Raw genomic sequence first — 490,049 nt, 5'->3', positions numbered from 1 at the left:
TTGTTCTATGTCAGATTTGAGTTTTTCTTTTTTTTTAATTCATGTAATCAAATGTTACAATATTTTATTTAATAATAATAATGATGAAAACTATTTAAATGATCTACGATATAGATATTTCATATCTCATATATATTTCGTATATAAATGACTTATTATATCGAACGTTGTTATCATAAAATCTAGACAGATCAAGCTGTCTTTTAGACAGGCGTAATGTTCTTAAAATTGGTGTAAAAAAGAGGGTTTTTCTAGACATCGTATACATTTTCATTCAAATGTAAAAAAAGAAAAAGTTTTCAAGTGTGTAGCGGTCTTGTTTTATCATTATAAATCGTCTGCCATCTATCAACGTCAAATTACAGAAGCAACGCTTTACTACACAAGGATTGTAACATTTTCGGAAGAAACTTCAATCGTTTATGATCTACGAAAATATAAAATAACGTTATACCGAGAAGAAATCGAACTATTCACGTGTATAGAAAATTCTTCTAATAATTTATATATAACGTTTATATGTAAATAAAATATAAATGATGGTAATTAATAAGGACAAATTATATACATAAAACTGTATACTAAAAGGACTGTATAATTTTCGAAAGAAAATCATACATCGACCATTTACATCGTAGAAAAAATAAAGTAAGACTACACGGGATATATTGAACTATTCACATGCACATATAATTTCAATAATTTATGCAACATCTATGTATTATACTACAAATAATGTATGTAGAGCAATCATTAATGACAAGTTAAGTATCGAACTAACGCAGTAACGAATTGCATATATAATTCAAATATCACCATTAATTTTCAATCTATAGGCAATATATCCTATTATTTTCTCGGTCATTAGAATAGCTAATTAGAAGATGCTTAAACCAATTATATCCACTTTTATAGATGTAAGAAAACGATACATTCGGAGAACGTTTATTGTTTTCAGTATTGGTTTTGGTGAGATCGGTGAAAAATGGCGCGTTGTTTTGAAATAGTTGCAATGTTAAAAAACAATGATAATTTTTACGAAACTATTTTTTTAGCTCGCTGGAGTATGAGACTATTAGGTCTTTGGCCTGAAAAAGATTTATATGCGTCTATAAAATCATTTCTCATTTTTTTAATGTCCAGTATCGTGTTTATTCCTTCATTTCTTTATATAAAAAAAGGTGACAGCATACCGGTAGACATTATTTTAATGATCGTTTACAGTGTCCCTACTATCACAAGATTCTTATTCGCTAAACTAAATAGTAAAAGCTACGAAATAATTATCAAACGTATGATCGATGATTGGAATGATTTTTCTGATTTATCGGAAATCAATAAGAAGATTCTACTTCATCACGCAAAAATAGCAAGACGTATTAACCTAATTCATACGCTTTGCATAGTGCTAACAAATTTTAGTAAGAAAAAGAATGTATTCTACGATTTTTTTTTAAACTTTACCCCGTATATAATAATAGTTATTTATTATTTAGTTTTTATACTTACGCCGATCTACAACGGGCATATCGTCAATATTAATTCGTATTTAAATATAACGATAAGAAAATTACCCTTCGAAGGATGGTTTCCATTCGATGAAAAACAAACGCCTGTCTTCGAAATAATTTATATGATCCAATTAATGCAAAACTTTTTTATCATGTGCGTGAACTTCTCAACGGATTCTTTTTTATGTACTGCAGTCTTTCATGCGTGCGGACAGCTCGCAATATTGTCCAACGTGATACGTAATTATTCTGGTAATAGTAAACATAAGAATAATAATAATAATAATAATAATAATAGAGAATGCGCTTGTTTAAGTTGTATCGTAAAACGCCATGTATTAATAATCGAGTAAGTGTTTCATTATTTCTTTTATTTATTTTTATCATAACTGTGTTTATTATTTAAAATTAATTTAATGATTTTAGATACGTGAAAATAATGAAAAATTCTTTTCGTGGATTAATATTATTTCAATTGTTGGGAAACACTGTTGCTCTTGGTATAGATGGATATTTATTTGTTGTAGTAAGTTATGGAAAAAATTTAATATAATAATAATTATTTAATTAAGATAAATATCAATAATCATAATTAGTATGTAGAGAATAATGACATTGGTGGAATCTTCACATATACTTCCTATGGAATATTTCTTATACACAGTTTCTTCATTTATTGCTATCTCGGAGAATTTCTTATTGAAAAGGTAATCGTTGTTGTCTTTTGTTATTTTTTTAATTTTTCCAACAAACACAAATATTATATAAAAATATTACATTTTATTGTGTTTTATTCTATTTGATATTTTGTAAATGTTACATTTATTTAAGGCCGAGGATATCGGAAATACTGCATACAATTTAAAGTGGTACAAATTTTCAATCTATTCATCGTCACCTCTTATTTTGTTTATTCGTTCAAGTTTCTCGTGTAAAATCACCGCAGGAGATTTTTCGGTAATGAGATTGTCCTACTATCAAAAAGTAAGTAGATATAATAAATTTAATCCAATATAATTATCCTTTGAAGAATGTTATTTTAACAGTCTCTAAATCATCTTATAGATTATAATGACTTCGATTTCTTACATCTCTCTTCTTAAAGCGATTAAATGAACCAAAAATACAACAAATTTTATTTGCCATAATGTATACTTATATATTTAACGATAAAATTAGTTTAAATTGAAATAATATCTAATATAATTTATTTTTAAACGTTTTTACGTATTACACAAAAATAAAATTCGCAAATAAAAAATTATTTAGCAAACCAAAAAATATTTCCATATATGTATATATGTTACTGTGAAAGATCGAAATTGGAGAATGTCAAAATTCACATGGTTGCTTGGTACATGTCCGAAATATTAATGTATACGAATAAGCCCAAATATTCGATCTTTCACCGATATATTTGATATGTATTGACAAGCGACCACGTGAATCTTGACATTCTCCAATTTCGGTCTTTCACAGTAACATATATATCTATGCATAAACTATAACAGTATAATCTTAGACAATCAAATTTATATAAATAAAATGTTATATAACAAGATAAAAAATACTTCATCTCTGGGTGGAATCGACGTAACCACGTTCGAAAGACAATTTTCTTTTTCTTTTCTTTTTCTTTATCTTGTTTGTCAGTTAATTAATTAAAACTAAAATTAAACATAAACTTAAACTAAAAATAATATTTGTTATCAAATGTATAAAAATATATTGCTATGAACTTATAAAAATAATGTCATGTAAAATAGATTGTAAAAGAATAGTTTTCACATTGTTCGAGAAATTAATAATAATAATTAGTTATCATCGATGTATTCAATATAATATATGAAAAATAATGCATATTAGACGGTGACTATGAGAGTACAATTTTTATCCCTTAAATTCAAGGACTTTGTGGAATTAATATGTATACCTAAGTGTTTTTCAAAAGCACCATACTTTCTATATGTTTTTGAGCAGACATCACATTTATATTCCTTCATTTTATCGTTTTTATAGTCTACTTTATGTACGATTTTAAGGTGATATATTAAAGATGATTTATGCCTAAAAAAAAAAGAACCATATAAATATAAATAGATAGAAAAACTGTTAAACTCCGCTTAGCTACGTACTATTTTTGCTTAATTCTATTTTAATGAAAAAATATAAATTCCTTCTTACTTGTAACTCTTATTACACTTATTACAATTAAAAGGTAATTTAACACAGCCACAATATATATAGTGATTATTAAAGACACACTTTTTATTGAAAAGTCGACCGCAACGTTCGCATAATATCATATACATATCTACAAAAAAGTATGTAATTATAAAACTGAGAATATATAAATAAATACACGTAGAAAAAACATGTTTTGCTACCTCCGTGTGCCCCTGATACATGCAATGCCAGTGAACGTTTGGATGGAAATGTTAATGGACATAATAAACACTGTAAACTATACATACTTTTAGTTACATGTAATATGCAAGAATTCTTAAATGAAATATGCAAAGTGTTCTGCAACTAGTGGAACAAGCGAGTAAAGGATGATTCTACATTAAAAACTAACTTAAAAATATAGAATAAATTTTGTTCATGTAAGAGTTTGTTATGTAGAAAAATAAATATGAAAATTTGTTGAGTACACGTGCACTTGCAACTTTGCACTTAAGCTTACAACATTAGAAACTAAAAGCTTTGTTTGATAAGTATAAGAATAGAATCAATACAAGAAATATCATCATATTGTAATATATGTGTTTGTAAGTATAATAAAATGCACAAAAATGCTAACCAAAATATTCAAAAGTAAGATAGTGAAATCCATTGCGCTGAAACTAAATCAAGAACACAGGTATTCGAAAAATTTTCAAATTTATTTTTCTCTAAAACACAGTTTTCTCTATGAACAAATTTTATTCTATATTTTTGACTTAGTTTTTCATGTAGAATCACTCCCTGCTCACTTGTACCATTGTTATAGGACACTCTGTGTATATATATATATATATATATACATGAATATAACTTACGTTTCCTTAATATCCTCTTTTACTTTCTTTATATGATTTGAATTATCATTTTTTTCTTTATAATCACATTCTAACTCAAGTTCTTCATTGAGTTTGTGGACAAGTATATATTTATTATTTTTCGTTCTTTTTTTTTCTTGTACTACTTCTTCTAAACGCATATCATTCTCTAATGAATCTGTTAATGAGATGTCTTTTGAATCTGATAAAACTTTTGCAGAAAGATCTGTGTCAGGAAGTACATCAAATTGAACACTCTGCTGCGTATTTGATTTCTGCTTTACAATAGTTGAATCTTCTAAATTATTACTTAAATAATCATGTGTTGTACTTTTACTAGCATTGGTAAGTAAAAAATTACTATTTGAAAAAGTTAAATCATTATTTAATTTGCTTTCTAAATATGCTTTATACTTTTCTTCATCCTTAAGTAACAGACTATCCAAATGTTGGGTTTTGTCTTTATTTAAAGAATTTTGTAGAAAATTATGTGTAGAATGTTCTTGGCAGGACGGGCCATCCAGTGAATTATCCAACGAATCATTAAAATAACTTGAAAAATAATTATTAACATGCCTTGTCTCTGAATATTCTCCAAACAGTAAACAATTTTTACTCTTATGATGAAAACAATCCTTGCAATCCGATGAAATATCATTTGTAGAAATAATATTTTTATTTTCAGAACTATTTTCTACCTGATTTACAACATTATGTTTTGGAGACTTTTGACATTCTAATTTTTGGTAGTCTAGAATATTAGAACTATAAATGGTATCAGAATTAATATCATAACAATTGTCGTTCAAAACTTGTTCTTTTATAATATCAGTTAAGATATCAAAGTGATCTGTATAATCTTCGTGAATCTGTTCTTCATGAAATGTAATGAAGTCGAGAGAAATATCTACATCGTTACTTCTTCCTTTATCTTGTTCCAAAATAGATACAGTAGAATCTGAAGTAACATTAGATTCTCGAGAAGTTTCGTTTACAGGTTGTTTGCTGTTAACCTTTTTCATTAAAAATGATTTCCTTTCACGTTTCTTTTTTCCTTTATTACTACAATTAAGTTCCACTGCTTTTCTCGAGTTAAATTTTCTTTTTTTCTTAGAACTATTATCACAATCACTTGTACTATTAATCACCCAATTAATTGATTCCTCTTTTACAATTAACGGATCATGTTTTTGTTTTCTTTTACGATGTGATTTCTCCATAGTTTTTGTATTTTCTTCTACAAAAATATTATGCTCAAGTGTAATTTCATTAGTGTAATAAGAATTATCTTCTGTTTCAAACGGAAAAGAAAATTTATTACGCTTAGAATATGTTTTAGGACCTCTTAATATATTAGGTAAATTACGAGTATTGCACAGATCATTAAGCGCTAACATATTCTCTTCGGATTGTAATTTTAATAATTCTTTATTATTTCTTGAATCGCATTGGAACGACATACAAGATATAGTATCTTCTGCCCCCAATAAGATTAATTTAAGTATATGCGAATCTAAGTTAGTCATTTGTGGATTAACATATTGTTCTTCCTTATTCATCCTTATGCATATTGAATCACTCAATGTTTCAGTAAAACCATTAGAAGTCTCATTGTTAACCTCTGAACTAATTGTTGAAAAATCATAGTCTTTTACAAAATCATCGGTTACATTGACAATATTTTCCATCTCTAAATTGTTTGAAAATAACCAAGCATCCTTTTCCAAAATACTAATTACATTTGCTTCTTTTAGATTCATTATACCTAAAAAATAAATTTCAAACCAAAAAGAATATTTCTAATTTTTATTTCAATATTTTAAACAATAAAATAAACAAATTCGTAACAAAAAATTACATATACATAAAATCGGTTGTCATTGTTTTACGTCTTTACTATCAATGTATAATTTACAACAATTGTTTTAATGAACTATATTACTTAAACAGTTGTTCAAATAGATGAAAAATTGTAAAGCAATTAAATTACACAATTACAGTTTGATCATATAACATATTTAACAAAGCACTTGTGCATTCTAGACAAAGAAATGTACTAGCTAGACTGTCTTTACTTTTTTATTTATACTAACTTTAAAATATTTTCACAACTACAAACATAATTAAATGTTTATCATTGTCATCATATTTTAAAGTCCCTGATATTATTAATAAATAAAAGATTTGTATATATATTATTAATCAAAACGACACATATTCGAAAGAAAATTGTTGATTAAAAACAATTGAACAAAACATTTCTTGAAAAAAAAAATTCACATACTTTTCTCTAATATATAATACACACATACATATAAATATACGTTCTAAAATCACGTACACGTTGCATATAACAATAAAACAAAATTCAATAGAAAAATAATAAGTTAATAAATAAAAGAAACAATAAAATTGATTAATATTTTTTGGGAAATGATGTAATAAGAATAAATAGTTAAAGAAGAAAATATAAATATTCAGAGAAAGAAAACTTACCAGAAAATAATTGTATCAACTGTCTTCTTCGAGAAATGAATAGCGACTAAATTTTTCGTTGGAATATTTCTACTAGATTTAAGGAAGATACTGTTTAGTCGTTAATAAAAATCAGAGACGTAACACATTGCTAGGGTGAAAAAGAAACCTGAGAAGTCCTTGAAAACAAAATGTAAACAATGTGATAAAGACGTTTTCCGACCTCTCTCTCTAATCGTACACATACAATAATCTTTCTAAAGAATGTATATGTGTATATATATACATCGTTGCTATGTTTATATTGGTCTTCACGTTTGAATGGTAAGCTTTACACTTACAAAAGAAAAAGAGAAAGAGATACTAACAATTAGATGGAAGAGATAAAGATAAAGAAAGAGAATCTTATGAATAGTAGAACTCTATTTTGTTTTGTTCTTTTCAACATAATCTAAACTATGGCTTTTCAAAGCGTGGATTGCGAACCCATATAGTGTCGCATAATTGAATTTGAAGTTGCAAGAATTTAAACAAAAATTAAAGAATTCCTGGACGCGAAACTACTGAAATTGAATAAAAACCATGTTAGCGATACTATACGTATAGTGTGTTTGAGTTTACAATAGTGAAAGAGAAGATAGTATAGTCTATATCTAGGGTCGTGAAAATATTTGTTCAGGTAAAGGGACCTGCCAAGTAAAAAAATTTAAGAAACCCTGATCAAGATAAAATAAATTTCGAGGTTATTGAATTTTCAAAATCCTGTGTAAAATTATCTCTGTTAATTTTCAACTTACGTATCATATACATATTTTGAAAAACAATATGAAGGAATAAATCTTAGCGAAGAAACTATCTAAGTTATGAAAATTAATTGCTTTATTCCGTTATACAACATTAGCAAAATTGCTAGTGTTATTAATTAGTGATAAGTGTGTATATGTGTATACACTTTTTTAAACAAATAGATATATCAATTGAAATGCCACTTTTGTCATTGTACAAGATATTCACATTTTTAGCACCTTATATTATATATAGTATTATTTTTAAAAAATAACATTAATTCAAAATAAGTTACCAATCATTTCTATCACTCTCTAATTCAGAAAATAATACATCTTTTACTTGCGGACGATTTGCTCGAGGATTGGCTTTTAACGTCGTTGTTATGGCTTTAGTTTCACCAAGCATCCATTCTAATTCTGGAATATGAATTATATTTATGTTAAAAAGTTACCGTTAATTATAATACTGATTTAACATTTGTTATAGGCTATATGCTGTTAAAATTAATACAAAGTTTAACCTTCTTCCGTAAGTTTCATTCCACCTAATTCTATTGGTCCGATGAATTTTTTTACCATGCTTCCTTGGTAATACACGAAAATAGTTGGAAGATTTCTATCTGGCCAATCAGGTATGCAAGTAGTAGAAATACTTTTGAGAAATTTTGTTGCAGGAAATTTGCTCGCTAACGAAGCTAAATGTTGATTGACAAGCGAACATAAAGGAATTCCTGATTTATATAAATGTAGAACTACATAAACATCTCCTGCATTATTAACTTCTTGGACATAATCCTGGCCTGATATTTCCTTAACTGCTCCATATTTGTTTTTATTTGCTAATGCCATCATCTCCGCTATCCTTTTACGTCTAAATTCTAAAAGAAATTTTTCATCTTCTTCGTCTTCCAATTCATCCAATTCATCTAAGGTTTTACTTTCTAAATCATTAGTAGCTAAAGAAACAAAATTTATTGTAAACCATTTATTTAATTTCAATTTAATGCTAAAGATAAAGAAACTTACTGCGTCCTGTTTTTTCATTTATCGTATTCTCTACAATGTCTAATATTTGATCTTCTGTTACTTCTTTTTCTTTGGCTTTCTCAGGAATAATACCCTTCCTCCTAAGAATATCGTTCCATTCTGTATCTTCATTTGGATCTTGCTATAATATAATGATTTATTAAGAACAATATTCATTATAAAATAGTAATCAAGCATATGACAAAGTAATTTTAACCAAGAGAAGGAAGGAAAAAATCATTTGTTTACATAAATATAATGATAAAAATAAGAATCTTTTAAAATTATGTAAATCTATTTTCAGCTCTAACATTTCCTTATAAAGTTAGAGGCTAAAGTTATTAAAGGCGTATACGTATAAGTAAGGTCACTTTTTCAAGGATAAATAATCCCTTTTTTCCTTACCATTGCACTAATTTTATAATTTTCTTTCCACACTAGTTTTATCTTAATATCAAAGTATCAAAAGCAATGTTATTTGTTATGTTCGACTAGTAAAAATCACATGCCCCTCAAAACGTATCAGACTCCTATGACAAATACGGGTAACACGAGCTACAAGTGTACTAGTGGAACAGTGTCTCCACCATGCGCTTGTCGTATAACTTCGGATACAAGCAGTTTATTGTGAATAAGAGTAGTTTAAAAAAAGGCTTTTCAAAGTTGCGAGTTAGGTAAATTCATGCAATTAGGTGAATCATCTTTTATTTTTATAGGGTTTATTTACTTCTTTTATGTAGAACTATGATCGCATTAAATATTAATATATTTTACTAGAATATAGGTTATATTATATTAAGTTAAGTTATTGTAAATAAATGATTATGTTTTTCAAATTTGAAAAAAATTACATTTCTTATGGGCACCCCTAATACAACATCCACCTACATTTTATATTAACACAAGGAAGATCGCACAAAAAATCTTAAAAGGCCACAACTTCGCCTTGAAATATCTGGTATGATGTCTATAACAAGGGTCAAAAAAGTATTTTTTTGAGTAAAGGAGATCGTCAAATGGAAAATTTTAAGAAGCTTAAATTTATAATCAATATAAATTATAAGTTTTATAAACACTGTAAAATAGTAGATATATTAGATATATGTACGTGCGAAGAAGAAACAAATATCAAGAAATATATGATATTATAATATTTTATTATTGAAGTATATATGATAATTTTTCAATTCGATCGAATTATACATTTCTCTGGAATTTACACTTACATTTTTTATAATCGTCGGATTATTGATTTTCACATTCACAAGGTAAAACGCATATATTATTTTTGTTAAATACATATCCCTCGTCGCACTTGCATCTCTCCACACAGACCTAATATGGAAATAATCAAATCCATAAGTTAGTTATTAGAAATAATTTATTTTGTTTTAAAAACATCGACAGATAAAATAAAACAAATTTACTTACTTGAATACAAAATTCAGGTGGATTTTTGTAATTATCACACGTTAATGGACAACTGCTTGCACAACTGGAATAAACCGCATTTGGTCCGCAATTGGGTGAGCAAACGACACCTTTATCATACAAATTATTATTTATTTATCATTATTTATTATTAAATTGATGTATTTTATAGAACTTACTTGCGACGCAAAGGCTTAGGATAAAGAAGATCGTCGAACTGCGAAACATGATGAAATAGTATTATGCTGAAATAAAATTGGACTAATGGAATATTATTCTTGCGCTTCAATTTATATTCGCGAGCTTCTTTTGTTTTGCCATATGAATTATAACATTTATTTAAGAGATAATTTTTATACCACGCAATATTTATAAATGTGGTTTCGAAATAAAGAAGTTCATAATTCAAACTTATGACACGTAGCATTTATATATATACTGTTTGTCATGTTGCTGCTTTTAATTGTTTTCTTTATATTAATTATATTAACTTAGCGTTGTGTAAAAGCTGTCAAAGTATTTTTCCGTTTTATGTGCCTACATGAAAGTGGTATTTTTTATTTTGTATAAAACTTTTTATTCTTACTTATAAGTAAGTCATAATTGTGTAAAAAGAAAGGAAGAAGATAAGAAATCGATATAATTCGTAACTGTTTGGTATAGAACAAAAAAATATATTTATACGTATATTAATACTATGTCAGGGAATTCTCTTTTTTTATGTTTGTAATGTTTATCTAATGAATTCTAATAGACCTTTTTTATGTTCGATTCTAGAAATCAAAGGATCATTCGAAAGATTAAGATTTTCTACACGAGATAATTCTCTTCGATTTTTAAACAATCCTTTATTAGTGTAAACATTATTCTTGATAATTTTCTTTTTTTTAGAGATGATATTTGCAAAAAAAAATAAAAAATAATTAAGTTCATACATATAAATTTGTATAAATACGATCAAATATAATTCTTTTTACTGTTTATTTGATTAATCTTTAAAATATCGGTGAGTGGCGCCATCGATAGCACAAATAAGAAAGTTTATACAACGGAAACATTTATTAAATTGGTGTAACTTTCGAAATTAATTTTATTAATTATATAAAATTTCTACAAAAAAAATAAACAAATTTTACTGATATCTATGAAATTTAGCGTTATAATCAAATATACAAAATCGCTGATAAATAATTTAGAATGGATGATCATATATATATATATATAATCAGCATCAGAAAAATATTCTTTCGGAGCTTCCTGCACGCGGATGAAAGAACCAGTTTCTCTTTTTTTCTTTTTCATTCATGCGTGTGCCATTCGGCTCGTATTGTCGAAGCATTTATTTTGACAGCATTGTGTCAGCCAAACCATCGTATTTCCTGTTGCGTGCAGGAATAGAAAATGCAACCCTGTATTTAGGCACGTGCGACCCCCTATCAAGAATTTCTCTGCTTTGTGCGTAAACTTAGTGAGCGGAATTTCATGTACTTCAAAATGCGAGAAAAGGTATAATAAACGTCGAATCATTTGTTTTCATATTCAATGTGTTCAAAGAATGCACGTATATAATACAATATGCCACGTAAAAGTAACGTTGCATAGTTTGCAGTGTTATGTATATATTTCAATCGGTTTCACTTTATTTTTATAAATCAATTTTTAAATTTGTTATAATTATTTGATATTCTGAAAATATAGAAAAAATAATGAAATTCTTTTATCAAACATTTTGGCATTGAATTATATTTTGTTACTTGTATACTTTTCACATTTTTTACTCTCATTTTATTTCAAACGTCGAGGTATTAAAAATTTATAATTTATTATAACTTTTCACGATCAAAATTTATATGAATAATATATGTATTACCTTAAAGTATATGTAATTTTAATTCATAATTCATTAATTCAGTTATTTATACTATAATATATTTTTTATTTTACTTTATATTTAATGACAATTAAGTAATATTCGGATTATTGACAACTGATAATTAATTATAATTTCGTATCATCGAAATATGTTTACAAATAATTCCTTTAAATTTAAATCATACTAATAATTATTATACTTCGTTATTTCTTCATAAGATATTTTTTATTCGTACTTAATTTAATCATAAAAGTAATTCGCTTTGATGTAAGGTAAAATGTGAAGATAAAAGCGGGTTGTCGAAAGTAGCCGAACGTCTTTGGTTGTAGCCAATGAGAAACGCGGAAGTGGCGGCCATCTTGCGCGGTAGACCGTTCGAGTTGGTAGTCGCGTGGTGGCGAGCAATCGTTGATTGTTTCTCAGTACGAGCCGTAGTGCCGAACCGAGTTGAAGTGAGTTCTTGCGCTCTTCGGTGTTTATTTTGTTACTGTCTTCTTGCGTTACTTGTTGACAACGTGTATTTTCTCGACAAATATACATTTTTATTGTTCTGCGAAGGGATATTTCTAAAAATGAGAGGTGTATTAGACAAATAAAAAAAGAAAGACGATCGGAGTACATTTGCATTTGTGAATGCACAAGGGTGATTTTTTCAATAAGTGACAATGACAGTAATTTCTTCATTATTTTTATTACATACGTAAACATGCATCGTATATAAATATTCTATATACACAATCGTATATGCGAAACGTGTGTACATGTGTGTTTGAGTTAAACCAAAAACTGTATTACATTTTCACACGTTTAAAAACATTAGACAAAGTTAATGTATTTTTTAATTATCATTTTTTGTGTATCGTTGATAATGAAATTGTATTTTTTACTTTGAAACTGGTCAACGTTCGTTGCGTGCATTTTACACTTTAATTGTGCTCTCTAGCGTAGATGCAATACCAGAATCATTCCTGTGATTACCGGAAACACAAGACATCGTTCGTTCACCGTCTTCTACAAGGCTTACAACGTTTTACTGTTCGACAAAAGGTAATTACTTTTTCTTTTTTCTTTCTAATGTCTATTGTTACGGCATATACGGCGTTATCGTTATCGTATGATATGTGTCACCTTTTTGTTTATCCTTGGCGCAAAATGCAAATGGCGGTTTTGCGTGGGGAGGATGATCGGTGGGGAAAGACTCGTAGAAGGACGATACAAGTTTTTTCGTCTTGTAGGAAATATGGGAAAAAAGATTCATTTGTTTTTATTTATATTATTATATATACCTATTTCTCTTTTCTCATCTATTTCTCATTTCTTGATATATACTTATATTCATTACAATATTATAGATTCATTATTTTATATGGAATATTTATTATACATAAATAATAAATTATATAAATATAAAATTTATAATAATAATAATATTGTATTTTATATTAAGCACACAAGTATAATAATATATATATATATATATTATATTATTTTATAATTATATATTAATATTATATACAAATTATATATATATTGTAACGTATTATATGCATATGTATATAATTTCTAAGTTTGCTAACTATAAGAAATATTCACATGAACTGCTTGTCGGATTCATATATTCGTTCGTTCGTTCGTTCGTGTGTACCTACAGAGGCGCCAAGAATTGTTTACATTACGGTCACGTATCCGTTCGTATCCGCGCGTCGAGAGTTTAATGCTAAAACCTAAGTCGTTTTCGTTTTCGTGTGTTTTTCGTCGAAAAGATCGGTATAAAACGTAACTGTAATAAGATTAGGCTTGTGTCATTATCTACTAGAGTTATCCATGAATATACATTCTCTTACAATTCGACTTTTTATAAATCATGTCTCTTTATATATATTACTGATTTATTTTATTTTAATAGTAATTCAAGTAATAGAACGAATTTGTAGAGTACTCAAAGTAAATCAATTTTTCGATTGGATATCATTAATAAGTAAGGGTAAAAATATCGATCCTATATCTTGTGATAATTAAACGTCCAATTGCCGTATCTATCGTTGTCCTTGAAAGCAAAGATGTACTCTTATTTCGTCACTGAATGTATCAAGTAGAATTGTTCTTATTAATTTGATTGAAAGAATGAATATTCAAGTACTTGTTAATTTAATTATCGATGTTTTCCAATAACATTCGACTTTCAAGCACATATATCTCGAATACACGATCTTAGATCTATTTGTATATTTATGCAGGATAAGTCAGTTACGATCGGTAAACTAAATAATTTCTATAGTTTTAGTGGTTGGAAAAAGTGTTCAAATAATATTTTTTTACTGTCAAGGAATTATTTATTTTATGGAGAACATTTTCTCTTAAGTAGAGGCATGTAAGAGATTTGAAGGTCATCAATTTATATGCACCTTTGAACCCTTACAATTGTATAAGAATTTACAAACATTGGATTACAAGCAGATATTAATTGTTTCAAATTGACAGTAATGGTACAAATGTTTCTGAAATTAACTGTATATGTTGACGAATAAAATTTTATTTAACAATAAGAGGATATTTGCATTAGATTTAAGAAGAAGACCATTTATATTAGCTGATAGGACTTTGTACTTTCACCTAGGCTTACTCGAGATCGTTTATTTGCGAACGAACGTCCTTCGCATTGTTGTACTTGAACTTTCAATCTACATGCATCGTGTTAAGCGTCTCGTAGACGCTGATCGATTTGTATACGTCTTCGTAATAACAAGTCTTATACGATTTCTCTTTTAAAACACGTAGGTTACATTTGCTAATTTAAGAAAATTAATTTAAATATTTTTCTAATCTATTTGAAGGACGTCAACTCACAATCAGAATTAATTTAACATAAAATAGATAAGATAAACGAAAGAGAGAGAGAGAAAGAAAAAAATACAAGTCGGATTAGAGCTTTTTTTATTTTCAATACTCTCCGTATCTATACTATAATTTTTTCAAACGTAATTAAAATTTGTTTTATTAAATTCTCACGCAGTATAAATATCGAGCTCGTGCTGTGTTGCAAATTCGTCGGTTCGTTGGTCTCTTTTAAAGTTTTACGTGAAACTTACAACCGCAGAAGGTCTCAAACTCATTAACTTACGTGCACGTGTACATATAGTCGTGCAGCGCACACGTTGGATAATAATTCGATGTGCCTTGCTAACGGCTGCACTTGATAAAATATTTTCTTGCGAAACAGCTACTACCTTTTGCGCTTCCTTCTATCTTTTTATCTCTATCTATCTATTTCTATCTATTTATTTATCTATTCATCTATTCATCTATCTTCGTCTAGCATCTAACAGAGAAATATAGAAGATACGTTGATTTACGATCAAACGGGAAACACGAGTTTCGCATACATGGCGGAAAATTCAAATTTTTCACTTAGTCTTTCGTGAAATCAAAAAATAACATTACTGAAAATTTATTTGTAAAATTTTATTGAAAGTATTATAACATATATTCTAACGAGATTTTCATTAAATCTTGGAAATTTTTCGTAAGTTTAATAAATTATTCGAGAAAAAATAAGAAGATATATAATTTAACTCAGTTGCAAAATGTTACGGATTTTTCTTTCGTTCGTTTCGTCAGGGCCAAAACTCCAGCCGCTTTTATTATGGTTATACGACACGGAGAGGCAGCTATTACTGTCTCTCCGAGTCTTTTAAATTGATGTGCTTGTGGTGGTAGATATTTATAGAATATGCAACAACGAACATACAAATATATAATCCCTGAGCTATCGAAACACGTGTTAACTCTTTGATCGGCGCGAGTAAATAATTTTGTTATTTAATTTTGGGTAGATAAGTCTTTCGACGAAATTAGAAACTTTTTTTATCACGTCTGTTGTATTTTCAAAGTAATAATAAAACTTTAGAAATTTGCAGTGCTTCTAAAACCCCATTACTAAGTATCATTATTATTTTATTCGTTATATCCAAAGATTTAATACGAATGGAAGGGTGGGTTGAAAAGTTTTAAGTTTATTCTTTTTCAAAAGTTTTCGAGATTTCGTCGACAAATAAAAGTGAATTTTACCAACAATAAAATTGTTTCTATGTTAGGATTAAAACTTTTCAAACCATTTATGTATATATATATATTTTTTTTTTGGAATATAATGAAAGTGATCAAATAAAAAAAGGTAATTTCACTCACCAAAAAAGAAGACACTAGGATCATTTTGGAGAAAGTTAAACACTGACCCATATTATTAGGGTAGAACTTTCTTTGTTGGCATTTGAACGTCCCACGAAAAGAAACAGTTTTCTATATCTTTCTTTAGTATTGTATATACGTACGTACGTACCTAACGTGCAGAACATACTCGAAGGTTTGCGTGGCACAAACGAAAGAAACGTGGGAGTTTAAAAGAATACTTTCTGCTAATATTCATCGAATTAAACGTTACCTTTTGTTGAGAATAAGACAATTCAATGTTGGTTTCATGATTTGGTCGTGTCGCGTGTCTTGAAACACGAAGGTGGTCCTTCTCTTAAAACTTGTATTCATTCATTTATTCATTCATTCATTATTATTATTACTATTACTATGATCATTATTATCGTTTTGTTATTCCTCGCTAGTTCGGATCATTGGTTTATAAGCGTATTCGTTATTCCAACATTCAACTTCGTATTCATAAGCAAATTTAGTACTTCGAGAATATGGCTTCGTGCTCTTTCGAAACACCCGCATAAATTCGTACATTTAAAATAAGCTTACTGAACGGGCTTCGATCGGAGAATTTTTCGTTACTTCTTCTTTTTCTTTTTCTCGTGTTATGCATATAAATTATCTATACGGTGTCATGTAAATCTTATCTTTGAATGGTTTCTTGGTATGTGTGTTGACTTTGCTAATTTATGTTCTTTTTTTTTTACTAATCTTGTAATATACTTCCAAGTTAAGACGTATATTTTTTTCTTTTTCTCAAGAAATTTTATAATACTTCGCATATTTATAAAATTTATTAATTCTTTTTATTATCAATCTTGTGATAAAATATATTTCGAAGGTGTAGAGATACACTTTTTTTTTTTTTAATTTAGTTTTTAAAATAACGAAGATTTATAAAATTTGTTACAGTATATTTTAAAATAAAAAATAATACTTAGAGTTTTTCGTTGAAATTTTGTAATTTTAGTGTTATTTGAACACTTGTAAAATGGTAAATTTTATATCAGTGTTGTTAGTGGCAAGAATTAAAAAAGTGGTGACGTTCAGACCGGAAACGTCGTCTCGAGCGAACGCCTCTAACTTCCAGTGATTTCCTTTTTCTCTGTCTTTTTCTTTTTCTTTCTTTCTCTCACTCTATTTATATATATATTTCTTTCTTTCCTTTCTTCTTTATCCGATATATCGAAGATAGGATGTACGATATATCTTTCTTCGGTAATGTACCATACGAAACAACTCGAGTAGAATGCACTCATATTCCTTCTGCTCCTTTTCAACGAGTAGTAATAATATCTACTTATGTTACTATCTCGTATTTTTATTCTTATGTTAGTGGATGCTGAAAAGAATAGAGAAAGGCTCGTGAGAGGAATTTGTAATCGTTCGAGTCGAGTTTGTAGCGGAAGGACTTGGAAATTTGATTTCATCTTTAATCCGTTTGTTGATGAATTTTTTCCTTACCAAGGACAACTCTGATATTACTTAATAAATTTTATTATTTGCTCTATCGTTGATAATTATTAGAATTATTAGAATTATAATATTAGAAACAATTTTTCATTTTCGTTACAAGTTTTTATTTCATCTCGAACGTATAGTATTCTGTAAGAAAAAAAAATAAACTTTTAGTATTTACTATATTTAAACTTTGATTAGCATATTTAACGAACCTGGAATCCTTTACGAAATTTTTCAGATGCTACGTAACAAACGATCATAGATGTTATTGGAAAGATTTTAATTAGTAGATAAAATATTTCTATTAGTCGCGTCGAACAACACCATTTTGCTTTTGGATTTAACGACGTTATTATTTTAGCAATTCTATATGGCACCATAGTGAAAAAGTATATTACGGCTAAACTAACTGTAACAAAAAAAGAACAAGAAAAAAATAAAATTTTAATTAGAATTGATCTAGAATTGTTTTGATCGTTATTATCACATTATCTTACGCGACAAACAAAAATTATCTAGATCATTTCGTCGCCATTGTCCCTCGATCGATTTGAGTAAAAACATTTCGTAGAAAATTGCAAAATGAATCAGAATAAGAATTAAGAATGCAAAAACCAAGAGCATGATCGTCGAAGCTGCAAATATATCATCCATATCATCTTCCTCGAAATGTTCGTAAAGATGAAGTTCCATAGCTGTGATCATTATGGACACCAACCAGATAAGAAGTAATCTCTTTATTGTGTTAGATGCTTTTGCAAACAATTCATGTATGGAAGCGTGTCTCTCGCAAGTCCCGATATAATTCTCGATACCGAAAATCACGATCGTTAATAGAGACGAATAAAAACTAATGTGAAAAATGTAGTCGAGATTTATAGGAATTTTGAATTTGAAGATGGATCGAACAATTCTTTGAGATGGTTCGATCATGATCACCATGTTTGAAATAACCAAACTGATAACATAATAGCTCGTTGATACTCGCAAAGATGGATTCAAGGCTACAACCAAGATTATCGATAGATTTATAAAAATTCCTAGAATCACCAATGGCATGTCTATAGCATCTTGGATATATTCAGAAAAAGTTATCGTGATTATGTTGAGTTTTGTAGATTCCGTCGTCATTATTGTAATATTCTTATGCTTTTGAAGGATTCCTGGGTATTTGTGAATATCTTCTGGCAACGTCATTTTCATTTTAATATTTAATTTATACGATAAATTTAATTTTTAAATTCATAGACGTTCCTTTTCGTCATGATCACATGAAATCATCTGACTTCGTTCTAATCAAATTATTTGTCTTGTCAAACTTCAGTTACTATTTAGATAATCCAACGTAAAATTTGAAGCTTGCTACTGTTAGTAGTTCGCGCACCTGGTTGATACTGAACCATCAAGCAGACAGCACTTTACGGGTTGCTCGTTCTTCTTTTTTCACCGATTCCTTTGGGAATTTGACACCCTAGAATATACGTCAAATGAACGTAGTATGTTGAATATAGTGCGCACGCTCCAAACACGCGACTTTTTCATTTTATTGAGTGCTCGTTTTCAAAGGTGTGGTATATTTTTTATAGCATCATATTGTTTATTTTAATTTCATATCTGAATTTTTATTTATATGTATAAAACTCTTTTTTTTTTGTATAATTTTGAAAAGAAAAACAAAGAGAAAGAAAAAGAGAGAGAAAAAACAAATTAATTAGACGACCCAAGAAATGAACGTATGCGCGAACAATGGAAAGTTACTTAACCTTGAAAGTACCATTTCAAGGGTCTTCTCAGTTTGAACGAAGCAACCCAACGTGAAGAGAGCAGAAGATAGAAATAGCATGGTCGGAATAAATCACGATTCATTCTGAGAGCGTTAGCCCTCCGAGAGACAGAAAGAAACAGAGTGAGAGAGAGAGAGAGAGAGAGAAGATGGCAAGGGTAAAAGAGAGATAACGAAAACGGACGACGGAATATCTACGGCTCTTTGCATCCGACTGCATAATGCGAGCTGCAGAACGCAACTTCGACTACTCTGCATCTCTGGCAAACAGCCATTGGTGCAATATTGGCCAGTTCGTGTCTTCAATCAATTTATTTTTATATCTTTCGATCGTAAAATCTCATTCATTCTATCTGAAAAGGTAGCCAGTTTTATTTTATTCTAGCCGATCAGTTCTTTTTTGTGTATTTTGTATTTATTCGTTCATTTGTTTTAATAAGAAATTTCTTCCGTTTTAATATTTTTTTACTTGAAAAATATTAGTATACAGGATGAATAAGTTAAGATCGGATACCTGAATAACTTCTATAATTTTAGTTATTGAACAAAATATTTCAAATAAAAGTTGATTTATGGTTGTGCAAACATGTTTTCTTATATAGAGTTGTCGTCATTTTTTATGCTATTTTGAACATCTGAATAGTATTCCTTTTCAAGAAAATTTCAATGGTCAACTATTGATCATGATCATAAAAATAATAAAAAAATTAAAATTTATTGTAGATGATGTTTAAATAACCGTTGTTTACTAATTTTTTGTTTCTTCTTTTCATATCAAACTGCATCACTTAAATATCTTACCTTAGTTTCTGTCTGTCTCTTTTTTTCTCTTTTTCTTAGGTGCCAGGTGCGAGTTGAAGTCACATTCTTTATTTTTTACCGATTTCGTCGAATTTTCGCTTATTCCTTTTTTCTCTCTCTTCTTTTCCATCGGATACTTTGATGAAGGGCACGCATGGGGCCAAATAAGTGCAGTGGCAGGGCCTAAGGGTCCACAACCGGTTCGTGGGTTCTGGCATCGTTACGATGTAACTTAAGCGTCTGTAGTCAGCTCGAGGGCTTGCTGGATAATCAGAAGGCAATATTATCGTTCGAGAAGAAAAAAGGAAGAAAGAAAGAAAAAAAATGAAAGAAAAAGAAAAAAATAAGAAAGAGAAGAAACGAGTCTTTTCGGTTTAGGCGTAACCCTAAGAAATGATTCTTTTTGTAAAGAGTAAAAATTTATTTTGAAGTCCAATCTAATTCCTTTCCTTTCTTTTTTATTTTCTTTTTATTTTTATCTTTTTCCATCAAAATGTAATTTGATAAAATTCGTTTAATTATTAATATAATTAATAGAGAATCTCATAATTACTATCAGTCATATTTGACCATTATTCATCGTTTATTATTGAGCGCATGTAAAAAAGACAAATGAGAGCAAATGAACTACGTGAGTTCATTAAAAGTCGACCGAAATCGAAGCGAGTAGCCGCGAGCTATGATTAAATGCTTAGTGACCGGGTAACCACGCTTCGACATTTTCCCGTTTCTTTCGATTTCGTACTCATAATACCAAAACGAAATTCTCGCTGGCACTGCAAGATTCTTTTTACTTCTTTTGGAAATCATTTATATAATTATTCGAATTTTTTATACTTATTCTTCTAATATAACTTTTGTTTCATCTATAAAAATAATTAGGTAAAAAAACGCATAAAAAAATATCTTTTGCCTCTTTTGTTTTTTTTCCTTTCATTTTAGAGGTGAAATTTTTTGGACGACGGTAACGATAAAATTTTATGAAACGACATGAAAAACGAAGGACTATAAAGATAAAATGAGAGAGAGAGAGAGAGAGAGAGAGAGCGAGATAGAACCCACAGTCGATTTACAGTTGAACGAAATTATAGGAGATTCTAATGCGTACGTGCGTGTGTGTGTGTGTGTGTATATGAGATACGTCAATCGATAGTTATTGCGGATACATTTGTTTATGAAAGGATGAGTTGGGACGTGACATACTTTATGTGTTCGATATGATTGTTAATTAATCGAAAAAAATATATATTGTAGTTTAAAAGTACCAAATATAAGTTCGAGGTACCGGTCTCTCAGAAATGCAACGTTAGACTCGCTCTTTGTCCTTTATGAATGTCGATCAAATTTCTTTTATTGATTGTTGTTTATATGACTTTCTGCAAAAGGAAATTCTATTTATTATGCATATTATTATCGTTATACATATGTAGCCTTCGGAAAATCATATAAACAACATTTAATAAAAGAACTTTCATGTAGGACGACGTGTCAGTCTAACGGTGAATTTCGAGGGAGACTGTACGTCGATCTTATATTCCATGCTTCTAGACTACAATATTCACTTCTTCGATTTATTAACAATCATTTAAGATATGTCTTATACTCTAATATACTTTACTAATATTTTGGATTGTTTAAACTAAAATACATTTGTTTTAATGTTCCTGATTACCAGCGATGATTTTGAGTTGAAAATTTTTATCTAATAAAATATCAAATGGAAACTGTTTAATATTCGAAATATATTAATAGATATGTAATTTTGAAACAAATGTACTTTGTATTATTCTAACTATAATGAGTTGTAAATTGATTATGATACTAAAAAATATTTAAATAACAGTAAAAACAAAGGATGATAGATAGTTAGACATGAAAAAACCGGGTATTCCTTCTGTTATATCAACATGCACGATTTTAAGGTAAGGATATTATTATCGTCTTTGGTAATTTTATTTGTTATAAATAAGTCTTTCGAGTTAAACTCATTAAATATGTAATTAAGATATAGTAATGGATTCATTTTTAAATTTTCTTCATCGTAAACTCAATATATCAATAGTTTTTAAGGAAAAATCTAGTAAGCGTAACGGTGTACAATTTTAAGAAACATTTACTGTATATATGAATCAATATTGATTATATTTCACATGATAATATGAGTTTCACTACTATCGCGTGTGAAGCCTACGCTATTCTTTTTTTTATCCCTTTCAGTAATTATATATCGTAAGAAAGTAATTAACATTTAAAATGACATAGGAAAAAGAATTAACGAGTTTCTTCCAGACACTAGACAGATTGATTTTCGTCTGGGATTTACTTCGTGTTTACGTTTAGACAGGTTTAGCCATTTATTTAACCGTTTAATGCCGGACTCGTAGCCAGTCATTCCACCTGTTCGACGAGTTCCATCCAAGCTTGACCGACGTGATGCTCGGCTATTCCTCGAATCATCTTACGATAAGGCTTCTTTTCGCGTCTATTGCTTGCACGCGTTCGTGGATGTGAATCGTGGACCGGTATGTCGTGATATATATCGGTATATGTAGTACTTTCATCGTGATTCTACTACCTTCATTCAGAAACGAATGTGGAATGAATACTCCCATTAAGTAAATTTTACAAAATTATGTTGTGTTTGCCCAACGTGTTCATGAAGATTGCCAATAAACCTACCGAAAATATTAGTACAATGCAAAGCACTTTTATTTATTCACATTTATAAACTCCTAACTATTACTATGTATATTCATTGATTCTTTTATCCAAATTTAATATATTTTAATAAAATTATTTATTAATTCGTAGAGTCGTTTTGATAAGCTCGTATAAAAAAAGAAAGACGAGAATTTTCGTAATCCTTAATTAATTGTTTATTCTTTCAGTTATAAGCTGAAATATTTTTTTCATTCTAATATTTCTCATTATAATTTTTTTTTAATTTTAATATTATTTATCTGTGTGTATATAAAACGTGATAAAATGAAAATTATTATTTCAATTAAATTTTTTAACATAGTATATTATAAATGACGTGACATTTAATCTCACCTTCATTCGTACAGGAAGATGTTTGAATTTCAAACTCTCTTTCTCTTTCTCTTTCTCTCTTTCTCTCTGAATGTTTATATGAGATGTTTACAGTGATACGATATTGCAAAAGGAGAACTAATATTGGAGACGTTTCCCGCAGTCTCGTGCTCGATCAAAGATCTTTTGCATTTCTTCGGTAGCACTGTCACGAGAAGGTAAGATTCTCCAGCGGTATATTTTACTGGTAACCAGTCGAACGAGTTTTTCCCGAAGACCGCAAGTACGATGTGCAAGTCGGCAACATTCGATATATACGACACGTATATATTTCGCACATTTCATGGAGATAAATAAGAGAAGGATCGAATAATGCAACGATCAAGAAAGTAACATCTTGTCATCATGATTATTATCGTCTAATTCGAGACTATTTGCCAAAGTGGATATAGTAGAGAAAACAAAAAGAAGAAATAGGAATTTTTTGACTAGCTATGTTAACTTATACGAATGAATACACTTCGACGTAAAGATAGGATTCCGTTATTTTCTACAAGTGGGAAACATTTCTTTTTCTTTCTCTCTCTCTTTTACATTAATACACGATTGGCTTCCTTGACTCGTTGTTGACCGGTTATTATATACAATAACCTAATTGGTAATATTAAAATTTAAATTAACATTATCAAATACAATTAATATTACTTATTGTAAAGACGAAATAAAATTTATATTGTATTGGATTGGATTGCTTGAAATATTGGTGTTAATTTATAAATTGGTAAATAATTAATATAAATTTTCTATAAAATAAATATATCATTTTTATTAAAATAAATATATTATTCATCTAAAAATTCTGGCGAATTATCCGGGTAACCTAATAATAATTTCTTAACCGTGAGCTTAAAAAAACTACTACTCTATTACAGTAAATAATATTATAATAATAACTTTGCCAATTTTATACTTAACAAAATCACACATGGGAGCTTAAGTATACACGTGATCGATCAATAATGTGTTAACATTTGAAAGATTCTTTGACAATTCAACAAAACACACGCTACACTGGATATATTTTTTTTACAATTGGCAGACTACCAAGAATGAAAATAAAAAGAAAATAAAAATTGTCAAAAATATAGTAAACATATAAAATTTGAATATTTCTTTTTGAAAATTTCGTTCTTCAGTGTTTCCCTGAGTCATCGTTTGTATACACATGACACATCGAGTATGCATAATAAATTGACGAGACGAGTGTGAGAAATGTTAGATATATAGTTTTAAGCATCAGTTCACAATCGACTTAGGCTCTCACGTTTCTTGCTGACTCTTGCAGCTATGTGGCCTGTTAAAAGCACGGCTCTCTTCCGTTCTACAAGATGAACTGTCACGTTTCCTAGCACTATCGAGAAAGTCTTACTAGAACACAGACTTCACTTTGTCGGCCTGGATAATTTCTTAGACTTTTTATTCTCTTTTTTCTCCCTTCCATTTCTTTTCAATTCATTCAAATTACTGTCCTCTATTTAATAATTATGTATGTTTTTTTTTGGAATTGATAACAAAGTATCATCAAAGTCATAAAATACGTAACACATGATAATGAACTTGAAATTATTCGTACGTTTGATTCAACATTCAAATTATGTTTTTATCGTTGTTGAAAGCAAGAAAAAGATTTAAAGAGATGACAAGAAGATGGTTCAGAAAGAAAATGTATGGTAGACTATCGTTTATAAATACGTTCGCTTATACCACTATTGTCATTCTGAAGAACATAACTCTGTTACGTTACCACTCGTAACACGTACTGTTTGGCCGTGAAGAGAGAGAGAGAAAAATAGAAAAGATATATAATAGTATTTTATAGCGTGACGATGGTATCTCATTTCTAAAAAATAGTTTTTTTTTCAGATTTGTTAAAAATATATAAATAATATATTTTAGAGTTTATATAAAAAAGTTAGTATTCTTTTAAAAATTATGCGTATGTATATATAAATTATAATTTTATTAATAATATATAATAATTAGTAATGTTATGAAACATTACACAGGACTTCATCAGTCCGGTATGGTCTAGTGGCTAGGATACCTGGCTCTCACCCAGGCGGCCCGGGTTCGATTCCCGGTACCGGAACTTCTCTTTTTTTTAGCCCTTTCTTTTTTGCAGTTTTTTAAACATACCATTTCGTCTTTTGCTATCCTATGTATTTTAATATACTTTTATCATATGATTTATTTTCTATTGCTAATAATATTTTCAGCAGCATTAATATATTTTTTACTAGATATTACATGCAAAAAAATAAAATAGAAAATACTATTTATATCAATGATTTATACAATTTCATTCTTTAAAAATTACATAAATTCCATAAAAAAAATAAAATCGTTATTAGTGAATTATGTGTTAATTTCATTAATAATATATTATACAAGAGAATTATTTTCGAAATATTGTATCATAAAATTCATTATTAATTATTACTTTTTATCGGAAAATTCCATTCTTATCGATACGTTTAAATTCCATGGAAATTATCTGAAATTCTATCAGACCGTTAACAATACTTTTATCAAAGATTCCATATCGGTAGAAGAGAACGTTAATTAAATGAAACGTTCGAAATCGATCGAAACACGTGTCGTCGTTGCCTTGTTTGAAAATGCAATAATCATGGGACATGAGACCGTATTTGTTAGATACGAAGTATATAAGTATATATATATATGTACTTAGTATAAACGTAAACGTTCGAGGTAGGAACTCTCAAAAAGGATTCGTTTCCGTGCAGGAAATTGTCAAGGACTGTCCCTCGAAGCGATAACTACTAACTGGAACGAACGGATGGTTACCTTTTAGTTCTCTTTCAAAGTCGCGAAAGAGTTGCTTAATTAACGATACGGGGAGTCAACTAATTTCATTTATTCATTCATTTAATTAATTTTCTATTTTATAGCTATATATCTTATCTTTTATTTATCGAGAATTATTTACCGACAAATATAGGAAAATTTAATGAAGTAATTTAATTAAAAAATGAAATGCGTTTTTTTTCTCTTGTTCATTAGTAATTTTTAATCGATGAAATCATTGCATACGAAACTGATTAACGACAACTCTATTATCCCGTAGTAATTAATAAAATTCTACCCTTTTTTGTATTAAGAATAATTTAGTAACAAATATGGAAATATTTAATGAAGTAATTTGATAAAATAAAACATGCTTTCTCTCTCTTTCTTTCTATCTCTTTCTTATTAGGAGTTTTGTTTTTAATCGATAAAATATCGAATACAAAAACGATTCACGGTCGCCTATTATCTTGTAAAAAGAATCGATCGATCATTCGATAATCTCGATGTATGTATCTATTGGCGTTTACAAAGCTTTCAATGGAACTCGATTGAGACCCCCTTGTTATCGAGGAAAGGCTTGGCCTATGTTTCGAGAAGAAAGAAAACAATTCTGTTATCGAACGATGTAATCTTTCAATCGAGTTTTAAATCGATGCAAACGATTTTGCAAATTCGTTCGATTACGAGCTTTATCTCGATTATTAGATGTTTTTCATTTTTCTTTTTTATTTCCTTTTCTTTATTCTTTTTTCACTTAATTTTCTCCTTTTCTGATTTCAATGTAGATGATGACGACGTAGTTTGATCGAGAATGCCAATCATCATGGGGCTACAGCAGCAAGCTGCATCCCAGGACACCGTTGATTTCGCCGATTATTTGAAACCGTCTACCCAATACCATCAGATTCATGGGAGTTTATCGCAAAATGAATCAAAATCACCACACAGAGACCATAATACCAGTTTTACCAGCACAAAGGGTTTGCTCAATGGACCGGGTCAAAATAATTGTTTTCTCAACAGTGCTGTACAAGTAAGTGATATTTTAACATGTTAAAAAATTGAAGAATGTTTGGTATGATAGATAGTCGTTTATTTTTCTAACAAAGTTGCAAAAAATATATTTTATAAATAAGTTTTATTAAAAACGATTCACAACATAATTGAGAAAACTTTCAGAACGCCTATAGAATATTTCAATCTCAAAGTTTCATCGTAATATAGCCGCACCATTTGCTTTCAGTATTAACTTACATACTCTTACAATTAGTCTCCTAACTTCTGCAGTTTTGTAAAATTAATTTGTTTTAAGAAATAATTAAGACTGAAAATACCTTTGCTGCACAAATGAAGTTTTTTTTTAATATATAACACATTCAATTTGAAAGTTAATATTTACGTTTTGTTAACAAACAATTAATTTTCTATACAGATATTAAAAAAAATTAGATAGAATACTTATTAAAGTCAATTTTTTATCATTATGTAAGGTGTTCAAATAATTTTGACTAATAGTTTTTATATGCATAATTCGTTTTACACGAATTTACCATTCGTTGACCAGAGACACGTGCGCCTGATGATATGAAACCCGTTATTCGTCTACGTAGTCTAGTGACAAAGCGCAAACTCTACGTTTAAAAAGTCGAACAGTTGTTGACTTACTTTCTATCGCAATCGATTTCTTTTTTTTCTAACTAAACGTGTTACTTTTTCTTTTTTTTTATTTTCTTTTTTTATTGCCATTCACCATTATTTCAATCGATTTATAATAATTTTATACTCGCAGATATAATTTTTCTTCTTTTTTTTATTTATACGGAATTATGTTTTAGGTTTCTTTCTTTTTTTCTTTTTTTGGACAAAAGAAAAAAAAACGAAATGATTTTCTTCATTCGAAGTAGCAGTCACGTAAACTTCAAGATTTTCTTCGATTCTGTTCACCGTTAGTTCGTGCTTGGTAAATATTTCTGTCGTCTTAAGGAAATCTTGGGATAGATGGAATACAATGGTCATGCTTAAAGATTTGTTAGGATTAAAAACATTCGTCTTTTTTGTACTAATTTCGAAGCCGAGCGGAAAATCAAGCAGTTTTCTGCTTATGACATTATGACAATCTGACGAAAAAGTAGAGAAGAAAAGTTGTTCAAATAAAATGTCTTTTTTTATACTGAAAGAATATAAGAAAGATTTTATTTCAATATCGCATACATACGAACATCTATGCATACAAATATTCCAATGTCTTTAATTACATATTCTTTTTTTTTCTCTTACTGAACATACAAATTGTTTCTATGTTAAACTTAAAACTTTTCAACCCGTTCACGTATTTTATTTCAAGGTCACGTAGTAGGATATATACACGTATAAGGATTTTTAATTAGATTGATATTTTGTATTTCTTCGAAGTTGAATTTCTAATTGTCTAATATAAAGATTCGATTATTTATCAGGTAGTATTCGTTGCATGGAGCACGCGTTAGCCATACCGCGTCTTACGTGACACGTGATACAAGTGTTTTAAGTATAAACCGCGTACGCAACCAGGGTGTGGTAACTGCTTTGTCTCGTGTTACGAATAGAAAACGAATGCATAGGAGGTGGTAATTCACCACACGGTTATATCGGTATATAAGCATCAATATCCATCGATTGATTAGTTTGTTAATTTTTTATTGACTTTCTTTAATCATCGATAGCTTTCGAAATATCGAAAATATATTTAATTTGATTTAAGTCATGATACTACTTTTTTTCTTTTATATTTACAGAAAGTATTATTTTGTAAGTAAGAAATATCATTATATAATATTATTATAAAAAAATTACATGCTCATAATAGGTTTTATAGTTTTGCACGATAAAAATTTCACAAAAAAATTAGCAAGTATTTTTTTTTTTTAATCAAAATGGTATCATACCTTAAATAAAAAATTACGATAGATAGAAGATTCGTCGGTAAATGTTTGTTTTAATTTTCTTTTGTCACTGATAATTTTTGAATAATTAAAATAGGTTTTATTATTTTTAGAATAAAAGAAAATGATTGATGACGTCATGATAGATTGAAAAATTAATCATTGAATATCCTTTAAGCATTGATAGATCGCCGAAACTAATTGAGCATTATTTAAATCAATAAATATATTGATGGGTATATATAGATTATGATCGACAGATTCACGAGATTAGATCGAACGTCTCTACTTTCGTATTCAATTGTCGTTTTAAATGTTAATGATAATCAAAACCGTATAGTTACTTAATGAACAAGAACAAGGTATCTAACTTAAGAGAGTTTCATCTCGCATCAGACGATGAATTTCATCCTTGAACGATCGTGCTCGACTCGTTCACTGGAACGTGCACAAGACGTCGTCTGTTAAACAAGCTTTCTGTTACAACCAGTAAATGCAACATATCTATACGTATACACATTACATTTTTCTTTACGAAACACTAACACACTTCTAGCGTAAATATGTCTATTCTTGAGTTTGCATTCTGATAACGTATTATCAACGACAAGACAAAAATGTAGGAATAATGTATCAGGTGATGATTGTGTCATGTTGAATAAAATACGACTTTGTCTACCATTCATGTACATACTTTATGTAAACTAAAAGATAATTTTTTAGGAATGTTACAGCAAAAACGAAAGTGTTACAATAAATGTACGCGATTTAATTTACATTTTTTAAGAACGTTAGTAATGAAGTTAGCAAATACCAGAACATTGTATATTGATTACTTCATTTTTATTGATAATTATGTGTACGAGGGTGGGTTGAAAAGATTTGAGCCTCGATGGAAAAAAAAAAGATAATTTTTATTACTTTTAATTTATTTATAAATTTGATTAAAAATCAAGCAATGAAAATAATAGTATTAAGCCGATATCAGTAGCCGTAATTGCATCCCTTACAATGACGTATTGGGTTGGCAACTAAGTGATTGCGGATTTTGTCGATTATTAAAATAACCGCACTCACTTAGTGGCCAACCCAATATTACACGAGCATAATTAGATAAGACGTAAATAGATAATCAACGTGTAACATAAAATTATAAAAAGCAACAATCAAACCACGTTTTTTATAATGCGAATAATATATGTTTTATTTTGACGTTAAATTAGAGATCAATTTGAAATTCATTCAATCACACTTCCTGAAGATTTAATCGACACCCATTTTGACGTAGATAAAAAAAGAAATCGTCCGAATAATGGATTCATTTATGTATGAAAATACTGTACAAAAAAAAAGAGATTTTTTTTCTTGGCAATTTTAAAAAGAGATCAAAAGGGGTCGAATTATCGATGAAATCCAGCTGGCGGCACGAGACCGAATCGCACCTGACCCAATCTTCTTCCTTGGAGGATTTAGCTTTAACAATTGGTGGCACACGCTGTTGTTGGACAGCGGGAAAGCACGTGCCGTCGCTAGGAAACAGCTGCTTCATGGTAGTAGCAAGGTTGATGCAGATGCAACTTCTTGAACGTCTTAAATAATGAGAAACATCCTACGCTTTACTGATGTCATGAATTTCTTCCGAAGGACGACCATCTGTGCTTTTACGATTTTCTTCATACCTGTTGATCGAGTTATCTGTTTTCTCTTAGTACGTAAAAGAGCTATGATGTCTTTGCATAAAATTCAACTTGACTTGTAGAAAACGTAGAGGAATCAACAGGTTACGCCAAAGTATTGAAACTTTCATTACTAAAATTCGAAGATTTGAATTCTATTTAATTTCATTTAATACCTATATTTTAATTCACATATTGAAAAATTCATTCGATTTATTATATACCTAAAACTTGTTAATACATAATCGTTTAAGGAGTAAGTAATCTTGAGCAAAGAACAAATTGTCTGTTAAATTTGTAGTCAAACAAAATGTCGGCAAACTAAAGTCTTCGTATAATGATAAGTTTCCACGGGTAATAGACGTGTCAGGGTTGGAAGAAGGAATCAGGAGTGCCTTGATGACCCTAAAGGGTCTTAGGCTTAATGTCATAAGTCGCTGGCCCATGAATCCGGGACTCGTTTCGGGGACAATGGAAGAAGACAGTAGAATTATTTGTGGTAAGTGAGTGAGAGAGAAAAAGATAATATAATATAAAGAAAAAGAGAGTAATCGTTCTCAACCCTCGAGGAATAAACGTAGACGCGCATGTTTAATGGCGGATGGAACCTGCTACGCAATTCGGGCTTGGGGCAGCAGGTGTATGGGAAGCGAACTAATTTCTCTGACTCATCGTCAGGTGATGAGTTTGCCTTGTTCAGCAAGGAACCGGAAGTTATCGTTCGCGAAAACTAAACCGTTTCTCTTTCTTCCTATTGAAGAAAACTTTTCCTTGATTATTTTGTTTCTTTTCTTTTTCCTTCTTCATCTCCTACTGTTACTTTTTTACGGATAACGAGATTAGAAATTTATGAAAAATATTTTTAGTTATATTTTAGATCCTGTTATACTTGTCCTTTCTATCTTTTTTTCTTTTTTATAAATATAAAATGAAAAAGTTGTTAAGGGTTGACGTAGAAAATAGCTTTGATCAAAATAAATGGAATAAGGATGGAATAACATTTTGAAGTGAAGTAAAAGTAAACTACGATTTTTTTAAATTTGATGGTCCAGTTTCTGAAAGTAGACTAGCTTATCTGTTTGTCTCGGTGTTATCGATCCTTCTGCGCACTCACGTGAATCTATAAAAACGGAATGCAACGACGAAGGGCTACTCGAAAGATATTGTAGTGGTGTTGTGGTAGAGACCGAGTATACGTACGTAGAGGTAAGAAGTGAGCTAAGATGGTGGGGATAAAGCAAGGGGAGTTTTACGACTGACATGAAGTAGACTCGAGTCGAAAGAGAATGAAAGAAAGAAAGAAAGAAAGAGAAATAAAAAGAGAGAGGGGGAGAGAGAGAGAGAGAGAGAGAGAAGGACGAAGAGAAGTCTTATTCTTTCTTTTATCCTTTAGCGTAAAAATTACATGTGGGAAAACTCCACGATGCGAGACTGAGAAACGTGTACGTTCGATCTCGAGTTCGCACGTGCACTAGTGTTCTTGCCTTCGCTTAGGAATAGGAGCTCATGTACGTACGTGATTCACTAACACCCACGTATCCGCCAAATTGTCGCCTGTTAAAACCAATTTAACTTATCAAGCTCCTTACAGGGATTGACGATTTTTGTCATACAAATATGTAGAAGGTTTCGAGAATAAAATCGTACGAATATTATAATACTATAGTATATGATAGTATTTTATTATTTAGTATTAAATGTGTAAAGGATATACTGTCAATAATTTAGATATGTATAGATAAAAAATATATAAGTATCTACTATATATTTAGTAGAGTTCTAGTATATCTAATATGGTAATAGAATATTATAGCAATTAATATTAGAAACATAATAATAGTGTAGGTGTCATATAATACTATAGATATTTCTAATTTATCCAGATATTAAATATATAAAAATATTTACAATATACACATGATATCATAAATAATATAGCATGTAATATTATAATAATAATACATTAGTATAGCTAAAATCATGGAATACTAAACCAAGTGTTAAATGTATGATTAGCAATTGTTTTCTATTCGACGTTATTCATCACCTCAGATACATATATCTGAATTCTTCGACAATTGAAGTTGTTTATTATTGTCAGTCATGTCCGATTAGGATAGCACGACTGATTCTGATATACCATAGGGCAAAAGTATCTCAGGACATTACTGGTTACAAGACTCACGCATGGTCTAGCGTGTTAATTCGAGTGGCTCTAGATCAAGGATCTATCTGAGTTCCTATCTTTGTGCTCGAACGATTCCTCTTGCTGAGGGAGAGGATCAGCCTGTGAAATCTAACGCTCTCGTCGCTTCGACGATTCCACGTACTTTTCCCGTGGATCTTATACGTCAATCTCTTTCTTTCTTTCTTTCTTCCTTTTAGTGGACCAGAACCGTCCCACTCATCTCGTGTTCTGGGAAAAGAAGAAGAACGATGGGCTATCGTCTGTCGTCTTACTATATTTAGTTGACTATATGGAAAAAGATTTATATACGTAGGATTTTATATTTCTGATGGACAGTGAAAGGATTAAATGTTAAAATGATTCGGTTTGCTGAGAATCATTTGTAATATTAAATATTTAAGCTTCCGTCAGTACCGTGGATCTTTTAGGGTTTTGTATCATGTTTAAATAACTATTTTTATTTTAAATTAAATAAAATTAAACTATTATATATATATATATATATAGTATATTCTAGATACTCTAAAGAGTACAAGTAAATTTTATTAAATTTTTTGTATAACAATAACATTGAAAAAAGCCATCCATGACGGTGTTAGTAAAATCTACCTTGCCAACGGAAGGTTAAAATTTGATGTTAGATCAGGTGTTAGATTTTGGATATGAAAGTTGATAACATGTTTGGTCTCACTGATTTTAAAAAATGATATCTTATTGTTAGAAAAAAGCTGTATTTGTTTGTTGGAATTGATATAACTTCTTTATTACAGCAAATTTGTTCAGTGGTTGGTGAACGATCTAGTTTTTTATGATAATATCATTGATGTCATCATCTTCTTCTACACTCACGCAAAAGTGGAAGACATACCATTAGTAGGTCTCATTGCGAAAACGATAATGCTTGGATAGCGTGACTCACACTTCAAGGATCCTATCCTTGAATGAGACTATGATATCTCCGAGTAGGACAGTATCCTCATCAATAGGCTAATTATTTTATCTGATAGTTCACTTTCATACAAGGTTTTCTCATTCTTGAAATTGATTCAACACTACATGATTCACCATAACAAATTTGATTTGTTTAGAAATTCACTAACTTATAACCTAATTAATAATTTTGTTATAATAATGAATAACTTCATATGACAAGTTATTGAATTCATTCAAATTGTTTCATTTAAAAAACAAAATTAACTTATTCTTCACGAATTAACGCGTAGAAAATAAATTTTCATATGATTTTCTTTTCATACCAACAATATTACAAAAAAGAATTTCTTATTAAGTTCAACGAATTGTTCCAATTTTATATATATAGAACACTTTGTAAAAGCAGAGGAAAGAAAAATGAAAAAAATTAATTGTTGAAAATAAATAAATGTAAAGGGTTAAAATACAAAAGATAGATAGTTTGATCTATTCTAAGACTGTTAATGCAAGCACGTGGCTTTTGAACTTCAAACGGGAATATCCAAGGCGTGGTTCCAAGAGCAGGAAAAGGAAAGGGAGAAATAGAAAAATAAAATCAACGAGTCAGTAATAAGAACGTGCTCGTTCCTGGTTCTTGCGGTTTATCTTTCTCGTTATTTTTTTCACAGTTGGTTAGATGCATTCCTATGTTTCAATGTTCAACAAGAGAAGAGTATAGTAATCGAAATATGACTTTAAAATATTCGTAAGTATCCTTTCGCTATCTTCCTTATTTGCTTTTAGCCAGAACTCAACTCTTTTGAATACTCCAAGCATTCAATTATGTACTAAAGTACTTCAAGTTATTATGACTTTTTTCGTTCTTCTTTTATACTTTCTTAATTATCCTAAAGGTTATGGAGAAAAAGTAAAAAAAAAAACAAAAAAAAGAACCTAGACGAATTAATTTTTTTTTTCTAAAAAGTCGAGGTCAAGCTCATCGTTCTCGCTTGGAATACCACAGTTAATGACAATGATTCAAAGGACTCTTTTTATTTCTGGCTCGTGCCAATCTTTTCAATGGGGGATAATTTGAGAAGAGGGAGAATAAAAAAGGAATGATAAAAAGATGGGGGAAAAGAGAGAAAAAGGAAAGAGGAAGAAATCCTCTACTCATTTTCATGGAACTCTCGTGGAAAGTACTTCCTCGTAAAACGTTGACTTTATGTGCCTGATTTTTCGCTCCAGCATACTTTTGCATTCCTAGCTTGCTGAATCTTTACTTCTTATCCCTAAGTTTATACGTATTTACGTTTGCTTTTACCTTGGAGAAAATAGCAAATCGCAGCAATTTCTTCTTTATTTCGCGACACCATCCTTTCAAGCTGGTCTACCTTGAAGAAAGAAAGGTAGCTTGACTAAACGTTTATCTTTATCTCTTTCTCTCTTTCTTTCTTTGTTTTTCTCTTCGTCTCTCGGAATTTCTATAAAAACTTTGTACACTTTTAAGCGGTATCCCTTCAAAGCATCCTTGCATAGTGTCAAAGTTTTTCTTCATAAACTAGTAGCTTTTCCTTCTATTTATATACTACTTGGATTCTTATGAATATTATTTTCTAACTAAGTTTACTGTAGTAGGGTCATAGTATTCAACTCTTAAACCTAATTAACCAATAGTAAATGGTCACGAATATTAAACTTTTGTAATGAAAAAAAAAAAACAAATAAATATGAATGACAACATTTTATTATTAATATATTATTTAATATTTAATAATATACCTTTGCACTTCGTTTGTTCTAGTGCGAGTACAATTGTCAGCATTGCGAATGTTTTTATTAACACGTAACACTTTTATAATTTTCAACGCAAATTAAAAATAATGATAAAAAGAACTTTGCAGAGTGCAAAGGGTTATAATAAATCAATTGTACTATTTTTTTTCATTTCGAATTGTCCGAAGCTTCCTTTTAACTCGTCCATATTATTTATTTTATATTTAATTAAAAATAAAAAATATTTATTTTATTATATATTTGTCGATAAAAATAAATCTGCTTGATTTTATCTAGTAAAAATGGTTAGTAATAAAATAGAAAAGTTCTTCGTACTTACCGGGTATACAAATACATACGTACGTAGAGGTCTCTCGATGTGGATGAGTCTCTTTCCCCTTCGACTTTGGAGTCCCGTGGGAATCCTCTGACTTGGAATTGTTTGTATCAGAACTAACGCCAGACGTTGTAATCGTCCTCGTAATTTTGTGGCTCTCACGAGTTGCCGCGTCAACGCCCCCGCCATTATGCGCGATTTGGTAAGGTAATGCGTTGCGATAAGCTTGATAAGATCCTTCCTAACGAGCATCGTAACTTGATGAGTCATTTCTACGTAATCTCGTTCATGACCTCTTTAGTTTCGTTAGTATTCTCTTATTATTATTAATATTATTATGATTTTTTTTATTATTTAACTTGTTTTAATAATTAATTGCATGCATTTACATCGTCTTTGATTATGTTAATAATCCGAGTTAATCAACATTATTATTTGTTAATGCTAATGATTATTTTTAATTACTTGTGATTATTAAAATAATCAAAATTAAGTCATCAACACGAAATATAATTTTACAATTAATCAATTATCAATCTAGGCAATTGTAAATCACATAATTGAATTATAAGAGTAAAAAGTAATAATGAAAGTAGTCTTTACCCATGATCACGGTAATTATGTTATGTAGGAGTCGAGGGTTTATGACACTATAGGAATAGAAAGTTCAATAGTTTTCCTTGGATCATAGTATCTCAAATGTCCATAATTACCTAGAAATGATTGATAAATCTGCATTCCCAAATTTTCAAAATTTTAATTATTCAGTTTAGAATAAAGAATATGATTTATTGAGGATGAGTATAGAGCCTTTGATGAAAATAAAAGGAGGTTGGTTCTAAGAAAACCGTGCCAGGTTTGCACGATTAGGAGCGCGGGAAGAGTGTAGATAGTAATAATTAAGGGCAAAGCGTTTCTTTAATCTAGTGAGACATACAAACTAACCGACAGAAGTGAAGAGAAAGAAAGAAAGAGAGAAAGGGAGAAATAGAGAGAGAGAGAGGGGGGAGGAGGGTTAAGGGTATTGTTCATCAGATCGCTCTCTATGCTAACTAAAGCAGCAATGTTATTAAAGAAGTGCTCGCGAAGCGCCAGCTCTCACGTGGCTCAAAAACCGTGACCACGTGGTAAAGCGATAGTAAACGTGGAAGAGATAGGAGTCATGACTATGGTGGTGGAATGGAAGACTAAAGTCAGAAGGAAGAATAAGCTAGCAGGTTGGAGGGACTCACGAAGGGGGATTCACTCAGAGAGCTTCACTCTAACCGGAAGTCGCTACCGGAACAACTTCTCCTTTGCTAGGTCGCACATGCCAGTAACTGAGGGAGGGGGGAAAAGAAGGGGAGTGAAAAAAGGTAAAGGGGGGGGGGAAAAAGGAAATTGAGAGAGGAAGAGGAGAGGGGAATGGGAAAATAGAAGGAACAGAGGAGAAAATAGGATGGGAGAGAGAGAAAGTGAAAAACAAAGGACAGAGAGGTGAACACTCTTCGCTGAGGTTCAAAAGCATTTTTGCATTCGGTCAACCACGGTGCCAACCGAACTTTTGCTTTAAGAAAAATAAAAAGAACAGGCGACCTTTAGGTTTCTCTTATCGTAACTCTACCTTGTACATTGAACCTTTCACTTTTCATGGGACTATTTTTGATCAATAAAGTTTTATGATGATTTTTTCTTTTTTTTTTTTTTTTTTTTTTTTTTTTGTTCGTAAATTAGGATACGCATTAATTCGATGGATAGCTTTCGATTATACTCTATTTTGTGGTTACAGCTGAGTGTGCAATAAAATTTTAAGACGGAGCATTAACTCAGCGAGCCCTTGTGCTTTGTAAGGGCGTGTTCGCACGGACGATGCACTTCACCGGAAAAAGATTTGCGCGTTTCTTTGATGGAATGGCGTAACCGAACCGGTCTTGAATAAAACCAAAGAGAGTAACATTAAAAACAACAAATCCGATTGGATTACTTCTTAAGATTAACATGAAGGTTCGCTAGAATGCGTAAGAATGAAATTTCCTAGTTGAAAATGAACGTTTTGATACACGTGATGGTAAAAGAATTAAATAGGTCGGTTTATATGCGTGATATGCGGCTAATGTTGATTTAACATATTTAAATACCCCTTGAGGCACGAACAGGTGTACACATTGAGGCTTTCGCAATATACCTTAAAGCAATATTCCATTTTATTCAAGTCGATTAAAAGGCTCCTATCGTTGATGTAAATACGAATGAGATTCTACTTCGAAGGTTTTTTTTACCGATTGAATGGGAATGCTGATTAGTAAGATAGAATTTTATCCAATAAAAAGTTTTCGCATATTATGCAGTAATGAAAGGAGCAAAATAATAGCAAATGTATTAAGGTTAAAATTAAAAGTGTACATTCGTTTAAACGCGTACGTGTCTATCTCTCATACGTAATAGTTAATATTAAATATTAATAATACATGAATAATAAATGGAAGGGTTGAAAATTTTTGAACCGTAACAAAAAACTTATCTTTTTAATTAAAAGATAATTTGACATTGATAATTTATTCTATTATCTTTTCTTTTATATTAAATTTTATTAAATATATATACCATTACTAAAAATAAGTAAAATTGATTTATAAAATGAAATAAATAATATTGCGAGTGTAAAAAGTTCGTAAGAAAAAGTAGGAAACTTTTAAAACGATCTAATAATTCATATCGATCAGAATTTCTCCTTACGCCTGCACGTATGCAACAGTGTATACAGCACCGCGTTACAAGGATCGTAGTTTCTTTCAGGCGCTTCTTGAACAAAATCTGCAAATAGTAACGTATATAGGTATGCATATATTATACTTTAACTACTTGTTCATTCTTTTCATACAACAACAGATAATCTCTTAGCCATTGTTGATCTACGGAAACGATAGAAACTTTCCATTCGTTTTATATCACCGCCTCCCTTTCTCGTGAACATCAGTCCTACGTTTCGTCGATGTTATTCGATCCATGCGATAGAAACAGTATGCCAACGTTGTTTACGCTGAAGCACGCGCCATCCACACCCTGACATATATAAATGATACTTGATGACTATAAATTATTCCGGTAGATTCAAATCTTTTTATTACATTATTGCTAAATTGAACAATCTGACATCGTGCTGATACGTATGATGATAACATTTGTAATAAAAGCATAATTACATTGACATTTGAAATTGTTTATAAAAATTGTCAACATGCTAAAATAAGTAACAATATTTACAATAAAAATATTGCTATGTCGATTAGAAAATTGTAAGAAAAATTGTCAATCATCATGCCGTGGCTAGCTACGAAGATCGAATCTTTAATTGGTGTCACGTAAATTCGAAAGCTACTCTCGTACGAAGCCGATACGTGTCACTCCTGTCTGATGACGTGATACGCACATACACACGTATAGAATATATATATACGTATGTATACGTATTGAACGTTTACGTTCCTCTATGTGCACGTGAAACGTCGCAATACCAGCTGTGAGTAGTACTACGATCGACGGTATCCCGTCATTCAAAATGGCGCGTGAGGGTCAACATCCTCCCGCCCTGGAGAACGGACTCTCTGAGAGCTGCTGGACTCTTTTACTTGTTCGATCACAAGAAAACGCCGCTTGCTGGCGCTACAATCGTACTTTTTAACGAAAACTGGTTTCTCCAAGCTTGGACCATGGTCCAATCGCTGAGCTCTTGCTTGACCTCGGTTCCTATCTTCAAGAAGAGACAAAGCAACGCAGACTCTCTCGCTGGAACCAGTTGGATAATGGTCCATATATATAATGAGTTTAATTTTTGAAATAATATACTATTCTTCAGATTTCACGATGGTATCTTCTCCTCGTGATTATCTTTTCGGGACACGGTGATTTACTTAGGATTTATTTTACTTATCAAAGAAATAAGTATCATTGGATTTTTCATAGATTCGTTGACAATTTAATGTTAAATAATTGTTAAATTTTTCTCCAGGAAGTTGTTATCCGTGACTGTAGAATAGCAAACATATAGTTGATCAAATCTAACTTTCCCATAGGATTCATTGACAATGCAAATACTAGCCAGTCTTTGATTTGGTTCTTGGAAAAGTTAAGATTGATAATTGTAGGTGGAGTAAACATATAGTAGGTATAACAACGTGAAATTATTAGTTTTTTTTCTATAGCGAGGAAGTGTTAAGGAATACACAAAGAAGCGAGCAGCTTGCTACTGGATAATTACTTAGTAGTTAATTAATTATTCACCCAGTAGCACATCGAGCGATAACGATGTTAATTGCAGTTAAAGAGTACGAAAGAGTCCTAGAGTCTCACGCCAACACATTTGAGAGATGTATCCGCCATTCGTATTGTAAGCAGTATTTTCAACCATCATTTTATTGCTTTCGAAAAATGTCATCTTTCCAGTACAATGGCGGCAATTGGAGGAAAGTAGTTGATTGGTTAAGATTTCTTGCAAATAGTCGAATCGTATTCTTTGGAGACCTCAATGCCAATTCTGTGATAGCTCTCACTCTCAATCCAAGGAATTTAATCGAGAAGACATATTCTTTTCTGATTATTTACAAAAAATGTTTTCTTAAGGTCTCGTTGATTCATGCCGAGTTTAAATACTTTCCTGATGAACTAACTCTGAAAAATACATAATTAAAAATCTTCTAATTTAAGGAATAACAATTTTCATTCCTCGACTATTAACGTTAAAAATATCTTTGTGATAATGTCACTTAAATTATGTACGTTTTTACTTGAAATACTACTTACGTTTATTTAATTGAAAAAAAAAATGTTCTGAAAGTATTTACAAAGAAACAAAAGATACACACACACACATACACACACACATATTTATTTTTGGTTATAAGTAAGATTACAAGTTAGATCGTAAACATGGAAACGCGCGTTTTAGTTTGGTGAATCCCAACGACGATGCAATACACACTTTTACTCCAGTTTGAATCGTAAAACCGGTTCTCTTTCTCGTAACAGACCACGCTAGCCTCCTTTGGTACATCGTAGTGTCCTCCTTCTTCGTCTCTCATTTCTCTCGCTTCTTGTAGAACCAGTTCTCCTTCGAGTATTTTTTCTTCCATTATTTTTATTTTTTCTCTCATTTCTTTTTCTCTTCATTCTCCATTCTCTAACCATTTCAAATTCTCTGTTTTTCAGTTAGTATATCTAAACTTTATTTTTGTTTTTCCAAAAATAAACATTGATTGTTGCTGTTCTTTTTCATGTACCTACATTTCAGTAGTTTGTCAATAAAGTTAAACAAATTGTGTAAATTTGAAAACGTTGATAAAATATATTACATAATTTTCATATAAAAAGTTATCTAATAGTAAAAATATATATAAACGTTATATAAAATCAGAAATATAGAAAAGAAAGAAAAAATTATGTCGGTAAGATTACTACCGGCTTAAGTGATAAGAATTACCGAAGAAGTTGCAAAAACTATAACGAGTCAGCTTCGCCGGACACTATTACATCAATAGAAAAGCAAAAAAGTTACTACTAACTAATCACCACTGTTCTCTCATTTTCAGTTCATTGACTCTTATTTGATCTAACGAAATGTATGGAAAAAAATAAAGAAAAAAAGAAAAAATCAAAAAAAATAAAAAAGAAAAAAGATACAAGAACATTAAGATTTCTTGCGAAATCATTATAGTTCACGTAATTTCCGTTCTCCAATGAGTGTACTTTGTATATAGGTACATAGATTTGAACGCATAAATCCAAATGGTGTGCATTAAATCAGGAGATATGTAAGTATATAATCCTTTCGTCGAGATATCTTGGCACGTGCGCGCGAGCACATTATGTTTAGGTCGTAGATTGTAAACCCCCCCACCTCACTCCCCACCCTCCCACCAACACCATCTTCTGGTAGAGATCGTTTGGTTAAAACCTGTTTTACTACTTCTCTCTCTCTCTCTCTCACTTTCTGTCTTTCATATAAATACCACCACACCACCACCACCACCATTACCACCACCAGTCTTCTCAATCTGTACTCAGCCTCTTTGTGCCAGCTCCTCGGAGTTTGTTTATCCCTTTTTTCATCCTACCCTTTCCTCTCCTACTTTTCTTCTTTACTCTTCTTATCGTGGTGAACGGCGCACGTGCGAGCAGCACCTTGGTAAATGGAGACTAGACTATAAGATCCAGACTTTCCAAAGAGACACCCTCGCACGAAACTATCGAATCCCTTCTTCTAAAGAATCCTTTAACTATCTAAAGATTTTATGGTTAATAATGAAAAAAGTTCATTATATCTAACACTACTTTTTCCGGGTACTCGTTTAATCAGCAAGAATAATATTATCGTTAGGCAAATTAGGTTAATTTAATAAATAAAATTAGTTTTAGTAACAATCAATTTTTTCACATATTTATTTAACCAATTAGTTGTAATCGTGACTATATTTTTTTGTGTTATCGTTTTATTTTTACGATTTAGTTGAGGTTAACACTTTTCAAAGAGATCATCAAAGTTAGCTGGTTAATTAGTAATAACAATGTTATTACTAAACAAATCAATTAAATGGAATTAATTTTAGTTAATGTTTGAAATAATTCCTATTCATATTTTTACAATCAAATAAGTGATATCAATTATGTCAAAATTTCTAAATATTGTACTTTGCTATAAATGTTATAAAATAAACTTGTAATAATATTCGTAATACCTTTTAAGGACTCAATCCCAATTAATCAAATTATTTACCCCGTTGACAAAATTATTATACTTATCATAAAGTCTATATATTTTAATTCGCTGCTGACTTCTCTCTCTCTCTCTCTCTCGTTGATTCAATTATGTAATAGTGTTCGTGGAAGATGAAAGATTGCACAGATAAGTCTTGTAGAAAAGAAACGGATGTTAGCGGTATTAGTTTTCGGCCTGTTAGTTGCAACTGGGAAGTTCATGCGCATACATTTCCCTAGATACTTTTCTAGGAACGTATGCCTGTTATCTTAACTTATTAAATATAACTTTTGTTTTAAAATTCTTCAAGATATTCTCTCCAAATGTCATTGTTAGACTCCTCGGTTGTCGTCATCGATCAAACAGATAAAAAACTTGTAGACTCTATTATATCGGATGAAAGTATCTTATCGACTTAGAGATAAGGACCACACCCATTGTTAATGCATTCTACGTGTTGTGTCAAGGTAATTGATTTATTGAAAAATGATTTGTCTTTCTATACAGTTATTTACATTAGTCTTTTTATATGAAATTAAATAGAATAATCATGTTGGTTAAAAAATGTTTACTAAATTATCTAATTTGTTTTCAATGATTTAATTAATATTTCATGAATTAAGTATTATCAAACTATTTTTTATATATTCTTCGCATATGTACGAGCACGTGCTGAACAGCCGATAAATTTCATGGTGGACGAGGTCGATAAGGCATACTACAGGTGTTTCATAGGTCAACGTGGGTCGAATAAGGAATAAATGTCAATTCAAGAAAGAACAAAAAAGAAAGAGCAGAAAGAAGAGCCAATCGACGCATTCTAACTTCACACAGATCAGATCTCAGTGAAAGGAAAGATTTCGTTTACACGGCAAAGTACTGAACAGAATGCCAACCTAGTTGAACACGACTTAGTTCTGCTCATCCTCCGGGTATTGCATAATCTCATTGAGTACTACTGGAATATTCGTTTTAGTTCAACTCTGAATAGACTGGCTAATTTATTAAGAAATTTGTATTAAAGATGATAATATCAATTAATTCTTTAAACTGCCACTGTAAGTTTGGAAATTTTTGTTTATTTTATTGATAGAAAATTAATTTAATAAACAATTAATATAATAAAACAATAAATAATTTAACAATCTCATTCAGTACTATTGGAATACTAGTTTTACTTGAACTCGGAATAGAATGACTAATTTATTTAGAAATTTGTAAATGACAATATCAATTAATTTTTTCAGTCGACACTGTAAGTTTTGAAATTTTCTTATATTTTTTTTTATCTAGAAAATTAATTTTTTATTCTTATTGAGTATACAGAAGCAATAATAATTTTAGTTTAACATATAATATTATATTCAAAGATTTGAATTTCTTGAGATCGGTTAGAGGCTAGTGTAATGTTACATATCGTTAACTAGGAATCTATAATCGAGTAAAGCAGGAATGTATCTGCCTTCCAACTTAACCCACCAAAGAATTTATCTCTACTGGAACTCGGAACAAAATTGTGCTTTTCTAAAGCAAAGTGGACTTTTCCAACCCCCTATAGTTTACCCGCCATGTATATTATACCTGCTCCCTTCTACCTGCTCTCTTCTACCTGCTCTTTTCTACCTGCTCTTTTCTACCTGGAAGAATAGGTTGAATTTTTCCCTTAAAACCTGCTTCGTGTATCTTTTGTACCAGTGTTGTAGCCATCCATTACTAGGGGTAGATAGATTTAGGACGGATGTGACTTTAAATTTGAAAAATTCGAAACCGTAGGGAACGTGCTGGACCTATGAAAACGAAAGATAACAATTTTTGTAGAAAAAAATGAATTTCATTTAATTTGTTAAATGACTCTACTAAAAAAAAAGAAAAAAAAACAAATAGAAAGAATTTTTCCCTGTTTATTTAGAAAGAATTCCAGTGTCTTTGAAAACGAAATTTCTAGAGTAGAATTTTCGTTTGTTCGAACAATTCAAGCGAACACACACCTATTACTACCTGTATGTAAAAGCATTTGAAAAACGTAAAAAGAAATAAAAAATAAAAAAGTATGTATTCTCAATGGCAGATGCGTTTGCGAAACCCTTCAAGGGGGGAGTATGGGCATTGAGAGGCAGCTGAATTAATGCTTGGAACGTGCTTATATAATGCGTTTAAAGGCCTCACCGAAAATAAGGGTCTGATGTCTTTTACTTGAGACGAGTGTCCAATAGCATCCGACATACGGCCAGCCTTTTCCTTCTTTGATGAAAAAAAGTTTTTGCAAAAAAAAATCTTATTGATGCTGCAAACGACGAGACGTTTATACGAGCAACTAGAATTACGACGATGGTAATCATCATTTGTATTCTATTATATTTTGTATACATACACAGATTCCGTCAAGTTCTAAAATATGAAAGTATGAAAGAAAAAAATAATTTACTTTCTCGATCGTATTAGACTGTCAGGAATTCTAAACGTGGGCTCATAACGGATTGAGTTTAATGAACGCACCAAGTGATGCGAGTGCCGATCACTTTCCCATCCTGACATTATACACTCTGGTTCATCGGCATAAGGAGTAAACGTATATTTAATGGAAAGTATGAACATGTGTTTTTGTGAATGTGTGTGTGTGTGTGTTTGTTTAACATCAGTCTCGTAACAAACGTCCTTTCATCGTTTCTTCCGCCCACCTAGGCAGCTTTTTTTTTCTTTTTCTCTCCTACTGTTTTTTTTTTATTTTTTTTGGCCTTTCCTTTCTTCTTTTTCTCGTCGATGAAATTAACGTCTCTCCTCGTAGCATGCTTCTCTTCGACAAACAATAGCATCTTACGACGTCCTTCCAACGCTCGGAGTGTCGGATAATAATACAAAAGTCTCTTCTTGACATTCCAATTTGAGCTTGCACATTGGCCATGTGATTTTGTTTTACCTTTTGATTTTCTTTTTTAAATTGTGTGTTTTAATACCGATGGTAATAGTTTATTGAAGAACATTACCGGAAATATACAACAATTTGGAAATTCTAGGAACGACGAGGGTGTTTTTCTTGTAGGTCGAGAAAAATGTCTTTTTACGTTAGATTTATTGAATTTACAGTTTATTAGATCCTAGAGGATAGCATTTGAAATGAATAGATGCACATTTATTTCCTTTTCCTTTATATCTTGTATATATCGATAAATTTTCTAAAGTTAGATCGAAAGAAGATTTGTGAAAAGTCAAGATTCACCATCGGAGAAAAAGAGTCTCGAGGGTCGGTAGACTCTTTGTTCTCATATTTCGCTTTGCCTTTGAGAATAGAAGGATCCTCATTGTGTGGTAATAGTTGACAAGAGTGGCGTCTGGTTATCTTTGAGTATTGCCATGCCCGGAAAAACTCAGTGGCGCCCTTATGTTCTCGAAAATAATTTATTATAATGAAAGTGTCTGTAATACTCTGAGAGATGTAACGAAATATAACAATGAAACAACACATAGGCTGATTAGTTTATTCTATTAAAATTTCGTTACGAAAAAAATTGAAAAAAATCTAAAGAATTACAGTTATTCTTATTTTATCGTATTTAAATGAAAATAAACTTGTAAGAAGTATATTACGCTTCGTTTGAGATAAAAAATTATGATCACTGAATAGAAACAAATAAATCAGAAGAATCAACAATACGTCAACGCTTTGATTCATTATCCTCTTGGAGCAACATTGATCGATTTCACAACTCCTTTCATTTCACATCCTACCATTCAAGACAAAAGACGTGTTGTCCTTTATACAAATGACTATCCTATTATCTATAATAGTCTGACACCTATGGCGCCAGGTAGGAATAAGACCGATTAACTTGTGTTCATTAAATCGGCCTACTCGATATTACTCTTTAATAATCGAGACGAAAAATATTTTCTTGTTTATTTATCATATTTTTTGTTTTCTTTTTTCATTTCTTGCATCTTTAGATGCATTCAATATTTTAAGCCAATGTAATTCTAAGTAAAGCTAGGAAAATAAATATTTTTATATATTTTATGATCACGTTGCAACTTCTGGTCTTTGATATTTCTACGAATGCAGAACGTTCTATCTTTGCTGCACGCATATATACATCTTTTGCCTTCGGAATAAATTCAATGTTCTCTCGTCCAATCTCTTTACACTATTGTACTGTTGTACCGGTTCTGTTGTAAGAACGCTATCGTAATAATACCATGTTCTTTACGTACCAGACTCAAACCTATTTACAAGAACGTTAGAGAGAGAAAAATTATAGAAATATTATGAAATGACATTATGTATTACGATAACAATCTTACGCGGTGTTAAGTTGTCTGGAAAATTATGTTCAATTAAATAAAAAATAGAAATGAATCAGGGAGTGAAAAAAGGGTATTTGTTTAAGACTTATAATTATTCCAATGGTTGAATTTTATGCGTACACGAAACTAATACAACTTTTTGATAATATATATACATATGTACACGAAAAAAAAATATATATATATACGACACAAACTTTCCAGTAAAGTAACGATTTAACATACTACAAATTAAATAGGGTAGTGTGACGTAGAAGCTTGTCAGTTCCATACTTTCCTTTGACCGGTTCACCGATACCGAAATCCTTTTCCTTCTTACAACTTTTTCTCTTTGAAACTCTTTCTCTTTCTCTGTTTCCATTATTTACTCCCTCTACATTGATCAAAAACCTTAGTAAGTTCCGAGAGTTGTCTGAACGGACTCAGGTAGGCTATCCCCACCACTTGTACGTCTCAACTGACCCCAGGCCTTTTGCACCCACGACATGGCCTCGTAGTAAAGATGGCTGCCGACGCGTATACTGTAGTAAACAACAGGGACGGAGAGTACACATATGTATATAGATATACATGTAACGTATATCTCGATTTTATCATTCGAGTACGAGCCTAAGCTAAACGGTTATTCTTTTATTCATGAGAATGTACTTCTCTCTCTCTCTCTCTCTCTCTCTCTTTTTCTCAATTTAGACAATGACAGCATTTAACTCTATCATATTACAATGAAACCAACAATTTACTAATTCATCAGAAGCTTTTTTGTAATTTTTAAAACGTTATTCAAATAATAAACAAAAATGTACATTTCGTAAAAATATTATATTTTTTGTTTTCAATTTGATAGAAAAAATAAATTTTGAAGAAATAATATTTATTGAATTAATTTTCATTTATACTTTTTCTTTTTTAATATTCGGACGTCCCGTTGGGAAAAATACATGAAATAATGTAGCGACGGAAACGGTTATCCTGTTGTTTCGTTCGTCCCTGTCAAAAGACTCCGACCGGTAGTCGAACGTTGAATCGTACTATAGAATGTACAACTTTACTACAGCTTTACTATAACGTACTATAGCGTACTACGGGCCGGCAGATCGGAGTAGAAGAGGCCCGCGTTTAGTATTATAGTTTCTTTACCTGACCACGGGAGTCCCTGGTGGCGTTGTAATCGACATAAACCAGTCCCAGCCCTATCCAGGCATTGTTGCATCGTCGCCCGGCCAAGAAAGATACTTGCTTGTGTGTGCCATTAAGTTTGGTGTATTGTTTCGACGTTTTATTACGCGGGCTAATGTTATTTTAGATACAAACTTTATTCAAATAATTTCTACATCGATGATTTTAACCGTGTTATTTATCAGATAACCGTAGTAACGGTTTTGTTCAATCATTTTCACTAAGTTCATCGTATTCAAAGTTTGAAGTCATGAAGCAGGATCAGAGACCAAGAAGACAAGCCCTCTTCCAGATCGCCAAGGTTCCTTTTTATTTGTATTCTTTGGTTTGTTTCTTCTCTTCTTTTCACTTTTCTTTATTTTTATTAAACAGATATTTCGTTAGTGCATTATTTGTATACGCTTCATGTCTTTATGGTATAGCGACTAATCATCACTATTTTGTTTATATTTTTTATTTATTATTTACCGTTTTTATTTTTAGGAATGGTTGTTCTTTTATCTCTTACAATTAAGAGATATTATCATAGTTGCGTAATTTGCACGCAGGTGAGATTATTGAAGTTTAGCAAACAAAAAGATAAACAGCAGGGATTGAGAAAATCTTAGAAATAGTTGAGTCTTATTCGAAAGGCGCGGCCTGTGTTCGTGTTCGTTTATTTACGCAATTTTCAGGTAATAACTCGACAGCATAGGAGATCTAACCGAAGTCTGTTATAAAAACCTACCTCGAAACCCGGATTTCTTATTTTCTCTTATTTTTCACATAACAATTAGAATAATCGATACGATTCGACGAGTTCATTTAAAGTGGAATATGCTATCGACAATGAAATCGTTTAATTAAAATCACATATGCTTCATCAAGTATTCTTACAACGTTCCAATTCTAATAACTGTATTTTATTATATTATTATTATTATATTAAATTAACCGAAAGTTAATAAGTTCCGGTCTCTTTGACGAATCGTATAATTAAAACATCGAGAATTTTTGTCCATTGGATTGTTAATAAAACAAAAAAAATAACATTTCAAGGCTAGGATTGTGATCGTCATGGAGGAGTAATTAGGTATTTAGAGCGCATAGATGCTCTAATTCACGAAATACCGTCTGTACTTTTTGCTTTAACTTCTTTGATTCCTCTTTTAATTATCCTACAAAGTATCATTTACTTTTACAATAGTGGTCATTGTACTTTATCGAGAACAAGTAAAAGTTAGTTATACAAAAGTTGGATTACACTACATTACTTCATTTTAATTAGCTTTTTACAATAGTGATCATTATATTGTTATAAAAATATGTCAAAGTTAATCATATTATGTTATTCTGTTGTATCGAAAATTATAATTGTAAGTTATTGTTGATTTTCTAAGCAACAATAACAATAATAATACTTACAGGTGCCGTTATCATGCATCCTTGAAGCGTTTACAATTCAATTAATTAACACATTGTATAGCTTGCAATTAGCATGAATTTAATCGCTAAGCCAAGCACAAATTATAATAACGTTACCTATTATTAATTTGAAATATTTAAGCTACATAATTAGGGTTACTCATACGAAGACATATGCTTGTATATATTTTACTATTGTATATTCACCGTTTTATGGTGAATTCGCTAAGTGTTCCACGCTTTCGTATTAACGGTAAATTAAAATTGCGTAGACTTCTCGAATGTATATATTTTTTTATAGCATAGATTAAAATCGTGTGGCTTTTTACTGTGGTCCAGCTCAAATCGTTTTCATCTAATCGTTAAAATATTCTATCCTCATTCAGGATACTTGTGAAATATAAAAAGTCAAAAAATATCAGCTTCAGCGTTAGATTGGTATCTAAATTCTAGCGAAAGTATGTGGTTCTTTTAGAGTTAAAATTGATCATTTAAAGTAGTGAAATGGTAAACTATGAATCATCTCAAAAAATAAGTAGGTGTATAAGAATGAATCAGTACTAGAAATTACAATATGTATTAATACCTTAAAATATATTACAAAGTAATGTATGGATCATTTAAAAAAAATGAATAAAATCTTAATTCATAAGATAAATTAGCATTTTATTATAATTCCGTATTAAATTAGGTCAGTATTATAGTTCAAAAAATATTACCGAATTAATTCACTACTCCTACGCGATCGGTATTAAAATATAAATTATTAATGAACACTTCAAAGTATTCAAAAGTAATATACGGTTCATTTAAACAAAAAAAAATATATATATGACTTATTAGGCTAGCAAGAGTATGATATTGATTGAGTACTAAATTAGGTCAGTGTTAATTATGAAATAAGAACTGAATGAATGTAGTCCTCGATCAGTAGGATATTAAGTTACTATTTGGTGAGTATTCAATTAGTTTGCTATCGATTTATCTACAAAATTTTTGGAGTATTCAATTTAGTCGGATTTTGGCGAGACAAATTTGTACGCGATGGGAACTAATAGCAGCGGATATTTCCTCGGTGACAGCGGAAAAGGGGAAATTTATGTTCCGCTATGCTATGCTATACCATGTTATGCGGCACAACGTGCACGCCCGCGGAAATTGTGATTTACTTTCCCTCGGTATAATAATGTACTCACGATACGGTGGGCTACTATCATGTATAGTTATGGGTTAATGGTAACACAGTGTATTGAGACTTTCAGACACATTTGCATATTTCCTTGTAGTAGTAAATCCCCCACCACAATTCTCTTACAAACTATCCCCTCTTTTTGCCACCTTCCCCTTCTCTTTCTCTCTCCCTCTATTTCTATCTCATTCTATATTTCCTTTCTTTTTCACACATTTTCGATCGCACACCATTGAGGGATACCGAACGTGTATACTTGCGCAAATTCATTCATATCTAACTCATTAAAAAACAAAAAGAAAAAATCCCCTCAATGCGTGGCCTTCGTGTTTTTCTACATTCCCAAGAGTTACGTTTTTTTATGGAAATTGCACTTGCTCCGACACGCTACTTGATTTATTGGCTCGCATTGAGTTAATTAAGAGCAATCAGAATCAACCCACTTTCGTCTAGATGTTAAATCTTATGCTTGCGGTATATGTCTACGATTGTTTGTTCTTCCTTGATTATTCTTTTTTTCTTTTTTTTTTAACCCCTTACAATTATCGACCGTAAAGAGGAATAAGTAAATTCTAATTGTTAACGTGATAAAGTTAATTATTATTACACAATCCCTTATTAAAATATTTTGATTTTGCTTTCAGGTTCTATGGCATTTGGATATCTTCAGACGTAGCTTCAGAGAACTCTCCGGACATGCTTGTATGCCTGAATCCTGCATCTTCTGTGCGCTCAAGGTAAGCAACAGAAAGGTCACTAGGATCAACTGCTCGTAAAAAATGGAGAATGATTGGAGGAGCCCTGTAGGAGGAAAGAAGTTGTTCGGTATAATCGCCTTTGAGTAGCTCAGAAAATCAAATGAACTTTTACGTTCGTATGTACAACTTATTACAGACTTTATATTTGTTTTTTTCTTTCTTTCTCTCTCTTTTTCTTCTCTTTTTTTCTATAAAGTTAAGTTAAAAATCTTTTTGATACTTTTTTACGTACAAAATCATAAACACACATTTTTGTTTTATCTTTTTTCATGTACAAGCGAACCGCTTGAGTTCTTATCTAATGCCTACTTACATTAGACACTCAAGATGAAGACACTTAAGGGATAGAAAAAGAAAGCTTAAGTGCTTCTTACGCTATTCGCTGAAGTGTCAAAGATAAATTAATTGAGATAAATGCAGTCTCGTCGTTGTTTTGATCTATTATAAATAACGAGTATAATTATTATTTATCCAATGATTTATGCAGATCAATATATAAGACTAAAAATTTGATAATTTTCATATTATTTAATAGAACTGTTATTTAACATGCCTAGTTAGTTTACGCATTACCTAGTTATTTTTTAAATAATCTGAATTGTACACTTTAACGATAACAAAACTATCGGACACACTTTTTATATTCAAATGTATCAGAACTCTTACGAAATGGCTACTCCTGATTGTCGGAATACATCAGCGTGTTCACTTGGTTTACAACTCGTATAGATATACGAAGAGCCATTGTAACGGATCCGCTGGACCAAGAACCTTTCTCCTGCAAGATTCTTGATCTCTGGTTCTCTGATTGGTCGAGAGTATCGAAGGTTCTCTCCTTCGTTTTCCTCTCCTCTCTTCTCGTTTCTCTCTTAGCGAGCGTAGTAAACGTATTTTCTACTATGGATACTACTCTGGACCGGTCTTTGTTGTAAGAGGTTAGCTGTTTAAAAGAAAGATAAGTCGAAGAAAAAATATATTATTATTTTTTCTTTTGTTTTTTGTTTTCCTAAAAAATCTTAAATACCGAATGTATATAGTTGTCGTTACATGTTTGTTAAGAGAAATTAACTCATTAAACTGAAGAGTTACGAAAGGTTGTAGTATTCGGTGCCGGTTGAGTAGCAGGCAAAGAAATTTTAGTACAGTAGTTCCTATCCGATTTTCTCACGGAGTTAATTAGAAATCTCGAGAGTTAATTGCTCTAGGCGAAAGAGTGCCTTGTCTCGCGTGAAATTCGCAGGAAAGAGTTCGCATCGGAAGGACTATAACGAAATTTAACTACAAAGTTATTTCGCCAATGGTTACGTTAATACTATACTTTCGTTTTATGATATAAATTACGGTAAATTTAAAAAAAGATTTTGTTTACTTTTTTTTAACGCCTGTATGTATATAATACGTGTATATCTAGAGAATTATTTGAAATTGTCGGTAAGATAGCGAACGTTTGTACCGACATTGTCTGGTCATTTTTTTTCAACGATTGTATATTGTTATACTTTATAAACATTTGCGCATTATAGACGGTTTTTTTATTATAATTATCAATACTATAAGTGTATTTTTCCATTATTTGTCGATGCTTGCAAATATCGTTTTTTATTCGATACTTTTCTTAATATTTTTAATTGTAAATTCACATTTTAGAGTCGTTGAAAGTAGAGTATGCATATAATACTTAAACATGAGCTCCATTGTATATGATTTCATCTAAGCTGAAATAAAAGATGCGACGTCTATTATGTCACACAATGATATCAAATGCATAATATCGCGATACTTGATACAGTTACGAGTTACTTGCTTTTCTTTTATCATTGGACAGTTGGATTCAAAAATTTGTCGATTTATTTGCACCTTTTATAGGTTTCCTAGGAAATGGACCAATCACCAAGCGTTCCACCGACGCTTGGAAAAACGTTAGGGTTTCTTGAATGATTTTAATCTTTTATGAGGGATGCTATTTTTATTGACAAAAGCTACATCCGGGAAAATTTTCTATACAATAGGCGGACCCTACAAAATCATTCAGGAGAATCTAGGAAAGGTAGAAACCGTGCCCAAAGGAAATCTACCTGTTTCTTGTGTATCTTCAATACGAAGGGAACAGGTTTCCAGGAACGCTTACGCACACAAAAACACACACATACACAAATTCATACAAATGCAGCTTTGAGAAATTCGTTCTTCTTTGGACGCCATGGAAGTAGTACTTGGATGCACGCTCGATGAATCGTGATCACGTGACGCGAGCTTGAGGGTGTCGGATGCCCATGGTTTCCATTTTATAAAACGATCCGGCGTGTCTTTGAATGGCGATTGAAGAAAAAAAAGAATCAAATAATTAAACTTTCGATATTTAATGCGTAAATTGCTTTGTTGGTAATAAAATGTCCAATAAAAAAAAATGTAAAAGAAGAGTAAGAAAAAAGTTACCTTTTCAAGGGCGCATTGCTGACTTAAGAGTTTCTTCAGAAGAAATTCCATAGATGATTCATACCGGACACGTTCGAAAGTATCGCAACATATTTGAGCTAGGAACAAGTTCAAAAACTTTGTGGGGGTTTTAGACCCTTGGGGTTAATGGGTATCTTGTCCTTTAAGGTCAAACTCGAATTCTTTAGTAACCCATTTTCGTTTTTTTTTTCATTCTTACCCTATCGATCGAAACATTTTAATTAATCGTTCTGACACAATTGTTTTTGATATTTTAAGAAATACAACTATGTGCAATCTTACAATTAGTTATTTAACTTAATTGTTCGTGTAATTAATAACAGTTAGTTATGGTTATTACAGCTAACTGTTTTTAACGTAACAATTACGTTTAGAGGAAACTTAGAATAGTATAAACATTTTCGATTCCGTATATGGTATTTCTACTACCCACGTTGATATCACAAATTCTGCACAAACAGGACTTCATTTACCTACATCCTGTCCCACACGACGAGGAAGAAATATTGATAATTCAATCGGTAGCTACGTAATGTGAATGCTTACCACCACTTTTACGCTACACTACCCACGTTAGGCCTGTTAAATAATAACTATTCCGGTCGTTGAAGTTTACATAAGATCATTTGTAAAGTTATCTTAGGTCAGAATTTATAATTAAACAGAACATTACAATCTAATTATTAACTCCAAGAAATTTCGAATATTCATTCCTTTCGACTTGGTTCATTATAAACTCATTATTAATGGAACCTTTGAAACCCGTTTCAAAACTTTTAGTAAACTCCGTGAATGTTGGGATCCTTTGTAAACGTATGTAAATTTTTATAGAAAAGTACCGTTAATCGAATCCCATTGTCACTGAAATGTAAATTCCAGTTCGAATGCATGCACTCATTTCTATACTATTTGCTCCCGTATCGCACAAACTCGTTTGCTAACTCATGGTATATATATGGGTCGATTTTACAGCCTATGAGCACGGGTCCAGGTATATACACTCGTCGGGTTTGCAGTCACGTCCACTTTTTCCGTTCCCGATACTTTTTCGTCGAACATTAGTAGTATGGGTCCGCTTTTGTGTAATACCAATATAGAAAGAGATATAGAAGCTGACTTTGTTCGACAAATCTTCCTTTAATATCCTCTAGAGTCCTATACTTGTATATATACCTACTCTTACTCTCGTACGATGTTATCGTGGTGAAGCAACTTATGTCTAAGAGTTAGCAACGTTTATGACAACTTATAGGACTCAGGAGCGTAACGATTAAGGAGATGAACGTGGGTACCGTTATTAGACCTATCTCTCTTTCTTTAACATGAAAGTAATCAAATCCATGTAGAATTTTAAATGTGTATTTTTGTTAATGCTTAAATAAAGTTTTAGGATAAATCATCGGCCGGATTGACAACAATTATGATTTTTTATTAAATTTGTCTTCATTTCAATTTGAACAATTGAAATGCATTGGAAGAAATTGATCAATATTGACGATAAAAGTGTATTAGTTTTTGTTGAATGTCTTCTTCCTTTTCACTCACCATGCATACGATCCTGGTCGAGTAGTCGGCCAAGTTGGTGAGTGTAGGACAGCTAACCGGGTGACGTCATTGGCTTCTCTCGGTTCTATCGGAGTAGGGACAAGGGGTACGGGGCACCGTGGTGCGGCCTCTTAGAAAGAAGAGGAGAACGGGAAGAGACGAAGAAGGGAACGGGTGGGGGAGGTTCGGCAGCACTCCGCGAGTCGCTGCCTTCGCTTTGCAGGTAGTCTCGTGCTCGTTGTCCACGTTCTTCGACCACGATCGACTTCAACCGAACGCGTTCTCCTTTCTTCGGTTCTTGTACACACTTTGTCTGGAACTCTTACCTCATCAGTATTTTCTCTGATATAACACGTTAATGATAAGAGAAATAATCAAATAGTTCAGTAAACTGTCGTTGTTCTATCGATCAATCGTCTTCGGTTCAGTGATTTTGTATCATTGTTAGGACGAATCAAATTATTTGAATAATTAGAAAAGTGTAATAAAAAGAGAAAAAATAAGAAACTAGAGTGATTAATAAATAATAATAAAGATCTAACAAGTGTTTTATTTGGATTTGACTAAAGTGAACAACATTGTGATTTTAAGATATCTTCTTAATATGTTCGTTTTATGAAGTGTGTCGTCTGTCTACCAGTCAGCCGCCTTTCACTCTTCAAGGTACCAAGAACATAACAATTTCTTGGTAAAATCGAAGAAGGGCAAAGAGTTTAACGGAAGATAAAATAAAATGATGATGTTTGAAGGGTAGAGTTGGCAAGCACGTGGTAGGTGGAAGTGGTGTAGTTGGGACGCGACGATGCGTTAAGCTCCGGAAGAGTAATTTGAAGCCAACTCTTCCAGGTCTTCCGCAAACGTTTCCTTTCGGCTAGAACGTGAATCGCATTGAAGAGAAAATTGACAGGGGATCTTGGAAAAAAAAGATCGATTTCGTGGTTTACCAGGGGGACAGAGAGAGGACTATCTTATACATTTCGAATAACCAAGATTAGTCGGTAAGAAATTTGTTTAAGATGAGAGGATCCAAGAAGATAGGATTAATTTACATTTAGCAAGGGCCAATAAAGCGAGGATAATTCTACCGTGGAGAGTTCTACCGACCAAACGAGTTTATGTTTTTAATCGAGTCTACGAGTAGAATCTAGCAACGGGTTCTCTCAGTGAGCTTGTTCACCGTGCGATCACCTTGGTTATGATCATCATACTTCTCTAGCAGGAAGCATCATACTTTAATACGATATAGACTGCAAGTTTTTTTTTTCCTCTTAACTTCTTCGCATTTCGTTATTTTTGTTCATATTTATATTCTTCTTCCAAGAAAATAACATTTATATTAATTCATAGATATTTCTTTCCTTGATCCTTGAGTTTATCGACGTGTTATATAAGGATAGAAAGTCTTTGGTATTCCCAACTTGTTGTTGCAACTTTACTCTGCCAAGAAGAAATAATGCAAATGCCGAGAAAACGTATGAAGAATGTATCGATCATTATGATGGTCTTTATTACAACGTGAAAAGAATATTATTCTTTTTCTTTGTTGTCCTCGAAAGAGAAGAATAAACGAAATGTTGAAGTGGATAAAAATACGACAGGACATGTCGTCCACAACTTCTTCAACTTCATCCGTCTCATCAGCTTCGTCTCAACGTTTCAAGGAGGAAGAAAGTAGGATTCAAAATGAAGTCACGAATAAGAAAGAGGAAGAAGAAGAGGATAGTGGAATGGAGAGAGAAGATTCACCATCGAACATGGACCTAAATGATCTGAAAAAAGTAGGCTCAAGTAGTTTTTACTAAACGATTTGTTGTTTTTCTTCAACATCCTGTGTTTAATTTACGTTGAAGAATTTCTATCGCATAAGATTATCGATCAGTTCTATCGTCGGGATGGCTTTTTTTAACAACTTCTATGTTCATCAAATGCGATTGATAAATCTAAAGACATGATTACGGTCGGGTAATAACGTCGTTAAAGTAGGAACTTATAATAAACACTCGAGAGAACACATAGTTCTATTTAAATTCAATGATAGAGTATTAGTTCGAAAAAAATGTTGCATCGATTCGAAATAATTTTTCTTCATTTTTTATTCTTATTTCTTTATTTTATTATTTCCATCTTTTTTCCCTATATCTCTACTAAAAGTTGAGTCATTAAAAAGTGATCAATAAACTAGCTGTTATTCGCCGATTTCACTTCCCCATTCGTTCGAAAGGGGCTTAGCACAATTTCTACAAAACCGGCTGGTTGTCTCTTTTTTTCTTCTTCTTTTTTTTGTCCCCCCTTTACGAACGCACAACTAACCAGCTTCGAACAGGTGCGACATCCTCCACGCTTGCACGTGATCGTTCCGGTAGTATTATCGTATGTACACACATATGTACTGGTCTTCTCTTCGTAACACATCTGTCACTTCCATTACTATATCTTGCCATAAAACCGATCGAACGTCTTTCATTCAAGAGTTTCGATGAAAACGCCCTGTAATTTTGACTTCCAGCAAATTTGTTTCATAATGATTATTCTCTTTAAATGTTTCATTGAATTAAATTAATATTTTAGATAATATATATATATATTCCTAAGTTAAAATTTGAACTACTTTCAATTCCGACGATAATTGTTCAATTACATCCCCACTGATTTTGATTCCCTTCGAATGATTTTTTTTACGATCTTTTTTTTTTTAATAAGAAATGTACTTTCATCGGGAAAGTTATCAAATCCCGTATGTCAGGAAGAGTTTTCACTTATGGTCTTTCTTTAGTCATGCTCATAGATCAGGTTTGGAACACTTTAAATCCGGTCTTTGTGCTATCAATTCTAGCTTTTCAAGTTAGACACAACTAGTACTGAATTGGTTCGTTAGAGATACGAATGACACTACGATGAAATGCTTTCTTATACAGTAAGAGGAACATTTATCTTTTATCTCAGGAATATTATAATCAAACAGAAACGTAACTAATCTTATTTTTCTTTATGCATTAATCCTGTTGAAATATTTATCTATCGGGATTACACGTAACGGATAATGTGATCGCGAATTACAAGGAGTTTCCTTTTTTTAATTTATACTTGCGCAAGTATTATAAATTGTCTAAGACGATCCATGCTTGTTTTATGTTTCTTTTTCTTGTATGCGTCAATTTTTTATCTGTCTTTTTTCTCTAGCATCGTCTCTCGAAATGTTATGAGCAAGATCTGGCCAGCTTGTTGCAAGTCATAGGTGACTTTCTACAGACGAATGTTGTTGCATTCGTGTTTGTTAAAAAAATTAATTACGAAAGAGATCGCTTAGAGTTTCGATCGATCACGGGAGGAAACTATTTGAAATCTGTAAATCTTTTTAAAGTAACAAAATCTAGAATTGTTTAATTGAAGATTACGTATTCGCTACTACGGTTCATTTTATTTTGGTTAAAGAAGTATGAATAAGAGATCTTTCGTATGTTCACACAGAGTTGGTTTTTCGCACTTTCGCTAGCATCCTCTTTTGAAATTGCTCGCAATTCCTTGAATCGATTGTCTGTTAAACGAGATATCGCAAATACTACGAAGAGAGAGCGTTTCCTCTCGGAACGCTGTTGTTGGATGTTTGCAAAATCGACGAAAGTTTGTAAATATTATGTAGAAATGAATCATTGTACCAAAATTTAACACACTTTTAAGCAACTTTGAATATCCCGTATGCTTAAATTTAATATTCACATTTCAACGTTGAGCTCCAATCGATGATTAATTTTAAATATCTTTGTCCGAATTTTTTATTCTATGTTCAACGTTGAATTGGATGAAAAAACAAATTTTGAATATTTTATTATTGAACGTTGAGTACAATCAATGAACAATTTTTAATATTTGTATTTAAAGTTCAATGTTGAGTTCAATGGGAGAATGAGAATTACAAAAAAATGAGCCAATCGCCAAGGAAGATTAATGTCCCGAGACGATTTAATTTGCGTTCAATCGTGAGCAAGAAGTGTAACGAGTTTCGTTTGAAAGCATTCGTTTGCCGATCGAGTCAATCCCTCTCCCTATCTTTCTTTTCTTTAACGAAAGACCGACATTAAATCTTCGTCACGTTGTGTGTCACAGGAGCTGTTCTCGGAATTGCAGTCCTCGCAAAAAAGTGCCTTGCCACCCGACACGTTGCGTCGCGCCCTCGCCGAGAGCTTTCTTGATCAGCAAAGGTTTCAGCTTGGATTTATGGACGATGCTGCAGAATGTTTCGTAAGTACCACACGAATCTATGTACATAAGCATATACACATATACACATACGCGTAACATTTACATACATATATACATCATTTTCATCTTCTTTCCTGAAATTCTCTTATTAACTCATCTTGGTGTCTTTCGTGTACATTTGTTTATGTAATAAGTATCGCGTCAATTATTAGGTACCTACTTAAATAGACAAAAATAATAATAACAACAACAAAAATGAATATAAAAGGATAAAATTTCATCCTTAATGTCATCGAAAATTTTTACCACCAACCGCAGTATAATAGTCTAATGGTTCCTAGCAGCGGTTAACAAGCCAAGCTTTGAACGATCCTTGAGAGATCGGCAAATGCCGACGAGAGTCCACTTTCTCGTTTACAACGTGGTCACGTTTAACACAAATATGTATGCACGTGTGTCGACATCGATCAACAACGGATAACACCAGGAACGTAATTGTAAGCTCGTAAAGTCCATTACAAAGTTTTCCTTGTAATATAATAATTCTGCTGACGAAGTGTTATTAAATGAACGAAGGACGAATTATTATCTCCGTTGAAATAAATATTTTGTTTAATTGAAGTATTTTTAATTTATCGTGCATTCTTTATGAATCTGTGGAATATATTATTTACGTCGTTTTATTAATGATTATTTCATGTGATTTAACGATATTAATTATTTTTCTTTTCCTCTTTTTCAGGAAAATATTCTGCTGCGTATTCATTTGCATATAGCAAGCGGACAAGCGGAGGACATGTGTAGCGCTGGACATTGCGTGCCACATCAAAAGTTTGCTATGACCCTCGTCGAACAAAGCGTTTGCGGTGCGTGCGGAGCCACGTCGGAGCCTTTGCCCTTTACGCAGGTTCGTCGACGTCCCTTTTACACTATCATCTAATTTATTTATAGCTCGAAGTTATGTATCGTTGAATCGATATCTGACATTTTGTGGATACCTCAAACTAAATAACATTAACCGAACCTATCTTTGGTTCTCATTCATTCGGATTAAATTAAATCGAGGAAACTTCGAAGCATCTCCTCCAATAGAAATATTTCTCACGATTAAAGATTCTCAGGTAAAAACGATATGGCGAAATTTCGTTGGAAAGGGTTATATACCAAGAATACATAAATCGAAGACTGCAGGGCCTTTCAGGTTAACCTTCTTTCTGCACGATTGACGAGCACAAGAAAGAAAAAGGGTCCTTGTGGGTGGTGTAAGGGTTCTCTGTGACTGCTAATGAAAAAAGGGATCGAAAATGCCCTTTTCTCGATTCCTACGGGATTTAGGGGACTTAAGCTGGAAGCCATTTGCTCAGGTACTCTGAACCTCCGACCAGGCAATTACGATTTAACGGTTCATTTGTTCGACATTCGAAGGGGTTCAAAGAGAAAGGATTTTAAGACGGTGATATCCATGATATCTTTTTAGAAAAATAGTTAGATTATTCTTACATTATTAATGATTTCTTGCAAAATGTATTTATTCGAGTCAGCAGTTAAGATTGTCGCAATCCAACTACTTTTTCCTCCTTGATTAATTAGAACTCTAGATCGATATATCCAATTCAGTTGGTAGACAACGTATATGTACACGCATGTGCAAGATACAATTTTATTGCTCGTTAAACTCGAGCAGATAGATATTCGTTGGGAAATCTATTTTCTTCTATTGGTGTAATCTACGGGTGACAGTGATTATAAGAAAAATTCAGGAGATCTTACTACCTACTCCAAAAGGACAACCGTTAAACGAAAGTAGCACGTTCGAAACTATCAATCAAGAACTACTCGTGGGGGACATGGTAAAAGTAATCGGCCATGACCGATGCACACGATGCATGGAGCCAGTTTGTTGTATAGACTTTTTTTTATTATTATTATTATTTACTCGTACTCTCGCCAAGAGACAAAAGAACCCTAAGGAAACGGCTCCACCCACGTGTATTCGTGTATATCTACTTTATATCGAATTCTAGATTGCTTTACGCCCCATAAAAGTATTTATCATGCCGCCTTTGAAAGCGCACTACGAAATAATGCTGATATATACATAGTCGTTCTATCGGTTGCGAAATTCAACTCCATGCTAGAGTAAACTTCATAGATGCATTGTATTCATCGATTGAGAACGCGGCTAACTATCTCGTAAAGATAATTGATTGGTTGGTCGTTAATATAATCAAAGACGTGCATTGTCTTCGAAGTCGTCGGATAATTATGATACGAGTATGATTACGAACAGATAATGATAGAAACCTAGCTGATGCTAACGATCATCGTTAATTAGAAGAAAAGAGAAAGAGAACTACGTTGTTATTGCAGATGGTCCATTATGTCTCAGCATCAGCATTAACGTCGCAAGCTCGTCAGACTCAAGCTAACTCACGAACCAGTCCGGATCTCTTTGGTCAACTTTTGAGGAGAGCCGGTGGAATGGGTGACATTCGTGATTGTCCAGTAAGTGGGAGAATAAAATAAATAGAACTTCATTTTTCTAATCGAATCTTAAGATTTGTCAATTAACACGTTATATCGTATTTTAGAGTTCGTGTGGTGCGAAGATTCAAATCTGTAGGACGCTCATTAATCGACCGGAAATAGTTTCCGTTGGGGTTGTTTGGGATAGCGAACGACCGTCCCTAGATCATATAATGGATGTATTCGCTACGGTAGGAACATCCCTTCGACTTACTGATGTTTTCCATAGCGTTGTTGACTCATCTTGGGGTGCCTCAACGATACATAATCTTGTTGGGGTTGTTACTTACTATGGAAAACATTACTCTACTTTCTTTTTTCATACTAAACTAAAGGTAAGCTTTGTTTAATTTTTATAAATAATCCTAATGATTATATACAGTATTGAATGAATTAAAATTAATATCTCTATTTAATTTCTTTAGGTTTGGATTTATTTTGACGATGCCACAGTTAAAGAAATAGGACCACGATGGGAACAAGTCGTTGAGAAATGTAGGAGGGGTAGATATCAACCCTTGCTATTACTTTATGCAACACCAGATGGGACTCCGGTAAATACTGAAAACGCCCCGAAAACGGTTACACGATTTCCAAGTGGAAACATATTGAAAACTCCACCGAAGAATAACGTTCGTAGATCCATTACACCTAGTCCAGAGAAACCTTCGATTAACAATACAGCCAGACGTGCCATTACTCCTAATCCGGATAGTCCTCCTCATATTATCGCTCAACGAATTTATAGTGATTATCAAAATCTTACAGAAATACAGAACAACATTTTTGATAATCAGGTTTGTTATTTTTTCTTAATTAATTGTTCTCTTTGTTATTTATTTTTATGGGGTAAATGATTTTGTATAATAAATAAGGAACATTTGTTTATTATTCAAGGGTGTTGATGTGGTTGATGGAGAGGTCGAATCCAAATACATAAGTCGTAGAGCGGTAGAGAGTGTAATGCAACAACAAAAAAAGCAACAAATGCAATTAACTAGGAGTCTCAGTGCCGGCTCAACGCCTTCAGATGGGATTAGTATACCAGAACATATGAACGTGCCAAGAAGACGAGATTCTGGAAATTGGTCAGGCGACAGGAATAGTGCTTCTTCTAGTTCGTCCACAACCATAGAAAATCCGTACTTGTATTTTGTCAATAAAGCTCAGAGAAACTCTGGAGTTCCTAAAAGTCCAACTAGCAAATCTGGTGAATTATCTAGCAGCAGTAGTGGGCATTATGATGCTGGATATGATTCATACTCATTGTCTTCTACGGACAGTCTTCCACTTCAACAGGGTCTTAAACACAATCTACAGGTTAAGATCTTTCAACAGATCACTCAATAACAATCATTTGATAAGCATTATTCTTCTTATCAATGAATCTTTACTACAGCTTGCTCAAATTCCGGAGGGCTATCAACCTTCATCAAAAGACGATTGCGAACGTCTTTGTAAGGAAACGGATGCCCTTCTGGACAAATCTCGAGCTGCCGAAGAAGCTGGAGATTTCAGCACGGCTGTAGCTTTGTGTAAAGCAGCTAGTAATAAAGCTAGGGCTGCAATGGAAGCACCTTACAACAACGATCATACAATTTCGAACGCAAGAATGAAACACAATACTTGTGTGATGAAAACTAGGAGCTTACAGAGAAGAATGTTACAAGAACAAACGTCAGCTAATGTTGAGAAAGAAGGTATGCACATTCGTTTTCATTTTTGATATTTAAACTTTTGAAAAAGATTTTAATTGGTGTATGTGTGTGTCTTTAGAAGGAGCAGTTGAGGGTAGGCATTCGAGAGAAAACAGTAAGTCTGGTCAACATTCTCGACAAAGTTCACGCGATAAAGGTAATCATTCTCGACAGAATAGTCGTGAACTGTTAGTAAATGCACCAGTAGCAGTTGTGGAGAAACCAACGACAAAAAGTATCGAGATTTATGCGACTCTGCCTAAGAAAAAGACGTTGAGGAGCAAAGCTACTACTGTAAATGTTATCGAAGACGAGGAATATATGCTCCATGATCGTCCAACTCAAAGAACTGGATTGTTTGGTCGAACAAAGCGTTGCGATGACGACAAAAAGGATAAGAAACGAGCTAGGAGCGAAGAAAGAAATAAGAACATATCGAAAGACTTTTCTATAGCACCTTCACGCACTTCACCCTCTCCGAAAAGTACCAAATCGATTGAGAAATCAAAAGAGAATATCGAAGTCGGTACAACGAATTTAAGAGTTTCTCAACAAAATAACGTGAACGTGACCGAGCAGAAACAGGGTAAAAAGCAGCATAAGATTCGTAGGAAGCTATTAATGGGTGGGCTAATAAAAAGAAAGAATCGAAGCATGCCTGATTTGCGAGAGGGACAGGACAATCAAGCAAATATTAACGTGGAAGGTACCTCGAACGCTTTGCCAAAGCAATCCGTGGACGATTCCAGTGTTGGTTTAAAGGGTAATGAAATGGCACAATCTCTGAGCGGTTATCTGTCCGAAGGTCATTTGGAATTTGCTGGAAATGCCAATAATAATATTGGGAATACGAGCAATCCGAACTTGGAAAGAAGTCGATTAATGAGGAAGAGTTTCCACGGTAGTGCTGGTAAAGTATTACATGTAGCGAAGGTACCACCACCACCTCCTGTCAGAACCACTTCTCAGCTTAGCAAGTCTAAGTGTTCGGGTGAAGTGCATAGCGATCAGCAAGCCGATAAGTCCACGTATTCATCTTCAGACGGACAATGTTCATCTAACACAGTAACAGGATCTCAAGATCAAAACAACAGCTATTGGAACCACATGAACAATGGAAATTCGTCAAATTCATCGAATCGTAATTCTAATTATGCTGATTACTCGACAGAGTCGCATTCCTTACCTTTCATTCCGTCTTATGGTATGGAACAAAACGGACATCCTGCTAATGTTCAGACTAATTATAACAACAAGCCTAGAATTCAGGACGATGTCGTTCAATATGCTAATGGTATTCTTTATGAGCCTACCTATGTGATTACTCGTGCAGATGTACACAGCGAACAAAGTCCTATAAAACAGCAAGGTTCTTTAGATTCTCTTCCACCGTATCCGGAAAATGGAAACATCTCTCATTCAAGACAACCGAGTGAAGAATTCCCGCCCCCTCCATACCCATCTATCCATTCAGTGTCACATTCCAGACAAGCTAGCGAAGATTTCCCACCTCCACCGCCACCAATCGACGAGAGTAATATTGGTCACGTTCAAGAGAATCAATCTCAAAGAGAACAATCTCTTCAGCAACTATACGTTTCCAATCAGCAACGCTTACATCGATTAGAAACTCAAACGTTAAATAATATTTTTTCTCAATTGCAAATAAAGAACGAACAAATTTTTTCTTCCGACTCGAAGGATTTAAAAACGAACGAAGAACAAGAAAAAGAAGAGAAATCTGCGAGCGAGACTTGGCTGAAGGAACTTCAAGCTAAACAGGCAGAAAAAAGAATGAAAAATCAGGCTTCGCTCGAGCAAGATATACCAAAAATTAGGTCTCCATCTATCAATACGAATCAAATAACAAGCATAGCTAGAAGAACTAGTGATCTTATGATGAATAGTCTTGGATATGATACGGTAGGTCGCGATGTTGTCGACTGTCCTAGAGTAGTGTCATCTGTCAAAGATATGGCAGCGAGATTTGAACAGAATAAATTACAAATCAGCTCAAAAGTAGACTCCGAACCTAAACCTCCCGCTAAACAATCAAATTCAAATCCCGCTGTCGCTCCAACAATTGATATGCCTCATGAACATCAGCAAGTAGACGAAACGAGATTAAAATATTCTTCAGATAATTCGAATACTTTCCCTAAAATGAATAATTTCACTAATCAACCAATTCAAAATGAATCCACGACTAATCAAGATACTTATATATCAACTATACCTTCTGATAGTTCATGCACTGTTCAACAGAGTGGATTAAACGCAGCTATTCTCTCAATGTCTTTAACATTACCACACGAGAATGGACTACCTGTTGATTATCCTGAAGACGATATTAGTGAGGTAGCTATGCAAAATACCATACAAAACAAAACGATACTTCCGAACGAAGAGGATATAGAAATGAGGAAAGTAAAGAGGAGGATAGGTAAAAAGAAGAGCGTGTCGTTTTGTGATCAAGTAGTTCTTGTAGCTACAGCTGAAGATGACGAAAAAGATTCGTACATACCTAATCCCATCTTGGAGAGAGTTTTACGATCTGCTATGAACAAACCAGAATCTGCTCAAGTACTTCGTGAAATTAGAAATCTTCAGGAAGCTGAGATGAACAGAGAAACTACACCGAGGTTCCAACAACAAACTCTTCCTCTTAAATGTGAAGCTGACAGTGTACCTGCAACACCATTCCAGGATCAGTTAAGAAGCGTCAATCCTATTTCGATTTCTGAAAATATCAAGCCGATATTCGGCAGGCAAAATTCAAATGACTCTATTGGTTCAGCAGTAGACAAAAAAATATGTGGGTCTTATAGTACTGAGGCACAAGATACAAGTAGAGAAACATTTCCTGGTATGATTATATCTGCTTCAAATCCACCACCAACTTCATATTCTCCACAACTTCAACAACAAATACGTTATTCTCAAAATGGGTATCCACAGTATTTATCATCACAATCTTCCTACACGCAAACTCAAACGTCTCATCCTAGAAATCAGAATGTTCCAATATCACAGACGCAGAAGCCGGCTAGTCCTTATCCGACACAGATGCATGGTAATCAATATATACCGTCCGTGTCTCAGCAGCAAAAGAATCTATGTCAGAAGAATACTTATCAGAAGTTTTATCAGTTAGAACAGCAACACAATCAAATGAATAAACAATTATCAGCCAGTGGATTACAGCAACATCAAAATGGTCTTAATCAGAGGATTTCCAATCACAATGCCAGTCCAATAACTGTTCAGTATTCTCAACAACAACTGGGTTATCCATCGAATCAATCGCCAAGCCCTTATCCAAATCAATATTCTCATAATAATTGTCAAAATTATCCTTATCAATCAGTGCCTCAACCAAATAGGATTAATCAACCTTTACCTCAGTATCAACCGCCACCTAATCCACCATCATCGACGACGTTGTCTTATCAACAAAAGCAACAAACCGTTCATAATTATCAACAGAGGTACGACAATTATCAGAGACCACCGCAGAAGGATCAGCAAAATGTTTTGGCACCTAATCAAACTTATCCTAATCCTTTACAGAACGGACAAATCCAATCAAACATGAAATATCCAGCTTATCAACATCCACCTCCTCCTAAACAGAACAAACAAATCCACTTTCTTTCCACCGCGAAGAGTAGCACGCCGATCGGCCAAACATCGTCTTCTATGCTGAAGTCAAGCATAGTTGCTTCATTAGCGGCTAGGAGTGTACTTTGCGATCTTTGTCGACAAAAACAGGTGATGGAACCTGCCAAATTTTGTTCTGATTGTGATTTTTACATGGCCCGTTTTCAGCCAAAAAATTAATTGTCTTTAATTGACATTGACTTAAACTTCTTTGTTAGATATTAAGTTAATAGACTACATTATGGAATAGTGTTCTTCATTATGCCAACAAACCTTTAAACAAAGGTATATTAAGTGCATTATTATTAACCCGTAACCGATATTATTATGTGTATAGTATAGTAAAGTTAGCAGGATCTTCGAAAAGCGTTCAAAAGTTTAGAGGTACTTTAACAAAATAAGATAAAATAGTATTGTGAATAATATCTATTACTTTATATAAAAACTAGTCCATTTAAATTTTCTCACAAACATTTAAAAACAAATTTTAAAGAAAAAGGAAAAGTTTGTTATAACAAGTATTAAGCAACTGCTGGAATTTGATAGATCCCAATTTACAAGTTACGGGTTAAGATAATCGTTTTGTATATAAGCTAATTATCAGATAGTGTAATATCGAATCAAAGGCCTTCGTCGAATAGCTATTAATTCACTGACATTTGTATTATTTTATGCGTATTATGTATAAATTTTTATAGGTTTTTTAGTTTAATATTTTTTTTTCTTATTGTACCTTTTTAAGTCATCGCCATACGGTAACGTAATTTATATACCGTATAGATATAGACAATATTCTCGAACCCTATAGAATTTGTTAAGTTCATAGAAATCCGTCTTATGTTAGTAATTTTAATAACCTATTGTGTAAATAGCTTATGCTATCGTTCTCGAATTTTATGTAGCTCCGCAAATTGTTATTATCGAACAGTTGTTAATTAGAATGTATTTCTGAATCTGTTATAAACAAATAGCGATATTACGAGATTAGTTAGTTGAAAGAAAAATGCAGAATTGTGATACTAGACGTGCTACGTAGGACTTACTCGTAAGTTAGGAAAAATACGTAGGGAAATAATTCGGATAAAGATAATTAGAAGATAAGAGTAATAAAAAGAGAAAGGAAGAGACACAAACAGAGAAAGAGAGTGTGTGTGAGAGAGAGAGAGAGAGAGAGAAAAAGACAAACACAAAGAGAGAATGCGCGTGCGTGCATGAATGAGTGAGATAAAGAAGAATCCTTGATCTCTAAGTAAGCGTGAATTTTATTTTATGTTAACGAATGTTAAATGTTACATATTATTGTACTTATGTATTACGTTACGTCACATTTTCGTTTACATCAATGTACAAACTTTCGTTTTATTTTATTTTATTTTTTCTCTTTTTTTTTATATACTTTTTGTATAAGTATTTTGTTTTAAAAATACTTTATTTTTTCTCTCACAAACAAATGTCTTTTTGTATTATCTTTTTCTATCCTTAATTTTAGTATCTATTATGTATATCACGAAATTACTAAATTTTAGATTCATAAAAGTTGATTTACTTTGAAATTATTTTTGTTATTTATAGTTTAGTCGTTTACAGGCTAACGTAATTACCTTACCTTGTAAAATTGTTTTTATTATCCTAGTGCCAAAAAACACTCGATTGTTACTTAACTTCTTAGATTTGAAATAGTTTTCATTAAAATTAAACTTATTACAATTAAATGATCAAATTTTTATGATAGTTGAGTAATAAATGATATTATAATATAAATCGTCCGAGATTAAAGCCTCCCACTCCCTCATCTCTACAGGTCGGATGGCGGGAAAATGCGTTTGTAAAATAGAGAGCGCAGTTGTAACAGTTGCTTCCTTCTTCTTGAGGCGCTATAAATAAATTTAATTTAATTAATTTTCTATATTTTTTGTTTTGAGGAATTAATCAATTTGAGCGGTTAAATTAATAGACAATTGTTTGCATTAAAATTCTTTATTATTATTTAAAAGTCTTACGGTATTTTTAAGTACTTGATCAATCGAAATTCTTAATCGAACGAGGAAGACATTTTTAAAGAAAAATCGCGCCTTATACGATAAATCGAAAGTTGATTTGTAGTTGAGGTAGTCGAATGTAGAGAGTGCTGTAATCGAAGCTACATGGCAGATGGAAACTAAGCTTAACACTTTGCTGTTCATTGACGTCAATGTCTTCGTATTTGTTTTGTTGTCACAATCCTTCAATTTAGTACCGTTAATGTCTAAAAATAGATTTAAAAGCATTATATCAATGTTATATCTTAATGATTCCTCTCAGTTACACAAACCATGATCCATTGTTCAAGATACAGTTATTTTGTTTATCAAGCATAAGCAATATTACAAAATGTAATGTTAGGTCATATTCATAATGTATATTCTCTTTAAATAGAAGTTAATGGATAGGAATAAAATCTTGTTTTCTATTTAGTTATTTGATTGGTTATAAATTATGTTTTGTATAAAAATATTTGGATGGTCAAAATCTGAATCATCAATTAAAAGATTTTATAGCAGCAATTGCAACGCAGCATGTAGGAGACATTGTATCAAAAATGAATGTCATATCTTCAATGGATTTGAATTTTCTTACCTAAAGACATTGTAGAAGAAAAATGCTGGTTACAGAAATTAATAAAAATCATGTAAGAAGATACAAAATTTGTTCCGACAAAGAGAAGGCAGAAACTGGAATCGTAACAAAACAGGAAATACTATATTATTGTTGACGGTGTATTGTAGGACTATGTCTTGTTGTGAGATATATCATACAAAAAAGAAATGTATATAAATTTTACAAACAAATAGTTTCTCTTCTCTAATTAATCCTATTAATAATATTTATATACAATTGAAAAGTGTATGTCGTTTGATTTTTTCCCAGTTCAAAATAGACGGTTATTTAGATTCTCTCAGAAAGTAATGCAACCGTATCAAAGTTATGTCTTGAGACTTAAAAGAATGAAGTAGTATTTAAATACATTACATATATCTACTCATCCTTGACACAAAAAAAATTAAATAAAAAAGATATTTAAAACATTTTATTTACAAACAATTTAGTTATCGTAGAAACTTTTTAATTATCAAGCAATTAAGTTTCACAATAATGTAGTTTCACTTTTTGATGCACCAATAATCAAACACCTAATTAAAAGAGAAAATATTTTGCTATGTTTGTAACATTATTCAAATAGAGAAAGGATTACTGAATACTTTTTGATAGATTTATTCACAGATTTCTAAATTCACTCAGCACTATTTTCAATAAAAATAATATTTATGCAAATAAAGAAGAAAATTCCATAAATAAATATATATAAATATATAAATATATTTACAAATTTGTCTAACCTAGATTTCAGGTTTGAGCGGTATTTACTTTAAAAGTCTAATAATAGGTACAAATCAGGATTTGTTATAATAGTTCTTAATATTACTATTCAAAACATTACAATCTCCAAAATTCAATATCATTTCAAATTTGAGGAAAAAAATGTTGATTTAAAAAAGGCATGAAATGAATGATATTTCTATTGAATGAATAATATAAAAAAATGTTTGGGTTATTTAGTTACGTATTGATGACATCGAATAAGAGACGTGTGTCGGCTGGTTGTCAGATGGCGCTGGTGTGGCACCATGTCCGTAATGGCGTGCAAGGGCCAAAGTAAAACGTTGCAACGACGCACACGCGAGTGCGCTTCGTTTCGTCGGGTTGTTCGTGATTGAAAGAAAGAAGAAGGGAAGAAAGAAAGAAAGAAAAGGAAAAGAGAAAGAACGAAAAGGAAGAAAGGAAGGAAGGAAGGACTGACGGGAGGAAGGGAAGAGAAAGAAAGAAGTAAAGACAGTATAGAAAGTTGGAAAGAAAGAGAGCGACAGACAGACAGAGTGAAGTGTGCCCTCTCTTCTTTTGGTAATCGTCGAGTTGTCAGAAAGTAGTCAAGGAAGGAGACGTTAAGCCGCTTCTTCTTTAACACGAGTGTTGTCCGTGCGGTTGAAATCTGTCGCGTGAAATACGTTGAAGTATCGTTGCACTCAGTGTTAAATAACGAAGAAAACGAACTAAGAAACACGCGAGTAAAGTATCGTCGAGGAGGGTGTCGTGTTAGTTGTTTAGTGCAATGACGTCGGCGAGTGGTGGTATCCTTCCGTCGTATCAGAGACTGGCGAACGGCGGCGCGCCGGCGTCACTGTTTGCGAGACGTTCCTTCCGGCCGCGCGAAAAGTACCTGATCCTCTTGGTCTTCTTGACATTCGCCGTCGTCTGCTTCGGCGCATTCTTCTTTCTCCCGGACTTTGGCGCCGGTGGCGTCGCCGTGGACAGCGTTTATCGCGTCTACCGGCGTATGCAAAAAGCAGGCCCAGACCTTTTGATGCCAGCACCACCTCGTTTTTCTCTCGGCGATTCATTCAATGATGAATCTTACTCTTCCCATCATCCAAATGCCCTACCAATGCCACTCGGCCACGAGGCAGCTTACAACGTCGACGTACATCTCATCGAGGATCGGATGAAACTTCTGGTGTGCTTACGAGAGATTTTTTTCTCTCATGGAAATTTCATTCGTGTTCTACTTTCTCCTCTTTCTTCTCAATCTCCCCCTGCTTGCTTGCTTGCTCACTCACTCATTCAGTCAGTCACTCATTCACTTACTCACTCACTCATTCACTCACTCACTCACTCACTCACTCACTCTCTCTCTCACTCATTCACTTTCGCGAGAAATACAACACGTCGCGTATATGGTGAAATCACGGTCAAACGTCAAGTCCTATACAGAGACGTATGGATGGATATATATATATATAGAGAGAGAGAGAACGAGAGAGTAGTGTGGTTTAGTCTTGACGTTCGTACGAGAGGGAGAACGCGAATGGCGCTGTGTATACGTTCGTGCGTCTCCGTCCTTTCCCGTTTGTTTACGTTCGACCCACTCGATCTCTCACGATGACGCACGAGTTAAATGCACGTGCAGACACCCGCGCTACGTTTCGCACATGCGTGTTTTCGATACATTGGCGGGAATATCTGAAACTTATTTATTTTATTTTTTAGCCTATTATTCTATCGGCTTATTTATTGATAAATTCCTTTATTATTCACTTTCTCGAACGACACAATATTATAATAAAAAGTATGTAGTAGGGGAGGAGGTACGTTGTATCAAACGAGATCGTTCTCCAAAATGTCTACCATGCTAATCAGCCTTCTATTTGTGTTTTAATTTATTTGTTTTTCTAATTATCCTAATTCTATTTGTGATAACGATCTCAAAGTGCCTATTAAATGGGAGGAGAAATTAGATACACTTTAATACATTAATTTCAGGCTAAAATTAACGAAGAGTATCAACAACAGAAGACGTTAGAGAAACCGGAAATAGTTGGTAGTGATTCGCGAGTGCGCACGAGTAGTTTGTCATCTTCCGTCATTGTGCAACAACGAAATGAGCAAGTTTTTGAAACTGTACCACCGGCTCCAGCGGTAAAACTTCCTTTGATTGTTGGTGGCGAGGACAAAGATGAAATTGCCAGAGAACGCAGGAACAAAGTTAAAGAGGTTAGTTTGTTATGGTTAATTTAGGTTACTAATACGATATCGAGTAAATGTATGTACTTTTGTATATATATTAATTATTTTATACTATCGTATCTACGTCGACATATGGAAATATCCAACGGATTAATCAAAATTGTTTAGATTGCGATAACGTGTGATGCGTTATCTATCTATAGTAACAAAAATTCTATTTATTTGCACTATCTCCGACTTATTTAACTTATCTCGTTATTTGTAATCAATTCCGATGAACGATAAGATTTGCTTGTTTTTCATTTTTTTGTTGTTATGTTTTATCACGAGTCAGTTCTTCTCTTTTGTTTTTATTATTTTTTAATAATCCAAATGGTGGACAACTCGTAATCCTCGTATTCTTGTAGCGTGCTCGATTTGTCAAAAATAACTGCATATATATATATATATATATATACAAAGGAGAGAAAATTAATTAAAAAGATGTTCATTGTTTTTGTCAGTTTATCGTGCTGACAGTGTACACCATTTGTCTCCATTTCCATTGGCTGTTGATCAACTATTTCTCTTTTTTTTTAATTGTTTTTACATTTTTCGAGTTTTCGCAGCAAACTATTCAACGTTCGTTGTAGATTATCTATTTATCGAGCCATTAGGCAGCATCGGAACATCCGGAATAAGCGACATGGCCCTTCATTAATTTTTCATCTTGTCAAATCGTGAATTACGTAGGATAGTATACGCGTGTATGTAACTCAAACTTCTCTCCCTCTCTTTCCTTTTATCTCTCTTTCTTTCTTTAATAATTTATATTATTTCCAATCTATTCCGCATTCGAGGATAAATAACAATTTCATGAAAAAATATTCCCTCTGCTTTTTATTTCTATAAATACGAATTTTGTAAATCGGTAAAGAAATACAATTATTTAATAATTGCTACATTTGTTATAAATATTATGCTAATTACACAATAATAATAATATTATATTATTTATGTTATAATTATTATACTATATTATGCTATATTATTCCTATACTATACTATATTATACGCTAGATTATTACAGTATATCATATTATTATTATAATATTATATAAGTATTATTAATATTAATCATTATTATATAATTAGAGTATATGTTAATCTTTACGTGCGCTTCTGCGGCGTCACACATATTTTCCTCCACATTTTCTCGCTAAAATTATAATCATTTCATTTTATATTCCTTATATATTGGCAGATTTTTCAGTGCGTTGTGTAATTTATTCGTGAGGCTTAATATACTATAGTAAATATAGTATACTTTATTATATTATTATAGTATATATAATATTTATAACAATAATTATTATAATATAACGATTTTATAATATATATGTATAGTTACATTATTACATTATTGTCACATTCGATTGCTCAAAAGTGTATAAGCTGATTAAATCTATGTAAAATGTTAGAAAAATGAGTTACGTCATCAGGCATTTTCATGGTACATTCAAATAAACATTTGATTACATTTAATTAGTTGGGGTTTGGAGGGTAACAGTGAATACTCACGTGTATGTGTACGTGGGCGCGCGAACACACTAGGCCAGTCAACGCGGGCCAAACCCGGAACTTTTCTTGTTTATGCTTCAAAATTTGACCTAAGGGTAAGTTGACGACGCTGAATCGAATGGTGCTAATTATAATAAAATCAGCAACCGGCATCTTGGGGAAAAAGGGTAAAAAAGGGTAAAATATAGCCTTATCTTAGAATCTAGGCATTTAATCGAAAAAAGTTTCAAACAAAAGTTGTAGAGAATTAAAATATACATAAAAAATGTTCTATGAGTTATCTTCGTATTTTCAAAAATAAGCGCATAAAATTGGATTGAAGATGGGAACAAAATTTTAAGAGTGGGAGAAGGCAAGCTTATCCCTCCGTCGCGTTTTACACGCGAGCGAGCTAGTATGCGTGCGAGCGTCCGTGTGCACTAATCACAAACGAAGGATCTTCGGCAATCTTCGGGACTCTCGGTCTTGAATGCAAGTGAGAGTGAGAGAACAAACCAATATTTCTCTCTTTTTATTTATCATGCGATAACGAGTATTATTGTCCTTGGCCATCGATTGTTGAGCCTTCTGATATTTCTCTTTTTATATTTTTTCTTTCGGTAGCGAGAATTTTACGTCTTGGCCATCGAGCGTCGAACGTTTTGTATACGAGTGCGAGTGAGAAAGAAAACCGATGTTTCTCTCTTTCTATTTTTTCATTCGGTAGACAGAATTTTACGTCTTGGCCATCGTGTGTCGAGCGTTTTGTATATCTATATATATCGGCCTATAAGCGCGGCATTTTTAAATCGAATCTTGATGCTTATGGCACGCCGTTTCTTTATTTATTGTCAAAAATAATGAACCTTGAGTAAAAAAAAATAATTCATTTTAACAGAAACTATTATTATTTAGTTGAGAGTAAAAATAATAAATTAATTTTGTGTCTCGCCATAAAATTAATTAGAATAATTAATTGATATAAATTCTTTGCCTCACAAAAATTTATTTGTATATCAAATTGAATACGTATTCTCTTTAAGACGAAATTTAAAATTTAAATATTTTTCCTATTAAATTATGTATTTTATAAAATTTTAAATTACTGACTTTTTGTCTCGTAAAAATTTATTAGTTTATCAAATTAAATACATATTTGAAAAAGAAGAATTTTATAACCACACATAAAATTAATTCAAGATATATATGAAAGGATATTCTAAAAACGTGGAATTTATTTTTTGTTCATACATAATTTTAATTCATTTTTATTATGTTATAAGAAAACAGTAATGCATTCTGATTCATCTTCGAGGTCTTAAGAATTGTACGAAAAAAATTGAGCAATTATCAAGTGGTGCGTTAGCGTAAGTAGTAACGTCTTCGCTTCTCGCGCTGGGTGTTAACGTTCGATTCTTCGCGGGGGAATGATTTTTTTTATAAGTTTTTCTATCCTTAGGTTATATAAATTATTTTTACATTTCCTAATTTCTAATTATATATAGAAAAAAATTAAAATTATTACAAAAAAATTAAAAGCAATGAATTTTTTTACATCCTGCACAAATAAAGGAAGTTTTTTACTTAAATTACAAATTCATCCTGTAAATATCATCCTAAAAAATGTATCGTTTCGGCACGTTAAAAATTAATTTTTGTTATTTATTGGATATTATTTTATTTATAATTGGTAATTTTATTACTCGCGTAATAATGTTGATTTCCTAATAAAATTTATATCGTTAGTGCAAAATTTGAAAAAAATCTGAGGTGAGACTCACTGACCGTCTCCTTGTTAAGGATAGAAAAACTTATAAAAAAAAATAATTCCCCCACAAAGAATCGAACGTTAGATACCCAGCGCGAGAAGCGAAGACATTACTACTTACGCTAACGCACCACTTGATAATAGCTCAATTTATTTCGTACAATTCTTAAGACTTCGAAGATGAATCAGAATGCATTACTATTTTCTTATAACATAATAAAAATGAATTAAAATTATGTATGAACAAAAATAAATTCCACGTTTTTAGAATATCCTTTCATATATATCTTGAATTAATTTTATGTGTGGTTATAAAATTCTTCTTTTTCAAATATGTATTTAATTTGATAAACTAATAAATTTTTACGAGACAAAAAGTCAGTAATTTAAAATTTTATAAAATACATAATTTAATAGGAAAAATATTTAATTTTAAATTTCGTCTTAAAGAGAATACGTATTCAATTTGATATACAAATAAATTTTTGTGAGGTAAAGAATTTATATCAATTAATTATTCTAATTAATTTTATGGCGAGACACAAAATTAATTCATTATTTTTACTCTCAACTAAATAATAATAGTTTCTGTTAAAATGAATTATTTTTTTTTACTCAAGGTTCATTATTTTTGACAATAAATAAAGAAACGGCGTGCATAAGCATCAAGATTCGATTTAAAAGTGCCGCGCTTATACGCCGATATATATAGATATATAGAACGCTCGACGCACGATGGCCAAAACGAAAAATTCTCGCTACCGAAAGAAAAAATAGAAAGAGAGAAATATCGGTTTTCTTTCTCACTCGCACTCGTATACAAAACGTTCGACGCTCGATGGCCAAGACGTAAAATTCTTGCTACCGAAAGAAAAAATATAAAAAGAGAAATATCAGAACGCTCAACAATCGATGGCCAAGGACAATAATACTCGTTATCGCCTAAACAAATAGAAAAGGGAAATATCGGTTTCTTCTCTCACTCTCACTTGCATTCAAGACCGAGAGTCCCGAAGATTGCCGAAGATCCTTCGTTTGTGTATTAGTGCACGCGGACGCTCGAACGTATACTAGCTCGCTCGCGTGTAAAACGCGACGGAGGGATAAGCTTGCTTTCTCCCACTCTTAAAATTTTATTCCCATCTTCAATCCAATTTTATTCGCTTATTTTTGAAAATACGAAGATAACTCATAGAACATTTTTATGTATATTTTAATTCTCTACAACTTTTGTTTGAAACTTTTTTCGATTAAATGCCTAGATTCTAAGATAAGGCTATATTTTACCCTTTTTTACCCTTTTTCCCCAAGATGCCGGTTGCTGATTTTATTATAATTAGCACCATTCGATTCAGCGTCGTCAACTTACCCTTAGGTCAAATTTTGAAGCATAAACAAGAAAAGTTCCGGGTTTGGCCCGCGTTGACTGGCCTAACGTCATTGTCCAATTTCTCTTCTGCACTCTTCCCCCAATTCCATGCATCCCACCCTTTTCCCAGACACTTCGTCACCGTCGTTGATTGCATTCGCTTGTTCTTCCGTTTGACGAGCACGTCGATATGTGTGTTTCAAGCAGTGAATCAGCTTTGCGAATTCGCATTCGCAAATTCGCACTTGTATTTGCATTCGCTGTCCTCTGATCTGGACGTTCGATCTTCCGTGTTAGGGATTGCCTCATTAGGCTCATGAAGGGATAATTCAGTACGCGAGAAAGAGGGATAGAGGAGTTAATAAAATTTTCATGTCGTCAAAGTGATCGAAATTGTGATGGTATTATCGTAATTAAACAATTCTTGCAATACTATATTTGATCGATACGATAACTAAATATATGCTGATATATTTATTAGATAGAATTAATATATCACCAACGAATATAATTACATCTGCTAATATATTTATTAATATATATTTTATTTATATAATGTACCAGAAATATATTATTATTTATAGTACCTAAATATATTAATTAATATATTAGCATATTTATATATATATATAAATAATTATTAGAGAATTATAAATATATTATTAATTGTTATAAATATATATTAAATATACTTATTAAAATATTATTAATAAATATTACAAATTTATTATAATATATATATATTTTTATATTTATACAAATAAATATATTAGCACATTTAGTTGTATTAATTAACGATTATTTTCTGCTCTCCTCGAATTTCTTATATTTTATTTTTTTAATTAATCCACAGAAAAATTACACAGTCTTATATTTATTATACTTACAAACTATATATAATACACAAATATATTATTTACAAATTATTTAGAAATTTCAATAATTTTAATATTCTAACAAAATACAACATGAACATGAGTTTCCAAATAACATAATATTTAGAGACACTAGTTATTCAATGTAAAGATTGATGATGTTCGATGGATTTAAATTCGATAGAAAAGAAAGAAAGAAGAATTGATATAGAAATGTTGTACGAGGGTAGAACGAGTAAACAGTTTCATTTGCTAGCCATTGTTTACGTTCACGTTCGTCCGTCAGCAGTAACTTTTGGAACATCGAAAAAAAAGAAGAACAAAAAAATCACAGGTACTTCGATCAGGACACGAATGAGCTTCGGTTAATCACTCGCGTGTAAACTACGGAAGGAAAGAGATTCGATATATAGTATCTCTCTCTCTCTCTTTCTCTCTCTCTTTCTTTATTACTGATTCACTCACTCACTCACTCACTCACTCACTCACTCACCCACTTTTTCTATCTAACTCATCGCGAAGCGTCACGTTTTGTCCCGTTATCGATCAATTCGAGTCTATTTCTATTCGTGAAGAGCGTCGCACGATCGGAAATTTTTCGAGATAGCTTTTTGTCTAGCTTGATCAAAAGCGTTTCATCAATGGAATCGTTCCATCGTCATCGTCGTCGTCCTCCTCGTCTGCATACTCATTGTCATTATCGTTGTCGTTGGTAAAATTAATAGCGAATTTTATATTGTTACGTGATTTCAATCACGACTTATATCTTCTTTCTTTATTCAAAAGAGGTTAGTTATCAGATTACTGCTTAAATAATTAGGATTTTTAACCATCTAATCGAAAGAATTGTATAATTTCAACGTCAGATAATTGTTGAAGGATCAACATTTTGTTCTTTGCAATATTTCTAGTTATTTTACGTGGGATTGTTTTAATAATGATCCTTAAATCATATTATTGTTAATAATTTCTCATTTTTGTGCTTTAGTTTTCATTTAGAACATTTTTAGAATCAATGTTAATCTATATGATTGCTAATATATTTCTTTTTTCGTCGAAAATTACTACTATTAGTAATAATAATTATATTGCTCCGCAAAACAACAATAACCATTTATTGTTTTGATCCTTCAATCATTTATTGTTAATGAAAATTTTTAATTTTTTACCATTAGTATTTAAAAAGAAATGTAAAATAAAGGATTGGTACTTTCAACCCTCATGATGGCGTTCTGATCTCGCGACATTATTTGAAATCGTTAAGGTAAAGGGTTTCATAGGTTCTTAAACTTTAGAACGAAAGGTTCGAATTGAACGTAGGCGCCACCTCTCGCTGCATCGACATAGCAGGAAGTTGCAAGATTTTGGAAGTCTCTTTCGTAAGTCGATACCTCGACTTGATATAATTTTATGTCATATTTGTGTTTGCATTTAATTTTTTATTTTTTCTAATTTTTTATTTCCTTTTTTAATTTTTCCCCTTTTCTCATTTCAAATTATCCTCCATTGTTCTCTCGTTATTCGTTTATTTATCGTTTTGTTGAGTTAATCCTTCTACCCGATCGAATTTATAATTCGTTTGATATTAAATTCAAGCACGTTTTCGATATATGAGTTTCATCGAGACTGACATTCATTGGTTTATCGAATTTCAAGTTAGAGTATATACGTTATTATAAGCGTAATTATAAAATAGATAGGAAATATGATCAATTTATGAAATAATTTTATAAATATCCAGATCGATTGTTGACACGTAATAAATGTAATATATTTAATACCATTGTAGAACTGAAATTAACGATCCCTTGGTATACAAAAAAAGAACTTTGGGTAAGCTACGGAAAAATGTCGCAAGATGGCACCTCCAATCGAATTCTCCAAATCTTCAAACGAATCGCAATGGTGGACGAACTTACAAAATGAATGATTAAAGATAATTTTTTTTGTATTTTACTCTGTCGAAACGAAATGATGTTATTCTTGTATATTTTCATGCGCGGTTAGAGAAACATGCGAGATTGTAGAGTTCGATGCTCGAGAAGTTGTTTTCAACAGGAGAAGTTGACTCGTGGAACGTGTGGTTAACGGTTTTTACGTGTTCACGGTTAAGTCAGGAACAGGAAAGTAGGCTGGTTTCACGGTGAATGCGATGTTTATATGAGACGCAATATACCCTTATTATTTTTTAACAACAAGTATAGAAAGAGAGAGAAAGAGTAAGAGAAAGATAACCCATTAAAAATACAGAAACCTGAAAGTAATTTTGTTCCAAGGATTATTTTTTCGATATATATTCTTTTCGTTTATCAATTAAAATTATATATATCGAGTTTAATAAGCACATTAAATGTTTCAATTCATTTCAAATAGATTCTTGATAATGTGAATCAATTAAAACGATTGTAATCATTCAAATATATTGCTTGTTAAATTCGATAAATTTAATGCAATGGCCGATGAAGTTACTAAATTAATTCAACGTTATATTATTGTTATTTTGCATGTTCATTTATTTCTATTTCTCTTGTATTTTCTTTTTAGCATGAAAATAAAAATTCACGAACAGGTGATTAATGTCATATCGTTTATTAGCATAATATTTATTTAGCATAGCTATATGTATATATAAATATTTTTTGATTTGAAATCTTTTTACATTTTTGTCGTTCACATCGACATCAATGATATCACACGTATATCGGAATGATTTAAATTCTATCATAAAATCCGATTTCTTGAAAAAGGATTTTGTATGCTTGTCGTATTTTACTTGCGCTAGTGCCGGGAATAAAAGGGAAAGAATTTAGAGCGGTGTGTATTAAGGGCGGTGATTTCATGAAATTCTCACGTTTCGTCGGTGTTTCCGGTGTCATTCGAGATTATCGCCATATCCGATTATTATTGAATCGGAAATTTTCCTTTTTGCGCTTGTTTAGTTTCGATGGGAACGAATTTACTCCATTTTCATGAATTTGAATCGTAATTTCTCTCTCGAGGAATATTACTACGGCGTATATCACAGTAGAATAAACAACTTTACAAATTTATTTTGACTGAATTACATGGAATACAGCAATGAGGTTTGTTGTATAACAATTATTAACACTTTTTCAAGTTTTTATGCTTGTCCAATAAATGTTCGATGTAGTTATCACTAGTTAAAAGATACAAATCTTATCGAAATTCTATATCTCGCCATACATTTCTCAAAAAAAAATGTTACCATTTACATAATCCTCAAATGCAGAAATCCAGTAAAAAATATAGTAAAGTTTAATCAGAATAAATGTTTGAAGTTGTTTTTATTATTGACGATACACCACTGTATATGAAACCTTTCATATTTTTATTTCTTTCTTATCTTTTTTTATATTCATTTCTGAGATCATTTGTTATATTTTGAGATATAGTTTTTATAATAAATTTTTGGCACGTGCAATTAATTGAAATGTTTCCGACATTCGAATGAAAGACTCGCGCGTGATCGTAACAATTTTATCTATTTCTATTGTGGCTCGTGCCAAACACACGTTTATCTTTCGTCGATATCGATTTGACTAGTTTCTTGTTATTTTATTCCCTTTTCTTCTTTACGTATATTTTTCTTTTTTTTATTCTAGTTCTATACTCTGAAAACGATCCCTTTTACCAACAATACGATCACACAATTCGTTCGTTCGAAATCGCTCAATTCACCTAGAGAGTCTCGTGTTTTGTTGAACGTTTTCGAAGCAATATTTTTTGAATCTACACATAAAAAACAAATAAATAAAAAAAAAATAAAAAGAAGAACAAAAAGGAAAAAAGAGGAAGAAAAGGGGTTGGGGGGGAAATAAAAAAAATGTGTGTATATATATATATATATATATATATATATAACAAACAAATGAACACAAAAATAACGAAGAAAAAAGAAAACGTAGTTTGTATATACGTGAATCATGGCTTTTGTTGTTTGGTGGTTTTCCGTGCGTCACTGATACGTTCTACGTGCATGGCAGACAAAATGGAGACGTTTTATTGGACGTTATCCTCGCTCGTTTGTAATCATTTCGTGGGAACGTCGGACTTAAAAAATGGAAAGCCATGAAAAGGAAGGAAGGAAGGAAGGAAGGAAGGACGCGAACTGAACTGTTGGGATAGAAATAGGGTTGGGAAGGGCTCGGTGGGATGGATTTGACGTTTAGCCGGCGCTCTATAAATTACGATATTTCTGAAATCGTAGCTTCAGTAACAGTTACGTGAAAGAAAAATCGTTTCGCGGCTTTTTAACTCTTTCGCCGAGGTTATTCGTCATTTTTATTTATTTATTTATTATTACACCCTGATAAAACTATTTTTGTCTTTATATTTTTTTTTAATTTTTTTTTTTTTTTTTTACTTTATCCTGGTCGTATCAATTGAAGCGCATTTGAAAGGAAAGTTACCTTCGAAATTTTTTTTTTATTATTTAAAAGAAAACCGAATAGAAATATATAAATAAATAAAAAGAAAAAGAAAACAAACAAACAAGTGCAGAAGAAATAGGGAAAAGAAGAAAAGAAAAAAAGAAAGTGAATAAAATCCAGAGGACTTTTCGGTAGACGCACGTTTTTTTGAGCCTCGTTACACTACTGCTCGTTTATTTCGGTGGCCAGTACCGATAAGGGAACGTTGGTGAAGTATTACGGAAGGCCGATAACTCCGCAAACAAAAGTGGATTATGACTTTTTCCATGGCCATCGTTCACGCCTTTTATTACACTCTGTCGCGTGCGTGTACGTTCGTATGTGAATTTTTCATGCGTTTTCTATACGTACGATAGACGAAAAAAAAAGTCTAGGAAAACGGGGAAAAAAGTATGCGTGTATATTTCTACACACACCTAGATATATTTATGTACATATATTTATGTATGCATCTATGCGTGTTTGTTTATTTTGGTGGATGCCCATGTGTGAGTTCAGAGAAGCAAAGAGGGAAAAGATTTGCACTGGCCAAATTTGAATATCGAACTTGGAGCGCGAGTTATTACCCTAGATGCAAACCTCAAACCCTTCCCCTTCTCCCTTTTTCCCTTTTTGTGTATACGGGAAAGAGACGAGTCATTCCCTGCCGTTTCTCGATCGGAAGGGGAGTTTTTTTTTTATTTCTTTTTATTTTTTATTTCACTTCTCCACCTCTCAACCCTCGTATTCAACGCGCTTTTCCATTCTCGATCGGTCATCGCCGATTTATCGGTCCTTTCGTAAGTAAACAAATGGCGAGGAGTCGAAAACTCATGTACTATGGAAATATTATCGCAGTCGTTCTTTTTCTTTTCCTACGTCACTGTGATACTTTTGCGATTAAACAAGAGAGGTTGGTATTTCGTGATAATGAAAAAAAAGAACTTTAACGATCGTTTAAGGAGTTTTTTTAATAATTAGATTTTTTCAAAAATTTAAGCGGATTTGCGATTAATTCGGCCGATAATAGTAATCATTTTTGAACGACATCGTGTATTTAAATAATAGTTCGTTTTATTGGATTTCTCTGGTAGTATTAAATAATCAATTGTTAAAAAAAAAAACATTAAATCTTCAACGATAATATTAAAGTAGAACTAATTTTTATGCTATCCGTCAATAAACTTTGTTAATGTAAATCCTATTTTTATTAATCAATTAAATTTTTCTTTAAATCGGCACAAACTTTTTATATACAACTTAATAATTTATACGTAATATATTATTTTCGAGAATGAATTAGAAAATAAAAATTAAAAAAAAATATAAAAAATCAAGTTGCTCTATAAAAATTTCATAGTTGATGAACTTAAATAGATATACAATAGGTTTGTCTTTCGATATTATAAATCAGTAGAGTGGAAATAATTTTTTGTCGACTATTCGATGAAGTTATTTTGGAAAATCGGCAAACTATAAATTAATGGACGTGTCGTGAACCGATGTTGCAAATGTGCCAGAAGCTTTCATTCCCTCTCTCACTCTCTCTTGTATATCATGGATCAATCTTTCTCTCTCTCCCTTTATCTCCTTCTCCTTCTATCTCAGTACGTCAAACAGACTCTATGGCGCTCGTGTTTGTACGAAATAGCCGTAATGATCAATATTAAATGGTCCAGCTGTAGATTGGGTGGGAATGCATACACGTAACACTCGGTTAAATGCAAATATCCTGTACAGTGAGTTGGCGCTTCGTGCATTACCGTACTTTTTTTTCTCTTTCTCTTTTTCTCTTTATCTTTCTCTTTCTCTATTTATTTCTTTTTTACCCTTCGCTGCCACATTTCCGCACTACAGAGATTTTCATATTTATTTTCTCATATTTATTCGACTACCAAAGCGTCAGCGTCGAAAAAGAGGAACACGGTAATTAAATAATCTGGCTCGTGCCTATGAGAATTTTACATTGCTCAACCATCGTCATGTTATAACGAGTTCGATAGTGCTCTTATTCTTCTTGTTTGCACGAAAGGAAAACAAAAAAAAATTGAAGAAAAAAAAAGAATATACCTACCTACGTTCGCTTGTTTTTTCTATAAAAAATTTAAAACTAACGTTCCTGGTTGCACTGCAAGTAAATCAAATATTAGAATGGGGGGAGGGGGAGGAGGGAGGCATTAAAAAAACGAAAAGAAATGGGAGGGAAAAAATGGTTATTAATTTTTTGTTTTATATTTTTATATAAATATAAATGAATTCTTGTACTTTATGGGATTTTTTTGAATTATTTTGTCGATGTTATAGTTATTGTTACGCGACCCGTAAAGTTTTTATCTAGTTTTTTATTATTACAGAAATTTTATTTCGTGTGTGCGTCTCTGCAACATATGCGATTTCTTTGCTAGCCTCTATAAAGAATTCCAATACTTTATAATTAAATGTTTTTTATATTCAATTCTCTGTATTATTTGGAGAAAAAGAATAAAGTTGATACAAAGGAATTTCGAATTGGATGAAACTTTTGTACATATCGTGTCCTCGAGGACTCCAGTGAATAAATTTTGTATTATCTGCAATTAGTATATTTAGTTAGCTGTTTGAAAAAAATGTATGCACTTTTGGGAATTTTCAGTTAGAATTTATTTAATGAAAATTTCATCATCGAATTAATAATACTTACTATCTGAAATTTTATTTATCAAGCAATAAACACGTCGAGTCGATATTGAATATCATGATCTTTAGAGGAATCAACTCTCGTTTTATCAAGAAGGTCGATGACTCCTAATTAGAATTACTCGTACGTGCCGGTATATGAATCGAAAGGATTGTGTTACGAATTCACAGAATAACACAGTGAATTCTTCGGAGGGCAAGAGTTCGCGATGCGTTGCCGATGCGTCGATTAGCCGGAGTAACTTTTATCGTGTTTCACCTTTCGAAAGGTTGCTCATTCGAAAGGATTTACTTTGCTCGTGCCTAAGAATTTTTGTAACGTTCATTTTACAATCAATTTTTATACGTGCAAATGTATTTAATATATATATATATATATATATAATGAAATGAAATACAAAATTGTTATTGTTTAACGCGTTTAATGATGTTATCGAAATGAAGTATTTCGAACATGTTTAATAATTAATACAATTACGTTTGAAATGTGCGATCAGAAATTTTGAATAATACAAATTTGCCATTCATGTAAATGATGTATAGCAGAAATACATATTGGTACTGTTGAAATATTAAATTTATTTGGTCAAAGGAGAGAGTGTATTAATATGTATGGGATAAGATTGTCTGGAAACTGAATACGACTATTTTGACCGGTGCGAGTGTGTTTAGTCTGTCAGGCGACACCACTTGAGATAATCGCTAGATGTGTGGCCGTACCGAAACCTCTGGAATATTCTCGAACCGGAAGAAAGTAAAAATCTGGAATTTTTATTATTGGGAATGGTCGAGAAACTTCGAGAAATGATGCGAGGAAAGAACAAATGATGGTAGAAGGGATAATGAGTATATATAGGCGACCTAAAGGATCAGCGCACGGTTCGTCCTAAGTTCATTCGTTATGTGCTGATATTGTATTGCGTCTAAGATATGTGTGTGTATGTATCCATGGTTTATATTAAAGATATAATAAATACAATAATATCCTCATTAATATTAATAGTTACGTCCTCGTGTCGGTCAGAGACCAAAAATAATGAGATTAAAGTTTTGTCCAGCACTTGGCCTGAAATAATGTTAATCTCTATCCCTTTACACGACTAGAAACGTTGTTCCCTTTGGTTTTGGTCAACCTTCATTTAAATGCTATATTTAGGATTGAGGGAGGCTTGATATTAGAAAAGAGTGAACTTCCCCTGTCCCTTTCAGCCCCTGTAGCTGAACTTGTAGTTCTCTGTCAGAACTTTAATCAGCAACAATAAACAATTGTTTTACGTTATCAATCAATCTTATTGAATGATTCACTGATTTTACAGAAACAGAATACGGATTTAATTAATAAAACAGAAATTCAGACTTAATCACGAAACAGAAATACGGATTGAGTAAATTATTACTGAATACGGATTTACGGATTATAACGGAAAACAGAAGTATGACTGAATACGGACTTATTACTTACACAGAACGCAGACTTAATATCGAAAATTGAATACAGACTTATAAACTAATACAGACTTACCAACTTAAATAGAAATATCTGATTTACAGAAAAGTTCTGAGTTCTAAATCTTTTTATATATAGTTCTAAGTTCAAAGTTCAAAGTGATGTATATCAGATGTAAAAGAGTAGATGCAAAAGAGGGCGTAATATCGTTGTCCCTGACCTTTATAGACTTCTTCCTGCTCCCACTTCTTATAATTAGATCAGTTACTTCGTTGCATGACGAATCAGATGTAAAACTTACAATTAGTTCCTTATTGGATAATTACATTGACGCCTACAAGTTTGATTTGTATACTCTTCATTGATTTGAAGAGTATACCTTCTGGGGGTAAAGTCCAGACGACTTTAGATGCACAAATTTGCATGCGCCTACGCCCATGGATCGGAGATCTTTTTCTTTGTCAGATGGTTCATATTTCGGAAGCAATAGTGAATACGGAATTTACGGAATGTTTGTCTAGGATTATATTGGTCTTCTATTTGAGGACGATATGGCGACGATTTTCAGAATATTAGTCGTCAGGTTCTTTTTAGTTTCTATCTTGAGTTTTATGACTATTTACGAAAGACGATGGAGGGGGATGATGAGAATATATAGATGACGAAAAGGACCAACGGGCGTGTTCTGATATTGTGTTGTTCTTACGACGAGTGTTGTGTGTGAAAGAAGACGAAAGGGACGAAAGACGACGGCAACGAAGAATTTAGTACGATAATATTTTCGTCAAGTAAGGCGTTTAAAGTAACACATAATACAGTTAGTTAATTAATTATTAGTTTAGATTATAGATACTTACTATTTACGTACTATGAAATATATTAAGTTATATTTCATTATACCTTATTAAATCTTTTAATAAACATTATTAAACGATAATAAATAAATAAAAATTTAATAAATAAGTAATAAATCTTACAATATTAACAATCGTTCAATGATATTACTTTCCTTAGAAATGTAAAAGTTTTGATTTTGTTCATCACCACATGAATGATTTTAGCACGATCAGAAATGTTCAATAATGGCCAAATCGTTATCTAAGATTTACATTGTCGATAGAGAACAGTAACTAAAATGAAACACCGGTTGGATATCATTAAACATATTACCAGGGCGTAATCAGTGGAAACCACGACGTAATATTTGAACACGTTGCAAGCGGTTACCACGAAAATAACTGCGTGAATCCAGAGAGTCCATTCAGTTCTGCTAATTATCCCGCCATCGGCTATGAATACGACCAGGCCGAAATCCCGACCGCACGATTATAGTGCTGTCATTCATTTATTTCCTTTTCCCTTCATTACTCTTTCTCTCTCCCTCTCTCTTCCTCTTTGCCCAGTGGGAGATTTTGATAGCGTTAAAATTCGCATGAAGGGAAGTATCGAAATAGTTATATGAATCATTCAGAAGCCAATGCGGTTAACTTCAGAAGACTAAAATTGACAGAATTAATGTTTCGTAATACATCGGTTATTGAAAATTTTTGATTTCTTAATTTGATTAGAATAGCGTATAAAGTCTTTTATTTTTAATGTTTTAAGCATATAAAGGATAGCTTCTACAATAATGGTAGTATTTTAAAAATTTTTTAGGACGAGGTAAAAACCTTTTGGCAGCTAAAAAAAATAGATTTATTCCATTAAAGTTTACAAAAATCAGAAAATATCCAAAAATAGACTTAACTGGGTTGGCGTTGTCTTCCGATCGACTCATATATTACTTTAAAATTAAACGTGCTATTTAAAAAGAAATTTTCTTGAACGATTACAAATATTTATTGTGAATTTGTTTTCTATGAAATTTTGAAGATGAAAAAATTGTTATGAATTTTTATTGTATACAGTAAAACCTCTAGTATCCTATTTAATTGGGAGACATTAATTGTTTCGATGAAGGAATTTTCGTATAATAGAACATTAACAATTTCTGTCGCATTTGAGTAAGTAAATTCGATTGAGTAAATTTAGTCTCGTTGTATAGTTTATTTTTCGCTTGTGTATCTAATTCACAGAGGATTATCTGAAGTGTTACTTGTTGTATATACCAACGAGTTCTTCCCTACTTAAGAGTCGGAAATTTAGTCGGGCACTTTCCCTCTCGAGTCAAACTCTCGCTGACTATCGACGAGGTCACATTGTTGCTCTGGAACTGGTTCTCTCGTCTTGGAGAGAAATCGATTCTCGTAGATGGCGTTTGTATTTACTTTTCAAAACTCTTGGTCACGAATTTTCTTTCTATGATCGATCAAATTTTCTTAACATATTTCATTGAATTTAGTTTGGTAATATTGTCAAACAAAAATTTGTCAATAAGAATTGACTTATATTATATTTAAATAAATAATTCTATAATTAACATGATTGGCAATTTTTCTTGTACATTTGTTTAATGTAAATTTTAAATAGTTTGTAGCTTCGCAATAATAATAATAATAATAATAATAATAATAATAATAATAATAATAATAATAATAATAATAATGCGATAACGTTTCGAGTTGTTTCGTCGTATTTTAATCTTTTAATTAATTATCTATTTTTCTTTAATTTATTATTATTTTTTTATTATTTAAGATGTGTGTAATGTTTTTAAAATCTATTTAATAGCATAATTATTATTCTTAACAGAACGGAATTACATAAAGTTCTTTTCATAGCAATGTAATGGCTCGTTGAAACATTCATTTTTCCGATTACAATTAGTTTCCAATGAATTCTTAATTATTCTACAAATTTATTATTCACGATCATCTATTTTAATCTGCTTAATATCAAAAGATTATCATTTTAATACAATCGAATGATATAAAAGTTTCTTTCAAAGCAACTTAGTAATTTTCTTCTATTACACTGTCCAATAGGAATTAAGCTAAGAATAAATGAGTTTTAATTAACACTAGATTTACGGATATTTTTTTCATTATTTTTCTAATGACTTACAAACATTGTTTGAATGGAGGATTGAGTAAAGGGGAGGAATTAATATTTACGTATATATCGTTAAGTAACTAAAAACCAACACATGTTTTTAAAAAATAATATTTAAGTTATATATATATGAGTAATGAGTCAAATTGGCTCAGTCCGTAAATCTAGTGTTAATAATTAAATTCTTTTTATTAAAAGCTTATCTTTCCTAATCTGTTAAATATCACAAGATTACAATCCCAATACGATCAAGTTACACAGAGGTTCTTTCAAAGCAATATAATAGCTCGTTCAAACGTTTGCTTTTGTAAGTCAGCACGATCTACAAACGGAATTGCTCAATCGAGTAACAACGTTAGAACGTTAATACATTAGAACGTTAATACGTTAGAACATTTATTTTATTCTTGATCTTGATCTCGATCTTGGATCTAGCTTCTCGAATAGCTTGACAGAGCAAAAGAAAGTACAACTTCGAACTCGTTATAATAAACGAGTATTTACAAAAAAAATATCCTCTCGTTTTAACGACACTTCGCGTAATCTTCTTTTTTTTACCCATAACCACGTGTTTTTCTTTTTCTTCTTTGATTAGAGTTAACGCGAAAACAATAAACCGCAGACGGTTCGCGGGTATATACGATGCGCCGAATAATTTCCTCAATGTTGGAAAGGAAAGTTTGTTCGAGCATGAAATCGAGGTCTCTATTACACTCAACTTCCGCGGCCCGGAGGTCGATGGATTTGCGAAAACGCGTTTAAATTTGCATTTCATTCCGGCGTTGAACCATCGCCAGAGAAATAGAGAGCAAGAGAGAGAAAGAAAAAGGGGGAAGGGGGATAATGGTGGTGGCGGTAGCAGTGGGTGGAAAAGATTGTACCAGATTGTGGAAAGAAATTATACAGATCTCATTTTTTTCTTTGATTTTATAATAGCCTCGAAATCATACAAATTTTTTTATTATTCTATACTGGACAATCAATGTCTGAATTACAACTATATTTTCGTAATCATGTTAAACAAATTTTTGTAAACGTTATTTAAACTAAATTACAATATTTTGTTGAAAACTAGAGTATGTCTAGTTTATAATTATGCACTTATCTCAAATTAAAAAAATTAAATGTTACTTATAACCTATTATTTTTCGATTAATCTGTTAAGACTCATTAATTATTAAGATCATTTATTTGAATTTTGATACATTCTTTTCGTTTATTCTATAAAATATCTTCAATCAGATTAGTCATTTAAATTTCATATGATTTGCTTCTTTATTTGTTTTTTCTTCAATGGAACCACTCGCCCCTATTAATCCTTTTCCGAAAATCTTTCTATTCTTTTTGTTCGTAATTCTTTCTCTCTTTCTCTTTTTTTCTCTTTCTTAGTTGAAAGTATTTTACCTACAGGAAACATCGTGTTGTATCTTAGGAAAAAGTACACGGTGGAAGTATGTCGACGCCGTTCTTCAATGTCGATCGGCTTCGGGAATACAAGAAATTACAAGATGCCTATCCGATGGTATAAGCCTAATGGTACCGATTCGGAGGCTATAAAGAGCGAAGTAAGTGCTCCCTGCCGAATCACTGTTCCGACTGACTGACTGACTGACGGGGACCAAGCCGTTTCCTTCGTGGTAAGGAGAACATTCCATCACGTAACCAGACAGACTGGACTGTTCACCGAAATCGGTGGTCCCTTTGGGATAAGATACTAAATACTTCAAAACGTATTGAACTAACCACTAACTTTCTAACTTTGACATTTTTATCCCCAATCCGAATATTACTATTAATTTTATTTTTCAATTTTGATTTTATTCGTTTTTTTGTTTTTACTTATTCAACTCTAAAACGTAAATTCAAATTTATTGGAATAAAAACTTCGACGCTCTTATTCGGAAATAGGTGATGAAAATCGATGTTTGTTCAATTTTTATTCTTATTTTTATTGTCTTATTACAATTTTTAAATATCCGTTCTTCTAAATTCTTTTCTTTTTTTTTATTTTCATATTTTTTATCCAACTGGAATAGCGAATGTTAGGGAAGGTAGTTTAAAATTTACACTACCAGTAACTTTGAAACTTTTATTATAAAATTGATCGAAATATCGAAAATTTATTTCGTTTCTTTTATTTTTATTCTCTTACGATTTTGAAGTCTTCTATTTTTATTTTATTATACGTGTACAAAATTTTTTTTTCTCTAACTAACTTTAACATTTTTATTTGGAAAATGATTTTTACCATTTTACAATTTCTATTTTTAAATGTTTATTTTTTATTCATGTTTTATCAAATCGTGAAGATGAATCAGTGAACGTTCAAACGTATAAACGAATAAAAGTAAACAATAATAAAAATCTAGTAAATCTACTGAAGGTCATCGTTATTCTTTGAAAAATAGGATGACGAGGAGGAGTCCGCTTAGCAAGAGGCTACAATTCTCAAAGGAATGATTTGCTAAATCCTTTTCGTAATCGGGTTAGACCGTCTGAGAAAGAGAAAAAAGAGAGAGTGAGAGAGAAGGGCAGTTTCTTGATAAGCCTCGGAAGAAGAAGCTTTCCTTAGTCGTTATTTCCTCGACTAGATGCTCGTAGTCACGTAGCGAAAAAATGGCTTAATCTTGAAAATCTCTTCTCGCTTACATTATTTTATTCCAAGCTCTTATCCTTCTTTGCTTCTTTGCATAAGAAAAATTATCATAATACATTATTCTTTAAAAAATAAAAAAAAAGGAACAAAGAAACCTCTTAAGTATAATATCGTATATTCTTATTAATTTTGTAAGTTTCAGTTAATTGATGAATTTAAACAAAAATAAACAAAAGGAAAAAAAAAGGAAAAGATATAGAAAAATTTCTTGCTTCAAGGTCAATCCCCTTTGATCTCTTTGACATTCCAAAGACAGTCGTCAACGAATGTGCTAACTATAGCTATCGAACAGGTTTCTTCTCACATCAAGGCGCGGAGAAAAGGTTCCCTTGAATTGAACAGGTGTCGTCGGATGAGGAGCAGAAGGACCGACGACGCGACTAAAAAAGGGAGACACGCGAAAGGAGCCTCGGGAGGCTAGCGGTCTATTCTTTCCCTTTTCTCTCTCTCTTTCTCTCTCTTTCTCTCTCTTTCTCTCTCTTTCTTTCTTTCTTTCATTGTCCACGTACCGACATTCCAAGATTCTATATGTCCTTAGATACTAATGAACGGTCTTTAGAATCGTCGTTGTTTTCTCTGGAGGGAACATGCTTCAGTAGTGAGTGCTTTCTACCAACGGTACTTCTCTCTTTTATAAGATCCACCATGTGTACCCTCGGTCCAACCAAAAGTCTACTCTCTCTCCCTTTCTTTCCTCTTTCTTTCTTTCTTTCTCTATCCTTCCACTATGTCCTTAGATACTAATGAACGGTCTTTAGAATCGTCGTTGTTTTCTCTGGAGGGAACATGCTTCAGTAGTGAGTGCTTTCTACCAACGGTACTTCTCTCTTTTATAAGATCCACCATGTGTACCCTCGGTCCAACCAAAAGTCAGACTACACACGACCCTTTCTTTCCTGTTTACTTTGGGATAATGATGTTTCTCTATCCTTCCCACATCTCTCTTCTACTGTCTGCCTCTACTACCAGCTCTATTGAAACGATCTTGCTATGTTAGCTTTGATGAATCCTCTCTCTAGTAACATATATTTTAAATCATCGAACGCATTTTTCAATTAGCCTGAACAATCATCCTAATTTTAGATTAAATCTTATAATTGATTATAGTGATTTAATGATAACTATCACTTGATACACGAGAGAACGATTTAATGTTTTAAATTGTTGGCCTAGTGTCAGTTTCATTTATGGGAAAAATGGGTACCCATGAAAGATCCAGTAATTAACGAAGCTGTTGCGATTTCAATCTAGGTGCACGAGCATTGCTTCGGGCTAGTGCGAGGACCAATAGAAAGAGACAGAAAGCGAATAAGTATGTGTGTATGTGTGTATGTATATGTATGAGGTAAAACTAGAGCTTGGCCGGCACATCCCACGAATATTAATGTGGCACCGTTCATTGTCTCCTAGCTCCTGCCTTTATCGATTTTTTTCATCTCTCTTCCCCTTCTCTGATTCTACAATTATTTTGGCACCGATTCATTTCTTTTTATACCTTGGCTTCTATTTTCTATTTATCACGATGATCAATTTACGATCTTTCACACTTCATTTCTATCTCGATATTTGTATAAAAAAATTAGTAAATTTCTTAATTATTGAAATATATTCATTTTTAGTTACAAGTATAATTGTATAATTGCCAATCAATAATGTTATAATAATTAGTTATCATTGATTATTATATACCTATTATTGTACATGTAAATGAGATTATATATATGTAATAATAACGATACTTAACTAATTATCATATATTATACTTAATTAACATTAATTATAATATTATTGTTTAAGGATAATAATTATATTTATTTGAACGTTAATATTTGTATTACTTTTCATATGATATTTAATGATATTAATTATGATAATTATTGTATGATATATTAAATGTTATTTTATATCAAAATGGAGAGGATAAATTCCGTTGATTTATTTATTCATTTGTTTCTACCTAAACGAACAATCTCGTTTATTCCAAACGAAATACTTTCTTTTTTCGTTTCATCAGACATTCTCTAATTCGTTCCACGAGGCCGTAGAATCGGCATACGATTGTGGAATTCGAAGCATCCGTTTTGCATTCCACAAGCATCTTTCTTCGAGGTACATAGTCTGACTCTCGCAAGCAGTTACACGTTGGATCGCTGACTGAGAAATTTATACTTAACCATTCAGCACGCGTTAACGGCAATATCGTTTCGAATGGCCCATTCCTCTTGATTTTCTTACCGTGACGAAGTCGTATCGAGTAGGCATCGATATTCTTCATCATTTGACTTTAACTACCTCTCGTACGTTATTGGAACTTTTCCTTCATCGACTAAATCAACATTTCCTATCCTTTATCTCCTTGATTATTTGCCCCGATCTCGAGTCGATATATTCTTCATAAGAAAAAAATAAACAACTGAAAGATAGAGTAAGAGTAAAAGAGAGAAAGAAAGAGAGAGAGAGACAGAATGAGAGAGAGAGAGAGAGAGAGAGAGAGAGAGAGAGAGAGAGAGAGAGAGAGAGAAATCTACCGGGTGCAGTCAATGCGGTAGGCCGATGTTAATAGCAGATACTTTTTATTAAGGTAGAGACTGAACGATTGGCTTGCAATAAAAATACATACAGGGTCCTTGACCGTGCCCTGTCTTCATCTTTACCTTTATCATCGTCATTCATGTGATTTAGGTGTTTAATACCTTCAAAGGTTCGCGAATCTCGTTCATGCGACACGAAGGACTCTGCCCTACGCGAAGAGAAGTACTATTAAAATTCCAATGACAAGTGTCTCTCTTTCTCTCTTTCTTTCTTTATTTATCTCTTTTTTGCTTTCTCTCTTTCTCTTGGGTTACTTTATCCCTACCTAACCCCGTCAACTCGAAGCAACCAGTCAGCCAGCCGGTCAACCAACCAACTCGACCAACCAGCCAGATAGACTTTTTCTCCTCTAACACAAACAGGAACTTTCGCTCGTACCCTTTGTTCTCCTTTACTTTTTCCCCCGTTTACGTCTTGTCCTAGCTATAGACAGGCACATGCCATCGAACAGGACCAACAACACGACGTACTAAAATACGACCCAATGATTTTTCAGTGGAAGGGATAAAGGTAGCATATTATCGGTTGAGAAGAGTCTCCCTTTTTCAGATTCTTTCGCGTCTCGGAGCTGACAATAATAAATGTCTTTCTCGTCTGAAAGTTGAAACAACAACAATACTGGCTTTGACCATTGTGTATAGTATTTTGCTGTAATTCGGACCACATGGTACTTGAATCCTTGGGTTGATTCGGTTCATTCTATTACCAGACAGGTACAAGATCTCTTTTGATTCTTTTACGAGGATACCGTGTGGTGATGATGCTGGTATGAACTGGTCAGGTGGAACAACGAGTCTTTGAGATCATTCCAACCGGCCAATTTGAGGCTATACTACGTCGGCATGACGATATAAATTCGGTAAACGCCGTCATTAGGGTCCAATCCGAAATACCGAGCGTCTATTAAACCTGAAACTAAGATAATTATCTTGGTCCTGCAAACTGCAACCATGCTCTTTCGATCGGATCAGGAATACTCGAGACACTTCTTTTCGACCACATTGTTACGCTTCTTTCTTACTCGATTACTTTTAGTTCACTAAACTTTCTTCGTATTTCTTTTCTTATCTTACTTTTGTCTTCTGTAATTCCACAAATCACTAGAATTTATTTTCTCAATAAATTAACAACATTTAATTGCCTTTACTATTTTCTTTCCTTTAATTCATTTCTTCTTTATTTCATTTCTGTCTACATCGAAAACATTTTATTTTATTTGCTTTTTAAAATTTTTTTTTAAATCGAAAACACGAAAAACTTGGATATACGTTATTGTCTCTCGTAATAAGACAAGGTCAAAGAGTTAGAAGAAACCGAAGTTGAAAGTAAAGAATTTTGCAAAAGTTTTTATCAACTGAGCTACTACAATGACGATCCCAGACTACTCGGACTCCGCAGGAATTTCGGCACAGCTGTAGGAACGAATCAACGGTGGGAGGGGGTGGGACCACGATAAAAAGTACTAAGCCACGTTTTTACTCGGGAATTACATTTGTCGGATACCAAAGACTACAGATTCGTATCTCCGAGACTCAGTCTCACTGTCGTTCTTCATAACACGTACTTTTAAAAGTACTTTTCAACTATCTTAACATTTTTCCTTATCTGTCAATCCATGAATTTCGCTTACAATCATTAAATTCATTAATGATCACAAATTTAATTTATACGTGAATTTTCTTCTAATATGTCTTATTTTATTCGTTCTATATTTAAATATCATAATCATTATTTTTTTTAATATCTACAAATATTGTTAAGATTAAGGTTTCTTGCTTTAGAATGAAGATCTTTTTAAAGTTGACAACGTTGATACATATCACGGAAGAAAATGACAAAGTGTTCCATCGAGAATGAATTCTTTCCGCACACAATTCCTTTAGGAAAGAAGGTCTGAGATCTTGGCTTTATTGATTCGAGACGGTTGTGTTTCGTTTCGGACTTTGCTTTGAACCTTGCTCCGATCCATCCCATACATAATAACGTTGCATCGTAATAATGGAGCCAGGAATTGCTACGTTCAGGCACCAGTATGTCGTCTTGAGAACGCGATACGCAAATATCTTCATCATTTGTGTTTACATGACGAATTAAAAAGATAAAAACAAAAAAGAAACAATACATTTTTATGTACTTACTATCATTTTTCTTTTATGGTTATCGTAGTAGTTTCTTCGTATTTTAATGCAAAACTGACAATGAAACAAGTTTTTTTTCTTTTATATTTCTTTATAGGTACCAGCTTTCTTCAAATGGTTTAAAACTCTTTTGTTCATTTGCTTTATTTTTTATACGATTTTATTGATTTTTTCAATGATTGGTCGGCCAGAAATAGATGTATTTTTGACATTTAAATCCCCCCCCCTCGCAAAAAAACAGCAATAACTTTTGATCGAACCATCAAATATTACAAATTTTAATTTTAATTATTTTAGGGTATGTCAACTTTCAAATGCACTCAAGTATTGTTATGTCCAATTAATATTATCAAAGTTATGCAAAATTAAAGTCATCTATCGGGAAAATTACGAAGAAACTTGTTGCCCAAACCAATATAATAACTAAAGTCAACTATGATCGTGTTATAAAATTGTAGGATTATTGATTACCTCAGTAAGAAGTAATCATTAATATCATTAAATTCGTTTACTCTTATGAGAAATGATATTTCATAATTTTTTTTATCTGTCAAGATACTTAACATTTATTTCATTGCAAAAGCACTTTCGCAGCATGATTGCATAATTTTTACATACCTGTAACGTGAGACTCAATATTAATCTAAATGTGTGTAAATAGATACGTTTGTGTGTGTATGTGTTGGTATATGATCACACGATGTGGTTCTTCAAGAACGTCAGACCATCACACAGATTTCACTATTTGATGTCTTTGGGCGGGCAAGCAAAATGGATGGTTTTGATTTAACGAGAAAACTAAAATGAGAGAAAGAGAGAGAAAGAAAGAAAGTGGAAGTAAGAGTGAGAGAGAGAGAGGGGGAGAGAAAGACGAAGAGCTTTATTTCATTGCTTCTTGATTTTATTGCTCAGTGGACCGTGCGAGTTATTAAAATCGTAAGACTTCATCATCGTAATAAGCGGTTTATAGTTACGATATTATGTTGCGATAAGGCGTCCACCATATGGATTCTCTTTCGTGATCATCCCATGGCCAGTTTCGTTTATGTACGGTCCCATTCGAAAGTTAAACATCGAAAGATCTTGCAACTTTGTAATATGCTGATAATTATAGTACTTCTCAAAGGTAAAACAGAAAGAGTATGCGTGTGTGTGTGTGAGAGAGAGAGAGAGAGAGAGAGAGAGAGAGAGAGTAAAAGAAATAAAGAAAGAAAGAAAGAAAGAAAGGAAGAAGCAGAGTAGCGTGTAATAAGAGTATATCGTTGTTGGATCATTCCAAAAGGTTTATTGCTAACCAACGCGATCAAAGAGTCCTCTTTTTGCAAATCCAATTTCTCAGAGGAGGAGATACGTATTTCGTTCAGACGGTATCAATAGTGTTCGAATCTCTGGATGGTAAACTCCTTCGTCTCTTTTCGTTTTTTTTCCTCTTCTTCTTCTTCTTATTCGTCTTCTTATTCTTATTTTTATTCTTATACTTATACTTATACTTCTTATTCTTCTTGACGTACTTCTTTAAAGCCTTACAACGTTGAAAATAAAATGGACCCTTCGCGAATGTATTCGCTGAAGAAAACTCGAACCATGGGAACGAAATCGTTTTTCTCGTTTATTGGACGAAGGTAAATAAGAGAAAACTCGTTGCCTGTTTCCTTGGTTAAAGAATAAAAGATAAAAAGAAGAAGTAGGATAAAATCTGTTCTTTCCCTTTTTCGTCTTCTGATACAGTCGATCCTATTCGATTTTTTTTTCAATTCAAACGGTTATCGTATCAGGGAATGTCTATTTTTCTCAAGGATCATTTCAAAGTGCGAATGATATTGACTTAAGGGAATTAATAGAAAAATCATTTGTAGTTCGAATAATTGATTAAAGGGTCTGGTTTCATTGGATCCTGTTAATACTATACTAACAATACAACAACAACAACTACTACTATTATTACAACCACTACTATTTACTATTAGTATCATAACCATTACTATTACGTGACACAAAAGGATAACTAAAATTGCAGACAGAGAAACTGTCTTTGGCAGAACGACCAAGAGAATCGCACTTTCGAAACATGAAGGTTGCAAATTAGCAACGGTACGACATACTTGATGACGTCGTAAAACATAATCCCACGATTAACCGGCAAATGAAGCACGAATATCGCTTCTAGAATTTCATTTTCATGACTCCTACTTTCAACTCTCAACTCAGGTTGTCTGAAAATCATTACTTTAGATATTACGTAGACGTTTTTATATCGACTTAGATCATTTTCTTGGTATATTATAACTCAATGGTATTCTTGATGATGCAAGATTCTTGTATTTCATTAATTTTACTATCCACTAACGAGTATTTTTGTTAAGTATAATTATATTAATAGTTAAATGTTAATGCATGTAAGAAATCTTTACTAACGAGCTAATTTTACCCTAATCAGCTAATCAATTTTTTTTCCTTTTGGATAGATACGTGAAAATTGCATAGACTTGATGAACCGAGATGAAATCCCCCCAATGAACTTTCATCTTGATCGTTGATCTCAAGTATGTGTTAAGTGAGTCATTTACCGCATTATCCGGATGCAAAATCTCGTTAGGTGATTTGAAAGTTCGGCAAAGAAAGGTTTTCCACGTCGATTGGTATCCTCTTTGATCGATTAATCGATCTCTCTTTCTCTTCTTATCCGATGAATGAGTTTTATCGTGTCATCGTCGATCATGCATGAAAATCGTCGATATCGATAGGAGTAGACGGTTGCACCAAAATGACTAGACGACTTTAGATTCTTTTACATTACAAAAAGCGACCTATCGGTTAGAGTTCCTGCTCCATTTCGCAATTGGTGTCCTAATTGATCGATCGATAAGAATTATCGATTTTCTATTAAACACACCTTTCTAACATACATTTAAGTCATTACTAGATAGATTAGTCGAATTATCAACGTATACATGTCCGTGTGTTATAACAAATTTATAAAAAGAATCGTAGAATGGTTCACATAAAGTGTTATAAAATTACTTTGACTTTGAACTCTTCTATTTGGAATATATCTCTATTAGAGAAGTCAGCAGAGGAATTTGCGAACTATCGATCTTTACCGAGTTCAAAGTCCAATAACGAAAGCGTCAGTGTAATTGGCTAATAGACGATCGTTCGATTACGCTCTTACCTTGAGTCCTCGGGTTTTCGGTTTAGAGATTATCGATCGATCGTTCAAAGTCGGAAGATATCGATAAGTACGTTTACATGCCGACACTACTATCTCCCATCGTTAACTCCTCGTTTCTAGCTCGTTAACATGCGTGCACCTACCGCTCGGCGTTTAGTTGCGTAATTAAGCGTCAGTTGGATCATGGATAGGCCAGGTATTTCCGAACTACCTAACTGATACTCTGATCTCCTTTATCGTCTCATACTGTTAAACCACTTGTTTCATCTTTCACACTTTCATTCCGTTTCTAACGCAATCTTCTTTAACTTTAGATTTAATTTATTTTATTTTATCTTTCTTATTATGGATAATACATTGGTTACCCATGACCGATGTTTATCTATTCAATGGGGGGGGGGCATATATGGATCATTTTAGATCTTACTATATAATTTTACTATATTATTTTATGTTTGATCTTAGAATTGTGAAACATGTAGATGTTTTGCGTGCCAATCAACGTATATAATATAATTCGAGTGAAAAAAGATACTAGATAGTTGCAAAATAATTGTTTAATAAATAACTGACATCAAGTACAATCGTACGAAATTCAGTTTAAATTTATTTTATTTGATTTATGTTGAGGCAGATGTTATTATTCGAAGGAAAAGAGGTATAGGATGGTTGTTAAATTATTATTAAATAAATAAGCGAGTAGAAGATATGCAGGTTTCCTTTCATGTAAACGAGAAAACTTGATTGGGTATGGAATAAGAAAGGAGTCACATTAAACGGTACCCAATCTACCGTAATGTCCCACTTGTGGAATCCACAAGATTCCTTTTAGCAATTGGATTCCAACGGTAGTGAACGTAACATCCTATTGCGGAGAATCTTGTTATCATTAAAGATGCCGTCAGCTCGTAGTGTAAACGGCTAGCAAGAGGTGGCAGAAGTGGTAGTAAAAGGAAAGAGAGAGAGAGAGAAAGAAGGAGAAAGAGAAAGAGAAAGAGAAAGAGACGGAAAGAGAACGCCTGGTACTTTCTAAAGTCAAAATCCAGAACTCCTTGATGTTTTCGTGTAAGACTCCAAAAGCTCCATTGAATTTTATAGTCGGTTATGAAAACTTCAATGTACTTTAAAATGAACTTTACGAACGTCGTGATAATGATCGTGAAATCTCTTTCTCTTATTTTTTCTTTTTTATTTTGTTTTTGTTCTTCATTTCAAGGGGTTTGTTCTTTCCCTCTTGCTTCTGTTTTATCCCTTATTTATTTGTTTATTTTTTTCCCTTTTATTTTACGTCGCAATATTTTACCCTCGCAGATTCGCCTGGACAAACTTGTTTCAACGTAAAACTCTTGTTTTTGATAATTCCATAATTCCCATCGCTATATCTTTCGAATTTTGAGCCAGGATTGCTGGCTGAATATTGAAACAATGGATCCTCATTAGCTCCTTCATAAAATTTATAGCTCTGGTATTCGAGCGCAGAACTAACGAACTTTAGTAGAATGAAAATCATATTTTGACATAATACGATTTTCCGTTTCCTTGATTGCACACATTGGAACGTGTTCGCTATTGATCGATTTGTTCTGACGTAACGTGACGTTTTCACATAACACACAAATTTCAAATATTATTTTTAATCATTAAATTTCTCTTCTTTCTTTTATACCATAAAATAAAATTAAATATTATTTATTATTTAATTAAAATTATTTTTTGCAATTATTTTATTTCAGATGAAAATTGCAAACATTCGTCGAATTCGCTGAAATTTCTCTTTTTGTTTTTCCCCTATGATATAATCATGACAAAAATTTTACTTTACTTTAGCAATTAGAAATATTTAAAAAAAAGGTTATTTTCTGAAAGTTAAAAAGTTAAGTTACTATTCTCTGCATAAATTGTACAGAAAAAGTTTTTGTTATCAAGGTATTTGAGAGAAACAGTTTTATGCAAAAACTTGGGTTAAATAAACTATGTTATTTTCAACGACAATAAATAATTTTTAGTTTACCTGTGGTTAACTATGTGAAGAATTTTTTTCATTATAAAAAAAAAGAAAAAAAAGCTTTGCATCGGCCGGGAATCGAACCCGGGCCGCCCGCGTGGCAGGCGAGCATTCTACCACTGAACCACCGATGCTTCGATGATAGTTTGTGCTCAATAGTCAAATATATATTTAATTATTAGAAAAAAGTAATAGGAGGGGAAAAAATGTTGTATCGGCCGGGAATCGAACCTTTTTTTTTTGAGTTTTTACTTGTTTTAAAGATACTATAGATAATTATAATACAATGGTACTAAAATTACTAACGAAAAAACCAGAACATTAGCTGACAATATACAGTAGCATGACCCATTAGTGTGGGTGAACTCGCTATTGAACATAAACATTTGTAAGAAATTATAATAAAGACTTATTGATATTTTGCAGTTGGAGGCAAATTCGCCGAGAAATACTTACAATATGTAAATAGTAGTTTTACAAGTAAAAAGTTTAGAAAAAAAATTCGCATTCAATTTGTATTAAAGCGCTGATTAAAAGACTAAAGAAAAGTGTGTATTTACAAGGGGGACAAAAGTGTGGTATAACAAGTATTAGAACAAAAAATATTCTAGCATTGTGCAATTACAGTATAGGGTAGCAAATAAAAGACATAATCTTAGTTTAAGATAAGTAAATAGAAATGAAAGGTTTGATAAGACTAAACGTCCTAAAGAAGGGATATTAGAGAGGTAGCTATCATGAGCAGCAAAGTCTGAATCTTCTTTTTCTGATTTCATCAATAAATCTGGCATCGCCAGAAAGCCACCAGTGTTTGTTGCATTTAATCTACGAAATTCATTTGTGTCTCTATCTGGGATTGTTATGGAATATTTAAGATTGTGAAGAGGAATATCAGCTGGGTTCAAGGGGATAGATGATAGAGATTCGGGATTGTATAAGTAAATATATTAAACAATTCGTATGAATTAACTATTCCCTGCATTAAGTTTTTAATTATATCAAAAGTTGTAGATGAAAATGCGTTTTCGCTCCACGTCACGAATTTTCTATCTTTAGTCATGTTCCAGACTATTTGTATAAGATCTTTAGGAAATTTAAGTTTATCAAGAATAAAGTGTAGCCCATTTAGCCAGACTGAGTCGAAATCCCGTTCTAGATCTATCAGACATGCTCCCTCGACTTATTCATTATGGAGATGATGGTTTATATCGGTGAGAATCTTGTGTATTGCATGTGATGTTGAATGGAATCTTTCAAAGCCGAACTGATTATCGGATATTTATTTATGAACCGAGGAGTGGTAGGAGTAAATTATTAATAATCAATTAGTTATTTATCATGTCCAAAAATAAACTTATTAATAAATGTGTCGCAGGGAAGTTTATGTTATTATTAGAAAGATTAACATTATGAGTTACGAAAACATTGTAATTATTTTGAAGTTATTTTTAGTGAAAACTAACCACTTTGTTTTTTCAAACATATACCGGTGGTTAGACGAAGGCTCTGCATGACATAAATTATCATAAAAATTTGCAAAATCAAAACTATTGTTATCGTGTTTAATATGAGTATTATTGCTGAAGAGATGTTCATTAGTATTGCTATTGCTGAACCATGCATTTTGTAGAATGTGAGAATTTTGAAAATCATAATTTGAAGTGTGGTTAAAGCTACTTTTTTTCGCATTGAGGTTAGGGTTAATTATTTGTTAATATTAGAAGGGTTTTTGAACTAGATGTATTAAATACAAATGTGTACTTATCTTGTTGATATGAGCAAACTTCTCAGCTTTGCTAGTGATGCGTTTACTTATTTTTATATTTATAGCGAACTTAAAAAGAAGGGCAGCCTTTTTATAGAAGGCTGAATGTTCAGTGTTATTGCAATTAACGCAATATAGAAGACTTTTGTTAGCAGAATCTTTAGGAATTGAGCAGCTCCCTGGATCATAATTTTTACCGCACTTGACGCAACGATAGCCAAGTGAGCAGTTTGCACTGAAGTGGCCAATGCACTGGCATTTATTGCACTGAAATAAGTCTTTTTTTTTTTGTTTTAGAGGTTCCCAACGCACTCTTTGGTATGTTAACGTTTTTACCTCAGTCAGATTGTGTGTTATACTATCACAGCTTAATTGAATTAAACCAAATTCTTTGCTTTTTTGTTTTAGTTAAATTTGATTCTAGTGATTTTATAAATGTTTAACGTTAGGTATATTCAATTCAATCATTTTATTTTTAATTTCACTATCTCGGGAAAATTGCCTGCGATGCTGAACTTAGGCCGCCCATGTGGCAAGCGAGCATTCTACAACCGATGCTTATAGTATATGATATCATTAATTTAAGTTTTGATAGAACATTGCGATCTAAATTCTATTTGTTACTGTAAAATGATTTTAAAAATATACGGAAATCCAGAAATATTTCTAGAACAATTAATCCTCGTATGTGAGGTATCCAAGATAAATACTTTCGTGCTATTCCAATTGAACATACTATGAAGTGAAAAGAAATTAAAAATAAAAAAAAAAAATGAAATAAAATATTATTTTAAACGTGAGGTTAAGTAAGTTATTAAATATTTTTTTTATAAGAATAGATGAAAAGTTAAAAAAAAAAAACAAAAAATGAAAGTTTTGCATCGGCCGGGAATCGAACCCGGGCCGCCCGCGTGGCAGGCGAGCATTCTACCACTGAACCACCGATGCTTATATTACGTGGTTATATTCATTTAATATTTCATGGAACATTGCGATCTAAATTCTATTTGATTTACCACAAACTGTTTAGAAAAATATACGAAATTCCGCAAGTATTTTTAGAACAGTTAATTCTCATATATCTATACATATATACATGTATTTATGTGTACATATATATAAAGTATAGGTACACTAAACTATCTCTCCTATTATCGATTAGCAGCAAACGTTAACCTTCGAGAATACTTTCGTATTTATTGTCTTCTATAAAGTTTACGTTTTGCGCGCGACCAATTTTCTTCTATGTTTTGTCTGTTTCTATCAGTTGAACTGTAACTACGACGCAAAACTAGCATCTGAATATTTTAAGCAACGATTTTCGCCAATTGTCGCCATTCGGACAGAAGGGTATATGCAGTACAGATATTTCTTATTTATTATTACATATTTAATTCCGAAGATAGTCAAGCATATTTCACATAATTTCAAATGCGATTTTCGCGAAAACGAACAATTGTTTTTTATTTTGGATTTCAATTACGACAATTTTACACGTAGAATTTCATTTTTTACATTTACAACCACCCTACTCGATAATATTACCTGTCCGAATATTTCCAATGTATAAATAATTCTTCCTAATCGTTAACGATTATTTATCTAGCAGTAAATATTAACTTCACCAATTTGTAATATCAATTTTTCAAAAATTCCATATTGTTTAAAATCGCACAAGTTTTCTTTTCCATTTCGTTATAAAACCTTCAAACTTTTTTGAAATAGATCACGTGACCGGTTTACATAACATTACCATCTCAAGTTAATTTAAGAAAATGTTTTATGGTTAGTGAAATTCGAATGTAAGTTATACAAAACAAACGATAAAACAAATTTTAAAAAGGGCAGCGCTTCGTTCAAAAAAAGGAAACAAAAAGCAGAAGAAGAAGAAGAAGAAGTAACAACTGAGGGTAATAACTTGAATTTTGGTGAACATAGAGATAACTGCTTGAAAACTTTGAACCATGTAGCAATATCAGGTTTATGGGAGAACGGAAGCTGTAGCCAAATGGTGGGGTATGTATCTCGATCTCATGTGCGAATATCTATATGTATAGGGATTCACAGTTTCAATCGTTCTAAAGCTTCTACCTTCACCTGAGTTATAATAATTGCATAACACGCCGATGGCAGAGTTTGCGGTTACAAGGAGTGTCTCGCATTGTTACTCTAATTACAAGCCGCAAGTTTGTGTTAGGAGAATGTGCAACGAACGGTTTCTACTTCGATGTTGAGGTTGTTCAAGAGATGGGGCGGAGAAGGGGGTAGATGCAGAGGAAAGGGATGAGTCGGACGAGTTCGTGGAATGGAACGAGTGTTCCAAGGGTGGGATTGCTGAGGTACTTCAGGTCAAGGAGTTAAAACGAAAGCCACTTGCTTTGTGCCAAACTTCGGATCCTCTCGAGGCGTAAACGCTTGTTATCTCTGATCTCGTATCAACACCGTTCGTTTTTCGAAGTTTCCAGAAACTAGAGAGAAATCAGGAATATTATAATCAGGAATAGATAATAAGGGAGGAATGGTGAGCTCGTGTGAAGAAAATATTATTTATGTATTATTATTAGTAAGCAGTCGTTATGTTATTGTATATTTTTGTTCATTATTAAGGGTAGTTAAATGAAAGCAGTTAGAATCTAATAAGCGGATTTTGTTTTTATTCTTTAATGTTATTAAAAATGACGAAGAATGATATATCATATAATTGATTGTAAGCTGATCCTAGATTTAAGATCGATAAAGACGAAAGATAAAAACAGATTACTGTTCGAGGAGACCATATGATTTATCTTTCAGATGGACAGGCATGATTAATGATTTGCATCAGTGAAATTTTCTGATAGGAAATGTAAAGAAAAATATAAAAATCTCTAATTCGTTCGATAAACAGCACACCCCATCCCCTGATCGAATAGATCACTTACTTACTTTTTTATTTATTTACTTCGTAACTATAAGTTAAGTATAGGGGATGTAATTAATCATGGGTTTTTTTATAGATTCTCAGCTGTTGTCAAACGATCGAATAGGTTAACAAGTTTAAAAAGATGCCACTACTTAAAAGTCAGTCTCGAGCATTAGACGATCGATAATCCTCGAAGAAAGATCCTTTTGCCATAGGGGGAAGTAATATTGAAGGTTGTTCGACCAGTTGAATACAAAGAGGCTTTACCATTCGTTTCGAAACTGTCTCCAAAACATTTGCCACCCTCTTTCTGATTTTTTTTACTTGTCTTTTGTATTTTTAGTTATTTCCCTTCTTCTTCTTCTTCTTCTTCTGTTTTTTCTTCTTCCATCTTGGAATCGACGATGACGATCTTAAGCCTTCGAAAAGAGGCTTACGATGATTGACAGCAGACTGGAGGTCGAATATTACCAAACGTTGGTTGGATTGACGTTTTACACGACCGTTCTCGGATATTAACTGATTTAAACTTATTCTTTTCCTTCGTTGCAATTTCTCTCTTTCTTTCTTTCGTGCTGTTCCTTAAGCCCTATCATTTTTAACCGATTCACAGAATCCTACAGATTTTTTTTTTTTATTCTATATCAACAAAAATATTCTTATTATTATATTATAAGTTAAATTATTTACTGACTTTTTAGTTATTAACATTATTTTGTCTTTCTATTTGCTGAGAGATTCGATAAAATAATTATTTTTGACTTCCAATCATTTCGTGCTTCGTTCGTTACCTGTATCACTTTTATCCGAATGTCAAGAATATCGTTGACGCGAACAATCAAGACTCACGGATTAGATCTTTCATGATTCCAAATACAGAAATCGATAATCCTTATGGAATTTCTCTCTTTATCTCTTCGAACGTCATCAAACGATATTAACTTTTTGAATTTTTTAAGATTGTCCTTCACGATTAAGCCGATTCGAGGAATTCTAGTAAAAACTGTTTTTTTTTTGTTGATCCTTCGATAAAAATGAAATCAAAGATGGATTATAATAAGTAGAACAAAAAATATTCTATAAACTTTTATAAAATAGACTTGAATGAATATTGGATAATAAAATAAAATAGTAATAATAATAATAATAATAATAATAATAATAATAATAATAATAATAATAATAGATATCCCTTTACAATACTGTTTTAATCTTTTATTCTTATTCTACTTTTTTCTTCGAAAAATAATAGCCAAGAAATTTGCTTTGAGGAAAAGAAATTTTTCGATACTCCGGAGATTCTACGTGAATTTTTAGCCGGAAGACAAGATGCACCCACCATGTTTAAATATACGTTCCGATAGCGATCTTTTCACGGACAATTTGCCACAGGCGGTCAAGTCGGTTCTCCTTTAAACTTTCATTACCGGGGTATATCGGGAAAAACTTTTGTCCGTTTTAGCTGCAGCTTCGGAAAATAGGCTTTCTCTATATCTTTCTTTCTTTTTTTCTTTCTTTCTTTCTTTATACCCATTATCGATCAAGTGCCATATGCTTTTGTCGGTTTTTAAAAAAAGGATTAACAACGGTTTTTTCTGGATTAGCAGTTGTACAATAGTTTCATTCATATACAAGCTGGATCATGTACAATTTTACAAAATGGCTTTATCATTTGAATTTGTTTCAAACTTTTTTCAATTAACTAAGGGTAACCATTCTTTTTTCTGTATACGTAACGTACAAATCCTGGTATTAATATGAGAATTATATTTTTTGTCCGAGTCACGTGATCGTTATTGTACTTAGGAAATAAAAGGAGATTGTAAAAAGTAGATGAAAAAGCGTGCAATATTTAAAATAAAATTTTTATAGGATATAACAAGGGATAACAATCTCTTTTTTATCTTTTTTAATCCTTCAGAAATTTTTTGAGAGTCGCGTGACTATTATTATTCTAGTTAGGAAATAAACGAAATTCATGAAACATAGTCAATAAAAAAAATGTGAAATATTTTTAAAATTGTTCTATCGTTCGAATTTGTATTTGACTTACTATTAACAAAAAATAATAACTTTTTATAACTTTTTATAACATCCAAATCTTATTTCGGATATCAGAATTTTTTGGTCACACGTTCATTATCTCATTTAAAAGGAAAAAAAAAAACGTATTATAATTTAATTGATATGATCGTTCGAAAATTGTATTGAATTTATTCTTAAATACAATAGTTAAATACAATAATGATAGTAATAATAATAATAATATTTCATTTCTCTTTGCAGCACTGAGATCTCACGTTAACGATGTCAAAATCTTTTTCGTAGTCGCGTGATTATTATTGCATTCAGAAAATAAACGAAATATGGGAAAACGTAGATGAGAAGTTTGGGATGGGAGAGAACGAGTTTTCTTCTTCCTTTTGTACAAAAAGAATAGGATGTTGGAACGAGTAGGTTTCGTTTCGATGTCTATACGAAACCATAGAGAGGGAGAGAGAGAGAGAGAAAGAGGAAACGGGGGAGGCCACAAATTTAATCTAGGCACGTTATGCGAACCGGGAGTTGCTGCCGTCTCGGCGTAATAAAAGAATCAGAGACAACGTTCCCTGGAATCAAAGTGAAAACGTCGCATATCCGGGGACGAGGACGAGGACGACGACGACGACGACGACGACGACGACGAGGACGAGATTAATATCTCTGAAGCGTTTTCCCCTACTTTTCTCCCCCTCCGTTCTCAGCAGAGAATAAACCAGATTCTTTTTCTGTCTTTGTCAGGTTAAAACGCTTAGAAATATGTCCAGGTAGATTTTGTCTAGTTAAATGACTTTTCTATCGGTCAATGAAAAACTATGAAGGTTTCATCTACGAACCATCATTTACCAAACTTTTTCTACTGCGGATCAGTTTTTTTTTTTTTTTTTCGGTTAATTTTTTACACGATTCTCTTTGTAAGACTTGTTATTTCACCATCTTGTGCAAGAAAGAAAGAAAGAAAGAAGAAAAAAGAAAGAAACGTATGTCATATTATTTGAATTGTTAATTTTAATTTTTGATAAATGAATTGACGAAAGATCAGGTTATTTGTTTTCAAATAGATTTTATTATAAATTCAATAAATATTGCACACACATTTCGATATAAATTTAAATAATATTTTAATAACGATAATAATTTAAATAGCAAATTTTGTTTCACATGTTCTCTAGTGCGAGTGTGAAAGTTGATGTTGTTTGTTGATGCATAACAATTGCAAATTAGGAAAGAAAAATGTTAATTTTAGTTTTATATTGATTTTTAATCGGGAAATGTTTTGAAATTATATTTTTATTCTTATTTATGTGGTAAAAAATGTAATAACTTTGAGAATCCGTGTATGCATAAATGTTTAAGGATAACAGTATACAAATTGTAGATATACATTTAAATAGCATAGAATTCGTTCAATAAATTTAGTAATAGGATTCGCATTTTTCTGACATTACCGATCTTTATATACATTCTCGAGTATCGTATAAGATTGAAAGCTCTTTTCCCGACGGTATTTTTGCTTCCACGGCAAGTAAAAAGTTCGGTGAAAGTATTTTAAAGTTCGAAGATACTCGAAGATGGAGGACATTGATTTCTCGAAGGTGCAAATATTGCTTGTGACGTTTTATTTCCAATGTGAACGATGTCATGGTGAAAATAAAATTCATTTTCTTCTTTTCCTCTTTTATTTTTTTTCCTCCCTTTAACGCGTAGATATTAAGAGAACAAAAGGACCCAGAATGGAATATTTTATTTTTCGTTTCTTATTATTTCGTAATTATACAATTTTTCGTTCCAGCTATATCGAAGGATAAATTTAAGTAGAGAATAAAAACAACTCGCGAAAGAAATTTTTATTTCTTTTCTTTTTCCTCTCTGCGTTCCCATTCCTCCAGTTGGCGTTAAAATTTCTGGCGTTTAAAGCATGAAGAAAGAAAAAGTATCGAGAAAAAATTGGTAAAAGCTCATTAAATCTTGAAAGCCGTAAAAAAACAAAAGTTCAACTCGAGAAGTAAAATCTTAAGGGCGTTATATATTTTTTAACAAGAATCACTTCGGAGCAACCCTTATACCTTTACTTCTACTCAAGTTCGTTCCCTCTTCTCTTCCCTTTTCTCCTCCACTCCCCTCGATTTCATCGCCATCACCATTTTCTGTCGTATATACATACTATATCTTTCTACTCATACATATAGATTCCATGCAAATTACGCAGAGGCCGGAACAAAAGCGATGAATAAAGATATCGTCCCTTTCTGCTAGCGGCTAGCAGTATGTACAGGATGGCAGCTTCACTTCCGTTAAAGTTCGCGGCTTACCGTTGGACAAGAGGAGCTAAAGTGTCGTTGTCTAGTCGATACGAGTGTCATCCTCTTCTACGTCTCAGTTTCTCTTTAACCTTTTGCAACCTCTGAACGATCAGGATTCAAAATTGATGAAAGATGTTAGCTAACTTTTGAAAGTTTGAATATCAGGAAAAGAGAGAAACTCTTGATAACTTTGACTTCCTACATGTATCACGTCGGGATCAAATTTAACTTTCTTTCCGTTCGGCCTTTAATTTATAAAACCATTACATTTTTGATGGGATTTGTTCAAGAAAAGAAACACCAGATACACCGGTCTAAAGTCGTTATCATTTTGGAGTGTGAAGATTGTGAAAAAAATAAAAAAGTATTAGAGATGGTAATAGAGAATCAGTGAACTGATATATTGGTTGTATGAACAGTACCTTTTTAAAAACTGTATTTCAAGAAACGTCGTTTTGAACCTTTGTCTATTTGATTTTTTTTTATCAGATGTGGTATTATGATAATATCGGCCGAGGGATGCGATATTGTTGGGATGATAAATATCGTAATTTTTGTGATATAAGCAGTGAACCATCGTTTTTAACATTTCTTATTTTCAATTAGCTTGCTTGACTTTTATTATCAGGCATTGTATTATTTTTTATACAAATTTTCAATAAAAATCTTCGAATCATATAAGACTTTTCAAACCCATTAAGCAAGCATCGAAGAGATTTATTAATTCGTCGCGAGACGAAAAATAAAAACAATGAAGATGAGTAAAGAGACGGTCGTACGATTGGCTCGAATTGTGGTATTCAAATTATGAGAAAGTAAACGAGAGATAGTCGAAATTCTAAGACAGAACTCGGTTAACCATGAATATTTGGTCACGTGCTTAGAGAATTCTGTGCTTCCTTAGCATGGTGAATTCCACGTCTTTCGATCGTTGAAGATTCTCATAGCGAGATAGCCGAATGTTTCGCGGTATAGAACGTGTTCATCGGCAACCACAACTGGAAGATCGAGATAAGATGGGAAAGGAGTAGAAGAGAGAGAGAAAGAGAGAGGGGAGAAGGAAAATAAGGAAGAGGAGTAGAAAGAAGAGATAAAGATAGAAAAGGCTGTCCTCTTTGCATAATTTGCAGTCCGAGGAAATGGCGAAACTAATGAACCGTTAAACGAGACTGCCTTTTAAGTTACGCCGCAAGCTCGACTCTAGTCGACTTGATAGAAGAGAGAGAGAGAGAGGGGGAGAGAGAGAGAGACGGGGAGGGGCAGAGGAGGTAGGAGAAATGGAAATAAATTCACAGAGAGGATCTCTACTCCAAGTTGAACGACGGCCACTGCTGGTGGTTCTCAGAAATTGAAATTCAATTTTGAATCGAGCATAAGTTTGTCCATGCTTTTAATAGAGTATCCAGGAGATCAACTAACTACCTCTCTCTCTTTCTCTATCCATCTACCTGTCTAAATCTACCTTATCTACCTTATCTATCTATCTATGTATCTATCTAGCTATCTATATATACATATAGATATATTTCTGTGTTTCTCTCTATCTCTTGATTTTCTTCCTCCTCCAATGGGAATATGAAATTCTGTTTTCTTGACTGATGAGTTCTCGTGTGGTACGGCTCTGGGGCTTCGTTTTCAAGATCGATTGGTCATACGAATGAGCTAGCAGATGTCTACGTGCTCTTCATAAATAATATCTGCGGAAAAGAAATAGGAAAATATTCGACTCAATCGTACGATCAATATTTATATCTGTTTATTTGTCATCCTTATCAAACATGGTATAGTACAACATGTGTTGTTAGATTATAAAAGAAAGAAAAAGTAGAAGCAGCGGTTTGTTTGAATTGTAAAAATGATAGCTAAGGGTTGCAAAGATGATGACAAGAAGGACAACAGAGCAGTCAACGTGATGCATAGCCCTTCGTGATTTAGGATGAGCCTAGGTTGTTCGCGCGTGCACGCTCCGACATTTATTATTGTCTTTCGAGAGTCCGACATGTTTATTATGATTGCCAAGCGAACGTGGAAGTTCTCTGTAGTCAGAGCCATATAGGAATACGTGCTCGTTCAACGACGAACGACGAAGTGCTGGACGACCGGATCGAATCCCATGAGCTTTCAATTTAACCATTGCCGGTGATAACGTCAACTTCTCGCTGTAATGGTCTACAATTCCTACTGCGGGATTTAAGAGCCTCACCGATTTCAAGTACGGCGGGTGGTCGTGTCTGTCTTAAAAGCTTAGAAAATAAATGATTGTATAAATGCCGTACGATTGTTAGAATAAATATATCTAATTAGATATCTAATTGTATTTAATCAAATGATGAATATTTGCTTTTCCGTGCAAAGGAATTATCTATGAATAATTATTTATGCAAAGTCAATTATTTGCTAAGGATATGGAAAGGAAAGAAACAAAATATAAGAGAAGAGATAGGGGGAGAGTAGAGGGAAAGCTTTCAGCCTTGAAAATTCTGCGCACGATTTGTTTGCAAGGGCTAGAGCAATCCCAGCGCCCTTTATGCCATTTCGCAGCTGCAGGTAACGCCAAGTTACGTTGATATGCAGAGTGCGGATGCCAATAAACTTTCGTGGCTAATAGCGCACTAGCAGCACCGCAGCAACGTCCTGGAAAATCGTGTTTCTACGATACGCCAAAGTGTGGGAGCGCTGGGAAAGCTGGGAAAGCTTGAAAATGCAAGAGCTTGATTATTAACCTCATTCGAAGCTCGTAATTTCCAAATTTTCTCTTTGGCCGAATTTTACCAGCGAAGTGCTGTTACTTTTTTTCGTTACTTTTATTTATAATGTATTTTTTTAAAGGTAGAAAAGAGAGAGAGAGAGAGAGAAAGAGAAAGAAAAAAAAACTGTTGTTAGAATTATTATTAGTAGTATTATTATTATGGTTCGTAAACTTATCGCAATTATACTCGATAGTTAAGATAAATGAAATGAGAGTATCGATGCTAAGCAGGATAAAAGTATTGAAGGACTAACCTAAGAGAGAATTCATCGACACTCAACGATACTTGTTCTGATCCGATCATTGGATTCTATCGAGTGTCCTGATCGCATTATCAATTTACCGTAGCCCTCTTTAAAGAGGGCTACGATAGAGGAAGCACTTAAAACATCGAGAGTTAGGTTCATTCATGGTAGTGCGGCTTATGAACTCTCGATTGATTATGGACGAATGGTCAAAGCTAATTACATTGAGGTAGCGTCGTTCTGTTCGAAGTGCATTCATTCAAAATCATCGATTCGTTATGGTTTTCAGATTTTATGATTATCTTGCTCTATTCTCGACAAATTGAATTGATTTAGAATCTTATTTGTTTTTGAGATAATTAAAATTATTTATTTTAATTTTTTTATTTTATTATATATAATAAAATTAGTAGCCACGTTGGATTATTAATTTCCATTAGATCATTAAAGTCAAGCAACGTTAGCGTGGTTAGTAAAATGGATGAGTGACCCGTTCGAAAAAATAATCACGTGCTCTTGACTTTGGAGTAAAACGAGAGTCTAAGAAGACGCAATGAAATTAATTTAAAAAAACAAATTTAAGTAATTTTTGGATTATTAATAGTAATTTGTGTAATATAAATTAATTTATTATAATTTGTATGTAGTTATTATCATACATGTATAAATAAAATTATATTTCATATATTATTTACATATTCACAGATACAGTAACGAGTGGTGAAATATTTTTCCCTAAGGAATGCAAAAATCAATTTTGTTGAAGGTAATTAATATCCACCGTCCGGCTTATTTTATTTGATTGTTTTTCTTCTCTCTTGGAGATGCTTTGAAACAATGTTCAGGGGTGATAATAAATCGAATTATCCGCGAACGTCCGAGACGAATTTTTTGTTATATTTTATTTTATTTTTATTATAATTATTATTATTATTCTTTTTTGCTTCGTCGGGACGATGCGCACAAAGTGATTCACTTTGTTCGAGGAGTGAGTAAAATTGACGATACGCCTTCGATCGTCGAGTAACGTGCGATCATTTCGACGGTGGAACGATAACGATCAGGACAAACCTGATTAATTCTCCGATAAATCATCGCCAGTGCCGTGGCGAGAGCTTCATCGGGCTTTCGCCCGTTTCTTATTTTCACAATGTTGCAGCACGTTAATGAAAAGCTAATCTCTGTTCGGCCATTAATCATCATGGCTGTGTCATGGCGTTGTATAATGATTCGGTTGAGTCAGAACGCGTCCAATGCAACTTTGTTCCTATGTTAGTTGTCGACATTTATCAATTTGCTCTCTTTTTTCTGTGTGTGTATATATATATATGCGTATGTGTGTGTATGTACTTGTTTCTCTCTTCCTTTCACTTATCATGATAAAAATTATAAGCTAAATTAGGATTAATTGAATGAGACTGATTGAGATTGACACTAGATGTATATACTTGATATAATTATTAAATTATAGTTAATATAAAGCTGTGAATAACAACGTTATATAAACTCATTAGCAAGTTATATACATTCTGTTTGGTAACGAAATATTCGAATTTATTAATTATTTATTTAGAGATAAATTTAAGTTGAATATAAATGTATGTATACTACGATTTTGTGTTTATTAATTATGCTGACCAAAATAGAAAAGGAAAGAAAGGAAGAGAGAAAGAGAGAGAGAGATAGAAAGCGAAATGGGCAAGTTATTTTACGCAAAGTTTGTATTTTATTCCAAATATTTTGGTGCTACTGTTTATATTAAAAACATTCTCTACTGTTCTTGTATTTCTGTATTAAGCCACATAATCGTATTCACGCTATCGTTCGTTCGATACACGCACTCACATATATAATATATATAAATACATATATATGGTCACCGTAAATATAGGCAGGTATTGAAACAAAATCGAAATTTGCATTTATTTCATTTTTATTTTCATAGTTTCCGAAGGAAATTTAATTTAAACCGTTAAATCAATAGAGAAACTCTCTCGAGGATAGATAAACTTCGCTTGGGAGACCATAAAACGAAGAACACATATTTATTGTCTTTTAATTTACAAGAGTATAGTGTAGACAAGTATTGAAACGAAATCGAAGAATGTTTCTTTTATACTTGACATTAAATTTTTATTTTATATTTTTATATTTTATTTTATATTGTTTCTTGCGAATGCATAGAATAATTAGTTAATGTATATAATTCTGCCTTATTTCATACTTTAATTGGTCACTTTAATTATTCTATGGAATAACTAGTTATTCTATAGATTAATAGTTTTCACATATATATGTAACATATGTGCATACGTTTTAATATAGTATACGCGTAACACATTTCCATTTGACGTTATCATGTGACCAGGCCAACGTCAATAGTGGTATGCCAGTAGTATGTTTGTATATATCTATGTATAGTACGTGGAAGAACGAGATAGCTACCGAGTAAGCGAGCCACTTTTTTTTCGAAACAAAGTAGCAGGAAGCTTTCAGAATCATCATGCATATTGATTTTGGAAAAACGAACTTTCAAACTTGCATTGGCTTTTTCATTAGCTTGATTCAATCTCTTGTTAATATTCACTTTTCTTCATCTATTTTTGTATTTTCCTTTGTGCGAGTAGATTATTTCAAATTTTCTAAATATATCTAACTTAAATTCTATTTTGATCATCAAACCTTGATGTAGAAAATATATTTAATGTTAATAAAATACTTAGATTAATGTAAACATTACTTAATATTTGACGAATATATATATATATATATCTCATTTTTATAATACTCCAATTTATCGAATTTTGGACGATGGTCAAAAAATACGAATAAAGCGAGGACTCATTTCTATCATACTTAAAACATTATTTATGCGAAACAACAGTTCTACGTGTAACAAATGTAAAAACCTTATGTACGAGGTTGACATGAATTTTTATTCATAATATATTTATATGTTATAATAAAACATTTATTTATTTATTATTATTATTATTATAAAAATACACTAGTACTTATATTTAAAATAAGAAAAAATGTTTACAAAGAAACGAAAAAATATATATGATCAATTTAAAATAATGAAAATTATTATCAAGTTTAATAACATACGTTAGAATTTAACGGAGAGAGAGAAAGACCATTTTTTCCAAGTTAGTTTTTGCCTTTTTAAAATCCACTTTGTTGTGTGTTCTATTCTCTTGTAGAGCTTCGGCTCGTTTTACGCGCCACGATTGCATCCTTTAGTAAAATAGTGAAATGAAAACACGGTAGAGAGGATCGTAGAGAAACGTTAGAGTGTAGGAAAGTACTCAAATGTTGTAGCTATGGAATTCGAATAAGAGCATGAAAGCTTTTTCTCCCTTTCTCTCTCTCTCTCTCTCTCTCTCTCTCTTTCTCTCTCTTTCTCTCTCTTATACGTAGAACCAAGTGGAGGATTTGCCAAACCTCCAAGATCATGGCTATTTGTCAGTGTGGAGTGTATCTGTAATCGAGATACTTGTATCTCTACGTTTCTTTGCCACCTTATCTATTTCTATTTCCTTTCAACGGTTAGGTTAGATTTCAATTTCAAAAGTTTACCTTTTAATAAACTTTACGATCGTCATATTTTAATCGATTTTTCATCAAATTTATTTTCGATAACTAACATATATTCTATGTTCAACCAAAAATCATAATTATCAGAATTATCAGAATTATTGTTCGTCAAATTAATTTTTAATGAGGAAAATCAGGTTTGAGAAATAGTATGCTCGTTTGTTAATACTTTCACATACTATTATTGACGCTTATTACAAAGTAATGATTAATAAATTTAGAAAAGTTATTTTCAAATGTAATTTTATAATTTTCTCATAAAAAAGAAAAAGATAAAAATACAATTAGTGATTTTTTGGTTAACATAGACGATATTAACGATTCGAACGTATGTTTTAGATATTTACGTACGACATATTTATTAATAAAATTACTATCTAATATGTATGTATTTTGGTTAAATATTTGAGATTCGTGTGGAACGGAAATAGAGAGAACGATTCTAGAGAGATTTCAGTAATTAAAGGACGACATGCATGAATGGAACATCAAAGAGTACGCTAGTGAGCGTGTGTGAGAGAGAGAAAGAGAAAGAGATAGGGTGGGAAGATGGGCTAAATGGAGTCGTTACACGGTCTGTCTTAACGTGGCCGCGATAAATCAGTAGCCATGGCTGCAAGCACCGTAAACGAGAACCGATTGGTCATCCTAGCATGATAGACGATGGAGAATAGTCAGTTATCCTCCAGGGACATACATCGTTCGGAGTAATTGAAACGTGTCTCCGCGGTATTATTTATTGCCTCGCGTAAATCGAATTTATCTATGTATTCTGTATGTGTATTGTACTTGTGTATGGGTATTTGTATATAAATGTACATTTGAGTATATAAATGGCGATATCAAAATAATAATCATAGTTTTTATATAAAAATTGTTGAAAAGTTTGGTCCACAAATTCTAAGTTTTTTTTATCTCGAATTTAACAATTTATTATCGTATTTTTATATAGTACTATTGTATAAATTATTATTTGCATTTTCTGTAATCGAAGCAACAGTATTTTTATATACATACACGTATAAGTATTTAAATGGTAATACCAAGAAAATATCGATAAAAATAATCATTAGTAAAAAACCGAATTTCACTCTTGTGTGTTATACGTCTGTCACAATTGTCGATATTCATATTCGCTGATTTATTTATTTTTCTTCTTTATTTTAATTTAAATTTTATTTCGATTATTTGTCGAATAATGTTACGGATTGTTTGATTCATTGTATTCGATAAATTTTACCTTTTTTTCCTATTTCTAACGAAAGAGGAAACTTACTTCAATCGCGAACGAAGAAAGCAAGAGAGGAAGAATGAAAAAGAAAAGAGGTGGGTAGGTGAGGGGTGGGAGGGCAAAAAGAAAAAGAAAAAGAATGCGAAGGAAAAAAGAAATAAAAGTAGAAAAAGCGTCGGAGTGGAAGTATAAATATCGGATTTATCGGTGCGCGTTCGATAAAAACTCAGCATTTGCATTAGGCAAAAGGTTCGAAGGTTCTGGTACAAAGCGAAAAATACGGCTGCAGTTTCTCGTGCTCGACGGAAGCAAGAACACGAATTTCCGGATGGAATGGGAAATTCGTGTGCGGTCGAAGGACCACGAATGGCTACTGGCTGTTGGGTCGGCTCACGAATTCTACGACAAATATACGGTCGTGCGAGCGCGAAATTCTCGCGACCTTCTTTTACTCCGCGATTTCGACGATCGAGAAATTTTACATATTCTCCCCTTCCCCTTCTTCCATTTCTCCTTGCCCGCCAGTGGGTTCTTTTTTTTTTAATATAATAGAACATTCAGCAAATTTTTTTGTTATATTTATTTATTTTGTATTCAAAAATTATGTTAAAATTATGACGTCGCGTTGGGTCATCAAAAGAAAAGAAAAAAGAAGTATAAAATCAAAATGATTCTAGAGAAATTTGTTAAAATGACAATAAATATTTAACATTTTGTTAAGCTCATGCGTAAATAAACTCGTGTTAGATTTTTCTACATGAAAATTAATGACATGAATCTCATCTGATTATTAAATTTTCAAAAAATACGTACATATTATAAGCAAATTATTACAATGTAATAATAGAGTGTTTATAATATTTTTTATCAACATTTCGCTTACATTTTATTTCCCCTAGCCATTAAAATGAGATATCATTTATCATTGAAATATCGAAGTTAAGAAATGTTCTTAGTTTTATCTGAAATAACATTTCTTTCGTATTTTTCTTCTAGTAAACGTTTCAATTTCGTTTTATTCATACGGCCCAATAAATCGAGTTGTACTCTCGCTTTGAGATCCTTAACGATCATTACACTCGAGCTCTTTTCGTTCGAGTCGCGACGTTGGATCGAAGGGAAACGAGAGGAACGTTGGAAAAAGGAAGAAATAAAAAGCGAAAAAAGGAAAGAAAAAAAGTATAGAAAGAAAGAAGGAAAGAAAGAGAGAGAGAGAGAGAGAGAAAGTAAGTACGGATTCGAGAACGGGTGCTCGTTGTGATAAAAGTTCCACGATTTTTCCCACCGCAAGAATATAAACAGGTTCTGCGGAACGAATTTTCTCGCTGGTTTCTGCAGCACCCATAGAAAATCTACGACAATTCAGGCGTGGCTCGACGTATCCAAAAGAGAGAGATAGAGAGAGAGAGAGAGAAAGATATGGCGATTGTAAGGATGGTGAGACACGAACAGAATGAGGTAAAGTGTAAGAGAAAGAGAGACGTACGAAAAAAGAAAAATTCTGGATGGAGGAAAAGAAAATGCTGTGACGGAGAAGAAAAGGATCGGTGCTTGCACTCCTCGTCCGGGGTTCAATTCCCTGTGAAAACGTTTTGGAGAACTAAAAATATACACCATATATATATGTTACCGTAAAAAACCTACATTAGAAAATTTCAAGATTCACATGGTCGCTTGTCAACATATACCAAATACGTCGGTGAAAGACCGAAGATTTAGGTTTATTCTTATACATTAATATTTTGGACATACACCAAGCGACATGTGATCTTGACATTCTCTAATTTTGATTTTTCATGGTAATATATATAAAAGAAGAGCAGTTTTCCTATGTATAGGAGGTCTGAAAAGTTCGGAGTTCAGAATGGAGAGGGGTGTAATAGAATGATCTGTTATTTCATACATTGCCCAGCGTATGGGTTCCCTTTGCGAACTCGAATTAAAAGTTCGTACGATCTATAGTTTCAAATTTAGAAACATCTCACATTGTCAGTTTTGACACTCCCTTTTATTCTCCCATTATGAGTTTTTTTTTTCATTCTTATATTAGTGGATTTTGAAGTGATATAAGAAATATATTTGCTAAATTTTTTTCGATGATAAAAGTTATACATAAGCCAGTTACTTAAATAAATCAACCAAATTAGACATTATTTTACATAATATATAATATTATTTTTAAGAAAAATTGTGGAGAAAGAGCAAGAAGGGTGGGAGGGAGCAAACAGTGGTCCAGATACAATCAGATACTGTGCACTCCTCGTTTAGTTTATACATAGTCTTTACTTGATTCTCTTTAGCTTCTCCAGATTTTGTAAATAACAAAAATATTTGATTTTACAATCCACGTAGACCAATTTTTTGAATATGATCAATGAAATAAATTAATTATAATATCTTACGAGAAGATATTTATTAATTATTTGTCTCTTTGTATTTTCTTGTTGCAGGTAAGCGTTTACGAGTATTCTGACGTGAAACGAGTGGTCATCGAACGTGAAAGAAGCTTTGCGGGTGGTCAAAGGTACAAACGATTTATGGAATTTGACGCGGCAGGTGGTTCAACACCTTTCGATAGATCTCGTTGGCCTTTCCGTTTACGCGTATAAAGCGAAATCCAACGTACGGATTGGTTATCGATGAGCATATGCGTTTCGTTTCACCGGCTGCCTATCCAACCATATCGATAATGAATCACCATTAAGTTCTACTCGCTTGAGTTATCCTGCATTTATCAAAAGACGTATAGCAAAAAAATTTCATTTCAATATTCCGAAGGACATCGAGTTTACCATTTATAAAAAAAATGAATACATCTATAAACAACCAATGTTTCTTTTTTTTCTCTATTTATTTTTGCATACTTATATATATATATAAATCATAAATTTTAACCATGTTCATTTTTGCATATCAAAGTGGTCAATTTGCTATATTATTCCGGTAAGTCATGTCAACGTTAATCTCGATCATAACCTCTTAAAATCAAACTGTCTCATCTGTTTATAACATCAAACTTCTCAAATTTATAAAGCTACGTGTGTAAACAGTTGAGACAGAAGTCGATGCTAATATCAGATGTTTCTTTATTAAACGAATAGATAGAGAAAGAGATAGAGAGAGAGGGAAAGGGGTGGAAGGGAGAAGAGGATATAGATAGATAGGTAGATAGATAGATAGATATAACGGTTACTTTGATATGCCAACGTCTCTATCAACGCCAAAGAACTCTAGTAACGTATCTACATATCTGTGTACACATCTATGTATACATCTATATATGTCATTGTTGACAACGATAACGAAGCTTTGACAAATTTTCACGAGTCAGTGAAAAGATGGCTTTCCTTTGATAAATTTTACATCGAGTGAGAACGACGTTCGTGATGTTTTCTGTGTCTTCGTTTAGTTGCATCTATTAGATATATCTAGATATATGCCTATATATAATATATATATTTATTTAGGTATTCGTTTTTTTTTGTACAAACATTGTGAGCGTATTGTACGCTCGAAAATAATAAAAACGTGTTCTAGTAACATAGGCTATTTAAAGGTTTATTCAAAAGTTGTAACATAAATTGTAACTATTTATTTAACTCAGCCGTTCAAAATGTTTCCCACTAACGCGAATAAAAATTTGATACCGCTATAAATATGCCGTTAATTATACGGCGAATTTCTTGTCTTGCTTATATTCATTTCTGCAACTGCATCCCTAATTTGTTCTACAGTATGTATACCTGTTATATATCTATCTATCTGTATATATACATATATATATAATATCCATATAATATTCGTAAAATTTATCGATAGAATCGTTTCCTAGCCTCAGGGTAGAACGGTGAGAAGGGTTGCGTTGCGGGTTAAAATATTCGAAGATCGTTCGACCCCAGGAACTCGTTAATTAACGCGTCTTTGCGGGCTAATTGGTGTAACGTGAAACGTCTCGTGTTTTTCTCTCTCTCCCTTTCCATTCTTCCCTCCCCACAATCCCACCCCACCTCATCGCTCCTCTTTCTTTCTCTCTCTCTCTTTTAATTTTTTTACACATTGACGACGATTACGCGTTATCACGCGAGAAAAGGATGGCAAAACTATTTTTTTTCTTCACGTTTGAGAATTCGCCTTTGGCGAGGGGGAGATATATCCCAGCGTTGCATTTTTTAACACGTTAATTAAAGCTTCCGGATAAAAATATCACGCGGCAGCAGGCAGCCCAGAATGAGAGAGAGAGAGAGAGAAAGTGAGGAAGCGGAGAACGGGAACGGGAATGGGAACGGGAACAGGAACGGGAACGAGGACGGGGGAGTTTTTTATCTCCTCTTTTTCTTTTCCTTCCTCTTAGTCTTTTTCTATTTTTTTTTTTTATTATATGTATTTTTTCTCTCTTTTTCTATCTTTTTTTGCTTTCTTTCCATCATGCTTCATTACGCATTCAATGACAAAGAGAAGGATATATATAGAGAGAGAGAGCATATCGATAAAGCTTTTTGACACGCGTCAAATTCGAAGATAATTCACTTTGATTAGATGGTAATTTGATATGTAGATACCAAGTTACACGAGGCTGTTAATTAAACGTTATTTTTGTAAAGCGAGTTTTATATAGCCGTGGACTTCCTTGATACTTAACACTTACACGAGTTCATTTAAACGCCTAGATTAAATACAGACTGTATCAAAAGTTTTTTTACGTTCTATTTTTTTTTTATTAAATCGATTACTTTTCCTTCCCCCCTCGACGTTTCAAGCTCTATTTTTATCGTTTATTTTTTGCTTTTATTTAAATCATAAAACCGCAAGCTTAAATGAAACTAAAGAAAAAAGAGAAAAAACAAACTCAGTCCGAACAGTTTTGAAATAGAGTAATTGATTTTTAATATCGGTTAAGAACTTTTGACATTTTCTGTTCAGTAATTAATCATTCCTCACGAAATGAATTTTCTCTTTTCGTATCTGCAACTACCTTCTACCTAATACAATATTTTCTTATTTTTTTTTCCTTTTTTGTTGATACAATCGGACAGTTTTAATAGCGATTAATTAATTATTTCAAACGTGATAGTTAACGCGTGATACTTTTCACTAGATCCTCGTTTTTCTTTTCGTTCTTTACTGAGTTCCTACGTTAATATATATTTAGTTTCTCGACTAACGTCATTAATTATATCTCGGATTAGGTGGCTCAAATTAATCCGAATATTAATCAAGTAGCAAGCCCTTTTCCTAGTTGCTACAACACCCTCTTCTTCTATAAAGGTCTCTCTCTCTCTCTCTTTCTCTCTCACTTGCGTCGATGATAAATCGTGGATTTGTCGTCGTGCTTTCAGCTTGCTTAACATGCCGGAAATAGCCGACGGATTGCACTCGTTAGTTTCAGGAGGGTGGAAGGGACAATAGCTTGACTCGATTCGATCCTATAAGAGCGTCCTCGAGCATACCAAAGCCATCGTTGAGAGTCCCCGTCTTTCGACGTCCCCGTTTCTTAATCTTATTTCTAGTTTTCTGACTTCGAAAAGACGACTATAGCATTTGACTTAAGCCCTTTTACAAATTAATTCCAAGTATTTCATTCAATGGACGCAATTAAGTATTACCAATCAGATTAAAAGCTTCGCCGGCTTGACATATTAAATAAGATTATAAAAACAAAACAAAAAATAAAAGAAAGAACGAAGTCAATGCTATTTGAAATGTAAATTTTTATTTGTTTTTTTTTTTTATTATAGGTATTTATTTTTATTATACTAGTTACTTGAATTATTTCATTAAGAATTCATTGATTGATTTGAGCTAGTATATATAGAATTTATGGATATTTGCTGGACACGATTCAAACGAATTAGAAAAAATTTCACGTCAATTAAACAAAAATACGATGGTGAGTTTAAAAAGTTTTGAGCCTCGGCAAAAAATTCTTCTTATTCTTTTTAAATAACAGTAAGTTTGACTGAAGAAGAAAAAAATAGTTTCTATGTTGGACTCAAAACTTTTCAATAAATTTATATAAATTTAGTTTAGTATATCGTACTATTTATTTACAATAAGATTAAAATATCAATGCAATATTTAAAGGAAACATATTATGGTAATTCTTTTTATTTAACATACAAATTATTTAAAGTATTAAATGTATACACGGATATGTGTAGAATACGGTTAATAAAAATTGAACAGAAATAAATGGAGACTAGTATGTTATGCTATTTGCGTATTTGAAGGATAACAAAAGTAAAAGAACAGACTCAGGAGCCGGTAAGAAAGAATCTGTTTTATTTGTTTTCTTGTATTTTTCTTTATATTCCTACACACCTACGCTAGAATCCTTAGGTACTAGGGACAAGCTCGTAAATCTGTTTGGCACGTTGCGAGATCCTTTCCATATTTATTCGACGTACCTGGACATAAATATCGAACCCGTTGACCGTTGTCCTGACACGGTACGATATTCCTTTTGGATGGGGTACGAGTAAAGTTACGCACGAATTCAAGAATTCTTACGATGTATGACGTTATATATTATTCAAATGACCATTCCCTTTTTCCTCTCGTGTCATGTGATCGAATACAAGTATAATATTATATATGTATAATATATCGTTTGTAAATAAGGTTGGAAATACAATAGTAATTTTCATGAAAATAAATTGCACTTAAAAGTAATTATTAAAACCTTTTCCTTTTTCTTTTTTTTTGTTTTTTATTATAAAAAGATGCGAACTAAGGAAGGAGCAAGCATCCTGAGATAGCGTTATGGTCTTTTGCGATTACGATTATATTTGTATTAACGTCTCTGATCCAGGGCACAAGGAAAATGCATCTTTTAATTAATCCAGGCTGCGAACAATGGCGAAGTGAAACGAAATAACGTCGGCGTGGGCTCGAGGTGTGGGTTGTGTTTATAAAAGAGAAAGATAGAAGAGAGGTAGAGAGAAAGAGAAAGAAAGAAAGAATCATGAGGATTCCTCGCGTTCTCCATAATGGTCCGAGAGTGAGATCTTACTCGTTGCCTTAGCCCAGGGATAACGGGAATCCACGATAGGATACGGTTCAATTATCCTCGTTCCTTTCTTCCTGGCCCAGAGAGACGAAATAACAATGCGAAGTAAGATAAACACACGATAAGCGCGGTTCCATTGAAACGAAATGAAAGTGTACCGGCATCGCTCTCTCGGCATACGTACCTACTATACGTATAGTACAAAGCTTTTTCTCTGGACCACAGCATCTCATTCCTTCTTACTTTCTTTCTTTCTTTCTTTCTTGATTTCTTTCTATCCTTCCTTCCTTCCTTCTTTCCATCATTTCTTCCTTTTTTTTTCTTTTTATACTTATCATTCTCTCTTTCTCCTTTTCATTATTTCTTTCTTTCTTTTTCTCTTTTACTCTTTTTCTTATAGCCACTGCGATGTCCACATAGCACACACATTCTCCTTTGTCCAAAGAATATTACACTCGACCTTTATTCTTTCTTCTCTACCCCCACAACCAACGACTTCTCGAACTTTTGACTTTCCAAGAGACTGCTAAGAATATGTTGGTAAGTATTTATTAACTATTATAAGTCTTGTGAAATCATTCGTGAGAGATCATCAACTCTCGTTTTAACGTGTATGATTGATATTTACAAAAAAAAAAAAAGAAAAAAGAAAAAGTTAATTTCTTTTTCTCTCGGGACTTACATGTAAGTAGATCATTATTATCTTTTTTTTCTTGTTAACATTTTTCTTTTTTTTTTCCCGCGAACTAATTGTAAGCTATAGAATCTTATCAAAGTTATTTATCATTTTTCGTGGAATAATTTATACGAGGTCATCTTTATTAGCTCGAACTTTCGACGATATCGTTTATGCTAACGCTTTTTATCGAAAAATATTTTCTTTTTTGCTACGTTCAAAGTTCGAACGAAGTTTATATTATCGATTCTCGTTGATTTTTGTTTATTCGAAAAAAAAAAAAGTTAGAATCGTAAGAATCCTAAGTTATTTTCTTCGACGATAGATAGACGAGTAACTCTTTCTTCTTTATTTCTTAAAATATTTCTTTCTTTTTTCTTTTTCCCCCTTATCTTTCTCGACTTTGAACTCTTTCTTCAAAGCTCTTGGCAATTTTCTTCGTTCCTTTGAGATCCCGTTTTAATATCAATGAAAACTGGTCAGCTTCTCAAATCGGCTCGGAAAGTTCGATGCTTTCCATTAGTTTCTCTCGCTTTTGGAAAGAAGCCAGAGTCTGGAAACTGGATAGGGCACAGACGGGGATAGTGAGGTGGTGAGGGGGTGTAGCGGGGTGGAGGAGAGGGGGAAGTTCAGAATATCTATCTATCTATCTCTTAGCTAGACGAGATGTTTAAATACCCGTTACTCTTTCTGCACAAGCCAACTTTCAACTTGCCTGGCATCACCGAGGCCAATTGGTTAATGGATTTGTTCTGTAAACCGGAAGAAGTACTCTTGTTTGTTTCTTCGGTCTACAAATTACACCGATGAAATGTTTCCTATTGTCGTTTACCACGCGAGTAAACGTAACTCAAAGCAAACCTAAAGAATAGGAACACCGAAAAATAGATAAGTAGAGGAATAGTGAAAAGCATTTGTTTTACAAACGTTGTCTTCTTTTATTCATAAAACTCGGTTCGTTAACAGGTAATCTCATTAAAATTAATGATCCTCTTTATCGTTAACGAGTAATTTTCCATTTGGTAGGGCTCTATTCAATGACCACAAACTCCTCGTTGTTAGTACCCAAAAGTACCCTCTCTTTTGAGAACGAGAACAAAACCTAAATCTCTTGAGGGCATTTCTTAAAAGAAAGAGAGAGGGAGAGAGAGAGGTACGAAAGAAGGTAGCTTTCGCGTTATTTCCCGTAAAGTTACTCTCGAGGCTCTCTCAACCGGTAAGTTATTTCCTTTCCTTCTCCCACAAAGCTCCGTTCTTCTCCAACGAATATGCCTTTCTTTCTTTTTATTAAAACTTCCTTTGCGTCGAATTCGGAATATTACTTTCTGCGGATATTTTACGATACAGAATGCAATGTGATATTATCAAAATTGTCTAGTTTCATAGAAAATAAAAATATACTCTAAATAATTACTTGTTAGTTTTTAATTTAATATATATAAATATTTTGTATAAATATAAAACAAGTATAAAACACTTATCTAATTAAAATTCTATAATTTTTAGATAAACAATTAAATAATTGTTAAAAATATAACGGAAATTGTTTTATTTAGGAAAAACAACTAATCCAAGTAAAGTAGTTGGTAGATTTTAATTTCATATGTATGAATATTTTGTACGAATTAAAAATCAATAAATCATTGTGGAGTTATCTAATTGATATTCTATTAATCGATTTTAGTCGAAAAACGTAATAATTATTAAAAAGATGAACAAAAATTGTCAGATGTAGGAAAAAAAAAGAAAAGAAATAGTCAAAGTCAATAGTCAAAGAGAAATTATTCAATTCTTTGTAGTATACATATAGTATGTGTATGAATATTTTTTTATTAATTGAAACGAGTAAGATCGCTTATTACAAATTATTAACTGACAATTATAAACAAATGACGTAACAGATTAAAAAAAAATTAGAAAATAGATTCTCTCGTTTAAAAAAAAGAAGAAGAAAAAAAACAAATTCGCGTTCGTGTGTCAAGTTAGGGCCACACCTTTAAGGGAGGGGTAGTAGTTAAAACGCAAACTCAGTGGATACACACCCTCGCTTCAATCAGCTTTACAGCTTAATGGAAACATTAACCAGGCTTGTCCATCGACGCACCTAATAGTTATCATTCAATAGTTATCATTCGTTTGGTTGTTTGGAATTATTTTTGAAAGATCTTTATCGAAATGATTATCTTCCTTGTCGGGTAAGTTTGAAACTTTGATTAATTTTTGTTGATGTCCTACTTCTAACTATTCTATCTTATTATTACTCGGTAATTATTATCAGAGATTGATCATTTCATATTCTTATCGCATTCACAATATCAAAGTCAAAGTTTTTCAAACGAGTTACATTATTCATCTATAATATTGGGTATGTTATTATAGACGGTACTCACAAATGATGAATCAAATTAGAAATACTCAATAAATTATCATTCGTCGACTTAGGAAGATCAAGTATTTGTTCGAGGGAAAAATTAAAGAAATTTTAAATTGTAATTTTCAGAATGTATTTATATCAAAGTGAATTTTAAGAATAGGTATTTATTGCATCTCATCTTTAGAATGTTTCCCGTAGGAAAGAAAGAAAAATAAGAAAAGACAATCGTCGAATTTAAGGTGAGAAAAATGATGGTGTTGACACGTTACATCGATTGCATTACACCCCCAATCGTCTCAATATGAAGTATGTATTTCCATTGGGCAAATATTCATCTACATAAATGGTCCCGAAGTACTCTCTAAGACGTATGACGAATATCGAGAGTTGAACGAGAGAAGAGAAGAGATGAAATGAGATGAGATGAGATGAGATGAGATGAGATGAGATGAGATGAGATGAGAAGAGAAGAGAAGAGAAGAGAAGAGAAGAGAAGAGAAGAGTCGGAGGGTGTTGGAAGGTTGGAGAATTCTCAGGACGACCCGACGATGCATCATTCCCTATAATGGTTTAAAAGCTTTTGAGGTGGAAGCTTTAGTTCAGGGATAAGTGCCGTATTGGCATTTGACTGCCGGCTAGGGGCACGTCTGGGAAATGTACAGCGGTGTTCGCGAGGAATGGGAAATGGGTTGGCCGGATGCTGATGGTACGAGCAGCTTCCGAAATGGAGGGTTGTCTGAACCCATCGACGCTAGGAGACCTTCGAATGTCTTCGTCGATCGAGCCTAGACGTTCGATTCCATTCGAGCGAGCTCCTTCTACCATCTATTCGCGTAGTATTGGAATATATATTCCATTTAAAGGGAACGTTCTAACTCATGAATTCTATTCATCGACTATAATAGGTTAATATTATTGAAAAGATTACATTGATTTCTAAAAAGTAACGAAGAAATGTTACTTAAATATCATTAAATTATCTGCAATTATATTTATACCTTATTTTTATTTGACCAATCGGAATGATTGGTTATTTGATAACGCACTATGAAAAAAACGCGTTATGAAAAAATATAATATATTATTTTTTTAATGTCATTTTTTTTATTACGCCATTGTTTAGTATATTATAAGAGAAAAATAAAGCTTCATTTATATTTTTGCAAATTGTTCATTCGCTGTTAATTCGGGGTTAATGAAAAGAATTGTTTAAAAAAGAAAAAAAGAAAAAGGAAGACTCCGGGATTATTACTTAAACCAGTTTTAAACTCGTATTAATTGCAAATAAATTTATCGTCAGGTGTTACGTCTAGATTTATTTATCGGGTACGTCATTGATTTAATCCGGCGAGTAATTGATACTTATTTATATGTAGATTAAAAGTAACTCATCGTATTAATTTGCGCGCACGTTTTTTCTTTTTTTATTTTCTTTATGTATATTTTTTTTTCTTTAGAAAAATAAATAATCCCGTGGATGAAATTTTAACGACAACAATCGTTCCGTTCAAGAGTTGTCCAATAAGCATAAAAATCGTGTTCGCATTCGAGCACGACCGGACAACCGCGTGCAATTCGGCAGCTTGTTGAACCGACCGATTAAAGAGTAACGATGTGAAGCGTTTTCCTCCTTTTTCTCGTTCAAAATAGTCACTCTTTGTGTATATGCACATACATGTGTGTGAAAAAGAGAGAGGAAGAGAGAGAGAGAGATACAAACGAGTCGACGAGTATCTCTTGAAAATGCAACGCCCGCTCGAAATGATGTATCTCTCTCTTTGTCTTTCCTTTCATCTCTTCATCTCTCTCATTCTCTCTTATTCTCCTCTCTTTTTCTCTCTTTCTTCTTTTTAGTTTCATTTCTCTCTCTCTCTCTCTCTCTTCCTATTTTCACCTCTTTCTCTCTCTCTCTCTCTCTTCCTATTTTCACCTCTTTCTCTCTCTCTCTCTCTCTCTTCCTATTTTCACCTCTTTCTCTCTCTCTCTCTCTCTTCCTATTTTCACCTCTTTCTCTCTCTCTCTCTCTCTTCCTATTTTCACCTCTTTCTCTCTCTCTCTCTTTCTCTTTTTGATATTTTCTCGTAGACACGTTCACAAACAAAGTGCAGGAACATAAAATGCACGTTCGTTTTGTTCGCAAGCATCTCTCTTTCATGCTGTACCCCTGTCCGCTCGTTAGTTTCAGCTAATTTGAATCGCGGGCTCTGAATTGCCGCCGTTTCTGCCGCATGTCTCCCCGAATATCTCTTCACGTTATCTGTCCTTTCATTTCCAGAGTACTCGTCTATGTACCGATAGGAATTCACTGGATTCACGTTTTTCATCGGGATAACTATGAAAAAAAAATAAAGAACAGAAAAAGAATGAAAGAATAAAAGAAAGAAAAAGGGTCGATGATCATTTAACCTTTTTACAAACCGAACGAACGTTTTTTTCAAATGGTTGCTTCGGAATAAAATAATTAGTCTTGTTTGTTTTATTGAAAATTAAGAGTTAAAAAAAAAAAACAATTTTTTAATAGGAATTTCTAGGAAAAATTAGATTAATTTTATTATTGTTTAAATAATATTTATTTAATGTGTCATATGCGTTGATAATGGAAGACATGTAATTAAAGTTATTAGGGGTACCTAAATAAATTTGTATTCATTTTCAGAGGAAAATAAAAAGGGAGTGTGTGAGAAAGAGAAAGAGAGAGAGGAAGAGAGAGGGAGTATTATCAAAATAATGTTTATTTAGTATGATGTCACACGTTGATAAGAGACAGCTCGTAACAAACGTTATTACTTTGGGAAAAGGGAAATATGTTTTTCCATGTTTGGGTTTGAAGATTTGCCCAGGGCTGATTTAAAATGCCTTGGTGCGCTGTTTTCAAGAGAGAAAGAAAGAGAAAGAAAGAGGGAAATAATAAAGGACGCCGCTTCTCTCTTCGAAGTATCGCAAAATTGGCCAGGCCTCGCGTCGGTACGTGCCTCCCTTCTTTAATCTACGTTTCAAAGCACGCTGCGAGAGTTTAGAGCGCCTCGGGGACTTCTCCGGGCACTTTGGGTCCTAACGATTCGTTCTGTAGGATAAAAGAAAGAAAGAAAGAAAGGAAGAAAGAAAGAAAGAAAGAAAGAAAGAAAGAAAGAAAGAAAGAAGGAAGAGGAAGAAGAAGAAGAAGAAAAATAAAAATAAAAATAAAAAGAATAGATAGAAAAAAGAGGTTTGAAGAAAAGATGAAAGAACTTGAAAAAACAAAACGAAGATGATGATCGAAAAGTCAACGTATATAATACTCGTCTTTCGAAAGATAACATATTATATAATTGTGTATCTCTTTTAATTTCTAACCTTTCTCATCGAGTCAAAACAATTCGAGAATTGCTTCAGAGTTATGTCAGAGTATCTCTCGGGGGAAAGAAAAAAGCAAAAGGTGAGGTGGTGGAAAGTATCGGTTAGATCCTTTTCCAAGGATGAGGAAACGATGCCGGAAAATCCATTCGACGTTCCAAGCTACCTTTCGATTCCTTCGTATTTCATTTCTCTCTATTTCTCTCTCTCTCTCTCTCTCTCTCTCTCTCTCTCTCTCTTTTTCTCTTTCTCTCACACTATCGTTCTCTTGAGACATACCTTCAACGATTCGATGAAGTTAGCCCATCTCCCTTTTCAACAAAATACATTTTATTCCAGATCGTTCGATGTTTTTAAACGATCATACACACTTTTGGCATCTTTACTTGATATTTGATTTTTCTCAGGCAATGTGCATTTTTTATTTAATTTAATTTAATTTTATTTTATTTTTTAAGGAGAGGAATTAGGAATAAAAACTAACCTTATTGAGATCTTGGTTCTAGAAGGAAAATAATAGTCCAATTGGTCCGGGTATACTTCCGAAAGATATCGAGTGTTCTTCTTGGCTACCAGAGAGGCAGACAATTGTCCTAAGTGCTGGGTTTGTTCGAGAATACCTTCCTTACAAATCGTTCTGTTATCTCTCTTCCTTTATCTATCTATCTATCCATCTATCTCTCTTTCTCTCTTTATATATATATATATATATAAATAAATGTATGTATGTACTATACACGTGTATATGCAGTTTGCAAGATTCGAATATACTGCGACAAACTGTTGCGTGACCCGAAATCATGTTCTGTGCATTCTGTCGCGGACTTTCTCTCTTGATCGAGTTCGAGAAGTGTATTTCGTTCAATTATTCCGGATGGATACGCTGCCCGCATCGTGTATCGCATCTTCAATGAATTGTCGAAGAAAAAGTTTCGGTATAATACAAGGCAGCCGTTTCATCTATAGAAGTTGGGAGATACCAATAAGATTGCATAAATTTTGTTATGTATTTTTTCTAGATGTGTGTTTGGAAAAGAATATTAAATAAAAAATATTTATCTTCTATGATGAAAATTGTACGAGCTAAGAAATCAAGATTATCTCATTTCCAAGATTTTAAATTCTGTTTTGGAAAAGCAAATGCGAAATTGAAGAAGGAAAAAGATGCAAAGGAAGAAGAAGAAGAAAAAAAAAGAAAAAGTCGAAGTTCCGTTAAATCCTTCTCATAGATATTTCACGCTTCGAGATTGATGGTTACTCGCATTTCCGGCTAATACCACCTCTCTCGATCTGTCCTACCCGAAGATAGGGGCTTTTGGTCCTTCCGATGTCTCGAAGAAGATGGATATTCGTAATTTCCTTCAGGTACAGGACAGTCAGCCAGTCACCCCTCCCCTCTCCCTCAATACCCTCCTCAAGAAGAATCTTAGATTTTGTAGTTGTAGGTAACAGTTTGTGTTCAACTTAGAAAGTGAATTTTAAAGACGAAAAGTCGCAGAATATGAGATAAATGTTAAGAAAATCGTTAAGATTTTAAACATTAAAAGATCGAATGAATGAATTATAGGATCGTTGTTCCAATTTTTCAATATCTTTTATAATAAAAGATGAACGTGTTCATTATCGTTGCGATCTTTATCATGCTAAGAAGAAAATAAAGAAAGAAAAAAAATGAAAAAAAAAAGGAAAAAAATAGGAAAACAAAAAGAGATGGAAATAGAAAAGGTGGATATTTTGCTGTATGTCTTTCGTTGTCCGTTGATAAATTAAGTGCCTCGGACGTGAACGATAAATTTGCTAAGGCCGAGCAACCAGCTATGATTTATAAAGCTGGACTAGTCCAGGAAGGGCGTGATCTATGAACCCAAGAGGGTCGACCTACGAGGTAAGACAATGCAAGCGAAACCACTCACGCGGGGGTTAAAACGCACGTGCGTTTGCATGACTACTTAAATGCATCGGCTAAGATCAAGATTGATTGTACGGGTTCTTGGTGATTTAAGCGTTACAAGCGAATTCCACGATCCCTCTTTCGTGAACTTTTACCCTCGGTTTCTCAGATAACATTTTTTTTTTCATCTCCTTATACGTTTCAGATAACGTCTTACCGCGTCACATTTCACGATCGTCTTAAACAAAGACGATGAGTTCGCTCATTCTGATGGAGAATTAACTTACGTTTTTTAACGGAAGGTATGCTGATCGTTAGAAAAGGAAATGATTTTTCCACAAAAATTGCCATTTTTACGCCTTCTATGCTGTTAACGGATCGCCTTTATTGATTACTGTATACGATATTGATTAGGGTGAATATTTAAAAATTATCTATTTTTTAACTTTATTTTTTGTTATATCGACAAAAGTATAAAATATATTATATAAGATAGAAATAATTTTTAATAATGTCAATTGCGATGACAGCTATTGTTTTTTTCTTTTGTTTATATTTTATTTATCACTGGCAGAAATATCACTTGGTTGATAATATGAGAAATAGAATATGGGACGTTTTTATCGTGTCCTTCCTCTTCTTCTTCTTCTTCCTGTTAACCTAAAAACGATTTGTAACTGCATGTATAACAAAAATCTTTATCAAGATGACCAACTTGAAATAATCTTTTTTGTAAAGGAAGAATATTCGAGAGTATCAATGGTATTCGTTGTTATATGAAAACATCTTTCTACCGGATACGATACAACTACTACGGACAACGGAATGGTCAGAAGTACTGGTAGAAAAACCAACTTCTATGAATATGGCGTGACTGATAAGCCATGGGCACGACCATGTCTGATTTATCGCTACTTCAGAGTTTATGGATCGTGCGGCCATGACGAACTTCACTTTTCTTACTTACCCTTCACTACAATCACTTTCTTGCTCGTTCGACCGTCACGTCGAGTGTTCCTCGTTAGTTCTTCCATCGACGTCTCTTATGACTATTTTATTTATTTTTTCTTTTTCTTATTACCAAACTTCATTTTCAAATTATTGTGTATGTATTACATTACGTTGGAAAGTTAATTCCGTTTTTTTTAAATAGTTGATAAAAGGCGACTTTTTTTCCTTCATATTTAAAATTCCAAACAGTAGAGTTTAACTGATAATGGATAAATTTTAACAGACAAATTTAACTTTTCGATTAGTTTTTAACTTCTCATAATTTGTATCCATCGGTGTCTTTATTTTGCCATCATTTTTTTTTGAAATGGATGATCTTAATGTGGCCCGTTTTTCTAATTGAAGTTACCAATACGAAATCTCGAGAATTAATTTTACCAATGGTATTTGTTTAATGTGGTTATTTTCTCGGTTGTATTGTATTAATAGAAATTCTGATATTTAATATTCCATTTCTCAAATATAATACAAAAATAAAACTAATTGACAGATCTCGAAACTCAAGATTTTAAATCACGTTTGAAATATCTGTTGCTGAAATATAAAATTTTTAATTTATATTATTTTAGGATTTTGAGATTTAGAGTTAAAATAAATATCGGTAAACGCGACTAACGAAATTTCTCTACGAAAAACGAAATTACTTTTCTAACAACTCAATATATAATATAATTTAATATTACAATATAATATATTGCAATATATACATATATGTATATTGCTATATTATAATATATTATTTAGTAGTATAATATTATGATATAAAATATATACGTTTTATTGACTATTTGATATCGATAAAATGTAATAGAATGTATAACACGAGCTATAAGTTTAAATAATAAATTCCCATACGTTTTGTCAATGTCAATAAGTCTCTTAGATAGGAATCCTATTGTTAGTACTGTTTGAATCGAACATTGAATCGAAACAGAACTACGCTGTATTTTCTCTTTTTTAGTATCACCAAACTGACTGTTGTATATACAAGAACGTAAAATATACGTTCAGTTTCTCAGGGAAATAAGAAAAGTCTCAAGGAGTGGAAAGATTCCCTTTGGAAATAACGAAAATATCTATATTGTACATATAAGATTCTTGAGAAATTTAGAATCATGACTTTAAGAATACTTCTTGTCCTCTTTATGTCAACGTTCTTCTCTTTCTTATCCTACTTTCGTATAAATGTCATTTCGAGATTGGTGAATATAAAAATAATACGAGTGAATGAAGAGATATTACATTGAATAGTGATTTGTTTTCTACTGGAATCAATGATATTACGAAAAAATATTTAAAGAAATGTAGATGTACATACAACTGGGTGTTTTATATTGAAATATTTAGACTGTTTGGAAAATAATGTGGGACGAGTGCCTCCATACCAAATACTTAAATAAGCATTTGTGAAGAGATGGGACGGTGGTCCCTGGATAGCTCAATGGATAAAGAGCAGTCGCCTGGAAAGCGAAAGATCCATGGTTCGAGTCCCGATCCAGTCAGTCCCAACGGCCCAATTTTTTCCCGAATCCTATAATAATGTTTGAATAAATTTCGATTATCCTTGCACTATTATTATTTTTAACGATATCAGCGACCTATTTGGATACGAGAATACCAATTAGTTAATGGAGAAAGGACAGACGGAATAAGCTCGTTTTAGAAGCGAAATATCAGTACATTGAGAAAGAGCATCGGGTTGTCCTGTTGGTCCATTAAGCATATTGCACTTTTGTACTTTGGGATTCTAGAAAGTAGGTACGAAAAGGACATTTTGAAAAAGAAGAAAGAGAGCGATGCTACCAACGAAACAGAGAAAAGAAACAGGCCGTTGAACCACACGAATACCTACAACACTCGAATTAAAATCCCCTTGACCTGGGAGTCATCGCGATTAAATCGAAACGAGCGGTCCATACCAAACGTATATTCACGAAACTCAGATAACGTAATATCGCGCTTGATATCTCGTTACGTTAAACGTGAACCGAAATGAAAGGTAAAATTACACGTTGTTGGTAAACCATGCGAAGAGGTACTTACTATGGTGGAACGTCATTCTCTGTTCTCCATTTTTTTTTTCTCGAATCTGTTAACCGATCGACCAGCGCAGTCACCTGTTTATTTTTCAACATTTTTTGAGCATGCAGTAAAATTGGAAAAAAACAAAACAAAAGAAAAATTGTTAGAGTTTTCTTTAGTTCTTGTTAAAAAAAAATAAATTGTCCTTATTAAAAAATTGATTGATTAAATTCTAATAATTACGTTTCGTATCAATCAATAGTTTCACACGCATAATAATAATCTCTTATTCCATATGAATCGAATTATTTCAAAAAAATACTTGTCATTCGTTCGTTACGTAGATTGTCGATTCGAAAAGGGGGAGTTTAATTAAAATCTCGAGTCGTTCTATTCTAAGGCTTCATTCAAAAGAAACTTGTCTTTACTCGCGTGTCCAATGGAAAAGACGAAAGCTATGGGAAACTCGCTACTACTATCGAAAAGTTTGTTTTCACTAGTAAAAGAACGAACGAATATTCAGCGTTTAACAATCCAAGTATAAGTAGGAAAGGTAAAAGAAGAAGAAGAAGAAGAGGAAATGGAAGAGGAAGAAGAAGAAGAAGAGAAACGCTCGAACAAGCTCGAACTCTTTTCATGGAAAAACAGACGAGAAGGTTCTCACTACCGGTGACATTATCCGAAAGGATTCTTCAATTAACTGCTATGAGAATGATAGACGAAGAGAAAGTATTAGCATTTATAGCAAGAAGAAAGCTCGTTCACGTTAAGGAGATTGAAAGTTCTTTTCCTATCCTTTTTCCCTCCATTCTTCTCTTGTCCTTTAAGTACAGCTTCCAATTGTAAGTAAAATATTTAATGAAAATAAAAAGGGTTTGCGATTGCCGAGTTAAATAAAAAAAAAAAATCGGTAAGTTCGTTGAAATGCAAAAGAAGAAAAAAAAACCTGAGAGAACGTAACTCGTATTAATTTTTTATTACTATGAAATTTAATAGAAAACGATAAAGTTATGATTATTTATTTTCTCCTCGAAATTAGTAATTATAAAATAAACTCGGATTTATCGTACCAAAGTAACACATTTTGATTTAGAAATGTAATAATCGTTAGTAAGATCAAACACGCAATTAGCATGGATAAAAATCCTCTATTTTATACGAGTGAGATATCTTTTTCTTTTTTTTGGTAAATCTTTTCTACTCGCCGTTTGTTTTATCCGTTCCGCCTACCTGTCCGTCTGTTAATTCTTTTTTGGTTTATTTTTTATTTTTAATTTTAGTTCGCTTTTTATCTGTTCCTTTTTATCTCTAGTCCCGTTCGTAATACTTAAACGTTTGTCTCATCATTTCCGCGCGAAAGATCGAATCCGGTGGTAATTAAACCGGTCTTCGAAGAGCACACTCGAGTGCGCTTTTAATTTCACCGTGGCTCGATTATCTCGCTCGAGTCGTTGCCACGTGTACATTCATGGTTTCTATGTGTGTACGTATGTATATATATATGCTTATACTTAGTACATATACATTTACATACATAGATATGAGAATGCACACCGAAGAAGGATATCGGAATGATCTCTCGTGGAACTTGGAGCGCAAATTCTTTGGACTACGATGACTCGTCGACCCATTCGAACTCCCAACAGAAAACGTTTCTTCGTGGGCGTTTAACGGTGCGTTGTTTGCGGGATAGAAACTCTTGTTCTTTGCTCGTTGACCCATCCACGAGTTCATGTGTGTTTGGTTGTCTGTCGTAATACCATTTTCCAAAATTACTTTAATAAATTGATACTTACTAACCTGCTAATTTTCTTATGCATGAACTATGAAATAATTGTATTCTATACAATACTTACTATATAATATTAAACCTTGACGCAAACCTGAAAATACCCAGACAGAACCTTAGAGGAGAAACGTTCTTCTTAATGTAGAAAAAAATAATGTTCAAATTTAATTATTAATAATTAAAGATTATATACTGTTATTATAAAGATCAGCAGGGTGCTTGGTTTCTGTTAAGAGTTTAGCTGTTTTTCTTCCTAAGAACACTTTGCCCTTTCTCTCCCTCCTCCCATGTTCTAAATTCACGCCACTGAAGCATATTTTAAAGATTAACCGAAACTCGTTAAGGACATTGTGAACAAATTGTGAAATTTCTATAGTTTTTTTTCACTTGCTCATGCATATTGCATAGATTGTCCGGACATTCTATACAATATCCGGATTCTCTACATTAATCGTAATATATATAAAGGAAAAAATAAAAAAGAAAAAGATCCACGTTATAAAGAATGAAAAAAAAGAAACAAAAAGAAAATAACATATCGTTTGATTTCTGAAAGTTGATCGTTTCGTGATATTTCGGTTGATGTTGTTATACGATAGTATCATCATCAAAACCTCGGCAGAAACCGCTTGGTAAATTATCCCAAAAAGTTAAGGTAGCCTCATCGAAGAGATGTAAGAAGAAGGATCGAAATGTGGATCGAGGAGGAAAGGGACAGGGAAGGAGAAGGGGAAGGGAAGGGGAAGAGGAAGGGAAAGGGGGTCTGTTTAAGGAGGGTGTGACGTGACCGCAAGGAATATTCTCCAGACGATGGAAGGAAGCACTCGCAATCTCCTCGTGGATTCGATAATTGCCTTGGTTGGAGTCAGTCGTAACGAGACTACCAACGTCTCGCCGGAAACCGCACTGACCTTGCTACCGGAAGTGACCCGCATTCGAGCGTATCTCGAAGATGATTAGCAACATTGCTGCTGAACTTCTCTCCCTTTTTCTTTTTTTTTTCCTTCTTTTTTTTCCCTTTTCACTCAGCGGGATTCAATTTACGAGTTAAAAGAAAAAAAATGTTGAATCAGAAAGGAAAAGGTGAAAAAAAAGGAAGAGAAAAAGAAAAAGAGGGAGAGGAGAAGATGGCGACCAACTAGAAAAAGGTGGCATGGTGGAAAGATCGTGTATCTTCGAAAATAGGTGTCGGTGAGGTGCCACTTGGATTGACGTTAATTAAAAGCGTTTCTTCGAACACCCTTAGGAAGAAAGAGAAAGAGAGAGAGAAAGAGAGAGAGACAGAGAGAGAGGAAGAAAGGGAAAGAAAGCTTCGAAAGATCTTACGAATCCTTAGACGACCAGCTGGTAATGCATCGAATGCTTTACTCGACGAAAATGAGAATTTTCTGCTTCCTCTCTTACTATTTTTTTTTTTTTAATTTTTCCATCTTTCTTTCTCTCTCCCCCTCCCTCTTTTCTTATCTTCCCATTTTCTTTCTTTTTCATGTTTTCCTATTCTCCCTTATTCTCTTACTCCTTTGCGTGAGAGAACCAGCTCGATGGGTTTTCTAATTTTCTGCTGTTGTTGAAAATTCCTTCTTCGATATAATTTACGAGAAGATTTTAACCGTAGATTTTTGTACCGACGTGTACTCTCGTATATTGGTTCTTTCCCTCTCTCTTCTTTTTCTTCTTTTTTCTTTCTCTTTTTGATTCGAAATTCGTTCAAGATCTACTTTAAGATCATACATGGTTGAATCTCCCCAAACGAACGAGATTATCCACGTTTTAGGGTTCCTACACGTAGTATAGGGCTTAATTGATTTCCATGGTACTTTTTTTTTTCTGTTTTCTTTTTTTTTGTTTTTAATTTCTCTTTCAAAAAGAACTCTCTCTCTCTCTTTCTGCGCCTCCCTCTCTCCTTCCCACCTTGATAAAAAGCATAATCGATAGCTTAATCGAGCGTAATAATTTCCGATATTAAATCTCTTACCGCGTGGGATATCGACGATCTCGTGGGAATAATAAACTCGTTTGTCTAGTCAATCGAGCGGTCTATTATGCCTATATAATAACCCATGTAACTACTCTTTTCTTTTTTTTTTGTCATTAATCTATTGATTATTAATTATCGTCCGATCGGTATTATTAACGAGAGAGAGAGAGAAAATAAACGGCGATCAAATTAATTTCATTTATCCATAGAAAGTGATATACGTGATCGAATAATAATTGTTATGTAGAAATTTGATTTCGTGCTTAAATATTAAATGTTTGACATTCATTTTCTGGATCTGTGGAAGATCCTGATGTGAGTGTGTATGTGTGTATATGTGTATATAATACACATATACGGTGAAGTTTTCGCCAATTCAAAACTACAATAACGCTGCAGATGATCTAGTTGACCGATTTTTAAAAACAAGAACCATTGCAGAAAATCAGCAGTTGCATAGTGTTATACTGATGGGTGCCTCATGTATATAGACATGGGTTGGTTGAAAAGTTTTAAGTTTAACATACAAACAATTTCATTTCTTTTTCGATTAAATTTTATTTAATTCTTTTCAAAGATAAACATTTCAAGACTTCTCAATCCATCTTCGTATTAAAAAATTGTTGATTATTACATATTTTTTATTAAATTGTAACATATAAGATTCTTCATATTAACTTTTTACGAACACAGTGCCCAATCCTTGAACTAATGTAAAACAATAATATAAAATATATAAGAATTTCTACAAATGGAATCAATCATTTTAATCATGGAACTTCAATTTGTGGAACGGTTCAATTGTTATATACAAAATTTGATTTCGCGTTAATTTTATAAATATTTCAAAAATTCGTTTCACTGACACAGTTCCAACACTCGACTGTGATTCAGTTTGGTAATCTAGAGTTCTTGAGTTGCCGTAGCATGAGTTAATTCACGTTGGTAAGAGAAGATTCACGAATGCCGCTCCTTTAGGCATAAAGAAATGCTTTGATTAACTTCCAGTGAGAGAGAGAGAGAGAAAGAGAGAGAAAGAGAGAGAGAGAGAGAGAGAGAGAGAGAGAGAGAGCGAATATACAGAGACTCTCGTCGACCAGGCGAATCTTGTTTTATTTTTACTTATTTTTTTCTATCTTTTTTCTTTTTTTTATTTTCTCTATACCTTCTTGTTTTACTTTTTTTTTCCTGCTTAAACCTCGACACCCGTAATTTTACAGCAACATCGTCGGATTAAAATCGCAAGAGGATCTTCAAACGTCTTTTCATCGGTCCAGATTTTCTCCAACTCGCCCTTCCACCGATCTCTCCTGTCCTTTTGCTCCCGTTCCTCTTCTCAAGATGGTTATTTACTTGGAAATTTTATTCGTAGCAAGTAGAGACATCAATTTTGCTCGACGCTACGCTACGCTTGCTTCTTGCTGAGACGTCGAAGAGTCGATTTTCTTCAAAGGATATTTCTCTCTCTCTCTCTCTCTCTCTCTCTCTCTCTCTCTTCCTTTCTATTTTTAGTTTTTTTTTTCTTTCGTTAAATAAAGCGAAAAAACGTTTTTAACTCATTGAATAGGTAAAAAGATGTTTTTTTTATAACAAATCTTGACGTCGCAGCATGAATATAGATACACCTTTTTTGTTTAAAACAAATTTAACAACAAAAAATATTATATCTTTTCTTTATCAAAAGAATCTCTCATTAAATAATTCGTACCTTTTATAGATTGTCGGTTTTTGTTTTTTTTTTTTTTTAATATTTATTCGAATCACACGATCGAAACGAGGAAAAGGACCTCATGAAAATGGAATGAGAGACTGTCGATTAATCAGGATGAAAGGATAGTTGGTTGGATATCTGTTAGGCTGGATTTCGTAGTTATCCTCGACATCTCTTCGTTTACGAGATGGCTGTTCTCTTCCTCCTCCTCCTCCTCCTCCTCTTTCTCCCCCGCTTCCTTTTCTCATCGTCGTTCTCTCCCTCTACCATTCTTCTTCTTCTTCCTCTTCTCTTGGGAGACAAAGAGTAAAAATGAAGATTAACAGAGGACGTGGGAAATCTCTTCCATCTTTGTCGATGTTACCGAAGAAAGATTGCGAACCGGTGTGGTCTGCGACGTCAGGTTAAAAAGACAACGTAGAAGGATATTTTCTGGTAACGATCTCGGAGTCACCTGTAATACGTATTTTCCCTTCAATGGCCTTGCTAGCTAGCCCACTTCAATGGCACAAGTAACAATAAAAAATAATAGAAAATGAAGATAATGGGACAGGAGATTACTTGGGGATTCTACTAACACGACTTATATAAAAAGAGTATCTTTGTCATGTGTTAACATACGGAGGGCTCATCATAGTGGTCTCTGATAAATGAGAGGTCGTAAAATGAAGTCGATCTTAGAAATGGATAAACGTGTTCGAGATAAGCTAACAGGGTTGTGAATGGTATATGAAGTAAATATAACACTATAGACCAAAAGTTTCGATTCGCTATATAAATTCAGAGATTGGATATTTATAAAGGAAAAAAATATATTCCTTTGGAGTAACTATGTTTAATTTATTTGTTAAAAAAAATTTGGTCTTTTTTGTTTCGTTTTTCTATTAATTTAATATTTTTTCATGCTTCTTGTAAAAGCGGCCGAAAATGTCTCAATGGGAAAGTTCATATCAAGTATTGACTTCAATCGGGTTTAAAAATTATACAAGAGCATTATGGAGATAAAAAAAATGCAGACATTTTTTTAAAACTTAATTCAACTAGTTAACATTTAACATAATAACGATAGATCGTTTCAAAATTAATCGGTATATTCGATTTTTAGGGAAATCAGTGATTGATTAGAAAATTTTGACTTATATTTTATAAATATTTTCTACAGAATTTTCGGATTATTATTATTAAAGAACGAAATGTATTTATGACAGTGTCTGATTGTGAGAGTTAAGCAATTGTGCTCCGGTTTATACCATTTTTAGATTCTAATGACTTTATCGAGATAAACGTATAGCATCGAGAATATCTAACCGAGGTTATTAAGTTTGAAAGAAACGTTTGAGAGAGAAAGAGAGAGATAGAGGTGTGAAATGGAAAATGAAGGAAGGAGCGATAGAGAAAAGGAGAAAGGCATTTCCTGAGTAATTTATTGAAACGCATTAAAGTTTGTTGCTTTTATTGCAAGGCCTCCGGGTCGTCAGGCTCCTGGGTTCGTACGTATTCGCCACCACATCGTAAAGACTCGTGTTAAAGAAGGTTGTTGATTTATGCGAGTTGGAAAACTTTATTAACTTTCTGTCAAGGAACGTGTTGCTGCGAGAGAAAGAAGAGAAAGATGTAGCGAGTTAGAAGAGAAGAAAACCGAAGCGAGGAAGAAGAAGAAGAAGAAGAAGAAATAGAATCGCAAAGGAAATGTCAGACAAGTTCAAAAACATGGCGGCGGCGGCCGTTGGTTTGTTAAAATGTCGCTAGGAAGACTTCGCTTACTAATTTCTAACTTCAATTGTGAATCCTTTCGACTTTCTAATATAGAGAATGTCGGAGAATAAATGAGAAATATTTTTAGGATGGTTTCAACGCATTAAAACAATAACAAAATACGCGTCAACATCATATTTCTTATGTAACTTGATTTACAACTAATGTTACTAACTTAATTCTTCTTCTTAATTGCTTAGACTTGGCTGGAATAATTAATTCTTAGAACATTTCTCCACTTATTCTAAATTACTATTTACGCGTATACGTAGATTTTATTCTTTTTAACGGAAAATAAGAAGTAAAAACAAATTTATTTAGCTGATATAAATTGTAATTTCAATTAGTATAGTACATTTGGTTTGATTATTCTAAGAGTCCGTATACTTTCTTGTTCATTGAACTTTTTCTTCTCATTTAAAATCCTTTTCCTTTCATTCCTTATCCTAATCCCTTTCAGTCGTCTGAACAAAATAATACATTTTCCAAGTTAATCCACGACGGACTATGCGTCGACTATGAAAGCTCTTTACTCGTTTCGAATTACGCGCCATTCCGAGTTACTATGTCACTCTCGGGCGCGCAACTACTATAAACGTAACCGTAATCCTAAAGAACGGAAGGAAGAAACTTTTTTAACGTGCTGCGTCAGCTTCTTCTCCCTCAGAATCTGAGCTCCTCCACACTGCTTCGAGGATTTCGAAGTTGGATTCGAGACAAGATTCTCTCTATATTTATTTCTACCTCTTCCTTTTAATCTTCTCCTTCCACGTTTCTTGATTAAAAGAATCTCACTTTTGACCTTTCGACGACAACGGCCGATACGTTCTCTTAGAAAAAAATAAAAAAAAGAAAGAAAGAAAGAAGAAGAAGATTAGTTTCGAGCCTGTCGATGACACGATACGTTCTTGGAACGATACAAAAGATACAACGAAAAAGTATAACGAAAAAATATCTGATCTATTGATCATTTTCATACTGATAGGAGGTGTGCATGTTAGTTGTTATAATCGATACGCGATTTTGAACAAATTGAAAACTTGTTTGAAATTCTTTGTTATTTAACTTCTCTCTCTCTTTCCCTCCCTCTCTCTCTCTCTCTCTCTCTCTCTCTTTCTCTACGATCCAGTTTCAATTTAATCGTAATCGGATAACAGAGACCATCACGTCGTTCCTGAAACAATAACGAATTTTCGAAACGAGACATCCCGTTCCGAGCGATCAATTTGAAATCCCAATGGATTCGATACACTCCACTAGTATGTTAAAGCTGTAAACTAAATTATATCGAATTGTTTATTCATTCTTTTTCATTATGTCAATTTAAAAATTCTTTTTTATATAATTATTAACATTCATAATTAGACCTATGATTAAAGCAAAGTTTCTTTTTTTTATTTTAATATCTATTAAAAGCCGTAGATACATATGAAAAAGGAAGGGGAGGCAAGTTAATAGAAAGAATGCTATAGTCGTTGGTTCTACCTTTATCGTTGGCAAAAGTGTATATACTTGGGAGATGTGGTGAGACGAGAAAGAAAAAAAAAAGAAAAAGAAGTTATGAAGCACGGTGAAGTTGGAGCAAATCATTTCAGTCAGTCATCGTACAAGCAGAAGGTGCGGACCCAATGCAAACACCTTTTGCGACCACGAGGAAGACAAACATGGTGGAAGAGCTCGAACTCGAGAAAGAGATAGATATATATATGTATATATAGAGAGAGAGAGTTGCTTCAACGAATTTGCTAACTCACTTACTTATGCACGAAGCACTTCCATCATCCTCCTTTCTCTCTCACTCTATCGTTTCAAAGGTGGTGGATAGCTCGCACAAAGCGGGACTTGGCTTGCTTGATGATCCAAGTCTGGAGAAACCAGCTGACCCATGTGATTCTGTTAAGTGTGAGAAGGTAGAGGTAATAGTGGACGAAGATGAGGAGGAGGAGAAGGGCTGCTGTTGCTGCTTGGAGATTTCAGAAGCACTTCGCGGACGAATGTTTATCTATCGTGAAGTTTCCGACAAGGAAAGTCGAAGAAAAACAAGGGATTCGCACGATGCCTTCTTTGTTATGTGTACTTATATGTGTTCCTTCGAGAATCGAAGGCTTTACTATGTATGTACAATGAAGCGTGAACGTTCCAAGGATTGCACAAACGCGACTATTGCGTTCCTATTTTATGTGATTCTAGCACGAAACAACAAGAATACTTATGGTTGTACGCGTTAAAATATGTACGGACTTCCTCTCTCTCTCTCTCTCTCTCTCTCTCTCTCTCTCTCTCTCTCTCTCTCTCTCTCTCTCTCTCTCTTTCTACCTGTATTATATAATCCCACAGAGCTTTGTTGTACTCCGTGGTAATGTTGCTTTTGTGAATATTGTCGGAAGGCGGCGATTCATTGTTGTCGTAAGGGAAAGATGAAAGTCCTAGGACCTTTAGAAAACGAAAGACATTGGTGGGTTCGAAAGGAGTTGGAAGGAGTGTGGTGTTACTCTGTGAGTTAACGCGCGAAACGACTGAAGAAGGTGGAGAAAAGAGGGAGAGTCGCAAGGATGTTGGGAGAGGTATAAGAGAAGAAAATTGTAAGCTTTCTTCGATGAAAGCCGTTGAAAATATTTCTATAGCTTCACGGCAGTAAGGTTATTGATGCAAAAAACCTAATTGTTTTCATTGTGTTCGAAACAGGAGCTTTAGGTGGGAAAGGAAACGATAGTTAAGGGGAAGTTCTGTCCTATTCTTCCTATCCCGAACAATATTTCTCGTGGTTGTAAATTATTTTTCTTATAACAAGATGATTATGGTGACATTTATTCCGAATGTGATGGATTTTTTCAATTCTTTTGAGAGTAAAAGTCATCGATAGTACATATATATCTGAAGGTATCTCGAAGGGTGAAATATATTCTTTTCAGATTATGCGATCATTTTAAAATGCTTATTTTTTTTAATACAAAGAAAATATTTATTCATGATTTAATTATTCAATCCGCAGTTGAAGGAATTAAAAACAACAATTTGCAGAGATAGAAAATGTTTAGTTTCATATGACATTGGGTTTAAATATTTATATTTCGGCAATTTTAAATTTATAATATTTAAAAATAGTTTTACAAAACACACAAAATATTTTGGGTGATCTAATGATAAAGTTAAGAATTAAAATTCTTACGAAATGAACGACAAAGTCCTATTGGTGAGAAAGGACAAGCTTAACGGAACACCTTAGTTACGGTTTCCTTATGGTCTTGACGTCATAGTCTGCTGGCGTCGAACGATTAAAATGAAATATTCTCTGAGTTAGGTAGAATCGTAGAACGTAAATTCTCATTTCAAGGAGTTAAACGGTGATCACTGTTCGGCCAGCTGTACGTTCTAATTACCATTTGACTCGTCCACGATTCAGGACGAAAACTAGTCTTGCGAGTCTTATTTGATGAGACGAGGAAACCTATTCGAACTTGGACACATTTTTTGCTTTTATCGAAATTTCTCATATACCTAAGTTCATCTTTTTAAACGGTTAAGAAGGAAGAGAAAGAGAGAGAGAATGACGAAGAGAGAGTTCGTAGAAGATTCCTTGAGAGATCCTTTCAAAGATCGTGAATGGTCGTTGAAGGAAAGGAAAAGAAATCTTATGGTTGTTAGAAGCCACGTTTCTTTGCGATGAAATTCCATGAGTTCTGGTTTCTAGTCAAGGTTCTATGCGAACGTTTATCGGGTACCTATGCTTGCAGATTTAAAGGAAGGAACCGGATTCTCTTTCTCCAGAGAATAACCTCTTCGTCGTCGTCTGTGTAATGGCACTCTTAAGAGCGAGTTTATCGTGCAATCCGATGTTTAGACTGCTTAAGTCACTCCTCTTTTTCCCTTTCTCTCACTCACTCTCTCACTCACTCACTCTTACTCACTCACTCATTCACTCTTACTCACTCTTGAACGTATTTATTCATGCACCCTGTGGATACCGGTATGGAAATACAAGTTACGGTTCTCCAACTCGGCGAAGAGAGCTTGGCCACCTGAGCCAGTCACGCGTCAGTCTATTAGCGTTCTTGCTAACAGAATCGGCGCCTCGTCTTTTAAACTACACATGGCTGTTGAAACTTTACTTTACCTAAAGATCAAATCACTTATCAGATTTTCATTTCATTCTTTAAGAATTTAGATAAATTTATTATTCATATAACATGAAGAGATCGTGCTTAATGAATATTAATACTAAACGTACCGTGACCGGTAAAATGACCGGTTATAAAATTGTTAACAGAATTTTTTACAAGTTATAATGCTATTTGGTGAGTCAAGATTTCTTATTACATAAATGGTATATAATTTATTTGCTATACATATATCGTAAAATATATGACTTTTTGAAAACGGGTCATTTGATCCGCTATGGTAGATATAGATATACGTAAAGCTCGATACGTTTAATGTTAAATTTAAGAATAATCCTATTAAAGTATTAATTTCATTTCTAACACGTTGAAAATCTGTTTCAACAAATAATCAGTTATATTTCATGTTTCGCATTAAGGACGAAAGTCAAGACTGCCTGTTTGAACCTTTTAACTTGGGTAAGCTCACGAAGCTAGCCTTAGGGATAACATTTGCCCTCTTCTTGTTCATTCTGAGAGGTTCTATCGTTATAGTAAAATCTGAGAAAAACAAAAAGAGAAAAAGACAAAGAGAGAGAGAGAGAGACAGAGAAAGAAAGAAAGAAAGGAAGATAACTGCATTGAAAGAAGAAGAAAAAGAAGAAGAAGAAGAAAAGGAAGACAGAGGACGACGCCTTAACTCCGGCACGCCGTAATGGAGCCACGTTTTCTCCCGAGCGTTGAGAATTATTTACTCATGCTGAGAATGCGGTGGGCCTCGTAAGAGCATGCCCGAGGTCTCACCTAACCGACGACCACGGGGTAATCCGCATCGAGGGATTCAGCGACCGAAAGGAGACCCCTCTGGCGTTTACTTCTATCTCTCTCTCTCTCTCTCTCTCTCTCTCTCTCTGTCTCTCTCTCTCTTTCTTTCTCTCTTTCATTCATTTACTCTCTCTCTCTCTTTCTCTTTCTCTCTCTCTCTCTGTCTCTGTCTCTCTTTCTTTCTCCAAGTTCTCCCTTAAACCTCGGCTTCTTCCGCTACGAAGATATCATTACGCAGATAAAACCGCATTGCTGAAAGGCTCTCTTGCTAATCGACTCCTTTGCGAAGAGCCTCTTGTACCTTCCTCGAAAGGCGTGCTTCCTCGAAATCTTATGAGCGCGCGTAGAATAGCGAATTTTGCGATCCAAAAGGCCATACCGATAAGAATAAAGAAAGAGAGAGAAAGAGGGAGTAAGAGGTATAAAGAGATAGTTTGTGTAAATAAAAATTGATATTAAATATTTGTTCGAGTAAATTGTAAAATATTATTAGCAAGTCAATATATTTATTTCATTTATTTTCGTGTATTTAAGGAAATATAGATAGGAAAAAGTTTACATATTGTACTATATGTTGGTGTTATGTCCGACGAAGCGGAGAAAAAAAAATTAATTCTGCTAATATAATTACGAATAAATTTGTGCAACTAGTAACTCGTAAAGATTGTATTTATAATTAAAAATGAAACATACGTGTATCTCGATCTTCTTACCAGATCTCTAAGTTTCGAAAAGGAAGAAGGGATGGAGGGAGGGAGGAAGAACCTTTTCGGGTACTAACGAAATCCTCGAAGTTCAGGTTTTATTTAATCGAAGCAAAAAGATCTCGCTATATTGTCTCTGGAAATCTTTGCCGAGAACTGTCAGCGAATACCAAGGAAACGCTTGGCCATAAATCGGGTGAGTCGAATAAATTGCGTTCGAGGGCAGCAGATTGTCGTTTGGAAGCAACGCAAGTTGGTATTCTTGGAGTTTAGTAAAAGTCTAGTTACGCCTTGGAATCGGCGAGAGAAAGAGGAGATTCTGAGCTACTTTGCATCCTTCGAAGAGAACCTTCGCGGGAGAGCGTTCGGATAATTGGACCGGTCTCTCGATAATGGGCTTTGTCCTTCTTGGCCTGGTGACAAACGTCGTGGACTCTCTCGGCACGTAAAGAAAAAGAGAGAAAGAGAGAGAGAAAGAGAGTTTGGACACAAAGGATAAAAAGAAAGAGACGGAGACTAAGGAGTCTCCTGCGGAACATAATGCTATCGAAAGCTTGCCATCCGAGTGAGAGTGAACGAACAAGCAAAATAAGAGAAGAAAATACGACAGGAGCAAGAGAGGAACCACCTTGATGAACGTACCTGTTTTATATCTCCTAGCTCTTTCTTTGGCTGCCTGCCTGCCTGCATCGTGTAACATGTGACTGCCAGTGGCCAACTCGACGTCGAATTCTCTCCATTTCTGATCATTTTTATTTTACCCTTAATACGCGCGCCGCTCCTGATGCGATCGACGACTCGACGCCAACATTCAAAGATCGTATCCCTTTTTTCTGTGCCGAAATCGCGTCTTGATATTAGATAACAGCAAGCTTCGAGACATCAGGCGATGGAGGAAACCTCTTGAATGGCCTCAGGAACGTTGGATTGCGTAAAAGCAAATTTCGTATGTTTTATCACAATTTTTAAATACCACATGTAACATAGTTATTACATTTTTTTTAACCTTCAATTATACGATCAGAGTCCTAAAATATTTTTCTTTGATTTTGTAATCACGAAGACGATCTACGCCTATGGGTGAAGAAATCATCCATCCGTAGCTTTTTGGATCTTACCGAAACGCATTTTCTTCATTCTGTTGTTATTTATTGGCATCCTCAGTGCGTTCGCAAGTTCTTAAAGAAAAAGGAAGCCGGTCGAGAAAGTTCTCTACCAAAGAGCGAACCCGTTTGATTTATAGTCTCACATCGTCGGTATTTGAGGCGCGTAATGTAAGCAGTATTTTACCGAAAAGACAATGTTTCCGTTGTATAAGCATTGGTTTAGTATAACCTTGCCTTCTAAGATCGTTATCTTCTTCAAAGTTATGACGTTTCGTTGCAGGATTATTATTGGTTTAGTCCATGGCATCGGCTTACCTTTCAAATACGGATAAGATATAGTACGTGGCATCTGAAAAGAACGTTAATATTTCACTTTTAAACGGAGTAACTTAACTCTTATTCGTCTCATAAATATCACGGAGATATCTCGAAGTTCCTTCTGGTACGTAGGGTTAGTTCGTAATTATCAGATAATATGTGTTGCTACGACATTTTGAATGTTTGAAACCTATGTTCCTATGGGAGCAAAAGTCATCAAAAAGACGCGACGTATTAACCAATAATAAATGCATAACTATTTCTGCCTTTCCAGAAACGTTGAATTCCACTCTTTGGAAATATCGAATACCCATGGTGAGGAAACGTCACGTCGATGGTAAATAATATTCCATGCGTATATAACGTTGGCCATAAATCACACTACGAGATGCCAGAGGGAAATTGAACTTTTGGGATTACTTATACATCTGTGATTATTCCTGTCGATGGTATTGCAAATAAAATTGAAAAAAAAAAGCTGTGGAAAATAAAAAAATAAAACCTAAAGGAAAAGAAAAATATTAGTGTATTTAATGTATATCGTAAATACCGTGGGACATTCGAATAAATCAAACAAAAAAAGAAACGTAAGCGTGAAATAAAGTAGGTCGTAAAAATGAATTTTTGAAATCAATCGATATTCTAATCGACCTTGAAAATAAGCCTCTTTAGAGAATACGTCAAACAAGATTCGATCATAGAGATTATAGTTAGAAATTCGAGGATGTGTATCTATACGGTGTTTAATTAAATCAAAGAAGTTGTCAACTCGTAAGTCAGACAAGTTCGTTGAGTTGAGTTGAGTTAACTTAGAATCTCTCTCTCTAACTCTCTTTCTCCTTTGCAAACCACTGTCCGAAAACTTGAGTTTCCGTGAGCGTAAGGACGACGTCGGTAAAGGTTTGCTCGTAAATTTTCTCACGTTAGCGCCACACATGCGGCACGAGGACTCGGGCAAGGACTCAGAAAGTTGGTCAGAGAAGGAGTCGTAAGTAGTGGTAGTAGTAGTGGTGGTAGTGGTATGGTGGTTGTAATATTAACAGTGGTAGGGTAGTAGCAGCAGCTGATCGTGTTACAAAGTAGCTCGATAGAATTATGAGTATATTCTGTTCTTTTATATTTTATTCTTTTTCTTCTTCTTCTTTACCTTTGTTTTCTTTCATTCTTCTAAGAGACGACTTATACCACCCTCGTTATTTTACTTCTTTCTTTTTTACAAACAATCATTACTCTACTCTCAAGCCGTTTCGATAATTTTGAGAAAGGGAGATAAAGGAGAAGAAGAAGAAGAAGAAGAAGAAGAAGAAGTATTGACGAGTAACGTAATTTCGATGAAAGAAAGAAAAGAGCCTAGTCAGACACAGTTTGTCGATAGGGGTTGTTCTCGTCGGCAGGTAGGTACTGCAATTACGGTAATGTTATGCGCGCTAATTGGAGGATTTTGTGCAGAGCCGATAAAAACGAGATTACTCCATGGCCAAGTCGATTTTAATATATCGGGTATCCAAGAAATTGGCTATCGACGTACTTGCTTTCCCTCTCTTTTGCTCTTTCTCTTTTTTATCTCGAGTCTCACGTTTCCGTCATTATCTACAGGCAAAAGCCCGGGAATTATTGGCGATATAATTTCGGCCACACCGATTAGCTCCCATGGATGAGAATTTTAATCAACGTCGCGCGATCGAATCAGACTCCGATCGTTTAATATTACGCTTTTTCCGTAGACTTAACGGCTCTGTAACACCCATTCGACCTCGTCGTTTTATCATCAACGAGTAATTTAATATGGTATATTGATCGTGAACAAACAATATATTGCTTTTTGATTCTTCAAGCTATAGAAGAGAATTAGGATCAAAAGAAATGGACTATATATTATATATACATACACATGTTAAATATATAAATTTTATTTTTCTATTATGTTATTTTTTTTTCTAGATTTTTTTTAAATAATTTTCTACAAAGCACTGAAAGGTGTATAGCCTGTAAATATTGGAACCACTAAATATTTTTCCAAACAATTTATGCACGTTGAAATAAATACTCTGACAAAGTAAAAAGGCAAAAAAATTAATAAAATATAATATTATTGTTTTTTGATTCTTCCAGCTATGAAAGAGAATTTGGATCATAAAAGAAGACTATATCTACGTTAAGTATTATGCATATATTTTTTATCGATTTATTTTTAATAATTTCCTACAAAGCACTGATAATAAATAACCTGAAAATATTAGAACCATTAAAATATTATTCGTTTACTTTATGTGTGTGAAGTAGGTACTGCAAAAAAAAGTAAAAAAAAGAAGTAAGAAAGAAAAAGTAAGAGAGAGAGGGGGGGGAGGAGAAAACGCAAACGATTCTTGGCGAGGACGTGCGAGCAGAAACCAACCAACCACCGTAAGCACAATGCGCCTTTTGGTGTGGGCGTAAGTAATGTATGCTCACATTGTTTACCGTCACCTTGGCGTGTCGCCCTGAGGTACGGTACACGACAAACAGGAATACGCACGTGTGACTGTACATGTGTATGTATGTGTATGTGTGTGTATGTGTATAGGTATATACATGTGCCTATGAACCTTATGTACAATATGTATATACGTGCAGCCTGATGTAGGGAAATGAAAGTCGCATTTCTTTGTATGGAGAACAAAAATATTTACTTTCTTTTTTTCGGATAAATAATAACTTTTTTTTCCTTTCTTTATAACCTCAAATAAACTACATTGGAATTTTACTGTGAAAAATTATTTTAACTTTACATAATTTAATCATATATGTGTTGCATAATGTGTATATTAGCATATGTGCACAATTAACTTGACATATTAATTGTTGAAAAGACATGAAAGTTGCGATTTTTTTGAATGAAGAAAAATATATTTTCTTGCTTTTTTTTTTGTATAAATAATTTTTTTTCACTTTATTTATTACTGCAAATACACTAAATTGGAATTCGATCGTGAAATCACAAGAGGTTTAAAATCGTGAAATCACAAGATTCCTCACAAGAGGAATTATATTTATTGGAAACTACTTTAACGTTAGATAATTTAATTATATATGTATTCTCTCATAATATGTATATAAGCATGTCTGCACAATTAACTTGGCAAGATAAGAGAATTGTATGAAGGTACGCGAATGTCGACTCTAATGACGTAAACGTGCTAGGATTTCAGCACTATTATTAATTTATAAGTGATATTATATACCCCGTGGCTCTTAAATGAAATGATTTTATTAATTCAGGTGTTAATTGTGTCATGGTAATATTAACCATCACCTTTCTGGTTGCAGACATTTAGTAAATTGTAATTTCGAACCGCACGTCTATGGTATGTGTATGGTTTGCCTCTGACATGGCGGCTGGGTTGAAATTATAATTTAATCGGCAATTTTATGTTGCACTTACGAATAATTACGTATTCGTGATACGTAATTATGCTGAGCACACATCATATCCAACCACGATCGCAATCAAACGCATAATTTCGTGTCAGAGTTTGAACTATGATTCAAATTCATCGTTCACATTTTAGTTATTTTTTTTATATAGATTTAAATAAATGATTGAAATTTTTTAGTCAACAAATAAAATAAGAATATTGTTAGTCTTGTAATATAAATGGAACAAAGTTGAAAATACTCTGCTTTTATAAATAGTTCTTGTACTATTCTATTTCTCTGAAAATAGAATTGGTAAGATCTTCTGCCAATAGATGGCTAAACTTTAAGACTCATTTTCAAATGTAAGAAGTTTCTAGGAATAGCATATATACACGACAAATTCTAAGGTTTTTTAAGATCATACTTCACAGGATCATTTCTGTAGTATATCTTCAAAACTGCTTAGCGTAAAGCTGAAACGGTGCAACCACGATGAGGAGGCGGAACCCTTTTCCTTGAGCGTGAGGACAACTTATAGTCTTGGATTTTATTCAAGATTATAGTTACTGATGATCGTTACAGAGTAAGAGGAGTTATGGGAAGATGGGTTTTCTGAGTTGTCCTTAATAATTTATCAAATAAAAATAATTAAGGCAATAGAAGATTGATCTGTTAATAGTTCACACTATATAAATTAATAAATTAAATTATAATTGATTTAATTCGTCAGTGAAAAAAGTAATTAGCGACCAAAGATCTAACCTTTATAAATTTTGTACCATAATAATAAGAATAAAAAAAGTATTTACCATTAAGACCCATATCCCGATTAAAAAATCAATTCAAAAATTGGAATGCTTATATAATCAAAGAATAAAAAATATTTCTAATTTATATAATGAAGTATACTCGTGAGTGAAACTCTTTGTAACAAAAATTTATTTTTCTGAACATTTCTTTAAATACTTTATATAAAAATTTGAATTATCAAAAATAACGTAATGTTGTACCATAGTCGAAGATCTACATATTTTATAGTATAGATTATAAAAATTTACCGTTATTAAAAAAATTAAAAAAGAAAAATTAATACTATACAACAAGTTCCATATACAATGTAAGTGTAATGTTTCCAATATTTTAGTAATAAAAAAAAAATTAAAAAATATTCACCATTTCGCAGTCGGTAGGACTCGAACCTACGCTCCCAGAGGGAATCTGATTTCTAGTCAGACGCCTTAACCACTCGGCCACGACTGCTGTGTTAGTACAATTGCGTTTGCATTATTATTATGCAAATTATGCATGAACTTCTTATCATTATTAAGAAAAATGATTGATTTTCAAATATATTTGTTAATATTTTTAACAATAGCGGTCCCAACAATTTTATTCTCTTCTAAACATTTGATAATACTAAAGAAAAAACTTGAAATTTTCTATAAAGACCGTTTCGATATTATCAACGATAGCGGTTGCAATAATCGCATCGAATCTCTCTCTTTCTCGAGTGGGCCGTTTCAAAGGAGCCTCTCGTTTCGAAGTATAAGCGGAAAGAAAAATGGTGTTGACACAGCAATAATCCTGGACGACGTACAATCTAAATTTCGAGATCCCCGCTATATTGACCCTTGACCTTTCAAGAGAAAAATGAGGTTATCGACGATAATAATCGAGATTTATTATAAAATATATATTAAAAAGAAATGACGAAATCCTTTTTTATATTACGAATTAATACAATTCTTCCCTTTTTCTAAAACTTTTTATTTTATTATTTTAGTTTATTAATAATATAATCTTGGATCACGTGATCGGTGGTTATTTCATACGACGGTTAGGATACGAGTCGAGCGTATTCTCATTAATGAAATAATAAATATTAATCGATAATAATGATTATATTCGTCAATGCACATAGAAATGGTGATGATCATTATTGAAATTATTAACGACTGATTAGCGGTTATACGCGTTAGGTTATTATTATTATTATTATTATCGTCATTATTTATTATATTTATTATTACGTGTTTCGGCAAGCTATTGAAATTCAAAGAATGCAAATCTTCAACTTTGATATGATATTATTGCAATGAGACCGAACGCTAATGAACGAAACGCGTCACTATTTCATAAAGGTATTCCGATATTGCCGTGAGAATTATTGGATTTAGATATTTTACCTATCGGATATCAGATTTCTCGATCGTCGAATGTAATTTATAGACTTGTTAATACTCTTCCTTCGGGTGCTTAACAAATAGACCGTTCGAAAGTATGCCTGGAAGCTATATCGGCTCATTAAAAATTATTACGATCGCTTCATTTGACGCTTTATTAGTATAGGGGTTGGTGGAGAGAGAAGAGAAGAGAAGAGAAGAGAAGAGAAGAGAAGAGAAGAGAAGAGAACAGGAGAAAAGGTTGGGAGGTTGAAGGTGGAGTTATAAGAGGGCAGTAAAAAACGATACACATACCTTGGAGAGAAAGTAAGCCCCGTGGGAGAGTAAAAAGCTTTCGTCTATTTGTCTTTGATTTAACGTTCAGTACAATGCAAAGGAATCATAAAACTCGATATACGGTGCTTATTAATTCCCGAAGAAAGTAAATATTAAACGAACCCCATTTAAACCGAAGGTGGACGGAAGGAAGAAAGAAGGGGGGGATGAAAGGCTGAAGCAATTACATTGGTCCATTTTAATTAATAAACATTTCGTTTAGAAAGTGAAAGAAAGAGAGAGAGAGAAAGAGAGCAGAGTTGTAGTAGTTATTATTTAAAGTATAACCTGTAAAAAATATCAATAGTATTTTCAAAGTGACTTTACGTATTCGCATTGACAAAAAGGGCCGAGGGTAATTACGAAAATTTGTTTCCATAACGATCGACAATACTGGTCAGAGAGAAAGAAAATGGAAGAAAGTAAGAGAATGGTTGGTAGTAGGAAGGTAGAGGTGAAAGGGGCTGCTTGTCGATAACTTTTAGTCCAACTAACTTCGTAATATCCTTTCTAGAGAGAATTGTGCGAAATTAATGGGAGTACAAGCGTTATTTTCACGGTAAACGTTTCATCGTTAACTTCGTCCGGTCGAGGGCAAAGGCTATATTTAACAACAAACAGCTAGCGAATGTATGTATATACGTATGTGTGCATGTAGGTGTACAAGGGACATTGGGGTCAACGAGGTAGTGAGTCTCGTCAGGGGTGACAGGTTCACATCGACAGACTTGCCTATATTCGCTTCGTATACCTTGTCACATAAGGTTCTACGATTTACAATAGTTGTTAATATGCAGTCAACGATATATGATTTATATTCACGTAGACATCTTGTCACGCCTGTCTCTATTCGACTATTTTGAAATTGCAAATGGGGAAACTTTGGGTGCAAGAACTACAACATTATTATTTCTTCTTTCTTCCTTCCTTACTTCCTTTCGTTATTTTCTTATAAAATATTATCTAATTTGTTAAATATAATTCGTTTAATCACAACTCAATTATCCTAAATCTGAATTTTTGAATATTGCGAAAGGAAGAAATAAAAATAAATTATTATCGTTATAATAATGTTAGTTCGAGTTATACTTGAATAGAATCGCGGATTTAAGTCGGATCAACTCCGTTCTTCGTCATTGCAAAGTGAAATTTCATATTTAACTGATTGGATCATTCGATATTTTACTCTAGTAAGAAGGAAATGCATTTATCCGTGACACCTATTTCTTCAATCGTATTTAAATTCGGAACCTAGGAACGTGCAAAGTAACTATAACCAACAAGTTTATTCGCGAAAGACAATCTCCGATTTAAATGTAATCATAAGAAATATTATTCTTTTTCTTTCATATAGTAGTCAGATTCTATTCGTGATAAAATTGTTAGGTATCGTAGTATTGGTCTACTGCGAAAACGATGTCAGTAGACGTGATATATTTGATCTATCTGTCTCTTCATTCTCACGACAAGCACGACGTTATGGCGATATTTTCATGAGGACAATACGTAAACGAGGCCGGGACGTTTGGAAGGACATTCAGCTAAGGAGAATGGTGCAATCGCAGGATCTTACGGATAATGCAAGGAAGGTACAATGCCGTTGTCATCCACATTCCTCGTTTGTCAAGAACACGTAGGGATGAGATTAAGAGAATCTTTAGCCCAACCCCTACACCCACCCCGCAACCCCCATCACCTCAACCAACTTCTCCTTACCCTTTTCTTACCTTCTTCTCGTGTTTTTCTCGGTCCGACTCTGTTTTTCTTCCTTCCTCTATTCTTCTTTCTCTCTTCCCCTATTCTTTCCTCTTCTTCTTCTTCTCTTTATTCGATCTGTCCGACTCTTTCTTCTTTCGCTTCTATGTCGTAGATACAAGCACGACGGTTACAAACGACAACGGCGGTATTCCAAGGGTTTACAATGGATTTAAGTCACGTTCGTTCCACTTAATCCGGGAACATTCTTTCCGGACTTCCACCTACACGCCTTTCTTGACGCTGCCCAAAATACACTCTTAAATTTTCGGATTCTTCTCTGACGACATGGCCTTATTATTGTTATTTTTTTTTCTTTCTTAATATTTATTCAATCTTATTGCAATATTACTTCAGGCTCATGATAAGAAATCTACTCTGAAATTGTAGAATTTCATTTCGACGATATTAGCATTATAAGGGTTGTTATTATTTTTATTTTATATTTATATAATCCAATATTAATTTAATGTTAAATCTAGTCTTACAAAAATCCAAATTCAAATCGATTAGCAAGTTCCTAATTAACGTATTTACTCCTTCTCTGTTTCAGGTACGTAATAATTGTTAAATGGGATGTTTCTTTGGTGTCTACTTGATGGTCTATTGTAGTAAGCCCTCGAAAATGGTGAGAACCTACATATACATACTCCGAGACAAGCCCATTAAATGTCCTCAAGGCTAAACCTGAGTAGTCGTTATCAATAATTAAGTACTATTACGTTGTTGCGTGACATTTGACGATAAATTGATACCAATTGTCGTGAAATTTACTGTGAGATGTGTATTCTAGGATCTGTTCAAGGATATAGAAAAGGTTAGAAAAATTGTTCGAAATGTTTGTAATATTCTTATAAATCGGTATAGTATATGCATACATATACATATACATACGTTGAAATAGAAAGTAAATCGTAGAAAGAATGTTTCTGATGTTTCTATTGTGTGCACGCGTAGAAGCATAATTATTATCCGGTGGTTTCGTTATAAAGTCAAAGGGAAACCTATACGGTTGTGCTTTAGTCGTAAAGGAGAGAAACGTATTCCCAACAGGACTATAAATTTGAGACTCGCACGAATGTAGGAATCAAAGGAAAAATGGTGCAGAATATACACACATACACATATACACAGAGAGACAGAGAGACAGAGAGAGAAAGAGAGAGAGAGAGAAAAAAAAGAAAAGAAAAAAGAGAAGCAAAGAAGAGGGACTTTTCGCCATGATCCAAACTGTACTTTCCAATAAAACGTACGAAGCTTACCACAAAACTGGGCTACTTCGACGAAGAGCTCCGAAATTTTTTTCTCTTTAACTTTTCCCTAACTTTTATTTCGCCTTTCCTCGCAAAGATTCGTTGGATGAAGTTTTGAGAGGCTGATTGAGGGAGAGGAAAGGACAGACGTCGTGAGTACCGTGTGAAAGAAGAAATATATGATTTGTGGCTAGCTGGTAGTGGTGATACTATTGCAAGTTCTTCTACTGCTCTTACTGCTGCTGCTGAGGTTGCAATTGGTAGCCGAAATGATGGAAATGAAGAGAAGTTTAGTTTTCCTGAAACGAGCCCAGAAGTTATTTGAAAGTTTGCCGGTATAGTCTTCATCATTATTACACTTTTAATGAACCTTTAAATATTTTCGCTTGAAAGATTACGTTAGCATTGCATGATTTTAGACGTTAAGTTAATCTAGTTAGAGCTTAAATACTTCTCCACCGGTCAATGCTTTTTATCATTTGTGTTAATCGATATTCTCATTAACGGTTCTCTGATTCTTGTAAAACAGTCGATATTCATTCCACTTGATTAGGATCAGAATTTGGACCAAGTCATGCAGAAGGCCACCAAACATTGATGGTCGGTAATTGGGTAAATTCATTTTGAAGATTTTAATTTTTAAAAAAGTAGATGTATTTTTCTTCGGGTATCTGTTTTTTTGTTTATTTCCTGTTGCTTAACGATGTTTTTTTTATAATTTCTTTAATAATTTCTTTAATAATTTTAATCGTTTAAATTTTACAAAATTTTTAGATCCAAATTTTGTTTACCTAGTTTTTTTCTTGCAGGATTGCTTGGTATCTGCATAATATTTTTTTCCATTACTAACTTTGTTGTTCTGGATATTATTAAATTATTTAATAAATTTACTTTACTAAAAATTCAACTTTTGTTATAAGTTCTAATAATGACTTAGATACCAAGTGGTCCTGTGGCGCAACGGATAACGCGTCTGACTACGGATCAGAAGATTCCAGGTTCGAATCCTGGCAGGATCGATGTTTTTTTTTTATTTTATTTATCAACATTATTTTTGTACATTTTAACAATATTAGTCGAACAACTTCTTTTAATTGTTAATATGTCTTAAACAAACAAATTACATACAACCTATTGCAGTTAATGTTCCGAAACGTAGAGGAAAACTTTCTAAAAATATTTATTTACTGTAAATTCGAATAAAATAATAATTTTGTTGCAACATTTTTACACAAAGAATATTTTTAACTATGTGGAATAATATTTTATATGAAAAAGTGAAAAAAAAATTCTGGCCCATGAGGGGATCGAACCCGCGACCTTCGCGTTATTAGCACGACGCTCTAACCAACTGAGCTAATGGGCCAAACTTGATGGTCGGGATTTATTATTGCACTATACCCTGTAGTATCACAAGATGTAAATATTTTATTATTGTAAAATATTATTCGATTTTTATTTTATTTTATTTTATTTTATTTATTTTTCTAATTATAATTTTCCTCTCGTCTTTATATACAATATATAGAAAAGCCTAGGTTTAAATTTAAACCTTGTTTAAAATCAATTGATTTAGTTGATTTCTATTATTGTTCTCTTTTTCTTTTTTTCCTTCTTTCTTTTTTATATTTGCATCTGAACATCGTCACGTCCTTTAAGGATTAACCAACCGAATAGAATCTCCCACGAGTTAAACGGTTTGCGTTATGGTGGTTCAGACGCGAAGGTAGCACATTTGGGTCACTTTAATTAACGAACCTCGTCCAGTGGAGAGATAAGATCGAAGAAACTCTTTCGAGCCCTGTGAATGCTCCGACTGCAAGGAATAATGCGATTAACGTATGCGTTCTCACGCGGTAGACCTATCCTACTTGGAGATCGTTCCTAACGGATAGCCAAAGTACTCAGAAAGTTCCTTACCAAAGCTTTCTGATCTATAGGCAATTGGTTGATGAATATTTTGTGAAATTTTTCATAAAAGAAAGGGTAACAAAAAATTAGAAAAGAAATTAAAATTGAAAGAGAAATTAGGAAAGATGCAAGTATTTGATAAAATTATTAGAAAAGAAAAATTTAAATGAAAGAAGAAATTGAGATGGGTCGACGATAAAAATTTGATAATGTCTTTGTCAACAAAAAATTTTATAAAGAAGTGATAGAAAATTATAATACAAATATTACAAATATTATAAACAAATATTATGAATTGAGTTAGGTCTAGGATTAAAATATTGATGATTTATTTGTCGATAAATATGATAAAGAAGAAAGATAAAAATAATAATAATATAAATAATATGAGTGAGTGCTAGGTCGAGGATCAAAAATTGATGATTTATTTTGTTGAACTGATCGACCTACATGATGCACGTGTAGAACCGGAAATTATGCAGCTCGGCCATGCATGGAAATTACTTCGGGGCAAACGTTGATACGTAACACACACGTGGCAGGTTCGCTTCTTCGGAAGTACACTGGCCCTCCTCCTCCCTATCTCTTGGCCTTCAACAGCCTGCTCAACCCTCTTCCCAAGCTTTAGCACTAACAAAGAGGGATTTCCATGTATCTACGTGTATATATATATATGCACATATATGTACCAATAGGCTTACCTCTACACTCATCTCTGTAACTGGAGCGATCTAAAGGAGGCGAATGTCCGCCATTTAGCGGAGCAATGCTCGCCTTTGATTCAGTATAATTAACTTCGTTTAACGATTCCTCGCGTTATGCGTAACTCTATGAAAGGCATGACTTGTCAGCCGTGAAGCAATCGTAACTAGTTTTTCTCTTAGATCTCCGAGATTAAAAGCCTTCCAGGCAGGCTTATGCTCCCAAGTTCATTTTAAATCACACTGTTTTCTCCGATCTTTTCAACTACTTGTGAATATCTTTCTATGCAATTAATTTTTTATCATTAAGTTTGGTGCAGTTTTTTATTCGTCTTACCAATGCATCAAGTTGTTAGATTTAGTTTTGACATTAAACTAATGAATGATTTTTATTAAATATTAATATTAAAAATAAATATTATTATATTTATAATTTTTTGGACCATCCATTTCCAGTTAAATATCTTCCTTTATTTTTAACGAATCATTCAGCTTAATTGGGATCTCTATAAGGAGTTCAAACGTAACTTGGTCTTATTTCGAAAAGAGAATCAAGTTTACTCCAGCGATTTCTCTGTTTCATCTGATAAATGCCGTTTGGCTGCACGTCGTGACGAATAAACGGAGACTTGTTAATTTAAGGCAGCAGGAACTGGCTATTGGGATCGAAGATAAAACCGATCCTTTTTAAAGCGAACCGAATAAACTCGGCGAATTAAACGGGATTGACTTTGGGGAGTTCGCCGAAGTATCGAAACAGATATCACCGTTAATTATTAATTAAAGTTTTTTTCGAGTATTTCATTCGCGTACATTCTTTTTCTTTTTTCTCTTTCCATATAATAATTTAATTAGAAAGTAGTACACGAGTTAAGTAAATTTTCTCTTTAAAAAATAACTTACGTTTCTCTCCCCAGAGAGAAACATTTAACACCATTATTAATGCGGTTACATGTTCACAATAATAGAAATCTTATATTTTTCATTTTCATATCAATCATTTGTGATTCTTTTCTTGTTCTTTTTTCTATGTAAAAATTTTGTTTGCTTAGCAAGATAATTTATTGTCAATATTATTTAATACGACATGTTCACAACAATAGGATAAGATTCTCGATTAGACGTATCCATTATTGACGTATCTCATGATTTGATATTCGCATCACGTTCGTTGGATCATTTCTACTGTACTCGATAAGAACATAGACTCGGTGAAAATCATTGGTGGGACGATTCCGGAAAGAGTGACGCGAGGTGAAATATCATGGTAGAGATATCGCGAACCCCAAGGCGGTAAGCTGATAATCTCTGGAAGAAGAAATATTCTCCTCAGGGTTTGAACGTCACATTACTTTGATATAACGCGGTATTACCTCTTTATGGCGGCCTTCGACCGACGAAGCCGCAAGCGTTGTGAGTGTTGCGTATCTATCTTGTTATATACATATATATATGTAAGTATATACATTTCATCCGGTTTCGTAAATGTCACAATATATATCAAAAATATAATTTGTTATAATATAGAACAAAATTAAAAGAACAAGATGAATTGAATGAAATAGGTTAACTTCCATTTCGTCGTATATTAAACGATTTCCATTTTGCTTACTCGAAAGTATCGCTTTTGTAATGATAGAAATGAATCAATATAGAATATATATTATATTCTATATATATTATTTGTTTTCGTACATTTCATAATATGTACTAATAATATAATTTATTATAATAAAGAATAAAATCAAAAGAATAAGATGAAATAAATGAAATAGGTAAACTTTCATTTTGTCGTATATTATATAGTCTCCATTTTGTTTACTCAAAAGGATCGTTTTTCTAACGATAAGATTGAATCGATATAGTAGGAAAAGCTTCTTCTCATTCTCTAATGCCAGAGTTAAATTTGCTGAGTTTACCGAAGTGTGGATATGTACCTAGTCGGTCCAGCGTATCTGAGAATTTCCAGGAGAGGATACTAGTTTCCAAATTAGTTAGTCACAATAATTTGCCTAGCCAAGTCCACTGGACTTTCCTAGTTTCCACCGAATACCCTGGCTTATCGTTGTTTCGTTTTACTCTCTACTATGGAAACCGTGTCCTTTTAATTGTTAAATATTATAACAATATTTTACAAAGTTATTAACAATGTTTTCTTCTTCTTCTTTTTAGATAGTCTATAGATAATATTATAGCAGAGAATGAAAAAAAAGTAACGTAAAATAAAAAAGAAAAAGTTTTTCTAACGCTAATGCGAATCCTTACTTTCGTACGAAACTTACCTATGATTGATAAAAGTATTAAAGAAGCCGCATAGTAAGCGTGTAAGAAAAAGAAAGAGAAAAATATATTATGAGAGAGAGGCACGATAGTTTTTAATATATTCTTTCCGAAAGGAGAAAGCTTCACGAAGCTCTCAAGAAAATCACATTTCCTTAGTATTAGAAATGCTTTCAGAATAAGATATATCCTGAGGCCTTTCTCTCTCTCTCTCCCTTTCTCTTGTCGCGAAGAATACTTTTACGATAAGACACATTTCGAGTTAAAACGAACGTGGTTTTCCTCTTCGATAAAGAAAATCGATTTTTTTTATATAATCGAAATCGATCAAAAATTGTATCTTTTACTTATAAATCTAGTTACTCTAGGAATAAGATTTATCGGTCGACATTTAGAAAATATTTTTTTTTTTTTTTTTTTACTTCTTCATACAAACCAATACGTTGATTTTTGCTTAGGAAAAAAAATATAGCTATCTGTCATATAATATGTACTCGCATGCGGTTAAAAAATCGAATTAAGATCGTCTTATAACCGGATATGTTATTGTAGCACATATAAACGATGACCCATTTTCATTTACAAACGAATATAGTCTGAAAGTTTTGCTTCTTCTTCTTATTTTCCTTCTTTTTCATCCCTTTATTTTTTCATTTTTAACATACGTTTCTAGAAATGTACTTTCTTGTCATATCGAATTGGGTTAGCTTGTTTACTCTATTTTTCTTCATCCCTTTTTTTATTACTCTTAATTTTATTTTTATCCATACGTCATTCCTTCATGCTCTTCGTATACAATGTATTCGCGTACTGCAAATACAGATATGTATATAGGATATATGCAAATATTTGATCTTACCATCCGGTAGCTCATGGTGGGTTTTTATCAGCAAGTCAAACGACGGCCGAAATGTTAGGCCGAAAAAAAGTCTTTGCTGAAGAGCGAATAAGAGTTTCGGTGGGTTCGTCAGATAAGCTAACAAATGTCCCCAATGAATAATAATAAGTGGCCCGGTCCAATTTGTATTGCATTTACATTGGACAACGTCTTGACTGTAATTTATATGCCTGGCTTGGAACCACCGATCGCCTTTCGTTCTTCGCATTCGTGCCTTCTCGCATCCTCTCGACTTGCCGATAACATCAAATTAAGCCTGTTTTTGTTGGACTCGTCTTTCTACGCACGTCGCTCGCGTTAACTTCCGAGTTATGCCTGCTAGTATGTATATATACCTGCAACATTGTAAACTGAATCTAAAGATTATTTTCTTAAGACATTTTATAAAATGTTGAAAGATATTCTTCGACGAAGTATCGAAAGAGAAAATTAATGTGGCCAGTTTCAGAGAAAACAGTTCACGTATGTAGATATATATGTGTGTGTGTGTGTGTGTGTTTTTTGTGTTGATGATGAACGATAAACGATGTATTTACTTGTCTGAATCAACGCACACATTCCTGAGACTTGAGTTGAGATAATCATTAACCTTTTTTCCTGTTAGTTTTTAAGTAGAATTCTATCGTAATTTATTGTCAGTATTAATACAATCAAAGTATAAAAGCAATTTTACATTGTGTGTTATGTGTATACGTCTAACGCTAGAAATATCTTATTATTATTATTATATTAATAACGATGTCGTTTTATCGTGACCAATAAACTTTTTACCTTCATTACTTTTATATCAATTTAAAAATTAATAATTAAAAGAAAAAAAAATTATAACCCTCTAGACAGAAAGAGAGCGAGAGAGAGAGAGAGAGAGAGCTTTTATCGAGTGTAATTTCAGCTAGCATAAATTTGCAAAGTATCGGATAATAGGATGATTCTGCTGACATAATGTAACCGAGAAAAGGGCGTAATCGGCAAAGTCGTTTAATTAAATTGGCGGAAAGGATGGATTCATTGGACCGTTAGGTGGTCATACTCTGTACCGGTGTGCAGGGATGAATTCAATATGACTCTGTGTGAACCAGTCAATGTTGTAGTAGTAAATGTGCATGCGCGTCTGTTCCACGGCCGATGCGGGACATTATTGTCTTATCGATTCACCAAAACCATTCTCATGTAGGTATATCTCATTGTCAGCCTCCGGCACGTTACGTTACGCGGCTGGTTTCCTGTAATCGTAACGAAACGTGCTGACTTGTTAATCTTGTTAATAATATGTCTTAATTTTGAATTTAGGAAAGTTTATATCTACTTGCAGAAATGACATACATGAAAGTTTTATACAGAGGGTGTCTTAAAATATACTAGCATAAGTTTAAGGACGGTTTCAGTACGCTAAAATAAGAAAAGATGTTCATATAATCAAATTCAGATAATCATATTCCAGATATAATCTTTTTTTGAATTGTAACTATTTTCGTTTTCCAATAATTCATATAGCCTTATTAACTGATTTATAAATAAGCTTCTTATCTCGTACTAGATCTTTAATTCACATATAAATGGATTGGTTGGAAAAGCTCAATTTTTTCCTCAACACGATCGTTTGAGAACACCTAAAAAAGTCTTTAGTATATAATACGTAAGTAAAAAATTTTGATTTTATTTTTTACAAACTATTGGAAACTAAATCGATTAGATGTGTATTCACATAACTAAACGTGAGTTTATTTTTATTTTTATTTTTATTTTCTTTATTTTTTTTTATTTATTTTTATAGACGCATATTTATACAAAAATAATCTCTACGAATATTTTGATCGTTTATCCGATATATGTATATGTAAAAATATCTCGTTAAAATAAAAATGTCGATCGTTGGAAAAAGGTTGATCTCGACGATACGTTCGCAAATTGTTTTTCTTTAATTTTCTATCGATTTCAATGCGTACCTAGGAAAGAAATAGTACGGTGAAAGATCGAAGACGAAAGTTTCCTCGACTTTTCTCTGGTTAGATATTTATTCCAAGTTCCGAGATACTACGAAGAAAAAGAGGTTAGGTACTTTTCAAAGTAATTTGAGAAAACTCCATAATTAACTGTCGTGTTTTTGTAAGAAGTTCGATAGTAGATTGTTTCAATTTTTAAATTAATCAATTTATTTTTTCTTTCATTATTTTTTTTTTATGTTTTCTTTTTTTACTTTTAGTTTATTCGTTTTAAACAAGCAAACAATTTATTTGTACAACGAAGGATAATATGGAGAGGAAATTTGTTAACGCGTACGCAGATTTTGCAGAGCATTTTTTTCTATTTTTTTTTTCATTCCATGTTTTTACGGGGATGGAGAGTAGGTAAGTTAAATAAAAAAATGGCCGTTAAAAGCTCCCGGGATAATTACGATTGGCGAAAAACGAGTTCGAAGCCGATAACAGGCCGCTCTAAACGCAAGAGTATCGCGAATGCTACGAATGAAAGGATTAATCTTTCGAATCTATTCGCTGGGATTTATAACCGGGAACAGGGTAGACCAAACCAGAGCAGAGCAGAGCAGGGCAGGGCAGGGCAGGGCAGGGCAGGGCAGGGCAGAACAGAGAACGGTATAACAGGCCAGGGCACAAAATTAAAATCGTCGATAGACTGACCATCCCTCGGAGAAAAATCTTTCTTTGGGTTTAACCAGTAGCACGCCAAATTAGAGCTTTAACAATGCGACTGAAAAGCCTATTTCAATGGTCAATTTAAGCGCGTTCATTTAATCCAACTAGGGGGCCCGCGATATTATTGGAAGAATCAAAAGGAAATAAGTGAAAGTAGAAGAAGAAGAAATAGAACTGATAAGAAAATTATAATTTTCAAAATTACAACAAAATTACATAGTTTTTAAAATTACAAATAAAAAAATACGAATATCATAATGATTACGTTACTGGAAAATTAAAAGAATATATATATAATATAAATAAAATAGCATACAATATAATCGGGATGCATACATAATCGCAAAAGAGAATTTAATCATACCGTATTATCAAATGAATTAATTGGAAAATCGAGGATTTATAATCCCATACATACCAGATATAGAAAAATATGAACAATGTGCCGTGATGAGTGATCGTTTAGTTCGAGGAGATACATATAACAATGAAAAAATATCGAATTCCCATACGTGAAACAAACATCGTCAATCATCCTCTACTTGTTTTCATTAATTAGATAAGATCAGGATTTATAATACATTATCAATTTATGCATTAACTATGAACCACAAATTTTGTTAAAATGTTTAAATTCAAAATGACTCCTGTCACATCGGGTGAAAGGTCTCTGATTAAAAAGTCGCAAGTATCACGAACTCGTAACGTTTTAACGAGGAGTTCCAAGTAAGTTTATCTTTCGAAGAAAAAGGGGTGATTTAAGAAAATAAAGAAGAGAGGGGGTAGTGGGGATTAGCATGGGTGTAAGAAGCATATAAGAGTACCACAAACACAGTGTTTTCTCGCACGAGTAGAACATAAATTTGTGCATAAACACCTGTACGATCCTCCTTGCGTTCCCTTGAACATAAAGTGCATTGTCCCATGAGAAAGAGGGAAGGAGTTAGAGAGAGAGAGAGAGAGAAAGGGGGCAGGGGAATTCACGCAGGATTCGCAGGACGAGATAGGACAATGCAGGCCGGTTCGGTTGGTCGCTCACACGACGACGCCAATGTAGCCATCGTTATTGCTACTATATTGCTCGTAAATCCTTGAAACGGTGTGCATCCTGCCGTTGGAAGGATACGAGAATCGTACACCACCTCTTAACGGGTGTCTCACCGATGCATCGCTGGTCTCTCCGTAATCCCTTTCCCCTTTTCACAAGCAAGACAAAAGAAATTCCATTGCACTGTAGAAGGAACTGTTCTTTGGATAATAATTCGTGAGAGACAAGCTGTGTGGTCCTAATTAGTCCTGACTAGTACTTCAACTAGGTCCTTGTCGTTTTATCGTTTATCATCCGCTCAAGTAGATTCTAAACATGTATGTATATACATATATGTATTCCATATATACATAATGTATACACAATGTATACACAGTGTGCTTACGAAAGTCTTTGAACTCTCGTTAAAATGGAACTTTATACTACAAAAATATATGTGATATATTTGATTTTTCAAGATAATTTTGTGACGTAAAATTATGATAATAATAAAATTTCAGATTAATTGAATCATATATTTCTAGAGATTATAAAATAAACCATTTAAAGATAGTTTATATACATATTATAATAAATAGAAATTATTTAATTAGATTCATATTTAATCATTTTCATTTTAACGTATTTAATATTAATTACTTTGATCTATTAATTCATTTATTTAAATGAATATTTAAGTTTAAATGTGTTGAGCTCGAGCCTCTTCTTCTCTGTCAGGAAAGTTCATAGGAAATTATTTTGATGATATGGATGGTAACGAAGGTAAAGGAGTAACATCAAAAGGCCAAAGGCATTGGGTCAAGGAATTCCAAAGCATAGCTGCTGCCGTCGAAGTTTCGCTCATGACGGTTCGCAAGAGAGTTTATGACGCGTCGTAAAGTGGGCCTCCGCGACAGCAAAGTTTCTCTCGTATCCTCGATAAAGGTGAGCACGGTCAACGCGATGACTTTTGACCAAGACTTTCTGTACGATACATACTACTTGCTACCTAAGTCAAAATTGTTAAAAACAAAAAACAACAAAGAACAAAAAGAAATAAAGAATTCTAAGAATTTTTTTTTCCAGTAAAAAATTATAAATTTGTAATAATCAAATATATATACGCATAAGCACACACACGCGCGCACATAATTAGTACTTTCCTATTAACAAAATGTAGATATAAATTATCATGATTTTTCGAGAGAAAGAGAGAGAGAGAGAGAGAGAGAGAGATCTGTAATAATTAAATATAATTATTTAGATTATTTAAACAAAAATTGCATTTATCCTATTATTTATTAATACGATTCTTTTGTGAAGGACAAAAATCCTTTGTCCTCTTCTCTTCATCTTCTTTACCACGAAACGACTGGTTCACGATTATGTGCATAAAGCGTAGGCGTGTTTTGTATATGCCATAACCGCGAAGACCTTCCCGAGACGATCGCGAACGTCTCGAAAACGACGAAGTCTGATTTACGACACGCGTGAATTTCACCTAAGCGAGCTTCGTATTACCAAAGAGACGCGTCATGGATCTATCTTCATGAACCAATCTCTACCATATATTTTCTTTTTATTTATTTCCATAGAATGACGAAAGAAATAGAATTTATGCGATTGAACGATGCAGAAAATGTATGCTCGATTTATTGGTTTGAACAAATTTGTTCTTCTTTTTGGAATGATGAATCACTAGTATAGTGTTAATAATCTCGATGGCATTTTATTTCTTCAAATTCTCATGAAATGTGAGTCAGGAGAATAGAAGGGTTTCTTTATCGAGTCAAATCGCTACGTCGTTGAATCATTCATAGTTAAAAGATGTGTATTAAAATCGTCATTGTTTGGTATGACATTTCAAAACAAACCAATAATAAACTGTTGAATAAAAAATTAATATGAAACTATATATGTAAAAGCAGAAGAAAAAAAAAGAAGTCAAATCAGTGTTGACCGAAAATAAACTACGAAAATAAATAATGTTTTAGCAAAAGGGTTAGCTAACGAACATAACATAATCACTGGAAAAAGGAAGATACATTGGTACGTCTACTTAAACATATTCGTAAGTTATAATTTATATACAAGATCTGCTATTTTACATTGCCACGTTTTACTACGTTAATGATTTACGGTTGATGCGAATATAAATGAATTCAATGCAAAGAACGTAGTTCGTTCGAAAGAACGACGGGAAGGAGAAGGAGAAGGAGAAGGAGAAGGAGAAGAAGGGAGGGGGGATAGATGGAGGAGAAAGAGGATCGCAAATATTAATTCGGTCGAGAGTTAGGCCAATTTTTCATAAAATTTTCCGTGCTTCTTTTAATAGTGCTTCCCGCAGAGTACACCATGAACCGATTCCCTATGTTGGGTTGGGACCACGTTTGGCGGGCCTCATTCGGGCCCACCGAGTCTGTCCGATCGCAAGCTAAAATATTATTGCCAATAAAAGCCTCCATTATTATTTATGGCGGCGAACTCGATCCGCGGGATACTTATCTGCAGGACGGCGCGACTAATGTCGTTCCGTGTCGTACGACCAAATAAAATGGCACGTCCGTGGGGCCAGTGAGCCGACCCCGTTACGTGATATCGCGCAAATTAAATTAGACGGCTGTTCTCACGCTGTCGCTTCGTGTTTTTTTGACACCTAGTTTGTAGTAATAATGTATTAGTGTTAATACTTAAGTTAATAGAATTTTGACGATCTATATGAAACATATACAAATTGGTTTTATTTACTACCATGGACTTATCATTTTTTTGGTTTGTTTAATTTGTATGATTTTTAAAAGAAAATTGAAATTATTTCATTTAATTACTAAACCTTTTGCACTATAATTTGTCGTAGATATATCAAACCTCATATAATCTTGTCTGTTATTAATAATTCAACAATTTATAAACAAAATAATTTCATATTTTTAATCATCTTTTATTCTGAAATATTAATTATATTAAATAAATTACTAATAAATTCTCATTTTAAACAATTAATACTTTAATTAGAATCCGAATGAGAATCATTCGGTAAATAATGTTATTAATAAATCTTTTTTCCATAGATTTGGAATAATAATAAAATAAAAAGAAATTGATGATAGTTCAATCGTTGCGTAGAATAATGGAAAGAATTTATTTTTTTTTTGGAAACGATAGTATTGATATGGAATGCAGGCAAGCAAACGAACAGAGAAAGAGAGAGACGATCAAGAGAGAAACATTTCAGCAACGATGCCGTGGCAAGCCGACCCTCCGAATTAATTCGTTCTCGTTTACACGCAATTTCAGTCTGGAGATTGCGCACCGTGCCTATGGCGTTGCTGCGGACGTTTGTTCGTGACCGCTTCATTTTATCCACTATCGAAATAAAATGATTTATTGCCATTCGTAGTACCGTCGCAGTATTTCCCTCGCTTATCGATCCGACGAATTCGATATTCGACATACGGCCTTGTTCCAAACTATACATACGTAACTTGAGGAAATTATTATGAGTATGAGTATCTATATAAAAATAGCTAAATACAACCTCTTTTTGTCTGAACATAAAAAAAATCGATAAATATTAACAATCAAAATCACGTTGAACGTATTTTCTTTTATGGACAAATTAAATATACTTTAATTTTATTATCAAATCAAAATAAAATCAATATTTCTAACAATAATCGATATTTATATAGTCTTACATAAATATAATGTACAGATAACTCTTCTATAAAACGATAGATAAATTCCTAGAAGATACTGTGTTGTATGAAACCGTGTTATATGAGACTCAGAGTTAATTATTCTTCAGCGTCATTATTTTAAAGTTATTTAGTGTTTAAATATGTTAAGCAAAAATCATATTATTCAATGCTGTAGAAGTACAGTGTTTTACGAACGTTTTCGCTATTTTCTTATCGTGTTAGAGCGAAACCGTGTTGTATGAGGGCTACCTGTATTTATACTATAATATAAATTATTCTATAAATACCTCATACATAATTTATTTAGTCACAAATAAATAATAATTTTATTATAGAGCATTCAAGTTAAAATCTTTATAATATATTTTATAAGCGTAATTCATTGATAAGAAAAAAATAATAAATAAAAAAATTAATATGAAATGTTTTTCGAACTATTGTTAATATTTACCTGTATAAATTCATATAAATATATAATATTTACATATATATACATATATATTTATATATTATATGTACGCACATTCGATACGACTTTCTATGCATCTCTGGTCTGCTATTATATTCTTTTTACCTCCTTTACCTCCTCCTTTTCTTTCTTAGACTATTCGGACGAATTCCCAGACGGAAGGCACACGCCAAAGGGAGTGACTTCATAAATTTTTGCACGTTCAGTAAAACAGACTATCCCTCTCTCTCTTTTACTATGCGTCTATCTTTCTTTTTCTTTATTTCCTTTCCTTCATTCCTTTATCTCTCTCTCGCGTGCGGTCCACGTGGATTTATTTGTTTTCGTTGTGAAATGTCACCATGCCAAGTCTAGCAAAGATTTTTCTATTTTGTGTATTCCTACTTCTACCCTTTTCGGATTGTCGTTTATCGCATAAAACATGTCGCTCTAAGATGTGAAAAAATTGAATTAATAAGTGAGAAAAAAAACAAGAGAAAGAGAGAGGGAATGAGAAAGAAAGAGAGAGGAGAAACATACAGGAAGAAAGAAAGTTGACTCGTTTCGAAGTTAGTAGGTAAATGATCTCGTATTATTAGGTGATAAATAATCAATTGATTCATATATACAGTGAGTGTCCCTTCAAATCGTACATCTTTATGGTTAATAAATTTTTGTTTGAAAAATATTCATATAATGTGTTTAGGTTGAAGAACATTTGTTTAAAAATTACATATCCCATAATATACTTTGAATATTATAAAATTACAATCTGATATTTTATTAAATAAAAATTTTCAACTTGAAGTTATATCATTGGTCAGGAACGTTAAAAAAAAATGTATTCTAATTAAAACAATCCTAAATATTAGTAGAGTATAAGACATATCTTAAATAATTGTTAATTAATCGAAAAAAATGTATATTGTAGTCCAAAAGTAGGAAGTATAAGTTCGACGTACCGTCCTCTTCGGAATCCAACAGTAAACTGACAGATTGTCCTCTATGAAAGTCAGTTAAAATTCTTTTATTGATTTTTGTATATATGACTTTCCGAATATTATTTTCGTTATACGTATGTATTCTTCGGAAAGTTATATAAACAACATTCAATACAGGAACCTTTATAGAGAACAATGAGCCAGTCTAACGATAGATTTCGAAGAGGACGGAACATCGAACATATATTCGGTGCATTTAGACTACAATATACGTTTCCTTCGATTAATTAACAACCATCTAAGGTATAACGAAGATTCTCAAGGTATGCCACATCTTCATTCATCCTTCAATAAATAAAAGCATCTCGCAATAACTATCGTTCGACGTATCTCATACATACACACATCACACTACGCTAAAACCTTCCGTAATTTCGTTCAACTGTCTATGGACTGTAGATTTTATTTCCCTCTCTTTTTATGTCATTTCATAAAATTTTATCGTTACCCTAACGTCGCCTAAGAAGTTTCACTTCAAAAAATAAAAATTATTCTTATTATTAACTATTTATTATATCTATCATATTTATTTTTACGACAATAATTCATTTAATTTCGTAATAACAAATAAACAGATTTTCAATTAATTTTACGATTAAAAAAAATAAAGGAAAATGTAAAATCAGTCATTTCGAAAGTTTGTCATATATTACGATGTTAAATTATTTAGAAATTATCCAATGAAACAAATATAATCTTTTGAAAGATTATATTAAATTATAAAGAATTAAGTTTAAATAAAATGTAAAGTAATGTATATCAAAATATGATCATGGTAACGTTGCGGTCGATATTCCAGCGTGGAAATGCCTCGAAGCACAGTGTCTTTCGGAAGAGGCCGTCGAAGTGGATGTAAAACAAATTCCTCTTCCTATGAGCACGTGACGGGTAGGTACAGCATCTCGATTCTCTGCATTATACGAATATGGAGGCTATAGGAGATATGAGTCCAGGGATATTATTTACATATGTTGCTAAGAAACGGATGCATAACATCGTCGTCGCTAGAAAATATCGGATCATAGATATGGAAACGCATATTGGTGCTTGCCTTGCAGTTTATGTAAAGAGGAAAGAAATCGTTCGGCCCGAATGCATGGAGATTACATTCTATGGAATCCTTAAAAGCTTTGTATTCGTAAAATATTTGCTTTAAAAGTTTTCCTTTGCTTTTCGTTTTTTAGAGAGAGATCAATTGCTTTTGTTTTATTTTATATATATATTATATTATATTTATTTTATATATATAATGGAGCTTGAAAACTATACAGTCGTCAATTTAAAGTCTCTTATATTATATTTTATTTGTATTTGTTGAGTTATATTTTGATTTTATTTTTTGGAGATAATATTAATTGTTGGTTCGCTTAGATTAATGTTTATCACACACACACACATACACACACGCGCGCGCGCACACACACATACACAAATATGAGTTATTTTATATTATTTTTTGTTTGTTAGTAATGTTATTAATGTTAGTAATGTTATTAAATTTTATTAGATTATAACTTATAATAATGTAATTATAATATAGTTAAATATATGATAAAATTAATTATAACTTATTGTATGGACGTCTAAAGTAGTTGTTATTTTTTCCACGTCATAAATAATATTAATATAACTTTCATGCTATATAACTTTTATTAATATAATCAGAGGCATTCTAACGCAATTAATTGTTTAAAACGATTATAAGCGAAGGTTAAATTAAAATAGTAAATCTTTCGGAGATTCGTTAAGGTACGAAAAGGAAAGAGTGGCAAGTAGAAACGTGATAAAAGTCAGGAAGGTCCGTTTTATTGGTAGAAAATAAAAGTTGCGTTGCACGCGGCGCGACAAATGCTTTGGCGCGTTCCCGCGAGCTTTTACGGGACATAAACGGCGCATAATTCACCATTAGCCATCGGTAAAGTGGCCGCACGTTATTACTAAGACAGTAATTTATCCTAAGACGCATGGCCTACCTTTCTTATATTCTCAGTCCTTTTATCTCTCGATATCCCTTCTTCAAACGTACCGATTACTTTCCTTCTTTCGCTATTTTTCTCATTCCATTCCGCTTACCAGACTTCTCCGTATTGTTCAAATACTATAAATGGTATCACAATAACCGTTCTCATTATAAACGTTTGAAAAATTTCACTAATTTAACTTGCCTGAAAATAAACTTTATCGTGTAATTAATAATAAATGTAATTTATATTATGAAGAATAATAATCTAATAATTTATATGTGATTAACTCGAACGAAAAGCATGATATATTAAATTTTGAAAAGTAATCTTTTTCTTTCATTCACGTATAATGTGCCTTTACAAATGAAATTCAAACGTAGTCATGTTTATGTAAGCCATCGATATACGACATACGTCTGTTTCACGTGCTATCGTACAGCACGATCGTGTTCGCGTCGTATGCGAACGATCGTTTAATCTGATATCATGGCAGACATCGCTCGTAATCGTTCGTCAATGATTTCAACGTGGTAAACCTATCGGTTATCATTAAAGTCGGTATTATGATAGAGTAGGTTTCTATGGACTTTTAAATTTTCTTACAATTAGATATATTATTATATATTTAATGAACATACAATTATGATAATAGCATGAATATGTTAACGTTGATATTTTTTTAAAAATCAGTTATTTTGAAATTAATTTAGATTTCATTTGGAACATTTAAATAATCACCAATAATTATAACAATCACGTTAAACTAAAACGTATATTTCTATATGACCAATTTGCAATTGAATTGTTTCAAAAACAATGGAAATCATTTGAAGACCAAAATAAATGAAAACCGTCAAATTGAATAGGATCCTCGTGGTTAATTCCATATTTTTTTGGAAGGAATTTTCTATCATGAACAGCTAATAAAATTTTCGTCGACGATGAAACGTCATTGGTGTCTCGGATTGGCATTAATCAAGACGAAAAGAACGACGAAGTGATATATTTTCCAACGACCTTTTACTTTATCGAACGATACGTCAAATCGTCTCGTGAACGATGATAAACGGAAGGCGAACGACGAGTCGACTACAAATGAAGCTCATCAACGTAACTTCTCTCTCTCTTTCGTAAAGACCGAATAAAACATTTATCAAAGATATTGTCATTAGCGGTTCTCGTTAAATCGTTCCCAGGATTTCTCCTTTCTATTATTTGACGAGATTCGTTTGCGTTCAAACGTGTCCGCCTTTTGTGTCATTTAGTTAGTATTCTAGGTAACGTGTTTTTGTGAAAATAGTTTGCAACGGATTAGCTTAACAATTTTCATCTTTTTTAAATGTTTTTTTTTTTCTAGTAAGTACTTTGATGAAATAATGATCAAGATAATTACGATGATTATTCGAATGATTTTTATTGAAATTAATTTTTTTTTTAAATATACTCGTCTAACTGAAATGTTTCTTCGTATATGAATGGAAAAGTGAAACAAGTTCTTTTTATATTGTATATCCAGTTTTTTCGTCGTTAAAATAATTTATCAGAAAAATACGAGGAAACCTTTTTCCCGACCTAATATATTTTATTCTGTAATTTTAAATTATTAAAATTATAATATTTTGATTTCACATATAAATAATAATAAGACATATAAAATGTATTGAATGTATGAAATTTGATGAAAAATAAAAGAAATATTTTCTAACTTTTAATAATTTTTTATAAAGTAAATAAAAATAATTTTGTTTTCAAATAAAGTTAGTTTCATCCAGGAGGTTTAACAATTAGAAAATACGAAAAGATCATAACGATGGAAATGATTGGTAAAGCTAAAAGAACAAAGAGAGAAAGGAAAGGGCAGTAGAACTAAAAGAACGTACCTTCTACGTGTCACCGCAGCCAATAACACGCGGGTAATCACGATTTAATGGCTCAATAACGTCTGCCATTGCGTCCTGACACAGAGCTCGAAAGAATTTATCGGTCCCGCCAGTCAATAAATTCACCTTTTGAGTTGTATACAGGCCTGACCGGTCCCACGTTTTCTTCTCTCTTCCAAACTCTTTTTAAAAATATGCTTTCGTGTATGTACGAACACGTGCGCTCGTATACGTACATGTATTTTTACATGTAGAAGAAAAGATAAAAAATAAAAAAATTGCGTATGAATTTGTTACGAAAAAATCAATATGGAATCATGAACAACGATCGAGACTTTAATTTATAAAAAACGGTATTATAGGAAATTTAATATTTTTCTTTCAATTCTTAGACCCCTATAAATTCTAATAATTAATTTAATTTTTCAATGTAATAATAATAATAAATCTTATAAATGATATGCATAGATTCGTAATAAATAAATAAGTCAAAAATTATTTTTTATTTATGGTACAATAAATTAGATAGCATATTATCCTGAGTTCGATAAAAGTAGAATTCGTGTACTGAGGTACACGATTTGTAAAAATCATAAGATACGAAAAAAGGGTCAGGAAAATAAAGTTCATCAGCGGAAAACATAATTTTGTAGAGATAGAACAATATTATGTTCTTCCTTTCTCTCTCTCTCTCTCTCTTTCTCTTTCTCTTTTATCTCTCTTTAGGGTATTCGAGATATTTGAAAAAAATGAGCTTCCAGGGAGTCTAATAGGGAATTTCTGGGAGTGTGCGTGCCGACAATAGTTAACGGGGTACAATTGCAGTTTAAATATGCATGCCGGATGCCACCGCCGGCTCTGTCTGTTCCATATTCAACGATTAAGTGTGATGTACGAGTTTTGAGTGTCGCGGCATATCAAATAGCCGTGATCGTTGCAGGGGTTCGAGGTATCTCCTACCCCCACCACTATCATCACGACCACTCAAACACTTCTTTCTCATCCCTACCTCTAGCGATCAGTTCCAACATAGCCGGGTGCTGCTGCTTCGCGATAAATTTCGTACAATTAATTAACAGGCCCAACACGTCTATGGTGAAACACGTTACATCACAAATCGAATTGTTCTGAGAAAATAAATTGATAAAATAAATTGATTCTTTTTCGGTTATATTGAAATCGATCGCGAAAGAAGTTTAGTCGATTTCGTCGAAGTATATGCATTACAAATTTTAATTTTGAAAATTTGCATATTTCGTTAAATAAGTGTACTTCATTTACTTGTTTAGAAAATGAAAAGAAAAAAACTATCATTTTACAAACTCATTAATTCTAATATCGTTAAGTTCTCCCTCTCTTTCTCACCTAATCTCTCTAACATTAACATCTCTGAACTTATAATCATGGTACTTATTTACTTTCTTAACAGCGCACGACTTTATAATTCCCACGTATTTTTCTATACTTGATTACAATTTACCGTAAAACATTCTAAGGGTCTGTTTTGCGTCTGCAAGCACATTGAATCACTGTAATCATCGTAGTTGCATTACGATCGTGGATGCGTCCGGATGCGAACATTCCACATGGTAGATAATAACGAAAGTAGTGCCTTTACACGGTCGTGCCACTAACCACTTTCGTATCGAGAAAAAGGTTGACTAGACCGACGGAGATAATTATACCGCATAATTGCAACCATAAGAATCGTTCGAAAGGGTCTGACTCCTCCTCCCTTTCAAGACGTCATCGTTTTCTTCTTAAAACTACTCGTAATCTGTTAGCATCTGTGTCTTGGCTACTAACAAGCTATCTGCCTTGAATTTAACCACTTTAAACGCTTGTTAAATTATGTTTAACAAAAAAATGTCTAGAGCAAAAAGCATTGAAAAGGCTACGTCACGTAAATCGTTATTTTTCATCTTTTTCTTTCTTATTTTATTTCTTTTTTTTCATTGGCGTCGGCTGTGGTATTTCCAATAACGTCAGAATGTATAATATATAAAATTAATTAATACAAATATTTAATATCCTATATCATTGATTTAACAATTATTATCGAATTCTTATTGAATATCAATTTATTAATTATGAGTCTTTGTGAGCTTCACGTTTCGTGAGAAAGAGTACGTGAATTCTCTTTAATTTCGCAAGACCCTATGGCGATGATTTTAAATGATAAATTTCTCTTGGACACTGTCTTTAGTTAGGCGCGGCCTCACGAATTACGTTCGCCACAATTACAGTGCTTTGTGGGGGTAATGGACGGCAGTTGGTAATTAGGAACATATGTACGACTCGACTGTGTTACTCGTTCTATAAGGGATTTTAAATGCCACTGGATGATATTTTTAAATCGATTTACACCAATTGATTTCTGCTTTTTAAATTAATAAACGTTTTGTAATAAAAAAAGTCATTTTTTGACGTTGCTGTTTACAATTGTAATTTAAATCTAGATACCTTTTAATTGTCATAAAAATGAAATATTTCATTTCAGATGTATACAAATATGATTACAAACTTATGTTTGAATTTTATTTTATTTAAGCATCTTTTTCATAGAACTTAAACTTTAAATTTACTGCCAAATATTTCATAATTTTTGTAAAAATTAAATGTTTGTTAACGGAATTACGTTTATTTTACACAGTTTCTGATGAAATCATTAATAATACTTACTTATTTAGATCCAAAGTTAGAAATACTTAAAAAGATTATAAAAGATTATAATTTAGTATAAAAGAGAGGAAGGAAATCGTTGGCACGTTGGAAGCAGAAAATTGAAGAATGCGTAAGTAGTAAGGAATAAACGAGAAGGCGCATCGAAAAGATCACGGCAGCAAAGGTACAAAGTGCCACCGAGTAAAGATTTATTATCTCGAATCAACGCCGCGGGCTCGGAAACAAAATTAAGGCGGTTTCGCGCGCGAATCAACTTCGCATATTCCTCGGTTCTTTCGTGCCACTGTGCACAAAAATTTTAAAGAGAAAAAAAAATGGAGAGAGAGAGAGAAAAAGGAACTCGTGTTTCTCAAAAGAAGATTTTATGTTTGCGTGTTAGTACGACGTAACTCAAAGATATATATAAGTAATAGCAATTACTCTTAAATTTTCCAAGTTCGATTGGAGAGCCGCCCTCTCATGCTTATTAATAATTTTATTATCGGTAGCGTGTCTTGAGTCTTATGTAAATTGAACATTGTACTTGAATGATGTAAATCGCCACTGTAGATGCATACTTAACGATAAATATTAATATAATAGAAAATTAATTAAGACACTTGTATCTGTATATATTGTAACTATATATATATTAAAGGTAGTTAATAAATATTTATCAGATGATGAAATTTAATAAAATATCTTCCCAAATATTAAGACAATTTTATGCACACAGAATAAGGATAATTAAGACTTATTTGTAGATACAAAAATTTTATTAATATTTTCATCGATTTTATTTATGCGTTATATAAATATGCAAATGATAATAAAGTTGTTATCGTCCGATGAAGGATACGGTATTTCGAAAGAGCCTGTTCTTGCAATTAGAATACAATAAGAGAAAGGAGATAATTAGTGGTTCTTGCTTTCGGTCGATGCAATTTGTGCACTGCCTGTTGTGAGTTTGCTTCGATCAGGATCACCGTGAAGGTGCAGGAAGACTTTAGAGACCATTGAAACTATCTTCGAAACCACGAACAATCAACGACAAATTCCGCTACTTGGGTGGTAACTCAATTCGACTCTCTCCTCACCGTTCCTCTGAATTGACCTTCGTAGTGGATGAGAATTCGTTTTGGATGGGAATCACAAATCTCTTCTGTGGTTGGTCCGATAATAGATCTTAAAGATAGTGTTTATTTTTTCTTTCTTTTCTTTATAAACAAGTATTACCAACAGTTAGATTTAGCAATGTTATTTCTTACAGGTAAGTCAACGAAGTGATTTTTATTCACCTTGCAATTTGGTTTCTTTCGCAAGAGTTTCTCAAAGCAAGTTGTTCAATTATAAGTGCATTCATTAGTTATAATTTTTTATAAATATAGGTTGAATTTACCCATAAGAATATATACTATCTTAAAGCAACTTCTTCCAACAAGGCCTGTTAGCTCAGTGGGTAGAGCATCGCGCTCTAATAATTGCGAAGGTCGCGGGTTCGATTCCCGTCACAGGCCGATTATTTTCTTTTGTATTTATTATTTTTATTTTTATAAACACAAATTAAAATCTATTAGAATATATACCATCTTAAAGTAATTACTTTCAACAAGGCCTGTTAGCTCAGTGGGTAGAGCATCGCGCAAAAAAAAATTGCGAAGGTCGCGGGTTCGATTCCCGTCACAGGCCGATTATTTTCTTTTGTATTTATTACTTTTATTTTTATAAACACAAATTAAAATCTATTAGAATATATACCATCTTAAAGTAATTACTTTCAACAAGGCCTGTTAGCTCAGTGGGTAGAGCATCGCGCTCTAATAATTGCGAAGGTCGCGGGTTCGATTCCCGTCACAGGCCGATTATTTTCTTTTGTATTTATTATTTTTATTTTTATAAACACAAATTAAAATCTATTAGAATATATACCATCTTAAAGTAATTGCTTTCAACAAGGCCTGTTAGCTCAGTGGGTAGAGCATCGCGCTCATGCAATTGCGAAGGTCGCGGGTTCGATTCCCGTCACAGGCCGATTATTTTCTTTTGTATTTATTATTTTTATTTTTATAAACACAAATTAAAATCTATTAGAATATATACCATCTTGAAGTAATTGCTTTCAACAAGGCCCGTTAGCTCAGTGGGTAGAGCATCGCGCTCATGCAATTGCGAAGGTCGCGGGTTCGATTCCCGTCACAGGCCGATTATTTTCTTTTGTATTTATTACTTTTATTTTTATAAACACAAATTAAAATCTATTAGAATATATACCATCTTAAAGTAATTGCTTTCAACAAGGCCTGTTAGCTCAGTGGGTAGAGCATCGCGCTCATGCAATTGCGAAGGTCGCGGGTTCGATTCCCGTCACAGGCCGATTATTTTCTTTTGTATTTATTATTTTTATTTTTATAAACACAAATTAAAATCTATTAGAATATATACCATCTTGAAGTAATTGCTTTCAACAAGGCCCGTTAGCTCAGTGGGTAGAGCATCGCGCTCATGCAATTGCGAAGGTCGCGGGTTCGATTCCCGTCACAGGCCGATTATTTTCTTTTGTATTTATTATTTTTATTTTTATAAACACAAATTAAAATCTATTAGAATATATACCATCTTAAAGTAATTGCTTTCAACAAGGCCTGTTAGCTCAGTGGGTAGAGCATCGCGCTTTCATAATTGCGAAGGTCGCGGGTTCGATTCCCGTCACAGGCCGATTATTTTCTTTTGTATTTATTATTTTTATTTTTATAAACACAAATTAAAATCTATTAGAATATATACCATCTTAAAGTAATTACTTTCAACAAGGCCTGTTAGCTCAGTGGGTAGAGCATCGCGCTCATGCAATTGCGAAGGTCGCGGGTTCGATTCCCGTCACAGGCCGATTATTTTCTTTTGTATTTAATATTCTTCATTTATAATTCCTGGACGTACAAAATATTGATGAGATTGTTTTTTGACATAAAATAGATTTTTCGTTTTTTAAATAAATGTTAAATAAATAGCTTAAAAGCTCGTGTTGGTCATTAGGCAAAACATATTTTATCAAAGTCCAAATCTCGTCCAGTCAATCTCCTATACATATTTACATTACATTAGAGAGAGACTAAGTTCGGCGGCGATTCCTATGGCGTTAATCGTAGTTTAAACGGAAAGTTCAGTGTCAGTCACCGGTTGGAAATTTGATTTTGTTCCAAAAGTGTCTGTTATAATTTTAGAATCGTCACAATGGTTTGCTATTATTTTTTTTTAATAATAATAGTAGTAAATAATAAAATATTCAAATATCAGTCTTAAAAAAATGCTTTTAAAGTTGATCTAAATTTTGTACCTTTGCTACCTGACTGACGCCATAGGAATCACCGCCAAACTTAGTTAGTCTTCCTTTAATGTTATGTAAGTATGTATGAGAGATAAACTGGACAAAATTTGGATTTTGATAAAATATGTTTTGCCTACTGGTCATGGGCTCTAAAGGTAAAAGACGTAAAGCTAAAGATCTTAGAAATATACCATTTTATAGCATGCAATCTTGTATCGGCCTATTAGCTCAGGTGGTTAGAGCGTCGTGCTAATAACGCGAAGGTCGCGGGTTCGATCCCCCCATGGGCCAAATTATTTTTTTTCGTATGAAATATTTTTTTAGGTTCCTTGGATAAATAAGATGTATATGGAATTGATTTTAAACAAAAGTATTAATTTTTTTGTTTCTAATTAAATATTACATAAAAATGCATATTCTGAAAATCTAAGTTCTTAAAGCAGTTGAAAGCACGTTGGCCTATTAGCTCAGATGGTTAGAGCGTCGTGCTAATAACGCGAAGGTCGCGGGTTCGATCCCCCCATGGGCCAAAATTTTTTTCCTTAATTTTTTTATATATAAAATAAATATTTTTTTTTATCTTGTCAAATTTAAAATATAAAATATCTCATTTATTTATAAATGTTATAAATATAAAAATTATAAATAAAATTATATAAAATATAAGTTATAAATAAGTATACGAGGTATAAAAGTTCTATATAAAAGTTCTATATAAAAGTTGTATATAAAAGTTATAAATAAGAAAATAAGAAAATTTAAAAATTTAGATATCGCTTTTTCTTCGAAAAGAAATTGAACTATGCTGTTTTCTGCTATTGGTTGCATTATTATTCCGTAACTGAAAGATTACGTGATTTACATTATGTGTTGTCATATCAAGAACAAACGCCCAAAAATGCCCAAATGATACGCCTAAATAAAGATTGTTGAAATATATAGATCGCGAGTTCTTAGAGTGTAGTTAGTATAGTTTTTATTGTTTTTTTTTTTTATAATAATTATAAAATTTGTAATATTTATACAATGAGGTATGGGACATCAGTTTTTTGACTAAAATATTCTTGTCACAATGGCCCATTAGCTCAGATGGTTAGAGCGTCGTGCTAATAACGCGAAGGTCGCGGGTTCGATCCCCCCATGGGCCAACTTTTTTTTCCTTTTTTTTTTTTAAATTTGTATAATATAAAATATACTTATAATATTGATTAAAATTTACAATGTTGATTAATTTTCTATACAAATTTTATATTTTTAATTTAGTCCAACTAATGCTTATTTTATTTGCTGGAATAAAATCTGAAATAATTGCTACCTTTTCTTCAAATATTTAACCGTAACTGCTGAATTTTGTTGTTGTAATAAATATATTAGACAATCGCAAATGGATTATCGTACTTACCATTAATAGAAGCATATTCGGAACTACAGTAGATAACGAGCTCCGAAAATGAGAACTGCATTCAGGCAGAATGTGGACATTTTTTACATATTATGTGAGGAAATGTCAATAAAGTGTTTTATAATCTTAGCAAATAAATCTAATTGAAATGCACTAATAATAAGATCATTCGTGAATCTTATGACTTATTGCTAGTAATGAAACATTTTCTCACCTTTATTGATATAACCTATTTTTTGTTTTTTTCCAGAACAAGAACATATCAAATGTACTGGTTACTCCTGCGATACACACAAACTAATTAATGATAAATAATTAATTGTTTTTTATGCATCGATTTTTATTTAATTGAATTATAGCTATCTTTGTCATATTGAAGTACAAAAAGGAATAAATTAGTATGGTTAGATTAAGTTAGATAAGATTAGAGACGCAACAAAATGTATAATCTGGCCTTACTTGTGAAACATAACGCATATGATGAAGTACAATAATAGTTAAAAGTAATATGACATCATATTGTTCCTGCTGATGTATTTGTTGTGGCAATTAGAGTTAATTTTTCTGCAATTTTCTTATAATTTATGAAACTCCCATTAGCTATGTTTAAGTACAGACCTTAACGGTCCTGTGGCGCAACGGATAACGCGTCTGACTACGGATCAGAAGATTCCAGGTTCGAATCCTGGCAGGATCGAATATTATTTTTATTATTTTAAATTCACACGCAATTATGAAAACTCTGATTTATTATTAAAATTATTTATTATATAATAAATATTTGTATTATAGATGTAGCAATCAATTCAATTCTTTTTCAACAAATTTAGTATTTATTTATAAGGTAATCATACATTTGTTATTCTTCGCAAATAGTTTCCACTACTTTCGACGATTTCAGTTCATCTTTTAGGCAACTGTCGATTTCCTTGATGAGAAAATATGGCGATTTTGGTGTAATGAATTTAATATCAAGTCACCAAATTATTATTATAGTATTTTATTTTTAATTTATTATTATTTAATATTTATCGCGCCGATCTGAAGATTCAGAGAGTAAAAATATGAAGTTGCATTAAAATTTTGTTTCTATAGTTGGAAAGATATTTTCCTTGATCATAGAAACTTTTTCTTGTTCTCCTTTTTCTTGCATACTCTTTCAGTCTCCTCTGTTAGCACGGTTTTTAACAATACTTTACTTAACACATACTTTTCCTTGTCAGATCTCCAGTAAAGAGAAGAGAACGTAACTTGTTTTTTTATAGCAACATCAACACACATCGATCTTTTAGAACTTTATATATATGTGCCACTATTCCCAGACTTTGTCTATTTACCCCTTTGTTTTCTTACTTCTTTAAAAATTTAAGAAAAATATAGCTCCCTTGGGAAACCTTTTAGAAAACGTAGAAAAAGTAGTATTTTCGACGAAATAGGATTGTCTCTCGTTTCCGAGCATATCACCAGTTGACTGAAAATCCATGAAAAAAAAAAAAAAATAAGGAAAAGGAATAGAAAGAGAAAAGGAAAAAAGAGGGGGAGAAAAAATATTTAAAAACCAGCTCACACCATTAAGAAAATGTATATAAAATAACGGAGAAAAGAAGTTGAGTCTTTCGAAATTACCAGTGAGGATGCTTCATGTATTATTAACGAGATATCTCGCTGTTTTTTATGCGGAAAACTTAATTATTCGCACGGTCTATTTAAGAAGAAAATGGCGTTTCTTAAAACGGAAGTTGAACCGACGCGATTTTGCACTACTCAAGAAAGTCTTTCTAACGAGGAAAACAGAGAGAAAGAGAGAAATCTCTTCTTTAAAATGTTTCTTTTCTTTTATCTTTTAAATTTAATAAAGTATACAAAGTATCGTGTTTTTTGTTGTTGTTCTTCTTCTTGTATTTTTTATTATAAAAAATTTTCTTCTAACACAAAATGACATATGTTAACAAACATCTATTTAAAATATTTTCCTCTTTAAAAATTACCCTGAAAATATAAAGTGTCGTTTTTCTTTGTTTTATATTAATACGTGTTATTACAAAATGTATATTTATATATATAAATAATATTTAATGAATCGATGTAATATTTATTTATACAAACTTATATAAATAATATGTACCTTTTATTACACGTTACATGTGCATAGATAAATTAAATCAATTTTATTTCAATCATCTTTCCTATTTGAAAATGCAAATTGTTGTTAAACATGAACTGAATGGGGTGAAAAAAAGGAGAAAAAAAAGAAGAAATTAAGGAATTAGTTTAGTAAGCAAGCACTCTAAAAAGGGATTCCATTACGTGTTCTTTCCTCTTTGCTTCTTTGATGTATGTATGTATGTATGCATTTACGTATGTACGGGTAAATATGCCGTTATCGTGGCTGTGCTATATTTTTTCTTCCTTCGGTGCTAGTTTCTTTCTCCCTTCTACCTTAGTCTAACCTTCTCCAGTTTCGGCATGATAAAATTCGCTTCACCTCCTACGCGAAAGGTCTCCGAGACCGTTTCATTACCGTACCAAGTATACTACATACAGGTACATACATTTACATGTATACTGGGTGTCTTAAAATAAATAGGAAATATTTTCAAGGGTTGAATTTTCTTCAAAATATACGAAGTTCAAATTGTCAACAGAAAAAAAAAAGATAAAAATGTTCGCTCAAACATTTGTTAAATTTGTCTGTTTTTTTTTCGAGTTATAGTGCAATTTGACTTTCAATAAACTATGTCTACTTTTATACTTTTAAAAGAAATCTTTCAAATTACTTCCTCTTACGGGAATACAAACTTGCGGATGTTTTACCAATGACTGTCTTACTTTATCGATATGTCCAGATGTTGCTTGGATTTACTCGAAAAACTTTTTCCTATTCTTCCACCAAGAATCTTTGTCACTGACAATGTTTTACTACATCCGTCCGAAGAAAGAATTATTACATATTATCATACAATACTCCTTATAACTCGAAAACAAAGTTAGAATAGGATACATGTTTATATGCAAAGTTTTTTTTATCGTTCAAATACGTTGAAACTTTTCCAATATTTCTTATATATTTTAAGACACCCTGTATGTACTAACTCGCTCACGTGATCTCACGAATATTACTTTCATTAAAACTTATTATGATTATATATTTAATATTGTTAAAAATAGGTATACGTTTTTACATTTATTATAATCACTAGTTAAAAAAAAGTATGTTGATTTTTTTGATTTTAGTATTGTCAAATAATATGTAATATAAATTAATTGATATTTTAATAATATTTAATTCTTTTTATCGATAAATTGATATTTAATAAAAATATTTGTTTTTTTTTTTTAAAAGGAAAGAAAGATTTGATTAAAATAAGTTTTGAACATTTTATCTGACCCACCCAGTACATACGCACACATACATACATATATATATATATGTATATATCTATGTATATATAGTTGCACCTTTCTACGAGAAAAGGGTGGACCTATTTAAGGATATGTGCTCTCAGGAGAACGCGTTCGAAAGAACGTGTGGATGATCCTGGATGGAATGGCGTTTCTAAAGGTGCCGAAAACGAGACGCTACGTCGAGGGAAGAAAAAGGATCTACTTTTAGCGTATGCTCCTACCATTACCTTCCTTCTCCTATTTTTGGCTTGGTTCCAGGACACTGGAGGAGGAAGTTCAGTAACGCACAGTGTCTTTCGTTTGATTTATCTTTTCAATGTAAAAAAGAAATTTCAAAAAAATCGTTCAAATATTTTATTTCTAATCGTTCGTTTGAAAATTTTCTTGTACAAAAAGAAACAAAAATCAAAAAAATATTAGAAAATAAAAAATACCAGGACAAATTGATACGTTGATCGGATTTGTAATTTTTCCAATTTTAATATTTAATATTAAAAATATGATAAATAATACTTTGACTTTTTTTTTAACATTTGTAAATAAAACTTCAACGTGATTCATATATATATATGTAAAATAAAAAAAATATTATTATCTTTAGTTTTATATAAATGATTCACATGTGTAAAAGAAAAAAATTATAGATTAAATATAATATTTTAAATGTAGATAATAAATAGTTAAAGGATGAACTTAAAAGATTTCATACTAATAGACGTACATATATAAAATATCCAGATAATTTCGTTGTATCAACTTGTCCCGTTTTCTTTTACATTCTATTGTTGTTATTGTCTTTTGGTTCTTTTTTTTATTCGAGATCACAAACAGTATGTTGTTAACTGGAAAAAGAGAAATAGAGATAGAAAACTAATTCGCTATTAATTCTCTAGAGGAAGAAAAAAGAAAGAGAGGAAGAGAGAGAAAAAGAGAAACAGAAAGAATTAAAAAAAGAAAGAAGAAATGATAACGAAGCTCGGGAACACGAAAAAGACCAAAGAACGTTCTCCTGGGACGAGGTAAACGTTGCCGCGTGCTTTGTCGGCGTTACGAGATCTAAATTACGTGAGTTTACTTCCGGCAATGGTTTTCCCATTTATACTCTTTTCCTCGTGTATACACCTAACTCCCCTTATCGATATCGTCCTTGTACCAAGCTTAACGCTACGTATTTCTAATTTCGTATCAATGAATTTTCGATTTCACTTTATAAATATATTTTTAATTAATATTAAATAATAATATAAATTATTATAAAATATATAATAACATTGTTTATATAATTTTAATATTATTATCTTATAATAATTTTATGTATTTATTTAATAAAAAAAGTAAAAAGAAAATTGAATCAAAGAGAGAGAGAGGTAGGAACGATCTTCAAATTGATTTAATAATACAGGATGAAATCGTAGAAAATTATATTCTTCTTGTATTCTTCTTTCTTATTTTGTTTTTCTTTTTTTATCAGAAGCTTTTAAAATAGTTTGCACAAACGTTTTTATCGCATTTTTCTTTCAGACAACGAGAATCGTCTCCGTAATGAGATTTAGTAGTTTCAAGTGCCGCCTAAATAGGTACGAGTGCGAAAGTCTCAGAGAAAAGGAAACGCGATTCAAAGATCGTAAATTGGAAGTAAAGTACTTTTCATCCTAGCTATGATATCGGATGGTATACCGACGAACCGAGAATCTTTTTTACCGAGAAGTTTCCACAATACGAGATAGAAGGGGAATAGATGGATAAGGGGCGAGGGCGGGGGCGGGGAAGGGGAAGGGGATGGGATGGGGACAAGACTAGTCCAGAGAAAATTGTCGGAAGAGAGAGAAGGTTCGATCGGGAATGAAAACGGAAGAAGAAGAGGAATATCTTCGTTTCGCTTTTTCTTTTCTCGGAGAAAAAACTCTCGTCTCGAGTACTTCACAAATCGACGCACTACTTTCAAACGTTTCAAAGGGAAACATTAAAACTGAAAAATATTATCTTTCGAACTACTATCTTTTCCTTCTCCTCCCTCTCCTTTTTTACTTTTTATTATTTTCTTCTCTTTTTTTTCTTGTTTAAACATCTCGTGTATTAAGGAAAATAATTTTTAACGTCGAGTTTTCCTTTCGACGGTTTCTACTTCTTCTTTTTCTTCTTCTTCTTCTTCTTCTTCTTTCATTTTAATGAACGAGCAAAGTGGGGCGGGGGGGTTGGATGAATATTTTTGTTCTTTTTGTTTCAACTCTCTTGGAACATCGAGATTTTGTTATCTTTCTTTCGAGGGCTTCTTTTTCGTCCATTAAAAAGCTTGGAATATTTTATGCAACGAGTAAATAAAAAGTATCTGATATAAGTAATAATTAAAGATGAAAAAAAGTAAGAAACAGTTAGAAAGAACTAACGATACATAACATATAAGTAATAATTGGAGATAAAGAACAAAAAAGTAAGAAACCGATAAAAAGAGTTAAACGATATTGTTGAGAAATCAAACGACATAAGATTGAAACTCCGACGAAGATGAAGAGGAAGAGGAAGAGGAAGATTATGAAGAAAAGAAGAAAGGAAGGAAGGAAGAAAGTAAGAAAGAGAGTGAGAGAGAGAGAGAAAGTTGTTCCCCGAGGGAAAAATTCGGAGTCTGTGATTTAGGGTTAAATTTTTCCCGTAAAAATGAGAACGTTACTTCGTAACTTCGTGGTACTCTTGCATCACTATGCATAGCCACGGGTGTGTCCACGATTTTATATACTTCGTAAACATTGCTCTAGGCTTCTCTCTCTCTCTCTCTCTCTCTCATGTTCTGTTTTTCATCGTCGTACTCGTTCCATACGAAAATCACCGACGGTATCTCGTCGTTGGATGGCCAAGTATTCCCTCGATAATATTGGATATCGTACATAAATTTTCTTCTTTGAAAATCGTGGAAACCGCTTGGAGGAATGTCATTAATACAGCCAAAACTTTTACTTTTAATTGTGTAAACTTGACAATAGCAATTATCATTCATTATTTTTATACATACGTATATATTACCCATATCGTAATGTATATTTATATATTTATTTATTTACGGGTAAAACCTTTTGATAAATAAATCGGATAATCGGTACTAAGAAAAGAGAATAAAAAAACAGAATATTCAAAGAAAAAAAGGATTATAAATAGACGCTCTAGACAGAATTTTAATAATAATATAGATTGATTGAATACATCGATATTTTGGTTAATAAGAATTAACATTTATAATCATTCTATTTAATCAGCTATAATAACTATACGCCGTGTGATGTTGTTCAGTATATCAGTCATGGTTTCGAAGATATCTCGATGGAATATTAAGATAAGATTCGTTATATCCAAACTATTAACACTTTCGCTACGGGCGTGTTTTCCACGGCGGTACTCTTACTCAACGGGCCCGCTGCAACGTGCAGCAACAAAACTGCACGTTGCGCGAGAGACCGATCGTTAGCGGCTGAGACTCATTTTTGAGGCATTATGTTGCTGATATTGACAGTTTTTTGTTCGAAAGAAACGAAAATATTCACATATTTAAGAATATTGTCATAGTTAAGACAATTAAATGAAATTGTTTGTCTATATATGTGGGATGCGAGCACCTCCAAGCCAAACACTTAAATAGGCATTCGTGAGGAGATTGGACGGTGGGCCCTGGATAGCTCAATGGTTAAGAGCAGTCGCCCGGAAAGCGGAAGACCCGGGTTCGAGTCCCGGTCCAGTCAGTCCAACGGCCCAATTTTTTCACGAATCCTACATATATATTTACCAGCCAACTTCTAAGAAATTTTTATATTTATATATTTTCATATTTACCCTTTAAAGTATATATAATTCAAAGTAATTCATGAAATAATTATTTATTACATGAAATAATTGAATTATACATTTTAACGGGGCAACGTATGATTTTATTAATATATTTATAATAAATCAAAGCTAATCATTTATTGGACATATTAATTTGATAATCTAACTAGCTATCAGTCAATTTCAATCAATCTTCGTATAGTACATGATACATATCTGCTATACTGAATTCAAATGGAAACGAGGATCGATGGACGAAAAGATATATATTCTATATATGTATATATAGAAAGGGATGAAAGTGAAAGGCTGAGGGGAGGGGGGTTTAGAGAGATGGAGAATATTTTCCGGAAATTGGCATCGCAGGTGTCGATACGATCATCTTCCATTTCTATCTCTATCTCTCTCTCTCTCTCTCTCTCTCTCTCTCCCTCTCCCTCTTCCTCTTCCTCTTCCTCTTCCTCTTCCTCTTCCACACTTTATCTATCTTTCTATCTCTCTCTTCTTGATGATTTCTAACTGGAAATTCGGATTTTCGAGTCAGCTCGGTCATTAACAGATTTATCGTAGTAACAGAGAAGTAGAAGTAGTGGAAGAAGACATCTTTCTCCCCTCTCTTTACATACATGCACACACATACTAACCGCACATACACAGAAACGTTGATTAAATCTTTCCACGTTCGAGACGTGGCGGTCTAGAATCTCTGACAAAATTGAAGAAGAGAATTTTCTTTCTCTCTTTCTCTCTCGTTTACACACACACGCACACACACACATATACATTCAAAAGGTTTGGTAATCGCAGTGGAGATGGCTCGTAGTGAGAGAAAAAAAGAAAAAAAAATGAGGGAAAACTTTATCGATTTCGTTGAAAATCCTCTTTTGACCTTACGAAAGAGAGAAATAGATAGCATAAAATAAAAAAAAATAAAAGGTGAAAAAAGAAGAGAAAGAAAGAGGAGTAATAGAAGAGTAAGCGTTTGGTAGTTCGGACTAAAGGAGCGTAAGATAAAGGCTTGGCTACTTTCGAAATACGAGAATCGTTATCGAGTATCTAGATAACTTCCTCCTCAAATTGAATTAAATCCTCTTTCGAACCTCGAACGTTTCCTCTGAAGCCTCCACGTGCTATTGCCGCCTCCTCCTTCTCCTTCTCCTACTTTCTCCTTTCTACTGAACCAAACAAATTTCAACAATTTTCTTACTTTTCTCTTTTTCTTTCTCTTTTAAATGAACGAATTAACTAACATCTCATCTCAATCGAATTTCTTCTTCTTTTCATTTTTTTTTAAATCGTTTCGATCCCTTCGTTGATCTACTTAAGTTTTTTTGAATCGTAATTTTCTTCCTTTCTTTTTTATCCTGTTAAATTTTTTAAAACACGGCGCTCTTCCTGTAGCTGTTTTTTCTTTTTTTTTTTTTATACTATTGAAAGAACGAGCATTAAAGAGCATGTTTGTTTTGTTGTTGTTCATTTCTGTTTTATTTCTCTAGGGAAAATAAGAAATGAAAGAAGAGAGAGATAGAGACTACTAAATTGTAGATATTCGCTCCAGATGAACTCTTCTTTGAGTGCTAACAAAAATGTCATTTACCGCATCAACTTTAGCTTAAAACCTTGGGTCAGGTGATAAGAACAAGGAAGGTTTCCTCAATTTTTCCTGCATTGCGCTCTCAAGCTTTGGAACAATCATTATAATTTACAATTTTTATACGCTCTATATATACACAAATACAGAGAAAGAAAAAGCTTTGATTAAAATTGTTTTGTTATGTATGTGTATAGTACCCCTTTCTATAATGCTGACTGATGAAATTTTTATTCATTTTATACTTTAATACTTTAATACTACAAAATAATTAAATACTCTTAGTAATTATATACATATAATAATAAAATTTAATGTTTTTCAATAAATTACTCAAGATATTATTTTCTCCTTATTTCTATCTTTTCTTTAAAGTTATTTGCCGGTAGTATATATATAGTAATTGATAATTTATTTATTTGCATATTATTTAATATACAATCTTAATCTACATTGAAATTTATAGAAAATCAATGTCAAACAGAGATTATATTTTATATATAATTTTTTATAATTATTCGTGTATACCTATAACAATATTAAAGATTTTAAACAATAAAAAAGATTTTAAATTAGATTTGAAATATTTTTAAAATCCACAATAATCAGAATCTATTATACTTTAAAATTTTTATTTACTTTGATATATAAGTTACTTTGATTACTTTTGATAATACTTACTTTGATTGTAAGTTCGAAAAGATTATAAAAATGTAGAAATCAAGGACTAGACCATTAGTTTTTATTTAAAATCAATTCACATCGTTATTTTTTTATCAATAAACCTTACCTGAACGTTACTCGATTTTCCTTATCAGCTTTATTCATTTCATTTTAATGTTTTTTTTTCTTATCTCTCGAAGAATAGGGTAGATTAGCACCAAGAAATATAACAGTCGTCCACAGACTAAAAGAAATTTTTCTACTCCTACTTCTTATTCGTTTTTTATTTATTTTAGTTGTTCCTTTCACGACGAAGGCAACGATAAACGAGTTTAAATGTCGTGAGTACGTAGTTTAATCGAAAAAAAAAGAAAATAGGTGGTATCGCAGTTTCAGGTACTTTTGTTTTCTCGAATATCACTGGTGAACATAGCCGTTCCCTTTGGAATTAGTACTAACGGTATTCACGTGCCGTTCGAAATGAGAGAAAATACCGTGAATGGCTCGCTACCACTGTTTTACTATCGCGAATCACGCAAACTAACTTCAAACTATCTGTACGTAAATCGCTGATAGATCTTACTCGTAATACTACCCCATTGAATTGTCTTTTTCGTTTCTAATCATTCAATAAAACTTTGCAACAAATTTTGCATTTATTTGTTACTTTTTTTATTTTGTTTGTCTTCTTTTAAAACAATAATAAATATAATTCAAACATATATATTTTTACCCAGTACGTTTCTATAATTTTCACTTTCCAATTAAAAAAAAATAAAAAAAAAACACCCCCACGTTGAAATCCTTTTGAAGAGATTTAAATCCTCGACAAATTTATCGTATTTTTTTACAAGCAGGTGTTGGTACCAATCGATAAGGATTTCTTTACCTCGTACTACAGGTTACAGTAAAAGAAAGAAAGAAAGAAAGTAAACCATAAAGAAAAAGAAAGCACAAGAAACAAAAAAATATCTGCATATAGGAAATCTTTACTCTTCAGCATCATCTTTGAATCTCCTGTATCCCGACGAAGAAGACTATACCACCGGAAGCAAGTTACGAACCTTAAGGTGCTTTCTCACAATGTTTTACGAGCGGTCGTATGTCATCTCGCTACCGTCATGGTGCTTTCAACCCAAAACGGAAACCGCGATGTAAAGACTTCTCTTTCTCTCTCTCTCTCTTTCACGATCGTGTTTCGAGAAGGTATCCTCACCTTACCCTTAACCAAAGAGCAATATGTCAGGGAAGTAAAGTGTCCCACGTGGAAATTCAAGTCGATAGTGTGTGCATTATCGGTTAACGCTTAGATCCCATTTCCCATCTTCTCCTAGCAAACGATACACTTCATTTTGAATCGGCTGAGGGATAAGGGAAAGAGATAACGCGATAGATGGGCTGGTTGGGTAAGTGGTAAAGGGCTAAAGGGAAGAAGAAGAAGAAGAAGAAGAGAAGGAGGAGGAGGAGGAAGAGAAGGAGGTAGCTTTTCCAAGATGGCGAGAAATCAAGGAACAATGTAAAACACAGCTGTTCCTAACGACGCCTCTAATGACAACGCGTTGTACGGTTAGAAACACCAAGAGCTACAAGCTTCGGCACCATAAGTAGCAACAATGATGGATTCTGACAGAAAGATCGAAAGCAGGTGTGACTAAAGTGCTCTTTCCAAAGTGATATCGACTCTTCTTAAAAGCTGCAGGTCGATATACATTTATTTTCAAGGTAAAACATTCAACAAACATTCTCATATTTCATCCGAGAAATTTTAACTCTGATAACGTTAAATGATTTTTCTTTTTTGTTTTTTTTTTGTTTTTTTTTTTTTTTTCAATATATACTATAATTTTGATGGCATTTCTAAGGAAGATACTTTGTGGCAGACATTATAGTCGTCATACTGAATGCTCTTATGTTAGATTCCTCGAAGGTATCTATGAATGCAATTGGAAAGTCGATTATCCAAAGATTACTGCAATTGTAAGAGCAAGTTTCTCTCCTTCTCTTCTTCTCTCTCTCTCTCTCTCTCTCTCTCTCTTTCTTTTTCTTTCATAGAACATTTCCGAGTGCATTGATATTCAACTTGATGCACGCTACGGTAATTTCTCGTGACCCGAGTATTCGATCGATTTTCTATCTCTGTCTTTTATAAGAATAACATTAAGAGTAACATTAAGAGTAATATTCTTCTCGAAATATAGCTATTCTTTCGGTACATCTTGATCGTGAATACATCTTCTCTTTTTTTTTCTTTCCTCTTTCTTTAAATCTCTTAATTTATTACTCTCGATCTTTCAAAGTGAAGATTGAAAAGAGATTGTTATTTTGTGATCACCCAGTACATTCGGAAACAAATTATGCCTCTCTTTCTCTCTCTCTTTCTCTTTATTCTTACGGTCTTTACTTCCAAGTACCGATACGATCAGCACGAAGAGGAAGATGCGTCGGCTCCATGCCAAAAGAATGAGAATTTTAATCCTTGTACAAACGTGTTTCAACTTAAAATATTTGTATAGTTCTCTCTCTGTTAATTTATATTATTATAATTATTAAGAATAACATGAGAATATTTTTGAAGTTATTAAAAATGACATGATAATTTATATTAATTGCACAAAATGTTAATATTTATTTTTGCCCGTCCATGAAACGTTCACTGATAAAAAATAATGATAAAGATATCTCAGCAACAACAAAATTAAATGAATAAATTAAAAAGAAAGAAAAAAGATAAACGAAATAAGTCTGAGAATGTCCGATCTTTAGTTCGTGCTCGTTAAAAGTACATTAGCGTTGGCTATATTTTAATGGAATTTCAACGGGAATGGTAGATCCTATTTACACAAAATGTATTGCTAGATAAAATATCAGCTATTCGATTTACGAAGGACACTGGAATTCGCGTGTGTGTGTGTGTGTGATCGATCTTTCCTGATTATAATCAATCTCCCGTAATGAATCTCTCTTTCTCTCTCTCTTTGTCCAGCGTACATTCGTATTTTAACGTATTCGATAAAATATACGCGTGATAAAGTTTTAAAGGTTTCTACTCGCATCGGAGTTTCACCTCTATAGAGATTTAATTGATTCATCGCGAGTAAATTAGGCCAAGCACGTTTCTGCTTTCGTGTTTTAAAGCCATTTTCAAAGGACCAATTTCATCTAATTACGCCTAGAAATGCATACTTCTGTTTGAAGTAAAATAATATCATATGAGAATATGATATAAATTTTTACGATTTATTTACTATTAATAATACCAAAATAAAATATTAATAAAATAAAAATAATACAAAAGTAACAATAACCAGAGCTATTCGTATATATGAGAATAGAATGAAATGGCTTATTTTTGTTTGAACGAGAATCACCCATCCGTTCTACTAACCGTGCCCACGTTACTTGATATTAGTGATCTGATGGGAACTGTAATTTATTTAATGGGGTTATACCATTTACAAAAATTGTAAATTTCGATCAATATTATCTGTATATTTTATATTTTGTATAGATGTTGAAAAAAAAAAGAAAAAAAAAAATTGGCCCATGGGGGGATCGAACCCACGACCTTCGCGTTATTAGCACGACGCTCTAACCAACTGAGCTAATGGGCCGATCTATCCAATCGTGCACGATAATACGAAGACAAAAAGAAAAGAAAAAAGAATACATATATTTGAACTATTATTATTATATATTTTTATATACGACGATAAAAAAGAAAAAATATTTAATTTAAAAAGAAAAAATAGAAAAGGATCGATGACGCGAAACTATTCCTATACGTGACAATGAGCAAAAAGAAAAACAATAAATAACGTTAAATTCAAAAATTAAAAATATAAAGTGAAACTGAAGACGCCTTGTTATTCCCATAGATATACGAAAGTTAAAAGAAAAGAACAAAAAAAATGAGATTTAATCAGAAAAAATAGACAACAAACAATGGCGCTCGTATTATTCTTAGGTATGATAATGGTTATAGGTATGCATATAGAACGTAAATCGTATACGGTTATTCAAAATTATCGAAGCGATCATCCGTCCGATTTAAGGGTGTACTTTTCCTTGTGCACGTACGTCGATCATCGGCTTTGATGGTCGCGATCATTTTCACACGAACCTACCGAAGATCACTGACATTAGCGAGTGGTGGTGAATCAGTGCGATAAAGCGTTCGCACGTGTTCCGCTCGATTTAGTCTAACTCTGCGTTATCAAGCTTTGATGTCCGGCGTTTAGATTCTCTCTCTCTCTCTCTCTCTCTCTCTCTCTTTCTCATTCTCTCATTCTATCTTTTTCTCTCTCTCTTTCTCTCTTTCTGTTTCAAGCAAAATGCTCCCACGATCGTTGTCTGTTCAAGATGACGAGCGTTTCGAATCATTGATACGTTCATGACCATAAAGAAAATAATCCTAATCGACTGTTACTCGAGATTTTCTATCCTTTTTCATTCGACAAAAGAACAAGAAAAAGGAAAAGAAATAGAAAAAGGAAAAGAAATAAGAAGAAAAGAATAAAACACGCTTTTTTTCTCGGTATTAATTTGTCGAAATAATTTTTCATCAGAATGAGAATACACCATATATTATAATATATAATATTATTTGACTTCGCACAGAGAACTAATTAGACTTTTGTTCGGATTACTTCAAAGTGTCAGTGAAATGAGGGTGGCAGTAGAAGGTTGGAGTTGGAGGAAGAGGAGGAGGAGAAGGAGTAGGTGTAGGAGTAGAAGGGGGAAGAGAAGGAGGAAGAGGAGGAGGAAGAGGAGGAGGAGGAGGAGGAGGGGGGCGGAAGAGGGTTAATGGTAGGAGGTTAGAAGGATGTAGTACTCATCAACGAACGAAAGGGCTGCACAAAAAAGAAAAGAAAAGAAAAATTGTAGAAAGTAATGAGAGAGGACACGACAGGAGGGAAGTTATTCGACTTTCAAAGCGAGTAATCCTCGTCGGAGGACAAGTTCGTTTCGTATCGCTACGGGAACTCGTAACTTTGTCCGGTCACCGTGGATCGCCTCGAGAGCTGGATTAAACTTGAGTTTAGATATGAATTATGTTACGCGCCGCGTTTTCCGCGCACGAGGAACAATGAGTTGGTAAAAGTAATGAAACACCGTCGCCGTGCCGTGTCCTGCGAGCTTTCCAGCTTCCGTGTCTGAGCCAGCGTAACGATTTTTTCTTTTTCTTTTTTTTCGTTTTTTTATATTAAAAAAAAAACAATCCCTTTTTTCTTCCGAGAAAGAGTAAGAGAAAAACAAAGACTTTCTTCCTTGTCTTTCTTTTTTTTTGCTTTATTTTTTATTTTTTTGTTTGCTTTTTTGGGAAGGTCTTTTTTTCTACGCGACGAGAGAGAGATGAAAAAAGAAAAGTACGTGGATTTCTTCTACATTTTCGCGAGTTACCGGAAGGAAGAGAGCGACACTCCGTGAAACCACTCGACGACTAAGATAAATTATAGACTTGGCCCTTTCGCGAAATGATTTTTATCTCTTTTATCTCCCCTTGAAATGTCCTTTATCGTTTAATTCCATATTTAGTTGATTTTAATTAAACGTTAATACCAATGTCACGTTGATGAATTTTAGATATTAAAAATCATATACAAAATATCTTATATTATACTATTATCTTTTGTATTTGAAGAGATTGGATTATTATTATGAAAGTTAATTCGTTTATAAGATAGAATCATGATATCAATTATATATGATTTTGTTTTTCTTTTTTTTTTTTTATAACTGTACCACAATATCGATTCCATCGATTGTAACAATATGAATTTTTTTAAGTTTTGTTTTTGTCAAACTGAAACTATCTCTCTCTCTCTTTCTCTTTCGAAAATTTTTTAAGAACGAGTCTACCTTTCTGGATTATGATTCTCCACTCGCTGATGCGATCACTATAATTACGTGACGTCGCGGTCGCTATTAATGGCTATCTTATTGCAGCATCTAATTGCACCTGCTGACCGCTCAAAGCATTTTTCGTGGTCCTTCTCCAAGAAAAGGCCGCAGGATCTTCTTCACCATTCGCACTTAAAATCTTGTACAGTGAACTTTAAATGATTATGTCTGACAGGGATGTAACATTTATACGCATCAATTTTTTTTCATATCTTACCCTTACAAGCTTTGATTGTAATTAATGTTATACTAAGTCGGATTAATTAAATTCAATGAACAAATAAAAAAGAAATTTAAAAAAATGATAATTATACGTTGAATTTAGATCTCGCGAAATTTGAAATCATGGATTCGTTAACGTAATCTTTTTTTATACTCGTTTCCTCTCTTTCTATCTTCTCACTTTTCATGAATATTTCTCCTCTTATTTCTAAACGTTTTGATAGCACAAGATCGATATGCAACTCTGCCATGGAAGAACTTCGTGTTTGCGAAACCTCGTCCTCCGAGTAACGAAATTACATGCTTCGGCGGTATAGGTCGTTTGTTCGAGCTCGCTACGATCACTTCTTAAATGTAATACGTGATCTTCGTCAGTTCAATAACTAATCTTTCTTTTTTCTGCGATATAGTATCTTTATTCAACAATGAACAATGATATTACTTTAGAAATAAATTTTCCTTTTTTTTTTAATTATAATTAACAATAAACACAAACTAACAATAATCAATGATACTATGACTATAAAATATATGATAATAAAATAAACGATAAAAGATTAGAACGAAAAATCAAATATTTTTTATGATCGCTGAGTATACATAATCTTCATTACAAATAAAATAACATAAAATAATTATTAATTAAAATCGAAGCTTAGGCAAAAAGTCAAACTCTTAGAACCAACGCGCGACTAAAGTGAAACTTCTTATGTATCTTATGTTAGTAATTTTATTGAATTATTAGATTATTAATTAATGTTTTTTTCACATTTACACTGTACTTTAAAACTAAAATTATTAAAAGTATCTCTACACATACACATATCATATGCTTAAAATATTTATTTCATATATACATACATTTCATTTTTTAACGAATTGTTGGATAAATGTGAAAATGTTTCATTTGATTATTTAAAAAAAAAAAGAATCAACATGTCAGATGTATCAAATGAAAGTGAATAATAATTAAATATATAAATAAATTTAGATAAAATTTAGCATAGCCATTAGCTCGAAAATACTTACGTTACAATATTAATAACAATAAAATGAATGAAATCGCAAATAATTTCGATTACCCTGGTCTCACCGTGAAAAGGTTTCTGTTTTTGGAGGTTAGGTTTTCATTTCTACATTTATTTTTTTAATAAATTCATTTTATTAATAATTTAATTAGGAAAAAATGTAAAAAATTCAATTCTAAAAACGAGTTACAAATTTTTATCTCCAACTTATTATTAAATCATTCTTATTAATGACATTGTTGTACTTTTCGTATCGTGGTTTAAATTTGTTGTGCCCGTTGCGTTGCTGTCTCGTATTTCTCCTATCGTTTCCCCACAAGTCTTGCCCGATCGATATTTTCCCGTTTCTCCTCCTTACAGAAATAACACATTTTTATCAAAAATCTTTCATTTTTTGTGTCGCTTGAAAATTGTTGGTACCCTACCAAAATAAGTTTCATTTCGATAATATCAAACGATATATAAATGTTACATATATGGATAATATATGAATGGTCGTACCAGTTAGAAAATGTGTCTCGAACAAGTAAACCGGCATATATCCGAGACCATAGCAATGATCGTCTTTTGTGGTATATACCAGCGGAAATAATGGCGATATCGTTGGAAACGCAAGCAGCAAATCCGTTCAGTCGTACGCCGAAAAAGGGATTAGAGCTTATATCTGAGCATCATTGCCACCGAGTATCAAACTTTTTTCTACCTAATCGGATTAAAAGCCGAGAGGGAAAGGATGAATGAAATATAAATATATCCTTTTGCTCTTTTCCTCTCTTCCCTTTCTCTTCCTCTTCTATACTTTCCTTGCGATATAGTTGGAAACCGAATGTATATCCGGCTTCAATCGGTCGTGGAATGCATGCTTCGCAATCCGAGATGCGATCGAACAAAACGACGATATTAATATTTTAGTCTCTTCCTCTCTCTCACGTATATTTTCATTTATTTGAAATTTTAGGATTTAATACAAAGTGTTCTAAAAACAATGAACATTGTATCATCTATTTTTTGCAACAAAATTTTGAAAATAATTTAATGATTTGTGAAACGCGTTTAAATACCCCTATAAATATAATAACATGAAAATTAAAATTTAGTTCATATTTATTTACTACGTTTAAGCACAATTGTAAGAAACAATCAGATTTTATTTCAGCATTCGTAAGAAAAACCGTGCATATTTTTACATACCTTAGTTTTGTTTTAAATTACAATATGAAAATACATAAATGGATTCTTAATATGTTTTTCTTTCAATATTATAATAAATGTATATATTATACTATTATCCTATAAATGATTTATCTTTCGTCTTTTTTCTCCCGCACAAACGGATATTTCGTCACTCGAACAAAAACTCGAAGAATCTTGGACGCCATTTTCGAAGAATTCTATGAATTTCGACTTTATTGGCCTTTCCTATTGTCATCGGTGAAAGGAGGAATAGAGTATCTTACACGGATACATACAGACGACCTAAATCGAAAAAATATTCTACTGTTCGTGATCCGTTCACCAATAGACTTACGGCGTCATTTTTTTTTATTCTATTCTCCATAAGAATTCCTTTCTTTTATTTCTTCTTTATTATTCTACTCCTCCTTTTTCTCTCTATCAGAACATCCTTTTGAATTTGAAAATTTTTCTTATAACTTGTTTCTTTATTTTTCTTCTTTGTTTCAAAAACTATTAGATGCAAAAATTAATTTGGTGCTTTGATATTATTTAAATTCATTGCATATTTTTTTTTCGCCAAGAAATACTATGTTTCTTTTCTAATATAAAATTTTTTCGTTGATTTATCTCGAAATATCTCGGAACTTTATGATTTCATAAAATTCCTAGTTTACTCTTCCTGTATCCTACTCTTTTTATACTATAACCAAGAGACCTTTTCTAGAAACGTTGTGCAAAGATCAGTGCAGCATGGAGCCGACGACTTGCTTATTGGGAAAGCTCGAACTTCTTCTATTGGGGTATCTCGATTGGAAATGAAATGGAAGATATCGGAATCCTCAAAACTCGCTAGCCCTCTTCTAGGTAGGTTGGTAGGTAGATAAGTAAGTACTAGGTATGTAAGAAGAAGGTAGATATTATATATAAAAGAGAAAATGCAAGTCGGGGAAACGTATTATTTTCGTATCGTCCCTTCGCCACTCTCCAATTCACCATGAACTTCTATCGAGCTATTCGACCTTCCTCTTTATCCCTTCATATCAAATCGACCCTTCTTAAATCCGCCATCAAGGGGAAATGATATTTTCTTAGCCTTCTGCCTTAGAAATACTTGATTTCGATGAAACTCTCATCTGTGTTCAATCATCGTTACTGTTATCGGTATTCTCGATCTGATTAAACCTAAAGAATGTGGTCTCAGAATGCTAATTTATGTAACAGTAAGTATCAAATTAGTTATTTAGTTCTAATTGTTTTCTTCTATATCAAATATATTTAAAATATTATGATTCGCAATTGCGAATTATATTGAAATTTATTACTTATTTAAATAATATGTTTATTATGATTCAAATAATGAAAATCGGTTATTAAATTGTTCTTTTTTTCTTTTTTTCTTACGTCTAACAAATACAAGAAAAAACAAAATATAATTCAGGTCAAGTAGATGTATTATTTTTTAATTAAAAATAAAAATAACTTATTAATTTTTTAATCTATCTTTTTCTTTCAAATGGAAGAGATGAAAAGATCGTATTTGTTAGTTACATATTCATTAAATCGTGAAAGGATTGCAATATCCTTTAGAAGTCGATTTCTATTCTATGCTAGAAATCTTGGAATTCTCATTTTGTGCCTACTCAATCGTAAAACACGGAGAATGAGAAGAAAAAGCTTAGACAGAGAGAGAAAGAGAAGAAGAAGAAGAAGATCCGAAAGGAACGTATTTCACTGGTGCTAATTTTGGTGCTCGCGTAAACCAGAGACTCGTTGTCCCTCTTCAACAAGAACAGCATTTGATCCTCGAAGCTGAACGACCTTAGAAAGTAACGAGTCCAATCGAGACGTTTAATTCCGTATCCTCGTAGAATCGTGAATTTAAGAACGTGAATCGACTCCCCGAGGCTATCGTCCTATAATCGATTTCTTTCCTCGTAAAAGATTGGAAAGCCTTAATTGGAGTCGATCCACGGAACAGCACGTGTTTCTTCTAATAGCAACGAACGAATATATTTTGGATATTAAAAAATTCATATTTTTTTCTTTTTTTTTTAATTATTTTTTGACGAATTTTCATTAATGACAGAAAAATATCTGTGATACGTATAAACGTTAATCTTCCATCGGTACCGTGGGTCTTGCCGTGATTGAATAATTATTTTTATTTTTAAATTAAATTTATAAATAACAAAATAAACTATTAGATAATATTATAGAAATTTCAAAGAGTACTAATAAATATTTTTAAAGTTTTTAATTAACAATAACATTGGAAAAATCCAACTTCGTAGCATTAGTAAAATATATCATGACGACGAAAGGTTAAATTCTAATATCAATCTAAAAATGTTTTCAATTGTATTTCATATATTATTACGGGCGGGTTTAAGTTATCTTAGGTTATAGAACGCAAAGGCCGTTTCCAGGTGCCTGGAATTTGTTAATAATTTTTGACATTGGTCTTGGACGAGAGGTCGTTAAGTGAATTACGTGCTTTGCGAACGCATATTCAAAGAGAGAATATTAATTATATACGAAATCTAGAGTTTACTTATTCGTTTAATATTCCATTATTATATCGTAAATAAATTTCTTGTTGTTTTACGTTAATATCTGCGGTGGTATTAAAATATATTTATATTAAATTCAGCCGAAAAATCACTAGACCATTTAGAAATAAAATAACTCTTTAACGTATTCAAAACATTCACGTTTATTCTTTTATATAGAATAAACATACTTCTCTCTCTTGGCAAGAAGTTATTGGAAAATAATTTTTCATTACTTTTCATAGATTTTATCCTTTTAATGGTCGGTATTATTTTGTTTTAGACAGTGAAAAAATTAATTGAAAAAATGTGATTATATTTTAAACATGGAGTAAGAACTTCAGGGCCGTAACTATATTTTTTAAATATTTATTTTAAAGAAATTTTTAAAAAACAATCTAAGTTTTTAATTGATCGTTACTCAAGTGTACGTGTGGTCTAGAATTGAAGATAGCTCGTGACTCGATCGTTTCACGTGCTAAAGAAAATAACTATGATAAAAGAAAAGGTTTCGATTAAATGTACGCGGAAGTTAGAAGCTTCTCATATCCCTGAGGGGTTCGAGAGGTAGTCAGTAGCTCGAGTAATCTTCGTCGACGCGTTCGTGTACAATATCGAATTGGTACTACTATTCAATATATATATATATATATATCTATATCTATATATAACTATACATTTATATAGAAATACATTCTACACACGTACATATCTACACATAAACCTGATGGCAATAAATCATGATTTATGATAAGAGAAGTTCCATTGAAATGAAATAGATGTGCAGCTTCATCGTACTCGGTAAGACGCCGACAATGCGCGTTTGCAATACTCGTCGACCCATGTCCTGTGGTTCCCTAGTTATATCCTTCTACCCTCCGGCAATTGATTTTCCTTCCTCGTAACTCACGCACGAGTGCAAGCCTCAAAATGCAATTCGATTCTTTGTGTATCGGACTGTGAATAAGAAGGAAATTATAGCGTGCGTTATGTAAAACTAAATTTATGCTTCTTCGGAAGAACATTCGATTATGAATTGAACGAAATCGTTAAAGAACATTTTCCATTCCATTCCATTCCATTCCATTCCGACAAACTTTATCCAACCTTCGTAGATAAGATTTATAATTTTCAATTAATAATCTAACTTAACTCATACATTTTCTTTTATCTTATCAAACTTCTATTATATTCTCTCTTCGAGAAAGAAATTCGAGATTGTAAAAAAAAATGGAATCTAATGATAAATTTATGGTTAATCAAAAAAAGTCTCAATTATGAATCAAAATATATCTTCTAACGTTAGAGAATTTTAATGAAATCTTATCAAACATTTACCATAAATATTTATTGAAAATTGATAATAAAATTTAACTTGATCACTTTCTTCTTGATCATACTTTTATTTCTTTCTTTATTCAAGAGGAGATTTTAGATTGTCGAGAAAAATGAAATTTGAATATCGATGAAACGTAAATATGTATATGTATGTAGGTAGTACATGTACTCAGAAAGTGCCATGACCACGGATTCGTTTTTCCCTTCTCGAGGTTGACCCAGCAAATCCGAAGAGCCCATTATCCGTGTCTCATCCATAGTGATGCAGATTACAATAACAAATAGGCGTCGGGGTCGTGACCCGACGATATCGCGGGACGAGGATCTTCGAGTTTGCTTTCGTTCTCTTTCTCGATCTTCTTCTCGATTCCTCTTTAGATTTCTCTCTCGATCTCACTCGGTAACGGTGTCATCGTCGTTTCTCTTATGTTTTCAATCGAATCAAAAAATAGAATAAAGTAGTAGAATGGATAATAAATGTTTAGCCATTTTTTGTGTTAATTTTTGCAATCCAAACAAATATCATAAGAACATAATTCAAAATAAAAATAATAAGATAAATCTTCTTGATATATATATATATCGATCAGGCGTAAGCACGCAATCCAGTCTGATTAATCAAAGTAAGAAAAGGTCTCTTGTGTAAGGTAAATGACAAACAACAAACAAGGTTGTTCTTCCCGTGAAAGGTGTTAGATCGAAGAAAAAAGATACTCGAAGGAGTTGTTCGTAACCATCGAGGTTAATGGGAACTCCGATAGCTAACGCTTATGGACCGAGACTCCTGCTGTTAACATACTATCGTAGATCTGCCTTCAACGATCCCACGAACGCGTTAGATGCTAGTATACGTGTGATAGTTCCACGCGAATATGTGACTCCGAGTAAATTTCTCACGATATCTCCGTTATCGTGAAAGCAAGAAAATGAACGACTTTACAGGTTACATGTTTTCCTTAGGGTCTTATTATTGTATCGATTAGCAAAGAATAATTGATATCTAAAAAAGAAAAAAAAAGAAAAAAACAAGATTCGATTTTTGACATGAAACATTTGTTTTATCATATAGATATCACGTCAACTATAATCAATTAAAAAAGATCAATTATCTCGAAAAAAAAGGAGAAGAAGAAGGAAAAGAAAAAGAAGAAGAAGAAAGAATTATAAGTATATGTTAAGAGATTTACTTGATTAAACCTTACGGTATGTTAACCTGTATGATCAGAAGCTCCCTACGTTACGTCTAACGAACGTTAATTTCTATGTCGAATCATGGTTCAATCATTTGCATCAGTCAGTCTTCTTTCCCAAGATACTAACGGACATGGGAGATACCCAGAAGTTCGCTTGGAGAACTTCAAAGTGAAATAAATCGATCTACTAGCCATTGGCAGCCGATGGAAAATAAGAGGATAGAATAAGGATAGAATGGAAGAGGTCCAATGTTGATGCTGCGAAGATTCGTTCCTTCTCCCTAGAAGTATATACAAGCAAGCAGCGTTCATAAAGTAATGGATGCTGCTTGGTACGTCACGCGACTCGACAAACACGTCACGGAACAGAGATCTATCTTAGCGTGGCCCAGGGCCAGCACGTTCATCGTAAGAGAACAGCCTCCTTATAGCGGTACGCCGCCATTACGGTGAACGACGGTTTATTCAACTCGTCGTGTACGTTCTAACATCGCGTTGCCCAACTCACTCTCTCTCTTTCTCTCATGGTTATTCTCCTTCTCTCTCACTCCCTCTTGAAATCGTGCCTAGCAAATAACGGCAGCCCTCTGGTGGTTCGTGGAAAACGCGAAATTGATTTTACTCCCTTGATTTATGCAAGACGATCCTTGGAAAAATATGAAGCCTTATGAAGGATGGCCTTTTTCCACTTCAACCCTCTAAAATCCGGAGATTCGTTTCATAAATATCCTGGATATCGGGGTCATCGGTTAAGCGTTTAGGCAAGTCATTCCTTTTCTCTTTGGTTACCCAGAAACTAATTTTGATAACATTAAATAACATGTTACATAAAAAGAATTAGCCTATCCTACATATTTAAATGATATCGATTAAATATTTATCACTAAACCTACCGACTCTTCATATATACCTATTGTCTACCGTGAACGGTCAAATAACCGCTTACAAAAAAATACATATATATCTTAATAAAGAATGAATTTTTAGCCAATTGGATGATAGTGAAGAAAATATTTTCTTTTGTTAAGAAATAAATAATAAATGCATAAAATGTATTTTCACGGTATATTTTTTGTTTACAAAATACAGGACGCGGTCATTTGACCGCGAGTGGGGTAAGTTTAGTGTTAATTCAATACTTGTAACGAATAATCCAAATAATGTAAATCAAAGATATACGAATTTTATGACACGATCGATCGAAGAATTTACTTCGATCAAATTTCTCGTACGGTAACGTTCGTTAGCAAGAACCGATAATTTTGATGTGGCATTAACAATCGGCATACATTATTGATCGGCATATGCAAAATGACAATCAACGATCTGCTCTGGGAATATAACCCAAAGTGCAAAAGCATGTTCCCTGTTAGATTTGATCCGTACCGAATTACAATATATACTAACCCTTTATTCCAAACACTTATTGTTAGTCCAGATTGTTGTAATACATATCTAATTAAAAATAATTACTCTGAGGCTCGAGTAAAAGGTATTAACGAATCTATTAAAGTATTAACGGTTACAATCCCTCGGTGTTCTTTAAGTTAAGTCAAGCACCTTTTCTCTTTCAGTTGGGGGTAGGGATAATATTATTACCGTTCTTTTATCGCCAGTTCTTTCTCATTCTTGTCTCCCTTTTTCCGCCCGGTACCAACACGTAGCCAAGCTCGGTTTAATTAACGGCAAGACGATGGTACGTCGAAAAATATCGTTTTTACGTTTTAATTACGAGACTGGTGCAACTTTCTTCTTCTTACCTGATTGGTTATCTCGTCTTTTTTTCTTTTTCAAAAATTCACTTTTTACAAACAAATACGTACTAACAATATTTCTACATACTACAAAATTCTATTAAATTTTACGTTACGTAAGCAAGTTTATTAATTGCCATCTTTAATAATTAACGCGTATAAGTCTAAAGTCTTAATTGATAAAATATAAGTTATAACAATGTGTAAATGAGTTTGAAAACTGTTGAAAAGCATCATAACTTACCATTCGCGAATCGTTAACCTGTAAAAGATAAATAAATTCGTCTTTGGAAATTAGCCAAGCGGCTTAAATCTTACTCCCACTCTTCATTTCTTTTCCTGTACTTTATTTCTCTCCCTCTCTCTTTATTTCTCTTTTTCTTTCTTTTTTTTTTCCTTTTCTTTTCTCTTTTTATTTCTCTTGGGAAAAGGAAAGTAACCGCCATCTTGGCTCTTTTCCACCTCAGTGCCTTATTAATCCTTAATGGGCATAACTTTCAACACCGAAAGAGTTTTATAGTCTTTAACATTTTACACTCATTTTTTTCTTTTTCATCAAAACCCTCTTCAACCCCCTTCCGAGTACTTTCCATCAGTACTACTACTACTATTACTATTAGTACTACTACTACTACTACTACTACTACTACTACCACTACTACTTCTACTTCTACTACTTCTACTTTTACTTCTACTTCTACTACCACCTTCATCAACCTGGTCCTTTCCTTTCTTGGTTGCTCCTTTTACAGTCGCCCGAACCAGCCCGTGTAAAATGATAAAATGATTTAGCTATATTTGGCTTACTCTCTCTTTCTCTTTCTCTCTCTCTCTCTTCCTCTCTTCCCTGGTCCAGTCGTTCATGAAAAAGAAAAAGAAAGAGTAAGTAAGAAAGGAAGAGAGATAGATAGTCTACCTGCACGTTCTTTCCTTGGAATTTAATCGACATCCTCCTTCCAAAAGCATCCAAGAGACCCGTCTGGCCCCACCAGCTGGCGTTCTCAACCCGATTAAATCGTTCGATTTTGTCAAGAGTCAACTCTTTTCTTCTACTTATTCTTATTCTTTAGTTTTCGTTTTCTTTTTCCCTCATTTTTCAAGTAACTCGGAAGAAAAAAGACAATATTCAATTATAACAAGATAAAATATGTCACAGTAATTGTGACATTGGATTTGGTCCAAAAATTGACAATATTGATTTTCTAATTTATTTTCTTCTTCTTTCTTCTTCTTCATTCTTTAGTTTAGGCAAGTTGCCTGTTTCGTAACGACATTTTTCTGCCTATTGCACTGTTAAATTGTCGCGCCATCTTTTTTGTGGGCGCCCCGTACTTCTGCGGCCAATCGGTGACTTATCCCGTGCAATTCTGACGATTCTTCTGTTGTCCATTCTGCTAATATGTTCGTTCCATTCTTTTTTTTTACTTATTCCGTGGCAGAGTGTCGTTTCTATGAGCCGCAATTTTTTTTTTTTTACGTTGGATAGGGGGCTAACCTGATCCAACAACCTTCCTCCTTTTCCCGGGCTTAGGACCGGCAACATGATCGCTGATCTCGATCCGCTCAGCGATCATGCAGGCGGAGTTTAATTATTTTTATTTTATATAATATAAATGATTGTAATATCGAATAAATCATTAAAATACATATTTTTTTTAATTTGTTTACTCACCGTTAGTCTATTGTAATAATTTTCTGAAAAAAAGGTATTTAAGCTTTTAGATCGTTAAAAATGACGACGATCAGGACATCGATTAAATATTTTTATTTTAGATTTAATAATAAATAGTAACAAGATTTTTCGCAATCCCTACAATTGTATAAATGTCTTGAGTATTTTACTAGGAGATAAATTTTCAATCATTGAATAAAAACGTGAAAAGTTCAGAATAAAAAATGAAAACGTTCGTATAGCAGATATTGGCATCAAAAAATAATAAAAATTTCAAACAGGAGAGTTGCTACATTTAGATTCGAAAATAGATCACCTACATGTATAAACGCTAACACACACATTTGTTCTAAAAGAAAAGGATAAAGATAAGATATTATTCCTGTTCATGAAGGTGTTACCCAATTGGTAGCTATATTATCCCGTTAGAAAATGAAGTTGTCCAGAGTACCGTAGCATATTCATCAACGTTGTATTATATTACTTGTCATTTTTCTACCAAGACTTATCCAACATGGATATAAGAGTTTTCGCGGAGCTCGTTATAGCTTTATGCTCGGTGTCTCGGAAATATTCAAGCGAAACGACCCCGAGCTGGCACGCGTTTACAAAAGCGACAGTAGGAGAAAGAAATAAGTGTTAGAGACAGAAAAAGAAAGAACGAGGGGGGAAAGAGAAACGGAGAAACAGAGAAAAACTGAAAGAGAGAAGGTGGAATGAAGGGTGAAAAGAAAAGAAAAAAGAGGAATGTTGAAAAAAGGAAAACGAGAGATCGCTCTTCGACTATGTTTCTTTTAAAAGCCGCTTTAGCAAACCTTCGTAGATAGGAAAACAACGGCAATGCTTTTACGTATTATAAAATATTTTCCATGATTTCTTTCGTAGTATCCCTCTTTCTCTTTAAGAACACACAATTTATACGTGTTTTTGATCGTATTATTTCTAATACATTATATAAGTTTGATCTATCAACAAAATTACATAGGATCATCTACTCTTAAAAGTTACTATCTATTTTGGTGATATGCAAGAACAGCAGGTATATACACGAAAATAGTTTTTTCTGTATCGTATGCTTTGAAATAAATGTACTTTTTTCTTAACCCTTTTTCGCTACGAGTGGTGACTGTAGTCACCCGTGATATTTCGTGAACAGAGTATATTTGTAATCGTCATGGTTATCCATCGCAATTGTTTTGCACTTTGTGCATACCTTTATAACTGTCCATACGAAAAAATTACATTATTAAAAGTTATATTTTCTAATTGCATTATGTGATAATCTATTCACCTTTTCTTTTCTACGAGCGATTACAGATGTTTCGTAAGTGTACACTTTCGGCGCGGCGGCTCGTTCAGCGGGAATAGCGCACTGAAAAATCGGCCCGTAGTTTAATACCTTAAACCCGATTTTTTTTATAAATTCTTATTATTTTTCAAAATAAATACGAGGCTGGGTTGATAAGTTTTGAGCCTCGACAAAACAAACATATTCTTTTTTTATTAACACGTCGACTGTCATGCAAGTTTTACGTGTTTCATATAAAACGTGTCTCAAATATAAAATAATATAGTAAAGTTGGTCACAAATGAAAGAACAAATGTGACTTCATTGAAAGAACAAACACATAGGTCACGTACAGAAAATTTGACAACAAAAAAACCAACAAAATTGTTTCTACGTTTCTGCTCAATACTTTACAACTCGTCCACATAATTACTTTTTGAAACATCATCCGTAGTAATTAAATTAATCTCTCTTACTATTTTTTTTAATTTCTTATTTTTATTGAAATTATTTGATTTCTATTGTAAATATGTAAAAGATATTGAAGTTTCTTCTACTTGAAATTGGAATTATTGTAATTATTTTATTTCATGTCAATAATCCTGTTCACGTCGTTTCCAATAAATGATATCGAACTACCGGATATCTGCCTTCTCGATTAATCATTTCATCCAGTCTTGGATTAGACGCGAATCCAACGCTGAATGCAGTTGTTGGTGATCGATCGGGAACTCGCTATAAATAGCACCGAGACTTTTAATACGTGAGATAGTTCCTATCTGCATCAATGCTGAACTCTCAGTGTCCTCTATTCCTCTTTTACACAGTGTCTCTCTTAGTCTTTAGTTCTCTCTTTTTTACTCCGATGTATCTTTCTTTCTTTCTTTCTTTCTTTTTCAACCCTATCCATACACTCGGGATCTTTCATCGCTCTATTATTCGCAAGGTGCAAGTAGAAAGAAAGAGAGAGAGAAAGAGAGAGAGGGTGGGAGAAAAGAAAACCCCAACGTTGAGGAGGCTCCGTTCGTAATCTGAACGACACTTCTACGAAGAAAGAAAAGCTTTTAGAAAAGCTAACCCAACCCTTCTCATTGATCTCTTTACGCTCGTATGCATATTGGAAAATCAGCAGACATGATCGAGAAGCATGGATCTTCACATCCTATTCTTTTTCTTTTCTTTCTTTCTTTCTTTCTTTCTTTCCTTTCTTTTTCTACATTTTACTTCTTTAATCTTTCGATAGATAAAAGATCGTTGGGAGATTATCTCAATTTCAAAATACACACACACACACATCTACGCGACGCTAACAATGTTAAATATTAAACGAATTTTCCAATGATTTGCATGCATGATATATAACATGTCCGCATAATCTCCAACGTAATTCACTAAATTCGTTCTCTCCTACTGGTATTAATATTCTTCGAGTATCTATACCTATCGCGAATCTTTATTGTTAGCTAAATCGAAATTTATTGTAATCGATTTTATATCGAATATCAACATTATCAAATATATACTCGAAAAAGAGTTTTAATAAATTAAATGAATAAAATTAAGGTTCGTTAAAGTTTCGTTCAATTGTCATTTAAATTATTATAATTCTTTAACATTACTAAGAAATACAGTAGGATGATTTTTCTCTAAAATTAGAAGAGAAAAAAGGGATTATGGGATAAGCATAAAAAGTGGTAGAAAATGGAGGTAAAAGAGCCTCGTTTCGTTTCGTTTCGTTTCGTTTTGTCGTAACGCACAGTACTCGTATGTTCTTATCGCTGGAGAAGATTTTCTTGCTTTACCCGAGTTAGCACATTATGTGTTAAGGTTGAACGAAGGAAAATGGTAGCTGCCTTTAATTTCTCTTTTTACGTGTATCAATCATTCCTCTTAATTTCCCACGGGCGTCGTGCTGGCCGCGAATTTAGTTGGCTTACGGGTTTCACACCAAACTAAATTAAATTCGCAGATTTTTCTATACACACACACACACACACACACACGTTACAAACATATGTGATACTTTCTATTCTCATGTTAAAAAGTTTCCTTTTCGTTGGCCAATTAGTGACGAAATCAGTACTTCAACAATATTTTATTCTTTTCTTCTTCTGTTTGAATAAATTATTTTGAATAACTAAAAGTCCCATAAATGGAAAAAAAAATTTTTATTCCCAACTGATTGGACTATTATTCGCATTTTTGATATGATAAAAAACAAAAGATATAGAAAAAGAGAGACAGACAGATATGTTAAAAGAAAGTAAATGTTATTATACTAAAATATGAATAAAATATTGCACAGGTAAAAAAGAATTTTCTAAAAATGGATTATTAACCGTATTTTTGATATGGTAAAAAGTTTAAATAAGAGAAAAAGATATAAAATATTATTTTTCCTTTTTATTATATTTAACCATGAATATATGATTTAATTAATAAAAAAGAATTTCATATTCGAAAGCAGTGCGACTGTTAATCATTTTATTTTCGATATATAAAGTAAAACCGAGAGAGAGAAAGAGAGAGAGAGAGAGAAATAGAGGGAGAGAGAAAGAGAGAAAACAAATATAAAAAAACAAATTAAAAAAAAAACATTACTTTTCTTTTTCTATTATATAAACATGAGTAAAAATATTTAAACGATTAAACAATACTTTTTTTTTAAAATAAAAATTTGATTAACAAACATTATAACTGTAAAAAATACAATTTTTATGAAATGAAAAGAGAGAAAAAGCAGAGGTATATATATATATATGTTGATTCAAATAAAAGAGAGATAAAACAACACACACACATTTCCTTTTCATTTTTATTATATTTAAACACGAATAAAAGTTTTAAGCTACGGTACGATCATTTTATTTCACTGTTGACTGCACTTTCGGTATAATAAAAAGGGAGAAATGTATCGAAAGAGTTATATTCAACTTTCTCTCTCCTTTGTTTCTTTTGTTTTTTATTACGTTTAATTGTAAGTAAAAAAAAGAAAAAACAATTTTTAATCGATAGAAAATAATTTGATGAACCGTTACGTGTATCAGAAAAGTTGTATTTTTGATACGATAGAAAGATAAATTAGATAGAAAGAGAAAAGTAAATATAAAATAACAGAGAGAGATAAAATATATTTTTAAAATTATTTTTTTACGCGTTTAAACACAAATAAAAGTTCGAAACGACAGAACAATAATTTTATTGCATTCTTTGCTATACTTTTTTTAAGTATACAAATTAGGCTGATTTTAAACGTTCTCTCGTTTACGTTTTTATATTTAAATCTTCGTCGGCATGATGAATTTTACTAACGCTGTCGTGGGTGTGGGTTATTTCAATATTATTTATATTTAAAAAAAATTTGAAAAAGCTTACTACGTACTCCCTTAGGGTTACTTAGGATATTATCTTACAATCTATTTTGTTATTTACAATTTAAATTTAAAATAAAAATAGTTATTCAAACATGGGGCACATGGCATTAAAAAAAGGACCCACGGTGGTGATGTAGGGTTAAATATGGGGGAAGGGAGGGTGGAGAAAAAAGAGGAAAAATAATCAAAAGAATAATTTTATTGTCAAAAATTTGAACCAAAAAAAAACAAAAATTTATGATTTAACAAAAAAAAGAACAAATTAGATAGAAAAGGAATGGGATATATATATATATATATAAAAATAAAGGAAATAATAAAGAGAGGAAAAGAGATTTATATAAAAAGAAAGATAAAACGAGATAAAGCGTGTTTATCGTGGATTGTCAAATCCCGTGCGTGCTCGTCACGATTAATGCGATCGTGTTCGCGAACCAACATTGAGGATGACGTTGAAATCTTAACGGGAGGGCGACAGGAAGAACGAGAATGTTCGCGTGTCTCTTTGAAACCCGTCATATTTCTGTTAGGCACGTTCGGCCGAGAAACCAGCGAACGTCTGTTTATCGTTCTTCCTTACGTTTATATCACCGCTTAATTGGATCTCTTATATTTTTCCTCCTCTTTTCCTTTTTATGTCTTTTTTTTTTCTTATCGATATAGTAATATTCATCGAACTCCTCCTCGTTACTCCTCGTTTATGGAAAAACGTGATCGTAAATAGTTTTCTCGTCTTCTTCTTTCCCAAACCCCTCCCCCCACTCACCGCCCCACGATTCCTATCTTTCTCTGTTTTTTATTTTTGTTATCTCGCAAGAGAGTCGAGATAAAAATTAATTTTAATTAGAACGCGTTGGAACGCATACAATGTCAGATAACATGATTTGTCTCATTAAAAATGAATACAGTTGATGCACGACATCATAATTTTAGAATGTAATCAATAATGTATTTATTTTATGAATTCAATGTTTTGGCTATAAAGTTACGTCGCTCCGATGATTCATTTAGTTGATATACATTATTCGTTTGGGGAAAAGATATATGTTGAAATATTGTATTATACAAATTTGCATGTATTTATAGATATGAACGTTTATATATGTGATATTAAAAATAGATAAAATCTTATCAGATTTTGGCGAAGAAAAAATTAAGGAAATATATTTGTATGTATATATTATTATTAATATTTGAAATGATTGTCAAATTGTTGAAACTAATATATTTGCTAGTTATTTTGTCAAAGTAGAGCAAGTCAAATTCAGTTATCGTACTACTTATAGATATTAGTCAAACGGGCAGATTCATTGATACCATTATTGAAAAATGATGTTCTGTCTCGCGTATGAAATGCGTGTCTATCTTCATAAGATTCCACGATGACTGATGATCCGATTCGAATGTTTTACCGAGTATCGTTTCTCGATCTTCCGATAATGTTCCGAGTCGAACGATCGTTATTGAACGAGCATATGCTATCCAGATGAATTTATCTTCGTTGGAAACTAAACTGTCGCCACTCTTAAGAATTTATATTTCTTCTCCTGCTGGAGAATTTTTTGGGTCCAGTTTACATGCCTTGTAACCAGAATCCTATTTATATTATTATATATATACTATTTAATATATTTAACGAATCAATTCTTCTTAATATTTCTTATCAAAATTAAAAATAATGATTTATATTTGTAATAAATAATTGTATCTAATTAATTATTGCTATAATATTTCTTAACAATATTGAAAAGACAAAAAGAGTCAAAAAGTATCTTTTTATAATAAATGAAACAATTGTTAATTTATAAGTATTATTCATTATAAAATAATAATTTTTAATATGCTAGAAGCTATTTATTGTTATATCAATACCTGTCCATAATTTCTTGACTACAGATATGGAATGTAAAATTAATAAAAAGAAAATTTTTAATATTTAAACATATTAAACAATAGTTTACCATTTATGTATTACCACAGAAATAATTGTTCTCGTTCCTTCCGTATATTGAAAACCGAGAAACGCGAAGGGGAATCAGTAACAGTCCCAATATACCACGGTCTCATCTGTTTCCAAAACGTTAATAGATTTGGGAAAACAGTACGCACAATACGAATCGCGGCTATCCACAGAAATGCACAATTTTCGATTGTTTCGTTCTAATGAAGCTCCCCAGAAAAGCGTTGTCTATAAATTCCGCTTAATTCGTACAAACCAATAAAATCCGAGAGGGAGGGAATATTGTCGGATGTTGTTCTACAGGAGGATGGAACTGAGAACGCGAGATAATACGCTTGATAACAAGTTTTTATTATGTTTTATCAATGAGTTTTCATTCACCGCATACCAAAATATATTTTCCAATGTGATTTATAAATTAAAAAAATCGTATATAAATATTCTAACCAATTATTCAACGCATATTCCATAATTTGGGGTAATATTTTTTCCTCTCTTTTGTTGTTTTAATATAATTATCTAATTGATTAGATCAATTAATTAGATATTAATAATTGAAGTTAATTCTAAGATAAATTTTTCTTTCCCTTTTTCTTTTTATTTGTTTTAAATAATAATAAAATATCGAACGGAATGATGTAATTGAAACAAATAAATAATTTAACGTTGAACACATATAACGTGGAAGTATATATTCTAACAAGTTGGTCGATCTTTTACTTAGTAAAATGAATAGAATCCCTAAAAATACGCAGAGACATTCATACATATTTAAAATGATTTATCAAGGGTCGAAAGAAGGTGGGTAAGCGTCTCTTTCTCTCTCTTTTTCTATCCTTTTCTAGCATTTTGCCACGCCATCGTTTGCTTCCACGCGACCGCGTTTTATTTCCGTTCGTCTCTAGGAAGTCTCCATCGGGAGCTTGCTCACCATAAATACGTGTGAAAAGATGGTGGGGGAAAGAAAGAGAGGTAGGGAGAGAAAGAGAAAAAGAGGAAAGAGAGTATATACACACGTATGTGTAAGTGAATGTATATGAAACATATATCGACATGTGTTTGAAACTCGTAAGGATCGAAGGAAAAGTCGGAATCGGCTACGAAAATCGCAACGGTGCGTCGTTTGAGTTTACGAGTGATCGAAGGGTCTATAAAGAATAGCTACTACCACCTTCCGCGACGATAAATCTTAACGGCGTTCTTATTCAATGAGAGATCCTGCCGGAAAACTGTGATCGTTTATCATCTTGATAAATATTCCTTTGCCTTCGTTTCGCATCTTATGTTAGAATGAGAAATAAGAAAATACTTACCGTTTTATTATAGAGTTATATCAAGGAAAATTCAAGATGACAACTAACAAGTAAATCAAAAACGATCCGTTAATAATACGATAAGAACATTTCTGATACGAAAATAGCCAAAAATTTATGATATCGGATTAATATGTAAAACGATTTGAAAATTTCATAGGTTATAAAATCGATAGGAAAATAGGCTAACGAAAATCTAACAATCTCAAAACATAGGATGACACCAGGTGTATAAATGAAACAATTTAAATATTCTATTGATCAGGAACTAAACTAGAAAATGAAATCAAATACGATCTTAATTATTAAACGACAATATCAAGAACGTGAAAATTGTTAAACAAAGGACACTGGGTATATAGACAGCATGATTCCAAATTCCATTGGTCATGAACTCGATAGGAACGATGATACAGTGATACATCAGAATACGGCGGAAGTTAAACGCTGTGCCACACCGGAAATGATGTTGGCCAGCTCCGCGTGCTTCCTCTTTCCGAATATATAAGAGAAAAGGGATAGACAGAGAGAAAAGAGAGAAAGAGAGAGAGAGAGAGAGAGAGTGGAGGGGGCAAATTCGATTGTGCATCCTCGAAACGTACCGAAAACCACTGGCAGGATTTCAGTGCTGCTAGCGATGGAACCATGCGAACAAGAATGAATTTGTCACGTCGATCGGAACATCGTTCTCGTCCTCAGAGATATAGTCCTGTGATCTATGTATTTTAAACGACTACATCGATTAAATGTTTCCACGTTCGCGACATTTTTACGATTACCGTTGCTCACACGAAATGGCGGACAGCTTTGTTTTCTTAAAATGGCGGATAACGATATCGCCATGTTGGAGAACAAATTATAATATCTGATATTTTTTATTAAAACATAAACTAGCTTTTTTCCAAATAATAGACAATTTTATTTTCCGAAAATGACAAATAACAAATCGCTCGATGCTGCTGATCGAAAATTCTATGTTGTCTTTTTATTAAATGGCGTCGCAATTAATAACCCTTAATTAAAAGTAAAAATTTATATAGAAGACACTTTGAATGATCTAATGATTCAAAGAACAATGTAGAACGGTTCGTTTTCTCACGAACGATTAAAGATCGGTCCAACGAATAATGTCAAGGAGTCCGGATATATCGGAGAGAAATTTCTACGGTGGATGTTCTCCAACTGGTGGGAAGAGATCGAATAGGGCGGGTTCTCTTTATTCGAACCTGTCGAGTCGGTGGAAAATAAAGTGGGCACTTTTATCGATCGACGTACCAGAGTCGTTTCGTGGCTACCATTAAATATCTTCTTTTTTATTTCTCTTCTTCTTTTATTTTTATTCCTCTTTTTAGTCTATTCTCTTTCTCTCTCTCTTTCTCTCTTTCTTTCTTGTTCTTCACACCTTGCTCTCTATCAGCTGAAAAAAGTAATCGAACCCTCTGTCTTTCTCTCTCTTTCTCTTTTTTCTTTCTTTTTCTGCATCTGTCTTTCTCTCTCTTTCTCTTTTCTTTTATTCTTCTGTTTCTGTCTTTCTCTTTATTCGATCTCATCGAAAAGGTGCGAGTCGATGCGTATCTATCTCGGTTTCGTACCCATAATACAGGATTTCGTGTATTCCTTTTTTTATTATTTTGTTTTATTTTTTTTACTGCATTGTATATAACATAACTTCCACCAACTCTTTCAAATTCTCGTGGGAATGTAAAAAGCAAATCGATGCTAGATAGTTAAGTAGGTAGTTATCGATGAAACCGGTTTTTCGCGAATCCCTTAAGTAAATGTTAATAATAATATCTTACGATATTTTCCATATCTACCATAGAGGAAATAAAGTTATGAGGTACAAGTGAATAAAACTGGAATCAGAGTAAGGAAGGAAAAATTTTCAATATTTTTTCTTCTTTCCTTTCTCCTCTGATCATTTCTTTTTTTTTTTCGATATCCTCCTTTTCAACGATTTTTCCTTTTCCTTCTTCATTTTTTTTTACTTCTCAATTTCCTCATGACGATGTCCTGAAATTACGAGAGAAGCTGGCAGGCTCCTTGAAATCCAATTCATGCACTCGAAAAGATCGTCGATGTCGTATAATGAAGTCGTTATACGAAAGACATCGAGTTTGAAGTTCACCTTAAGGTTCTCCAGTCGGTGTATAGAAATGGTACGTTCAGCTCGTTTCCTTCCTTATAAAAGAAGCAGGTGATATCAGAAAGAGAGAGAGAGAGAGAGAAATAGGAGGAGGAAGAAGAGGAAGAGGAAGTAGAAAAGTCCTTTACTACAGGACTATGAATCCTAAGCGAATCTCAATGAGTTTTTTCTGACTTTTTTGTTTCAGGTGAGTCTCGTCCTTGTTTTTTTCTTCTCTTCCGACGAATTCTTCAAAAGGAGGTTATCAAGAGTTAGATGATGATCGCATTGTGAGTACAGATTTGCATAATTTCCAATCATCAAGAAAATGTTCAATATTTAGTCTATCTCGTTTCTCTTCTACAATGTTCTATTTTCCTTCATCTCATCTTTTGGTTTTTATCGATTTTTTTTTTCGTGTATTCTTTTTTCCTTTGAGTGAGAAAGAGAGAGAGAGAGAGAGAGAGAGAGAGAGAGAGACAGAAAGAGAGAAAAAAATCTCTGTAAAGCCAGCACAGCTTCGTTTTGTTGGACGAATTCTCTCGGCGTCCCTTTATGGCATCGAGAAGAAACACGTTAATACTCTTCCCTATGAAAAGCGGCTTTTCACCGGTGACCTCGATGCACCAACGACGGCACGGTGTTTACTGTTGGCTTTAGCGGTGACGCGCGAATGAATTTTCTTGTCTTCTTCATCCTAATGGACCCTGGCCGCGCTAGTATCGTAGTTATCTTCTTCTTTTCCTTTCTCTCTCTCTCTCTCTCGCTTTCTCTTTCTTTGTTTTGTTTTCCGTGCAACAAGCGGTTTCTCTTCTATCCAATATCTTCTACGCAAAGTAATTAACATCGACGCGAGATGATAATTAATCCTGTAAAATAGAAAAAAAAACAGTTTTGCTTGAAATCGATTATTACACCATTAAAATATTTGTACATTTGTTTTTCACTTATTTCCTAATCCAACTACGGACATTAAGATTGTTTACATTGTACAACAATAAAAAATCGTGTAATTTTCATCTTTAAAACTTACAAGGGAGCAGCAGAGAACTTGAAAGGCATCAATTTTTTCTTTTTTAATTCTACACAGTTGTAAGGATTCATCAGAACCATACACTATGCAAGTAATAAGGCCCAATACTTGACCGTTTCAAAGAAAATGAAAGGACAATTTCACATGCATTCTTATATAATTTGTTATAGTTCGTTTTAGATAAAAGTTAAAAAAAAATATACACAGGTGAGCTAAAAAGTTTTGAACCTGAACACGAGATGTGTTGAAATGTTTTGAGCCTAACATGGTTTGGAAAATCATAAAACTCAAAACTTTTCAACCCACCATCCAGTATTAACCTCACGATTTTCGAACCCCTTTTCGTGTGTTCTACAACTGTGTAGGATTAGAAGGAAATCGGTGTCCCGTCAACTCAGCTCTCCTTTTGTTAGATGCATTTACACCAGTGAAAATTAGATAAAAGTAACTGAAATTAGAAATTATGAATTATTTGCCTTAAATAATTTTTCCAAAAATTAATTTGGTATGATCGATCATCCGACGATATATATGAAAAGAATGTCATTTAATTGATAACGAGAACAGTTTAAGAAAGATCTTCAGTAAGTTATATATTTTTGAATATAGGGCAGGAACAAAGAATATGACATCGGACAAATTTCGTATTTTAAATTGAATTAATATCGACGTATTATATTCAAGTTGATATCTATTAAAAGAAGTTTACTAATATCAAAGATGATCGTTATTCATAAAACGATTGATCCCGTTTTAAAGACGGAAATGAATAACAGAACATTTTCTGTATCTAATCGGTTGGATATATAGGAGTTACGATCGTGGATAACTAAACTAAACTCTTCTTCCTTCGTATTGTCGACTCTCCATTGGAGTTTCGGAATCCCTTTTGGTGGACTCAGCGGGCAGCTCTGGCGAATGGCGAACGGGGCATTGCGATACATCACGCAAAGGCCACAAATCCCATCTGGCAGTAAACACACAGCATGCACCGGGGAGGACAGCAACGAGAACTAGCTAAAGAGGAAATGGGAGAGTCAAGTTAGATACGTAGATACTATGTCTGATCTTTGAATAACTTGGATTTCCTTTCTCTCATGGAAATTGTTAATAATCATCCTAAGAATATTATAAACGTTTTAATAGAATAAAGAAACTTTCTTGATCGTCGAGAAACACAACTTCGTGCTTGATTAGATTGAAATCAGCTAACAAGTTAGTTCAACGTATTATTTGATTATGTTTCTTAGGCAACTAAGTTAATGTGTATTCAACGTATACTATGGAGAATATAACTGGACTCTATCTGGTACACGAGATCAAGATCGAATCACTTATCTGATTGCGAGCAAACTTTCCTTTTTCCTCTCTTATACGTGTGCTATATCTCGCTCCTCTAGGTAAACTTCGTAGACGCTAATGAATAATTGCAGGACGTTTCGCCAAACGAATTTTAACGAGATAACTCGTGGATAAGAGTTTACCTATAGAATGTTACCGACGTTAACAACGAAACCGATGAATTTTTTATCATCGTTGCGTCGAGTCGAGTTAAGCCTTTAGGACGGTCAGAAAGTCGAAAGAGAAACGCGTGCCGTCGTATTAAAAGTGACTCCGTCTCCAAGGGGGGTTCGAGGACGAAAAGAGAGATATTTATGAGTCACTTTCCTGCAACAGTTGGGATCCAGAGATCTGTTAGTTTCGACGTCGAGTCGCTCGATGATGGATCGAAGGTTCCTAAGAGTCCAACGATATTCGCTGTTCTTTTGCCGTCCAGTCCAACTCCTGGTGTGCACCGATAACGTTGTCGGGTATTTCTCAAAGCTCTCTCTCTCTCTTTTTTCTCTTTTTTTCCACCGGTAAGCGAATACTTTAACAAAACACAGCTCACGTCTGCTTCTCGAATATTCTCTAGTTGACAGGATATTTTAACAAAAAATTCTAATTCTTTCCCATCATATTTTACCCTACCTTGAATCTATTAACTTTGCTAAAAAGATCAATTTCCATTTATTTTAATTAAACAAAATAATAATATATCTAATATATCTTAAAACAATAATTATACAATTGATAATAATTCTATTATTTGAATTAGTTAGAATTTCGATCGACCTTGAGACACGAGGTTCGTGGTTCAAGAAATATGTATACTTACAACATTTGATGATCGCACACGGTCCCAGTTAAGAGACGCATCGGTCACAAATCACAAATGCCGCGCACGTCGGAGTGCAGGGTTCGTGCTGAAGGAGGAGATATCGAGTCGGCATCTCTGCTCGAAAGAGTCTCTCTCTCTTTCTCTCTCTCTCTCTCTCTCTCTCTCTCTCTCTTTCTCTCTCTTATTATCTTACTTTTTGTATCCCGCGGTCCTTTTCTCGCGTGGTCCGCTGTTCGTGATTCTCGAGCTAGTGATAAAAATGTGCCCAGACCCTCTCTCTCTTTCTTTCTTTCTTTTTCTTTATCTTGTCCTTCTCTTTTCGAAGAGATGGGCAACGTGAGGAAGGGAAAGGAAGAAAAGAGGGACGAGTTCGTGTCCTCGCTCTCTACATCTCTCTCTCTCTTTCTCTTTCTCTCTCTCTCTATGTCCTTTCTCCGTGTTCATGTAGTAAAAGAGAAGGAAGAAAAGAGAACGTTCTGCCCGGAGAGTCTTCCCTCGAGGACTACAAATAGCTTGTCAGTTGAATCATAATAGAGACTCGGGATCGCGGAGATAATCTCTCACGAGGATATCTCGCCACGGGCTCTCGCGAGATCTAGATCCTGAAGTAGGAGCAGTCCGTGTCGAAGCGAGCAGGATTTCGTGATCGTTCCTTTTACTTCTTTCTTTCTTTCTTTCATTCCTTTTTTGGTCTTATTTTTCTTCTTCTTCTTCTTCTTCGTTTCAAAGTTCCATAACTTACATAGATGGTAGTAAGTATATCTATATATAGTTAAATGAATGTCCTTCGAATTCGCCTGAACAAATATCATTTTTGTTAAAACTTTCTTCAAGGTTTTCTACAATACTATCGACTTTTTCAAAGAAAAATTTCTCTCAACGTGAAATAAGTTTGATACGTGTTAATACAGCGTATATTCCGTTGAAAGATCGAATCTCTTGTGTTGTAATCATCGAGAGATTATCTCCCACGAGAATTGTAACGTGCGCGCGCGTGTGTGTTTATGTGTGTGTGTGTGTGTGTGTATGGAATGGATTCGAGAAACTTCATGTACGTAGATTCGAGAAGGAAGAATCGATTGTAACAAAGGGCACTGAAGGGAATTGGTACCGTTGATGTCTCGACAGGATGCAAGATCTCCTTCCGAAGATTCACGATCCAGTCGTTAACTTTGCTCCCTTGATTATAGTACGAAACAACTCCTCCATTCATTATACACGCTGATCTAACCGAATTCGACCGCTCTCTTTCTTCACTGTCCCTTAATTAATTAATCGTTCGTAAGATCGATTCGAACAGAGAAACGTATATGCTTTAGTCCTTTTATCATCCCTTTTGCCTTTTCATTATGCTCAACGAACAATTGCTTCTGTTGTACTATGGTAATTTTAATCTCACGAGTTACGAAATTCATGATTGTTATAAGTTACCTGGTTAATTAATTAAACCTTATAATAACAATTTATTATTTAATTTAATATTAAAACTATCGTAAATTATTTGTTAAAGTAAAATTATTATTTTAATATATATATATATAATAAATATGTTTTAAATATAATATATAATTTATTTTGAAAGAGAGAGTATTGAATAAAGATTTAATTACAAACAAATATGAATAAAGATTTCTATTCTTTTTGCATAAAGTATTTTATCCGATTTTAAAATAGATTTACGTTAATTATTATGACATTTAAAACATTTAGTAGACTTTCTAATAATAATAACGGAATAATAATCGCAAGAACTTTCGAGGTCACACGAGATAATCTTCAAGAGGATAGTCTAGCCATCGAGTTCACTAACTTCGATCGTTTGTAGTTCAGCTGAACTAGGGTGAACTCCCTATGCAGCTATGAAGGGTCTAACACCACAGGAAGTCTAGACCTGATTGCCGTCGTGACCGATCGTCGTGTAAAGTCCAACTTCATCTTGCACCACCTTCATCGAACGTAAACACTTTTTTCTCCATCTCCCTCTTAGTATTTTCTCTTTGAAATGACGTCATCACTTTTTTACCTTTCGACACAATGACTTTACTTACGATGAGAACGTGAAATATCAACAACCATTACACCCCGACTTTTTGAAACCAAAAGTATAAAATCATACGAGTAACGCGAATTTTCATGTATCAACAATCGATATGTTTGTAATTATATTTTTATGCACAAAAATTAAGTCATAGATTGTTAAAAATAATAATAATTTTTTTTCCGAAAAACAATGAAAAATCTTTTTTTTAATATTAATATTTAAAAAAAATAAAAACTCCCTAAAATCCAAGAATATGTTACAACAAATAAATAACAAAAATTTGTTAAATTATGAAGAAAGATAATGTTTCAATTCTCTTTACCTTTTTTTATTATTAATAATATTATAAAAAGATCTAAAATCTGGGATGGAATGTTCAACCCAGAGGAGGGTACCGTAGCATTTAATAACATAAATTTGGTACGGTATAAAAAAAAGAGAAGAAAAAGGAGATAAAGATGGGATAGATAAATAAATAGATAGACGGATAAATAAAATGAAGGTAATTCGTTAGAAGATATCCGAGGTCTCCCTTTTTGTGATCGTTCTTTCCCGAAAGAGTTGGCACCTTAAAGAGTAAAAGAACCCGTGGGAGGATCGGTCTCTCTTTAGAACCTTCTACTCTTAACGCGAGCTCAGCCGTACTTTCCGTCCAGGATTTATCGAGCCCGGGAACGTCTCCCTAAGAGGAGATTGCAGTAACTTTCGCATTATTGCACGCTCCTGGCAACGGTCCCATTGGAAGATGAAAACGTAAGGTGGACGTTGCCGTCGAATCGAGAAGATGGCCACTTTTATACACGATGCTCTCGGTCAACGACATATAGAACCTGAGAGTTCATCCGATTGCTATCGTGTGTCAGCTAAGCTATTCGTTTATCAGGAAACTAATCGAATTGCTTTCTATAATCTTACTCGTAAAATCACTTACAATAGAAATTTCCTGTCCAAACCGATATGGAGATTTATGTATACCGATAAGTAAAGTTTTTTTTTTTATTAACGTAACCTTTAATCTTAACAATTGTTGACATTCGATAAATTAGTTTAACGATTTGATTATTATAACAGGTGGATGCTTATCCCCTTCTATTGGAAAAATGTCGAAGAAACTGTCTAAGTATATTAAAGTTATGTTTATGTTTTATGCGGAAAGTGAACTAATTATTGTAATCAGCATAAAACAAATCGAGTGTATTCTAGATAGTCTTTTGGGTTGGTCGGATGAGTATTGTTCTTTTGTTGCAAAATTGGGATATTATGATATTATGATGATCTAATCTGGATTTATAGTTTTTATTTACAATTAGTCTTCCTATTTCAACAGAGACCGGTAACGTATTTAGCTCTACGCGGATTTCATCATTCCGAATATACCATGGAGCGTTAACAATTGTTTCGAGTATTATAGATTGCAGTAATTTTAATTTCTCAATATGACTTTTAGCTGCCATAACTCCGAAGTTGAATTACCTTGATCTAGATAGATTTTATAATTGCTTTATATATAGCAATCTTTTATTTCTTATCTATATTTTGATATTTTCCAAAAATTTAACTCAATTTTTACTACCACTAATAAACGACCGAGTCGTTTAGAAAAAACTTGATAACAGAAAATTTCACATATTTCCAAATAATAAATGATCGTTATATTTCCAAATTTGTTTATCTTCCTAAGTTCCACCGTTTTTCTTCGTCGTCGTCGTCGTTGAGCTTGAGGATCATCATTTTCCAGCTATTTTCACGAAGGAAGATCAAGAAACGTAAATGGAGGAATCCTCCTAGTCGAATTTCCTGCACGAATTTCAAGATATGGAGTAGAAAGGGTGTTGTATATTATTTACCATACGTCTTCGCGAGGTCAACATTGTCGTTGGATAATCGTGATCTATTCGTTCTCGTTTCCCCCCACGCGACAAACGTTATTCCCATTTCGAGCTCGTATTCCCTCGCGTCTACATAAATCATAGTTGTTCAGTTTCCGTGGTTACCGTACCGAAGTATAAAACTCTAACGTTCGGCCCTTTTCTCTGACCTAGTAAACATGTTCCACATTTACCATTTGTAAGTTTTATGCAAACACCTTCGATCCGACATTGATTAGAACCTTTTTCATCTTTTTCTTGTATTTTTTTTTGGTTTTTACTTTTTTTTACCTTCGTTAAGATTATTTCGTCTTTTGATATCCTTTTCCCCTTTCTCTTTCCTTTTCCTTTTCTTTTTTAAAGAAAGAAAACCTCAGCGTCTCTATTTGAAAAGCACAATAGTTTTATTTTCAAAAAGATATAATCGTAGAAAGAAAGAAGAGAGAGATCAGAATTGTTAGCGAGGAAACGAGCCGAGTAATTTGACTTGGCAATCGGAAAAGGGATAGGCAAAAGAAGAAGAAGAAGGTGACTCGGCTATTTTCCCAACGTTTCTTTCCGTATTTGCTCGTGCACTGGTCTTGGATACGATTTCAAAATTAAATGAAATACTGTGTTCCCTTCATCGAGACTTTCCAAGGAAACTTTTCGTATTCTAGAGCTAGTATTTCTCTCTCTCTCTCTCTCTCTCTCTCTCTCTCTCTTTCTCTCTCTCATACACGATACACGAATTCTTCTTTACCCAATCGAACGGCAAGATACTTAAAGCGAAATATTTAGCTTCGATTCGATGTCTTTTTACTTTTGCTGTCGTTGCGCGATAAAAAATTATCGATAAAAATTCAGCTCGATCATCGAAGAAAATGAATAAGAAGAAGAAGAAAAAGGAGAAAAAAAAGAAGAAGAAGAAGGAAATGTAACGAACACTTTTGCTGACTACTGTCAACTTACTGCTATGATGTCAGAGCGATCAGAAATAATTGGCAGGATGATTGGATTCAAATACTAACGATCAACGTGTCCTTCGAAAGTTCTACGATCAAAGAACGTGCCACTTGTTCTATAATGAACATCTTGCTGATCTCATTATCCAAGAAGAAGAAGAAGAGGATGAAGGAGAAGGAGAAGAGTAGGAAACGAAAGGTAGCATCATTCGATTCCAGCGAGTTGTTCTTCGTGCAAAAGCTCAGAGGCAGTTTCTGGAAGAACGACTTTTCTACATCCCAGTTTGGAAGTTGACAAATGGAAACAATCTCGTAAAAAGGATTCTTTCTTTCTCTTTTTTGACTAACTTAGGAAAGACACCTTAACTTTTATAGTGTCGAACAATGGTATATCGTTACCCGATAATATTTACTCAAATTATAAACTCCTATAGATGATGATTTTAAAATAATTCAATTGATCCCTAATATCAGGTAACCGTAATCAGGTAATATCAGGTAATCATAGGATCATCTTTCATTTTTCTTTTATAATATTAATCATTTTGTTACAAATAATTAGAAAACATATTATTAATGTTCTCTGTATGTGTTTTGTATCAAACTGCAACTAAATTATGGTTATTTTGATTTTGTTAAATATCGCATATCAACTGATTTCTACTTTTCCTAATGATTTGAAATCAAAATCATTTTTAAATTTATCAACAAATATTGAATTATATTTTGTTATATTTTATTTTTCATTTATTTCTTAACCTTTTATCGACCATTCCTGATAGAAATTTATATTTGTTAAGTACCAATTTAGTTGAGCTCGAACTCGTTGTCAGTATCGGACCTGATATTATAAAAATCAAGAATCCAAACGATAGAAATAATGTTTCTATTTTATTTTATACCATCCACTTAGCGAGACTCCGACGTGCCCTTAAATACAATATTTTATGTGTACATTATAAAGTAAATATGTATTTCTAAAAAAAAATAAAATATCAAGAAAGCAAATGAGTGTATAAACTCGAAAAACCGATTAGTCGTCTATCGGTCGAGAAAGTATTAATATCGTTTATATTCAGCCAAAAGTCACTAACATTAATGTTAAAATGAGTTATCACTCTTGATATAAATTTTTAATCAAATTAAATTGCTCGTGTTATTTTCACACACCATCATAGATGCTTTTTATGAATTAATATCGAATAAATTAAAAAAGGAAAGTAACTTTCTTATCAAAAAAAGAAAAATGTAATTAGTGACGATATGTTTTTGTTGGTGGGGGGGGGAGAGAATTTCGTGATTATAATTTTCGACAAAATGTATATATTTTCCTTATCTCGGAACTTATATATATATATATAACAAAATGTTATCAAATTGATGAATATTATTCTTACAAGTAAAACATTTTCGGTTGTCACCAGAAGGGTTAATAAACGTCACTTACGTCACTTTAAAAGTCATTCTATCTTACTTGTTCCCTTATCTACATACATCATCACGATCGAGAGATAAATTTGAGCGGTGGTGATGGTAAAGAAGTAAAAGGGAGAGAGAGAGAGAGAAAGAGAAAGAGATAGAGATAGAGACAGAAAGAAAGATAGGGGTAGGTGGGGGGTTTAAAGGGTGGGCACGGCGGGCGCCACCGTGACAAAAAAGCTCGCGCGTCTTCTTCCCAGATTCGACTCAATTAAGTAAGCCCTGGGTTCTCTGACAAAGTACGACATCATTGTTCTTTTATGGGCGGCCCTAAATAAGTGAGTCCGCCAGCATATTGAGTGGCAAAGCGAAGAAAGGATGAAGACAAGCGTGGCAAAAAAAGGAGAGCGCCATGCCGTTGGTAGAGAGAGCTAAGAGTGGGTAGAAAGAGAGTATGAGAGTATGAGAGTAAAAGAGAGTTGAAGGTGCTTCGCAAAGAAAGGGAGACGAAGGGAAACATCTTGTCAGTCACTCAGCGGGAGCGTCAGGTCTTTTCCATTGGCGTAGCTATCGAAAATCTAACAGATTTTCCTTCTACTAAGCACAACCTAATACTATTATTAATCATCTTTCAATTTTCTAATCGAACTCATATATATCATGTATATTAATTCACTTATATATACATACTATGTCATTTTTATTTTAATAAGCTAATATATCAACGACTTAATGTGAAACGAGGATATGATTTTTCAATGTTATACAAATTAATGTTCGTCGTTCAGTACTATGAAAATAATTCAAATATCAAAGATAATGGAAGTAAAGTATCCTGAATATGTAAAAATGAAATTTCTACGACAATGCAACTAACCTTCCAGACTTATTAGCAAGAAACGCGTTTCCAGTCAGCGATTTCTTACTGTCTAGTCGCAACATCTTAAACGACGATCGAAGACAAAGAGGAAATTTTTGAATGATTTGAAAAGAAAGAGTTAAATTTTAATTTCTTTTTTTTTCTTTTTTCCTTTTTCCTTATCTTTTCCTTTAATTGCGTTTTTAAATAAAATTGACGAGTAGAAACGAAAGAAACAAAGTGGATTGGGGGCGGGGGGTAGGGTGTAGTAGGGTGGAAGAGAAGAGACTAAAAGGAGAAAAAAGAAAAAAGCACGAATAAATGAAACGAAATAAAGGAAGATAAAGAAAAAGGAAAGAAAGCTTAAGAAAAATGGAGTCAAAAAGTTGGAGATTAAGTGGACGAGATTAAAAAGTTTATCGTCGATATTAAGAAGATCGAGGACACGCAGTATGGGTCGAAGAGATCATCGGCCGAAGGACGAAGAGGAAAAGGAACGAAAGGAGAGCAACGAACCGAGACGGCGATAATGCGACGTTGTATGCCGAAGCAATTCGTGGGATCTCGTTTTCTCGTCGTAACGTTGGCCACTGAGGGACCACACAGAGAATACGAACGAACCAAGTCACTCCTGATGACTTGCAACGACAACCGAGAATGAGGATGAGAGAGGACGAAGAGAAAAAGGAAGAAGAGCAGGAGGGGGAGGAGGTGGAAGGGTGAAGGTGAAGGGTGGTTTACACGCAGCTTCACTGTCTTTTCGTGGCTCGTCATTGACGAGAAGAGAGATGAGAGGAAAGAAGTAAAGTTAAGTGAAGTGAAGTGAAGTGAAGTGAAGTGAAGTGAAGAGAAGAGAAGAGAAGAGAAGAGAAGAGAAATAAGGTGAGATGAAGTGAAGAGAAAAGAAAAGAGGATCCCTATATAGCTACTCGAGCAATAATTAATTACCGATCCTGCCGCAACAGGATTTGAAAAAAAGGGGTAGCTGCTTTTACCTTGTTAATCGTTTATATTGTGCGAAAAGTGGATCGCGTGGGTCGTGGTTCTTTCTTTTATTCGATACTTTTTTCCTGATTCAACGATGATCTTGGTTTTGTTTTTTTCTAAATCCTTTTTCTCAATCATCTTTAGGAAAATTCATTACAACGACTAACTATAGTTAATCCTCAGTGAATTATTCTTCATCTAATATCGCTACACAACTAATTGCGTTTCTTTCGACGCTAATTAAAAGCTACGACCCTTTTTTCTTTTGTTTTTGTGAATGATAGAAAGAGATGGAAAGAGAAGAGAGGGTGGTCGCATTTCCGCAATGAAAAAGAGAAGACTCATCCTTGATAGAGAAAAGATATGCGTTTACCCGTCACGTATAAGCTCACGCGTTATCTCTTCGCCAGTCTGTCGTGTCTCTGTAATTAAGCGGACTTTACGAGCACCCTCCACTTGTATATGCTAATTTTTCAAGTCGTCAAGCGGTAGCATTTTAATTGGATTCGCACTGCTTCTCTCGCTTCTGGATGACACTTCTCGAGAATTTTCGTTTTGGTAACACGGACAATTTTCGTTTTGGTTTCCCAAGAATTTTCGTATTCTACGCTTCGACCGTAATTCGTTGTCCTTTGAGAAACTCTGCGTATCACGACTCATACCGAAAGTGTACTTTAATATTTCAAATCCGAGATACGGTTTTGCGAATATCTTTAAAATATATAAACTACGTCAACGAATTCGGGCGTACGTGTTTACTATTTTTTTTTCTCTATATTTTATACATATATTTATAAAAGTTTCTTATTTTTTTCTTAATATAGATCGTGCGCACAGAATAATTTTGTATTTTTTGTATCAGTAAGTAACTCAATAAAAAAAAAATGAAAAAAGTAAGTCAAAAATTTATTGGGACGACCTAATAATAATATTTCTAAATTTTATCAAAATAAATCCTTAAAAATTAATTATAACAGTTAAAATATATCCAGTCTTGATTAATCGATTTTTCATATTTCCATTAAGAGAAGAGTCCTTTTCTACTGACTCGTTTAGCTGATTTTACTTTGTTTTATCTTCTACTCTCTTCATTAAGCACAATTTCTGTTCGATAGATTTCTGACCCTTTCGAGAATGATAGATAGATAGAAAGATAGATAGATATAATAGTTAGATAGATAGATAGACAGATAGATAGAGGTATAACGAGTAAGAGAGAAAACTTTTGAAGGATCTTCTTCAACCTTTCGTGGCTTCGTCGAAAGCAGCTATGATATTTACTGAGAGATAAGTAGTGCTATGTTCGCTATTCACCAGTTTCACAACGACGTCTTGAAATCGTCTAGAACTTTGACTCTCTCTTTCTCTCTCTCTCTCTCTCTCTCTCTCTCTCTCTCTCTCTCTCTCTCTCTCTCTCTCTCTCTCTCATTTGCTTACATTCCTCTGACTTCTCAAGGATCGGAATAATTACGATCGCAAGCAGAGAATATAACTGGGTGTTAGTCTAATCAGCGTTCATCGTTAATAATACGATTAAGTTAGAGTACTCTTGATGTTCTTAACTAAATACTAAATAGACATTAAAAATTCAACGCTACTTTAAACCCTTTAAAGAACAAAACATTTCCTTTTTTACTTAACATTTGCAAGTATTTATACAAAATGAAAGTTAATTTTTCTAACAAGTATTAATAATATTCACAGAAGTAATACATCTCAACGATTATTCGTATTTATTCAACTTCGTTACTTACGTGCTTAAGATCCGATAAGTTCAGAAATACGTTTAAACTTTAACAAACGTTACGAATGATGACGTGGAACCTTTCGTGTATACTAGCAACGGATAATTATACCCCCTTCTTCCTTCCTAATCCTTTCATCCTTTAGCTAGTCTTCTATTAGCTACTTCTAGAAATGAGACGAGCGTAGAATTACGAGAAGTCCAAGAGAGAGAATTTCTCTTCTCTCTCCTTCTCTTTTTCTCTCTCTCTCTCTCTTTCTCTCTCCTTTACTCTCTTCACATTTAGATTCGAAGCAAAGTTTGTTGACAAGAATCGAGGAAGCGTGGAAAATAAACCAGAAACATTGACGTAAGAGAAAGAAAAAAGTATATAGAAAGAGAAAGAGAGAGAGAGAGAGAGAGACAGACAGAGTTGAAAAGGAGTTGCTAACTTTGAACGTTCACTCGTTTGGAAAGTCAAATCGTCGATTCGCAAGCTCGTTGTTGATTGCTACAAGAAAAATCGAATTCCCAAGTTCTCCGTAATGTTTTGCCACTTCGCAAATAAACGACAACTGAAGCCTAAAATACGTTACCTTTATCTTTCTACGTATCTTTCTCTCTCTCTCTCTCTCTCTCCCTCTCTCTTTCCTTTTTTCATTCTGGAAAAGTAGTATTTATAGAAGAAGATAACACATGGGTTAGGTAGTGTAAAGAAAGTAAGTAAACAAACGATGTTTCAGGATATGTGGAACGTAGAGACTGTAACTTACTGATTTATTAAAACCCGAAAAATTATGAATGTTTGTTAAGTTCTCGCTTTTCCTAAATCGTACGAATAGAGATTGCATAAAAGAGAAAGAGAGAAAGAGAGAGAGAGAGAGAGAAAAAAAGAAAGAAAAGACGAGCGAGAGAGCAAATAAGTTTGGAAAAGCTCGAAAGGGTCACAAAGTGGAGTGTAAAAGTTCGGTGAGGAGGTCTTGCAACAACGACTCGAAACTTCCAACGAGTCTCGACGAGGAATTACCATTAATTCTATAGAAGGTAATGAGCATCGAGCGAGATTCAGGTCAACGAGAACCCTTTTTGCTGGCTTGGAAGCAAAACCTACGTTACTTTCTCGAGTTGTTGAGTAGACTAGAAGAAAACCAAGAAGAAAAAGAAAAAGAAGATAAAAAAGAGGAGGAGGAGGAGGGGGAAGATGAAGTCGAAGAAGAAGAATTAAAAATAAAAAAAGAAACAGAGAGAAAAGCGAGAAAGATTCACAAGATAATCGTAGTCTCATTGGTGCAATGGCAAGGTTAACGGAATCACACATAGGTCTTTCTCTTTCTATTTCTTTTTCTCTTTCTCCCATCAAGAGACTACTGCCGAGGAACTCGAGTTTTCCTAATGGTACACACATACCTAGATACTACGTGGATAACTGTTTGAGAGAGTACGTTACTTGATGGAGTATCGGTACGCAAAGATAAACGTAGTGGAAGGTCTTCGTTTTAAGTAAAACATATATATGCATGTATGAACATATATGTGTGTGTGTGTGTGTGTGTGTGTGTGTATGTGCGCACATACATATAGAAAGGTCTAGGGTGAGTAGTGCGACTACTCATGAATCCAACCTGGAATCCACTCAAACTTTTTTAACAAGGATTTGAAGAACATACGTGTACGAGTGCCATCTGCTGCTGCTAACGCAAAGAGATGATGGAAGACTCTGGAGAATCTACGACGAATAGACCACCTCGATTTTCACAAAATGTTTCTCCATTGGCGTATATATAGGCCAGTCAACGCGGGCCAAACCCGGAACTTTTCTTGTTTATGCTTCAAAATTTGACCTAAGGGTAAGTTGACGACGCTGAATCGAATGGTGCTAATTATAATAAAATCAGCAACCGGCATCTTGGGGAAAAAGGGTAAAAAAGGGTAAAATATAGCCTTATCTTAGAATCTAGGCATTTAATCGAAAAAAGTTTCAAACAAAAGTTGTAGAGAATTAAAATATACATAAAAAATGTTCTATGAGTTATCTTCGTATTTTCAAAAATAAGCGCATAAAATTGGATTGAAGATGGGAACAAAATTTTAAGAGTGGGAGAAGGCAAGCTTATCCCTCCGTCGCGTTTTACACGCGAGCGAGCTAGTATGCGTGCGAGCGTCCGTGTGCACTAATACACAAACGAAGGATCTTCGGCAATCTTCGGGACTCTCAGTCTTGAATGAAAGTGCGAGTGAGAGAACAAACCAATACTTCTCTCTTTTTATTTATCATGCGATAACGAGTATTATTGTCCTTGGCCATCGATTGTTGAGCCTTCTGATATTTCTCTTTTTATATTTTTTCTTTCGGTAGCGAGAATTTTACGTCTTGGCCATCGAGCATCGAGCGTTTTGTATACGAGTGCGAGTGAGAAAGAAAACCGATATTTCTCTCTTTCTATTTTTTCTTTCGGTAGCGAGAATTTTTCGTTTTGGCCATTGTGCGTCGAGCGTTCTATATATCTATATATATCGGCGTATAAGCGCGGCACTTTTAAATCGAATCTTGATGCTTATGGCACGCCGTTTCTTTATTTATTGTCAAAAATAATGAACCTTGAATAAAAGAAAAAAAATAATTCATTTTAACAGAAACTATTATTATTTAGTTGAGAGTAACAATAATGAATTAATTTTGTGTCTCGCCATAAAATTAATTAGAATAATTAATTGATATAAATTCTTTGCCTCACAAAAATTTATTTGTATATCAAATTGAATACGTATTCTCTTTAAGACGAAATTTAAAATTTAAATATTTTTCCTATTAAATTATGTATTTTATAAAATTTTAAATTACTGACTTTTTGTCTCGTAAAAATTTATTAGTTTATCAAATTAAATACATATTTGAAAAAGAAGAATTTTATAACCACACATAAAATTAATTCAAGATATATATGAAAGGATATTCTAAAAACGTGGAATTTATTTTTTGTTCATACATAATTTTAATTCATTTTTATTATGTTATAAGAAAACAGTAATGCATTCTGATTCATCTTCGAGGTCTTAAGAATTGTACGAAAAAAATTGAGCAATTATCAAGTGGTGCGTTAGCGTAAGTAGTAACGTCTTCGCTTCTCGCGCTGGGTGTTAACGTTCGATTCTTCGCGGGGGAATTATTTTTTTTATAAGTTTTTCTATCCTTAACAAGGAGACGATCAGTGAGTCTCACCTCAGATTTTTTTCAAATTTTGCACTAACGATATAAATTTTATTAGGAAATCAACATTATTACGCGAGTAATAAAATTACCAATTGTAAATAAAATAATATCCAATAAATAACAAAAATTAATTTTTAACGTGCCGAAACGATACATTTTTTAGGATGATATTTACAGGATGAATTTGTAATTTAAGTAATAAACTTCCTTTATTTGTGCAGGATGTAAAAAAATTCATTGCTTCTAATTTTTTTGTAATAATTTTAATTTTTTTCTATATATAATTAGAAATTAGGAAATTTATAACAATTTATATAACCTAAGGATAGAAAAACTTATAAAAAAAATATTTCCCCCACAAAGAATCGAACGTTAAATACCCAGCGCGAGAAGCGAAGACGTTACTACTTACGCTAACGCACCACTTGGTAAATGTTCAATTTTTTTCGTACAATTCTTAAGACTTCGAAGATGAATCAGAATGCATTACTGTTTTCTTATAACATAATAAAAATGAATTAAAATTATGTATGAACAAAAAATAAATTCCACGTTTTTAGAATATCCTTTCATATATATCTTGAATTAATTTTATGTGTGGTTATAAAATTCTTCTTTTTCAAATATGTATTTAATTTGATAAACTAATAAATTTTTACGAGACAAAAAGTCAGTAATTTAAAATTTTATAAAATACATAATTTAATAGGAAAAATATTTAAATTTTAAATTTCGTCTTAAAGAGAATACGTATTCAATTTGATATACAAATAAATTTTTGTGAGGCAAAGAATTTATATCAATTAATTATTCTAATTAATTTTATGGCGAGACACAAAATTAATTCATTATTGTTACTCTCAACTAAATAATAATAGTTTCTGTTAAAATGAATTATTTTTTTTTTTATTCAAGGTTCATTATTTTTGACAATAAATAAAGAAACGGCGTGCCATAAGCATCAAGATTCGATTTAAAAGTGCCGCGCTTATACGCCGATATATAGATATATAGAACGCTCGACGCACGATGGCCAAAACGAAAAATTCTCGCTACCGAAAGAAAAAATAGAAAGAGAGAATATCGGTTTTCTTTCTCACTCGCACTCGTATACAAAACGCTCGATGCTCGATGGCCAAGACGTAAAATTCTCGCTACCGAAAGAAAAAATATAAAAGAGAAATATCAGAAGGCTCAACAATCGATGGCCAAGGACAATAATACTCGTTATCGCATGATAAATAAAAAGAGAGAAGTATTGGTTTGTTCTCTTACTCGCACTTTCATTCAAGACTGAGAGTCCCGAAGATTGCCGAAGATCCTTCGTTTGTGTATTAGTGCACACGGACGCTCGCACGCATACTAGCTCGCTCGCGTGTAAAACGCGACGGAGGGATAAGCTTGCCTTCTCCCACTCTTAAAATTTTGTTCCCATCTTCAATCCAATTTTATGCGCTTATTTTTGAAAATACGAAGATAACTCATAGAACATTTTTATGTATATTTTAATTCTCTACAACTTTTGTTTGAAACTTTTTTCGATTAAATGCCTAGATTCTAAGATAAGGCTATATTTTACCCTTTTTTACCCTTTTTCCCCAAGATGCCGGTTGCTGATTTTATTATAATTAGCACCATTCGATTCAGCGTCGTCAACTTACCCTTAGGTCAAATTTTGAAGCATAAACAAGAAAAGTTCCGGGTTTGGCCCGCGTTGACTGGCCTAATATGTATACCCGCATTAGATACGTGAAAATATTCTATTCCGTAAAGAATAGAACATATACTATTATTACTTCTAACAAGATTGTCTAAGCAAAATCACAAGAAATTGAAATATTAGATCGGTGTTGCGTAAAATGAACTTTTCATACAATGTTTGAACATCATTGAATAGAAGAAATACGAGAAATTGGTTAAAGATAGGGAATTGTAAACGGCTAAGAACGCGTAAGGATCTTTCGAAGCAATACGAACACGGTACGCACAATGCAGTATTGTTACTCGATGAAGCTAATCTCTATTGGGGCTACTCTGAACCGGATGGAATTCCTTATGGCGTCTCACCACCCTCCCACCCTCTTCATCTTGCCTCATCTACGTGTATGCGTTGTCCTCTCGAAACGCATCCTAGCCTAGAGAGAGAAAGAGAGAGAGAGAGAGACGATTCTGATTCCTGAGGGCCTTGCTGCGGGCCAATGCTGCGGGCCAATGCTGCGAGCCTACCGACATTGAACGCTTGATCATTCAGGACAGTGGCCTTTGCTCCTTGGCATTATGCCAGGAACGTAATCCTGTGGTGGCGATCGAACAACTCTCTCCTTTCAATCCTATACACACACACACACATACATACACTCTCTCTCTCTCTCTCTCTCTCTCTCTCTCTCTCTCTCTCTTTCTGCGTGTCTCCTCTTTCCTTTACTAAGTGCTTTTGATCGGAGCTTACGATGGATCTTACGCGAGCCACAACCCATTTAGCATGATGCGTTTCTCCAATGGCAGACACATCAGCTTTCAGATTATACATTGATCTTTGATTCTTGATCGTTCTTAAAATTGCAAGGTCTGACACCTTCTTGTCAATTAAACTAACATTTGTTTAGATTATAACAATTGTTCGTTAACCTAATTCATAAATTTAATAAAATATTTTTTTTTCATATTATTATTATTTAATTTTATATAATTAAAACTAATGATTTCTTAGTTTTTCTCTTACACAAGATTCATGACGAATTCTTTATTCGTCCATTGATTATTCTTTAAGTCAATTATTAGACAATATTAGAATAAATTATTAAATAAGAAATTATAATAATGCACTGTGATTCGTAACATTTATTATGATCGTTGTATGACTTGACATAGACACGTTGCTGTTCCATTTCTAACTATAGAATTGAACTCTTGTTATTTGTGCCATTCGATTGGATCGACTATTCAGGATCGGTGTCCAAAATGTCGATAGCATATCTCGAACGAGCCAGACGGATCGCGTGAAGACGAAGGGATCGAATGGATCGATCGACACGTGGACAAGACGTCCCATGAATTCACTATACAACCAAAGTGTTTTGACTTGAGGCTCCTAATCCTACCTAATAATTTGCATGTTCTTTTTTTTTGTTAATCAGTTGACTTTTATAAGCCTTGCTTATTCAACAAACGGAAGGACGGTTGTTTCTTCTTTTTTTTTAAATAATTTTTTTTTTTTTTAATAAGTCTTTCTTAATAAGCCTTCTTGGCCGATGATGCACAAAATGCGTAGGTGAACTCTCGAATATTTTCTTTGCGTATTAACAGACAAAAAGTTCGATGTCGCCGACAGGAAATAAGTGGGTGGAAACGTTTAAGGATCGTGTGGCTTATACAAAAGGTGTTGTGATCTTTTGAAACTTTGTAGCTCAAACACATTAATCTAAATGCATATACTACGTTATTGTACTTAATATGAAATATTAAATACATATATTTTATATATATAAGATTTAATTAAACTATACTTTCTTTTTTAAGATACTCAAATTAGTATAATTTCGAATAAAGTTAAAAAACTTATAGATATTTGCTTATTTGCGTTTTTTATTTTAATAAATATTCATTCTTCGAGGTAAAATTAAAGTCTCTTGAGTTTTCTATAAAAAGTTTCCAAGCTTTCCGTATTGGGTATCATTTTTTTACATTTTTTACCATAATTTCAAGATAATTATTAAAATGCGAATATTTCTTAAGTTCGTTACATTTTCATATTACCATTAGAATAATTAAAATTTTAGTTAGAATAAAACAAAATATTTAAATTTATAAATCGTTTCGTAATAATGTTTTGCCGATTTGATAAAATAGTAGGAAAGACGATATTTCGATAAATCTTTCTTACAAAAATAAAAAAAGGAAACGATTGAAGATTCGTCTGGTAGCAAGGAGACAAAGCTCAAAGATCTGAACATCACCCACGCTACTCTGAACTCGCCTCGTCTTTGTTTTCGCACGTTGAGCCGTTTCTTCATATCATTCAGCGTTTCTCTTGCTCACGAAAGTCCAGTTTATCGTTTGCCACGAAGCGAACCTTCTCGTAGAACAAGGAGATCGTAGGCGGTACATTAGTACTTATCTCAGTAACGTCCGGTACTGAACGGGACATGAAAAAATGAAAACAAACCGCTTTGCTACTTGGACTTGCTCCTATTTCTCTCTTACTTATTTGATTATTTTCTATCTCCTAGCAATGTTTTCTAAACCCAAGTTACAATAATTCTAAACAACAACAACAACAACACAGAATTGAGACAACCACGAATCCTTAATCAGAAACGAAATAATTAATCGAAGAAATATCGAATAACTTGAACAGTTTTATATATACCAAAGTGAAGTTCTGTTGTTCTTTTAATCTAGGTGTGTCTCCAAGATGTTGAGAAAAAGTGAAAAAGTTGAGAAAACACTGTATGTCGTAGTTTGCGAGCAAAGCTTCTCCGCAGCTAAACATAACAAATGGCCAGGCTGAGAGTCATAAGTTCGTGCCGATGGGCACTCCCACGTCTCTCGTCCTGTGTTCTCTAAGGAACTACTCAGTCCTCTCTTTGCTGTTAGTATATACCACAAAAACTCATTCTCTCTTTCTCGCGTAGCTTACCTTTCCACTCTGTTCGTACTCCCACCAAACGGCAGGCAGCCGTCTACGGGGTTCTTCCGTTACACTCTTCGCCAGCTGAGGGATTCAACATAGAGTAGAGGTGGAAACAGGCGCCTTGAGGAAACAGAATCCCGAACGCGTGAAACTACATACCTACCTACCTTCCTACCTACCTACCTACCTACCTACCTACCTACCTACCTACCTATCTACCTACCTATCAACCTACCTACCTAGAACTACTTGGAGTACCAACGACAACGACTACTACTCCTGGCGTGCCATTAAAGCACGATGTTAGCACTAGTAGTTAGGCAAGTTAAGTACCGTACAGTTCGTTGCTACTTGCTGCTGCTTGCTACTTGCTCTTACCTCTTCCCTCTCTATTCTAGGGAGATCAAGAATTCGACGCGTCTACCAGAGAATCTCGTGGTAACATCGTCGTACTTTGTTGGTCCTTGTCGCCCTTCTCACGAGTCATCTACTATCTACAATTCTGTCTTTGTCGTTTCTCTCTGTCTGTCTTTCTCTTTATCTTTGTATGCATGAAACTCTCTTAGGTTAGACCTAGAATGTAGCTTCTTAACTGGAAATGCATGTAACGTGCTGATGAGATCGAGTTACACGTCTTTTGTTAGAAAAGTTGGATGACATATTTTGTTAACATTGAAATTTAAACGTTTAAACTTGCCCATATGAAATGATTTTGAAATATAATAATATGATTTTCGGCATGACAAAATAATTTTTCTTTTTCTTTTTTTCAAGTCAGTTCAGTACTTTTAAGGGGAAAATAACGAATAAAAGTGTTCGATTGTGGATAGTTATAAGATAATAAATCAGTATTCAGAACTGTGGAAAGATACTTTATTCTAGGGTCGTCTTATCGATTGATTGGAATAAAGAAGATAGAGGAAAAAAGAGGGTACAAAAAAAATAAAAAAGCGTCGAGTGATAGAGATTGGGGCTAGTGATTCTTTGAAAGAACTTTGCGATTCGGAAAAACTAGTTGAAGCGAACGCCTCCGTTGGATTTCAATTAAACTTTCAAGAAACTTCCACTTTGCCAAGCTGCTAGAGCATGTAATATAGATTCGATAACGCGGTTCGATGGTAATCAGCTTATCGATAATCGATCAGTTTATGGAAAATTCAATTTCTTTTTATTTCGTTTTCTTTGTTAAGTTTTCTTTTTCTTTTTTTTTCGAAAGAAGTCAAACTTTCTTTTAATTTATGAATTTTTATATTTCTCCAATCGTAATAGTACCAATTTAATAATTTTAGTACCGACGAGGTGCTCGATTGTTTTTATGGAAGATTCAAATTTTCTTTTTTCTATCTTAACTTTTGCGCACGTAGTTAAACTTTATTTTATTTTCTTAATTTTTATACTCGTTCAATCGTTGTTATTTGATTATTATTTCAGAAAGAATCAATTTATTTTTATTTTCCTTCATTTCTTTTTATCCTATTTGCTTTTTGCAAACAGTTAAAAGTTCTTTGAATTCAAACGTCTTTCTAATCGTCAATTTGTAATAATAGAATTATTTTGACAAACCATTTCGAAAGTATTCGATCGGTTTATAGAAAATTCAATTGATTATTATTTTTCTTTCTTTTTCTCTTATTCTCCTTGCCGTTTTTACAAAAGTAATTATAACTTTCCACTTAATTACAAAATGTTTATTCTTCTTGAATGATACAAAAAATTAAGATTATTTTGATAAAGTCGTTGTCACGGTAGAATTCTTTGATTCATTATGCGAAATATCCGATAATTATGGCAAGAGAATGTCGAGGAAGCCCAATTAATCCGTATAGGAAAATCACTGACGACGTCGAGTCGATAGATTACTCGATCCACATTGAAGATTCGCTCTGTGGCGTAATTACCTTTGATAATGGGGGTTGATTCGATTGAATCTTACGGCCGAACGAATTTTAGTAGGGAACTCATCGATGCGAGAGCCCATATCGAGATGCGAATTCCATTTAAATTTTATACTTTGATTTAGAACTTCCTTTTCACTCGTCGGATAATGACAGATCGTTTTGACAACCATCCTACTTTCTCTTTCTCTAATCTTCCTTTGTTCATTTTAAAATCATACATTTTTCGTATTATATTTTCTTATAACGAATCAACTGAAAATTTTGAATGAGCTCAAAACTAATATTGGAGAATCTAATAGATAACTTATAAAGTTTGATCAATTAATAATGCTGCTGTTATTATTCACGTTTTCAATGTAGTTTCAACGGAAGGAGGATTGACGCGTTCTTTCATTTGAAATCAATTAAGAGCGTAAAAACTTTCGATTAATTATAAATGGGATTCGATGAAATACTGATATTATATCTCTATCGAAAAGACAAAAGGAAAAAACGTGAATGATTGAAAAGTTACAATCCCCTGTGTCTCCTGTTTTTGCACGAACTTGATCGATAATTTAAATCAATATTCTTTTATGTGTCGATCTTTTTCTTTTTTCAATGCTTAACGTTAATTGATTCATAACAAATGTTAAACGAATCTGTAATAGGAAAAAAAACTTTCCGACAAAGTGTAAGAGAGAGAATAATCGTTTTAAACGATTTGTTTGAAACGATTACATTAAGAGAACTTTTCTCAAACATTTTAATACCGACGATCGTTGTTAATAAAATCATGTTTCCACGGTTACGTAGTTTCCATGCTTACACGCTTGCATTACTACAGGGAATTACATGGAAGTCGAAACGAAGTCATGATCACCGACCGTCGAAATTTTACGCGTGGAATATATAATGTATCGTAATTTGGACTGGCACGAAGCTTGATATTGGATTTCCGGAGCCAACGTATACGAAGTTAATAACGTCGTTCTAGTTAACTATATATATAGTATGCATCGCCTCTTGAAGGAGAAAATATAATCTGGAACGAAGGTAAAATGTTATGGGGATCGTCTTAGTTATATACAAAAAAAAATACACAGTCCTATTATTAAATTAATCAAATTTTATTGAATTAGATATCAGATCATTGAAAGATTTTTTGTATTTAAATCTCATCATTTTGATTTTAAACGCGTTCGATTGTTTCCAATTTGTGTTAAAGCCTAATGTAAGTTAAAATCAAGACAAAGAAGAAGAAGAAGAAGAGTGAATAGGTATCATGATCCAAATAAAACTTTGTTAGACTTTTCTACTCGCGATTGTAAGACTGAAAAAGAAGAAAGAGAAAAATGAGGTAGGATGAGGTAGGATAAAAGACTCGACTTTCCAAGAATGTTTCTGATTAAAGACAGTCGAGACGTACGGTTCGTCGAGATAAACGTCGAAAAGTTTGATCATTAAATCGTCTCGGTCTAAGTGTCCTTTGTTAAGAGTCTCCGACTATCTCCTTACTACTATTTCCTTCTATTTAAGTCTTATTTGAAAGTACATAGGTAAATTACCTAGCTTTAGCCCTTTCCTTCTTCGATGATCTTTGGAGCTTTGAACAAGAACTTCTGAAGCTTTACATATTGGTCAAAAGTAATAATGTAGTTGTACTAATAGTATTGTAATATTAGTAGCAATAGTGTAGTAGTAGTTGTGTTCTAATTATATTAATAATAGTGTATTAATAGTATTATAGTAGTGTTAATAGTAATTTAGTTGTAATATTGTTATAATGTTAATTATAGTGCAGTAGTATTATTGTAATAGTGATAATAATTGTAAATAATAACAATATTAGTAGTGATAGTAATATTATAGTAATAATGATAGCACAATACTAATACTAACAATATAGTATATGTTGATATTGGTAGTAGTAATCGTAGTGGTATTAATAGTAGCGATAGTAGTATTACTAGTAGTAATAGTAGAAGACAAACTTGGTTTTCAGTTTCTCTTACACATTGCCCGGATCACCGACTAAAAATCCTTTGTATCACGCGGTAGATCACAGATAATCGTCCCACGTATGTACGTTAGATTTACGTATACACATAAGGCGAGTGCATGGCAGAAACGGTACGGTAAATTATGCTTGCTGTTTATGTTATCACATCAGCTGCGAGGAAACAACTGCCTCGAGCGCACATCCTCAACCATAAGATATTAGTGATTCTATACACCTTCAAAACCCTACCCCTTATTCCCGCCACAACTACTACCACCCCTCTTTCTTCATCATCTTCTTCCTGGCTAAAGAAATGTTTCGAAAATACAGACTTAGACGTTTCTACGTTTTCTTCGTTGTAATCTTCTCTTGGGAAATATTTAGGTGCAAAAAAAAAATTGCATCCTTTTTCCTGTCTTACTTTCGTATCTTTTTCTTTTTATTTCTCTCTTTTTCAAGCTTCTTTTAGATTCTCAGATCTACGGAAAGCTCTTTTGGTGAAACGTTACATCGTAACAGTGACTGCGTCGAAAGATGGCAGCTTAAGGTAGATGCTTTTCTACATCGGAATCTCACGTATTTTTCTTACTTTACCACCTATACACAGTGAGCTGTATAGCCAACGATCATAACTCGCAGATTTTTAGAAGCAAAAGGAATAAACTTTAAAAGCACTTCGTATTTTTAGTACTTCATATCATCTTATCGAATCAAGATAAACTATTATCGATAAATAATTTCTATATTAATTATCTATCTTCTGAAAATATCTAAAATACATACTTTATATTTTTAATTATAATTTATAAATGACGAATTAAACGTACCTATATATTTAATGTTAATTACTTGAATAATAATTGTTACGATAATTAAACAACTAACATATGTAGAACGATATAAACGAAAGTATGTCATAATTTGTGAACAAAAATTCTGATAGCTTCTGTGCTACCTCAAAGTGTACTTTCTTGTAGTAACCTTTGAACTCTTTTGATCATGCCGGCAAGAGCAAACAATTCTAGTAAACCGAGCGTTCGTTCCATCGTTCCTTCGTTCGTGGTATGGTGGAATGCTCGAGTAAAATACTCGAGACACGGTAGCCATTCTCGAGTCCTCGTCGGTTGTCCGTTCGCTCATAGATATGCAAACTGCGAGGTTCTCCAGTCTCCTGGCGAGATAAAGCCAAGGCTGTAAGCATTATCGTTCGATATATCGCGGGAACTGCCGAGTACTGGAGACTAAACCGACTGAAACGTGGGTGGAACGCGTCTGGACGAGCCTTATCCACTTCGTTCTTGCTATTTCCTGCCTACAGTATACTCTCATGGCTATTTTCGATAAAAAAAGAAATGATTGATCAAATTATTGGTCATTTGGAAGACATTTTTTTTCTTTTTCCAAAAATATCATATGTAAATGTGAACGACGTAATATTACCAGCGTTTACCAAAATTTTTCTATCGCGTACCGGTTTCTTTTTGTACAATTTTTACGCGGTCATCTTTCATATAAAAAGAAAAAACAAAATACATATGTCATATTATTTCAATTTTAATTTTTGATAAATGAGTTAATAAAAAATCAGGTTACTTATTTTAAATAAACTTTATTAAACTGGACAAATTGCTTATTCCAATATTTTAAATTATTTTTAATAATGATTATAATTTAAATAGCGAAAAATTTTTTTTTTATTATTATTTATTTTTTCCGGGGACCTGTATTTTTTTTTGCGGTCCGGTACCACAATTTTGAAAACCCTGTAATACATGATACAAGTTTGTTTTGATTTTAAAATTGCAATTATATTAGATTAAAAATAAAAAATCGCTGTATATTTGAGTTGACTAATACAGAAATAAAATATAATTTGTTTAACAAATTATTAAAAGTTAAATGAGATTTGTTAGAGTTTCATCAGTATCAGGGTTGTTCTTTGACATATATTTTTGGTGTTCAAATGTCATTTGATCATAATACAGGTATATTTAAATATATTTGTTTTTTCATCCGCTACAAGATACAATATAAAATTATACATGCTTATATATATAGGGTACAAAAAAATATTGATGACCTGGAAAAATTCCATAAAAAATTACCTTAGAAAAACAATTGCCTCTACCATGACATACCTCTTTTGAAACCAATCAAAATATATCTTAAATATTATTTAAAACAAAAAAAATATATATTTAAATGGCCTCTTTTAGCTAGGGCACCGAGTATATACTTCTCTGATTACTTCTAAGGTCGAATCTCTTATTACAAGAGATTTACCTAAGCAAGAAGACAAGACAGGTAAAAGTTAAAGACACTCTGAGACATCTCTTATATTTCTCTTCTCCTACGCTTCTTCTACTGTCCACCGAACACCGTCACGAACTCTTCCAGAGAAACTCTCACTGACGAAGATACCATCAGCCATTATACCTAATCGTCGTTAATTACTCCTCGAGAGCAGATACCTTTCGACTTCTATATGCACCTAACTCGACAGCTTTACACCGATGTTGTCGCGTAAACTTTCAAGGACTACATTTACTGCTAAAGAAAAAGATTAAGAAAAAGAAAGCAACGTAAGTAAGACAGTGGAAAGGGAAATAAATTATTATTTATTTCTAAATTATTACGAATATTATAAATAAAAAGTTAACCAATGTTAAACTTAATTGAGTATAATCGATAATATTATTAATATATATAATATATAATATATAATTATTAATTGTGTGTGAATTATATTAATTTAATGATATTATTATTATATTAATGACAAAATGCGAGCTCACTGCTCGAAGCATTTAAGTTTCAAGAGAGAGAGAGAGAGAGAGAGAGAGAGAGAGAGAGAGAGAGTGAGTGAGTGAGTGAGTAGGGGGAATATGAGCTATAATCGTAGATCAATTCACCGGAAATCCTGCGTGATTTTGAGCTTCAACAAGATCGCCGTTTACTCAACATCTCACGATCCTATCGAGCAAATCCTAGGGATCTAGGAATTCTCTGAAGCTGGTACGTCAACGTAGGTTTATTCCACTTAGAAGATTGTATAATAAGGATTAAACTATATACTTATATTTAATAATAATTATTATATGTATACCAAATATTGGACAACTATTTTTTGATTTGATTTTAATGAAAATATTAAATCGTTGAGAAAGTTCGTGATGATTTTTTTAAAAAATTACAAATTAACATGTATTATTTTTAATCAGGCATGAAATTTTTCCGAACATCCAAGTATTTTCTTCCTTTAAGTAATCCTTGCTAGCAACAGATGATATTAAATATAAGATAGTTTACTTACTATATACAAAACGAATAAAAGTTTTTAATTAAGATATATAGACTCGTATCAAAAGAATCATCAGAAAATTTATCCAAACCAAGTTTGTGGGAACTTGACGAAGATGGCATTCTTGGAATTTAAGGGACTCGTTATTAATAAATCCGATTATCGACTAGTCAGCAGGGCATGCGAAGTATGAGACAAGAAGATGAAGAAGAAGAAGAAAGATGAGGATGCCAAAGAGAGGGGGGTTGGAGGAGGAGAGGCATAAGAGCGTTGGAAGATCACCGTTGATAAGCTCGAAGGATCGTAGTCGTAGATCGGGGTCTATTCTTCGCATACCATAAGCCTAAGAAGGTAAAAACAAGAGAGATAGAGAGAGAAGGAGAAGGAAAGGTAGAGTCAGGTCTAAGGTACCGAAGGACTAAGGTTCTCTTCATCGTAACGGGGCACCACGACCGTCCATTACTTACGTCTCACGTAATATTATAGCTTCCTCATTAGCGAACGTAAGGGCCAACGTAAACGAAACTTGTCCCGGGGGTGTGGACTGCAAAGGGGTCGTGGATTCTCCTTCCACAGCATGACATAATGACATCGGTGTGTCGTGTGTTTGCCAAGCCTTGCCAAGCCCTTTCCCCTTTTTCACGTTCTCTACTGTAACATTCTACGTAGACTCCTTCGATGCGCTTAACAACGATAACGAACGGTCTAACGATGTGTTCGTTAATTGCGTACACTCTCCTAGAAGGATGATAGGAAAATTCATTATTATTAATAATAATTATCATCGACTGTTGACGGTTGATCGTAATGATTCTATATGATTTGTTTTCAATATTTCGTTTATCTTGGTTTAATTTCATTCGTTCTTGCTTTATTTATTAATCCTGATTATTTTACATACGAAGAAAAATTGTTGATTTACTTTGATGGTATTCTTAAAATTATCATAAAACGGTATTAACATTTAAGGGTACGTACGCGTAACATACCGAAACGTTAAAAACAGTTTGTATCAAACGTGTCAGTTGGAGAATGTTTCAATATACAATAGGAAACTTTGTGTATTTCATTTTCCACCTCGCGATATACATACTAAACCAGCGACATTGGTTAAACAGAGTCGGCCTTGATGCCAAGCCAAAGGCAAGTTTACAGCGAGAAACGTGGTACGCCTAGCGGCGACACAATATTACACACTCGAAATGGTTATTTGCCAGGCCCTTTGAAACGTCGCATAGATATTATTAAACCACCGTACTTAAGCGTCCAAAATTGAATATTAATACGACGTTTCGTTTCACCTCGTTCTAAGTTGAACGTTCCGGCATTCTCGTTGCTTGTATTTTAGTATGTCTATGTGTGCACGTATGTGTGCGCGCGCACGCGCGCGCTGTATTTAACCATACGCTAAAATTTTATTTTTGTCTCATTAATATTGTACCGAGCACAAGTGTCATAAATTTTTCAAGAATTCCTTTCTTTATTTATTTTTTCTTCTAAGAACGATATAATAAACGAAACGAGTTTTCTCAAATTGTTTATCAAAACATTTTTATTAAACAAGTACACGTTTCATTTCCAAGCATTTTTTGTTGCTCTTACATCGAACAAAAGATTTTCACGCTTTTTCCTATTTTTCACGTTTACCCTTTATAACAGTACATTAATTTCTTTTTTTTTCCTTTTCTATGCTAAATTTACCAAATTCTTCGTACAGTCAACAAAAATAATTATTCCACGCTTACATAAGTAAAATCCAAAAATGAAAAATAAATTATTCTCGTTCTCTCGTTCTCTTATCAAAATGATCTCTGATCTATTACTATTTGTTTTATATTCTTTATTTCACCTCACAACTACCCCCAACCTCCTGCTTTATTTTTATTTTTCCTTTCTCCCACGTTCGAAAGTTTGAACACGAAAGCAAAGTCTCGTCCAGGAGGGCAGCATAACTGAGTTTTCGAGTGACGAACGAATTCGTGCTTCCAGCTGCAGCTGCGCCGGACGTAAGCGTGATTTATTTCGTTTTGCATACCAATTTCGGCTGCCTCCGTTCACCGGTTTGGCCATTGGGACTTCCGCTTTTCGTTCTGGATAAATTACCTCTGCGTTTTGAGCGAGCAAGCGCGCGCCGATTTCCCGTGAATCGATTCCCCTCCTCGGCCCACCCCTCAACCCTCTTCTCGCAACCCCACAACCTCTTCCTGCACCTTTAACCTCATCTCCTACATCCCACTTCCCTCCCACAATTCACCTTCTACCACCAGCACAACTTTCCTTTCGCGGTATCGTCAGCTACGAAATAGCTTTTCATTTTTCTCCTCTCCCCCTCTTCCATCCCGCTCTCCCACCTCCAACTTCGCCTCCTTAGCCCCGTTCAATCTATTTGTATCTCTCTATTCGAGTTCCTACTTCCCGCACGATTAATTTCTATTTTTGGACTCATCTGAGTAGTTTGTATTTCAATTTGTTCGTCATTTTTGTTTTAAAATATTCAATTGAAATTTTGGTTTCCGTATAAAAAAGAAAAAAAAAGAAAATGCGTGATATACGATAGAAAATATTTGGAATGATTTTAAAGTATGTATTATTATTTTGTATCTCCATATTATGTAGTGAAATATCTACTTGTAGTATTTCTCATGAGTCAATCATTATAACGCAGAAATATGAGAGTCTCATCATAGAGTTTGGTAGGTAGAATTTCATTGAAATTCTGATACTATGACCGTGAAAGCGATATAATGGAGGACGGAACGGTTATAACTATAACAATTACGAACCACGCGCGCATGGTTATAGATTTATAAATAATGGAACATCATGACAAAGAGGAAATCGAAACGGGAATATTAACTGTTCGATGTGCCATTGAAATATCGTTTAACCATGTAACGTAATATCGAGATAGAAAATTGTAGAAGTAGAAGAAAAGATGTCAAAGTTTCGTTCAATTGTGAAATAATGAACGAATTTCAAATTGACTGGTCAAATCGAATTCTAACTATTAGAAAAGTTAATGAAAATATTTGAAAGAAGAAATAATAGGTAATTCTCCGGGGGTAACAATTTAATTACAAATTAGATCATTAACAAAGTTTAATATTGTCGTTAACGAGAACTTGAAAATGTGTTCATTTATCAGGACCCCACTGTTCACCATTGAACCAAACTCGAGTCAGGTCGTACTTTTTACGTACCGAGCGTTAACACGTTTCACGGACCACGTAATATTCGTTAATCGTGCCCGTTTAAACTTTTCACTGGCTGTGAGAGAACCAACGTACTATAATTTATTGCTTTTTCGACGTCACACATGGTCGACGACCCTTCGTTTACACGAAATTCGTCGTAGTTCTTTCTCTCTCTCTCTCTCTCTCTCTCTCTCTTTTGCCCACTTTCATGTATACCCATACATATGTACCTGCAAACAGAGTTGGAACCCTTTGTAAACAGAGTGAAACAAAATGTCTGGCACGCCAGGGAGTCAAACGAGTCCTTTGGTATTTAACATTTTTCTCCAATATCGAAACGCGTCATACGAAACCCTTTTCTGAACTAACAGTCAGAATCTATAATCGGTCGTATACAAGCACTCTCGACATGACATCGAACAAACGCTTTCCGGATTAGTTCATACCAACCGGTTTACTTCTATTTCATAGACGATCTTGAAGGGGGGTATTTCTATACAACATTCCTCAATGATGTATTGATTTAACTATGGTTTCCTAACGGAATTGTGTCTGAAAGTTTAATCAATAATTTGTCTTATAAAATGATAAAAAAATAAAACCAACCTTCTTCTTATCCATTAATATCTTTTCAATTGTTTTATTTTATCAATAATAATTGTCTTAAGAGCAATCATTCAATGACTTGTCTTTTAAAATGATGTTCCATTGATAGAAATAATTAAATCTAATTACATATATTATAATATATTCAACACGAAATTTTTGTATCGATGAATAATGATTATTTATCAAATACTATGTACTTATATGAGAATAAAAAAGTTTCTTCTTTGGTTACGCCATTGCTTCTGGGTAAGGTCAACGTTCAGCATTCCTCGTCGGTGCTCTTCACTTTCCGGCAAGAACCTCCAGCTCGACCGGTTTTCCGTGGAGGTCGATTTCGACAAGGCGATTTCAACTTCATTGGCTAGTCTCACGGTGAGATCGGCGCTGGTGCGTTCACTTCTCTTCCGCGTGACATCGATATATCGACTTACAAGATCTTCGTGCAAGACAGAAACCTTTTTCCAAAAATGGTTTTACCGTCAATCGTATTTAATTACATCCTCTTTAAAATTATTTTCATTTTTTATTTATCTTATCGATTGGAATTAATTACGATTTTTGAGCAAAATTATTATACATAATGAGATATAATCCTAATTTGAAGATATTTATCTTCACAATTTTTTACTAAGGATTAGAACCGAAAATTTACAATATCTAATACTCTAATACCAGTAGTAACTCGAGGCGCGTTAGGTTCTCTCGTAAAAGATCGTTAAAAGTGGAAAGCGTCGCAGAAAGGGTCGTCATTAAGCGATATAAGTTTTGGTAGAGAATATGCCCGTTAAAAATTTATACTCCTACCAGTATGGGAAGTAACGTGGAGCAGTGTAACACGTGTGTCGAAATGAGCGAGCTCTACTTTAATCCCACTTTTCCTTGCATCTCTAGCAATATTTATAAAACGACCATAAAAGCTTAAGTATATTGCTCCGAATAATCTTTATCTTTTAATCGAAATAATTAATTCCTTTAGAACGAAATTCAACATTAATTAACCTTTCTTAATTTTATCTTATATTTGTATATACAATAATAATAATAATAACTTACTCCTATCTACAAATGATATTTATTTCTATAAATTAGATAAGAACAAAATAATGAATCAATAGATATTACTTATTGATCGAGTAAATAAATACTGAAATTGTAAAAAATTTCGTTCGCAATTGATTGCGACAACCGTCTAGATCATTTCGATCATCTGTTCTTTAAAAGGATTTACAAAATACTTTCTTTTCTAAAAAAAAAAGGGGTAGGAAGAATAAGAAACGCTGGTACGTTTTTCGATGAAGAAGAAGAAGAAGGAGAAGGAGAAGGAGAAGAAGAAGAAGAAGAAGAAGAAGAAAAAGAAGAAGAGTTTGGTGTGGTTCGAAGGAATCGTCGATGAAAAATTGATACGATAATGACCGACTCCTCGGAGCTTTCCACCGACACGCGATGGCCCCGGCAGACGTCGATCGATCGCACAGCTGTTGCACACCGATCGATCATCAATCCCGGAGGGCGAAATACTTTAGCCGTTCGAGTTCGGTGCTATCGTGCCGAAAGTAAAATGGGGAAGGGTAAAAGAAAGGCCGGAAGTTTGATCTCCCATTGTGAAATGTTTCCTATGTAATACAATACACATATGTATCATGTTGTATATAACATTTATACATAACAAGTAAAATTTATATATACACATTCTCGCGTTAAAGTATACAATACAAATGATTGTCTCCTTTTCAAAAGTATAATAAATATTTTCAGTATTATCTTTTTTTCGCAATGAAATAAAACTTACAATGTTTTGATAATAATTTTGTTCTTTCATTCGAAATAAAAGACATCCAGTATAACGGATATTAAAGCTAACACACACTTTATATATATACAGAGGATATTATAGTAACGCAATACGATAAAAGTTTGAAAAGTACAAAACAAGTCAGTAAATATCGTTGTGTAAACTGCTCCAAGATAATCTTGGTGATCGATATGTCTTGTGCTAGTAGGAGGACAATTTTATGGCCCTGGATGGGGTGTGACGTCTTAGTTTAGAGTGGTCGATCGGTAAGCGATATGCAAATGTCGTTTGTGGATCCTAAGTAAGCGAGCAAAGGAAGGAAGATGGAGAGAAGTTGGTGGTTCGCGTGACGAGCCAAAACGAGCACGAAATTATCTTGTCTTAGTGGCTTTCGCAAATGTATTTCCAAACTTCTTGCACGCATCGATTTCATTCAAATATGCTAATTAATAATATAACATATTATATAAATAAACTATAATTATATATGATTTAAATTTAGCCATAGACCTGCTGCTAGCAAAAGTAGATTTTTTATTATAGGAAAATATGGAAAGAAAGGTAAAAGAAGAATAAAAAATATAGGTTTAACGTGATCGTGATCTATCGATCCTATCGATCAAGGGATATTAATAATTTTTAGTTGATCCAGCAAGTTTTTCCATGAGACCACCCCGGTCGATCAATCGAGCATCGACATCGTCGTTCGGTTACGCTTCTCGCAAGAAGCCAGATCGTCGATTTAGATTTAACTTGGCACCGCGAGATATCTTCCATGAGAGAGAGCACAAACGCAAACGTCCTTTCCTCCTCCTTGCGATTGGCACGCCAATGTAAGCAAGCGCAAGTAACGTCACGAGCTAAGTTTTTGTTTATCAAGACATCCGTCCACCATATGCCATCGTTTTCTCTCTTTTCTTTTTCTTTGCACCACCCCGTGGACTTGAATTTAAACTTGCCCTTCGAATAACTTTCATATTTTTCTCTATCGAAATTAGATCAATAAAATACGTTTGCTTATTTTTTATTTACGATTTACATTATTTTTATACTCCGTGTCGGACAAATTTTGTCTTTTCAATCGGATAAGTAAAATTGTAATAATAAAAAAAAAATTGATCTATGCGATATTTTTGTTTCTCTCCTTCTCTTTCTCTCTCTCCCTCTTTTTTCTCTCACATTAGAAGGTAGTGAAAAGAAAAGCATACGTATAAGTGCATATCACGCAAACGTCGATATCGGATAAAAGTAAATAACCGTCCGTGGTGGCATCGATCGATTTTCCTTTCTTCTTTCCTTCCACGGAAGAAGCTCCTACCGATAAAAAAAGGAAGAAAAGTACTGGTGCTCCCAGGACACCTGTACGAAGCAGGGATCTATTTGCGAAATGGCATTGCTTATCTGCCAGAGAAAAATTTATTTGTTGGCCCACTTTCTCGATGATCCATCGCAATTCAACCTTTCCTCTTGCTCTCTTCCTCCAACATCCCCCCGCCACCAGTCCCCAATCTCTTTTTCTATATTTTCACCGAGATATAATATATCTGCTGCATTTCTCAAAAATACATGTACATTTACCTTTACCTAATCGATTAGACAGATTTCTGTACAAAAAAAATAATTTCATAAATCTCGATTCTCGAAAATTTCATATAAGAATTTTTCGAGATAGAAAAAGAGAAACCAAGTTTTTCCTTTTCCAATCTTTTTATTATCTTTCTCTTGTACTATATTTTCATTGAGATATATCAACTACATTTCTCAAAAATTTACGTACATTCATCTAAACTTAATCATTTGACGGATTTCTTAAAAATAAAGAAATATACCATAAATCTCGAAAATCAAGAATTTCGTGCAGGAATTTTTTTTACGAGAGAAACAGAGAGAGAGAGAAACCAATTCCTCATTTTCAACCCTATTATTATCTTTTCCTCTTAACACACTTATCATAGTTCAAATATTCTCCCGAAATATTTTTACGAATTTCTTACCCTTCGATCAATTTAGCAAAGACTATTCGCGTGAGTTATTTTCAGATAGAGCTCTGATAAAGATGGCCAAAAAGAAATGGAAAAGAAAAAAAAAGAAATTAATGATGGAAGAAAGAAAGAAAAAAGGAAACACATTTTTCTTAATCGATAACAAATTCATGAGATAAATCATAGATATTGAATGATAAATTATTTGTCCGTTAATAGTTTTTCCATATTCCACGACTTTGACAAAGCTATAATAATTGAATATTATTTTATCGGAAAAGGGTAAATCGCGATAATTAGGGCCGTAATATCAGCGTTATTAACATCGAACACTATAATGACGTTAGAATGGCCCAACGGTATTACGGATAATAGCAATAATGATCGAACCAGTTTTATCGAAAAGCAGCTCAATAATAATTAAAACAATAATTCTCTTATGCTTTTTGCATTGGCTTAACTAATGCGTCGTTTCATGTATCTCGTATATATCGATTTTGATATAAAAATATTCCATACTATTTTTCTTCTTGTTCAAATTAGATAATGGAAAATAATAACACGTAGGTATTGAATTTTACTGTATGTTATTTCTATCATTTTTCATTTATTTTTAAATAACAATGTTTAAGCATTAATGGTTTTTCAGTTATTTTGAGGTAAACATTCCCGTTTGACCTAAAGAGGAAGAGGAAAATGAAGAGAAAGAGAGATGGGTATATATCTACGGCCTTCTCCACGGACCGTAATAATCCTCTTCAACGAATCGATTTCCCATAAACCTACTTTGCTTCCTCACGAATCTAGAAACTAGGCCGAAACTCCAAACTCGAACGAATTTTGGACTGGGAAGGACAAGGATAACACATTACGTAAATCCTTGCAGTTTAAGCTCGAACCCCAAAAGTACAGATGAGCACAGTCCTTTAGACTTACCTCGGCAGTCCACACTTTCATTGATTCTTTTCTCGATCAACCGTGTAATCTTTCATTGCCATTTGATCAAAAAATTCTTCTCTATTTTATCTCTTTGATTCTATTCATTTTATAATTTGTATTTAAAAGTAAGATATAAAGGAATAAAATCAAAAACAAACAAAAATATGAATATACGTAAAGTATTTTGTCTATTGTTAAATTCTAAGATTTTATTTGGGGTATATGTAATTGTCTTCTCCTTTAGCATTTCTCCTTATCTAGATTAATTTCTTTGCTCCAACTATCATCCAGACGAACTACTATAGCTATGCGTGCTACAAATGTAGTAGACTCGGAAGCAAACACCTGTCAGCTACTTCAGTCTGAAGAACAGTAAACTTCTCTATTATGATAAAATTAAATTTCAATTTTTCTCAGTTAACGATCAGTTTTTATCCTTACCAAACATAATATCAACGAATCATTGTTGATATAATATTAATTCTTTTCTCATTATATATTTCCTTTATATTTTTAATCCCAATATTAATAAAGTAATATTTTAATGTTAATCTTTCTTAAAATATTATTAATTATTATTTAAAATATAATACATAAATGATCTTACCAGTATCTTTCGAACATAACTAAACATATGTTTTATTCTCGATCAACATTCTCGTTCAAAATTGTGTAACAACAAATTCATCGTCCCTCCGTTCGTTTCTTTCTCATAACAACGTTTCGAATATTCACGAGACCCATCTTAATAATAATCCCTAGCTAAATAAAAAATATTACATAAAAAAAAAAGAAAAAGAAGAAAATAGAAAAACAGAAATTTCGCAAGGATTGTCATTGCATCTTGGAAGGCTAATTAGGAAGCAAAATATATTTCTTGTGGCGACCGAACCAAGTGTATTAACTACGATTTAACGAAGGCTTGCTACTACTGGAAGAAAGAGAGAGAGAGAGAGAAATTACAGTAGTGGCGAAGGTGGAGATGGTGGTAAAGGTGGTGGGGATTGGAGAATGAAATGGCTGAGAAGGTCTTTCGATATCGCGAAGCAGATCGGTGAGGCACCACCGTAAGAGCTGTAAATATATCCTTAATGATCCTACTCGCCTGAATACCCTCGCCATCCGACTAATTATAGGAGCTGATGGTACACTGCTTCTATCTTACAAAACGGCGCATACTACTCTAAGGCCAATTAGTAATTAATAATAGCGAACCTCGTAGATGTCCCAGACGGTTGTCGCCTTGATTGAATTAAAGCACAAATTAATCGACCCTTTACTACCACCCTCTCTTATTGCCATTTTTTTTCTCTTTTTAACGATCATCAAGCTACTCTTTTTTCTTTCGCTCTCTCTCTCTCTCTCTCTCTTCCTCTCACTCCCACCGTCTATGTCACTTATTTTGAATGTATGAATAAATAAAATATATTGATCATTTTATTTTTTTTTTCTTTCATATTTCAAATGGAATTAATCGAAATGTTTGCGCTAAAATTATTCGTTGTTAAATTGAAATTTAATATGAACGCGTAAAGTGTTGGGGGCTCATTTTAAAAATGACATATATGCATATTTGAAAATGTATAATTATTTTATCCAAGAACGTAAATCATTTGAATTTTTCATCGAGATATATAGCTTTTAGAATTGATGAATATAAATATTACGTTATAAAAATATTTTTTTTTTTATTTATAAAAATATTATAAAAATGCATAGTTCCACAAAATTCGATAATTAAAGTGTTAAATTGTTTGTAATCATTTTTCGTAAGGAAGTTTTTAAATATCGTACAATCGATTCGAACGATTACAGTATCATTTAAACAAAATTAACAACAATAGTTTAAAAACAAAAAAATAACGAATGAATGATCTATTACGAAATATGAATAACATAATGAGAAGTATTATTAACCAATGATAAGCTATATTTTGTTAAAAACGCTTTTGAAAGATTTGAAGGAACGGATCGATAGATCGCACGGTCGATCTCAAAGCCATTTATCGGTCATAAACAAGTTCGTTCTCGCAATTATTATTCTGCTTGTCCGGATTTACGAGGAAGCGGCATCCAATATTCATGCCGAAAATTGGTTCGCCTATAAATTTTACATAATTCAAAGGCATCGCGTCAAGCTCGACGCGTTCGGCGTACACAGCCGAAAAGCAAGCTTCGTCCCTCGGCATGTCGTTTGCGATAGTAAACGTGGTCAATCTCTAACCCCTACCTTCGACCAAACCCTACCTTTCCCTACCTTTCGCATATACCCTTACGCATAAATGATAACATTCGCAGAATTATTGCATTTAATCTATTTAATTGGATTTCAATCATTTCTTATCCTCATTATTTTTATTACAATTTTCTTATTACTATGTTATTTCAACTTTTATTTTTTCTTATTATATAATATTATATTCTATGTTAATTATTTATTTCGTTTTTGTTGCAGGTAAGAATTTTTTTTCAACTAACTGTTGTGTACGATCGTTAAAAATGGAGGCCAATCATGTTCCAAATGGTAAGTGCGAATTACTTTCATAATTTTTCATTTTTTTTTTAATTTTCAATTAGAATTATTTCTGTGTAAACATTTATAGTCAGTTTTGACGTACTATTTTGATGAGTACTTTTTATGGAATCATTGAAACAGATGAGTATAAAAAAGAAAATATATCAAAGATAAGACCGATAGGAGAGGAGGAATAATATAAACTTAAAACAAGAATATAAGCTAAAACATAAGTAAATTGAGATAATAATTAATATTAACCTGACTTTTTTTAACTAAATAAACGACTAACGAGTTGAATACGATTTTAAATAATATGTTACTTACACTATAAACTTTTGAAATTGACTTACGTTAAACTTACATTAGAAGTAGAACCTCAACTCGATCTTGTCTCTGGTCACCTGTAATTAACGTCAGCGTCTCGAAAGTAAAGCGGATAGAGAAAAGAAAGTGGATAAAAATGAGAATGAATAAAAAAAGGAGAAAAAGAAGAAGAAGAAAAGAAAAGGGTGATCTCAGACATAAGTTTTGGACCGAGCAAGCGTGTTGGAAAATCTAAGTTTATGTAGCGGTGTAGCATGAAGCAATGTAGAAAGTTCAGTGAACTTTCTGTAAAATAATGTGCTCGTACACGAGCTTGAAACATGTTGAGGAGAGTAATCGCCAAAGAAGACGTATCCATACGTTATAAGCTTTCTGGATAAAAGCCACCCCCGTATGTAACTTTTGACATTACAAAAATTCTACTCTATCTATATTTTTTATCTCAAATAAATATATATCGATAAAGATCGAAATAATAAGAAATAATCGAACAGTATTATCAAATTTTATTTTCCATCCCTTTGTATTTATTATCAGCTATTCCTACTTTCCAATTTTTACGTATACTTTATATATACACACATTTATTATCTATTATTTTATATATATACATATGTATCTAAATAATATAAAATAGATAAAATTTTAAAGTAAAGGTTAACCGGGTGAAGTGTAAAGATCGAACATAAAATTTTCTAAAAATTGATTTTAAAACTCCCCCCTCTCTCTCTCTCTCTCTCTCTCTCTCTCTTGATATACAAATAGACGTATTTTATTTAATCAAATGAACATTACTTAACGTAAAGTTATTTACGATGGAAAGTTTGAAAATTGAACATAGAAAAATTATGATATTTAATGTCTTTCGATAACACATTAACAATTAATGTTTAGGAAGCCAAGCATGTTTATGCTTTTCGAAATTATTGAACTTTCTCATCATTAAACATTGTTATCGGTGTTCACCGTAAGTACACACATATGTAGACGAACACTAACAAGAACATACATAGATACTCGTTATTCAAAATGGTTATCCACGATTCGTGGACGTTCGCTTTAAAGTTTAAACCACTGCGATTTGAGTCTTCTCTCTCTCTCTTTCTCTTTTCTCTTCCATGCAATAGGCGAGATAACGCTTGTGCGGTAATTTTGAGGCTCCCGGCAAATAGTTTACGCGCGAAATAACCGAGAAGGGATGGAGAAGGAACTCGTGGGAAGAGGGAGAAAGGTCGCTTAGAGATAGTGCTTACCCAACGGATAATTTATTTCCTTTTCCTCCAGCTACCGTATTCGTCGACCACAAGCTCGGAATGCCTGCGAATTCTATCTAGGTATGCATATCGTTCCTATCTACGAAAGAACTCGATTAGTTTTCTCTCTCTCTCTCTCTCTCCCTCTCCCTCACTCTCTCCTTCTCCCTCTCTCTTTTCTATGTTTACTTATAGTTATTCTATTGATTCTCTTATTAAAGTATTCTATTGTTTCTATTTTTCGATTGTTCTAGTTGCTATTATCGACTAAGAATAATTAATTTTTGATTATCTTGTTTCGATACAGTTTTTAATAGAGTACAAAAACATATATATGATGGTGTATATCTTTTTATAATTATTTTATTCCAATTATTTATAAACAAATAATCTGTAAAAGTTATTCTAAATATTAATACAATTTTCAATCAATTTTAAAGTAAAAATAATTTTTCTAATTTTGATTATTGTGTCTATTATTGATTATTTTTTTCATATATGTATATGTAATCATTTTGATACTTCAATTATTAACGAGTAAATTCATCCTTAACAATTATCTTCGATTTTAATATAATATCGAATAAATTTTAAAGTAGAAATAATTTGTTCAACTTTGATTACTGTACAGCTAATTTACAATAGTTAATTTAATAAGAATCATAAGTCTTACATTTTATTACGATTCTCAATAAATTTACATATAAAAAAGATTTGATTTCATTTAATAATAATTACTATTGTACTTTGATTCTATTATAAGTCCAGCAAAAATTGTTGATTAATATTTTCTTGAGAAATGAATAAATAAAATATATGTGTTTGAAAGAAGGAAAGCATTCGATTTACACGACCTTCTCCTTCTCTCTGAATGATTAACCTCGCACGATACGCCCTGGTGACGGTTCGCATCGGCTGCATTCCTTGCAAGCCTTTACCGTGCATACGCGTGTGCACCTATATGGTTCTCGTTGTGCGTTCGTTGCACGTTCGTTGCACGCTCGTTGCACACACAGTCGTTGTTAGGATCGTTGCAAGATGTGAAAGGGAAGAACAGGGGCCCAACCGTTCTCCAGCTTAACCACGCGACGATATCGTGAAATTTAACGTCTCTTCGAACTATACTTCTCCTCTCTATTTCTTTTCGATTTTGTAAAAATACCATGGAAATATCTTCTACATTCATAAAAAAAAATCAAGTTCACCAAGAATATGGGTAATAATTAAATTAAACGATCAATTTTCTTTAAGATTATTCAATCCGATTGTAATGAAATAATTCAATTATTACGTTTAACTTTTACTACACTAAATAAAAATAATTAAACGATGATTATTTGCTTATAAGTAAAATTATTCAATAGATCGTAATAAAATAACACTTAATTATTCTTACCTCTTTCCTATATGAAGTAAAAATAACAAAACGATCAACAAAAAAAATAATATAAAATAAGATGAAAAGAGAAATATAAAAGGTCACCTCCTTAAAATACTTCGATCGATTTATACATACAACGAAATTACACAGAAAAAAAATATCATTCTAAACTTAATGAACATTCGCCGTGTCTATACAACAAAAAATAAAAAAGAAGCAACTATCGAATCGAATGACTCAATAAATAATATCCGTTTTATCTTTAAAATATTGTTTTTCATATACGTTATACTTTAACGTATATAGGTTTTTCTAAAGTAAGGTCAAACTTCTAGCGAGATATCGACAAGAGCAAACAACTTAGCTCGAAGCACGACATTGGCAGCAATCGCGAGAAGCGAATACCGAATGAGGAGGTGAGGGGTCATAATTCTATCGGATTTAACAAGATTCCTACAAGCTGAATTATGTTTTTGTAGTGGTATCTACCCACCTTCACTGCTCTTGCGGTGATTAATCATCTAGCTCGAATCGTACACGCGCTCGCAAGTGCCCTTAGGGCACTTCTACCCCCCCTTTTAACCCCACCCACACCTCCACCCCCTACTCATCTCTTTTAACTCTCCAATATCGACTATCTGTTCTTTCTCTCTCTCTCTCTTTCTCTTTTCTACCATATCTCGTGAACCAACACATTGTTTCTCTTTTGCTTCCACTCGAACGATTCCTCTCTTCTTCTTACCTTTCTCTTGGGTGACCCTTCGATCTTTCTTCCATCTCTCTCTCTTTCTCTCTCTCTCTCTCTCTTTCTTTCTTTTCGTTTCTCTCTTTCTCTCTGTTTCTCTCTTTTTCTTCTTCATATCCTTTCCTCGCTCTTTCCCTTGAATTATTTTCTCTCGATATCGTTATATAAACTAAAGAAGAATATTTCCAAATAGGGAACTTCTCTCAAAGAAAATTTATAATTATAAACGATATTGAATATATACAGTATAACGCAAGAATAACAACAATTTTGAATCAATGAAAGAACCAAATATTTTAATTCTTTTTTTTTTTTGATAATGTTCACGATTATCGGTATCAACGTAATTAGTGTATATGGAGAATTATGAATGGAAAATGGTACTTAACGTCAAATTTCAATTTCATATTTTAACTACTTGTTTCTTATGAATGTATGAAATTACTAATTATTCCATAAAATAACATAAATATTTAAGATAAATGAGTGGCTGAAAAAGAGAAGAGTACAAGCAAGATTTCTTTTAAATTTGAGATAAGTGTATAATTACTAGACAAACTAGATATCGTTTAATTTGTAGTTAGGCACTAATTTTGAATGTAACAAACAAAATAATACTTGTACCTCTTTTTCCTTGTCGGTCACTCAAACAAGAAAATAATTAATACAAAGAATTATTAAAATTTTTGATTTTTCCCTTTTCTTCTTTACGTTCTTAGTGTCGTATATTCTCGACATTATTATTTATTTTAAAATCAAGACAAATTAATTATTTTTATTAAAACAAAAAAAATAATTAAGAAAATTAAAGCAGAGAACGTTGTTTTTCATTCTCAGAGATTTTAGAGGTACTCACGTTTCGTGATATTTATCTTCCTTTCTGCTCCTTCCTTCCTTCCTTCTCTCTCTTTTTTTCCTTCTCTTTTGCTCACACGTGCACGCAGTGAAATTCTCCAGCCAACTATTTAGCGAGCTACGCGCCAGGAATCGCGAATAAAGCTTGGCAAGGCCCTTCGAGATCGTCTTAATTCTCGCTGTATTTATGTGCACGATCACCGTACCAAGTGTTGGCCTAAAGTACCTAATTATATTTTTATCCTCGCCGCCACAAGAGAAAAATGAATATAAACGTGCGAGAGAGAGAATGTTAGAACGGTGAATAGAGTCGCATATAAAAAAAACACGCGCACACACGCGAGTGTACATACATATCTGCGTTTACTAACTTACACATCTGAAACGTATATTTGTATGAAAAAATTTGTTAATAAATGATCGCGCTTAAGAACACGTCGGCAACATGCTTGTTCTTAATATTTTACCTTTCGTCTCCGGACACGTTCGATGAGAGAAAAAATTTTATCTGAAAATAAAGAAAAATCTCCGGATAAGTGCGATTGCGAATGGTAGATAATCCGTATGTATTTTTAAATCTAACTTACAATTAGTTAAACATTATTTATACGAAAGATGTAAATTATTTATCTCAATTCGTTGTAAATTTATTTTCACATAAAAAATATTAATATAATTCGTTTACGAATTTGAGAAGAGTTTTATTTTAATATATAATTTTATTTTATTTTATTTATTTAGTTTATCTACTTTTGTTTTATTTTTTTGTTGTTGATTTTTCTGTAGAAAGAAAATAAAAAAAAAGAAAGTAAAAAAAATACACGAAGTTAAAAAGTGATAGACTGAAAGAGAGAGAGAAAGAAAGAGAAAGAAAGAGAGAAATGAAAGTGTAGTTTGCGAGTTTAAGGAGACGAGAAACGCGTTCTGTATTAACTCTACTATGGATTTATGGCTCCTCAGCAGTGCTTCGAAACTTTGACCGTAGTTTTCCCTCTTCCTTAGCCCCTCTTTCTCGTCCCTTTTTCCACACAACAACAAAAAAAAAACAAGATAAAAAATAGCAAGACCAAAAAGAAAGAAAGGAGATTGTGTTTAAGGAAAAAATTTCCTATAGAATTTTACTTAAATCCACGTCCACGGCTATTTTTTTTTTTTCTTTTTTTTTTAACTCACCCTATTTAGCGGAAGTAATCGGAAAGTTTTCTTTCTGTATTTTACGAACTACCTAGGACGAAAGTTATTTTTAACGAAGGTTACATCGCTCCTGGATATATGAACCGCAACGAAAACCATTATTCTTTCTTGGCATAATAAGGTTATAGAGAAAAGTCTTGTATATTTAATTATTATTAAATATACAATATTTTTTTTTTTATATTTATTGGTAGAAGGAGAGTTATAAACCATCTATTTTCATTTTCCCTTTACTTTTCTATTTGTTTCTAAATATACAAGATGATTCTTAGAACTGAAACAAACAGGTTACGGTTTTTAAATAAAAATAGAAAAAGAAAAAGTAATAATGGTAAAAATCATTTGGCATAATACATCTTAATTTCCTGTTTTCTTATTTATAGTGAGGATGCATCTGTGTCAGGTGTAATTGTACTTTATTCTTTAATGTAACCCAATATTTATTTTGCAACTAATCAATATCAATACTAATACTACAATACGAAATGTCAATACTTAACGATATATTTAACATTTTATATCGATATCTTAAACATGAATTACGTACGTCTCTTGATTAATTAAAAAATGAAAAATCGTCTTAATCTGCTTTACAAAAATATTAATGGTTATAAATAAAATAATTGAAATATAAGTTTATACTTTAAAAAAAAAAATTACAAAAAGGTACGAAACGTTTTACATATATCTCCTCGTAAATATTGATGACACGTCCTTCTCTACTGAAAAATCCATTTAATTTCGTTAACGAGAGAAAAGAAAAATATTGGAGAAGAGGAAAAGATCTTTTTATCCAATTACCGATGTCACACTTTGCGGTTGACAATTTTTCGCACGAGTTTCATTATCGCAGTTGAACGAGCCATCGATCGTCGAACGATGCGAGAAAATTGCGAGAATCGTAACGACAGCCGTTTCTCCTCCTCCTCCTCCTCCTCCTCCACCGTTTCTACCCCCTATCCCCTCACTCTCACCCCCCGTCACTCCCTTCCTTCCTCATTTCCTCCCAGCCCTTCGTCTCCCTATCTTTCCGTAATTGGACATCCGGTGGACCATAAAAATGGCCGTCCCATTTTACGAGCAATTAATTCTAGCGACAACACGCCGAAGCAACGCTCGAAATAATCGCGTCGTTCTACGATAGAGATGGTCGAGAAAAGTTTCCTATGATCCCTCTAATATTTGTTTTTTTTTTTCCTTTTTTTTTTATTTTTCCATTTTCCTACGAATGATATAAAAAAAAGAAGAAGAAGAAAAAATAAATAAACACAAAAGTAGAACGAAAGGAAAAAAATATTATAGTATATAACAAATATTTGTATATGTGCGTGTATTTACCCGCGTGTCGTGTGCATCATGTTTAAATTATTCTTATTTATGTGAACTTAAAGTTATATTTTTAGTTTTTTTTCTTCCTTTATTATTATTGGTATTATTATTTTTATTGTCGTTTTCTTTTGTTAAAATAATGTCATACTTCTAAAATAAATTTGTCTATATTTGTATCATTAACGATATTTACATTCGTATACGTCGCATTTGAATTATTCTTAATTATTCTTAATTATGTTCCTTCAAATTTTACATGCATTGTATTGTTCCGTATAATTTTCTTCCCTTATTTAATATATTTGTAACTGAGTAGCTGGAATAAGAAAATGTGTGTGTATAAGTAACATTTATTTTTGAACTCGAGACATTGTCTCGTCCGTATAATAATTATACACTTAACTCAAATTAAAAAGAAAAAAAAAGAAACTAAGCTTTCCTTTTTAAACAAATCAATTTCTAATTTTCATGCAAACTCGTCTAAACATATTTATAAAGAATGAATAAAAAAACTAAAATAAACGAGAATTAACCAGAAATAAATTTAACTTATTATTCTTCTTGAACTACGTTACACGACGTGGTATGAATATATACCAAGTATATAAATATTTTCTTTAATAATTCCAATACGTGAGAGAGAAAAAGAATAATACAGGAGGGAGTTTTGATATTAATCCCCAAAATTATATCTCCTATCCCCAGTTTAGGGTTTTTTAGATGTTTACACGGTGGTTCAGAGAAACATCGGTGATCGTGACCGCCGGCGAAGACTCGCTTGAAAACCGGATACTCTTACTCTCCTACAGTCCGACACGACTACGACAAACAAGAAGAATAAGAATAAGATGACGGAGAAGAAGAAGAAGAAGAAGAAGAAGAAGAAGAAAAATCATGACGACAAAGAATCGCTTGTAGCTCCACGCTCTCGCTAATATCTGCCAAAGAAACTTTCCGGATGGTTTCCCTACCACGAGACACGATTTATATGCACTAAAAAGACCTACTTAACGACTGAGAGTTCGCGAACTCGGGTGTATTCAATGGGTAACGTGAGATTTTACATAGCGGATATACATATGTACGTATTATGTTAACTTTGTATTATAATTTCAATGAAATTTTTTCAACTACTTTAGTAAGTTAATCATTGATTAATTTTAAAGTAAATACTTCATGTTATAGAAGCTTATTCTGAGAATTATAAAAGGGTTACTGGTTTTTCTTTTTTTTTTTTTTTAATAAAAGTAGAACAAAATGATAGAAAGAGAATATCATTATGACATAATCCGTTTTAATTTCTTATGATTTTATTTTTTGTATCGATACACCTGTTTTAGGTTCAATTGCATCTTATTTTTTCATGTAACTCAATTTTTTATCGTCATAATGTCAAATATATATCATAAAGTATTGACATTTCGATTATCTTTGTTCAGTATTTTTATACGTTGAATAATTAAAGAGTTATAAGTTAAAAAAAGAAAATTAGTCAGAAAAGTTATATGAATAAATGTGGAAGACAAAAACGACTATAATTCGGGAGCTCGATCATATCGGGTAAATATTATTTCTATGAACTTTTTATTTTTATTTTATCGTACTGAAACCACCCCTGAAGTTATACAAATATAATATCTTAAAGCATCTTGTTTAATCGATATTTAAACAAAAATTAACACGAATATAATTTATTTCTACTATTATTTAGATTTTGTGTTCTTTTTTTTTCTACTCTTAAAACGTCAGTTTATTTATTATTATATTATATATATTATATTATATATTATATTATTTATTATATATTATCCTCCATCAGCATCTTGAATCTTGTCACGTTTATAAATAATTACTTTTATTTTCAAATTAAAGCTATAAATAATAAAATAAACTATGAGATAATATATATATCTATATATTCTATAAACTCTAAAGAGTACTTATAAATATTAAAAAAATTTTTAAAATAACACTAACATTGAAAAAACCCACCCAAAAGAAGTAAAGATGAATGAATGAACGTAAGAGAGAGAGAGAGAGAGAGAGAGAAAGAAAGAGAGAGAGACAGAGGAGAGAGATAAAGGACGTCAAAGAAAGTTAGAAGGAGCGAAAGAAAGAGAGAGAAAGAGAAAGAGATAGAGATAGAAAGGGTTGGATCGAAGGACAGCAACAAGTGGTCGCCCGAAGTTCACCCCCCCACGACGGAAAACAGACTAGGTAGAATCAGGGGTGAGCAGATGCGGGACCTTTGAACCACCCTCTCCATACAAACCGGAAGTGAAAATCCATCGCAAAACCCTGTGCAAGGCCGACCCTGTTAGAACCTTCGAGTAGCTCCATTCGTATGATCACTTATTGCTCATTTTATTTCATTCAATTATTCTTCTTATTTCTGAATGTTGTTCTTTTATTTGTTCATCCATTAATTAATCCACATTAAAAAAAAGTAAATTTCGCGAAATAATTTTGCAATAATTTGTTAGTCGGTGAATTTTTTTTTCTTACGTCATTTGTTTCTCGTTGATCAAAAATTTCCATTTGCGGTGATTTATGTAATTTAAAACTAGAAAATGAATTGTTAATAATCTCGTTAGACTTCAATTAAAAAATTACTCGTTATATTCTTCTGTAGAAGTGTATTAAACATTGAACTAGAATATAATACTATAAATGATGATAATAATAATAATTATAATTATAATAAAAATAATCATCATACAAAAAGAGAATGACGTGAATACAAACAAGTATTACGAGAAAAAGAGTACGTACATAAAATTCCTTTTAATATAATGACTTCGTGGTATGTTTTCCGAGTTCCATAGCTATCACAAATTGGGCACATAGAAGGAGAGTGGCAAAATCGATCGAATATTTCGTTCACCATACGGTATTCGGTCAGGAGGAACGGATCATCGAAGCGTGGATAAGAGAAGGGCTACGAAGCAAACTACCGAACATTCCATTCTCCCTACAAAGGAGAACTCACTAAGAACGTTTATATAGAGAAATAAGTTAACTCAATTTTACAACTAAAGCCAAATTCACAAACTCCTATATAACTTGTTACCCAAATTAGAAAAGTGAACTAATCTTTATTTAATAAAGAAACTCGATTAATTTTCATTTGTTCGGGCAAACGTGAAACTTTCAATGAGAATAAAAATACAAATTTTAAATAAATTCTAATCGAATAATAAAAGTTTAATAAATAATTTTAATATATTTATTAAAAAAACATTAATATATTTCTCGTTTGAAAATATTTATCGTTAGTGATTATGAATAGAAATGAAAAGAAAAGAAAAAAAATAATAAAACTGCATTTATTGAACAAATTAAATAAAGAAAAGTAACTAGATAAATAAGATCCATATTAATTCAATAAAGAAAAATTAAAGATTTCTATTTCGAATCGTCTAGTCGAACGTTAATTTGATTCGATTCGAGCAAGCTTACGGTAGAATAAGAAATAACGCGCTTAGCTAATTGAATTATAGTTCTCTCGATCCTTTGGATATTTCATACAATACGCATAATTATTAATGGACTCGATTAAAATCACTCATATGATTTGGTTAAACGTAATACGTCAATCTATTTCAGTATTTTTTTTTGTTATCATTCTCGCCACGGAAATTGAAATTTTCTGTCTATAATAAATATATATTTGTATATATTTTAATTATGTATATATATATTTTTATATTATATTTTTATATTATATTTTTTAATAGCAAATTACAAAAACTAGTTTCCCCTTTCCGGAAATATTAAAAAAATAGAAAAAAATATATATTAATTTATTTTGAGTAAGAATCAAATTGAAAAGTTTTAATTCAATTAGAAGTTTGTACAATTGATTGGCGTTTCGTTGTTAGATAGAAAGTTTCCAACGACTCTCTAGAAATTTCTGATACGAGTCACGAATTTTCCACTTAAAGCTAGCTCGTATAAGCAGCTAATGCACATTGTTGTCGTATCGTTGAACAAATACGTCATAATGAATTAAGAGGATCCTCGATAGAGTTTTAACAAGCGTGTTGTTAACATCTACTTACATCGATTTCCCTTTCAACTTGTTAATTTTAACAAAGACTGTTCAATCCTATTTTATCAAAACTATCCAATGAAGATTGTTTTTTCTATTATTGATATTGTCTAATATATTTTATAATATAATTAATAGTATATACATATAAAAAGAAAAAAAAGAAAAATCTAATTTATTTGAAAAAATAGACATGAAACTTTTAATGTAATAAAAAATAATAGCAAATGTTGAAATAATCTATATCCATGGAATGAATATTGTTCGTTTAATTTCAACAATTTTTTCATAATTATTCATATAAACGATAAAACGAAATCATTAATAAATTAATAGTATGTAAATATTATAAGAAAAGAAATAGAATGTTTTTTTTTATTTTTTTATTTTGAATTTACGTGAAACTGTCAGGAGAAAAATAGATAAAAAGAAAGAAAAAATAGTTGGGAAAAGTCAGAATCCATGAAAAGTTTCAGCAATTTTACCAAGCAAATAGTACTAATGGAGGTTGTGGAAATTCTAGGACGGTAAGGTCTGTGAGTAAGTAGGAACTACCGAATGACTTCAGCAATTTCGTAATGACACTCGGAAATACCTTGGCAGACGTTAGAAAGCCTCCAATTAGCGTTTGCTTCCGTTTACATTTCGAATCGCCGCTAGCTAGGCGTAAAATTACTAGCTCATCATGAACGGCCAGCTTTAGTTAAATATCTAGTGATATTCTATAACGATGTTAATTACTTTATTATTATTATTATTATTATTATTATTATTATTATTATTATATTATTATTATTATTATTATTGTTATTATTATTATTATTATTTTATCCGATAACTTCGAGAGTTAACTTCATTCTTTATCTCTCTTTTCATTTTATTATGATTAATTTTTAATTTAATTAACGTATTATTAAACGTATCGCGTATCATCTTTAAATTTGGAATAAAAATCCTACATTCTCGGTGTTATTTTATTTCCCCGTACAAAAACAATTATTAAAACCAAATACCGAATGAACAATTATTATCTACATCTCATTATGACAAATATAATTTTTTGTAAAGATCGTTAAATAAGATCGGTTACGGTTACGAATAAGTAAACGTAAACGTAAACGTCGATAAGTTTAGCGTTGACAAAATTATAGTGCAAAAAACGAAAATCCAGAATGAAAAATGAAAATTAAAATGGGAAAAAAAAAAAAGAAGAAGAAGAGTAAGAAAAAATAAAGGAAGGAGCAGCGAGCGCAAGCATAATAATTCAGATTTCTGCTCGAAACAAAGGTTAGCAATGTTGGTTTGTGTGTTGGAAAGAAGATTAGCCAAGGAATAAATTTTTCCGTGCCAAGCAAGCAACGTGGCCACAATATCACAAAGCCGACGTATATGCACGGCAAATTGCCCGTGGCTCTGGTTATGACGACAAATTGAATATACAAAGGCGAATACCTGCTGCCACGCAAAAGAAAAAGAAAAAGAAAGAAAGAGAGAGAAAGAGGGAGAGAGAGAGAGAGAGAGAGAAAACGAACGAAACACGCGAACTCGTAGCTTGAGTTCGTAAAAGCTCGTACATGATATTGGAGGGCATGCCTTCTTCTGGTAAGCTCGTCTCATTTCGTAGAAAACGCACACACCGCCTTGTTCATCGCAAAGAATCTCATTAAAAAATCCTACCATTCTAAGGGACGCTATTGTGTACCATATTCCTTTCCCCCTTCCCCCTCTTATTCTCTATAAATTCATTTTTCTTTTACCTTTACCTCTATCTCCGTTTCTTTCTCCTACTGTTATTTCTTTTCTTTTCTTTTTGTGTTTTTTTGTTATCTTTATTATTTATTTCTTTTATTTTTATATTCATTTGTTTTGTTTTGTCTCTCTCTCTCTCTCTCTCTCTCTCTCTCTTTATCTCTCTTTATCTCTCTTTTTATACCGTCCTATTTCGAAGAGTACAATCACGAAAAGAAATTATTCCTCGTGTCCTTGTTCAACAACTTCTTTTTCTCTTTACTTCTGCATTCTTATTTGTTATTACATTTTTCTTTCGTTAGAATACACTCGAGATATCGTTTTTAAATCATTCGGTTACGCTCTTTTTTAACGAGGACTCAAACTCGTTCAGATTTGTTATTTAATCGTTTGACTGCTGAGGAGCGCTATCGCGCTCTTCTTACGTTGCGCCAAATTGCCGTAAGCAGCCAAACGGTTAAATATGAAATCAATTAAAATAATTTTATATTTGTAAAAAATAGAAATCTAACTTCGGAATTATACGACAAACTGATTCGTTGTTTAATTATTATTTAGCAATTAGCAAATGATACGATACTTTTATTATAAAATGTTTAAATATACGAAAAATAATCGAAATAATAAATTATTTAAAATGTATGTACTCGAATCAGGAGACTTATGATGTTTACTCTTCGAAATCCTACGATAAACTGACTAGTCACTCGTGAAAGTCATCCGAACTTTCAATATTTTTATAATTTACATCTAACAACGATAATATCGAGTTTCACGGTGATCGCATATAGCGAAATTTTCAATGCAAATAATTTATTTTATACGTGTATTCACGTTACTTCAATGATTATTCAACTTTTTGACAAATTATCTATCATTTAAACAATGACGCATAGGTTGTACCAATATGTGGAAATATAATTTATATATTATATATTTTACTCTATCTTAATGTGTATACAACGTTTAAATAAATGACTTAAAGTTTAAACAATAGCACGTGTGTACGTTTAAATTTGAGAATTCATGTGTGACGAATAAAAAGGTCGAAATTATTAAAGAATTCGATATCGGTCGATACGAGCTGGTCGAGTTTGAACCAAACCGTTCTCGTTATTATTATCATTATCATTTCAAACATGCATCGATATTTATCGAATCGATTACCTCTGGCTAAACGCATACGTATACGATTTGATGGAGCAAAGAACAAATATCGGGTCGATTCGGTATTCTGCTAATACACGACTGAAGGAAGGATTGGAAAGTTCAAATTTGCGAATTCGAACTTGATAATTTCGGAATAATAATTTATGATAGAATTTTCCAAACCGGCAAATTAGAGAGTTCCAAAATTGTCGATAAATATATTGGAAATCGATAAGACGATTTCATTTCCAATTCGACTACATGAACAATTTTTGTTTTATACGAGGGACATCGCACAAATATCCCCTTTTTTTATATTATTATCGTCTTCCAAATTTTATCGACTATTATAATATTTTATGATGAAATTTTTCAAATTCACGAAGTATCGAAAAATTCTTAAATGAAATATTATAACCGATAAGACGATTTTAATGCATTATTTTAGATCATAAAATAAATATATTTTTATAAATCAAATTAAAGTATCTTTATTATATTATATTACGTTTGAATCGTCAAACACGTCAAATCAATTTCTGTAATAATTCATAACAACAGAATATTGCAAATTAACGAGTAAAAACTAATAATCATAATTTTCGAAAAATCCATGAGAAACTCGATAAGACCATAAAATTTGTTATTTTCAAAAAAGAATTTAACAACCAAACAAAATATGAAATTCTCTTTTTTATCCCATTCTTCCTTTCTTTTATTCGCCATAAACGTTCTCGAATTTTTTGTCCAGAAAATCGACCTTGGAACGTCGATTGTTCGATTCTTTATATATATAAAGTTTGACCTAGCGACCGACATTTTTTATTTTTTTATTTTTTTTCTAAATCTCCGGGCTAAATTGTCCTCCATGGCCTAGAAAACGAGTCAAAGTAAAAGGATCGAAACGAGAGGACTACGAAGCGAGCTGATTGCAATGTGGAAGATAGAAAAAGTCGAAAAAGAAATGGATGAAAAAAGAAAAAGAAGAGGAAAGAGAGGGAAAAAAAACGAGAGGGAAACTTCACCGAGCGATGTTTCGATTACCATGCCGATTCGCCAACTCGAAAAACGAAACCTTTGGTGCAATAACGTTCCTGTAATGGTTGTTCGACTCTCCCCTCAGTCGAAATACGACCGAATCTCATAAAATCCTAGTGAACGATCGTTTTAATAGACTCACAGGACTCGCAGGACGAAGCAAGCCTTCGTTCACGAGATTTCTTTAATCTAAAGGAATAAAGGAATGACTATATTCGTTTGATTTTTCAAGATGAAGTAAATATTTCCAGTATTCGACCAAAAGTTCATTAACTACACTTTTGCCACAATATCATTCATGTGATTTACATTGCTTTTAATTATATAAACAATCCAGAAAATGCGATCCCTGATCCATATAAAGCATCAATAATAGTATGTGAAAGCATAAACGAAATGTATACATTCTCCAAACCTAATTTTTATCATTAAAAATTTGTTTGACGAGCAACAAATCAGATTAGTATAAATATAAATTAATGACTATTGATTAAACATAGATGATATAATACAATAGTTGATTTCAATTTACAGGTTCAATATTTTGTCTAAATTTTGTAGACATTGGTATATAAATACATTTATATTTATTTTATTATAAATTATTATGAAGAAATATTATGTATAAATATTATATAATTATTATATTATATAAAATGTTGCACACCTCTTTCATAATGAACGATCCATGTTAATATTTTTATTCAGGAAAAATATTGTTTTCTCTGTTTCTCTTCAGACATTTAGAACATTTGGAATATAGAATATCTAGAAATTTCGAATATGTGGAATATAGAATATTGAGAATATATATAAATGGAGAAATCTAGAATATCAGGAATATAGAATATCGAGAATATATAGAAATGAAGAAATCTAGAGTATCAGGAATATAGAATACCTAGAAATCTAAAAATCTAGAAATTTAAAATATCTAGAATATAGAATATCCTAAAATCTAGAATATCTCTAATATATAATATAATAATATCTAGGATATATCTCAAAATATAAACATCTAAAATATCTGATATATACAATAGAATATTTTGATATAGAAATATATTGAATATATTCGAATATCGAGTACCTAAAATATTACACACACAAAATGTACAACTTATTATTTATAAATTATCTTCTACGAAAACAAAATAAAAATATTTAAATACCGCATGAATTATTATATTAAATCAAGATTAGACTTTAATAATAATTTTTATTTATCGTTCACCTCATAATCAAAGGTTCCATATAAAACAAAACACAATCGAAATAATAAACTATAACGGCATGATAAATCTCCACGGTTGGGGAAACTCGCAAAAAAACAAATACAAATACAAAAAAAAGCACAAAATAGGAAAATACGGTAGAACCAAACTCTCGATAGATTATTTTTCCAAACAGATTGGAGATTTTCGTCCGATAGAAAATCAGTCTAGTGATCGTTTCGATCGAGTCAAGTGGTAAATAACGTGTCGCGAGTGGTACGTGCTATTTCCTACGTTTCGTATTAGATCGTACAAAATATGAAACAACGTAGGTAGGAAGAAAATGAAAGGAAATAATATCTGCCACCCTGAAAGTATTTCTATCGGATCTAGAAATTCAACAAGAGAAACGAAAATAGAGAATAAAGGAATATCCAAGAAAAATCGGTATAAAAGAAAGGAAAAAAGTAGGAAAGAAAGAAAGAAAGAAAGAAAGAAAGAAAGAAAGAGAGAGAAAGAGAGAAAAGAGAGGGAGATGATGTATCTCGTTTCTCATTGGTGGAGAAGCAACATTATTTCTTGCACGCGATAACGCGTGTAATTCCTTGAAATTCAATGGATCGCGTGCAAAGAATATTATTTTATTATTGGACTCTGACCTTTTATCCACGTCGATCTTCTGATGTATTAGAAAAAGGTTATGAACATTGCTTCTATATTTTTTTCCAATTAAATTGCATTCTCTTTTTCTTTTATTCATTCTCTCTCTTTCTTTCCGTCATTTCGAAATTAAACATCTTTCTGTACGATAAGTCACAGGAGTATTTGTAATTTAATTGTCAATTTTAACCCTTCGAACTGGTTTGTTACATTTAAAGTGACAAAGAAAAATGATTTTCTGTTATAACATATTCTTAGTCGATTATTTTGATGTATTATTATTTTATTTATTATCCAACTTTATATATATATTACGAAAAATTATACAAAATAAATCTAAAAAAAGAGGCATAAATTTTACTGCGCATTATACCATCCAACAACAATTTCACCTCAAAATGAATAGAAATAGACAGCAAACGAACTTACACAAAATTGAATATAATGGGTTAAATAATTGATATTTGCTTGTAATGCAATTTTTAAAAATTATTATGCACAAAAATATCAAGTACTACTTACTAAAATATTAATTGCATTTTTATTATATTTTATGTAGGTGTATGAATATTCTTGTGAGATCAATTTTTTAATCATTTATGTCAAATTATAGTTCTCTAATAAAAAAAGAATTTTTTCTTTTTAGACAAAAATTTATATGAATTTGTAAGTTTATTAATCTTACAATATGTTTCTGTGTAGAAAAATTTGGAAACTTTACATTACAAGCAAATATCAATGATTTCAAATTATTTCAAATGGTGGTAGGTACGAATACTCCTGTGACTCATGTGCATAAACGAAAGGAAAATAAATGTGGTTTTAATGTTCGTTGAAATGAATCGAAACAGATCAATGTTATTTGCTTTTTATATTTGTTCCTTTTTTGTTTTTTTTCTTTTCTGTTCAAGCGAAACGAAGTGGTGTCCCATTTTCAACAAATTCAACCCTCGAACACGGCCGCTCTTTCGATTCTATGTCAAATAATAGAGTTTGTTCGATGTAACTGGCTTAATTAGTGATCGTGATAATTGGGAAAGCGTTTGGTGACACTTTGACAGAGGGCAGGGGGGTTAGAATGGTACACATTGTGACCTGATAATTGTGAAAATTTAAGCAAATGGGATATCATGTTTCTCCGCTTTGGGTTTTGAAAATGTTATTAAAAATAATTTATGAGCTAAAAAATAAAACATTTTCTTCGTATAAAATGTTTAAATTTCATTTATAAAAATGAAATCTACGCTCAATTTCAAAGCTATCGTCTTTGATTCTTGAAAATGGTTGGGGATATCCAAAGATTCGAAGAAAAGAAAGGATTCGTTCGGTGAGTGCATCCTTGCAAGGATTGAAGGGTAAAATGGAAAGAAAAAAAAAGGAAAAAAAGAGAGAGGAAGGAAAAGGAAAACGAAGGAGAGATTCACGAGAGGAAGTAAAGAAAACCGTAAAGCTAAAAGTCGAGTGTTTGCTTGGCTCGGCCTTTTGTCTCGACTCGTTTTCACGAGGTTTACTCCTGGGACATGAGCCACTTTCGTTCGAAACAAAAAAAAAGAATTCGAAGAGGAGTAGTAGTAGGAGAAAGAAGAAGAAGAAGAAGGAGTAGAGAAGTAGTAGTAAAAGGAGTAGAAAAGTGGAGGGAAAAAACAAAATAAAAAAGGAAAGAAATAACAAGCAGGGATGAAGAAGTCGGATAGAAGAAGCGGGAACAAGAGAATGTTTGAATACAAGCTGTGCCAATAGAAAGGACTTAAGTCCTCTTCTTAAAAGAGGAAAAGGAACAAAAATATATGAATGAGTAGAAAAAGAAGGAGTAGGAGGGGAGTAGTAGGTGACATTTGAGGAAGAGAAGGAGAAGTAAGGAAGACAAGAAAATTTGCTCTCGAAAATATGCGTTCAAAAAACAAAAGTATGTTTGACCTCTTAACTTACAGTCATACCTATCCTCTATGTCTCTCAATGTCCTCTGTTATCTGAACAAATAGAAAATGGCATGTACCTTGAAAAACTCATCGTGAAGACTCCCTCTCTCTCTCTCTCTCTCTCTCTCTCTCTCTCTCTCTCTCTCTCTCTCTCTCTCTATCTATCTATCTATCTTTGTGGGAATTGACGAAGCCGCGAATAAACTACTTTCGTTTGCACAGCTGATATCCTCGGTTGAATAAAGATAGAAAATAAGACAGAAAGAGAGAGAGAGAGAGAGAGAAAGAAAGAATTCTGCAGTCGTCACATGTTTTCTCGATAAACTGATATGTTGACAAAGATTTGACATAAAAAAAAAAATACAACTTCTTTTTAAACCACAACAATTATAATGTTTGACAAATACTTAAGATAACCTAAATAAACGTATCTGTTTTACAATGTACAATAAGTAAAATGTGAAATGAAAAAAAAATACAGGTTTAACTCTCCGGAGATTCAAACAAGAGTTTTTTAACTGATGTCCTATGTTGAAAAGAAAACCGAAAAAGTGAGAGTTCTGCAATCACCACCACGTATCTTCTCGATAAATTTGATTTGTTGACAAAGATTTACCATAAATGATAAATTAATTTTCTTTTAATTAAGAGAAAAAATAAGTTATTCGACAAATATTTTAAAGAGACATAAATGATCGCATTACTTTGACGATGCACGAAAATAAATAAATAAATAAATAAATAAATAAATTGAAAAATAAAAGAAACGGAATGATGAGCTCTCTTGATAAGTCGAAGGAACAGAGGCAGACTCTTGGAATTAACATTCTTTCGCTCGATAAATTTCTGCACCCTTCGGGTAGTTTATCGTCCGCACGGATTTAGCTACTCGTACGATCCTCGTGCAATCTTTGGGTAGGATAAGTGGAACGCTTCAAATTGCTATTCGTGTTTTCTCCCGGATAAAGGTCTTAATGACTCCTTTATATCGAACGTATGCACTTACCTCCAATGGAATTGGGTATACGTTGGATCGATAACACTTCTCTCTCTCTCTCTCTCTCCCTCTTTCTCTTTTTCTGTCTATCTCTCTTTTTTCTTATTAAGTTATACTCCTTTTTTATTAACAAAAAATTACATATTTCATTTACAATTTTATTTGCCTATTAATAAAATTAATTGTAATGATTTTACGCGAGTAGGTTGAAAAGTTTCGAGCCTAATACAAAGTCCCTTTTATTTTCAAAATAGGCTCAAAACTTTTCAATCCACTCTCGTATACGATGTTTTAAATAGAATGTAATTTATATATAATATTGGGGATATAATATATAAATTTTTTATATTTTATTATTATTTTGGAAAATAAATTTTATATATATGTGTCCAACGAAAGTTATCAGTTTAAATTAAGGACGCATATATGCGTTTATCAATTATTTCGATCACTAACGCACCTGAGATTATTTTCTTTTTTCTCTTTACTAAGTAAACATAATTGAACATTAGCAAAAAAAGTATTCCGTCCGCACGCTAGGCGCGTGCCATCCACGTGGATTGCTGCCACCGGTTAATTAGATTCAATCTAAGAAATGCCTTGGATTAAATGTAGAAATGATAAATTTCTTTAAAAATTGTATTAACTTCATTTGTAATTCTACAAATATCCAAGTTAGTTAATATTAAAACGGTTGTAAATATTTCGCAGTGTTTTCTTAATCATTTATCGATTTTTAATTAGGTTAAGCCAAGAAACACGTAGAAGGTAAAAATATAAAAATAAATGATGAACATGCACGTCGTGTCATCTTAAAAATAATCTAGTCTGCCCTCTTTCCACAGTAAGTTAGAAGTATTATGAATACACTATATTTAGAGAAAGAAAAAGAGATGGATGTGTGTGTGTATATATTATATATGTATATATGTACCTAAATGTATAAATATAGATATATATTAACAAAAGAGGATTAATAACGGATTAGAATCATGGTAAATTCGGTAATTCCAGTAACAGCAAAACGTGGCCATCGAGAACGGTAGCTGCGAATCGGTGCGAGTTGTAACTCCTCGTATTGTACATAATTGCGGCTCGCTTGAGTTTCGCAAGTGCCAGTAGGAAGCATTTACCGTATTAATCTCCGTAAATGTAAGCCGAGCATTATGTGATTCAAGTTGCCACCTTAAATTTCTGCCAAACTAATCTTCTCTTCGCTTGCATATGTTCAAATGTCTATATGCGTGCATATTTGTGTGTGCGTTCGTCGCTATGCTCGTTAGCTGATGAGTTAAAATATGCGGATCTATGTATCCACACGTTTTCCACAATTATAATAAAAACAACATAGACAACAATAATAACTACAATAATTTAAAGATAATAATTAATTTGTAATCAATAATAATTACGAAGTAATAATGATAATGATATCATTTGACCGATCGACTATTAATTGTTCCGATGCTTTTTTTTCTTCTAATTGTACGATTAATAAGAGGACAAATGTGGAATATTTTTTACATATTTCTAGTCTGTTCTTTTTTTGTTTGCTATATGTTAGATATTTTAATGACAAATTATAACTTAAGTATTTTTTTTACTCATCGAAGGTCCAAACATGTAAGAAAATTTTGTCCTCTCTTTTTCTTTCTATTATTTCTTTTTTTTTTCTTACGGTCATTACTCCGAAATGCATGAAACTATCGACCTCGGTCGTTTCTTGATGTTTTCATAAATTCTAGACGACGTCATTTATTTTTTTTTGTTATTCCTTTATTCTTCCCCTTTTTTCCTTTTCGTGGAATTTTCTTTCGTCACGCATGAGAAATCGAAATAACGAAGACGCCGTTTCGGTCAGGAGGAAAAAGTAGAGGGTGGGTATAGGGAGAAAGAGGAAGAGAAGTAGGAGGAGGGGGAGGTTACAAAGGATCGCATGGTGAATTTTACAGACGTCTGAATTCTCGACGATATGATAGGAGGGAAGGATTGTCGTGAACGCAAAAAAGCACGACGAAAAAAAGATGTCGAAGGTCGGACCTTATTTCTCAGCGACAAAAGAAAATTTTTCACCGATAAGTATCTGGGTACCACTCTCTCCAAGAAATTGTCTATCAACTTCTTCTTCCCGTCTTCTTTCTCCCTTCTTTCCTTCCCCTTTCTTCTTCCCTTATTTTTTTATTTCCCTTTCAATCCCATAGAAATGAATCAAAATGTTCATTTTTTATCAATATGATTTATATAAAATATATTTGCTTTTTTAAAGTCAGGAGATGTAAAAAACCATCCGTTTTTCAATAAAAAAAAAAATTACGATTAGAAAATGAAACGAGATAAAGAATAATAATTATTAAGCAATCTAATGTTAAATATTTTCTATTATAAAAATAAAAAATCATCTATTTGACAGTAAAAATTTCGATTATAATTGAAATAAGACAGAAAGAAAAATAATTGAACATAAAAAAGGAGAAGATAGGGGGGATAAAACTATGGTCTAAGGTCAAAACCACTAATCCTTCCTTACACTGTAATCGATGATTTCCGTCCCTAAATTGCAGCACCCTCCTCCTTTTCGTCCATCCATGGACCGCACAAGCGAGTCTTACGAAATTAACTTTTGGGCCAAACAATTCGCAACACTCCCGACACTCTCTTCCGTTCTTGGAACGGTAGCCGAACGAAACGTTTATTTTGATCCTCTTTTTCTCTCTCTCTTGCTCTCTCTCTCTCTCTTTCTCTTATACTCTTTTCAGGGTGGTCCTTCCACAACAAGTTCTAAAATTGTTCCATCAATTAAGACGAGCACGGCAAGTTAATTTCATATTTACTTACAATCTAATTTTCACCTTTCCCGATCTACCGATTTTTAAATTTTTCTTAATTCAAATATCTACGAAAACAAGTGAAAATTATTTTCATTATTTATTTATTATACATTTTCAAAGTATACAATTTAGTAACATATTTGAGATCGTTAACGTTGTCCTACGTCAATTTTAATTCTTTAATTGAACACCGGTGACGTAATCTTACGTCATTTCAAAATTTAAGATCTAGGAATAATACTATGTAAAATATTAACCCTTAATGCTTAGACTTTTATTTATTTATATCGACCGGCAACTCCGAATTATTTTGCAACGCCATACATCGGTGGTGCCTGAGAGGCACACTTGGAGCGTTAAGGGTTAAAATACAGAACCAAATTAAAAGATCGATCAGAATGCCTGGCCGGGGTTATGGACATTGTAGAGAATGCTACTGCTCTTTTTTTTAAATGAAAAAAATGATAAGGAAATGTTTTCTCATTTTTTATGTGTACCGATGCACTTTCCAAGTATAATTACACTTTATTCTTTACTGCTATTTAATTCTTTTTTTAAAACCAATCGACTTATTTTTTTTATCCTACGTATAAAAGTATTAACCCGATGTTATCGAAATACCTATACTTTGCGAGATATTTCACGTATTATATTTTTATAATAAAAAAAGGAAAAAAGAAACAAATAAATTTCAAAACGTAATTCATATACTCGATTTAACGATCAATTTGTTTATATTTACCTATGAAAAACAAATAATATCACATTTTGTTTCCCTTTTTCTTGCTTTTTCTTTTTTTTCCTCTCCAATTAAAATTGTTTCTCCAACATAGTGTTTTATTCTATGATTATCCTAATGAATGGATTCGAATTGAAAGCTTTAAATCGAGGTCACGTTTTGCAGTTTCACAAATGAAAACGAGATAAAGAGAGAGAGATTGGTGTGGAGTGGCATGAAGAGAGGGAAATACTGGGGCTTGTGTAGGGAGGGGTTGCTGGGATATATTGTGAATAAAGTATTTAATCGGAGAGCGTTAACGGGTAAAACGAGGGGGATCAAAAAAATTGGTGAATAACGGGTACGATCAGAGAGAGTATTTTCACATTTGCGGTTCGCTCGCTCGCTTGCTTGCTTGCTTGCTTGCCTACCTTGAAAAATAATTCCGCGGGCAGCCTGTTGCGTGTTGTTCCCAAACTTTGTCGGTTTATTCGAACCTTTTCTCTGTTTCACACTTTTTCTGTATATGTATTTTAATTTGTTTCTCTTTCATTTTGTCGTTTTTTTTAAATAATTTGTTTTACACCCTTCCTCCTATTTTTTTTCTTAACACCGTTAAAAATTTCGTCAAAAAAAATTCTCACCTTTAGCGAATAAAAAATATAAACATGGAAAAAGCAATCTAACGCGTGTGATTAGAAAATGTTTACAAATATTTTTCTTTTTTTTCATCGTAATCTAATATGTGGCCTTACCATTTATAATAGAAATAATAAGTACAATTGAAGGTACACAAAATTTTTGAAATAATAATTAACAATAGGTAGACAAATTTATTTTATTTCCAATGACGATTGGCACGGATTGTGCAAATAAATTGACGTATTAAAAAAAGGAAATAAATAGCAAACTCTTTCAAAAATATTCAATTCGTTTAAAATTAAAGAGAAATAATATCTGTATATCTTATAATAATTATGTTCACCTAATTGTGTGTCACTAACAACATTTCCGATATTTTCGATGAGAAAATTACTTTTTCGAATTTATTAACCAATACTGCATAAAGAACATTAATAGTTATGAGTTAAAGTAATATGAAAAAAAAAAGAGCAAACTTTTTTCAATTTAAATTTTTTCTTTTAAATATCTATTTGACAAGCAATAACACAGATTGGCATAAATGTTAGTTAGTGACTTTTGACTTTATATTTTCTTTTATTAATCGATATTCAAAAGTACGTATCGGCTCGTTGTAAATTAAAATAACGGAATTCTCATAATAAATGATTAATGATTCTCTCTCTCTCTCTCTCTCTTTCTTTAATGGTTGCGTTAGAATCGATCCACTTTCGGCACGAACGAAAGAGCTTCCCCATGCCATCCATTTACCTTATCCGCAGATAATCTGTTTCGCAAGCGTACTTGTCTGTTTTCGGATGCTCCGTGTGCGAGTAGAATAATACGGAAGCGGAAGCAGTAGTGTCACGTGGCGGAATGATAGATGTAACACCGTTACCAGCCAAAATCTCTTTCGAGTCGTGCACGATCAAAAGCAACGAACAACGTACGCTTTTTCTTTTACCATCATCTTTTCACCTACGTAAACTCTACTCTAGTAGTTCGTTTACTTTAAAGAATAATTTATTACCTTCAACGCCATACTCGAAGATGATTGATAAGCGGCTATGTTTTTTATCGTATGATCAAAATCGAATATTTCTTCTTAGTCAATAAAAAATAAAACAGAAGAAAAAGTTTTCCTAATTTTTCCATTATTCGGTATCGAATATTATAATTTAAAATGATCATAAATGAAGTTAGTATTAAATTTCGTGTCAATAAATCAAATAAAATTTATTCAAATATGCATCAACAATTGGGCCGGTAAATGCGACCATGAATTAAATCAAAAAATGGAATAAAATAAATTTATAACATTTTTTTTTACTTATAATTATTCCATTGTTATCATTTCCGGCACAAATAAGAATGAAAAATTATTCGAATTCGCGCTTATGTAATATACGCACGTTTATTTTAACAAGATAAGAGATGTCCTATAATCTACAGTATTGTCAAGAATATTAATAATTTGATCACATAGCATACAGACAGAGTTCACGGTCGAATCGATCTTAACGCGATGACGTGATCCTCCCTCTCCTCTCTCTTTCAATATTACAAGTTCGTTAACTAGAACGCGGAAACTGTATCAAAGTTTCAATGAATGTTGCAACAACGTTACGATACGTAAAGGCATATATGTGTATACACGTATACAGAATATACATGTATATTGCGATGTGTTGTTAGCCACGACTTTAGGTTCCTAGTTTCCTATTGTTTCTCAGGATGTTTCGCTTCCTATCAAGCTTACCATTACATTCGCTAGTTCGTTAACAATTGTTAGAGAGAACGATCCGTAGATTGAGAAATTCATTGGATTTCGAATCAATGTTATCAAGTTTATACTAGGAACATAAACAATTTTTACAATTCAATCTCTAATTTCAATCATAAATGTTATCAAATTTCTACTGGAACGCAAACAATTTTCATAACGTTTTCAAACTTTTTATATTTTCTACCATGTAAATAAGAATCAAAACATATATACGTACAAATCATAAAAGTATTTTTAGATCAAAAATAATTACATCCCAAATGAAGTGTTTATAATTGAACAATAAAAAATTTTAATTAATATTATTTTATTATATTAGTAAATATGAAATTTGACAATACATTTTTCTGAACATTTATTGAAATATTTTATATAAATATTGTACCACCAAAAATAACTTAATATACCATTAGTAGTATATTATATATGTTATCGTGATAGACCGAAATTAGAGAATATCAAAATTCACATGATCGCTTGTCAACAAATATCAAATACATCGATGAAAGATCGAATATTTGGGTTTATTCTTATACATTAATATTTCGAACATAAACCAAGCAACCATGTGAATATTGACATTCTCCAATTTCGGTATTTCTTGCCAACACATATACCATAGTTTGAAAAACAATAATCTATATTATTACGTTCATAATAACATTTGAACAATATATATGTGTAAACTAAAATTTTTATAAACTCTCACAACCAGTCATCGATGCTATAAAAAAAAAAAAACACGAAAGGAAAACTTTAATTTAAAAAAAAAGAAGTGTCGGTAGAATCAGAAAACAGAAAAGCGTAACGAAAAACGAGAAGTTTATTTAGCGAATAGAAGAAGAGAGCGAGAGAAAGATATCAACAATGAAAACGATAAAAAATAAAACGGAAAGAGTGAAAAATAGAAAAAAAAAGGGATGAAACTCGAGAAGACTTTCGAAGAGAAGAGATCGAACTTGGCAGAGAGGTAGCCGCGAAGCCAGAGAAATGCTCGTTGGTTCGCTTGAAGGCAACTTTTGATATCTAGCTAACCGAGCGACCAACCGATCGATCGACCAACCGCGGTGTCCGATCGCCGAGTGTGTAAACTCCAGACAGAAATACGACAGCCGAAGGGTAGGTACTACCGTCTGCTGAGTCATGATCAACTGAATGAACACTAGACAAGGAAAGAGAGAAAGAGCTACCGAATGCAACCTCTACCTTTGGACCAACTCAGCAAACCAAAAGCTTACTTTTCTTTTTCTTCTTTCTCTTCTTCTTATCCTACCAATGGATCTTAACTTTTCTTCACTTTTTCAATCTGACTTGTAAATGACAAGGATTACTTTAGGATTAGTTACATCATCATCATCAGATAGATTAATAACGTTTTAATTGAATGTTAAAATTTGATCCAAATCGAATAATCAAACGTCTCTTTTGTTTAATATTAATTTATTGTAATTCATTTGTATCATCTGCATATAATAATAGGGATTAAATGTAACTTTTAGATTACATGATTGCTGCTCCGTATTTTGTTAGTTTCATTTATTTTATTTTGTCGTATTCAATTTAGCTCTTTACACGGTAAGAAATTTGACTATACTTTGATAGTTAATTTTAAAATGGAACGTTGAACTTATATTCTATGTTTTTAGACTATAGTATACATTTCTTTCGATTAATTAACAATCATTTAAGATACATTGAATACTCCCAAGCTATGTCACCATCCCTACTCATACTTTCATAAACAAACGCATTTCGCAATAAGTATCGATCGACGTATCTCATACAAATTACACACATCACACTAACACACTAGAACCTTCCATAATCTCGTTCAAATGTCGATCTACTATGGGTTCTATTTCACTCTCTATGCTTCCTCTCTTTTCATATCGTTTCATAATATTTTATCGTTATCGTTGCCAGAGAAGTATCACTTCAAAAAAGAAAAAAGAAAAAAAAAAGAAAGAGAAAGATAGATATTACGTACGATCAAAGAACATTTTCGCGAACAATTTTCTATTTTTCATTTCATGAAGATTGACGTTAGAGAGAACGTATCGCAACTATCAATAGTTCTGACCGCATAGTTAAATCAAGCAGACGAAATAGAAGAATCTAGAGTTCACATCAATGTTCTAATGCACAGACAAGCGGCTTCGTGCTCGTAAAACTCGAGATATCGACGGTAAAACGATAGGAAGGGAGCACGGTGGCACGCTCCATCTCAGCAAATTTTCTTCGATCAGAAATATTCAAAGAAAAGAGAAAGAAAAAGAGAAAGAAAAAGAAAAAGAAAAAGGAAACGAAAGAGAAAGAGAAAGAATGAGAGGAAAAAAGAAAAAGAAAGAGAATGATCTAAGGTCCTGGTCAAAAGTTATTCTTCCAGAAGGATCCGTCTTATGGCTTTCTTCGCAGTAAACCTTATCGACCTTTACGGTACTCGTTGGAATGGCGAACTCTTCGAGAAGAGAGGATAGAACCATCCCTTTTTCTCTTTTCCTCTTGAAGTTTCGCTATTCTCTATCTCACCCTTGTGATACTTGGCGCCACCATTCGAATGTATCTTGCTAGGATCCAGGAGTCCATTGTATTCTTTGCCGCTTTTGTGAACGACCGATCGTACAAAGAACCTTCTCTCTCTTTCTCTCTTTCTCTCTCTTTTTTTCATATCCCTATTGTTGCTACATCCGCGCGGAAAATGAAAGTTTAATGCTTGGCAGCATCAACGAAGGGCCTAAGGTGAGTTACTGAAAGTATATTTCTATAATAATGGAATCTATCGTGAGAAAATTCAAAATCATTTTTGAAGATATGGGAAAGAATCAAAAAATTTATAAAAATATTCATCCCTCTATCAAAATTATTTATATATACACAAAGTGTCCCATTAAAATCAATTTACTTAGATATCTTCTAGATAACAGAAACTGTTGATAGAGAAAAATGTATCTAATTATTAGTTTAGCTAATGGCTTGAATAATACATAAAATAATTTTTAGGTAACAATAAATTATTATAATTACCATAATAATAAAATTATATATATATATAAATAGAAAAAAAATAATAACGTTTATTCCAAAATTTTAATTTCTAAAATTAGAAACCTGATCACTTAACCGATAGTAGTGGGTTCAATTTTATCAATATTTCTGAGTAACTTTTAGTAATTTTAATAAATAATTTTTAATGAACAATTTTTAGATAGCAAATAAAACAATATTTATTACAATTATTGATATAAAATTAAAAAACAAAAAAGGAATAATACTTATTGCAAAATTTTAACTTATAAATTAAAAAAAAACCTTCATTAACCGATAGTGATAAGTTTGATATTAACAATATTATTAACTAATAGCTGTATAAGTTTTAGAAATTATAATAATTGTAATAATACTAATAAAATTTCTAATCATACGATATCATCTATCCAATAACGGAATAGAAATTTTATGATTATTATGTTCGAAGCCATTCGAAAAGTTTTCCCATGGGAAAATTTGTGAAACTTGAAGGGAAAGGTCCTAGAATAGGACATGCTCGATGATTACGCTCGTATAAGAACACAACGACGTGCTCTCGAAGCGAACCCGAATTTTCATCTCCCTCGTAATCTGCAAGCCGGCCGTCACCTCGAGTCTCTCAGCTTCTCTCGCTCACTCATACTTTCTCATTTCTTCTTCTTCTTCTATCTTTCCTCTTTGCAGAGAACGTTTGCTCTTAGCATTTCATCGGTAGATGAATTCGACGGCGGTGGATTTCACGGAAAAAGAGGTTGGTATTAATCTCGATTCTATTCTACGGTTCTTATCGGATGCTCTACGAAATATTGCTTCAAATTGCAAAGTACCAAACGTATTACTACGACATCATAAAAAGAGAACCAAAATGTCTTTGCTTATTCGTGTTCGTTCTCGATTTTTCGTTATAGTAATAAACATATTATTACTTTAATAAAAAACATTAGTATTTTTAAATAAATATTTATTGTTAAATTATATATATTTTTATATTTTTTTATAAAAGTTACTTATTATCATAGTTTTTTTATTATCGCTTATTTCATACATATTTGTAAAATATCATTTTTTTTTCTTTATTATATCATAGTAACACTTTTAGTCATTATATTAGTAATATTGATTTAATATATAATCGTTATTTTTCTCAATCCATTGCCATATTGAAATAAAAATACAAAAATTAATATTATATCGAATTAATATTGCCAAGTAAATATTTTATCACAAGTATGGCATAATAAAAAAAAAAGACAAAAAAATTGTGTATTACTTCATTCTTAATATTTGTTATACATTACTCTAATAAAAATGTTTAAATTATTATAAAATTAAATTAATATTATTAACAAAGTATATTTAATTTTTGTTGTTACTGTTTTGTTAATGTTTTTTTTTTGTCATAATAAAAACAATATTATTGATATTGAAGCAAAATATTTTAAATAAAAATACTCCAGTTAAATATTACAATTTATCATTTCCTAGACTATTGAACATTTAGTTAATGAAATAATAATCAATCCTTTGATACATAATTAAAGAAAAATTTTTCTTTCTTGGATAACTTGAAAAAGAAAATGATAAAATTATTCTTCAAAAGCAAACTTCTCTTATCCCGCAAGATACATACCACGATATAGTTTCTTGGTGGAATAAAAAATTCGTAATAGTTTATGTATTAGGTACGAGTTAGGATTTCTTGGTAGGAAAAGGAAAGTCGATAAACTTTCCACGAAACTGTCACGATCTTAGTTCTCTGGTCTCACCAAGAAACACTATTTCTTCGGATGGAAACTGAAAAAGGAATTGTATATAGACGGCACGAGGGAAGTCATAGAAAGTGGTAAGGAGGAAAAGGGGGAACTAAAAGAAAAGAAGAAAGGAGCGGGTTTGTAATTCATATTAGAGTCTCCGAGGACAAAGCAATCAAGTTCCTTCGAGAACGGTCGCGACACTCTCGGGCATACTGGACTTTCGCATCAAATTAAACTTACAGATCCTTCGCTCGTACAAAGACGAGTTTTGAGAGAAAGAGCAAAGGAGTGAATGAATCAGTCAATCAGTGAATAAGTTCGTGAATCAGTGCTCAGCTAGTAAATTAATAAATACATATATATAAATAATAATATAATAATATAATAAATAATATAATAAATAAATACATATATATATGTGTTGTTTTTTAATTTCTTTTTTGTAAGCTTTAATTATATTAATTAAACAATCAAATGAAAGCTAATCAGATGAATGAATACATTTATATAACTTTATCTTGTTTTCAACTGTAATTAAATAAAATCAAAATGAAACCATAAAACAAAATGATAAACTGTAAACTATAAGTGTAATGAGCAAATGAGGAAACGTCGATGTAGCCTTTTTAGATGTTACCGAAATAAAAATAAAACAATATTACGATAGAAGAACACTACTCTATGAGTTAGAAACTTTGAAAAAAAAAGTTTAAAGAAAAGTCTAAACGTGATTGGAATGTACAAAGAAAACGTGCGAATGTAAGATCAAAGTTCAACGAACGTGTCCACGTTTCGACTCAGAGACTTTTCTCCAAGCTTTATCAAATTTGATTAAATCGTGGATTGAATTGAAAGAAAGATCTTTGTTGTTACAATTGGTGGCGTCGCTAAAACTTTACACTTACTACGTTTAACACAAAATAACGTTAGAAGTAATCGAAAATGTGTAAAAATTATTTTATTATATTAAATAATTAAATATTAAACGTCCGAGATCATTTCGATTACTTTCAATTCGAAATCAGACATTTCATACTTATTGATATAATATATAAATAAATATATATTTCATTAAAAAAATATGTTTTATTATTATTATTATTATTATTTCTTACGGCTGAAAAATCATTCTCTTTCCTTTAAAGAAAACCGCATCGACTGGTGAAAAGCTCGTCATCGTGAATAAATTTTCAACGAAGTACACGTAACTCTTCTAGCGACGATGTGCCGTTGAGAGGAAAAGAAGAAAAGAAACGGAGAAAAAGAGAAGAAACCTCTTAATGCCTCGAATCTTACGGATTCACAGCTGCTTCTACCGGACTGCAAATTAAAATATCGTGGTACCTTGCTAATTGTAAGATTTGGATGACTCGTCTCGAGCGAAGATTTCTATCTTCTCTTTTTCTCTTCCTCTCTCTCTCTCTCTCTCTTTTTTATCAACTTCTAGCTCAAATAATCTCATGTAAAGGTATATGTGTGACTAAATTAAATTTTCGAATAAAATTATAGGAACAAATTATCTGGTATTCAATTATTGGGTTAAATCAAAAGTTCCTTCGTATTTTTGTTAATAAATTTCTTTACATGTAATTATATCATATGTGTAATATTTGATATTTATATGTAAAATAGATATTATAATTTTAAATAATTTAAAATCAAATGATATAAAGTACAATATTTTAGATCGAGGAAAAAGTTTTTCCGTATTTGTGTAAGGAAAAATAAAATATGCCTGTATATTATATTTTAGAACTTATTCTCACACATATACGAGAATTGTTTTCCCTCGAATCGATAGCAAAGGTGTACTATACTTGCGAAACAAGGAAGTTTGCATTAAACATTTTCAGGTTGCATGAGGTAGAGTCTCGATGTTGTTAGGTTTCTAGAATGTAAGAGGATAAGATATGCTAGTAACCATACTCCTAGGAGTTACTCCTTAAGTTCTCTCTATTATATTCTAGGGTTAAATACGAGTAGGTTAAATATACTCTTCGTTGTTGTTTATTAATTTACTAATATTCTTTTTTTTTTAATATAATGGAATCTTTAGAAATATATCTGTCGTATACTTTTATCAAAGTTTTAAAATAGTTATAGGCAAAACAAAGCCGAAACGTTAGTTTTGTAGTAGAATCTTATCCTTAAAGCCGATTACATGGCTTACTTTAATATCACATTAATATGAAAGACGTGAAATGGAAAATCACGAAATATTTTATAAAGAATACTTAGACTCTGAAAAATTTTCAGTAATTTCATTATTAAGTATTACAAATACATATTTGCTGAATAATATTAAAACGAAATGCTATAATTTGTTTTGAGATTATTTTTTTTTTTTTCAAAAAAGTATAAGTCTTAAACTACATTATTTACTACTCTATATTTTCTTTCCAATTAGAACTATATCGTATCGAATCATGCACATCTCGCATTCGAGTTTCCATCCATTGTCTCGTGCTCACAAACGGAGCAGCAAGCTATAGCTGAAAAGGACGCACGAAAAGTCTTGCTCTAAGAGGTGAAACGATTCCCATCACGCACTTGCAGCAAATTTCAAACGAGAAGAACTACGAGCTTGTATACGGTAGTTGCGATAACAACCATAAATCACACGTCGAGCTTAGGAAACCTTTGAGAAATAGCTGGTGATCTCGCGAATTTGTACGATTTTATTTTCTTACTACACTTTTTATGTATTTTCTATTTTGATATGAGAAAGTTAAAAACAAACAAAAAATAATATTTACTATGATGATAATAATAATAATAATAATAATAATAATAATAATAATAATAATAATAATTCTTATTTATGTAATAAAAATAAAAATATATGATAGTAGTACCTCGTTAAATAAATCGAAGTTCTGGAGTGTTTACACAAGGTCGAGTTTATGTTAGGAGTCGTAAGAATTCATCGAACACGATAACCTTCTCGGAGAAGTGCCGAGAGGGAAGTGACGCTTAAGTCAACGCGTCTAGCAAGTCTACCGAGTTCGGACGTCCTCGAGTAAGCTCGGTAACCTTCGGTAGTAGCGGGAGGCTTCAGCCACTCGTGGTTTCTCGTATTCAGCTTCTCAGTGCTGTTTCGGACGCGGTCGAGAGTGGACGTGTTTCTCATTGTCTCTCTCTTTCTCTCTTCATCATCGTCGTCTTTTTCAGTCCCTCTGAAGAATTAATAGACGAACTTTCGAAAGTTCTGACGACAACAGACATTTAATCGTTCGTTAATAAAACCTAGTGTAAGTGTACGTTGATATTTTCCCCCAATAATGTGTACTCCTTTCATCTGACGAATGAAAAAAGAAGAGACAAAAAAACAACTTATCGCATTCCTGGAATTACTCGACAACGTTGTTCTCCGTTTTAGTGAAAATAGTTGTTTTATCGCCGTGATAACGAGTTAGATAAAGATAACGAACTATCGGGTGAACGAGAGTGCGAGAATAATAGAGAGAGAAAGAAAAAAAAACACGAAAATAAATCAACGGATAGAAAACATCAAAGGAGCAAAATTATTGTTTTTCTATCGAATACCCCGAGGTCATTGTACGCACGTAAATAAATATTTTCGCTGATCTTACGAGTTAACCGTAAGCTAATGTAAGAAGAAGGATAAAAAACGATCAGTTTTTTTATTAACTATCGTTGGTGGAACTTAAGAAATATTCGGTTATCAAAAAGCCGTATTACTCTGCGTTCGACGCGTTCCGCAATCTTCGTCTAATATACCCGACGAATTTTTCATACCGGAAATATTTAACGGTGTCGTGTATCTCATTTGAATGAACCTTCACATACGTAAATTATTTTAACGACCAAGAGTTCGACAAATTTGATTTTTACATTAAATTAAATACGAAATGATCGCATTTACTTTTATTAGTCAATTTTTAGATTAAAAAAAGCGAATTGTTTTTCAATCTTTTATTAGATACGATAATCTTTTTGTACTTACGGTTGTGATTTCTTTTTCCTTAATTTATCGAGTCAGTGAAAGTGAAATAAATAAAAAGAACGAATTTCGTTTAAATATTAGTAGAGGAAAACGTTTCTTTCGATCGACCATCCTTCGTTTCGCAGTGCTGTGACAAAAAGAAGAAATTGTGTGATATATCTCGTGTTAGCCAAGCAACCAAGTAACCAACCAATCAACCAGCTGAAACCAACCAGTTATAGCTAGTTGCATCTGTTCTATCTCTGTTCTACACAGTTGATACAGGTAAATATTTACTTGTAAACATATATGGAGCCTCATTTATTTCCCGATCGTAATTCCTCGTTTCTATTCTTCTTTCGAGCTCTGTAGTTAAAACGTTAGTTTTGTTTTCGAGAATAAGAGAGAAAAATACTAATAAAAAAGTTCCTATCTTCTAATGTGAGTGAACTCGATCGTACTCATATATATATATACATATATTCACATATGTATGTATAGTAATTTGTGCTCTCACAGAGGGAAAGTTTTGAAACGTGCGTTGCCAGGTCACGTGGTTTTCCGTTCAATCAGGTCAGCCATTATTATCGTTTTACAATCGAAAAATAAAAGATTCAATTCTTTCTCTGATGATCTTATTTGTTTTTATCTTTTTACTTGTAATCTTTGATTAAAAATTCCAAGTAAGATTTGATCAAAGCGAACGAATTAAAAGTAAATTTTTATTTGGGAAAAATTTAACGAATAAATTTTACGAGTAAATATATTTATAGAAAAGTGGAACGGTACGGTTTATTTTTAGTATAATCAAAGAATTATATATCACACTATGACTTAATACACTGTGTAGTGTAGGGTTAAGAATAAGTACTATTGATTGTAGATATATATATATATATACAAAGTGTTTCAAAATATGTGAGTATAACGGAGGTGGTTTCGGTATGCTAAAAAAAAAAATTGTTTGAATTAAAACTATTTTTATCTTCTATTCACATTAATCTTATGTTAGACATTTAATTCCAAAATAAATGAATTGGTCGTGGAGGGCCAATTAATTGGCCAGCCCGATCGCTTGATCGAAATCCGTTGGGTTTTTATTTACGAGGATACTTAAAATCTTCAATTTGCAATAGATCAGTTAATAATACTGTGGATACTTTGAACAGTTTTTATGGAAATCATATAACAACGCGTATAATACAAGGACATGATTGTATGACAATTTGTCTTTTAATATTACGTGAAATAAAACCAGTCCTAAAGTTATGTACACATATTTAGAAATATCCTATATGTGTATGTACGTATATTTAACGATCCTGACCGCAAGTGGGATAATCATTTCGAGAACGCGTCAGATGTCGGATCATTGATACGATCGTGTTCGGTCCAGCTACATGCGTGGTTAATACGTAATTTGAAACTGACAGAAAGTCACGAAAATTAACGAGGAATAACGATCGTTAGTCTGCGTATGACGACTCATCTACATTATCAGTAAATATTGATAAGTTATCTATTCTATTGTTACGTCATTGCTATAAGACTTATATGTAGAACTGTTTTTTTTAAGAAAAAAGAAAAAGTTTTTTTATCAATATATAATTTTATTTTATAGGAGAGAATTTTGTCCATATTATTGCATAAGATTTGTTTAAAGTTAAATAATTCGTACATATCAAGCATGAAATAATTTTTCTATTAATTTTAATAATTTATGCGAGGATGGAGTTGAGAATATCGAAAAGAGGACTTTTTTTTTTTTAAATAAAAGTAAGTTTGTTCGAACAAAAAATTGTTTCTATGTTAGGCTCAAAGCTTTTCAACCCACTAACGTATATCACTTATGTATATATTAATTACTATATTATTTCCATAATAAAATACATTACGTATAGAGAGATGTTATTGCAGTATAAAATATATTATAATAAAATAAATTACTATATAATATTTACAATATAGCAAGTAACTTTTAGAAAATTATCTCTATATTCTTTTTTGATAAATTATAATAAAATTGAGATATATATATATATAAGTGCAAGAAATGACGTAACAATTTCTACCGAAACTGATAAAAATTTAATTCGATGTACTTGATTTATTGATTATTTATTTTAAAATTTATCCATTCTCTTTTCCCAAGTATTGATTCTTAAAATATTAATAAAAAGATCCTTATGACCACTTGACAAACCTTGATGCAGAAATTGTCTCTTCTACAAGAGATTCTCTTTAGCAGTATATACATATTTACTATTGTCAAGATATATTTATACTCAACATATAACCAACATACACACACATTGAGAAACTTACTTAAGAGATAAATGAAAATTGGATAACGTTCGAAATTTAAAATTTCCTTTTATGCAGCAGTCGACCTTTATCTTTTTTTTTTAAACATAGATATTCTTTTTCCAGATTTACATATTTTCAAGCCAACATCCAATTGGTATTAGTCATCGATCAAAAAATAAAAATAGAAAAAAAGAAATAAAAATATTTGATTTGTTGTTCTCGAACGTTATGAATTTTACGAACTGTTTCCTGAAAAAAAAATATATAGGACAGATATTTTTGTTTTATTTTTGTCGTTGGGATATTTTTTTGTTTTATTTTTGACATCACTTTCGTTATATTCGATAAATCAACATTTTGGCATTCGATACTAAAATCTTTGCTAAGGAGCGAGGGGTAGGAGGAATGAAAGGGTCGTGTGAGTTTAGGAAAAAAAACTTAGAATTTAACGTTTCGATGCATCATAAAATAGTACTGCTACCATATATGCAGCAGTAACCAACGAATAGCCAAGAGGAACGAATACCAGAGAACAAAAGTAACAAATAAAATAAAAATAACTAAATAAAGAAGCAGAAATATTCGTCCATAGAAAAGTGTTTACGTAGATATTTACGAAAACTAGTAACGTGTGTGGAACACAAAAAGTTATTTATATTACAACGCGATTATTTTGATTTATTTCAAAATGTAGCAATATCAAAATTTTAAAAACGAACATCGATTTAATTATATGTAATTGGGTGGAAAAGTTTTGAGTCTAACAAACGATTTGATTTTTTAATTAAAGATTATTAATCATAGAACGACGTATCAACGAACAAATCGTTGTAAATGAATTTGAAAATTTCTCAATTTATATTGTATAGTAAAAATTATACAAATATTTACGTAAATAATCGTTAAATTAGAACGAAACATAACTAAAAAAAGGGAAATAAAATGGGGGGAACGTTAGGTACAGTACTATGAGTCAATTTATTTACGTTAAAATCAAACGTTAGAAGTTAAGATTTTAACGATCGAATTTTATATAAAGTATCGTAAAACAAAGGAATAAACTCTTTCGTTTCCCCTTCTTCACAATGTCTATGCGTCTTCGTCGTACTTTCGTAGCGAAATAACTCGGCACGCGTGCGAAGGTACCGGTTCGAGTCGACGAACTCGAAGAAGGTTGACCAAGGCCGTTCGGGTTTATTTATAGCAGCGATTTAACGATCCAGACTTTTGCCGGGAATGGTATTTTCGTAGATCCACACCAAGAGAGAGAGAAAGAGAAAAAGAGAGAAAGATAGATGTCCAAAATGTGTAGGCGAGATGCCAGAAACCAGAGAATAGTTTACTAAATTATACTAATTGTAAGTGCAGTCACAGTGGTTTTCGGACACTTAAATGAAGATCTTAAAAGCGTCTAGTAACGGTAATGTTAGTTCGAAATTTATTATATTTGTTTTGTTTGCAATCACACTTTGCTTTCAAATTTTTTGAAAGAGATCTCGAATGTTTGTGTTATAATATATCAAAGTAATTTTATAATATATTATAATTGTTGTTTTTGTACCAATAGGAAATTTTGTCAATATTTCGATCGAGATCTTAAAAGTTTGTATTAGAGACATTAATTTAATTTTATGATTTATTATAATTACGTGAGCGGTCATTATAATTTTCAAATACTTCAATTAAAAAATCGTGCATATTTAAATAATTAATATATGTTCAAATTTAATTGCTGTGACTATTATTCATTCTATATTTTTATTTTTTATTTTTTCTAAAATAATTTTATCTCTATAAAAGAGTTGTTGCAGTTTATAAATATAACTATTGGTAATACAAATAAAAGTTTATCCTAATATTTTGTGGATATATAGACTATATATAGTAGATATAATTTTAACAATTATTAGTTTTGTGCAAATATTGTAATACAAATAACGAATCAAGTTTTGTTTTTATTTTTAATTTAATGAATAATTTTAATCGTGTTTTCTATTGAAGATAATAGAATTTACCGGAAAACTCAATACATTAAATTTATATTTAAATTCTTAACTTACATTACTTAATTATCTTCTTCTTATTATTAGGACTTCGTCCTGTTATAACTTAATTATCTATATATATATATGTAATATTGGGTTCAGTGTAGAGGTGTGTAATTAACATACACCGAGGTTAATTCTACTTATAAAAGATTTAATAGAATAGATGATAGAAATAGCGCTACATAAATGTCTCATGATCCTTAGATAACGTAATGTGATCCGACTTAACTCAATTTGGGTTTATAATCGACCGATATACGCCACCGCAAACACACACGTCAAAGGTCTCCAAAAAACTCCCTTTGTTGGTCTTTTCCGCCGCTAATTTATACATCGCCTCCCTACCGCGTTCTTACTTTTTTTCTCGAAACTTCTCAACCATTCCCGACCGCCAGACATCCGAATCCTTTTTCCTTCCTTCCGGTTCGTGAATGCTCCAGATGCTTCGGTGCGATCATACGCAATTAGCGATAAGCCAGTGCCACCTTATAAATCTTATAAACAAAACATACTAGGAAAAAAGCGATCCCCTTCATCTTACACGTACTTTCATACACATACTCATTCAGACGTATGACACTCTTTCTTCTTATCGACCGTTGGCCGTTTATCTTATCTTCTTTTCATTTGTTCTTTATCGTTCATTCACGTCACTTTGTTCTTAGGCCACCCGTACCGCTCCTACATACATATATATATATATATATTTTTTTTTAAATAGATTGTAACTAATTCAATGTACTATTTTACATTTAATTTATTGCCATACACATATGCATATTTAATGTATTATTCATACGTAATTCAAAATGCAAGTTTAACAATTAGAAACAGTTAGTAAAGATAATAGAAAAGCATAAACACGGAAAGGGAAGGACATCGATGCGCATCGTGAATTTACATGACTGTTCTTAAAGAGGATAGATAGGAATAAGAACAAGAGGAGAGAAGGAGAAGTGGTAGAAGAAGAAGTCTTTGCATTAAATGGTTACTTCATCCAGTCTCTGTAAGATAGACAAAAAACTACAAAAGAGAAAGACAGATAGAGTGACAGAAAGAGAAAGAGAAAAAGATAAAAAAATAGAAGGGGTTGAATTCCATGCACGTACAAATTCTGGAACAAGATAGGTCGAGGGTTGTGAAGTGTAGGAGAGGGGAGAGAGGTACTCGAGGGTGCTCTAAATTATGCAGGAGCTTTTAAAAGTGTATACATTGAAAAAGTTGGTGGTGGGCTCGGTGGCGAGCCAGTCCAAAAATTTACATTGACCTCCATCTTTCCTCCTCCACACTCCCTCTCTTTTATTTAAATCTTTTTTCTTTCTCTTTCTATATAATCCATCTATCTTTCTTTCTCTCTACTTTTCCTTCTCTTTCTCTTACTCTTCCTTTATTTTATTCGGTAACACCAAGTCACTTAGACCTACCGTTACAAACTATCCATCCGTTCCTTGGAAGGTATGAATTATGCAGCCGGTTATCTCGATAGCTGCAATCAGAGAAAAGAAGTAGCACGCGGAAGAAGCAACCAACGGTGCGCCCGGCTACGGTGGAATAAAAACTAGTCCAAGTGGAAAAATAGACCGATTCGATTGGAACGGGAACGCTCGAAACTCGTTCCTTCCAAGATATTCCAAAAGCATTTGAGTTCGACGTCTTTGCTACGTCGAGATTTCACTTTGATTCGAGTTTAGTATAAATTCGTTTAAATTATTATATTTTTACGTTATATTTGCTCATTTTTTATTTTAATTTATCTTTTCTTTTGTTTGGTACATAATTACTTAAAAAAAAGAGAGAAAGAGAAAGAGAGAAATGTTTAACGTAATCTAAGAAATAATTATTTGAAATTTATTGTTGTTAATACAGTATTTATACCGTGTTTTTGATATAATGTATAATAATTTATGAGCTTACGTGATGGTCTATGTATCGTACAAAATATTTTATAATCTGATCTGACATAAGACAATTTTCTTTTATTCCAGACAAATATATTTATACTATTTCTTATAGTTTGGAGAAAGTGGAACGATGCACCACATACGCATGCGTCATTAAAGATTCAAAACACGTATAATAAATCTATTTTTTGTTTCTTTCTGTTTTTAATTTCATAAAATTAAATTTAATAGATTAGATTTTAGAAATTCCATAAAAAAGATAGATAAATATTAAAAATTAATTAAGCTATCACGTACGGCAATTTAAAATATATCTTGGTATTAATTAGTTGTTTTACTATTTACATAAATTTGACACAATTTAATTTAAAATATTCAAATCCTATAAATGTAATAAATTAGTCTCGTTTGCATCCATAGTCATGACACTAATTACGAAGACTTATTTCTGATAATTGTTAAACAATTTTGCCGGGATTAAAGGCAGTATATTCATTAATATTATAATATACATACACACATATAGTGGTGTGATAGAAAAAGGTGCTGATGCAGAGAAAGAGGAACAAGAAAAGGAGAACGAGGAGGAATAGAAGAAAAAGGAAAAGGTAGTGAGCGGGGGGCTGGAGGGATAAGGGGGAACGTTCGTTCTACGTTTCACTATTCAAAGTCGAGTTTGCGGAATGCACTCGCCCACTCGTGAAGCATCACGAGTCGTAAGGCCTTCCACGAAAAGCCTGAGAATGTGGCTCTCGCCTCCTATTTTCTTTCATTTCCACCACTAGTCGGTTACTCTTACTATTTACCAATAGGAAGAGAGGAAGGAAGATGTTGGAAAAGCTTGGATCACATGAAGAGATGAAAGAGACAGATTAGTTGTGTATTGCGCGCGCGCGTGTGTGTGTATGTGTGTGTATTATATATGATATGTGAAAGAGAGAGAGAGAGACAATAAAGAGAAAGAGAAGAATACTATATCTATTTACGAGTACGTTTATATTATATCTGTATAGTTGCATGTGTAAGTGTGTAACTTCATCGTAGTAGTAGTTACAGCATGAATGGCAATTCACTACTCGACGGACCATTCAAGTCCTGCGTCACGCGATTTGCAAGCTTCTCTTTCTTTCTCTTTCTCTCTCTCTCTCGCTCTCTATCTCTTTCTCTTATTCTGTCCTTCTTTCTTCTTTTCACTCCCTCTCAGACCTTTCGTATCTTCATCTTTCTCACGTGCCACTGCACAATCCTTTATTTCAAGCAACAAGCATCAGTGTATGTACATACAGTGTATGTATTTGGTCTTTCCTACCTAAAACCATTCCATTTGAAGCTCTTTAAAAATAATAATATTATAATTTTTAATGGTGTTATTGATAATTAGATTATATTAATAGTTTCTTAATATGTCGTTTGTATTAAATTATAAATTAGTTATACAGATATATATATATATATATTAGAATAATTGTAAATTTTGTTGAATGATAACTTTTTAAAATAGATTTATTAGAATTATATTATAATATATAGTTTGAATGAAAAAAATATATATAATAATGTTAAAAACGATAATATTTAAAATGAAATATATTAAAAATATTAGAAGAAAAAAAACGAAAAATAAAAATTTGATAATTTCAGAAAAACATAATAAAAATAAATAAAGTATCAGAGAAAATAAACCAGTATTTACAATTCAAGCGATTATTTTAATGTGTAAAAGGTGATTAAAAAACATTATTATATATATTTAATAGAGATTAGATAATATTAAAGAGGAGTGAAGGGGAGGAAGGAAAACAACTGTTGAACTTAAAGCAATTACTTCCTTGTTATTTAACTTTTCACGGTCTCGAACGCGAGGAAAATGTAGATGTTAATCGTTAATTTCTTGTAAGACATTATCCGGACTCATGCTACATAAAAACATGCAACGGTCATTTTCATAGAGGAATATTTTTCTTTAGGCTTATCAGTCATGTATAATAGCACACAAAGCAAATTCTTATCGGTTATATAAGCAACACAACTAGTATACCACTCGTATCGAAGCGTACCAAGCAAATAGCATGAATTTTTACGACACGTGACACACGTAGCTATAATATATGTAGTACGTATGAAATGTGTAGAGTGTGTGAGCGCGCATACATACGTTGCCACGATTTTTCCAAATGGTGTAGTCAAACGTGAATCGGCTGTGCAAACTAAAATCATCGACTAGATTTTTGTGTATAACATATGTCACACACGTGTTGTTTCACTTTTACGTATTCTTTTTATTTTTATCGATTTTCGAAATAAAAAAATAAACCGGAGAGAAATCAAAATGTAAATACGCAATCGATTATTTTCAAATTTTTCTTTCTTTTTTCTTTATATCTTGTTAAGAAAATCAAAACAAATATTTTATAATATAGAACATTTTTTAAAAATCGAAGCTGGTTATTTATTAGAATATATATGTAAAACAATTTTCTTTTTCTACGTCGTTGAATATTAAAGATTATTTTTTACGTACGAAACAATTGGTGAAAAAATTTTGACCCTCGACAAATAATAATAATAAAAAAAGAAACTTTTATTTTTGTTTATTTTTGTTCTCTTTTCAAATAAAAGTTTTTAAATAATCGATATAAAATTAGTACCGCGATTTATTCAAAGAATTATCTCAGCAAAGAGAAATTTAAATGAAGTATCGAAAAGATAAATTTATTATTAACAACCCGAAGTCGTTTATTTTATTATAAAATAATTGTTTAATCGATAAAAAAATAGTTTCGAGTTTTAGTCAGAAAGTAATCTTTGCAAGGAAAGAATATAAATGGAGTATCGAAAAACGTTGGAAATGGGGAGTAGAAGAAGAAAAAGGAAGAAAAGTGAAGAAGAAGAAGAAAGAAAGAAGAAAAAGAAAAAGAAGAAAAAAGAAATTATATGAAGGACACTTTGAACGGTTTAATCGCATGCGTGTCGGTTAGGATCGCAACGTCGTCGGAGATCGACATTCGGAAAAATATCCAAAGCTCGAAACTTTTCCAATCGTATCTAACCTCGAGCCAGAAGAAAAGATGAAGGTGGCAGAGGGGTCGGAGGGTTGAATGTTATGTTGAACATAATGAAAGTTCGCCAGAGATAAGAAACTTTTCCCTTCGGGAACTTTAGCGTAGATCGATCTAGACGAGTGAACTATGCCAAAAATTTTGGGATGATTTCTTTCGACCATAGGATCCCGTCAACAAAAAATACCTTGTCTTTTCGGACTCAATGGGTTGCTTATAAAATCAAAAAATCAAAAAATAAGGAAACATTCAGATACAAAAGAAGAAAGATATGCGTGAGTTGAAAACTTTTAAGCCTATTCTTATCTAATAATAGACTTTTAAGATTATGTCGGGAATTAAGAATTGAATTTGACCGTAAAATGAAATTGTTGTTACTATATTTGGTTAGATACTTTTCAACCAGTTAGGGTATTTATTGGTTGTATTAGAAAAATTTGTTTCACACAATCGAGATACGCTTGAAGGCGGGTTAGTGAAAAGTATATTCCTATTTTCAACAATAATAACAAAGACCTTTTTGACACTTCCTCTTCGAGGGTTTAAAGAATGGTTATTGGTGATCGTAAGAAATGAAGGAGCTATGAAAAAGAGCTGAGAAAAAAAATTCGACGTAGGGCAAGACAGATCCAAGCAAAAACTTTTCGTCCCTTAGTTCTTCTTTTTCCCTCTCTCTCTTTCTCTCTTTTTCTAGTGAGAAGAGAATGATTTATCGATATATCAAAAAGGATAAAAGCCAAATCGATCTTTCTTCCACAAATCGTTTTAAATATTCTATCTTTTTCTTTCCTTTTCGACAAAAACGATTTAAGACACTTTTTTTTCCTCCCTTAACACCGGTAAAAGTTTTATTTGAAACATACAAAACGCGGATTTAAATATAATAATTCTTCTTTTTTGTGTTTGAGAAATAGGATAAAAATGTGACAGGAGAAGGGGAAAAAAAGAAAGAAAAGAAAATTATTACAGCTGATATCGAATTCATTCGCTCTCATCAGATTCTAACGAGACGATACTTAAACAGCGAACCGATTTCTATTCTCAATAGATTCACCGGAAATCCGGAAACATTTATCGGTCCCCATTGGTTGGTTCTGTTGTTTGTGGCCGGTTCTATGGGACGGTTCAAGTTCATTGTTAAGCGCAACAACACGATCCTTTTGTTGTGGCCCATTGTCCATGAGAAAGAAAGTTATGCTATCGTTAAAATGTGGACTGGATAAACTTCCCTTGCGACGGAAAATAAAAAAGATCCTTTTGCATAAAATAAAATAAAAAATAAAAATAAAAAAAAAGATAAACAATAAACAATAAAAAAAATATGACAGAAAGAAATAATTGAATTTTATATCAAAGTAACTTATTAGAAAAAAAAAACGATATATTTATTTATATAGGTGTATAGATTTTATATCGTCGTTTTATACTTTAGGTAGAAAAGGTTGAAAGTGTCCAGCGTTTGTCAGGAAATAAAATGAAAAGAGAAAATACTTGGCCACGTTGGTCAACTGGCAGAAAGAAAAAAGAGGGAGAGAAAGAGAGAAAAGAAAAGAAGATCCAATATACAATATCCAGCTCAATCTCCGTGTCGAGAACAATCCTATTTGAGATGGTATGTACAAAGGGGACAGTGGTTCCCCCAAGTACAAGCCGATAAGCAATTCGACCGTTCATTCGCTGTCTAGAGAAAAGTCGGCCGACTTTTTATCGCGATCCATTGTCCACGTAGAGTAAAATGGCCTATCGAGCTGTGAGGAAAGTTTCGAAAAGTGGGCCATGAAGCTTCCAGGGATAGAGAAAGAGGGAGAGGGTCAGGTAGTATAGGGTACACGAGTTTCTAGCATATCTCATATAACCTGCTCGTTGTCGAATCGGGTCAGCGATTCGGCTACAAGGTTACGCTCTTTCCAGCTTTTTTTTTTATTTTTTCCCTTCATTCTCTCCCTTTTTTTCTATTTCCTTTGTTTATCTTTTTCCTTTTTTCCTTTTCTCTCTCTTTTCCTCTGCTCTGTGAAATCTTTTTTCACCAAGTTCTATCCTCATATACTAGCGAAGAGCTACCTACTTGAAAAAGCAGACTCACTTCTATAGACTTTTTATACTCGTTCTCTGCTTCTTGCTGTTACCTTCAAATATACTAGATTACTACTACTACTATTACTACTACTACTACTACTACTACTACTACTACTATTACTACTGGTTTCTACTGCTGTGATAGGTGGTAGCTGTTCAGAGTTTTGTGTTATCACATAAGTTTTTGATAAATCAATATAAATTGCTTCTTTTTTTTATGATCTTACGTTAGAAATTCTTATAATTATTAACTTGATTAACGTGTATTAACTTGATACGTGTCTTTTAATGATTACTAGGTTTTCTTTTTTTTTTTTATTTATTTTTTTTATAGATTATTAAACAAAAAATACTTTGAGAGAGGAATAAAGAGAGATTATAAATTAGTATTACTACTTTTAATCTAATTACAAATAATTGGCATACGATTAATCTGCAACAAGACTATTAACGAAATAATTATTACCTTTCGGGAGAGATTAACGAATCAACCGATTTAAAATATTTAAAATTAACCTGATCATTCGATATCGAAGTTAATCATAATATCATTTTTTTTTTAAATCTTTGTTGAATGAAATAACGTGGAAATGACATTTACTAAATTGCAAATTTCCATTAATTAAGAATTCCAGGAGTTGTTTAAAAAAATTCATACTAACAATAAGTCAAATTATAACTTTTATAGTCACTCAAAAATCTTTTTTAAAGTAGGCTCGTGACATAATATATTTTTTAATATAAGTTACCAAATTAAAACAATTTAAAACAAAAATCCTTATCATACTGTACGTATAGAGTCTTTTAAAAATGTGGTTTAGGAGCCTGTTTTAAGTGTCAATTCTGTTCACACAAAAATTTTTGCAAAAACATTATTTGCTTTGATAAAAGACAAACGGTAATCGTCAAAAGGAAAAAATGTAATAATCCTTGGCATATGGTACAATCGATTAGATCATCCGTGTATTAAATATCCACAATATCAGCAAAATAACAACTATACTAACTTTGACTTAAAAACAGAAAATATTTGGTAACTATTATTGAAATATCTAATGGGTACTAGAAAATGCTTTTAAGTTAACCACAAGAAGTGTTACTTTTTTCTTTCCTTCCCCCCCCCTATCCCTCTTCCCACGGTTTCGTTTTTCTTTTCTATCTTTTCGAAGTTCTCGTGGGAACGAACCCTTAACGAAAGAAACGAAGCTTGGCGTATTCCAACGCGAAGTTCTTTCTACCTACCAACCTACTCGTTTCCACGCTCGAAAGAGTCCAGCTAGTTTATTCAAGGTGGAAAGAAGGAAGTGAAAAGGAGGGATAGAGGTCGGGTCCTCTCAGTCTCTGCGTCCACTTGCATAGAATTTGCTACTTCGATCCCGTGTATACTCGAATTTTCAGGAACGTTAGAACTCCCGTTAGATCTAAAGAGGAAATGTTTGCGGTACGTGCTTACAGGATACGATAGGAACCTTCTCTCCTGAATTTTATCGACTCAAATTCAATGTCGGATCAATTTATATTTATCAAATTTCGAAACTAGAAGAGATTTAATAATATTATTTCTACAGTATTGCGTTTATATTTTTATAATGATTTAAATAATAGGAAAGAGAAAAAAGGATCGAAATATATTTATTATTTTTTATTATTTATTAATCGGGCAGGAAACGATAGGGACGATGAAATAATTTTGTATATACAATATATATGTTTTTTTTCTATTCTATTTTTCTCCTCACGCAAAATATTCTTTTACATTGGTAACAGTTTCACCCTCGGTTATTAATTCGTTAATTAAATGTTTCTGTCTACGGATTAATCGTGTTCAATTTCGAGTTGAGCGGTGCAATGCGATGCGATCGACGATTCCATTAAAAGTAATTCCACGAAAGTTTCCCTTTTCCCTTTCTCTGTCCCCTCACCTCCACCACCATCCCTCCCTTTTCCTCCCTTTCTGTACTGTTCTGTTATTTTTTGCTTACAAGAGCATTTCCGAGGTGTTATTAATCACCCTGTAAAATGCTAATCTTTACTCGCGGATTTGCGTTTTTCTATATTAGATATAATAATGTATCCTGTAAGCGACAAGTGAAATAATTTCAATGTGTGCCAGGAAACGCGCTTGTCTCTCGAGAATTTTGCGATATAAATTCTCGTTCGAGCGGTACGAATTTCAACAGGGATAATAAAATCCGTCGTTTTACGAGGGATGATAAAAGAAGAAAAAAAACAGAAAGAGAGAGAGAGAGAGAGAGAGAGAGAAACAAATTAAATTAAATAATGAAAATAAAAAAATGAAGAAAATAAAAACGTTGTGAAGAAAATAAAATCACGTAGGTGAACACGAACAGGAGATTACAGAATTATTTTCGTGACTAATCAAATAATTTTTTTAAAGATTTCTAAATCTTTGAAAAAATCATTCTACGGTGTTCACGTTTACGAGAATTGATTAAAAAAATATATATTCATGTAAGCACGCGTACGCGTTCGCGTAAATATTTTGTTATATTTTAATATAGAATATTTATTGTTCACATATTGTATGCTATAAAAAGTATTCAAGAGTGCTACGAAAATTTAATATTTATACCGTATATGGTAATAAATTAATTCATAAAAATAACATTTAATAAAAGTTCATAAATCTTACGAAAAATCATTTCCTGTCTTTCTCTCTCTCTCTCTCTCTCTCTCTCTCTCTCTCTCTCTCTCTCTCTCTCTCTCTTTCTTTCTTTTTGTATAATTTTTTTCAGTGATTTAAATCTCGCGTAAAATTTGTCAATATCGTTCGATCTAAGATTCTTTTCCGGCGATTCAATAATGTTCTCAGTTGGAAATAACATCTAGTAGAAACGATCTCTCTCTCCGTCTAACTCTCAACTTCGGAAGCTTCACAGAAACGAAACGGTGAACGGAGAATCCTTGGTATTTCCGGTGCAGCAAACTCGTCCTCGTTGTCGTCGTCGTGGTTCGCGTTGTCCTACGATAGACTATTTTCTCCAACTTCCACGTAGAGAATAGCATTTCCACGCGACGCGATTCGACGTTCTCACTTTGTTCCGGTTCAGTGGTTAACCGCTCGTTATTATCCGATCGATCGTCCTTGGTTTATATATTAGCTTGAAAGATAAAAGAAAGAGAGTTTTGTTTAATTTATCAAGTATTCCAATTAGTTTCACACGATCGTTTCTTTCCTGGGAACAATTTTATACGCTTTTTTTTTCTTTCTTTTTTTTTCATTATTATTATTTTTTATTACGTTTTACGAAGAATTTATTTCGTTATATTTCCAATTACTAAATCAATTGTAATAGTAATAGGTATCAGTTCGTCCCAGAGAAATGTTGCTCGTTCCAATTATTTTTCATCTTGAATCGCGATGAATCATTTCAATTAAAAAAAATAACAAAATATTTATTAAAATCTAGGTACAATGCATCAATGTATTGTTTCAATAAATGTACCAAACTAATATCGTACGTAAAAAATAGTATTCCTAAACATATTAGTACTTTGACGTAAATAAATTGAATAGATATATTATGTATAAAATAACGATTTATGGAAACTTCATTGGACAATTTGATATTATATGTAATGATATCGTTATATAACGTTAGATAAATCTGTTATATAACAAATACCCAATACGTTTGCGAAACATCAAATAAATCTATTTGAACCAGACTAGCTTTGGTTCATTGTTATACATCATAGATAGAAATCGCCGATAGATTTCTACTCACAGCTAATTAGAGTGGATCGTTATGACGTATCTAATGCGTATCGAGGTGGAAACATGAGATATGGTCAGGATATCATTGCGTAATAGGGAGGACACCGACGATGCGATTAATTATCACGCAAGAATGAAGTTAGTCTCGGCAAACCATCTGGTCTCGTGCTTCTTCATTAATAAATACGTTATTCTCTTCTCGGTTTAATATGTTTATATTCTCTATCGAAAGACAGAGTGGAACACAAACGGTTGATCAAATGGTAACTCATCGGACCTAAGCTTGTTTTGTTTTGTCGTTGCATGGACGTGCAACGTTCTTTTGAAAGATTAATTCCCATCAGCAATAATGAAAAAAATGTTCCACATCGCGTCCATTGAATATGGTAAATATAGTACTGGATAACGGTCAACGTCGATTCATTAATCTCTTACGTCAAAAAATACAACTTTACTGTTAGGTTTATAAACTTTTTTACACCAACTTTATAGTCTAAATTTGTATAGCATAAGTTCGATTAAAGATCTAATCGGTATTATAAATATTTCACTTTTAACCTGATTGAATTTTTATACATATTTATATATATATATATATATATATATAATGTTTTTTTATAACATATTATTAGACTTCAATCTCGATTATGCTTAATATTATAATAAATGAATAACAGTATTTAAAGAATACTAGTTTCATAACACGTAAATCTAAGATATCGAAAATATTTGATTAGATCTAGGAAAAAGAAAAGAAATATATCAATTTACCTATTATATAAATCTTTTTTATTTGGATTCTCGAAATTGTGGGAAAAATGTGGGAAATAATCTAGGAAAAATTGAAAGGGGGTTAAACTAGATCGGGCAGTTTTGTTCTTGTAACATTTTTTCCTCTTTCGTTAAATCGGCCAGGTCTTTGGGAAGGTTGAAACCGGTTTATCGATTTCGAGCACCACGATGGCTTCCCGCGATCCTGTGGTTTTCACGATGGCGTAGAATTTTTCGCCACCTGAGCCATCGACGAAAAGCTTACGGCTCAGGAGAATACCCACGCGTGTCTTTTTCAACTTTATGCTCGACCTCTTCGAATATCTTATCATCGTCTCTTCTCCTTTCCTTCTCTCCTCTCTCTCTCTCTTTCTTTTTCTTTCTTTTCCTATTCTTTTTGTACATACGCCACCGACAAGAAACTTTATCGTCGCACGAGAGTAAGGAAAATTTACGTTGGTCGACGCGTAATAACGACGAACGGAACATTTATGATCTTTCGAATCTTACAAAATAGCGAACTCTATTCCTTAGATTCAATCGTCTTTTTTCTAAGTGTAAGGAGATCGTTAAAATGTCAAAAATATAGTCGCCATATTTATATAGACGTGTAAGAGAGTTTTAAGTTCTTTTTCTTTCTTCCTTTTTTTTCTCAACTCGGTCGATAAGGCAAATCCTTATTACCTGGACTAGTGGATATCCAGGGATATTTAGGTATTGGGTTATCCGAAAAGTTCAGGCTGAAATAAATTTCTTTTCTTTTTTCTATTACCAAATTTCAAAGGAAACACTTTTTTGATTTCGATATTTATTTATAGATCAGTAGCAATGAAGTGGGTCTTGAGACAAAAAAAATAAAATACGAGCTTATGCCATCGTTTATTCTGCAAATAGATAATCATTGTTAATAACTATATTTAGAAGATAACAAAATTTAGGAAGAAACGATTTTTAATCATGTAATATAATAAGTAATTGAAATCAACGAAAAGCTTATTTTTATGCTGCCGATCGATAGACGCATAAAAAATCATTTTTCAAAGGTTCAAAAGGTTTTTATGAGAATGAATGTTTGGATTTGAGAATCTCGTTAGAAGTTTCTAATGTGGCTTAATTCAATATTCTCCAACGACATTGAACGATCACCCTCGTCGGTTTGGAATTATGAACTTTCTCCCTTTTCGTTTACACACGCTACAGGCATTAAAATTATTTATTTATATTTTTTCACGCATATTTGCTTTTTCATCCAAATGTCCGATGTGGCAGAAATTCGTTTCCGTGACTGTTAGATTTGTGGAAAATCCGAAATATGAATATTTTCGTTTTTTCTTTTTCTTTTGGGAGAAGAAACAAAAAATAATAAAATAAAAATAGTTACATATGTCATTTCAACGTTACGCGACATTTTTTCAAAAATTATTTTCAACGTTCGAATTCTACTTGCGAAAGTCAGGATGTGATATTTTAAAATTTATTAACGTTATTTCTAACATCAAAATATCTATCTGAATGTAAACACGCTCGCATACGTACGCGTATAACATTAATAATATTAGGACAAAATATTTTTAAAAAAGGAAAGAGAGAGAATATACAGAGGAGAGAGAGAGAGAGAGAGAGAGGAGGCTCAGCAATGCTTAATTTTAATGAAACGTTACAAACCATCCTCTTGTAGAACGCGTCGTGCCATTATTTACGTCGGATTGGAAAATTAATTAGTAGAATCGTCGAGAGAAGGTTGGTTGGTTTCCTTTCTACGTTTCTCTCCCATAGTTTGTTTTCGGAACGCTTAACGGACGCCATTCATTAAATTCTGCGTGTGGCAGTGTCATTAATGTCTACGTTTTACATTAAAAATTAGATTCCGTTATTGCCTGAAAGACATTTTAAGGGATCCAAGATTTAAGTATATATATTGTATCGTTGAACTGGTAGGAAATATAGATCATTTTCACTCACTCGACGAATAAATTGTTTAAATATTATTAGAGTCCTTAATCCGAAGAAATAATTTATCATTTGTAACGGGAAAAGACACGTTTATTACATTTCGTTAATGGGAAATGCCAGTTCTCGCTTTAGAAATTCACGCTTGAGTAAAAAGTAAAAGAAGAAATAAAATTACAAAAAAAAAGAGATCGAAATAAATTAATTAGAGTAAGAGAAACGGGAACAACCTGTACTGACTAGTATGCATCAGGGATTCACAGGACGATAAAGATGTGAAAATAACGTACATTGACGAAACTTCTCCTACATAAGTTAATAATTAATGCGATAAGCTCCGACTATTCAAATTCATGGAAGAACGTTTGATTAAATTTGACGTTCTTAAATAACTCGCGAGCAACTACTCACGAATTAAATGGTTTTATTTTTTATTTTTTTTTATTTATACAAAGATTTCATTCATTTTTATCGACGTATCTATGCAATTTAAACTAAAAAAAAGATATTTCAAATTTATTTTCGACGACGAACGGTAATAGAAACTTCACACACAAACACAAACACAAACAAAACAATCACATATCTTTTGAAAAATATCAAATATGAATGCATAGTTTTGACGTCGATACAATTTACACAACATACATATACGTTCATATCGCATAACTAACGACATGTGATAAAACATTACATTCCTTTGTTCGACAAAGTAACGGACAACAAATAAATTATGTCTATCTAACGAGCTACACGTGGATTTGTAATTGCACAGAGTCTTGTTATAGGATCGTTAACTGTAACGTTGTAAAATATATATGTATATACGTTCACACACATACACGCGCGCGCGCATACACTTAAGTCGTTTAAACGCTTTTAAAAGGTACCGTAGTCCAGTTTAGAGATGAAAAAAAAATCTATTTAACGTGATAATACTTGGTGGTAATAATAACTCTCGTTAAATTAACAAGCGTTACGAGAACGTTGAGGAAAATTGCTGATTATGATAATGAAGATCTCGTAATTGCATGGAATTTGATGAAGCTATACGAAGGTGATAAGAAAAGAATTATATTTTCGAAAGAGTTAGGGGACGTAGTTAGATAATACTGAAGTCATTTTGACTAGCGAATATTGTCAATTAAGTTAACTGAAGGATAGAGAGAAAGAGAAAGAGAGAGAGAAAGAGAGAGAGAAAGATAGAGAGATAGTGTGTACAGGTTGGACTACGTCGAGAGCACGTCCTCGCGTGTAAATAATTAATACGTTAAGTTAAGGTATTAACGCGTAATTGCTGAGCGAACGAACGGTGTCGACGTTGGGGACGCCTGCCGTTGGACTTTCCTAACTTGGACGTGTGGCAAGGCTCGCACCTGGCGTTACTTAAGCGAACATTATGCGGTTGGTCCGTTGGGAGCTTTGTCATTAATTACACCTGTCGACGATATCCAGATCTTATATTATTATACGTTTTTCCTCGATTCGTATACGATCGTAGGATTTCTTTTCTCTTTCTCTCTCACGCACTCTCTTTATGTTTTAATCTTTTTATTTCTTTTTTTTATCTTTTCCTATTATTATTATTTTTTTTAACGAGATTCAAGTAGATATTTATGTGACAAGTGATATAAAGTAAAAAGTATTTTTCCTAGATAATGAATTAGTATTATCTACGAGAGAAACTATATCGTTCTGATTAAAGATTTACGTGCAGGGAACGTAGATTATCCCATTAGTCAGGTCATCGTAATTGTAGGGATCCGGATTAAAAGACACGATTCATTTGAGATACGTGAGTGGACTCTTTAATAACCATCGATATCGAGGACTCGAAAAGTCCTTATTCCTTTAAATCAGACTCATTTGTAAAAGAAAAACAGGATATTCCGAATCATCATCGTAATACTCACTCACTCATTCTGGTTAACTTTACTTATGTGTAGATCGACTTGGGTAAAAAAGGTAGACATTAACCACCATCTCTATATGCTGGCCAAAGAATCCAGTCAAATTGCATTTGGAGTAAGCGTTCAAATACACTCGAGTCGTCCTCTTCCTTCTCCTCCTCCTCCTCCTCTTCCTCCTCTTCCTCCATCTGTTTCTCTTCATTCTCAACCTCCAGTGAATTTGCCTACATCGAAGACGGTTTTTTTTTCTCTCTTTTGAATCATTCCATCCTCAGTTATTCGCGTTATTTGCTCTTTCGATTCATTTCCAATGTCTACCCAATTTCCACGGGGTATTGGAGATCTCGTTTGAACAGCTACGAGAATTCCGTTTTGTTTGCCTCGAGGTAAAAGGCAAATGGAAATATCCGTGACGAAGCTGGTCGTGTAGTGAGAGAGAAAGAGAGAGATAGAGAGAGGAAAAGAGAGAGTGGAAGAGGCAAAGAAGGAGAATAGAGTAGAGTAGTACCACAGAAAAAGAGTCGTTGCGGAAGGGCCATGAAAACGAGGCCAGAAGGACGATGGCAAAGTAGACAGTATGGGTGATGCGAACAAATACATTCGTGTTTTAGCCCTTACGAAATTCCAATAAATACTACTTCGTACCGGATATTTCGATTTTCTATGAACGAATACACGATTGAAAGAATTCTTCGCTTCCTGGCACTCCTATATTCGACATAACGAATGTTTTACGTACATCCGAGAATGAATGCACTGAATTTAACGATAAAATGTTAAATTCCTAGTAGTAGAAGCAATGATCGTTAAACTGCTTGCGAAATACTTGAACTACCATTGAATTGAACTTCAAATTAGATGATACCCAAGCACGTTGGAGAATGTGTCTTTGGAATTCATTTGCGAGAGATATCTTAGAAACTTGCTTATTATGCATTGCATCACGTGCCAAATTAATGAACCTTCTTCTAATCATTTTCTAAACTATTTCAATGGATTCCTATTCCTTATCTCGCATATATAATCGTTTTATTTATTAAAGCCTTTTAAAAAGATTCTTCTTTATTTTTTTTTAGCTTCTTCTTATCTATCGCTCTAATTTGAAAAGTGGAAAAGAAATTAGTTATAAACAGATGAAGTAGACAATTGGGAACGCATAAGGAAGCTCTGCAAGTAGAACTAACAAATTGATGAGGTTTCCCTCTTTAGGAAATGGAAAGATATTGTATTAAATGGTTTACTCCTAATGAAAGGTAACAATTTTCCGAAATAAAAAAAAAGTAAATAGAGGACTCGGTTGTGATGCGGTTAATGATCACGGACTCACTCAAGAAAGGTTCTCGAGTGTCTTCGGATGAAGAAACTTCGGTTAGAAGTTGTGCTCTCGGGTCTTCGGCTTTTCGCGTTTCAGCAAGTTCCCTCGAGGGAACAAAGACAATCCGCTTACGTTGTGGGTCGACGACACACACGTTGGGTGAGGCTCAACGAGATCAGTTGGGTTGTTTCGAGATCAGGTCATCGATCGTCTCTCTCTCTCTCTCTCTCTTTTTCTTTTTCCATTTTGTTAGCTCTTTTATTTCTTTCTTTCTTTCTGAAGCTTCTTTTCGAACGTATGCTTGAAATTGATCAGGTTTTCAAACGTCTTTACGGATGATTCTATTTTCGATTTCTGTTTTTATTGATAACGACATTTTCCCTTTTTCTCTGATCTGTTGTCAAATACAAATGGAAAATATATTAGATTTCCGTAATGAAAATATTCGATATCTAAAAGCCAGAGTCAAATTCGTATCCATTAACCTGACAATAACTTACCAAGTAGAAACGTATTATCGATGATTACAAAAGACCGATAAAGGTTGGGTTATCGATGAACCTCGATAAAACCAATGACATAATTGTCCTCCTTCGAAAGCATCCGATATTTAAGCACAATTATAATGCTAGTTCCTTCCTTCCATTCGTCAAAGAATGTCATCTTCATCTGTCGGGACAGAGAATAATATCGAGGTTTTTATTTTCTCCGTTTTGTTTCTTCAACAGAAGATCCGTATAACGGTATTTCGATGTTTCTGAAAAATACGTTGCGTTTTCTTCAATCCTCCATCTTTTTCAAGTATATGGAGTTACGTTGAAAATTGTTGGTATACCGACAGGAGGATAAATCGTTCCTTTGGTTCATTTCACGAACAGCTTACAGCAGCTTTCAGCAGTTCTAAACGAACGTCTGTTTTTGTGAAATTTTTCGGTTGGTTGGTACGTAAAATAAAGAGACACGTACTTCCTGTCTTCTCTTAACAAATGCTTTCTCTCTCTCTCTCTTTCTCTCTCTCACAAATCTTTCTTTTTTGTCTTTCTTTTCAGAGTCATTCATAAACGATAATTAACGATAGAAACGTAAGTACGCATACACGTTTACAATTGAGGAATGAAAGAACGTCGTTAGTTAACGAGAGAATGGTTGGCTCTGCGGAGAACAATTAATGTAATTAGTATCAGAGAAATGTTCGAAGATCTCTTTGCAAAGCTATTATTCTCAAATCGATATTGACCAGTTCAGTGAGATCTCTCCTTTTGGGTTTGAACGAGTTAGGTAGTAAGTAGTGGTGGGGGCCATTACTGAAGTGAAGAGGAAGAGGTTCGTGGGCTTCGAGACGAACAGGACGCTTTACCAAACGTTACACAGTAGTCTAGATGGATCAGTCACGGCAAAGAGCAATCGATCATTCCACTTGGTGTTAGCCGTGGCCGCGTGTTCGCAAGATTTCCGTGCATATAAGTGTCAAATTTCGATGATCGATGCGTCCTAATAATTTCGTAGAAACCTGCTGCTGCTGCTGCTGCTGCTGCTGCGCTAGTAGTGGTGGTGGTGATGGTGGTGGTGGTGGTGCTGCTGCTGCTGTTGCTCTTGCCTGCTATCTTACCGACATTCGCCAGAGAAATCTGCTTTAAATATTGGAGCAAGATTGGAATTACAAAAAGGCTGCCATAATGGTTGTCATTCTTTATATTTTATTTTTAAAAGTTTTATTCTTATTACATTTCTTTACTTATTTCATCTTTAGGGGAGAAATCCTAAACAAAATTATTATTTACAATAAAGAAGAAAAATCTTGACGAGTTAAGAGACCTTTGATTTTTTCTATTTTTATTTTTATTTCTTTCTCTTCTTTTCTTTTTTCTTTGTTTCTTTATTTGATATTTTAAATAGTTACAAAAACTCTTCAACGAGTTTCTTCAAACTCGAAAAGATGCTTTTTCTATTGACGGGATAGGAAAAAGTTCTTAGCAGAAAGTTTGGTACGTTAGGATGTCTCTTTCTCTTTCTTCGTCGTGAACGCTTGAAACGTTCATTATAAATGCGCTGACAAAACGGTACCATTAATCAAGTTCTTCGTGGTGCAGCAGAATGCCAAGCGTACTGGCAGACCGCTTTACTAGGCATTCGCTAATAAATGTTTCACGCTGACGCGTGTATACCATGGACACGTCCCTCGGCGTTGCTGCTCTCACGTTAGTCCACCTGGAGGGTAAACTTCCCAAGCATAAACAGCCTGTCCGTTTGAATTTGATCCCTTTTGAACCGTTCTGAACTAGACGACTACCACCGCCTAACTTGATCCTCATAGATTATCTTATTTTTCTAAACGATCTCTCGATGAAATATACGTTGAAATATTATTTTTGAAAGAAAAGCAACAATACGAGTATTCCAAACGAAAGATCTTACAATAAGATATTGTTATTGATGTAATCTTTAGTAGACATTTTAGGGACATATTGATGAATCTAATAAGAAATTTCAGTTCTTTCTATTACATGTAATAGACTCGATTTACTTGCTCTCACGTTCGATCTGAGCCATCAATCATCCTTGATCGGAGTAAAAATCAGGTTTATCCGGAGTATGACCTTGACCAAAATTCTGCTATCTCATTACGAACGGTCAAACTTCGTTTTCACCGATGTAAAATTAATCTCCAACGGTAGTCGAGGGACCCGGACCGGTTTCTCCGAGTAATTAGCATTCACCAATTAGCATCAGGGATCCATCTGAATGACTAGGCCCTCTTCCCCTATTTCCGTTTCTCCCTTCACTTGCCACTCTCTTTCTTTCCATCAAGAATGTATTACGTGATATTAAGAAAAGACCTGTAGTCTTAAAAGCTATTAATTTTTTATATTTATTTAACAACGTCATCGACACGAGACCGGTATTTCGACTTTCTTAAAACAGATGAGAGGAAGAATCTTTTCTCTACTCACTATATCGACTCTGGAGAATTTAATATAGTCATAAAATCAAGCTTACTAGAGCTAACTGGAGAAACTGGGATCGTTGATCAAAAACATTCGACAAATTGTACGACTCGTGTTGCAACTCGATGAATTACGTTTACGAGCTTGCTCTCTGGTCCATGGTCAGTACGATTATTACTTATAATCCTGTTTTCGGTTAGTCCAGGCAGTACACATTATGGCAATGGTTAATAATAAACTTGTAAAACTGTTCAACTAATTGCTGTATTTCTAAATTGTTAACTTTATAGAGAAAAAAAATATTTAATAGGGCGCAACATGAATTACAATTTTGAATTTGCCGCCAATTGATATCGTAACATGATTCAAATTTTTTTTTGTAATCAATTGAACGATTTGTATTTAGAAAATATGTGGTTCCAGCAGTGATAATTTAACCATCATTAGATTTTTGTTCTAGAAATTATGTTAAATTTTAAATGTATTTCAAGAATTCACAAAATCATCATCACGTCCTATAAAAAGAAATTTCTTAATTTTAATTAATATGCGTTATACGTTCAAACAATAGTCTAAAAGTAATCTTATCTTTTTAATACGTGTACATGATCTAACGTTTCCAACTATTATACACAAACTTATTTTCATCTCATTACCTGATTCTTCTTGTATTCTTTTTCTTTTTCTTTTTCTTTCTCTTTATTTTTACTTGTTTTTCATTTCATTATGCAACGAAAAAATTACTGCAGCACAATGTAATAGTCTTTCCTTCTTACTCGCAGAATACAAAAAGTAGTTGTACATTTGCAACACCAACAAAAATATCATCTCGGTATGAAAATAATGGAACTTTGTTAAAAAAATAATATCTCGCGAGAAGGGAAAGAGATCCAAAGGGACGATTATTTAATCTTTCAGACAAATTTTCATCGAACGAGTTTAAAGTACCCGAGAAAGATAAATAAAAAGAAAAAGGATATTTGAAAGTGTACGATTAAAAAGAAAAAAAAGATTCGAGCAGCTGAATACTGCAGGAAGACGGTCGATGATCCTGAAGCTGTGCCCTAAGTCGAATTCGCTTTATCTCCGCCTACCTCTTTCTCTTCCTTCGCAGACCCGAGATAAACCACTTCGATTAGCGATTACGAGTACCCGGGCTGAGGTCGACACGGTCACGGAACGAACACCTACCTATCCCACCAACAAGTTCACCATGTGGGAGCTAGCTTGTTGGCTCGTGGGCACACGTGGAAGTCCATCCCCACCATACGGCACCACTTTTCCTTTTATCCCCGATACCTTTCAAACCGCCAAAGCCCTAAGGAATTTTTGTAATCTCTACTGAATCTTACTTCGAACATATCCCAAGAGAGATACTTACCAGTTCATTCACCTATCTCCTTGCCGAGTATAATATCATGCTTATCGTGTCCATTTTCTCTTTTTTTTTTGGTTTCTTGATTCGCCAAATTTTAACCAAATTAAAATTGGTTTTTAATTAAATCATCTGAACAAAAAAGTAATATAACTTGATAAATTTTCTTCTAATTATATAAACCATCCCGTTCAATCGCTTATCACGAAGCCATCCCATTAGTTTGGCTAAAACAATAAAGGGGAAATCCGAAAGGCCGAATGGCTACTTGGATCACAGCCAAGGCATGCCGCTTCGTGCCTCTGGACAATAGAGATTCGTTGAATCCGATTCGTAAACAATCGTCCGAGCAGATAGCTAGGCTTAATCCTCTTTAACTGGATCAACAGATACCACCTTCCACGTTCGAAATTCATTGAAGATCCTATTAGAATTGGAGTCACCCTCTTATATATATATAAAGAAAAAATAAGGCTTATCCGAATTTGTTTTTAACGAATTTCAGATTCAAGAAGCGTTAACTTCCAATTGGACTTTTATTTTTTTCAAACCTTTTCAAATAGAATTACAAAACTGTCGGAAAATTACTTTGATCACTTCTGATCGATCTTTAATTAAATACAAATTATTATACGAATTAAAATACGATTGAATGATCGATACGATCCTAGATTAATATTAATGTTTTGAAATATATTTCAAATGCACGAATAATGGATTCTTTTTTTTTTTTTACTAGTTTTTGATCTCTTTTAAACGACTATAGTAGAATCGATCGACTATGAATATTGCATTCGTTTCGAATGTTATACACTAGCGGGTATAGGTGGAAGGGGGATAGGTAGATAGGTAGATAGGCAGATAGGCAGATATTATATCGATATCGGACAGTTCGATTTAATCCGTCGTTGTGCGAATTATTTTTGATGAAGAGAAATCAAATCGCATTGAGGGGTAGGGGAAGGGAGAAAGGAGCACGGTCTCGATTGAAATTGGAAATAAAATTGAAAATGAGAACGGGGAAACGGCGAGCCGAAGTTAAATCCCGCCGGCTTAGAAATTTATTTTCAGCACCGAACGAAATGGAAAGATGAAAAAAGAGAGAGAAAGAGGAGAAGAGAGAAGGGATGAGTAGGAAAGGGATGGGTAGGGAAGGGAGGAAAAGAGAAGAGAAGAGAAGAAGGGTAAGAGAGGGCTTGGAGAGAATTCGTTCGAAATCGAAATTGAATCGTAACCGAGGCCGAAATCGAGGTGAGAGAGACGCGCGTTGCGTGCTCGTTTTGCGGGATGATCCGAGGTCGTTAAAAAGTCGAAAGCTTCGTGAAACGTGTCACTGACTTTCGATTCGATCCGCGGAAATCGACATTTTCGACTTGCCACACGCATACCATTTCGTTTGTGCTATCAACAGGTTGATTAGCTGATTACATCCGCGATCTCTTTCCTCTTGAGATCGAATACCATATCAATTCTTTCCTTCTTTCTTTTTTTTCAAATTTATACCAAACAAAATTTCTGATAGATTTACGTGACGGGTAGGATACTTCGGAAATACTTGGATTAATTTATCCAATTAATAGATTGATAAATAATATCGGAATTTTTAATTAAATATTTTCTTTTTAAATATATAAATGTCGCTATTACTTGTAGATCAATTCTATATAATATTATTGTTATCCGTGAATAACATCGAATAATCTCTTTCTCTTTCTTTCTCATAATTGTTTTAATAAAATACACAAGGAACGTATAACAACGATAATATAATATCGAATTGACAATATTATTTATTCAAATAAATGTATAATATTTCGACATTTGTTATATATACTCGATATTAAAATTGTATTAAAAATTGATTATTTTTGTTTAATAGTATTATAATGTAATATTTACAATATAATAAATAATAGAGGTTCTCATGATTTGATAACAAGAGAAACATTTGCATATGAAATATGAAATAAGATAGAAATTGTCAGCGGTAAACCATAGGACTTGGTTGAACTGACTGAGAGGAATATTTCTGAGGGGTATGGCGTTCACGTAAATTCTATTGTTAAACGTGGAAGACGTTCCAGCAGCTTTAGTCGACTCGGTCACCAAGCAGGTTATTGCCTGACAAGACGACACCCGTCACACTTGGTGAACGACGATTCCGCATCCGGCGGAAACCGTGAAACGAAACACGCAGAAGCTCTCTCACATCCCCCACTACCACCTCACAAACCCACTCCCCTCTCTTTCTCTCTCTCCTGTACTCCCTTGGTAGAGTTAGCAACTACTATGAAAGGAAGTGAGAAAGAGGATTCAACTAACAACGAGAGGATATCAGCAAATAACCAGTGTCGTGTCGGCCTGTACGTCGTTTTAAAAGCGTTCGCCACTGTGCTCTCAAGCAGGCGCCGACAAGTTTAATGGCCGTGCGTGAAACGCTTACTTTTGCTTGCTTGTTCGCTTTTTTTGCTTGCAATTCGTCTTTTTGGCACACACGTAACTTTATGAGGATTCTCTTTCTGAGAATGAAACGAGAGAACATTATACCTTTAATGGTATTTCATCAATATTTTTTTGATTTTATATTTTCTTTAATAACGGAATAAGGTTATTCTGATATTGACGTTTAATTAGATTATTATTTGGGTATAATTGGACCAGATTATATATAAACAGACCAAGCTCCAGGTTTCACACAATTATTGCTATCGTTTGTTGAAGAAACATCTGTACTATCTTGCTAACAATTCATTACATTAATATCAGTTCATATATGTTTATAATTCGTTAAAAGTGCAAATATTTTCTTTTTTTGGTATCAAATGATAAATGAAATGTGAAATGACTAATAGTGAAAAATTAACAAACTAGCATTAAATCTGTTAATGCATAACGCAGTCTAATTGTATGAGCTTTTATCTTTAATGATATTTTCTACATTTCTAAATTAACATTTCCGTTGATAACAGAGTTGGACTCCTAATATTGATATTGAATTGGATTATTATTACTTTGGTATAAATGTATGCTCGTATAATTTTGAGGCCCTTGAACATCTATTTAAAGAGGATCAGTATCAGGATATAGTAAAGAGGACCAGATTTCAAGCTGGACGGTCGTTGATGTAATTTAGTAAACGTAAATGAGTGGTCTCATGCATGTTACTGAGTGACTCGTCTAATCCAAAGGAGCAGGAAGTCTCCCTGAGATTCTCCAAGGTACATATCTATCCTAGGTGGAGCCGTATATTCAAAAGCCACAAGAACAGCCAGCACTTGGACAAACTGTGATAAACGTAAGGTGTCCTGGGATTAACGCGTTACCCGTATTGCACGGTCTGTGTCTTCTCCCGTGTTGTTAGAAGCTTAAAATACGACCCAATAAAGATTCTTGTCATGGAAATTCTGATGAAACTTTATTCACAAATTTTTTCGTATATATATTTCAAAAATTGATAAAAATTTCATTTAAAAATAAGCAGAATAAAAATAGTCGTCAAATATTAATTTGAACATTTAAAGGATATTAACGATTAAAATGAGTACCACTGGCAAAGCAACAATAGCAACAGATGTAAGAACAGCAAACGGTATAAATGACATCAGACATATGGATAAGGAGATTCTAATAAGAATTCCTTGCTTACATTAGACGTACTTGTTGATGCCTTTGATGTACAAAGCCTGTTAATTGGTGAGAAAAGAGTCACGTTGAAAATTCATACAAATAACTATGCATCATTTGTCAAGATACGTTTGAGCCAAGGAATGTATAATGTTTATTTTAATTGCTTTCCTTAAAACGTCGTAACTAACGGAGTTTTATTTGTGCTTATGTATATTCAAGTTTTCAAAGACGTGTTTGTTAACTTTTCAGAGACTCGAAGAGTTAAGTTGAACTCTCTCTCTCTCTCTCTTTCTCTCTCCCTCCCCCCTCTCTCTCTATCTATCTATCTATTTCTTTTTCTCTCTCTTCCGATGAGTTCCTGTATCGAAGTTCAATAAATCACGTGACGGCATCGAAAATCGACACATTCATTTTCACCTTGGCTTTTATTCGAGTCTCGATCCTCTTCAGGTTCTGATCGCTAAAAAATCGAACTTACCCTCGCTTGATTAATATCCTCTTGCCGTCGTCGTCGTCGTCGTCGTCGTCTTCGTCGTCCTCGTCGTCGTTGTTGTCGTCTGGCTTAAAGAGAAAGAGAAAGAGAGAAATTGACTATCATGAAAAAAGAACGACCAGGCTGATGACTTCACGTCCTTGACAAGAATGCTTCAACCTGACACTCGTTGTTCTACCCGATCGTGAAGTTGGTAAAAGTTTGTCGAAGTTAGGCTTTTATTACGTTACCGTGAAAATATGTTAATTAACTTTGTTAGATAATAACATGTCAAACCATTGTCATCAAGGAAGTTAACATTTTATTATTAACTAACAAACCCAATTATAATCATCATACATAAAAAAAAAATTGTCTGGTTCCAAGTAGTAATCTAAAAGGATTAATTAAAAACAAAGTTACTTTGATAAATCTCAAAATACATGCACTTACGTATCCACTATCTCTCTCTCTCTCTCTAACATATGCAGAACAGAGACGCGCGCGCGCGCACGCACACACACAGTGATAATAATCGTTGCACGTAGCCGAGTTGGCAATAAAGGCGAATCGACTTCGAACTCGTACTAGAGCCATTCATCTTATCGTCGGAGATGGAAGAGGAGGAAGAGGCTTGATAATCGAGATCCAAAGAGCGTTATAGTCACCTTTAATACCCGATATTCAGAGCACAGCATGCCATGGAAGGTAGTAGACAGGCATCGGTCCACAGCTTGGTTCAGCTTCGATGCAGTTACGTACTTACGAACGGAAGGTGCGTGAACACACATACATGCGTACACACTTATATATACACATATGTAGAGACAGAGAAGACCATGTCTGTTGCGATAACCACCAGAATGCCCGAGGGTCTACCTTGACGCGTTCATATGCCGACCTCCTCGTAAACTTCTCAAGTACTTCTAACGCCTCTTTCTTTTTCTTTCTATCTTTCTTATTTTGTTGTCGATGTTTTTCTTTTACTTTATTTTTCTCTTTATGCTCTTTTTTCTTTCAGAAAACTTTTTTTAAAAACTAAGAAGCAACAACGTTTCTCGATAAAAGAACGAAACTTTTTTATTCGTTTCTTTTGAAAAGATCATTATGATTCTTCGATGATATGATGATTCGGTTAATTTTTTTTTTCTTTTTTTCTTTTTCATTCATAGTTCGTTATTTTTTAACGAAACTGTAAGATATACCTATCTATTCGTTCGATATTTTTTGGTTTATTCAAGTAATACTATATTCTACATTTTTTAGCAGCTTTTCACGTAAAATCACTGCCTGTTCATATGTACCATCTGTTACTGGACATCCTATATATATCATTAATTAGGAAAATCAAATTTTAATTTAACAAAACTTTATATTCTTGTGAAAAAACACGAAAGAACATATTAGTCAACTTATTATATTGTACATGATGACGTGTTAGTGATAGGTAGTAGCCATAGCACTGATATATAATAATTGTTATTTACTCTTTAATTGAAGTGTATAAATATTATCTCAATTTGTGATTTAACCTGATGATTCAGTGGTTAACTATCAACAGCATATATTATCATAAATATTTCATTCTAATTAATCAATATTGCTGAATGATTAACATTTGATTGAACATCTCAATGTTATTAAACTGTTCGGTCATATCGTGTTAATTAGAAATCGAAACTAACTGATTATTTCTTTAGGACAAAGGAAATAATTATCATTACCTTTATTAATGTCATATAGGAACTTTCGAAAATAGTGAAAAACAAAGTTTGCTCGTGACAAAGAGAGAGAGAGAGAGAGAGAGAGAAGAGAGATAAAGAGAAGATATTTTAACAAAGAGTCGAACAAACAGAAATTGCGCAAGATAGTCGATCGAAATCCATCGAAGCGAATTCATCTAATGGATTGAATTTCTCTAAAGTGGTCTCTCGGTTTTGACGATGACTCTTTTATCGATCGTAGTTTGAAATTAATTCTCACGTTATATAGATACATATATAGCGTATGTGTATCTATGTGTTTATATATAACTACAGACGGAGTTTCTGCCTAAAAGTGAGGACCTAGGTATTCTGTAGTATGCAAAATTCGTTCATCAAAATTCCGAGCTCGATTTGATGGTATAGGACTAGAACTGTTTTTAGGTATACCCCAAGAAAACAAGGCTATATTTTAGCAACGTGTAATAACGACTTACAGTTTCACATTCTCTCTCCTTTCCCTTTAGATTTTCATTGCACGCGAAGGGAAGTTTTCGAAAGGTTTACAATTCCCTCCCTGTCTTTTTCTCTTTTCTCTCTACTTACGCTACTAATAGTCGTCCACGTCGTTGTTGTTCGATACGATCTCCTTCCTATTGGTAGGCAGGAGAAACTCGTTTGGAATGGGCTCATCTAGAAACTGGAAAAGGGCCATTATCGCGTAGGAAAGTAGCCGATATTTGCATTTCCAACTTAGTCGACGATCTTCCTTTGGAATAGCGCTAACAAACTTGGTGGTGGTACGAAGGGATGAGGTGTGACGAGGTTACTTGCTTGCTTGCTTACTTGGACGTGCCTATTAGAGGTAGTTTAGTACTACTCGTAAACGGCATGTACTAGGCGATTTTCCAGTCTACGCTCGCATCAAGTGCGTCATTGAAATGCGAAATGGTTTAGAGCTTGGCTACGACCGAGGAAAATTTCACGTTACGCGTTAACAGAATAATTCTTATCAATAATTTTCCACTATCTACAATATCATCGAGTCTCATATAGACGAATCTAAAGATGAATGTTTAATGTATTATACTATGTGCTTTCTAGATTGATGCGAACGTGTATTATAAGGTTAAAATATTTACAAAGTTTCCAAAGTCCATTCGATTGTTCGATATTCATTCCTTGATACTTCAATAGAGATTGGACACAAAGTGATTACAACATTCTAATCGGCAGAAGAGAGTTTTGACAGGGGATCATAGATATACCTACTCTATTTCAAAGTTTGATCTTGAGCTTGATCCCTACAATTTCTAACAACAAACTTGAACTTTAGTGTTTCATCCCATTGTTCTCTACACATTAACGTTATCGATATCATCTTCATCGTTAGCTTCATTGTCTTAACAGATACCAAGATCCATTCGCATCTGTTCAGTGATGCTCAACTTTTTGATGTTATTTACGCGATCGAAATATTCGAATATTATATTAAATAAAAAACACATTGAAGATATCGTCTATGTTCAGTCAAAAGTCAGTATTATATTTTCTTTTTCTTTTTTTGTTTAATGAGAAAATTATTATTTTGAATTTACTACTCATTACTGCATACTAAATATAATTTTTCCCATTAACACTACTTCTACCACAATTTTATTGTGACACCTTTGCGTTTGAATGCCCCAATATCTTAGGAATAATTATTAAGAACTAATTTCCGTTGAATATTCTTTTTTTATTTTAAGATTCCACATAATTAATTCAACAATCTTTATAAAAATAGTAAAAAATTTATTGATAAATATCGATTGAATTAACAAATAACAATTAAAACGAAAAATTTCAAAAAATTGTCCTAACACCTTCGGTAGAAATAATGTTAAAAATTTGTTCGACAAACAATAACTCCGATTGACATCGTAAATGTTGGTCAGTTACTTTTTGACAAAAAATAAACGATAGTATCTAACATCTGGTTAAACATTTGTAAATCTAATTGCAAGTAAGTGGGTCGATTGCAAAAGAGAAAAGAGCGCAAAGAAAAGAAAAAATGACAACTGAGAAATAAATGGATCAGACTAAGAGAACGATAAATAACACGGTAAAGCCGTTTGATACTCGGCCTCCTCGATTACAGCTCGATCGGTGGGTGGTCGATCGCATTTAGAAGAAGCGTCCACTTGGCGACGCGAATTTGCCTCCTCTTAAAGCTACTTCTCCGCTCCAATTTTCCACAAGAATGTGACACGTAGCAATCTTCGTAACCTCCGGGCCGTGCCGCACGATTTATTGGCCGCCGAGTGTACCACCGACGATTTATCTTCTCGCGACGTTCATCCTCCCTTCACCTTCTCCTCTTCCTCCTCTTCCTCCATTTCCTTCTCTTCCTTCTTCTTCTTCTTCTTCTTCTTATTTCTCTTCTCCATCTCCAGGTTCTGTTGAACCCTCGCTTATACCCTCTACTCGTTTCACCGACGCCATCTGGGAGGCACGCACGTCTTCTCTGCTTTGCTTCTACTCTTTACCGGTCATCCTTTACGATCGGTTGCGAATCGCGACGTGATATCGCAGTGTTTCTCAACTTTCGAATAACTCGAAGAAAAAATGTATCTATATCGATCATCTTTCATCCAATACCGTCTTAAGTATAAGATTACCCATTAAAAGTTTAGAATCATTATTATATATACAGAAGAAAAGAAAAGAAATGATTTTCTTTAGAATTATCGAGGAACATTGATTTGCAAATTAAAGCTTACGAGTAGTACGTTTTCTATTTTTAATATTATTTTCTTTCTTTTATTTTTTAATTTTTATTTTTTTCATACTGACAATTAGCGTCTCCAATTAAATATTTTCCGTGCTTCTTATAGAAGTCAGCTGAAATGTCCTAATAGGAAATTTCATTCCTAGCATTTCCTTAAATTAGGTGCACGAACTTATGCGAGAGCATTATAAATATAAGAAAATGCTGAAATTTCTTAAAAGATAATTCAACTCTTGTTAATATTTGATATATAATAACGATAGATCATTTCAAACTTTATCGGTATTATGTATTCGATTTTTACGAAAATCAGCAGCAAGTGATTCGAAACTCTTGGCCTTGGTAATGTAAATCATTTTCGTTGATCGAATAAATTTCAAAGAGATAAAACTAAGTTTCAGATGAAATATTTATACTCTTTGAATATATTATATTATACTTATAGATATATAGTTCCATTTCCTTTACTTTCCGTTCCTTTCCTACTTTTCCTTTCACAGTTTTGATATCTACTATAGGCTATCTATCAACATTGAGAAACACTGTGATATCATTTGCGTATACTTCGCTTACCATCCCTATCTCAAAGTTAGAGCTTCCTTACTTTCAACTATCGACAGTTCTCGATTGCCGAGCGTACCCTCGCGAATAGTTCGACGTGCGATATCGTCGAAGCGAATTTGCTGGATGCCTAGACGCGTTGCCACATATTGGAAATTCTTTAAGTGCATTTGACGAACGATCTCTCTCTCTCTCTCCACCCCTTTCTTTCCCCTCCCCGATCTACTTCCCACTCTTTACATTTTTTTACCATCTTCCATCGAATTCGACGATTAAAGAATATATTTTAAACAACGTATTCAATCATTTTATTTATTATACCATCCTAATCGATTATTATTATTATTATTAAACACGATTATATAACTTTTTCGTAACTTTTCCGATTTTCATTGCTTCCGTATATGTTAGATAAAAAAAAACACAATGCAACGATAAATATTGTAGGTACTATAAAATGACAATAGTAACGATAATTTAATAATATAGTTCTTTTCATCACTACATGATCTGTCACTCGTTAAAGTATTTATATGAAAACGTATGTCTGCCTGGGCCTATTGGGTAAAGTTAACGACAAAACTACCGGATCCGCAATGCGTTAAACAATCCCGTTGAATCACGAAATATTCGGGAAGACGATGCATTCTACTGTTCGAAAAAAAAAATAAAGAAAGAAAGAAAGAAAAGAAAAGAAAAGAGAAGAAAAGAAAAGAAAAGAAAAGAAAAGAAAAGAAAAGAAAAGAAAAGGGGAAAGGGTAAAGAGGGAGAACTCGAAGACCGCAGGTGTAACGACCGCAGCAAGCGGTCGATAAAATGTACGCGGCTTTTCGGTGCGAGGTGGAACCGAGAAAACCTTCCTTTCTCATCCCCCCTTCCCCCTCTCACCTCCTTTCTCTTCTCTCTCTCTCTCTCTCTCTCTCTCTCTCTCTCTCACCTCCCTTCCATCTCCCTTCCTACTGGTATGGATGTCTCGATAAAAAATGCAGCGATCACGTTTCGGCAGAGACTTTGAAATCCGTAAACCGTTGCCTCGTCTGGAGGATTTCTCGTTTTCTTCGTACGTTCCAACGAAACAGGCATCCCTACTCTCGTCACCAAGAAGAAGAGATATCCATCCTCATTACCGAGCCGATATTTCTCAGCTTCTCAAGGGACAAGTTCGATCAATCGATCGACGAACGGATCGATCGATTGACGGACTTTTCAAAGCCTTTTGCTTGAATACTTACATACACCATTCTCATGGGAGTGTTTAAACAATAAATTGGGATCGCTATCGGGGAAAATAAAAACTTGCTGAATTATATATTTATTTTTGTTTTTTTTTCTTATTTTTCTATTTCAATTTAACACTATATTTAAGAAACATTTTTGTATATCTATTTCAACGTACACCCGTTAAGTTGACGAGTAAAAGAAAATATGTATTTTTTTGGACATTTTCATCGGACAGAATTTGAAAACTAGAAAGCTAAAAGGGAAATAATTTTAAGTATATATTCGTATCATTGAATCAATAAAAGTTAACATAAATTGGTGAAAAATAATAATAATGATTTTGATCATTTTATACATGAAGCTGTAGTGACATGTTAATAGTCACGAGAGATAATAATAATCGACTCGTACACAGGACACGTAACACATGGAAATACGTATTGAAATGTTTAGTAATACAAACAATTTCTGCATCAAGGATTTACGCAAGTTAGATATAGTAACTTGGATCGTGTTTTACTTTGTTGATTGTTAACACGATCTATTATTTTTTTTGTTTCTGTTATCCTCTATAATACAGTTACCGGATAAATTGTTCGAACCCCCGATGCTATCGAGTTACCAACAGCAACAGAAACAGCAACTACAGCATCAGCGAGTTACACTCTTTTGAGATAATCTCATCCTCCTTCGTTTACGAAGGACCTTCCCGGAACAATCGCTGAACGAACTCAAATTACTGGGACGAGTAATCGTACGAGTAAGTATCTCTGACTCTCATCCTTCTTGATTCTACCTTTCTTATTTTTCGAACCTCGATATTCTACACCTTAAATGGGCAAGAAACGTAAAAATCGATTCGCGGTAAAACAATCGACTAAAGAGAGAATTAGAGAGTGAGAGAAGGAGAGAAACTGAAACAGTTTCCTCATGTTGCAATTAAAATGAAACATTTTGCTAGATCTTACGATGAGAATCGAGAGGGACGTTCAATTTTTTGGTCGATCGTTACTGACGATCAAATTCGTTGGATTTCCATTTAGAAAGAAACAAAAATAAGGAAACCTTCACGTTTTGAATAATTACAAGAATTATTTTCTTTTTTCTTTTTGACGACTAGTCTTCTAAACGCGACTTGAAGTTTTTAGACATAGTTGAACTTTTTGCAATTGAACGTACAGATAGAATAGTTAATTTGGTACTGACTTACACATAGAAGTGAGATATAAATTTAACAAATTGATAAAATAAATTAATTTCTTTTTTTCATTTGAATGAATTGAAAATCTAATAAGAAAGCTAATAAATATTCGAATAGAAATAGAATGAATGTATGAAAGTTCGATTAATGAGAAAGGTAGATAAGTACCGATTGAAGGTACAGAAAAAGGACAAAGGGTTCTGACTGACAAAAGGTGTCCTGCGGCACGCGATGCGATTGTGCAGTTCCACCGATAAGAGCGGAACGTTGCCTGAGACGGAGATAGAAAGTGGCTGCTGTGGAAGTAAAAACAAGTGGTGCGGAATGAGGTTGATGCAAAGGGTAGCGATCAGTGGACTTTTGTCCGTAATACTGATCGTTCTCTTGACTGGAACATTCGTCACCAGACGCGACCTAACCACTGTCGTTGAAAGAGGTGTTGCACCGGAGGAACGTGCGGAACAAGTAAATCCAGCTTGGATCCAGGACAATGCTGTACCTGGTGGTGGTGGTGGTGGCGGTGGTGATGGTAGTGTTGGTATATTTGGAAATGTTGTTGCTGCTGCTGCTGATGCTGTTGCTGGACCAGGTTTACCTCGGGAAGAGAATAGAATCGAAGATAAACAAGATCGACGAACCTTCAATCTCGTTAGGACAGTTCATAGGCCCTCCGAAGTTACGGTTGCCGTTGCACCACCACTCGCACCACTTCCAGGTCCTTACGTTGTTAAACCACCAAATCCACCTTTGGACGATGTCACTCATCAACGTCGTGAGAAAATAAAAGAGGTGAGTAGTTATCAACGGTATAACATTGCGAATAATATAATCGCAATTTAAATATTTATTATCCTATAATATAATATATATTTCGTTTTTAAACGTTTCACTTGTTTTTAAGTTAAACGTTCTCGTTAAACAGATTAATAAACTAATTTCACAAAAGTATCAACATGACGAATCTTATCGGTTTATTAAATCGTAAACCGATTTGTTATTCTTCTAGTTTAATAAATTCTCTCATGTATGAGGAATAAGAAAGTTTGGCTAGTGGAAGCTATATTTTAGTAGTGCCCCAGCAGCCAAATTTTATGCGCACCAACGAACGGGTTTATGTACTTAAAGCGTTATCGCGCTCCGCTATTAACTTCATAAGTATGGATTTGAAACAGTAACTTTACGAGGCATCGTCCTACACTCGGTCGAAAGTTCGAATCGAGCTTTTCGACTTCTCGATGAATCCTAGTTTATTCCGTCCTCTCCAACCGAAGCAATCTAGTGAACCGAAATCATCGATTTCATTCGAAGTCTTATTCTACTTGTTTGTTGCGCTTTACAAGCATTAAATACGATTCATGTAACAATGTGTCCGATTGACAAATAAATTTGTGCGATTTTTGTAATGTTATCTTCTTAGAAGAAAAAAAATAATTACACGTAATTATCGATCAATCAATTATTTGGAAATTATATAAAATCTCGTAAAAATCGATGATAACAGATTTCCAAGATTACTTCGGATAAAATTGGAATTCTTATAATAAAAATTTGTTATCGTTGGATCGATGGATAATCTATATTGATTAAAAAGATACTTCGTATCTCCTCTGATGATGCTAACGAATGCTATAACGGTAAGTAAAAAAATAATTCTTTTTATCTCTTTATATTTTTTTTTTACTAAAATATAAGAAAATACAAAAAATTCTGAGGAAATGATGAAGAAGAAGAAGAAGATGAAAACACCAGAGTAAAAGGTAGTCAAAGTTCTGTGTTTTACGATTTCCATATAAAGGAATGTCGTGACCGAAATAAAGTTTCATAACTTTAAATAAACCTCATTCGTCCTCGGTATATTGTCTTACAAACAAATAATTTTCATTTAGAAACATTGAAACGTCGATAAATAATTTTATTTAAACAAAAAATTATTATAATAATATTAATAAAATACTTTTTCTGACTATTTTCTATTATTGACGTTTGTGATTTATATATATGTATATATATTTTCTTTTTCTAAAAGAGATAATTTTAGAGAAATATATTTCATATATTTGTTTAATCTAATTTAAAAATATATAAAAATCTCGTATTAATATAATTATTATCTTTTTTAAAATTTTATATAGGTAATTTATTACTTATTAATATTAATATTGAAATCTTGTATTGATATTATTATCCGTTAAAAATTTTTTTTTTAATTTGAAAAATATATTTCATGTATTGGCAAAATCAAATTACAAATATGAAAGAATGTCGTACAAGATAAGAAAAGAAAAATGATTAATAAATCGATTTTCGCCGATTCTACGAACATGCCAAGGTAAACTAAGATAATGGCGTAATTAATTTAATTTACGATCTCCAATTTCTCCACTTATTGTTAGATGGGAATTCAATGGACATTCGTTCTTTCTTTCCTACATTTATGATATTCTCTCTCTTTCTCTCTCTCTCTCTTTTTCTTTCTTGATTATTTGTTCTTTTTCCCTTCTTTTTACTTCCCTCGTAGTCTTCGTGTCGTTATTTTACTCGTCGCGAGGAGACGACCGGCTGAGTCTTCGTTTCTTGTTTGAAAATTATAGTTCGCTACGCGTCCTTCCTCTTTCGAAGAATGATTTAAGCGTTTGCCGAGTCAACAGAATTAATCACGACGTCGATCCTGGAAAGACGAATAAGAAATGCTCCTCGACGTTTCGAGTTCTTGCTTTTACTCGTGTCACCCAGAAGCACGCGCCTTTCAAGAACATTTTCTTCTTATCAAAATTCGATTAAATAAAACTACGATAATAAAACGTCGAAGACGTTTTTATCGAATTCTTTCGATTGAGAAAGTAAGAACAAAAAAATTCTCTTTCTATTCTTTAATTCATATTCTACTTCTCTGAAAAATGTTATAATTCCTTTTTTATACTTTCTTTAACTATAGAATTTATCAAAGTCATTAATAAAGAAATCGTTGTTAAATAAACGTCGGAAATTTATTTAAATTTTTCTCTTTTTTCTTTTAATAAATTAACCTCCTCGTTGAATTCTCTCTCTCTCTCTCTCTCTTTTGATATCATTGAAGTAAAAAATTCATTCGAATAATGAAAATAGAATTATATCCTTTAGTTACAATTTATCAAACTCCCAGGTATATAAATTAATATGAATTAAGTATTTAAAATGTTTAATTTGCATTTAATAAATATGCATCATTAAATTCATTTCTTTCGATTTCATTGATGTACAAAAACAAATCGAATAAAAAGAAAATTATTCATGAAATTCATTAAACCAAATTTGTCATTATTTCGAAATATAATAAAGTATACCTTTAATTTTATATTTTTACTTTATGTTTTATTTAACAAAATAGATAAAACTAATGGTGGAAATAATAAAAGAATCGTTCTATTGTAAATTCAATGAAAGGAAGTTGAATAAAAGAAAATGATACTTCTTTCTCGAAAATCACGTACAATTGACTTTAACTTGTACTATAAAACTTACATAGGTTGTATTCGATTAAAGGACGATATTGCGCGAATTCGCACGAAACGTTTACTTTTCATTGTGACAAAGGGTAGACGGAAATTAAAAGGGAATCCTAAGGGTGGAAAAAGAAATTGACGCGAGGTCTTTTGTGTTTGTCCATTCGTTCCAGTATATCGATATTCGAGTGTGGGATAGGGGAGGGGGAGTAGGGGTATCGGGGATGTGTTAGTAGTTACTGTAACATTGATGGTGGTGTTTGAACCATAAAGAAAAGAATCGATGGTAAAAACGATGGTAATGAAAGAACACAGAGAATTCGACGTTAGGAATTTCGAGAATGCGACTTTTGTCGTACGAATTTAAATCAAAAAAGAAAAAAAAAATAGCAAAAAAAAGACCAATGACAATCAACTTTGAAATGAAATAAAAATAAAAAAGTAAATGATGCAATCGTCTCTCTCAAACAAAATAAAATAAATTGCGAGAAATTTTTATAGTCCGAATGTTTTATAAAAAGAAAAGAAAAATAAATAAATACCAATCAACTTTTAAAAGACGAAAAAGAATTGCAAACAAATTTTGTCGTACGAGTTCAATAAGTAAAATAAAATGAATAACGATTAAACTAATTGTAAGAAGAAATTTATGAAGTAAGTTAAAAAACGAAAAACAGAATGGCAAAAAGAAAACAAATCAATCGGTTCGTTAGCTTTTAAAAGTACATCCAGTCTATTTTCCTTTTCGTTAAATAAAAAATCACTTGTATAATTTACTTATGGCAGAGGTGGCGAAATCTTTCTTCTTTTCTTTTTTTCGTCGATCGAAGAAAAACATTAATTTGGATAACGAAGCGATCAAATTCGAAGGGCCGAGGGTGGATTAGGTAGAAGGGGGGCTCAAGAGGAATGAAATAAAAAGTGGAAATGTAATTCTGTGAAAAGATTTTATTCTTTAACCGAATAGCTATCATAGCTAATTCCGATAGTATAGAAGAACAATAATGAATTACATTACTTTTGACATAGAGATGTTTTACAACAATATTTTCAAGAGTGATAAGAATTCGTGTAATTACTTTAGTAAAAATCATTAAAATGAATATCTATGATAATTGAGGTAAAAGGGGTAAAAATGGGAATGGGCGTTGGACGATCGTAGTTGGAATCCAAGTTACAAAGTAGAAGAAAAATCTTTGAAAGATAACGAGTCAATCAGTTCAGTCAGAGTTCTTTTTCCTTTCTATTTCTATTTCTCTAATTTATCTCGTGAAATCTTATCTCTCGTTGTATATTTCCATCGAAATAACCACAAGAACATTTTAAAATAATAACTACGTCTTATCATCGAGTTTTACTCCTACCCTTAACAACCTACAACATATCATCATTCTGCAATTAAAAATTATTGCGATTGGTGTTCGTACGTAAGACATCGTCTACGACGATCATTTTCGAGATCTGTTCAAATATTTTGTATACAAATAGAAAATCTACACTAGTGATCTTAATTTTCGTAAAACTTTGATTAACAATTTGTTAATATCCTAAAAGTTACGATTAAAGATTTACCACGGTAATACGTTAAGTTTGTAAGTTTTACGAAGGGTAAGCCATTAAAACTGCGGCAAAGAGTGTCAACTGAATTTTACGATATTTTTTCTCTTTTCTTTTCTTCTTCTTCTTCTTCTTCTTCTTTTTCTTTCTTTTTTTTCTTGTGTTCTATTCTTTTTTCTTTCCCTTCTTTTCGTACTCCGAAGAAACTTTCAGTCCATGGAGATCATAAATTTCTTTACGTCTTATGTGTTTCTGATGCAATCTCAAAAAGCCATCTTGTTTTGACTTTTACGAAGAAAAAGGAAAGAAAAGCAACAACAACAACAACTATTACAATAGTTTGAACAAATTTCTTCGATGTTAGCTGTAATGTCATTAACGTAATCGAAACTATGTCACATCAACATAGTTTTTTCTTTCTCTCTCTCTCTCTTTCTCTCTCTAAAACATTTTGCAATTACGAATCGCAATGCAGGATGAGAGCTGTGCATACTAATCGACACACCTTTTGTTCCCATTAGTAACATTGGGTTAAATGGCGTTTCTAGTTATTATTGTTAATCGATATAACGATCCCTCGAGTCTAGGGAATTGCAATGTCACGAACTTGTTCGTGTCTAAGCGTAATTAAAAAGGGCAAAAATAAATGATTCATTACGATCCCTTAATTGTTAATGTTTAAAAAGCACTTAAGGGGTTACACCACCTAGGCGATCGATAAAACTAACATAAGTAGAACACTCTTTTTCGACACAGCTTTCAAATAGCATCACACACACGCGCACGCGCAACCCTTTCCATGAACGTATGTCTGCAAGCTAGACTAAATTATGTCGTAAAAAATTTCATTTAAACAATCTAACCTTTAAAAATAATTGAACAATATCGAGGGCTCAATTAGTTAACTTATATATTCATGTACGTCATATCGATGATTATTGTTCGAGTAGATTGATTCGTTAGCAGTAGTTTCTTCGTATAATACTCATTGAGCGCTTATGACATATACGATTATCCAATGATTCACTAATTGTAAGGTACGATCAGATAATTTGAAATACTTATAAGATATACCGATCAAAAAGTTGCTATAAACATCATTCATTTTTTTTTTTAATTCTAATAACGAACCCTAATTATGAATAATAACAATAATAATTATAATGATGATTATAATAAGAGGAAAATAGAAGAAGGGAAAAGAAAATCAAGTATTACGAGTCGATGACTAATTTAAATCCGGATTTTCCTTATCTCGCCAGAAATAGATATTTCAAGGAAATAACTTAGTTTCGTTGCATCGTTTACCAACTTCCAAAAATGTTGGAAAAGATAAAAAAAAATAGAACGTTAGACTCGTGGTAACTAGAGTGAGTCGATGCTTTGTTCGGTGCATTCATGTTTACACCTAAATCGTAATGTTATCTAGAAGATAGAACGTTGAAAGTAAGTGCTTACACACCACCATCACGTACCTACACTAACCTAACTAACTAAAGATTATCTTAATGACACTGGTCATTTACTCGGCGATCATCATGCAAATTTCAAATTCTAAGCAAACGCATCGTCCCTCGACCTTCTCTCTGAATTTCTATTTGTCTTTTTGTTTGCTTTTAAATTAGAATCGTCGTGATTGAAAATAAAAATAAAAAAATTTGTCTACCCGTAAAGATGAAAAACACAATTATAATATATAAAAGATATCTAATTTTATTTTGCAACTTCGTTACCATTGGTCATGATTGCTGCTGGTAGGTTACCGGTCTAATTGTAAGTTATCTCAAGATCTTATTGCGAAAGCAATGGCGCCAACGTGACCATTTTCTTAACGAGAATAAAATTAGCTTGCTAACGCTTAGTACTTCGTCTTCTTTTTATTCGCGGAAAAGAACGTGGGCGATTAGTATCTATCTCAATAATCATTCTTGACCTTGTTACCAACGAGACGGTTAATTCTTAATCTTGAAACTGATCGGTCAAATGGATCTTGAAAAGACAAAAAAAGGTTAAGAAGACAAAAAGAGAAGAGAAAAAATTACTAGCTAATGTTCATACTTTTTAACTTGACATTTTCGTCGAATAAATTAGCTCCTAGTTATTTGCGTATAATTATAACTTCGTTCACAAGGATCAAGAAAAAAAAGGAAGAAAGAAAGAAAAAGATAAGGAAAAATAAATGATAAAATGGCTTGAAGAAATCTCTCGATCGTTGCATTACCTTCACAGTGTAGTCCCTTCCACTCGGATTACCATTTCCAGCTCCTCGAATCCTTTCTCCATTGAATCGTACTAGAGCACCACCGTAAGTAGAGAGAGAGAGAGAGAGAGAGAGAGAGAGAGAGAGTAGGTACTGTTGAAGGACGACGTCGGCAAGGAAGACAAAGTCGTATTGTCTATCGATGCTTGGTGTGCTAACAGGACAATGACATGGCGGTTCCTTTTAACATACTAGAAAGAGAAAAAGAGAGAAAGATGTGTTGGAAGCAGCAGCAGCAGTAGCAGCAGCAGTTTCAAGAACAGGAACAGGAGCAACGAAGAAGAAGAAAAAGAAGAGAACTCTGGCACCATTCGATGCCGTCTTTCATTGAAGGTCAGAGAATAGATTTGGCGTGGGCGAGGGAGACCTGCTGGAGAAGGTTGTGGAACATCGTTGGCACTGGCTCCTACTTAGTGGAGATTAATTCACGCTATTAGCCCCTCGATGGCACAATGCACGACTCGCCTAACAATAATAAACAAAGCCATAATTATGGTAAGCCGGCTGGAGTAGCCCGAAGCAACGGCATCCGTGTAGGATTCTCTCGGCCAGCTCCTCGACCTTAACCTCTCTCTCTCTCTCTCTCCTCTTCCTCCTCCACTTCTTCCTCTCCCCCTCTCTTATTCGTTCTCGCTTCCTGTCTGCATGAGCCAGATATCCAGGAGCGTTTCTACCTAAGCTCCTTGCACTTGGTGCACAATAGAGAGACGCAAGGTGTCAGTGTGTATGTGTAAATATTTCTACATATGTGTACGTGTATAGGTCTACGCAAATTCCTCCTAAGGCACTCTCCAACAGCGAATTTTGTACGTTGAAAAGAGTGAGAAAGGGAAAATGAAAAAGAGAGAGAGAAAGAGAGAGAAAGAAAGAGACAGTCCCATAGTGTCGTGGCTCTCACGTCCTGCCAGGCTCCAGACTGAACCCTCTAAGCCCAGTGCCAGTCCAATCCTTTTGTACGCAAGGAAAAAAAAATACAAGAGCTTGCTGAGACAGGAATTTATAGTGTATCCTGGCGCCCACCGGTGCAACACACCAACACGTTCAACAACCATTCTTAAACTCTTCCATCAGTACCATGTTCTTGGTCCCAGTATGTCCAGAGTGAATCCTCGAAAATCCTTTATGAACACGTTATACTTACTCTTTTACTTTTTTCCTCTCTCGTTAACAAGATTTTCACATTTGGGAGACACGTAATCTTATAGTAAATAATAGTAGAAAATATTTACGAAATTTAATGTTGATATACATTTAGCTCTTTGGAAGTAGACGATTGAACTACATCAACGCTTGAAGAAGAACGTTATCGTCGCCAGTTTTTCTTGCTCGCTAAGCGGAAAATTACCTTCAACTTGCTCCTGTCGCAAAAGACGTTTATACATTTTCTCTGGATCTACATATATAACATATATATATAATATATATATATACATATATAATATATAGACTATATTACTATGTGTGTATTATACATAGCGAACGGTTCCCTGAGGATCATCCGGTGCATCGAGGCGCGAGCCCGACTTCACGGCAGGACGCGTCCAATTATAGGCGTCCATTCGTTACGTGATCTCATTAAATCCCAAGAATCTCGAATTTCGATCCAACGAACCATCGCTCATCCTGGAACGTCCACGTTGATAATTCCAAAATTATCCTTCCGTTTTTGACAACAAGCAAGAAGCATTTAACCTATTATCCCAGAGCAATTCTTTAATTGGTTAATGTTAAACTATGAAATTGATTTTGATTGAAAATGGAATGGTGTCAATGGAGGCAGTGAGTCTTACAATTAGATAAATTCAATCATTCAATATAGAGTTAGGAAGTTGAATATTCTGTTAATACGAATTAAGAAGAATGGATTTATTTGATCATATGACAATTTAGACATTCATGATGAATTAAATCGTTCTATTAAAATCAACAAAATTTCCATTTACAATTTATTAAACATCAAAATATAAAGAAAATGTAACTGTGAATTAATTTGATTGATGTTCAAACTGAAATTAGGATAAAAAAGAAAAAGAAAGAGAAATAATCATATTTTTCTATTTATTTTTCAATCAATTTATTTGTTTGTTCTAACTTTACAATCAAAGCAATCCCCTCTATTTTATTTCTATTTACTTTCCTTTCTTTTCTATTTTTATTTTCTTTATTTTTTTAACTTTCCCTGTGTGTTATTAATGAAAATTCAGGATATGGCCAATTTGGGAATATATCCTCCCGTTCTCAATTTTCAAGGATCATAGTTCGCAACACAGTTCAACGGTACTTTCAACTCTCGCACTATTCGTCCCAACGAAATTTTCCATTCGAGCACTCGAGTGTCCTCAGCATCGGTCTCGAAAAAAACCACCAACAGAGTCGGTCGTTGGGTCGGTCAGTCTGCTGGTTGGTTAGTTGGTTGGTTGGTTAGCTAGTCGGTTGGTTGTGGTGGTGATGTGCACTGGTACAGATTAATTCGTGTCAAAGCTAGTCCAACTGGAAATCGTATTTCTCCTATTGTATTTCTCGTTGAATTCGACTCTCAAAAATCCCCAATAGATAAGCTTAATAAATATCCTACTTTTAGGATTTCCTCGATGAATAGAATAAAATGAGGAATTTAATTGGATATCTTGATATAATATAAATACGAGCGAAATCAGTGTTTTTTAATCTTCCTGCGATTCACTTTACAAAATTGTCTATAAATTGTAGCACTGAAAGGGAATACGTGAAAAAAACGGGAACTAATTGTAAGAAAAAGTCTAACGTGAGAAGACTTAAAAAAAGTAAGAAAGTTGTGTGTGGCGCGAAAATGGCGCCAGCAAATGGCGGATAATTGAGTGAAGCCACACGTCCTGTACGTAAGCTTTGCTTCCATCTCTTTTTTCTTCATATATTTTCTCACTGTCTTTCACTGTCTCTCACTTTCTCTCTCTCTCTTTCTCTTTCTCTTCATCCTTAGTCCCCGGTCTCTGACACCGAGGCTAATGGTTTAATCCTAACATGGATGTTAACCAGATTACCGACCGAGGGCCGCTCGTGCGGTGAACATATACCGTGGTTTCTACGAACAAATTAGCCGCGATTACATGGATAATAGTGGAAGGGTTGATAGCCACGATGCACGAGCAGCGAAGCAAACCTGACACGTCGAAGCTGCCTACAATTTCCAAAGTTCTCGTCCTGAGTGATAACATCCCCACGATCAATTCAAATCTTTTTCATTCCAAATTTTCGTTCCTATATTTGAGAAACTTCATCATTTGGAATCTATGTTTTTGACAACAATTGAAACAAACATTTAAATACATTATTAGTTCGAATGTTCATTAATTTTACTTCGAGATTTGTCCACGATACTTGACACAATAAATTCAAACTAATTGTTAAAAATTTTTATCATCGCTTTGTACTCATTTCATCATTTCAATTCGATATCTAATAAGTTCCCGATAAATCAAACAACTAGTATAGTACTTCAAATGTTCTTTTAGTCAGAATTATTTCCACGGCACTCGACATAATAAATTCAAACTCGTCATAACAATTTTGATCACCACTTTGTACTTACTTTTCATTCCATTTCAACCTGAGAAAAGAAAGAGAGAAACAGTGAGAACTACTTTTCTTTGATTTTTATTCCAATCTCTCAAGAAGATGGCGAAAGAGAAAAATATCACGCTTCTGCCGTTAGCACTGTAGACGAATAAGAGTGGTGGGTTATTATATTGCCCTTAAATTATGCCGTCATAAAAACACGATGGAGGGTGCCGTGACCGAAGATATCTCAGCAAATAGAACGAAAAGTCATAAAAGGAACAAAAAATAATATTCCACGGATGGCTAATAACAAAAAAAAATCACTAAACTCTTCGCTGCGTTTGACCATTATTTTTAAAAAATTTTCATTTAAATTATTATCACTTTGTAAGATATTAATCTTGATGACATCGATATTCTTGTTAATAGAAATTTGTACAAATTTTTCTTAAACAATCTCAGAATCCAACAACACACTCTCCTTTTTGCGAATCATCTCAGATTTATATTACTAGAAGATAAGAGTCGAATAGGTGTATGGTTTAACTTTCTTTTCAAATCTCTCTCTCTCTCTCTCTCTCTCTCTCTCTCTCTTTTTCACTCTTATTGTTAGTATCGTTATTTTCGTTGTCTCTTCTTCATGCCCATTTCGTAGCTTCGAAATAAAACAAATTCTCATTTCCTGAGTTTCTCGAGTAACTCGAGGAAAAGTCTTCAAGAAGAAACGAACTTCATTTCGCACGGAATGAAGTCATCTACCTCTGATGGCTATGTAAGAGTGTGAGAAAGAATGAGAGAGAGAACAAGACAGAGATAGAAAAAGATTCGCGGTTTAGAAAGAAGATAAACGTAGGAACGAACGACCTCAGGACGGAAGTGGAATTTCTTCTTTTTCTTCTTCTTCTCCTCCTCCGTATATTGTTTATTTTATTTTATTTTATTTTTTTCTACGTCTCCTCATCGTTTTCTTTTTTTCTTCAGTGTGTGTTGAGGAGAAACGAAAGACTTGAAACATTCCGCTTGTGAGTCTCTCACGAGACAAACCGTGCTACCTTTCTCTCTCTCTCTCTCTCTCGGTTGAAACACTCACCACAAGTTTCTTTTTCTTGCTTCTTTCTACTTTCCATCCCCACGCCCCTCTTGCTCGTTTCCTCTTCTCTTGCAGAGAATAGGCCTCGTGGGCAATTATCATCACAGAATACCACCGGTTACCGCTAGGAACAACAACGACTCTCCCATGAAACACCTGGAATATCCACGATCCTTAACGATCCTTTTGCTAGCTTCCTTACGAGCTACCGCTAAGTGATACACCCTTTTCTTTTCGACTTTTCCAAGAAATCCGCGAAACCGTCTTCTCTCTTTCTTCTTGGGTGGTCGTCCTTCCTCCTTCCCCCCCAAAATATCTCTTATTAAAGAAACCTGAATTTCAACTACCGAACTTAGGATGTTCATTCTTTTGACATTTCTCCGCAACAAATTTCTATCATTTCGATGAGAAGCGATTTGATTTCCTTTTTTTAATTTTTTTATTTTGAAACTAACACCGACTATAAATCCTATAAATGTGAATAAAAGTAAATAACAAATATATCGTTTTAAAAACGTCGGAGTTAAATAAAATGAAATAAGTAAAAAGAATGGAACACGAAATGACGACGACGATTATGGCGAATAGAAGTCCGATTAAAAAAAGAAAAAATATATATATATATAATAAATAAAAATAAAAATACGAGAAATGAAAGATAAAAAAGATAGTAGACAACAAGGCGGTCGTGGCAAGGTCGTAATCGTTTCCAAGATTTCCTTGACTAGTTTTTCGTTCAAAAGAGAGAAAAGACTATTGCCTCCCCCCCTCCTCCCTACCTCTTTTTCTCTCTTTGTTTCTTTCTTTCTTATATTTTATCCCCTTCCTTCTCTCCTTCCCTGTTTTCTCGATCAAGAGCATACCACTTGAACGTTTATTTCTGCCCTGTCCAGATGATGAAGCATGGTTGGGACAATTACGTGAGGTACGCCTGGGGGAAAAACGAGCTAAGGCCGATCACGAAGAAGGGCCACAGCGCCAGTATCTTTGGCACGTCTACGATGGGTGCGACCATAGTCGATGGTCTGGATACCCTTTACATCATGGGTTTGCACGATGAGTTCAAGCAAGGCAGGGATTGGATTGCCGAGAACCTGGATTTCGATATTGTGAGTACCATTTTTGCTACCTACTTATGTTACTTTTCTTTCTTTCTTTTTATTTTATTTTCTTTTCCTTATTTTTCTCTGGTCAAGTTGAAGTGAATTTCATCCAGGTAACTTTCGAAAAGATTGCCTTCGAAAATGGATTCTTTTCATGTTGCACACTCGCACGATATGTTTTAAACTGCTTTCGACGGCACCTTTTCTCTCAAGGAAAACGATCTCGCGACATGAAAGCTCGTGATATAATATACGTTGTTTCGTTTTTATCAAATGTAAAAACATTGTTTTCAAGAATTATTTATTATCTTTCTAAATAATTTTTATATTCTAATATGGACAATGAGATTAAGATCATATAATTGATTATATTTGTCGTTTTAGTCAACAGTAAGGTTATCGATCACTATTTTTTTTATTTCGTGTTTGAAAAATCTGAAATTAGGTAATACCATAGTTATAACAAAATTAGACTCACCCCCAGTTCATATTAATATATACATAATTATAATTTCTAAGTAAATGTATAATCCAAATAATTTTTTATTATCATTCCTAATAATAGTTTAGACAATATTTAAAAAAAATAATAATAATCGTCAATCACGATTTCTTTTTATTTTTTATACATAATTTTAGAAAAATATACAATTTGCATTCTTTTGTTTTTTTTTATATATATAAAAATATAGAATTAAATAATATCATGTTTAAAAAGAAAATTAATTTCACCACAGTTCATATTATAATGTATCAAATTATAATCTCCTAAGTAAACATATCATTGAAATATTTTTTACTATTCGTAATGATACATACCTTCAACAAAATTTGAAGAAAAAAGTAATTACAGGATTGATATATTGATTTGCTGTAGATAGTTTAGAAAAAAAATTAAAGAAAACATCGATTAACATTAATTTTAAACGGTTAGAGGGAGAGACATAAAACATGTATACCTACACCCTGGAACAATATTTACAAAATCTACACACATATATATATATATACAACATATGACCGTGTATGTATATGTGTATGTGCATGCTTCGGAGGAAGCCAAAAGCAATTTCGTCTCGTGTCAACTTTTCGTAGAGTTTGGCGTCGTACCTTCGATACATAGCGCGTCGAATACAACCTTTGCAAATCCCGATGGAACGAACATACGTATGGTGTACACGGTAGGTAAGAACGAAAAGACTTCTTCTTTTCCTTATTTTTTTTTTCTTTTACATAGGCCGATGCGAAAGGACCGTGTAGAAAAAGAATAAAAGGAAAAGAGGTGTCGAAAGAAACCATCTCGCACATTTTGCGCCGTAAAGAAGCATGGAAATGTGTTTGCTCAAAAGTTGCGACTTCGAGGGCAAACCATTTCGATTTTCTCACAGCATGAACCAGCTACTAGATTTGATATAAGAAAAAAGGGAGAGAAAAAGAGGGAGAGAGAGTGAGAAAGTGACATCATTTTTACCGAACAGCATGATCGAAACAAGCTTTCGATAAATTTCGATATGAAATTTTTCTTTCTAAAATATTATTTTCTCACTTTTGTGTAACATGTTATCGTTCAATTAATTTAATATCGATGTTAATCAATAATAATTTAATTTTTACACAGTATTTACACGGTATTTTACACTGTAATTTAAATTTTACAGTTTTAAATTGTAAAATATTTTCTAAACGATAAAGAAAATGAATTTTGATGAATATGAATGAAAAAAATTGTTGGCCTATCCTATGCAACGTAGATAATATCTTATAATATAGATAACCGTGGGAATATCGGTTAATATAGATTAAAAATCAGCGTAACCTTGAGGGAAAAAAACGTAGCGAAACTGTCGAGCAGGATAAAAAGTAGGTCGAGAATTTCGAGAACGCAAACCTGATTTCTACGTTCTTTTTTCGTACTTTAAAAATCGTTTACTCTCTTGGCGTTCCACTTTTTCGATCATGTTATAAATAAAATCCGTACTCATCTATTTGTCGAAAAAAAAGAGTGAGAGAGAGAGAGAGAGAAGAGTATTCAAAAGCAAAGTCATTTACGCGATCAATAAAATGATCATCCAATATTATTTTCTACTCCGTACAATTATAAATTTTAAATTATTCGCTCTAACAATCAGCAGGACGGTGCTCGATTAATAAATAAAAAAACAATGAAAAATACACAGTTAAAAAATTACGTATGAATAACATATGAATTACATTAATTGTATCAACGATCAAACAAAAAGAGCAAAATAAAACTAAAAACGGGGAAAAAAAATTACAAAAAAATAATTTAACTCTGATTAAGATGTTATATTATGGATTGATCGATATGTAAATCAATGTGTGTCTGCGTTTATTTCTCTAGGAGGAACCTAAACTGCGAATAAACTTTAGCTATGGCATTTTCCTTGCTGGCAGTTCCATAAGTAGCAGACTGGAAACTTAGCTTGGTTTATCCGAACTTAGGTAACAGGGTGGCATACAGAGTTGGTGTGTTCGACGGTGTTGAAAGTTTTGGTAGGGAGTAGAAGTATGAGAAGGATGGAAGAGGCGTAGGTAGGGGGTTGAGAGTGCAACGAAAGCTTGAGTCCTAACACCTCAGTTGAGTTTTCTGTCTCTCTCTCTATCTCTCTCGTTTTCTCTTTCTCACTCTTACGTGGTATTAAGGCGAATTTCTAAGTGGATAACTTGCCGTATTAGCCAACCGTGTGGCACCTTTCCTCACGTTAACCGGCCTGTCACACCTGCCAGAATCTCTGCCCACCGTTCTGTTCGTTTTAGTTTGCCCACGAATACGATTCTCTCTTACTCTCTTTACTCTTCGCCTATCCTACAAACTTTGCAAACACGATTTTCGAATTTAACACCCAACCAACTGCTGAACGTTTTGTTATTAGACTCTACGTTAACGGGATTATAAAGGTCTCAGAAATGTTTCGAGAAAATCGTACGTATTAATTTATCTCCCTTATAATATTTACACTTTTCTTTATTCATTTTTATTTCCGTGTTCTTTTTTTCTATATATACCTTTATTATGTTTTTTTATCGAATTATAGGAATGATATAAAATTCATATCTTAAAAAACAAAAAAATAACAAAAAAAAATACTCTGTCAAGTTAATATTCCTTCTTTCCTTTTCTCTTTTTTTTTTTTCATAATAGGTGCCAGTGATGTTTTAATTATGAATGCTTTTGGTTTTGTTTTTTTTTTCTATATTTTTCATTAATTTCTTGAACTATATTAACGTTAATATTTCCTTCAGCGTTTTTCAAACGTTAAGAGAGGCCAAGGACTCTCGCACAAAGGAACGCAATTCTGCTTGAAATATACGTCCAAGTTATTGCAGGAAGGATCACTCGCGATTAATCGCCTAGAAAGATTAGAAAGTTCCGGTAAAAGTATTTTTTATGATGTTGGAAAAATACCGGAGAGCTATAAGGCCGGCATTTTTTCCCTACGTTCAAGCTAAATTCGCCTTTCATTGTCGGCAATAGCAACTTGAAAAGGTAACAAAAAAATTACGTCAGCGAAATTCCATTGGTTTTTATTTCTTCAGACCCCACCTCTCAGTCCCACCTCTTCCCTTCCCCCCCATTCAAAGCAAAACCACGAAATTTTTATCGGTAAAAAATTGTTCTTCTTCATCCTCTTTTCTATTATATTTCGAACGTATAAAAATAATTTTTCATTTCATTCTTTCTTTTTTATTTTTGTTCTATTAAAATTTCGAGCAATCGAGAACACAGTTTTTCTTGTTTATCAACCGTCAGTATTATGATTTATAAAGTAAAAAAGTTGCCATGATTTCGTTACCAACAAGGCGAGAATCAAAAGTATTTTCTGTTCGAGTTTCTATAAACGCGCTCCCGATTCCAAAGGCCGATAACTTCGCCGCAAGGGGATTCAACTGCTAAGAAAGTTAAACAAGAAAGGACCCATCATGTTATACAAAAAAGAAATCTGGTCGCAATTTAAAAAAAGAAAAAAGAAAGAAAAACAAAGAAACAAGAAAGAAAAAACAAACAAACATCAAAAGTAACAAAAATGAACGCGTTAAAACAAAAATCATAATGGTCATATTGGAATAAGCAATAATGGATTGCAAAAATATTAAAAATAATATATTTTTTGTTGTTGTTTTGTAAATCGAGTAATTTTATGATACATCTGGAAGTCATTTTTTTAAAACATTTTTTTAAATTAGACAAAAGCTTGAAAATTTTTTAAAAGAAAAATCGAAAAAAAGATTTCGCTTTATCTCTCTTCTCCCTTGTGAATACCATTGACCGTGGTGATGCACATGAATAAATAAAATAAAATAAAATAAAATAAAAAAAAAGGAACATACTGCAAGTTCTCAGAAAAAAGAATTGATCGAGCCAGTGTATTTCGTAGTAGTAGCACTTATTTGAAAAAAGGTGAACCAAGAAGGAACGTCCCAGACGTATTTATAATACTCCCGTGCATTTAAGGTTCTACTCCTCCTTATATGCGTTTTGTAAAACGTGCACGTCCAGACACCCAGAATATTTCTTTTTATTAATTTTTTTTTTTTTATTTTTCATTATTTTTTTTTTTTGCTTTTTAACTTTCATTTTTTTTTCTTTCTGTGGCTCGAACGCGAGATGCCTATACTGTTTCGCACGAGTATCAAAACAGTTACTTTATTTTAGAAAAAAATGATTAATAAAATTTTATATTTAATTATTATCATATTAAATGTACCTTATTAATTGTATAGTCTTTATTACTTTTCCTTTTAGTCTTTTACTTTTTCCTTTTATTTACTTTCCTTTTCCAAGTTTGAGGGATCTGTGTTTGCTATCTTGCGTTTCTGTATTATCAAATTGTACAAATTTAAACAAAAAAATACTAATTATTAGGTCGTTCGGAAGATAATCTTCGCGTTTTTCGTTGAGAGATCTCGTTAGCCACGTTTAACAATACTTAACCATACTTTAAACCTCAAAATCATTTTACATTCAGACAAAGGACATTTCAGACGCGATTTAGAATATTCTTATGCTTCCAATTATTAAGTAGGTTCTTTTGCCATCCTATAGAAAATGGAAAGTCGAAAGCATTTTTATCGTATTTTTTATGAACTGAACCTAAATGATATATAGTATAGATACAATAGAATAAAATATTATTTCTGTAATGCAATATATAATAAATTGAAATTTTACATTATTCATAATGCATATAATTATTATAATATATTTAATGCCAACATAAACAAATATTTTGTGTATTTTAAACATCATTTTTAAATTATGCGATTCTTCGAAAAAGATGACCACTTATAATTCTGGTCTTTTTACTTCTCGTGCGAGTCACTTTGGAATTAGCAAATTAATTATGCTCTTTCGTTCCCACCGTCATTCTTTATTTCCTTACGATACCATATAGTTTCTCTCTCTTATTCATTACTAATTTTTTATTTCTTTTCCACGAACATAAAAATGTAAAACGGAATTTATTTCATTTTTTTTCTTCAAATATACTTTTGCATATTAATGACTGAAATAATGTTCGTCGTTCAAAATGTTTTCTTCTACGCTCCCTTTCTCATTATTTTTTTAAATCATGTAAAACCGATCATCTACCATTGAAAAATATCAAACAAGAAAAACTCAAATATACTTTTATTTCTTGATTATTATTCATTTCGAATTTTGAAGCAAACAAAATGAAGAAGAAGAAGAAACTTAGGGAAAGTATGAAAAAGCATCATGGCGAGCTTTTGCAAGCTCTTGCGTTTTGAAAGGCGACGAATCGACCTATGTACCTGAAATTTCGAGATAGTGGAAGGAAAAGAGAAGAAAAAAAAATCCTTCGGGAAAAGCGAACGAAAAATATATACGCGTGTAGGTATTCTCTTTCAAAATAAAACAAATGAAAAAAAAAAAGAAAAAAAAAGATAAGTAAGGAAGGAAAGCCTTCAATAACGAAGGAGAAGTTATTAAAGTAAATGAAAGTTTAAATTGGCAGCGATGGAATTGCGAAAACGAAAATAGGAAAAAAATTTGAAAGGAGTACTCTTTGAAGACCGAAAAAAATATTGGGAAACTATCGTCGATTTAATCATCATAATTCAACCTGCTAAAAGTGATTTATTTTCTTAATTTATTTTACTCTTTTTTTTTATTCTCTTTTCTCTGAATAATTTTCACCTATTAACTAACGATGTTACTAACGATCAGTCAAAAAGAAATAACAAAAAATAATCCTTAAAATTTATAATAATAATAGTGATAATAATAATAATAATGAATCCGCTGCGGACTTGTGGAATAAGAATAAGCCGCATTCGTCTCTACTTGTCGTAAAGGGCGACTAAAAAGGAAAATCCCATGAAATTAGAAAAATAAAATAATAAAAATAATATTAATTAATAAAAAGAATAAATAGGCAGAAAAAAATGTATCCATACCGTGGCATTAACTTGTTTACAACTCTGTAAATGTTATTTAAAATAATTTCAACAAGAAAGCTGAAAAAAATTCGAAAAAATAATAATATAATAGTAATCATAAAAACGAGAATAATAATAATAATAATTAAAAAGAAATTCATTTTATCTTTTTCATTGATTTTAGATGAAGAAAGTATTAGAAAATATTAAAACAAGTATTTGAATGTTGTTTGTCATATAACGATGTGACCCACAATATGTATTTATTATTTTTGTTTTATTTAGTAAATCAGTTTCTCTCCGGTCGTTACAGAATGAACGTCAAAGCCAAACGATAAACTCTAGCTTTAGTTTTGTTCCTTTTCAACTTGCTTTGTATTAAGAGAGAAAGAGAGAGAAAGAGAGAAAATATATATATAATATCTAATTACAACTTAATTAATTTAATTAGTAACATCAAAAAAGTATCTTTCGCTAATTAGAATAACGATTTTATATGAAAAAACATTTTTAAGAATATTCCTTTAGCATTTGTTGAGATTATAAATGTTTCTAAAATAATAAATCATAAGAAAAATATAATATATAATTTTGATTAAAAAAATATATTTTAAAATTATTTGTCAAAAACGTGTTCGGAAAAACATTGTTTTTATCTTATTATTCCGATTAATTAAACTTTCGATAAGACTCAACGGAGCTAAAAAAAATGTATATATATATATATATATATTTTCTAATCATTTGATAAAAAGGTTGTTCAGAAGATTAATCGGTTTAATTCAATTAAAAACTTATCTCGAATACGTCGAAAAAGAAATGACTTATATAGTGATAAAGAACTCGATCAAGATCGTGAACATAATTGATCGCATATCAAAAGGATCGATGTTTCGTCCTGGTTCGTGATTGGTAGTGATTGTGTTCTATACATTGGAGGCTGGGTAGGTAGATCGCGTGTTAAAAGGAGGAGACTAGAATAAAGGAAGGAAGGAAGGAAGGAAGGAAGGAAATGGGACGAGAATAGAAGATCTACGAAGCAATCGGTTATGCTACTCCTGAGCCTCGCTTAACAGATACCACGATAGCAATTCAGTTCGAAAGGGAACATATATCACCATCTCACTGATCTCCATGTCGAACTTGAGACGCGTGAATGCAGAAATACGAGCATAGTCTATCTACAGGAAGTTCCATTTACAAAGATATATATCCAAATATTTTAGTTTATTTCAAATGTTAAATTAATTAGAACATTTGTTAATTAAATAACCAAAAATTGCTTATTATTGGATATCAAAGTTGTGTTAATTACAGTTAAAGATCCTTTTTATATTATTCTACAAAAAAATAATATTATTTATTTCTAACTATATCCTTGTTTTCACAATGTTGCAATAATTCCCATGCAAAATTTGAGACGCATAAACGCAGATAATATTTCATTTTATTTTATTGCTAGATATTAAATTAATTAGAAAATTAGTTATTTAAATAATCGAAAATTGCTTAAATGAATATCAAAACTATTTGAATTATATATATATAGCTAGAAATATTTTTTATATTATTTATAGAAAAACATTTATTTCTAGTTACGCATGTAGTTTTCTCAATATGTATTTTCATAACCTGAATAAGCTTGTAACATTATTTCACTTATTCCCATGTCAAACTTGAGACGCGTGAACGCAGAAATACGAGCACAATCTATCTACATGGTGTTCCATTTCCAAAGAGATATGTCGAAATATTTTATTTCATTCTAGATATTAATTTAATTAGATTGTTGATTAATTAAATAATTTGAGATTGCTTAAGATATTAAATTCATTAGAAAGTTGTTTAATCGAATATTATGCTTGTAAATTGTTCCAATGAAACAACAAAAAATATATTTTTAACTATAAATGTAATTTCCGTGACATGGGTAAGCTTGTGGCATCATTTCATTTATTCCCACGCAACAAACTTGAGACGTGTGAAACCAAGAATACGAGTATAGTTTTTTTATAAGGTGTTCTATTTAAAAAAAAAAATTATTGTATATATTTTATTTCAAATAATTTTCTTTGAAATAATTGATTATTTAAAACGACTTTGAAGTAAATTCTAATCAAATAGAGGTGACGCAAGTATAACCAATTATTCTTTATTTCTTCATTAATTTCATTAAGCAAGATTCATTGAGTTAGTTCACCCGTATCTTAACTTAGGAAACTATCGATCCTATATCAAATGTTTGTGTGTTTAGGATACTAATATAGGAATGTAAACTCGTAATGATCTCGCGTTGAAATTGATACATCTGGTATACTAATTTGATATTTAATTTAGTTTTACGAAACATTCCACCGATGAATATTTACTAAAATAATAACACTATATTAACCACTAATTGCGTCAAACGTTATGAATTGCACTATATGTATTGAATATAATATCATCAATTAATCTAAATTATTTATATAATTATAAATCAAATGTACGTACTATTATTAATACAAGTTCCTTACCTATTCATGTTCATATTTAGAAAAAAACAAATAATATAACAATAATTAGAATTTACAGAATGTCGATGAAAAAAATGAAATTGTAACAATAAATTAGGGTAATCAATTAACAATCGTTGACTTATTTTACCTGAAATCGTTAAGCGTGTTTACTCATTAAATTTCGTTTCTCTTGTCTGAGAATTTGAACGTTTCTGCATTAATATCGTTTAACTGAAATACGTGAACCAACATACATATATCGACTGGTAGCTTATCAAGGAGACCCTTTGATACCAATACAAACGTTCGTTTGCCGAATTCTATCGAATCTCACCAGTACTCTAGAGGTCTTTGCCTTGTGCGAAATATCATTCGAGATCAATAACGTTTTACATAGCATGACAATTTGAATTAGTGTGTTATTACTACTGATCTCTTCGATATAAACGTTTCTACGTTTTCTTTGCGTCAAAGGAAAGAGAATTTCTACTAAACTGACTGTTTCTCTATTTACACAGAAAATGTATAATTATTAGTTTAGATATTACATACTAATGTGTTCCTTTTTATTATCAAAAAGCTATTTTCGCGTTTATCATTTTGATTTTTCACATCTTTTTCATTTGTTAATATTTTTTATTATTCGTATAGAATATATTTTTTAATTACTATAGATATTTGTAATCGTCCTTATCTTCGAGTCTTTTTTTTCCCATACCACGAAATGTTTCGAATTAATATTGAATTGTATCATTGAGTTAATTGTTTATCCATTAAAAACATGGTTTAGATTTTAAACAATTTCTGTTATTTTACGTAACAATTAATAATGTATACAATAAAATCACGTGAATTTATTATTTTCCATGACCACTTTGCAAGCTCACATTCGACAATGGTAAACAATAAAAATAATAATATAACTCAAAATCATTAATACCAATTTAACTCTTTACAATGTTTTATTACACAAGCATGATTAGATCAAATATAAAGTTACATGAATTGCAATTATTTATGCCCCAAACAAATAGATTATATATATATATATATATTAGACTGTGCCAAATAAATCGACTATTTTTTTTTTCGGTCCCATATCAAAATTTCGTTGAGAGTGACGAAAAAAAAATTGTGTCAAAATTTGAGCCCTTTATCTTCATTTTTCAGTTAGCGCTCGCTAAAATAAGAATTTTCGCCAAAAAAAGTTTTTTTTCACTTATTTTTTGGTTATAGACAATTCAATATACCAAATATAAAAAAACCCTTGGTATGGTTTTGTAGGAAATTAAATTCTCTACAAAGATGATTTTTTATCGAACTTAAAAAGTCAACAGCTTTTTTTTATAGCTGATTAAATTACATTTCGTTCTATAATTTTCATTTTTAATTATTGATGAACACTTATTAAACTACTTCCTAACGAAAAGAACATACTAATGCAATTTTTCTAGGAATATTTATGATCTAAAAAAATAGTTTTTATGCCGTAATGAATGTAAATACTGTTGAGTAATTTATATTCTTTACTTTTAAAATAATGAATTACATGTCAATTCTATTTTTTTTTGTTTTTCACCTTATTGATTCACACAAAATTCGGTGAAATTTTTCTGTTTACAGTGAGAATTGCACAAACCTATGATTGTATAAAAAATCATTAGTATTTTAATAGAAATAGATAATTACTAAAAACGAAATATCTTAAAAAATTTTAATAAATTAAAAAATGATATGCTAATCTTTATTATTGTCTTTATTCATATGTTTTACTAGTTTTAAAGAGCTTACATTTTTAAATAAACATTAATATAATTATGATAGACACACTTTTAATCTTGTTATATCTTGTTGTATATATATATATATATATAATAAAATAAATAAAAATAAAATATATAAAATTTATATATAACAAGATTAAAAGTGTATCTATCATAATTATATTAATGTTTATTTAAAAAATGTAAGCTCTTTAAAACTAGTAAAACATATGAATAAAGACAATAATAAAGATTAGCATATCATTTTTTTAATTTATTAAAATTTTTTAAGATATTTCGTTTTTAGTAATTATCTATTTCTATTAAAATACTAATGATTTTTTATACAATCATAGGTTTGTGCAATTCTCACTGTAAACAGAAAAATTTCACCGAATTTTGTGTGAATCAATAAGGTGAAAAACAAAAAAAAATAGAATTGACATGTAATTCATTATTTTAAAAGTAAAGAATATAAATTACTCAACAGTATTTACATTCATTACGGCATAAAAACTATTTTTTTAGATCATAAATATTCCTAGAAAAATTGCATTAGTATGTTCTTTTCGTTAGGAAGTAGTTTAATAAGTGTTCATCAATAATTAAAAATGAAAATTATAGAACGAAATGTAATTTAATCAGCTATAAAAAAAAAGCTGTTGACTTTTTAAGTTCGATAAAAAATCATCTTTGTAGAGAATTTAATTTCCTACAAAACCATACCAAGGGTTTTTTTATATTTGGTATATTGAATTGTCTATAACCAAAAAATAAGTGAAAAAAAACTTTTTTTGGCGAAAATTCTTATTTTAGCGAGCGCTAACTGAAAAATGAAGATAAAGGGCTCAAATTTTGACACAATTTTTTTTTCGTCACTCTCAACGAAATTTTGATATGGGACCGAAAAAAAAAAATAGTCGATTTATTTGGCACAGTCTAATATATATATATAACGATATAATAATAGTAATATAAATAAGAATAAATAAGAATAGTATATAACGATACTATCGTTCTTGAAAACCGTATCAAGAAGAGTACTTGAAGATTGTTGATAAATCTTATAGAAAAAAAAAAAAAAATACATAAGGTAAAGACGAGTTCGTGCGGTTACTCTATGATCAGGGATCTATAGATCGCCATACTCACATACACAAACCACACACACACATACTCACTTTCTCATTCTTACTTTCTCGAAGGGCTGTCTCGAGAAGGAAGAAAGGAGGGGAGGTAAATCGCGATTCAGCACCGACAAGAGGAGAAAGATATCTTCTTTAGAGCGGCTACTTGGTTGGTTAGTTTGGTTGGATGGTTGGTTGGATGGTTGGTTGGATGGTTGGTTGGATGGTTGGTTGGTTGGTTGGACGGCATGCCGTGCTACCGAGCACCTCGGCCTCTTATCTAAAGTGCGAGCGTAATGTCTCTGTTCCAGAGACACTCCTCCTTACACCCCTTCTCTCTCTCTCTTTCTCTCTCTCTCTGTCTCTCTTTCTGTTTCTCTCTCTATTTTTATCTCTAAGAAGACGGGTACCAGATCTTCAAGACATTTATCGCGAATGAAAACTGTGATTAAATAAAACGAAAAAAAGAAATTTCGTAGATTTTGTATAACATTAACGTTAGAGATTTATTAACCATAGTAATTGCGTATTCCTATTTTTATGTTAAACAACGAACAATTTGTTCCTTTCTTTTTTATTTTATTGTAATATTAATTCGTATCGTATATATTGGATTAATTAAATTTGATTAAATTTATACAAGATACGTTAATTAAAATTGAACAAAGTGGTGTTAAACGATAATTAAAATGTCTAAAATTGATTAGAAATAATAATTCTTGTTGTATAGGTTTTTAAGTTTATACACAAATGTTTGAAATATTTAAACAATAAGATCCCGCATCTTATTGCATGAAAAATATCGCGATAACCTTTTAGTTCATACCGCACGTTCTTCAGAATAAGCTACGACATAGTATTGTAGTCTCACATCTTTTACGCAGCGGGTGGAAACCACAGACAGATATTTCCTGGACATCAAAGATATTTTACGAACACTGTCTCACTTCCTTCCTTCCTCTTGATCTCTCTTACATCTCGAAGTGATTAATTATAGTAAAAATAATCCTTTATAATATAATATAATTTTATACATGTTTAAACAGAAATTAAATAACAATGGTAGAGCTTAAAATCTGTAAGTGATTTTATAACAACATTACCTTTGATTCCCATGTAAAACTTGAAACATGATGTTCCGTTTGAAAATTGTAAAAAGAAATAAATCTTATGCTCGTAAGTATTAAGACTAGTCTTCTTTTTTTTTTTTTTTTAATATGTTTCTTTGTTAGATTGTAAACAAATTTCTAGCCTCGTAGATTTTTAATTTAACAAATAAATTAGCCAAAATAATTTCAAATAAAAGTAGTTACTTTTTTAGAATGTTTATAATAAAAACTTTTCTAGTCAATTCCTTACAAAATTTCAATTTTAATATTAATAGTTCCTTTCGTGACAAAAGGAATAAACAAAATTTATAAATTACATGTGAGTTCAAAATTACATGATAACTATTAATTATGCGTTTCTCTTTCTCTCTCCCCCTCTCTCTCTTCTTTCTTCCTTCAACCTTTATCCTAAATCTCGAGAAACCTTTGAAGATTTTTGATCAACGCCTCGCATCGAGAATACACTAACGAATGGTACGATCGTAATGATAACGCGTAACACTCTTGTCGAAACTTGTTACAGCCGGAAGTGCTTCCGTGACTATCTCACGATTTTGCAACATTGCTGCTTGTAATCTTTTACAAGTGGGTCGAGAACACGCGAGTGAATTTTCGTTATCGCTATTACCTTGTCTTTCATTTTCTCTCTCCCTTTCTCTCTCTCTCTCCAATTATCTTTATCCTTATCTTTATACTCTAATACAAATCGTCGAGAATTTTTAATCGTCACGTTACGTTTAAATCAAATTACTTCTAATTCATCTTTTTATTCATTTACATTTGTTTTTGCTTTTCCTTTTTTTTCCTTTTTTTTCTTTTTTTTTTTTATTGAAGTTTAAACTTCTTAAGCGACGTTAGGTAACGATAAAATGTTATGAAACGATATGAAAAGAGAGGAAGCATAGAGATAGGGAGAAACTGAGAAAGTGAGATAAAATACACAATCGATCGATAGTCTAATGAGATTATGGAAGGTTTTACTGGTAGTGTGGTATGTGTATGTATGAAATACATCGATCGATAGTTATGACGAGATGCGTTTATTTTATGGAAAAATGAATGGAGTTTTGACATACCTTGAAAGTGTTCGATATACTTTAAATTATTGTTAATTAATCGAAGGAAATGTTATATTGTAATTTAAAAGCAAGGAACATTATTTCGATTTATTGTTTTCTTCGAAATCTACCGTTAGACTGGCTCATTGTCCTCTATAAAGGTTCCTGTATTGAATGTTGTTTATATAACTTTCCGAAGAATACATACGTATAACGAAAATAATATCCGGAAAGTCATATACACGAAAATCAATAAAAGAATTTTAACTGACTTTCATAGAGGAAAATCTGTCAGTTTACTGTTGGATTTCGAAGAGGACGGTATGTCGAACTTATACTCCGTGCTTCAAGACTACAATATACATTTCTTTCGATTAATTAACAATCATTTAAGGTATGTCTTATACTCTAATGTATTCTACTAATATTTATGATTGTTTTAATTAAAATATATTTATTTTAACGTTCCCCTGACCAATTAGTTGAAAATTTTCATTTAATAAAATATCACAGATCGTAATTGTATAATATTCGAAGTATATTAATAGATATGTAATTTTTAAACAAATGTAATTTATATTATTCTTATTTTAATGGTTATTAAATGATTCTGATATTGAAAAACATTTTAATAACGGTAAGAACAATAAATGACTAATCAATTGTTAGATATGAAAAAAACCAGGTACTCCTCTTGTTATACCTGTTATACGTGTACCATTTTAAGATGCGGGCTTAACTCATTAAATATGTAATCAAGGTATACTAATATATTTATTTCCAATTATTCTTCAACCTAAACACACTATATGAATAGTTTTCAAGTAAAAATCCAGTTAACAAAAAGAAATACGATTTTAAGGAACACTCAATGTATACATGAATCAATTTATTATTTTCCACATAATAATACGAGTTTCACTTCTTTCATGCATGGAGGCCACAGAGATCCTTTTCTTTTTTTTAATTTTTTTACTTGTGCTCTGTTCTTAGAAATGTATAGTAGGTTCGTTCTTATTTTCACTGACCTGAGAGAACGTGTGTTTAGTCTTATCAAAAATAATAGCTTGTTTAAATTTTCTCTTTCGAAAGAGAGAGAGAAAGAAAGAGAAAGAAAACAAAAAAAGAGCATTGCAGTTATCTACACGAGAAGTGACGAGACTGTATAGAGAAATGGTGATGTAAAAGAAAGAAAGAAGAGAGGAGGAGGAGTGGCACTAGTTTGTGTCGGAGCTTGAACTTCTCGTTGCACGCAGAGACGTTTCCGTGACTATCGCATCGCGGCCAGGTTGCGCTTACAAGTGGTTCGGAAACACGCGAGTGCCTTTCGGAATTAGGATTACGTAGATTCTCATGAAAGCTCGTAGAACTAAAGGAAGGAAAAATCGGCAGATTTTTTAACCTATCTTTGTTTGTAGATTTCTATCTTTTGTGAGAAGGAAAAATCGACAGATTTTTATACCCTATTTCTTTTTAGATTTCTATATTTCGTGTAATAAATAACAACAAAAATCACGATATTGAGTATTCAATAATAAGACGACAAATGCATTTTCCAAAAAAAAAAGAAATATCTGCGTTGGATTTTATTAAAAAGTAATTAAACGATAAATCAGCAAATCATTCATCATCACATAAAAATCATGATAAAAATAATAATGAAAAAATGTTATTAAATTATATATAATTAATTTTCTTACATTCATTAAAATCGCTAAGTTATTCTGGTATTATACTTAAGAAAATGTTTAGTATACAATAACGTATCGTCTCTTTCTTTCCTTATTTTCTAAAACTCTCTCTCTAACATTCAATCAATCGAGTAGCATCGTTAAAATTCGGAGTGAGAGGGGAAGATTATATATAAGCCCGAGCAGGTGCAACAATGTGCAGTCTAAACTGAACTTTTGTTGTAGCAACATGCTAACTAATAATATTAATAATATTGTACGAGCACGATAATCAACTGGTTCGTGTTATAAGGTAGAATTTGAGTCGATATGCGAGTAGTATTATCAATGTTGACGTTGATTATTACTTATCTTCATTTAATTAAAATATTAATTAAAATTTTACATATATTCAAATATATTGTTTGGTTTTTATTTAATTTTTATTTTTAGTTTTATTTATCGTTAATTGTAAATTGATTTAAAATGCCTAATTATTTGGTTTTTTATTTTGTAATTATTTTCTTTTTTTTTTTTTTTTTTTCATATAAAACAACTATCCATAGTTTTCCTCTATTTTTCTTTAGATTCATTTCCAAAGAATAACGTCAGCATTTACAGTTCTCGTGAAAGCTTTCAATAAAGTCAGCACATATGATGTTTATCTATGTGTTTACGCGTAATGTCTTTGTGAGAATCCTCATCTATCTTGAGAAAAGTATTTCTCTCTCTCTCTCTCTCTCTCTCTCTCTCTCTCTCTCGGTCACACTTTTTTTTTCATTTGCACTCGTCCATTATTGCACCATCGTTATTGCCTTCATCGTGTAATTTCAAATCTTCTTCCCCTTTCTTTATCTTTACTTTCATTGATTTTCTCTCTTATTTTCTGTTTACTTATTTTTATGAAGGATAAAAGTCTATTAAATTTTTTTCCATGAAGTACTAAGATTTTCTTTATATAGAGAAATTGCATTTACGAATAATTTAACAAGACTTTTATTCAAATATTCCTACGTTTTTTGTAAGATAAAATTTGTTTATAAATATTATTGATTTTAAAATAAATACATTTAAATTTATTGAACAATATTATTTCATCGTATTAAAGCTAATTGTATTTAAAGAATGGAAATTTACAGATTTACAGTACGAATATAAGAGACTTAACTTGGTTTCTTCTTTCTTCTAGCTTGATATAAAAAAAAAAAATAAGAGATAGGATATCGCATTTAACTAACAACATGATGCCCAACCAACACGCATTATGCTCGCGAAGCACAAAACGAGATTAGAGAAGACAGAAGCAAGTTGATCGTGAGCTAGTAGAAAATAGCGTGACGCGAAGGGTGTTGCTCTACACATACTCTCCTTTTCTTATTACATACATATAATCATGCATACACTATCAGCAAAAAGTTTAGAATCACTACATAAATTCAGAGAAACAATATATTAATAAGAAAAAAATAAATTCCTTGGTTGTTTTACTTGTTGATTTACTTATCAACAAAAACTTACGAGTAGTACATTTTACATTTTGTATTATTTTTTTTTTTTATCAAAAAATAAGTATTTTTCTTCAAATCTATACCATAGAAGTATATTCGATTCACGAAGTAATTTTAAAATTTTAATACAGGAAATGTATATATTTGATGTTTAATTGTAAACGTTGTTATAAATTATTTCCAATCCTAGTAGATTTATGCCAAATATTCAAAATAAATATGACAAGGTTATGAGAAGGATTTGTAATATTAATTGTAACTATTTCATATGAAGCACGGTGGCCGTAAGAATATTTTTTTTAATGGGAATCTATATTTTAAGCCTTAGATAATTTAAAGAGTCTGTTCATCGATATTTCATCGAGTTATATACTGTAGTATAGTACAGTATTAGGATAGCATAGTTCTCTCAAATTAAACAAATATTGTGTCCTAGTTCTTCATTTTTAACGATATTAATTAATCAAATATCTCCTGTTTCCATTATCTAACTTTTTAATTTCAATTAAAAATAAATTTCGTGAAAATAATTAACAGGTATGAACGTTTCAAATGATGTAATATTTTTGGTATAATTAACGCACGTCTCTCATATCTTTTTGATGTCTTCAAATAATAACAAAAATATCGATCCATTTCATTATTATTTTTTAATTTTTCTATTCTAACGATTGTTAGCAATATCCTATCATCGATATCCACAGATCGTATTTCCTTTCGTTATGATGAAATCAATATAAACGTGATTCGTGTACGTCATTTCGTAAATTCATTTATTATCAAAAAAAAAAAAAATGTAATAATAATAATATATTTCGAACAGAATTGGTGAATCGAAAAAAATTTATGAATAAAAATAAAATAAATAAAATATCAAATTAGAATCGTTAAAGAAAGAAAAAGTAAATTAAAACATTATATTGATTTACAAAATACTGCCATATTACAAATATTAATTCATCTAAATAAATATAATAGTTTCAAAGAAAAAAGAAATAATAATTAACTAACGAAAATATAATAAAGACGGACATTTTGTCCGCCAACAAAGAAATATCCTGACAAAGCAATTAATCATGAATTAATATTATTTATTTTTCGTTTCGTCATGGTGAAAACAAAAATAAAAAAAGTATATATAATATTCGGCCGTTAAACGCTAATTCGACTAATTCGTCCTACTGGGCGCAAGTTAGAGGGAAATTTTTTGCTTACTCAATTTAACGTCCAAGTGGATCCTTAATTGCCACTTTCGACCGGTGAATGCATTAAGAAGGCCAATTCCTTTTTTCTTTCAAGCTGAGAAGAGAGCTCAGGAGAAAAAGAAAAAAAGAGAGCGAGAGTGAAAGAGAGAGAAAGAGAAAGAGAACGAGAGAGAACCTTTTCGGTGGATTTAAAGCGCGAACATTTGTTATGCGATATTCTCTTCCCTGATATGAATAAGGAAGAAAGAAAGAAAGAAAGAAAGAAAAATAAAGAGAAAAAGAAAGATGGAGAAAGAAAAGAGTTAAAAATTTCTTCGAAGTGTAAGATCAAGTTCTTCCAAGTTAACGACCTTATAAAGCAACAACGAGCCTCTTAACGTTGTTGAGCTTTCACGCGGCATCACGTTTGTATTTCCATCTTTCTTCGATACAAGCCTCGAGTCTTTTTGGTTACTCATCGTTCTTCTCCTTCTCTCTCTCTCTCTCTTATTTTCTCTTATTCTCTCTTATATTCTGAAACAAAATCAACCGATAAACCTCGCACATTTTATGGACCACTCGCAGAAAACTACTCCCAATAAATAATCCAGACCCCAACACACCGATACTACTACAGGATAACTCGAATAGTGGCTTTGTGTTACGTATAAGCTGTACCAACATTTTTTTTTCATATGATAAAATCTGTTTAACAATAAGTTTCTTTTATCTTGAGAATTTATACTATATATATATATTGTTAAATGTGAATATACATTTAGTAGGCTTAAAGAATTATATTAAATTTTTTTTTCGTTTATATTTAAAGTGTTACATATTATTTGCATATTGTAATTTGTTATACGATAATTATTACAAAAGTAAACGAACAAATTAGTATCGTTATAATAATAAGAAGAAAAAACAAAAGTGTCATTGAATTATCGAATATTTGAGATATCTTTATTAATGAAAATTTTAAGGAGAAAATTTGACCGATCATTATTCAACGGTGATCAATAATTTCGATAAAGAAGAAAAAAGAAAGAGAAATGAAATAAAAAAAAGAAAAAAGAGAAATAAACTTACCGGCTGTTCAATCGACGCTCCTGGAGTTGCTCTCTCATCATACCAGTCTCAGGTATTAGGATTAACTACAGCCATTACGACAGGTGGAGTTGCCCATATATCGCAATTTTCCTGTCGGATGTGTGCCGGACCGAGATGCGGCAGATTGCATGACGCTATTTATGAGCGAGATACGTATATTCCGTTGTATCGGCACCGTTCGAACGCGTTCGATCGAATCTCTCTCAAAGCCTTTAAAAGAGCAAGCCGATAGTATTATTTCAACAAACAAAAATAAATAACAATATAACAAAGAAACAAGCGAATTACCGCGTGTTGTTTTAAATTATAAAATAAATTTCATTTCTTTTTATCAACAATTTTCTTTATTTTTTTTATAATTAAAATATATAAAGTATTTATAATAACATCACATCGAATAAGTATATGTACAGTGAATTAATTACAGGAGTATTCGTACACGTTTTCAACTGTAAATTTGAGATAATTGATATTTGTTTGTAATGCAAATCTACTAAGTTCTTATACCAAGAATTACAATATTTTAGGATTATTCATTTTTTAAATTGATACAAATTTGATTGCAAAAAGAACATTTTATTGTTGGAAAAATATAATTTTACTTAAATAATAACAAAATTAGTCTTACAAAAGTATTTTTATCTATGTGAGATATAATAAAAATACAATTATTATCTGTATAAGTAATCTTTGATTAAGAAGATTTCACATATTTTGTAAAACCAATTTTCTTATCGGTTATGTCAACTTGTATTTCTTTTGCAATCAAATTTATATCAATTTACAACTTTAATAATCCTAAAATATGTTTTCGTTTATACAAATCTTGAAATATCGCATTACAAGAAAATATTGATTATTTCAAATTGACAGCAGAGGTACGAATATTCCAGGAACTTATCGTAAATACTTACAATTAGTTTCGAATAATGAAAGTCATATGATCAAGGAAAAGGCTTTACTAAAGCAGGATAATGAAGTCGATAACTAATTAGCGGAGAACTAAATAGCTCTGCAATTATGGCGGTCGTTACCAAACGAGGAGATGTCTTTAATGGCATGAAGAGATATTGGAGAATCGAAAATATTTTACCTAATTATGTCTAGCTTGGTAACTTTCGAATTGAAAATATCTTCTCTTTTTCATCAAAAAATTTTAATGCAATATATGTTTACGTGTTAGATTTATCAAATACAGGAAATAAATATACGTAAGCCTATCATTTTATTTTATTTATTTCTCTCTCTCTCTCTCTCTCTCTCTCTCTCTCTCTCTCTCTAGGTGTATAAATTATATTTTTAATTATATTTTAATAATATTAAAACACGATTAAATAATATCACTTCTAATGAAATTCAAATTTACCAATAGTTGTCAATATTTAACCCAAAAATGTATATTCCATTTAATTTAAATAATTCGCGTATAACGTAGAACGGTACGGACGAGGTAATTTTGGAAGGAGAACGATTATGCCACGGCTAGAATATATTATAAATGGCCCATTTTGGTGATACTAGAGAGAAAGAGATAGAAATAGAACGAGAGAGAGAGAGAGAGAGAGAAAGAGATAGAGATAGAGATAGAGATAGATCATAAAGCAGCTTATTCACAGGAGGTTCCATTAAACGTCATATTTGATTAAACAAAGCGTTGGCCTCTCGTTTTCCCGAGTAGAAAAGGACAGACTAAACGTTTAAGGTAACTCACTTTCCAACCCCCTTTTTTGTTCTTCAACGTTATTTTATAAACGCTTGAGTGAAACCACTCTTTTAAGAGCTTCTCTTTCTCTTTCTCTTTCTCTTCCTCTTCCTCTTCCTCTTCCTCTTCCTCTTTCTTTCTTTCTTTATCTTTGTCTCTTTATCTTTGTATATCTTTGTCTTTCTCGCTTGTTCGTTAAGAGAGTAGAAGGATACTCGAGTTCGAAAAGGACGATCTACGGCACGTTGCGGTACTCTCCGAGAGAGTCCAGTGGTTTTGTCCTGCGGTGGCCGTTGTATCCTTTGCGACTAAAAGCACCGGTGTATCCTCGAAATTTCAAAAGTTTATCCTCTCTTGCCTTTGAGAAAGACTAGCCGATCGACTCGCGTGTACTTGCTCACTGTTTAGGGATGCTTCGAGCGAATTGCACGACGACATTATGTTACCTTAGAATATATAATCTATATTTAAGTGAGAGAGATAGAGAGAGAAAACAAATAGAAATTGAATATTCAAAGGGTTCGTTGACTTGTCTTTAGAATTTCGTCATCAGTTCACATTGCATCATCTGTTGTTCACTTTCTTATCGAAATGTATCAAATTATACACGAAATATGTTAAATTATACATAAAAATAGAAATAATCTTTAGAATTTCGTCATCATTTCACATTGCATCATTCGTTTCTCTTTGTTTTCTATCGATGTATATATAAAATTATGCTATATCATTAATATAATATACCTTTATATTTATATATTAATAGTATATTTATTATTATTCTATATAATTAATGCTTTAACTATAATACGTATTGTAATATATAAATAAAATATAATATTGACTCGGGTATAAAGTTTCTTCGTGTTTGATGAACTAATTTTATCTTGTTAGTCTCATTCTGTCCTTTTTTGGTAATGAAAATCGAGAATTTCTTCTTTATTTTCATTTATTTTAAAGAAGCAATAACATCTGGCTGGAATAACAATTATTACAACTTTTATTTTTAATTACTCTGTAATATGTAATATTTCGAATACATGCAAATGCTGACAGGTCCAATTAACATGACTAGAGTTATGCGATCTTAAAGTCATTTACTGAAAAAATACGAAGAAATTTTTTCTCTCTATATATATAATCCAATATAATATTTTAATATTATATTTTAATATAATAAACTCTTTCTCTCTACTAACATAGTATTTCTTAAATAATATAGTATAACAAAAAGAATTGTCATCCCTTTATGATGAGTATACTCATCAAATACAGTTAACAGTTTTAAATCATTTCAAATGTAATTTTCATAACAACTACGAAAAAGTTTGTTTCTTTTATCTTTTTCTCTCTTTTTCTATGTCGAGGAATAGTTGAAGTGATCGTTACGAAAATCGTCGAAGCGTATTACGGAAAACAGTTCTCGTGTAATATCTTCTCTAAACATTTATCGTAGTACATATACATTTTAAATATTTCCTCATAGAAGAAAAACTCTAGCTGAAGATAATATTGCTGATACCGTAAACTATCTTGGAAAAATAAATGAGAATTATTTAAAAATTATACTAATATGCATATATAGTACAATACAATAATTTATTAAAATTATTTCGAATAGGCAAAAAACAAATTTTGTATCGTCTCGAAAAAGAAAAAAATTAATCCAGGAAAACAATTATCCAAGATTTTCGATATACTCATCGATGAAAATGATTTAAAAATAAAAAATGTCACGTATAACGCAAATCAAACAATGCCATATACAATAAAAATTTCAAGTAGATAAAAAGAACAAAATATTACATTTTTCTTTGATTAATATTTAAAACAAACAAATTCACAAATTTCGCCGTCATTGTAAAAATAATTAAGTAAATAAAAATACAAGAGAAAATATCTATGCGTGTATTGTTGCATAGATTTATTATGTATAGTAAAATGATTGACTTGTTTATAAAAAAAAAAAAAGAACTTGAAATAGTTAGTATTTCGCAAGCAATTTCGGACGTGTGAGTTTAAACAAACGTTCCGATACGGGCCGGTCGTGGTTTGGACATGAGATCGATGACCCGATTCGCTACATTATCACGCTTACCTCTAATTTGCACCCGTGCTTATCGTCCTTGATGTTTATTTACGGCCAGCTTGTCGCTCGTTTTAGCAGCGACAGCTTCGATCGACACACGTGTTGCATTGCAATTAACACTAGGATATTCGTAAAACCTTCAAGGAAAAAGACCCTTCCTTGGTGGCCCTTTTATTATCCAAGAAAAAACAAAAAGAAGATACTTTACAGGATTTTAAAAGATAATCTTCTCAAGTAATTTCTGTCACGTCTGTCATTTTTTGTATAATTTTGAGTATTTTTTTATTATTTAATTGAATAAACTGCAAGGTTGGACGATTAACGAAAATTATTAGGAAAAACAGAAAAAAAGTTGTTGAGAGGAAAAGTAAACTGATAGGGATAAAAAAAAATATTACATATGTTTTAAAAAAGGGGTCCCCTCGAACGACATAAGCGTAACATCTAGAAACCATAGCTCGACTTTAACGAGGAACTGGAAAGAAATCCGATGGTTAAAGGACCCTTCATCGTCGTCAACTCGTCGTGTCGTTTTAATGACGTTGCTTTCAACCTTACGTTGAGAGCATGTTTTAACCCTTTAACTGCGGCGCATTCAAACTCAAAGCCATCGATATCAACGAGACTGAAAAATGCTTTTCAATCACAAATTTTATTAGCCGTATATCTACGTTTTTCGTATACATTACTGAATAAGTGAGAGAGAGTGTAAATAAACGTCTTTCATAGATATTGATGACTATGGCAGGCGCATGGATATATACGCCTTTAGTAATTATCAAAGGGTTTAAATCATTCAATTATTAGACACTAAATTGATTCAACGAAATCAAATAGTTTTTATCTACAAAGCCAATTAAGATTTTGTGTTCATATGTTGCAAAAATAATATTATTAAGACTAACAAAATAAGAAAGGAATAAAAAATTTAATGTTGAACAATAACGTTTAAGTAGGTAGAGCTAATTTTTTAATCAACCGGTCAATAACCTAAATCCTACTTTTAATAAACGCTAGCAAAGTAAAATTTATTCAACTGCTTGTAAGAAATGTTTTAATTTCCTAAAAAAATATCTTCTTCTCTCTTTTCTTCTTCTTTTTATTAGAATGTTATATTTTAGCTATATAGTTCTTTTCAGGGCGTTTGTTGTTCCTGCGACGATGATGTCCAGCTTTCATGCCACCGTTTTAGAGGTCTTCCAGGTGGTCTTGTTGTCCCTATTTTTCCTGTTTTTGCCACTTTCGGCAGCCTACTGTCGTTCGTCCTGTCTACATGGTCTCACCACTTTCTTCTCCTCCTTCTTATCCACCTTACCACATCTTGGGTCTTACATTATTTTTTTATCTCTTTGTTTCTTCTTCTGTCTCCTAGTGAGTTCCCTGTTATAGCTCGTAACGTTTTCATTTCTTTAGTTCTCAGGATACGTTTTGTTATCGTGGACTCTGCCCTTGTCTCTGCCGCGTAGGTCATTATCGGTCTGATACAAGTTTTGTATATTCATAATCTTTTGATATTCGTATCTTGCTTTTGATATTCTCCATATAATATTTCTGAGGTATCCAGAGATTATGGAGGCTTTGGTTGTTTGGTCTCTTACCTCCTCTTGTAGATTTCTGTCACTCGTAATGATCGAACTTAGGTATTTAAATCGCATTACTTGGTTGACACTTTGATTGTATATTGCTAACTTGCATCGTTTGGGCTCCTTGGAGATGGTGAATGATTCGGTTTTCTGTACCGAAATAGTCATATTAAGCTTTCCTATCGTTTTTTTGAATTTGTATAACATCCTTTGCAGATCATCTTTATCTTCTGATATAATAACTGCATCGTCTCTCGGCGTAATATATTATTTTTATATTTTCTTTTCCTAGCTTAACTCTTTCTCCAGCTGTTTTCACCTCCTTGATTATTTCATCCATGATCAGATTAAAAAGGATCGGACTTAGTCTAAAAAAATATATATAATAAATTATAACTTAATTTCAGTTATTGATTATAAATACGATAACGTTAACTAATAATTGATTTTTGTGTTTCGAGAAAAGAAAAAATACGAATAAGAAATAAATGAAATAAACGAATTTGTCAAGAACTAATTGTTACTTGTTAATAATTGCTATAGAAGTATATTATTAATTATGGCAATTAGATACTAATGGAATGAATTCTTATCGAATTAAATACTAGATAGAAATAAATTGTGATCAAACGATTCGGAAGATAAAAAAAGAGAAGGAAAGAGACATAAATATAAGATTTTGAAGAAAAAACGAGTAAAAAAATCAAGTAACGCAGATAACCAAAATTAATTAAGAAAAGCGATAAAAGTCTTGGCTCTTCTTCGCGATTAATATTAAAACTCGAAGAGAAAGAGGCTGGAAAATAGGGAGTAGAATAATTTTCACGCGAGAGAGAAACGTCGTTGACTAATGAGCAAATGAGGAAAGGAAGAGCCCCGTCGTAAAACAATGCACTATAAACGCAAACATAACGAAGAGAATACCAAAGGTGAGAGAAGATAGAAAAGGATAGATATAAAATATATAGATAAATAGATAGATCGAGAAATAAATAGATGGAATGATAGATAGATAAAATAAGAGAAAAAATTTATTGTACTCGCTAACCGTACTCGGTAACTCGTTTCGTTAAACTACTCCAATTATATATCCAAGTAGTTAAGTAACAAATTAACATGGTACTTTTAATATATTTAATACAAACATTTACTATAATAATAATAATAATAATAATAATAATAATAATAATAATAATAATAATAATAATAATCAAAGGACGTGTACGAGTACTTAAAAAATAAAAACAAAAATAAAAATATGAAGGAAAGAAAGATTAACGTTAAAAATAATTAAAAATGAAAACGAAAAAGGGTAAAGAAAAAAGTGTAAATAAAAAAGAAACGGTATCAAAATAATAAGCGGTACTTGAGCACGATTAGTAGCACATCCTTGATACTTTCAAGGAAAGCACCCTATTAACGTGATTGCAAGACCACAAAGAGCAGACCGCTTCGCCAGTTTGCAGAGCGTGCCAACTAGCGAGCCGATAAAGTTTTCTTTCGGGAGCAAATCTAATCGACCTTTTTCTTCTTGTTTTACTTTTTCATTTCTCTTTTTCTCTTTCTCTTAGAAATTACATCCCTTCTCTTTTTTCTTACTTGTTAAGAAACTTCATAGTCGATCATCGTTTCATCGATTTAAAGTCACTTTCGAGTTATTCTTAACGTTTAACTTTCTATTTAAAGTTTTACATTAAAGAAAATCGATAATTAATTAATTAAGAAGTCTAACTATTTAAAAAATAACTATTTTGTCGATTTACTAACTCTCTTTTAATTTTTTTTTATTTTCAAATTCAATTGTTAGTTGTATTCGCATACATATGATTAGAAGATATACGCTTATATGACTGTGTTCAATCGTTAATTAATCTTGAATACTTCTTTTCTATTTTTCTTTTTTTTTTATTAACATCTAATCTGAAATATAATCTGATCTCTTTTTTTCTTTTTCCAGAACTCAGAGATATCGTTATTCGAGACGAACATTCGTTTTATGGGAAGTCTTTTGGCTTGTTACGCTCTCACGGGAGACGTAATGTTCCGGGATAAGGCAGCCCAGCTCGGTGAACGGATGTTACCAGCCTTCCAAACGGATACCGGAATTCCTCATTCCCTCATCAACCTCCACACCGGTGTAAGTAACGCTTTTCGTTGGTATCCACTAAGACTCCTGCCAAATCTGCCGCGTAATTTTCTTTGCCCGTCACGTTCCCCATCCTGAATTTACACCCTAATTCGCATTATCTATTATTTTGGGTTATTCGCTTCCCTTTTATCCTCTTCTTCTTCTTCTTCTTTTTTTTTCTTATACTTCTAACTCACTAATTTACATTACATATGAGTAAATTAAATAAAAGATAAACTAATTTTAACAATAATTTCTTTTGAATCATAATTATAGTAAATTATTGTTATTGTATTAATTTTTCATAAATTTTCATTATTAAATTTTTATTATTACTTTTATTATTATATTTAGTGTGTAATGATAAAAAGTATATAAAAATTGATTCGTATCTCACAAACGATGAAAGATAATAAAAAAAGAACGAGCCGTTATAAAATCGGGTTAACTTAATTGATAAATCAGAGAACGCCTCGGTGATCTCGTTTCGGTGAGGACAAAAGAACTCTCTACCCTTTTCTTTCTCTATTTTCTCTCTCTCTCTCTCTCTCTCTCTCTCTTTCTTTTTCTTCTTTTCTTTATGCGCGGCGCGCACGCTCGGTTTAGAATCGCAAAAAATCTTGGTGAGTTCGCGAAAGATTCTACCCTGAACAACCAACACCACCGATACCATTGGCCTTTCTTTTTTCTTACGTGGTATGGGCAGTTTAATTGAAACGATTTTCGTCGAGTCACGTCCTCCTAAGTGCCGGCTCGCGATTAATATGCAAATTCTTAATTAGAACGGATAATGATGATGCCCAAAGGGCGAGGAGAGTTGGAAAGAAAAAGGTTGAAAGAGTAAGTGTCGATAAGGTCGATCTCTTTCTTACCTCCTTCACATTTTCATGTTTTCGAAGGGGTTGTTCTACTAATTTTCCTTCCTTCTGATTACTTTTCTCTTTTTTTTTCTTTTCCTTGGTTACTTTGTGTAATAAGTTTTCTTAAATAATCTTTCAATTGTCTCGTATGGTTCATTAAATAAAGTATATTTATTCTATAGGCCAGTAAGAATTATGGTTGGGCAAGTAGTGGATGCAGCATTTTGTCGGAAATCGGAACGATGCATTTGGAATTCACTTACCTCAGTGACATTACCGGGAATCCCATCTTCAAGACCAAAGTCGAGAACGTGAGGAAGGTGCTGAAAAACCTCGAAAAGCCGAAGGGTCTCTATCCAAATTACATTCATCCGAGAACTGGAAAATGGGGTCAACGTAAGTTTACTATCAAAAACTTTACTATCTTTGTCTTATTTCTGTATGGCAATATTTTATTTTATTTTATTTTATTTTATTTTATTTTTTACGATTGTACCTACATTTATAACCATATGAAGTCGATTTTTGTGCATTTTTAATTTTTCATAAAACGTTCGCAAAAAGAATTTTAATAATTTCACTTGAACTCTACCTTTTTAACATTTCACGTTACTTCAAATGTGACATCATAAGTTGAAGCAAAAACATCACTTAATCATTTTTTTAGGTTTTGTTTTGAAATTCGCGAACATAAAAAGTTTTTTTGTCATTTTTCATTGTTCAACGAACATTCATGAAAAGAATTGTAATAATTTTGTTTTTCTTTTTTTTCTTTTTGTATTTTCTTTGCAACTCTTAACGTTAGTTCAAACATGACATCACATTTCGAAGAAGTTGAATATCACATTTATCAAAAGTATCTCTCTTCTTTTTCATTCCTATTCACCGAAGAAGAAGGATTCCTATTTTTCTTGCTACTTTGGTAACATCGTACGTCGGCTTCAACGATTTTCTCAAACCTACATAGATCATTCTTAAAAGACCTTTTTTTTTCTTTTTCTTCTTTTTCGTAGACGTTTACTTTGAGTATACGGCTTATGTGGCGCACCACCACCGCCATATCTCGATTTCTCTTTCGAAAGACGACGTGTGATTTTATTAACGATACTATGAATAATTATTCTCTCGAATGAATTATTTCGCGTTATCAAAATGAACCATCCATTTGTCTTTCTTCATTTCCTATTCCTTTTCTCTTGTTTTCTTTTTTTTTTAAAATAAAGAATTCAAAATTTGTAGCCACATTTGTGTAGATAAAAAAAGAAATTTACTTCCACGGTAAAAGGAAAGGAAACGTCTTTAGTGGTTAGCAAAGTTGTATTCGACTTTGGCTTTTTTCCAAACCATCGTACATTTTTCACAACCACGCTCTGAGAATTTCATTTGAATTCGTTACTCGGCCGCTTGAAAACGACTACTTCTACGAGTTCCGGAAACGTTTCTTCTTTTCTTTAATGATTCACGTATGACTCGTCGCATATGTTATTCGAGAAATATAAAACTTAATAAGATTAATTAATAGAAACAAGTTACAATTCTTCTTTCGAGTCAGAACTTTTTTTTTTCCAATCTATCGGAAATTCATTCAAATCTGACAAATTTTGAAACCGAAAATAATCAAATATTTAATTGGAATTTTATTTAGCATAAATTCTTGAATAAAAAATTCACCATTCATTCGAAATTTATATTCAACAATACGCGAATCTTATGTTAGGTATCGTTTTTCTAACGAGAATAATCTTTTTCTGTTTATTTTTATTTTTAAATTTTATTTTTATTCCTCGATATATGACTATAACATTATATTGTCAATTGTAACATTCAATTATAAATTATTAAATCGTGTTATGAACTATTAATTAATAATTCGAATTATAATATAACCTTGTATGGATCTCAGTTAATAATAAGTATAATATTATATATATAAAAAAAAAAATATAAATAATTTTGATCGATTAGTTTTTCGTACAGAATCATCCCTGCTTGTTTTTACCACCAGTTACAGAACATTCTGCATAATTAGAAAAATTCGTTTTATTGTCCAGGAGGTAGAAAATCAAGAAATTTAATTAAGAAAAGTGATACAAATTACTTTTTGATTTTATAATTTACTTTGAATGGTCTCTAACGAATTTTCGCCTATATGGAAAATAGAAACACAAAACAAAGGAAGTAAAGTTAGAGGATTCTGTTGAATTACCCATAGCCGTTGATGGAGCATATAAAAAGTAATGTTATGGGTACTTCTATAAATGCAAATTTCGATCACTCGTAGGTAGGAGAAGAAAGGACATGGTTTTCTTTGGAAATGGAATCTCATGCTTTCTATAAAACGATTCAAATGGTTTGAACATCGAATCTCGTGTGATCCATTCATGATATATTTGATATCTTTTAAAGAAGGAATATACATTTATAGGTCCATAGAAAAAAAATAAGATAAAAAATTGCACTCGTAATATAAATTTTAATAGAATTGGTCTTATCAAAATGAACATTTATTTAATAATATGTAATTTCAGATCACATGTCGCTAGGAGGATTAGGTGACAGTTTCTACGAGTATCTTTTAAAAGCTTGGATCCAATCAGGAAAAGCCGACACAGAAGCTCGTGAAATGTACGACGAGGCAATCGCTGCTATAAGCGAACACATGATCAAGACATCACCCGGTAAACTACTTTATGTATCGGATTTGAAGTATGACAGACCTGAACACAAAATGGGTCACTTAGCTTGTTTTGCCGGTGAGTTGAATTTAATTATAATTTTTATTCCTTTTATTCTTAATCTTCTTTTTATATATATATGTATACTTAAGAAAGCTATATTATACTCGACAGGTGGCATGTTCGCATTGGGAGCAAAAACGTTAGAGAACGATGTGTCGGATAAGTACATGGGCATAGCCGCAGGCTTGACCAACACCTGTCACGAATCCTACGACAGAAGTGTGACGAAACTTGGTCCAGAAGCTTTTCATTTTATTGAAGGGAACGAGGCGAGGAGTTTGAAGACAGGCGAAAAATATTATATTCTACGACCTGAGGTGAATACATTTCTTTCTTTTTTTCTTTTTACAATAAAATACAAACAAAAATATGTCAGCCCCATCGAATTTTACTTTTTATTACTTTTTTTATCGATCATTCTTCTTCTCCTTTCGAGGAAACAAAAATAATTGAAGTTTTCGAAACATCTGATCGAACTTTTGAAATTCTGTAAACACTCGATGCGTGTTATCAAAATAAAATGTTGTGTAGTATAGCTCTTGTAAACCTTTTTCATCGTTTTCAGACATTCGAATCATATTTCGTTATGTGGCGATTGACAAAAGATCCAAAATATCGTGAATGGGGCTGGGAAGCCGTTCAAGCATTAGAAAAACATTGTCGAGTCCCAGGAGGATTCACAGGACTTCACAATGTTTACTTAGCCAACTCTCCCAAAGATGACGTTCAACAAAGTTACTTCTTCGCTGAAACGTTAAAGGTAAATTTATTACCAAAATCAACTTATCACTTATTATTTATTTACAATCAATTCAATCCAATGCAATACGTTTAATTATCATTTCTATTTGTACTCGGCGATTCTCTTATTATTGAACTTTTCATTATTTTTATCGTTCATAAATTAAAAGACGAATATACATCTTTTATCTTTTAACTTCAAGAAAATGAATGAAAGCTTTACGGGAATAATTTTTCATTTGAAAAGTTCTTATAACGTAATTTTTATAATGTTTCCTCTCTATTTCTCTCTCTCTCTCTCTCTTTTTCTGACTTTTCAAAGTTATTTATTTAAAGTTGTACAAATTTTATAGACCGATAAAACGATATCTCGATTCGAAATTTCTTTCGGTTTTATGATCGAGATAGTACGAAGCTAAAAAAGAAATTTGATGAAAGAGGAATTACGAAAGAGAAAGGAAGATAAAAAGAAAAAGTCGTGCAAATGGATACCACTTGTTTGCCCTAATACTTCGTTTAAAGATTAAACGCCGATATAAGGACCAACTTATAGTCGTTTTTACTTCTCTGCTAATTTTTTTTTTTTTCCTTTCTTATAAACATTTCCGAAGCTGGCTGCCGGTAAAAGTCAACTATAATCGGTAACAGCTGAAGAAGACGTTCATAATATTTTGAAAGCCTTCATATAGTATATTCATAATTTATACGTCACATACTCGAGATAAGCTAAAATAACTCTTAAAAAACTTTCAAACTCACCGAACGAAATTGTTCTACTTACAATTCAATCAAATAATTTTTCAATTTGTTCGAAGAGTAAATAAAACATTTATTTTTTATCAATAGTAGGATGAACAATTTTTGTCTAAAAATATTACAAAAATGTATCAAAATTATAAATAACTTAATACTCGTACAAAATAATATGCACGATTACAATGATCTCTTATATTAAACGCAAATCTCTTTCACGTAGTAAAATATCACCAACATTTCTATACAAAAATTTACGACCCTTCGCTTATGTAACATTTCCTTTTTTTATTTTTAATCATGGATTACAGCGACCCCATTTAATAGGATAAAAATAAATTGTCATAAAAAAAAAATTGATTTATATTTTTTGTTGTATTTATTTGTTTTAATTATTTGTCTGTTTATCTGTTGCAGTATCTCTACCTTTTATTCAGCGACGATGATCTCATTAATCTAAACGATTGGGTGTTCAATTCAGAAGCCCACGTGCTTCCCATAAGAGGAAATCCTCTCTATCGGCCATCTCCCCCCTTATAAACTCGGATCTCGACTCATTCAACGAAGATGACGGACCGATCAAAATGAATCTGCAATAAAATATAATAAAACACAGAAGAAAAACAGAAAAAGAATGGGAGAGACTTGATTCAACGATCAAAAGAAACTCGTCTTTCTGCTTTCGAAATGAAAATGTTCATGTGATCGGTCATAGTTCTAACAACGAGAGAGAAAGAGGGAGAGAGAGAGAGAGAAAGAAAGAAAGAAAGAAAGAAAGAAAGAAAGAAAGAGATAGAGAAGTGCGAATTATACACATACACACTTACACAAACACTCGATATTATTAAATATACATATAAAATAATTCACAAATATTTTAGCTAAATGAAAGAACGAAAGCGAGAAAGAAAGATTGTTGATGGTGTACGTATGAGAGCGAGAGAGAAAGAGAAAAAAGAAAATTAAAAACAAAGCGAACGTTAGTTAAACAAAAAAAAATAGTCGCGTTTGTAAATAGCATATAGGAAACATGTGGGAGGGTTGAATGACTGTGAGAAAATGATAGAAAGAGAGGGAGAGAATGGTAGGATAATTAATCGAGATAGAGACAGATAGACGAACACGTGTTTTTTATTTGTCTTTTTAATAATTGACAGAAAAATATAAAATAAAGGTAAGAATAAAAGAAAAATAATAATAACCATAAATCGAAATCGTTTTAGATTACAATAAAGTATCGTTGCTATATATTTTCTATGATTACACGAAGTGTATGTTCAGTGATATAACAACAAAATTAACGGTAATTACTTGAGAATATTCGAATAGATTGACGAAATCGCGAATAGCTTAATACATATTTATATACGTATATAAATATCTTCGTATAACAAATATGTTTTAATTCTCGCGCGCAATAAAAATCAATTTATTTTTCAAATATCATCCAACTTTTGGAATATTTAAAAATACTGATTCCGATTGTATTTCAATAAATCGGAATTTCTATTCGGCACGATCTTGTTATTTGTGGTTAAAATTATTTAACACGCATACGTAAAATCTAATACGAACAAATAAAATAATAATAATTTGAAAATTTTTTCTTTGAGAAGAAATTTATTTACGAGCAAACTGTGAACGGATTTAACTATTTATAAAAAGACCTAGAAACAAGAAAAAAGGGAAGAAGAAATATTAAAAAAAGAATAAATGAGGAAGAAAAATAAAGTTAAATTGTCAGCCAATCAAAACTAGATAGCAAATGTCACACTTCGTACGTTTTTCTATCATTGGAAATCACATTTTTTAATCTCCGTTTGATAATATTAATAATAATAATAATTAATAATAATAAGAATAATAATAAGAAGAAAAATAATAATAATAATAATAATATTAATAAGAATAAGAATAATATTAAAATAAATATAATAATAATGATAATGATAATAATAATAATAATATCCGAATCAACAGAGTTCATGGTCATACCTCGTATCCTCTCGCATAAGATTCTCTCCCCTCCATTTTTCTAAGGACTCTACTGTGTGGTTGCCGTACATAATAACTTTCTTATCTTCTTTCAGATTTTTTTTTTCTATGAAATCAAACTAAAAGAGAAAGAAAGATAGAAAAAATCAGAGAGAAAAAAAAGAAAGAGAGAAAGATAGAGAGTGAATAAATGTGTGCCTGTTGCTATGTTGTGTTTGCTTTTGAAATGCGAGTGTGAAACAAGACACGAAATTAAGTAAAAACGTAAATGAATGAGAAATCATCCTACAAATAACTAAGAAAACAAAGGAGAAGAAGAAGAAAAAAGAAAGCTAAGCAAAAAAAAAGAGTAAACAAATTAATAAAATGCAGAAGCAGAAAAAATCGTAGCACATTTAAAAACGATAATAATTAGCGACGACAAATAGTGTTGCGTTCTAATACAAATATAGGTGTATATATAAAGATATAAACAAAACAAAAAGAAAACAAAATGAAGGTAAAAACACAGAAAAACAAACAAACAAATGAAAATGAAATAAGAAAGTCATTATTCTGTACACCGAAATGTTATAATGTTAGTTAATCTATCGTAGATTAAAAATGCGCTATTTGTTGTGTATAGTATTTGCAACGAAAGAAATATTGGAAAAAAAAAAGAAGAAGAAAAGGGGGAAAAAAATTACAGCAAGTTGAAACGCGCGTACGTTGAAGCTAATAAAACTATTAAAATTAATTAACGTCATTTAGTGAACATTTCAAGCGTGATCGAGTATATAATTTTTCAAATCGATCAAATAAAGATTTTTAATTCTATATACTCAAATCCATACATCTTTTCTTTTTGTTTCGGTTCTGTTTACTTCTTATTGTTATTGTTGAATATTTTTGTTTTATTTTGTATTATCTTCGAGCTTCACGACGTGTCTTCGCTGACTTAGAATTTATATATTATATATGTGTGTGTATGGCGACGAAGAAACGGAGAAAAAAAAAAAAGTAAAGAAAGAAATATTCTTAGGCGATTGAAACTTCGATACAATCAATTAAAACGGCCGAAAAGTTACTTAATGTAATTACACATACAAAACACGGACTATAACTTGTAGCTTTTTACATTGGAATGACGTTTGAAAAAAAAAATCTAAGCTTTTCAAACGTTATTTCATGTGACTCCGGATACATACTCATGCGCATATCCATGAAAAATACTCACTGCTGTGCATGAAAGGACGAAATTTCAAAAAAGAAATAAAAAATAAAATAAAACACAAACGGCCGAAAAAAGGAAGAAGAAGACGAAGAAAATGAAGAAAAAATAAAATAAAATATAATATAAAAGTGTCATTAAAGACGACGTAAACGAGATATTTGGAAGCAGGATGACGTAAAGTTACCTCGTTGCCGTAGATAAAAAGAGAGACTAATATTTATAATAAAATCTCATTTATCATTTATATTATATCGGTCGTCGTCGTTGTCATCGTCGTCGTGCTTCCAAATAAGATTCGTATTCATTTAAAAAAAAAATAAATAAATAAAAAGATAGATAAAGAAAACAAGCAAACGTGCCGTAAATTAGAAAAAGTCCTGGTGCTGTACGTGTGTGGGTAATTACGTGCGTACGTGTGTCTTATCTAATGATAGTCGTAAATGACGTTAGTAGCTGATTAATGATAAAGAAGCGAGAGAAAGATAAAAAAAGAAAGAAAGGGGATTACGTTAAAACGTTGATAGTAATAACGATTAGCCTATACATACCACCTGTGAATAGATATTTAATAATTTATTGTTAACTAGAGTATTTTGTTTCGTTTTTTGTGTAATTATTATTCTTTTCCTCTCTTTCTTTTTTTTTTATATATATATAATATATATATATTTTTTTTTTCTGGAGAAAATTTCATTACACACGGGGTTTTGGGTACAATAATCATTTTCTTACGCCGGAAGAAAATAAAAGAAAAAGAAAAAAGGATAAAAATGCGTTTCAATAGATAGCGCTCAACTCTAGCTCAACTAAATCATTTATAAACATTTAAATATTATTGATAATTGAATTGACTCTGAGAATCATTGAAGAAAACTCGATATTTTCTACACGACTCTCACCAATTCTTTTCGAGCGCCAATTGTAGAAGATAACACGTACGTTACATGTATATTTATATATACATATATATATATATAAATACATACATGTATATTACATATATACATACATATATACATGTATATATATATATAAATATATACATGTATATATAAATATTATAATATATAATATATAATATACATATATTTATGTATATATACATACATTTAACGTTTAAGGAGAAACACAATATTGTAAAAGAACTTTCGTCAAATGGAAAAGAGCTATATACTTGTAAATATAACATTACAAATACACAAACAACTCGATTTACCGAAAACAAAAAAAAAGGAAAAAAAGAAACGGGATTTTACTTTATCAGCTTTATGTGATTATTACTTGATCAGTGAAATAAATAAATAAATATTGATAATAATCTTATGATATTAGATCAATACCAAACCACTATTTATATGCAGTGGAATCTTCAGTATCCGAAAATCTAGTATATTAACACTGCATATACCCTTTCCTGGTTGTATAATCTACTATCAAACCAAATAATCCAAACGTAGTATATCCTTCATTCTAGGCTTCTCAAAGTATGTGGGTCATAACCCTGACGACCCCATATGAGGTCGCGTAATTAAACTTGAAAATTACAGAAATTTTAGCAAATCTAAAATATTTTTGGACACGCAATGAACGAAAATTAAATTATAAATAAGATTAATAATACTACACTTATATAATATGTCTGCGAATTTATGATAGTGAAAGAATATAGCATAAAGTCTATATTTAGGGTCGTGAAAATATTTGCACGAATAAGAAAGGTCACTGAGTGAAAAAGTTTGAAAAGCTCTGCTTCATAAATACAATATTATATCTATCTTATTGATTTAGTACGAAATTGATATCATCCGTATTTAAAACTCACATGTAATATCATCGAAAAGGAAACGTGTAGTATCAAGTGTTGAAATGAAACAAGGAATACTCTATAAGCTATAAAATGATCAAAATGCAACAAAAATTGTTAGTATTCTAACATACGAAAATTTTTTCATCTGTAAAGTTGTGTCTTCCTATTAATTCGAATACTGAATATTCTATCGCATATCAGAACATCGTTTACAGCGACTACGTTGGACAATACTTGTAAGAAATATCCAAATAACAAGGTAGGCGAAAAATTACAATGGAAATTAGATTGTAAAATTAAAACCTACGCTCGTGACAATTTGAATCTTTATAAGTAAATTAATTTTACTTATAAAGTTTCAGAAAAAAATAATTAGTATTTTTAAATTAATTTAGAATTTTTTTACCAATTCTGTAACAAAATCAACAATAAGTCGTCGTCATCATTATCATCATCATCATTATCATCGGATACATATGTATAAATATGAGTTTAGTGTAAAGGCGTGTTGTTAGTATTCGCTAGAGTGGACATTATAAAGCGAAGTAATTAATATCGTTCTAATTCAATATTGATAGAGAAACTCGCGTAAAGTCCAGGGCCAAAGAGTAAAATCCCTGAGGCCACTTCTCGTTCAAAATCGTTACCGTGAACCTATCGTTAACAAATCCCATAGCAACTATCCAGAGAAAGAGATAGAATATACATATATGTTGATTTTGCTACGATGGGAAGATAGCTTGAAAATAAATATTGCAAACATCATCGTATTTTTACGATAAAGTCATAAAAAAATATTAATCTTTCGTTCCATATTTTTTTATTCTTTTTACTATTTACATGTTACATTAAATGATTGAACGGAATTCGTTAACAAGAAAAATAATAAATAAATAAAAATACAAAAAAGATAAAGAGAGAGAATTTATGGAAGTTCATGTTTTGATAAATTTGATCGAAAACTGTTAATATTTATTTTTCGAAATTCTTGATAATTTTACTAGTTAAAAGAGTGAACATTATTTTACATAGGATAAGTGATTTAGGTATTCATTTGTATATTTATGAATAAAATCATGGTAGTCTTGAAGAATTTAAGTAAATCCAATTAAACGAGCAATATTTTTAGTCTCGTGGCAAACGAGAAATTAGAATATAGCTCACAATAGGATTTAATCGAGTAATGCAATGTGAAACGGAGGACGAAGTTAATTACTAACGGCTCACCGAGCGATTAGCATCATCGTTTATGGCTTTCGAATCTACCAGTTATCTCTCTTTGATTCGAACATCGACCGAATCCTCCTAATGGTCGTGCCATTAGACAAGGGCTAATGACCAATTGCAGAAAGAGTTGTCCTCTGTGCATGACACATACACATATACATATGTGTACGTATACACATTATTGTAGAAGATAGTAATATAGTTATCGTTACCTGTATGATCAATCGAAAGTACTTAAATATTTTACATATTCGAAAAACGTCAAACACAAATTATTATATTATAATTCGACTGCGGATGTTTATATGATATAATTCATATTTTTATATAAAACAATTAGAATTATGGGACTTGAATAGAAATAGACATTTATTTTGCCATTAAAAGCTTCTACGAATATAATTTTCATTTAATATGTTTCACATATTTATATTTAAAAATTATTATTATTATTATTAATCATAGTAATCGATAGCAGTAATATCAAAAATGCAATTTTATATCTATAAAAATCTGATTAAAAAAAATCTTCTACCACAGTCGAAATAATTTGTATGTTAACGCATCTGGAAGATAACCGGTCTGCAGTAGATTGTAATAATAAAGGTATTAATAAAACTCTCAGTTATCCCCTCGAGGCCATATTTTATCAGGAATTAGCAGTATTAACTTTGACAAGGACGTCGGCAAGAAGAATTAAGATAAAAACGGTTATCGATGAGTTCTCAGAAAAAAAACTACATCTGATATTCGATCAAACGATTTTTCTATCAGACTTTCTTTCTTTCTATCTTTCTTTTTTCATTCATTTATCTTCTAATGTTTAAATTGATTAATGGACTCGAACCAAATTCAAACTAACGAAAGTTAGACAAAGTCTGTTTAATTTCTCTTTCATTCTCATTTTCTTTGATATACCTCTCGAAGTAATGATAACGTTCACGAGTTTGGCCTCTAGTATACTAAGTTCGTATGTATGTACAAAAATATCAACGATCCTCCTCCATGAGCTCGAAGAGAACAAGAGAAAAAGAGAAGAGAGGAAAATCGTCGGAGGAGTTTGACTGGGTTAGAACGGTAGAGAGAAAAGAGAGAAAAAAAGATGAAGAAGAAGAGGAGGAGGAGGAGGAGGAGGAGAACGACGAGTTGGTGGATGAGGTGGAGGATGATGATGGGGAAGGTTGGGAAGAGGGGCAGGGGAAAGAAGCAGTAGCACTCTTCTCCCTGTCCTCGCGCTTGAGAGAACGAACGAATAGAAACAGTCGTCATACTCGGGTCTTTCGCGACAGACTTATTTTTCGGATATATCCTAATAACAATAATAATAATAATAATAATAATAATAAAATTAAATTAAGTGTACCACAAATAATGAACTTTATTATTCGCATTATTTATTCATATTCGTCGGGGTGAGAGAAGTTAGCATTCAAAGTTTTCATTCTCGCAAAATATCGTTCGTTTAATTATTTAAATTCCCGCCAAAAATTTCATCCCCTTTTATAATTGATGTTTCTATACATTGTTTTTTTGTAAAGAAAAAAGAAGAGAGGGGTAAAAGATTATCAGTTATTTGTGTTTTTTGTTCTTCTTTTGGTTTAAAGAAGAACATAGCAAATGTCAAACTTGAGAAAAAAACGATAATAATCAAGAATTTACATTGTTCGTTTATTTCGACTCTATTAAAACATATCTTTGATAAACCCGAGGATCTCTACCCTTCGGAAAGTGAAAAGATAAAAGCAAGAGGGAAAGTAAATTTAAAAAGGAAAGAAGAAGTGGATGCACACATATATGTGATGTGTGTTTATATTTGTATATATATAAATGTAAAAAAAGTAGGATTTTCATTTCATGCAAAGGTCGAGGTAAATATTGACACCTGCTGACACAGCTGGTCGGGTCGAACTGTTGTATTCAGGTATAAAATAAACGGAGGGTAGAAAAAGGTGACAGTGCACGAAGAACCACGTGCCGATCGAATGGGATCATTTGATCTCCCCCACTACAGCTTACGATATCAATGTCAATTTTCAACCAACCACGAGGTTACGTCTTCGATCGAATCATTCCTTTCTTAAAATTCTGTTGTCATCGCGGTGTTTTGTCTAATTGTTATTAGTGATTTTAATAAGTGAAATTTTCTTCATCATTATATTCTATTTCTTAATCTTCTTCTTTTTCTTTTTCTTTTTTTTGTTCTTTTCTATAAAATTTTTACATCATCATTTAAAGAAGTCGATCAAATCGATCCGCAAAATTTCGAAACATTTTTATACACGAGTTATAATCGTCATGAAGATAATACTGATAGCTATCTTACTGGCTTGTAGCTTCGGTAAGTGTTTTTTAGAATATATCATTTAATATTAATACTTTACCGACCGGTTTTCAACAGCATACGCTCGTCCGACTGGCTGCTCAGCCTCAGATTCTTCTAAAAGATTCTTATAACAGATTTTAATAAGATAGTAATAAGATTCTAATAACAAATTAAAGTTCATGTAATGATAATGACTGTTTATCGCTATGTCAACCGATAAATAAGCTATCGGTCGACGACAAAAAGCTGAATAATAAATTTTTGTTCGGTAAGCGTCGGCAAAAAAATAACCTATCAATAGGCTAACGGTCGGTAAAGTGTTAACATTTTTATATCATTTTAAATTAAGAAAATTAAATGATATTCCCAATTGTTTGTCTCTTTCCATTCGTTTCGCACGCGAATCCATCAAAAAGTGAAAAGAATTTTTTTCTTTCATTTCTTTGTTGTTGTTTCTTTTTTATTTATTAACTTAAGAACTCAACGCATTTTCAAAAGAATATCCAAAAAATGTTTTTTTCCTCGCAATTCGTCTTATTAATTATTACCAAGCTCAATTTAGTTTCCAATTAAAACCTTCCTGTGGGCTGCCACGTTGGCGTGTTTATGAAAAAAGAAAAAAAAGGAGAAAAAATGAAGAAATTACAAAAATACGAAAAAATAAAATTTGAGAAAAAGGAAAATAAAAAGAAATGTAGAGAGAAGGACGAACGAAATTACGTTAACGAGGAAGGCGCTTTGAAATCTTTCATAATTAACGAACCCTTTCGTTTTTCATTGGTACTTTTTACTTAGAAACGAAATTTTTCGTTTGTCGTCGAATACAAATTTTTTTATCGAAGGTTAAAAAAAGAAATGCTAACAAAACAACAAATAAATAACGAAAAATTTTCTAGTAAAACAAATGTACAAATCGTTTTTCGTTTTTCTACTATCTTTCATGTTTAGAAATATTTTTCGATCGCTTCTTTCAATAATATTAACGATAATAATAACAAAATAAGAAAAGAAAATAACAAAAGAAATATCAATATCAGTAGCAAAATAAATAATTTACATGTTAAAATATCAAAAGACAAAATTTATGGAACGGATTAATCTATAAATCTTTAAAGACAAGAAGATAAATGATTATCTGCCATTCTGCAAACGACAATATATCCGAATGTCAAAGACAATAATTGATTAAAACTTTGCGAATGGAATATCGAGCTATTACAAAGATTAAACGATTCGATTCGTTGATTGGAAATTTCTGTTTCTATACCAAACAAACTATCCAAACCATCCTTTAATACAATAATAACAATTAAATCGTTATTCTCGTCAGTTTCGCGTCGTTTTAATGAGCTAATCAATCCCATAAAAATAATTACGGTTATTGACAAATCTATTCGTTCAATATTAATAAATAAATATATTAACATAAATTATAAAGAATATTTTTCAATTCACTTATTATCTTTGTTAATTAGCATCTTGTTTCCAAATTGATTAAAATTGCAAGAAAAGTTGCAAGAGTGTTTTCTTATAAATTTATTTATTCAAAATAAATAGGTTTATAAATAATGAATTCAGAATATACATACATTAATTCATTAAATTACTTACGAATGTTAATTAACACTTTAATAACAAGTTGATTAGAAATGCTTCTAATACTATATGCAAAAAAAGATTGCAAATTAATTCGTTAATAATTCATTTGGTTGGAAATAGAAAACAATAGTACATGCATTAAAGTGAACATCGATAAAAAGTATTCTATTTCGAAGCAAAAGGTGATGGAGATAGATCTGAGTTTATTGGCACACGATCGACGGAAACGGAAGTTCATGCTCTCTCGGAAAAATAAACAGAAGTGGTCGATGTTCTCAACCTGATGAAGTTTCATGATTCGTGGCTCGTTTCAAGCGTAAATAAAAGAGGAAAAAAAAAGAAATTGACGCTAAAAATCAAATGGTTTATAAACGTGATCAGTAAAACCCGTTCGGTAACATAAACGATTTATTTTCCTCTCTCTCTCTCTCTCTCTCTCTTCTTTTTGTGCAACACGAAGACACAGTAACGAGTGAGTAATAGAATGAGAAGGAACAAATCAAAAAAGAATTTATTTACGAGCAAGTATTTTTAAAAAAAGAAAAACTAAAATATATTTTCATTTATATGAACCAGCAATAAGTGAAAAATTAATCAGAATGATTTTGTAAGTTACTTTCATCATTGCTCTTTGGCCATCGGTCATAATCATTCATAATAATGAATAATTTGATCACTCTTCCTACTCTCTTCTGGTACTGATTCTTGTTCACCCGAAAAAAAGATGCCAAGAGATACGGATATTTCTTAATTTTGAATATCAAGTATTCTAAATTATTTTATGTACCATTCACCACTCGACGACTCGTGTATTTATGGATCATTATGTTGCATAAAACTATTCAAATTATTTGAACTGAAAGTTTATTATGAAGTTAGTTCGAAATTTCGTAATTATGTAAATTAAGACGTAGATGCTAAAACACGTAGGACGTAGATACGTTGATATCTTAAAGTGATAATGCATACTTCAAAACCTACAACGCTCAACTTCACATTTGGTTTGACCATTAACCGGAGGTTATTACCGAGTTAAGTTCAATGTTACATCCTCTGCTACGGTTACGCTCTGATCTCTCCTCTCTTCCTGCAGCCTTCGATCTTATTGATGAATTGTCACAACGACATTGTTGCTATTTTTCAGCCTCCATATTCGTTTAACGACCAACAATTATATTCACTTATATAACTCGATTTGTTTCAATAAGAGGAAGAAAAAAATTAACTAATTACAGAAAATAAATAAATAACAAATATTTACTTGTAGAATTTAACCTTTCAGATAAATTATATTTTGCCAGTCTTCATTTTCGTTTAACGGTCAATAATTTAATTCCCTTACATAAATTTATTTGTTTTAAACAAAGGAAGAACAACACAAAAATTACAGGAAATAAATAATTAAATAATATTCTTTAATTCTTTTAATAAAATTGGATAGAAAATTTAGCAACAACTAAATTTTATTTTATTTCATCGAGTAATAATTTTAATATCGATGACTTTCTTGTTCAAGCTAAACTAAAGACAGATTTCCTAGCATGTGTTTTAAAAACGGAACGTGACATTGTGCTAATTCCATGAATATGTATGTCTCTTTTCTTTCTTTCTTTCTTTCTTTTTTTGATTCAGCTCCTTTTCTAAGATAACTGAGTCATTTTACATATGTTAGTCTCTTTCGTACGAAGCTCCAAATTCCACAAATTCCTTACAACCCTAAACGTCATAGATGTGTCTATGTATTATTAGAGAGAGAGAGAGAGAGAGAGAGAGAGAGAGAGAGAGTGCGTGCTATGATATTTTTATTATAATAATAACTATGTCGCCTAACTCATAATAAATATTTACTTTTTGTCAGTTACATTCTCTTTATTGATCTTACTTGCCTACAAAAAAGAAATTCATGAGAAAATGATTGAGTTACTCTTATATCTTACAATTAAATCCAATTTTTTAGTATACTGGTATTAGCAGTAAAATTTTCGAGAATAGAAAAGAATTTTTTACAAACCAAAATAATTAACTAATATGTAGGATTTTTAATAGGAAAAACAGTTTTATTATAATTTCTAATCGTTATTACAAAACGCAGATCCTCTCTCTTACAACGCTCAATACTCACTACTCTTTTGTCGCTCGTGCATTCATTCGTCGCATTCACACCGTCCTTTATTTCGTCCGTTGTATCAGGTTACTTAAAATCTAACCAATACCTATCGCCCTATACTAACAAACTAGCGTCTTTGTCAGTAAACCCAAAAGATAAGACGGCGACGCTTACCGTCTCCTACACTCGGCCATTCTGCAGCGGTATCTGTCCTCAGATACCGTTTCGTTTCACATTCATTCATTCGCATCAATTCCATTTACTCATATCCATTTACACGTCTGCCACAATAATCACTAATCGTCACTCGACTCACTATCACTCAATCCGACGTTTATACTTTCGACCCACGGTTTCATGTGATCCGCCGATGTAGAAGTTTGTAAAGGGCCCTCCGATTCGCCTACCTTACGCACCACATATCGATCATTACGCAAGGCTTTTATTATCTGATACGGACCCAAGTATTTCGATGCCAGCTTCAAGCCTGGTGCCAATTGCGTTCGCTTGATTGCCACCAAGTCATCCTCGTTATATCGTTTTGCTTCCTTTCGTCGTTTGTTATATGTTTTTATATTTTCCCGCTGCACTTTCTGCAACTGGTCTCGAACAGCATCTCTGAGTTCATCGCGATCTTTTTGAAACTCCCGTAGCCACTCGGTCTCTATAATTTCTCGAATTTGTGGATCATTTCTTACTCTCATATGCACTCCAAAAAGGACGTTGAAAGCGGACGTCCCTGTGCTGCGATTTGGAACGGCATTTAAGCACTGTTGTGCCCTTCCCAAATATTTGTACCAGTCTTGGGGTTTTGGCGCCGCTAACTTGGTAAGAACAGGAATAAGGGTTCTGTTTATCCTTTCAACTTGCCCATTTCCCCTAGGCACACCGGTTGTAATTTTTACGTGCTCAATACCTTCTTCTTTACAATACTCCTCAAACTCACGCGCAGTAAAGGCGGTGCCGCGGTCCGATATGATCCTTCTCGGGTTTCCGAATATCGCCGCCTGCTTTCGAAGCCTATCTAGAGTTTCGGCTGTATTTGTTGACCGAACCGCGTACAACCACACAAACTTAGAAAAAGCATCTACTACCACTAAGATATGTCTATAATTTTTCTTCGTCGAATTTAGCGGTCCCAGATGATCTATGTGATATACGTCCAGCGGTATGCTGCCCTTTTCAATAGGATTAAGGAATCCTTCCTGTTTACCCTGTTTTCGTTCTGCTAAAATACAACTCACACAAGTACGTACAACCTTTTCAATTTTTGAACGCATATTCTGGAACCAATAATTCCGTTTCACTAACGTTTCCGTTTTTGCCGCCGAGAAATGCCCATTTTCGTGAACACGCCTAATTATTTCGGTGATCATTGATTTCGGTACAATTAATCGCATTTCCCCTTCGTCTTGTTTAAACAATAGGCCATACCTAATCTTATAATCATTAAGCTCATCTCGCTGCGCCAATTCGAAAAACTTCCTAAGTTCGTTATCGCTACGCTGCGCCCTACCAATCCTCACATTCACACTCTCATCGCTTTCATCTATTACCATGCTGGTCGGCAATGGATTCCGACTCAACGCATCGACATGCAACATACTTTTACCTGGTCTATGCTCTATCTCATATTGGAACTCTTCCAATAACAAAGCCCACCGAGCCACTCTCACACATAAATCCTTTTTATTCATAGTCATCGAAAATGCCTGACAATCAGTTACTATCTTAAACGGTATACCCAACAGATAAATTCTAAACTTCCGTAACGCTTTTATTATTGCTAACACTTCGAGCTCGTAACTAGTGTATTTCGCCTCAGTCGATGTAGTCTTACCACTCGCATAATAGATCGGATGAAATTTATCATTGTTTTCGTCGCGCTGCAATAAGATTGCGCCATATCCGTACATAGACGCGTCAGTATGTAGTTCTGTTTCGGCTCCAACCCTATATATGTTCAACACTGGTTTATTGCTTAAGGCTCGCTTCAACTGCTCTACTGCTTCTTTTTGCTTCTCCCCGAACTCAAATTTTACATCCGCTTTTAGTAGATCCGTTAATGGCCGCGCGATTAGGGAGTAATTAGCTATAAACTTTCTAAAGAACCCCGTTAGTCCCAGAAAACTTTGAATTTGCTTTACGCTCGAAGGTTGTGGGAACTTCATGACCGCCTCCGTTTTCCCTCTCGACGGCCTAATCCTTCCGTTCCCAATCACATGTCCTAAAAATTCCACCTGTGATTCAAGGAAACGACACTTCGACCACTTAATGTTTAGCCCAAATTGTCCGGCCACTCGAATTACCTCCTGTAAATATTCTATTCCAGACTCACGGTCTTTCGAGGGTATTATTAAATCATCCATGTATGTTAATACTATCTTTTTACCGATCAATTCCCTGAACGCAGCATTAATAAATTTTTGAAAAACTGCGGGAGAATTGCATAACCCAAACGGCACGTATAAAAATTCGTATTGCCCATCACAAACTATAAATGATGTGTATTTTCTGCTTTCCGGTTCCAATGGTACATGGAAAAACCCGTTTTTCAAATCCAACGTACTAAAAATATTTGCATTCTGAAGCGCGTCCAACTGATCGTCGATCAACGGAAGCGGATAACGGTCCTTCACTATTTTCTTATTTATCTTTCGGTAGTCCACGCAGAGCCTTGTACCACCGTCCTTTTTCTTTACTAGTACAACCGGACTCGCGTACTCAGATAACGATGGTTGAATAATACCGCTAGATAACCAATCACTGATGTGATTCTCTACCTCCTGCCTTTCCGACGGAGGTAAACGTCTTGGCCGCTGATAAACTGGCTCTTCGTCTTTTAGCATCAAACTCATTTTAACACCAACATCGCGCACTTTCACCGGATTATAGTTACTAATCAAGTCTACTACCAATTTTTTATGCTCACTCGACGGAATGTGCGACAGATCTAGCTCATTCGTATCATATACACAGTCTATCTTTAAAATTTCGACTACTTCCTCGCTGTTCTCCCCACTTCCCGACGGTTTGCTAATTGCAATTTTTCCCTCTCTAATATTAATATCCACCGTATCTAAGAAATCAGTTCCTAACAAAACAGCATGCTGCATCAATGTATCGGGTACCACGGAAATTTCAATGGTATATTGATTACCATCAATCTCAATACCCGCAAAGAATTCCCCTAACGTTTTATTTTCCTCCGAGCCTATTCCACGAAATCTGATCTCATTCGGTTTCAATCTAGGCGATCCTATTTGTATGTATTGCGCGGCTCGCATTAGAGATATATCGCTTCCGGTATCGATTAGCGCGTCGATTTTCTGACCATTGATTACTACTTCTTTGTAATACTTACCACGCACCGATCGCGAGATATTACATGAATCTTTGTTAGTAATACGGTTTCTAGGGCAATTAACCGCGATATGACCAAATTCTCTACATTCGAAGCACTTCGTACCTCTGCTCTTATATGGGCATTCCTCGCTAAGATGACTTATCGCACCGCAATTTTTGCACCTCAAACGGTTATCTGATACGTTATTTATCTTTCTTCTAATACTAGCGTCTATGTTGCTTCGATGTGTCGTCGAGTTATCCATCTTCGCCTGTTGCGGGCGTCCTTGTAGCGATATATGCTCGAACGCGCTCAGAAGGGACTCCTTCCTTTTATGACCATGCACCCTTGCCTGATCTCGTAGCGATTGATCTGGTATCCCAGCGATGACGAATTCGATCATTTCTTCCTCGTCGATCTCTATCCGGTTCGCTAATATGATCTTCTCATGGAAGTAATCGCTAAAAGACTCGTCACGCTTCCAAACACGTTCCTGGAACCTCGTTCGCAAGGTCATCTTGCTGATTCGCTGATGGAACATTTTTCGCAACTCAACTAAAAGTTCATCCACTGTGAGATGCAGGTATTCTCTCCGCGATCTAAACCACTCTAACGCTCGCCCCTTTAAACGCTGTACGATCATCACTTTCGCCTGGTCTTCGGTCAAATGATACATGTCACGCAGGTAGTTTACGTGGTCTTCCCATATTGTAAACTCATCTGCCTCCCCTTCAAAGTATCCAATCAATTCAGTAACAGCTTTTAAAGATAATTTATTTATCTCCGTTTGCGCAGGTGGCCGGTTCGCCTCTTCTAACCCGTACGACTGACCAATAGCAGGACTTTGTGTCCTTCGCAGGATCTCTATTTCCTTCCGCGCTAGTTCTACTTCTCGTTCCGCTATCTCTTTCTCTTTTCGAAAGATTTCCATCTCTCGTCTTAAAAGCGCAAGCTCATCTATACTCTCACTCACCGCGGCTACGGTTGTGTTCCGCGTTTCTTCGACATCCCTCCTCGCAATACTGTCTCCTATTACCCAATCTCCCGATGGATCAGCTTCCATAAGGCGGGCTATCAACTCGCTTTTAACACCTGTCGTGGCAAGTCCCAAAGTTGCCAACTTCTCCTTCAATTCCGATACCAAAAATTCCGAAGGCGCTTTACGTACGTCGCTCATGATTTTTTCTTCTTCTATACTGTTTCGCACACACACTCTCTGTCACGCTGTTCACCGCTAATTCTTCACTATCACAAAGGTTCACACCAATTCACTATCGCAAAAGTTCACACAATTTCGCTATCGCAGTATTCGCTGTTGTCTTTCCGCAATCCTACTCTTCGCACGCTGTAGCTCTTCAATCCCGGACGAGCCCCCAATTTTGTAGGATTTTTAATAGGAAAAACAGTTTTATTATAATTTCTAATCGTTATTACAAAACGCAGATCCTCTCTCTTACAACGCTCAATACTCACTACTCTTTTGTCGCTCGTGCATTCATTCGTCGCATTCACACCGTCCTTTATTTCGTCCGTTGTATCAGGTTACTTAAAATCTAACCAATACCTATCGCCCTATACTAACAAACTAGCGTCTTTGTCAGTAAACCCAAAAGATAAGACGGCGACGCTTACCGTCTCCTACAAATATTTAATTTTAACAATAATAATTATATTTGAATAATATTCTATTGCATATAACTGGTTAATTTTGTAAAATTGACTTTTAAACATTATGACGATACTTATGGAACATCTCTTCATATCTTTCATGTTTCTACATTTTATCACTAGTTTTTTATTATTAATATCATCTTTCTATAGTAATTAAAAGATAATATCCCTTTCGGGAAAAAGCATTTTTTTCATAAAAATTCACTATATAACGTAAGTTTAAGAGTTAATATAATTCATATTTCACTTTTCCTAACACATTTCGTTTCGACAAATTTAACGTTGTTGATATTTCCATTCAAATACATTTCTCAACGTAAACAAAGCATCCGGAGTTATATAGACTAGATAGTACACAAGGAAAAAACAGTTTAAGTAAAACATACACAAGGAAGAGAAAAATGGTGAGATAGAGAAGAGAACAAATAGGAACTTATCTAACCTATTCCTATATGTGCATTACACATATTATACTCTTTATACATGAAACACGAACATGTATGTATCTATATATATATAATCATATATAGATGGTTGAATTAATAACGGAGTCGTAATGTATATTGCGAGCTCCTTTCATTCGTACATAGAAGGCACTTAATTAAGGAGAAGCATTTATTCATTTCCGCAGTACCTACTACCAAATGAAATGGATCTTCTACAACTAACGTCGTTAATATCACGATAAAACTTTCAAGTAATTTTGGTGATAACGTTCTTACAAAGTTTTCACCGTATTAGGATGTTCGGAAAGTAAATTGGTTTTTTTGATAAATTTAATTTCTCCACTATTTCAACAGTCCCTTGTATTTCGTAGTCATTTCTTTCAATTTAACAACCTATAAGTGTCGAGTTAAAAAAAAAAATAAAAACTAATAGTAGCAGGAATCAGATTCATAAAATATAAACGGAAGAATCTCTGGCTACGATCCACTCGTGTGATCTTCTTCGTACAAGCACGTGGTAAGAGATAGAACATGGGATTCAGGTTGTTACTATAAATAAAATCGGCTTTGCGAACGTGCCGTGTTGGCGTCAGAGTTGAATAATATTCGAACAATTTATATTTGAAATACTATTTCAAATAATAGATTCCGCACAATTGAAATTAAATAAGTATACTCTTGTGATCATGACATCGAACAATCAAAAAACTAAAAAATCAAACAATCGAAAATCAAAAATCGAGAATCAAAAAACGAAAATCGAGAGTCGAGAGTCGAAAATTGATTATCGAACATTGAAAAATCGTTAATTAACGTTAGAAAACCGGAATGTCGCGTCTGTTATAGATATCTGTAGTTAATATATGTATAAATGTAATGAAGGTTTTTAAGACGCTTCATTAACTGTCGCGACGTCAACGTCGTCGTCGTCGTCGTCGTCGTCGTCGTCGATTTAGATTGAGTTTGCACTCGACAATTTTATTCACTCAAATATAAATTCAGTCGACTTTACCTAGTAGCGAGTCAACGAATTCATAACTAGAAATCTGACAATAACAATTAATACTTTTATTATTTTCTTTTCTTTTTTTAAAATTGAATTTAAACCAACTTTTTCTTTCCTCTAATTTTTTTTTTTTTATTTTTTCTTTAACTTTGTAGACTTTATGTAACCAAAGTTATAGTTACAATCCACTTCAGGTTAAGAAAAAGGATGAAAGTTATTTTGAACTGATGTTATTTATAGCGTGTGGTAATAGCTACTCTATTTATAAATATATTCAAAGAAATTGTTATCCCTAGAAGCTGCGTCACCAAAGTCTAAACATTTCCAATCTATTCGATGAAGATGCAAAAGAAATTCCAGGAATATTTTTAACATAGGTCAATGTCAATCTTCCCAATTAGACGTGACACTATATGTATAGTATTGGCATAGTATTAAACTGAACCTGCACTAAAATCTCGTAAATTTAACTTTTCTTCGAAATTATCATTAAAAGTTATCGACTTTTATTATTCGTTATTATTCTTATTCTTATAAAAAATATTTAAATATTCATAGTAGTAAATTGTGCAAAAACAAAAAAGAGGAAAAAATGAAAAGGAAAAAGAGAGAGAGAGGAATTATTGATAGAAAGCGTCGATAGGGTAGGAAATGAGAGGGTTGAAAAGAGCAAGCAGCGTGTTAACCGACAATATCGGAAAATAAGAGCAAACCGCAAGCAGGGCCGCAGCTACTGAAGGGAGTCTCACGATTGATTAGGAAAACTTCCGAAAGGAAGGAAAGAAAAATCTAAAGTGTTTTTAAAGATCACAGGTTGAATCACGAAGAAGAAAGAGAGTGAGGCCTTATGTTAATGAATGGCAAATTATCGGAAAAGAGACCGCTCGAAGTAACAGGCTTCCATGAGGTTATGGAGGTCGACAGGACCTCTGCCCCTTTCCCTTTCACTTCTATCACCGACTACTCACTATCTCTTTCTCTCTCTCTCTCTCTTCTTCTCTCTCATTCTTGCAGTCAATTTCAGACTTAAACTTGATTCCTTATCAGTAAACACGTGTCCAATTAAAATTAGAATCAATCGATTTCCAAATAAATTTGACATTACGATCATATTTGAATTGGTCGCGATTTTATATTATTTTATTGCGATGTCACAAACTAAGTTATGTCATAAAAGTTTAATAAAATATTAGTGGTAACATGTAATTAATAATTATTAATCGGTAAGGATTATAAATGTGAATCGATATTTCAAATATCTGAAGTGCGGCCCTGTGCGAATACTACTTGACTCTTCTTTCGTCTCTTATTTTACTATATACATATATAGTTCAACGTATAAACTTAAATGTATGTATATAAGTACAGCCATTTACTCTTATCGTTAGTACTAATAATAAAATTAATCTATAATAATTTAGTAAATAAATTTTAACATGATATACGAGTGCGGATAAAATAATTTTTTCATAGATACAAAATATCGTACATAGACCGAAGGTGTAAACGATTAGAGAAATTATAATTAATTAATTATAAAAATATCATTTAATAATTTTGAGGTATTATTTTAACTGAAATTATTTAATTAAAATAAATATAATTAAAAAAATAAAAAAGTAAATCTCTTATAAGATCGAGATAAAGTTGCCAGGGTCTAGTCGAAAAAAATGTTCACCCCTATCAACAGGGGGCGTAGCTCAGATGGTAGAGCGCTCGCTTAGCATGCGAGAGGTACCAGGATCGATACCTGGCGCCTCCAAATGAATATTTTTTTTTTATTTAATTTAATTGGAACATCTCAAATTACAAAAATACACAATCGAAATTATTTAAATCTTTCTATTAACAATTATCATTGAAATAAATAAAAGTAAATCATCATATGAATAAAAAAAAATCTTTCTTTATAGTAACATTTGAGATAGATAAAGTTACCCCTTCATTTCTACTTTTTTCTTCTTGTCTCTTTTTATATACTTCTAATTAGATACTAGGATTAGGATTTTTATTCGATCAAATTTATTTATCTTTCCTGCTTAAAATTTATTCATATAGATGAGTTATAAAAATAAAATAATATTAAAAAATAAACCTCTCTTGAAACTCTTGATAAAGATAATCGAAAGAAGATCAGCAAAACCGGTTGAAGTAAGAACAACACAAGGCTACGAAAGCATCGTCGTCCATTCCTATAGGCACACTTAACAGACACATAGAAACACACATATATACACACAGAGAATATCGAGACAGAGTAGTAGATAGGTATAGCGTTTAGAGACATTCTACCGCGCTGCCCTAAGCTCGCTTAGCTCTTCGACGACCTCTTCGACGATTCTGTTTCCCGCTTGATTCTAAACTACGATTTACCAACAACCGTCGGATAAACTAGTACTGATTTGTGCAACGTGCTTTCTCTCTAATCCGCCTCCTAATCGCACAAATCTAGGCGAACCGACCAATCCCAGAAGAGAAGATGACGATTGGTCTCTTCTCCGCATACTACACGCCTTCCGTCCTTTCATCCTTTTCTTCTTCTAAGCAACCCCTAACCAAACTCTACACTCTATACACGATTAAAGAAACTAGATGGTTTCAAAATTTATCCAATACATCATATTTAATTGAATTAAATGAAGCTGATCAAATATGAATTAGATGTAATAAGTAATTGTTATTATTATTCATTATTAGCTCATATTAATACGCTATAGAAATGTTAGAATCGCATGCATATGCATAGACTTAAATTATAGTTGTTAATTCAATTATGAAGAAAGTTAAGTATCGATAATTATTATGGATTATCATTGAGTACTTATACGTAATATAATTATTAGAATCACGTAACCATTTATATTTAGAAAAAGTTTATACTTAAATACAGATAATATAAAGTAGAACTTGTATGTGTAACTGTTTTTAAATACATTATCTAATCTGAAATATTCGTCACCACAGGAATAGAAGAAAATATTGAAACTACAAATGTCTCTCGTCTATTTGTTTGGATTAGTATGGTATAATGGTCATATCATAGTCATATCATAGCATCCTTTCGATTTTCTGTGATCCTGGTTTCTACCTTGCTCAACATTCTCAGCAATATCACCCGACACGTTAGAATATTCACGTTCTTACTAGTATTCTTTGTAACATTGTATTAGTAGTAGGAAACTGTTTAGAAATACGAAATATTACTACATGGAAAATTACAACAAAAATATTCTAATAAAATAGAGATCTTTTAGGATTGTATAATTTCAAATAATAATAATTCTAATGATCACAATTAAATAAAAACAAAAACATTAAAATATATATTTACAAACATTTTTGCTATTATATTGCTATAAAACAACAGCAAACAACTAAATAAATGAAAGATAAATCCATATCATTATTTTACAACAAATAATTTTACGATATTAATAATCGAAATAAAATAAAAATAAACTCGATATAATTTTTACTTTTGCGTATAAAATAAAAATCATTTTTCTTCCGATTGTGGTCGAACATATATAACTCGGCTATATATTTCACTCACGTAACTAAACATAATCAATACACTGGATTGCAGTTAGACGAATAGAAGGGTATATGTGACTCCGACTATTGGACGATCCTATTTAACAAGGTCACGACCAAAGAAGCAGCTGCACACGTATACACACATGCGGACTCTCGTACACTTACACACAAATATAGGCCTACAAACGTCAACCCCTCTGTTTGCGTGCTCTCCTGTTGAGTCGCATGTTTTTTCTTTGTTCAACGTTACAGATTTTAGCGGCCATTATTACGGGCGTTGCGTGACAAACGTGTCTAACAAGGCACGAAGAGCGTGCGACTCAATGGCCTTCCGTTTCAATAGGTACTTTAATCATATACATTTATTTATGCGTGTAAATATATCAAAATTCACGACAAATTGTTTATTAAAACAAAAGAAATGTTAACTCAACATAAATGTATTTATAGATATGATATTGTTTTTCATTACGTTTTATTTAAAATTATAATTGCATTTGTTTTGTTATTATTCATATTATTATATATATTTTTAAATTAGTGTGTACACACGGAACGTAGATAAATATATATTTATTTATAGAAATGTAATAGTTATTTAACAACAATCGTTTTTATAAATCAAAGTAGGAAAAACATAAAAAGCGTATGCTGTGTAAGACATATATACATGAGGACAACGTTTAACCACACGTGATAGCTATATTGACTAAAAGACACTACGCATGTTATGCAACCCTAATAATGCGTGTGTGAATATGGTGACGTAATATGCGTGCCACACGCGCATTTAGAGCATATCGACGCGACAACTGCGTGATTTCTTCTCGTGTTCATATGTGACATCAAGTCGATATGTAAGTATGTGTAGTATATGTAGTTATGTAGCGCTTACTATACATTTGAAGTTAGGTTCGACGATACGAATCGTTTTAGAAAATGGAAGCTAATAATAGATCTACCGAAAAGTTTTGTCGGTTCTTGAATTAAAAGAAAATAATACATTTTCAATACATTTATTAATATTTACTGAACAATATAATTTCCAGAAACCGTTATTTCAGTAAATTATAAGAGCACATATGTATATAAAAATGCAATGGTAAAAAGAAACAGCCATATATTAAATGACATTATCAGACAAACTTTCTGATAGACCTAATATATTCTATTAAATATTTAAAGTTATTAGAATAATTATCGAGTATATAAAATTAGTAAGTAAACAACAAAAATTTGATTATAGACCTTTTGTTATTTTATTAGAATTAAATTGATATTAGATATATCTGATTTGAAATGGTCAAACAAAGAAAAAATTTTACAAAAATAAATTTATTTACGAAAGTAGATAGAATTTGAGAATATCTTATCAATAAATTATACTTACAATTAATAAATACAATAAAAATGTTTAAAATACAAATAAATAGAATTTAAATAAAATTAGGATCACCTGACATTAAATAAACAAATAAAACATAAATATCGTAATCTTAAACAAATTTTAGATTAATGCAATAAGTTGCACTATAATCAAAACCAAAAATCAAAATCAAAACGTAATAAACAAAATAAAATAAAGAAAGGGTTAAGAAGGACAAAGATCATCTGATACATCATAACAGATAAGAAGTAAATTCTGCGTATCCTGTAATGGACACCACCTGGAATTAGTATGAAATTGTAGGATACACATTTTGTTTATGTGTTCCTTGCACAGTTGGACCGCAGTCAGAGAGGCTTCAGTCTCGGCCTAAAAAGGAGTAAAGGAGGAGTCTAAAGGAGTATAAAGTCGAAATCATGCTTCCCCGATAACCGACGTTCGTGCAATAGTGCGTGAGTCGACATGTCGAACGAGAAATCCTTCTCTAACACATGTTCGTTACTTTGGCATATGGTTTCCCTGTTTTCTCTCTGCTCTTCCTTTCTTTCTCTCTCTCTCTCTTTCTGTCTAGTTCTTTTTCTCATTCTTATCTATTAATTCACGTTTCTCTCTCCTTCTAATGTATACATGTATATCTTGTTCACAATGGTAACCCATATACTTCTTCTGCGTGCGTAAAGAGATCCCTCGGGCCCTTCGAACACTACCTATGAGGGCTGATGCCTTGGTATAGCCACGCATCGTCCTTCAGGCCCTTTATTCATTCCATGTCCTCCGATCTGGAGCTCATGAAATGCAACAGATACGTAATGTATGCGAGCGTGTTGGTATACGTAAGGATATACAATCCTGTTTTTATAAATTATATTTAATAAATATTATAATAAAAGATTCATATTTATATACATATATTCGTCTCTGTTATTGTCATCATTGATCATGTTTTATTGATAATAAATAATTGTAATAATATTCGTAACACACTCGATATTAAATATAAAAATATATATACCATATTATATATATATAATAGTCTAAAAAAACAAGATAACAAAAAGTGAGATTATAGTATTAATTTTATCAACGATCTTCTGATAATAAGAATAAAGTGGTTGAATAAGATGAGTAAGATTTTTATCAAGTTTTTTATTAAAAAACTGAAAATTGATTTAATTGTCAAAAATTGCAATTACTTTTACATTATCTTTTACATTTTTTGAAAGAATAAAGAAAATTTAATCGTTAAAAATGAATTGTATAAGATAATTAGCAGTTTTCATAAATAAAATGAAATTGTATTATTTTGACTATATAAAACGGAAGATACACATATGTATATTAATGAAAGAAAAGAAAATGCATATAGATAAAGATATATGAATACATGTTATTATCGTTTCGATTGAACTCCTGAGACATCAACTGCAAAGCTATATTACTCCCACGCTTCAACCTCCTTCAGCTGATAAAATCCTGACTAAAATTCTCTTTCTCTATTGTTCCATCACAATTAATGCACCTATCGCGTGTTCCTTCGTGTCTCATTCTTTCTCCTTTCAATATTAATCCTAACATTCCTGTCTTCCTGTTACATCGTGCTGTCACTTATCCAATATCCTGTAAACAAAAAATGGTTATTGTCATCGCATACTGGATAGGTTCAAGGTTGAGAAAGGAGTTTTTATTCTTCTCCAATCTCATTTTTGTTATGGCATTGAAAAATAATAAAATCTTTCACTGACTCTTACCACATTTGATTTATTAGGATTCTTATAAATTAGTTTTATTTTAATAATTATGCAATTGTTTTATTTATTATTGCATTGTTTTATTGAACGGTATAACTTTTTATATATATTTTTTATTATTTGTTTTTTATTGTACATATGAAAAACAAATAATTTATCACTCGTTCAGTTTGAAAATTTAATGTTATGCTTCTTCTTTTCTTGTTGTTAATTAGAAGGTTTCATTCATTTATTTATTTCTTCTTCATTTTTTAATAAAAGATTAGTTACTGTCTGATCGCTAAATGATTTGTTTTATTAAACAAATGAAAATTCTAGCCAGTACTTTAATTTTTTATTACACATGCATATATCTAATTTAAATTTTACGTTTGACATTTATAGAGGAATTATTGAGTCCGAGTTAAATCGATTCCATTACCAATACATTGAAGTAATTTAATTAACGAGCCTTTGTGGTATACTTTTTTTAATACAAAATGTCACGAAACGTAACAGGTTATCATGTGAGTGATTGAGTTCCGTTTACAAATGTAATTCTACTTCCTCTTTTTCACGTATCTCCGTGTTTGAACCATTTCCCATTCTGTTTTCCTGTAGGATTGTAAACTGTTTCGGTATTTATTTACAACGGTATCGCATTCCTAACGTTTTACGAACGATGAAATGGTATCAAGAAAAAAAGAACAGCAACGAAATTGAATAATTAACGAAACGTAATTTGCAAACAATTTATTCACGGAGTATATTTGAATACAAATTATTTTGGAAATAAAATTGTTTATAAAATTTAAAAAATAATTAACAGCAACTTTAAAAAAAATATTTATTATTTGTAATTTATTAATTGTTAACATTTATAACTTCAATTTTTTTATATTTTATCTTATTTTTGGTTTATTTTTTAATATTTAGCTTTATTTTTTATTCAAAAGTGAGGGAGATAAAATTTTTATTCAATTTATAGAGAATATTTAATTGTTAGTTGCTTAGATGATGAGGCTAATAAAAATGTATTAATGATTTGGTTTGTCAATAGACGAGTCTACGAATAAGACGAAAATAAGTAAAATCATTGACTAACTGTTTAATTGACTCGTTAAAGTTTTAAATTACTTTATTGCATTTAATGAATATAGTCACCTTTTAGTATTGAGCAAGTGTTTAATACTAGAACGTAAGAAAAAGATTAGAGTGGCTGAAATAATGCTCACAAAAAACGATTGAAACTTGAAGATCTTTCTTTTTACGCATTTGCCGAGATTTGCCCCACCAAATTGTTTAATAGTCGAAATATATTAATAGATATTTAATTTTTTAACAATTGTACTTTGTATTATTCTTACTTTAATGGGTATTAAATTAATTCTGACATACCCATATACACTCACCAACTAATACTAGAACCTTCCATAATCACGTTTAACTATCGATCGGCTATGAGTTCTATCTAACTCTCTCTTTTCTCCTTACCTCTATGCTTCCTCTCTCTTTATGTTGTTTCATCAAATTTTATCATTAGCATCGCCTAAGAAGTATCACTTCAAAAATTACTCTTGACAATTACATCTCATTAAGCATGATTCTTTAAAAATAAAATAACATTTATCAAAAACATGAAATAATTATCTCGAATAAAATACCTTTATCCATTAAATGATCTTTTGATCATCAAATTTGCTTAAAAATTGCGACCACGATAATTAACAACGTGAACCTTTCGTAAGCGTGTAGAAAAAGATTAGTCAAATGACAGAAATAACTTATTGTGCTCTTCTAATTTCCTAATACTCGAGTACCTCGCTTATTCTAACCCATTTCTTTCAACATTATAGTTTCGTTCTACCGTCTTCAATGCTGTTCTCCCATAACAGAGAACTCGCAATTCCCTTTAATCAAACTGACTAAGCACATGAGAAAAGCACGATCGAACTTCTAAGTAATTCGATGAACTCTATCGAAAAGAAACTCCTGCTATGTTGATACTTCTCTAATATCGGAGTAACGTTTGTGAACCAGCTCCTTACATCGCTTTAATCTCTTTCATATCTTTAATCCAAGTGAATGCTTCGAACCTTTCTAAATCTCTAATCCCATGTCTCTGTATTATATATATATATATATATAATCAATTTATTATATATGATATTTATTTATTATATATACATTGGATATTTCTATACTACTGAAGTATAATTAAATATATTAACAACTAAATAAATTATTTAATTTAAATATTAACAAATAAGAACTTAAAATTATGAAATTACAATAATGTAAAAATGTTATGCATATATGTATATAAAGGTGGACCAACAAATTCTAATGTCTACGCATACTATAAATGTCTAATCTTATATTTTAGAATAAATAAAAAAAATGGTCGGATCTTCTCTTGCTTGTATGTGTGAGGGATGTTTAATTTTTTAAATATCTAGTACATCTTTAAACTCCTAACTCAGACAACTCTAATTATAAAATATTTATCAATCATCGCTCGGAAACATTTTCATCTCGATTTTAATATTCAATAATAAAATATACAGTATTTCGTTTAAAACAATTATATTAACTCTGATATAATTTAGACCCCTTCACCGAAAATCAAACGAGTAAAGGCGTTTGATAGATCTTTAAAAACAATATAACTTTCGTCTGAAAAGTTTTTTTCAAAAACGCTTTGTTTTAAAGATACGTATGATCATTGAGGATCGCTTACTTTTGAAATAGCCTGTATATATATATGTATATTTATATATATAATAACAAAGTATGTAATGTAACAGGGAAATAGAGTGTGCTGGAACGTGCCGATATAAATGAGCGTGTGGAATATAAAGAAAAAAAAGAATGAAACGTTTTTTTATTATCAACAGGGAATAAGAAATAATTTGTAAGACATAAAATAAATAACAAACGTCTTACCCATTTATAAGAATAGGGTTGGATGGAAGAAGAAAGAATTTAATCGTCTTAAAGTAAAGAAATAGGTAAAAGGAGAGCACAATGTGCCGGTTGGTCGTTCGATTCGACGTGTATTTCTTTTTCTCTTTTTGTTCTTTTTGTGTTTTTATCTTTTTTTATTTTTTATTTTATTTCGGGGGTTGAATGAAATCGCAACGGGCTAACGTTAAAGGTCTATCGAAAACCGATGAAGGGAACAAGGAGGTTTATCGCGGAACGATACCTCCTGAATAGGAACGCAGAAACAACAGTTGGGAAAATATTGTTCCTAACTTATATAATCATCTGAATTTCGCTATCATCTTTTTTATCTTATCGTATTGAAATTAATTTGCAATTAGAAATTAATTTGATGTGTTTATACTCGTACATGTGTAAGCGTGTACGTGTATGCGTGAGCATTAATTTGATTTTCAAATTAATATATTCGAATTCTAACACATTGTGATTTTATAAAAGTAGCATAAAATATGAAATATATAAAACATTGAAATAACATTCAGTTTATTTTTAAATCAATCAATTTTGTTAACAGAAGTTTAATATCACAAATTATTTTAGTAAGATATTCTGACTTAATAATCATTATTTTAGTATCAATTAAGCAATAAATTAGGGAAATAGAGTATAACAGTAAGTGGAGAACAATCTTTAAAAACAAATTTATTGCATAATTCGTATAATTATATTCATTATCATACAAATTACACTATAAAATAATGTAAATAAATTTGTAACTTACTATTAGACTTCATTTCCGTAATCAACAACTTAATTATATAAAATATAATTTTTATCAACGTTATGTGTTAAATAAAATATGTAAAAATAACAATACTCGATTAAAATATTCCAAGCAGCGTATTTATAACTGTCAAAAGAATATATGTATCTTCGAGAGAGCTTAATGAAAGGTTCAGAAGACTCATTTATTCGAGGTATAAATACTTGAAGAGGTGTTTCATTAGTAAAGAAACATATGTTTGATAGCCAATAAACTGGAGCGTTCGGTGATCGGGAATAGGAATTCCTGATTGGTTAGCGGAACCGGCCAGTATGTAGGAGTTAGAGGTTTCATCTTCCATTGTCAGGGAGAGAGTTCATGAAAGTGAGAAACCATGATGATGAAGCTTCTAATGAAGCTTTCAATAACGCCTAGAATGAAGAAGAGAAGAGGAAGAGTAACAGAGAAATACACGTGAAATCAATAAATCGAAGTAATGGAATGGTCAGAGCCGATGGAAACTCGACCGGAAATAGAACAGGATATCATCAAGATCGTCGGGTGAACCGATCACTTCCTTATCATTTTCCAATAACGAAGAGAACGTGAGAGAAAAACAGTGAACGTATTCGAAGAACAGACAAAACCGACTCTCTTTCCATCATTCCAATCCAACGTATATTTTTCATCAAAGGTGTCGAAAATTAGACGAGAAGACTAACACGCTTTGTATTTATTGGAAAACGAGGGCGGTTTGGTAGCAGGGTAACACGAGGTTGGAGGGACTGAATTTCAACCCCCGCGAAGATTACGTTTACTCGACTCAACCCTACTTATACGTAACACTATAGTACAGTCATCATCGACCGGATTTGCGTGTACGAACCACCCCGAATCAATTCACAATTCATTCCGTGCGACAGATGTTGCCTTCTTTAAAAAGGCTAGAACACCCAACCGTAAACGACCAGCTGCTGTCTCTAAAAATTCACGTACTTTAACTTAATTTAATTCACAAATTAATTTACTTAAAATTAATAGAAATTCATAAAATATTATTAAAATCATATTGGCATTAACGTGTTCCTTTTTTTTCTCTCCTTTTATTACTTGTACTTTCAACTACCCTTTTATGCATGAATAATAAAGAAGAGCACAGGAACATGATGTAATCGATAAACCTCAGAATGCACAAAATAAAAATAGAACGAAAGAGAAAGAAAGGGTGAGAGAGTGATACTGCGCAGCTCGGTCGAAACAAATCCAGAGGAGTAACCCGGAAGGGGTTGCTTTGCTCCAAGCTGTTATGTTCTCCTGGCAGGGTGGCGCGCATCGGCGACGCTTTATCCCTCGAAAGGAGTCCGTACAAGAGGGTTTTACGCGTCTTTCTCGTACGACACATCTCCAGCTACGACTCGATCCTTCGAAGCTTCGTCGTCAGGGTTGCTTTCAATTCCTCGTGAATCGAGCACTTAAGCAAGTTGCCATCTCATCGATGACAGGATTCTATGGGGTACGAGTTGGTCACGTAACACTACCCTACCCTAGCTTCCCCCTTCCCTCCAAATACCCCGCCGTTAAACCACCCCCTCAAACCATCCTCCATTCGAATCCATAAAAACGAACGGAAGGGTGATCGAGAGAAGACTTATGTTTCTTTTTTATCGGTTCTCGCGAAGCAACGCTTGCGCGCGAGCATTATTAGTGAAAGGGGATGGAAAAGAAGGAGAGGGAATGGAAGTTATACTTTCTTTTCGATTTTGTTTCTATTTGGAACATTGGAACACGCGTTCATTGTGTTGCCGGCATCGATCTCTCTTGAGAAGGACGCTTCAAAGTATATCTATATATATATATATATACGTAACCCTTACTCAGTTATGCTTAAACTCGCATTTATGAATAAGATGAAGAACTACGTGCAATGATAAATTTCAATCACATATCATATTGTTAAAATGTGAAGTATATTTATTACTAGAGTATATAAGCAGTCTACTTAAATACTTATGTTAATTATGGAATTAAAAATGAAGCTAATTTAAATGTAAAAAATAAAAAAAATAATAAAAAGTAGTTTCTATATCTATCTACTCTGACCCAACAACCCTTCAGTTACCCTCTAGTCATTCTACTATCCGGATGTTTAGTTTTACTTGCCAGCATTCATCCACTCAACGGCATTCGCTCGCTCGCTCTTGTCACTCATTGAATTGCAAAATTCTATATAATATGTATGTACGTTAAATGTAAGTAAATATAATGTAATATTATATACACGTATTTCATCTCTTTTTCACAGACATGAATGAAAATAATAGAAAAATACATTGTAAGAAGATAAAAAAATGTTTTTAAATTTTATTCTTCTTGAAATTATCTATTATTGAATGAAATATATAAAGATAATTATAATTTAATTATAAAAAATATAAAAAAATATATTAACATATATAAGAAGAATAAAAAAACATAAAGGGAAGATAATAAAAAGATAATTATAAAAGAGATTACAATAATAATTAAAGCCACAATAAAAGTATAGTTTTATTATAAATATCATCCCTTAAAACATACTTAATGAAATTCCTAATCTCCTGTTAGAAAAAGCCTCGAGCCATTCTAAATCAAAGACAATCCTATGGTCGTCTAATATACCCTCCTGATATTTAAGCAAAGATCTGACTCACCCCCGAAAATTATTCAACTCTTGTTTAACTTTCTCGTTCTTATGACAGCCTATTAAAACATTCCGCGTTTTGGCCTCCGAAGACGAGACTCATAAATTTGACGGACCGAACGAGTCCCCTTCGACAGCTACCAATAATTTTCAAACAATCGATAGATATATGTAAGTATAATATGTCTGTATCGAACTAGAGATACGCAAGGAAATGTAGCAAGATATCGATGCTGATACACGAGAAACAGTGAAAAGAAAAAGATAGAAAAAGAGAATAAAAAAGCTTATTGGTCCAGAAGATTGCTGAGAAGCTGGAATCTCTTGCACATTCATGTTACCCTAGTAACAAGATACTGAAAATCATCTCGTGACCTGGACTATAAAGAGACAAAGATACGACACGAAAAATCTTCTGTATCCTAATGATATGTATTTCGACCTGACTTTAGCTCTTTTTAATTTTTTTTTTTTTATTTTTTTTTTTTGTTTAACCTACTAAGAGATAGATATATATCACACTATACCTAAAAATATAATTAATTATTATAATACCATCTTCATTGTCTGTTATTGTGGTCATAATTATTGGACATCGTTGTCTCTTAAAAAGAATCAGAAATTTAATCAATGATATAACACAATTAGATATAAAAGTTCATTTTTGCTTTTAGATAAAATTTTGAATCTTGTGTGATGATAACGAAAGCTGATCAGCGATTAAAATGATCAACTTGTAAATGCTGAAAGACGAGAAAGAGACCTACTGATCTCTTATGCTATCTCACTCGTCAGATTCTAAACATCATCTCAAGTTGTGATCCACTCCTACGGATAATTTAATCATCTTTCTCTTTGTCCTTATATCTTTATCTCTTTGGACAATGTAAACAAAATTAAATCATGCTGTCTCTTTCTCTTTCTCTCTTTCTCTCTCTCTCTACCTCCTGTTCAAATGATTATACTTTCTTTTGACCTGGAAAAATCACTCCCAACGTGATGAAAAAAACTTTACTTGAGATTGGATAAAAAAAAATGTAATTATAAAACAAAAATACTCGAAGCACATAAACACGAAGAAAGAGAAAAATCTGTTTGCTTTTTTGTCATCATTCGTTATGATTAATCATATAATAAAACACACACATTTTCACTAATGACTGATTTCACAGTCGATAAACTCATACTATTGCACGCATGATTTACAGTGTGAATTTCACAGATAAGCTGATGCTTCAGCAACCTACTCGCTCTCTTAGTAGCTTGATCAATCGGAAGCACAAAAGTGAGTGGTGAATAAATAGTAGAACGATAACGACAATGTGATAGTAACAAAGAGAACGAATTTCACTTGCACTTTCGTTTCACGTTTCTATCCTTCCACGATTCCTCTCTCTTTTGCTAACCATTCTCGTTCTCTTATATTATTCTTTCTATCTCATCGATTTTGTTTCTTCTTTTTCTTATCTTTTTTATTCTCTTTCCTTTTCTTTAATCTAATTTTATTTACCTATTTGTCTATTGTTTTCTTTTTCTTTTTATCAACTAATTTAAAAAATATCAAATCATATCAGAAATCGTAGCATTGAAAATGATTTATATATTAAAGCGAATAATGAACCACAATAGTGACCATGAAATAATAAGTAGGACACTATTATACAATGGACACCGCTATTAGACACCACAATTTTATTCTCGATAAAATTAATTTTTTTAACTCTCTTATGGATTTTATAATAGTTTATTTATTTATTTCGAAATACTTTTGGAAGAATTCTTTGTTTATTTACTTAATAACTACTACATGCAACAAGAAAAATTATTATACGTTATATAGATTAATGATGTAATAACTAATACATATATATGATATATATGTTTATAGAATATAATATGTGCATTGATAATTATGAGTTGAAAGCATTTTTATATAATTCTGCCCACAATGGAACTCTGTCTCCTAATAAATGTACGTCCATTTTCAAATCTTGATTGATGTGAATATATTTGCATACTTCTCTATTTTTTGGCTCCCAATTGATAGTAATGTCTTCGTCTAGCTTAGGAGTCGGATTTCTGAAAAAAAAAAATAGATAAAATTATTAGATAATTAGGAAACAGAGGCAGACTGTTAACTTTAAGGGCCTTGGACTAATATTGTTTAGAAGCCTATCCAAAAAACATAAATTAACCCAAATTCAATTGAGTTGTTGCAAATCATTTGTCATCTTGTCGAAAAATTGTTTTTTTATCCTTTTTTATTTATTCTCAGTCTTTCTTCAATATTTCTTATTTGCTTTTAAAACATTAAGAATACTGTAAAAAAAAAGGTACCGGAACGTCGTTTCAATGCATTACATCATAAAAAAAGCACTGACCATACCTAAATCCGCCTCTATTAAGAAATCAATATTTCGTATTAAGTATAAAACTTACCCATCTTTAGCAAAATTCGTCCATAATTTAGTGATAATCCGTGTCATTTTTTCTTCGGGAGAACCAGATTTAGGTAAATTTTTGAAAACGTTCGAATAAAATTCGTAACCTAACTCATCCCCATGGGCTATACCTAAAAATTGAAAGATACATTTATTTAATATTAATGTGTTTTACTTTGAAATAATTTATAATTGTAATTTTATAACTTGTTTAATTATTGCATACCCTTCTCAGAGTTAACCACATTTTTCATGATACCAAATGGAGCTTCATATTCGAATATGTATTGATAAACCGGTGCTGTATTTCTGTGAGTTATAAAATTTAGGGAAAATGCAGCTCCAGCAGTAAAATAAGCATCGGTCAACATCTAGAATGTACAAAATGTTATCAAACAATGTTCACTTTAGAAAATTTTCTATAAAATTACAAATTAATAAATAATTACCTGCGTGAATTCTTTTAGGGTATTCTTAGAAATGTCTTTACCATGAAAATAGAATTCCTTTAAAGATTCGCCTAATTGTTTTCTTTGAGTAGGATCGGTTACGTTTAGATCATCAGGTAAGAATATTTCAAACTGATTATTGAAATGTTCAGCATGTGGCAACATTACTAAATACAACAATTAAATATCAGTTAAATTCATTCTGTTAGAAATTTATTATCATATATTTAAAATATTATATTATTAAATATAATATTTATCATATACATACATTCTGCAAAGAAACTAGCTTCTTCTAACGTAACACCACCCATAATCGGTACATCAGCAATTTTTCCAGTTTTCACAAGAGTCCAAGGGTCAGTTGTTAAGAATACGTCCTGACCAAAATCATGTTCCACTGATGGTACAAATGCTTGTAAATGTCCATTCGCTGTATTCTATAATATAAAAAATAGAAACTAATTAAAATTAAAGATTTACAAAATTATACGTCTAGTCTATTTCCGGTCATGATCGCGATAACACAGATTTCAATCTAACATAATAATAATTATTGTTAATTTTTTCCTTTTTCATTACGAAATTGATAATTTTATTTTCCGAACAATGTGAACTTTAATTGACAATAGGATAATTACAATATCGTTCATCATCTCTTTAGTCGCTGTAACTATATCTCTTGCAGAAAATTCAGCGAGTTTGTTGACCAATTCACCAGTATCCTGGGTACGAATTCCAAGTTTCTCACCCAATTTAAAAGCCATTTCTTTGGGTTTGTATTCTACTGCCCATGGATTGAGTATTGTTCCACTTTGAGCAATAACGTTGTTGAACAATCCTAAATGTAATAAAATTTTCTTGATAGTTTTTCTTTCAATTATGATATTATCTTTTTCAATATTACCTTCTGACATCGGAGACATCATGTGATACTGAACAGAGGCACCACCTGAGCTTTGACCAAATATGGTGACTCTGTTTGGACATCCTCCAAAGTAATGTATATTATCTTTCACCCACATAAGTGCCATTACTTGATCCTTCATACCACCGTTTCCAGGAGCATGTTCATCGCCAGTATTTAAGAAACCTAATAATTAAAAAACATACCTAATCCATTTCTTCATTTTCATTGACTTCATGAAATATATTTACCAAGAGCGCCGAGTCTGTAATTGAAAGTAACGACAACGACGTCCTGTTCGACGAGAAAATCTGGCCCATAAATGGCATCATCTCCAAATCCTGCGTTCCAGGCACCACCATGAATCCAAACCATTACAGCTTTACGAGCATCTTTGTTCATTTCTGGAGTGTAGATGTTAAGATAGAGACAATCCTCATCTCCCAAAAGATCTTGTTTAAGCATGCAAAAGAATGGACAGGTCGAACGATGCTTGGTAGCATCATAAACACCTTCCCAAGAATCAGCAGGCTCTGGCATCTTTTAACATACAATTTAATCCAATTGATTTAAACGTTCAAAACTTGATCAATAAGTCTCTTAGCTTGCTGTTTATTTTCTCTTTCATTACCCTGAACTTGTCAACACCAACATTAGGCTTTGCATAAGGTATTCCCTTGAAACTGTAATACGGCATATTGTGCCATACTGTTTGTGTTTTTAAACCCTTTAGTGGACCCTGTGGAATTTCCACTTGAACCTCTTCCTCAGCAGTAACCCAGGCAAACGCCACCAAAGCAGAAACCACCAACTTGATCAGCGACATGTTGACCGTCTGAAATAATCCTGCTATCAGACTGAACGTTTATAGCTTCTGTCTGGTATCTGTAGCCATCTAGAGAAAAAAAAAAAACAAAATTAACCGTACTGCATGACATTGCACAATCAAAGGCGTGCATAGGCCGCATAATAACACGCTACGTATTTTGCTTTATCGAGGAAGAATATTAAATCAAAAGCATTTTATTTTATTTTTTTTTCAAATCTCTCTCATTATCTATCTAAATTACGATGTGAATTGTTAGAATGAATTATGAGCGTCGGATTTCCTGGCTTACTGCTCTGAGCATGCATCTTTCTGAACAATTTGTTTGTAAATTCGATTCTTCCGGCTTTTTTAACTCAATTTTTGTCCTTTTCTATCTTTCTCAAAAAAAATTGTCAAAATTATAAAATTCTCGTTCTCTATGTTCGATTTTCCAAAGTTGACAATCTTTTCATTAAAAAAAAATTCTTTTCTAATTAATAAAAAGGATGCGTAAAAAGATATGATTTAGGATAACCGACACGATGATGATTATATGAGCGATCAACAGAGCGAGCAGAAAACAAGTCACGTAACAAATTAGAGTCGCATTACATATTATTTTAAAAGGAATCATATCCTTTGACATAAAGGCATAAGAAAAATTCCATTATAAAATTGCATGCATATCTATATATACGTATAAATACATCTCTCGTCAATTCGATAGACACGAGATATCATTTTATTTTCTTTTTTTAACTACAAAATCGAAAATGATTTGGAAAAATGTCATTGAAGCTCTTTTCGTGACACCAACACACGCATATGGGTATGGAAAATTTCATAGCAATAATTCTAAAAAACAAATCGACGATCTTTTCCCATGATTTACATTTTTCTTTTGTTTTTAATTTTTAAAAAGTATTTTTTTTTGTTAATTCATTTCTGTCCATATCTCAGCTCTGTACAAAAGATTAATATCCTTAATGCTTTATAAAAGTGTTTCTCAAACTATCTTCTTTATTCTATCTTCTCTTTCACTATTATAAACTCATTTAAATTAATTTTCGATCATTTTGCGGGTCCAGAAATGTTAGTAAAACATTTCTGCGATCTCCCAAATTTACGCGACACCATTTTAGGTCGCGATCCAGAATTATGTTAAAAAAGCCCTGCTCTTTAACAGCCTTCTTTTCATCCTAAATGATCGTGTTAAATTTTTAATGAACCGCTAGAAATGATAACTGCTACTTTATGTTAAATTGTGAAGAGTAATTAATTTGTAAGAAATTATCCGAGAATTTTCGTAAAATGCTTTTACGAGTTTTTACAAAAACACCACAGTAATAGCTGTATATTTAAAATAAACTATAGTAACATTAATTTACAAGGTTCTTAAAAATTCAATATTATTAAAATTTAGGGTATAGTATCTATAATTACAAACAAATGATTGAGGTCATACGACAAAAAGTTTGAGAAACGCTGTCTTATAAAAATGATCTATGAATCATAAGTACATGTGAATCTTGCATTAAAAATTATTAAACAAACTTTATCTCGTCCTCGTAAATTTTCTGATAATGATGTTAACGCACGGATGGCGCTGAGATATGAAAAAAAGGTTACAGAAAGTTTCAAACTGTTTTTAATTAAGTACTTCACGCTAATTATAAACATTTATCCAGTTACGTAATCTGTAATTCTATTATACCCCCAAGTATTCGAATTTATACTTAATCTTCTGTAACATCTTCTATTCGATGTTGAAATTCAAATCGAAATCATAATCGTTGAAATCATTTATTTTAAAATGTAATAATTTTAATAATAATAATATTCTAATAATATCTTAATAATAATATATAATAAATATAATATATATGTTATATTAAATATCCTCTAACATGCGAGTACTATAAAACTTATAAAAAACTTTATTACAGTAGAATACAACCAGGGGGCGTAGCTCAGATGGTAGAGCGCTCGCTTAGCATGCGAGAGGTACCGGGATCGATGCCCGGCGCCTCCAAATGGTTTTTTATATTCTTTTGAGGATTTGTTTTCTTTCTCTTTATTTTATATTTTTTTTTCTAAAGAAAATAATTAAATAATTTGAATTGAATGAAATTATTAAATATATAACACATAATTGATATTGTTACAGGCGTAACAAAGTTACAGAAGATTCCAGAATTATCATTTTACAATTACAATGGTGCTAAGAGATCTTATTGTCCTCTAAGCGAACACATCGAGAATCAACCTGTTAACAGAAAGGATACATCTTTGAGATTAAGACAATTGAGATCTGAAATGGTCCGAATTTCATCAGTTGAAACAGCACCACTTCATGGTTACATTGTAACATCGGACGACGAACATCAGGTAACATAAATTAAAATTACACATATAATATACATTGGAGGTATCGCAATAGTCAAATTTATAATAACACGTTTCAAAGCTTCATTTAATTTCCAACGTTCTTTTTGCAATATTTCATTTATTAAAAAGTAATTAAAAATGTTTTATGAAATGAATTGTTTTAATTAACAAAATTATGCCTTTGTTGCGATATAAACAAAATTTTAATATAAAACATATCAAAAAAATAAAGATCAAATGCAGTGGCCTAAGCATACTAAAATGATCAATTGTATTAAAAATTAATTGTTTATTTAAAATAATACTATATACTTAGTCGTCTATTGTTTATTAGAGCGAAACTGTCGATCCACGAGATATGAGAAGAGAATTTTTATCTGGATTTTACGGCAGTGCTGGAGACGCAGTCGTAACATTGGCAAAAGCTGCTCTGTGGACGGATGGAAGATATCATTTACAAGCAGATTTAGAACTTGATTGCAATTGGATACTAATGAAAAAAGGACGAAAACCCGTGAGTAAATCTTATTTATATCTCATAAATATCACGTTTCGATTTAGTATATGACTTTATTCATGTTTATATATAAATTATATAAAAAATAACATGACAAAAAGAAAATTAAAAAATGATTAAAATTATAAAATATATATAGTATAAGTTAATATTAAATATATATATTGTTGTTTGTTACTTTTTCTATTTTCATCATTTTTACGTAAGCTTATGTATACGTTACTTTACATATACTCAAATATAGCTACATAGAATGCAGAGAGAATTAATTGGTCAACCGAACACTAGATGGCTAAATTCCAAGCTCATTCTCAACTGCGAAACGTTTTCATGAATAGTATATCTATACGACAAATACTGGGGATCTTTAAGATCATACTTCACAGGATCATTTCTGTAGTATATCTTCAAAACTGCTTAGCGTAAAGCTGAGACGGTGCAGCCACGATGAGGAGATGGAACCCTCTTCCTTGAGCGTGAGGACGACTTGCAGTCTTAAATATAATTTAAGACTGAAGTCACCGATGATCGTTCGCTTCTCTTACTCTGTAGGAGGAGTTATGGGAAGATGGGTTTTCTGAGTGGTATTTTTCAAATATTATAAAATGTTTAATTTGCACTGCCGTTAAAGAAAAAGTTCTTATTTCATTCTGGAAAAATGAACACTGATATACGAATAGTGATAAATAAAATATGCATAAAATTTTTATGCGGTTAATCCGGATATAAGAGAAAAAAAATTCGCTCAGTACTTACGTAGCGATTAACATAATAACTAAATCACAAGCGCCGCAAAGAGTATAAATTAAAAATAACTGTCATTTGAATAATGGCATAATTTATTTTCACTACTTTGTAAACAAAATGCGGAATCTACAATTTATAAATACAAATAACACACTCATAACCCTCCTCTCACACATTTTATTTACTTGGAAAAAACTGTAAATACTTTTCCAATACATTATAACTCAAGTTGACAAACTAAAATTCCTTATCCTCCCTTTTAAAACTTTTAATAGTTTGTAGTGTAACTGCGCTTTTACTGCTTTAGATTCCGTCAATTACTGAATGGTTAAAACATGAATTTCGAGATCGACATAACATTCAAATAGGTGCAGATCCGAAATTAGTATCTGCAGCTACATGGGAAGTTTGGGAAAGGGACTTAGGTAATAAAACTTCAGTTCTAAATTTAATAAATAAATAAAACTATTATTATAATATATGTTTTTTATCTTAAGCAACTCAACGATTTTACGAAAATATATCAAATTTCCTTAACTCAAAATTCAACGTGTTTATATTCAGCAAATACATCTATAAGTTTGGTGGCAGTACGTAAAAATCTGATAGATTTGATCTGGCAAGTAGGACGGCCAAATTACAATTCTTATGCAGCATACCCATTGAAAGACGAATATGCAGGAAAAACGTGGCAAGAAAAAATAAAGGAAATTAGATTAGAGATGAGTCTTGCCAAGGCGGATGCATTTGTGGTTACAGCATTGGATGAAATAGCTTGGCTCTTCAATATTCGAGGATATGATCTCCCCCATACTCCTGTTCTTAGATCCTACGCGATCGTTACACACGGATCTCTTCATCTTTATGCACCTAAACATAAGCTTTTGCGATCTGTTGATAAGCATTTAAAAATGGACTCTTGTTCTCACGCTGAATGCGTTAAGTACGACGATATTTACATTATATAATTGTTACAAATAATAATGTTAAATATATTAAATAAATAATATTTTAGATGGCACAATGAAACATGTATCTGGAATGATTTAAGGACAATGTCTCAAGCGTGGAACAAAGTTTGGCTACCAACACCATGTGGGTATGCAGAAGGAGCATCAAAAGAAATATATTCTTCTGTACGTTTTTATTCTACAATTTTATTCTAATATTAATAGTTACGTATATATAGATATTTCAAAATTATAAAGAGAAAGAGATGAGAAATCTGAATCTGTGTTGAAAAAGAGATTTAGATTGGTTGATACTAGACAAAGGTACACCTTCTTTGACATGTTACCCTAACACTAGAGAGTTGCTTGAGCTTACAATTAGCTTGATCCCCACGTAATAGACTAATTACACACACCATAGATAAAGGTTAAAAGTGGAAACGTATGTTTAGTCTATCCACTTGATATGTAGTACTTATTTACCACATTAAAAATTAAAAAGAAACATACAAATATTGAACCAAAGAGTGACACGTAGATTCCATCTATATTCTTTGATGTAAACTTAAGCATTTTATAGAGTTCATACTTTCTCGATCTTATAATATCCGGAATCATGAAACGCTTTATCGTCCATGGTATTAGGAATTGCATAGGGTTTATCTATGTGTCCGAGTTTCCTTATTAATTCCTATTCCTATAGTTCTTTAATATTGTTTTTAAAAAATATTACAGATATATATAATTTTATTATCATTCAGATTCCAGCTGAAAAACGATTACCGAAAGCCTCGCCCATCATTGATCTAAGAGCAATAAAAAATAAAGTTGAAGCCGAAGGCATGAGGAGAGCTCATATCAGAGATGGCATGGCTATGTGTGATTTTCTTGCTTACATGGAAGAACAAATTTCTTTAGATTCCGAGGGATGGGATGAGATGCAAGTTTCCAGAGTAGTAAACGAGTTTCGTTTGGAACAAGAACTTCATAAAGATATTTCGTTTGCAACGATTGCTGCTTATGGTGCTCATGCTGCATTACCTCATTACGAGCCAATTAATTTGACGAATATACCCATTGGGAAAACTTCGACATTGGTCGTCGATTCGGGTGGACAGTACTTAGGTATATATATAAACTTTAATTAATATTTATTTTTATAATAATACGTTAATATATTACATATACATATAAAGATATATTAATCAATTTTCTAATCTACTTGTAGATGGTACAACAGATGTAACAAGAACGTTACACTTTGGAGAACCTACTGAAGAACAAAAAAAGGCATACACGAGTGTATTAATTGGATCAATACAATTGTCTTCTTTAATTTTTCCAGATGATTTAATGTCTGATCAGGTTGATGTATTAGCAAGGAAACCTCTTTGGAGTACTGGTAATGACTACATGCATGGTACCGGTCATGGAATTGGACACTTTTCATCTGTTCACGAATGTGTGTTAAATTTTTAATAATTTTGTATTTAACATGTAAAAGATTAGTTGAAACAATCTTCTTACTAAATGAATTTCTTTTTTAGCTCCAATTAGTATATCGTATACAGGTGGTATGTCTGTTACATTAAAACCAGGATATTTTTTATCCAATGAACCAGGATTTTATAAGAAGGGTGATTTTGGTGTACGTTTGGAAAATATACTTGAAGTTGTGACTACTAACATATCGGTAGGAGTCTTCTATATTTTTCTATTCATTGTTATTTTATTATATTATTTTATAATTTTATTATTTCAATAGAAAACGGGACAAACTTTCTTAAAATTTCGGGACGTAACTCTTGTACCATACGAACCTAAGTTAATAGATTATAATATGTTAACACCAATGCACGTAAGTTCTTCTGCCGAAATAATTAATATTTTCGTGGTATTCTTATAACAACATTTATTCTTCGGGTTAAGGCAATAATATTTCTAACAGTCCTGCTGTAGTGTCCTTTTATCAGTGATATACTTATAATGATGTGCAGCGCCGGTGGTTAAATAAATACAATCAACGGATCAGAGAGGAGATCGGCAATGAATTAAAAAAACATTTAAGAATGAAAGGCTTTTATTGGATGATGGACAAGACAAAAGACATTCCTGAATGGGGTAAAGTCAACGAGGACATTCTTCTCGCACATTCTCATTCTAATTCTTCCACATTCAAAGAGATTCCTGTGCTAGTGACCATTATTATTATCTACAATATTATTTTAAGTATGTGAATATATCTAAATTTAATAATCTTTATTATATTTATTTATTAAGACTTTTATATTTTTTCACTCATCGATTGTTACTTAATCTTTTATGTTTCAGATTTTGCAATAACTTACAGTTAATGCAGATTCATTTATTATTCGACTTAAAAAAAAAATCCTTGAATATATATATATATACATATATACATATAAAATTATTAAATATAATAAAAAATAAAATATACATATTCTATTTTGAATTAAAAAAAAATAATAAATACTTTCATCTATAACTAGAATGCAGCTAGAATGGATTTATTACTAGCGCGATGTTCATTTGCGTCGATAAATATAACGTAACAAATTGTGTACACACGTGATAGTACAATGATTGATAGAGTAAATTATATATTTCTAATCAAATGGTATTAATAATTATAATTATAATAGATATGTTAAAACAAAAAAAATTGAAATCTATATATATGTGCTTATAATTATGAAAGTGGTTTAAGTCAAAATATAAAAAAATGAGTTTATCAGTTATTTCACACCACATTATTTTAAACTAAATGAAATCAATGTCATTTTCACGATATTGTCAAAAATGAACCGTTAAATAATGTTTGTTATTTCAATATTATATAGAACTTATTTAGTATTCAAATGTAATCTTTTAAATATATCAGAACAAAAGATATATGACTTATGTTAGACTACATTCATAATTATGGACATATTGTATGTGTTCCATATGTAAAAAGTGCAAGAGCAATTAGACTGAATTTAAAAAGAATTTTGATCAGTTTATAAATATCTTTCTGACTATTTAAATAATTTTTTAGAAAACTATGTTTATATATGTATAAGTATTACTATAATTTTACTGTGATACATAATTGCAATAAATATATGAATACGTAGAATATATGTAAATATTTTTGTTTGCACCTATATCTCATAAAATATAATTTACATTTACCTTCTGTATCCTATACAATATTTATATATATATTTATATATCTTGTAACTCCATTTTGAATAGAAAGTGCTTGAATGTTTGTATTTTTTTTATGTTCACTGAAAAAACAAATATGATATATACTTAAAATTATATAACTTTGATTATAATTATAAACAATTATATTTAAACGCACTCGTACCTATCATTTTTACAAGTCACACACAATGTACGTTTCCATACAATTTTATTGTATAATATACATTTCAGTAATGTGTGTTATGTAATTTTTTTATTTCAGTAATTTATTTCTTATATCATTAAGTTCATTCGATTCCTTCTCTTCTTGATATTTTTCTAATTCTTCTTGTGTTAATTGTTGTAAAGAACTTTTACCATTATCACGTTTAGGTAATATCAACTGATACAGCTTGTAATATTCTAATAATTTGTCTATAAAACATAAAAACATAATATCAATGAAAAATGTGAAACAATGGATTTAGAATTTTGTATTTGTAATAAGAAATTTGTCTTACCTACTGTTTCTTTGTCTAATTTATATTTTTTGGCTAAAATATCAGAAGTATTTTTTACAGAATCTTCTTTATACAAAATAAAAAGTTGAAATATATCTTTCAAAGTTATTTTTCCTATTGGAACTGAGTCCGGTACATAAAATCCAAATTCTAAGTGTTTGGTGATTCTTGATACTGGTAACGGTCTATCAGGATTAGGTTGATTCAATGTATCCGTCTAAATAATTTCCAATAATTAGTAACGTTAACTTTTTCATGTTAGAATATAGTATAACTGTTAATAAATATACCTCTGGTCCTGTGGATGTTACATAAACATTCTTTAAATGTTCATTAAGTTTTAAATTCTTTTCATAATGATCCTTCAAGAATTCTGGATTTACTAAAAAATAGAATGAATTTTTTTTAATTGCGGTACGAACAGTAGTACATCTGAAACATAGATAGAATCAAAAATTTGTTTGAAATTAACCTACATTCTTGAGCTAGTTGCAATTGCTTTATTGAAGCAGCAGGTTTAGGGGCAGGTATTGGTTTACTTCTTGAAAGAACAGCATTTGCACGATTTTCTATGTTAAATTTACGCAGTGGTCGTTTTAATTTAGCTATCAATCCTCCCATCTTTTTCTATTTACAATCAATCGAATAAAGAAAGTATAGTAATAATGTAAAGTATTTTTCTAAAAACAGAAACGTATAAAACTTATTGTCTTTTCTATTATAAAAATGAAAAATGTATTTTATATTTCGGCAAAAAAAATTATGGGTTAAAGTTAAAAACAATTTCTCAAATGAACTCGTAACTACACATGTTATTACTAACTTTTCATCTATTTCATAGAATTGTCTTTAACACGTGCTCTACAATCGGATACAATGCGTAAAATAATTGCTGTTTTATGATATAAGCAATCATTAAGAATTTCTACAAGAAAAATTTAGATATAATTCAACGTTATTTAACCTGTTTTATTAACCAATAATATCTTTTAAATTAACCCTATTTTCTATAATACATATTTCTAATTGGTTAATTCTATTAAGCGACATTTACAAGTACATGGATTTTATTTGTTAGTACAAAAGCTGTTTACAATTTTTCGACCAATCATCGTCTAGCTGTTCGAGAGCAATGAAAGGTGTGTTTACGTACGCAGTGACGCAGGAAAAGATAGTTTCTGAGCGCACTGTGAAATTACTCGGAGTGAATGATTGTGAAGACGCGGCGGTTAGCAACATACCGTATGTGTCTAAGTCCCGTTATTTGTCTTTATCAAAATTATTGTTTTCTTAAAACATGCTCGAGTGTAGTACAACTTGATGATAAAACGGTGTGAGAAAACTTTATGGAAAAAAATAATCAACAAAGAAGGTATTCACTCTTTTCGGGTTGTACGCTTAACCGCCAAAAATTATAGATAGAAACGCCATCTTGTGTACAGATATGTTGACATTTTAGCATCGTTCAAGTTTACTAATCATCTTTTTTACAATATTATGTATTAATTAATGCATATTTTTTTACATAAATTAATAAATATATATGTGATGTTATATCTGTGCGTGAATATGTGATATCGTTACGTTGATGACAATTAATGTTATTCAATCAACAAATGCAGTATTGTACTGTTTTCATTGAGTGCACAGCAACAAGATGACACGTTTTCCTATAATTGTTTAGATTCTTAAAACATTTAGTTCTTAGAAATAACGTCAATGTTATTGAAATTCGTTTTAGGTTAATATAAAGATACAATCATGTTTTACGCACACTTTGTATTGGCCAAAAAGGGGCCATTGGCCCGAATTTGGCTAGCTGCTCATTGGGATAAAAAGTTGACGAAAGCTCATGTTTTTGAAACCAATATTGAAAAATCTGTAGATGGCATTTTACAACCAAAGGTATTTTTATTTGTATTATGTTTACATAAACATGTATTACGGTTAAAATTTTCTATTATGACCAATGTATAATTAATTAATGTTTTAATCTTTCAATATTTCAGGTCAAAATGGCATTGCGTACATCGGGTCATTTACTCTTAGGAGTGGTACGCATATATTCACGCAAAGCAAAATATTTGCTTGCTGATTGTAATGAAGCTTTTGTTAAAATCAAAATGGCATTTCGGCCAGGAATGGTCGATTTACCTGAAGAACATAGAGAAGCAGCTGTTACGGCTATTACATTACCAGAAGTGTTTCATGATTTTGATACCGCTATGCCTGAATTGAAGTAAATATTAACATCACCTAAGTGAATATTAATGTGCATACTCCATTTTCACATTATTTACATTATTATATTATTTAGGGATGTTGATATTGAGGCACAATTTAGTTTAAATCAATCTAGAGCAGAAGAAATTACAATGAGAGAAGATTACGGTAGTCTTTCTTTAGTAACACATGATCAAGGATTTGGAGATATGAGTTTTGATGCAGAGCCGCCTGAATTACTTCGTCACGCTGGTTCTATAGAACCATCTTTAGATCAGGTTTACTATTCATTTTTATAATACCAATAAAATTATATATTATATAATATTTATTTATCATCAATTTTTGTTCCTCTATATAATGAAAAAAATTAAATTAAATCTAGAGTCATATGCTATTCAGTGATGGGCCAGGTATAGAAACAGCTCTGGAACAAAAAGAGAAAGAACCAGTTGCAGGAACATCGGCAGCTCCACAACCTATGGATATAGACACCCCAATTAGAGATGATGGTTTTGGTGGTCATCTTGGTCAAGATATTATATGTATGCATTCTAATTTTTCGTGAAATAAAATATTAACATGATTATCAAATAAAATTGTTTATAGCTGGAGGCCTATTTGAAGGAGGATTATTCGATGAAGCTCCAATGGGTGAAGTTCCTGTACCTGAAGTTAGTTCAATCGCAGAACAACAAGAAGCTGTAGCTGCACCAGGAACTGCAGTTTCTGTTCATGATGAATCTGAGGAAGATATGGGTGATCATTTTGGACCAGCTGCATCTCCAATGGGAGCAATGAGGTACTTGTTTATTATAGAATATCTAATAATGAATGCTTAAAATAATGAATGTTTCTCTTTTAGTTCTGATGGTTCAAGACCAGCTACTCCAGCAGTAATAGGAGAGGAAATTGAAGGAAGAATTAGTGTTGCTAGTCGACGCTTTACACCTGCTCCTCCAACTGCTCCTGAAGAACATCCAATGGATACAGCAGAAGAACCACAACCTATGCAAGATCAGACTACATTATTACATGATGAAGAAGAGAGCTTTGCTCTTGCACCTGTAGATGCTTCAGCACTCAAAGGTTAATAATAATAAAATAAATCTAATTTATTATTTAGTATTATATATTGAATATATATTAATTATATTTTATTATAGGATTTACAAAAGCTAAAAGAAAACGTAAACTTATCGTGGACGAAGTGAAAAATATTTCTGGAGAAGAAATGAAAGCACAACTTTCTGATACTAGTGACATCGTAACAACATTAGATTTAGCACCGCCAACAAAACGTTTGATGCATTGGAAAGAAACTGGTGGAGTAGAGAAACTCTTTGCTTTACCAGGAAGGGCAATACCTTCTCGTTCATTGTTTAAGGTAAAATGATAAACTATTATAAAACGAGTAATTATAATAATTTATGTATTGACATATATACATATATATGAAAAATATTTGTATTACCTAGAATTATCAAAGACATTTAACGAGCAAATCTTACGATCATGAAGACTTTGGAAGATTAGGAGTAGAAGAAGAAGGATTATCCTTAGAACAAATGAGAGATAACACTGAACCTGATGCAGCTGCCTTTGAACAAAGTATTCTTAATAAAAGGATGGCTCGCAAACGAAAAGCTCCACCAGAAGAAGAGGTTTGTTAATACTTTTCTTTTCCCCCTTTTTTCTCATTGTTATCTTATTTTATTTATCTCTTATTATCTCTTCTATATAGCCACGACCAGCACCCCCACAACCAATACCAGCAGTTGAAATTAGTCAACCTTCAATTACCGCAGAAACAGTTGAAGTTCCAAGCATACCTCCTCAAACTGTTTCTTCTGCCGAATCCCCAGTTCCTCCTGAAGTAACATTACCAGCAGAACCATCCGTACCAGAAATTAGTGGTATTGTACCTTCAGTTGAAAGTACAGAAGTTCCTGTAACTCAACCAGAGACTCCTTCATTGGGTTTAGAAATGCCTCAAATACCTCCAGCTGAAGTTAGCTCCATTCTTGGAGCAGCTGAAGAAGAAGCTGTACCACCTACACCTGCAGCACCCGTTAAAGTCCCTGCCATGTCACCTTCTACAATGCCACAAATGGAGAATATTGGCTACGATCAGGTATAGTATCACTAATTAATTAAATTATATTATTGTAATCATATAAGAAAAAATGTGATAATGATAAATTATGATATATGTCTACAGGCTCAATCACAAGTATCATACGTAGGCTATGATGAACAGCATCCACCCGCACATACGCCTGGTGCTATTTCTGAAAGAGGACCAGCGACACCATGGAATCATGAAGATTATGAATTTCCTCCATCAGTGGGACCAGTAAGTGTTTTATGTTCTATATTTCTTTAGAATGTCATTAATTTCATTTTTTTGACGTATATAGCTAGAAGAACAGCAAGTTGATGAAACTTACGAGCAATTCGAAGAACGTGTGCTCAATAAAAGAGCAGCGCATATGTATCATGTAATTAAAAGTAAACTGGATACCAAAGACAAATTATCACTATCAGAGATGGCATATAAAAATAATCGTAAACAGGTATGTACATATATGGTTACTAATTTAATTTTTCATTAAGATTTTTTATAAGGTGTCATTATCATTTCTTTTTACAGGCTGCACAAAAGTTCTATACCCTCTTAGTATTGAAAAAATTCCAAGTGTTAGAATTGAATCAAGAACAACCCTATGCCGAAATCATAGTCACTAAAGGACCAAAATTCGAGAACCCTGCATTATAAAAGTATTATGTACTTTTAATTAACACATCTTGTCTGAAAACACTTTTAATGAAGGGACAAGAATATGTCATCTCAAACTGTAAAAGAGGTGTAAAAGTATATTGTCTACAATTTTGTGTAGATGAACTGTAAAAAGTGTATGCAAATATCTAGCATGTTGTCAAGATTCTGTAATATCCTGGGAGAACTTGAAATGTGTATAATGTTCGACAAATCATGTTTTAACTTTGTAAATAATCGAAAAAATTACTTTGCATGATGTAAGTCATTGAATGAGAGAAAAAAAAGAAAAAAAATATCTTTCAATTACAGCATATAATAAAATCACAAAAATGTTAATTAAATATGCCTTAAGAAGGTAAAGCGTTTATCGAACTTGGGTCGTCACTTATAAAAATCAATTGTGCCAATAAGTATCATCATATTATTCGTTTACTTTCATTAATAAACATTGTCAAAAACTTAATGACACAATTGATAAAGGGAAATAATATAAGACGGAGATCCAAGTTCATATTCTAAATAAAATCCATTTTATTATAATTTCTTATCGGCATTTCTTCGTTCTTTAAAAACAATCATGATTCAAAGTTCCAGGAAATGATGCAGAAAGAAGGCAAAATGTGGTAACGCTAATAACTTTTTGCAGTATTTGCCAATTTTCGCTTAAATTTTCAAAATATGTTTTTTTTTAATTAATTTTGCAAAATTAAGTTCTATTTTTTTCTCTGGATATATATATATATATATATATATATGTATCCATTTATATGTATATATATTTATATATATCCATTTATATGTATATATATATATATACACATATAAATGCTTAACGCTCAAAATAATAATCAAGAAATATATGTTTTATTTATAGTATCTACATTTTTAGCGGTAGCACATACCAATGAAGGAGAACATTAAAAAATTTCTTTATTTAAAAAAGAATTTTCTCTATAAATAAATAAGTTTAGATATGTCTCGATTAATATAAACAAAAAATCATTTAAATTATTTTCAAATTTATGTAATACTAATCTATTGATCAATTCGGAATGCTATAAATCGAAAAGAAAATATCAAAACATTCTAACTTTTTACTTTTATATTAAATTTTTCTTTTTTAGATGAGATTATTTTTTTAAACCGTGTTTATTGTATAAGAATTATATTGCTATAAAACATAATTATCACAAATCTACGTGAAATATTATTTTTTAGACACAAAAAACAATATGTTACATTTTAGTTTAATTAATATACTGACATTATGAGGAAAAAAAGGAAAGAAAGAAAAAAAAGAAAATAAAAATTATTTACTAATTTATTGTTGTGTTAATATTTTGTGTGCTACAAGAAAATGTTATATTCTAACGAAAAAAAAAATATATTTTACCAAAACAACGTATCAATGCTAATTTGTTAAATATGATCATAACACACCATTGTAAATAAACATAAATTGTAATTAAAGTAAAAATATCACTATATTCATGGATACACACAGATTATGCCTGAAAAAAATTTTTTAAACTGAGTATAAATCAACTGCCACAGCCTGATTCAAACAATGTAGTGTAAATAATTCATTAATATATATATTATATATTAAATGTCTGCTAAAAAAACAAATATTTCTTTAATGATCTTTTCATAATATATCGATTAATATCAGTATTCTTTTATATTATATTATTTATAATATATAAAATACGAGTGTCCTGCAAAACTGGTGATACAAACAAGCAGGGGATGATTTTACATGGGAAACTAAGTCGAAAGTTTAAAATAAAATTTGTTTATACAAGACTTTGTTTTCAAGAAAAATAAGTTTGAAAACTTGTCAAGTAATTTGTCGACATACAAAAGTTTATTGACATTCTAATTTTTAAGTGCATTTGCAACGTTTTAATTACTTTCTTAAAGATGAAATCAGAGACGGCATATAAATAATTGCAAACAGGTATGTACATGGAAATATTGGTTGCTAATTAAATTTTTATAGAAGATTTTATAAAGTTAAAGTACTATCAAAAATGCCTTTTCTTTATCATATTCATATCAAATATCGTATTATCAAATACATATTCCTATCAAATATCATATGTCTTTTCTTGTTTTAATTTCTTTCATTACACATTTATTAAAAATCTCTTTTTTATCAAATCAGAATAAATAAAAATAGGTAAATAAAAACTTCGAGAGTATATGTAAAATTAATATAAATCTATTCTATGAATCGTGTTAAATTAAAATTGCAAAATGTAGTAGGAAAAAGATTTATTTTCCTTAATATAATTATTAATTAGTACGCTCGTACAAGAATTAAGTAATTTTATGAAATGCGAACATAATATGTTATTTAATTGTAAATATATATGTGATGTGTGATAATGACTTAAAAATTATATTATTAAAAGTTCTTAATCAACACATGAGACACATTAGTATAATGATAAAATTTTGAACAAGATTTGCTATGAGAATGTTTCTTATGATAATTTAATAATTAAAGCAATTTTCTTAATCCAATTCACCAGCAGCCATTGCATCGTGATATGATTTATCTTTGGATCGTTCAGGATCTAATTTAATCATATCATCGATTCGAAGTATAGTAATCGCTGCTTCAGTAGCAAATTTTAAGGATTTTATTTTTGAAATAGCTGGTTCCAATACACCAACCTTTTTATTATCCTTTATAGTTCCTTCATATAAATCAAGCCCAACCCTGCATAGTATAAATACAATTTTATGTGAATAAATCATGTAATATTATATAAAAACCTATTTATAAATAAACAATGTTAAATCTCATTACCATTTTAATTCAGCTAGATCTGCTTTTGTTTGGCTTGAATTGTGATAAGCTCTCAACTTAGCAACAAGATCAGTTGCGTCTTGAGCAGCATTAACAGCTAATGTTTTAGGTATTATTAAAAGTGATCTTGCAAATTCAGCAATGGCTAATTGTTCGCGAGAACTCTGCCAAATGAAGAATAACATTATAATGACAATGTTAATAGGATTACAATTAATTAAATAATAAATACTTACTAAAGAAGTAGCAAAGTTTTCTAAATAAATCGAAAGAGCAGCTTCAACGCTACCACCACCAGCGACAACACTTTTACTCTCTAAAACACGCTTCACGACACAAAGAGCATCGTGTACAGAACGCTCCATTTCGTCACAATAATAATCATTTGGTCCACGTAAAATGATAGAGCTAGCTGTTCGAGCTTTTGGTCTATTAACAAAATGAAATATCATAAATTGTCATCTTTACTTCTATTTTATAATAAATTTGTAAACTGACCCTTTTATGAGAATGAGCTCATCATCACAGATCATCTCCTGTACCACTTCAGCAGCTTCACCAAGGAAACTTGGTTCAAAGGTTTCCTCTCCTTCCATATTAGTCAAAGAAGTTAAAAATTGTGCCCCTGTTGCTTTAGCAATTCTTTTTAGATCTGGTTTCTTGCACCTGCGTACTGCCATAGCCTTAGCTTCTACAAAGTACTGAAAAAAAAGTAACGGTTTAGAATTATATCGTAATTTTTTACTTTTATTAAATATCTAACAAACCTTTAGACAAAGGTCATCTACTCCACCAGACAGAAGAATAACATTGGCACCAGCATTTAAAATTTTCTGAACTCTTTCTTTAGTAATATCAATTTCTCGTTGGCGTACAGCCTCCAATTTTTCAGGATCAGTGATAAGTACTTCAACACCTAATTTCATTTTAGCTTTTTGTAAAGAAAAGTCCAAGCAAGCAATTTTTGGATTGACTATCCTCTTAGGCATTGCTTGTGAAGCCACCGTACAATTAAGTGCATAACCATGTACAAGAACAGATTCCCTAACACTTTTGCCATGAGCCTTTAAAACATTAACTGCTTTAATAGGATATAGATGTCCACCTTTACCATCGTTGATCTTGATAGCGTTAGCAGCATCAACGACCATGTTGCCAAAGAAATTAGCATCACTATCTATTAGTCATGGAAATTATAATATAAAATAAAATAGATATCTAAAATTTAATGACTAAATAAACATTTGTACATTTGTTTGTTTTTCTAAAAGAAAAATATCTTTATCAACAAATGTTTATTTGCTCACTGTTTTAAATTGGAAAGGATACGCTCCTATAATTTTACTAGACATTGATGTCTTAGCTACATTGACCAAGCAATCTTTTCCCAATTCATCGACATTGATTGTTAAATGTTCCTGTATGTATTTGCAGGCTTCCCTAGAATCATAATTAAACAAAAAAAAAACAAATAGACAATAATTACAATATCAATTTACATATGAAAATAAATGAAATTTATGTCGTTTCGCGTACTTGCAAGCAAGCCTGTAGCCACTGATAACAGAGGTCGGATGAATTTTCTGCTTAACAAGCTCATCTGCATTTTTCAATAATTCAGCTGCAACAATGACAACAGATGTTGTACCATCTCCAACTTCTTCGTCCTGTAATTGAGCTAACTCGACTAATACTCTAGCTGCTGGATGCTCAACTTCCAGTAAACGTAAAATAGTTGCTCCATCATTTGTGACAGTTACATCCTTAAAATGTTAGTTTTAATATATTTTACTAAGATTTGTCATAATATTGATAAACATTAGAATTCAAATTGAATAAATCAAATTAATAAAACATACCCCAATATCGTCAACCAACATTTTATCCAATCCTACAGGTCCTAAAGAACTTTTTACTACGTTAGCAATAGCCGAGGCAGCCATAACTGTTGAAATAAAAAATAAAAATTATGCAGAAGTAAAATAATAATTACAACATTACTTATTATAATTTGTTCCCATACAATAGACTCTAAATAATATATTGATCAAAAATAAAAAATAAAAAGAACAATTACGAAACAGAAGAAATTGTTAGCAACGAAGACAACAATGCAATGATCAATTAAAGGAAATTTAATTTTTAAATACTAGAAATTTCCGTATTTTATTATACAACGCATTGAACCAGGAATCGTGTTGCATTAAAACAGTAGTCGTAATATTTTTTAGTCTACTATATTACAGATAGTCCGGCATAACCAAACTTTTTGACTACACATTTGTCTTTTTTCATATTACCATTTTGTGTCCTTACAGGAGCACCTGATTGTCTCACACCTCCCACAGCCAAAGGACTTGCCATCGTCGACATTTTGTAATAATTGTTTTATTTTCTTGTTCGTCAGAATATTTCAATTGATTAATACTTTTGTAGGTTCCGCGTGTGATTGCGAATAGTAGAATCGTCATCAACGACGGCCATTCCTTTTTTTATTTCCTTTTATGGCCAACTTCAGAAATATTCTTTATTGGTCGAATTAATTTAGTTAAAAATTACAAATTTAAATAAAATTATATATTAAAATAAAATAGTCTAATTTTATTATAAAATTATGATAAATTAAAATATAAATATTAATTAATTATACGTGGATATATATGAAGATTCGTAAAGACGAAGTGTTTTCTAATATTGATACAAGATGGCGTACAACTTGTTAAACTCTATTATTAATTTTCAACGATATTAAAAATATTATATTTTCTTATTAATTTAAACAAAAATAATATCCAAGGGCTTTTAAAATTTCTTCGACATCAAACAAAAGAATTATTTATTAATAAAAGGATCTTAATTATTTAAATGAAAAATAAATTTGAAGATGATAACTTACCCTCGGATTAAACTCTTACTTACCCCTATTTATTGTAGAAGCATATATAGTAGTATCATTCTATTTAAAGTGGAGAATATATTGTTGATTCAAAATATTAATTGTTTATAGGATTAATAATCAATAATGGCTCATGAATATAGTGTATTTAAATATAATTGTTACGTGAAATTAAATTCCTCAAATGGGTCATTCAAAAAGTATGTAAATTCATTTTATTACAAATTGTTGCTTTCATTATAACCTTAACATTTATATTAGGTCACGTCTTCATCCTTGATATAAATATTATTTTGTTAATCACATCATACCTCATTTTTGTCTCTACTGTAGATTTACTACTAATAATGACATTATGGATGAATGGTTAGAAGATATGAAAAAATGATATTAATTGGAATTTTAATTCTATATTATAGTTTATTATTCTTCCATGACATTGTTGGATAACGAAAGAAGATAACATGGAAGAATCATTGGTGTCAATCTCAGGTTGAAAGATATCATAAATTATTATTGAAATTAAATTATTCTTTCAAAAGCATATCCCTTTTATGAATTTCAAATAATGCTTATTGAATTTATAATGAAAGTATAATTGATCTTGTAGTAGAACTTGTCATCCTAATATTTAAATATATTGATGTAATTAATATTAATAAATAATGATAAACATGATTTTTAGCTGATACATATTTAAAAAAACATCATATTTTTGATTATATATTTATTAAGTAGGATGACAGACATCCATATGCATAGTAGAAATAATAGTTGCCGTTGTTTCTCTTTCATTTATCTAGTTATTTATTTATTTATTTGCAATTGATCTTACGATAATTTCTTTTTTCCCGCCCAATGTAAAAATTTAAAAATTTACGACCGTGTTTTTTTTTAAATACAGAAACGAGTGAACCGAACCAGCGAATGTAAGATGCTAAACAGAGAAAGAAAAGGAAGAGTCTCACATAAAAGTAAAATTCAATGACAAGGAAAAATAAAATATAAGGTAATGTATCAATAATTAATCAACAACTTTCGTTCACTCTGTTAAAATAATGATATTCGTGCGATATATCAAAACCACTATCAGGTGAATCGTTAGAAAAATCTCGCTATAGAAAAGCGCGGCATTATTTAAAATACACATATGTAACCAATTAAATGCTATTCTACTGACCAGGTGGAAAGTGTTATTGACGGAAGTTAGTAAAATGCAGATGTTCATAGTCATAGGAAGAAGGGGAAGAATTTCTAATTATCGATTCAAATTCTTGAGTAATTAGGAGGTAAGTTTCCAATTATATATGAACAACAATAAAATATATTATATTAAAAACATAGGAAAGGAAAGCACTATTATATCTAATCTAAGATAAATAAGGTTAAAGATCACGAAATAAAATAAAGGATAGAAAATATATAGGTAAATAAGTAAAATCAAGTCCAATAAAAACATCGGTCATGGCTAATATCGGACTATCTTATTTTACTTGTAATTTTTATTTGTTCGATTCGTTCAGTTAGTTTTGTTCGATGACTATGCACGTGAAAGTTCAAAGCGACGATTTATAGGCTCAGTATAGGCTTTCGTCATAGTTCGGGTTGATGGGATCGGCTGAACTCGGGATCAGATCGTTCGCGCGGGCTGCCGACGGCTCGTGGTCAACGTTCGAGACTTAGTTTGTGTCCGACAGTGCGCTCGGATGGTTTCATCGTAAGAGGTTTGTTGTATTTTCATCGATTCTTTCAAGAAATATCGTTACCCTAAATCGTCCCACGAGGCGCTCGTGAAACTCGCGTGGCTTAGGCTTCACACACGTTTTCGCATCCTTGCCGGTAGCAAGAATCAGTAGCAGTACGATAGCAGACACTTCTAGTAATTGATAACGTAATTACTTATTATTTTCTTTTTTTATTATTGCCTTCTTCTCTCTTTTATTTTTTTTGCCTTCTCTTCTTCTAATATTTCTGTCTGTCTCTCTCTTTCTCTCTCTCTCACTTCCTTTTCCTCTTTCTCTTTCTTTTAATTTTATCAACCATTATTATCACTTATAGTGATAGTTTCAAAAACCATCGTTCTACTTTTCTTTTTTCAAACGCGTTCCTAACGATAGATGGATAGATAGATAAATAAATAGATAAATAGATAGATAGATGAAAAGATGAATGAGCGATACCCGCGAATATACGAATTTATAGTAGCAGCATTTCGGCGACGCACTTTTCGATGATGAATCATCGTCCATCATCATCGCTTCACGTACCCTGCTTTATCGCTTAAGTGACAGAGTTGACAAAGATTAGGATAGATCTATGTTGGAGTTTGCTTGAGGATATTCGAACGATGTTCTTACGTCGTGAACACTACTCTAAGCAAAAATCTAACCAATATTTTCATTGATTTTAAGTAACTAAACTTTTTCATTACATATATATTTCATATTTAATATTTTTTTACTTTCCTTTTCATTTTATATTGTTCGTTCGTTTATGTAGACAGATTAGGTATTAAATTTATGGTTTTCAAAGTTTTCTAAACTATATCACGTGTTTTCATTTATTTTTTACAATATGTTCTTTTCCCACGACATTTAAAAGTATATTTACTAAAAATTGATATGAGAACAAATATTGAAGTTACTTCAACGGAAAATAGTTCGATATGACGATGATCGATACTCTTTCATATTCGTCCCTACTTTTAATTACTATACTGCTCTAATTTGTTTTTCTTTTTATTTTTATTATATGCAATTATTACGAGAAATATATCAAAGTTACAATTTGTTCATAATATTCTAGAATATAATTCAATTAATTGACTTAATAAAATCAACAAAATACATTATGAAATCGAATTTTCTCATAAAAATGTTGTTTTCTGCATGATTTCGTGCTTGAATTTTTGCGAGTTTTACATTCATATGTATATTTATAAATCATTGTCACTTTTGCATTCCGAACAATACGTAGGAAATGTGATCGGTAATATACTAATAAAAAAAAGGTTAACTGATCTCTCAAGAAGAGTCAGCGATATTTCATTCGCGCGACCCGTTCGATTCGAACTTCAATTAATGTCAGAGTTGAGATCAGTTTAATGTAACGACAATATTACAAAGCTACGCGACGCACTGATACAAATAAAATCATACATTTGATAATTAGGAGATAGATCAAAGCGCGTTTTATGTAGTAAGCTCCTATATTTTCATTTTATATATTCACTGCACTTATCTGTGTCGTTTTTAAATGAACTCTCTCTCTAACTGTCAAAAATTATCAATTTTATTCAAAAAGAAGTTGTATTCTTTTGAGATAAATCATATGGCTGCAAAGTCCTAATACGTATTAATGGCGATGATATTTCTTACATGTATATTTGTTACTAACTCGCGTCTATCTTCTTTTTTTATTTCTCTTTTGTTCCTTTTAATTTGAAGAGTTACATCATTACGTAAGTCTTATATTGACGCAAGTTGATACAATTGTTGAATGAAATCTGTCCGACACGTTCGAAATATTCGATTCAAGAGATCGTTAGTATCTTTCGTAGATCGTACGACTCGTATGAAATTCCACATTTAACATTAGTAATAAAAGTTCTTAGCTTAAGGCCTTATATACGTCCAGAATTTTCAAAAAATTGATTTTTTTTTAACAGATTCTTGTTTTCTATAGTTTTAGGCTTTTTTCTGTGAAAGTCGATTGCACAAAATCCCCATAGACCCAAAGTTATGGTAGAAAATGTAACTACCTGTCGAGAGTTTGTTGTCTTTTGTTTGAGACACTTGAAACTTTAAACGCGTTTTTCTCGAAACTACTTTTTCCGCTACGGTCTGCATGATAACTCATACAGTTTTTAATATTTTTTGATGCGATTTCTTTTAAATATTTGAAATCATTTTCTCTATAGTTTGTCGAGCCGGATTTTTGGTATTTTGATTTAAAAATTTTATAAAAATAATTGAAATATAAAATTTATGATGTAAAACGCATACATTTTTTTAAACTGTCATAAATTGCTAAATTTTCCGAAATTCAAAATTCCGGCTCGACAACTATAACTACAATATTATTTTACAAGAATTTTTCTAAATTTTGTACATCGATCAATATTTACTGGAGATATGATGCCGACCGTGGAGCAACTTTTTATTCTTAGTATTGTGGATCACGTGATTTTTTATATAGTAATTTTTGTAAAAATTAAGTGAAATAAAATTTGTTATAGAGTTAAAATACCAATAAACAATATGTACTATTTATTTTTAGTAATTTCTATTGTTATCCCTATACTAAAAAATTTTGTTCTTTAACGCATTTTTGGCGCTGCTAGACGTATGTAAGGCCTTAAGAGCCCATGGAAAGTAAACAAAACATATTTTATCAAATTTCAAATTCTGTCCAGTCAATCTCTAATACCTACCATACATTAGAGGGAGACTAACTAAGCTCGGCGGCGATTCCTATGGCGTGACTCAGAGAGCAAAGGTAATTTAGACCAACAAAATTTAGACCAACTTTAAAAGCATTTTTTAAGGCTGATATTTGGATATTTTATTATTTACTATTATTATTATTCAAAAAAAAATAATGGTAGACAATTATGACGATTCTAAAGTTATGGCAGACACTTTTGAAAAAAATTCAAACTTCAAATGTATTTTAACAAATTTGAAATTTTAATATGTTATTTATTATAGTATTAGGAGCTTACATTTTTTACGGCAGACATTTTTTTCGGTAATAACATCCCGGCCGACAACGAAACTTTATCTACAAACAATAATAATCAGGATGTTATGACCGAAAAAAATGTCTGCCGTATAAAATATAGTATATGTTTTTATATATAAAATGTATTTTGTTTACTTTCCACGGGCTGTTAAGCTATCTCTTTTATACTTTGCTTCCCATTTGTCGAAGAAGTAAGGCTTTCACTGGTACAATTTACGAATGAATCGAAAAACAAAAGCGCCTTTGTAACCCTAATAAAGTGGTCCGAGTACGACCTTTTATTCCCTCAACTATGAGGCTCTATTTTGTGAGATCCTAAAAGGTTTTGATTGATATTATCAGGATATACCAAAATGTACGATGTGATTAGGATACATTGAACGTATATGAAATTAATCTTTTATATCTTTAGGATGATAGAGTTTGTAAAAAACATGCAAAGTTCACGCCAATCATTTGAATTCTACTTGCTTTGGACTCGCGTAGTTAACGATGTAGGAAGATATGCGAGTAGAGTAATTGCAGTATGCAAAACGGCTGGATCGTTACGATGAAACCGCATTCGAAATATAAATACGGCTGGCTCAACATGTAAGATACCATTAAACTAAACGCGTATGGTAATATTAGAAGGATGCGTTATCTTTGTTATTGCTAATAATCAATTTTGTTGGATGAACGGCCGTTTTATTCAATTAATCATCATTTTCTTATGGCTAATCATAGTCAAGTCCTATGCTATATCCTATAATTAAACAAAATTAATTGAGTATTTAATGTTAGTTTAATTAAGTAATTCGTTTGCAATCAAATTAACTAGTCGATTTGGATTTACATTATTCAGCAAGATATTGTTGAATAATTCGACTTGAAAATTGGAAAATTCCGAAAAAACAAATATGCCGATAAGATAAACATTCGTCTACATTAATATTTAATATTTCAGCACTTTTCTTCCACAAATTTAAAACATTCTTCGTCGAGAGGCTTTTTACTTTTTTTTTTTTTAATGAAATTATCGTATTAAGTAACAGAGTTGATATCAAATTAGGATGTAGATTGCATAAAATATGAGGACATAAGAACATTTCTTAAAATCCTGGCATGCATCTCTCAAGATTTATTAGATTAGTTTTTTTTTGAAATCAGAGAACAGCGACGCGTTGGTTTGATTCGCCGCAGTCTACTCTTCGTTGTTGATTTTGAGATGATGCAAGAACAGTCTACTTGTTGCGTTACTACAACTGTAGTGTAATACTTTCGGTTTGACGTGATATAATATGTATTCTTGTTAATATTTAAATAAATATTAATATTAAATATTATTGTATTATGAAGGTAATGTTTTATGTAATGTTACAGGCTTGCAAAATTCTAAATTGTTTCTAATATCATCAAAAATGACAGTTACCGATAATGTTCAAGATAAACGTAACGCTAATCTTTACGTTTTAAGTAATAACTCTCTTGAACAAGAATATGGTCGAACTAAACAAAAATTAACAAACACGAATGAATCATTGGAGGCTGTAAATGTTCAGGGAAATTCGGATGAATTCGTTGAGCCTTGTCCTGAGACGAAACTCATATCATCGGAAGAGGAACCAAAATTAATTATATCTAACGATTCTAAATCAAATAGATTAAAGAAGATCGAAAGCGAGGAATCGCTTGCAAAAACAAATTGGCAAGAAGATGTGGAAGCTAATAATACTGATATTAATATTCCACCTGATGGTGGTCTCAGAGCTTGGATGATCATGTTGGCTAGTTTCTTTATCAATGGCATTTTATTTAGTGTTATCAACACCTACTCTTTAATTTACCTCGAACTACAAAGGAAATTGATGGAAGCTGGAGAAACGGAAGTATCTTCTAAAGCATGTAAGATCATTATCTAATTTATATTATTTTATTTTAATTATCTTCCAAATTTACGACTCATCTTTCAATGTCTTTCTCTCTCTTATTTGCATATATTCCATTTAATCGTTATATTAAGACCTAATAAAAGCACAACGGTTCAATGATCGACACTATCAAATCATTTTTAACATTTTGTTGTTCCTCCTCTGATAGCAAATGCTCGTATAATAATAATAAGATATAATTTTTTTCGACGATAAATTACTCGCTTTTCATCTCCAACAAATTTTTATTTTTGTTTTCTTTGCGTCAAATGTAATATTATCAGTAAGCACATCGTACGTCGTTAAAGATAATTACTTTTTTTAAATTATTATGCAGGATTTTAATGAGCTCGAAAAACAAACTTATAACGGCATTTGCTATTTTTTTCATTATACCTCGTTCCGATAAAACATTTTTTTTCTAAACAATATATATTAATAGTATAATGATTTGCAAATGAATATTGATAAAATATGTTATAAATAATAATTAAATTTCTTTTTTTTTTGTGAGAAAGGAATTAAACTTTTTTCTAAACATTTACTTAATTAACATATCAATTAAATCATTGATGAGATCAATCCCCTTTTACAGTTGATGTCCCAAATAGCATGCATTTAAATTAACAGTCAATTATAGCTTGATTAATCATAGTAATCATAGTTAAGGGATTGCAATTCAATGGTAGCTTCTCCGTATCTCATAACTGATCTGACCTAAATCTTTATGAAAACTTTAAGACCAATCGTCCTAAGACGATTAGTTGATTAGAAATAGTTTTAAATTTTGTTTGATAACGATCAGGATGGAAACAAAACGATATTCTTGTAGACTGATTTATGTATGTGTGTATCTATCTATCTATGTATATATATATACGTACGTACGTATAAGGTGTGAAAGTATCTATATATTTTGCTCGGTCCAGATATTGCAGTCCTGTAAGTTGAATAGAGATCCGCGAATTGAATAAGAAAAGGATAGAGCTCGTTTCGACCAATCAGAACATAATATTGACACGCTCCTACAGTGTGCATCTGAACGCTTTAGGTTTGCTTCATTCACTTGGTAGATTTGTTTCGTCATTATAAAAATTAACATTGCAAAATGATTTTAAAATATATTATAAATACGTTTCTTTTTTTTCTTTTTCTTATATTAAACAGCTTTGGTTGGATCATTGACCATCGGTACGACATTTTTCCTATCGCCGGTCGCTGGTATACTCACCGATAAAATTGGTATTCAGATGACTACCTTTTTAGGAGGTGCAATTGCATCAAGTGGTATGCTTCTTTCTTCGATGCTCTCTGATAAGGTACCTTTTTTCCGTTAAAATAATTTGCAACGATAAATTTAAATTAGATTGAACTTAAATTCGATTTAGAAAATTTTATGATTTTTTGCTTCAGGTAGAATTATTGTATCTGACTTATGGTGTTATGTATGGACTCGGTGCAAGTCTTGCTTACACACCGAGCTTAGTTATTTTAGGACATTATTTTAAAAAATATCTAGGATTAGTAAATGGCATAGTTACGGCTGGTAGTTCTTTATTTACAACACTTGTTCCATATCTGATGGAAACCCTTTTACGACATTTCGGATTAGAAGGAACGTTTCGAAGTTTAGCAGCGTTAACTTCAATTGTCATGGTTTGCGCGCTACTTTTCAAACCGATACCACGTGAGTAAAGAGTTACGCTAAAGTTTGAAAAATTGGTTCAAATGAAAAGAAACTAATATAACATTTTTTTTGTACAGTTAAGAAATCTCCACAATATCGAACAACGCAAACTACGAAATTTCGAGACCGTTTGAAGGAAGTTATTAATTTATCTATATGGAAAAGAAAACGATACGTTGTCTGGGCCATTTCTATTCCGCTTGCTTTATTTGGGTATTGCTCAATTATTTATAATGTTGAATAATACTCAATAATCATTTAAGTAACATTTCATATTTTTTAACATCACTTTTTACATTTTAGATATTTTGTACCATACGTACATATCGGAAAATTTGTAGCTACCACATTTAAAGGCTCTGATGGAAAATTGCCAGTTATGTGTATTGGTATTACTTCTGGAATAGGTCGATTAATATTCGGATATATTGCCGACTTGCCTAAAGTAAATAGAATATTATTACAACAGGTAATATTTTTCTATCATTACACTATAAATGATATATGCATTAATAAGAAAAAGAAATAATAAACAAAAATTCATATTTTTTTAGGTATCATTTCTAAGCATCGGTATGCTCACGATGTTACTTACCGTAACACCATCTTTTAAAATTTTACTAATCATTTCTTTGAGTATGGGATTATTTGATGGATGTTTCATATCATTATTAGGTCCAATTGCTTTCGACATTTGTGGTCGTGAGGGTGCAACTCAAGCAATTGGATTTTTATTAGGAATGTGTTCTATTCCTTTGACGGTAGGACCACCAATCGCTGGTCTTTTATACGATCATACCGGTAAATTAATGGAATTATTATCCTTTATTTTTAAAACAATATTTCATTATTAATTCATTTATATTCTATATATATTTGTGCTCATTTTAACGTGTTTCATTTTATCATATAGGTTCCTATGATTTGCCTTTCTTATTGGCTGGAGTACCGCCAATAATTGGGGCATTAACTATGTTTTTAATAAAATGTGTTAAGGAAACAGATAGTGAAAATGATACTGATTCAATTACCGAAGATCCAACGGCAAAATCAACATGCCAAAATGGTCGGTAAAACAAGTATTCATGTATTATCAAATCAACGATATTCGGCGTGACAAGTAATAAGGCATTTTATGAATATATTATTCTGTGCAAAAATCTAGCGTTTTTCTGTTCCTTTTATCGAAACTCTAGTTTAGCAAAAATAGTTGGTAATAATTATTAAAAGCTGACATATGTAAAAAAAAAAAAGTAATTTAACACAAATGTTTCCAATAGAAAGCATAGGAACATCAATTAATCGTTAATTCGTACAATTTCAAGGTGTAGCGAAAATATTTAATGAAATAGTTCGATTTCAAATGAAAATAACAAATAATCTTTCTGTCAATTATCCAGAATATTGTCAGCTTGAAAACCATGTATCTTGACAGTAGACTGTGATAGATAATATATCGTCAATATTTCTGGATTAATCATCCACATAAATCATAATAATATATGCGTACAAAATGCTGCCTTTCAATTATATTTATTTATTGTATTGTGTCAGATTATTTGTTTATTTGTTAATTTAATGACTTAATTAATAAGTAGTAGTTATTGTAGTTTATTTATAAATAGAAATCCGCGTGCGCAATATCTAGTTGATATTAACTCAAGGATTTAAGCATAGCATACACTGTTGCTTCAAGAAAAAATATCATACAATTTAAAGGCACTTAGTTTTATTTAATAAGTATATATAAGGCTAGCATTTTTTAAATCGAAATAATAATATGAAGTTAATTAAAAACTAAATGCATGAAATATTTTATAAAAATATACTTCTTCTATTTGCCATTGTTTTGACAAATATCTTGTTTTTGAAATATAAATATATATTATATATTTATTTTATTTTCATTTTCTTATATGACATTGAACCAAAAGTGTATGCATTTATATTCCAATAGGTTTTTATTATCAATAGGAATGGCAAAGGCTAACCTACTATCATCGTCTTTTGTAACAACTACTCGACCTGATTATGGACTACATAAAGATAAAACAAGAATAAAGAAGTATCCATACATACAGACTGAATATGGATCTAAAGGAATGTTCACTATCGAATCTAATAAAAGTGGCAGCAGTGGTGATTATTGGCAGAACTCAAGATGTTCAGAAAGAACTCCTTTATTATTCGACAAAAATCAAATTTTATTGTCAGGAACATCATTTTTACAACGTAAAGAGCAATCATCGATGCTTCTTACATTGTAATAGCAAAGTAATAATGAATTATTATATCAATTACATAAAAAATGTCACATAGATATTTTACTTCTATTTTTATATTGTTGTTTGATAAATTTTTTATATATTGATCACAAATATAACTGATAATTGATTTTATGTATTAATTATAGACGTCATATTGAGAAAAACAAAAAAATCCATTGTATGTAAGAATAATGATCTACTTAAATATTTAACTTAAATTGACACTAATTAGTAAACAAAATGTTAATATTAATCTTTAACTTAAATTATTTTATGCTATTTCAATTATAATTTTGATGATGTAAAACAATGATGGCAATAAGCTTTAACTTTCTAATTGAAATACAGTTATATTTTTATAGAAATATTTTATATAATGTTATACGATGTTTAATATGATAATGATGATGATAATAATAGAATGTACGTACAACAGTATATGTACTACACATTATTTTTGTTATCATTTGAATGGTTGCTTACTTAATGTTGCATTTCTGGATATAATTGTACAATAAAAATATATTATAATGTCATAGTTAATTTTTTACAAATAAAAAATGTATTCGAAGTAGCAACATTGAATAAGCAACTTTAATGTATTATTCTCGTTATGATTCATGTTTGACTTGTTTCGGACATAAAAAGTGATCTATTTTAGCAAATTATATATATATATATATATACATATATATGACCATAATAAGCTTCATTATACAAATATAAAAAAAAATACTCGTTAATTTATGTATGATGCAGTTCAATTGAATTTACGAATAAAAAATTCGCTGCTTAATGAAAGTAAAACATATTAATGTTGTTTCATGATATTTCTTCTTTGCTTTTGAACATATATTGTATTTATAGTTAAAAGAGTTAAAGAATGATTCAATAATATTGTTAAAGTAATTTTTCAGTAGAAGAATATATAAGTTTATATAATTCCCATTATCTCTGTCACAGATGAATCGAATGACCTAAAGAACATAATTAATAAATATATGTATACATATATTATAGTAAAAAATTAAAAATTTAATGTTATGATTATATTCTATATAAGTCAATGTAATTAATAAAGACAATAAAATATGATGAATCTTACTTCGAATTAATCGAACTACCTGGTACATAAAATGGATTACAAACTGCATTGGAATAGGCAGTATGCAGTTTTTTAAATATCTGTAGGACAATTAACAAATGATTTTACATTTAATGCATAATAATGCTATATTACAAAATAATGTAATTTTATTACCGTCTTTACTTCATTATCTCGGAATGATATATTAGATGATTGTAATACTATTACAAATTTAATTTTTGTATTTGTTGCATAACCGTAGCTAAAATAAAACTTCTTGTTACTAATGATCTATTTGATTCTATAGTAAGAATGGAATTAAATACATACATTTTAAACTCCTCTGTTGTAAGTAATAAACCTAAATACAAATCACGAATATCAACAGCTGTTTTGTTGCCTATATTCAATTTCTCTTCTATAATATCAATAGATGTATGCACTTTGTAATGAAATTGCAAGGCAAGAGACTCATCTGCACATTTGATATATTTGGGAGAATTCTATAAAAATATAAATACAAAATTAAATATTACGAAAATCTTCACAGAAAAATCAAACTACATAGAATAGAAAAATCTTCATAATAAAATAAATAATTAATCAACTCATTTTCACATAAAAAAAATAATATTTTATAAAGACACTATTCTTTTATAACCTATAAATCCAAAGTAAACAAATACTTGCATCTTTTCCAATAACAGCCACACATACAGCCATGATAACGAATATAAATATATATTATAATATACAAAGTACTTAATTTTATCTAAATAATGTAGAAAATAATATCGATTTTTTTATACGAAACTATAAAAATTGAATGTTTCGAAGTTTTCACAAACGTAGGATCCGCTTTCCATTCTTTGACAAAAATATATATAACATAAACTAATATTCATATTCCTTATAAGAAAAATATTAACATATTACACATATATTATTATCATTTAATTTTTAATTTTAAATATTTATTATGCATTGGCGTATTCATACAACGTATACTTTATAAAAAAACAAAACATTTATATCTTTGACAGCATAATCAAACTACTGCTACACAATCTTTAGTCCTTATCTGCAATTAGACCGACGCTTATGGCGAAGATAAAATCACTGAATAAACAATTTTACATAATAATCTTTTTTTAAATAGATTTAGAGATGCTTTATTATATATTATTTAAAAATTTACTATATATTATTATACATTTTACAATATAGTATTAAAAATAATATTTATAATTTATATTATAAATATTATATAAAATTATGTTTATATCATATACAAGTAAAATGAAGTTATAATAGTAAAATTACTAATCATGTTTATTTACATTACATTGTAAAATAGTATTAAATAACAATTATATTATACATACATATATATATACATAATATAACTAATAATGAATATAGAAGAATATAATATAATATACAATGATATTTATAATAGTTTTAATTTAGGTTAGGGTTGATTATAATATCTATTTTTTAATGCTCTGTACTTGCGTAGCATATACAAAGCTTCCAATTCTTTAATAACAAAATTACCATGAGCTATCATTTTATCTATTTGCTCAGGATTACGTTCTTCTTTATTCTTATTAAAAGCTCTTCTCAATCTCACTTTGAAATATTCATAACCTTTTGGATAATCACGTCCCATATACAAAAGCTACAATAAAAAAGGAAAATAAATAATAAATAAGTATAAAGATATACATATTTATAAAAATTTCAAGAATGATTCGAAAAATACTCTTACCGTTTTATACAATTGTATTACTTTACTTCTTTGAGACATAATAAGTATAACACTTACACTGTTGTAACTTACAGGGGGGTTGCGTCTTACTAATTTATTATCCAATTTCTCAAATATATCAATTAATCGTATTATTCGAACTTTGTAATGGATAATAACTTAGTCAAAAACTTTGTAAAAAAAAATTATTTGACTGATCAATGTCATGAAAAAAAAATAATTTATCACAGTTATCTTTCTTATCGACTTAACATTGATATTTTCTCCATCGATAAGTATGGACTTTATGAAAATTATTTCACATATACTGACAAGTAGATGCCACGTATATAAATGAATTTCTTTTAACAGATTTTAATTTTTGCTTATTATTGTATAAATCGTTTAATAATTCGTGAATAAGATGAGTGTGCCAATAGAAGAGAATAATATTCAGCAAATGCTTAATAAGCTGTCAGAAAATGAGGTTAAAACATTTTTTTATTATAATAACATAATATATTTAATATTAAGTAACAATTTGTGTGTGTGTGTGTGTGTGTGAAATATTTATTTCAGATAATTGTGAAAGAAAAGTTAGACAACTTATTGTCTAGACATTGTTATATAGAATCTAAATTACAAAATATAAATAAAGTATTACCTAAGGTTGTTTTTATTCGTGGTGAGGCAGAGAAATTTCGAAATATGATTGTACATACAAACGAATTGGCTGAAAATGTAAGCTCTAAAGTACGACAACTAGATTTAGCGAGAGTAAGTAAAAAGAATTAACTAATGCTATGATTAAAATTGTATAGAAAAATGTAATAATAAAATATTTTTTTTATAGAGCAGAGTATGCGAATGTCAAAGAAGAGTTAATGATATACTAGATCTACAATTATGTAGCGAAGGTGTTGCAACAGCTTTAGAAAATGAAGATTACGAGCAAGGTGCTGCACATGTTCATCGGTATCTGTCAATGGATCAACAATTGCTTGAAAGAACAGCCGAAGATGTATCAGGAGATCCTAGTACTATTAGTAGCTCTCTTTTTACATTGCAACAAGCAGCTGTACAACTGAGAACAGTAGTTACGCACAAGTTTGATGAAGCAGTGAAATCTGAAGATCTAGCATCTGTTGAAAGATTCTTTAAAATATTTCCATTATTGGGAATGCATTTAGAAGGTTTGAAAAAATTTTGTAGTTATTTGTGTACAAAGGTAATTATTTTGTCGTTTGTGACTGTATAAATAAATATATTTATTATATTCATAAAAATTATTTTTTATTTTCTAGCTTCATGACACAGCACAAAAAAATTTAAAGGCTGCCTCGGAGATAAAAAGTAATGATAAACGAGCGTCAGTTATATTTGCGGATACTATGACATTATTATTTGAAGGAATAGCTCGAATTGTCGAGGTACATCAACCTATAATAGAAACATATTATGGACCTGGAAGACTTCTAATGACTGTATCCATATTACAAAAAGAATGTGATAGGTAAAATGAAAGTTTATTTTGAAAATCTATATATATAATGGATATCTTTGTTTTGATCAAACAAATTAATATGTATATATTATTATATAGGCAAGTTAAAAAAATTGTTGCAGAATTTATGAAACACAGAAGTATATCTAAGAAAGTGCAAATGATAAATGAATATGTCAGAAAGCCAAATTCAGAAAGAATTGATCCTAAAGAGCTCGATCTCTTATTAGGTGAAATCACTATAATGCACTCAAGGGCAGAATTATATATTCGTTTCTTAAGAAGAAGAGTTAAGGTGAGTCTTTTGTATTCACACCAATAAAATCGTAAATATTTAATTATTTTTTATTTTTAGAATGACATAGAAATTAGTACTACAAATGCTACACAATGTACGGATCAATTAAATGAATTTGAAAGAAATATCTGCAATTCCGAATTAGCTCATAATATGCAAGAACTTATAGGTGCTTATCTTGCTTTAGAAAGATATTTCTTGGAAGAAAGTGTCAATAAAGCTGTTGGTATGGACACGTTAGAGCAAGATCAACAAATATCTAGTATGGTGGACGATGTTTTTTTTATAGTACAAAAATGTATTAGGTATTATTTAGATTTATAATCTAACAATTATTGACGAGTGAATAAACTATAACATAAATTTGTATTATGTATTTAGACGTTCTATATCAAGTTGGAGTATAGATGGTGTTTGTGCTGTTATTAATATAGCTTGTGATATATTAGAAGGAGAATTTGCCAACAGATTAAGGAATAGATTACGCCAAGGATATTCAGCAGGATACTTAGATTTAACGCAAGCGTATAGTGCTCTGCAAACAAGTATACAACATGGACGTTTACAAACGTCAGACACTGAACTTGCTCGTCTTATGTTCTTGGTAATATAAGCGATACTTCAATTATTATATATAGTTACATATTAGTAACAATGTCTAAATTAACATTAATTTGTACTCTTTACTTTAGGCATATTTAAACAATACAGATGTTAGTATTGAATACGTTGAAACGTTATGCAAAACTCTGAGTGCAGAAATAGATACAACATTTCCTAATATGGCTGAAAAAGATATAGGAAAAATAGATAGTTGTCTTTCCGGTTTAAAAGGAGTAACATCTATTTTAAGAGCTATTACTGATTATGGGTTAGAACAATTGCGTGTAAGTGCCGTAAAACCTAGAGTAACACCCTGGGTAGATGCATTTTTGTCCATAGATCATCATATTAATGAGGTTGGTATGAAATAAAAAATTATATTAAATCAGTCTTTATTTACACATAATATCATAATATTAAAATAAAATGACTCAATATTATATAAAATAATTATCTATATTTTCAGGATGAATTATTAAGATACGAAACGGATGAACCTTTTGTACAAATTTTAGTCACTAATTTAGAAGGTTTACTTCAAGGTTTTAAGAGCAATTTAACAACATCAAATTATGATGCTCTTATTGGTATTTTAACTAAGGAAGTTACAGCGCGTTTAGAAAAAGTTATTTTGAAATCAACCTTTAACAGAGTATGCGTTCGTTTAATATAATAATTTATCCACGTGTACATATATTTATATATTTACATTTATTAACAGATCTTAATTTTTCAGGCTGGCGGACTTATTTTAGATAAAGAAATTAGATCATTAGCCAGTTATTTAGCAGCAGCAACATCATGGTCTGTGCGTGATAAATTTGCACGTTTAACTCAAATAGCCACTATACTGAGTATAGAAAAAGTAGAGGAATTGGCTGATTATTGTGGAGCAGATGCAATAGCATGGAGATTAACTCCTGCTGAAGTTAGACAAATTGCATCTCTTAGAATAGATCTTAAGCCTGAAGATATTAAAAGATTTAAAATTTAGGTATTACAATATTTTTATTTTTAAAATAGTGTTCCTTTCATTTTCTATGAATAAAAGAAAATTTCATTACTGTATCAATTTTCAATTATGTATTATTCTGTCAATGTTTATTTTTATAGAATTTTTCTTTATTTAATTTTAGTATTAAAAAAATATTCTTTATATGGTAATAATAAAATACCATTTATACATACATATCTTAATACGTTGAGTGTCACGTGAATCATCAGTGACTGACATTTAACTTTTCGTTCAGGTCAGGTCTATCACTGGTGACTAACAGTGTAAAATACGACATAAAACTAAAAAAATTATATTTTTTTAATTACATTGTTTTAAGTAATTACTTAAAAGTTACTAAAAATTAACTTCATTTTTATTTATTACAGAATTGTATCATTAATGTACTTAAATATTTCTTATCAAACTGGTTTTTTTTTTTAATGGATTTTATTGAAACACGGTAAACATAAAAACGGTTGTCCTTTGCAGGTATTACAAAATGTTGTTACTTGTTTAGTAGATTTTCTGGCCATTTCTCTACCAAATAGTGCCGCACTTTCTTCATAGCATAATTTACAATATTTTCGCATTTTAGAGACTTTTCCAGGTTTTTTTTCAAGTTTGTGTTGTCGTTTCTTAAAAGTAGTTGCAATACTGTTAGATGGAATATCTTCGTCCCAGCAATTTGTGAGGTATACGGCTAATTTCGTCCGAAATTCATTGATACTGATATTCTTCTTTGTGATATTTTTGTATAAAATGTAACCATTCAGAATTGCAGTATTTAATAAAAGCTCAAAGGCTAGCTTTTTATACCATTTCATAGATCTGCGTAGTGGATTATTGTAGGCATTCATTTGGTCAGATAAGTCGACAGCTGCCTTTCCTCTGTTATAGTCAACTACAACTTGTGGTTTCAACTTGTGTTTTGATCGACTTTCAACATTCATCATTTCTGATGAATGCTTTGTTGATAGAAGTAAGATATCCCGCTTATCTTTCCATTTTAAAATGGTTATTCCTTTTTCATTCTCCTTTGCAATAATTTCTCCCTGTTTTAACTTTTTCGATATTACTTGCTGCGGAAGATTCCATTGACTCGAATGTAATGTTCCCACTAAATGAATATTTTTATCAATTAATTTGTCCGCCAATTCTATACTTGTATACCAGTTATTGGTATACAGTGTGTGTCCCTTATCAAATAAATCTCTACAAAGAGACATTACGATTTTAGTGGGTATAGTGTTTTCCTTTTTTAGAGTTTTCCCTATGTATACATGAAAGGCATAGGTATAACCAAGTCCGCAACTTAACTTAAATATTTTAATTCCATATTTGTGACGCTTTTGTTTCAAATATTGTCTAAATATAATGCACCCATGAAACGGAATCAATGATTCATTAATACATATGTCCTCTGTCGGATTGTAATATTTTTTAAAATTTATTTCTAAAGTGTCTATAAGTGGTTGTATTTTGTATAAACGATTGGAACCATTACTCTTTCTGTTGTTTGCAAAATGTATCATTCTCAACAATAGTTCAAATCTATTTCTGGACATAATTCTTTTCGGAAATGTTTGCATATATGCAGGATCATGGGACCAATATAAATGTAATGATGGTAATCTAACTAACCCCATCCATAGAATTAGCCCAAAAAATCTTTTTATTTCATTTTTGTTTGTCACTATCCATTTGCCCAAACGCTGCGAGTATCTATCTTCTAATTGCTGTAATGCATATAAGTTCGTTTGTTCGGCGATTTCCTCGAACGATTTATCCGGCACAAATAATTCATAGCAGGTTTCTATTGCTACATCTGATTTTATATTCAAATTTTCAATTATAAACCCAGAAGGACTGATAAAAGGCATAAGCTTTGGTTGATCACCTCTCGGATCATGCCATTCTTCAGCATTCTCCTCCTCTTTCTCTGATGATGAAAAAACAATCACTTTGCGCCATTTTTTAGAAAAAATAATTTCACTACTATCGCTTTCACACTCTTCGACTGACATTTTCATATTCAAGGCTAAAGAAAGATTTTTGTTTGCACTGGATCAAGAATCACACATAACACAATATAAACATAAAACATATTTAAAATTTTTGTATTGTTTTATCGTAACTTAAAAAGATCCCCGGCCGCAAGTCAATTTTGATGAAACCAAACGATAAGCAAGACAAAATAGACTTGGCGCTTAACATGTTAAATGAATATCCATAAGCATTTTGTTTTAAACGTAAATATTTTCTACTACAATAAGAAACAATAGCTATATTACAACATCAGCGCACTTCTAAGTAGCGCAGGTGGCCTGATGGGGATTTTCTTATAAATTCGCATGATACTCAATGTGTTAATATAAACAAGATACAATTCAAATTATTTACAAAAGATATAAAATATTTTTTATTATCAAATTAGTCCTACAATCTAAATTTGAAGAAATACTAACTATGGTAAGATCAATGTTTTGTTTAATACAATGTCATTGCGATTTTATTATATCAAAGTTTTGAAAATTACTATTTAAGAATCATGTTGTTTAAATATAGCTCTTTTAGTTACTATAATATAGAACAAATATTAAAAATATCTATATATATACATAGATTTAGTATGTAAGTCGTATTTAATGTAACAAAAGAAAATCACAAAATCTGTAAGATTTTTACATTTTCAATTTTTCTTCTTGAGCTACAAGCTGATTTTTTATTTTTTGTAATAGTTCTTTCTTGACAGAATCAGGTACAAGTGTTCGTGCTTTACTTGTTACCATAGAAAGTAGCGTATCATAAGTTATATCGTGACCATGTTCTTTTATTATTTCTTTGCAGATTAATTTAACCTGATCTCTCCATCCACATTCCACCAATCGTCGTCTTAAAAGTTCTTTCAATCTAAAATTAGGTGCATAAACTTTAATTTACTTCTATTAAATTTCAATATATTTTTTAATAATATATTTAATAATATATTTTTTAATAATGACTTTTTTGTTGCTTTACATTAAAGATATTTAATAAATATTAGTTGTTTATAAACAAGCTTCCATTTAACTATTCTTAAAAATATTTAATTGAATTCTACTTGCCCATCGCGATCGCCAACCATAACTAGTCTTTGATGTGTAGCCGTCTTCATTAATAATTGAAATAAATTATTTCTTTAAATTTTTGTATATATAAAACGATTAATAATTTAATTTGAACATTAACCTGTCCTGGAACGAAATCTAATTCAACCAAATCTGACTAAACTAGACCAAGAATAACGTGGTTTAGTTCTTATTTGAGGCGCAACGTGGCGCTAGTAATATAATTAAATATAAAATCAAAATTGCAATGATATATATATAGACAAATGACAATTTAAATTAATGAATTGTTTAATTAAATTATACATAAAAATGAAATAGCATGAAATTCGATATTTTAAATGATTTTTTCCTTTTCTTTTTTTTAAATTTATTTTTTTGTTTTTTCAGACCCTTGATGCAGCTTTTCCAATTCTTCAATCAACTTAATTCTCTTCATTGTATCTTTTTCAATTCTATTGAATAATTCAGATTCGCGAGGAACAACAAGTTTAAAATTTTGACGATCCAAACGTAGAAGTTCACACACTTCTACAGCTAAAACTGATTCATATCTTCGTTTTTGAGAATTAAGTAAAACTTCGGCACCAAAATGATCACCACTTTCAAGATGGCAAATCTGAATAAATGAATACAATCTATTTTATTAATACATATACAATAATATAATATTATACGATCTATTTGTAATTAAATCAATTGTTATTACTCACTTCTTTACCCCAAAAAGTAATTAGTGCAACTGTTCCACTAGCTATGAAGTACATGCAATCACCTTCTTTATGATATTTATAAATTACATCGGTTTCCATGTAAATAACTGGTTTTAAAACCACTGTAAAAAAATTAAAATATTACTTTAAACAAATAATTTTTACCCACAATTTTAATGAAATAAAATTTTCATTTTTGTTATTTAATCTAAATGTTACCAATTAAATTTCCAAGCACATTTGGTGGTAAATTTTGAAGTATTTTTGCAGTTTCTAAAAAACCATGATTACTATGTATCATAATTTCTTGAATAAGATGATCTAAAAAATATATATTGATGCAAATTTTCTTTAATAATTAAAATTTTAAAATCATATAGTTCTTGTATTTTTTTAAACTGACTAGATAGAGTATTTGATATAGCTTGCTCTTTAAAAAAATGCCCTTGAAATCTATATTCGTAATAAGCAAGAAGTTTATCTTGAAGATGTTTCGGAAGTTTTTTTTCTTCAACATAATTTTTTACACCGTGTATAATTTCATGATATTTTAGCTCTGATTCAGCCAACGATTCAAATAATTGCAAGATAAGCACTATTGTTTATAATACATTGAAATATTAATTTTAATTAAAAGTATATTACATTAAAAAAGAATTATTATACTTTCCAATCGTGCAAATTATGTAGCCTTTTCCAAAGGTAAGTAATATACAGTGAGTAATTTTATCTAAAGTTCCAAATGATTGGAATTCAACAAAATTAAATCCAATTAAATTACTTAAACCAATATGCAAAGATTCTAAATAAATAATCCAATCAGATTGTTTATATAATCCTGTGTGTATTAAATATGTTCCGGAGTTCTACAAATCATTAATATATTATAAATATAATAATTGTAATAATCGTTGAATCTTCATACCTCCATACTATCTCCGATTATATGCATTACAATATATGGAAATAGATAAGACAAACAGCTGCTCCAATGAAAAATTAATAAAGTCCGGATAATAAGCCAAGTAATTATTTTTTTGGCATGAGAACATCCAAAAGTCTGTTAAACGAATATATTATTCTTTTTAGCTTATTTAAATAATACATTAGAAAATATTGTTATCTTATAGAAACTTACAATATTAAGTTGTCTAAGATAATGATACAGTGTACCTAATCTTATAATCTTTAATATAGGCAAGATCTCGAGTAAAAGAAATATGGAATTTGAATTAGGTCCAGGTGGCAATATGCGTTGTTTATAAAACCAAGTATAAGGAATAGAGGAAACAAGGTCTATGAAAAAATATCTTTTTACATAATTCCTTGAAGATAAATAATATTATTAAATATATCTAATTTTCTGTTATCGAGATTTTCTTCAAAAAATCTTTATAAATTTACCGTGCTATTAAAACAGGATTTAGAAATATTTCATTACCGTCGGTTGATACATATCCAGTTATAAAATTAAGAATTATATCAATTATACAAATTACATATGCAGGATAAACAATTATCCACGACTCAGTATCTGTGTTTTTAGCTATTCTATGAAATGTCATGATGTATGGTACCATGATGAAAATATATAAATATGTAATTATCATCAATAGATCCCAGAAAAATCTGAAAGATTTTATGTTCTATAATGTAATTATTATACACATATTTTTCACGATACCTTAAAGTGCTGTATGGATGTATTATCCACCAAAGCAATGAACGACCATGTCTTCTTTTTTCAAAAGCTATAGCAGCACGACTACGCAGAGAAAAACTTGTAAGTGGATGTTTCGCCGAGACTAAGATTAATTTTGTATAACTACGTTTCCAACGAGTAAAAATATTTGCATTAGGTGGTAACTTTGGCAAATTGCTATCAGAGACTTTTGGCAATTCGCAAATATGTACGTTTAATTGTCTCTTAAACATTCCTAAATGTATAGATCCGCGCATTAGTCTTAATTTGTAAAATGTTTATATTACGCGAGTAAATTAAAACAATAGAACGTTCATTCTTACTTTTACAGTTCTCATTACAGTTACATATAGCAAGTGAGTATGTAGAAGGTACACAAATAGGTGTTATAATTAAATTAAAAAATAATCATATAAACTAACATATGTGAAGATTATTATATTTTTATATATATATATAAAGAACATGATACTTTAGAGTCTTTTGAAGATTCTAAAAGTAATACTATATTAATATTTTTTTTATAAACTATAATACATTAAAATAATATATATGTGTCAAATTTTGTTAATAAATTAAATATTTTGGTTTAGTATATATATATATATTTTTTTGAAATATTAGGTAAACAATGTAAAATAAAATAATCAACGAATGACTGTTTAAAAAGTTATAACAAAAAGTATAGTCCAAATTAACCATTGTTTTTCTCTTACTTAATAGTGGTTTATATTAAGTAATATTAAAAAATATCTATTAATATCACTTAGTTAGATAAGTTACGCATTTTCATTTGTAGTTCAAATCGCCTATTTGTTCTTACACCTTTCAATAACACTCTATTTTCTTCTCGTTTTTCTTGTCTACAAACATATGTGTATATATATATATATATATATATATTTATATATTTATATATTATTAATATTTATTGCATATAACAAAGATGACGATAATTTAAATATTTATTACTTACTGCCGATTTGGCGGTTGTTTTGTTAAAACAATGTTAGTGGCTTCAGGTTTCCTTATCTTAAAACCAAATCTATTGTAACCGTCATTTTTTGTTTTAGTTGGCGAACGTTTTACATTTTTTTGTGTATTTAATTTTGAAACATTGATTGATTCTGTGAATAATAAATGCATAATTAATTCACATAAACTTTAATATGTATTATATAATATTTTAAATAACTTTATTATATGATCATTACTTAATGCTTTATGTTGCTTTATCAGGCGAATTCTGTTATCTACAAGAGATTCCATTTTAGAGAACAGTTTTGTGTGTATTTCATGAAAATTTGGAATTTTTTTGGCACTATGTACTTTGATATCTGCAATTAAATATAATTTATATCATTACATATGGACATATACACACGCACATACACATATAAATATTCAAATATTTTGTATTTAAATTGAATTGTTTTTTAAATGATGTTTTACCTGTTTTCTCTTCACTTCCAATAAGTTTTGTTTTGTTTAATGTAGATGAGGGTGTCTTTTCTATTTTTCTAGTATTGTTAAAAAGAGATTTTTTAATTTCAGAATTCTGTGTATTCTTATTTGTTGAACTATTGGATACAGATCTTGACATACTTTTAACGATTGGAATTTTTCTAATGTCTCTATTATTAACAGATTCTGGTTTGAATAATGAAATAGAAGGATTAAGCTCAGCATTCTTATTATTTAATGTTGTTATTCGCGATTCTGAAGCAGCAAAATGAACTTTACATGTTCTTTTTGTATCTCTTTCATTATCGGAGTTCCTTTCTTCTGCTTTACGTTTTCTGCATTTTGCTTGTAAGTACGGAGTTTTTGGTTCACGAAGCTCATATGTCTCATTTGCTATATTTTTTTCCTTTTCATTAACATTAATAGTGTTATTTTGACTGCTATTATAAAATTCATTTGTTTTCTTAGTCAAATTGAGACCAATAGACCTTCTATGAATTCTTTTTTCAATTAGAGGACTACTTGATGCTTCTGGTGATAAATGAAGTAATATATTATCACTTACTGTTAGATGCGATTTACGCTTTATTTGTGGGCTTGATGTTAAATTTAAAGTATTTATATTATTTAATTCTTTTTTTTTTGTTGGAGATAATGAAAATGAAGTTTTTAAAGAATTTGAAATATTAAACAATTGTTTTTCTATTTGTTTGACGTTAAACGTGCTATTCATTGGGTGTTGATTATTTATGAACTTAGATGATCGAATGAAGTTTTCCAATAATGGGATTCTTTCAAGTATTATCACTGGCTTTTTTGATATTATTTCTTTATATAAAGCAGATAGATTATTTGAATTTGTCAAAGTTATATCTAAGTTATCTGCTTTTCTTGACATTGATTTGTTAACTACATAATTTTTCTTGGAACGATTAGAGATTTTTGTTGATATACCCTTTTTGGGGGATTTTTCTGTTTTTAATACCGTGAAGCTCGTATTCTTTTCACTAGATAATCCCATTTTTGATGATTTACTTTTGGACTTTTTTGGAGATCTTAATACAATTTTTGGAGATTTAGATAATCTTAATATATTTTCGGAAGATGAACGTATTCCCTTTTGATTTATCTTTAATTTGTTTAATTTTACTTTAATATTACTCATTGAATCATAAGTTAATGTACTTTCATTCATACTTTTTCTGCTTTTTAAAGATTTTTCAGAATTATTAAATATAGTAGGAGAATGAACAGAAAGCATTAATTTTCTAGGTGTTTTTGGTGTTCTAAGAGAGACTCTAGAATGCGTCTTAGGAGAATTTAAATGTAAAGGTGATTTTTTTGGCGTCTTCGTAGTCCTCTGAGGTGTTAAAGTTATTGAAATAGGACTACTTTTAGGAGTAACAATTTTATTTAGCGATAAGTCTTGCATGCTTTTCTGTTCATTATTCATACTCAAATTGAAAGATGAATCATTAAATAGTTCACATGTTATGTTCTCAATATCACTTACAGAATCATTATGTCCAATAGATTTATTTGCCTTTGGCTTAAGATTTTTAATCATCCTAAACCTGTTGGAAGTATAACTTTTCTTTGATTTTTCTGAGCTTGTGTTTTTTTCTGAAAATGGTTTATTTAAAGAATTTATCGTTCTAGATTGTTCACTGTTTTTGGGTGAAACATTGATTTTACTTTTTTTCTTATTTTCAATATCTTTCTCAAAATCTTGCAAAGAATTCGAATTTTTATTTCTCAAATTATGTGTTCTAGCTCTTTTTCTTGTGATAACACCGGGTGTATCCATTGTACGACCTGCAATTGAAAAAGATGTATGAAATATCAAGTAGTGTTATTATTATTAGAATTTATATATAACAATAAACGTATAATTACAAATAATATAATATTGTAAAAAGACTAAATTATTCAAAGAAATAAAAATACAATTCCAAAGATATATCTTAATATAAAAAGCAATTTTTTGATATACTGTTAATTATAAGTTCATCTTCCTCAAAATAACCGCCATTTTTGTATTACAGCTAAACCGACGCAAACAATATAGGACACATGTTATACGATTGTCTTTATGGTATTGAATTACTGTAAATATTAGCGTTTACATCTTACGTTTCCTTATTCTCGGTGACATAATGTTGCTAATAATAACTCTTGATAGATTCACTATTTAATCACAATTGGAATACGTAGTTAAATTCGTATCAATTGAATTGTATCGTATAATAGCTTCCATAGATTATAAACTGAATAGTATCAAAAAGTATAGAGATTCTGTGATATTTTACCTAAAGAAAAAATTACAGATGGCGTTAATATTTATATAAAGCATCATCTAAAAACCAAAAATAATATTAAAAACTAAGCCTTAATGATTTTATCCAATATCTTAGGAGAATAAAAGTTGGCTAATTGATGCTAAATAAATTGTCACAAGAATTAGCGTTAAATTTGAGTAGTTCATTTCTTACCAGTAAGATGGCACTTTCTCAATATACTAAGGCCACCTATGATTTTAGTACAATATAATTGAAACTCTAGCTTTCTTGGTTGAGTTTGACCCCCCCTGAAAGAATATGAAAAGATGGCGACATATTTAAAACGAACGTCAAAATTATTTGATATTTCATTGTTGCGATCTTCCGCAGATGTGAACATAAGAGATTTAATGTGTCCCGTGTGCCGCGGTTTATTAATTGAGCCAGTGACACTTCCTTGTACACATAACCTCTGTTTACGGTGCTTGAAAGGAACCTTTGAACATAACAGCCTGAGTTGTCCTCTTTGCAGAGTTCGTGTAGGTTCTTGGCTTCGTACAGCTACCAAGTCTGAAACATTGGTCAACAATGCACTTTGGGATCTCATCAGGACTAAATTTCCCAAAGAGGTTGAAAACAAATATAATGGGGATGACGGAGAAAGTGAATTAGACGTTGGTGGGTGACACAACGTAACAATAAACAAACATAACATAACCCCAATTTCATTAAAGTGCACACACACGCGCGCAAATACACACACACACACACACACACACACACACACTATTCCCATATGCGTATGTATTGTACTAATTATCAATAATGCTTAAACACATTAAAATCACTATATAGTACGTGTTTCTTATTTAGATTTAAAGAAATTTAGTTGAAAGAGAAATTAATTTATTTATTTCATAGGATTATCAGCAAGGAGTAAGATACTTAGTGCTGCTGGAGAAATTCGAAGAGAATATGAAGCACAACTTCAAATGGCTGAAGAAGAAATGCGACGTCGAAGAGAGAATGAAGACATTGCTAGCGAGGCATTGATAAGAAAAATTCAAGTTGAAGAACAGCAGCAACAATTTGCGCAAATAGCACAAGATCAATTACTAGCTCAGAATTTAGCAAAGAAGCAACTAGTAGATAAACAGAAAGAAGTGAAGTTATATCAAAATGAATGTGCAACTTCATCGGTGTCAAATTGTCCTCTTGATACATCCAAGTTTGATATTAAGTCAATGCCATTGCTTAATACAGAAATTTTTAAATTTGATGGACAAAGTTTGGAAACAAGAAAAATGAATATTCCAGAGTTAAAAAATGGTTCCGAGTTGAGACGGTCCAATGTTGCTTTAATATCTAAAATGCGTGCAGAAAGATATTCATCCAATATAAAACCAAATACATCACATGCATATAAAGACTCTACTGCTAAATTTTGTTGTCAAAAATCTATGCCCATTTACAACACTATTGCAAGAACTCTAAAACATCAAGTGGTAACTAAATTTACTCAGCCTGGAACTTCAAATTATTCTTTGGAGCCAGGGTGTTCTACTTCCAAAATTTATGGTATGCAGAGCAAAGAAGAATTACGTGTACCCAGTGACGTTTTAAATAGTAAAAAAAAAAGTTTAGGCGTAGAAGTTTGTGTCACTTCGGGAAATGGCGATGAAAGAATTGGCAGTGCAGAAAGTGCAGGTAGTCATGATAGTATCAATCAAGAAATTCATCACTTTAAACCTATTAAGGCAATGCCACGAACACCTTTCAAAATGTCCATAGGTATAATGCCTTTCATAGTATTTTATCTGTTTGTTATATAATATATATTATACAATTATGCAATTTTGTTAATATGTTGTTCTTATAATGAAATATATAGATGGAAAACAAATTGAACCAAAATTGGTTAGAGTGATACCTGTTTTAAAAAGAATATCTAATGCTTTACCAAAGGCTCCATCTCCAACTCATTTAAAGAGAATTATTGGATGTTCATGGAGTGCTTTTAAAGGTGTGTATTCAAAAAGAACATGATTAAAAAATAATAAAAATAATAATAAAATATTAATTATTTAATAATATTAATGTAATGTATAATATATTATAGGTAAAATCAGGCAAGATATGAAAATAAAAGAGATTGTGTGTAATTCTAAAGAGAAAATAAATGAAGTTGAACAACATCCATCAACTTCTCTTACCCATCAATTCAATGATAAATCATTTAAGTCTCAGATACATGATGCTATACGCAGACTTGAATTGGTTCCTGATCTATCATTTGATAGTAATAAGAATTATGCCAAGAATATAAGTAAAACAATTAATGGTACTAAATTAAGTAAAAAACAAATCTTAGATGAGCATGTAACTTCAGGGAAGGTCCAAAAGACATGGAAATCGCAAATAAAGAATGGCATGGTTGGAAAAAGTAAGAGACAGAAAAATATGTTCTTAAATAGAAAAGATATCGAGTTAACATTAGATAAAGAAGAGGTAAATGATAATGTAACGAGTTCTGATTCTTCATTGAATAATTCTAAGGAACGTTTAGAATGTAACGAACTGGAAGAAGGTAGTAGGGATAATCTAGCTGTAGAAAATATTGCGGAAAGAATTAAAAAGAGGAAAGTAAATGTTAAAAGAAAAAATTCACAGATTGAACAAGACAAAATATTGGAAGTAGATAGCGAAGATGAAAGGAAATCTACAACTAAAAGAAGTATAAGGAAAAGAGCTTTATCTAGAAAAAGTAATAATGAAACATCAACGAGTGAACAATCTGCAGTTACTGTACAAAAAAGGGTAAAGTTGAATTGTTCACACAAGCCTACATTAAGAAACAAAAGTGAAAATATAAAAGATGATGTAGACAGTCTCAATAAACATTGCAACACTACTACTCATGGATTAAGAAAGTCAAATCGAAATATCAAAACAGTAGTCAATAATTCTTTCCCAAAATATGATCAAGAGGTTTTAAGTAAAGAAAATCCTAATAACAATAAACATAGTTATGATCGATTAAACCCATGTCTTGCATCAGAAGAAACAATACCAGATAATAATGCCCATAATGCTAAAATAGTCAATGAGAATGTTTTATCAAACGAAGAAGTAATTAAAGAACAAGAAAGAATAGAAAGATTGGTTCTCCAAGAAAAAGCAGATTTTGAATTTGCTAAAAGATTGCAAACTAAGTTTAATGAAATGGAGCGAATAGCTGGACGTACACGGCGGTCTAGAAAAGCGATTGAAAGTGAAGATATTTCTTTAGATTTATACAAAATAGAGGTAGGAAGAACTGTGCATAAAGTAACCAGTACACATACTGCCAAACGATCAACTCTTAATCAAACTGTAAGCAGTGAAACTAAACAACGTGGTAGGCCTCGAAAGAGTGTTAAATAAATACTGAGAGAAAGTTGTTGCTGCATTTCAACTAAGAACCCTCCAAGACGGATGTTCCTATAAAATATAAAATACAATTTTAATTTCATTTTCTATATTATATATATATATATATATCTATATATATTTTAAGTATTTTGAAGAAAAATACTTGCACGATATAATATACGTACCTGGATATATTATGACAATTGTAAATGAAGGATCAGAGAACTTAAACGAAATTTTAAGAGAATAAATATAGTCATTGACACTCACATACATATATATATATATATATATATATATTTCATTGAAAATTGACAAACTTGAATTTTATCAAAAGTTTGTTTACATGATTTTTATGGATTAATAATTATTTCAAGATCTTATCACTTATAAGTAACTACGATAATATAAAATTATTCTCAAAAATCAAAATAAGAAATGGCAGTAGGTGTTTCAATGTGTAGAACTTAAAGCAATATGAAAGCGCTCCCATACAACAAAATAGAGATACTAAAATTCTTAACGGGAAAAGAAAATATATTTCTTCGTTAACTTTCATCATTTTTTCATGTATTCATCTTTGCAACGAGTATCGATTCTTTTTCGGCACTCCAAAAGTGCCAAATACGTAATGGATGTAAATACAGCTGATAGTGTTGACGATAAATCGTCTAAATAAAAAGAAAAAGACGATAGCGATCGTTCGAGAAAAGAAAAAAGAAGGAATCTTAAGAAAGTCACAAATATTTGCTAATTGCATATCTTTTGATAATATTTTCCTTTTTTTCCCCATGCGATATATAATATTTTTCTTAATTTTTCCTAAATAGTTAATGATTTATATAAATCTATTTCAATGACTTATAGAATATACATCAATCAGTATTTCAATATTATAACTGATTACCTGCCTTTATATTTTCTGAATAACGAATATATCGTAATATTTATTAACATCTTAAGGAAACTACATGCTTCCAGAAGTTAGAAATACAGCTCGTTTGACTGTTAAATACACCAACTACCTTTTTCAATGCAGCATCATTACAAACTCACATGCCATTGTACATACGAATTTTACTACGTACTATGTATATATTAATTGGCAGCATAATTTCAATACAATAAGAAAAAGAAAAAAATAAAAGAAAAGAAAGAAAACAGAAAAAATATAGGTATTAATGAAATAATATTAAATATGTGAAATATGTGTTTAGATCATATTTATGCTGCAAATGCCTACTGTCAGCTCTAACGGCCTTAATTATGATACTGCTATTATACTGTAAAAATAAATATATTAATATTAGTATTATATATGCGGGAAAAGAAAAACAAAGAAAAAGAATAAAGGAAAAGAAATCATAGTAAATATGAAAGTTACTAAAGAGACGAAATATTTTGCTCTATATGACAAATTCTAAATGTTTCTGAATGAAATTAACTAAACGGTTACATTAGAAAAGAACAAGTGACAGTTCCTTTGATAGGATTTCATTATTAGTGATCCTTATCTTTTTATAGGTCATTTATCATACAGATCATGTTATATTGTGCGTTAAGAATTGGCAATTAGCTTTCATTTGTTGTGATAGTTACAGTATTTTTCACCTAAATAATTTTGCTTTTATTATTTGATAAGATTAATACAATAATTCATGAAGTCTTCATTAATATTATCGATGAAAAAGAACAATATAATATTAGCGTCATAATATTTTATGATATTTTTCCAATAATTAGTACTCTTACATTAGGTTGTAAAACATATACACATATACATAAATAAGTTCAGTTGCAAGTATAATCATGTTCTAATTCTAAGCTAATATAATCGAATTTATTTATGTTACGACCTTGTATTTGAAAGGCAATATTTTTTTTTCTTCTATGTCAGAGCATTTTATAATTATTTTAATTTTATATAAAATACTAATGCTCACATAGTATTTTATATATATGTTAGATTTTTTGAATATACATAAATATATATGTATATTCAATGTATATAATATATGGACAATTATCAAATAATTCTATGACATAAAAATCATTTGTTTTTTTTTACGTTAATCATATAGCTTAAAAAAGAAAAATTTTATATTTTAAAACATTCTTTGTTTTTTCTTCGGTTTTCTAAAAGTGTTATATCGTTTTTTAAATCTTTTTCTTTTTTTCACAAATTTTGGTATTAAAAAAAAAAAAAAAAAAAAAAAAAAAAAAATAATAATAATAATAATAATAAATAAATAAATTATAACCGATCGATAGTAATCGTATAATATTCTGAAAATTTTATTAATATTAATATAATCTTTGGAAATGAAAAATAGTCATAGATCAAAGGCGGGGATTTGTTTTTAAATAAAAATGGTCATATTCATTTTCTAAAATACTGGAAAGGCTGCATTGATTTTTCGAACCACTACTTACGAAGTAAAACATACTGATTTACAATATTCTTGTAGTAATACATTATTCATCTGCATTTTATACCAACATAAAAAATGCCGCTAGTTTCCCATCTCTGTCATAGAGATTATACGGAAAGTTATGTATTTAATTACATTATTTGGATTTTTTAAAATTAATCTAGAAGAAGAAGCTAAAAATAAAAATTATGCGATAAACTATAGTCAGTAAATTTTGTTCCAAATACGTATATAAGACGCTAATGCTCAGAGATTATTATTATTAATAATATTATTTAAGTAATTAATTAAAGATCGTCGATATATATATGTAATTTTTTTCTTTTATCACATAAGTATGTATGCGACACATGATCATCATGTTCATTACATGTCACGTGTGTGTACAGAAGTGCGCGCGTATTTATGCGCCTGCATAAATATATATATGTATATACATCGTATTAGATCATTAAATATGAAACGTTCGATCACTCTGATTACTTTCAATTTGAAATCGGACATTTCGTACTTAATGATCTAAAATCTATATGTGTATATAAGTTAACGTGAAAAACTGAGATGGGAGAATGTTAAGATTCACATAGTTGCTTGGTGTATGTCGAAATATTAATGTTTAAGAATAAACCCAAATATTCGATCTTTCACCAACGTATTTGGAATGTGTTAACCATGTGAATCTTGACATTCTGCAATTTCGATCTTTCACGATAACATATACATATATATGTGAATACAATCTAATCATAAATCGAAACGAATAGTGTACAATAAAATTTTTGTGAGGTTGTTAAATAACACTAGAAGAGATATTAAAACGATATATATGTATAAATATAGGTAGGATTTGTTGATAATCGTACTATAATAATTATAATAAAATAACAAAATCTATATATAATAAAATATGCATGGAATTAAAAGAAACTATAAGATACACGAATGTATAGAAAAAGATATTTAGTTATAGAAAAAACGCTAAAAGATATTGTCAAGTATAATAAACCGTGTTAATAAAAAACACTATTATAATTCATAATAACAAGAAATAATCATAATTTTAACGGAAGATTGCGTAATTGTATAAAAAATAAAAAATAACACATGCATATTAGAGATTTTTAGAAAGTCAATTTTATATGCCGATAATATAACGCGAGTGACAGAACATGTAAATGGAAAAATGAAAAGAAAAAAAAAAGGAATAACAGAATAAGAATAATAAGAAAAAGATAAGGAAACATAGGGAAGATCGGAAGCATAGGGTTATCATCCTGTTTTTCTTGGTGCATTTTATATATGGAAACAAATAATAAATAGTTGTAATTATACCTCGAAGATAGTGATTATTTCCGTACTACTACTAATACTATTACTACTACTACTATTCTACTACTATTACTGCTACTACTGCTATTACTACTAAATGCATACGTAATTTACAAGTGAGCTTTTATATATATATATATCAAAATTTTTATATTACCAAAAACAAGTGAAATATTTTGTAGATAATATTTGTATATTACGCTTTCTATTTCGTGCTTTTCGTATACACAAATAGAACTATTTTTCGGTTAAAATAAATCCGGTAAAAAGTATAATAATAGCATTTTATATTAAACGTATCAACAACGTTTCCGCGTAACGCTCATTTTAATTGTTTTATTTTGGACTACGTGTATATATATTTAATTAATCCGTTCTGTTATGTATAAAATAATTATATTAAAGTAACATTGTCTTTGGTAGCAATCAATATTACATAATGATTGGATAAATACTAAATTTGATCGGTAAAACAGAGTCGAGTGCTTATAGCTAGCATTAAAAAAAAACATTTATTTTGAATTATTTTTATGTAGATGAATAAGAAATTTTCGAGAAATTATTTTCAATTTATTTATTTATTTTCTTTTATAATTAATTATGTGTTTTTAAATAGTCGTGAAAGGAAGCCTACTAAAACGCAATGAAGTATTTCTATCGAGCGTGTACATTCGTGACTAGTTACGTTCCTTTCACGTAAATTTCTTTATATTTTTTTTTTATATTTAGAAAAAATACATTCAATACGATTTAATCAATTGTAAACCATTAATTTTATCAATTAGCAATCCGCAAAAAAAAAGAAAGAAATTTTTTATAAAATCTATCAAACGTATTAGAAGAATTCTACATACGCATGATGAAGCGTGTCATAACGTTGATCGTAATCGATGACATAACTCGTGCCGCCGTTTTCGTAATCGAGGTGCAATTAACTGGAGAAGGTTTTCTCAAAAAAGAAAAAGAAAGAAAATGTAACGAAAAGAAAAATTAATGATTAATTATCAAGAGATCGTAATAAGATTTGAAAAAAACAAAAGTGGATAAAAGACAAAAATAGGAAAGTGCGTGTACGACCTCGTTTTGTAATAGTATAATCATTGGAATTTACGAAAAGAACCAAAAGTGAAAAGGAGGAAGAGGTGAGAAGAGAGAGAGGTGAGGAGAATGTTGCATGATCGGTGCAACGAAATGATAAAGAGAGAGGCGAATACGAAAGAATGATCGTGGTAGCGACCATGGTGGCTGCAATGTGACCGGTGTACCACGTGACCGTTTGGACCAATCGGCTCTTAGCAAGAACTGGCGGTCACGTTGCGTTCGGCGTGGCAAAAGCTTTCCCCTTTCCCTCTGCACGCTGTTTCCCTTATCCTGCTTGCAAGCAGTAAGTGCTAGGCAAAGCATAAGCATCATTCTCCACGAATACCATGGTACACTTTTACTCTTTTTTCCTACATTTTTCTGTTTTCTTTTATCTCTCACTTTTACGATCATGTTCGATATAATTCTCGAACGTGACAAAAGAAATCATACGAAAAGTTTTGAGAAAATAATTTCTAAGTGTCCGTGCATTCACATTTAAACTTCGTTATTTATATTTATAGTGTCTCATTTGTTGTACAGTGCTAATGCCAATTATTGCGAAGAAATTGTTACTTTATCGGAAATCGTACTGGAAACGATAACAGGAATACGATTTTTCATTCCTGACGACGTAAGATTTGTGTGTTTCTCTCTGTCGTATGATAGGTGAATGACATAAAGAAAAGATCGTTAGAATTTCGCGCCTCTTTCGGTAAGTTTATTTTTTCTTGTTTTATTATTTCCTTTTGTACTTTATTTTTATTCAATCCTATCGCGTTACCGAGCTTGAAAAATTAATTATTATTTTGAAATGTCTATACAAAATAGATTTACGATATATGCATACTTACTATGTGACATATATACATACATGTATACATGTATAACATGGATATTGCATTCTGTTTTGCGAGAGAAATGCGCGCGATGATTCGACGTATGAAGCGCGCAGTTTTACTCGGTCGGCAATGAAGTTTATTCTCGATGAATTCTTTGTCGATGATTACAGAATATGTTATCTTATTGACTTTTTTTCACAAAATCGCAAAGAGAATAAACGCAATGTTTTTTGTCTCTTTTATTAAATTAATAAAGAAAAAAATTAATAATTTTCTTTTATTAAATATACTTGACATCCTTGATTGAACAATCTTTATTTGAAGTATTACGATCTGTCATATGATTCAAAATTAGTATATGTAATTTAAATTTAAATATTTTTTTTTCTTTGTCCTACGTCTAACTGATATTCTCGTCAATTCTATTATTATCCCTTTGCTCTGCATTAATTTGTATAAAGCACGTAAACATGATATCATAAATGTGCTTACTCTGTTAATTTCGAAACGTGATATAAGATATTTGAATCAAATATTTCCAACACATTTATTTTTTTTATTTATCGTTCAAAGACATCGTTAATTATTTAAATAAATAAATAAATTTTTGCGAATATTCATTTGGTAATTAGTCTGTTTTATCAGCCGAAAATCAGTGATCCATTGAGTATCGACCTAGGTTGCATAATAACTGATTAAAAAAAAAACAATTATGTCATCGGGTCAGTGTGTTATTCTTAAGCGAAATGAAACGACGTAATGCCGTTCGTTTTCCGCGTTACCAGTAATTAAAAGTTAAAACTTTTAACCACATGGCGTCGATTTAACTCGCAAAAGTCGAAACTGTTTTTTTTATTTACTTTCCTTTTTTCATTAAATTAAGGTAAAGAGAAGGTTAGGAAAAAGAAAATCATTTCGATATTTCAAATATTATTATCATGATCGATCACACAAAAGAATATTTATTATTATTTTGAAGAGAAAAATTATATTACACTTTTACCGATGGAGAAAAAAGTTCAATTTTTTTAACTAATTTTTTTAATATTTTTTTTTTTTAATTTAGTTAATTTAGGCAGAAGCTAAAGTTGCTTTCCAAAATTGATGAAAGATCTCTAAACGTGAATTAGGATGAATTTAATTAGGATCGATAAATAAAAAAAATATTGTTTCTGCCTATGCAAATAATTTTCATATGAAAATAAGATAAAAACAAAGAAAATGAAACGATAAAGAAGATGATAGTTGAAAGGGTGTCACGTATAACGTTTAACACGTTTACTACCGCGCGCTTTTCACATGATTTGTCTGCCATACCTACACGAATTTTCTATTATGGGATGCATATTTTGTTGAAATTTTTTTTACAACTGATAAACGGCGTGGTAAAATTGTGTTTTGTCTATTTTTTATAGTGAGTTCACCGGTGACCGTCGGGGCGCTGTAGGCCATTTTATGATTATTTGCTCTTAAATACGGAAAAAAATGAGGAATTTATAGCAACGAATAATTTTTGACCGTGACAATTGATTTTATTTGCAGAAGACCTATACAAAGACCAATGATATCGAGTTCTACAAAAATATATTATATTTACTCAGTTTATAATAGTCCCAAACCCCTTCGAAGAACCTCCAACGGATTGTTTAATATTTTACAAAAATTTTTTTATTTTATATTTTCTTTGAAATTTTATTTCTGTTTGCAAGAATCTGAAAATGGATAGTTTTCAACAAGTACTTACGTTGTAAATTCAATTATGTTATAGAAACAAGTAACTCGGAAAAATATTTCCATTCCCGATTTTAGGATGAAGTTAGCAAAGTATTTAGTACAATGTTCTGATGTTGAAGATTGCATTTATCAAGCAATTACGTACAAAAAAGACGTAATCACGAATTAAAAAAAGAATCGGGAAGTGCTGACTGTTTCTGTCCACATTTTCTTTGTCTACCGTGTCTAATCGTAACTCATTGAAGTATACCCAAATAAAATGTATATTTTCTTTGTAAAAAAAAAATTATTTTTGCATGCTTTTTATGTCATAAATTTCTTCAAACCTTTATAAAAACAATGGCTTTATTTAAAAATTTATCAGAATCGATATTTATTTTAATTATGTATTTTTACTAACGGTCGTGTTGAGGTCACCGATGACCTACACGGCAGTCAAGTTTTACAAAGGCTTGACACTAGAAATAATATTTGTTCAATCACGTAACGTCGTCTATATTCGGGTTGAATGAAAGGTAGAATCGATCATTACGCAGTTCGTGTCTAATCTATGTGTTGATAAAGGTGAATAAAATAGAAAGACATGGAACAATCTTCTTCCCGAGCGTTAACCTTATTTTTATTTTATCATTTCTTTTTTCCTCTACCAAGAAAATGTAGTTTTTCGATCGAGGAGATCGTGATTCTTCGGTAAATATTTTCGTTCGCGATTTGTAGTTAAAGGAAAACACGAGGAGATGATAAAAATAAATTCTATGTTTTTCAGTTTCTTTATTTTCTTTTATTTTCTTTTCCTTTATTTAAAAAATTTTTTTTACAGGATTGTGTATTTTAATCGAGAACTGCAATTTCGTTTTTCCCCGGCCAGTCTCTTTTCTCTCTAATCCTGTAATTTCTACAGCTTATTTTAATCAGCCATTTTAATCAGCTTCCAAAATCTTTATTTTTCTTTTCTTTCTTTTTAGAATTCAGCTTAAATATATTTGAACATTGTTCCCTGTACAAAATATTACTCGTACGAGTTTATTCGCGCGGATACATATACATGTCTTACAAAATGAAAAAGAAAGAAATAAAAAGGAAAATAGAGAGAAACACATAATAAGATGAATTTTAATTGGAAACGATAATGAAAGAGACTTTCGTTTTGCAATTTCTTCATTTCTTTTTTTCGCTTTCTATCTCTTTCTCTCTCTCTCTTTTTCTATTTCTTTTTTTTTTCTAACGAGGACACTGCTAATTCTTTTCTCTTCTTTCCTTTCAGAAAGTGATAGCTCATAAAGAGGAAATGCGAGAAGAATCCTAAATCGGAGAAAGAGAAGAAGAATAAGTTACGTTAGCATAAAATAATTGCGTAATGCCGCCGGATGATTAACAAGGAGCCTTTTGTTTTACCATTTTCTTTTTATCTTTAAATAAGAAAAACGATGAATTAAGAGACTTAGCAAGTTGTATCGTTCGATATTTGTCAAAAAAAAAAAGGGAAGGAGACTGAGAGAGGAGAGAACGATTCGAAAGAGACTTCTTGAAAGTGCTTCGCAAAAATCAGGACGACGGGAGGATTCATCGATTTTCTACAAAATGGTTGCGATTTGAGGCCAAGAGTAGAGAGATCGAGGAAAAGAAAGGAAGAAAAAAAGAGAAGGAAAAAAAAATTTACTAGTAGAAAGGAAAGGGACTAGAAGTTGAATGAAGAATCGTGAAAATCTAGTACAATACATCATCGTTACGTTGTAAGAGAGAAAAAGAGAGGGAGATAGAGAAAAGATAGAGAGATTTGGTCGATAGATCGATTTATAGCTCTGTTAGAATGAGTCGATTTCAAGAGTAAAGAGTGGAGAACGTTGGTTCCTAAAGACTTGTGGTGTGATAGTAGTAGTGGTGGTGGTGGTGGTAATAGTGGGTTGTGATTTGTTAGAAAAGAACTTTTGTGAAAAAGTAGTCTAAGACGAGTAAGATAATAAGAAGTAAAATGACGGGTAGTAGACAGAGCGAATTTGACAACGGAGTGGCCGTGCAAGGAGATGGTAGAAAACACACGGTTCATTGGTTTAGAAGAGGACTGAGATTGCATGACAATCCGTCCCTCAGAGAAGGACTAGCCGGTGCTTCCACTTTCCGATGTGTCTTTATATTGGACCCCTGGTTTGCCGGAAGCACTAACGTTGGTATTAATAAATGGAGGTAAGTTTATTGTATATAAAATAAAAACGTTATTATTCTTTTCTTTTACGTTGATATTTCTGTTAAGATTTAGATATATATATAATGATTATATAATGAAATTATTTACGATATTAAATTGAGTCTGATTTTAACAGAAATTCCTATTAAACTTATGACTTCTTCTCTCTCTCTTTTTCTTATTTTTTACGTTTTTATCAGATTTCTCTTGCAATGTCTCGAGGATCTCGACTGTTCCCTAAGGAAATTGAATTCCCGTTTGTTCGTAATACGAGGACAACCAGCGGATACCTTACCAAAGCTTTTTAAAGAATGGGGCACGACGAATTTAACCTTCGAGGAGGATCCAGAACCATTTGGACGCGTACGAGATCACAAAATTTCTACACTTTGTAAGGAGCTTGGTATCTCGGTGGTCCAGAGGGTCTCACACACTCTTTACAAATTGGACGAGTGAGTCCAGAACACCTCCTTGACCAAAACATTTGATATAAAGCTTAACTCCCCTAAGGAGGATTTTATTGTAAAGAAATGTATGATGATCGATTTAAATCTAAATGGAGATATAGATTTACCAGTACTTATTGTTATCATTCTGTCCTATCGGAAAAGTCCTTTCTGAGACATTTTTTTGAACGATACAATTCATTCTGGTTTACACTGCCTACATTTACAGAGTCTCCTACTTTTTTCTTTTTTTTCTTTTTTGAACATTGTGAAAGTATAGGAAATATAGGTAGTCCTAATTGAGGATAATTCCTTAAATGATTTTCACATTTTACAGGATTATAGAAAGAAATGGAGGCAAACCACCTCTGACTTACCATCAATTTCAAAATGTCGTAGCTAGTATGGATACTCCAGAGAAGCCAGTATCTACAGTCACTTCAGCTTGCATTGGCGATGCCTATACCCCATTAAAGGATGATCACGATGATCATTTTGGTGTACCAACGTTAGAGGAACTCGGTACGATCAAATGGCGACAAATTTCATTAATATTTGAAACAATTTGAAAAGATAATACGATTTCGGGGAAAAATAATGTTTGATTGATTAGGATGAGGGAATAATGATTGAAATAATTTCCAACATTTGTAATCGAATCTACGAATAATATCGAGCTCTATTCGATATTTATGTAGTAGTATTATATGTAGGAACACAAACACATACACATTCATACACATACGCACGTACATATATAGGAACGAGACGAACATGAGTACAATTGGCCACGTGCATGGAACCGTAAAATATAGGCTGCACTCTCATTCGTTTTCTTTTCTCTCTTTCTCTCTCTCTCTCTCTCTTTCTCTCTTTCTCTCCCTCTCTCATTCTTTCTCTTTCAACCCCTTCCTTTTTTATCTCTATTTTTCACAAAGGCCGTGTCACAAAACAAACAAGAAAATATTCAACACGTGCCAACTTTTCGCCCTTAATACGACCTACTTTATATGTTCTCGCGCGTTTTTTTTCTTTTACGCGCCTTTAAAACAGTTCTCTTTTAACTTATTGGGTCTGGCCCCGAGTTTCCTCATCTATACTTTAAACGTAAACATGCATACGAAACTCTACACAGGAGCTTTTCTCTCTCTCCTTCTTTCTTTCTTTTTTTTTGTCCTAACAATAGCTTTATCATTCGAACTAATCTTCGTATTTAGATATGTACATACATGTTTTTATCTCTCTCTTTCTCTTTCTCTCTCATCTCCTTCTTCCTTTCTTTCTTTCGTTTATTCGAGATGTATGTAGTGAAAAAGTAAGAAATCATTGCTTACGATCACGTTACAATCTAACATCGAATACTTCTTCGCATTCCTAATAAGATTTCCTATTTATGGCCGACCTTAATCCGTAATCTCCGTGGGATATAACATACATATACGTGACGTCAGCCTTTGACAGAAAAGCGATATTACGGAGAAAGTCTTAACGTATACATAGATATTTCTACTGTATATATATATATATATATATATATATATATATATACACATAGATCTACAGGGACATACATCCATTCATACATATACATGGATACGTATCGAAACATGGGGACATAGTAGAATGCGAAGCTTTTCGTGCAAATTCAAGCACTGAGAAATTTCCTTTTAAATATTCCCATTGTCTCCAAAGCATATATAATATCTGTCTATATATATATATGTATGTATATACGAATAATATAAGACAATAGAGGCCATGATCTTAATGTTATCGTTCATACAAATTGCAGCAATGCTTTTAATCTCTTTCCCATTTCCATCTTGTTTACGACTACTTTAACATATTACTCAGTAATTCCTATAATCGGTAATAAACTTTTTCTAAACAATAAATATGTATATATATATGTTTAATAAATACACGTTTAGAAGAAAATGAAATTAAGTTGAAATTCAAAAAAATATCCTAATACCAATAAACAATTTAACAAGGAAGAAATAGACAAATCTTATCCTTTCTTTTTCTTGTATTCATTATTTTCTATGCAAAGTTTCGAGTATGAAATGATTGAAAATTGAAAGGGAAGTCGTTTGGGAAGCAAACGAAACGACTTCTTTCTTCGAGACATACCGATAGGACTTTTGAAAGTAAGTGAAGGAGAGATAGAGATTGTATGTGAAAGAGAGAGCAAGTGAGAGAAAGAGAGAGAGAAATAAAGATAAAAAGAGACCTAGTTTGTTTCTTAACAGGCTTCGACACAGAAGGGCTTCTACCGCCTGCATGGGTCGGTGGTGAGAGTGAGGCCTTGGCACGATTGGAACGTCATCTCGAGAGGAAAGCCTGGGTGGCGAGTTTCGGCAGGCCGAAGATGACGCCGCAATCACTACTGCCGAGTCAGACAGGCCTATCTCCTTATTTACGCTTTGGCTGTCTCAGCACCAGACTTTTCTACTATCAGCTTACCGATTTGTACAAAAAGGTATATACACACAAGACGGTGTTATATATACGTGTAACATATGTTTTCTATTTGTATACAGTTGGTCTAAACGGAAAAAAATTTGTCTGAACGGAAAGATATTTTAAAATTATTAAACTTTTGAATTGATTGATATTTTATTACTAAGGAACGTTTTATCGTTAGGGAAATATAATTTGATATAAATGATAAGAAAATTGATCTTACTAGAATATTTGTACACCTAGACGAGATATAATAAAAATACAATTAATGTTTTTCTAAGTAGTATTAGATTGATTATCCTTTACATTTTCCATAACGCTTTCAGCCATACACAAAGAAGAATTTTCTTATCATTTATGTTAAATTATATTTCTCTCATAATACAATGCTCTTTTGCAATAAAATTTATATTAATTTGAAAACTTCATAATCCTAAAACATGTTTCTTGTTAAATCAATTTGATTCCCATTGTTTATAAGAATTTTATTCGAGAAAATAGTTGATTAGAAAATAATTTATTATCAGACAATTTTCATTATTTTGATTGATTATTTTTAATGATCGTAGATCAAGAAAGCAGTACCACCTCTCTCCTTGCACGGTCAACTTTTATGGCGCGAATTTTTTTATTGCGCCGCCACAAAGAATTCTAATTTTGATCGGATGCAAGGTAATCCGATTTGTGTCCAGATACCGTGGGATAAGAATGTCGAAGCTTTGGCAAAGTGGGCGAATGTGAGTACACTTTGTTTATTTTATTTATTATATTTGTGCCCATAATTATGAAAGTGGTCTAATGTAAGTCAAAATTAAAAAAAAATAAGATTATCAGTTATTTCACACCACATTATTTTAAACTAAATTAATTCAATGTAATTTTCACGATATTGTCAAAAACGAACCGTTAGATAGTGTTTGTTATTTCAATATTATATAGAATTTATTTAGTGTTTAAATATAATCCTTTAAATATATCTCGAAACAAGAGATATATGACTTAGACTACTTTCATAGTTATGGGCACATTTAAAGATTTGTTTTATCTTCATTGATAAGGAAGTAATTCTTAATATTGATCGGATAATCGGTAATGTAACATTTGTCATTTATCATGTACATAATTTCCTTTTTTTCTTTCTTACTCGTTGACATAATTTTATTTCTTTTTTTTTTAAATATTTATTCAATTAGGGTCAAACGGGTTTTCCATGGATCGATGCGATTATGACTCAGCTAAGAGAAGAAGGTTGGATACATCACTTGGCGAGACACGCGGTTGCTTGCTTTTTGACCAGAGGTGACCTTTGGATATCTTGGGAAGAGGGAATGAAGGTAAAATGTCGCTGCATTGGCATTTTCCATTATTGAGCTCTCGTAATAAAATATGCGCTAACATTAAAACGTTTTGCTGATAACATCTTTCTCCCATTGTATACAATGCGTGTCTAAAAGCTCGTTAACATTTCACGTAGATGAACATTTAAATCTTGATAGTAACGAGAATATAAATTTTCTCTTTGATGTGTTTTGTATAAATCAAGGAACAAGAGGTTTCGCGAAGAAAATAAATGTTTATTTATTTATTTATTTAATTATTTTTTTGTTTGTTTGTTTATTTTTTTTCTCCCACTTCTTTCAATTCATACACAACGTGTTCGAAAAAATGAAGAACTTTCGTAAAGATTTCTTGTGTTTATTTTTTTTCGAGGGAAGGTATACGTAAGTTTTTTCTTTCGAAGGTCTTCGATGAACTTCTATTAGATGCCGATTGGTCGGTGAATGCCGGTATGTGGATGTGGTTGTCGTGCAGCTCCTTTTTCCAGCAGTTCTTTCATTGCTACTGCCCGATACGATTCGGTAGAAAAGCCGACCCAAACGGTGATTACATTCGGTAAGCAATCATTTCGTTGAGAACAACAACAAAAACTATAGACAAAGATTAAATCGGTGATAAATTTGACATCTTTCTCTACGATTTAAGTTATATATAAAAAAAAGAAGACAAAAAACAATATTTCGGTTTCCAATTTTTACCTGGGATATCTGTAAACCAAAAAATTACTAATAATCGTATATTGTTGATACTTAACAGTCATCGTAGATTGAAAACAAAAATTGAAAATTCGAAATGTAGATTTTAAAGTCGTCATCTTACTACGTAATAATTTATCTCCCTTATTTTATTTCTTATAATCTTTTTTTACTATATTACCTCTCTGTTACACGAAACTTCGGGCCACTTCGATCAACGATATATCTCAGACGTTACCTGCCAATATTGAAAAATTTTCCTACAAGATATATCCACGAACCTTGGAACGCGCCAATTAGTGTACAACGAGCAGCAAAATGCATAATTGGCAAGGATTACTCCCTACCTATGGTGAATCATAGCAAGAGTTCGCGAATCAACTTCGAACGAATGAAGCAGGTTTATCAGCAGCTTAACAAATATCGTGAGAACGGTGAGTGTGATAAAGGTTGATGATCTCTCCTTTAATTCTCCTCTATGGTAGCAGAAATCAATTTGCGAGCTCTTCTTCTTCTTTCTTCTTTACCGACTGAGAAGAGTGAAAGAAGAAAATAGAAAGCAATTGAAAAAAAATAACAAGGAAACAAGAGAGAGAAAAAGAAAAGAACTAATTTCGTTTTGTTTTTCTTTCTTTCCTTTCGTTTGCACAGGAACTTCATTCAAAAGTGAATCAGTTGGTGAGTCATAATATTCTTTCAATTTCTTCTTAATCATTTACGTTTATTCGTAAAAACAGAAAGATATTCTTATTCGTAATTTGTCAATTTGATTCATGTTAATTCGTTTTAAAGGTTTACTTAACGCATTATTGCCGTCTAATATGAAAGTCAAGGAAGAGCAAGACAAAACAAATCGTCCATTGCCAAATCTTAACGAGGAGGACCGAAAAATGGACGCTAATGATGCTAATATCGCACAACAATAACGATCGTAGTACCGATCGAAATGATATTTCTTTCAAGAAGATATCGTTAACTTTTTTTATTGTTATTTTATTAAATTATCATCGTCAACCAACGCGAAAAATTAATTATTTTTCATTTTCCAATGTTGACGTCATCTTTCCTCTCTCTCTCTCTTTCTCTCTCTCTCTCTCTCTTTCTCTCTTTCTTTCTCTTTCTTTCTTTCTTATCTTTCCTTTTATTTTCTTTCGCGTCTTAGACATACCTTCGTCATTAAAATCGTCCTTCGACGAAGGAAGAGACATTTTTCATCAATCGAGTCGTTAATTTAATTATTATTACAAGGATCGTCGTTTCTAATACACGTTAATATTAATTTCACCTTGAGAGACAGAGAGAGAAGAAGTCATGAAATAAGGTACAAAATAGAATAGAAATTAATCACATTCAGAGATAAGAGCATTTAATAAAATGATGTTCGCGTTAATTGAAGACGAGATATATATTTGTTATTTCGATATGCACGCACATATATTTGTGTGGTGTATATGTGTACGAGATTATCATGTTAAAATAAAATATACATACATATATATATTTACACATATACAGTAGAACCTCTAGTATTCGACAATCTAGTTTCCAGCGATCTACTATTCGCATGCTTCACTATCGCAACGTTTTATTAACTGAATATTTTTCTGCTTTTGTTATCTACTATCAAAACAAATAGTCGAGACGTGTAGTACATTCTTTGTACAATATTATATCTTCTATATTTATTTATATTACATTTATTACTATTTATATTACAAACATTTTCTTATCTTCTTCTTATTGTATCATGTTTTCTAATTGTTATTATATCATTTTTTCTAAATACAAGCTTACAATCATGATAAGAATTAATGTTCTACTATACGAAAATTCTTTCATCCGAATAACTATGTTTTTCTATTAATTTGGGTAGTAAAGGTTCTACTGTATATATGTATAAATATAGATTTATGTTTGGGTTAAGTACAAAGTTTCTTCGTATTTTCTCGGTTGATGGTTTTAAGATCGCATAACTCTGCTAATATTAACCGGATCTGGCAGTACTTGTGCGCGTTTGAAAGGTGACATATTATAGAGTAATTGCAAAGAAATAGTTGTGATATATTTTTATATTCAGTAAAATAGTTATTGCCTCGTGAAAATGAATGATAATAAAAAAAAAATTCGACACATTTTGAAAGGTTATTACAAAAAAGAGAAGAATGAAACTCTGGTAGGTAAAAATAAACTGTGATTTTTATGTAGTGTTTAGTACATGTAGCACAAAGTTGGTTCAAGTGTTTTTAATCCGGAGATTTTTGTGTCTAATTGTAAGATGCATCTTGCTTTGGTCAATCAATCACTGAGAAAGTCGACAAAATTCTGTGAAAAATTGAGCAAAACTGGCACCATAGTTAAGATATCGTTAAAGAACTAAGCATCAGACACAAAACAGTTTAAAACCGTTTGAAGACAGCTGGATGCAAAATATAGAAAAAATTTATTTCATTTTTGTGTTCAAATACGAACGAAACTTTTTATTCAACCCAATATATTACGATGGCCCTCATGTTATCGATATATAATTAAGAATTTTCATATCGATCGCATACTAAGCTTTTTACGATTCTTATTAATGAATTTTAAGAAATACTTTTTTTTTTTACATGTATAATGTGTCATTATATGTATTCCATTTTATACATATATGAATATATATAAATATACATATGTATTATGTATATGTATATAATGATTATTCCTTGTACAGAGTCGATTTTATGACATAAAAAGAATTTTCATGTAAATGACCTATCATATTAACATTACAAATGAACCATTCACTTACCTTTTTCTCGTATCTCTTTTTAATGTCTCCAACTTCCAAACGAACATGGCGATGTTTTAATCGAAACGAATAATAATACGACAATACGACTAATAGTAGTCGTCGATCATAGATCATAGATCATAATTGAATCATTAAAACTCGGTCGATATTTCAAATTTTCTTTCATTCATTTGATCAATAATATTTATACATGTACATTCTGTTTTATTAATTATTTTTTAACTCTTATTGATTATTCATTATTATTATTATTATTATTATTATTATTATTATTATTATTATTAATTTTTTTAGTTGCAAAAAATGTATTAAAACAGAATGTACGTATGAAATCGAGATTATCAAGATATTCTTCCGAACTTTGAACGTGAAATAAAAGAAATGAAGAAATCTTGTTTTTTTCTCTTTTTTTTGGTTTCATCAACCTAAGAAAACAAATTGCGATTTTGAATTTGATCATCGATCCAAGATCTCCGGTATGAGTAATCGTTCAACGTGAATAACTTTCTCTTTCTCTTTCTTTTTTTTTCTTTTGCTACAAAAAGTCGATAATAGATTAACTTTATATTATATGTCGCGATTGGAACATACGAATTCGTTGTTCCGCATCATGTTCATTTAAATCGTCTTGATGGCAATTAATTGACGTTCTCTCACTCTCTTTCTCACACACACACACACACACACATGCACACAGTCAATCTCTCAATCTCTCTTTATCTCTTGACTTGTCGCAATTTCGAAAGAGAGAAAGGTGGACGGTTGTGGTGTTGTGCGAAAACTGTGCATCCCTTTTATCGCGTGATTGATGGTGTCAATAAAACGTATTTTTTTCTTTTTCTCTTCGTTTCTCTTTCTCTCTCTCTTTCTTTCTTTCTTTTATAACTTCATCGATGAGCATGCAATTTAAAAGATTTGTTTCCGCACGACACCATTCATGTCTTCCAATGATAATACGAGCTTTGCGTTACAGTTTACACTTCTGATCAAAAGTTACGAACACCCTTTAAGTGAGATGAAAAATTATCCTTTTCTTTGAAATAAACTCAAATTTAAGTTCATACATTTTGATGTCAACTTTATAGATTAGCTAATGCATGTATGTTCGTACGCGTATGAATTTGTGAAATATATTATTAAGAAGATAATATAATATCTATATATAATAGAAATGATCAAAAAGTATATCATCGTATTGATAATCGAAATTAGGTTGATTATATAATATTTCAATTCATTAGGGAGTAATCAATTTTTGATCGTGAACGTGTATTAGTACGCTTTACACGATCCTACTACGTATCTTTTTCTCTCTCTTTCTTTCTCTCACTCTTTCACTCTCTCTTTCTCTCTCTCTCTCTCTCTCTCTTTCGTGATGCGCTCGAACTGAACTTACACGACGATGGTTTTGTTCTTTATTTTTTTTTCATGTCAACAAATAATATATTTTTAGTGCCTATAGTACTTATAGTTTTACAGTAAATTTTTCATTAGTTTTTTAAACAATTACAAATGAACATCCTTAGCACTCAGAAACAGGATTAATGTGTTTTTTTTTTCTCTCGCACGGTTATTTTTTGTTCTCTCTCTCTCGAACACACACACACAAACGCGCGCATATACGCATTCTCTAGTTTTCTTTCTCTCGCTTCCTCTCTCTCTCTCTCTCTCTCTTTCTCTCTCTCTCTCTCTCTCTCTTTTTCACTAATCGTATTTCACATACGCACAAATTTCTGTCGTTCTCTCGATGAATTTTTATTCAGGACAGATATACGAACAGATACGTACATGTACGTACACACACACGGACGCATATTTTCTCTCTTTCTCTCTCTCTCTCTTTCTTTCTCTCTCTCACTCTCTTACTTTCTTTCTGTTTTTTTCGATCATCATGTGCGTTTTTACGTGCCATACGTGTGTTTCTCTCGCGATATACAGAATTCACGAACTCTTCCGCTCTCGTCGTAATATGAATATGTATTGTATTGTATATAATCTGTAGAGTATCGATAATAATCGAGCGGAAGGATTGGACAGAGGGAAGAGAAGCGACAATCAAAGTAATACTTTTTCTTTAGTCGTTAAAGAGAGACAATGATAATTGCGAAAATTAATCGCATATTTGATTTTTAATTGAAATCGCATACGATAGTGTATGTGTACGTATACATATATATTTGTCGTATGTATATATGTATATACGTAGTAGGAAAAGCTCACGAATGTATTATGATTTTGGAAAAAAAAAACAAAAAATCTGATTCGCGTTGAAACGAGTCGTATTTGGTGTGTTTCGTTTCACGGCAATGGGGGGTGGGGGGAACAATTGTTTTTCAATTAAAATTCGCGGATATGTTAGCGACGTATTATTATTTTCGTGTGAAAATTTTTTCTGACTTTTCAAATAAGGAGAGAAAGAGGAAGAAGAAGGAGAGGGTAAGGTGGAAGAGGAAGATAAAGAAGAGACCGAGAAAGCGACGAACGAATCTAATTTTGCTTTTGTGCTTTTTAACGATACGCACTCTTTCCAACTATCACACGCATACCCGTGCTTATTTTTTGTCTTTCTCTTTCCCTGTTGCAACCTTTCTCTCTCTCCCTCTCTCTCTTCATTTGTCTGTCTGTCCGTCTCTCTCTTTTTTAATTAATTTCCTTAATGGAATAAACTCTTGAGAGTGTGCAAACGCGCAAACTTTGGTAGAAAATTGTCAAAGAGTTTGCTTTCTTGATTCGTTCTCGTTTTCTCTTTTTCTCCCTTTCTCTCGTCATATTTTATCTTTTTCTTTTTTAATGGGTTAAAAGAATTGAGAATTAGAAAAGAAAAAGAAAGAGGTTCGTCTCGATAGATAAGAATACCTATGACGATTAAGTTCCTCTTTTCTCGGTTCGTCCCTTTGCATGTCAAGGAGTGATAAAAATGAAAAGGAAAAAAAAAAGTGTTCTTTTATCTATTGGCAATACTCTTTTTAGATTTTCTCACCTTTTCGCAAAAAAAAAATATCGTGACTCGTCTTTTTCTTTATTTCTCCATATTGACCAACGAGGACGAGCGCTCGTTTGAAATTCTCATTGGTCAATCATCATTTTTCTTTTTTTCTTCCTTTTTTTTTTATTTCTTTACATTGACCAATGGACGAGTTAACTCGTCGTATGTTCCCATCGGGTCATATCGCAAGAGAGTAAAGTACAGATCTTTTTCCACGCTTTCCAAAGATCGTGGATAGATCGCCAAGGAAATGTGTCGACTGGAGGAAAAGTAAAAAGAAGAAGAAGAAGAAGAAGAAGAAGAAGTAGAGAAGTAGAAAAGGAAGTAGAAGAATAAGAATAAGAAGAAGAAGAAATAGAGGAGAAGGAGGTGTAAAAAAGAAGGTAAGCAAGAAGAATCTCTCCTTGATGACCTTCCTTTCTTCCCTTGCTTGTTTTTTTCTTTCTTTTTATTACCTCTAACTATACTTACTCTTAGACACTGGTGTTCCTTACGTTCGGTTAAGGCCAGGATTCTAAGGAATCTTTACCTTATTTTTAAAACCGTTTTTAAACGACAACGATTTGTCGCAAACGCGATGCGAAATCCGGACGGAGATCAGATCGAAAAGCGAATTATTATTATCAACGAGAAAATGATCTCATATTTTCTTCTCTCGTCTTTTTTACCAATGTACAAACCAAAATAGCAACGAAGACGAAGAAGACGACGACGACGACGACGACGACGACGACAACGACGACGACGACGACCATGACGATGAGGACCATGACATCTTCGTGACTCTTTCTTGATAATCCCAACAATTCATTGGTTTCCTCGAGGACGGAAAACATTTTTCTCACTTTAACGTGTGTGGTATGTATGTACGTGTACGTTCGTATGTATGCACGTATATAGAGTGGAGAAATAAAATATTAAAATCATATTTGTATTTTGTTTTTTTCTTTCTTTTTTTTATCGACGATTTAATAAATTGAAAGAGACGAACATTTTGTCACGCTAATGCGCGTGCACGTATTGAAATTATTTATTTACATATCTGATAAGTTTCTTTTTTTCTTTTTCTTTTTAATAAAAATTTGATTTTCTCGTTTCTTATTTTACTAATGGATTTAATATTTATTTCATTCAAATATTCATGACAAAATTATTCAATCGTGTGTAAATTCGTCTCTCTCTCTCTCTCTCTCTTTTTCTTTCGAATTTAGAATTTTTATAACATTGATACCAGTTCCTTATTTGTGGTATCACTCGACACGAGAGAGATCCTTTGTCCAAATCAAAGCGAAAGCGAAAAGAGTGTGTGCAAAGTGGATGTAATTGGAAAAATGCATTGATGTAAAAAGAAGTCTCGTTGTGGCGTGAGTTTCAGCAACGAGAGATAAAGAAAAAATAGGGGGGAGGGGAGGGGAGTATGGTAAAATGAAAAAGAAAAATACAGTAAACTGAAAAGAAAAGAGTTTTTCGAGTGAGTAAGGCGAGCGACGACGTTGAATATTTGGAATGTTGATGCTCACAAGGCATCATCAAAGGCCTATCAAAGGCCGCTCGGAGAGCTTAATTTCTCTCTGAATTCCGCCCGAGATTCGTGCAAATCTCTTATGCCTTTCGTCGAGTTTTCTCTCGTCTCTTACATAATCATGATTACCTTGAAAAACGGGGACGTTTCCGTGAAACCCAAATTTTCTCTTACCTAATTATAGTTGTATGTATTATATTATATATATATATATATATATATATATATATATACGTACATACATTTGTAGAATACAAAAAATAGTATCAACAAGATAGTAAAAATATTATCAAATAAAATGGACGTTTCGTAAGCGATTGAGGGATGAAAAATTAAAAAAACAAAAGATGAAATATCGAAATATTTTAGCCTCCGTCACACGTTTTGGTGTTCGATGAACGTAATTGACACGTGTCAATTAAAACTGGCTATTAAAAAGGGGGAGAAAAGGAAAACGATTAATCTTGAATAAACGGTGAGATATTGTAACGACCGTTAGCCTATGATATAAAAATCTATTTTCGAAAAAAGTCAGTTAAAATTATATATTGAATTAAAAAGATAGAAAGAAATAATTATGGAGTTTTTATGTGAAAATAAACTTTTGATAGATTTTCATCATTTTTTTTTCTTTTTTTTTGTTATTTTAATCGAGAGAGATAAACAGATAGATAGACAGACACAGAGAAATAAAGAGAGAGAGAGAGAGAGAGAGAAAGAGAGAGAGAAAGAAAGGAAGAGAAAAAGAGAGAGAGAGAGAGAATATAAAGAGGAGAAAACGAAACTTCCCCCAAGTAATTAGCAGGGAGTAAAGTCACGTGTACACGTGCACGTGCACGCGTGCGAGAGAAAGCTGATCGACATTGTATAGGTAAAGGGGGAAATGGGAAATGGGAAAGGGAAAGGGAAAGGGAAAGGAAGGTTGAGCCTTCCCTGGACTCGATTCGATCGAATAGATAAATCCGATTAATTGCGACGTGACTAATAAGTCACTCGCTTGCCGTTGCTATAGCATGCGTGAGCGTATTATCTATGTTTCTATGTAAGTGCGATCGATCGGACGAGCGAGCCGACTCGTACCGTCGTGCTTTTATTTCAAATTTTCCATTGTTTATTTCTTTTTTTTTTTGTTTTAATGTATCTAATGCAATATATATATGTATATACACAGGGTCTTTCGCCTAACTCGACCACTTAAAATATCTCGTTTATTTCGTAGGATAGAAAATATGTCAGAGGAAAAAAATATTCTGTTCGATTATTCTTTTAACCATTTTACTGTAGTACTGAACAGACCGCTGCAATGTGTAGCAACAAAACTGCACGTTGCACGAGAGACCGATCGTAAGCGGTCGAGACTCCTTTTTGAGGCATTTTGTTGCTGAAATGTTTACCTTCAAGTGAACTTTACCGAGAAAATTGTGAAATGTTGTCTCTTGTACATGAGAAGATTTTTTGCTTGCAGTGAAAGGGAATTTGTTTTGAAAGGGAAAAAGAAGAAAATAAATCAAAGAGAAATATCGAGAACATGACTGATTGCTCGCGTGCTTTTTTAATTAGCGAAAATTTGATTATCCAAAAGTCCCGGCTGCTGACGATCGGTCTCTCGCGCAACGTGCAGTTTTGTCGCTTGCATGGGACGTTAGCAGTGGCCCATTTAGTAAGAGTACCACCGCGGAAAACAAGCCTGTAGCGAAGGGACGAAAACGTTAAAAAAATAAACGAATGAGTCTCTGAAAGAAAGGCCTATATTAAATTTTTATCTAAACTCGTTTTATGTTGGAAAAAAGTCCTATGTGGTTTACACTGAGGTATACTACAGTGTACCATGGGTTTACATGGTTTTAAATTTTGATATAATGGGAAAAACCTGCTAAATAATTAATAATTAATGAATTATTAATAAAGACTGTCTTTTGTACATGAGAAGATTTTTTGCTTATATTGAGTGTCTTACACGTTGATCTGCATTTGTTCTTTCATTTACCCTCCCTGAGCACGTACTAAAGTTACTGACAAACATTTCACAATTTTCTCGATAAAGGTCACTTGAAGGTAAACATATTGCACATCGTTGGAGTCGATTTTTTATAAGCTATAAGAATATTATAGTAAAAATATGCAGTCCCATTTAAAAAAAATACGCTGACCTTGAAATTTTGAAAAAAATGACCTTGAAAAAAAATTCGGCCAATCACTACATCGGCGCCTTCGAACAAAATATTTTTTTCCTTTAACATTTTTTTCTATCGTACGAAATAAACGAGATATTTTAGGTGGTCGAGTTAGCCGAAAGACCCTGTATATATATTATTGGTATTATTATTATTTATATTTCTTTTTTAATTTAATTTAATTTTATCTTGAATACCTTCGCAATTAGCCGAACTACGAGGTATATGTGCGCCATGGACAAAGAATTTTTCTTCTTATCGTATTTTATTTCTCATTTTCTATTATTTTAACTCTTCTACCAACGATCATTCGAATTCTTCGTAACAACGATAAAGGATTAAAGAATGATCGGTGTCGGAAAACGACGACGTAACACAGAGTTTATTTCTTTTTTTATCTTTTTATCTCTCGCTTTGAAAAAAAGATAATAACAACAAGAAATAAAGATATAAAGAGAAAGAAATAAACAAATCTTTCTCTTCTTTCGTCGTATATTATATATATGTGTGTATATACATGACTTTATACAAGTAGGATAAAAATTATTATATACGATCTCCGTTGAACGATGCTCGTTATTTTAAAAACGTTTTATGGGCGTTCTCGCGACACGCGAAAGAAGAGTAGAACTGTCTGATCGATTATACAAGGCGGACTAAGAGGCATGTATATGCGCTAAAGATTTATGAGAATTTTCCGATCGATTTTAAACGTATGTATGTATGTAAGTGTGTTTGTATGCATATATATGTAAATATGTATAATGTGTGTCGATGTTTCTAACAGAAACGAGGACGTTTGTGCGTGCATTTATATGTGTGTTGTGTATATACATATATATATGTATGTATATGTATATATATGTATATATATTTGTGCGTGTATTTTGTTTGCCTTGTCGCGAATACTCGCGAGAAGAAGAGTGATTTAGTGTGGAATAATTCAATGATATCTCGAATAAGCTGCTTAATTGGGGCTCATTTGTACATACATACGTTTCGACTCTGCACATACATCGATTTAAGTTGGATTTACAAAATTCGACTAATTCGAGTTGTTAACCTTTCTTCGAAACCCTCTCCACCATTATCCATCCGTCCCCTGTTTAACTTTCTTCTTCCCGCGAAAATGCAGAAACCGATTTGATAGTTGAAAGATAGCCGACGATGATAGGCCGACCTATTTATTTCACGTAACTCAATTCATCACGTGTCCGCGATCGTAAACGAATGATCGAACGAGATCTCGAAATGGATATTTTCTTTAAACGCGGAATATTACTACTTTTCAGCATCTGTGTTTGTCATCTACCTTTGTATTAACACGATTATACTACGTTGCTACATCATTTACTACGTCACGCACGACGCGCATGTAATAATACTACTACGTCGTGTAAATACAATGTTTAATAATATAACTCTCATTAGTATAAATGTTTCTTTTTTCCCTTTTTCTTTTTTATCCTTTTCTTTCTTTCTTTCCTTCACATTTTTTTTTCTTTTCGTCTTTTTTTTTTTATTTTCGTTATTTCCTCTTTCACGCGCTCGTAATCTTACGCGTACATGCTATGAAATATTTTTTGTATCTACCATTTTTTATCTACCGTTACTTAATTAATTAATTAACGATTTTACATTTTTTGGGAGATCTCGTTTAATCGTCGAAAACTCTCACGTGTCGTACGTACCTTTTTTTTATTTTTTAATAATAATAATAATCATCATCATCATCATTCTTTTTTTCTTACGTGAAAAATCGAAAAAGATTCACGTACGAGACGTGTCGTCTCGTTGTAGTCGTTCGTTCTTACGTCTACTATTATAAGTATTATTATTATATCCGTGTCACCTTTTATAATTTTTTTTCTTCCCCTCTCGAATCTTCTCTCCGTCCTGTTTCTTTACTATTAA

General features: G+C 31.9%; 21 protein-coding genes, 1 long non-coding RNA gene and 22 other non-coding genes across 72 annotated transcripts; 25 read left to right on the top strand and 19 right to left on the bottom strand.

Annotated features, from left to right (window-relative positions):
- Window positions 1-3,193: 3,193 nt before the first annotated feature.
- On the bottom strand, window positions 3,194-7,793 carry LOC122517038 (zinc finger protein 37-like). The gene is made up of 5 exons (XM_043635335.1): window positions 7,049-7,793; window positions 4,553-6,317; window positions 3,899-3,975; window positions 3,696-3,825; window positions 3,194-3,578 (listed from the first exon to the last, which is right to left on the bottom strand). The coding sequence occupies exons 2-5, from the start codon at window positions 6,310-6,312 to the stop codon at window positions 3,374-3,376; spliced, it is 2,172 nt and encodes a 723-aa protein (XP_043491270.1). The 5' UTR covers window positions 6,313-6,317; window positions 7,049-7,793; the 3' UTR covers window positions 3,194-3,373.
- Window positions 7,794-7,884: 91 nt separating this feature from the next.
- Window positions 7,885-9,425, bottom strand: LOC122517039 (viral IAP-associated factor homolog). Its single transcript, XM_043635336.1, has 4 exons — window positions 9,247-9,425; window positions 8,842-8,983; window positions 8,337-8,771; window positions 7,885-8,232 (listed from the first exon to the last, which is right to left on the bottom strand). Exons 1-4 carry the CDS (start codon window positions 9,247-9,249, stop codon window positions 8,105-8,107), a joined length of 708 nt encoding a protein of 235 aa, XP_043491271.1. The 5' UTR covers window positions 9,250-9,425; the 3' UTR covers window positions 7,885-8,104.
- Window positions 9,426-10,086: 661 nt separating this feature from the next.
- LOC122517055 (venom peptide SjAPI-2-like) lies at window positions 10,087-10,520 on the bottom strand. Its single transcript, XM_043635381.1, has 3 exons — window positions 10,452-10,520; window positions 10,273-10,382; window positions 10,087-10,176 (listed from the first exon to the last, which is right to left on the bottom strand). The coding sequence occupies exons 1-3, from the start codon at window positions 10,498-10,500 to the stop codon at window positions 10,087-10,089; spliced, it is 249 nt and encodes an 82-aa protein (XP_043491316.1). The 5' UTR covers window positions 10,501-10,520.
- A 1,991-nt stretch (window positions 10,521-12,511) lies between these two features.
- LOC122516468 lies at window positions 12,512-68,847 on the top strand. 4 transcript variants are annotated; one of them, XM_043634293.1, is made up of 11 exons: window positions 12,512-13,192; window positions 27,086-27,333; window positions 51,553-51,645; window positions 59,773-59,907; window positions 60,611-60,775; window positions 62,239-62,373; window positions 62,460-62,729; window positions 62,820-63,191; window positions 63,292-63,714; window positions 63,794-64,094; window positions 64,171-68,847. In XM_043634293.1, the coding sequence occupies exons 2-11, from the start codon at window positions 27,112-27,114 to the stop codon at window positions 67,929-67,931; spliced, it is 5,877 nt and encodes a 1,958-aa protein (XP_043490228.1). In that variant the 5' UTR covers window positions 12,512-13,192; window positions 27,086-27,111; the 3' UTR covers window positions 67,932-68,847. The 4 variants fall into 4 exon arrangements, with proteins under 4 accessions (XP_043490228.1, XP_043490231.1, XP_043490230.1 ...); XM_043634296.1 differs by lacking the exons at window positions 12,512-13,192; window positions 27,086-27,333; window positions 51,553-51,645 and adding exons at window positions 55,874-56,438; window positions 56,515-57,446; XM_043634295.1 differs by lacking the exons at window positions 12,512-13,192; window positions 27,086-27,333; window positions 51,553-51,645 and adding exons at window positions 55,874-56,666; window positions 56,724-57,446.
- LOC122516063 lies at window positions 17,936-19,009 on the bottom strand. Its single transcript, XM_043633600.1, has 3 exons — window positions 18,310-19,009; window positions 18,025-18,221; window positions 17,936-17,956 (listed from the first exon to the last, which is right to left on the bottom strand). The coding sequence occupies exons 1-3, from the start codon at window positions 19,007-19,009 to the stop codon at window positions 17,936-17,938; spliced, it is 918 nt and encodes a 305-aa protein (XP_043489535.1).
- On the top strand, window positions 25,507-25,578 carry Trnae-cuc. The gene has a single exon. It is a non-coding gene; the product is annotated as a tRNA-Glu (tRNA).
- On the bottom strand, window positions 33,277-35,386 carry LOC122516472. The gene is made up of 2 exons (XR_006303576.1): window positions 35,322-35,386; window positions 33,277-33,313 (listed from the first exon to the last, which is right to left on the bottom strand). It is a non-coding gene; the product is annotated as an uncharacterized LOC122516472 (long non-coding RNA).
- Window positions 68,848-69,219: 372 nt separating the features above from the next.
- Window positions 69,220-71,576, bottom strand: LOC122516471. Of its 4 annotated transcripts, none has more exons than XR_006303574.1 (4): window positions 71,129-71,576; window positions 70,368-70,462; window positions 69,752-69,996; window positions 69,220-69,625 (listed from the first exon to the last, which is right to left on the bottom strand). XR_006303574.1 is itself a non-coding variant. In XM_043634298.1 (3 exons), the coding sequence occupies exons 1-3, from the start codon at window positions 71,363-71,365 to the stop codon at window positions 69,467-69,469; spliced, it is 417 nt and encodes a 138-aa protein (XP_043490233.1). In that variant the 5' UTR covers window positions 71,366-71,576; the 3' UTR covers window positions 69,220-69,466. The 4 variants fall into 4 exon arrangements, 2 of the variants coding, with proteins under 2 accessions (XP_043490233.1, XP_043490232.1); XR_006303575.1 differs by having other exon boundaries at window positions 71,353-71,576; XM_043634298.1 differs by lacking the exon at window positions 70,368-70,462 and having other exon boundaries at window positions 71,353-71,576.
- A 326-nt stretch (window positions 71,577-71,902) lies between these two features.
- Window positions 71,903-379,921, top strand: LOC122516467 (mannosyl-oligosaccharide 1,2-alpha-mannosidase IA). 4 transcript variants are annotated; one of them, XM_043634290.1, is made up of 10 exons: window positions 296,281-297,438; window positions 333,484-333,663; window positions 334,350-334,893; window positions 346,924-347,139; window positions 373,912-374,091; window positions 375,125-375,338; window positions 377,471-377,695; window positions 377,792-377,997; window positions 378,246-378,440; window positions 379,592-379,921. In XM_043634290.1, the coding sequence occupies exons 3-10, from the start codon at window positions 334,429-334,431 to the stop codon at window positions 379,712-379,714; spliced, it is 1,824 nt and encodes a 607-aa protein (XP_043490225.1). In that variant the 5' UTR covers window positions 296,281-297,438; window positions 333,484-333,663; window positions 334,350-334,428; the 3' UTR covers window positions 379,715-379,921. The 4 variants fall into 4 exon arrangements, with proteins under 4 accessions (XP_043490226.1, XP_043490227.1, XP_043490225.1 ...); XM_043634289.1 differs by having other exon boundaries at window positions 334,319-334,893; XM_043634291.1 differs by lacking the exons at window positions 296,281-297,438; window positions 333,484-333,663; window positions 334,350-334,893 and adding exons at window positions 71,903-72,300; window positions 73,107-73,337.
- On the bottom strand, window positions 103,032-103,102 carry Trnag-gcc. The gene has a single exon. It is a non-coding gene; the product is annotated as a tRNA-Gly (tRNA).
- Trnag-gcc lies at window positions 105,611-105,681 on the bottom strand. Its single transcript has one exon. It is a non-coding gene; the product is annotated as a tRNA-Gly (tRNA).
- On the top strand, window positions 156,210-156,416 carry LOC122517256. Its single transcript, XR_006303761.1, has one exon. It is a non-coding gene; the product is annotated as a small nucleolar RNA U3 (small nucleolar RNA).
- On the bottom strand, window positions 156,974-157,055 carry Trnas-aga. Its single transcript has one exon. It is a non-coding gene; the product is annotated as a tRNA-Ser (tRNA).
- On the top strand, window positions 162,248-162,320 carry Trnar-acg. Its single transcript has one exon. It is a non-coding gene; the product is annotated as a tRNA-Arg (tRNA).
- Window positions 162,594-162,667, bottom strand: Trnai-aau. The gene has a single exon. It is a non-coding gene; the product is annotated as a tRNA-Ile (tRNA).
- Trnaf-aaa lies at window positions 184,043-184,120 on the top strand. Its single transcript is given in 2 exon segments — window positions 184,043-184,079; window positions 184,084-184,120. It is a non-coding gene; the product is annotated as a tRNA-Phe (tRNA).
- On the top strand, window positions 184,386-184,462 carry Trnam-cau. The gene is given in 2 exon segments: window positions 184,386-184,422; window positions 184,426-184,462. It is a non-coding gene; the product is annotated as a tRNA-Met (tRNA).
- Window positions 184,557-184,633, top strand: Trnam-cau. The gene is given in 2 exon segments: window positions 184,557-184,593; window positions 184,597-184,633. It is a non-coding gene; the product is annotated as a tRNA-Met (tRNA).
- Trnam-cau lies at window positions 184,728-184,804 on the top strand. The gene is given in 2 exon segments: window positions 184,728-184,764; window positions 184,768-184,804. It is a non-coding gene; the product is annotated as a tRNA-Met (tRNA).
- Window positions 184,899-184,975, top strand: Trnam-cau. Its single transcript is given in 2 exon segments — window positions 184,899-184,935; window positions 184,939-184,975. It is a non-coding gene; the product is annotated as a tRNA-Met (tRNA).
- Window positions 185,070-185,146, top strand: Trnae-uuc. Its single transcript is given in 2 exon segments — window positions 185,070-185,106; window positions 185,110-185,146. It is a non-coding gene; the product is annotated as a tRNA-Glu (tRNA).
- Trnam-cau lies at window positions 185,241-185,317 on the top strand. Its single transcript is given in 2 exon segments — window positions 185,241-185,277; window positions 185,281-185,317. It is a non-coding gene; the product is annotated as a tRNA-Met (tRNA).
- Window positions 185,973-186,046, top strand: Trnai-aau. The gene has a single exon. It is a non-coding gene; the product is annotated as a tRNA-Ile (tRNA).
- Trnai-aau lies at window positions 186,212-186,285 on the top strand. Its single transcript has one exon. It is a non-coding gene; the product is annotated as a tRNA-Ile (tRNA).
- Window positions 186,830-186,903, top strand: Trnai-aau. The gene has a single exon. It is a non-coding gene; the product is annotated as a tRNA-Ile (tRNA).
- Window positions 187,782-187,854, top strand: Trnar-acg. Its single transcript has one exon. It is a non-coding gene; the product is annotated as a tRNA-Arg (tRNA).
- On the bottom strand, window positions 200,167-200,240 carry Trnai-aau. The gene has a single exon. It is a non-coding gene; the product is annotated as a tRNA-Ile (tRNA).
- Window positions 379,922-386,637: 6,716 nt separating the features above from the next.
- LOC122516209 (xaa-Pro aminopeptidase 1) lies at window positions 386,638-422,797 on the top strand. Of its 2 annotated transcripts, XM_043633840.1 has the most exons (12): window positions 386,638-387,754; window positions 417,727-417,947; window positions 418,282-418,461; window positions 419,519-419,636; window positions 419,776-420,154; window positions 420,227-420,347; window positions 420,923-421,286; window positions 421,390-421,623; window positions 421,709-421,854; window positions 421,927-422,019; window positions 422,159-422,390; window positions 422,493-422,797. In XM_043633840.1, the coding sequence occupies exons 1-12, from the start codon at window positions 387,712-387,714 to the stop codon at window positions 422,513-422,515; spliced, it is 2,154 nt and encodes a 717-aa protein (XP_043489775.1). In that variant the 5' UTR covers window positions 386,638-387,711; the 3' UTR covers window positions 422,516-422,797. The 2 variants fall into 2 exon arrangements, with proteins under 2 accessions (XP_043489775.1, XP_043489776.1); XM_043633841.1 differs by lacking the exon at window positions 422,493-422,797 and having other exon boundaries at window positions 422,110-422,259.
- Window positions 399,604-399,676, top strand: Trnaa-agc. Its single transcript has one exon. It is a non-coding gene; the product is annotated as a tRNA-Ala (tRNA).
- Window positions 412,838-415,577, bottom strand: LOC122516210 (venom carboxylesterase-6-like). The gene is made up of 9 exons (XM_043633843.1): window positions 415,383-415,577; window positions 415,003-415,291; window positions 414,752-414,937; window positions 414,486-414,685; window positions 414,116-414,284; window positions 413,845-414,011; window positions 413,622-413,766; window positions 413,394-413,526; window positions 412,838-413,033 (listed from the first exon to the last, which is right to left on the bottom strand). The coding sequence occupies exons 1-9, from the start codon at window positions 415,575-415,577 to the stop codon at window positions 412,865-412,867; spliced, it is 1,653 nt and encodes a 550-aa protein (XP_043489778.1). The 3' UTR covers window positions 412,838-412,864.
- On the top strand, window positions 417,519-417,591 carry Trnaa-agc. The gene has a single exon. It is a non-coding gene; the product is annotated as a tRNA-Ala (tRNA).
- LOC122517255 lies at window positions 418,834-419,050 on the top strand. Its single transcript, XR_006303760.1, has one exon. It is a non-coding gene; the product is annotated as a small nucleolar RNA U3 (small nucleolar RNA).
- Window positions 422,798-423,226: 429 nt separating the features above from the next.
- LOC122516465 (protein NDUFAF4 homolog) lies at window positions 423,227-424,877 on the bottom strand. Of its 2 annotated transcripts, none has more exons than XM_043634283.1 (6): window positions 424,698-424,877; window positions 424,351-424,554; window positions 424,165-424,256; window positions 423,875-424,091; window positions 423,538-423,788; window positions 423,227-423,454 (listed from the first exon to the last, which is right to left on the bottom strand). In XM_043634283.1, the coding sequence occupies exons 2-5, from the start codon at window positions 424,493-424,495 to the stop codon at window positions 423,628-423,630; spliced, it is 615 nt and encodes a 204-aa protein (XP_043490218.1). In that variant the 5' UTR covers window positions 424,496-424,554; window positions 424,698-424,877; the 3' UTR covers window positions 423,227-423,454; window positions 423,538-423,627. The 2 variants fall into 2 exon arrangements, with proteins under 2 accessions (XP_043490218.1, XP_043490219.1); XM_043634284.1 differs by having other exon boundaries at window positions 424,351-424,501.
- Window positions 424,878-425,026: 149 nt separating this feature from the next.
- Window positions 425,027-429,419, top strand: LOC122516464 (double-strand-break repair protein rad21 homolog). The gene is made up of 13 exons (XM_043634282.1): window positions 425,027-425,246; window positions 425,616-425,779; window positions 425,884-426,113; window positions 426,192-426,375; window positions 426,483-426,642; window positions 426,707-426,899; window positions 426,963-427,186; window positions 427,264-427,484; window positions 427,576-427,761; window positions 427,842-428,231; window positions 428,319-428,453; window positions 428,518-428,673; window positions 428,751-429,419. Exons 2-13 carry the CDS (start codon window positions 425,636-425,638, stop codon window positions 428,874-428,876), a joined length of 2,349 nt encoding a protein of 782 aa, XP_043490217.1. The 5' UTR covers window positions 425,027-425,246; window positions 425,616-425,635; the 3' UTR covers window positions 428,877-429,419.
- A 1,724-nt stretch (window positions 429,420-431,143) lies between these two features.
- Window positions 431,144-434,230, bottom strand: LOC122516583 (T-complex protein 1 subunit alpha). Its single transcript, XM_043634520.1, has 9 exons — window positions 433,998-434,230; window positions 433,557-433,642; window positions 433,234-433,460; window positions 433,027-433,137; window positions 432,465-432,870; window positions 432,196-432,398; window positions 431,934-432,126; window positions 431,698-431,861; window positions 431,144-431,607 (listed from the first exon to the last, which is right to left on the bottom strand). The coding sequence occupies exons 1-9, from the start codon at window positions 434,068-434,070 to the stop codon at window positions 431,400-431,402; spliced, it is 1,671 nt and encodes a 556-aa protein (XP_043490455.1). The 5' UTR covers window positions 434,071-434,230; the 3' UTR covers window positions 431,144-431,399.
- Window positions 434,231-434,601: 371 nt separating this feature from the next.
- On the top strand, window positions 434,602-445,274 carry LOC122516306 (monocarboxylate transporter 10). 4 transcript variants are annotated; one of them, XM_043633997.1, is made up of 11 exons: window positions 434,602-434,793; window positions 435,498-435,602; window positions 435,777-435,882; window positions 440,699-441,220; window positions 442,414-442,565; window positions 442,660-442,933; window positions 443,011-443,146; window positions 443,237-443,402; window positions 443,488-443,734; window positions 443,847-443,999; window positions 444,908-445,273. In XM_043633997.1, exons 4-11 carry the CDS (start codon window positions 440,737-440,739, stop codon window positions 445,198-445,200), a joined length of 1,905 nt encoding a protein of 634 aa, XP_043489932.1. In that variant the 5' UTR covers window positions 434,602-434,793; window positions 435,498-435,602; window positions 435,777-435,882; window positions 440,699-440,736; the 3' UTR covers window positions 445,201-445,273. The 4 variants fall into 4 exon arrangements, with proteins under 4 accessions (XP_043489932.1, XP_043489934.1, XP_043489935.1 ...); XM_043633999.1 differs by lacking the exons at window positions 434,602-434,793; window positions 435,498-435,602; window positions 435,777-435,882 and adding an exon at window positions 436,211-436,317 and having other exon boundaries at window positions 444,891-445,011; XM_043634000.1 differs by lacking the exons at window positions 434,602-434,793; window positions 435,498-435,602; window positions 435,777-435,882 and adding an exon at window positions 436,212-436,317 and having other exon boundaries at window positions 444,908-445,274.
- Window positions 445,275-446,011: 737 nt separating this feature from the next.
- On the bottom strand, window positions 446,012-448,276 carry LOC122516305 (trafficking protein particle complex subunit 2-like protein). The gene is made up of 7 exons (XM_043633996.1): window positions 448,059-448,276; window positions 447,841-447,968; window positions 446,978-447,017; window positions 446,618-446,790; window positions 446,462-446,549; window positions 446,306-446,385; window positions 446,012-446,177 (listed from the first exon to the last, which is right to left on the bottom strand). The coding sequence occupies exons 1-7, from the start codon at window positions 448,095-448,097 to the stop codon at window positions 446,135-446,137; spliced, it is 591 nt and encodes a 196-aa protein (XP_043489931.1). The 5' UTR covers window positions 448,098-448,276; the 3' UTR covers window positions 446,012-446,134.
- Window positions 448,277-448,361: 85 nt separating this feature from the next.
- LOC122516304 (conserved oligomeric Golgi complex subunit 4) lies at window positions 448,362-451,457 on the top strand. Its single transcript, XM_043633995.1, has 10 exons — window positions 448,362-448,524; window positions 448,617-448,814; window positions 448,891-449,265; window positions 449,342-449,550; window positions 449,641-449,836; window positions 449,897-450,144; window positions 450,221-450,443; window positions 450,532-450,798; window positions 450,909-451,094; window positions 451,179-451,457. The coding sequence occupies exons 1-10, from the start codon at window positions 448,462-448,464 to the stop codon at window positions 451,434-451,436; spliced, it is 2,223 nt and encodes a 740-aa protein (XP_043489930.1). The 5' UTR covers window positions 448,362-448,461; the 3' UTR covers window positions 451,437-451,457.
- Window positions 451,458-451,876: 419 nt separating this feature from the next.
- Window positions 451,877-453,463, bottom strand: LOC122516062 (piggyBac transposable element-derived protein 4-like). The gene has a single exon (XM_043633598.1). It carries the CDS (start codon window positions 453,461-453,463, stop codon window positions 451,877-451,879), a length of 1,587 nt encoding a protein of 528 aa, XP_043489533.1.
- A 66-nt stretch (window positions 453,464-453,529) lies between these two features.
- On the bottom strand, window positions 453,530-454,811 carry LOC122516474 (transcription and mRNA export factor ENY2). Its single transcript, XM_043634300.1, has 2 exons — window positions 454,544-454,811; window positions 453,530-454,349 (listed from the first exon to the last, which is right to left on the bottom strand). Exons 1-2 carry the CDS (start codon window positions 454,591-454,593, stop codon window positions 454,121-454,123), a joined length of 279 nt encoding a protein of 92 aa, XP_043490235.1. The 5' UTR covers window positions 454,594-454,811; the 3' UTR covers window positions 453,530-454,120.
- A 105-nt stretch (window positions 454,812-454,916) lies between these two features.
- LOC122516054 (cGMP-dependent protein kinase, isozyme 1-like) lies at window positions 454,917-456,190 on the bottom strand. Its single transcript, XM_043633583.1, has 6 exons — window positions 456,185-456,190; window positions 455,975-456,125; window positions 455,663-455,854; window positions 455,479-455,580; window positions 455,260-455,381; window positions 454,917-455,165 (listed from the first exon to the last, which is right to left on the bottom strand). The coding sequence occupies exons 1-6, from the start codon at window positions 456,188-456,190 to the stop codon at window positions 454,917-454,919; spliced, it is 822 nt and encodes a 273-aa protein (XP_043489518.1).
- On the bottom strand, window positions 455,005-460,890 carry LOC122516580 (inactive protein tyrosine kinase pTKL-like). 10 transcript variants are annotated; one of them, XR_006303606.1, is made up of 9 exons: window positions 460,559-460,734; window positions 458,414-460,240; window positions 458,176-458,298; window positions 457,938-458,088; window positions 456,944-457,024; window positions 456,185-456,888; window positions 455,479-455,580; window positions 455,260-455,381; window positions 455,005-455,165 (listed from the first exon to the last, which is right to left on the bottom strand). XR_006303606.1 is itself a non-coding variant. In XM_043634513.1 (6 exons), the coding sequence occupies exons 2-6, from the start codon at window positions 460,230-460,232 to the stop codon at window positions 456,660-456,662; spliced, it is 2,403 nt and encodes an 800-aa protein (XP_043490448.1). In that variant the 5' UTR covers window positions 460,233-460,240; window positions 460,735-460,890; the 3' UTR covers window positions 456,084-456,659. The 10 variants fall into 10 exon arrangements, 5 of the variants coding, with proteins under 5 accessions (XP_043490448.1, XP_043490447.1, XP_043490450.1 ...); XR_006303608.1 differs by having other exon boundaries at window positions 455,479-455,532; XR_006303609.1 differs by lacking the exon at window positions 455,479-455,580.
- A 58-nt stretch (window positions 460,891-460,948) lies between these two features.
- LOC122516579 lies at window positions 460,949-464,827 on the top strand. Its single transcript, XM_043634511.1, has 4 exons — window positions 460,949-461,382; window positions 461,626-462,495; window positions 462,596-462,727; window positions 462,824-464,827. Exons 1-4 carry the CDS (start codon window positions 461,031-461,033, stop codon window positions 464,125-464,127), a joined length of 2,658 nt encoding a protein of 885 aa, XP_043490446.1. The 5' UTR covers window positions 460,949-461,030; the 3' UTR covers window positions 464,128-464,827.
- Window positions 464,828-468,514: 3,687 nt separating this feature from the next.
- LOC122516577 (cryptochrome-1) lies at window positions 468,515-479,680 on the top strand. 6 transcript variants are annotated; one of them, XM_043634508.1, is made up of 11 exons: window positions 468,515-469,018; window positions 472,797-473,716; window positions 473,918-474,169; window positions 474,501-474,685; window positions 476,416-476,645; window positions 477,199-477,366; window positions 477,823-477,963; window positions 478,371-478,522; window positions 478,894-479,096; window positions 479,314-479,340; window positions 479,455-479,680. In XM_043634508.1, exons 2-11 carry the CDS (start codon window positions 473,505-473,507, stop codon window positions 479,586-479,588), a joined length of 1,704 nt encoding a protein of 567 aa, XP_043490443.1. In that variant the 5' UTR covers window positions 468,515-469,018; window positions 472,797-473,504; the 3' UTR covers window positions 479,589-479,680. The 6 variants fall into 6 exon arrangements, with proteins under 6 accessions (XP_043490443.1, XP_043490442.1, XP_043490439.1 ...); XM_043634507.1 differs by having other exon boundaries at window positions 468,515-469,034; XM_043634504.1 differs by lacking the exon at window positions 468,515-469,018 and adding an exon at window positions 469,096-469,306.
- The last annotated feature ends 10,369 nt before the right edge of the window (window positions 479,681-490,049 follow it).

The sequence above is a fragment of the Polistes fuscatus genome, unplaced genomic scaffold (genome assembly GCF_010416935.1).
Source record: "Polistes fuscatus isolate 324 unplaced genomic scaffold, CU_Pfus_HIC Scaffold2, whole genome shotgun sequence".
Lineage (NCBI taxonomy): Eukaryota > Metazoa > Arthropoda > Insecta > Hymenoptera > Vespidae > Polistes > Polistes fuscatus.
The sequence above is the reverse complement of the archived record's forward strand: the minus strand, read 5'-3'. Positions and strand labels throughout refer to the sequence as shown.

Bases quoted from the DNA above. Each gene is read 5' to 3' on its own strand.
- LOC122516305 (XM_043633996.1), bottom strand. From the start codon at position 448,097: ATGTCTCAAAGAAGTAAAGTAATACAATTGTATAAAACG. The intron at 447,018-447,840 runs TTTTGTTATTAA...TATATTTATATT, and splicing joins AAAATGATAGCTCATGGTAA to CGTTATCATGGCTGTATGTG. The intron at 446,178-446,305 runs GTAAGATTCATC...TATGTTCTTTAG, and splicing joins GGTAGTTCGATTAATTCGAA to GTCATTCGATTCATCTGTGA.
- LOC122516468 (XM_043634293.1), top strand. From the start codon at position 27,112: ATGCCAATCATCATGGGGCTACAGCAGCAAGCTGCATCCCAGGACACC. The intron at 60,776-62,238 runs GTTCGTCGACGT...TTGTTATTGCAG, and splicing joins AGCCTTTGCCCTTTACGCAG to ATGGTCCATTATGTCTCAGC. The intron at 62,730-62,819 runs GTAAGCTTTGTT...TAATTTCTTTAG, and splicing joins TTTTTCATACTAAACTAAAG to GTTTGGATTTATTTTGACGA.
- LOC122516577 (XM_043634508.1), top strand. From the start codon at position 473,505: ATGACGGGTAGTAGACAGAGCGAATTTGACAACGGAGTGGCCGTGCAA. The intron at 479,097-479,313 runs GTGAGTGTGATA...TCGTTTGCACAG, and splicing joins TAACAAATATCGTGAGAACG to GAACTTCATTCAAAAGTGAA. The intron at 479,341-479,454 runs GTGAGTCATAAT...TTCGTTTTAAAG, and splicing joins ATTCAAAAGTGAATCAGTTG to GTTTACTTAACGCATTATTG.
- LOC122516583 (XM_043634520.1), bottom strand. From the start codon at position 434,070: ATGTCGACGATGGCAAGTCCTTTGGCTGTGGGAGGTGTGAGACAATCA. The intron at 432,871-433,026 runs GTATCCTTTCCA...ACTAATAGATAG, and splicing joins TCTAGTAAAATTATAGGAGC to TGATGCTAATTTCTTTGGCA. The intron at 431,608-431,697 runs GTAATGAGATTT...TATACTATGCAG, and splicing joins GATCTAGCTGAATTAAAATG to GGTTGGGCTTGATTTATATG.
- LOC122516062 (XM_043633598.1), bottom strand. From the start codon at position 453,463: ATGTCAGTCGAAGAGTGTGAAAGCGATAGTAGTGAAATTATTTTTTCT.
- LOC122516209 (XM_043633840.1), top strand. From the start codon at position 387,712: ATGAAGATAATACTGATAGCTATCTTACTGGCTTGTAGCTTCG. The intron at 420,155-420,226 runs GTACGACGATAT...ATAATATTTTAG, and splicing joins TCTCACGCTGAATGCGTTAA to ATGGCACAATGAAACATGTA. The intron at 420,348-420,922 runs GTACGTTTTTAT...ATTATCATTCAG, and splicing joins CAAAAGAAATATATTCTTCT to ATTCCAGCTGAAAAACGATT.
- LOC122516465 (XM_043634283.1), bottom strand. From the start codon at position 424,495: ATGGGAGGATTGATAGCTAAATTAAAACGACCACTGCGTAAATTTAAC. The intron at 424,257-424,350 runs GTAGGTTAATTT...TCTATTTTTTAG, and splicing joins ATTGCAACTAGCTCAAGAAT to TAAATCCAGAATTCTTGAAG. The intron at 423,789-423,874 runs GTAAGACAAATT...TATGTTTTATAG, and splicing joins ATTAGACAAAGAAACAGTAG to ACAAATTATTAGAATATTAC.
- LOC122517055 (XM_043635381.1), bottom strand. From the start codon at position 10,500: ATGTTTCGCAGTTCGACGATCTTCTTTATCCTAAGCCTTTGCGTCGCA. The intron at 10,383-10,451 runs GTAAGTTCTATA...TGTATGATAAAG, and splicing joins CCTAAGCCTTTGCGTCGCAA to GTGTCGTTTGCTCACCCAAT. The intron at 10,177-10,272 runs GTAAGTAAATTT...TTTCCATATTAG, and splicing joins CACCTGAATTTTGTATTCAA to GTCTGTGTGGAGAGATGCAA.
- LOC122516306 (XM_043634000.1), top strand. From the start codon at position 440,737: ATGACAGTTACCGATAATGTTCAAGATAAACGTAACGCTAATCTTTAC. The intron at 442,566-442,659 runs GTACCTTTTTTC...TTTTTGCTTCAG, and splicing joins CTTCGATGCTCTCTGATAAG to GTAGAATTATTGTATCTGAC. The intron at 444,000-444,907 runs GTCGGTAAAACA...TATTATCAATAG, and splicing joins AAAATCAACATGCCAAAATG to GAATGGCAAAGGCTAACCTA.
- LOC122516579 (XM_043634511.1), top strand. From the start codon at position 461,031: ATGGCGACATATTTAAAACGAACGTCAAAATTATTTGATATTTCATTG. The intron at 461,383-461,625 runs GTGGGTGACACA...TTTATTTCATAG, and splicing joins AGAAAGTGAATTAGACGTTG to GATTATCAGCAAGGAGTAAG. The intron at 462,728-462,823 runs GTGTGTATTCAA...AATATATTATAG, and splicing joins TTCATGGAGTGCTTTTAAAG to GTAAAATCAGGCAAGATATG.
- LOC122516054 (XM_043633583.1), bottom strand. The intron at 455,855-455,974 runs GTATATTACTTA...TATAAACAATAG, and splicing joins TTTAGATAAAATTACTCACT to TGCTTATCTTGCAATTATTT. The intron at 455,581-455,662 runs GTCAGTTTAAAA...TATATTTTTTAG, and splicing joins TATATCAAATACTCTATCTA to ATCATCTTATTCAAGAAATT.
- LOC122516580 (XM_043634512.1), bottom strand. From the start codon at position 460,580: ATGTCACCGAGAATAAGGAAAC. The intron at 457,025-457,937 runs GTAAGTAATAAA...TTCTCTGCGTAG, and splicing joins AAACAACCGCCAAATCGGCA to TCGTGCTGCTATAGCTTTTG. The intron at 456,889-456,943 runs GTATCGTGAAAA...AAAATCTTTCAG, and splicing joins CATCCATACAGCACTTTAAG to ATTTTTCTGGGATCTATTGA.
- LOC122516304 (XM_043633995.1), top strand. From the start codon at position 448,462: ATGAGTGTGCCAATAGAAGAGAATAATATTCAGCAAATGCTTAATAAG. The intron at 450,145-450,220 runs GTATTATTTAGA...TTATGTATTTAG, and splicing joins ATAGTACAAAAATGTATTAG to ACGTTCTATATCAAGTTGGA. The intron at 450,444-450,531 runs GTAATATAAGCG...TCTTTACTTTAG, and splicing joins TTGCTCGTCTTATGTTCTTG to GCATATTTAAACAATACAGA.
- LOC122516464 (XM_043634282.1), top strand. From the start codon at position 425,636: ATGTTTTACGCACACTTTGTATTGGCCAAAAAGGGGCCATTGGCCCGA. The intron at 428,232-428,318 runs GTATAGTATCAC...ATATGTCTACAG, and splicing joins AGAATATTGGCTACGATCAG to GCTCAATCACAAGTATCATA. The intron at 428,674-428,750 runs GTATGTACATAT...TTCTTTTTACAG, and splicing joins ATAAAAATAATCGTAAACAG to GCTGCACAAAAGTTCTATAC.
- LOC122516471 (XM_043634297.1), bottom strand. From the start codon at position 70,419: ATGATTTTTATTAATTTCTGTAACCAGCATTTTTCTTCTACAATGTCT. The intron at 69,997-70,367 runs GTAAGAAAATTC...ATCTATTTTTAG, and splicing joins TTCTTCTACAATGTCTTTAG to ACATTAACGGTACTAAATTG. The intron at 69,626-69,751 runs GTAAGACTTTTA...ATTTATTTATAG, and splicing joins ATCAAGTACTTAAAAATACC to CGCCTCAAGAAGAAGGAAGC.
- LOC122517038 (XM_043635335.1), bottom strand. From the start codon at position 6,312: ATGAATCTAAAAGAAGCAAATGTAATTAGTATTTTGGAAAAGGATGCT. The intron at 3,826-3,898 runs GTAGCAAAACAT...ACTTTTTTGTAG, and splicing joins TGTATCAGGGGCACACGGAG to ATATGTATATGATATTATGC. The intron at 3,579-3,695 runs GTAAGAAGGAAT...TTTTTTTTTTAG, and splicing joins AAGTGTAATAAGAGTTACAA to GCATAAATCATCTTTAATAT.
- LOC122516063 (XM_043633600.1), bottom strand. From the start codon at position 19,009: ATGACGTTGCCAGAAGATATTCACAAATACCCAGGAATCCTTCAAAAG. The intron at 18,222-18,309 runs GTAAGATAATGT...TTTTTGTTACAG, and splicing joins AGATAATTTTTGTTTGTCGC to TTAGTTTAGCCGTAATATAC. The intron at 17,957-18,024 runs GTTCGTTAAATA...TTTTTCTTACAG, and splicing joins AATTTCGTAAAGGATTCCAG to AATACTATACGTTCGAGATG.
- LOC122516474 (XM_043634300.1), bottom strand. From the start codon at position 454,593: ATGAAGACGGCTACACATCAAAGACTAGTTATGGTTGGCGATCGCGAT. The intron at 454,350-454,543 runs GCAAGTAGAATT...ACCTAATTTTAG, and splicing joins ATGGTTGGCGATCGCGATGG to ATTGAAAGAACTTTTAAGAC.
- LOC122516210 (XM_043633843.1), bottom strand. From the start codon at position 415,577: ATGTCGCTGATCAAGTTGGTGGTTTCTGCTTTGGTGGCGTTTGCCTGG. The intron at 415,292-415,382 runs GTAATGAAAGAG...GTATGTTAAAAG, and splicing joins TTGGTGTTGACAAGTTCAGG to ATGCCAGAGCCTGCTGATTC. The intron at 413,034-413,393 runs GTAAGTTTTATA...TTTTTTTTTCAG, and splicing joins ACGAATTTTGCTAAAGATGG to AAATCCGACTCCTAAGCTAG.
- LOC122516467 (XM_043634289.1), top strand. From the start codon at position 334,336: ATGCGATTGTGCAGTTCCACCGATAAGAGCGGAACGTTGCCTGAGACG. The intron at 375,339-377,470 runs GTAAGTTTACTA...ATGTAATTTCAG, and splicing joins AACTGGAAAATGGGGTCAAC to ATCACATGTCGCTAGGAGGA. The intron at 377,998-378,245 runs GTGAATACATTT...CATCGTTTTCAG, and splicing joins ATTATATTCTACGACCTGAG to ACATTCGAATCATATTTCGT.
- LOC122517039 (XM_043635336.1), bottom strand. The intron at 8,772-8,841 runs GTAAGTTTCTTT...TTGTTTCTTTAG, and splicing joins AAATGAAAAAACAGGACGCA to CTACTAATGATTTAGAAAGT. The intron at 8,233-8,336 runs GTTAAACTTTGT...TTCATATTCCAG, and splicing joins AATGAAACTTACGGAAGAAG to AATTAGAATGGATGCTTGGT.